This window comes from Drosophila serrata, unplaced genomic scaffold (assembly GCF_035046125.1).
Source record: "Drosophila serrata isolate PLE 108 unplaced genomic scaffold, ASM3504612v1 contig_165, whole genome shotgun sequence".
In the NCBI taxonomy this organism is placed as follows: Eukaryota; Metazoa; Arthropoda; class Insecta; order Diptera; family Drosophilidae; genus Drosophila; species Drosophila serrata.
In genome coordinates this window covers 3,865,485-4,419,600 of record NW_028257063.1, presented here as the reverse complement: position 1 = coordinate 4,419,600, position 554,116 = coordinate 3,865,485, and the positions used below count along the sequence as shown (strand labels likewise).

Sequence of the window (554,116 nt, the reverse complement as noted above, 5' to 3'; positions counted from 1 at the left end):
ACACTATAAAAATCTATATATATATATATCTTATAGACATTATGCTTTGTAAATTAAGTAACTTAACTAAAGTTTCCTCTAGCTTAAAATCTAGTTTTAAGTATTCGCTATGAAAGAGAGTATTTTTAGTTTGTAAGCCGAGAGTTGTAGAAGAGAAGTGCACCTAAGACAGAATTAATAACAAAGATGTTCCATGTGCTAAAGCAAAAAGTTCAACAAAAAAAGAAAAGAAATTAAAAGAAAAAGAATTAAAAAAAAAATGTGAAGAAGAAATAAAAACAGTAATGGAAAATTAAACAAGAAAAGGTGGTTTCATTTGTATAAACTTAAGGGGTGGTGGTGGTATGTCATACCTCTCTCAAGATCAAAAGACTTGAAAGAACTTTAAATCATGTAAATGTGGCCTTGTCACCGAGGGTGCCGCCGATGCCACCGCTAATTGCACAATCACACATTCTTGTGATTTACAAAAAATAAAAAAAAAATATGTACATTCTGAGTGACGGCAACAACTTGGATCTTCGATTCCATTCCGTTTAATTAAAGGCACCCCGGCACTATAAACAAATATAATCTGTGAGACAAAAAGACTGACTGACTGACTGAGTGACTGCGCGGCGAATGATTTATTGGCACAGATCTCGCCGAGCGGCGTTAATTTGCTGAAAATAAATGCAACAACAAAAAATGCACAAAATGCAATGAGATGGGCAGCTGACATTAACTGGCAAGTGATGATGTGTGTGGTGTGTGTCTCTGAATATGATTTTGATGCCAAATGCTAATTGCATGGCTTCGAATTCAAATACAAAATCCGTTTTGCATTTGCATGCCTCGTGCGGAGTTTTTAGCGGGTGTCTGGATTTGGTTTTGGACTCAAATCGAGCGTATTATAGAGGCGCAAATCCATTTGTGCACGTAATGAACCAATTAGACAATTTAGCCCATTAGCCATTTTGCGGCAATCTGTCTCGCCATCGGGCTTGTCTGTCTCTCTGTCTGTCTGTCTGTAAATCGAATTAAATGAAAGCGGAAATCAAATGGGAGAGTATTTATGGGATACTCTATAACGAAGAGGAGGGCATATTAGCTATGGGAATATGTTTAAACGTACTGTATTATGAGAAGAGTATTTATAGGATGCTCTACAACGAATAAGAGGGTATATCAGCTGGGGAAATATATCTTTCAATATTTTTTTTATTGAGTAGAGTATTTATGGGATACTCTATAACGAAGAGGAGGGTATATCAGCTAGGGGGATATTTTTAAAAGTACTATTTTATTAGAGAGTATTTAAAGGATGCTCTATAACGAATAGGAGGGTATATAAGCTGGGGAAATGAGCTGGGATTTTTAAATGAGTAGAGTATTTATGGGATACTCTATAACGAAGAGGAGGGTATATCAGCTAGGGGGATATTTTTAAAAGTACTATTTTATTAGAGAGTATTTAAAGGATGCTCTATAACGAATAGGAGGGTATATAAGCTGGGGAAATGAGCTGGGATTTTTAAATGAGTAGAGTATTTATGGGATACTCTATAACGAAGAGGAGGGCATATTAGCTAGGGGAGTATTTTTAAACGTACTGTATTATGGGAAGAGTATTTATAGGATGCTCTACAACGAGTAAGAGGGTATATCAGCTGGGGAAATATATCTTTCAATATTTTTTTTATTGAGTAGAGTATTTATGGGATACTCTATAACGAAGAGGAGGGTATATCAACTAGGGGAATATTTTTAAAAGTACTATTTTATGAGAGAGTATTTAAAGGATGCTCTATAACGAAGAGGAGGGTATATAAGCTGGGGAAATGAGCTGGGATTTTTAAATGAGTAGAGTATTTATGGGATACTCTTTATCGAAGAGGTATATTCAGTTCGGGAAATGTCTGTAAAGGTGTTTTCATGAGTTTATTTAAAAGTGAAATATTTTAAATAATTATTTTTAATGGTTTTTGAAATGATAAAATATGTTTAAAGTACTTTTTCTGTATAAAAATGTCTTGGTTTTATGATATTAAATTATTTTTTATAATGTATTATATTTACATATATAAAAATTATAAAATAAAATAATTATTAAGTTTTAGGTATTCTAATTTTAGTCAAAAGCTTAAAAAGACGTTAAGGAATCATTTCCGACCCTATAAATCATATATATTCTTGATCAGCATCAACAAACGAATCGATCTAGACATGTTTGAAGGAAAAACATTTTTGCTAAATTTTTTCAACATTTTTAAGTGCCAAAATTGATAGCAAAATAATCGTAAAAATTTGAATTTTTAAAATTTGTAAACTGAATATGCAGATTTATAAACCTAATAAAAACTAAAACAGAAAAGCTTTCCGATTTGAAATTAATGCTTTTTTGCCAAAGTTATGATGTTTTTAAACTATGATTTGGCCAACAAAATGATCATATATGAATAATGATTTAAAAGTTCCTAAAACTCGGAGATTTTTTGACTTTTTAATCATTTAAAATGCCAAAAAGCTATTGATTTCCAAAACTTATGTATATTTCAATTTGTTGTTGAGAATTAAATAAGTTAATTAATAACATAACATGGGAAATTGTACTCAATTTTTAAGAATTATATAAGGGATATAAAATATATATATCTCTTCTTTATTATTATTATTATTGTTATACATTTTATAAAAAGTATTAGGAAAGAGTAGGGTTTCTCATTAACTTAATTCTTAACTCTATATATTTGTGTTTCCAACTTATCTAAACCCTTAAACTCTCTCACCTGCTTTAAGCCTTGTCTTAATTCTCATGAATCATTTTCAATAACTATATTGATTCATTGATTTTCTCCATACCGCATTGTAAACTTCCAGCTCAATCTATTTGGTAGAGCTGTCTAAGGGGTCACCAGGTAATTGATTACCTGGCCAGAGTTAGTAGTTAGCAGTTAGCGTGTTGGCAATGTGTGAGTAATTTGCCAACTAATAGGTGTAAGTAGTATATACCCACAAGAGGTGTAAGCAAATTACATATATTCCAGCACATTTATCGATTATTGAGGGGCAAGTATAGATATAGAGTTATCAACAAGGGGTTAACTAGATTTAAGATACAAATTATATCCCTGGCAGGGTATCTCTGTCGCTTTTTTTTATAGTTTTGTTTTCGTTTCGATATCAAAGCAAACACTTTCAACACTTCTAATTAGCAGAAATTGCCAAGTGACACACTAAATTTCACTTTCAGACAGCTCAAGGGAATGGAATTTCAATTGCGCATACAATGTAAGGGGTATTTAGTTAGGGGGATGCAGATACATCTCACAGATACAGATACATATGCTGATGCTGATGTTGGGGCATATAAAAGGAGACAGAGTTTGGGGCAGGGAGCGACGATCCATCGAGCAAGCTATTAAAAAGCCACAAAAACACATATGCCGACTCCATAAGTCAGTCGTCGTCGTCATCATCATCGTCTGTGTGGGCGCAGCTTCTCCTCTTAGCCCGATCCTCATCCCTAACACCATTTCCATACCCCATATAGCATCCCCATTCCCCGATTCTTATGCCATTTCCATAGGGTATGTGATTTATGCCCCTTTGACGCTGACTACAAATACAAAATACAAGCTACACAATATGCACTGCAAAAAGTTATTATAATTATGACTAAAACTACAAAGTTGTAGTTTAAGTATATAACTTGTTAAAAAATACTTTTTTTAAATCGATTTCTGATTGATTTTTAACATTTCCTCTTATGATTATTTGTAATAAATGCAAGTTAATAGATAAACAAATAACCTGTTAACAGTAACTGGTTGTTTTTGTATCTAAACTTCAAAAGTATTTGATACAATTTTATCAATTTTTTTTAGAAGACTGAAATAATAAGAAAATTCTAAATTTTATTGATTTAATGTATAAAAGCCGATTTAAAATCTATTACTACTGTTAATATTTTACCGCTACTTCAAAAGTAATCAATGATTTATGATAAATATAATCTAAAATTCCTTATCTCATAATGAGAAAGTTCTCATGAAGTAATTTAAGATAGAAATGAAAGAAATTCAAAGTTTTTAATTATTATAAATGCAAAATATTGATTTTAAATCGAAAAACATACATGTTTTCTACCTCTATTTTATATATTTGCTATTATAAATTTTCTTACTTTATTAAGAGGCTCCTAAGCTCATATTTAAGATTTTTTTTTTATATAATTTCTTATTATTTGTGTAGTTCTATTTACTATCATTCAGGGGTATTATAATTTTAATCAGAAGCTAGTTACGCTGTGAAGGAGTCATTTCCGACCCTATAAATCATATATATTCTTGATCCGCATCAACAGGCGAATCTATCTAGCCATCTCTGGCAGACAAAAAAAATTTTTAATTTTTTCAATTTTTTTTAAAGAGATTATTATTAAAATGGCCAAAAAAAAGGTCAAAAATTTTAATTTTTTAAAATCCCAAATTGAGTTTGCAGATTTGTTATCCTAACAAAAACTAACATAGGAAAGCTTTCCGAATCAAAATCAATGATCTTTTGGCTTAGTTATAAGTTTTCAAAACTTGGATTTGTAGCTAAAATTGTCATATAAAAATATTGATAAATATCTTAGTTAGGATCGATTTAGAATTCGATCTTATTATCGAAACATCGGTTTCTCCTAGTTTGTTTCCTTTTGTGTTTATATTTCAATAAAATAAGCTTCTTGGTTATATTAATTCGTCTTAATATATGCATTATTTTTATATTTTTTTTTAACAAAACATATATATTTAATAAATAAAACTATGAATATATATTATATTACTTTGATCCCCTTTCTCCCCGTGCATTGGCTGCTTAAGAAGCTGCAATGGATGTATGATTCCCATTTCCCCCTGCTTCCAATTCAGTGTCCTCGGACACGTGTCCGGAGGCACCATTGGAGGCACCACTGGAGGCAGCATTGGAGGCACCACTATCCTCCTCCCCCCCCCCAGATTCGACACCCCAACAAACAGATCGCTAATTGCGCTTTTTGGGTGGTGTGCGGCATCGCTTTGCAGTTTTGTCGCCTTAATTGCCGATGCTTTCCACTCGAGGATCTACTAAAAACTGGGAAAATGGGCGACTTGCGAGATTTATTTGGACCAACGCGCAATTGAGGCTGCCACTTGTTTCCGCTTCGCTTTATCAATTGATTTACGAGATTTTGTACTGCTGGGCTCGGGCATCAAATGCCAGATGAAATACGGGAAAATGTGCGTACTTAAATGTAACGATTACGAGCGCGCCTGATGTTCGCCATTTGCCAGGCACTGAGTCCAGCAATCCAGAAATCCAGAGGGTTGTCAGTGAAGGAACATGGCTGGGAGTTGGAGTTTGGAGCTGGAGTTGTGGCTAAAACTGAAGCTGATCTGGCATCAGAGCTGTTGGCATTTCATAATCGCTGCCTGGCAGCCAGAGTTCCATGGAAAGTGCACTCAATTATGGCCAACAGACAGGCGCACCGTTTGCTGCGGCGCTACCAATGGCATGAGGAGTATCTCATGAGTGCGAGGAGTTTTGTATCTTATGGATAACTCTTATGAAGCTGCCAACAAAACTCAGAGAGCTCCCAGAGCCTAAACAAACATTCAAATGGGTACCATCCACGGATTTTCAGCAGAAGTCAACGCCAACATATATGAGGCTCTGGAGCGATCTTCAAGATCCGGCCGGCATCATCATCATCATCATGATCATCTCCTTCTTCAAGTCAAAGACTTCAATGTGTGTGTGTGTGTTGACTTAACGCATTTGATCAGTTTGGCCTTAAACCCCTTCTCCTCTTAACCCGCTGGCGCTTAGCACTGACCAAATATTTGAGCCGCGCTTTGTTAACCCATTGTAATTGATTGTCTTTGCCAGGGAGTTGTGCATTCTATATATATAAAGTATGTAGTATCCGAAGTTAGGCCAACGTGAGTCTGTACAATTTACTGAGCGCTAATTGCCCATCTGCTTGCGCCTTTGTTTGGCCATCGATTTGCACCTACTCCTACTCCTCCAGCTGCTAACTGCTCTCAATGCCCGGCTAATTGAGTTGGTCAACACGGGCGCCGGGCTCAAAAGAGCCAAAGCTGAGCTCAGATCACTAGACTAACAAGATTTCTAACTCTTAAGTATCCCAACACATGGTTTGGCTAAGAAATATCTTGGTGGGAGTATCTGGTAGTATCTTTGGTATTAATATATTGTATCTAAAGGCCATCATTGAGGGCGGGAAATGGGCCAGATTGTCGCTTTAGGTTTATAGAAAAGAACCCTAGGGAAGTAGGTTTGGAAGTTATAAGAAAATTCGTAAAAAGAACTAGAAATCGATCTATACATATTACAAACAAAAAATGGATTTATATATTTCATTTTGTCAAAATAGTTGTAAAAATTATTATTTTTTTTTATTTCCAGAATGTATTTTGATGATATATGAAGCACAATATAGAGTTTTGGTAAGTACAATATTAATATATCAATTTTTTATATAGTTTTTCTCGTTAAATGTAGATAAAACATATTTATATCCTTGATAAGTAATATAATTTTAGTCAAAAGCTTGTAATCATATGAATATCATATCATATTATGATATATATCATATCATATTATGATATATATCATATCATATCATATCATATCATATCATATCATATCATATCATATCATATCATATCATATCATATCATATATCATATTCTTGATCAGCATCAACAGGCGAATCAATCTATGCATTTTTCTAAGGAAAAAAATATCAATTTTTTTTATGTCAAAATTTTACATTGTTAAAATGGTCAAAAACTTAAAAAAATTTTAATTTTTAAAATTTTTTATGGAGTATGCAGATTTGTGAGCCTAATAAAAACTAACACAAGAAAGCTTTCCGAATTAAAATAAATACTTTTTTGGCTATGTTATGCATTTTTTAAACTTTGATTTATCCATAAAATTGTCATCTACACTTCCATGTAGTAATTTCATATTAATTTCTTTAGAAATTAAACACTAAAAGCCTTTAACTTAATCTCCGCCTGACTAACCATTAAAAGTTAGTACAAATATCTTTATAAGATGGCTTAAGACCACTTCAGATAGTTCGATCTTACACCTCTTTTTCATATCAAACTAAAAAAACCATAAAGATAAAAATGTAATTGGTTTTTCCTTGGGACCACACCCTGAGATTGGAAAACCCAACCAAGTATCCGCATATTCAAATATCTTTTTTTTTTAAGCACCCAACCTCTTCTAAGTGTGCGGCACCTTTTGGCTTTTGGGTCTCTGTCAATGTTTCCGGATGTAATTGCCGGCGTTAAACGCCATCAAATTGAATTGAACATTTTCGTTTATGAGCCATAAATATATGATTATTATTATTATATGTAGAAATGAATAAATGCATATCCCGCCAGGAGGAGAGTGCACAGGTTTCCCACCTCAGCGGTGGGTCCCCCCACAATGATGACATTATTAACATTATTTTATGCTTATTAATGCCTCTAATGGCCAAACGCAATGCAACCACAAAACAAAAAAAGAAACATTATTATTTTTCGTGGCATGTAAAATGTCATTGAGGTGTTGTTGTGTCCGCCGGAGAGAAAGCAATTATTAATTTGAACCCGTGGGTCAAGACAAAGCCTGTTAAGCAACAAAACATGAAAAATAAAAAATAACCAAAGCCTTGGTGTCTAATTGAAATGCAGCCGAGGGAGTGAGCAAGTGAATAAGTGACTGAGTAAATGAATAACTGAGTAACTGACCAACTGAGTAACTGAATAAGTGAATTACTGACCAACTGAATAACCAGAAATGCATTAGCCTAAAGATTACGGGTGGCCAATGTCTCGGAGAGACAAATGATTCCCCAGAATGGGCGACAACCTCTACGCTCTCTTCCTCCATTAATGAAAAATATTTCTGTTTATTTTTTTTTTTTTTTAATATTTCCTTGACATTTGAATATGACAAACAATGGGTAAGCCAAGGATTGCGATTCCTTTTCGAGGATTGCAACGGAAGTCCGTCATTTATCATTGCATTCGATTTTTGCATTTTCAATGTTTCTTCTCATATATGTATATATATTTTTGAATCCCCCTGCGAAATCATATATCAAAATCTCACGTACACATGCGTGTTAGGTTTGTGGGTGGCCGAAAAAAGTTTGCCGTTTAATTAATCAAGTTCCGCAAACAACACTCAGAACGGAGAACTCTGAGTCGAGTCGCAAGCTAAAGTAAATATTTGGTCAAAACACACGCCAATTAAACCGAAAAATTGTTGGCTCAACGATACCAAAAAAATGTGTTTGTTGCGTTTCCGATTTCACGGGGGAAAAAGATTTTATACAAAAGGGGTTTTTTATAGGGTTATAAAAAGAAAATAAAAGGAATAAAATGTTTAAGGGTAGAAGGGATTAGAATAAAGGGTTGGAAAGCATTTAAATATATAATATAATATTAATAAAATATATAAATAATATTTAGTATATTATATATAAAAGTAAAGCTATTTTTGGTAAATAATAAATTACCTTAGGGTATATTGAAAAAAGTTCTAAGCCTAAAAAGGGTAGTTTATGAAATTTTTTAACCAACATTATTAATTTACAATATGTAAAAATCCATTTAACTAAATATTTCGGCAATATAAAAGTCGTAACTATTTTTTAAGGCAGTAAACTTAATTCAAAAATAAAAAAGGCACACATAATAACAAAAACAAAGATTAAAATTACGTTGTGCCATTAATAAACCTTTCAGAAAAATGATCCTTAAATCTTTTTTGACAAGCCTTAGAAAAAAATCATATATTATCATCAAAATGTATACAAATAAATTAAATTAAAAAGCCAAGACATGCCAAGCTTACAAATAATACAAATATATAATTTACGTAACATAAATTTGGGAAAAAATCAAGTATCAAAATATCTCAAGCTGATTAATCTAAGAAAAAAAAACATCTATTATCATTTAATTTTATAAAAGAATTAATTAAATCATCATTACATCGTATTAAATTTATTTAAGATAAAAATCACGACCAGTAAGGTCTAAATCTATTATAAATATTTCCCAAACTAGTTATAAAAATTAGAATAAATTCATCAAATGCCTCGAATATTCCCTAAACACTCATTAAAAGATAAAAACTATCTCTCACTTAATTTTAACCAATACAAGAGCATCTTATAGCCTTTAATACCCCATTTCCACACCCAAAACGTATAGTAAAAGTCACAAAAAAAACGTAATCAAAAAAACAAAATTGTTTTCCATATGCAAAACTTGCTTACAAAACGACAGACAACAACAGCCAAGGGTTAATTGGTAGCAACAGCGGCTTCATAAACAAATTCCGAGCTGATTCCCGATTAGGGGGAGAAGTGTGGAAATCCCGGCGCACTTCAAATTCAATTCGCGAAAATATAAAACAAAAAAACACACCCCACTTTTCGCACCCCCCCAAAAAAAATAAAAAAAAAGTTGGGCACCGCCCCCCTCTTGCCACGCTGTGTAAAAATAAACATTGTTCGCAGCTCGCAAGTTGTAAAATTTTCAAATTAAAAACGTGATCTCAGCGCGAATTGGAAAGTAAATTATTTGATTCTGCACTTTTTTCCGGCTGGCGCCCACCCCACCCTGGAAAAGCAAAGAAAAGGCCAACAGCGAAAGTGCTGAAAGCTCAATAAGGCAAACAAAAGAAAATGAAAAGAAAAATAACAAAAAACAAAAGCAAAAAGCCAGGAAAAACACGACAAAATAGCGGAAAACCCAGGCGAAACTGCAGCCTGAACATTGGCGCAATAAAACGTAGGAAAAACGGGAGGAAAAACGTTGAAAATGGGTGTAAAAATCAAGGCAAAAGGAGGTGGAAGGCAAACCAAACCCTGTGCGAACGCAGCAGAAAAAGGATGTATATATATATATATATAGGTAGTATATATATCCTGGCAGAAATGTGTTGAAAATCGCGCGCCTGCCGTTGGTTATCTCTCCATTCAGGAGCCAGGATATTTCAGCGAAAACGCTTTTCGTTTTGGCCCCAAACACTTTTTTATCTGACGCCGTGCAGCGCCTCTGAGCACGAACCAGGGCCATAATTCATGGGCGTCGCGGCGAAACCAAAGGGGGGGAGTAAGTGTATACGGTACAGAGAGAGAAAATAAATTGGGGTTTTAAGGTGGGAAAATAAATAGAGTATTTGAAAAGGATTTTACTGAAAAGCAATTTGATTTTAAAGATTTGTATTTAGAGATGTTTTTTAAAGGGTGACCCCCTTTCTCATGAGTTTTCTATATTTATTTATTATTTGTTTATAATTCCCGTTTAAAAATATATTACAAAATATATTAAATAAGAAAAGTATCAAAAATTCTTTTAGTTAATAGAAAATAATTTAAAAACCTATCATAAAATAGCAATTGAAAGTATACAGAGTATACAGAGAATTTTATACAGATATTCAAATCTACTTTGGGCTTCGAATCTTCTCTTAAAATCTATACAAGTCTGCTTTTTTCTATGCCAAATTTCTCTCAGTGCTTAGCTCAAACCCTCGCCTCACCGGAAACGGAAATGCGCCACAAGCGGCAGAGCTTTTTTTTCGCCCCACTGTGCCATGGTCGACGCCTTAATTGAGGTACAAATTGAGCTTTTGGTTGGTTCGCTGCTTCTCCAAGAAGAATAGCTCTGGAAAAATGGTAAAAAAAAGGGAAAACAACAGACAAGAAAAAGAAATAGAAAAATAGAGGAAAATCCTCTGTTGAGTGGGTGTTGGGCGACTTGAGATTTAAGGCTCTTCTTTTATATATGTGTATCCCTTATATATATTTTTTTTTTTGTACCCCGTTTTGGCCATAAATTCGAATGCGCCCTGCGAACAGAGCGTTTTTAGTGCATGCCGGGTAATTGCAGTTTTATAGCAACTAGTTTTCGAAACGGACGCGACTTTGATGTGATTTTTATGGGCCCATAGCTCTCTGGCTCTCGGGTTCGCATGGAACACCAATGGAGTAGAGAGAAGACCATTCCGGAGACCCTAAATCCAACCCAGATTCAGACTCAGATTCAGAGCAAAGTAATTAGTGCGATAAAAAAAAAGGGAGAAATGGTGGACGATGCTGTTGTAATTGAGCTGATCTCTGCCTCAATTTAATGGCGAAAGACATCTAATTCGCTCGAAAGATAAAGCAAAAAAATAAAGCACCTAATTCGTTCACAATAACCAAATTACTTTAATTGGGATCAAAACAATTAAGTCGGAACCTGAGTCATTAGAGGGGAAATTCACTATATAAAAGGCTATGTAGATGGGGTTTTTTTCTGGGGTTTTAATTGAAATGAATTAAGAGCTTTAAATAATGTAATTTTCAGGGTTTTAAGACTTTTTATCAGCTTTAAATATAACTTCTTATATTGGTAGATAGTTTGTAAATGTTAAACAATATTTATTTTACAAAATATTTGAAGAACTGTATTCATTTAATATATAAAAAGTAAAGTTAATTGAAAGATACTTTAAGGATTGTATCTTTATGTAACTGATATATTATAGAAGCTATTTACACAGCTAAAAATATTATTTCTATATACCAAAGTCTCTTAATATTATACACAATGTATTACATATTATATATATATATATATTAAACTCGTATTTTAGGTCAAATTAGGAATTACACATATTTTAAGTATATATAATTAAAGGTATTACGAAGCAACCTTTTTTTCTAATATGAGATTTTTTCTACCTCAAATTTCCTTTTCTATTTAGCTAGAAAGTCTCTAAAGAAGGTTATAAATATCTTCTATATAAATACCCACAAAGTTTAGTTGAACATTCCTCCCATAAATTCATTTTCATTCCTAAGATATATATATTATAACCTCCCAAGTATATCTTAAAACCCCTTGCAATTACCTCTAACCGATAGAGACATATCTGAGAAAGCTTGGCATACATTTCATTAGCTTCATTAAAAAGTATCTCAAAAGCACTTATCAATTATAAGCCCAAAAGAACGAACCAACACAGAACAGTTCCAGTCCGTTCAGCCTAATCAAAATACATAAATTATTACACCCTTTTTTCAGAGGCGCTAACTCAGCGAACGAGTTCTTCTGTAGAATCTCTTTCTCTTAGGGAAGAAGACACCAGACCCTCTCTCTTCGGGCAGAAGATTTGCAGACATTGGGCATTGCCTGACCGAGATCATTACAAGCCACAATGCTAAACGCTGTTTTACTTTGCTGCAATTTGGCGCCGAGCTAACTTCAAGATACAGATGTTGATCATGATCATGATGATGATGATGATCATTCCAAGTGATCATGATCACTGGGGAAGACAACGCAGTAAACGAGCCGCAAAACTACTGTCGATGTTGCCGCCTTCCGTTGCCCAAAGCTGCCTGTGGCGCAGCCTCGATCTTCGTGTGTGGTCTTGCGATGCAGTCTTCAGTCTTTCAGTCTGCAGTCTTCACTCTGCAGTCTTCTGTCTTCACTGCTGATTCTTCAGCTTTACTTTTCGCTCTCTTAACCGCTCTCTTAGCCTGGTTGGTCATCACAGTAGCCGGCTCACGTAGCCAAAGTGTCAATAATTTTAAATGCAGTGCATTTTTGTGTGCAGAATCTCTCTTTCGGTCAACCGATCTCTCTCGCTCTCTTAGATGGCAGAAGATACTTGTCCGGCTGCTGCTGCCGCCGAATCGCATACATATTAATCACTCCTAATGGACTGCAATTGAATTTCAAGTAATCATCGAGTGGTCCCGGCTTGGGGCTGGCTTAATAGCCACTCGCTCTGCCTGGTCGAGTTGGAGTCCACAGACGATGGCTTCTTGGGTGGTCCAGATGCCGTGTCTGCGACGAGTTGGGTATGTCCACTGTGAGAAATTTCAGGGGGTTGAAGGGTGGAGAAATATTTTACAACACAAACAAAAAATAAGACAAGTCTATAGATAGGAATTTTTAAATCTACGTTTTTTTATGATAATTTTATTTGGTATAAATCCAAGTTTCGAAATATCATAACTAAGCCAAAAAAGCATTAATTTCAATTCCGGAAACAGTTTTGTGTTAGTTTTTGATAGATCAATAAAACTGCATATTGAGTTTGCAACTTTAAAAAATGAACATTTTTAGCGATTTTTTCCACAATTTTTATGATATAAAAAATTTGAAAAAGTGACTAAATTTTTTTTCTTCCAAACATGGCTAGATCGATTCGCCTGTTGATGCTGATCAAGAATATATATGATTTATAGGGTCGGAAACGATTTCTTTGCTGTGTGGCAACATTTTTACTGAAAAATATACCTATTTGGAAAAATAATTATTTAAAAATAAATATTTTAAAATATTTTTTTATTATTACTATTTTAAAATAAATAAAATGCTTATTTATTAAAAATATATTTTATTAGTTATATATTCTTATGTGTTATTTTTAAATTCATTTGTAGACGTTTCTTCTTATATATTGGGTCTGAAAAAGTATAAATTAACATCGAAAATATTTTACATTATATTATTTTATTTACTTTTGTACATTTCTTCTCTTAAATTTTGTGTAGTGTATAAAATTCTGTTGTTGTTTCGTCTTGGGCCTTTGTCAGTGGTTGCTGCTGTTGTTGTTGTTGTGGCTGCCGCATTTTGCAACAGGGCCAAAGGTTTCTGCGAGTCGAAGACGCGGAAAAGCATTTTACACGCTCAACGCTCCTCACTGATGCTACTCCCTCTTCAGCTTCAGCTCCAGCTCCTTGTTCCCTCTCCTCCTCCTGCTCCAGCTCCTGGTCCCTCTCCTCCTCCTCCTCCTGTTCCTGCTCCCACTCCTGCTCCAGCTGCTGTAAAACTCCATGACGATGATCATGATGACGGCAGTGGTGGTGATACCCATTCTTCTCCTGCTTCAGTTTTTTTCTTATTTAATTTTTTGTTTTTTTTTTTTTTTATTTGGAAAAACCGATTTTGATAGGCAACCGAAAACATTAACGACTGCAATTTTTCATAATGGATAATTAAGCGAGAGCACGGGCATTGGAAATTGATTTTTGTAATCGTTGTTCCATGGAAAATGTGCCAAAGAGATGGCCCCCCCATGATACGGTAGCCGCCGGATTTGGGAACATCCCAAACTCTGATGAGCATCATTAGTTAAGCGTCGAATTCCAGGTAAATCGCGGACAGAGTAGAGTCACCTGCCCGTGGAACTTCTCTGGGGACAAAACCGTTGGACAACATGTACTGCTCCTGGATTGCTTGTATTTTGTGTTCTTTGTGTTTTTTGGGGTTTCGAGAAATTGAAAAATTTGAATCGACCGCCACGGCAGCTATATAATTTCTTCCCAGACATGTATTCGCATCGATCTTGACCAGAAAAAAAAGGAAAAAACTCCACAGAGACCAGATGGACATAGTTTCGGTGTTTGCTTTTTTACCCAAAGTTACCTGTTTTGTGGCTGACTAATTGACAAGATCGTTTCTAATTAGACCACCGGGTTTACTATATATTCACTCCCCAGTTATGGTCTTTGTCTCCAGGCTCAAGGTTTTTCTTTAGGTATTTTTTTGTTGTCCTGCTTTTTGCATATGACTCAGTAATTTACACGGGGCAGGTGTCGACTTTGTACAGGTGAGAGAGAGGAAAGAGGAAAGGCCTCGGTCGACAATGTGTGGCCCTTTTTTTTAGCTCTGCGTGTCCGCGTGCTGTTGGCGATAAATTATGGCTTAATTAAACTAAAAAAAAGCAGGAACAAAAGGAAAAACTAGGGAGAACACACCACATAACTTGGCTGGGTTAATTAAAAAATAATGATGGCCGCACATTTTCCACTCATTGGATATATGTATTCATCAGCAGCAGCAGCGGTGTTTATCTTTAAGCTAAATCTTGAATATATATCCCTCTGAACCTTTCATTCATCAGTCTCGATTAATCTGGTTAAAAATGGGTATAAAAGTGTTGAGCCTCGAGATGGATGGATGTCCAGTGAAGCAGAGATTAATCTCTGATCTCGGGTGACTCATGCCATTACCTCTGGTTTACTCTTATCGGAAAGGGTATACAGGGTTGACAATCCACAGTTGTGATGATGAGTGTTTTGTACAGTGACAAATGGGCGACAACAAATCACTTTCATTGATTGACATCTAAGCAGATCAATTGAGGAGTACTGTGAGAGGTCAATGGGGATAATTGTTGAGTTTTATCTATAATGAGAGATCTTTAATTGGGTTTGAAGGAGTTCAAATCGACAAGTCTCTAGATGTTAGACAATTTCAGAGGTTTTACAGAAGAAAATTATACCTAAAAGTAGCATATGTATAATATATGTGTACATATCTATAAAAAACATAAAATTTGTACACAAAATATATAAATCATATAATAATAAAAGTTATTCCTTATAAACTACCTAAAATTCAACTATAAAATCTCTATATTTATTAAGAAATCTTGCTTAAAATTCAGTTTGAAAGGATCAGCAATCATTCCCCACTCTATCAAGGATCACCCACCTGGAAAAAGTCCCCTCTTTTTCTTCTTATCGCAACAATCTCACACATGTGCCTGGCTGCTGGCCAAATGGATCAAGATCTCTCGGTGGTCCTGTGTGATCTGTCATCTGCATATGAGATCATCCCAGGGAGATCATCGGAGCTGCAAAAAGGCAACAGGTTTACTCCAGATTTCGGGGCAACTTGGTCATGGTGTGTGGTCCCTCGATTGAGCCATCATCGGACATCAGACTTCAGACATCGGAACCCGAGATGGGGACCAATCTTGGACCAACTGCCAACTTTTATTAACCGAAGCCACCACCACCGAGTGCCACTCGAGTGCCAAATCATGACAAGGCACATACGCAGATACATATACATATTTTTTTGGGCCAGGGATTGATCCTGCAGTACGTGTGGCCCCTGGCATCGAGATGAAGCGCCTCCAAAAGTACCAAGAATCAAGCACTCAACGGCTTAAGTGTGTAGGCACCGAAAAAAAGGGTCGCACGATCATCATCAGCATCAGCATCCCATTCCCATCTCCTGAGATCTCTGCGCCAGCTGCAGCCTCTTAATTTGACACAAAACAAGATCAAATGTCACTCATCATAACCGGCGAGCACGTATGCATATGAGCATAATACTAATGAGCAACATCGATCTGCTTCCCCGTCTCAGTTTCGGTTAGGGGTTATGGTATAGGGATCGGGATCGGGGATCGGAATCGGGATCGAGCTCTGATCCCCACTCCCCAAAATTGTCGCTCCCGATCGTTGTCGGCTTTTAATATGCAGGCGCGCATGCGCTGACCGACTTAAGATTGCCAAGTGGCAACCGCAAGACAGCGACAACAACCTCGTTGTTGTCTTGCAACTTGTGCAACTCGTGCACTGAGAGAAATCATTTAAGGGGAATTTTATTTGGTTTTAATATCTTTCTCATAGAGATTTTATTAGATTTTTGGGTATAAGAATACATTTAGGGGTCTTTGTAGGGTCCAAGACATCTCTAAAGAGTTTGTTCTTATATATAAGTATTTGCTAAAAGAGTTTAAAGAACTTTTTCTTATAGAACTTTTTAATATGATAGATAGATAGACAGAAGGATAGATAAGTAGGTAGATAGAAAGATATATAGAAAAATATATAGAGAGATAGATAGAGAGATAGATAGAGAGATAGATAGAAAGATACATAGAACGAGAGATAGAAAGATAGATAGAAAGATAGATAGAAAGATAGATAGAATGTTAGATAGAAAGATTGATATAAAGATAGATAAATAGTTTGATAGATAGAAAGATAGATAAATAGTTTGATAGATAGAAAGATAGATAGAAAGATAGATAGAAAGATAGATAGAATGATAGATAGAAAGATTGATAGAAAGATATATAAATAGTTAGATAGATAGAAAGATAGATAGAAAGATAGATACATAGATAGATAGAAAGATAGATAGAAAAATAGATGGAAAGATAGATAGAAAGATAGGCAAAAAGATAGATAGAAAGTAAGATAGAAAGATAGAAAATATAGATAAATGGATAGACTGCCATTTTAAATACTTTTTTGAGAATAAACTAATACATTTATATCATTTAGTATTATTAGTATGACTGTATCATTAATTAAACTAAATTATCTAGTAAAATTGTCTAAAAAGCGAACAGAAAATAACCTTTCCGATACTCTAACATAAGGAACCTTCTCAGAAATAAAAACCAAACGCAAGTTCCATCATCTTTCTCATCTGGAAACTCTTCAAAGTAATCATTACAATCGTTTTCCTACTCACATCTTCGATTGTAATGAAATTTATATGTAATTTTCTATAAATTACATGTTTCTACCCCAAATTTTCCTCTCTCTGTATCCTTTTCCAGTTCAGGGACCCCAAGAACACTGCAGGCCCAGGGTTTTTGGCCTGGTCTAATGTGCACGTTTGATGCATAATGAATTAAGGAGAGCCGAGGGCCCAGACCCTTTCCTTTGTGCGATAAACCTTCATAATTTTGGGTGACATTTCCTTTTCTTCCGCGGGGTAGAACTTTCAACAAAAAAGGCCGGTAGAGTGGAGCGTGGATTTATGACTCTTAATTTGTATGTCCGACTCGACACTCGATTAATTGGACCTCCCCGAAGTCTGGCTACTGTGCATATCATTAGGAGGTTCTTTCACCAGTTTCCCTTGAATAACTTTCACTTTAGGGACTAGGAAATGGACAACCTTTGACGATTGATCACTAAAGGTTCATGGTAACAGTATGTCTGTCTTACCACCAGCTGTGCCGGGATCACCCCTTTTCTTACCAATTTCTCCTAGAAGCACCTACCTATTAGGCCTTAATTGTATGCAGAGGAGGTGGACACTACCTTCTGGGAATGACTGCAAAATCGACCTTGCCACCGTTTTGTCACTTTGCCAATTGTGATTTCCCACACAGTTGCGGTTGTCCATTGTCCATTGATTTGTGCCAAGTAATGTTTTGATTTGTTGGGAATGAAAATGTATATAGATACACACCCACAAAAAAGGTAAGGTCCCAAAGCCCAGACGCAATCAATTTCTGTTTTGACAGGTCTTAGACATCGTCAGGGGACTTTGGAGTGTGTCTAATTGATGGAGGAAAAGGTAGAGGGCGGGTCACAGATGTTCATAGTTAATCGAAAAAACCAATATCACTCGAGTGACATCTGCCTTGTCGTCCTGGCGACAGTTTTATAACACTTTAAATATTATTTAGGCTTCGGGTTACGTGTTTATTGCCTAAAATATACTTGAGTACAATCCCTTTCGGACAAGGATATGCGTGACCAATTGCGTTTAAAAAAGGGTTGCTCCTGGAGGGGTGGTTGCCCATTGATACAATTAAAATTGCGCTGCAAATGTGCCATGAAAATGCAATTCCAGGGTGGGGCACACATCGTTAGATTTTACGATGCGGCTTTTCCAATGAAAACTCTGCTCGGAGAACTTTTCTGCTTTTCCTCCTTTACCATTTACTCACTTACCCAGTTATAGCATTTCCGATTGCCCTTGGTATTTCCTAATTGAATTGAAGAAGGTGAAATTGCAAAGACAGCCAGCAAACTATATAGCCAAGTTTTCGGTGAGTCAGTATTCCGTATCCCCTGTATCCATGTATCCACACTCGACTCAGTCTCAATTCTCCCCCGAAAGCTTTTGGGGGAATGGCTTGTTTTGCATGTTAACAAGATACTTCCGCTCGAAATGGCACTTTGGGTGTACTTACGAACGAATGAAAACGTAATGTTATTTCCCCATTTTCATATGTCACACAGCTCACAGCTCTCTAACTAACTATGAGGTATTTTCATTGCATAATTAACCCAACCCACTCGGGGTTACATTTACCTGTTTAAGACCAGGTGGGTGAGAAAGGTGTTTTGGCTAAGGAAATTTGTAGGGTTTGTTACTTAGAGCCTGTAACTTCTTAGGGATTATTAAATTTAATTAATTGTAATTACTACTCATTTACTTAGTTATTTAATTAGTAGTTTTATAGATTTTATTATAAGGGATTATTAGGGTTTTGATTTAATTTAAATAAATATAGGTATTAGTTTAGTATTGCTTCTTATTTTTAAACATTTCTCAAGCTGATTTATATATTTTTATTATACATATTATATGATGAGTAAGAAATACGATTTTATATAATATAAAGTCTTTAAATTTAAACATGAATTAATTTAGTTTCTTGTTTCTAAATTCTGATTGCTAAAATATGATTTTAACACAAATTTATTAAATCGACGCAAAGAAACGCAGTGAAGGAATCATTTCCGACCCTATAAATCATATATATTCTTGATCAGCATTAAAAGCAGAGTCGATCTAGCCATCTCCGGCAGAAAAAAATATTTTACCATTTTTTTTCTAAAAATTTTATAATTTAAAATTGACAAAAAATTGATAAAAATTGCAATTTTTTCGATATTATTATTATATTATTATATATTAGTATGCAGTTTTGTTAACCAAATAAAAACTGACATAATACAGCTTTCCGAATTAAAATTAAACCATTTTTGCCTTAGTTATGAGTTTTTAAAATTTGGGTTTTTATAAAAAAATTGCCATATAAAAATATCTATAATAATCAAGAATATTTTTAGTTTAGTAAGGAAAATCACTTTATATTGTATAAAATATATTTATTATCTTCCTTTAGATTTTAATCAATATGCGTATTTTATTTCGATATTCTTTAATATCTCCTTTTAGTTTCCTAAAATCTAAAAATAATATGAACAAGGACCTGTTTATATCTTACAACTTTTCCCACCTATCTTAGTCTCTGGCAGCTTAAAGTCTCCTTAAAGCCAACCATCTTATGATGGCCATAAAGAAACATCTCTAGTTTCAAGACCATCTTCATTCTTATCCTTTATTCTATACACAATACAGGAACAGCTCAATAATCGAGCTGAGATGCGACTCATTTGCTCAATCGTAGCTGGGAACTGGGAAAGGAGACTGTGCTGAAATTATCGCAGCTCCCACGCCGCCGCTGTCTCTAAAAGATACTTCGTTGTATCTTTTTCTCTTATTTTTTTTCGTGGCTTGATTGCCTGAGCGCAGGCGTAATGAGGCGATCGGCAATGTCAAATACGCAGATCTCTTCAAGCGATTGCCGCGTCGTGGGTGGTCTTGGTACCCCTCCTTGTGTGTGCCACACCCACACACACGTGTGTGCGATGGATCAATAAAGTCGCCTAAAGATACAGATACAGAAACAGATTCAGAGTATATGTAAACCCTTTTGGATTTGCATTCGCCCTGAAACTCATTAAGCCCTAAGGGTATTAGAAGCGCCGCCGAATGGCTAAAATGCTCGTAAATCTCCAGCTAGTTTTGGCCGACAAACAGACACACTGGCCAACACTTCTCTCTCTCCCCTCCCCTAACCCTCCTCCCCAGAAGAAGTGTGAGCGCATTTCGTTGTAAGTTGGTGTTTCATTAATAATCCGAAATGGAAAGGGCAGACGATGCTGAGACAGAGTCAGAGCCAGAACCCAGTGTTACCAGGCCCCTGTCTCTTCATAAATCTTGTGTCGCATAATTACAGTTAAAATTTATAAGCTTATCTCCTTAGCCGCAAATTTATTGGCGGAGAGTCCAGCATCCAGCAAGCAAACGCGAGAGCGTCCGTCAACGCGCTGAATGTCGTTCAACCAAAATGCAGAGAGAGAAAAAGGGTAGTAAGATGGGAAGATCCTTGCTATAAATATATATTAAATATTTGAAATGAAAATGATTTCGTTATATTTAAATAATAGTTAATAATTTCTTTCTTTTAGTAGAAATCTCCTGATATCAATCAATCAAAAATTCAACCATAATGAACAAGGAGAAATGGTAGTAATATTGGTAGATTTTTGTAGCAACTTATATTTAGTTTTCTTTATGAAACATTTTTTTATAATTTGTTAATATTTTTGTTTGTGTTAGTATGAGCTCTATTACTGACTCGCTCTTTCTTTCATGCTTTGCTGCAATGTACTAGCAATACCGAAAACGATCTTTTTATTTTTCATTGGACTTTGAGAGAGCGGAGTTATTAAAGAAACCAACAAAATGATTACTTTAGGGTTGATCTAAAGAACACTCTAAACTTAGACCTACAAAGTTGGGAATTCTGGTCTAATTCAAGTGTTAAATGTGATTATGCTGAGCAAAACAATTCTATTCTTAGAAAAACTGATTAAAATTCAGAAAATAAAGGTAATTTTTAAACGAATAAATCATTCTGCTGTATAACACAAAAATTGTATAAATATTATAACCAAACTATAAAGCTTTATTGCCAATCCAATCTCTATTTACAATTCGATTTCAAAACTTTGAAATACCTCATTTTTTCCCCCTGTGCACTTGTCAAGTTCCCAGTTCCCGATTCCCGGTTTCCCCGACCTCGTTCCGGTATTTTCTCCGTTTTGGTTCCTTTATTTTTTATTTTTGGCTCCGCTCATTAAACGGTCTCCAAGTATTGGCTAAAAAATGTGTATTTAAAACGGCGTGAAAACAATTTGTTGCCAATTTTATGACGCCTCTACACAGTCTACGTTACGTGGATGTGCCTGCAGTCTGTTGTGGCCCGTGGATCTGTGCAAAACAAATTCATTTGAAAGTCTGTGGTCTTTGGGTACTAAGTGTCAACCCATAGATTTATGCGTATTGTCTTGTTTCTTTTTTTTTTTCGGGTTACTTGCGGGGCATTCCGGGAACACTCTTGCCGCTGGACTCCCGACTCCCGACTCGAATTCTGGGATGCTGCCGGGACTGGTCCTCCAGAGTTTGGCTTTAACTCTCTCTCGCCAAGGCTGCGAGCTGCCAGACATTAATCATTTGGCGCACCAAGGGGTTAAGCGGGGCGGCGTTCTTGTAATGTGTGCGGCCGGGGGAAAGGGTTAAAGGGGGTTACACCATGGACACCGGACAGCAGCGGGATTAATGTACGCGGACAAGGTATTTGAATGGGCCGTTTTTATGGTCACATTTATTGAATTTATAACGTAATATACTCGTGCAACTGTGACTCACTCTCACTCACTCACTCACTCACTCCTCTTTCCCTGAAAGGTCATAAAAAATTATGCTTAAACAAAATACTTGTTGGCCATCTATAAATTCAGCAAAATATTACTAAACTTAAATTGACTTTTTATGAAGTTATATCTGCGAATGCGAACGCGTGCCATAAAAAATCACTTAAGCGAATCTCAAGCGAGAGAGAGAGAGAAAAACTCCCACGCACAGTGGAGACTCGCTGCATGCGAATAAACTGTCATACGTATACGTAATGGCCTTTATAACGCCACAGTTCTTACGTGCAAACACAAAACACAGAAACAAATGTCGCCGGTGCAAAAAAACGTGAAATGAAACCCAAAACCAAACCGTAAATCATTCACGGCGAATTAAGACGTTTTTTTTTTGTTTTTGTATTTGTTTTTATTTTTTATTTCACACTCTTGAAGGCAACTGCGATTTTGTTGTTAATTTTGTTGTTGTTTGCCCGTCTGTCAGTCGCTCGCAAAAGCCACAAATTAAATATATCTACCATAATGGTTTATATATGTAGTATATATACTAAAAAGATTACTTGTTATACATTTTATTTATGACTTGGCTAATGGGTTTTTTAGTTAGTTAGATCATCGGTTAAGAATATTAACAAATTTTATAAGTCAAAGGTTTTGTTGATATATTTGTCATGCGAAATTTTTAAATTTATATTGTTTTATATTTATTATTATTATTTTTGTTTAAATTTAATATAAAATGTGTCTTATACAAGACTTTTTTATTTACTTATTTGCTTTTTGGTGAATTTTTAAGTATATTACTTCTTTATATATTTTAATTAGCAAGTTAATAGATGTTTAAAATAAAATGTGGCTTATAGAACAGTTTTAATGTTTTTTTATATCCTTCTGGTGGTTCTCAAGTTATTTATTTATAACTATTTATTTATAGTACCTATATTACTAAAGTTATTATAATTTCACTCTTTGTGAATGATATTTGTTATCAAATACCTTCCAAAAGAAGATAACTTCAGGAAACAATTTAGTTCTTTAGTTTATTATTGTTTAAATTTAAATATTTATTTAAAAAGAAAATCCCCTTATTTTAATTTATTAAGTTATTAATCATTTTGGTGGTTCTCAAAATAAGTTATTTATTTATATCAAATATATTTCAAAAGTTATTATAACTTCACTCTTTGTGAATGATATTTGTTATCAAATACCTTCCTTTAGTTCCTTAGTCTATTATTGTTTAAATACTTTAAATATTTATATAACAAAAACTCCCTTTTATTAGAATTTATTTAATTATATAATTATTTTAAAGAAAATATTTTTAATTATGAAAAATGTTGATATATACTTATCACTTTATTATTTTTTGTTGTTGCCATGACTTTTGATAGCTTACCTTGATGCTGTGATCCACTGTACTGGCTTACACCACTCTGAACCCCCCTCTTAACCCCCTTACGTCCACCTCTCTTAACCCCTCCATTCGTTTAACCCATTGCCGCCTGCAATGACAGACACATTTAACACCTACGCTCGCCAATGTTGACGCTGCACTTCAGCTTGAAAAAAAAGCTCTGCAAAAGCGGCGTCTGCTGCCGCGTTTGACGCCGTCGCCGGGCCGTCAAGGTGTCAATTTGTGCCGCTGGCACACTCGCACACCTGCAAACACACACACACACACTCACTCAAACACACCATGGATTTGACGACTATATGCAAATTTAATGGCTAAATTAGATGGAGGGAGAACGCGAAAGAGAAAAACAAAAAGCAACAAGGGAGGAGGAGGAATTTAATTTAATAATATAATGTTAGTAAAAGTCAGACTCAGACGCCGTTTATTAGGCGTGTGATTATGCTCACAGATAGCGAGTTTTCAAAAAAAAAACTCAATTTGCATAATGAATTTAATTCGAATTGTAATTCCCCGCAATTGTCGCCAGATAAAAAATCGTTTGATCTGGCGCATTTGTTAATTGAGTAATTAATGCCGACGCCCACGGCAAAAACTATAACAATATCAAGATAGATCCACAAGATGGGACCACCCACAGATACAAAGATACTAAGATACAGCTCCGGCAATCAAATAAAAATTATGCAAAAATTCTTTTTGTGTTAACGACGACAACGATGGGCATGTATAATTTAAATGTTTATTAAATTATTTAGTTGTGAATTTATGAATCTATTTATACAAAAAACGAAGAAACACACGCAACCTTCAGTTTCTTTTGTATCTTTCTCTCTCTGAAGATTCTTTCTTGAAGATTTCATTCGTGTTGCGTGTGCTCTGGACTAGAATATGGTACAACTTAATCGTTTAGTTAGTCCTAAGACACCTTACACGCTATATGCACTCTCCATATAAATACTAAATCGTAGATATTGCTCGATCTCCTAGCAGGCCTCCTTCGTGGCAGCCGCCGCCGCACTGGCCGCCTCCTGGAGCTCCTGCATCTCCTCCTCCTCGCGGGTCAGCGGCACCGTCGAATGATTGTACAATCCCTGGGCCATCAGCTGGAGAGCCAGCGGATTCTTTGTTCCGCTCGACTTTTTCAGCTTGGCCCGCTTGTTCTGGAACCAGATCTTGATTTGGGCCTCGTTCAGGCCCAGTTCACCGCTCAGCTGCTGGCGCCTTTTCTCTGTCAGATAGCGATTCTCATTGAATTCGTGCTGAAAGGGGGGAGAAAAATTTGGTCCATAAATTTTATTAGTTAAGGGAAAAAATATGGTACTTTCTATAGGGAGAATGTATCTCTAAAATTTAATTATTAAAGTTTAAAGAAAGAACTTGAGGAGTGCTTAAAACTTCAAGTAATTAAAGTAGTTTACTTAAGAGGGAAGTTATTCCTAGCATTCCTAAGATACTTGTATCTTTCAAGTATAATGTGAGAGCAGAAAATATCGATTTATCTTAACTGAAATCGATAAATCGTTCATCTTTATACCCTTGCAGGGTATTATAATTTCAGTCACAAGTTTGCAACGCAGTGAAGGAGGCACCTCCGACTATATAAAGTATATATATTCTTGATCAGGATCAACAGCCGAGTCGATCTAGCCATGTCCGTCTGTCCGTCTGTCCGTCTGTCCGTCTGTCCGTCTGTCCGTCTGTCCGTCCGTCCGTCTGTCCGTCTGTCCGTCTGTCCGTCTGTCCGTTTCTACGCAAACTAGTCTCTCAGTTTTGAAGCTATCTGAATGAAACTTTGTAGTTAGCCTTGTATATACTCTCACTCGTATATATGTCGGAACGGGCCGGATCGGACGACTATATCATATAGCTGCCATAGGAATGACCGGAAAATTTTTACAAAAAAAAGTTTAACTTTTTCAGTTTTCAATAGAATTGAATCAAATTTGAGATATAGCCATTTTACTATACTCTTCAATTTTGTACGAAATTTTATAAAAATCGGACTACTATATCATATAGCTCCCATAGGAACGATCGAGAAATTAATACAATTAAATTTATAACTTTTTTAGTTTTCAGCTGATTTTCATCAAATTTGAGGTATAGCCATTTTATATAAGTCTTAAATTTTGTGGCAAATTTCATGAAAATCGGACGACTATAGGTTCTATACTACTATATAGGTGCCATACAAACGATCGTTTGATGTGGAGGAAAAATGCAAATCAGTGAATGTAAAACTGCAAATATAATATGTATAGGTGAATGAAATGAAAGCAGGTATTACTTCATTGTTTTTTAACACAAATATATATAATTTATATTGTATGGATTCCTATTCATAGAAGTTCTATCTGCAAGGGTATATAAACTTCGGCGTGCCGAAGTTAGCTTCCTTTCTTGTAAATTGATATTTTTTGGTGCTTTAAAAGCATATACTGTTTAATATATCGGAACAACAAACAAAGAACAAAAAAAAATAGACACAATTGCAGTATTTTATCTTTTTTTAGGTTATAATGAGATTTTATCATTAAATTCTATCTTTTTCGATAGTTAAGCATTCGAAACATCAAAGTCTACGATATTATCGTTATACAACTATATTTAAACATGGCAATTTAAGTGCGATGAACGCAAATACATTCTGTTTAATATAGCAAATCTATATTTTATAAAATAGTTATTTTAATAATAGCGAAAGTTACTTCAACGTTACATTGGAAATTTAATTACATCTAAAATTTCTCTAAATTAAAGTAAACGATATTTTAGATGAGGATATTTTTCGATATTTATTATATCGGGGTTTTTCTTGCTTTAAATGTATGTAAAGCTTAAAAATGTAAAGAAAGTCGTAAGAAATACTTGGAATTTAATGTTAAAGAAGTAGTAAATAAACAAATAATAGGTAGAAGTAGTAAAAATTAAGGTTTTAGAAGAGTCTTACTAAACTTCTACCCTAAAAGATATATTTCTAATTTAATTTTTCAAAGGATTTATACTTTTATTAAGATTTTTTTAAGTAAATCCAAAGGGGATAATAATTTAATAATAATTAAATCCAAATAATAGGTAAATCCAAAAGGAATTTAATTCTTATCGAACTCACCTTCAGTCTCGCCAACTGTGTGCCACTGAAGGCCGTTCGCGGCCGCTTGTCCTCCGGTGTGCCACCGTCCGTGACCTCGCCCTTTTCACCGCCCACACCACCGCCTCCGGCAGCACCGCCACCCGCCGCTGCACTGGATGTGGCTGGCTTTTTGGGCTTTCGCGTTCGCGGACCTGGAACGTGGAAGTGAGAAAAACACAATAAGGATGAGGAGGTCATAAAAATTCCAGGGAGCGCTTAATGGGCACCAACATGACTGGGAACTGGACGGGGAGACTCACACTGAAACTGAAACTGAACCTGCAGCTGGACCTGTGGCTGTGCCTCAACCTGACTGCCAACTCATTGGGCGGACATAAATCCTGCGCCTCATATATGCAGCGACGATGCCCGGCAATTAATTCACATTTAAATGCGTCCAGTCAACCCCCAGAAGGAAATGCTCCTCCTCCTCCCTCCCTCCCTCTCCTTCTGCTGACTTCCTTACCAGCTAAAACAATTAAAGTTTTTTGGTTGGAAAATTTGCTCGCGTCATTTTCCCCAGAATGTAATCAACGCAATGACTTTTGACTGTGGCTAATTTTCCCGGCCATGTCCTGCGAGGAAAACCTCCCCTAAAAAACACCAAAAGGAAGCAGCGACTTGAGTTGTCTTGGATTTAATTAACAACATTTTGGGGCGGACAGCGGGACAGGCGCAGAGAATCGCTTCACTTGATGTGGGTCCTTTCGAGCAAATAAAATTCTATTCGAAGAAAAGGGCTGTTGCGGAGACAGTATTCAAAAGTTATAAGCTCGTTTTCCGGAAATAGTTTAACAAAGTCCTAGAGCCAAGAGAGAAAATGGAAAATGCTAGAGATGAAGCAATTATGAGGTTTTCACTAATGGGAATATTTTGGTCAGCAAAAGAAGGAAGGAGACTTTCGACGACTGACCCAACCGCAAGATGTTTCCTAAAAACACTAAACTGAAAATATGTGGCAAGTATTTTGTAATTTAAGGGCTACATCTATCATAAGGCATTTTGGGGGCAAGTGTCTTGTGGAAATTGCTTAGAGAAATTGTTGAAGAAATTCTTTTAAGAAAAGTGTCCAGCCGGAAAATACATGAATGCCAGGATGAGGAATATATTAAGCTGACTCTTTAAAATAGATTTTAGTTGGTAATAGTATTTAAGTGTTAAATGTTAGGTTCTTTTAAAATAAATAAAGTCGAAGCTGTTATATGACAATTTTCAAAAAAAATCAAAGTTTAAAAAACTTATAACTAAGCCAATAAATCATTAATTACAATTTGGAAAAAAGTCCTGTGCTAGTTTTTATTAGTTTTATAAATCTGCATACTCCATTTAAAATGTAATAAATTTAAATTTGTTATGAACTTTTGACAATTTTTACACCTTTAAAAATGTTGAAAATTTTGAAAACTTAAATTGTTGCCAAATATAGCTACAACGACTCGGCTGTTGATGCTGATCAAGAATATATATGATTTATAGAGTCGGAAATGACTTCTTCGCTGTTTTGGAAGCTTCTAACTAAAACTATAATACCATTTTTTGAGCCGATATTTATATATAATTTTATATGACAATTTTTAGGTAAAATCAAACTTTAAAAAACTCATAACTAAGCCAAAAAATCATTAATTTCAAATTGGAAAGAAGTCCTGTGCTAATTTTTATTAGCTTTACAAATCTGCATACTCAGTTAAAAATGTAAAAAATTTTAAATTTTTTATAACTTTTTCACTTTTTCACCACTTGAAAAATGTTGAAAATGTTGAAAAAATTCAATTGTTTCCAAATATAGCTACAACGACTCGGCTGTTGATGCTGATTAAGGATATATATGATTTATGGGGTCGGAAATGACTTCTTCACTGTTTTGCAAACTTCTAAATGGAATTATAATACCCTTCAAGGTTATATATATATAAAAAAAAACCCTATATTTATAATCGATAACAAAGCCTTCTTTCTTCCACTTCAAGTCTCTTTCTTCCATGTCCTTCCATGTCATGAAAATGCCATTATATCGATCCTGTGATTTTTCCAATGACTGAATCCAAGTTCTTAACCTTTTTCCCCGTACTTACTTCGACCTGGAAAGAGAAAGAAAAGAGATAGATATACATTAGAACAGTTTGCACAAAAAGCGACTTTGGACAATTTAAAATTTAATTTACTTTTAACGTGAATCAATAAAATATCGGAAATTGATTAAATTCCACGACGTCAGAGGGAAAGGAAACTTTTCCGCCTGCCCGAAACGTGCGAAAATTCCCGGGAACTACAGAGCCATTACCAAGGGGGGGTTGTGGGGGCGGTGGGTGGGTTGGAGGGAGGTTAAAAAAAACAACCTTCAAAACAAATGTAGCGGCACTAATGGCAACGCGACCAAGTCATGCCCTAAGTTAAATCGTTGGAAAAATTGAACAAATCAATTTTGTCAACAAAATGCCAAAGCTGCCGACGGGCGCGAAATTAAACCAGAGAAATCCAAAAAGTCTCGAAAGGGCGGCAGGGCTACGGGTCTGACAAGTGGGCGTGGCTGTTGTAAGGTGTTATCACGGTTTTAAATTTCACACGCAGCCGACAATAAAAAACAAACTGAAACTCTAAAGAAGGGAGAAGAAGGAGCAGGAATGGTAGCTGGGCCAGACCTTGAACCTGTCAGACAGCCGGGAGACGTTGACGACTGGGAAAATCCAAGTCATGGTGACCTCCGGGAAAAATCACCAACACCACCCCATCCCACCCACTGTATAAAAACGCATGTTGGCAGGGCGGAGATAAGCTCAAGCTCAAGCTGCATGCCAAGGCGTAGCAAGGACATTGCCAAGGGGTTGCCAGAGTTATCCTGGTTTCCTTTTCCTTTTTTTTTGTTTTGTGTGTGCCTTACGCCTTACAATGCAACAATTGCCTTTTCCTCCTCTCTCACTTCTTGGTGGAAAAATTGTGATTTATAGCGTGTTAAATTTTTCATTGCTTTGCTGCGCAAATTTGACACAATAAAAGTTTTCCAAGTTTTTCTTTTGTCAAGGAAAAAAGGGAGGGATTTTTGGGAAGGGCAAGGGAGCTAAGGGAGTTTTTGGTTTAAATTGGCTTTAATACAAATTATATTAACTCAATCAATGTTGGAATTGGTGGTGGTGGAGTTAGGTATTTAGGTCTTTGAGGTGGAATGGGCTAAAGGTTGAAAAAATTAAAGGCAATTTATTTAATTTAATTGAATAGGTTTTAGGTTTGAAATTGATATTTTTAATAATTAATAACATATAACAGATTAATAAAATTTTTTTTACAAACTATACTAAAATAATGCACAGTGCTTTATTACTTTAAAAGACCTCGAGTCTACAATATTTACTTACTTCCAAACAAATTAAATTATTTATTAAATTCCCTAAATAAATCTGCCTCTCACTTTTTCAAAATATACAAAAGACACCTTCTCTGCGCTTCTCAAAAAACCAAATTGAGTTTGCCTCTCGTTTACTCTTTCTCAAAAATAATACTTTCCTCTCTTTCACTCTCTCAAAAAAGTGCCCTCCTCTGCGCTTCTCAACCAGTGTACTTAAGCACCTAAGCAAACACAATTTTTATTGTTCTTCTTCTTGTTCCTTTTAAAGTGTCTTATTAAATTTGAATTTAAATCCAACCTTTGGCTAATATAAAATTTGTGTCGCAAAAAAAAAAACAACAACCAAAAGTCATTATGTTATATTTCTTATCAATTTTACGGATATATAATATTTATTTACCAACTCAAATTCTCATTCTTCCAAAAAATAAACAATGAGACCTTCCCTATGCTTCTCAAAAAATAAAATTGTGTTTGCCTCTCTGTTACTCTCCCATAAAAATGACACTTTCGTCTCTTTCACTCTCTCCAAAAAAGTGCCCTCCTCTGCGCTTCTCAACCAGTGTACTTAAGCACCTTAGCAAACACAATTATTTTTGTTCTTCTTCTTGTTCCGTTTAAAGTTACTAATTAAATTTGAAGTTAAATCAAAGCTTACTCTATTATTAAAATGTGTGTTAAATCAAAGTATCCAAATCCAATTACTGCTAAACAAATCCGGCAAAAACAGAAGCCAACTTCGTGGCCTTGTTTCTGGTACCCCACCAAGCCTGCAGAGAGAGTGTAAGTAACAACAAAAACAAAGACGCACATTCACATAAATTCCAGTTCATCATCATCCAAAATAAAAAAGAACAACATGCAAGAGTCAAGGCCCCAAGAACAGACGGCGGAGAAAAACAAAAACAGAAAACGGGAAGATGTCTTCATCATCAGCAGCAGCAGGCCGGGAATGACCCAACTTGGCGATGCCAACTGCTAACTGCGAGAGGAGAGTCTGGACCAAAAAAAAAAAGAGCTAAAGATGAAGATGAAGCTGAAGCTGGAGCCGCCACTGGGGCATATGTTTAAAATAAACGCATTTGTTTTATTTATGCTTAACATGAGTTACAAATGCCAAAAGAAGCAGAAGCTAAGGCAGGCACAAAAGGAATCTTATGGCCAACGGGCCAGGTGAGTCTTTTACCTTTATTGACGCAATGGCAATGAATGAGAGTGCTTGCAATTAACTTGGTTCTTGAAGGATTTTTCTTTTTTTAGTATTTCGGAACGACACTTGTTACTCACGGGCCACAAAATTGCCAACTTGCACCGAAATTGACATATAAAGATCTCAAACTAACGGGCCACACAAAGCGTCACAGGGGAGCCCACAAACAGATACAGATACGGATACATATGGAGATACAGATACAGATGGAGATGGAGTTGGAGTTGGAGCCGGTCCGATCAAGAACCAGTCACCTAAGCCCCACCAAGCTTCGTTGTAAGCGATCTGTTTTGTGGCAATCGCAGCTCGTATCTGTCTCTAATGATCGCACATTCGAGCCGAGATCATTAATAAGCCATAAAAGACAACGACTGAGAGAGAGGAAGGGAAATTTACATACAAGCGGAAAGTGAAAGCGATCGCTTTGATTGATGGCCTGATCGATTGATAATCATGGTTCTCGAGCCCACGCATAATACAAAACCCAAACCCCATGGAAAGACAGGCAAATTAACGCTGCGGTTTTTTCGGGCGACAACTCTGATGGATATTGACATGACGACGCACCGCTCATCGATTTGATTGCACATTTAATTGAAGTGATTGACGCCCCGGTGACACTCGCAATCGATGACAAACGATGCCGATGCCGATGCCGATGTTGTGTTTGTGTTAGCCAGGCTAACTTTGTCAACGTTTTGTCTATCGCTCAATCGATGGCAACAAAAATAGCCAAGTCAAGTCGACTCCAAGTTAGTCAGGTAGCTCGCCAAACGCCAAAGGCTAAGCGACAACATTCCATCGCATAATTTGCTCTCCTGCATGAAAATATTTTTAAAGCATATTTCTTAATTGCTCTATCAGTGACGACAACGACAACGGCGGTATTTACACTGCCACTAGCCATGGGGCTAATTTGCATAGCCCTTGCCAGCTTTGCATATGAAATTGCATTTAGCCAAAAGGAACTTTGCTTTTAACCGCTCCTTTTGACTCTGTGGCAAAGGCGCTTCATTGAATATGCTTTATGTACGAGGTTCAAGGTGTCAAAACATGTTGCTTCAAACGCAAATTGAAGTCGGCAAATGAAAGAAAAGGAGCTTTCAGGTGATTAGGGGAATTATTTGTGAATAATTGAAGAGAATAAATTAAGGTGTCATTGATTTTAAGACCGAATTCAAGGTTTAAGTCAGCTTTAAGTTAAAAAAAAAGATATCCTTACAATCTAACCTAAAGATCCCAAGTAAACCCAACTTCCTGGGTAACCCAAAGTCCCCTAAATAGAGATATATTTCCCCCTTAAACCATTTCCTATTAGATAATCTCAATCTCAAAGGCAAGTTCCTCTTAAGGGGGAATCCTCTCTTTAAATATGCTTTTCATTGAATATGCTTTATGTACGAGGTTCAAGGTGTCAAAACATGTTGCTTTAAACGCAAATTGAAGTCGGCAAATGAAAGAAAAGGAGCTTCCAGGTGATTAGGGGAATTAAATGTGAATAACTGAAGAGAATATATTAAGGTGTCATTGATTTTAAGACCGAATTCAAGGTTTAAGTTAGCATTAAGTTAAAAAAAAAGATATCCTTACAATCTAACCTAAAGATCCCAAGTAAACCCAGCTTTCTGGGTAACCCAAAGTCCCCTAAATAGAGATATATTTCCCTTAAACCATTTCCTATTAGATAATCTTAGTCTCAAAGCCAAGTTCCTCTTAAGGAGGAATCTCCCCTCTAAAAAAACTGGTTGAAACTGGCTGGAGATGCCGAAATGCAACCTTTTATGCGCTCTCACACCTTTAGCGACTTAATACTCTGGCAGAGATATCGCTTACATTTATAGCATTGATTGGGTCCATGAGCCTGGCTGGGCCGCAGAGCAACAACTGGTTTGACAAATTGCAAACCGCATTTTCCGCTGATATTAGCAAACAATTTCATTAAGAAACTGTAATCAATCCGAATGGCATGGCATGGCTTGGCATGGAGCATCAGGTGGCCTGAACAACTGCCACTGGGATTGGTTTTGGATTTGGGTTTGAGTTTGAGAGATACGAGATCCAAGCTGCGTGATTGTCTCAAGTACGGCGACACTGATATGGGCAGCCAAAGTATCTGTATCTGTATCTGTATCTGTATCTGTAGAGCTGCTGCTTGTATCTGTATCTGTATCTGCGCCTTAATAGACTCGTTTCTTTGGCTTTTGTGCAATTGAGGTGTGAACGTTTTACGCTTCTATGGTTATTTCGACTAAATTAGTGCACTTTTATGGGCTCTCAATTAACGCAATCCTCCGGGTCTACGATCTCAGATCTCAAGTTTTAAGCTCCAGTTTCTCCTTCAATTAGATCACTCAAAGTCTGAGAGCGATCTGAGTTTCTGACTTTCACCCTAATGAACACATCATTGACTCTGATCTTGGGTGGACCACCCGAAACGAAAGGTTTACAAAACATATATCGTCAGATCGATCCATCGATCGATCGGGAAGAGAGTGTTTGTTTATTTTGTTACTCTGTCGTCAGTCGGTTTCATTCAGAGGGAACCATAAAAATAAAATTAAATCGAAGAACGCTGCGATCTCTGAGGCGATCGTCCGACAATCAAGCCGCCACTAATGAATATTTAGATTGGCCAGAAAAGAGGGGGAAAAAAAAAGAAGAAGTCAAAGCCAGCGGCAGCAGGCCCCAAAAATAATTTGTAGATCAATAAATGTTCGCTTTATGGCTCTATTAGCGGCGATAACCCTACGTGGTCATCGTGTGTGGCCCCCAAAAAGAAAAAAAAATGTTTCTGGGTTGCAAAACAAATATGCGAATAAGTGTGTTCACACCAGGGCGATGCCAACATTAACATCAATCTTCCACGGATCACCGAGATGCAAACCACTCGAGAAGGACCACACCAAAGGTCCAGCCTCCTCCTTTTACTGCTCCTCCTCGATGCTCAATCTCCTTTTTTCCTTCCTCCGCAACGCTCGTCGCTTGAAGATCATGATCATGATTATGATCATCGAGATCATCGTTGGGGACGTGGGGGGAGCCCAGCACAGTGAGCACAGTGAGTGAGGCAGAAGATCGGACCGAGGTCTTGGTCTTCCCCCAAACCCAGATGCACAAGGTCCAGAAGGAGGTCTTTGGGTTTTTTAGCCTCATCTTGCTTTGGGTCGGGTTTAGGGAACTTGCTTAGTGCCCTGCTTCTATTTATAGAGCGAGGTTTTTTTATAGATTAAGGAGTAAAATGTTATATATCGAAGGGGGTTATATATTATTAATTTGAGAAAGAAAACCTATAGAAAAGTTATAGGAAACTGTTTTAGGTATAGTAACATGTTATTACAATATATTTATTTTAAGAAGATACTATCTAATTATATAAGCTTCAGGCTGTAGAAATATCAAGCTACAGTAATTTAAGTTATGGTAGTTGTCATTATTTTGAAATATAATAACTTTTAGTTTTGAGAACCTTTAGTAGAAGTGTCTTTAACCTAACGTTAAGTTTTCTTCAAATTATAATAACTAAATGTTACCAATTTTAAGGATTAATTACTTGATGATGTTGTAACCTTAACTTATGGTAACCCAAAATGTACCTTTTTTCGGTTATGTAAAATGAAACCATTAAAAAACTTCAATTTATACTATCTTCAAGTTACACTAACTTCCAATTAAGTAAGTTCAACTTGCTCACAATTACACCTTTTCACTTGATCTTATTTCAAATTATAATCGTTTACTTAATCAGTAAATAAAGTATACCATTTAGTTAACAAATATAACATGAACTTATAACTTTGAACTTTAGCCTTAAGTCGGCTATGCCCTATATTTTGTGCTGCAGGGTATCTGGCATGTTAAATCTTGAAATGTCTTAATAAAACAATTAATAGCACAGCTGAGCTCATAAGATTTTTTCTTTTCATATTTTTCTTGTGTCTTTTTTTTTTTTGTATTTTATGTGCCAATGTTTCGGTCGCACACACAAGATCATGAAAACAGGAGCGCAATCGAGGGGAAAAAATCTTAAGACATAAGAAATAATATAATAAATAAAGAAAATAATAAATTATACAATTTATACAAAATATAAAGTACTAAGAAATATATTTATTAGGGTCCCAATTATTATTAATCTCTTGCTTTATATAGCAATTTAAGTAAGAACAAACCTCGTATTTCCCTGAGCTTTTCTGGTGACTACAAGATGCATTACCACCACATTTCCTTAACACCTATGACTCATGATTGTATGACCTTTGTCTTGGCCCGATTAGCTCCGCTCCTGAATCATTTTTTTTTTTTTTTTTGTTTGGGCCAAGCTGTGTGGGGCGCACAAAAAGCCAGAGACAGAGTCAGAGTCAGAGAGCCAGAAAACCTTTAAGCCGGGCACCGATCGTTCGTATGTCGTGTACGTACTATAAAGTAATTGAAAAGCACAACAGATTGTTTTAAATATCAGCAGGGCGAGCCGCCCAGGTTGACCACCTGTGCACTCTTGGTGTGTTCGCCAGCCGTGGATTTATGGCTTTTATTTTGGCCCAGGTCTTTGAGTTTATACTCATACGCTACTCCACTCTCTGTCTGATATTCTTGGCCATGCAGCTGATCCCGGTCAGCAGCGATGATGATGATCATCATCATCATTATCATGAGGGGGTTCTTATGCTAATTTCGAAGGCAAAGACGACGACGACGACGAAGTCGCTTTGGATTCTGGATTCAGATTCTGATTCCGCCATGTGGACCACACACGTCGTCATCGTCTTCGTCTTTGATTCGCATGATCTTCTTTTCGTCTCCAAGAGTTAAAAAAAAAAAAGAAAACGAATTATAAAGAGTATTTTCGCCACTGGGTTTTTGGGGGCTGTTTTGATAAATTATCGATAAAACGATGCCGATCACTTTTAATTTGGCTTAGTTTTACCTACCGCATTCTTGGGTATCGAAGAAACAGCAGCCCAGGAATTCTTCCCTTTCTGTTGCTGTCTTTCTTCTTATGTTGTTAATTAAGTTATCAAAGTTTTTATGACGTCAGCAGGTTTTTTGATATAGAGGGAGAAGGGAACAGTGAATGAAAGAAAGGGAGGGAGAATCAGGCTGGCTACTGGCGCCAGAAGACGCCGCCATAGAAGACGACTCTGCGGGGATCGATTCAGGCATCTTGACAATTTCCAGGAGATGGAGGAGCTAGGGGTTTGCTATACAGAACTCTTGAATACTCTTTACAAAGAAAAAAATCATGTACTTCCTATTTTAGTCTTATAATTCCCAACTAGTTTTAGCTCTAAGAGTTTGAAGTAAGGCTTAAATAGATTTTTAAAGTAGGTTATTACTTAAAGTTATTACTATAGCAATGGTAAAACAAAGTTAAACTCATCTCTAGTTTTTTTTTTGTAATTTAAAACTTGATTTAACTTATTTTTTAAACATATTCCCTTATAATTCCCAACTACCCTTTCCCAGTGAGTGTGCATTAAAACGTAAACAAAACCTGCTCAAGTGCCCCTTAAGATTGTTTTCATTCAGTTTTCAGCTTTCAGCGGGAACCCTTATCGATATCCCTCTCGATGTCAATCCAAAAGTCAGCATTTTTGTTAAAATTCTCACGCTTCGGAATACTGGCGACTTTTAATTACTGTTATCCTTTGTGTGTGTGTGTGTGTGTGTGTCTCATGCTCTGCGCCGCTTTTAATTAAGTAATTATTGAAGACAGAAGGAAGGAAGGATGAAGAGTGTGTGGAGAAGCTTCAGTGGAAGCAGTAACAAATTTCAATTCAATTTCTGGTCTCTTGTCGTAATCTGTGCTTCAGTTTCAACTGTCATTGGAGCTGCATTTGGCTCTTTATCCTTTTGGAGGATAATGCCCCGGCAATTCCTGTCTGTTCTGCCTGCCTGCCTGCACTTCCTGCCATCCTTTCTGTATTTCCCCGCATTTCCTCGTGAAGAGGAAACTGTCATTTGTCTATTTTTAACAGACACGCCGACATGAAGGATTTAATTAAATTCAACTCGACCTGACAGCTTCCATACACACGAGCTTTTGATAGTCGTTGTCGTCGTTGTTATTGGGGTAAAAGTATCTGTATCTGTATCTGTATCTGTATCTGCGTATCTGTATCTGTATCCGTGCGGGGGAGTTTCTCTCTTTTCGTTTTGTTTGTTTGTCTCTGCTGAAGTTTGTCTGCTGCAGATTCTCAATTTCCGATTCGATTTGTTGACTGCATTCAATTCACTTAACTTTTCGCTTTTGACTTTTTGTTTGTTGGTTTTCAAACTTTCAATTGCATTGGTTTTCGATGTGATTAAATAAATGACAGCAACGAGCAAATAAAGCTAAGTGGGTGTGGACAAACAGAGAAAAGCTACTTATATGAATAGTTTTTCAAATTATTTATCCAAGTTCTAGGCAATCAAAGGTGAAAATGAGTTAAAACTTGAAGGAATTAGTCTAGAAAGTTCTCTTTTTTAGGAGTTATAAGCTTGAAACAGACAAGACTTTAGAATTTATTTAATAATTGTCTATATATAATCCCTATGAGACTCGTAAATCACTTTTTCTTAATCAAAATCTATATATTAAACGATTATAAGTTTTAGGAATAATACCAGTATGAGTCATTACAAAATAAATATTATTTGACTTTATTTTCCATTTGTTTATCTTAGTTTATAACAAGGTAAAAATTCACTCTCTCCTCAGTTTCCTATTTATTTTCCCTAATTTTACATTATTTACTTTAATAATTCTCATTAGGCCTCATAATAATAACCTTCAAAATTAGGTAAATATTTTCTTTATATTTAAGTAATTTATACAATTATTATTACCTTCAGAAATATGCAAATATATTTCTAATTTCTATTGATTTTTTATTCCATAAAAAAAGTTAAATATTTAAATATTTATTCCTTCAACAAACACTTGTCTGAAAATGGCTAACAATTTAAGCATTACTCATACGCCTCGTTGAGCGCCTTTTAATAACTCACTTGCTGTACAAAAAAAAAAACCCTCCCCTTGGTCTTTTGGGCAATCTTTCAGTCCCAATTAGCCATGAAATGAAAATGTCACCGCTATAATTTTCCATAAGCCATAATAACAGACTGACTGGCGTTGGCAATTTTTGCTTAGAATGAAACAGTCCGGGCAATCAATGCAAATGTTGTTGCATGCAAAGAGAAGAAAAGGCAAAGAAACACTGTCGTTGCAAGCATAATTAAGCACACGAATTGGCCAAGTTAACAGACACAGACACACACATAGAGCCATGGCTGATTGCTTACTGGCAGCGTCAATCAGTCGACGGCAAACATGGCAGCTAAATTTTTGTGCAGCGTCTAAAGGCCGTTCGTTTTTTTTCCACTTTGGCGACGACTCTCCGTGGCCATTTATGAAATTAAGTTATTTTGCTCTTGGGGCCACTGTGTTGCCAGTTTTCCAAGTTGTTGCTAGTGTTGCAGCAACAGCTGCTGCTGCAGCTGCAACCGGCAACGAGCAACGTGCAACAAGCGACAGCAGCAGCAGCAACATCGTTGTCAGGCGGCACTCTTTAAATGAGTTATTAGCCTCGCGAGTTGACGATTTTGGCCAACTAGTTTTGCCGTTTTTTCCACCCTACAAGCTTTTCTTTATTTTTATTATTATTTAACTTTGGCAACGCCCCCTTAAACATGGCAACCCCCAAAAATGAAAGCAAGGGGGTTGTTTCCCCATTTAAGATGACAAACCACAAATAAGCGGCGAAGAACCGAAAGGGAGTCCCTTGTTTATATTTCACGCTAATCATAAGCCATATAATGCTACCAGGGAAGGGTGTGGAAAACCCTGGGAAAAACACTCCCGAGTGTGTCGACAAGATAAGCCGCACTCAATGAAATTTTCCCCTGCTTTCCTAAGGGTTGGCCTTTTATTGGATTCCCCGGATATGGTTCCGGATCCCCGGGGGCTTATTGAATGCTGCTGCTGCTGCTGGCTACATGAAAGCTTGTTCAACCACTCGACTACATGGCACACACACCCAACCCACCCACACCAGTCAACACCCTTCGGCAGCAGCCACACTCAATTATCAAGTGGAAGTGGATTGACTCGCAAGGGGGAGGGAGGGAGGTAGGGGGCGGAGATCACGAGAATTGGAAATTTAATTAAATTTGTTAGCAATCCGATGGGTGGAAGTAACAAAGAGTACAGTGGAGGTGTCTATAAAAAGTAAATAATGTATGAAATCATTTATTTAAGGGGTTTTAAATGGGGGGAAAGGGGGATCAAGTTAGTATTTGTGAACTTGTAATAGATTTGAGGCTTAAAAAGATTAGTTAGAGATTTATTTTAATAAGGAAATCATACTAAGAATGAGATTATATGTTAGAAATAATGATACTACCTAATTCTTAATGGTTCTTAAACTTTTAAAAGAGATTTTTGGTATAAAGAGCGATCGCTTAGGCTCTATAGTTCTCAATGAGGATTATTACTGTATCTAGTTAGTACAGAAAACGTATAAAATATGTATAATATTATTTAGAAAATGCTTTTTCTATTATTTGTATCAAAAATACAAATATAAATAAGTAAAGAGCTTCTTAAAGATACATTTTAAATTTTCCTCTATTTAGATAGATCGGTTATAGATTAATTTTTGTAAAGAAATCGTACCAAAGATTGGATTATTTGTTAGAAATAATAATATTACCTAATTCTTAATGGTTTTTTTAACTTTTAAAAGAGACTTATTTGGATTAAGAGATCGCTTAGGCTCTATTATTCTCAATTATTTATTATAAAAGTATTACTGTATTAGATTAGTAATAAAAAAGTCTAAAATATGAATAACATTTTGTAGAAATAATACAACTACAAAATACTACGAGCTTCTGAAAGATATATTTTACATTTTCTGCTATTATCTTTAACTAAAATACTTTGATTTTTTGAATAATTCTAAAAGATTCTACAAGAAAATCTGTATTTTTTTCCATTAATAACTCAATACTCCCCTGAATATTAAATCTATCCCCAAGTTCCCCTAGAATCTACAACAAATTTCACGCTGCTGATTACTTGTTAAACTTTATTTCCATTCAGATTCAGTGGTATCAACGACATTATCTTTTCAACACAATCAAAATCACTGGACCATATCCTCCCCAACTTTTGTGACTTTTATTTAGCCTTTTCGAAAAGCAACCCCCTTTTTTTTGCAAACTGCCAACTCATGATATAAATTCCCGGTTGCCTGAAATTAATTTAGTGAGATGCAAATTGAACACGAAATCGAGTCTAAAATGGTACCAAGCATATCAATTAAGGCCCAGAGACCTCAATTTACATTTCAATTACAGAGCGTTTTGTCGAAAATGTCAAGCTTCGAGCAGGTTGATCTATGGTTTTCTATAGATACATACTATATAATGTAGTATAGAATGCTCTATATAGAGCACACACGTTCATTATTCAAACTTGGCAAATTCTATGCCATTAGTCAAGGCGGCGAGGGAAAAAAGGCAGAGGACAAAAGCCAGACGTTGGCAATTGTTGTGGCTGTTGTTCCTGGGCTTGTTAACACGAATGTATCTGTATCTTTAGCTGTAGCTGTATCTGTATCTGTAGCGGTGTATCTGTGTTGCATTGTGAGTGCACAGAATATTAATTACAGCAACTAAAAATGCAACCGAGTTTCTCACATTGATTGATACTCTCCACCATCAGTCTGTCTTTGTTTTTGTTTTGTTGTTTTTCTCTTTTTATTGAAATTGAAACAATTTATTCACGCAATTAAGTTGAAAGCAGAGGCAACAGCTTCCAGGCTTCCAGTTTCCCGGCTGCTGAATCTGTGGCATGCAAGTAAATTTGTTTTCTGCAGCTTCATGTGCTGCATAAACAATGATAAATATATATATATATAGTCGAGGCAATCTGGAGTAAAGAGTGCTTTGAGATGGACGGATCTGGGTTTGGAGCGCTGGCGACCATGTGCCCATGAATAAAGAAATTAGCGCCATCGAATATGGATACCTTAGCTGTGTGTCCTCTGCGGAATATCGGTTTTGAAAGTCTTACTCCTTAACTGTTTAAGATTGAAAATGTATTAAAAAACAAGAACTTTGCCCTTGGCGATTGCTTCATAAAATTGATTGGGAAATTGATCATAACTAAGCCAAAAATGCCTTAATTTTCATTCGGAAAGTAGTCCTATGTTAGTTTTTATTAGGTTTATAAATCTGCATAATCATTTTAAAATTTTAAAAAATTCAAATTTTTTCCAATTTTTTTTTTGATAATTTGTCGAAATTTTTGTTAAACAAAATTTCGAAAAAAATTTTAATTGTCTTAAGATAGCTAAATTGACTCGGCAGATATATATATATATATATATATATATATATATATGATTTAGGGGGTCGGAAATGACTCCTTCACTGCGTTTTAAGCTTCTGACTAAAATTATAATACCCTGTATAGTTACTATATAAGGAATTTAATATAAGTTGAATTTAATTTAAAAAGTATTATCTGTTAGAATTATCTTGATCAAGGGGTTTTTATTAGCTTTGAAACTTATAATTTAAATTATAATATAATATTTTGCCTATAATTCCAAAGAAAGTTCTAGATGAAGATAATGCATAAGTTAGCTGATAACTTTAATACATGTGCGTGAAAATTGGGTCATAAAACCTTTCATCTGAGGTTCCCCATTTAATTCCTATAATTCTCAATAAGTTCTAATCCAGGATCATACATACCTCAACAAGAAAAAAAGAGTTTTTGATCATCATCAAAGATAGTAACGACCTTAGAGTGCACACCCTTATTCATACATTCCTCAACTCTCTTTTTTTTTTTACTCAATAAAAAATTAAACAAAAACTTAATCACCTTTCTCCACTCTCTTTCCCTGAATCTCCCTCGATCGAAGAGACCCAACCCAAACCGCATCCTTATCTTGGTTAATTGTTCAATTACATTAAAGTCAACTCATTTGGAGTCATTAGCATGTCATTAAGGCACCGCCGACGACGACTAACACAGAAAAAAAAGAGACCCATCCCAACCTCTTCTTACTTTCTCCTCAGCTGCAGTCTCTCCTCTCCCCTCCTCCCTTCTTTCTTCTCGCTCATAATTCTTCCCCGGGAGCGTGCAAGATGAACATGTTCGATAACGATGATATCAGAGATCTATGTGCGGAGCGATATATATACAGCAAGATGTCGCATCTTGGGCGGCTTAATTACTTGCACGCGTGCTAGAAATGTTCCCTCTCCCTCCATCTCTCTCTTTCTGTCGCAGCTGCAACAAAGTTTTATTTAAATAACCTCTGTAAGAAGATGCTTTTCCCATCCGATTTCTTGTCTTTTTTCCCCCCAAATGTTGTTCTTATTTATCCGCATGTTAGCTGTCTGTTTTGTGTGGCTGCAATGTTTTTGCTTGCTTAATTAACTCATTAAGATTTGGCCAAGAAAGAGTAGGGACAGGAAGTGCACAGGAATAAGGCGTAATTATGATCATAATTAGATCGATTTTGTACGCAAATTTGCACTAAAAATTCAAAGAATGGTGTGTTCAGGGAAATAAAATATATGAAAGTACTTTGTAGAAGATTTTTACTTGATATAATTAACTTTGATCTTGTATTTTTTATTAAATTAAATTCATTTGTAGTCATAATAAAATTTAAAAATGTTCAAATTCTCAATTATTGAATTATTTTTCTCAAAAACAATAAAATTATTATTTAATTTAAAAAAATATAGATAATTATATACAAATAGAAATAATTTCCTTACTAAGAATTCAATTGAAGACCTCAAAACTTAATTTGATTTCTAAAAATTCAATAACATTTTTCTAACCATTTAATATCTTTCAATCAAACATCCCCCAAAACCCATATACCCCACTCTATAAAGCGTAGTGTACCCTACAGTACACTCATATAGAGTGCAATCCCCGCATATGGCACACTGGCTATAAACTACGGCCAAAAACTGTTGCTGATGAGTTCATTAGCGAACTAATTTCAACTTAAATTAAACTTAATGCGAAATGATCGTCATCAGCAAAGCAAACAAAGAATCAACAGTGAGGGGAGAGGAGAGGAATGTTTTAATTTGCAGCTTCTGCCGTTCGTTCGAGCGGAAAAAATCAAAGGAGCGGCAGCGGCGGTGGAGACTGAGACAGAGATAGCCAGAGTGAGTTGGATGGATCTTGGTGGGATCCCTTGGTGGATCGTTGGCGCATGCAAGTTGCAGCAACAAGTTCGAAGGCAACATCCGTTTTGTATTGGCGACAGCGAAAACTTGGCCCCGCACTCCAACCTCCTGCTCCCCCCTCCCCCCTCCCCCAAGGCGGCTGTTATTAATAAAGACCACACATTTTGACAAGAGCAAAAGGGGACCACCCAAGTGCAGCTGCTCTGCCGCTGCTGCTGCTGCCGCTGCTGGCTCTGCTCATGCTCATGCTTATGCTCATGCTCGCAATTTCCAAGGCACGGCTTAATTATATGCGAAGAGAGCGGAAGAGGGCACACACACACACCGCGTAAGAGAATGGGGAGCAGCAGTTAAACTTGCGCGCGCGTTACTTAATTCCCCAAATGCAAATTCCTTTGCGAGAACGAGATGCCTATCGGTGTTTTGTAATTGCAATCGAGGGTAAATAATTCACATGTCTCTGTATGTATGTATGTGTGTGTGTGTGGTCAGGCTCCGTTGGCTTTCGTGGCTTAAAAGCATTAAAAACCAACTACAACTACCACTCGCTTAATAAAAATGTCATTGCTACATTTACGGTATGCAAATGTAGTGGAGCACAAAAAAAAGTAAAAAAGAGAAAAGAGAGTGGGGAAATGGAGCATGAAAGAGAGGCTGGCGCTGTTAATCCCGAATCAATGTAAAAACATTGCCGATAAGAGAGGAAAAAAAAAACAGCAACAACAAACGGGCGACTTTACGGGATCAGGTGAAATTACACTAGCCAGCAAATTAAGGGGTGTTTATTGGGGTATTTTAAAGAAGTGTGGGAAAATCTAATGAACAAAATATTTCAAAACTAATATGAAAGAAAGAAAAATAATTTTTCATTTACAAATTGCATTTAATTGTATGTAAATTTTAAAATTACATATATTTTTCTCTTAGGAATTTAAACTATTAAAATTATTAAATAAATATTAAGAAATTTGAACTATTTAAATTAATTATATTCATTTTTGTAGTCTAGTGTTATTAAACTTCACCAGACTTTTGCTGACAGGCACTTGAGTTTGACCCACAAAAAAGTGTCTCCAGCTTTTGTCTCTCCTATCTCCACCCCGCTCCCCCCAAGCTTATGTCGCCCAGTGTTCCCTGGGTGAGCCTTCGTGGGCTTTTCAGGCTTCACACAGCAGCCGAGTTTAGGACCACCCTAAAAGCAGCCTGAGAATGAAAATGGGAATGGGATTTCAAGCCTGTGTGTGGACCCATCTCGCTAGGTGGTCCTACGCCGTTGCTCCGCTTTCCTTATTGTTGTTGTTGTTGTTGTCGGTGCTGCTGCTGGCTTTGGCTTGGCTTTGCCAAAAAAAACAAGAGAAAAAAAAAAAAGAGATCTGAGCTTGGGTAGCTTTAAGGTTCGATGCGTGAGTCATTCCATCTCAAATCTCCGGAGGGCGAGTGCGACAGAGAGGGCTTGATAGCGGGGAACTCCTAGGTGGACACACAGATACAAGTGAACACATGCACGTGTGTGTGGTCTTTGGGTTTTCTGATTTACTGAATCATCGCAATGGGGCACTGAGAGAAATAAATATGCATATTTATACATACATATATTACCTATATAACATAGGAATAAGTGATAGTGTAAACAAGTATGTGGTAAGTTCTAAAAATATTCATTTTTAGACTTTAGTGTTCCTAAAAACTTGCTTATTATGGTTTTATATTTAAAATCTATTACTCATAATAAATAATAATAATAAATACTCTCTATAAATATGATAAATACCTTTTAAATTAAGGAAATTGTATAACTTTTAACTTATACCCTAGAAAACTTCAAGGTATACCAATTTTCAGGCTTCAGTAATCCCTTGAACACGATTTTTAAGATTTTCCCATTTAATATATTATGAATGTTCTTTAAAACTTAAAAAATAATGTTATATAGAGGCAAAAAATATATATATTTTTTTAAAGAAATTTAAAAAATTATATATATTCTGCAATATTATCATCTTTTGAATATAGATAACATAGAGCATATAATACATATCTATAATATAATAATAATAATGCATAGAATTATAATAAAAGAGATCTTTAGTAAAAGATTTAGAACCAGAACTTTGGATATAGGTCTCAAAAATTATCAAGGTCTATTTTATGAGACCTATATCCAAAGTTCTGGTTCTAAATCTTTTTAAAAGCCTTTCATTTCTTCCCTCACTTTTATACCCTATTCTTTGTTCTCAGTGTAACTCCCCTGAAGATCACAATGATGATCATCTCTTGGGCTGTTGCTCATCATGTGGTTCTTGTGTGCGCCGCCGCTTTCGAGTTGCGGGTGCGTCTCTTTTGGTCACTGATCTGGCCCTGGCCCTGGCTCTCGATCTCAATCCCTCCCTGAATCTTATACCCATCTCCATCCCCATACATCCATCCATCCAACCATTCATTGCGCAGACCCTCGTCCCGCTCTGCCGTATCTGTATCTCCTCTTGGTATCCGTTGGATGCTGCGATCGCGGCGCAGATCTCCAATTAGCCTGCCTTCTGGTTGATGACTTAATTAAGTCTGTGTGGCGCCCCCTCTCCGCTCTTCTCTGCTGCCTCTCTACTCCTGGCTCCCTCGAAAATCCCCTTGATTTTTCCATTCTTGAGTTTCGTTTTCTTTTCCCCGATTTCGATTTCGATTTCAGTTCTCGATTGATTTGTGGGGTTAATTGGTCGTAAGAGGCACACACACAGACTGCGCAGGCATTAACCCCTTGGAATATGCCACCCAGATTACACAGATATGCACAAGTATATATATATATTCTGCGATGCTCAGTGTGATTTATGCTCCCATTCCACAGATGCAGTGTATCTTTTTAGGGGGAAAAACAGCATCTTTAAGTGTTTTGTGCCCTCGGTTGACATCCCTTCTGCTGCTGCAGCATCACATTTCTCATGTTGTGAAATATTTTTGCAAATCTCTGACAAGTCGGCGCCTTTGAAGGCCCTCCAATGTGGGTGGCCATCTGGATGGATGGATAGATGGATGGATGGATGCCTGGGCTGGATAGATGTATGGATATGTGGAATGGTTTTTGGCTTTTCCCCCACTTTAATAGCTTACAATGAAAACTCTTTCGATATTTCGGATCTTCCCTTCTTTCTATATAACTAAATATATTACTTTTGGTTTTGTGTGTGGTCTCTGCGGGCTTTCTTCGGTGGCTGCCAAGATGGAAATGGAGCTGAGCGAAGTAGATCCAAGTGAGTCATGTGCCAGACGTGACAGAGACATACTCGTAAATTACTTTAGGATAGAAAAATGCACACTTATCGATTGTCACAAAAACTATTCTCTTTAGTTTAATTCATTTGCATTCCGCGGGCTTAACGATTTATGTGTGCGGGGGGTCTTTTTTCGAAGTAAGTTCTATTAAGAGTAGAGGTAAAGGAATTTATAGAAGAATGTGATGGATTTTTGTAATATCAAGACATATTCGTTTACTAGAGCAGCAAGAGAATCTAGATTTATCGATTTGAAATCGAATTTAATTTAGATTAACATGTTCTTTTCTTATATGTAATGGGTACGAGTTAATTAGGATTCAGAACTAGATAAAAATATATAACTACCAAGAAAGTCCTATCTAAACCCATTAAATACTGTAATATGGATAAGTATCACCAGGCGCATTGATTTAGCAAAGCGAGCTTGTCCGTTTGTCCGCTTTTTTGCTTGTCCTTCTCTTGATATTACATATTATATCTCAAAAACTATAAAAGCTAGAGCTACCAAATTTTTAAACAAATTTCTTCAAGGCAGCTTGATTTTATATACATAAAAAGTAATAACTTAAGAAGAAAGAAAACCCCTTTGAAACTTAACTTGATATTATTTTAAATCAGAGGAGTTCTTCTAATAAATAATTAAGGATCACCTAAGCTTTCCCTTTCCCAACCAAGAATAACTTAAACCTTAAACCAAGTCCAACAAGATTGATATATATTTACCTTCACTTTCCATTTCATTTGTGGAATTTCTTTCAGTGCTTAAACGCCTGCTGTCCAGAAGTCATATGTATTATGACTTTTGGGTAACGCCCTGCCCCCAAAAAACAAAAACACGAAACCCTCCAATGCGAACCACAAAACTCCTTGGACAACAGTTGGTCATAACATATATAAACGCATACTATATGGCTTCGTTAATGGTCTTTTAATGACAAGTCTGCGGAAAATAACTCATTTTGTTGCGGTAGCCATGAAGTTGAATAAATAATAAATATAAGCATTTGATGCACCTGTAAGGCGACCTGCTAATGTCAACGAATTTACAAACAGTTAGTTCCGCCTTACGCAGCTTTAACTGGCTTTCACCGCCCACAATTTAGCGGGAAAAACAACCGCATTTTCAATGGAGCGCAAATATTTGCCAGCTTTTCCCCGCTTTTCCCCCCTGTATGTGGCGTGCCGCTTTTCTTAGTTGTCTGTCTTGGCCTTTTGGTTAGGCTTTTCCTTTGTTTATTTCCCTAGTGCACAGCAATTTCCATTTACCTTGGTCCATCAAATGGGCATTTTGTGTGTGTGCGCGTCTCGTTTTCCAGTCTTTCTTCTGCCACATGCCACAAACAACGATCTTGTCGTGGCTGTGGAGAAGAAGATCCTCCGCCGGATTCCACGGCCTCGGTTTAGACACACAAACAAACTGTCAGGCGGCAGCTCACTCGTTCGCCTGATTTGCAGTTGATGGATTTTACATTATTCACCATTTGTAATCGTTTTGCGGTTAAGTTCTGTTCGGACACATCGTTTATTGTGCTTGTCTTGAATGGGATGGGGTGTGGTGGGTAAGGGGGGGTAAATTGGGAGGGGATCCATAACAAGTTCCCTCCCGAAGCGAGTTAATTGAACAAGAAGGTCGTTGCAATGATCACTTGGGGAATACGAGGAGGGATAAGTAGGAGGGGAATGTTGAAGGGGAAGCAGTATTTAAAAGGAAATTGCTAAGGAAATGCATTTTAAAGATATAAAAAAGGGGGTTTAGAGGTTAACTATATAGTCTGAGGGGGTTAACAATTAAGGGAACTTATGGTAAATCATTTTTAGAGATTGAAAAGACTGTTTGAAGATACTTTTAAGAGGTAAAGTTCTTAAGAAATGTAGAAATATGTTTCTCAGTTTCTGTTTACTTTAAAAAAAATTAATATATGATGCTAAAAATGTATTTACATTGTTAGAAATATATGTAACTATATCTAGCTTCATTCCTTAACCCAGAATTTTTTTTTAAATCAAGTTATATCAATGATTTCTTCAAGTTTCCATCTCAAGTATCTTATTCCCATCAACAATTTCAATTCCCCAATGTTAGAAGCTCTTCAAAAAGCCGCCAGCAACTTAATTCACCTTCAAGTAACAAGTAACAAGTGGCAGACCCCAAAAAACAAGAAGAATATTAAAAAATAAGCAAAAAAAAAACAACCCAAGACAGCGATGGCGACTCAACTCTGACAATTAACACCTGCTCACCTGCTCAACATCAGCTTGGCGACGACAACAACAATAATAAATAATAATTGCCCCAATGAGGAAAAACATGGCCAACACACACACAGGTGAACATAAACGCGTTTGTCAAAGAGCAGCTACCAAAATGAAAGAGAACTCCCCAAGACTTGAGCACCTGAAAATAAGGAGGGGAAAACTGTGGCCTCTTTGGGTGCGATCACGACACACGACACAAAACACGACAACAACATAAGCCAGGCGCAACAACATCATTAAGTGAAAAACGAATCCAAAGAAAAAATAAATAAAACAAACAAAAAACATGGAAAATCAAACAAACAACACAGAAAACCAAACAAAAAACCCAAATAAAAATACTTATATAATTATATATTATTTATTTTTCAAGTTAGAAACTCAATTTTAATCCTTTTTGGCTGAATAATTTTTTGCATTTTTTATAGCAGAAGAAATACAACTGACAACATGACATTGCCCATTAAAAAGACATTAAATGAAAACAAGTGTTGTCCCGCAACAACCACCAAATAGTAAAAAACAAGACACAACCACTAACGACAAATACAAACCAAACAACACAATGGCCACAAATAAATAAAAATGATATTACAGAAGCAATGGAAGCCATGGAACCCCGATACGGTCTATTACCGAACCCGAGAGTTTATGAAAAAGATGGAATATATATTTCTAGTTGCTTAAGAGTGAGCAAGATACCTGTCATTGATCATGTGAACTACTTAACTATATGCTAATTGCTTAAATTAACATTATTTATTTGAAGAGACATCACAACAGGGGGATTATTCTACGAAAAGATGGCGAAGAATTGTAACCAAGTGGAGTTTAGAGATCAGGTTAAAAGAGGTAATGAACCTTTGTATATAAAAATGTATAGTACCAGGTTTAAAGAGGGATTTATTTGTAAATATATATATAATAAATATTATATTATATATAAATATATATTATATAATAAATATTATATTAATAAAATCATATAAATTATATAATAAATATTATATTAATAAAATCATATAAGGTCTTATTCTTAAAGAATACAATAAGATCAAGGCTACTAGATTTACTTTAAGAAGCTTTATTAAAAATTTAAAGACTTCAAGACCGTGTTACCCATAAACAAATTTCTTTTCCAAGCTCTCTGTTCATATTAAAAACAAATATATAAATGCTAATTGATATATTTTAAATTATTGATATGGCTTATGCTTAAAACTTTGATATGATTTCAGTGATTTGATTGATTTTCAAGACCTGTTCAAGTATTTATATGATATACTTTAATCAGAGATGGGCAAGTTGAGGCACTTACAGCTCCCATATCTTCTAAGCTTCTTTATTAACCTTTTCCTGTCAATCTTTGACTTATTAAATCAAATTATATACATTTTGTAGACTCTTAAGATAAAACATTCTCAAAATCCACAGCTTAATCAAAGATTAAGTAAACTTTTTTATAGTTTAATAACTGATTAAAGACATTCACCTTTACTACAAGTAAAATAGCTACAAAAATCTCTTAAAAATCCCCCTAAAACAATGCAAAACCCCCACCATGACCACATCCGAGTCCCCCTTTTAAAAGCCACAGCCACAAAAGTGCCCTAATGAACCCAAGTTGAGACCCACCACAATCGCTTAACTTGCAAATCAATATTAAAATACCATAAATTTGTTCCTCTTTTTCGGTTACGAGTATTTCAGTTGTTATTTCCACAGACTTCAGTTGAGTTTGAGTTGAGTTGAGCAACCGCAAGAGGGTCGTTTGAGGGGGAAAAGTCTCTGGCTAAATCGTTTAGTTAAGCCGAAATTAACCGCAAAGGAGGAAGAAGTCTTGAGTAAACCCCCAAGGTGGAGTACAGCTGCACGGTTTGTTGGGTTGAAAGGAGCCACCATTCAGGCGCCAGTATAGAGCTCCGACAGGAACTAAAATCAACGTCAACTCGAATGCAGATTGAACGTCGTCAGTTCTTTGGTTTCCCCCAGAGGAACCCAAATCTCCCCGGCATATACCGCACACGCATATCCAATTATTTAAATCCCAAAAATACAAAAATAAAAAACAGAGGGAACATCCCTGGCCTCGATAATGAAATGTTTCAATCACCGGCAGTTCAATCATCATCCAAATTGACAGAAAAACTAACTGCGAATAATAAAGCATAAGACCAGAAATATGATTACGATGTTTAAATGCAAATACAGATCTCCACAGATGTCTTCGGGAAATCAAGACAGGACATATATCCAGCAGATGTTTTGTGGCAGATTCGGAAATGGAATAAAAAGAAGCCACTTTTGGGGACAACTTGTTAAAAGAGAACATTCTTTTGATGGCATTGGGGTTTTGGTCACAGCAATTGATTTTTTGTATTTTATGGCAAGGTTTTTGGTTAACTCAAAAATATGTGGTACTCGAAAATATATTTACAGTGATGTTTAGGGTAGGAAATTAGGCTAGAAAATATTTAAAAATATTGTTAAATGACCTAGAATACTTCCTTCTTTATACCCAAAAGCAAAATTACTATATCTAAAGGATAAATTCATTTTTCCATAATGTATAATTCATTTTAAAGATGCAATTTTTAACTTCTTTAACTTAATATGTATAATCACTTCAAGCTTTCTCTTATTCAATCACTAAGATCCTTTCTTTTCACTTTCATTCAACCTTTATTAACCCTTGTATTTACCATAAACCTTAAACCAATCCTTACTGTATCTTTTGGCCAGATTTTGGACAAGTTGTCACTCAATGATTCCCCACAAAATCATCACACATAAGCTCCAAAACGATTCCACATTCCATTGCGGTTTCAATTTCATTGCTCAACTCACAAAATTTAGCTTCGAAGCGATTTTGGTTTGGAATTGAATCAGAACGAACGATCGAACGGATCGGATCGGAAACCAGTAGCCAATTTTGGCATAGAGTCAATTGCAATTAATCAATACCAAATGTGGGCATAAGCTACAAAATAATTTAACCTTTAAAATGGCAATTAAATCGTTGTCCGATCGATCGATCGGTCGATCGAACGCTCGACTTGGAATCGAATGCGACTGCTGCTGGACAATTAATCGAAGTTGAAGGCCCTCGACCCGCAGACAATTAAATAACAAATTCGTAGAGTAAACCCAAGCAGCAACAAATTAATCGAGATGAAGTCGAGTTGAACCCATTTTTGTTTCTAATTAAGCAATTTCGTTTGGGGGCAAGTAGCGGCGCGTTTGCCTGGCGATTTTAATCGCGAGCGCGTTAATTGCCGCCTCAAGTTATAGGTTTTTTTCCCCCCTTTTTTTTTCTTCTCGGAAAATGTGGGTTTTGGCTCAGAGTGGCCACCGATACGTAATTGACCATGATCCGTAATGAGTCACAGAGATTACAAATTCCAGAGAGTCTCACACACACTCACTTCATTCACTCATTCATTCACTCAATCAAAGGGGCTCAATGTCAATGCACTCCAAAGGCACAGAATAAATATATATTATATATACACTTGAGATAATTTAAATCAGTTGAAATTAGATCCTAAATAGGTGTTTATAGTTTAAAATTTGTATTAGAAAATATTAGTAAATCAATGGACTTAAAATGTTTTTATTCAAGGAATTAGTTTCGATAAAAGAGCTGAGAAAAGGAAAGGTTTATCGATAAAAACTTGATTGAATTTAAATTTACCTTAAATAGTGTAAAATAAATATTTAAAATTTCAGATACTCAATTAAATGTTTAATTAAAATGGTATTTTTGAATGATCATTATAAGTTCGAGCTCTTATAAAAGAGCATATAAATATAGCTTCGATAACCGATTAAAAATCAATAAGCTATTATGTTAACTTTAATGGTATAAGATCTATAAATCATAAATTATATTCTTCACATAATTTTAAATCGATTTATTGCATAGAAAGGAAAGAAAAGTATTATTATTATTATAATCATATTGATCAGAGTTTATCAATCAGAAATTATGGCGATTATTTCGATAATTGCTATATTTCTTATATAACGGATAGATATATATTGATACCTTAAAAGAGCCTTTACTGGAAATAGAATCTCAATATAAATCTTCAAAATAAAGCCAACCCTAAGTTTCTAATTCACTTAGACCTATCCCACTTTCATTTCTGTATCAAAATATCAAATCCATACCCCCATTTCTCTCCGTGCACCTCAAAGAGCAAGAAATACGTTTTAATCAACTTATCAAAAAGTGTCAGTCAAGTCGGCAATCAACATTTGCAATGTGTGTGGTCTCCACATCAACCTCTACCCCGTCTCTCTTCCAAGAGCAGAAACCCCTTTCGATTCTCGGGGCAGCTCAAGACAGTCCGCTAGCTGACTGACACCAAACTTAAGTGGCGCACAGCCACAGCACACACACGCGCACTCGAAGATACAAAGATACAAAGATACTCAGATACTCGTTCTCACTGTGAGCCAGTTTTGAATGCTGCAATCTATGAGCTCGTGGTGGACACACTCGTCAGCTGGCAACTGGCAAAAGCTTCAAGCCATCAATCTTATTGACACTGTTTTCCTCTATATTTTTTTGTTCACATCTCTTTATTTTTTCTTACTTATTTTTTTGTTATGGATGTTGTTTTTTATTTTTAAGAAAAACTGTGAAAAAATAAAGCAAAATCGGTGGCGAACCCCCCGAAGCAATTGAGGCAGTTTAAACGATCTCGATCTTGGGCAATTGTGTTTCCACGCACACTTGGAGTTTTTGTATCTGTATCTTTGGAGTTTTGAGTTAGAATTGAGTCAAGTGATATAATTTGTGACTAATGGAAATGTATCTCAAGTAATTGAGATAAGATTTATTAGGGAAAACTAAGGATATTATTATTTATTATATTACAGAGAAAGTCTTGTCTTAAACTCTTCCTCATTTACCTGATTTATCATTTCCAGTTAACCTAAAAAATATATATCTAGTCTCTGGTATGTTAGTTTCCCCCCTAAAGTTTTTAACTAAATGTCTCTCATAAATCTCATTGGGGAAAATGCTATTTAATTACCGAAGATGAACTCGCATTGGGTAGAAATGTAATGATGACAAAAACTGATCATAAAGCTGCCTTTGTCACGATCATCAGCTGCATCATTATCATCGATTGACGACGACTCCGGGAATCGGATTCGCATTTGTTGTGATTGTCACAATTATTACGCACATAAATCGCAATGAAACTGGCAACGGGCCAACGACGACGACGACAATCGACAATCAACGATTGGAGATCGTATCTCTCAGATCGCATCAAGCAGATCCCAGATGATGAGTGGAGGCTGTTTGGAGGATCGAAGATCGCGACGATCACGAGTTGGAGAGTCGGGGGAAAAAGGCGCACAAGGACGGCAAATTGAGTAGCTCTCCACTGAGTCCAACTGATCGCAGCTACTGGTTAACCTGACTGATCGGATCTGTTTTGCTGACTTTGGAATGCTATTTTCTATTTAGAATTTAGAGAGAAAAGAGATGATCTTTGAATGCGAGTTTAGCGGGATATTGGTTTCGGAGGGAGTTAGAGATGGGGAGAATGTAATAAATAAAATCGATTTATCGATTTTCTGCATTTCTTATTTAATTTTAAAGCTCTATGGGACTTATTGCAAGATTGTTGTGATTTTTTTGAGTTTGAGAAAGTTAGAAATGGTAAATAAATGAATTTATTTAAAGTTATTATCATTTTTTAGTTTTTGTTTAATTTGAAAGTTCTATAAAAATTATTTGCAGCATCGGTTAATTTAATTTCTGTTTGTGAAAGTTATAAATAATTAACATATGAATTTATTTGTCTGCAAGGAAGTTGGAAATGGAAATATGTAAACACTTATTTCGATAATTTATCGATTTGCAAGGGTATTATAATTTCAGTATAGATAAATATATTTGCTCAAAGAATGGCATCTAAATTTCAGTCAGAAGCTTGTAATGCAGTGAAGGAGTCATTTTCGACCCGATAAACCATATATATTCTTGATCAGCATTAACAGCCGAATCGATCTAGCGATGTCTCGCAAAAATTTTTTTTTTTTTAATTTTCAATTAAATTTATGGGTTAAAATTGTCAAAAAAGTTGACAAAAAATTGAATTTTTAAAATTCTAAAACTGAATATGCAGATTTGTTAAGCTTAGAAAAATTAGCACAGAAAAGCTTTCCGAATTGAAATTAACCGATTTTTAGCTGAGTTATGAATATTTCAAGATCAAACTGAAGTATATAAGCTTCGGTTTCCTGAAGTTAGCTTCTTTGTTCCTTCTTGTTGTATATACATTTATATAAAGGTTCTGAAAATGTTAATTTCTTCATGTTACAATATGGTTATGTTTTATTTTGTAAAATTTTTTTAATTAGATGTACTTAAAATTGATATAATGGGATAATAACTTGTATAGAAATTGACTTGAAGTTATTTTTAAAGGCAATCCCTAACGAATACATGATTATATGGTTCATCCTTACATCTCTTTTATAATTCTACTTCATGTTTTTAATAACTAAACCTTTAATTTTCTTAATGTTTTCTTTATTAAGTTAGCAACTAACTTTAATTGGTTGCACCCACTCTTGTGTTAAGAAACTGTTGACTTCCTTTAGCATGTTTTTGTCTTTAGCCCCCTTAACAAAAGGTTCTCACGCACCCATCTCGATCTCATCATGAGCAAATCGTTGGGCCTGCCTGCCTTTCCTGACTGCTCGTGGTGCATTTCATTAAGGCTCGTTTCTAACTGCTTAATAAAATTTATTTGTATGCACTGGAACAACGACGAAGACGTCTTCCGTCTGGTCCAGCAGCCGCATTGGCTCCATCTCATCTCTGGGCCTCCCATCTCCAACTCCAACTCCATCTCCTGCTCCATCTCCTGCTCCATCTCCATCTGCAAAAGAGTATCTTCAGCGAGTACAGAGGACAAGCTTAAGCGCTGTTCGTGTTCGCTGTCAACTTGGGTGGTCCAAGAACTTGGCTTTGGCTTTTGGCTGAACAACAACTTGGAAGTTGCTTTAACCTGTGGATTTAGGAGCTGGGGGAATAGGGATTTGCCAGATCTTCACTGGATCTTAGGTCCCTTTTCTCTTTTTCCTCGTTTATAGATCAAAAGTTGAACAATAATCCTCAAACCAGGTGACATTACTTCTACTCTTTATTCTTACCTATGGCGCCTTCCACGAACAAGTCTAGAATCTCTCAATTATCTGTAGAGTAACTAAAGCAAACTGATTATATATTTACCCAACACTCGAAGGTTGATGGCTTTGGGCCACTTCTACCTCGAAGCTGAACCAGTTTTGTAGCCTCTTTGTTTTCCCGCTAACACTCCAAAGTTGGCCAAAAACAAAAAACCAAAAAAAAAACTCTTTAGAGATGATAATGAAGCAGTAATTCCAATAAGTGTGACTATCCGATTTCTCTGCGGGTTCCAAAATCCCAAGATTGAAGATCCAAGACCCCAACTTCATCTCCCATCTCCCATCATCATCACGAACAAGTAATTAAAGCGAAACAAGTAATAAACAAACAATAAGACGATGTCCAAGACGCCGACGCCAAACATATGTCTGAAATCAAAAAAGAAATATATATAAAGGGAAGCATCATCATCAGCGACTCAGTCGCCGGCTGGCTGGGCATGCAAAGTATCTCTTTGGGTTTATTTATTTTACGAACAAAAGTGAAACCAAAAGGGAACCCAACTCGCTTCCCAATTAAACTTGACAAATGCGGCTGACCACACACACGCACTTCGATTCCGATTTCTTGGATGTCTGTCGTGACTGAATGACTGACTGACTGACATAAAATAATCAAAGCAATCCCCAATCCCCAATCCCCAGTCCCTGCAGACATGTCAGCCTGTATGACATCCACATCAACATCTGAGAGCTGTCAAAGGAAGTCCCCAAAATGTGATAGTATAACCCACGGGCTCTCTTCCCCGGATATTTACTACTCAGATGATCATTAAACTTGGCTTGGGGTGCCAGTTATGTGCTTCAATTAACACCAGAAAGGGTCGGTGGGATGATCAGGGAAGAGTTTACAAAGGAGAGTTTACTCCAAGAGTTGTCCAAGGTGAGGTTATAGTACTTAAACACTACAAAATACATATATTTTTAAATAAATATTATAAAGTTTAGAGAAGAAATGTCAGGAAAAGTGGATTAATCGATATTATAATGATATTTGCAGCAAAAGGGCGATATATAAATCGATATTTTGTGGTGCTTTAAATCATATTATGTTATCGAATGAGACAAATTCAATTGAATAAAATTATTCCATATTTGTTGATAATATTAATGTATTAAGGTTAAATGCAATGTTTTTTTATAATTAAAAATTTGATATGTGAGATCATACAATCTTTTCGATATCATATTGATGGAAATATTAATTTTTAGATATATTATATGTGACTTTTTCTATATAAAGGATAAGTTTCGTTTAAAAGGGTTTATTCTATTTAAAAAATTATAATTTTGTATATTATATAATTTCAAAAATATATTAATACACAATATACAATATAAAACAATATATAACATAATACAATATATAATATAATACAATATATAATATTTTATAATACAATATATCATTTAATATAATATATAATATAATTTAATTCTGAAAAGGTTTTGGCTAGAAAAAGCAGAAGTTTATATTGAAAATAGTGTAGAGATCTATGGTCTATGGAAAGTTTAAATTTTAAGATTTGTTTTCGCTTTAATATATATATTTATTTGTACACTATATGCTTAATTATGAACAAATCAATTGTTTTATTTTATTTTTAAACATTTAGCCATTGCGTTTTATGTAACATAATAATTTTTAAAGCCAAATCAAGATATTTATAAATTCTTTCTCTCTTAAACCGAAACCCAACTAGGCATTCCTTTAACTTCCTATAGCTTCCTATATTCCTATATAACTTCTCCAATTAAACAATCACTTTAACTGGCAAATAGTGCAATCCATTAAGTGTCAGCTACCGAACTGAAAAATGTATTCAATTAAGCCCCAGTCTCTGTCTCTCTCTCTCTGGACCATAAAATCTGATCGCTGCCAACGATCTATTGAAATATTCAAATACATATATCCGAGTAGGCAGTAGAGGCAAACATGACCACAACTTGAAACGGATTCAAATCGAATTCAAATCGAAACGAATCGGCACGGTTTATAAGCTCATTATTAGTGACAAGAGGGCCGGCTATGAATGTGAGCAATAAATAAGCGATTAAGTAAAGTCAACTGAAATTCACAACGTCAGGCTTAATTAGATTGTGCTCAGTGTTCAGTTCTCTGTACTCAGTTTGGCATTATCATTATAGATTGTTGCACAGAACACACATTGAGTACACAGAGCCCCTTGCCTGCCTGCAGTCATAATAATGAGGCTTATTGGGATTATTTGTTTATTTCGAATGCATATTTGTGCTGCTCACACAGCTGATTGACTGATAGACTGACTGACTGATTGACTGTCTGAGTAAATGCCAAAAGGTTGCTTCCCTTAAACCTCCCACGTTTCTCCATCTCGAGATATATTATTATTATTGTTATTTGCCTGTTGTGATGGAATGAATGAAGTCATTTGCTTGTAGAAAATATTTTGACAGCTGTAAATATCTCCACACCCCGCGAACGTTTTCAAATTAACACAAATGAAGTTATAAAAATGATTTTTATATGCCATGCCCAAGTTATTATACAACAATCACAAAAACCAAAATCAAAGCCCCACCAAATGCGGAAACTTGTCTTTCGTTTCATTTTCAATTCAATTCAACAGCATTTTTGTCGGATCTCTTGGCTTGGCTTGGCTTGGATTTTATTTTCTGCTTTTTTGGCTTTTGCTTTTGCTTTTGCTTTTTTCGAGACCCGCTTGGGTGGTCTTTTTGGGCCTAAAGCTCGCCTTGTCTCTCGATCGAGTCTTGATTGTTGTGATCTTGAGGTTTCTGTTACATACCTAAAAATTGAAATTTTGAATTTTTAATATTTCTTCTCTTTTGTCTTTTCGGATTTGTTATTGTTGCTGGTCGGTGGTGGGGTCTCAAGCTCAAATGATAGATAAGCAGGTCGCAAGTATATTGAGTGTGAAATTGGGCGAACCTCAGATACTTTTGGGGGGAGAGCTAAAGACAGAGGTAATACCCTTGGTGATGATGATATTACTAGTATGATTTTTTTCTGAGTTGTTTCGAAAATGTTTACAAGAGTAAAGACTGCACATAAAGTAATACGAGCTTTTTATCTATATCAATAGATTTAAAATCGATATTTTTGTATACAAATATTGATTAATTTAATATTTAGTAATAATATTTAAATTTATTTTAAAAATGTTTGGGGTAGTATGTTTATACTTTTACAGGGTACTATAATTTCAGTCAGAAGCCTATATATTTGTGAAGGAACCATTTCCGACCCTATAAATCATATATATTCCTGATCAGCATTAACAGCCGCATCGATCTAGCTATGCCCGCTCAAAATAAATTGTTTTCAAAATTTTTTTCAAAATTTTCATCGATAAAAAAAATGCATACAAAAAATTAATTTTTTTACATTTTAAATTGAGTATGCAGATTTATTAACCTTTTAAAAAATAACATTGGACAGTTTTCCGAATTGAAATTAATGTATTTTTGGCCTAGTTTTGAAGGTTTGCATGATCATACTGTAAGAGCATTAAAACTTCGGCTTTCCTAAAGTTAGTTTCTAATTTTCTTCTCATTCCAATTGCATTATAATAAAAAGTCTGCCAGGAATATTTGTAACTTAAAAGCAGTTCTAATTTAGTTTTATATTAGAATTCCCAAATGGTTTTATCTGCAAACTGAAGAATATTTAAAGCAGCTTAATCAAAAATAACCTAATAAACTAGAATTTAAAGGAGTTTTCCAGAACTTTTATAATTACTATAAAAATAAATGCAAATTCCTACGAAAAACCGTAACTTCCATAGTGTTTATTTTAATAAAATATCTCATTTAAATTATTCATTTTATTTAAATCCATTTAAAATTATTTTAATCTTTACTTTATATACTATATACCTTATATACTTTACATTTTCATATCTTTTTAAACTCCTTTTCCCACTCAATTGTTTGTTTTTTTCAAATCTATCCCATTTGTTTATCTTACTCTACATACTCTATGTTAGAGTATTCAGGGGAAACAATTACAAAATGCCTTGGCCAATGCCCAATTTCAGGCCATATTAACTGTTTGGAGGCATGGAAAATGCAACTATTCGCATCAGCAGCAGCAGCAAGAGCAGCAGCAGCACTTTTCAGTTCACATTAACCAAATGCGGTCAGCAGTCGCAGTCACAGTTTAAACGACATTTTTCGCTGTTATCGTTGCCGCGGAGGGAACTGTTAGAGGGGCCTCTTTGCTGAGTCTGACAGTTTTATTACCAAGGCGCATGGCTGCTGCTGTTGCTGTTGTTGCAGCTTTTTCCAGTTGCGGCAGTTGCAGTTGCCAAAGCCTAAAAAGGCACTACAAGTTGCTGTTGTTGTTGCTGCTGTTGCTGATGTTGCTGTTACAGTTGTTGCTGCCCCTGCTGCTGCTGCTGCTTTTGTTGTGTGTCTCTTGTTGGTTGTGCGATAAGTTTAACAGTTGAAATTAATTTTTGTCACTTCATAAATCGCCGCAGCTGATTGCCATTGCCTTTTCCTAACCAAAGCACTCTTTAGTGCACTGAAGGAAAAAATGTTTTAAAAGAAATTCGTAAAAGATATACCTTCGAGACTTGGATACACTTTTATCAAAAAGAGATTAAATATCAAGAACATTTATAATACAATTTTTTGTTCTTGCTGAAATTCAAAGCTACAAATTTAATTTAATTTATTTAATTAATTTCATTTTATTATATCACTAGTACCTGCTTTTTAACGATCTATGTGGCCATTAGGAAGTGGAACTTAATTATACCCTTTTAGGGTATTCTAATTTTAGTTAGAAGCTTAAAACTCCGTGAAGGAATCATTTCCGACCCCATAAATCATATATATTCTTGATCAGCATCAACAGCCTAGTCGATCTAGCTATGTCCGATAAAATTTTAATTTTTTCAAAATTTTGAAAATTTTTTAAGGGGCTACATCGTTAAAATTATCCAAAATTTTGAAAAAAAAATTAAATTTTTTTATGTCTTTAATTGAGTATGCAGATTTGTTAACCTAAGAAAAACTAACATTGGACAGCTTACCGAATTGAAATTAATGCATTTTTGGCTTAGTTATCAAATTTGTAAACTTTGATTTGTGGAAAAAATTGTCATAAAAATATCGATAAATATCGATTCAAAGAATGTGAATATTTTAAACTAAATAGGCTTTCCTGGTGATGATTTTTTTCAGAATTTATATATTTAACGCTTTCTTTTATCTGTCAAATACATATGACACTACGTAATCGTATACCCCCTTTTGAAGAAGAATTTCTTTGAATTCTTTTTTTTCTTTGCACCGAACTTGCTTTTAACCCACAAAATCCCACTCTAACTTAGTTCAAGAACTTGATAAAATGAGAGAGCCCTTAAAGTACACTCATTTAATAGTTTTTCTATCCCAAACCTATCTCAAACCACTTACATGGCCAAGGAGAAGCTTTCCCAAAGGTGTTCTTTCGTTCGGCGGAAAAGCCAAGTCTCCTCGCCCGGTAAGTACTATTTTCCTCAATGGCTCAATTTGAGCGGTTAGAAGGGAATGGGGTGGAAATAGAGGCCTCCTTGGGGGGGCAGGAACTCTACCACTAGGTTTTCCCCACTCTGGATATCGTGATTATCATATGACGTGACAGCCTCGCATATTTATGAATGCATTTGGGTCATAAACAACGTGAAATGGTATGGTTCTGGGTTCCTGGGTTCTTGATTCTTGATTCTTGGTTCTTGGTGTTGTTCTTTTCCGAAAGGCAAATTGCGCACTTAAGCCGTAAAAATCGTTTCGGGGGGTAAGAAAGATTTCGTGTTCCAATCATTGATTGAGTTCTTTTGATGGTTGCCAATATGCGCACCTTTTCAACTGTGTGTGTGTGTGTTCCAAATGCATAAATTATAATATATTTCTAAGATATATTCTATGGTTCTAGGGAACTAAATAATAGGCACTGTAACTTATCTCTTTATTAAGATTTAATTGAATGTTGTCTGTACGACACTTAAAAATAATTATAATTGTTACTAAAAGGTGGTTATTATCACCTCTTTTAAATAGCTCAAAACCATTCATATTTTTCCTATTATCAATGAGCTTTGTGACCTGGTTTTTCCTCCTTCTTTTTCTCCATCTCTTACTCAAGTTTTTAATGCAATTTCCTTGGTAATTTTTTTCCACATTTAGAACATGCAAACATTCAGAAGGCTAGAAACTTTTCCAGCAATTTTCCACTAGCTCAAAGAGAGAGAGAGATGAGAAAATCGGAGGAACGGTAATTGCAGGCCGGTGTAATTGGAAATTCGTTTGTTTATGTTGTCATTGTTGTTGTTTTGGCCCACCGCCGCCACCGCGTCTTGTGAGCAAATTGAAAATTACTTAATGGTTCAGTGGCGATCGCTGTCGCTCCCGTTTTTCCCTGGGTTTTTCCCTCACCCCTCTGGGGGTTTTCCTGCTTTTCCCCGCTCGTCGCTTGTCTGCTGGCTACTGGTTAAATGAGCTCAAAGTGCCGGACAAATGCGAAAATTGCTTTCCATGGAGGTCGGAAAAAATGGGGGGGGGGAAGCTAATTTGTTTATCTTTTACTTGGATTTCTTAGAGATTAAAGGGATTTCTTGGGGATAAAAAGAGCTGGTTAGAGGTTAAATTGCATTAAAAGCTGGTTTATAATTGTTAAATTAAATATATCTGATGCCTAGACATTTTTTACCTTAAAAAGAACTCAGCCAAGGCAAGTTTTTGCTTTTAATTATTCTCTTCTTAAGGAGTTTTTATTAAATACAAATAATTATATATTACAGAAGCTAGCATATTATTATTTAATCAATTCTTGGACATATTTGTAATGCCTTATTATTTTTTTTACTGCCATTTAAACTCTGCAAAGGCAGGCTTTAAACTTTAATTATATATTGTAGAGGGTTTACTTATATGTTTTTTTGTTGTAAAAGGAGAAGAAAATAAACATGAAGCTTATATAATTATTTCATCAATTTTTTAAAAGTATTTATGACAGTTTTTTATATTTTACTTTAATGTAAAACCAAGAAGGGCAAACTTACATTTATAATTGGAGGTTTTTTCTGTTGAAACATATGATACTTGAAGTGTAATTTAATACTTTTTGTTTGGTTGTGGTTTCAACCTTTTTTTGAAGACAAATTTAATAAGATAATAAGGAGCTTATAGTAGTTTTTTTACTGAGAAACTCTATGAACTTTATAATAGAACGTAATATTAATTAATTAAAGACTTTAATAACTAATTTTGCAGTTTAAAATATGCAGATTTTTATAACTTCTATACAAAACACACCTCTAAAACCTATCTTTCCATCTCGAATCCTTCAGTTTACCATCTCTGTAACCCCCTCTTTCATATTAAAAACTCTTAATTGAATTGACTGAAATCATTTCTGATTAATCCTTAACCATTAATAAAATCAATACAGATTCCATAATTGCTAGATAAAAACCCAAGTCTAAGCGTAAGCCTGTATTTGCCACACCTTTCTTGCCGCTCAATAAACCCATAAAATATGGCCTGGCAATTTCCAAGATTAAACGTAGTCTTGTATCAATTATCGTTGGCTTTATTATAATGCCATTAATTCCAAAAATAGTCGACTGTCTCTGCCATATGTTTGCCATATATCATGCCTCAGGAGACACCACAAAATGTGCCATTTTTAATGCAATTAACTAATTTGTAGTACGTTTTTGGCAACTGTTTTTAATCTCGCCCACATACAAACACACACGCACTCTCGAAATATGTTGCATTAATTTGTCAAATTAACACCTTTTGTTGTTGGATTATAAAATATACTTTTCATATTTTAACCCCCCACCCGAAGGGGGAGGCAATTTTTCAAAAGCAACAAATTTATGGCCATTTTATATTTAGCCGATTTTGTTGTGTGCTGTGCAAATCTCACGCTAAATCATTGTTACCCACAGCTGCACTCGGAAAGCGTTTTCAAATTCGGAGTTTTGGAGTAACAACGCCATCGCCTACAACATTCATTCAAATTATGGAACCGCAGCAGTGCGATCGAGATCTCGTTTTAGTCACGCTAAATTTATACAACAACAAAAAATAAGGTAACAAAAATAACAAAAAAGAGAACTTGAGACAGAGAAAACTGAAGAAAAACACACCTTAAAAAAGGCCTCGGTGAAAAATCGTTTCAAGTTAATTAGTGAGCGCGACAAAAAAAAAGGCCAAAACCCACCCAAAAAGCTTAGATTTATGTACTCTGGAATTTATTTCAATTTCTTTCAGAAAATAATAATTATGGGTCTGACTTTTATCAGGAGTAATGAGAAAATTTGCTAGGGTATTACATGTATTTAGGTTTATTTTTGGGGCAAAACTTGTAACTAGGTAATAACAAAGTGGAAATAATAAGAGGAAAAAACGTGTAGATAATTGATTAAAAACTGTCTTCTTAGATTAAATGACAAAAGCTATATAATCTTGAAAATTACCTTTAAACGACTCTAAATAAAGCAATTATATTTAAGTCATTAAAGATGAACACTGAGAGGTCTCTATAATGATATAATCTTTGAATAATTTCATTGTTAGGTAAGTGAATCTAATAAGGTAATGGTTAATGCATCTGAAAAGCTTTACCTTTACCTATTTAAGCTGTAATTATTCATTTTTAAAGTTAGTTTATGTTATTCACAGTTAATAAACTCAATAAAGCACATCAAAACACCTTTTCAGTGGTTAAATCACTTTGAGTTTACTCCTGGATTTAGCAGAGATTCCACAGGATTAAGGATACTATTAGGGAATCTGTAATAGCTTGTTCAAACAGCAAATAAATGTACACCCCGAATATATATGGAGTAACACCCATTCTTGGGTTTTTCATGGGGACTTCATCCCCATATAAAATTATTGGGCAAACGATTACGAATTCCATGCGGTTGGCATAAACTAAATTCATGAGTGTGTCATGATTGTGCCGGGGGAGGTTTTCCTCTTTTTGGTTGTTTTTGGGGTGGCTTTTCACACAAGGACTGATGGTGGTGGTGGTGGTGGCATAATGAGCTTAAGTTATGTTACATAAGCCATAAGGACATGAAAACCACTCGAGCAGACACTTTACAATTTTAGGGGGGTGAGTGAGTAAGTGCTCCTCTGGTTCCTCTCATTCCTCGCTTTTTTCGGTGGTTGCCAAACTAATGAGCTGTGGGTTCCTCTGTGGCTGTGGCTTGTTTGCACAACCGCTTTATGAGCCACCACCACCAGCAACAGAGCACCGCCACTCAACAGCTCGTCTCCTCGAGTGTGTTTGACTTGGAGAACAGCCAGTAAGTGAGTGAAGTGAGTAAGTGAGTGAGTGAGTGAATGAATGAGTGGAGGAGTCACAGGAGCCCGAGTGAGTGTGGCCAGCAAGTCTAGGAAGTAAAGATGGTTTTGTTACTGGGAGTCAAGTCCTTAAAGGTTTCTTGAAAAAAGAGATTACTTTCCTAAGTCCTTGAAGATTTCCCTAAATTTAATTTTCCAAAATCAAAATGTTTTATATTTCAGAATATTAGAAGTTCTTGAATTCTTTCTCTAAAGCATAGTTTGCATAGATATTATATGCATTTAAGAAACTATATAATCCCGTTCTAAAAACATTATTACTCATTATTATAAACAAAATATTTCCAATATCTTCAACGTATTAAGGAATTTTTAATGAAACCACAAGATGTTATTTAGATTTTCCTGAAATTATGATCTTAACCTATACTTTTATGATCATATACACCTTCATAGTATACTTAAATACCTTTACCAAGCTTTTCGGAATTTATCTTTAATTTCTGGAAAACAAGAATTAAAATTTTTTTGCGAATTCCAATTCCCAATTAATAATTATCACCAACATGTTCCTTAGGCTGCCTTTAAAAACACCAATGTTGTAATCTTTACAAATTTCATTGGTGTTTTGAAGGTTTCTCACTTTGTAAGCTAAGCAAAGTGTTCAAATATTATACAAAACTATAATAATATTCACTTTAAGCTTTAAACAAATTATATAAATATTTTAAAACTTTTAAATAAATAAATTTCCTGATAATAGAACACAAAACTCACCTGAACTGGGGCGATCACTATATCGGGTGCAATAGACCCACGCTGGCCAAACAATGGGCGTTCCTGAATCCTCGCTGGATTTACTCCCACCACCGCCAGAGGTAGCTCCTCCATTTCCTGCTCCTCCTCCTCCTCCTCCTCCTCCTCCTCCCGCTGGAGGTGGTGACTTGACCAGATCCACTGGCGCCACAGTGGTGTTGGTGGTGCTGCTGCTAGTGGCGGTGCTGTTGGAATCATTGCTATTGCTGCAGATATTGGCCAGGGAGCTGGAGAAGCTCAGGCTAGGATTTACGGCATTACTCTGAGCCAGGTTCAAGGGCTTTCCGGCACCTTTTTTGGGCACTTTCAAGGGACTCCTGCTGCCATTCGTTCCACTGGGGTTCTTAGCACTTCCCATAGGATTCCCTGCTGCACTATTTCCACCCAATCCCACAATTTTGGGTAATCTAGAGCCAAAGTCCGCCTTTAGGATGTTGTCTATGCTGAATTTCAAGGCTCTCTCGTGCAGATTCTCATTGTTATTGTGATGATTCTGCAGGTGATGATGATGATGCACCTGATCCCGCTGCAGTAGCAACTGTTGATGCGGTGCCTGTCCCAATCCCAGAGCTGTGGCCGTCAACTGAGCCAGTGCATCCTGGCCGGAGGGCGCTGTTACCGCTGCCGCTGCAGCGGCCATGGCGGCCATTTGCAGCTGTTTACCCGCCGCTGCCGCTGTGAGAGCATTAACCCGGGCGGCGGCCATTAGATGCATCTGCTGCTTCATTAGCTCCTCGGCGTACAGCTGGGATTTGCGCAGGAACTCCTCTTGAAAGGTGGAACCAACGCCGCCGCCGCCGCCGCCGCCGATGACTGTGTTGGTATTGGAGGGCAGCAGCTCATCGGGCAGCGAGGAGAGTTGCAAGGCATCCACAGCCGGCGGTGTTATGACCGTGGTGGCACTACTAAAGGCCGACGGTCTGTAGATCTGGCTAATGAGGAGCCGCTGCCTGGCCTGGACCTGTGCCTGAGCCTGAGCCTGAGCCTGAGCTTGAGCCTGGACCTGGACCTGGGCGGCGGCCTGTGACTGCTCCTGGCCAACGCTTAGCACACTGGTCTCACTGCAGCAGCTGGTTGGATCCTCCAGATCGAGATCCTGGTCCGCCTCCTCCTCCTCCCCATCTTCATCCTCAATGTTGAGCTGCTCCTCACACTCCTCGGCCGGATCGCAGTCATCTTCTCGCACCTGCGGTGAGTTACCGCCTCCGTGCTGGGCCAGCGGCAGGGGCAGGCAGTCCGGATGCATGGCGGGGGCCACTTCCGTGCTGCTCCTGCTGCCGCTCCTTCTCCGTTCCTCCTCCGACTCCTCGTCCTGTTCCTGATCCAGCAGGGAGGGAATGGTCAGCTTAAGCGGCTGCGGTCGGCTGCTGGCCAAGGTGGACATCAGTTTTCACAAAACACACACGAGAATTTTCAGCTCAAAAGTTCCGACGGCATTTTCGATTGGCATGCAGGAGCATCGGAAAAAATTACCCAAAAAACTTAGTAAAACACTTGAATATCGCTTTCAGTGCCGATAAACAATTGCGATTGATAGGAAATGTTTCGATTTTATCGATAAACACGATACGCACACGCCCGTTACTGCAACGCGCTGTTACTGTTACCTCTACGCTGTTGCTCTTACGACCGACGACCAACTGATTCTCTTTGCGAACTGAAACCGCCAAGTGAGACGGCTGCAGCTAAGAGAGAGCCGCATACACACACATACACGCTCTCTTAGTCTCTGTCTCGCTCTCGGGTTTTTTTCGAACATCCAATGAGCGTGTTGCCTGGAACTATGCTGTTGTCCCTGTTGCACCCATGGCCCCCTGGCACTGTCAGTTGAGGTTATGTTAAGTGTTTGTATATTTGTTAATTAAGTGCGTCGTCGCCCCACAAAAAAAAGGAGAAGAAAAAAATAAAAGAGGACCAAGGAAAATGAGAAGGAAACGAACTCCACTCCATTTCCATCTGCGCCTTGTCGTTTTGATTATGCGCTGCAGCATTTAAGTCGTAAATCTCACTCTATGTAGGCTCTCCCTCCTTTGCGGTCTGGCATCTGCAGTCCTTTTCACTGGCATCCTCCATCCCGCTTTATATACCCAACCCTGTGTGTGTGTGTGTGTGCGCGCGTTTATGTACAACACATGCCACACAGCATCCTTTACTCCTGCGATTCGTTTTTGCCAATTCTCTTGCTTGTTTTTTTTTTTTGCTGTGTTTTTTGCCCTGATACAAGCGAAAATTTTTGCGCTTTTTGATGTCATTGTTGTTGTTAGCTGCGCTTTATAAATCACCACCACAATTTTTGTTGCTCCAACATCTGCCGTGATTTCATAATTGCTTTTGATGCTTTTTTGTCGTTTGCTTTATTGTTTGTTTGTCGCTCTCTGCCAGCTTCACACATCCCATCGGGCGACAGGCAGACACAGAGCATTGATGATAGTTCTGCGTAAATGAATATGAGTGTGTGCGAGTGTGTGTGATTGCATATGTTTAGGGATGCAGGGACGTGGATTAAAAGGGGGATTTTTCAGTTTTTTGGAGAGTTTCATTAACTTCCAAGACACTTCCTGGAAGCTAGGGGAGAGTTTGAGCTTGGAAATTGGAAGTATATTATTATATAGTTGAAAATATATAAAGTAAATAAGTTAAAAATATGATCTATTATATTTAGTTAAGAATTAAATGTTTAAACTCTCCACTTAAGTAAACAAATCGTTAAAAAACACTCCCTTTTGTTGTGCAGAGGTAAGGGTACAATATAATTTAAGAATTTACTTTATAAATAAATAAATAACTCTACTATCCAACCCCCTTTTAATGTGCACCCCTGTTTTCCTGACCGAGTGACATGCTTATGTTTTGGGCTTGTCTAATTGGCCAACATATTGCATTGTTGCAATGCTTTGTGTGCTCATAAATCTGTATTTAGCTTTCCTTTCAAGTATTTGTGACACATTTTTTTATTCGTTTGCGATGAAAACAGGTTTATGGCATTGCTTAAAGTGAGGTTATGCCCGGGAATGTTGATCAAAGTGATCTTTTTTTTTAATTAAATCAGAAAAACTTAGCTGGGCATGCATTCATTTGCATTATCTTTCGTTATATCGGGAGAGTGTGTGCTTAATGGATCATATTTTATATCTAAAATCGACCATCAATGTTGCACCTTTTCCCCTGATAGCGACCATAAAATATCGGAATTCCAGTGATCTTTTATCGCTGCTGTTGAACCCATAAAGCCGCAGATTATGGAAGTTGTTTTATTTTTTTTCGGCTTGGGCCTGTCCACGCTTTATTATCGCCTCGGATCGGACCACGCCCCGCCCCGGACTGCAGGCCAATCCAAGCTCAAGCCCAAAAAGCCAGTTTAATAACTTTGTTGCTGCATTACAAAGCGGCGAGTGCCAAGATGCCGCCCCAGAGATAACACTCAAGTATAATAACCCCACACTACGGACCCAACGAATTAATCAGGCTTAATTTCCAGCCCTCCCAACAAAAGAAACAATTATACACGAGCGATTAAGGTGGAGAAATAAGAAAGAGGAAACGTGGGGAATAGTTAACAGGAAAAAGAAGTTACAGTTGGACTTCTATAAGAGCTTCTATCTATCATTCTACAAAGTGACTTTAACTATCAGCTTAAGAGATGTAACTTATACAAATTTAAGCAACATTAATGAACAAAACGGGATGGGGATTATCTTTATCTCCGTTTGAAATATTATAGAACAGAATAATAAGTTTACTGAAAGGGTTTTGAAAAAATATTAATTGGTTCTTTTATTAGCATTAAATAGAAGCAATGATAATTAAATGACTCTTAACTATAAATGTATATAACAAATTTGTACTGGTAATGATAATAAGGAACAATCAATGCAAAATAATTAACATAAAATACTATTTTATAGATTTTGCTTAGAATACTCATTATTATTAAAAGATTTATTACCATCTTTAAATGAAATATTAAAGTTTTGAGATAAAACTCTGCAAAATATCAAAATGACATAAAAATAAGAAAGTTAATTTCAAAATCTCTGATCATTATATGAATGAAATAATCTTAAATATAAACCATATAAACCATTATAATTTTACCATTAAAAAGATAACAATCAGTAACCTTTTATCTAAACTATAAAGCCCCAAAACTAATGATAAACCCCCCCCGAAAAATGTAACATGCTCCGTATCCCTCGTTTAAATTACGGATGTTCGACTGTAAAAATTAAATGGCCGTAACCAGAGACCACGAATTATGAATAAAATTAAATGCAATTGCTCAAAATGTCTGGCAAAAAATAAAAAGCGAACTGATTTAATCCCCTTTTTTTGCTCCTGCTTCTTCTTCTTCGTCATCGTCATCGTCATCGTCTTTTTCCCCCAAATAGCCTTCTTCCGCAGATTCCGAGCCAAAGAGGAGACATGATTAAAGCCGCGCACGAAACGCTTTTCACATAAAAGACGCCGCGGAGCGTAAGGCGATCTCTCGCTAGTTAATCGCGCAGAAAATCTTCATCAGAAATGGACGGCAAGCGAAAAGTCAGCAACAACAACAACAACAACAACATAAAGACAGCGACGCAGTAAAGTTACTCAAACTAAAATAAATACAATCAAAACATGAAGCCTACAACGCAAGCAATAAGTAACAACGACAACGACAAAAGAGCAAAGCGCGCCGGCAAAACATTACAAGGCCCTCTCTTTGTCTCTCTCTCTCTCTCACTCTCTCTCTCTTTCTCTCTCTCTCTCTCTCTCTCTCTCTCTCTTTCTCTCTCTCTTTCTCGCTCTGTAGCTCTTTGCCTTGGCAGCATCTCAGCTTCCAGCAACAACAAATAGCATAATCGAGGCAACTCCAACGCCGCCCCTCCTGCCCCCCAACCCCCTTAGAGCTGCCCCACTGGGCACACAATTTAGATGCGCGGCAATAGATAAACTTAAAGAGGCTTTTATTTAAACAAAGCGCAGCAGCCAGCAGCAGCAGCCAGCACAGCGTAAGAAGAAACGCCAATGAAGCTGCTCACTCAGGCAGAGACAGAGACAGAGACAGAGATTTCAACTGTCAAAAAAGGAGCGGATTCTAAGAGAGTGAGGGTAAAAGGGAAGCTTATAAAATAAGAAATTTATAAATTAATTAAATTAATGAGTTCAAATAATTCTATTCTCTGTACAAAAAGAAAATTATGTATTTTACCAAAGACAACATTGCGTATACGTAATACGTATACGTGATATATTCCTCGTATGCGTAATACGTATACGCAATAAGAGTGCTTCCCTTTTCATCCTTAAGTCCATCCCTGTCTCCTTGTGCAGTAGCTTGCAGTAAAGCTTCAGCAGGAGGAGAGAGTGGGGGAAAAAATCAGAGTTGAAGCCTGATCTTTCCAGGCTCTCCCTGCTGCTCTAGTGCTGCTGTCGGGCAAAGCGCAAAAATGTATGTAGCTTACAAACGAGCAACATCGAAAGAAGAAGAAGAACGGAAACAGAAACAGAATCGGAGCTTAGGGATTGGTGCTCTCTTTCTCACCCACTAACAGGATGGAAGGCTTCTCGTTAGCTTTGCTTAAGCCGCTCTCTCATTGTCAATCTTATTGGACCGGCAGTGCTGCGGGTTAAGCTTTTTTTCTGCCATCAAATCCAGGATCAATTACACTCTGCAAGATGTTAGTAATGCCTCTCTAGCTATTGTTTCTACCAATCTGATTCATTTCCAATTATTCAATCAGAGCTGGATTAGTTGATTGCCAGCACTGTTAGCCTGGCTTATTGTCCCTGCTTTTTTTGTCCACGTTGCTTTTTTGCTGCTTTTCGAGCTGATCTTTTAATCGAATCGCAGCATTTATTATGTCGCGACTTGGGGATTGGATGTGGATTGTTGTTTGGACCGTAATTGTTGTGATTTTGCGGCCAGTTTGTCTAATGTCGTTGAGCAAACAATGGACATGGCCTGTCTGTGTCATAAGTTAACCAAAAAAACTACACATAAAGCGAAACAAATGGACGACATTTGTTGCGCAAATTAATAATTTGCTATTCATTTGATTTTGCTTTCGCAATCTGGCTCTTGACGTGTTTGCATTTGTTTTGATTTCATGTGATTGGCTTTGATTCGGTTTGATTTCTTGTCTCAATTGGAATTTGCATAATTTATTCGTGTTTGCGAGCGTGCTGCTCTAATTGCAATTAACACGTGATGACAGCGCTAATCATCATCATCATCGCAGTCGAAACTCTCCCCACTTCCACTTCCCATTCCACACTCACCCCTTCCATTATACAATTTCTCCCATTCCCCAAGTTCGTTCCACTTGTCGACAGTTTGGAGAGAAAAATCAATAACAGGCATGTGGAAATTGTATTTAATTGACAGTTAAATGGTTTTCAACTCGCCATGGAAATCGATTGGGTTTGGCCCCGCAGATGGGCCATTTTGGGGGTTGTCGGCGGCGGGTTAAGAGTGAGGGGCTTTTTTTTGTTCCAAGAGGCGGGGGCTGCGTAACAGCCAATTAGCAGAGGAAAAGTTTTCGAGGAAAATTAATAAGCAGCAGGGAAAAAGCGAGTACTTGTCAAAGGGAAAACAGGGTAGTGATTTGTTGGCTTAAAGCGTTTGGGCGTTTCTGGGAATGAAGAACTGTAAATTATTTATAACAATTTAAAGATGGTTGAATATTTAGTTACATGTATTAAATCTTTATTTTTACTTAGATTTTGGGTTTGTTTTAATGTATATTTCTTTTTTAGAATCTATTTATGTGAAATCAATTGAAGGGGTACCAAAAAGTATGCAATAAAATATTTCAGGACTTCTTTTTGTGGTAATATTTTGTTGCAATTTGAAGTTTTCTATTTAAAGTAATAAATAAATGCACAAATGTTAATTAATATTTATGATAAAATTGATAGAACATTTTTCTGCTTCCTTAAAAACTAGCTTAAATATTATGGGTTAGAAGTTGTAGAGTTTCTCTGTAGAATTCCCAAACACACAGCTACCTGTCCTGTCCTGTCCTGTCCTGTCCCTTCTCTCCACCTAGTCTCCACCTAGTTTCCATTTAGTCTCCACCTAGTCTCCACCTAGTCTCCATTTAGTCTCCACCTTCACCACCATTTAGTCTCCGACTTCAATCCTTTCCAATTCGAATTTTTCCTGCAAACGAACGGTACGCAAAAGTAAATAAACAAAACGCGACATTTGAACCCAAACTGACAATCACCTAATTACATGTACAAACACTGCGGCACACACGCACACATACGCTCGTAATTGAAGTGCGAGCAGTGCAATGACGAAAAAAGCGGGATGGCAAACAATGGCAAAGGGCTGGTGGTTGGGGGGAGGGGGTTAATTGCAAGGCGATGGCCTGTCATCAGTTGCTCGTGTGGTTGTTGTCGTTGCAAAACGCTTAACCAAATAGCATTAAATAAAAGGTTAATAAATAGCACAAAGCACACACACACACACACACACACATAGCGGGGACAATAGCAACAACTGTGCTGCGGTTGCAGAGCGAGCGAGAGAGGGCGAGGGAAGCAGCAGCAGACAGGCAGACAGACAGACACAATATGGCCGACATGGCTGACATGTGTGTGATGTGTGCGCCCGCGAGAGAGGGAGAAGGAAGGCTCATTCGATTGAGTATCTCTATGTGTGTGTAAGCGGTTTGTAACGCCTGCTTATTTATGCACGATAAAAGGGGGGCGGGGTACACTGGCGGGTCCTTTCAATTTAACCGTCGCTCCTCCATGCAAATGTCAATTGTCGGTTGTTGTTGATTTAAGTTTATTTGGTACAACAATCAACTAATTACGGCTTGTTAAATTGCAGCCATTGAAATGACCATTTAAACCATTCAATTTCAATCGCATGCAATTTAGCCCCCCCTCTGCTCTTTTGGTTCCCCTTACTGTCACGTGTCATGTGTATGTGTGAGTGGTTTGTGTATTTGATTTATTCACGATAATGTCCTTTGCACGGTGATGGGAATACGGGATTGTGGATTGTGGAAATGACATCTGTAATTCGGCATTTTTGATATGAAATTAGGTGACAGAATTTGATATCCATTGAAAAGGGATTAAAAAGTAGGCAATACAATATTTTTGGTCCTTCATCTAGTGTAAATTATTTATATTTTAGAGCAGTGGAACTCTATTTTCTATGAATCTGCCTTTGCACTGCTTGTGGAATATGTGTTCAGTGGATTGTGGAACCTATCTATGTTTCAGTTCAAAATTGAAGGTTTTCCATTGATTATTTCATAAAAAGCTTACTGTTTTAAAAAAATTAAACCATAAATAACTAATATTTTTTTAATAATATAATGCTTTAATTTATTAATTCAAATCTATTTATTAGCTTTTAATAATTAAATTTCAATCCCTTTTATACACATTCCACAGATCTCACCACACTCCATCAGTGCACTGCTTGCTTTGTGGAACTGGAATATTTAGCTCACTGGAATATTGTGGAACTCAATTGGTGTGGAACTCATTGGTGACGTGAGGAACTAAGCTTTCACCTTAGAAATTACCGTAACGCCTACGATCTTGTGGCCTATCATCGATGGGATCTGTTTTGGAAAAAACTGAAAACCGAAAACCGAAAACCGAAGCGGATAGCAACAAAAGCAACATAGACGCGACGCCTCTGCAATTTGTTGTACACGAAATGCAATTTGCTTAAAATTTATCGCAATTTAATCATCAACATGGAAATATGCCCCCAGAGATCGTTCAGGGAACGGGGTAGGGGAGGGAGACCGCGTTGCAGCAACCCCGGGGGCGGCGCGAATGAGACGGCGCGAGTGCAACCAAACTATTAACGCCAAACGATCGAGATGCCGGGACAAGATCTGGAGAGATCCCCCCATCCCCTGCTCCGCCTCCGATCCTCCATAATGTTCCACCTGCTCCCATCGAAAGGCTCGGGGCCAAAATTCGCGATGGCAAATGTTTTCATTCATGGCGCTGGCCTTAAAAGTCTATAAAGAAAATCGGATTCGAATTACAAATGGCCTATAACATTGAAATTTAATGGGATTTTGATGGTAAGTGAATTTATTATTTTGTTATGTACAATTTTACAAGATATTTAATGCATATTTAATGGGGCAAAATGTTGAAAATTTAATTTCCAAGGCAATAATATTCATATTTTTTGTTGTTGTATAAAACTTTATATTTATACTGATTATAATGATTATTACTTATACTTATGCTAGGAGTACTTAAAGTGCAATGCACAGATTTAGTATTCCTTGAATTTATATTTATCAATATTGTTATATGACAATATTTTATACAAATCGAAGCTTTGAAAACTCATAACTAAGCCAAAAATCCATTAATTTTGATTTGGAAAGCTGCCCTATGATAGTTTTTATTAGTTAACAAATCTGCATACTCTATTTAAAACCTAAAATTTTTACCATTTTATGAAAATATTAACGATGTAACACCCCTTATAAAATTTGAAAAAAATTGTAAAATTTTTTTTCTTTCTGACATGGCTAGAAAAATTCTCCTGTTGATGCTGATCAAGAATATATATGATTTATAGGGCCGGAAACGATTATTTCACTGGGTTTGGAGCTTCTGATTGATTTGATAATATCCTTAAAATGCATCGCGCTCAAGATTATATAGAAAATATATTAAACTTTGATAGACTGCAAATTTTTAAATATCGATATTTTCGGTAAATATTTAAAAATGGTATCTAATAATTGTAATTTCTCTCTTCGGGTTATACTGTGCCAATATATCGAACAAAATATGGATCTATATATGCATTATATTTAAATATTATTTATTTATTTTCGGTATAATTTATATATATTTTTTTTACCTAAGCCAAGGGGAATCTATTAGATTTGATAAGTGTTTGCTTGTTTCTCTTAATTCCTCTTATGTTCTTCTAATTTTATATATTAAAATTATACATTAAAAACACATTTCTCTGGCAACCTATACACCCTTAAGATACCCCTTAACCGCAGCTCTTTTTTGAAAGAAACAAAAGGTCAAGCGACCTCGACTAGGCACACTCAGGAAGAAGCAACCCAAAGTTAAAGCCACGGATCAAAGAGAAGTTGGGGGAAGACTGGGAGAGAGAGAGAGGTCTGGCCAAGAGGCCACAAGCCATAAGCGGGAAAATTTGCATTTTTGCCACATTTAACGGTTTAGTTTTTTCCCCCCCGCGTCTTGTTCAGTGTTTTTTAGCGGCAAGCAACCGCTTCATTGCATTTAAAATTGATTTGTTCATGACGAACTCATTTTGGCGGCTAAAATGGCTAAAGGATAATGGGTAACAGCGTGTTCCAGAGCCTCTGATGGCTGCCGTTAAAGATTAACCCCTGGGACGAACGCAGCAATGGGAAAAATGCCTCCGATGAAAGCGGCTCGAAGCGGCGAACCGGACCAAGGCACCGGCAATTAAGCAAAAACCATTTAAGCCACACTTAAAGCCTAATTGGAGGGGTCAAAACTGGAGAAATAACTCAAGAAAGAACGCCGTAACTGTACTGGGGAATATATATCCTGTACCTCGGACATTGACACATTCCACAAATCGATCAAACTTTATGCTCTTTTTCCGCCACGGCAAAAAAGGAAACTCATTTAACTTTTGTGACCCGGCACAAAGTGTCAAGTCAGTGCTATTGGGCGACAAAAAATGTACACATTTCTATTTGATATTTGCACAAAATGACAGTTTTGATTACCCGAGACATTTGCACGCGACATTGATTGGGATTTTTTTGTATCGGGGTTTCTAAGGTAAAGGGAAATTTATATCCTAAAAGTCTATAAAGATTACCTACAAGGTATAGGAATTATAAAGATCTTAAGATGATATATACTACTTGGTATACTGTAAGTTACTTGGCTCTCTAAATCTTTACATTTCACTTGCAAAAGCCTTAAAAATATTAAAAGAATACCCAGAAATTACCTATAAATCTCCCTTACTTACATTCCCATACAAAACCTCCTTTCTATAGCCCAGTTTTCCCATATAAAAATGCCTCCTTTAATGCCAAATTCCCTTTCACAGCTCTGACAGCCTTCGCTAATGAGCTCTAGCAAAAAAAAAAACAAATTCACATAGCAAGCTGATTTTCCCATCAATTTCCCCAACAAACACATACAGTGCGCGACATGGCTGCATTATAATAAACATCATGTCGAAGCCAAAAGGTCAACGGCGGAAAGGAAAGTCCTCCGATATTCACACACTCAAAGAGCGCGAAAAGGCCTGCCTCCTGGCCCATCGATACGGATGCCTTCCTTCTTCGCCAACAAAAGTGGCTTAAATCAACTGATGACAATGCTAACGAAGCAGTCAGCAAACAACAAACAAACTGCGACACTCGACTGCAAGAAGAGCAACCAGAAACAGCAGCAACATCAGTTGTGGAGGAAAAAAATGGAGAAGGACCTGGTTGCAGATGAGGAGGAGTAACCAGGAGTCGCGGCACCTGGAATTGAGTGCAAAATATGGCGCACCACAAAAAAAAAGCTAAAGATGCACTGGGAGGAAAGTATATATAGATAAAGGAAAGAAATATATAGAAATTTAGTATATTTTGAGGTCTCAAGGGGGAAAAAGGAAAAATATAAAATGATTAAAGGGTTTATTTTGAAAATGTAATATATTGATATATTTTAAGCATTCTTTTTATAAAATTTCAAACACTTTAAAGAAAATAGAATATAAAACTGCATGCAATAAGACACCTTGCTAAGAAATATGAAAACCCAAATGATTCTTCTATATCATCTTGATATATACATTGTATTATATTAATACCCTTGAAAGGTTATTATAATTTTAGTCAGAAGCTTAAAACTCTGTGAAAGAATCATTTTCGACCCCAAAAATCATATATATTCTTGATCAGCATTAAAAAGCGAGTCGATCTACCAATATTTTACAAAAAAACAATTTTTTCGATTTTTTTCAAAAAATAATATTGGGTTACATCGTTAAAAATTTCGAAAATTGCCAATTTAGGTTTTAAACTGAGGATGCAGATTTATTAACCTAACAAAAACTAGCACAGTAACGCTTTCCGAATTAAAAATAATGCATTTTTGGATTAGTTCTGAATTTTTTAAACTTTGATTTGAACAAAAAAAGAAAAACAGATTATAGAATAAAATTATAGAAAAATGGTATTCTAATTTCAGTCAGAAGCTTGTAATGCAGTGAAGTAGTCATTTCCGACCCCAAAAATCACATATATTCTTGATCAGAATTAAACGGCGAGTCGATCTAGCCATATTTTAAAGAAAATAATTTTTTTCAATTTTTGTCGATTTTTGTAAAAAAATGATAAGGGGTTACATAATTAAAATTTAAAAAAAATGGCAAAAATTTAAGGTTTTAAATTGAGTATGGAGATTTTTTAACCTTTTAAAAACTAACATAGGACAGCTTTCCGAACTAAAATTAATGCATTTTTGGATTAGTTATGAGATTTCTAAACTTTGATTTGTCTGCAAAAATTGTCATTTAAAAATATCGATTAAAGAATTTGAAATATTTCCGATTCGATCCTATAATTCAGTTGCGAACTGCAAGGATATATTTACTTCTGTATTCCGAGGTTCTTTTCATTTCTTTCTCTTGTTGATTTTATTATTTTATTTAGGCTTTAGTTTTATTTTAGTTTGAGTTTAGTTATTTAGTTTTTCTCCCTGTGTATCTGCAGTTGAAGGAGGAACTGCTTATGTCTTGTCTGGGCCATATCCATGTTACTTAGCGTCTTAAAGCCAGTTGGCGCGTCATGTAGCCAATTAAAAAAAGCGAAAAACGACAAGCGCGAAGAGCTGGAAGGCTGGAAGACTGGAAGGCTGGGAGACTGGAAAACGGAGAAAGGGGGAGGTCGTGGAGAATTGTGGCTGAGATTCGACAATGGCGGTGGAGGTGCGGCACAGCCGGCTGTCCTGGTCACGATCTCGGCCAGAGTCAGAGTCAGAGCCAGAAATCTAAGCGAGGCAATCAAATTAGGCAAGAAAACAAAATCGCCAGGCATTCTGTGACCCAAAGAGAAAAGTATACACTATAGAGATGGAGGAGGGGACAGGCAAGGAGGAGCCAGTGCAGCGCCTTAATTGCATCCTTAATGTGCTCTTACATACACACACACCACACACCACACATCCCATCCCATTCCATATGCTAATAAAGGTCAGGCATCCGGATATATTCACATCTCGATAGGCGGCGAGTGTCAACGTACCGTTTGAGCAAATTTCATGCCTGATTTTTTCGGGGGATTTTTTCTTTTTGAAACTCTTTTTCTCCTTCGATTTTGAACGGCAGCTGGGACATTGCAACATGACACCTCGACATGACAGCAAAATGAGCTTCTGTTGCCCGACTCCTTTTTGAGATCTCTGCTGTAGCAGCACCAGCAGCAGCGTGGAGTGACAACTCCAACGGCATGGCTTTCAAATATTTAACACCAACCAACCAGCAAAGCACAGCCTCCAGCTACAGATTTCGGTGCTCAGGCACATCGACGCACCAAATGCATGTGAAATCGATGCCAAAGCCAACACTTTTCGCACTTTACCGAAAGATATAAACATGGACTGGGGGATAGTGGACACTTGTTGTGACAGTGGTAACCCCCTAAGGGGTACAACTTTGGAGTTTTTAAATTTACAAGATCATAACTAGGGGATTTTACTAAAGTAACCACTTTAAAATAACTCTGAGGTTAGATTAAGTGTCACTTGCAAAAAGATCTTCTTGATACAGGTACTTCTTAAAGGTTTAGCATTATAAACATTATTATTATAAAGTTTACTCTATATAATCTATAAGTCACATATCCAAATCTCTAAAATATTCAGGCTTATAAACATTATTATTATAAAGTTTACTCTATATAATCTATAAGTCACATATCCAAATCTCTAAAATATTCAGGCTTACTGTTACATATGTTTAATTTATTTTAGTTCTCAAAACTCTATGAAAAGACTCATAGAGTCAAACATAAATCAAAGATATAAAAATATATTAAAAATCGAAGAAAATCACATATTTTCAAATGTCATAACTAAGCCAAAAATGCATCAATTTCAATTCGGAATGCATTTCTGTGCTAGTTTTTATGAAAGTTACAAACCTGCTTATTTAGTTTTAAAGCATAAAAAAATTAATTTTTTGGTTAAATTTAGAACATTTCAACGAAACCCATTATAAAATATTGAAAAAAAATCAAAAAATTCCAAATTCCCAAAACTTAGCTAGATCGACTCGCCGTTTAATTCTAATCAAGAATATATATGACTTATGGGGTCGGAAATGATTCCTTCACTGCATTACAAGCTTCTGACTGAAATTAAAATACCATTTTTCTATAATTTTATTCTATAATTTAATGACCTTTTTTTGTTTAAATCAAAGTTTAAAAAACATAACTAATCCAAAAATGCATTAATTTTAATTCGGAAAGCATTCCTATATTTTCTGTTAATAAGACAATAAATCTGCATACTCAGTTTAACATTTTAAAAACTTAAAAAGACTGAAATTATAGTAGCATTCTTTAAACAGATATATTTATCTATAATTTTATATGACAATTTTTTCCTACACATCAAAGACTAAAAATCTCATAACTAAGCCAAAAATGCATTAATTTTAATTCAGAAAGCTGTCCTATGTTAGTTTTTAATAGGTTAACAAATCTGCATACTCAATTTAAAATGTAAAAAAATTAACATTATTAACAATTTTTAAAAATTTTAACGAGCTTATAAAACTTTCGAAAATGGAGTAAAATTTTTTCTTTCCAAAATATGACTATATTGATTCTGCTTTTAATGCTGATCAAGAATGTATATGGTTTATAGGGTCGGAAATGATTCCTACACTGCTTTACAAGCTTTTTATTTAAATTATAATACCCTAGAAGGGTAATCAAATTTTAATTTAAGCCTAAAAATCTGAAGGTTTCCCATTTAAAACTGATTCCTTCGAATTTACAACTTTAACTCTTGAAAACATAAATGCAAATTATCGAGCTACTTTAACTTCAAATCGATAAATTCGATCCTTTATCGATTCTTCACTGTGGCCTCCTCGAACTGGCAGGCGGCTTCTCTCCTCGACTTTTCGACCAATGCCAGTTTGGCATTCATTTATTCGCATCTGTTGCCAATTTACAAAACTCAATTTCAGTTGATTTTTTCCTTCTTGTTTGATTTCTCGATTTCGATTTGGGTTTTTTGCAGGTTTTCTCGCGTTTTTTTGTCAAACGTTGAGCCGCCTTAATTGATTTTGGCGCTTTAACGAGGCGCAAAGTAAACACACTCCCAGCTAAAAAATAAATACAACAAAATACGAATCAAATACACCCATTTGACAGCTCTGTGGGCCGAAACGAACTTGGCTATCGGCGTGTTAATTGAACGCGAAATTGTAACGAGATTGAAATTGTAATGTCTGCGATTTGGGGTAAATAGGTGGAATATCTAATTGAATCAGAGATTGTTGTATCTGAGAGATTCTTGTGACCTTACCTTACGTACCTCTGTAAAATCCTTCAAAGTAAACAAAGTAAACGTTTTAATTTTTATATTTTTCTTTTATTTCTTGTAATCATGCAAGTTCTTTTCTTTTTTGCATTTTAATTTTGGTATCAGCAGTCAGCTTCAATTAGTTTTCCATAATATTTTCGTAATCGTAATCGTCGGTTCCATCACGCTCTGCCGCTGATATATATTTATATATAATATAATATATTTATATATCTCTTTATTAATTTATGTACACCATTGAAATTCGGACACTTTTATATGGATGAATATCCGCGCGTATTCGTAATTACAAATATTTCATTTGAATGAGTTCTTTTTTTACTCAGCTCCAGATGCTGCTAAATATGAGTTGTAATATTTTGTAGTATTTGATAGCTTATGCAAGAAACAGTTAAAATCGCTTATGCCGTTTATTTTTTCCTTGTATTCATAAGATTATTCAATTATCCATCAATCTCTAAGTTAATATTGGGTTTCATATATATGCATTATTTGCATTCCGTGTGTCTTATTTTCTTGTGCTTTTCGGTCTTTATTTATACAGAGTGTGTTTGAGTTTTTATGTAGGCAAGTAGTCTCAATTATGTAGATTAAATATTTATTTAATGTTAAATATATATATATCATTGTAATTTTCACGTTTATTTGTTTATATATATTTTTTGTTTACTTAATTACCACAACAAGCGTTTCCAGTTTTCTTATTTGATTTACTAACAATTACAATACATTTACAATATTTTCTTTTTTTTTTTTTGTTATGGGGAAATCCTCAACTCAACTGCCATGTGTAAATTATTAATTAATTTTGTGGGTTTTTGGGCCCCAAATAAATTAATAGGAAACGTTTAAACCGAAATTAAAGAGCTGAAGAATTATAAATATATTAAAAATTGAAAAGAAAAGTTGCAGGGAAGACAGAGAAACTGATGTATTGATGAAATCTTTTCAAAAACTATCCAAAATTATGCCTTAGATCGCCAAAAACTCTTCTTTGCTAGCTTTTAAAATTATTTTTTGTAAAGTAACATTGATATTTCTGGCATTCTTAAATAAATCAATTTAAAATTCAAAGTAATTTGTTTCAAAGGGGCCCAGAAATCGTTGTAAATGTGAAATCGCATAAAAAATGGTCTAAAAGTGGGCTAAATATTTTAGATCTTTAAAAGAAATCTAGAAATATTTTTAGATATATATATATTTCTAACGAAATATCAGTTTCTATGACACCCCTTCATTTAAGTAATTCAAATAATCAAATTCCATTTAAAATCGTTTTGAATTTCTATTATTTTAAGTTCTATACAGAGAGGCTACATGCAGATATTAAGCTATTAATACTCGATTGGTAAGTTTTTCACATATTAGTTTAGTTATAGAGCATTTTCGATAGTGATTGATAGGATGATTTTTTTTCTGAGGGGGGGAAGGGAAGTTAGAACGGGGCTGCATTCGCTGTAAACAATTTCACATTTAGTTATTGGTTAAGTTCAAATACGAATACGCAAAATGGCTGTATCGATTATATATATATACGTCTATATATATATTACATAAATATTTTTAATTATATATATTGTATAATTTTATTCTCATTTTTTTCTTTCTTGTGTTTACACTTCATGCAAAAGAAGAAGTTTAAAAACTGTTAAGTACATATAAAAAATATGAATATCCAACCAGCCCCCGTCGACCTTTACTGAATTCCGCTTTAAAAACAAAAAGAACAAGAGAATATATTTTTTCTTTATGGGATGTAATCTTTTTGTGCTGGGCGAAAGGATAATGGAACTCAAACGGAATTCAGTACCAGGCTTTCTGTCCATTATAACTATTGTTGTAATCATAACTATATACAGGTTAGGGTAAAGTTATAGACAAAAAGGAGTTAAAAAACTCTTACAAAGTCAAAGCTATGATTTCTCGGCTCCCCTAAATTTCAATTTAAAAATTTTTCCTTCCACCGATATCTGTAATTAATGTTTATATACACTTTATATATATATCTAAATATATTTTATGTTGGTTTACTATGCCGCTATATGGTTAATTAGAGAGAGAGTTTCGTGTTTCGTGTGTTTACCCGTATTTGCTGTTGCAGAAAATGTCATCAAATCATAAATGTTGTACGCATCACAATCGGTATATATGGTATGAATAATATATGGAGTTTATAGAGGAGCGAGGGGAAGGTAGGTTCGTCGAAGAAGACATCAATCCAATGCTAAGACATTCTAGGTACACAGAGAGAAACAAGATAATAATATGCAGTCCTCTAGAGCTGGGATTAAAAATCGATATCAATATCGATCAAAGATTCTATTTTCAAATAATGGGTTTCTTTTTAATGAGTGAATAGATCTACTTCGTTTGGCAAACAAACATTAGTGATCCTCGATAAATCTATTAAACCAAGGTTTTTATATCTGAAATTATTGCAATGAGAATCGATAAACAGCTCTATCCTAAAGAGAAACGACAAAGAATAGTTTGATTAATCGATTATTTCCCAGCTCCACACTGAGGTTAAACGATAAGTAAATATCGATAAAATATAACAACGATGACAAGGATGAGATGATGATGAATTTCGATTTAATCAGAGTTTTGTTTGGTTTTTTTTTTTTGCTTGGTTTAAGTTGCAATTTGTTTTCCATTTTATTATCGCTCTTGCTTACGCTCTTCTTACCGCTCTACATTTTTACAGACTACGAAATTACATCGCTATATAATTATTATTATTGTTTAAATGTGTTGGTTTTGTTTTTTTTTCGTACTCGCTTTTGGATCTTTTTTTAAAATATTATCATTATCATTATTATTATAATTTTTAAATCGTTATCATTAGGGTTACTATTATGATGAAGCATTAGCCTGCTCTTTCCTTCTGGTTTGTTGTTTCGTTTTGCAATTACACGAATACAATTAAAATTATTACCTTGTATAAAAATAATAATATTAATAGCATACAATAATAGTGTGTGTTCTGCAACTCCCACATTCTCTCTGCCTCTGAAGTTGCGTGTGTTTCTTAGTTAAAATGTAACTAAATGTAGTTTTTTTGCTTTTTTATGTTTCGCTTTTAAGTTTACAGGATAAGTTAATTTAATTTACGTACATTGAAAAATGTGGTTTTGTTTTTGTTTTTTTGTTTTTCTTCGGGCTGCTCGTGGAGCGACCAAGTCCCTCTGGAGGGCATTGGGTCATCCAAGCGAGCTGCCCGGCTAAAGCGCGTGGTTCTGAAACGGCCTGGGCCGGAGGAGAGAGGAGTTCCCTCCTTCTCCCCATTGTTACAACTATTCGTATCACTAAACATAGTTTCATTCATTAATCAATTATCTCTTGCAGTTTAATATTATTTCGCATGTGTTTCGTTTGCAATTATTATCGAATATGTACAGTTTTGCTATTTAACACTTGAGTTGTTTGCTGGCTGATTCGTTTTTGGGGAAGATGCATGGATGCATGGATGGATGGATGGATGGATGATGCATGGAGGGAGTAGGGATTGTTGGGGATAGGAGCTGGAGATGGGTTGGGTTGAGAGAGATTAAGAGCCAAAAGTTCTCCTCGATATACATTGTACATATAATATATATATTTTGCTTTTATTAATTTTTAATTCTTATCATGGGTTTTTCGTTTTTTGTTTTGTTTTGTTTTAGGTTAGGCGATCTTGAAAAATAAGACCTAAATCGATATACACACATATGCTTCTCTCTATATATAGCTATAGAAAATCAGAAATTAAGCGAAATTTGTTATTGTTGGCTCTAATTTATACAATTTCTCCTGCCCCATCTCTCTATCTCTCTGTGTTTCTTGCAAGATCTCCTGTTGAAGCTGCTGCTGCACCTCCTTGGCTATATTTTACAGTTTTCTATAAAGAGTTATCTCCCTGTTAAGGAAATATTCGTAAAATCTAGTTAATGATCTCGCTGCTGCTGCTTTTGTTCACCAAACAGAGGGCACAGCAGCAATTGTTGGGCTGCTGCAGGAGCTGGCCCAATGCCATTTGGCCGTCTGACGCAGCCAGTGGCAGGGCTATGGCCACCGCCTGGGCTTCCGCTTCCGGTGGCGTCAGCGACGGCGCCAAGCTGAGCAATGTGCCGCTGGGCAGTTGCACGGTTTTCGGTTGCATTCGATGTTAGCTGCTGCTGCCGCTTCCATCCGCGTCTCATCTGTTGATCGTGGACGTTGTCACACCCGTCGCTCCGCCTCCTGCTCCAGCGCCAGTTGCTCCACCGGCATTAACGCCTCCTCCTGCTGTAGTGGTCACAGGTCCTCCTCCTCCTCCTCCTCCACCATTTCCTCCGTTGCCATTGTTGTTGTTATTATTATTGTTATTGTTGCTGGTGGGCAGCACCACGCCGCCATTATTGGCACTGGCTATCACCTGCTCCACGGTCAGGGCCTTGCCCACATCCTTGGCACTCAATAGAGTGCCGCCACCATCCTGGGAGCCCACATTGTTGGCATTTGTGGCAACCAGTTGCCTAATCGTAGTGGTTGTGGCCGGTCCCACAGCCCCGCCGCCCGTACTGTTCACCGTGGTGCCCAGCGGCAGGGTTCTGGTTATAATCGCCGAATTGTTGAGGCGTCCGCGGAGCACCTGCTGCAGTCCACCCGGACCAAGTTGCATCTGCATCTGGCCGCTGTTGTTCTTCTGCAGCGGCTTCACATTCAGCAAACTGGTGTACAGCACTCGCTTGTCACCGCCCTGTCCGGGCTGCGAGTTGCCAGCGGTGGCCAGGGTCTTGAGCTTCTGGTGTTGCTGTTGCTGCTGCTGCTGTTGTTGTTGCTGCGACTTGTTTAGTACCACTGTGGTGGCGCCCACCTGCTGTGTTCCATCTCCTCCACCCGAGCTGCTCACAAAGTTCAGCTTCAGGTTGGAGTTGGTGGTGAGTTCCTTGTAGTGTAGTTTTTGTCCCGCCGCCGCCGCTGCTTGCAGTTCTCCAGGCGTTGCGATGGTGAAGTTACCAGCAGTTCCGCCGCCACTGCTGTTGCTGCTGCTGGTCAGGAAGATCTTGTTGGCCTGCTGCGGTCCCGCCTGCGTTGTAATGATTGCTGTGGAGGCGGGATGCAGGCTGTAGTTGTGATTGGCCGCTATGGTAGCCGCCGAGTTCGTCTTGAGCTGCTGCTGCTGCTGCTGCGGGTTTGACCCCGCCTGCTGTTGTTGCTGCAGATTGACGTCCGAGACGAGCAGCGGGAACTGCGACATCTTGATCACCTTGCTGAGCTTCTGCAGCTGCTGTTGCTGTTGTTGTTGCTGCTGCTGTTGCAACAGCAGAGCTTCGCCTGTTTCCACTTGATCGCTGCTATTGCCCGGATTGGTGGCCACCAGTTCTTCGAGATCTTCATGCTGCACCAAATGCTGGAGCTGCTGCTTGGTCAGTTGAATTTGGTGCTGCTGTTGCTGCTGCTGATGTTGTTGCTGCTGTTGCTTGCGCAGGAATTTGCGATTCAGCAGGAGTTTGTTGATGTCTGCAGGGGGAGATAAAGACAATTTAGAAATGTTTACATATATAAAGTTTACAAACTGAAGCTATTATCTATTTACTTGAAACCCTTGAAAGTTGGCTAATCTCAAGTGCTTCCAGGTTTGTGTTTTATAAAAGCCATAAAAATAAAACCCACTTGAGATTAGATTACAAAATTGTGGAACCACCGCAAGGTAGTTGGTAAAAGTAAGAATAACTATTATCTATCTATTATCTCACCTGTATTCTCCGGTCCATTGAGTTGCCTCTTCTGTGTGGCCCGACTCGTCCAGAGGATCTTATTGCTCACCGCCACTGGCGAAGCGTCCACTGTGGTGGAGAGCACTGCTGTGGTGGCCACTGCCGTGTTGGTTCCGCTCACTTGCCGCCACAAAATCGGCTGCTGCTGCTGTTGTTGTTGTTGCTGCTGCTGGACATTGTTCCGCGTGGGCGTTGTTATAATCAACGGCGTACTGGTGGTCACCTGCTGCACCTGCTGCTGTGCCTGCTGTTGCTGCTGCTGTTGCAGTCCTGCTATGCTGTGCACAGCCAGCTGCTGTCCACTGGCCGTATTGATGATGTTCACGCTGGATCCGGTGCTGCCATTGCCACCCGAGGAGCCATCATCGTTTTGCACTTTCACATTGGACAGTGTGATGACCGTGTTGGGGCCAATGGAGGTTGTGGTACCTGCTCCACCGCCGGGCACGCCCGTCGTCTTCTGAATGGCATAGGTGACCTTTTGGGCTGCCGCCGCAGCTGCGGCTGTTGCCGCCGTGACAATTTCACCGCTGCTGGTGGTGTAGATCATGTGGTTGCCGGTGGCGCCAGCGCCGGTTGCTTGCAGGGGCGTCAGGGAGCGCTGTCCCGTTGCATCCCGCTGCATCTGGAAGAGCAACTGCTGCTGCTGCTGGGGATTCTGATTCTGGTTGGGATTCTGGGGCGTTGCCTGCCGCTGCTGGACGGTTACGTTCCGGAGCTGAGCCTGGGCCAGCTGGTGCTGCAGCTGCTGTTGGGCGGTGAGAGTGGGCAGGGGACTGCTGCCCGTGTGCGGTGTAATGGTCACAATGTCACCCACAGCCGCACCGCCTCCGTATTCGGTGCGTGCGATGATCTGCGGACTGGCATTGGCGAACTGATTAAGCAGCTGCGCCACCTGGGGCTGCTGATGGGTCTGAAGCGTCTGCTGCTGCTGTTGTTGCTTTTGCTGCTGGGTGGTTATCTGGGCGGGTATGTTGATCAGCTGAGCCGAGGGCAGGGCAATGGCTTGTGGCGGCATTTGTTGCTGTGTTGCCGGGGTTGCAACAGCAACCGAAACAATCTCTGTCGCTTGAGGCTTCTCCAGCGCCGGCTCCACCTTCACAGTCACCAAGGCGGCTTCTTTAACCATCACCTGTTGTTGCTGCTGCTGCTGTTGATGCTGCTCGGGTTGCTCCACCTCCGTTGGTGGCTCCTCTTTGGGTGTGACCAGCACCGGCGGCACCGGTGCCTGGCTAAAGAAGATCTGCCGCTCCTTGAGCGATTCCGTAGTGGGACACACGGTGAAGGTGGAACTGCCCAGCGGGCATTGCGCTAATCTCGTTTTGCGATTGCGACCAGCGCGCTTGGCGGCATCCGCCGCACCGCCCACCTTTGGCTTCTTCTCATCGATGCAGTCCAGCAGCTGGTCGGCCATCTCCACTTCGTCCACCGCTGCCTCGCCATCGAGGATGCCATTCCAGAAGTTGGTGGCCTGATTCAGCGCCTTGGGATCATCCATGGCGCACTCCTGCAGGATGTTGTCCAGCATATGCTCGTGATTATCGTCCTCATCCTCGTCATCGCCCAGCAGATTGTTGATGTCGTTCAGTGAGTCACCGCCACTAAGGTTGAATTCGAGGGCGGAACCCGCGCCCGAACCGGAGCAATTGGGACTCTTGCTGCTGCCGCGGGCATAATCCTGCGCCTGAACCGTCTGCAGCAACTGGGCATCCGCCTCGAGATCCGTGTACTTAAAGGCGCTGCTCAGGAAGTACGAATTGGAGTCCGACAGATCCTCGGCGGCACTCAGTTTGCCCAAGCGATTAAGCTCCACGCTGATGGGTGTGTCCTGGGTCCAGTCCACGGCATTTCCATCGCACACCTTGCCCACATCTTCCTGATCATCGGACAATTCGTCCGTGGGCGTTTTCGGCCGGAAGTGCAGCCAATCGCGACGGATCTCCGAGAGCAGCTCGTTGCAGATATCCAAACGCTGGCTGGAGGTGGGCGACAAGCCGCCCAGATAGTCCGCATCGGCATCTGCTTCCTCCTCGGCCGGCGGTTGGATAAACAGATCCTTGGGGCGCGGCGCGTGTAGCTGACTGTTGCGCAGATTTTGCAGGCGAATCACATCGGGCAGCTGGTTCAGGCAGGCAGCCGCATCCTCCTCTTCGGCGCGTCGGGCGGCCTGCATCTGTTGCTGCACCACCTGCTGCTGATGCTGTTGCGCCTCCAGCTCCTTCTTGACCGCCGTGTGCCGAATGATGCTGCTCAGCTGGGCGAGATTAACATCGTCCTCGGCCTCATCGTCCATGAGTTCGGGCACCGGCTCTTGCGTGGTGGACTGCAGGACAGCGGCGGCTGTGCGAATGCTGCTCAGCGGTTCATTGGAATCGTCGGCATCGATCAGCTCACGCTTTATCGTCTTGGCCACTTCCTCCACCGAGAGTGCACCGGACGACGTCGTCGTCGTCGTCGTGGATGCGGCTGCTTCCGCTGCAGCGGCTGCTTCCGCGGCTCGTGCTGCGGCCGCTGCTGCCGAGGTGGAGGCCACCGGTTGATCCCCCGAGCAGCCGTCCTCATCTGCCGTTGCCGTTGCTACCGCTTCCTGCTTTATCACATTGATTTTTTCGCTAATGCTAACATCCTTATTCATAACACTACTACTACTACTACTATTGTTGTTGCTGCTGCTGCTGTTGTTGTTATTCAACACGGTATTGTTGTTGTTGTTGGAACGGTGGTGGTGGTGCTGCTGCTGATGATTGGCTCGCGGTGTCTGCTCCAACCCCTGATCCTTGTTTTCCAACCGCTCTGGCGCCAGATTCTCACAAATTTCCTTCTCCTTGCTCTCCTCCTTCTCCTTCTTGAGTTTCTGGCCCAGAACCATGGCCAATCGCTTGAGATACGCCCGCGGCAGTGGACCAAGTGCTGGCTTGGACTCCTGTTGCGGCATATTATCCTCGCCGGCGTTGGCCACCACCTCGGAGGATCGTTTCAGTCGCTTGGCGGCATTCTGTTCACGCAACTGCTGCTTCTTACGACGCAGACGGCGACGTTTCTGCCGCAGATCCAGCGAACTTTGGGGCAACGTAACAGCAGAACTGTAGATACCCAACCGCGAGACATTCTCATCGTCGGTGGGCAGGTCTTCATCCTCCACCTCCATATCGGGACACTCCTCCGACTCCAAATCTAGCTCCTTGCTCTCCTGATTAGGTTCCGTTCCCGCTGCTGCTGTTGCTGCTGGTGGTTTCTCAACATCACTGGCAGGCTCCACCTTTATCAGATCCGGAGGAGCAATTGGCTGCAACTCGCCATCGATGGGTTTTCCGGCTGGCAGCAAATCCACAACCGTTGGCGGTGAACTGGGCTTGGACAACGGCTCGGAATGCTCCTGCTTGAGCTTGTCACCGCCACACCGGTCAACCACCAGGCTCTCCATGACCGTGTAGTCCAGCTGCGACCAAAAATCGTCGAAATTCGTTGTGGCCCGGTCCAGGAGTATGCGACCGCCACGGCCCAAACGACGACGCGCGAACCCGATGCAGCGTGGCCTGTAAGATTAGCCCCGATACGGATTGAGTATGAGCATGGACATGGGCCAATTTAGATGGCAACAAACCTGGGATAGTTGAGAGAGGTCAGCGTGTAACGATATTTGGCATCCGAGCAGGCTCCACTGGACGGCATAGCCTCCTCATCCACATCGGCAGCGTCCCATGGCCACCGGCCATCTCGTTGACGTGTCTGCATCGAGATACAAGTAGAGAATACAATTAAAATGAGTTTGTGGTTGCACGAAGGAGATATTAATACTTACCGGCAGGTAAATACAGCTCGACTTGCGCCTAAATGCAAACGGCGCCTCCTCCTCGCTCTCGGAGCCCAGCTTGTTACCATTCTGGGCACCGGCGCCAAAGTAGTCCTCCTCCTCGCTATCCACAACCGAATCATTGGCCGCCGGCGAGGAGCTCTGCTGCCTGCTAAGGTGGTGCATATGGTGGGGCAGGTGATGAGCTGGAGATACACCGGCGGCGCTTCCCGCCGAAGCCGACAGGCCCGGCAAATACTGTTGTTGCTGCTGCTGCGATTGCTGGTGTTGCTGCTGTTGGGATGACTGCTGCTGCTGGTGTTGCTGCTGCTTATCGCGAGGCAATTTGTGCTTTCGCTTCTTGTACGGACGCTTCTCCTTGCGACTGCTACTCCCATTGCCGCTGCCACTGTTGATGCCATCTAATAAAAGATCAATCAAAGGGTTAGAACGAATCCAACAAGAGTGAATATAGAGCTAATCCTTACCCATTGTCAGATTCGACGTGTTCAGGTACTGCGACGCTGATCCATAGACATTCGCATTGCCCGCCGCTCCAACGCCACCGCTTGGCAGCAGACCCGTGGGCAGGGCGGCCAGAATGGCACCAGCCGTTCCCACCGCCGCCGCCCCTTGTGAGTATTGATTCGTATACAAAGGATTATACGCGGGTCTGCAAGGATAAAAGCAAGGGATTTTCGTTACAACATTCAAGGGGTTTGAGAGTTCCTCGAAGGACTCACCTTGTATTCTTATACTGAGCATTCAGCTCGGAGTAGACAGCACCGTTGAAGTCACGCATCTCCACGCGCTTCTCAAAGATATTCACCGTCATCTTGAGATGATCCCGCTTCGTCTCCTCGCGTCGCCGCACCATCTCCAGTATAGTGGTAGCGCGCTGCAGGTCGCGTCTAATTTGGAGGGAACAATATTACAGGGATTAGTCAAGGGAACAGGTAAAGAGATGTGTTGGGCTATAAACATATGCTGGCTAAAGGCAGCTTGCTACCTAGATGGAAATCTGAGATGTACGAAAAGGTGAAGAAAACCTTTTTAGGGGAACATAAGCTAGTTCTTAGTAAGATGCTGCAAGTAAGCAACAAATTTAACCTATTTTTGAGCAATAAATGCAAATATAATAGGGAAACTAACTTTGAGAAGCCAAAGATTACAAACTCTTGCAGTTAACAATTGAATTATAGGATCGTATCGGATATTGATCAGATCATAACTATGTTTAAAATTGATCAGATCATAACTATTCTTAAAATATTCGCAATTTTGAATTGGTATTTAAAGATATTTTCAAATGGGAAGTTTTCCGACAAATCAAAGTTTAAAAAACGCATAACTAGGACAAAAAATCATTAATTTGAATACGGAAAGTTATCCTGTTACTTTAAAATTTACAAGAATTAAAATTTTGATCAATTTTGGACAATTTTTACGACCCGCGCCCTTAAAATGTTGAAATAAAATTATCGAAATTTTATTTTATCTAAATTATAGCTAGATCGATTCGGCTGTTAATGCTGATCAACAATATATATAATTTATAGGGTCGGAAATGATTCCTTTAGACGTTACAAGCTTCTGAATAATTAAAATACTCGGCAAGGGTAATCTATTAGTTATTTTTGAATACTATACATCTTCAATTACTTGGCTTGAGAACTTTTCCAATTCATTGTGAAACACACACAATGCAACACGATCTACATTAGTAATCGAAACCTCAGACATTATTCTTCTTGTAAATAAAATATGAATCTTATAAACTCAAATATCCCATCACAACGAAAGGGAATACTCTCAATCATCGACTATCTGATAAAGGGTTCAATGACTATCCATATCAAAGTACTAAGTACATTTAGCCAGCATTATTTATAATAGTAATAGTAAGAATCTCAACCGACATTAGGCGTATCATCACTCAATTTCTTACCGCAGCTTGAGCATCTTCTCGTAGGAGGCCTCATCGTTTTTGCGATTCTTGCGGGTCTGCATTTTTTCAGTGCGACGACGGAAAGCCAAATACGGGTTGTTGGAGCTGGCGCCGGGACGACTCTCTGTCTTAACCGTGAGGATCAGCGGGTGTTGCTATAGAGAGAGCAAATCACGTTCAAATTAAATTGATTTAAGGAGTGTAAAGAAAAAAGGGTTACTCACCATCTTGAGGCGCTTGTTCAGCCAGTAATCGTAGACGGATATGCTGGTCTCATCGTCCTGATTGAGCAGAGACTTTGCCTCGTTTAGCGTGACCACTGTTTGGCCAGAGCTCTTCTCCAGCCGGTCCATCATCTGCTCAAACTTCAGTTCGGTGAGCTCCAGACGCTGCTGCTGGCTGAGCCAGTCCTCATCAGCGCTGTCCATGTCGTAGTCGGGCACCTCAGTGTCCAGCCCAAGCGCTAAAGTTTTATTCAAATATAAAGTTAATTTAAAGGTTCCCTTTGAACTATAAAGGCAATAGCTTACGTTGCATATGGATCATTTGGCGGGGCATCTTGTAGTCCGGCGGATAGTAGGCATCATAAAAGGGCTGATCCGTTTGCAGTACCTCGGGCGTGGGGATGATCAGGCCCGTGCATATAGCGCGTTGCAGATGGTGTTCCTAAAGGATCACAAAACTTAATTAGGTTTCGTCTTTAACATGGGAGATTTAAGATCAAACTTACCGACTCCTCCTCCTTCTCCATGCCACTGGGCATCTGCGGCACCGCCCGATTGATGGCTGAGTACTCGGGCAGGTCGGGCAGCTCCTCCGCCAAGTAGATGGGCATCTGCTTGGACGGATCCAGGTGGCGGGCTCTGAACGATAGCTTCGACATCTTGGCGGTTATTGCTGATGATGCCTTGCTTGGTTGTGAGAGTTTTTGTGGACTGTGTGGTTGGGTGGTGGTAGTGGTGGTGGTGGTGGTGGTGTGTGGAACGTTTTCTATTTGCTGTGGCTCTGATGCGGAATTGGCTGCTTAGGTTGCTATAGATGCGGCTACGGCTACTCCTACTCCTAGTCCGGCTGTCCAACTGCAGTTGGCCAACGGCAGCCAAGGATTTGTGCTGCTGGAGCTACTGCTGCTGTTGACTCTACTCCGATGCGCTGGCTTCGTTGTTGGCGTTGCTGCTGTTCCTGTGCCGGCTCCTGCTTCGGCTCTTCTACTCACTATTGAGGGTGCTGTTAGCTGGAGATGATGCTCCTTGCGGGTGCGAAACTGCTCCTGATCCTGCGCCGATGAGTTAGCACCGGGGCTGCGGTGGCTGTGGCTGCTCTGCCAGCTGGTTAACGCAGCCCCTGTGCCCGTTCCCCTGGCAGACGTAATGCCACTGCTGGTGCGGATCGGGTGTGGATTAGCAACTTTGGTGGCTATATACGGTGTGTCCCGATCTGGATCCGTTTCGACACCCTCCCTCAACCCCGCCGCCTCGAGCTTTTGCTCCTTCGCTCCCGCTCTCGCTCCCTCCTCCTCCGCCTCCGCCTCCGCCCGCCGCTGCTCTACCTGATCCTCGTGGATTTTGGCGGACAGCGCCGACAGTAGGAGAATGGCCAAGGATGCGATTTGATTGCAATTACGACGACAACGCAGTGGTAGCAACAACAACAGTGACAACGGCGACGGCATTTTTCACGTTGAAATCGAAGGTGCTATGTGAATTGGCATAATTACGTTCATCAAATTTGCACATTTCAGTTCATCATCGTTTTTTAGCGTTTTGTCGAAAGTGTAACTCTCTTCTCTTCACTTCTCTTTCTCCACACTCTTCACACTCTTCAATCCCTCTCACTCTGCTTTTTTTCTTCTTTGTTTTTGTTGTTGTTTATAATTATTGATGCTTCTTCTTCTGCTTGTTATTCTTATTCCTTGCGTAGTTGCTGCTGCTGTTATCGTCGACTGATAAAAATCTACAAAATAGGGACAACAAAAACTAGTAAGTAAACAATGCACAGACACACACGTACACCACTTAGAAGTACATCACATCATATCATATTTATATTTATGTATGTATGTATATGCATTAGGGAGCGCGCGCGGGAAAAACAGAGTGGCATTTAAATATATATTTTTGTTGCTCTGGCCGGGCTTTAAATTCAAAGAACACGCACAAAAACATGTACGCCTTTGTGCGGCGCTATGATTCACTGCCGCCGCCAGTTTCATTTCTCATTTTTTCTGTTATTAAATTGCGAAAAATGCCAAATCATAGAAAGCCGAAATAAAAAAGGCGGCATAAACAAACACACGCGCGGCGACAGCAGACTCAAACAAACGCGGCGAATTGCACGAAGTGGAAAAAACACGAAGCGCAAAACACGACGAAAAAGTGGAAAAAAGAACGGAGAAAAACTCCGCCTCATGTGGGTTTTGTTTTTTACATTTAATGGCTTAATTGATGCTCCGCAATCGGTTGCGTATGTATTTTCAGGCAGGGATTAATTTTTCACACACTTTACCGCACTTTTCATGCACCAGCGAGCGCAATTTTGTTGATAATTCGCTCGAAAATTTTACACAAAAATCCCGATTTTGCGTATAGCGTGGTTTTGCTGGAAAGCAATAATGGCGGCCAGAGAGCCGAACACCGACGACGCTGCGGGCTGCTGGGCCGCGATTAACGGACGGCGACGGCGGCGATAACAACGAGCGGCGAGCTCGAGTCGGCAATTTATTTGCCTTTATTCGGCACAGAACTGTCACTAACTGTTAGATTAAATATTTATAATTATGCCGTTTATTTTTTGGCAGCATGCATTGCTCGTGTTTACACATGAAAATTGCATTTAGTTATGTCGATGTTATCGATACATCGCCGTTGGTTTGCGGAATATCGCGGCCTGTCTCTCCGAAGCAACTCCGAATGTTCCGTTGGCGCCCCCTGGCGTGCTCTTCCCGCACTAAACGAAACGCTGCATGACTTTTTTTTCACAAACAAAAAAATCGATTTAATTTTTTCACGCACATTTTTCACACTGATTTTGGCCTGGCCAAGCCTTCAATGGGCCAAAATGATGCGAATTTTAGCTTATTTACCACTGCCGCACCGTTTCCAGCTATATTCAAGCAGTTACGCTAGCGCAAACGATCGAAATTGTTCTTCAACAGCGGGACACGTAAAAACGTGTAAAACTTAATGGGCGGCCACCACGAATGAGATTTTCGGAGTAGTCGGAGTCGTGCAATCGTCGCAAATGTGACGAAATTATTTTGGCTACCCCTCCGGGCGAATTAATGAACCAAATCGAGTGCGGTTTTCGGCTAAATCAGGGGATTTTTTGTGTGGGGTCGCATACATGCATTGGGATTGTTGGAGCCCAGCTCCATTTGTTTAATTTGTTGTTAATTTACGCAGCCCCCAAAAAGCCAGCTGCCAGCTAGTGGTGGCCGATAATTCGGAGTGCGCAGGCGTTACGCTGTTTGTATCGTTTATCGGTGCATGCTCATAAATACGTTGGCTTAACGTAATGTACTAACGCTAACGCGTTTGAAATGTTTTTACATGTAGAAATGAGGTGGGAACTACGTAACGTTATATATTTGAATTTTGTGTGTAAAAAAGTGTATTAATGGCGGATTAAAAAAATTTTGTTTTATTTAATTAGCTTATTGATTTAAATAAAGTTTAAAATCTACCCCAAATACCAAATAAATTCGTTATTTCTTATTTTCATAATATTTATTAAATATTTGTTTCAAAAAACAGTATATTTTTCGTAGCCTTTTCCAAACATTTTAAGAAATGTAACTTTCTCGTTTCGTTTAAATGCTTTTTCTTTATTATAATCTCTTACAAGGCTTTTCGTACTCGCTGTTTTTATTTCATTTTCTTAATTTTCTTTGTTTGCTAGTTACAAGTGATTATTTTTTATAGGTTTAAAGGTGCTCTCGTAGACTTTTCCGCTTGTTTTGTTTTTGGAATATAATTTATTTGTTAGGTTTTTGGTAACAATTTCTGATTTAATGATTTAATTTGGCCAAGCGTTGGTTTGATTTGTTGAATGGCAATTTTATTTGTCCAGCAAAAAGCGAGTTGGAAGCACCTGCTTAGTAAAAAGTAAGCCTTAAGCTCTTGTTTCAAAGCCCAAGAAGCAGAAGAAGCCTTTTTTGATTTTGTTATTATTCCCGCGCCGGTGCCGATCCTCCAACGGTTTTTTGCAGCTGCCTCGTCTCCATTTTTGGTTTTTTAAGCTTGTTTTTATTATTTTTTAAGGCGTTTGCCGCACGGACGTTCACAATTACAGTTGGGGGGGCGCCGCGGCCGCCTGTTTACAAATATTGGGATATATTTCGCAGGTGACAGGCGGCACTTGGCCCTCACTCTTTGGTTTCAGATGCTCGGCAAATGCACGCGCGCCTGCCGCCCACAATTGCCAGGTCCTTCAAGGAAAAAGGGGATTTCCCTTTCTCTTTTTTGGGTATAATTTATATAATTTAAACTTTAAATTGCAATTGTGGAAACGGCTGTCGCGGCATTGCGACCACTGGGCATGGCTGCGATGGCGTACATGATGAAAAAAACATGTCAGACAGTGGTGTCGTATGTGAAAAAGCACCATTTGAGGGGAGGGGGGGAAAGGGGAGTTGGCATTCTTTTCGGGGGCGTGGCACAGCTGTGAGCGAGAGAGGGAGAGAGGCACAGGATAGCTAAATTCCAATGCAGCTCTCTCTCTCTCTCTTTGTTGCTGGCTCTGGAATTGGTAACGGAACATATACCTGGCGGCCAGTGATGTCATTTCTCTGAGAGCAGAAAAAGCTAGATCAAAAGTAAAATATATACATAAGCTAAAATAACCGATTTTCGCTAGAATATCGTTATTTCAAATATTTGTAATATTTAAACTGTTTAAAGTTAATCTTAATAACTTTCAAAATGTACTTAAAGTACAAATAAAAAATCTGTTTAAATTTGCTAAAATAAATCTAAAATTCCCGCTGACCGTTATTTTCAATCACATTTACAAAAAAAAAAGCCAAATCTGGCGGGAAATGACTTCACTGGACCTCGAGCGGTTTGTGAGTGAGATAGTGAAAGTGCGAGAGTGAGAGCGAAAGTGGTGTGGTGGGAAGAGGTGAGAGTGGTGAACTGAGGTGGTTAACTCAATAGAAGAAAATCTGAATTATTTCTGCTAAATTCAAGATGGTAAAATCGAATAAAAATCAAATAATAAAAGCAACTGCTGATTCTTCTAGAGAGTTGGTTTCTTTTCTAAGTGTTTCCTCGCCTTTACTTATTTATGTTTTCTTTGCAATATTCAACAACCAATACCAATATCAAGTTTAATTTAGCTATTGGTAATAGCTATTATTGGTAAGATCTTTGATATTAATTTAGTGCTTTTTGTATTGTGAGGAATCTATGGATGTGAAGCTCCAGCCCATAAACATAGGGCTCTCGAAACGATGGCATCATAGTTACTTTACAAAGACTCTTTAGATCTTTTCTTTTTTGAGAAAAAAAAACGCGCCTACGAGTAGTAAAAATTCACTTTGTGAGTTGTCTGTGGTATTCATGAGTGTCTTGATTGGGTTTTCTTCTAGGTGCTTCGCTAATTCTGTAACTGCATCGTACTTTCTGTATATATTTCGCTAACATTCAGTGAGTGTGTCTTCAGGTGTCATTGAGTGTTCTTATCTATTTGTTTTTCATTTTCGTTCTACAGGTGTGTGCCTCTAGTGGAAGAGTTTGTAGTACTATGTCTATGTGTAGTTCTGTTTTTGGAAGAAAGTTAGCAAAAAGAACAGAGTCGCAAGATCAAACAGAGTTGTTAGTACAATATAGTGAGAGAGAGATAGAGATATAGTTAAACGGATAGAAAGATATACAGAGAGATATATAGAGAAGGTACAGAGAAAGAGAAATATATAGAGAATGTTGTTGTTGTTGTGGGCGCTGCTGAGAGAGAGATAGAGAGATGTTGAAGGAACTACAAAAAGTACTAAATTAAAATAAGTTTTTTTTGTTTTTGCACTACAAATCCAAGTGTGTAAGTTTTTCAACTTCATTGCCTCGTTGTTTATTAATGTTTTGTTTTTGTTTTTATTTGTATTGTTAGTAAACTGTTTAAACGCATTAACCGTCAATCAATCAATCAAATACTGGTTATAAGAATATTGTCAACATTCACAAACCAAAATCGGTTAGATAGTTAGTGGTTAAATATATATGTATATATATAAGTTTATCTGTTTATCGAACAAACCAACATACCAGGAAAGCAAGAAACTATACAAATCGAAACTCAAAAAAAGAAATGGTGTAAACATTGCATTTTCGGGGATTTTTTTCGCTAAGTGTACGGGAAGGATAGGGGGGAGGGGGCCTTGGGAGGGTGCTGGATCGAGTGTGTTTTGTGAGTGTGTGTGTGTACCACCGAGATAGAATCCGATAATCCCATCCGTCTACGAGGCGAGGCAAGAAGAGCGAACTAAGAAAACGGTGCGCAACTGTACTTGACTTTTGGTTTAATTAATTTTTAATGGTTAATTGAGTTTAATTTCTTCTTCGGCTTGTGACTTACCTGGGCCCAAAAAGCAACGAAACTATATAGTTTTGCATGCTTCCCGGCTGGACGGAAATGGACAATCGATCTATTAAGCATTTTTTTTTTGGTTTTTGTTTTTGTTTAGTAACTAAAGCCAAGTATAGAGGTGTAAGTACGTATTTTACAAATGCGTGGGCAAGAGTGCACGAATGTTGAAAATTTGAGTAGTTAAGTTAGGTTGAGTAGCAATTAGGTAAAGCAAATCGAAGCCAAAAGGTTAATAGTAAATTTTGCTAGATATATTATATAGATAATATGTATGGTAAAAATGGTTGTTTATTAGCCAATTCAATTTCAATTATACAAACGAAAACGGTTTACGCTTAAAATACAAAACTTCAAGTCGAATACTCTAGTCGAGATGATAATCATAACCATTATTAATTAATTCATAATAATATTAATTCAAATTCGAATAAATGTAAATCATAAGCTATGTAAGCTACAAGTTCCGATTCGATTCGATTCGTTTTTTAAAACTATCACTAGCATGAATGAGAATTGAGTCAATTTCAATTTCACAATGATGGGGGTTATTTTGGGTATCGGGTTTTGGGTTTTTGGGTTGGGGTTTGGGATGGGATCATGGGACATCTTCTACTTACGAGCTAATTATCACTTGTTGAACATAAACCAAAGGGACCAAAGGGTGATCGGTACTTTATACAGTTTTTGGTGCTGGTGGCAGATTGTTCTATGAGGCTCTAACTAACTACACTAAGATCGATATAGGCTACGGTCTCATTGTTGCTTCGTTAAGTGATATGATGCGTGGGGATTTGAACCGAGAGTACAGCTTAATGGCTAGGATATCTAGGGATACAGAGAGAGTATTAACAACAAATCATCAACGTGTGAGAGTGTATGTTATGCATATTTATGGAGTTTGTTTCCGCTTTTCCGACTTTGGAATAAACAAGATGAGCAAATGTTCCACTTGGTCTCACTTGGTCACACTGGCAAATACTTTTGGGATGATCTTTGATATATTTGTCGGCATTATTTACAGGCCAAAAGTAATTGGCGCGTTATACCAAGTTTACATATGATTTGGTTTTTAGATTTCGTTTTAGATTTAGATTTTAAATTTGTTTAAGAACTAAGATCTAGTGTGAATCGATTACTGATTACTTCTTATGGTTTTCGGTTTCGCCTTGTCCCTCTGGTCGGGGTCATTTACAAATGTAAGTAACAACGAAATCAAAATGTAATAAACACTACGATTCCTACTTAAGCGCTACATGCTTCAGCTTTAGCATCAACAACATGCAATTCAAATACCGATTACTGTGATATTCGATTCGATTCGATTCGATCTCAAGAACTCTGTGCATCCAAAGCTGGCTTTTAAAGTATCTTTTAGTGTATCTAGTGTCTAGTGTCTAGTGTGTATATTTGGGAAATAGAAAGCCTTCTGGTCTGTAGAAGCTTTGGATTGCATTCACATTCCTTGGATTGGGTTCTCGAGCTATAGCTGGGTGCTGATCAAACTACACAGGAGCCCGTCTCTTCATAAAACTGTGTTTTGTGTGCTCCAAAACAAATCAATCGTAATTGTAATCGTAAATCGTAAATTGTAAATTGTAAATCGTAACCGTAATTAAATCAAATCAAGCTACAAATCATACGCTTAGAGAGTTAGATAGAGAGAGATATATAAGGAGGATAGAGAGAGAGAGAGAGAGATAGTGTGAGTGAGAGTTTGTGTAGGATTACTCTTGGTGTTGTATGTGTCTGTATGGTGTGGTCTGAGTGGTTCTGGATGATCCTAACACTTTCTATCTGCTGAGCAATTGACCCATTAGCCATGTCACTGCCACTGCGATGGGTATGAGTTGCAGCTGGCAGCCGTTAGTGTGTAAATTTTTACTAGAATTGCACATATCTTCCTCACAAAAGCACATATGTCCATTGCCTGAACTTTCCATCATGCACACGTGATCGACCATGAATAAATTGATCTGTAACTGTGACGTACACATGCGTCGCACCACCTCGTACGCTAAAATATAGATCGAGAAGAGGGGAGAGAGAGAAAGGACACGCAAAGCCAGATCATGACGATCAATCAGTTAGGGTATTACTTTATAATAAATCAAAGTTTAATAGTTTTTTAACGATTGCCAGTTACTCACGTGATCTCTGATGCCGCACCATCTTTACGCAGCAACCGTTGCAGGTCATCAAGGGGGGCTGGTCCCGTGGCAAGGCCGTGTAGTTGAAGGGATCCTATGGAAATAATCTCTGAATAAATCTATATAAATCATAAGCTATGAGTATGCCCACCTTGCAGCGGGCATCTGTCCAGGAATCGCACTCATAGCAATAAATCGATCGCGCTATATGAAAATATAACTCATTAATATCTCATACTCAAAAGATAGCTTCTGTTCTTAGCTTCTCATTTTCGTCTAGTTTGAGGTTAGGCTTATTAAAGGGTACAGTAACGACAAAACGTGCAACACACAAAAGCATGCCAAGGACTTGCCAACACAAAACAAACAGCAGGCTAAAAACATTTATCGATACCAGTTTTAAAATTATAAAGTGATTTTTTGTTGCGTTACTAATTGGAATCGTTGTGGGTAATTTGAAATTTGTTGGAACAGGAATAATAATATTTAACAAAACTCTAACTATCCTACATAAATTCTTGGCAAAGTAAAAATACAAAAATAAACAGAATCAAAGATATGTGTGGGATTTATTAAGGGGATGCTATTCTCAAGGGGAAAGTGTCTTTTCTAGGGCATGCACTCACACTCACATACCGATACACCACAAACAGACACACACACAAAATATTTAGGATAAAAGATCGATATTCTGGATAGAGTTAGCTTCAGAACTTGTTCGTAACTTGACAGGAATACTTTATACCTTCTTTAATCTATATCTCTTTATTTACTGAATAATAAGCAGTTCCGAAACCTACTGTACCACAGAGTTACTCCGACTCAATGAATTTTCATAGGATAGTTTAAATGAAGGTTGTTTTTTTCTTTGAATTGTAATTAAAAAGACAAAGCCTTGCCTGGTGCGAAACTTAACTAGAGAAAAAGTGCAACAGAAGGTAAGGTGAAAAGTGAGGAGAGAGTTTAAAGGGGATGCCCCGAGAACTGAACGATAATTGATTTATTCGAGGCAAAGCTTTAAAGATGAGCGGGAGATAGAGATAGAGAGAGCTCCGATATCGGTCGGATATACGAGAAACGAAAAGATCTTAAGTAACACTGATAATCCAAAAATATTCCTTTATAATTCATTGCGAAACTCGAACCGGCTCGAGTTTGTTAGAAATAGATAATACATATACTTATGCATGACTCTTATTATCATATTATTTTTGATGTATTTTTTTGTTTTTGGCAAAAAAGGTAATCGATAGGTTTGTAAGCAAATTCAGTTTTGAAAAGGCAATGGACTCATACTTTGACATTCGGCTGAGGCCTGCGGAATCCATATGAAAGTTAGAAATCCGAATACGGCTGCAAATAAACAATGGAAGAGAAGAGAGCAAAGTAGAAGTGGGCAGTAGAAGGAGCACGAACTGAAGGAACCGAAAATCAAAAAGGGCGTAGCTATTTGCTCCGTGACAGGTACAGTTGCGTTCCCATTCCAGGCGCAACTGTACCTGTCATTGAGCTGTTGGAGTATTGGAGTTTTTTGGAGAGGGGAGAAAGTAGAGCTGGTGGTGGGTGGTTGGTGAAATGTCGACACTCTACACACGCTGGGGATTACGTATACACTCGATCGTTTCTGTGCACACACAGTGTTCCAAATGCCATTCGTTTCCACCGCCTACTTAAGAGTATTACTTATATATATATATGTATATGTATATTATTATACCAAGGTGAGAGACGACAGTGTTGTAAAAGGCACAGAGGAAAGACAATTTACAATTTACGGTTACATTTTTTTTTTTTGTGTGAACTTCACTGCAACTCAAGACGCATACGTGTTGTTTATTGTTTTGTTATTGTTGTTGTTGGATGTGACCAAGGAATATGCAATATATATGGGTTATATAGAATGTATATAGAGTACAGACAGCTGCTTATAGTCGATATATAACGGCATTTACAATCAACGGCACGTACGAAACGAAACCCATAAAGGAAAATCAAACGAAACTCAAATCGAACGCAACAATTTCTCTTTGACGTTGTTTTTTGTTTTTTTTTTTACAGGGGATTATTTTGGTAGTTTTTTGTTTAATATTAGTACAAAAACTTAAGGCAATTTTGTTCAAATCGAAGTAAAGAGGGGTGGTAGAAGGAAATCATACGCAAAAAAGGAAACTTACTTGGAAAACAATTATCGGTGGTAGCGAATTTTGCCAATGCCAAAAAAACTATATGTTTTGATTTTTTTTGTTTACCGATGGAAAATGAAATGAAATAAAAACAACAATGTACAAAAATGTTTTCAATCAAATTCAATTGAATAAGAGTGGATGTGGCTTAGCAGCTACTGATAAAAGCAAATGAAAATCAATCATTCCTCAAAAGGTGCCCTATCTAAACAGCTTTTCTTTCGATCAATCAGTTGGCACTTGAATGGAATTTCCCTAGAATTTCATTCATATTTTGTAAATTGAATGGAATTTAATGGCTGAGAAGTTTATCTCTCAAGGATATAGAATGATAAAATCGACTTGTTGTAATTGTATTTAAAATATATCTAAAGCATCTTTAGAGTATTTTCTAATTTTCCCTGTGGCCTGCTTTATTACTAAGCATCTCATAATGATGTATGCTATATGATTTTCCGATTCTATTCTTTGATCTGTGTGAGAATACGATTTGATGGTCCATAAAGCAGCTGGAACTTATGCTGGCTCTTTTGTTTATTGCTTCGCCTTCTGTGTTTACCATTCATATTCGCTATGGTGTTGACCTTTGTTCATTAATAAATATTATATGGTTATTTCTCTATTGCTGTATCTGAGAGATATTGTATCTGGATATATTGTTGATGCTACTGTGTGAGTTTTTGCATTGGGTGAGTGAAGGGTTTACCTGTTACAATGAACAGCCAATTGCCAAGAGAGGCATTGCCCTGATTCCACATCCTGGGGGATATTCCAACGACTCCACCCACCTGTAAGGATTACTCTTTGGTATTTATTTATTTATTATATAGATTTATTTATAATTACTCACCTCCTTGTGGGTCTTAATTATGGTATTTTTATACTTTAATTGCTGCTCTTAGCTCTCCTCTCAAGTCCTGCTTCTGCAGGGAAGCATTGCGCTGCCGTCACTAAAATTTAATGATTTATATTTTAAGTATCAATAAATATGTGACTGAAAATTATAATAAAATAAGCCAATAATCAAGCTCATTTTCAGCTCTTTAAAAATATAATTTCAGCTTTAAATCTCTTCACAAGTTTCCCCCTTTAAAGTATCTCTATTTATATATTAAATCCCCAAAAGAACCACAAAAAAATGAACACCTTCCTCAGTTACTCTACCATTTATGGCTCTTTAATGGTCCGCAAGAACGAGGGTCGCCCCTAAAGTTTCGGTCTATGATTTGTGGCTTCCAGTTTTATGGCGACACTTTAAGTTGAACACACAGTAAAAAAATATATAAATATATGGCATATATTATATATAGATTGTATAGATAGAAGTGGATCAAAAACGGGGCCCTATAAATAGAGTCGCACAACCTCTAATAAGTGTTCTAGGTCAGTCGGTGTGTTGTTGTTGTTGTTGTGTGTGTGTGCCGAGTGTGTGTGGGCGGAGTTCAAGTCATGGCTGCTGCTGATGTCAATGGATTTTCTGACATTTTATTTCGGTTTCGGTTTTGGTTCTTCACAAAATGTGATTGACCGACTAGAAATCATCGCACACACACTTCACTTGACGGTTCTCTGCATTTTGAAACACACATTTCGTTTGGTTCGAATGAATTTATAGTGGCATTTTTTGCATTGAACTTTGGCAAAGTGTCAAAATAATGCGAGGGCGACTGGCAAAGCGAGGGGGAATTGCTGGGGTAAAGCAGACAAAAACTATTTATATTTATATGTGTGCCACAGCTAAGAATACTCATTAAGCGGATGGATATTGAGTGGGAAACGATTGACTGAGGGGATACCCTGGATTGGGGATGGTTTTGAATTGGTAATATAACTAGAAATGAAATTATTCAGTTATTACTGAAAGAATATAGAAAATACTTGTATTTAAAATACATTTTAAAAGAGTCCAATTTAATTTACAATTCAAACGTTCATAGAAAAACCGATGGTTTTGCTGACCAAAAGTATTGCAAAACATATTTAATTTATGATTTAAATTCACAGAAGAATGGAATGGAAATAATGTACTTAACTATTTAAATTAGAAATTGTTTTATACAAAATAAAAGTATTATAAGTATCAACAATTTATATTGCGAGACAAAAAGTAATTATCAAAATGATAGTATTACTATATTTTTCAAGGGGTTTAACATTATTAATTTTGCTTTCAATTTTTCTAGTATTTTTGGTGAACTTGGTATACTATTTTCTATTATATGTAGTATTATTATTTATAATATTTTCTGGAACTTGAATACCAATTAATTTAAACTATTCACTGAACAAAATAAAAGTAAAGTTCAACAACGTTGAAGTCTTCTTCGAAACAGAAGAAAGTTATCATTTAGACCTAAACCTAGTCAAAGTCATAAACCTTTATAAAACCAAGGCATCTATTGTGGAAATTATAGAAATATAGTTCATTCTAAAAGGTAATTTAATGAACTAAATAAAAAGTTTTAAATCCTTTGACCAATCAACCCATATACCCCTTTGGCAATAAATGTGATCATCTGATCGTTAAACTGCCTCAGCTGGCTATTCCTATTTTTCAGGTTAAGGCTTTGGCTTGGCACCACTAAATTTAGCACAATGTTCCGCCAATATTGAGGCACTTTAGCACTGCTCCTCCTGGCCAGTGGCAAGTGAGTCAAAATGTGGTTCAGTGGCCATAGCCACCATCGTTCAACAAGTGTTTGCAATGCCGCCCCCTGTTTTCAGCCATGGTTCACATTTCATTGGGTCATTCATCACAACATTTTAATGACACTAACGAGCTAATTGCAGAGTGGGTCACACGGCGGTAGCATCCCGGCCAGGATTTGGGTGGAACTTAGTCTCAGAGTAAGGATACTGTGTCCTCGATTAACTTGCCTTAGTCCCGGAGTTACTGGCTAACTGAAGTTGGCCTTTCGTTGGCCATGTTTCGTGTGCTGGCCCAGACACACGCGAGTATTGATTTTGTGTGTGCGACTGCAGCCTCTTCACTTTCCTTTCACACTTTTCCTTTTTACACTTTTCCTGCTCGGCTATGGCCGCTGTTTCATAATACAAAATACACACGGATCGATTGGGCCAGAGAGAGGCTTAACTGGGCCAAGTTATTCAGCCTTTAAGGCCTAATGCAATTTGCATTCGACGACCCTCGTTGCGGTTGCGGTCGCGGTCGCTTCGATTTTTTTTGTCGCCACGATTTTCCACTGTGTTTTCCACTGTGTTTTCCTATTGATTTCGCTCACAACACTTCTTATTCTTTGGCCTTTGATTTTATTGTGAGGGCTTTTCATTAAACCCTCTGCTTTGGCCAATTGTTTAATTCACTGATTTGTTACTAGAAGTTTTTGTTGTTAGCAATTTCTGCTTGATTTTTCAGTTATTTATTTGTGTTTTTTTTTTTTGTTCTTAGCACAAGCAACACGCAACGACATTGACAACGACTGCGACCGTGCGGATTGGATTTTCCGATTTTCCCTTTACGCTTTTTGACAGTTTTGGCGCATGACGCTTTTGACGTATGCTGCGCTGCAGCTTTTCCGCATACGCAGTGTTGGGAAAACCCAAAGGAAAAGCTTTTAGCATAAGCTTTGAAAGGCGGTAATTTTAAAAGGGAAAATTTTAAACTAAATCGAACATCGAATCGAAAGTTCAGAACTTTTTTAAAGAACTTATTTTGTTTCAATAAAAAATTTTCTTTTTAAAACCCTTTAAGAATAATTAAAATATAACAAGAAAAGAAGCTAACTGATTTAGTAGTCCGATTTTCGTAAAAGAATATATATCTTTATATATTTGGAGATGGCTCCTTCACTGCGTTGCAAACGTCTGACTGAAATTATAATACCCTGCAAAGGTATAAAAAAGAACAACAAAATAAACAATGAGACCTTCCCTACGCTTCTCAAAAAACCAAATTGTGTTTGCCTCTCATTTACTCTCACTCAACAATAATACTTTCCTCTCTTTCACTTTCTCAAAAAAGTGCCCTCCTCTGCGATTCTCAACCAATGTACTTAAGCACCTTAGCAAACACAATTTTTATTGTTCTTCTTCTTGTTCCTTTTAAAGTTTCTAATTAAATTTGAGTTTAAATATGCTATATTTTTGATTAATTTTACGGACTTATCACATTTGTTTACTAACTCAAATTCTCATTCTTTCAAAATAAAGAATGAGACCTTCCCTACGCTTCTCAAAAAACCAAATTGTGTTTGCCTCTCATTTACTCTCACTCAACAATAAATATTTCCTCCCTTTCACTCTCTCAAAAAAGTGCCCTCCTCTGCGATTCTCAACCAGTGTACTTAAGTACCTTAGCAAACACAATTTTTATTGTTCTTCTTCTTGTTCCTTTTAAAGTTTCTAATTAAATTTGGGTTTAAATCCAACCCTTGGCTATTATAAGATCTGTGTTAAATCAAAGTATCCAAACCCAATTACTGCTAAACAAAATGCCGCAAAAACAGAAGCCAACTCCGTGGACTTGCTTCTGGTCCTCCACCAAGCGTGCAGGGAGAGTGTAAGTAACAACAAAAACAACAACGTACATTTACATAAATTCCAGTTCATCATAAAGAAAAGAACAGCAACTAAGAGTCAATATTTTATATTCTCGATCAATTTTGCAGATTTATAACATTTTTTTACTAACTCAAATTCTGATTCATCCAAAATAAACAATGAGACCTTCCCTACGCTTCTCAACAAACCAAATTGTGTTTGCCTCTCATTTACTCTCACTCAACAATAATACTTTCCTCCCTTTCACTCTCTCAAAAAAGTGCCCTCCTCTGCGATTCTCATCCAGTGTACTTAAGCGGCTTAGCAAACACAATTTTTATTGTTCTTCTTCTTGTTCCTTTTAAAGTTTCTAATTAAATTTGGGTTTAAATCCAACCCTTGGCTATTATAAAATCTGTGTTAAATCAAAGTTTCCCATCACATTTACTACAAACAAAATGCCGCAAAAACAGAAGCCAACAACAAAAACAACGACGCACATTAACATAAATACCAGTTCATCATCAAAAAAAAGAACAACAACCAAGAGTCAATATGTTATATATTTTGATAAATTTTAAAGATTTATAACATTTTTTTACTAACACAAATTCTGATTCATCCAAAATAAACAATGAGACCTTCCCTACGCTTCTCAAAAAACCAAATTGTGTTTGCCTCTCATTTACTCTCACTCAACAATAATACTTTCCTCCCTTTCACTCTCTCAAAAAAGTGCCCTCCTCTGCGATTCTCATCCAGTGTACTTAAGCAGCTTAGCAAACACAATTATTTTTGTTCTTCTTCTTGTTCCTTTTAACCCTTGGCTATTATAAAATCTGTGTTAAATCAAAGTAACCAAACTCAATCCCGTTAAAACAGAAGACAACTCCGTGGACTTGTTTCTGGTACTCCACCAAGCCTGCAGAGAGATGGTAAGTAACAACAAAAACAACGTCTCACATTTACATCGGTTGTGTTACAATAGTTGCAAGTCATTGTTTATTAGTGTTCATAGATACTTACTGGTCATAATTACTTCCTGTTCATTGCTACTTACTGTTCAAAGATACTTATTCATCATAGTTAATAACTGCTCATAGTGACTTACTTCTCATAGTTAATTACTCATCATAGTTATTTACTGATCATAGTTACTTACAGTTGAAAGATACTTTCTGTTTAAAGATACTTCCTGTTAAAAGATACTTACTGATCCTCTACATTTATTAACCGTTTCTCTGGCAGTTAAACCATCTCAATTAACTCCATTTCGATCTCGTTAAAACTTCCATAAATTAAACTAATAAACCATCATATTTTAATTAATGTTTTTTTCCACTTTATTGTGAACGGATGAGAATACAAGTAATTGTTTTTTTGCTTTTTAGAATTTGCATTTGTTTTAGGGGCAGCTTATACATTTAAATATTAGTTAAATAAAAAATGAACTTTTCATGAATAAATATACATAAATACACACGAACGGGGGGAAAGTACACGACATCGAAACCCTTTTCCCTTTCTATAACTCTCCAGATTCGAGTCGCTTAATTTTCCTTAATTTCTAAGCATAATCGCGAGCTCCTTCCAATTTGCGCATCTGTAAAATATATATAGAAAATATAATAACAAAAGAGTTAAATGTGAGCTTACGGTTTTGTTAAATAAAACAGGGATGCAAACCGATTACAAATTGAGGATAGGTTTCGCTACAGGTACGGTTCATGACACTTCTCAGAGGGGTTTACATTATATTTTTTTGGCAAGCAGGTTGTTAGCAGGTTGTTTTAATAAACGAGTATTTGCTAAAGCGATACAAAAATATATCATTTTAGAAAGATATTAATTTCAGATAGCCATTAATTGCGTTTTTAAAAGGTATAGGTTTGAGTTTTAAAAGGGTTAAATGCTTCTGTGTCTAGAAATCATGTTCAACTAATTTAAAATCTCTTTAAAAAGTGTCTAAAAGTTTATATAAAATATTTCTCTTAGACACTCCTTGGGCAATATTCAAAAACTTGAACGTAGAATATATTTTTTAATCAATGAACCGAACCGTAACGAACTGAAACCTTCGTCATTTGAATTTTATTTTCTTGGGTTCTAATCGCGGTTCGGTTTGCCTCCCTGAAATTAGTAAATTCATAGTATTTACAATGCGGATGAGAGATGTGTCTGTGCGTGTATGAGAGGTGTGAGTGTGTGTTACAAGTGATCACTGATCACTGATCAGTAGAAGGACTCCTCGCTCCAGGCGCTTATCAATCGTACTCTCACCTCACGTTCGTCGGCATGCGTTCGGTACTTCTCCGCCGCCTCGTTCGTCTTGGGTGCCGGCTTCGCCTCCAGGACTTGGGTGTACAGCAGGGCGGCGGTCACGCCCCCCAGAATGGGTCCAGCCCAGTAAACCCAATGGGAGGACCAATTATCAGTGGCAAAGGCAGTGCCCACAGTGCGAGCAGGATTCATGCTGGCTCCAGTATAACGAATCGTACCCAAATGACCCAAGGTCACGGCCATACCAATGGCCAGGGGGGCAGTGTACCGGGAATCCGGCTTATTGGCATCACAGGCACCGAACACCACCAGGACCAGGAGGAGGCCCAGGAAGAACTCAATGCCCAGACCCTGGAGCTCAGTGATATTCGGAGCCAAACTGGTGTGACCCAGGCCATTGTAATAGTCGCGATCGATGAGGATCTGTGTGGAATAAGGTAAGGGATTAATATTAAACACTTTAAGAACATTAAATTACATTAAAAATTACTTTAAAAATTTATGTAAGCTAGGAACTAGTGAGAAAGAATATGTGAGGATTTAAAATCAATAGAAATAGTGTTTGAAAATTGAGAAAATACAAAAGTAAATACCTTTCAAAACAATTAATCTTATTTAATTATTTAATTTTAATATTCTAATGTATCTTCATCTATTTTTAAAATATAACTTAGGCGAATTCAATTCAAGTTATATATAAACTATAAAATGCTTTTAATATATTTTTAACTCTTTGATTGTGACGTTTTTCGCACTATTATTTTTAGAAAGTAAAACAAAAGTTGAGCTAAAATTCAAGAATTTCACAATTTGAGTATGTACTTAAGTACTTATCATCGTCATGACTTCATACACACTCGAATATTGTCGCATTTATTTATTCACTCAACGAAAGGGGAGCAATTGTCGAAGAACGAGACACTTTTTAAGCCACAGCCGGATGTGGGGTAATCAAAGCCGCAAAAGATAAATGACACAAGACCATTCTTAAAATGTTTTTTTGTTTTTGCAATTACGTTAACCATTTCTTTGGCTATTTATAACCTAAGAAATTAAATCATCTTAATGAAATGGTAGGAAATAACTCACCCGGACAGCTGCAGTTCCGGCAATAGCTCCCAGACATTGGAATATTACATAGAAAATGGCTCTGATGAAACTGATTCGTCCTGCTACCAACATGCCAGCAGTGACGGCAGGATTCACATGTCCGCCACTCAGGTGACCCACAATCTGTTTAAAATATATATTTTTATATAGTAATATTATTATTTAATTTATGGTTTAAAATACTCACAGTAATGGCCATGAAAATGGCCAGGCCAAAGGCCAGGGCCTTAAAGGTTCCATCCTGATCCTGTGTGCATGCACCGCAGGCAAAGAAATTAAGGATCAGATTGCCCAGAAATTCTCCAATCAGGGCCTGCCACAATCGCAGCTCCTTGGATTTGAGCTTAATAATATATAAATAATAGGTTTATATATAAAATATTTATGAAAATATTAATATAAATAAAAATAAACAACAAAAGTCAAAAGATCTTTAGGAAACCTACTAAGAGCTTTGCTTCATTATTAATTAGAACAAATATGGCTTCTTGGCCAAATTTATTTTATTTAATATTTTTGTTGAATCTCTTTATATTCAAAAATCATTATAATATTTAAATCCGAACTCACCTCATTGAGACCCAGTGAGTATTCGAACTTTCCCATCTTTTTCGCTTGGCTTTCCAACTGAAACTAAACAGACTGAAAGAAAGAAAGAAGGAAAACTATTAGTGAGCTCTTTTCTGGTTAGTAAAATGCAAATATTAATACGAATCGCAAATTGGTATTGTCATCAACATGGAAGTGGACAATTGTTGGACATGATGACCACTTTTTGCACTCATTTAAGGTGTGAAATTAATTTGGCCTTTGGTGACAGACTGAACTTCCGCTGCAATTGTCTTGTTTCCTAATTGGCTGACACTTTTGTCTGGTCGGAAATTAACATTTTTGACAGGTTTTACGGTTAGTTAAGATATTGGTTAAAATTATATGAAAAAGTACGAAAAAATGGGTATTTAAAAAATTATTTTGACATATTTCTGCATGGATTAAACGGTTTTAAGCTGAAGATGACATTATTAGCTTTATATTATATTTATTTTTCAGTTACAAAAATATTATTTTATTTATGGTTTCTGAATTTGATATATTAGTTGTATTTTTCTGAAAAGATATTGCCGTTTTTATATTTTTTATCTGTTTTGAATAGTAAATATTATATTCTTTATTTTCTTCGCATTTTTATACCTCTGGAGAGTGTCAAATAATTTTAGACAGTGAAGGAGTCATTTCCGACCCCATAAATCATATATATTCTTGATCAGAATTAAACGGCGAGTCGATCTAGCTATATTTAAAAGAAAATAAATTTTTTCAATTTTTGTCGATTTTTGTAAAAAATGATAAGGGGTTACATCATTAAAATTTCCGAAAAATGGCAAAAATTTTAGGTTTTAAACTGAGTATGCAGCTTTGTTAACCTTTTAAAAACTAACATAGGAAAGCAGTCCGAATTAAAATTAATGCATTTTTGGCATAGTTATGAGATTTTTAGTCTTTGATGTGTAGGAAAAAATTGTCATATAAAATTATAGATAAATATATCTGTTCAAAGAATGCTACTATAATTTCAGTCATTTTAAGTTTTTAAAATGTTAAACTGAGTATGCAGATTTATTGTCCTATTAACAGAAAACATAGGAAAGCTTTCTGAATTAAAATTAATGCATTTTTGGCTTAGTTAGTTTGTAATTTATATTTTTCTTATGTAAAATATTTTTTTCCTTATATTATTCGTATTTTCATAATAAAAACTATTATCTTTTCCACATTTATTTACCTTTTTTTCTGTTTAAACTTAAGGTTCTTAGCTTTACCCCTTGTTAAAGTAAAAAAAATGGGTTATTAAAGGGGTCGCCCCTCTTAAGTCAACAATCTCGATCTTATCAGCTTTTGCAGCTGCCGGCGAGAAAATGTATATTTAAGTAAACAGCATGTATAATGTTTAATTGGCAACGGGTCGTAAAAGTGAGGTAAATATTTGAGCGCAAGACCGGCAGAAAAGTGAACAACACTTGGGTTATAAACAGTTGAGAGTTGTAAGTGTTTAACTTGTGGTTAATTCTCCTTTTTTATAGAGTGTGGAATCAGTATGGAATCAGCTTGAAATCAGATGAGAATCAGACGAGAGACTGTATTTGCTTTGCTGTTCTTATTTGGGGCAATGCGGTCACGAACATTTATTTTGCTGGCCAGGCCCAAACATGGCCTATAACTTGTTGGCCATGCCACCAAATACATAGCATAAGTGGAGAATATATATATGTAGAATATATAGATATATATGATATATAATATACTATACAACATTTCCATTTGTAATTTGTCTTTGCCATCAATCAGTTGGTTGGTTCAATGTTAATTCCCATTTATCTATGCTCTGAAAATATTTCAAGTTGTTCATCATTTTCTTACAGTTTTTTCATTGCTCTTTTTGTCTCTATATTTTTTTTTAATGCAATCTTAATGAATTTCTTGTTTATTTGCGTCATCTATGTACATATGCTGCCCCTCCTATCGATATCAGACAATAGACTTCGACTTCGAGTGCTCTGATATGGAAACGTGCGCGTTCTTTAATTGAGACCCAGAGGAGTGGGCTATGGATGAGCTATACCTTTTACTATATCTATATAGTAATTGAATTGACTTAGGGTTGGGCCTCCTCTCTTCCCCCTCCCTGGGGGGGATAAGTGGAAAACCTTGTAAAATTCAACCCACACAAAAGCTGCCTTTGATTGGAAACCCCAAAGGTTTAAAACACATTTGTCATAGCCAGTTAGTTAATCATCACATGCATTGTTAAAATATATATATATATATATATTGATTCATTAATTTAAGCATGTAATTATAATTAGTTCCCATGAGTGTTACTTTTATAGGGAAACTAAAACTAACATTCCTTAGATTGAGATTCTCAACCGCTGACTCTTGCCAGGGTTAATTAAAAATCCCTATCAGACCGACTTGTAGAACAATAATGTTCTTGGGGCAGCAAAATCTAGACAATTAATCGGTTTTGATTAAAGTTTACTTGGAGATTATTTCTTATATTTATTGGGGGGCGGGGCGATAAGCTAAGGCCTTTTATAATTGGAAACCTTAGAAGGGATATTGCAATTTGTGTGGAATTTTCAATAATGCGCTAATAACTTAATAGGCCACAGTGTCCGTGCTAATTCGCATAATATCCGAACAATAAAGTAAAAGTTTGCTGAACAAATTAGCACAAACGGCGAGAACGAAACACACAAAATTCACACATTCACACACAACAAAAAAAAATTCCCTCCGAAACAAAGTAAAATTGCATTTCAACGCATTTCAAGTTGATTTCTCGTAATTCCAAGGCATTTCTGTGGCAATCCAAAACGTGTATGAACAGTGGGTTCATGAACTTGAACTTACAACAGCAGCCAGCTTAAAAAATGTGTTCCAATAAAATTTAATTATATGCAAATAATGAAGAATATCGTAAGGGAAATGCGCGACATTAAAACAGTGACAGACGTCGTTTTTGGTCGTTAATTAAAAAAACATCGAGATAACGATGGTATAAATCATGTCTTCGTTGGAACTAAAGATGAGCTAATGTTTCTTTTTTTTTGTTTTTGTATTTCGACATTTATTATTGTTGTTGACATGAGAACAGGTAACAGAATACAAAATGTTGTAGGCTTTTATGGCTTCTTTATTTCAGTTATTTTTAAGGCAATTTTAAGTAGGTTTTGATTTGTGATGATGGGTTTTTGTTTATTGGGTAAAGGTTAAAGGTGAGGAAATTATAAAGAAATTAAGAGTTTATTTGTGGTTTCATTATTGACAAAAGTTGACCCCTTTGCATAGAAATAGTAAGAGAAAAATATTCTCTGGTTTTTATATATAATATTCGAAGGATATTATTTCCTTAGAAATTTCAGATTTTGAAAAAAGGGAACTGATTTCATTGAGATTATTTCAATTGTTTTTTAGTCAAAATGTTACTATAATTGTACTTATTTTTCTTTTAATATAAATAATGACTTATTGTAGTATGATCTTGTGACTCTTTTTTAAAAAATCAAAACATCGTATTTAAAAAAAATAACTAATATTATTGAAATAAGTTATAAGAACTTAACTAATTAAATAACGTTCTTTTACCTGTGCGTATAAATAACTCGCTTTTCTCCCTATAAAATCTTATAATCTTCTATAAAAATGCTGAAAATTAAATAAACCCTTATAAAAATGTATTTTTTAAACTTTAAATACAAGTTTCTATATACTTTCATTGTTTAACTTAATTGTTTATAAACAATCTAGCCCCAATTGCGTACGTCTGTCGATGGCTTTTACCGATAGAGACATTTGCAATTGTTAGAGCCGCAACATTTTGTCACTTAAAAAGCCATAAAACTTACTTAAGCTTTAAATTTGTATGCAATGCGAAACGTGGGCAGAGATCGGAGGATAACTGGGAGGGGAAAGAGTGAACAAGAAGATAATAGAGAGTACAGAAGCAATTGCAGAGGAGTTAAAAGTAACCGAGAAACTCCCACACGTGTTCGTACAGAGACATAGACACTCTGTACAGTGGAGTCTCGCTATAGCAAATAGATAGGTAGCTCCTCCAATTACCAAATCATTTCACTTTTGTTTTTTTTGGGGGCAGCCATCAATCATGAGTGTCAGATATGAAGCGAAATGTTGAATGCCACCGGCAATGGCGATTTGCCATTAACATTACAATTACCTGTGATCATGGCATTACCCCCAAAACCCAAAACGTACCCATACCTGTTCCCGTGCCTAATTAACCCCACAATAGGGTATCCATATAGAACATATAGATATCTTAAAAGCTTAAACGGATCACACGACCGTAACCACAATAAAATGAATCACAACAATCTGTGTAAATATATATCTATACTTGTTGTTGTTTTTTTGGCAGCCTGATGAGCACTCTTCTATATTATTCTATGCTATATCCGGCGGCTTTTAATTTCTGAGAATTACCCGGTTCTAAAGTTAAAAATGAAAATGAATACATAAATTGTGATATTTTTACGATTGACACATGCGAGCATTCGAGCTAATTTTTGTTTATTTCGAATGGAAAAGAGGGAGTAAACGTGCAAAAAGCACGAAAAGAACATACAGATCAAAGAGAAAGATGTCACAAAACATGTTAGAAAAATTGTGTAAAAGGGTAATTGTGAAAAAAGAGATGGGACAATGCACTGGGGGAAATATTTATATATAATTGGAATTTATTTATAATTTATTTGTAGTTTATAGTGAGGTCTTTTTATAATCCTTATAAGGGATTATATTTAATTAAATATAAAAACAGTATGCTGATTAGATAGGGAAGAACTTATTTATTATTGATCACTGATCCCTCAAAAACAATTTAATATTACTATTACCTGGTAATTTATTTTTATGCCATTCAAATTTTTTAAAGAGCGTGTTCTTAATAAGGTTTATTTATAATTTAAGAATTTATTTACAAATTATTTGTAATTTATTTCGAGGCCGTTTTATAATCCTTATAAGGGATTATAATTAATTAAATATAAAAACAGTAAGCTGATTAGATAGGGAAGAACTTATTTATTATTAATCACTGATCCCTTAAAAACAATTTAATATTACTATTCCCTGGTAATTTATTTTTATGTCATTACAATTTTTTAAAGAGCGTGTTCTTAATAAGTTTTATTAACATAAAGATCGATATAAAGTTAGATAGTAAAACAAAACGAATAAAATTTAATAAAAGTCAATTTTCTTTCTCCCATTTTCGTGAGAACTCCATACTTTCACTCATTCAATTTTGAACTAATAAAATTATCCTTAAAACCTTCCTTCCAAAATAACATTCAAATATTTTAAACCTTCCTCAACTCGTCATAATTCAATAAATCAACACAATGTTAATAATTTTGTTTCAAGAATATCAACACTTTCAATTAGAAGTTTACCTTGCTGCTTCGGATATTAGCTCACTTTTGCACCTTGCACTCGCTAAATGAACTTGACTCAACAAGACAGCAGCGACTGACACATTAACTTGCACTTAACAAATATTTAATTATTACAGGAATATATACATATATGGAATATAAGAATAAATATATGAGTTGCTCGCTTTTCAAGCGATCCGCGCACTTTGACTCGACGACAAAAACTGTGCTGGCTTTTCGGCAGCGAAAAGCCAAAGCCCCCCAAAGACCCCAAAGCCCCAGCGAAGAAAGAGAGAGAGTATCATGTAAGAGAGTGAGAGCTGAAGAGAGCAAAAGTTGAAAAATTCTAGAATCAATCAGAGAGCGCGGGCGCAACGGACGAATTTAAAATGTTTGAGATAATCTTGAAATAAAATAAATAAGGCAAAGCCATGTTACGAACCCCAATGCAAAACTCACCATAAAACTTAGCCCGGACATCAACCTTGTTAAAAACAATCAAATAAAATCTAAATTACCGCCCGGTAATCAGTTTAATGCCAATTTATGGCATGCAAATAATAATAATTATTAAATGTGAAATTGAAAACCAAACCCATCATCATCTAACGTCAGTGCGTGACGTTGGCACAAAAGTTTCCACAACTCTTTTTTTCTGTTTTTTCTGCTTATCAAAAGAAATCAAAGCTGAAATCAGCCCGAAATCTTGTCTCTGCAAACAATTTCTTTAATTAATTTACTGTGTGCACTTGAGGGAACACTGAACTTTTCCATGATTCCCTTTCACGATTCAATAAAAAAAGATATATTGACGTAAAGACAAATACAAGATATCTGTAGATTTCTAGAGCATTGTTTTCATTTAATTACCGATTGTGGAGCCAGGTAAAAGGGAAATTGGAAATTGGGTTCCACAAATCCCAAGCACACTTTTATGAGGCGCCATAAATTTATGGCAGCCAGATGTCGAGTAAAATTGGCAAGACAGGTAGATAAGCTGTAAAGTAAGCTCAGGTATTACATGTATTTTGTGGATTGTGTTGGAAGAATATTAAAATATTAGGTAAATCTTTAAATTGTGATAAAATAAATTATAGGGATCTAGAAATTATAATATTAAGTATTTATAGTAATTATAAGTTTTCTTTAGATTACATTTTAAACCCATGAAATTCCTTTTTTCTTTTAAAAAACATTCTATATTTCTTTAAAGCGAAAAAGTAGCTTATTAACTTCCTAAATTCGTAGCATTTTAGAACTTGAGAAAAAAACAATATTTAAAAATTACTGGAGAATCTTTTTAGGTTATTTAAAAGTCAGTTATATCATTGTTTACTTTTCTTACTTACACAAAACCACTCTGACAACTAAATAAATCATTCCTGAAACCCTTCCCTAAGCTAATTATGACATTCCTAAATCTCAGGAACTTCACAAAGATAAAGATCCTTTCTAATTTCCATAAGTACACACGAAGAATGCCCTTTTTGTGTGAAACAAAAAGCTGAATCAAGTTCACATTTCAGTTGAATAAAAAAAACATATGACTTGACGTCTGACTTAACTCCTGAACTCCTGCTAAATCCTGACACCTGACCAACGCCCACTTTTTAGCCGCAAATACAATAGGTCTTCAACGACCTTGGCCCGACATTACCAACATTTGCATACGATGAGCAGGGTGGGGCTTCTGTTTTCTATTTTGTATTTTCTTTGTATTTTTTTTTTGTTGCCAGCAAGGAGCCTTACTGTGAAATATGGAAAAGCAAAGTAATTGTGTCCTGACTGTGCGAAATAATAAATTAGAATTGTCCGGTCATCGGGCCCCCCAAGTGAGTGTGTGTGTGTGTGTGTGGGGGAAGCCATTAATTAAATCAGACATCAGGCATCAGATGGGGAATTTAAAGCTGACGTGATCCAGGGAAAGTCCTGGGGAAAGGGATAATAATTATTATTTCAACTAGCTGAAGTCTTCTTCATTGTTTCTGTATAATTTTATATTCTTTTGGAGTTTAATTTAATAAATAGTAATAGTTTTTAACACTTTCTCATGAAAATAAATTCAAGAAAGGTCTTGGAAAATCATCCTTTTTATAATATTACTTTATTAATATTTTTGTTTTTAAATTCAAAAGATTTAAACTGCTTAAACGCTTTCCCTTCCAAATAAATCCTTTTAAAAAGGGAATCTGAAATTTATACTCTGCTCTTATCTCCTTCTACTTAATCATCCCTTTTACTAAAACAATTGTTTTGTATACTTTTACCACTTGTTAACACGTTTACTGATAAATCATGTTTGCATTATCACTTCCGCAGCTACAAAAAAATAAGCTAAAGCTAGATTAAATAAAACTAAATGAACAATTTAACTGGAAACAATTAAATTAGTACCTTAACGCCACTTGCATTTTAAATAAGCTTCTCAACTCTTTATTTTTTGCTCTATTTAATTTGCGGAAGCTTATATAAAACTCACAGGCAAACGAACTAATTTCGTTTTCAATAAAATCCCAAGTGTACTTTGGATAACCCCTTAAACAAAAAAAAAAAAAAAACTTGAAACATCTGCGACGGCTTATCAGCATCATTGGACTTGTGCGAATTTTCATCAATTGCCATTTTTTATGAGCCCATTACCGTTCCCCGGCTTAATGGCCACTCGATATATAACACGTACGCCACGGCCGTGCCTAACTTGGCATAAGAAGAAAAAACAAACCTAGAAAATAAATTAAAAACACATCTGTTCTGCGCTATTCTTGATGTATTTTTATATAAAACAAAAGGCTGGAGAACAAAAAGCGAAGAAGTTGAGTAAACACAAATGGCGAATTGTACAAGCACCAAGTGCTTGTGTCAATCAAAGCTGGAGCTGGGATAGTACCGAGAAGTGTGTGTGTGGTTTTTTATTTATATATATTTACATATATATATTTTAAATGGTTAATTACCTGCAATTTTTTGGCTCGGCACGCGCTTCTCTCTCTCATCGCTCATACGCCGTGTGGTACAGGAAGTATACGCCTCGTGTGCCAGAGAATTAACCTTAACATTTTGCGCTGCGGAGAATGTGATCGAGGCGTAGATCTTGATCCATGACCAGAATTCGGCTGAGATGCCCGCATGAGATACGTTTCTACGAAAGCTCTTGCAAATAATTCCCACGGCGCATGCGTGAAGCGCGCGGTTAGTCATGGCTGCAAAAAGCCACGAGATGATGGGGTCTCGACTTGGAGACGACAAGCATCTGGAAATGTGCAAAACAAATAGCTCAACAACAATTCAACAATTCGAATTGGACTTGGACGAGGAGGCTTTGCCAAAAAGTACCACAAAATGAGTAAGAAAAAAAGTTAAGTAAAAAAAACAGAGACAATAACGAGAACCGCAAGACCAGCAACAATATAAAAGCAAAACCCAAAACGACAACAGCCGCAAGCAAGCGGCCTTATTGAAACATAATGTGTGATATATGTATGTTTACAGTGAATATACACTAAGAAAGAAGTTAAAGATGGAAATGAGTTTTATTTCTACGTAAATTAAATTAAACTACAATTAAACAAGACTTTAAATGAAAAGGTTAAAGGGTAAACAGTGTGAATTAAAGGTAATAGATACAAATGTTTATTAAAAGCAAAAAGAAATCAAAAGTTAAGGAGAATAGGCATTAAAAAAATACAAATAGAATTTTATGAAATAATTTTTTTTATGAAAATTAATTGATTTTAATTAAAACAGGAAGGAAATCTTAATTCGGGATGCCGTACAATTGTAATATAATTATTGGATGGAATCGGAAATCAATTTAACTAAGCTTCAAATACTAGCAATCGGGAATGGATAGTTATTGGAATTTTATGACAATTTTTATCTACACATCAAAGATTAAAAATCTCATAACTAAGCCAAAAATGCATTAATATTAAATCGGATTGCTTTTCTATGTTAGTTTTTAAGAGGTTAACAAAGCTGCATACTCAGTTTAAAACCTAAAATTTTTGCCATTTTTCGGAAATTTTATGATGTAACCCCTTATCATTTTTTAAAAAAATCGACAAAAATTGAAAAAATTTATTTTCTTTAAAATAAAGCTAGATCGACTCGCCGTTTAATTCTGATCAAGAATATATATGATTTATGGGGTCGGAAATGACTCCTTCTCTGCATTACAAGCTTCTGATTGAAATAATAATAACTATATTCTATATATAAACTTCTAAGGTAATTTGTTAATTGAAGGTTCTATTAAATCGAGTACTCACTGTACTGCACATGTGTCATACATCATCTGTCTGGGGCAATACTATAACTGAGCAAACCATAATCAGAGCGCTGGCTGAACAAAATTTGCATAGACCATTGAGTGTTCGAGCAGAGGCTTTGGGACTTGGACACTCACGCATCGCGGACTCACACTCTAACCAAGATTGATGAAGTGTCAAATGGCGGAGATAGAGCATCAAATCACATAGGTAAAAATTGAAAAAAAAAAAACAAAAACAATCAAAAGGAAAAAAGTGTAGAGGGCTGCGACATTGACCTTTATTTTGGCTTTATTTTTCCATTTCGATTTTTGATTTTGCGCACAGCACGCTCCTTAAGTTTTATTTTCGCCACCTGATTGAACCAATTTTGTGGGGCATTTCATTTTCGACCGACTCATTCGGGCGAATTCATTACAATTACAATTTGGTTTATTAGCCGCCCCCATTGGGTACATAAGCATGCATAATATTTTATTCGAGATTATTATCGTTTCCATCTATGTTTTCTTTTCTTCTTTGGGGTTTGCAATTGCGAATGTTTCAATGTCACTTTTTGGAGTTTTGCTTACAGTTTGTTATTATTATTTTCAAATTGTTTTCGCAGCATCACAAGATCCAAGTGCAGAGAAAACAGATAATTGAAGAAACCAAAATGAAAGATTCAATTCAATTTGGATTTGTTAATTGCTACCATCAGCCATGGTTTCGGTTTTTCTTCTTTTTTTATTGCAGTATAAGCAAATTTTATGGGTGTCCATTACTACGTATGTTAGTTGTTACTGCCTTTTTGTTTTAGAGAGAAAAGGCGTTCAACTTTCACTGGGGGAAGTGGTAGAGTCCTCTTACATGAAGATTGGTAACATTTAAGAGCTGGTATTATTAGGATTTTATATAGGAAATGGATTGGTTTATTGATATTTAGTACAATAGAGTTGCTTTTAAAAGTATTATAATTTTTATAATGACGCAGTAAAGCATATTAATGATTCGTCTTTCCAATAAGACTTATTTTCTTACCTATTACTCTTGTTATAAATCGTATTTCTTTATACCAATTATATTATATATTTTATTGAATTCACTAAGGAAATACATTTGTAATGAACTTATATGTTGTTTCCATGTCATTTTACAGGTAATATATGAAGTCAAAATAAATAAATAATAATAAATTTATTAGTTCCTACGAGTTTCCTAGTATCTAATTATTTATTTTAACCATTTATCAATGTATACTTACTATGAAATTAAATCCTTTAACTACTCCTTTCCAGACTAATTAAAGTGCTTGAATAATTCCTGATATTCCCAACTACTTTATAAATGTTTCTTCTTCATAATTGATTTAAAAATCTACCATATATTTCACTGATCAAATTATGGATTTAATTAGATTTCTGTCTGAGGAAGCTTAGAGGGCGTAAATTGCTGAAGGCAAAAAATAAAAGCAACCTCAATGGATCTGCGATGATTATCACGCCCATTTAGCCAGAGTTCGTGCCATTTTAATGGTTAACTGGCATTAAAAATAATTACTCATTAAGGCAACAAAGTCGGCACAATGCCCATAGATATATACATAGATATAGATATATAGTACTCGTAAGTAATTCCGTCTGAGCCCTGGCTCTTGTTTTCAATAATGAGAGGCGAGACGCTGCTGCCACAAAACAAATCCGAGGCTCTCGCTCCTTTTATTTCTGGCTGTCACTTGTTTTGTCAATAACTTTGGCAACTGTTGCTCCCCGCCAGAAATATAAATAGTTTGACGACGACAAGGTAAAGGCCCTATTTATAAGCAACAAAAACAAAAATTATACAAAAATGGCAATCAATATGGCACATTAAAGCCGTGGAAAGTTGTTTAAAAAAGTGAAACTGATAAGGGCCAACCGTGCATAACCCATTAGCTGAGTTTTAAAGTGGAAAAACAGCTGCAAATGAAATACTTTACGGCCTTGATGCGGGTGGTCTCTTAAAGTATTTCCATGGATTTCCATGGATTATAGGGTATTAATCCAAGTCACGTGTTTGGATTACCCCAAAGACTTGAAACTCGAAAAACTATGCTAAGGTGATAAGATCTGAGCAGAGCGATAATGATGTCTGAGGTTCTGCATGACAGGCACAATTAGTTTAATCGAAAATGTTTATTACTCTTTGAGTGTTATAAACCGCACACTTACTATAGTTACTATATAGTATATATAGAACATATATCAAGTGACCAAAATGGCAGGCTGACGACTGCCTTTTAGGCTGTGTGCAAAAGAGTTCCAAAAATGGCTTTGAACTTTCCCCCCTGGGCCAATAACAATTAGATTAAATATATATATTTTTGGCACATTTTTGGCTTAATAGAAATGGGTTTTAAATTGGTTGCAATTATTGGTGATAATTGTTGTGGATATTCGGGCGATCGATGAGGTTGAGGACGGGGGATTAAGTGCAAGTCTCTACATGGGCACTCGAAATATTTGGAATATAATATTTATACATACATAGAGATAAGATATTATTGTTGGCATTGGGTTTAATTTTATTTAAGGGTTTAGATTAGGTTTGATTATTTGGTTGGTTTTCTGGATTTCTAGAGAGTGAAGGTATTTAGTCTCTCTGGCTGTTTTTTTTATTATATTTGTATAATCTATTTTATAGATACATATGAAATTTATATTAAAATAATTAATAAGTGATATGCTATATAGTAAATATTAAAACTTTAGATGTAAAGAGTGAAGAGGCTGCAGACAAAACGAGATCAGTGTGTTGGGAGTGCCTAATATTTATAATCTCCGAGTAAAGAGAAGAACAGAGAAAGAAATATCTCTAGAGATAGACTAGTAGAGATCTAGAGAAAGAGATATGTCTAGAGTTTAACAGTGAGAGAGATAGATATACCGAATCAAATAGAGATAAGGGAAGAGAGAGAAAGAAAGAGTCTTGGCGAAGAGAGATAGAAAAATTACACCCAAAGTTTTGAACTTTTCTCAACATTTAAGGATCTTAGCTATATGATCATGATCATGACTATATATACCACTGGAAAGTATATAAAATAGATTAAAAGTATATTCTAAAAAACCCCCCTCGTAGATCCTTAGATAAACGGGGCCAAGGCCAAGCTAATAACTTATTATTATTTTCTTTTTTTCAGCTAGGATTTAATGTGCCATAATTCATCGCTTGCAACGAGGCAAGGTAAGCACTTGGAATTGGCAAAATAAACCCATCAAAAAATCATACTCGCAACGTTCTATCCACACCCGTCAAAAGGGTCATAATAAATGTTTTTACTATATATGCGCCACCACTCTCTTGTTCGATTAAGTCATCGGTGGCGCACAGGTGCAGGTAGGTGAACGAACAGGTGTATATCCCGAGCCCAGATCCTGTGGCCAACAGAGAAAAAGAGCTGAAAGCCAAGCCCCACAAAGAAGAAATAAAGTCTGCCTCTGCCTCTGCCTCTGTCGCAGTCGCAGCCTCTGCCTCAGTCGCAGTCGCAGTCGACTTTAGCAGCGACAGAGAGTATATCAGTTACAGCGGCAACGTTGGCAACGTTTATTTGCGCTCGAGCAGCGAACGTGGTAGCACAGCTTACGAAAAATCGCAGCAGCAAGTGAAAAGCGTATGGCAGTTTGAAAATTTCGAAAAAAGGAAATCGAGTTCGGATTCCAATTTAATGAAAAATTGTAATAATAACATCGTTAGTTATTGTTGCGCTTTCCAAACGAGAGAGTGTGTGTGTGTGCGTGGAAAATAAGTGAAAACTAAACGAGACTCTGGAGACTCTGTGCCTGGGCAATTGTGCAACTTTGAGACTCTTAACCTTAACAATTATATTTGGCACAATTCAGTTTCGATTCAAGTGCTCACTTTTACCAGTAAAATAAGAAATAAACATATATAAATTCAACAATAAAAGCGCGCTTTGGAAACGAAAGCAAAACACACACACGCCGTGGTTTGATTGAAAAAAACCCCCACGCTCTGCGAAATTTTGCTAAATTCGAGTGGCAACCGCATAAAACCCCAAAAAAAAATATATAAAAACACCCCACAGAAGACAGCGAAAATGGTCGAGAAAACAGGTGAGTGATTGGAGATTTTGTGTTTTAAGAGACCGGAGAATGCCAACTATGCGTGTGCGTCTTACCTGCCCGCGAAGGTTAATTACTTGCGACTTAACGGGGGCGAAAAGAGTGCGCGAAATTGTGATTGTCTACTTAAGATGGGGTTTTCTCTGAAAGTTGATTTTAATATGGAATTTTCATAGGGGATTTTCCTCTTCACTTTACTGAGAAATAATGACAATATGGAGCAGATAATTAATACTAAAAGGTTGTAGTTTTTAATAGGAATCGGATAATGAGCTTGCTCTTAAGTATAAAAAGGGTTAAGTTTATTCAGAAGACCTTTTAAGGCAACAGCATTTTAATAAGGGTTAATACTGCATTTAAACAGTAACTCACTAAAATACAAAACAAGTGTAATAAAATAATTTTCATTTGGGAATTAAATAAAGTGAAAAGTACTAGACAAAGTTAAGGTTACAGAATTTTTATTTAAAATTTAAATTTTAAATTTTACAAATTTTACAAATATAAATTTAACAAAGAGACAACATAAAAATCAAACCAAATTAATTATTAAATTATGTTTAAGAATCCAGAAAATTATTTTAGTTGTAGGGAAACTTTTATATAACATTTTATAAGTATAAAAAGTTTTGTAAATATACAATTTATACTTCTGTAGAATATTTAATTTTCTAAGACATGAACCTAAAGAATTTTAAAATAAAATTGCCTTTAAATTTGATTCGAAAATCGTTGCAATGTAAAAATTAAATATTATTTACTTGCAATAAATAAATGTCCTAGTCCTAATAAATATTCCAATTGTAAACCCTTTTTCTACTCAAATTAAAAACCAATTAAAAATATTTTTGAAACTTGTGATTAATTAATTTAATTCAATTATTAAACATTTTGCTCTGCAATTAAATATCTCACTTCTCCGCCTTGGTTTCACTTTCTATGCAACCTCAAATTTTGGCCAAAAAATTAATCACCTCGAGACAATTAATCATCTTTAATAAGCAATCGTTGTATATTTTAAATATTTTTGATGAATCATCTCTTTTCTTCTTTGATTTTTTTTATGGAAGTCCCGCCTATCGATAACGATAACAAGATGATTGCTTTTCAATAATTTCTCTGAGGGGCGCAGCATGACAGAAACAGTAAATTAGCCCCAAGTTAGTTTTTCTATAGCTACATTTCTTGTTGCTTTGATTTAGCTTCCGTGGTGGCGACTGATGATGATTTCTAGAACTGAAAGTTTGCATGACAGAAAGGCCTCAGAAAAAACAAGAGGGGGGGAAAAAAGTATATAGATAGATATAGCTGGGGTATCTGGAGAAAACTTCGATAGGTAAACAACAGCGGAAACTACTACAGTCGAGCAATTTAAACGACGATGATGATGATGGTGATGGTGATGGTGATGGTGATGGAGGTGACTCTGCTCCAACGAAAGCAATAAAGTGAATGAACTGAGCCGAGCCGAATCGAATTGAGACTGAGGAATAATAGGGAAAAGTACCACAGACAAATAAAACAAATTTAAAGCCAAAGAAATAAACGAAAATAAACCGAAAAAAGGTGATTTTCTTTGGGCAATTAATTAAAATCCTAATTGCGTTGCTTTGTTTATCCCCCGGCAAAATAATTTAAAACCGAAAAACTCTGGCGTCATTTTCTACGCTATCGAAACTGATAATGGCGAAAATATTTACTTAACGTTTGTGCTCCATTATCGAAAATTCTCGGTTTCAGCTAATTAATGTCAACGCCTCAGGGGTGCCTACTATTTGAACAAGTGTTTAAACACCAGGTTCAAATATTTGATTTAAATATTAAACAATTTTCCATGGCTAATGGTGAGCATATAAAAAGTATATAACATTCTTGGTAGCTGCGTGAGAAATTCCTTTTGAAACTCTGCAAATTATGTTACAAACGTGTTGCTAATTTCATTTCTTTTTCCACTTAATGTCTTTCCCGGCCCATAATTCAATGCGTTGTCATCTTTTGGCCAAAGTCGCTAAGTATATGTATATAAATGTATATAAAAACTCTAGACTGTTCTTTATGGCCTGGGATTCGCAGATATAAAATTACAGTAATAATCGTGAGCCAAGTTGACATGACATCACGGTGAAATTGTTGAAGCACACACACAGCACAGTAGCTTATAGTAGCTTATAAAAGCCAGAAAACACTTAGAGCCAGGAAATGTCTCGAACTTGGCTAGAACATTGAGACATTTGGCACAGTTAGTGCAGCTTCTCGGTTCTCAATGGCAGATCAACTTGTTTGTTAATCGGATAGCTTATAATTAAGTTAATAAGCTGCCTCCTCCGAGATCTACAGTAGCAAAGATGCGCATTTTGTTCTCATGGAAAGTTTTTTCAAGATTCGCGTAACGTGGAATTAAATACGAATTGAAACTGAATTGGGGGAGAGACAATTGTTTATTCATACGGGAGGGATTAATGAGTTGAGCTTGATGAAAATGTAAACAATTTAAGGCATATTTTTGTAATTAAAACTTTGGAAAATATGGGTATATTATCTTATAAATTATTATCTTTTTAGAAGAGGGTATTTTAAAGTACTTTGGCAGGATATATCAGTCATTAAAATATTAAAGTTATATCAATTCTTAAAGGTAGAAATACGGTTTTAAAATCTAAAAAATAAATAAAATAAAATATTTTTACTCATTTTAATACAGTGTATTATAATTTTAGTCAGAAGCTCGAAACTCAGTAAAGTAATAATTTCCGATCCTATAAATCATATAAATTCTTGATCAGCATTAACAGTTGAACGATCTAGCAATGTTTTGGAAGAAACTATTTTTTTTTTTTGAAAATTTTATAGGGGGTCATTAAATCATCATTAAAATTTAAAAAAAATGCCAAAATTTTTAGGTTTTAAACTAAACCTATTTAAAACTAGCACATGAAAGTTGTCCGAACTGAAATTAATTCATTTTTGGCTTAGTTATGATATTTCAAAAACTTACATTTACCCAAAAAAAATTGAATATAAAAATATTCATTTAATGTCTAATTCTGTAATCTTCTTGATATCCCATTATCTTAAATATTACTATACATTCCGAGTTCATTGTCTTTAAAAAACCCTTATTAATCACTGTCTTGGAACAAACATTTGTCAGGTTTGAAGATGTACCAATTACTCTCCCTTAATCTACCGAATTTTCCCCTATCAAACATCATCTCAAATAATCGCAATTAATCGATAAACACCCAGGTTAGTCATAAACCACAAAACCCCAATAAATCGCGCCTGATTTATTGGACATTATAAACGAGTTAAGGCGACATAAGTTTGTGCGCCCATAAAGATAATAAGCAAATGTACCTGGAACTAAATAGTACCTGCCCATAACCTAACCCAAAAGCCCAATCCCAAATTCCAAGCCCAAGTCCCAGACAGGTGACTAATTAATTTATAACGATTTTAATGGGCAGCGAACAGGTTTCGATCTTTGGCTGCTGGCCGCTATTATTATTAATAAAATCATCGCCAGGCAAAAGTCGAATTTAATAAACCGATTAAATTGATTAATTGCTGTGTGGAGAAAAAATGGGAGAGAATCTTTTGTTATTGCACTTACACAATGTTATTTTGTTTTTCTTTCTCTTGAGATCGAATTAATGCTCGTGTCGTGGCATTAACGGAGCTTAATTTGCATACGCACGAAAATACCTTAAATAACTTCATGTAAATTTACAAAATCACCTGCGCAGCTCCTTTGTACATCCAAAGTTTATGGTTAACGGTAAAGTTAAGTCAGTTCTTTGTTCAGGAATATATATTTTGGGCTTGTTGCGTGACAAAGTAAATCTCAAAACAAATGTCAGGATGTCAAATTTTTGGGTTCAGTGCGTGATCAATGCCAGGAAAATATATAATGAAAAGTATATAGAGAGAGAAATAAATTCGTTTGGTATAAGTTATATATTATATTTTATTGAAATCTTTCCCTTAGTTTGTATGTACTCCATAATTATCCTCGCATAAAACTGCTTTCCTGAGCCACCTTAAAACCCATCAAAGTCCAACAGCTATATTTTCATAAATCCATTCTGTCAGCTTGCCCTAACTTTCTTCTTTCGATGATTAAAAAACATATATGAGGAAAAAACAGACATAAATTAGGGAACTTATGCCAAAATTGCGTGACTGAGGTGAATTAATGAGTCGCTCGGTGGGAAGAAATGCTTGTAAACCAGGAACGAGGTGAGAAAAGGCGATGACATTGCTCATGTTCTAATAATACGCAGATAAGTCATAGGTCCCACCAATCAGCATAACCATAACCATAACCCAGAGGGGAAGGGTGCCTTTCTCTAGGCCAGGACTCAGGGAGCGGCTTTCACAGAGCCAAGCCTTTGACTTGGCCTTTAGTCAGACTTCCGCACGTGCGCTCCCACCACAATCCACAATCCGCACCTTGATTTCAGTTATGGCCAAGGTTGGACACCACAGGCACTTGAAGAAATAAATATGTATATTTAGGTAATAACCAAACAGGTTACTTTAACAATTTATTTGAGTGCTTGGCAGGATGTGAGCTACTTGTTCTGGTAGAAGACCATGTCGAGCGGACATCCGCGGCCGCATTCTGTTTATGGCAACTGCAGCGAAAATGCACTTAACACCAGTCCAGAGTCGGAGCCAACTTGGCATAGATACTCCTCTATACGGAAACCCACAAATGTGGATTACTATATTTGGCCTAGTCCCGACCTAGGTCTCTCAAGGTCGGGGAGTTGCTATGTAGCTAATAATACGGTAATTTAAACGCCCCTCCATTAATGCGAAAAACACTCGGACCTTACATGGCACAAACTCCAGCTGTCTATTTCTATTTCTATTTCCATTTCTATAGGAGTTAAGTAATGTATCTTATCGGTCAGTCATTCATTCCACTTGGCCATAAATCGTGTTTTTTTTTTTTTTTTTGGGGGGGAGAGAACGAGCTCTTGGCATTGACAGGAAAGTGAATGAGATGCTATCGCCTGGATTGCGAAATACTACATAGTTGGGTCTTACACGGGTTAAGTGCCACTTGAAACGAGGTTCTGGTTCTGGTTCTAGTTCAAGGAATGTTTCCCACGAGGATCGTGATTTATATGGCATGGTTATCGAGATAGCGAAAGTGTAAAGATTTCTTGCACAATAGCCAAGCGTGGGTGGAGCTTTGTGCAGCGACCTTGACATTTAAAGTGAAATGGGTGTGTGTTTCTATAGATGGGGAATTTTGTATACCCTAAAATAAATTATTGCAAGAGACTTGTACAATGTAATAATATAAATAAGTATATATATATAAGTCGTATAGTCAAAGAATCTTTAACCTTTAATCTTTATACTATTTTGTAAGACTCTTTCATAAGAAAAAGTTATATTATGACTTTTAAGTCATATTAATTTCTCAGTAAGGCGGAGTTTATAGTACAAATTTTTATTTAAAATATGTACAAATTCACTGATTTACAGGTAAATTTTTTCAAGTTTTTCCTGGATATATGTTCTCTAATTTTAAATGCTTGTAAACATATTTCTAAACCTTTGAACCCCTTCGAAAGGGTATATAAACCACTTGAAACTTTGCCTGCGGGAAGATTTCAATCTCTACGAGTCCGAGTAATAAAAAATTGTTTTATTTTGCTTTTGTACATTGTTTTTGTTTTTTGTTTCCTTTTTTTTTCAAACACGGAAGCCTCCAAAGAGAAAGAAAAGGAAAAGAGCAAAGAGTGCCAAGAGGTAATATAAACTCTGAAACGAAGCCAATCTTTTTACCTGTTTTGAATTTTAAATTTCCGCTTGGCGCTGCAAAAAATAATAATAATAAAAATCAAAATACGGGACAAAGCCGTCAAAAGCAAGTGCCAGGTACAGGTACAGCTACAGGTTGCTATAAAAAGGCAGGTACTTCTTCTTGGTATGTGGGTCAGGCGAACTTCAGAACTGCTATAATTTGCAAGCGATAAATATTATTACGCATACGCCTGGTATGTCTCAATTCCAAAGAAATTAAATGTCTAATGGAAGAGTGTGTCGCGTACTTGTTGTGATTTTCTATGTTCTGCGATATCGAGACACAAGTTATGTAGCTCCACTAATTAATTTCATGTCGATGGCATTGGCAATGACAGTGTCGTGTTATGATTGATATGCCGGCAAGGTTTTGGGTTGATGGATGGTTACCCAGTTCTAGAATTGATTCAGAACACACCTTAGACTGAGTTAATAAAATTACCAAGAATTCTTAAAAAATATATATTTATATATAGTATTTCGATTCACCCTTTAATTCAATTAATAACAATTCATTATGAACAAATTAAAAGGCGAAATTAACACTGATAAATCTTCATCTCGCAAATGTATCTCGGTTGCTTGCGGCCTTGCTGATGGATTGTTTTTTGTGTCTTGTGTTTATTTGATTTTGTTTTTTTGCTAAAAAACTTATATCTATACGAAATCCAGTCAAAAGCCTCGACGTCGTCACGCCCTCACCTTCCAATTGATGACTATTGTGTGTAATTGTTGTTATTATGTTTTCTTCTTATTGTTAATTTCATTTTTTAATGTGCACCCGCCGCTGGCCACAGTAATTTATTAGATTTCGTATTTTCTTCAGTCCAATTTCAATGGCAAACATATAGGCATATCGTAGATTTAGCCTTAGCCAACTTCCAAGGATGTGACAAGAGAGCAGGCCTACGAAGGCTAAGACTGTTGAAGCCACAAAACAAATCGTGGTAATTTAGATTAAAAAGTGGGTAAACTATAGAGATAAGTTTTATTTTTAGGTAGCAGAGAGAACTACCTTATCTTAATGGCTAGCTGGCTTCCTAAAAAGATATAAAACTCATTGTGAGTGATTACTTAACCCTTTCTGACTTAACTTAAAGTTGTAGCTAATTTACTTGAAAAACACTCATCAAGTCATGAGCATTTCACGGCTGAAAGCCTTAAATGAAAGTCAAAGCAAATGATTATTAATAAATGATCCATCCCCATCCATCAGGTTCCATTGAACTTGAATCTCGGCTTTTCAATTCAATTGCGGTTTGTGATTAATATTGCAATCAACCAGGCAGATGAAGTTATTAATTTTTCCCCACCCGATATTGATGGATTGTCAATAAGTTCGTCTTACAATGATCGTGTAATTATGTTTGACATTTCGTTATCTTTAATTGATTTCCATTTACATTTGTTTTTGTCTCAAAATCTTAAACAAAATCGCTAAGCAAATTTGCATACAGAGAGAACACCGAATGAATTAAACAAATGTTCATGGCAAATAAACCATAAATTTCGTACAACTTATGCTAATTGAGTTTTGGCCAATTGCGATTCTTGTCAACAGGTCGATCTGGTTTCATTAGCCAATCTTATTTACGATTCTATACTCTGGCTAGAATGCGTGGGAGCTTTGCAATAAGTGGAAACTATACGACTCTGGGTCGTATATCATTCGTTCAAGTGCCGCTAATGCTTTGAATTTTCATTAATGGGCATTTCCGGGGCTCAAAATATTTAGATCGAGACGAATGATATTTTCTTTATCAGATTTTCTAGCAAGTCGTTCTATGAATTCTCACCTTCTAAGTTGGAAGTACATTTATGGCCTTATCAGTCTAGTTGGTGTAATTTTTCTCTGATAAAAACTTTTAAAGTAATTCCAAATCACAAGTTGGTGATAGTTTTGAAATAATTTATGACTATCATGGGACTCTTTTTCCCTCTATGATTCAGTTCACGTTTAAATCTGCATCTTTGGCTATCATTTGCTATTTTCACTTACTCTCCCTGAATTCAAATGAGTTTTTAACTGCATTTACAGTAGTAATTTTTCAAATTGCTGCCAGTAGCCAGTAACTATTACTTTTATGGGGTTTACCTCCCACATTTTCCACCTTCTGTATATATTGTTTTTATTAACTTAGTCACAAGGGGCACAAGATAATTGCCATATTAAGTGAGCCAAGTGTGTAAACTTGGAGAGATAACAAAAGTCTCACTTATCAGCGGGAAAAAGGGGGCGTTGTGTGTTTATCACTTTGCAAGATATATAATTTTTATTTCTGCTCAAGTGACAGCGTTTAAATAAACCCTCTTTAAACGGGGATTAAGTAACGAGGTCTTCCTAAATCTACCTTTCTCTCTGATAAGGTTTTTCGAGGCAATTAAAAGGCAGTTTCATCACACTTAATAATAGTAACCAGAGCTTGGGCTTTTGCTGTATTTTAGCAAATAGTTGTTAAGACAAATTAATTAACACCACCCACACTCATTAGCACTCAACCAAGACTCTTGGCACGAGCGATAATGACAAATGAAAGGCTTCTGTCAGGAAGTAAACACACAAGTGCTATTAAACAAATTAATTAATCAAACTATGTAAATTGTTTGAACAGACCAGGCAAAGGGCAAATTGTTTTAAACAAAATATTGTATACATTTTTTTAATGTAATTTAAATGAGTCTTGAGTAAGAAATTCCTGGTAACTGCTGACGTAAAAACATTCATTTTCTTGGGTGTTTATTTTATAGCCTATAATGACATGACGTAAATTACCCTACTTTTTTTCTGCGTCACCTTGTAAAAACTCACTTAAAGTCATGTCTCTATTTGAAAAAACTATACAGAAATAAAGCTGAAAATATATTTGAAGTTCTATTGATTCAACTTTCCTAGCTTCAAGTTTTTGTGCTTCAAGCTTGGTGAATAAATATGACAATAAGCTGACAAAAACTAATAATTAATTATGATTTGACTTGCGCTGCACAAGATTCAATCAATTTCTGTTCTTAGTTTTTTTGTTACTATTTTTTACTAATGCTGTTGTTTTTTACCATTTGCAGAAATGTCGAAATTCGTTGGCGTTGCCGACATAACCGAGAACAAGAAAATCTGGCGCATGCTGCTCGGCGAACTGGTGGGCACATTTTTCTTGGTCTTCGTCGGCGTTGGCAGCACGATCAGCGGAAGTGTACCACAGATCGCGTTCACCTTTGGCTTAACGGTGGCCACCATTGCCCAGGTAAGGCTAAACGCACTTTGCTTGGAGGTTAGGGTGGACCAGATTTTAGAGATTCCCCAAAAACACTGTAAGATGTTGGGTTGAATGATGCTAAAGTGATGCAGAAGATATGAGTTTATTTTAAACAGTAAAAACATTTACGTACAGAAATTCTTGTATAAGAAAAGTTAGACGGGGCGTATGCGTAATATTTGTACTTGATAAATTATAGGAAACTTTGAGAAATTATCTAAAGGGAAAACATTAGATTTGTCGTTATATATATTATAAATTCAGTCATAAGCTTATAATGCCATGAAGGAATCATTTTCGATCCTATATTCTTGTTCAGCATCAAAAGCCGAATCGATCTAGTCATTTTTTGGAAGAAGCAAAATTTTGCAATTTTTTGAAAATTTTATAAGGGGTTACATCGTTAAAATTGTCAAAATTTGGCAAACATTTGAATTTTGTAAATATAAAATCTTAACATACAGATTTGTTAACCTCATAAAAACTAGAACATGCATTTTTAGCTTAGTTAAGATATTTTCAAAAATTGGATTTAGGCAAAAAATTATGGATTTCATGTATATTTCAACATATCTTTTGTTTAATATTTTCTCACTTGGATCCACCCTTATGCAACGCCCCAAAGAGAATGCATCAAGCTAAAGATTTCAGAACCAAGATCAGTGATCAGAGCCTTAGATTTGAGATTTGTGACTTGAAACTCACGCAGAAAAAGAACTAAAACGAAAAATTGAAAAAGCAAAACAGCGCGGTGCGTGCATTGATCGGCGGCGAGCATTTTCAAGGACACGCCGCTGCACTCCACCGCCGCGTTACACTTTCGGCTCATTCACAAAATGCACTCGCACATAGCACAAGCACATAGCACATAGCACAAGCAAAAAGCACAAAGCACAAGTACAAACGCATTTTTGGCCAAAAGACATTGGCATTTAAAAGCGACAACATTGCGGCGGCTAGCAATGGCAATAAAATTGGCAAACGAATGCAGTGCAAGAGTGTGTGCCGGAGTGTGTGTGCTGGAGTGTGTGTGCTGGAGTGTGTGTGCTGGAGTGTGTGTGTGCGAGTAATTTAGAAAATTGACAGATTTACAAACGCACTGGCAGTGCGAATAATAAATGCTCGCTCGCAGCAAAAGCGTCTGCGCTGGCAATTAACATTAATCAACACGCAAAATATGCAATTAGATTATTATGCGTTTAATTACGTTATGCTGGCTTCATTCTCGATTCGCCATTCGCATTCGCATTCGCATAACGTTCTTGTTTCGCTGACGAGTGCTGTCTCAGGTCTCAGCATTTAAAGCGATCTGAGAACGCAGATCTGTGATTATTGCATTCGATTTATAGGCCCACAAAAGTCAAAGCTCAGTACAGCCCCGAATCCATCAAAAAAACATGAAAAGGCTTCTACGTTTGTAGATATATGGGAATTTTTAGCTATTTTTAGATTCATTTTGAATAGATTTTTACAAGATTAGCTTGAAGTTTTGTTAGGAAAATGGTTTCAATTTCTAAAGGTTCTTAAGTGGCTCAATTGGTAATTATACCTTAAGTAGAATAGGTATTTCTTTATATTTGCTAATAAACCATAAATGTGCCTTAATTATATACTCTAAATATTTGATAACAAATAATAACAAATCGATATAACAACTCTAGAAAGTGCCTGATAGATAAATTAAATATAATCTGTACCACTAGTCGTATGAGTAACATTTAATAAATCTCTAAGTGACTCCAGCAAATCGCTCTTGTTATGTTATGTTGTAATATATATGTTTTCTTATATAATAACTTTGAACAAATCACAATCTAATAATCACATTGAAAGCGTGAATAATTTCCCTAATGAAATCAAGTAGCTAAATTGCTGGCAAACAAAAACAAAAACATTATTGACGCCCGACGCCTTCCCTGAGCAATTTCCCGGCGCGCGCGGAAAACACTTGCAACATTTTTGGACCATTAGTGGCAAATTAGTTGCCCGTCGATTGCAAAAACCCAAGATGCAAGATGCAAGATGCCAGATGGAAGTTGTAAAAGATGCAGTCACATGACTGCAACTCGTGCCAGCATTTTCAGCTTTTCCAGCTTTTCTCGCGGGCTTGTAAGTTTGCAAAAGCGATTGATTGGTAGCGTTCGAGCTTGCGATTAACTCGGCTATGCATTGCTAATTTTCTTTTCGTCAGCATTTGTGTGACGACAATGGTCATTTGTTGCACATTCGTCATCGTCATATATTACTATATATGTAGAAAAATAAATATATTTATATAGCAAAGCTATAACTGTTCAATGGAGCAAAACGCGTGGCGTCAAATTGGAAAACGTGCCAATTGCCAAGCAAAAATAAAAGCGTATTCCCTACGACAACTTTAACATACAATAAGCTATAGAAAATATGTCAAGAAATAAGTCAAGAAATATGATATGTGACTGTAAATCCCCTTTCCCTGAAGCTTATGGCTATCGCATTCCTAGAGATCGGCACTTCAAATGCAAAATCGCCGGCAGATCCACATTTATATGCAGTTCGCATATCACCAATCGTTTCGCTTTCAAGGAAGTAAATCTAAGAAAATGCTAATCTTTATAAAATAAAAATGAAATTTAATGCAACTAAAGAAAGAGAAGAAAAACAAATTGTGGAAGGGAAAATGGCAAAACAACAATAAGACGTGCTTGGAAAAATTTGAATTAAACGATCGTAGCGCAACTTTCAGTTTTTCTATGGGGGAACTTTAAGATGTCAACTTTGGAGATTGCAATCGGAGAAAAATCATGTTCGAGGCTTGTCTATGTTATTTGTGATGATATATATAATATATAATTTATAATATAATATATATTTAAATGGAATAAAGTTGAATAACTTTAACTAACTAATTGAAATTCCTAAATTTAGTTTTTCTTATGTTTTAAAACTCACAAAAATCACTACATTAAGTCTGTAGTTAAAGCCATTATTTGATTTAATTACGCAGGCGGCTTAAGTAAAAAACCGACACAAAAAAAACGAGAAAAAAGGAAAACAAGAAAACTCAGTGCGTGCAGCATTCACGTTTTCATTTTCAATTCTGGCGATCGCAATCGAGAGTCAAGTTGGTTGAACAAACTTCGACTTCGACTTTGGCTTTGGCCCGATGCGAACTTGAATTGAATCAGCAAACAAGCTAAAAAATAAAATAGAATAAGAAAAAAACCGAATACCTACAACAACAATCGCCAAAATGTTGCTGAAAAGCAGAACGAAACAAACAAGTTAACATTCGATTTTCAACTGAAAAGCCATAAAATATGATTTAAGCGTAAATGTCGAACTGCGGCGGCTGTGGCTGCTGCACATGCGTAAGCCAATCGATCTCGATATATCTCTTTAACTATATATATATATATTGATTCATATATATTTAGATAGATATATGTATACTTACAACTCGCTTGGTGGAAGAGACACCGAGGAGACACCAGGCTTTGGCAGACTTTTCGTAGCCATTGGAAAACCTTGAGAGTGCAACGAGTGCTGACACGAAATAATGCTCAATCGAGTTTAGATTATGGATATTGATAAGGAATTCTAAGGTGCACTTTTAACTTTCAGTTCTCTAAAATTTTTAGAATTTTTTAAAGCCTTGTTAAGCTTAGATTTTAATTTAAGACTTGCTATTAAAGATAAAGCATTATATACATTAAAAATCCATTCCATTGTTCCATTTTCAACAAATAAAATAGTCATATTGCCTCGTAAACAAACTTCAACGTTTATTTTGTAATAATAATCATACTCTTTACAGAGTTATTAATTAAATACTATATATTTCTATTACATTTTGATGCTTTGCTTTAGATTTAAATTAAATAAATCCCAAAGATCTATGAATTTCCAAAATCACAAATTTTAAATACTATAAAAAAAGGTTTTAGAGTCTATTCCATTTCACTTTTGTTAAGATGCTTCACATAAGATTTAAATTCACAGAAAACTCGTAGATCTTTTAACAAATGTATCTAAAATTCCTTATTTTAAAAACCATAAAATAAGACTTTAGAGTTTGCTATTTAATTTAATTAGGAAAATTCTATGAAAATCTATAAGTCAGCTAGCTTTTCGCAAATGAAAAACAATTTAACGGAGCAAGTATTATCATTCATGGTTGTCTTTCCATTAAATGTCCGAATATCCACACATTTGCCATCCTTGGTGGGTTCTCCCTCCGCCCACCGGAGATATTTCGCTGTGGAGGCACTGGTGAAGGACACATACTCGTCCTCCTTGAACTGATTGGTCACATCGATCCAGTAGCGATGCAGACCAACCAGTTTATTGTTGAAGACATCCAGCTCCTCCTGGTTCTGTGGACTAGCCAGGTGGCCACCCATCCTGTGGCATTTGCCCAAAGCCTCGTGCCAGTTTAACTTTTGTTCCTTTTCGATATAGTAATACTTAGTGCCAAGTTGGGTGAAAGTTTCCTTGGTCAGATTTGCTGGGAGGAGTAACTGGGATTTATTTTCCCTATCCTGTTGAGTGATCAATGGAGACCCAAAGGTGTCCAATCTCTTGTCCGTGAGAGCTATCCTTGCTATGGTCACAGCTGCCTCACAGGCCTCCGTTCGCTTCTGCAGGATGGCCAGGTTGGACATGCAAGGACTAAGGGCTCCAAAGCAATAGGCAGCACATTGCGTTTGACACTCATCACCCTGGATATTTATTAAATAGTATATTTTATTATATATTAAAATCATAATTTCATCGTAAAAGCACTCACCACACAGACTGCAGAGTGTGATTTCTGAAGGTATATTGTTAATATTCCAAAAATAATAAAGCAGCGCATGTCTTGGATTTTCAATACTTTTCTACTCGAGTTTCAGAGTAAGACTGATGCACACATTTGGCAGAATCTTATTCGATGACTTTATAAGCTCTTAAAATTTATGCAAAGCAGAAAATCTTACGCTGCAAGATTGTCTTTATATGGAGTATTTCCAGCCTTATCAGGGTTACTTTCAGATAGATACCTCTTTGCACAGAAATTCTCACGAGGTATGATAATGTTTGGAATGTTTTGGAAATGTTCACAAGAAATTATTTTAATTGAGAAAACCTTATAGACTTAATAGATTTTTAAGGAATTTTCCCATAATATATCGTTAATAGGACAATAAATCTGCATACTCAGTTTAACATTTTAAAAACTTAAAATGATTGAAATTATAGAAGCATTCTTTGAACAGATATATTTATCTATAATTTTATATGACAATTTTTTCCTACACATCAAAGACTAAAAATCTCATAACTAAGCTAAAAATGCATCAATTTTAATTCGGATTGCTTTTTTATGCTAGTTTTTAAGAGGTTAACAAAACTGCATACTCAGTTTAAAACCTTAAATTTTTGCCATTTTTAGGAAATTTTAATGATGTAACCCCTTATCATTTTTTAAAAAAGTCGACAAAAATTGAAAAAATTTATTTTCTTTAAAATATAGCTAGATCGACTCGCCGTTTAACTCTGATCAAGAATATATATGATTTATGCGGTCGGAAATGACTCCTTCACTGATTTTGAAGCTTCTGACTAAAATTATAATACCCTGCAAGGATAAACATATGTAAATATTTACAAATGCTAATATTTTATATTCTAAACATTATTTTCACAATTAACGTAGAATTTATATATTTTTTAAATTTACTTGTTTCCTATTATAATAATTCCCTTAAAATCTTGGAGAATATCCAAACATGTCGATACAAAGATTTTTCTTAAAGCACATTTTAAAGAATTATTTTTAAACCTTTACTTTATTTTATTGTATATATATTATGCTTGAATCTAACCCATTTTTAGTACCACAAAAGCTATAAAATTCTTTAAAATCCTCTCAAAAAAATCGTAGTTAAATCCTATTCAAACACAAGTCATATTTAATCGATGACTCACTTGTCCAAATCATTTTTCGACTTCAAATTTCACACGCACTCGTAGTCGATGTCGTGGGGTCTGGGCGCAGGCCGTTGATCGCGATTGCTTTTGGATGCATATATTAAATTTAATTATAGACTTTCGGGTCTCAACAACAATAAATTTGATTAATTTCATGACTGTTTTGCTGGAGCTATGGGGCTTTTGAGAGCCGAGAACAATGCGATAGGCCTATAGCCAGATCAGATCTCGGCGATTAGGTCAGCGGCAAGTTGATAGAATGAAAAAAACCAACTTGAAAATAAGCGAAAATAAAATTGCAATGCACGCATGAGCATAACCAAAATGTCAAGAAGTCGTTCGAGTTTGAGTTCGAGTTCGAGTGGCTTGAATTCGTTGGATATTTGTTGTTTATTTACGCTATTTCGGTGCGAGAGCTCAGAACCCGACTCGATCTTGCTCTTGGCGGCATTTGTAATTAGCGGCCAACACAGATTTTTCCCTCTTATTTTATTTTATTTGATTTTGTTTGTAGCGGCGCACTTTTTGCGCATTTATTAATTAAACGCAATGCGACGCACGACATTGGCCATGCTGGAAAACCATATCGAAATCGAATTCGTATCAAATCCAATCGAAACGAACCAAAGGAGAGAAATACAACAAAGTAGAGAGATATCAAACATAGAAGCCTGCACATCGACCTTGAGTGTGGAGCTGTGCGTTTTGCGGCTTCATTCATAATACTCGATCTCCGATTCGATCCAAAACCAAACCGATTGGCAGTAAGCCCAGAGATCTCCTCTCGGGCCGGGTGACTCAGCGGTTCCAGCGAAATCCACTTTTACTTTCAAGCCAACTCGACCTGAACTCCGCTTATAAAAACCAGACAATAAATGCACTCGAGTGCATCTCAACTCTGACAAATTGCTTGTATCCGTCCATGTTAGACGATGGTGCAATCTTCGATTTGGGAAAATCAAACAATCGGAAAATAAGAAACTAAGAAACTGAGAAAATTCGATAAAAAAAGCACCTGCCAAAGGGCAGAAAATTAAATGGAGATGGTTAAGATGTTGCGTTGCGTGTCAATTTGACATTTCGAACTCCAATTTTAACTTTTTTTTTTACAAAAATCGAACAAAAATTAAGATTAATTAAAAGTTGTTTTAATGCAGAATGAATTCTACCTTAGTTTAAATCTTAAAGTCATCATGAAACCCGTTTTGTTATTAACATTAATTGGAACATTTAGTGAAGCAAGAAATTTGCCCCTTTTTGTTTGTATTAATTAGGGACTTGACAAAAATTAATTTGCTTTAAGAATTTACGCAGCCTTTAAAAAAATGTCAAATCAATTTATTAAAGCGGTCATTTAGCAGTTTTGAGAGTGATGTCAATATTTAAGCAATATTTTGATAGGTGGCAATAAATGGAAGTTTTAAATCAATTAATAATAGGACATTAATCTCTCGATCTTGAGATTCTTGAATATATGTTAGAAATTCTTATCTTTTGATATGAAAATATAAGGAAATGTTTGATATTAATCATGGATAATTAAAATAAAAGAAAACTTAAAAATACTGAAATTATAATAGAATTCTTTGAGCAGTATATAAATTTTTAAATGACAATTTTTTCCTACACATCAAAGATTAAAAATCTCATAACTAAGCCAAAAAAGCATTAATTGTAATTTGGATTGCTTTCCTATGTTAGTTTTTAAGAGGTTAACAAAACTGCATACTCAGTTTAAAACCTAAAATTTTTGACATTTTTCGGAAATTTTAATGATGTAACCCCTTATCATTTTTTTAAAAAATCGACAAAAATTGAAAAAATTAATTTTCTTTAAAATATAGCTAGATCGACTCGCCGTTTAATTCTGATCAAGAATATATATGATTTATGGGGTCGGAAATGACTCCTTCACTGCATTACAAGCTTCTAAATGAAATTAAAGGCTATCAAATTCTTGGGGGAAATTTATTTAAATTCATATAACCATATGAAATATCCCTATTAATTTCTTTTCTTCCCTTTTTCCAGGGCCTGGGCCACTTGAGTGGCTGCCACATCAACCCTGCTGTAACCCTGGGCTTCCTGATCGTCGGCGAGATCAGCATCCTCAAGGCGGCCTTCTACATCATTGTGCAGTGTGTTGGAGCGATTGCTGGAGCGGCTGTGATCAAGGTGGCTCTGAATGGAGTTGCTGGAGCTGGTCTGGGTGTCTCCAGCTTTGATCCCGCCCTGGATGCTGGCCAGGCGGTGCTGATTGAGGCTCTCATCACCTTCATTCTGGTGTTTGTGGTGAAGGCGGTCTCGGATTCGGCTCGTTTGGACATCAAGGGATCGGCGCCACTGGCTGTGGGATTATCCATTACCGCTGGGCATCTGTGTGCGGTAGGTTTTTAGGAAGCAGCCATCCCTTAGATTAGAGTTTAATTAATTAATTTAATTTACAGATCAAACTGAGCGGTGCCAGCATGAATCCCGCCCGATCCTTTGGCCCCGCTGTGGTCCAGGGTATGTGGGCCGATCACTGGGTATACTGGGTTGGGCCCATTGCCGGTGGCCTGATTGCCGGAATCCTCTATAGATTCATCTTCAAGGTACGCAAGGGCGACGATGAGGCCAACTCGTACGACTTCTAGGCAATGAGTCCCAGAAAATCCCTTACTATATTAAATATATTTGTAAATGTAAATGTCCGCACAATATGAAAACCCCCGCTTTCCATTCGCATCACATTTTCGCTTTTCATCCAGACAGGGACACACATCGAATTCGCTTCCGGAAAATTTCTCTTGGAAAATATTCTCACATTTTTATTTGTTAAAAAATAAAAAAAACGCAAATGCCTTGTTTTAGTTTTAATTAAAAACGCGAAGCTAACACTTTAAATATGCAATATATTAATTGATATTGTATTTGAGTAATTTTAAGCTAAATTATACGCCCACAAACACACATGTCCTTACACAAATCAAAGAAAAAACTGTATTTGAAAACTCGAAAGCACAGTACATTTTCTATGGGAAAATCGATGGATTTTCCATACCGTTGAACACTATTGTTGAGCACCCACGAATTGTATTATGACTATGTGTAATAAAAAAAAGGATTAAGAAAATATCAGCTGAGCATTGTGTATGTCCTTGGGGCTTTAAGCTATTTTAATATTATTTTCCAGGCTTTATAGTGTAAGATATAACCATTCATCACAGGCAATCATGGGGCTGACATTTTGTTTCTATAATTTCTTAAAATTAATTAGCAGCGGAATGCTTCTGGTAAGGAAGGAATTTAACGCTTCTGCAATTGGCCAGGAAAGCTACCTATGGATACCTATGGCTTAACGCTTTTATTACTAATATTTAGTGGGCGTTAAGTGCTAGTCGTTTGTGCCAAAGTTAATGTATAAATTTCAGTTTAAGAAAGGCTGCCAGCCAGTTCAAGGTCCTGAACCTTTTTGGTCACTCGATGCCCTCCGAATCCCCGTTATGGCTTGGTTTGCCTTTGGCATCCTTTGCATCCTTGTGATGATGTATTGCCTGTTGGCCGACGAGGCCACTCCGGGCAGCCTAACAGTTGGTATTACGGGTAATCTAAGGTAATTAGTGTTTCAATTTGGGGTTGCGGGGATAAGTAAGCAATGTTTCCTCACTAGAATTGCTTGTTTTTCCTTTTAATTCCAGCTATGACCTGAGTTCCGGATGAAGAAATCCGAAAGCTTAACTCCGATGAGCCACAGCTAGAGTCTACAATATATTTATAATCAGTATAATAATGACCAAAAATCGATTCTCGTTAATTATAAAAAAAGAAATGAAATTATATGAATTATAATAATAATTATTTCTACAAAAAATAAATGCATATAGGGTTTCCTGCTTTGTCCTATTAAATAATGAAATAAAAAATAAATACATATAGGGTTTCCTGCTTTGTCCTATTAAATAATGGAGCAATAAATAGGTAAAAATTCAAAATATGTCTTTTATGTAATATATATTTATAAGTCCATGAAGATGAAGGTTGCTAAGCATCTTATTGATAATTACTGTAGCCAGTTATTTAATATCCCCCCTTAGAATATAAATACTAATTATTTGAGACTCTGCTATAAATACCTAAATATTTAATTTTAAAACGTCCCTAGAATGGATATTTTAAGTCTTCATGAAAGCCATCTAGCGGCCGCAGGGCGAACTATTGCAATAGAAATTGTATTTCCCTTCTCAATTCAGCACAAAAGTATGCCAAGTATAGGCACGTCCGCCTGTTGTGAATTATTTCAGCTCATATTGAACTTATCAACGCCAATTTAGAATTCAAGCTAATAATAAATAATAGCTAATTAAAGCTAATAAAAAAATAAATTAAAAAGCTGAAAAATGTTTAAAATTTCTTAGATCTAATAATAATTATAATCATTTAAAAAAAAGTTTTCATATTTACATTTTACAAGATATTCTAGGCAGTTTTTATTTAGCGCAGACATCTACCTTCTATAAATTAACCACCATCAGACTTTACCTCGCTGTATTGTTGGGTGTCAGAAAGTATAAAAAACTTAACATGTAAGAAATTGGTAAAGAATTTTCTTTACATTCTACGCTTTTAAAACATCAAAAACTAATACTAAACTATAATACTTGATTAATATGATATGACAAGAATTATGTTTTGCTATCTAGCAAGTATTTGCGATAACAATAACCACGATTAAAAACGATTAACCTCTTAAAAGCTAACATAGGAAAGCAATCCGAATTAAAATTAATGCATTTTTGGCTTAGTTATGAGATTTTTAGTTTTTGATGTGTAGGAAAAAATTGTCATATAAAAGTATAGATAAATATATCTGTTCAAAGAAAGCTACTATAATTCAGTCATTTTAGGTTTTAAAAATGTTAAACTGAGTATGCAGATTTATTGTCCTATTTACAGAAAACATAGGAAAGCAATCCGAATTAAAATTAATGCATTTTTGGATTAGTTATGAATTTTTTAAACTTTGATTTGAATAAAAAAAGGTCATAAAATTATAGAAAAATGGTATTTTAATTTCAGTCAGAAGCTTGTAATGCAGTGAAGGAGTCATTTCCGACCCCATAAATCATATATATTCTTGATCAGAATTAAACGGCGAGTCGATCTAGCTATATTTTAAATTATTTATATATTTATATTTTAATTTTAAAGATAAATATATCTGTTCAAAGAAAGCTACTATAATTCAGTCATTTTAGGTTTTAAAAATGTTAAACTGAGTATGCAGATTTATTGTCCTATTAACAGAAAACATAGGAAAGCAATCCGAATTAAAATTAATGCATTTTTGGATTAGTTATGAATTTTTTAAACTTTGATTTGAATAAAAAAAGGTCATAAAATTATAGAAAAATGGTATTTTAATTTCAGTCAGAAGCTTGTAATGCAGTGAAGGAGTCATTTCCGACCCCATAAATCATTTATATTCTTGATCAGAATTAAACGGCGAGTCGATCTAGCTATATTTTAAATTATTTATATATTTATATTTTAATTTTAAAGATAAATATATCTGTTCAAAGAAAGCTACTATAATTCAGTCATTTTAGGTTTTAAAAATGTTAAACTGAGTATGCAGATTTATTGTCCTATTAACAGAAAACATAGGAAAGCAATCCGAATTAAAATTAATGCATTTTTGGATTAGTTATGAATTTTTTAAACTTTGATTTGAATAAAAAAATGTCATAAAATTATAGAAAAATTGTATTTTAATTTCAGTCAGAAGCTTGTAATGCAGTGAAGGAGTCATTTCCGACCCCATAAATCATATATATTCTTGATCAGAATTAAACGGCGAGTCGATCTAGCTATATTTTAAATTATTTATATATTTATATTTTAATTTTAAAGATAAATATATCTGTTCAAAGAAAGCTACTATAATTCAGTCATTTTAGGTTTTAAAAATGTTAAACTGAGTATGCAGATTTATTGTCCTATTAACAGAAAACATAGGAAAGCAATCCGAATTAAAATTAATGCATTTTTGGATTAGTTATGAATTTTTTAAACTTTGATTTGAATAAAAAAATGTCATAAAATTATAGAAAAATGGTATTTTAATTTCAGTCAGAAGCTTGTAATGCAGTGAAGGAGTCATTTCCGACCCCATAAATCATATATATTCTTGATCAGAATTAAACGGCGAGTCGATCTAGCTATATTTTAAAGAAAATAAATTTTTTCAATTTTTGTCGATTTTTGTAAAAAATGATAAGGGGTTACATCATTAAAATTTCCGAAAAATGGCAAAAATTTTAGGTTTTAAACTGAGTATGCAGCTTTGTTAACCTCTTAAAAACTAACATAGGGAAGCAGTCCGAATTAAAATTAATGCATTTTTGGCTTAGTTATGAGATTTGTAGTTTTTGATGTGTAGGAAAAAATTGTCATATAAAATTATAGATAAATATATCTGTTCAAAGAATGCTACTATAATTTCAGTCATTTTAAGTTTTAAAAATGTTAAACTGAGTATGCAGATTTATTGTCCTATTAACAGAAAACATAGGAAAGCAATCCGAATTAAAATTAATGCATTTTTGGATTAGTTATGAATTTTTTAAACTTTGATTTGAATAAAAAAAGGTCATATTATTATAGAAAAATGGTATTTTAATTTCAGTCAGAAGCTTGTAATGCAGTGAAGGAGTCATTTCCGACCCCATAAATCATATATATTCTTGATCAGAATTAAACGGCGAGTCGATCTAGCTATATTTTAAAGAAAATAAATTTTTTCAATTTTTGTCGATTTTTGTAAAAAATGATAAGGGGTTACATCATTAAAATTTCCGAAAAATGGCAAAAATTTTAGGTTTTAAACTGAGTATGCAGCTTTGTTAACCTCTTAAAAACTAACATAGGAAAGCAGTCCGAATTAAAATTAATGCATTTTTGGCTTAGTTATGAGATTTTTAGTTTTTGATGTGTAGGAAAAAATTGTCATATAAAATTATAGATAAATATATCTGTTCAAAGAATGCTACTATAATTTCAGTCATTTTAAGTTTTAAAAATGTAAAACTGAGTATGCAGATTTATTGTCCTATTAACAGAAAACATAGGAAAGCAATACGAATTAAAATTAATGCATTTTTGGATTAGTTATGAATTTTTTAAACTTTGGTTTGAATAAAAAAAGGTCATAAAATTATAGAAAAATGGTATTTTAATTTCAGTCAGAAGCTTGTAATGCAGTGAAGGAGTCATTTCCGACCCCATAAATCATATATATTCTTGATCAGAATTAAACGGCGAGTCGATCTAGCTATATTTTAAAGAAAATAAATTTTTTCAATTTTTGTCGATTTTTGTAAAAAATGATAAGGGGTTACATCATTAAAATTTCCGAAAAATGGCAAAAATTTTAGGTTTTAAACTGAGTATGCAGCTTTGTTAACCTCTTAAAAACTAACATAGGAAAGCAGTCCGAATTAAAATTAATGCATTTTTGGCTTAGTTATGAGATTTTTAGTTTTTGATGTGTAGGAAAAAATTGTCATATAAAATTATAGATAAATATATCTGTTCAAAGAATGCTACTATAATTTCAGTCATTTTAAGTTTTAAAAATGTAAAACTGAGTATGCAGATTTATTGTCCTATTAACAGAAAACATAGGAAAGCAATACGAATTAAAATTAATGCATTTTTGGATTAGTTATGAATTTTTTAAACTTTGGTTTGAATAAAAAAAGGTCATAAAATTATAGAAAAATGGTATTTTAATTTCAGTCAGAAGCTTGTAATGCAGTGAAGGAGTCATTTCCGACCCCATAAATCATATATATTCTTGATCAGAATTAAACGGCGAGTCGATCTAGCTATATTTTAAAGAAAATAAATTTTTTCAATTTTTGTCGATTTTTGTAAAAAATGATAAGGGGTTACATCATTAAAATTTCCGAAAAATGGCAAAAATTTTAGGTTTTAAACTGAGTATGCAGCTTTGTTAACCTCTTAAAAACTAACATAGGAAAGCAGTCCGAATTAAAATTAATGCATTTTTGGCTTAGTTATGAGATTTTTAGTTTTTGATGTGTAGGAAAAAATTGTCATATAAAATTATAGATAAATATATCTGTTCAAAGAATGCTACTATAATTTCAGTCATTTTAAGTTTTAAAAATGTTAAACTGAGTATGCAGATTTATTGTCCTATTAACAGAAAACATAGGAAAGCAATACGAATTAAAATTAATGCATTTTTGGATTAGTTATGAATTTTTTAAACTTTGGTTTGAATAAATAAAGGTCATAAAATTATAGAAAAATGGTATTTTAATTTCAGTCAGAAGCTTGTAATGCAGTGAAGGAGTCATTTCCGACCCCATAAATCATATATATTCTTGATCAGAATTAAACGGCGAGTCGATCTAGCTATATTTTAAAGAAAATAAATTTTTTCAATTTTTGTCGATTTTTGTAAAAAATGATAAGGGGTTACATCATTAAAATTTCCGAAAAATGGCAAAAATTTTTGGTTTTAAACTGAGTATGCAGCTTTGTTAACCTCTTAAAAACTAACATAGGAAAGCAGTCCGAATTAAAATTAATGCATTTTTGGCTTAGTTATGAGATTTTTAGTTTTTGATGTGTAGGAAAAAATTGTCATATAAAATTATAGATAAATATATCTGTTCAAAGAATGCTACTATAATTTCAGTCATTTTAAGTTTTTAAAATGTTAAACTGAGTATGCAGATTTATTGTCCTATTAACAGAAAACATAGGAAAGCAATCCGAATTAAAATTAATGTATTTTTGGATTAGTTATGAATTTTTTAAACTTTGGTTTGAATAAAAAAAGGTCATAAAATTATAGAAAAATGGTATTTTAATTTCAGTCAGAAGCTTGTAATGCAGTGAAGGAGTCATTTCCGACCCCATAAATCATATATATTCTTGATCAGAATTAAACGGCGAGTCGATCTAGCTATATTTTAAAGAAAATAAATTTTTTCAATTTTTGTCGATTTTTGTAAAAAATGATAAGGGGTTACATCATTAAAATTTCCGAAAAATGGCAAAAATTTTTGGTTTTAAACTGAGTATGCAGCTTTGTTAATCTCATAAAAACTAACATAGGAAAGCAGTCCGAATTAAAATTAATGCATTTTTGGCTTAGTTATGAGATTTTTAGTTTTTGATGTGTAGGAAAAAATTGTCATATAAAATTATAGATAAATATATCTGTTCAAAGAATGCTACTATAATTTCAGTCATTTTAAGTTTTAAAAATGTTAAACTGAGTATGCAGATTTATTGTCCTATTAACAGAAAACATAGGAAAGCAATCCGAATTAAAATTAATGCATTTTTGGATTAGTTATGAATTTTTTAAACTTTGGTTTGAATAAAAAAAGGTCATAAAATTATAGAAAAATGGTATTTTAATTTCAGTCAGAAGCTTGTAATGCAGTGAAGGAGTCATTTCCGACCCCATAAATCATATATATTCTTGATCAGAATTAAACGGCGAGTCGATCTAGCTATATTTTAAAGAAAATAAATTTTTTCAATTTTTGTCGATTTTTGTAAAAAATGATAAGGGGTTACATCATTAAAATTTCCGAAAAATGGCAAAAATTTTAGGTTTTAAACTGAGTATGCAGCTTTGTTAACCTCTTAAAAACTAACATAGGAAAGCAGTCCGAATTAAAATTAATGCATTTTTGGCTTAGTTATGAGATTTTTAGTTTTTGATGTGTAGGAAAAAATTGTCATATAAAATTATAGATAAATATATCTGTTCAAAGAATGCTACTATAATTTCAGTCATTTTAAGTTTTAAAAATGTAAAACTGAGTATGCAGATTTATTGTCCTATTAACAGAAAACATAGGAAAGCAATACGAATTAAAATTAATGCATTTTTGGATTAGTTATGAATTTTTTAAACTTTGGTTTGAATAAAAAAAGGTCATAAAATTATAGAAAAATGGTATTTTAATTTCAGTCAGAAGCTTGTAATGCAGTGAAGGAGTCATTTCCGACCCCATAAATCATATATATTCTTGATCAGAATTAAACGGCGAGTCGATCTAGCTATATTTAAAAGAAAATAAATTTTTTCAATTTTTGTCGATTTTTGTAAAAAATGATAAGGGGTTACATCATTAAAATTTCCGAAAAATGGCAAAAATTTTAGGTTTTAAACTGAGTATGCAGCTTTGTTAACATCTTAAAAACTAACATAGGAAAGCAGTCCGAATTAAAATTAATGCATTTTTGGCTTAGTTATGAGATTTTTAGTTTTTGATGTGTAGGAAAAAATTGTCATATAAAATTATAGATAAATATATCTGTTCAAAGAATGCTACTATAATTTCAGTCATTTTAAGTTTTAAAAATGTTAAACTGAGTATGCAGATTTATTGTCCTATTAACAGAAAACATAGGAAAGCAATACGAATTAAAATTAATGCATTTTTGGATTAGTTATGAATTTTTTAAACTTTGGTTTGAATAAATAAAGGTCATAAAATTATAGAAAAATGGTATTTTAATTTCAGTCAGAAGCTTGTAATGCAGTGAAGGAGTCATTTCCGACCCCATAAATCATATATATTCTTGATCAGAATTAAACGGCGAGTCGATCTAGCTATATTTTAAAGAAAATAAATTTTTTCAATTTTTGTCGATTTTTGTAAAAAATGATAAGGGGTTACATCATTAAAATTTCCGAAAAATGGCAAAAATTTTAGGTTTTAAACTGAGTATGCAGCTTTGTTAACATCTTAAAAACTAACATAGGAAAGCAGTCCGAATTAAAATTAATGCATTTTTGGCTTAGTTATGAGATTTTTAGTTTTTGATGTGTAGGAAAAAATTGTCATATAAAATTATAGATAAATATATCTGTTCAAAGAATGCTACTATAATTTCAGTCATTTTAAGTTTTAAAAATGTTAAACTGAGTATGCAGATTTATTGTCCTATTAACAGAAAACATAGGAAAGCAATACGAATTAAAATTAATGCATTTTTGGATTAGTTATGAATTTTTTAAACTTTGGTTTGAATAAATAAAGGTCATAAAATTATAGAAAAATGGTATTTTAATTTCAGTCAGAAGCTTGTAATGCAGTGAAGGAGTCATTTCCGACCCCATAAATCATATATATTCTTGATCAGAATTAAACGGCGAGTCGATCTAGCTATATTTTAAAGAAAATAAATTTTTTCAATTTTTGTCGATTTTTGTAAAAAATGATAAGGGGTTACATCATTAAAATTTCCGAAAAATGGCAAAAATTTTAGGTTTTAAACTGAGTATGCAGCTTTGTTAACCTCTTAAAAACTAACATAGGAAAGCAGTCCGAATTAAAATTAATGCATTTTTGGCTTAGTTATGAGATTTTTAGTTTTTGATGTGTAGGAAAAAATTGTCATATAAAATTATAGATAAATATATCTGTTCAAAGAATGCTACTATAATTTCAGTCATTTTAAGTTTTAAAAATGTTAAACTGAGTATGCAGATTTATTGTCCTATTAACAGAAAACATAGGAAAGCAATCCGAATTAAAATTAATGCATTTTTGGATTAGTTATGAATTTTTTAAACTTTGGTTTGAATAAAAAAAGGTCATAAAATTATAGAAAAATGGTATTTTAATTTCAGTCAGAAGCTTGTAATGCAGTGAAGGAGTCATTTCCGACCCCATAAATCATATATATTCTTGATCAGAATTAAACGGCGAGTCGATCTAGCTATATTTTAAAGAAAATAAATTTTTTCAATTTTTGTCGATTTTTGTAAAAAATGATAAGGGGTTACATCATTAAAATTTCCGAAAAATGGCAAAAATTTTAGGTTTTAAACTGAGTATGCAGCTTTGTTAACCTCTTAAAAACTAACATAGGAAAGCAGTCCGAATTAAAATTAATGCATTTTTGGCTTAGTTATGAGATTTTTAGTTTTTGATGTGTAGGAAAAAATTGTCATATAAAATTATAGATAAATATATCTGTTCAAAGAATGCTACTATAATTTCAGTCATTTTAAGTTTTAAAAATGTTAAACTGAGTATGCAGATTTATTGTCCTATTAACAGAAAACATAGGAAAGCAATCCGAATTAAAATTAATGCATTTTTGGATTAGTTATGAATTTTTTAAACTTTGGTTTGAATAAAAAAAGGTCATAAAATTATAGAAAAATGGTATTTTAATTTCAGTCAGAAGCTTGTAATGCAGTGAAGGAGTCATTTCCGACCCCATAAATCATATATATTCTTGATCAGAATTAAACGGCGAGTCGATCTAGCTATATTTTAAAGAAAATAAATTTTTTCAATTTTTGTCGATTTTTGTAAAAAATGATAAGGGGTTACATCATTAAAATTTCCGAAAAATGGCAAAAATTTTTGGTTTTAAACTGAGTATGCAGCTTTGTTAATCTCATAAAAACTAACATAGGAAAGCAGTCCGAATTAAAATTAATGCATTTTTGGCTTAGTTATGAGATTTTTAGTTTTTGATGTGTAGGAAAAAATTGTCATATAAAATTATAGATAAATATATCTGTTCAAAGAATGCTACTATAATTTCAGTCATTTTAAGTTTTAAAAATGTTAAACTGAGTATGCAGATTTATTGTCCTATTAACAGAAAACATAGGAAAGCAATCCGAATTAAAATTAATGCATTTTTGGATTAGTTATGAATTTTTTAAACTTTGGTTTGAATAAAAAAAGGTCATAAAATTATAGAAAAATGGTATTTTAATTTCAGTCAGAAGCTTGTAATGCAGTGAAGGAGTCATTTCCGACCCCATAAATCATATATATTCTTGATCAGAATTAAACGGCGAGTCGATCTAGCTATATTTTAAAGAAAATAAATTTTTTCAATTTTTGTCGATTTTTGTAAAAAATGATACATCATTAAAATTTCCGAAAAATGGCAAAAATTTTAGGTTTTAAACTGAGTATGCAGCTTTGTTAACCTCTTAAAAACTAACATAGGAAAGCAGTCCGAATTAAAATTAATGCATTTTTGGCTTAGTTATGAGATTTTTAGTTTTTGATGTGTAGGAAAAAATTGTCAAATAAAATTATAGATAAATATATCTGTTCAAAGAATGCTACTATAATTTCAGTCATTTTAAGTTTTTAAAATGTTAAACTGAGTATGCAGATTTATTGTCCTATTAACAGAAAACATAGGAAAGCAATCCGAATTAAAATTAATGTATTTTTGGATTAGTTATGAATTTTTTAAACTTTGGTTTGAATAAAAAAAGGTCATAAAATTATAGAAAAATGGTATTTTAATTTCAGTCAGAAGCTTGTAATGCAGTGAAGGAGTCATTTCCGACCCCATAAATCATATATATTCTTGATCAGAATTAAACGGCGAGTCGATCTAGCTATATTTTAAAGAAAATAAATTTGTTCAATTTTTGTCGATTTTTGTAAAAAATGATAAGGGGTTACATCATTAAAATTTCCGAAAAATGGCAAAAATTTTAGGTTTTAAACTGAGTATGCAGCTTTGTTAACCTCTTAAAAACTAACATAGGAAAGCAGTCCGAATTAAAATTAATGCATTTTTGGCTTAGTTATGAGATTTTTAGTTTTTGATGTGTAGGAAAAAATTGTCATATAAAATTATAGATAAATATATCTGTTCAAAGAATGCTACTATAATTTCAGTCATTTTAAGTTTTAAAAATGTAAAACTGAGTATGCAGATTTATTGTCCTATTAACAGAAAACATAGGAAAGCAATCCGAATTAAAATTAATGCATTTTTGGATTAGTTATGAATTTTTTAAACTTTGGTTTGAATAAAAAAAGGTCATAAAATTATAGAAAAATGGTATTTTAATTTCAGTCAGAAGCTTGTAATGCAGTGAAGGAGTCATTTCCGACCCCATAAATCATATATATTCTTGATCAGAATTAAACGGCGAGTCGATCTAGCTATATTTTAAAGAAAATAAATTTTTTCAATTTTTGTCGATTTTTGTAAAAAATGATAAGGGGTTACATCATTAAAATTTCCGAAAAATGGCAAAAATTTTAGGTTTTAAACTGAGTATGCAGCTTTGTTAACCTCTTAAAAACTAACATAGGAAAGCAGTCCGAATTAAAATTAATGCATTTTTGGCTTAGTTATGAGATTTTTAGTTTTTGATGTGTAGGAAAAAATTGTCATATAAAATTATAGATAAATATATCTGTTCAAAGAATGCTACTATAATTTCAGTCATTTTAAGTTTTAAAAATGTAAAACTGAGTATGCAGATTTATTGTCCTATTAACAGAAAACATAGGAAAGCAATCCGAATTAAAATTAATGCATTTTTGGATTAGTTATGAATTTTTTAAACTTTGGTTTGAATAAAAAAAGATCATAAAATTATAGAAAAATGGTATTTTAATTTCAGTCAGAAGCTTGTAATGCAGTGAAGGAGTCATTTCCGACCCCATAAATCATATATATTCTTGATCAGAATTAAACGGCGAGTCGATCTAGCTATATTTTAAAGAAAATAAATTTTTTCAATTTTTGTCGATTTTTGTAAAAAATGATAAGGGGTTACATCATTAAAATTTCCGAAAAATGGCAAAAATTTTAGGTTTTAAACTGAGTATGCAGCTTTGTTAACCTCTTAAAAACTAACATAGGAAAGCAGTCCGAATTAAAATTAATGCATTTTTGGCTTAGTTATGAGATTTTTAGTTTTTGATGTGTAGGAAAAAATTGTCATATAAAATTATAGATAAATATATCTGTTCAAAGAATGCTACTATAATTTCAGTCATTTTAAGTTTTAAAAATGTTAAACTGAGTATGCAGATTTATTGTCCTATTAACAGAAAACATAGGAAAGCAATCCGAATTAAAATTAATGCATTTTTGGATTAGTTATGAATTTTTTAAACTTTGGTTTGAATAAAAAAAGGTCATAAAATTATAGAAAAATGGTATTTTAATTTCAGTCAGAAGCTTGTAATGCAGTGAAGGAGTCATTTCCGACCCCATAAATCATATATATTCTTGATCAGAATTAAACGGCGAGTCGATCTAGCTATATTTTAAAGAAAATAAATTTTTTCAATTTTTGTCGATTTTTGTAAAAAATGATAAGGGGTTACATCATTAAAATTTCCGAAAAATGGCAAAAATTTTAGGTTTTAAACTGAGTATGCAGCTTTGTTAGCCTCTTAAAAACTAACATAGGAAAGCAGTCCGAATTAAAATTAATGCATTTTTGGATTAGTTATGAGATTTTTAGTTTTTGATGTGTAGGAAAAAATTGTCATATAAAATTATAGATAAATATATCTGTTCAAAGAATGCTACTATAATTTCAGTCATTTTAAGCTTTAAAAATGTTAAACTGAGTATGCAGATTTATTGTCCTATTAACAAAAAACATAGGAAAGCAATCCGAATTAAAATTAATGCATTTTTGGATTAGTTATGAATTTTTTAAACTTTGATTTGAATAAAAAAAGGTCATAAAATTATAGAAAAATGGTATTTTAATTTCAGTCAGAAGCTTGTAATGCAGTGAAGGAGTCATTTCCGACCCCATAAATCATATATATTCTTGATCAGAATTAAACGGCGAGTCGATCTAGCTATATTTTAAAGAAAATAAATTTTTTCAATTTTTGTCGATTTTTGTAAAAAATGATAAGGGGTTACATCATTAAAATTTCCGAAAAATGGCAAAAATTTTAGGTTTTAAACTGAGTATGCAGCTTTGTTAGCCTCTTAAAAACTAACATAGGAAAGCAGTCCGAATTAAAATTAATGCATTTTTGGCTTAGTTATGAGATTTTTAGTTTTTGATGTGTAGGAAAAAATTGTCATATAAAATTATAGATAAATATATCTGTTCAAAGAATGCTACTATAATTTCAGTCATTTTAAGTTTTAAAAATGTTAAACTGAGTATGCAGATTTATTGTCCTATTAACAGAAAACATAGGAAAGCAATCCGAATTAAAATTAATGTATTTTTGGATTAGGTCTGAATTTTTTAAACTTTGATTTAAATAAAAAAGGTCATAAAATTATAGAAAAATGGTATTTTAATTTCAGTCAGAAGCTTGTAATGCAGTGAAGGAGTCATTTCCGACCCCATAAATCATATATATTCTTGATCAGAATTAAACGGCGAGTCGATCTAGCTATATTTTAAAGAAAATAAATTTTTTCAATTTTTGTCGATTTTTGTAAAAAATGATAAGGGGTTACATCATTAAAATTTCCGAAAAATGGCAAAAATTTTAGGTTTTAAACTGAGTATGCAGCTTTGTTAACCTCTTAAAAACTAACATAGGAAAGCAGTCCGAATTAAAATTAATGCATTTTTGGCTTAGTTATGAGATTTTTAGTTTTTGATGTGTAGGAAAAAATTGTCATATAAAATTATAGATAAATATATCTGTTCAAAGAATGCTACTATAATTTCAGTCATTTTAAGTTTTAAAAATGTAAAACTGAGTATGCAGATTTATTGTCCTATTAACAGAAAACATAGGAAAGCAATCCGAATTAAAATTAATGCATTTTTGGATTAGTTATGAATTTTTTAAACTTTGGTTTGAATAAAAAAAGGTCATAAAATTATAGAAAAATGGTATTTTAATTTCAGTCAGAAGCTTGTAATGCAGTGAAGGAGTCATTTCCGACCCCATAAATCATATATATTCTTGATCAGAATTAAACGGCGAGTCGATCTAGCTATATTTTAAAGAAAATAAATTTTTTCAATTTTTGTCGATTTTTGTAAAAAATGATAAGGGGTTACATCATTAAAATTTCCGAAAAATGGCAAAAATTTTAGGTTTTAAACTGAGTATGCAGCTTTGTAAACCTCTTAAAAACTAACATAGGAAAGCAGTCCGAATTAAAATTAATGCATTTTTGGCTTAGTTATGAGATTTTTAGTTTTTGATGTGTAGGAAAAAATTGTCATATAAAATTATAGATAAATATATCTGTTCAAAGAATGCTACTATAATTTCAGTCATTTTAAGTTTTAAAAATGTTAAACTGAGTATGCAGATTTATTGTCCTATTAACAGAAAACATAGGAAAGCAATCCGAATTAAAATTAATGCATTTTTGGATTAGTTATGAATTTTTTAAACTTTGGTTTGAATAAAAAAAGGTCATAAAATTATAGAAAAATGGTATTTTAATTTCAGTCAGAAGCTTGTAATGCAGTGAAGGAGTCATTTCCGACCCCATAAATCATATAGATTCTTGATCAGAATTAAACGGCGAGTCGATCTAGCTATATTTTAAAGAAAATAAATTTTTTCAATTTTTGTCGATTTTTGTAAAAAATGATAAGGGGTTACATCATTAAAATTTCCGAAAAATGGCAAAAATTTTAGGTTTTAAACTGAGTATGCAGCTTTGTTAGCCTCTTAAAAACTAACATAGGAAAGCAGTCCGAATTAAAATTAATGCATTTTTGGATTAGTTATGAGATTTTTAGTTTTTGATGTGTAGGAAAAAATTGTCATATAAAATTATAGATAAATATATCTGTTCAAAGAATGCTACTATAATTTCAGTCATTTTAAGCTTTAAAAATGTTAAACTGAGTATGCAGATTTATTGTCCTATTAACAAAAAACATAGGAAAGCAATCCGAATTAAAATTAATGCATTTTTGGATTAGTTATGAATTTTTTAAACTTTGATTTGAATAAAAAAAGGTAATAAAATTATAGAAAAATGGTATTTTAATTTCAGTCAGAAGCTTGTAATGCAGTGAAGGAGTCATTTCCGACCCCATAAATCATATATATTCTTGATCAGAATTAAACGGCGAGTCGATCTAGCTATATTTTAAAGAAAATAAATTTTTTCAATTTTTGTCGATTTTTGTAAAAAATGATAAGGGGTTACATCATTAAAATTTCCGAAAAATGGCAAAAATTTTAGGTTTTAAACTGAGTATGCAGCTTTGTTAGCCTCTTAAAAACTAACATAGGAAAGCAGTCCGAATTAAAATTAATGCATTTTTGGCTTAGTTATGAGATTTTTAGTTTTTGATGTGTAGGAAAAAATTGTCATATAAAATTATAGATAAATATATCTGTTCAAAGAATGCTACTATAATTTCAGTCATTTTAAGCTTTAAAAATGTTAAACTGAGTATGCAGATTTATTGTCCTATTAACAGAAAACATAGGAAAGCAATCCGAATTAAAATTAATGCATTTTTGGATTAGTTATGAATTTTTTAAACTTTGATTTGAATAAAAAAAGGTCATAAAATTATAGAAAAATGGTATTTTAATTTCAGTCAGAAGCTTGTAATGCAGTGAAGGAGTCATTTCCGACCCCATAAATCATATATATTCTTGATCAGAATTAAACGGCGAGTCGATCTAGCTATATTTTAAAGAAAATAAATTTTTTCAATTTTTGTCGATTTTTGTAAAAAATGATAAGGGGTTACATCATTAAAATTTCCGAAAAATGGCAAAAATTTTAGGTTTTAAACTGAGTATGCAGCTTTGTTAGCCTCTTAAAAACTAACATAGGAAAGCAGTCCGAATTAAAATTAATGCATTTTTGGCTTAGTTATGAGATTTTTAGTTTTTGATGTGTAGGAAAAAATTGTCATATAAAATTATAGATAAATATATCTGTTCAAAGAATGCTACTATAATTTCAGTCATTTTAAGCTTTAAAAATGTTAAACTGAGTATGCAGATTTATTGTCCTATTAACAGAAAACATAGGAAAGCAATCCGAATTAAAATTAATGCATTTTTGGATTAGTTATGAATTTTTTAAACTTTGATTTGAATAAAAAAAGGTCATAAAATTATAGAAAAATGGTATTTTAATTTCAGTCAGAAGCTTGTAATGCAGTGAAGGAGTCATTTCCGACCCCATAAATCATATATATTCTTGATCAGAATTAAACGGCGAGTCGATCTAGCTATATTTTAAAGAAAATAAATTTTTTCAATTTTTGTCGATTTTTGTAAAAAATGATAAGGGGTTACATCATTAAAATTTCCGAAAAATGGCAAAAATTTTAGGTTTTAAACTGAGTATGCAGCTTTGTTAACCTCTTAAAAACTAACATAGGAAAGCAGTCCGAATTAAAATTAACGCATTTTTGGCTTAGTTATGAGATTTTTAGTTTTTGATGTGTAGGAAAAAATTGTCATATAAAATTATAGATAAATATATCTGTTCAAAGAATGCTACTATAATTTCAGTCATATTAAGTTTTTAAGATGTTAAACTGAGTTTGCAGATTTATTGTCCTATTAACAGAAAACATAGGAAAGCAATCCGAATTAAAATTAATGCATTTTTGGATTAGTTATGAATTTTTTAAACTTTGGTTTGAATAAAAAAAGGTCATAAAATTATAGAAAAATGGTATTTTAATTTCAGTCAGAAGCTTGTAATGCAGTGAAGGAGTCATTTCCGACCCCATAAATCATATATATTCTTGATCAGAATTAAACGGCGAGTCGATCTAGCTATATTTTAAAGAAAATAAATTTTTTCAATTTTTGTCGATTTTTGTAAAAAATGATAAGGGGTTACATCATTAAAATTTCCGAAAAATGGCAAAAATTTTAGGTTTTAAACTGAGTATGCAGCTTTGTTAACCTCTTAAAAACTAACATAGGAAAGCAGTCCGAATTAAAATTAATGCATTTTTGGCTTAGTTATGAGATTTTTAGTTTTTGATGTGTAGGAAAAAATTGTCATATAAAATTATAGATAAATATATCTGTTCAAAGAATGCTACTATAATTTCAGTCATTTTAAGCTTTAAAAATGTTAAACTGAGTATGCAGATTTATTGTCGTATTAACAGAAAACATAGGAAAGCAATCCGAATTAAAATTAATGCATTTTTGGATTAGTTATGAATTTTTTAAACTTTGGTTTGAATAAAAAAAGGTCATAAAATTATAGAAAAATGGTATTTTAATTTCAGTCAGAAGCTTGTAATGCAGTGAAGGAGTCATTTCCGACCCCATAAATCATATATATTCTTGATCAGAATTAAACGGCGAGTCGATCTAGCTATATTTTAAAGAAAATAAATTTTTTAAATTTTTGTCGATTTTTGTAAAAAATGATAAGGGGTTACATCATTAAAATTTCCGAAAAATGGCAAAAATTTTAGGTTTTAAACTGAGTATGCAGCTTTGTTAGCCTCTTAAAAACTAACATAGGAAAGCAGTCCGAATTAAAATTAATGCATTTTTGGCTTAGTTATGAGATTTTTAGTTTTTGATGTGTAGGAAAAAATTGTCATATAAAATTATAGATAAATATATCTGTTCAAAGAATGCTACTATAATTTCAGTCATTTTAAGTTTTAAAAATGTTAAACTGAGTATGCAGATTTATTGTCCTATTAACAGAAAACATAGGAAAGCAATCCGAATTAAAATTAATGCATTTTTGGATTAGTTATGAATTTTTTAAACTTTGGTTTGAATAAAAAAAGGTCATAAAATTATAGAAAAATGGTATTTTAATTTCAGTCAGAAGCTTGTAATGCAGTGAAGGAGTCATTTCCGACCCCATAAATCATATATATTCTTGATCAGAATTAAACGGCGAGTCGATCTAGCTATATTTTAAAGAAAATAAATTTTTTCAATTTTTGTCGATTTTTGTAAAAAATGATAAGGGGTTACATCATTAAAATTTCCGAAAAATGGCAAAAATTTTAGGTTTTAAACTGAGTATGCAGCTTTGTAAACCTCTTAAAAACTAACATAGGAAAGCAGTCCGAATTAAAATTAATGCATTTTTGGCTTAGTTATGCGATTTTTAGTTTTTGATGTGTAGGAAAAAATTGTCATATAAAATTATAGATAAATATATCTGTTCAAAGAATGCTACTATAATTTCAGTCATTTTAAGTTTTAAAAATGTTAAACTGAGTTTGCAGATTTATTGTCCTATTAACAGAAAACATAGGAAAGCAATCCGAATTAAAATTAATGCATTTTTGGATTAGTTATGAATTTTTTAAACTTTGGTTTGAATAAAAAAAGGTCATAAAATTATAGAAAAATGGTATTTTAATTTCAGTCAGAAGCTTGTAATGCAGTGAAGGAGTCATTTCCGACCCCATAAATCATATATATTCTTGATCAGAATTAAACGGCGAGTCGATCTAGCTATATTTTAAAGAAAATAAATTTTTTCAATTTTTGTCGATTTTTGTAAAAAATGATAAGGGGTTACATCATTAAAATTTCCGAAAAATGGCAAAAATTTTAGGTTTTAAACTGAGTATGCAGCTTTGTTAACCTCTTAAAAACTAACATAGGAAAGCAGTCCGAATTAAAATTAATGCATTTTTGGCTTAGTTATGAGATTTTTAGTTTTTGATGTGTAGGAAAAAATTGTCATATAAAATTATAGATAAATATATCTGTTCAAAGAATGCTACTATAATTTCAGTCATTTTAAGTTTTAAAAATGTTAAACTGAGTATGCAGATTTATTGTCCTATTAACAGAAAACATAGGAAAGCAATCCGAATTAAAATTAATGCATTTTTGGATTAGTTATGAATTTTTTAAACTTTGATTTGAATAAAAAAAGGTCATAAAATTATAGAAAAATGGTATTTTAATTTCAGTCAGAAGCTTGTAATGCAGTGAAGGAGTCATTTCCGACCCCATAAATCATATATATTTTTGATCAGAATTAAACGGCGAGTCGATCTAGCTATATTTTAAAGAAAATACATTTTTTAAATTTTTGTCGATTTTTGTAAAAAATGATAGGGGGTTACATCATTAAAATTTCCGAAAAATGGCAAAAATTTTAGGTTTTAAACTGAGTATGCAGCTTTGTAAACCTCTTAAAAACTAACATAGGAAAGCAGTCCGAATTAAAATTAATGCATTTTTGGCTTAGTTATGAGATTTTTAGTTTTTGATGTGTAGGAAAAAATTGTCATATAAAATTATAGATAAATATATCTGTTCAAAGAATGCTACTATAATTTCAGTCATTTTAAGTTTTAAAAATGTTAAACTGAGTATGCAGATTTATTGTCCTATTAACAGAAAACATAGGAAAGCAATCCGAATTAAAATTAATGTATTTTTGGATTAGTTATGAATTTTTTAAACTTTGGTTTAAATAAAAAAAGGTCATAAAATTATAGAAAAATGGTATTTTAATTTCAGTCAGAAGCTTGTAATGCAGTGAAGGAGTCATTTCCGACCCCATAAATCATATATATTCTTGATCAGAATTAAACGGCGAGTCGATCTAGCTATATTTTAAAGAAAATAAATTTTTTCAATTTTTGTCGATTTTTGTAAAAAATGATAAGGGGTTACATCATTAAAATTTCCGAAAAATGGCAAAAATTTTAGGTTTTAAACTGAGTATGCAGCTTTGTTAACCTCTTAAAAACTAACATAGGAAAGCAGTCCGAATTAAAATTAATGCATTTTTGGCTTAGTTATGAGATTTTTAGTTTTTGATGTGTAGGAAAAAATTGTCATATAAAATTATAGATAAATATATCTGTTCAAAGAATGCTACTATAATTTCAGTCATTTTAAGTTTTAAAAATGTTAAACTGAGTATGCAGATTTATTGTCCTATTAACAGAAAACATAGGAAAGCATTCCGAATTAAAATTAATGCATTTTTGGATTAGTTATGAATTTTTTAAACTTTGATTTGAATAAAAAAAGGTCATAAAATTATAGAAAAATGGTATTTTAATTTCAGTCAGAAGCTTGTAATGCAGTGAAGGAGTCATTTCCGACCCCCTAAAAAATATATATATTCTTGATCAGAATTAAACGGCGAGTCGATCTAGCTATATTTTAAAGAAAATAAATTTTTTCTATTTTTGTCGATTTTTGTAAAAAATGATAAGGGGTTACATCATTAAAATTTCCGAAAAATGGCAAAAATTTTAGGTTTTAAACTGAGTATGCAGCTTTGTAAACCTCTTAAAAACTAACATAGGAAAGCAGTCCGAATTAAAATTAATGCATTTTTGGCTTAGTTATGAGATTTTTAGTTTTTGATGTGTAGGAAAAAATTGTCATATAAAATTATAGATAAATGTATCTGTTCAAAGAATGCTACTATAATTTCAGTCATTTTAAGTTTTAAAAATGTTAAACTGAGTATGCAGATTTATTGTCCTATTAACAGAAAACATAGGAAAGCATTCCGAATTAAAATTAATGCATTTTTGGATTAGTTATGAATTTTTTAAACTTTGATTTGAATAAAAAAAGGTCATAAAATTATAGAAAAATGGTATTTTAATTTCAGTCAGAAGCTTGTAATGCAGTGAAGGAGTCATTTCCGACCCCATAAATCATATATATTCTTGATCAGAATTAAACGGCGAGTCGATCTAGCTATATTTTAAAGAAAATAAATTTTTTCAATTTTTGTCGATTTTTGTAAAAAATGATAAGGGGTTACATCATTAAAATTTCCGAAAAATGGCAAAAATTTTAGGTTTTAAACTGAGTATGCAGCTTTGTAAACCTCTTAAAAACTAACATAGGAAAGCAGTCCGAATTAAAATTAATGCATTTTTGGCTTAGTTATGAGATTTTTAGTTTTTGATGTGTAGGAAAAAATTGTCATATAAAATTATAGATAAATGTATCTGTTCAAAGAATGCTACTATAATTTCAGTCATTTTAAGTTTTTAAAATGTTAAACTAAGTATGCAGATTTATTGTCCTATTAACAGAAAACATAGGAAAGCTTTCTGAATTAATATTAATGTATTTTTGGATTAGTTATGAATTTTTTAAACTTTGGTTTGAATAAAAAAAGGTCATAAAATTATAGAAAAATGGTATTTTAATTTCAGTCAGAAGCTTGTAATGCAGTGAAGGAGTCATTTCCGACCCCATAAATCATATATATTCTTGATCAGAATTAAACGGCGAGTCGATCTAGCTATATTTTAAAGAAAATAAATTTTTTCAATTTTTGTCGATTTTTGTAAAAAATGATAAGGGGTTACATCATTAAAATTTCCGAAAAATGGCAAAAATTTTAGGTTTTAAACTGAGTATGCAGCTTTGTTAACCTCTTAAAAACTAACATAGGAAAGCAGTCCGAATTAAAATTAATGCATTTTTGGCTTAGTTATGAGATTTTTAGTTTTTGATGTGTAGGAAAAAATTGTCATATAAAATTATAGATAAATGTATCTGTTCAAAGAATGCTACTATAATTTCAGTCATTTTAAGTTTTTAAAATGTTAAACTAAGTATGCAGATTTATTGTCCTATTAACAGAAAACATAGGAAAGCTTTCTGAATTAATATTAATGTATTTTTGGATTAGTTATGAATTTTTTAAACTTTGGTTTGAATAAAAAAAGGTCATAAAATTATAGAAAAATGGTATTTTAATTTCAGTCAGAAGCTTGTAATGCAGTGAAGGAGTCATTTCCGACCCCATAAATCATATATATTCTTGATCAGAATTAAACGGCGAGTCGATCTAGCTATATTTTAAAGAAAATAAATTTTTTCAATTTTTGTCGATTTTTGTAAAAAATGATAAGGGGTTACATCATTAAAATTTCCGAAAAATGGCAAAAATTTTAGGTTTTAAACTGAGTATGCAGCTTTGTTAACCTCTTAAAAACTAACATAGGAAAGCAGTCCGAATTAAAATTAATGCATTTTTGGCTTAGTTATGAGATTTTTAGTTTTTGATGTGTAGGAAAAAATTGTCATATAAAATTATAGATAAATGTATCTGTTCAAAGAATGCTACTATAATTTCAGTCATTTTAAGTTTTAAAAATGTTAAACTGAGTATGCAGATTTATTGTCCTATTAACAGAAAACATAGGAAAGCATTCCGAATTAAAATTAATGCATTTTTGGATTAGTTATGAATTTTTTAAACTTTGATTTGAATAAAAAAAGGTCATAAAATTATAGAAAAATGGTATTTTAATTTCAGTCAGAAGCTTGTAATGCAGTGAAGGAGTCATTTCCGACCCCATAAATCATATATATTCTTGATCAGAATTAAACGGCGAGTCGATCTAGCTATATTTTAAAGAAAATAAATTTTTTCAATTTTTGTCGATTTTTGTAAAAAATGATAAGGGGTTACATCATTAAAATTTCCGAAAAATGGCAAAAATTTTAGGTTTTAAACTGAGTATGCAGCTTTGTAAACCTCTTAAAAACTAACATAGGAAAGCAGTCCGAATTAAAATTAATGTATTTTTGGCTTAGTTATGAGATTTTTAGTTTTTGATGTGTAGGAAAAAATTGTCATATAAAATTATAGATAAATGTATCTGTTCAAAGAATGCTACTATAATTTCAGTCATTTTAAGTTTTAAAAATGTTAAACTGAGTATGCAGATTTATTGTCCTATTAACAGAAAACATAGGAAAGCATTCCGAATTAAAATTAATGCATTTTTGGATTAGTTATGAATTTTTTAAACTTTGGTTTGAATAAAAAAAGGTCATAAAATTATAGAAAAATGGTATTTTAATTTCAGTCAGAAGCTTGTAATGCAGTGAAGGAGTCATTTCCGACCCCATAAATCATATATATTCTTGATCAGAATTAAACGGCGAGTCGATCTAGCTATATTTTAAAGAAAATAAATTTTTTCAATTTTTGTCGATTTTTGTAAAAAATGATAAGGGGTTACATCATTAAAATTTCCGAAAAATGGCAAAAATTTTAGGTTTTAAACTGAGTATGCAGCTTTGTAAACCTCTTAAAAACTAACATAGGAAAGCAGTCCGAATTAAAATTAATGTATTTTTGGCTTAGTTATGAGATTTTTAGTTTTTGATGTGTAGGAAAAAATTGTCATATAAAATTATAGATAAATGTATCTGTTCAAAGAATGCTACTATAATTTCAGTCATTTTAAGTTTTTAAAATGTTAAACTAAGTATGCAGATTTATTGTCCTATTAACAGAAAACATAGGAAAGCTTTCTGAATTAATATTAATGTATTTTTGGATTAGTTATGAATTTTTTAAACTTTGGTTTGAATAAAAAAAGGTCATAAAATTATAGAAAAATGGTATTTTAATTTCAGTCAGAAGCTTGTAATGCAGTGAAGGAGTCATTTCCGACCCCATAAATCATATATATTCTTGATCAGAATTAAACGGCGAGTCGATCTAGCTATATTTTAAAGAAAATAAATTTTTTCAATTTTTGTCGATTTTTGTAAAAAATGATAAGGGGTTACATCATTAAAATTTCCGAAAAATGGCAAAAATTTTAGGTTTTAAACTGAGTATGCAGCTTTGTTAACCTCTTAAAAACTAACATAGGAAAGCAGTCCGAATTAAAATTAATGCATTTTTGGCTTAGTTATGAGATTTTTAGTTTTTGATGTGTAGGAAAAAATTGTCATATAAAATTATAGATAAATATATCTGTTCAAAGAATGCTACTATAATTTCAGTCATTTTAAGTTTTAAAAATGTTAAACTGAGTATGCAGATTTATTGTCCTATTAACATAAAACATAGGAAAGCATTCCGAATTAAAATTAATGCATTTTTGAATTAGTTATGAATTTTTTAAACTTTGATTTGAATAAAAAAAGGTCATAAAATTATAGAAAAATGGTATTTTAATTTCAGTCAGAAGCTTGTAATGCAGTGAAGGAGTCATTTCCGACCCCATAAATCATATATATTCTTGATCAGAATTAAACGGCGAGTCGATCTAGCTATATTTTAAAGAAAATAAATTTTTTCAATTTTTGTCGATTTTTGTAAAAAATGATAAGGGGTTACATCATTAAAATTTCCGAAAAATGGCAAAAATTTTAGGTTTTAAACTGAGTATGCAGCTTTGTAAACCTCTTAAAAACTAACATAGGAAAGCAGTCCGAATTAAAATTAATGCATTTTTGGCTTAGTTATGAGATTTTTAGTTTTTTATGTGTAGGAAAAAATTGTCATATAAAATTATAGATAAATATATCTGTTCAAAGAATGCTACTATAATTTCAGTCATTTTAAGTTTTAAAAATGTTAAACTGAGTATGCAGATTTATTGTCCTATTAACAGAAAACATAGGAATGAATAAAAAAAGGTCATAAAATTATAGAAAAATGGTATTTTAATTTCAGTCAGAAGCTTGTAATGCAGTGAAGGAGTCATTTCCGACCCCATAAATCATATATATTCTTGATCAGAATTAAACGGCGAGTCGATCTAGCTATATTTTAAAGAAAATAAATTTTTTCAATTTTTGTCGATTTTTGTAAAAAATGATAAAAAAAAAATCATTAAAATTTCCGAAAAATGGCAAAAATTTTAGGTTTTAAACTGAGTATGCAGCTTTGTTAACCTCTTAAAAACTAACATAGGAAAGCAGTCCGAATTAAAATTAATGCATTTTTGGCTTAGTTATGAGATTTTTAGTTTTTGATGTGTAGGAAAAAATTGTCATATAAAATTATAGATAAATATATCTGTTCAAAGAATGCTACTATAATTTCAGTCATTTTAAGTTTTAAAAATGTTAAACTGAGTATGCAGATTTATTGTCCTATTAACAGAAAACATAGGAAAGCAATCCGAATTAAAATTAATGTATTTTTGGATTAGTTATGAATTTTTTAAACTTTGATTTGAACAAAAAAAGGTCATAAAATTATAGAAAAATGGTATTTTAATTTCAGTCAGAAGCTTGTAATGCAGTGAAGGAGTCATTTCCGACCCCATAAATCATATATATTCTTGATCAGAATTAAACGGCGAGTCGATCTAGCTATATTTTAAAGAAAATAAATTTTTTCAATTTTTGTCGATTTTTGTAAAAAATGATAAGGGGTTACATCATTAAAATTTCCGAAAAATGGCAAAAATTTTAGGTTTTAAACTGAGTATGCAGCTTTGTTAACCTCTTAAAAACTAACATAGGAAAGCAGTCCGAATTAAAATTAATGCATTTTTGGCTTAGTTATGAGATTTTTAGTTTTTGATGTGTAGGAAAAAATTGTCATATAAAATTATAGATAAATATATCTGTTCAAAGAATGCTACTATAATTTCAGTCATTTTAAGTTTTTAAAATGTTAAACTAAGTATGCAGATTTATTGTCCTATTAACAGAAAACATAGGAAAGCTTTCTGAATTAATATTAATGTATTTTTGGATTAGTTATGAATTTTTTAAACTTTGGTTTGAATAAAAAAAGGTCATAAAATTATAGAAAAATGGTATTTTAATTTCAGTCAGAAGCTTGTAATGCAGTGAAGGAGTCATTTCCGACCCCATAAATCATATATATTCTTGATCAGAATTAAACGGCGAGTCGATCTAGCTATATTTTAAAGAAAATAAATTTTTTCAATTTTTGTCGATTTTTGTAAAAAATGATAAGGGGTTACATCATTAAAATTTCCGAAAAATGGCAAAAATTTTAGGTTTTAAACTGAGTATGCAGCTTTGTTAACCTCTTAAAAACTAACATAGGAAAGCAGTCCGAATTAAAATTAATGCATTTTTGGCTTAGTTATGAGATTTTTAGTTTTTGATGTGTAGGAAAAAATTGTCATATAAAATTATAGATAAATGTATCTGTTCAAAGAATGCTACTATAATTTCAGTCATTTTAAGTTTTAAAAATGTTAAACTGAGTATGCAGATTTATTGTCCTATTAACAGAAAACATAGGAAAGCATTCCGAATTAAAATTAATGCATTTTTGGATTAGTTATGAATTTTTTAAACTTTGATTTGAATAAAAAAAGGTCATAAAATTATAGAAAAATGGTATTTTAATTTCAGTCAGAAGCTTGTAATGCAGTGAAGGAGTCATTTCCGACCCCATAAATCATATATATTCTTGATCAGAATTAAACGGCGAGTCGATCTAGCTATATTTTAAAGAAAATAAATTTTTTCAATTTTTGTCGATTTTTGTAAAAAATGATAAGGGGTTACATCATTAAAATTTCCGAAAAATGGCAAAAATTTTAGGTTTTAAACTGAGTATGCAGCTTTGTAAACCTCTTAAAAACTAACATAGGAAAGCAGTCCGAATTAAAATTAATGTATTTTTGGCTTAGTTATGAGATTTTTAGTTTTTGATGTGTAGGAAAAAATTGTCATATAAAATTATAGATAAATGTATCTGTTCAAAGAATGCTACTATAATTTCAGTCATTTTAAGTTTTAAAAATGTTAAACTGAGTATGCAGATTTATTGTCCTATTAACAGAAAACATAGGAAAGCATTCCGAATTAAAATTAATGCATTTTTGGATTAGTTATGAATTTTTTAAACTTTGGTTTGAATAAAAAAAGGTCATAAAATTATAGAAAAATGGTATTTTAATTTCAGTCAGAAGCTTGTAATGCAGTGAAGGAGTCATTTCCGACCCCATAAATCATATATATTCTTGATCAGAATTAAACGGCGAGTCGATCTAGCTATATTTTAAAGAAAATAAATTTTTTCAATTTTTGTCGATTTTTGTAAAAAATGATAAGGGGTTACATCATTAAAATTTCCGAAAAATGGCAAAAATTTTAGGTTTTAAACTGAGTATGCAGCTTTGTAAACCTCTTAAAAACTAACATAGGAAAGTAGTCCGAATTAAAATTAATGTATTTTTGGCTTAGTTATGAGATTTTTAGTTTTTGATGTGTAGGAAAAAATTGTCATATAAAATTATAGATAAATGTATCTGTTCAAAGAATGCTACTATAATTTCAGTCATTTTAAGTTTTTAAAATGTTAAACTAAGTATGCAGATTTATTGTCCTATTAACAGAAAACATAGGAAAGCTTTCTGAATTAATATTAATGTATTTTTGGATTAGTTATGAATTTTTTAAACTTTGGTTTGAATAAAAAAAGGTCATAAAATTATAGAAAAATGGTATTTTAATTTCAGTCAGAAGCTTGTAATGCAGTGAAGGAGTCATTTCCGACCCCATAAATCATATATATTCTTGATCAGAATTAAACGGCGAGTCGATCTAGCTATATTTTAAAGAAAATAAATTTTTTCAATTTTTGTCGATTTTTGTAAAAAATGATAAGGGGTTACATCATTAAAATTTCCGAAAAATGGCAAAAATTTTAGGTTTTAAACTGAGTATGCAGCTTTGTTAACCTCTTAAAAACTAACATAGGAAAGCAGTCCGAATTAAAATTAATGCATTTTTGGCTTAGTTATGAGATTTTTAGTTTTTGATGTGTAGGAAAAAATTGTCATATAAAATTATAGATAAATATATCTGTTCAAAGAATGCTACTATAATTTCAGTCATTTTAAGTTTTAAAAATGTTAAACTGAGTATGCAGATTTATTGTCCTATTAACATAAAACATAGGAAAGCATTCCGAATTAAAATTAATGCATTTTTGAATTAGTTATGAATTTTTTAAACTTTGATTTGAATAAAAAAAGGTCATAAAATTATAGAAAAATGGTATTTTAATTTCAGTCAGAAGCTTGTAATGCAGTGAAGGAGTCATTTCCGACCCCATAAATCATATATATTCTTGATCAGAATTAAACGGCGAGTCGATCTAGCTATATTTTAAAGAAAATAAATTTTTTCAATTTTTGTCGATTTTTGTAAAAAATGATAAAAAAAAAATCATTAAAATTTCCGAAAAATGGCAAAAATTTTAGGTTTTAAACTGAGTATGCAGCTTTGTTAACCTCTTAAAAACTAACATAGGAAAGCAGTCCGAATTAAAATTAATGCATTTTTGGCTTAGTTATGAGATTTTTAGTTTTTGATGTGTAGGAAAAAATTGTCATATAAAATTATAGATAAATATATCTGTTCAAAGAATGCTACTATAATTTCAGTCATTTTAAGTTTTAAAAATGTTAAACTGAGTATGCAGATTTATTGTCCTATTAACAGAAAACATAGGAAAGCAATCCGAATTAAAATTAATGTATTTTTGGATTAGTTATGAATTTTTTAAACTTTGATTTGAACAAAAAAAGGTCATAAAATTATAGAAAAATGGTATTTTAATTTCAGTCAGAAGCTTGTAATGCAGTGAAGGAGTCATTTCCGACCCCATAAATCATATATATTCTTGATCAGAATTAAACGGCGAGTCGATCTAGCTATATTTTAAAGAAAATAAATTTTTTCAATTTTTGTCGATTTTTGTAAAAAATGATAAGGGGTTACATCATTAAAATTTCCGAAAAATGGCAAAAATTTTAGGTTTTAAACTGAGTATGCAGCTTTGTTAACCTCTTAAAAACTAACATAGGAAAGCAGTCCGAATTAAAATTAATGCATTTTTGGCTTAGTTATGAGATTTTTAGTTTTTGATGTGTAGGAAAAAATTGTCATATAAAATTATAGATAAATATATCTGTTCAAAGAATGCTACTATAATTTCAGTCATTTTAAGTTTTTAAAATGTTAAACTAAGTATGCAGATTTATTGTCCTATTAACAGAAAACATAGGAAAGCTTTCTGAATTAATATTAATGTATTTTTGGATTAGTTATGAATTTTTTAAACTTTGGTTTGAATAAAAAAAGGTCATAAAATTATAGAAAAATGGTATTTTAATTTCAGTCAGAAGCTTGTAATGCAGTGAAGGAGTCATTTCCGACCCCATAAATCATATATATTCTTGATCAGAATTAAACGGCGAGTCGATCTAGCTATATTTTAAAGAAAATAAATTTTTTCAATTTTTGTCGATTTTTGTAAAAAATGATAAGGGGTTACATCATTAACATTTCCGAAAAATGGCAAAAATTTTAGGTTTTAAACTGAGTATGCAGCTTTGTTAACCTCTTAAAAACTAACTAGGAAAGCAGTCCGAATTAAAATTAATGCATTTTTGGCTTAGTTATGAGATTTTTAGTTTTTGATGTGTAGGAAAAAATTGTCATATAAAATTATAGATAAATGTATCTGTTCAAAGAATGCTACTATAATTTCAGTCATTTTAAGTTTTTAAAATGTTAAACTAAGTATGCAGATTTATTGTCCTATTAACAGAAAACATAGGAAAGCTTTCTGAATTAATATTAATGTATTTTTGGATTAGTTATGAATTTTTTAAACTTTGGTTTGAATAAAAAAAGGTCATAAAATTATAGAAAAATGGTATTTTAATTTCAGTCAGAAGCTTGTAATGCAGTGAAGGAGTCATTTCCGACCCCATAAATCATATATATTCTTGATCAGAATTAAACGGCGAGTCGATCTAGCTATATTTTAAAGAAAATAAATTTTTTCAATTTTTGTCGATTTTTGTAAAAAATGATAAGGGGTTACATCATTAAAATTTCCGAAAAATGGCAAAAATTTTAGGTTTTAAACTGAGTATGCAGCTTTGTTAACCTCTTAAAAACTAACATAGGAAAGCAGTCCGAATTAAAATTAATGCATTTTTGGCTTAGTTATGAGATTTTTAGTTTTTGATGTGTAGGAAAAAATTGTCATATAAAATTATAGATAAATATATCTGTTCAAAGAATGCTACTATAATTTCAGTCATTTTAAGTTTTAAAAATGTTAAACTGAGTATGCAGATTTATTGTCCTATTAACAGAAAACATAGGAAAGCATTCCGAATTAAAATTAATGCATTTTTGGATTAGTTATGAATTTTTTAAACTTTGATTTGAATAAAAAAAGGTCATAAAATTATAGAAAAATGGTATTTTAATTTCAGTCAGAAGCTTGTAATGCAGTGAAGGAGTCATTTCCGACCCCATAAATCATATATATTCTTGATCAGAATTAAACGGCGAGTCGATCTAGCTATATTTTAAAGAAAATAAATTTTTTCAATTTTTGTCGATTTTTGTAAAAAATGATAAGGGGTTACATCATTAAAATTTCCGAAAAATGGCAAAAATTTTAGGTTTTAAACTGAGTATGCAGCTTTGTAAACCTCTTAAAAACTAACATAGGAAAGCAGTCCGAATTAAAATTAATGTATTTTTGGCTTAGTTATGAGATTTTTAGTTTTTGATGTGTAGGAAAAAATTGTCATATAAAATTATAGATAAATGTATCTGTTCAAAGAATGCTACTATAATTTCAGTCATTTTAAGTTTTAAAAATGTTAAACTGAGTATGCAGATTTATTGTCCTATTAACAGAAAACATAGGAAAGCATTCCGAATTAAAATTAATGCATTTTTGGATTAGTTATGAATTTTTTAAACTTTGGTTTGAATAAAAAAAGGTCATAAAATTATAGAAAAATGGTATTTTAATTTCAGTCAGAAGCTTGTAATGCAGTGAAGGAGTCATTTCCGACCCCATAAATCATATATATTCTTGATCAGAATTAAACGGCGAGTCGATCTAGCTATATTTTAAAGAAAATAAATTTTTTCAATTTTTGTCGATTTTTGTAAAAAATGATAAGGGGTTACATCATTAAAATTTCCGAAAAATGGCAAAAATTTTAGGTTTTAAACTGAGTATGCAGCTTTGTAAACCTCTTAAAAACTAACATAGGAAAGCAGTCCGAATTAAAATTAATGTATTTTTGGCTTAGTTATGAGATTTTTAGTTTTTGATGTGTAGGAAAAAATTGTCATATAAAATTATAGATAAATGTATCTGTTCAAAGAATGCTACTATAATTTCAGTCATTTTAAGTTTTTAAAATGTTAAACTAAGTATGCAGATTTATTGTCCTATTAACAGAAAACATAGGAAAGCTTTCTGAATTAATATTAATGTATTTTTGGATTAGTTATGAATTTTTTAAACTTTGGTTTGAATAAAAAAAGGTCATAAAATTATAGAAAAATGGTATTTTAATTTCAGTCAGAAGCTTGTAATGCAGTGAAGGAGTCATTTCCGACCCCATAAATCATATATATTCTTGATCAGAATTAAACGGCGAGTCGATCTAGCTATATTTTAAAGAAAATAAATTTTTTCAATTTTTGTCGATTTTTGTAAAAAATGATAAGGGGTTACATCATTAAAATTTCCGAAAAATGGCAAAAATTTTAGGTTTTAAACTGAGTATGCAGCTTTGTTAACCTCTTAAAAACTAACATAGGAAAGCAGTCCGAATTAAAATTAATGCATTTTTGGCTTAGTTATGAGATTTTTAGTTTTTGATGTGTAGGAAAAAATTGTCATATAAAATTATAGATAAATATATCTGTTCAAAGAATGCTACTATAATTTCAGTCATTTTAAGTTTTAAAAATGTTAAACTGAGTATGCAGATTTATTGTCCTATTAACATAAAACATAGGAAAGCATTCCGAATTAAAATTAATGCATTTTTGAATTAGTTATGAATTTTTTAAACTTTGATTTGAATAAAAAAAGGTCATAAAATTATAGAAAAATGGTATTTTAATTTCAGTCAGAAGCTTGTAATGCAGTGAAGGAGTCATTTCCGACCCCATAAATCATATATATTCTTGATCAGAATTAAACGGCGAGTCGATCTAGCTATATTTTAAAGAAAATAAATTTTTTCAATTTTTGTCGATTTTTGTAAAAAATGATAAGGGGTTACATCATTAAAATTTCCGAAAAATGGCAAAAATTTTAGGTTTTAAACTGAGTATGCAGCTTTGTAAACCTCTTAAAAACTAACATAGGAAAGCAGTCCGAATTAAAATTAATGCATTTTTGGCTTAGTTATGAGATTTTTAGTTTTTTATGTGTAGGAAAAAATTGTCATATAAAATTATAGATAAATATATCTGTTCAAAGAATGCTACTATAATTTCAGTCATTTTAAGTTTTAAAAATGTTAAACTGAGTATGCAGATTTATTGTCCTATTAACAGAAAACATAGGAATGAATAAAAAAAGGTCATAAAATTATAGAAAAATGGTATTTTAATTTCAGTCAGAAGCTTGTAATGCAGTGAAGGAGTCATTTCCGACCCCATAAATCATATATATTCTTGATCAGAATTAAACGGCGAGTCGATCTAGCTATATTTTAAAGAAAATAAATTTTTTCAATTTTTGTCGATTTTTGTAAAAAATGATAAAAAAAAAATCATTAAAATTTCCGAAAAATGGCAAAAATTTTAGGTTTTAAACTGAGTATGCAGCTTTGTTAACCTCTTAAAAACTAACATAGGAAAGCAGTCCGAATTAAAATTAATGCATTTTTGGCTTAGTTATGAGATTTTTAGTTTTTGATGTGTAGGAAAAAATTGTCATATAAAATTATAGATAAATATATCTGTTCAAAGAATGCTACTATAATTTCAGTCATTTTAAGTTTTAAAAATGTTAAACTGAGTATGCAGATTTATTGTCCTATTAACAGAAAACATAGGAAAGCAATCCGAATTAAAATTAATGTATTTTTGGATTAGTTATGAATTTTTTAAACTTTGATTTGAACAAAAAAAGGTCATAAAATTATAGAAAAATGGTATTTTAATTTCAGTCAGAAGCTTGTAATGCAGTGAAGGAGTCATTTCCGACCCCATAAATCATATATATTCTTGATCAGAATTAAACGGCGAGTCGATCTAGCTATATTTTAAAGAAAATAAATTTTTTCAATTTTTGTCGATTTTTGTAAAAAATGATAAGGGGTTACATCATTAAAATTTCCGAAAAATGGCAAAAATTTTAGGTTTTAAACTGAGTATGCAGCTTTGTAAACCTCTTAAAAACTAACATAGGAAAGCAGTCCGAATTAAAATTAATGCATTTTTGGCTTAGTTATGAGATTTTTAGTTTTTGATGTGTAGGAAAAAATTGTCATATAAAATTATAGATAAATATATCTGTTCAAAGAATGCTACTATAATTTCAGTCATTTTAAGTTTTAAAAATGTTAAACTGAGTATGCAGATTTATTGTCCTATTAACAGAAAACATAGGAATGAATAAAAAAAGGTCATAAAATTATAGAAAAATGGTATTTTAATTTCAGTCAGAAGCTTGTAATGCAGTGAAGGAGTCATTTCCGACCCCATAAATCATATATATTCTTGATCAGAATTAAACGGCGAGTCGATCTAGCTATATTTTAAAGAAAATAAATTTTTTCAATTTTTGTCGATTTTTGTAAAAAATGATAAGGGGTTACATCATTAAAATTTCCGAAAAATGGCAAAAATTTTAGGTTTTAAACTGAGTATGCAGCTTTGTTAACCTCTTAAAAACTAACATAGGAAAGCAGTCCGAATTAAAATTAATGCATTTTTGGCTTAGTTATGAGATTTTTAGTTTTTGATGTGTAGGAAAAAATTGTCATATAAAATTATAGATAAATATATCTGTTCAAAGAATGCTACTATAATTTCAGTCATTTTAAGTTTTAAAAATGTTAAACTGAGTATGCAGATTTATTGTCCTATTAACAGAAAACATAGGAAAGCAATCCGAATTAAAATTAATGCATTTTTGGATTAGTTATGAATTTTTTAAACTTTGATTTGAACAAAAAAAGGTCATAAAATTATAGAAAAATGGTATTTTAATTTCAGTCAGAAGCTTGTAATGCAGTGAAGGAGTCATTTCCGACCCCATAAATCATATATATTCTTGATCAGAATTAAACGGCGAGTCGATCTAGCTATATTTTAAAGAAAATAAATTTTTTCAATTTTTGTCGATTTTTGTAAAAAATGATAAGGGGTTACATCATTAAAATTTCCGAAAAATGGCAAAAATTTTAGGTTTTAAACTGAGTATGCAGCTTTGTAAACCTCTTAAAAACTAACATAGGAAAGCAGTCCGAATTAAAATTAATGCATTTTTGGCTTAGTTATGAGATTTGTAGTTTTTGATGTGTAGGAAAAAATTGTCATATAAAATTATAGATAAATATATCTGTTCAAAGAATGCTACTATAATTTCAGTCATTTTAAGTTTTAAAAATGTTAAACTGAGTATGCAGATTTATTGTCCTATTAACAGAAAACATAGGAATGAATAAAAAAAGGTCATAAAATTATAGAAAAATGGTATTTTAATTTCAGTCAGAAGCTTGTAATGCAGTGAAGGAGTCATTTCCGACCCCATAAATCATATATATTCTTGATCAGAATTAAACGGCGAGTCGATCTAGCTATATTTTAAAGAAAATAAATTTTTTCAATTTTTGTCGATTTTTGTAAAAAATGATAAGGGGTTACATCATTAAAATTTCCGAAAAATGGCAAAAATTTTAGGTTTTAAACTGAGTATGCAGCTTTGTTAACCTCTTAAAAACTAACATAGGAAAGCAGTCCGAATTAAAATTAATGCATTTTTGGCTTAGTTATGAGATTTTTAGTTTTTGATGTGTAGGAAAAAATTGTCATATAAAATTATAGATAAATATATCTGTTCAAAGAATGCTACTATAATTTCAGTCATTTTAAGTTTTAAAAATGTTAAACTGAGTATGCAGATTTATTGTCCTATTAACAGAAAACATAGGAAAGCAATCCGAATTAAAATTAATGTATTTTTGGATTAGTTATGAATTTTTTAAACTTTGATTTGAACAAAAAAAGGTCATAAAATTATAGAAAAATGGTATTTTAATTTCAGTCAGAAGCTTGTAATGCAGTGAAGGAGTCATTTCCGACCCCATAAATCATATATATTCTTGATCAGAATTAAACGGCGAGTCGATCTAGCTATATTTTAAAGAAAATAAATTTTTTCAATTTTTGTCGATTTTTGTAAAAAATGATAAGGGGTTACATCATTAAAATTTCCGAAAAATGGCAAAAATTTTAGGTTTTAAACTGAGTATGCAGCTTTGTAAACCTCTTAAAAACTAACATAGGAAAGCAGTCCGAATTAAAATTAATGCATTTTTGGCTTAGTTATGAGATTTTTAGTTTTTGATGTGTAGGAAAAAATTGTCATATAAAATTATAGATAAATATATCTGTTCAAAGAATGCTACTATAATTTCAGTCATTTTAAGTTTTAAAAATGTTAAACTGAGTATGCAGATTTATTGTCCTATTAACAGAAAACATAGGAATGAATAAAAAAAGGTCATAAAATTATAGAAAAATGGTATTTTAATTTCAGTCAGAAGCTTGTAATGCAGTGAAGGAGTCATTTCCGACCCCATAAATCATATATATTCTTGATCAGAATTAAACGGCGAGTCGATCTAGCTATATTTTAAAGAAAATAAATTTTTTCAATTTTTGTCGATTTTTGTAAAAAATGATAAGGGGTTACATCATTAAAATTTCCGAAAAATGGCAAAAATTTTAGGTTTTAAACTGAGTATGCAGCTTTGTTAACCTCTTAAAAACTAACATAGGAAAGCAGTCCGAATTAAAATTAATGCATTTTTGGCTTAGTTATGAGATTTTTAGTTTTTGATGTGTAGGAAAAAATTGTCATATAAAATTATAGATAAATATATCTGTTCAAAGAATGCTACTATAATTTCAGTCATTTTAAGTTTTAAAAATGTTAAACTGAGTATGCAGATTTATTGTCCTATTAACAGAAAACATAGGAAAGCAATCCGAATTAAAATTAATGCATTTTTGGATTAGTTATGAATTTTTTAAACTTTGATTTGAACAAAAAAAGGTCATAAAATTATAGAAAAATGGTATTTTAATTTCAGTCAGAAGCTTGTAATGCAGTGAAGGAGTCATTTCCGACCCCATAAATCATATATATTCTTGATCAGAATTAAACGGCGAGTCGATCTAGCTATATTTTAAAGAAAATAAATTTTTTCAATTTTTGTCGATTTTTGTAAAAAATGATAAGGGGTTACATCATTAAAATTTCCGAAAAATGGCAAAAATTTTAGGTTTTAAACTGAGTATGCAGCTTTGTAAACCTCTTAAAAACTAACATAGGAAAGCAGTCCGAATTAAAATTAATGCATTTTTGGCTTAGTTATGAGATTTGTAGTTTTTGATGTGTAGGAAAAAATTGTCATATAAAATTATAGATAAATATATCTGTTCAAAGAATGCTACTATAATTTCAGTCATTTTAAGTTTTAAAAATGTTAAACTGAGTATGCAGATTTATTGTCCTATTAACAGAAAACATAGGAATGAATAAAAAAAGGTCATAAAATTATAGAAAAATGGTATTTTAATTTCAGTCAGAAGCTTGTAATGCAGTGAAGGAGTCATTTCCGACCCCATAAATCATATATATTCTTGATCAGAATTAAACGGCGAGTCGATCTAGCTATATTTTAAAGAAAATAAATTTTTTCAATTTTTGTCGATTTTTGTAAAAAATGATAAGGGGTTACATCATTAAAATTTCCGAAAAATGGCAAAAATTTTAGGTTTTAAACTGAGTATGCAGCTTTGTTAACCTCTTAAAAACTAACATAGGAAAGCAGTCCGAATTAAAATTAATGCATTTTTGGCTTAGTTATGAGATTTTTAGTTTTTGATGTGTAGGAAAAAATTGTCATATAAAATTATAGATAAATATATCTGTTCAAAGAATGCTACTATAATTTCAGTCATTTTAAGTTTTAAAAATGTTAAACTGAGTATGCAGATTTATTGTCCTATTAACAGAAAACATAGGAAAGCAATCCGAATTAAAATTAATGCATTTTTGGATTAGTTATGAATTTTTTAAACTTTGATTTGAATAAAAAAAGGTCATAAAATTATAGAAAAATGGTATTTTAATTTCAGTCAGAAGCTTGTAATGCAGTGAAGGAGTCATTTCCGACCCCATAAATCATATATATTCTTGATCAGAATTAAACGGCGAGTCGATCTAGCTATATTTTAAAGAAAATAAATTTTTTCAATTTTTGTCGATTTTTGTAAAAAATGATAAGGGGTTACATCATTAAAATTTCCGAAAAATGGCAAAAATTTTAGGTTTTAAACTGAGTATGCAGCTTTGTTAACCTCTTAAAAACTAACATAGGAAAGCAGTCCGAATTAAAATTAATGCATTTTTGGCTTAGTTATGAGATTTTTAGTTTTTGATGTGTAGGAAAAAATTGTCATATAAAATTATAGATAAATATATCTGTTCAAAGAATGCTACTATAATTTCAGTCATTTTAAGTTTTAAAAATGTTAAACTGAGTATGCAGATTTATTGTCCTATTAACAGAAAACATAGGAAAGCAATCCGAATTAAAAGTAATGCATTTTTGGATTAGTTATGAATTTTTTAAACTTTGATTTAAATAAAAAAGATCATAAAATTATAGAAAAATGGTATTTTAATTTCAGTCAGAAGCTTGTAATGCAGTGAAGGAGTCATTTCCGACCCCATAAATCATATATATTCTTGATCAGAATTAAACGGCGAGTCGATCTAGCTATATTTTAAAGAAAATAAATTTTTTCAATTTTTGTCGATTTTTGTAAAAAATGATAAGGGGTTACATCATTAAAATTTCCGAAAAATGGCAAAAATTTTAGGTTTTAAACTGAGTATGCAGCTTTGTTAACCTCTTAAAAACTAACATAGGAAAGCAGTCCGAATTAAAATTAATGCATTTTTGGCTTAGTTATGAGATTTTTAGTTTTCGATGTGTAGGAAAAAATTGTCATATAAAATTATAGATAAATATATCTGTTCAAAGAATGCTACTATAATTTCAGTCATTTTAAGTTTTAAAAATGTTAAACTGAGTATGCAGATTTATTGTCCTATTAACAGAAAACATAGGAAAGCAATCCGAATTAAAAGTAATGCATTTTTGGATTAGTTATGAATTTTTTAAACTTTGATTTAAATAAAAAAGATCATAAAATTATAGAAAAATGGTATTTTAATTTCAGTCAGAAGCTTGTAATGCAGTGAAGGAGTCATTTCCGACCCCATAAATCATATATATTCTTGATCAGAATTAAACGGCGAGTCGATCTAGCTATATTTTAAAGAAAATAAATTTTTTCAATTTTTGTCGATTTTTGTAAAAAATGATAAGGGGTTACATCATTAAAATTTCCGAAAAATGTCAAAAATTTTAGGTTTTAAACTGAGTATGCAGCTTTGTTAACCTCTTAAAAACTAACATAGGAAAGCAGTCCGAATTAAAATTAATGCATTTTTGGCTTAGTTATGAGATTTTTAGTTTTTGATGTGTAGGAAAAAATTGTCATATAAAATTATAGATAAATATATCTGTTCAAAGAACGCTACTATAATTTCAGTCATTTTAAGTTTTAAAAATGTTAAACTGAGTATGCAGATTTATTGTCCTATTAACAGAAAACATAGGAAAGCAATCCGAATTAAAATTAATGTATTTTTGGATTAGTTATGAATTTTTTAAACTTTGGTTTGAATAAAAAAAGGTCATAAAATTATAGAAAAATGGTATTTTAATTTCAGTCAGAAGCTTGTAATGCAGTGAAGGCCCCGACCCCATAAAAAGGTCATAAAATACCATTTTTCTATAATTTTATGACCTTTTTTTATTCAAACCAAAGTTTAAAAAATTGATAACTAATCCAAAAATGCATTAATTTTAATTCGGATTGCTTTCCTATGTTTTCTGTTAATAGGACAATAAATCTGCATACTCATTTTAACATTTTTAAAATGACTGAAATTATAGTAGCATTCTTTGAACAGATATATTTATCTATAATTTTATATGACAATTTTTTCCTACACATAAAAAACTAAAAATCTCATAACTAAGCCAAAAATGCATTAATTTTAATTCGGACTGCTTTCCTATGTTAGTTTTTAAGAGGTTAACAAAGCTGCATACTCAGTTTAAAACCTAAAATTTTTGCCATTTTTCGGAAATTTTAATGATGTAACCCCTTATCATTTTTTACAAAAATCGACAAAAATTGAAAAAATTTATTTTCTTTAAAATATAGCTAGATCGACTCGCCGTTTAATTCTGATCAAGAATATATATGATTTATGGGGTCGGAAATGACTCCTTCACTGCATTACAAGCTTCTGACTGAAATTAAAATACCATTTTTCTATAATTTTTTGACCTTTTTTTATTCAAATCAAAGTTTAAAAAATTCATAACTAATCCAAAAATGCATTAATTTTAATTCGGATTGCTTTCCTATGTTTTCTGTTAATAGGACAATAAATCTGCATACTCAGTTTAACATTTTTAAAATGACTGAAATTATAGTAGCATTCTTTGAACAGATATATTTATCTATAATTTTATATGACAATTTTTTCCTACACATAAAAAACTAAAAATCTCATAACTAAGCCAAAAATGCATTAATTTTAATTCGGACTGCTTTCCTATGTTAGTTTTTAAGAGGTTAACAAAGCTGCATACTCAGTTTAAAACCTAAAATTTTTGCCGTTTTTCGGAAATTTTAATGATGTAACCCCTTATCATTTTTTACAAAAATCGACAAAAATTGAAAAAATTTATCGACTAGATCGACTCGCCGTTTAATTCTGATCAAGAATATATATGATTTATGGGGTCGGAAATGACTCCTTCACTGCATTACAAGCTTCTGACTGAAATTAAAATACCATTTTTCTATAATTTTTTGACCTTTTTTTATTCAAATCAAAGTTTAAAAAATTCATAACTAATCCAAAAATACATTAATTTTAATTCGGATTGCTTTCCTATGTTTTTTGTTAATAGGACAATAAATCTGCATACTCAGTTTAACATTTTTAAAACTTAAAATGACTGAAATTATAGTAGCATTCTTTGAACAGATATATTTATCTATAATTTTATATGACAATTTTTTCCTACACATCAAAAACTAAAAATCTCATAACTAAGCCAAAAATGCATTAATTTTAATTCGGACTGCTTTCCTATGTTAGTTTTTAAGAGGTTAACAAAGCTGCATACTCAGTTTAAAACCTAAAATTTTTGCCATTTTTCGGAAATTTTAATGATGTAACCCCTTATCATTTTTTACAAAAATCGACAAAAATTGAAAAAATTTATTTTCTTTAAAATATAGCTAGATCGACTCGCCGTTTAATTCTGATCAAGAATATATATGATTTATGGGGTCGGAAATGACTCCTTCACTGCATTACAAGCTTCTGACTGAAATTAAAATACCATTTTTCTATAATTTTTTGACCTTTTTTTATTCAAATCAAAGTTTAAAAAATTCATAACTAATCCAAAAATACATTAATTTTAATTCGGATTGCTTTCCTATGTTTTTTGTTAATAGGACAATAAATCTGCATACTCAGTTTAACATTTTTAAAACTTAAAATGACTGAAATTATAGTAGCATTCTTTGAACAGATATATTTATCTATAATTTTATATGACAATTTTTTCCTACACATCAAAAACTAAAAATCTCATAACTAAGCCAAAAATGCATTAATTTTAATTCGGACTGCTTTCCTATGTTAGTTTTTAAGAGGTTAACAAAGCTGCATACTCAGTTTAAAACCTAAAATTTTTGCCATTTTTCGGAAATTTTAATGATGTAACCCCTTATCATTTTTTACAAAAATCGACAAAAATTGAAAAAATTTATTTTCTTTAAAATATAGCTAGATCGACTCGCCGTTTAATTCTGATCAAGAATATATATGATTTATGGGGTCGGAAATGACTCCTTCACTGCATTACAAGCTTCTGACTGAAATTAAAATACCATTTTTCTATAATTTTTTGACCTTTTTTTATTCAAATCAAAGTTTAAAAAATTCATAACTAATCCAAAAATACATTAATTTTAATTCGGATTGCTTTCCTATGTTTTTTGTTAATAGGACAATAAATCTGCATACTCAGTTTAACATTTTTAAAACTTAAAATGACTGAAATTATAGTAGCATTCTTTGAACAGATATATTTATCTATAATTTTATATGACAATTTTTTCCTACACATCAAAAACTAAAAATCTCATAACTAAGCCAAAAATGCATTAATTTTAATTCGGACTGCTTTCCTATGTTAGTTTTTAAGAGGTTAACAAAGCTGCATACTCAGTTTAAAACCTAAAATTTTTGCCATTTTTCGGAAATTTTAATGATGTAACCCCTTATCATTTTTTACAAAAATCGACAAAAATTGAAAAAATTTATTTTCTTTAAAATATAGCTAGATCGACTCGCCGTTTAATTCTGATCAAGAATATATATGATTTATGGGGTCGGAAATGACTCCTTCACTGCATTACAAGCTTCTGACTGAAATTAAAATACCATTTTTCTATAATTTTTTGACCTTTTTTTATTCAAATCAAAGTTTAAAAAATTCATAACTAATCCAAAAATACATTAATTTTAATTCGGATTGCTTTCCTATGTTTTTTGTTAATAGGACAATAAATCTGCATACTCAGTTTAACATTTTTAAAACTTAAAATGACTGAAATTATAGTAGCATTCTTTGAACAGATATATTTATCTATAATTTTATATGACAATTTTTTCCTACACATCAAAAACTAAAAATCTCATAACTAAGCCAAAAATGCATTAATTTTAATTCGGACTGCTTTCCTATGTTAGTTTTTAAGAGGTTAACAAAGCTGCATACTCAGTTTAAAACCTAAAATTTTTGCCATTTTTCGGAAATTTTAATGATGTAACCCCTTATCATTTTTTACAAAAATCGACAAAAATTGAAAAAATTTATTTTCTTTAAAATATAGCTAGATCGACTCGCCGTTTAATTCTGATCAAGAATATATATGATTTATGGGGTCGGAAATGACTCCTTCACTGCATTACAAGCTTCTAACTGAAATTAAAATACCATTTTTCTATAATTTTTTGACCTTTTTTTATTCAAATCAAAGTTTAAAAAATTCATAACTAATCCAAAAATACATTAATTTTAATTCGGATTGCTTTCCTATGTTTTTTGTTAATAGGACAATAAATCTGCATACTCAGTTTAACATTTTTAAAACTTAAAATGACTGAAATTATAGTAGCATTCTTTGAACAGATATATTTATCTATAATTTTATATGACAATTTTTTCCTACACATCAAAAACTAAAAATCTCATAACTAAGCCAAAAATGCATTAATTTTAATTCGGACTGCTTTCCTATGTTAGTTTTTAAGAGGTTAACAAAGCTGCATACTCAGTTTAAAACCTAAAATTTTTGCCATTTTTCGGAAATTTTAATGATGTAACCCCTTATCATTTTTTACAAAAATCGACAAAAATTGAAAAAATTTATTTTCTTTAAAATATAGCTAGATCGACTCGCCGTTTAATTCTGATCAAGAATATATATGATTTATGGGGTCGGAAATGACTCCTTCACTGCATTACAAGCTTCTGACTGAAATTAAAATACCATTTTTCTATAATTTTTTGACCTTTTTTTATTCAAATCAAAGTTTAAAAAATTCATAACTAATCCAAAAATACATTAATTTTAATTCGGATTGCTTTCCTATGTTTTTTGTTAATAGGACAATAAATCTGCATACTCAGTTTAACATTTTTAAAACTTAAAATGACTGAAATTATAGTAGCATTCTTTGAACAGATATATTTATCTATACTTTTATATGACAATTTTTTCCTACATATCAAAAACTAAAAATCTCATAACTAAGCCAAAAATGCTTTAATTTTAATTCGGACTGCTTTCCTATGTTAGTTTTTAAGAGGTTAACAAAGCTGCATACTCAGTTTAAAACCTAAAATTTTTGCCATTTTTCGGAAATTTTAATGATGTAACCCCTTATCATTTTTTACAAAAATCGACAAAAATTGAAAAAATTTATTTTCTTTAAAATATAGCTAGATCGACTCGCCGTTTAATTCTGATCAAGAATATATATGATTTATGGGGTCGGAAATGACTCCTTCACTGCATTACAAGCTTCTGACTGAAATTAAAATACCATTTTTCTATAATTTTTTGACCTTTTTTTATTCAAATCAAAGTTTAAAAAATTCATAACTAATCCAAAAATACATTAATATTAATTCAGAAAGCTTTCCTATGTTTTCTGTTAATAGGACAATAAATCTGCATACTTAGTTTAACATTTTAAAAACTTAAAATGACTGAAATTATAGTAGCATTCTTTGAACAGATACATTTATCTATAATTTTATATGACAATTTTTTCCTACACATCAAAAACTAAAAATCTCATAACTAAGCCAAAAATGCATTAATTTTAATTCGGACTGCTTTCCTATGTTAGTTTTTAAGAGGTTAACAAAGCTGCATACTCAGTTTAAACCCTAAAATTTTTGCCATTTTTCGGAAATTTTAATGATTTTTTTTTTTATCATTTTTTACAAAAATCGAGAAAAATTGAAAAAATTTATTTTCTTTAAAATGACTCCTTCACTGCATTACAAGCTTCTGACTGAAATTAAAATACCATTTTTCTATAATTTTTTGACCTTTTTTTATTCAAATCAAAGTTTAAAAAATTCATAACTAATCCAAAAATGCATTAATATTAATTTTTCGGAAATTTTAATGATGTAACCCCTTATCATTTTTTACAAAAATCGACAAAAATTGAAAAAATTTATTTTCTTTAAAATATAGCTAGATCGACTCGCCGTTTAATTCTGATCAAGAATATATATGATTTATGGGGTCGGAAATGACTCCTTCACTGCATTACAAGCTTCTGACTGAAATTAAAATACCATTTTTCTATAATTTTATGACCTTTTTTTATTCATTCCTATGTTTTCTGTTAATAGGACAATAAATCTGCATACTCAGTTTAACATTTTAAAAACTTAAAATGACTGAAATTATAGTAGCATTCTTTGAACAGATACATTTATCTATAATTTTATATGACAATTTTTTCCTACACATCAAAAACTAAAAATCTCATAACTAAGCCAAAAATGCATTAATTTTAATTCGGACTGCTTTCCTATGTTAGTTTTTAAGAGGTTAACAAAGCTGCATACTCAGTTTAAACCCTAAAATTTTTGCCATTTTTCGGAAATTTTAATGATTTTTTTTTTTATCATTTTTTACAAAAATCGAGAAAAATTGAAAAAATTTATTTTCTTTAAAATGACTCCTTCACTGCATTACAAGCTTCTGACTGAAATTAAAATACCATTTTTCTATAATTTTTTGACCTTTTTTTATTCAAATCAAAGTTTAAAAAATTCATAACTAATCCAAAAATGCATTAATATTAATTTTTCGGAAATTTTAATGATGTAACCCCTTATCATTTTTTACAAAAATCGACAAAAATTGAAAAAATTTATTTTCTTTAAAATATAGCTAGATCGACTCGCCGTTTAATTCTGATCAAGAATATATATGATTTATGGGGTCGGAAATGACTCCTTCACTGCATTACAAGCTTCTGACTGAAATTAAAATACCATTTTTCTATAATTTTATGACCTTTTTTTATTCATTCCTATGTTTTCTGTTAATAGGACAATAAATCTGCATACTCAGTTTAACATTTTTAAAACTTAAAATGACTGAAATTATAGTAGCATTCTTTGAACAGATATATTTATCTATAATTTTATATGACAATTTTTTCCTACACATCAAAAACTAAAAATCTCATAACTAAGCCAAAAATGCATTAATTTTAATTCGGACTGCTTTCCTATGTTAGTTTTTAAGAGGTTAACAAAGCTGCATACTCAGTTTAAAACCTAAAATTTTTGCCATTTTTCGGAAATTTTAATGATGTAACCCCTTATCATTTTTTACAAAAATCGACAAAAATTGAAAAAATTTATTTTCTTTAAAATATAGCTAGATCGACTCGCCGTTTAATTCTGATCAAGAATATATATGATTTATGGGGTCGGAAATGACTCCTTCACTGCATTACAAGCTTCTGACTGAAATTAAAATACCATTTTTCTATAATTTTATGACCTTTTTTTGTTCAAATCAAAGTTTAAAAAATTCATAACTAATCCAAAAATGCATTAATTTTAATTCGGATTGCTTTCCTATGTTTTCTGTTAATAGGACAATAAATCTGCATACTCAGTTTAACATTTTTAAAACTTAAAATGACTGAAATTATAGTAGCATTCTTTGAACAGATATATTTATCTATAATTTTATATGACAATTTTTTCCTACACATCAAAAACTAAAAATCTCATAACTAAGCCAAAAATGCATTAATTTTAATTCGGACTGCTTTCCTATGTTAGTTTTTAAGAGGTTAACAAAGCTGCATACTCAGTTTAAAACCTAAAATTTATGCCATTTTTCGGAAATTTTAATGATGTAACCCCTTATCATTTTTTACAAAAATCGACAAAAATTGAAAAAATTTATTTTCTTTAAAATATAGCTAGATCGACTCGCCGTTTAATTCTGATCAAGAATATATATGATTTATGGGGTCGGAAATGACTCCTTCACTGCATTACAAGCTTCTGACTGAAATTAAAATACCATTTTTTTTATAATTTTATGACCTTTTTTTGTTCAAATCAAAGTTTAAAAAATTCATAACTAATCCAAAAATGCATTAATTTTAATTTGGAAAGCTTTCCTATGTTTTCTGTTAATAAGACAATAAATCTGCATACTTTGTATTATCTGAAAAATGGTATTCTAATTTCAGTCGGAAACTTGTTATGTTGTCATATAAATATGTATATATGTTCCTCAGAACTCGGTTAAGGAATTGAGGTCCAGCTTTTCATTCACCTAAATTGATAAGAATTGTTTATATTTTTTCGCGTTATAAGTGACTAATGTGTGTAGGCAAGTCTTGAATGAAAACATTTACTCTCTGAGCTGTGATGCAAACACTCTATATTTTTTCCCCGAATAGTCTACGTCACTGCCCTTTCCGAGTAGGCATTACTCACTTCATTAACTGAATGCCGGTGCATGGAATAACGAAATAATGGAGTCGCCATGAAAAGCCGAACAATGAAGTATTACACGGTGAGTTGCGCACGCGTGCTCAGCCACCCGCAGGTAATTGCCAAATTTCCCTTTCTGATAAGCTTATATACCTAACAAAAGTTAAAAGCTTATTGGATGGAAAGGCAGAACCAGCATCTTATTGCAAAGTAATTTCCCTGTCTGCCTTTCGCGGGTTCTGTTATCAGCCCTCAGCTCCGTCGCGTGTGTGTATATATAATTTGTTGTTCATTAAATGAGAATGTGCTAATGACTTTAGCTATAGCCGAGGCCCGAGCTCAAGTCTCTACCGACCGGCGATCGGTTTCAGTGTTCAATGCAATCAGCTCTCGTCAACACAGCACGCAAAAAATGCAGTCCACTGTGAGAGTTCCCTTTGCGTTTTTCTGCATTTTGGTGACTGGAATTCTGGGTCAGGATGTAAAGCCCGAGCTTCCAGAGTACTTGCCGCCACCCACCACCACGCAGGAGGTGATCATAGAGGTCCCGACGACTACAACAACAACAGAAATTCCAACAACAATTGCAATTGAGGAAACTACCATAATTACAAACGAGGATGTCACAACTGTGCCAACAGAGGAACTTACAACAATGCCAACAACTCCAACAGAACCTACAACTACAACTTCAACAACAACAACAACTATACCTACGGATGTTCCAACAACAATTGCAGTTGAGGAAACTACTGTTTTACCAACAACTTCAACTACAGAACCCATCACTACAATTTCAACAACAACTACCCAAAGAGAACCAATATATCCCACCTACTCACCACCCTCCATACCGCCTTATCTGCGACCTACGTCCTCGAGACGTCCTTTTTACACCACTAAGAATCCTTGGAGTTGGGATGAACCCGCAGAACGGTGCTATCTGAAGGAGCAGCCTGAGTATATAACAAACTGTTGGGGTAAGTGGGAAACAAGGTCGTCGTCAATGGGGGAATCCAACTCATTATCTGTTTTTATTTTTCGCAGGCTTTGGCTGGCCGTCGTTCACTTGTTATCGCTGCTGTTATTACCCGAACAGTAATTTTGCCGGATGCAGTAGACTCCATCGGGGGCGTTGTGGGTGGTTTTACTAAGGGAAAGTCTAGGTAAAACACCTGTTGTATATATAAATTGGAAGCAATATAAAAAATAAGTTTGAGAGCGTTTTCCGGAGTAAAAAGTTATTATTTAATAAATTCGGAGAGTAATATATGAGTTAAAAATGATTAAAACACGGATACAACTTTAAATCTCTTCAAATAATTGCTTCCTGTTACCTTTTCTGTGATCTCTACTTCTAAAGTCCATTCTAATCCAGAGTATAAACGTTGCCCAAATTAAGGAAACAGTCCTTGAGATGCTGCTGGGTCTCGCAGAAATCGGGGAAGGGCGGGGCCAGCACATCGTACATGATCCTGATGAGATCAATGAACTTGGCCAATGCCTGCGAGTACTCTCCCGTTTCGTAGAGCCTCTTGGCAGTTCGCGTCATCATCTCAGTGTCCTGCATGACCTTGAGTCCCTTGAGGATGTTGGTTATCTCGCCGCAGGTCACACACTTCACCATAAAATCATTGCAGCTGGGCGGCACCTCAATAACGGCGGCACAATTGTTCGGGGCATCGCACCGGAAGCGAATCACATCCCTGGGAAGATCCTCGAACCGGGGCCAATTGTCGATGCAGGCGTCGCAGGTGCACTCGAACCAGTAAAGCTCCTTGAGACGACTCTGGCGATCCGAGCGCTCATCCTGCGTGTATATCGGACCATAGTTCTCATTGATGGGCAGGCCAGCTTCAATCGGACGAACGCTGTTGATATGGATGGTGGTTCCTCGGAAATACCTAACCACGCCGGGATCACAGGAGTGATTGAACAGGGCCAAGGTGGGATAGATGGCTCCACCAATGAAAATGGATTTCTCGCGTTTCGTCGAGCTAAACTTGTGAAGTTCAGCCACCTCGTGGGTATTGAACTGGATGAACTGCAGACTGCGCAGGATCAAAGAGCAAATGGCTTTCACCTCATCGGGCTTGGGCTCGGAACCAAAGTATCCACTGGCTTGCAGGCAACGGGTCAGAAAGCGAGCCATGAGGACATGTTGGAAGAAGTTAGAGGGCTGCCTTTCACCCTGATGTCTCTCCAACTGAGCCACTCGACGGAAGTCGTCCTTGGGGAGGCTGCAAAAGAAGGACTTATAGTGAAATCTTATAAGAAATGAAGGACTCTCCTACCTGATCAACTCCTCTGGTGCCAACTCCTCATCTATGGTGGGCTTAAGCTTCAAGAAATAATCCAAGGGTTTGCTGGCAAAGATCCTTAAGGCTATATGATTGTTAATAGAGGCACCCGATCGCCAGATAATGGGCACTATACCACACTCGTATTTATGATACTTTTTCGAAGCCTCATTGCGGCATTGCTCAGAGCAATAAATGACATCGGAGCAACGGGGACAGGCCACAGGAACCACAGTCCTAAAATCATACTAAGTAACTAAAGGATCTTGGTAGGAATATATCTCCAATATTACCTCACAAAGCAATTCTCGCAATGGGTCTTGGCAAACTTCTCCAGGAGAACGGCTACAAAAGGTCGCTCCACGAGCAGCTCTTCGCCGGCTTTAACATCCGCGGAGGCTCGGGCAAAACGACCCTCCTGACGATTCTGATCAATCCTTACCAAGGGACTCACCAACTCATTCTCCAGCGGGACGGGTTGAGCCACATCCAAGGCCACCATTCGCTTTTGCTGCTTGGCCTCCTGCTTGGCAGTGCGTGGATCATGTTGCAGCATCTTGATCATGGTCATGGCATCCAGACTGAGCTTGGAACGCTTGTCAGAGGTGAGTGTGGAGTCATCCATGGCGGTGATGCATTTTCTTAGAGGGAAAAATAAGGATTATATAGGGTTTATGATGATCTAAAAGGTAGTAAAATTACTTAAAAGCCTCAATGGTATGGGGATAATCCTTCAGAGCCATGAAGCAACGCGCCTGACGTTCGTATAATTTGTAGATCAAGTCCTTGGGATAGCCTAGGTCCAAGGCTCTCTTGATATCAATTAAACATTCTCTGGAAATTGGGGAAAATAATTACAAGTTAAAGATATAATATAGACTATCTTCCCCAAGACAAACTTTAAGAATCTTTTGAGATATACTGATACCTTGATTACTTACTGATACTTCTGCATGTGATACAAGGTTGCCGAGCGATTGGCCAATACAATGCGGATTTCTGCCACTAAAATATAAATTAAATCAAATAAAATATAGAAATTCATACATTATAATTAATTATTTACCATTTTCATTGGGCAATGCAACATAGCTCCTAGTATATAGCATCATCGCCTCCAGCCATTTCTTGCCCTTGAAGGCGGCGGTGGCCCGCTCCTTGATCTCCGCCGCCAGAGATGCGTTCTTGCCGGTGAATTCCTGGTTCACCACCAGGTTGGCATCCCCCTTACGCACCCAGGCCAGCTGGTCCACATAGGCCACGCGCTCCTCATCGCTCCCGCAGGCGGCTAACTTGGAAATATCCGTCTCACACACGGCTCCAGCCTCCTCCTTAAGCTTCAGATAGTATTCGGCAAAGAAGCCCGGCTTCTGGCTGAGAGGAGTTTTCATTTTATCACTTAATTTAACTCAGAAATTATGCAAGTTTATAGAGGAATTATTCTAGGTTTTTCCTTTTGCTGTACACTCAGCCAGAAAACTGCAGAAGAACTGATTGAGGAAAATGCGACACGACAGCGTGTGGCAGCTTTTTTGGGGTTTTATTTTTAGACGAAAGAGTATGGGAAGTATTAATGAAGAGAAGAAATCAAAAAATATATAGAGAGGAGAAAACGAGAGAGAAGAAAGCACTAAGAGAAAGAGCGTGCGATAAGGTTTTGTTTACAAACAAAAACTAGTTTGTGTACATAGTTTTAAGCTATTTTTAGTAATAGACGAAAAGGCTTATCAAACTAATCAAAGTAGTTGAAATTAAGCTAAATTTTTCGACAAATTTAAAGATTATTAAAAGAATAAACGCTGTTAAAGTATTTTTAGTTTTTAGCCATGCCCGTCTGTCAATTACTATGCAAACTACTCCCAAAGTATTAAAGCTATCTGAATGACCCATTGCAGTTTGTCTTCTATATACTCGGACTAGTATATGAGTTAAAACGGGCCGGATCAAACGACTATATCCTATAGCTGCCATAGGAAATATAGGAACATTAAGAAAAATTTGTAACTTTTCCAGTTCACAACAAATTTTCATCCAAAGCCATAAAGCATTTTGATTACTTAATAATTTCGGTTTTAATTTTATCAATATCGGCCGACTATATCATATAGCTTCCATTGAAACGATCGTTAAATGTATGTCGCTCTCTTTTCCTGTGTCTCTCTAGAGATATGCCTTTCACTCAAGAGACAACTCTTTCTCTCTTTCGCTCTCTCACTCTTACTTTCTCTGTTCTCTTTACCCGAACACTATAAATACCAGGCTCTACCATTGCTGGGCCCTCATTCCGTGTGCGGCGTCCCCTCTGTTAACATCTTTAGTGATAGTGGAAGTGATAGTGGTTGCCCTTCGACCTCAATAATATTACCTGACCAATGCAATACTTCTGGGTAACCAGGAAGAAGCTCAACACGAACATAACACTACACTTATGGGAATTAAGCAATGACAAAAGAGGAGGAGAACCCTCACTGGGGTTAGGCTTAAGCAAGTCAATTTTAACAAAATATAAAAGCGATCTGGGTCTAGCATCTGATATTTTAGCTATGAATTTGTTTTTCAATAAATTTCCTAATTGCCATGAACCTCATTACTTTATATTCAGTTACAGAAATTTATATATCGCCTTTTGCCTACTCCAACTATAACTAAATCAATAAGTACGCGGTAAAAGTTGCAGAGTTCAAAAACTAAATAATAATTTAAAAAAAATAATAATAATAATAAATAACAAAAAAAAGAAAAATAAATCATTTAAAAACGATCTTCATGGTTCTGCCTCCTGTGAGGATTGAACTCACGACCCCTGGTTTACAAGACCAGTGCTCTGCCACTGAGCTAAAGAGGCTTGGCAAGGCGGCCGGCAAAAGCGAAACTCGAACTCAGCGGCTGTTCGCACGTTCGCTTGCTCTCTGTTGTGTCGCTGTTGCGTCGCTGTTGTTGTTGCTGTTATTGTTGCTGTTGCCCGCGGGTGGTTCGAAGAGTTGGAGGAGAGGAAATTCTACCAATTATAATTACTGGGAGCACTTTAAGAAATTGGCTCCATGACAATGGAAATTAATGCTAGTGCTATCTCTGGCACATCGGCAGCTGCTTGCTACCTAATGAAGACAAGTCGAAGTTCGGCTTCGAGTGGCAATTTGTTATGGGTAAATTGTGGGGGAAATGGATGTGGGAAGTGCACTAGAGAACTATAACTTCTTCTGTATAAGCCAGACACAACTGTACTGTAGTGCAGCTTCGAAAATCCGTTTCCCATATCGAATTACCCCGAAAACCTTTGTTCTCAGCCCTTTCGCCATTTAAGTTGTATGCAAATGCAAAGGTGAAATGCGTAAATTACAGTGTCAACATTACAACGCCCACTTTGGGTTTATGTTTGAGTAAAAAATTCGAATCGCTTCTCTCTCTTTTTTTCTTCTTTTGGGGTGTCCCGCCGTGAAAATGCATTATGCGAAACCCAATACCCGGACTTAGGGGTGCATATTATGTTGTACAAGTATGTAAATTTCCCTAAGCTGTTGAATCCTCGCCCCGCTTTTGACTTTCGGTATTTGTAAACTCTTTTTTTTCCTTTGTTGTTTCCTTTTTGGGGTTGTTGGTGCCCGGGCAGTGTTGGAAAGCGTTTTGTGAACTGTCAACTGGACATGACAGCTAGATCGCTTGTCTAGTCCTGTGCTGTCATCAATCACGGAAGGAAGGGGTGTAGGAAACAATGTAATCATCAGGACTTACAGCCAAGCAGCTGTCACTTGTACACTCCACTGTAGTACAGTAGAGCCAGCCACTCAAAGGATGCCCCGTGTGGCGGTCGGTCGGTCCTTGATTGAACATTGTCAATACTCGTAATCGTAATGTTTATGGGCTGTCATCCCGAGCGCAAAATATTTATCACTGTGCCGGAGAGGTGTGTGCATCCTCCCGGTGTAACTTCTGGCAACAATCAACCCCTAATCATTGTGGCATTGTGATAATGCATTTCGGGATTTCATTTCAAAAATGCATTTCGAATCGCTTTCGTCCAGATTTTTGACCCTGCAGGCCTGTGACGGTCACTGATGATGTGCAAATCCCAATGCAAATGCAAATTCATGCGGAATAAACGTTGCATTTTCCCTCCCATAAGAGCCGCCGGTTAATTATAGTTTATTTTGTTATTCCCTCATACCCCTGCCCACCATTCTACATATATATTCTCTATAGACTATATATATTTATTTCACCAAACTTCCGTTGCATTTGCGTTTTTTGTTTGCTTTTGATACCCTTTGAAAGGGTGTGTGTGTCTCACTCGAACTCTTTTTTTTAGCTCATTTATTTATGTCTGTTTGCCTTTCTCCCTTTACAAAATCAATATTTGTCAAATAGTCTGATGATAGTTCAGTTATTGACTCGGAAAATTGATTTATAATTGTTGTTACATGTTGTTTGTTAATTTTCTGGGTTTTTAAAGGGTAAATAGTGAAGATTTTTGTGAGTTAATAAAAGACTATTAAGGTTATTTTATGCATATGTATTTATCGATATTATTTTAAATTACATATATTTATTAACTTCATTTGTTGTGCTGTTATAATTTTTTAATATTCACCTAGTTTTTAATTTATTCTTTAAATTTACCCATTAATAAACTTTTCTAAGGGTATTTCATAAATTAACTCTAACTTAGAACTTCGTTTCCCTTGCTTTTTGCCTTGCTTTATACATTATACTTCCGTTTTTCATCACCATAGTGTGTGTGTGTATTATTGTCAGGTCTTTTGTTGTTAGCCGAGTTTTTTTTTTGTTAATTTTTTTTGTTGCATTTTTTGTCGCAGGTATTCATGTCAACTTGATTTGCACTGAAAACTCACAGACCGTTCGTTGTTCACAGACAACAATCGAATAAACCCCAAATTAATTGCAGCAACTAAATTGTGTTTAGGCCAGGCTGAGCGCCTTCCTGTCGCAACAACAACAACAACAATAGAAAATAACAACAACAGGTAAAAATAATTAAAAACTGGCATGCAATACGAACAAAAATAAGAAAAATTGCCTCCAAAATGTCATTTTGTGGGCGACGCATTTGGCTTTGGCTCTCGGTTGACATTTGGGAAAAACGTCATAAATAATTTATAACACACAAAGTCTTTTGCATTTTGGCCATTGTCTGAATAACATCGAAAAATCTTGAAAATGAATTTTATGGATCTTGTACTTGATTGCCAGCTTTGGGCTTTTTGCTCAGTTTTATTTTTATTTATGAGTCAAGTTGGTTTTTATGCAAATCAAAGTGTGCCACTTAATTAATTGTGAACGATCGTTCGACTAAACATTTAAATAAATTAAGGCCTCCGATTGATAGAAATCAAGTGGTTTTTTAAGCTAAGATTTAAGTTTTCTTAGCTGATTTGTAAGTTAATGGGAAGTAAAGCGTTGTTGAGCGAATGTAAATCACACAATCGATAAAAACAAGTCAACAAATTTATGTCAATCAATTGAGTGTCGAGTTGGGGATTAACTTGAAGATTGAATATTAAAGCACCTTGAGTTTATATGGGAAAGGAAGTGTCAATAGATGACTTAACATAGAGTTTATCTTTATATATTAACTCTACTTTTCATTTAGCACTTATGGAATTTAAGAGTTTCTAGAACTTCTCGCTTTATAATTATTCCCTTTTGAGCTGTCACTTCTTCCATCAACGCCAGGAATCAAATTTCAATTAAATTGTCCACTTGAATTTTTCTTTCAACTCTTTTCTTTGGATTTTCTTTTCATTAAAGTATTTCCTTGGCGATTTCCTTGGCAATTTCCTTTAACATTTCCCTTGATCAACCCATTAACCTCTTCTTCACATGAGGTCTCCCCCTTGGATTTTCTTCTCTTTTATTTTTCAATGGAATTGCACAAAGGCCTTAATTCAATTTGAGTTCCATTAGAGCAAACGCATTGCGTGGAAAACTCTTCAGACCGAAATCAGTTCAAATTAATTAAAAAACTTCAAAATAATCAAAATAGCCGAAAAGAAAGCACACGAAACACGAACATGTTGTTGTTTATTTATTACAAAGGCAACAATGGAAAGTGCTTCAGCTCAAGTGGAAAACAAAAGCTAAATGAAGTAAATTTTTGAAAAAATTAAAAACCAACTGGGAGAGGGTTGAAAAAGTATAGTATGGTATTCCCTATATATAGTTTATATGAGAGCGGCGTCGGCGGCAGCTGGCAAAAGGGAAAAGGGATCGAACACAAAAACAAAAAAGGGGGAAAGGGGAAAAGGCACGTGGCAGTATCTCGATTTGGGTCGGGATCGTAAGCTGTTACATCCGTAAATACAGTTACAACCTGAGATTGATGAGGGATGAGGATGTGAGATGGATGCGAAGTGACAGACTGTGACGAATGGCCTTGGTCCTACCCCGAGGCTCATCCCGATCTCTCTCTCTGTTTTTTCGGGATGCTAATGACGAGCCCAGAGCCATTGATGTAATGTCCTTTGCCTGTCATCGCGTATTAGCCTCATATTTCTCCCTACCATTCTTTTTTTTTGCATTGTAACTGCAATTTTACACTAAATCAGGCAATTTTTTACCCAATTACCTGAGCCTTTGTTTGAGGCCTGACATTTTTGTGGGATTGATTGGTAAAAAAAATATACAATATATAGAGACATAGGGAGCGTTAGTCAGCTTAGTATAGGAAATCCTTTTTTTGCGGTTTCCAGTCTCATTTTAATGCGATTTAATGGCAATTTGGGCACCGTTTTTTTTGGGGTTATTTAAAGATATTTTCTCTCAAATAATCAACACATTAAGAGCAGCTGTTGTCTCAGCACGCGACAGTTGCTGGCCAGGACTTTTCCCAGTTTCTTTTCAAAACCCGCTGCGAGGAAATTCTTTGACCATATGGAACCTAATCGATTGATCATTTTCCAGAGGGGGGAGGGGAAGAAGAAAATTCCCTGACCCGAAGCGCCTGCCTTGTTGATTTTACGGCTGGCGAAGCGCAAAGATCGTTGATCCATTTTGCACGCACTGCTGCCTCGAAACTGAAATCGAACTGCACTCGGCACTGCCAGATACATACGAGTATCTTGCAGATGCGTGGTAGTCACAATGATGATGTGAAAATATATACGAATTTGCTCAGCCAGCAAGACGAGCTTGGCTTTCAGGGAAGCCCCTCCTAATGGCAACAGGTGAGGCGCCGAAATTTCTTCGAGCCTTCTTCTTCTGACCCTAATTGTCATGGGCCACTGGAGCGCACGGAGCGCGTCCAATCTTAATGTTGATTATCCCCCGCCTGAATGTGTGTAATTTTTGTGAAATTAATATCCGGTCGACCTGACCTTGTGTGTGCTCTGCACATTTCCCTTAATTGCGTTTGAAAGCATTTATCAGGCGAGCGGCGACAGCAGCAGATCGAGAGCACACACCCAACTGTGTCAACATATGTTCTTCTTCCCCAGCTATCTATCTTTGTTCGTGCTCTCTTTCAAGATATAAAGACACCAACTATTGTGTGTATAAATATACGAGAGTGTGTGTGTGTGTGTGTAGGTAGAATGCAAGCCCGGCTCTTGGCGGTAATCAAAAGTTGAAATTCGCTACTGGGTCGCCCTCGAAACGTGCGCCTCTTTAGCTCAGTGGCAGAGCACTGGTCTTGTAAACCAGGGGTCGTGAGTTCAATCCTCACAGGAGGCAAGTTCGGGAGCAAAGCTGGGATCGAGGTTATATATAGCTGAGGTCACTGGGTAAAATTGTTCTTTACTTTTTTCGAGGTTTAAATTAGCTGTATATTTATGCCAAAAGTTCATTAGCTTGCTGTTTGTTTATGTTTAATGGTAAATATATTTATTTAGCTTACTTTGCACTAGGAAAGTAAAGCTGACAAACGGCTAAACTAATATTAAGACTTTGATTTTTGATAGAAACATGTAACAAAGAAATGTTTATTGGGGGTATAAATGGAGCAATTATAGGGTTTTGTTATTATAGAACTCTCTTTGATAAAGGGGTATTTATAATTACTTAACTTATTATTAATATTATTAGACTTTTTTGTTAAGGAAATATCGTTAATAAATAGCTAAATATATTTATATAAATTTATATACGTAGGTTAATTTGTTCAATTTTGTAATAAATACTTAACAAGAAGTAAGAAATGTAACTGAAATAACTTATATTGAATTCATATTTTTATATGTCAATTTATTGTTAAAATCAAAGTTTAAAAAAATTCATAACTAAGCCAAAAATGCATTAATTTTAATTCGGATTGCTTTCCTATGTTTTCTGTTAATAGGACAATAAATCTGCATACTCAGTTTAACACCTAAAATTTTTGCCATTTTTCGGAAATTTTAATGATGTAACCCCTTATCATTTTTTAAAAAAATCGACAAAAATTGAAAAAATTGATTTTCTTTAAAATATAGCTAGATCGACTCGCCGTTTAATTCTGATCAAGAATATATATGATTTAAGGGGTCGGAAATGATTCGTTCACTGCGTTTGAATCTTCTGACTGAAATTAGAATACCGTGCAGGGGTATAAGAATATGCTTTACCAATTCTTTTCATTTTTTAGAAAAACAACTCCTTAAATACTTTCCTTCACCCTACATTCTTTACAATAAAACACAAAAGGAAAACAGACCCCACAGGAATTCACATAAAATTGTTTTGGAAATATATCCCAGAACTATCCCCTTTTGTACACTCTCCCAGGCTGTAAATAAATTCCTTTTTTCCTCAATTAACTAGATACTCTTACATCGAAAGCACCTGTCACCTGTCGCAGGACATGGCAGCACTAAAACTTGCTCTAAAAACGCAAAGAAGTTCCGCTTCCATTACTCTCCCAAAAGGCGAGACAATTTATGTTGTCCCGCGATCCGGAAAACGCTCTCTGAACACGCACACACCTCAGGAAATGGGGGAAAAGAATCCAGTTGAGGCGAGGATAGGATCCAGGTAGCAAGTCCCAACGCCTTGGGTTTTCTTTATGATGGCATAAATTCAATTTTAATTGAGGCTACAAGCGGCTACTTGTTCGGCCATCGGGAATCCCAACCACTTGGCATAAATTACCAACGAGACGCTTCCCTGCCTCATGTTCAAGTGCCCACAAAATGCTCGAATTTATAATGTTTTCTTTGGCCTTTGGCCCTGCCGAACCCAAAAAATAAAAAAAGAACTAGATTCTAGGAAAATCGAGGAAAAACCCAACAGCAAAGCAAGTTGCGGTGTTCGGTTTTCTTTTTTTGAGTTCGGGTTTGGAAAGGAAAAATCATAAAAAGTGGCCTCGCGTAACTGACAGCGTCAAGTGATTTTCCCTTTGTTTTTCTTTCAGTTTTTTTTTTCTAAAAGAGGAAGTCTTTCATTTTCGGTAGGGGGGATTGTTTTTCTTTAATTTTTATATTGTTTGTCGACAGGCTCTGGTAATATCTCCCCGATATTCTCAATCTTATGTCTTGGTTCGCTGGCGAAACGAAGCGAAATGAAACGAAAGACTTAAGCCACAAACCTGAGTATGGAAATGAGCTAAGCGCCGACGCTGCTTTCAATGGATTTGGTAATAGACGCTCTGCCTCTAACGGTACAAGCACATTTCACTCGCCAAGTTTTTTGATTTATAGCCCATATATATGTATATAACATATGGCTTTGGCCCAGCCTCACATTAGCTAATCGAAACGATATCAAAGCCATAAAAAGTTTTGCAATTAGGGTGCCGCGACGCACTTGAGGCGCACGCGCGCCTGCTTTATCCTTTTATGTTTTCCTTTTTTCCTGTTTTAATTTTTGTTTAATTTTGATTTATGCCCTAGCTCTTGAATCCTTTTTTTCGGGCCTGCTATCTGCTTTGGGTTGCACTTAATGAAGGGCAATATACAATCAACGCCAGCAACCCCTACGCATGGGTTACAAAGGGGTTTCTTTTTTTCGGGGCATCGGAGCTCGGGATTGTTGTGATCATTTTAATTGACTTTGCGCACGAGCGGACTCATCAGACCGAAACTCTACAGATATGAGGGAGATAATCCCAGGGCCATATATTGAGATGATGATGCAACTGGAGCAGCAGGCAAATGAGCAGTTTGAGATGAGACAGTCGTTAAATCTCGGATGTGATGTGATGCAGTGCCAGCTGTCAAAATAGGCAACAATGGAGGAGGAGGAGGAAGATTTGGAGGAGGAGATGGTGACACCCACTGCAGATGAGTTCAATGCACTGGAACTCTATCAAGCATTTAGGAATTACGTTCCCAGCGGGCAAGTATAACCCAATAAATCCGGAACCCAATGCACTTTGCCAGTGAGTACTCCATTGGTGGTGCAGTATCTCGCTCTGGCTCTCTTTGTTCTCTCAAAAACTTACCTACCCTCAAGAGGGATGAGGAAATAGGCTAGTTTCTATAGCTATATATAAATATTTTATGTCAGAGATGGCACGGGAATCTATATCTATCTAAGAAATTCTTTATAACACTTATAACTCATATAAATTTATTTATTAACTCAACTGATTTTTCATCTGATTGTTAATTAATATTTGTTAAATATTTCGGAACCATAAACAATGTTCCCACCTACATTTAAATAAGTTATAAAATGTTTAATCAATTTGTTTATATATTAGTAACAAAATTCATTTATTTTATCAACATTCAATCATTTATAGTTATACTATTTTTTAGAAAAAGGAAAAAGACTCATCTGCAGCTTCTCTCCTAAAATATAACAACCTTTAGACCCATAATGAAATTATTTAACTTTGAAATTTCCTATAGATACATATACTTTTAAACCTTATATCTAGCTTTTTTTTAACCTCCTAAATACTAGCTATTTTCATGTGCCACCACTGACCAGAGAGAGCCTGAAGCGAGCGAGAGCCGCTTAGTGTAATGCTTGGCTGCCGTTCAAGTCACGATGTTCAGAAATCATCCAACCGTCGTCGCGATCGGGTGTGCCGTGTCCATATATACATATGTATATATCGCTATATCTTTTTATTCAAATAAATATCCCCCTGCAATTTCGTGATTCGTTCTGTGCGCCTGCGCGACGACGAACCTTCTTGCTTTTGGAACCTGCATTCGTGTGTTGATTTGTTTACCTTTCCCAAGTGGCGATAGAGTAAATTTCCTGTAGCCTCCATAAACAAAAAGGAAATACGCAGAGGAAGTGAGCATAATTAAACGGAAATAATCAATGGAAATGAATTTAACAAAAATTAAATAAATAAATATTGCAATAAATCTGTGCCGCTGACGTTTTAGTAACGGTCTCCCTGACTTTGCGGTTCGAAACAATTGATCGACTTACCATCAATTGACATTATTGATTTATGCTTTGAGTGTAAATAATTCGCACAATACAATAAACACCAAATTGAGGCTTTGGCTTTGGCTTTCCTCCCTCTTGTCTAACCAATAACCAATCAAATGCAATGAAATGAAATGTTGCCATCGATTTGCCATTGTTTAGAGTTTTAAAACTGGAATCCGTACTTAAAGCTGGTAAGTAGAGTCTTGACAATAGTTCGAAATGAATCAATGGAAAAGCGAAAGGTTAGGCATTGCAGTTCAGAATGTGTATATAGAAATCGGTGTCAACAGAGCCATTATAATGATGATGGGGCAATTTTATCTTTTAGAAGGCCGCTCCTCCTCATCTCAGTCTTGCATAATCCTAAAACGATGGGTGAACGGTTCTGATATCTGAATATTTAATGGCTAAACTTTCAAACTCTTTCACATTTTGTTATCATAACAAAGGCTTCAGAGTTTGGGTTTCTCTACCTAATAAATAAATTACCCGACGTCGATTAAAACGCCATTTGTTGTTTGATGAGTCAAAGATAAGGCAATAATAATCAGTTGGTTTTTGTTTTTTGCTTAGTTATTATGACACAACCGAGTTCTAATGGAATTCCTCTGAGTAGCCACAATCAATCAAATCAAATCAAATATTCTGACTCGATCTCTGACCATATAATTACATATGAGATTTCTGCGGTTGGGATCAGAATCCCCAGCGCAGATTACAATCTGGAGAGAGACCTTTTTCGTGAGTTATATACTATATGCAAGATGTGTCTGCCTTTTGTCATTAATTTTAATTAGATATTTCCTTTTGGGAATCGTTGCTATCGAGTTGCATTTGAATAACAATTGATCGGCTTCCCATTTCTTCATTGAAATGCCAAACCCTTTAACGACAGGATGTCTTTCGAGTGTGATTTACATATTCTTTGGGTTTTGTCTTTGATTTGGGATTCTCTTTGGTCTCTTCTTAGACTTTTGTCTGATCTTTTCTTTGTGGCTTTTTTCAATGCTAACAACCTAATCAAAGTTGGTTATTTTTGGGTATTTGTTCGTTATGTAAATTTAGCTGTGATTGCTTTTTTTCGTTGTGGTTTCATGTGGGTTTCATAGTCGTGATTTCTTGTGGGGATGCATCAACGCATCCACGCTGACTTTGTTTTTGTCCAAGTTAACCATTAAGTGGGAATAGAAAGCCAAGATTCGGAGTGTTGATAACTTTGCATACATACATGTTGACTTTGTTTTCAGTCTAACTGTTTTGTCGGTTTTTGCCGGCGTTTTCACTTTCATTCATTTCTGTAACAATTAAAACGAGAGCTCCCATCACTCAGATATATATTCATATATATAAACCAAGTCACACGATACAGCATAGATTTCGCTTTCATTTCGATTGTATTTCCGTTCGATCTCTGTTCCAAGGCAATTTGCACTTTCTTATCGCCACCTGATCAGGCCGACTTTCTAAGAATTGATTTGCATATAGTGACCGAGACTTTCGCGACCCCAATCTGCATCTCAAGACAGCCGGAGACAGGTGGCATTCTAACAGTGAATGATATTAAATACGCCAGGCAATAATTGCCCCCTGAAAATGATGGGCAATTATCGGCGAGTGGCTTGGCAACAACAGCTGCAAAATAAACATACACCATAAATACAGAGAAAACAATGGAATTATAGGTGCTCAAAGGTCACTGAAGCAGTTCGGAAATGAGTAAATTCGAAATACAACTTTTAGAAGCTGAATTCTAGGTTCATTTACAACTATTTTAATACCATTTCATTCAACTACTTTGTTATTATATTTTTCTATCAAACTCTTTAACTTTCATCTCTAAATCAAATCAAATTCTTATCAAAAAATCACCTTCTATGATATAACACCACTGATTATTCGTATTATTAGAACATCTAATTCAACAAAGAAACCAACGACCTTTCTTTTGTAACCACTCAAAGTTCAGATCTTGGCCAAGACAAATAAACCCCGAAAAAAAACAAACAAAGAAATTTCCATATTTATGTCAAGTCCATTAAGTCCATATTCTTGGCCAAGTTGTCTGGTTGCTTTAGACCCGCTCTCTGTGGACCAGCAGCAGCCTCCGTAGCGATTAAAATTATCAATGTCGGGGCTGCCTTCTTTTTTCACTCTTTGTGACACTTGTGCACACACATAATAATAATAATAATACCCAGCGACAAGCCACCAAGCCAATTGCCAAGCTCTGGGCTAATTTGTGTATATTTCAGCTCGTAAATAACTCAGGGCACAGGTGTTGGGAAACTACAACGAACCACAAACCAGACAGAGGTTAAGGTCTATATAGGAAAACCACATTGAAAACTACAGCAAAATATAATGAAATAAAATAAAAACAAACCTAATTTGGCGCCCGCAGGGCAAATGTTTATTCATAAAGGTTATTAATAATATCACGGAGATGTTACAGAAACATCAAGCGAATTAAAGCTTATTATTATAATTATTACAACCTTGCGGAAAATGAAAATTGCAAGGCAAATAATATTCAAAAAAAATAAAGTAAAAAAAAATAATTTATTAAAAAAAAAGAAAAAGTAAAAAATTTCCATTCCAGGCGCATTGCCTCCTGTGAGGATTGAACTCACGACCCCTGGTTTACAAGACCAGTGCTCTGCCACTGAGCTAAAGAGGCTCTGTTATGCAGCTGGCAAAAACGCTACACGTTTTAGCACGCTCAGAATGCTTCTAACAGCTGAAAAGCTTAACAGTGCGCATTGTTAACACGAAGCTTTAACAGCTGTTAGTTAACAGTGCAAAGGTAAATTTGCATCCACAGCAAAGCGTAACAAACAAGTTATTATTGTTTTTATCATTATTATTATTATATAGAAGCCAGTTTATATTAGAACCAGGTGTCATCTCCATTTAAGTAATTGAGCAAAATAATTTTGCATTGTTCAGCGATTTGTGGGCGCGCACTGCGAACACTGACTGAGCTCATCTCGTAGCAATTTTTTGTAGGCGCGCATTTGGAAAGCAATAATAAACAAGAAACAAACACCGAGAGGGAGGGGCGTGGCAGGTACGCCCCCTACAGAAAATATACACAGAAATAAAAATTGATTGCTTTTTTTGGAGATTGATGAGAGGGGATTTTCTTTGAAATATAACTAAGTAAACATAAAATAAGCAAAGAAATCCGTTTAGGGGCCACAAAAATTTGAAGAATAATTAAAATGACTTCATAAATATTAGAAAGGCTTCATGGGCCAATTTTAATTGGCAGTTTATGAATATAAGAAAGATTTAAAAGCAATAATAAGAAATTTATGAAATACCACTTGAAATCTTTAAAATTCCTTGTTAAAATTTTTATCAGTGCTTAATATGTCAAGCTTAAAATTAGTTTTTTGATTTCTTTGCCTTAAATTAACATAAAATTCCTCATTTGATGTGTGGGAAGATGAGTTTTAGCATACGCAATTCACACACACACTATATCTATATCCCAACGGACTGCATTTGATATATGGCCAATGGCGAGATCCGATTGAGATCTCTGCTGATTGAAATTTATTGCAAGAATCTTGGAGAGTTACCGCTAGTTCGATTTCAATTCCCAGGGACTGATTTTTTTTTATCTGGGAAACTCAAGAGAAATGGTAAAAAGTAGAATAAACTTGTCACCATTTCGCCAGCTTTTTCTATATATATGTATATATTTTCTTTTATTTGGGTCATTTTCTGCGTGAGATCTGCAGACCGGAATTTTGATACCGAACAAGTTTCACTTAGACATCGTTGGACATTGGCGTTCCACTTGCCTGGCCATCGAAAATTGCAATTTGCAACTTGAATTTAGATGTAACAGTACATCGTACATCCACAATTTTGCAGCTTGTTCTTGATGGGAGTGGAAAACATTGTTGCGGCCACCGGAGGCTACCTTGAGTCCGAAAATTGCTTCATAAACTTGGTGGTTGGTTTTTTTCTTCTTAACAACTCAACTTAACTTGGCTTAAAACTTTGCCACCGGAAGTCCAAATGGAAATGATTACAGAGGAGCTCCACTGTACTGAGGCAATTAGAGGTGGAAGCGTGATCTATTGTGTGGGTTCTTGAACAATAAATTTGTGTGTAATTTACTAAAAGGTAATTGGGGGTGACTAAGCTTTGCTAAGAGATTTAAAATTGACTTGGTTTTGGCTTTAAATATGTCTTAGATTAAGCTATGTACATAGATCTCTTTTAAAAAGTCAATAACCCTAAGCCTTGCCTTCACAAAAGTCTTTATACAACAAGGCATATGTTTCTCTGTTTTAATTATATTTCCCTAATGGAATTAAGGACCAAACACATTTTTTAATTTGTTTAATTATATAGAGTTATGTCTGTAGGTTCGCCTCCTTCCTATCGTTACCTTACCCTCTCTAATAACTTGATTATGGAGTACAAGGCACTTGTTCTCGGTCTGGTTGCGCTTCAGTGGCTTCCAGCGCCCACAATTTCGAGTCTCCGAGGCCTGGGAAGTACCTCGCTGCACTTGCTCTCGTTCCTATCAAATGTATGGAAACTCTAAAGACAGGGGAACCCTCTCAAGTTGGGCACGCAAATTGAAGAATAAATAATTACATGCATATAAGTCGGGGAGCTACATGCGGAGACGTTGTCAAGTCCTAAGAGTAGTATATGTAGAAGAGGGTATAGTTGAACGATCTTCACGCTTGACAGACTTTTCCCACAGCCAATTGCGAATTGTAACTGACACTGGTGCAATTTGGCCAAATACCACATACATAGTTGCTAGATACTGACTAAAAACTGACTAGATACTGACTAGGTTCTCTCCCGTTTTCCCCCTTAATTTCAGCTCATTAGCAAAGCGTTCTAACAAAGTACAAGCTTTTCAGGGTAGATAGTTAGATTCAAATCCAGTCGCTAATGTGTGAGTACTCGTCGAAGAAGAAGCAGGTATCTCTCACTTTTCTCTCCATTCTCTCTGGCTTCCACAATTAGGCATTAAAGCGAAATTAGATTAATGATAGGCCCACATTGGGCAAGGTAACCCAAAAGGCCCCTCCATCACATAGCCCCCTTTGGGGCTTATATTATATTTCTGGTTCCTGAAAACCCCAAAAACGATGGTGATGTTGATGCTTGTTCTTGGCTAAACTTTGTAGAACGCTGCTCGCATGATAATTAGCCTGCAAGACTAATGACTTTCGGGGTATATCTTGAAGGCAAAAAGGTCTCAAAAAACTAAATTGTACGAGTAGAACATCAAATAGATTGTAAGCAAGATACATTTTGCTAAAAGAATATATCTTAAATAACTAAGACAAGCCCTCTTTGGTTCTTAGAACTTATTCCCTTAAAAGAAACATATTTTCTAAGGCTCCTAATAACTTTTTGTTTTTCATAACTGTCCGCCAACTTCGATTAGAAATATTTCCGCAATGAAAGTTGACTTTTTTGCTCAACTTTTACACTTGGGAATTCTTCTAGCTCAATGGGAAGTGTTTTTCCTTAGAACTTACCCATTTTTTTAGCACTCAATAAAAGCCAAGCTAACGGTAAGCGGCACTTTCTGTGAGATACATTTTGTATGTCACAAGTATCTATGACATTTGCAGTATGAATGAAAATGCTTTGTCTTCGCAGGCCGACAAAGGCGACAAAAAAAGACTAGCTAACAAACAAACAAGTGAAAAGAGCCCAGAAAAGAGGGAAATGAACAGTTGCCGGCACATTAAGTAATGTGATCTATGCAACCTCATCCGCCAGATGCAGATACAATCTCCTCGAAAAGCAGTCTCCCTTCTGCGAGTGTGTGTATATCTTGCGGCTGTGCAAATCTGCATATCGAATGCGTTTTTCTTTTCTTTCTCTCAACCACCGAAAGTGCGTCTCATTTGCATGTGAGCTGGAATTTCCTTTTTCTTTTTTCAGTTTTTCAACTCTCTGAAATATGAATGAAGAAATGTGTGAAGATGGGATAGGGTTCTGGACTCGAAAGGGCTAATTAAACTGGCAAATGTAACGTGCCAGAGTTGTTAAACCCGACGAACCGACGAAAATTGCAGCCACCAATTGTTTTTCGCCTGCCAACCGGAACGCGAAATTAAAGTGACTTTGACTTGAAGTCTAGGACTCTAGCTCTTCGTTATAAGTTCAAAGTTCAGCTGCGGATTTAGCACTGACAAGTTAAAGAGGTTAACACCGAAACTATATACATTTTCTAGGGGCTATAATTGTAACTATAAAGATAGTTACCTTCAAGTTCAAAGATTATCGTGGTAGCTAACGTTAATTCAAGTTTTATAAATGAAGTTTTAATAGTTTAATATTGTATACGAAAAATAAATGAGGCTGAACACATTATTTTACAATAGTTTACCTTTAAAACTTGTTATATTTCTAACCTTTTATTATTTAAATATTTTATATTTTACCTACAATATTTGTTGTTTAAATATAGTTTCCAACCATTTTTTTCATACTTTATACCATTTTTATCTTAATACATTTAAATTTTCCCTATCTTTCAGACCTAAAACCCATCTGCAAATCGATTTAAAGCTGTCTAGCTTTTCCCCATTATGGACACCGGAAGTGTGGTTAGCGAACCAATTTCCGCGCATCATCGCGCCTTCGCCAAACAGAAATCTGCCTCCATGGTGAGTGCCACGCCCCCTCCGCCCCTGTATGCACCTCAAATAAGTAGATATGGGTATTGTGTAAGGCCCAACACATAATTAATGCAACATCCCCGCCCCGCCCCCATTGTCTGATCGGATTATGTAAGTCCGCGAGTGCTACGTATCTGCGCTAATTAGATATTGACACGCACAGGGAGGGCCTTAGCGGCGAGTGTAAGCCGTAGGCTGTGGCACATACATACTTGGCATCGCCTCACGCTAGAAAGTTGGCCAAAACCAAATTCGCCAATGGCCCAAACATAAATCTCTGAGCTTACAAGCAAGCAAATGCCATTAAAGAAAAATTTAAACAAGAAATAAACCAAAGCTGAAAATAAATTACCCTAAAAGATCACGATTTAATGCTAAGGATTATTAATGAGGGTTTGCAAAAATTAAGATGGAGATTTGAACTTCAAAATCTATTTATAAAAAATACGTGTAGATAAAAACAAATAACGTATTTAATAAAAGTAATACTTTAATAAAATGCAGTATATAGATATTATTATTAAATGTCAAAGTAAATTTTTGCAAAAATCACCGGCTCTTATTCGCTTAATTATACCCTAGCAAGGGTATTCTAATTTCAGTCAGAAGCTTGTAATGCAGTGAAGGAGTCATTTCCGACCCCATAAATCATATATATTCTTGATCAGAATTAAACGGCGAGTCGATTTAGCTACATTTTAAAGAAAATTAATTTTTTCAATTTTTGTCGATTTTTGTAAAAAATGATAAGGGGTTACATCATTAAAATTTCCGAAAAATGGCAAAAATTTTAGGTTTTAAACTGAGTATGCAGCTTTATTAACCTCTTAAAAACTAACATAGGAAAGCAATCCGAATTAAAATTAATGCATTTTTGGCTTAGTTATGAGATTTGTAATCCTTGATGTGTAGAAAAAAATTGTCATATAAAAATATCAGTTTCGATTAAATTATGATCGATATGCTGCAAAATCCCACAAATAGAAGAATCCCTAGAAGTCTTATCATTTTTTATACTACTACTACTACTGTTGATTAGTGTTTATTATCCATAAAAACTTGTTAATATATGAGAAATATAATCATCGATAAGTCGAAAAATCCCACCGAAAATCCACTTTCTTCCTCTTAATTTTTAATCCAAATAAATGCATATAAATATAGCGTTGTAAACACCAAATAAAGACGGGGAAAAGCTCAAAAAACACATAAACAACTTACAACTATTAATTGCTAATGCAATTGAATGCATTTTTTAAGTTTTTTCAACACTTTCACGCTCAACCCACAATGCAGAGTCATTGTTGCATTCGAAACTATTGAGAGTTCGAGTATCTAAATATGGATATATATATTTTTTTAACAGATATTATGTGTGAAATATTGCATAGTCGCTGAGCTGGGAATTTTTTGTGTGTGGGGGGAATAACTGAATAAGTGTGAGAAAAGTGAAATTACAATTCAATGATAGGAAAATGTAAAAACAAAAATGTAACATTTATTTCCTCGAGAGAATCTAGTTTCTGGGTTTTGTTGATGAAATTGTGAAAGAAAGTCTCATGTGACCCCCAGGGTAATCTTTGACTTTTTAACCGCAATAATCATAACTAAATTTAGACACTTAAACAACCTCCTCACCTTGCGGCCTTTTCCCCTAAGTTTGGCTTGGCAAAATTAGTAGAAAGAAGTCTCCGTCGTCCACAATGGGAACTTTCACTTGCCGGGCGAAATAAATGATTGAAAGCAAAAGTGAGTGACGAATACGTTTTGTGTACAAAACACCTTTTGAGTTTCGGATGCTTCAGAAATCGATGTGAAGCAAAACACAGGTGTTCAGATACAACTGTTTTTGTTTTCTTGTGGGAGGTAATAATGGCTAATATGCACAAGTCCCTGCTAAATTGGCCATAACCAAAGGTGAAGTTATATCACATCACAAGCGAAACGAAATGAACTGAAACCGATATCGTTTTCTTTTTCCATTTCCATTTCAAAAAAGGTTTCCCTACCTGGTAAGCCACCCTTATCTCTACCCTTAGCATACATATATTCTCTGCTCAATTAATTCCTTCCACAAAATTACATCAATTACTCGGCGAGATATTTCCTTTGCCGAGCTGTTAATGAATGAGATTCTGAGATTGTTAAAATATGCAAATTTATTTACGATCTGAGAGAAAAGTCAAGAAATTTAAAACGAAATCCGGCCGGCAAAGAATTTCTCACGTTCGCCCATCGGAGTGGACAATGTCCAGTCCCTTTTAAATATTAATTTTGTACCAATTTCTCAACGACTCCGTAGGGTCCTTAAGGGGTTGCTTGATAAAGAAAGGATCGTAGGGGTGCCAGGAAGCTCAAGTATTGCATAGAAGGTGGTTGTTGCAGTCTTTTTAAATGCATATGTAAATGCATTTCAGACAGGACTTTGTAACGGCTTTTTGTTCTTGAAAGAAGCGAGCTTAAGGCAATATTTGAATATATTTTTCTTCATATTAGCTTAATCCTTAAAAAGAAAATGTGTGAAGGTAGGCTGGAAGTTGAAAATCCCTCCTATAAATAGACTTCCGACCATAAAATTTAAGAAAACCATAGTAATAGACCATACAAAATTCATTCACTATGCATAAATGAAGATATTCCGCTTTTTTTCCTATATATAATAACTTATCATTGGCTCTGTTAAATCAGTTAAAATCGCTAAAAATGAGTCTGCAACCAAATAACTTAAATTTAACAAATGGAGATGTCTCGTCTGGAGATAATTGGGCGTATTATTCAGTTCCCAAACGTCCTGAGGCCAATGTCAAACCGAACCAGGATGAAATACCAGAGATACCAAATAATAAAACCATCGAAATGAGAGGAAAAATTAGACCGAAATGTACAATAATCTAAAGAATAAATGCTGAAAAAAATTAATAGCTAAAGAAAATATACAATAGTTTTAATGAATTACAGATATTTAACAAAACCATTAGGCCATTACAAATTATCAATAAATATATAACGACATTGAGGGCTATGCAACAGGAGTCTGTAATGTCTTTTTATTCCTAAAAGAAATGTGCATAAAGGATTTGGATATTTGGACTTACACGAATAAAGTGAAACAAAGTCACATAAATAGACCTCTGACGAAAAAAATAGTTTAAATACCTTTTAAAATGCATTTAGCATGCCTGATTAAAAATGTTCCGACTTCTTTTCTATATATAATAACTAAACATTGAAGCTGTTGTTGAATCAGTTCAAATCGCATAGATGAGTCTACAACCTAATAACTTTAATTTAACCAATGGAAACGTCTCGTCTGGAGCTAATCCTGGGTATTATCCAGTTCCCCAAAGCAACGAGAATTATGAGAAATCGGAAGAGTATCCCATACCCGATATACTATATGATAGAACTACGGTAAAAAGGAGGAGAAGGCATAAGAAATGTGCAATATTCTAAAAAATAAATGTCCATAACTAAATTGGTATACATACATTGAAAAATAATAAAGTTTAATGAACATTAGTAGAAACTGTATGCAGTGTATTAAATTATAATAAAATTTCAGTCTGAAAGAGTTGAACAAACAGTATTGCCTGAAGAAATTTAATAAACCATGGATAAGTAACTTAAAAATGCAAATTAAGCTTAAAGTAACTTCTTTCCTTGGTTTCTCTTAATTAAGTGATAATTTTAGATATTTTATTAACCTAGTAACGGACAAACTGACGGACAGACGGACAGATTTAGATGATCAATAAGACTAAACAAAACTTAATCACAAACTTAAATTACCCTGTATTAAACATAAAAGACAATTAGAAACTATATTTAATATTGGAAAATGTAGTATTTTTAAATATATATAACGTTATAACCCTTGGCTGGGGGTTTCAAACATGATCAAATCATATATAATGACATTGAAACCTATATTTCTGTCCATCACGTAGGCCCCTCTCTCGTTTTAAGTTTGCCAAAAGCTTGAGCAACAGGTTCACCAACAGGTTTCTTTCCCCCCAAAAAAAAGCTTCTAAACAGAGAGAGCTTCCTACAAAATGAGAACCAAATTCAACTCGGTGAAACTCAACACATCAGCTGTTATATATATAAATTAGCGGCAGATATTATTTCTATTTTCTGTGTGCGCCCTGAAACATTGTTTCTTATTCCAGTGCTCATAATCATAACATTTTCATAGATTTCTGATTAAGTGTGATAGGAATGTGATAATAAGTGCTCACTTATCAGTTATTAAGTAAACTTAGTGAGAGCTCAATATTGATTAACTAAATACAAGTAAGCTCCGTCACAAGTGAATTATTTATCAAGCGAAACGCAAAAATTGGAAAGCGCCGAGTTGGTCAATTACACCCGAAGTGCGACGAATAGAAACACGAAGCTAGAATAGCGAATAACACATAGAATCCATATCACAATGGGCCCCAGTTTGCTGTCAGCCCTCAGGCGACTCTCAACCCAACAAAGGAACCCGACCTCCACGATCTTGTCCAGCAATCATATACGATCTTTGAGCTCCCTCGGCATCATGAGTCTTCCAGAGCGTCAACCCTTCTCACCCGATTTCTTCTTCCGTCAAGTATGTAATATACATAGTCCAGGGATTATTATTATGAAATTCATGTGTGACTATCTCGAAATTAACACACAGCTTTTCGATGGGGAAAGCAGCACCTATAGCTACCTCTTGGCGGATCTGAAGAACGGCGAGGCCGTGATCATTGATCCCGTGCTGGAGCAGGCCAAGCGGGATGCCCAGCTGGTCAAGGATTTGGGCTTCCACCTCAAGTATGCCAGTAAGTGATTGGATAATTTCAACATGGCATCCAACCGTTTCCGTGTATTTTTTACCCGAACCCCCCCCCCCAATGAAAAGTCAACACACATATGCATGCCGATCACATAACGGGCAGCGGATGGTTGCGAAAACTCACTGGATGTCAGTCGGTAATTGCCACCGCCAGTGGAGCCAAGGCGGATCGTCAGCTCAAGGAGGGGGATCGCATTGAGTTTGGCACCCATGTGATAGACTCTCTGGCTACGCCGGGACACACGAATGGCTGCATGAGCTATGTGATCAAGGATCAGGCCTGCATCTTTACGGGGGACACTATATTGATACGTGGATGTGGACGCACCGATTTCCAGGAGGGTTCACCCCGTAATCTCTACGAGAATGTGCACAGCAAGATCTTTACGCTGCCGGAGAACTTTCGAATATATCCGGCACATGATTACAAGTGAGTGGGAAAGAAAGTCTTAAGGAGATATATGTGTTAAATCCACACCCATATCAATTTCCAGAGGTCAACTTGAGAGCAGTGTCTGGGAGGAGAAGCGCTATAATCCCAGGCTGACCAAGAGCCTAGAGGAGTTTGTCAAGATTATGGACAACCTTAACTTGCCCTATCCCAAGAAAATAGGTGGGGACTATGGCTAATTAAGTCACCTTATACATATATTAACTATAAACCCCAAATTACAGATGTCTCGGTGCCCGCTAATAAGGAGTGTGGGGTGTACGATATACCCAAGGAGTAGAGCTCAGTATAGTCCCACAAAAATACTCTTCCCTCCATCAAGAAGTTTTTATATATAATCCGATAAGGCTTCCAAGAGATGTGTAATCTTTAAAATAAACAAAACCCATATTTTCTTATCAAAATGCAAGACCTGACTTTACTTTAAACACAAACTCTCACTTATTAGTCCAGATAAACTCATCTCATTGTTGTTCTATTCTATTCTTACAGACCATTCTCAATCCGAAGGGTTGTGGCAGTGCCGCCAAGTACAGTCTGCACTCGACGGCGGAGATGACGAACCAGGAGACGACCAGCACCCCCAGTACCTGCTCCACCACAGGTAGGAGGCGCAAAGGTGGCTCTCTCGGCGGCACTCTTTCCTCGCGTTCAACGCGCAGCGAATCGAAGGAGCTGCGTTCCGCTCTCCAGGATCGAGAGGCAGTCATCCAGAATCTGCGGATTCAACTGTGTTTGGGAAAGTTGCCCAGACCCACGGGACCACCTTTGGATGAGTCCGAGAAGCCGGCGGCAGAGCAGAAACTAAACCGACTGAAGGCCGAGGCGGAGAACAAGCGAATCAAGATCAAGAATCTAAAGAGCGCCCTGGAGAAGCTCGATATAACAGAGTAAGTACTGAGTACTCTATCTTTAAAAGCAGATTCTTACATTTCAATCCTTCCCCCAGCAACATAGACATCCGCATCCGCCAGGCTGAACTGGAATATGCTCTGGGCCGGGAGGAGCTGCAAATGCTATCCATTGTGGAGGAGGCTCGTGCTCTGCAGGCACGCCTGGAAAAGTCCAAACCGGAGGCCCAGACTCTCTACAACATCATTAGCTCGGGGGTGTCCCTCAGCCTCCATGCCGTTCATGCCACCTCGGGACGTTGGGCAGCCCAGCAGAGGACAGATCAACCGGGTTTCTATGTGGAATGGGCTCTCGAAGGCGATGGCCTGTACAAGGGTGATCGCATTCTGGAAATCAATGGACGCCTGGTCACTGGTAAAACCAAGGAGGAGCTCCAAAAGCAAGTGGGCAGCTCAGGCAAGTGCCAAATGGTGGTGCTGCGCAAGAAATCTGTGCCCATACCGCAGAAGCAACTCGACCAGGAGAAGGAGAACAACACGAGGCTACAGCATCGCATTTCCTATTTGGAGGAGCAGGTGCGAGAGCTCCAAACGGTCAAGGAGCACCATTCCCCAAAGCAGCAGCAGCATCAGGATCATTTGCACCATCAGCAAACCTCCTCCAATCAGTCCCAGCATGTGACCAGCATTAGTATCTCCTCACCCCCATCGACGCCGCCAGAGAAACCGCTAATCTTCCAGCGGGGCAATTACATCACCACCTTGGTGGGTGGCAAACCCATCGAGCTGATGGGCGACGATGTTGGAAGCCAGACGCCGCCTGGTCATGTGACCAAGACACTGATCAAGGAGAACACCCACATCGATCTGAGGGAACGACTGCCGCACATGTACTCCATGCCCTCCAAATCCCTGTCCGCCTCGAAGATCTCCATAAACAGTGACTCGGCCTACATGCAGCACCATCGCAGGGAGAAGGAGCGACACAGGGATCGTCAGCATAGGGATCGTCCCAGGGATCCTCTGCAGCAGCAGCAGCAGCTCCATCGGGAGCATCTCATGAGTGCGCATGCTCGCAGCGTAGAGCATCTCAATCAATATAATGGGTAGGTCCTAGTGCCCTTTCTAAATCTAAAATCAGCCTTACTTATTCCATTCTTCTATCCTTTTCAAGACTGAACAGTCGCCGGGAGACGCCACGTCAAAGTGAGGCTCATACCCTGAGGGCCCGCCTGCCCAGCGACATGAGGAGTGTCAAGTCCCTGGACTTTGATAGCGAAAACGAATCAAAGCCACCCACAGAGGCACGCACCACTCGACCCACTCCGCCCAAGAAACCCCTACGCCTGTCCCTCCAAAGAGCTCAGAGTCTGCAGACTGTGGAGCTGCATCCTGGCACAGATCTCGAGAGGAAGCGACCCATGAAGCGGGTCCATCACAACAACAACAATAATATTAATAATAATAATAAGGGTGGAGTATCCCCAACGGATGAGGGCCAGACCATGCTCATTGAGAACTGCAGTCCCATGCACACAGCTTCCCTGGGCAGGCACAAGCTTATCTAGGAAACCCAACCAAACTTAGTGTTAAGGAAACTAGCTTAACTCGATCCTTTAACGGACGAACCAAAAAACAGGCGGACATGTGCAAAATTATAATTAATTTAACTATGATTATTTGTAAATAAACTCTCCTTAAGAGGAGGATTTATCCATTTATAAAATAGGGTATATAAAAACAAAAGTTTAGTGTACTTACATTCTGTTATCAATAAGTAGGGCTTGGCTATCATCTCGTAGTTTTTGCAAAATATATCAATAATTGATCAATTATTGTAATAATGATTTTCTTAGCACAATTTTTATCACTGTGAATACACGAATAATTTTTCACTTCATTTAAATGTGTACTTTATTTTTGATTGTTGGATCGAGGCTGAAAAATAGACGATATTTGTTTTAGAAAATGCGTTCTTTAAAGGAAATAATAATTTGTATATTCTTATTTCATAAATATTTTAATAAAAAAATATTTAAAGTGACAAACATAAACAATAGAACTGAATTCGTGAAAACCTTATTAAAATCAGATCAAATTAAAGCATAATGAAACCAAAAATTTAGTGCTGGACTTACATTATTATATTTTTATTTCAAATTCAAGTTAATTAATGAGTTATTACTCTATTACATACCCTATTGCATAAAACAAACAACTGTATATTTACATTTCCTTACCTTGCCAATATTTCCAGCCTTTACTGTAAGCACGAGCCGGCCAGGCACACATTTTCACGCCGCGGTAGTGATAAACTCTTTCAATAAAAAGCACGTTAGCGTGTCCCAGCAGCTTTGGCGGAATTTTCATAGAACTCGCGATTAACTAACAAGGCTTACTTCACCAAATTACTTTATATAATTAGAAATCTAATATACAACTGGTTAATAGCGTTTTGTAAAAACCAAAACACGATCAATATTTAGTCTGTAAAGTTTCCAGAAAACTTCAAAGAGAGAGACTCACACAGCATGCGTGAGCGTAAGCTTGAGATAAGCCAAAGAGTAAAGCTACCCTTCTCTCTTTCCCACTCCCACGCCAGATCGTGCTGACCAGTTCACTGCAATTTCCGACGCCTCGCTCAGGTGCGCTCGCTCTCCATTCTGGGCGCTCTCTCCCCATTAAGCTCCCCACCGAAAGCAAGTCGATTTGCGATGGCAATGCCGGGGGCTCCAAACAGTTCCGTCGCAGTTCTCCAACGGTACAGATCGTCTGAAAAATATAACTACTCAATTATTAAATAGTTGCTAACAAGGTGAGTGCGCTAAAATAAAAAAAAAAAAATAGAGAATCACACAGAAAGAACAAGTGCCAAGGATTGGGAATAATGGGTGAAGGTGAAGCTAAAGTCGGGTTCGTTGTGCAATTAAAATAGGTTGCTGCTGTTGGTCCCATTATTTAATGCAGAATAAACAGCTCTTAATATTTATTACCTGAGATGGCTTATTACCAAAAAAGAATACAAATAAAGTAATCCAAAACCAGTTAGCGTAAAAACGCAGTTTCAGTTATTTGTGATTCTCTCACTTTTTATTTTGGCAGCGTTCGTTGTCCGATTGCCCTTGAATGGGTTAAAGTAACCAGTTATAAATCCATCTCTGTGTGGGTTAAAATGCACTTGAGACGGAATCCATAATTCGACAAGAAACCCAAACTCCAATACGTTCCACATTTGCCATCATTTTGTGGGCAAAATTTACATTTTTACCTGAATTTTGTTTTGTTTACAAATTCCTATATCTCTATGACACACATACATATATGGAAATTTATGTATCGTTCTTATCTACTAACTGCATAACTTGAGCGTTTAAATTAGATGCCAAGCTATATAGATGGGAAGAGTGGAGAAATAATCTTAGTCTTTATTGTTTGCAAATTCTTGATGATGTTACACCTGCTGCTTAATGATAATCAAAATTAATTCTAGTATGACTTAATGGCACCTGTGAGAATAACTCGTTCCTAAGCCATTATTTTCAAATCAATCATATTCAATCAACGAATAGGGAAAGCCCTTAATAACACATATTTGATGGACAAACGATGACGATTAGTTGCAATTTGTCAACCATTTCGTGACAGTTTGAACCAGAATTAATAAATAGGTATGAAGAGTTAAGAGTTTTACACTGTAATAAATATTAAATAAAATAAAACACATTGTGAAACATATAAATTAAAAATTGTATGTACAAGATCCCCTGTTTTCTGTTTATATTTTGAATTTTGTAATCCAATTAGTCGGCTTATTTTCCATTTTCTATCGAATATTTTTACAAGTGCAATTTATAATATTTTTCCGTGGCTTCCAAGTTCTCCGATACCTTCGACAAAGGTAAAATTCAGTCATACTGCCAGCGTGAGAATCATAAATTTGGGAACCGAGTTCAAGTGTCGCCGCTTTACCGATAAGGATAAAGGCAGGTTCTTAAAGGCAGGTACTGCCCGCAATTTTTTGAAGATTGCCTCGGGACATGACTCAGCAAGACTGGCCAGCATAATACTGAGACACCGATAAGACTAATAAACAAATATTTTATATCGATAAACTCTGACATCCATACACAACTTGCTTTAACACTCAAAGCGAAGTGCGTACGAAAAAGAGATTGTTGAATTTTGATTGTGGATTGCCGATTGACCTTCCCCCGCAGCCGCACTCGCACTTAACCCTGTGGAAAAAGGCTGTTTGCATTTAGTTGAGTCTGTGTCTGACTATATAGATAGATATATATGAACAAATATATATATATATACAAGCACACAGAGGTAATATCTCGTATATGACCCACAAATCGTTTCATAAATTGAGGTTAGGCGCTTCAATTCCGCACACAACTGTCCGATTTAATGGAATCAAGTGAATGTGCACCTGATGACGTCCAAAAATCCAGGGATGAGCAGCTTGGATTAATGTGAGGTCTTTTTTTTAGCGATACTTATATACATATATCGTGTGAATTTAATACTGATAATTATCTAGTTATTGGTTTAGTGAGAGATATTAAATAGATCATTAAAGGTGTAAAGTTTGGGATTTTGTTTAATTGAGAATGCAAGTTTAAAGGGTGAAAGTAATCAAGTTTATCACATTACTTCTAATTAATTATTATAATCATAATTCTAAATTTAATATTTAAAATCTATAAGCCATTTAAAAATAATTTCAATCTTAGTAAAAGTTTTAAAACCAACTATCACTTGTAACTAACTAAGATCATCTCTAATTTTGATCTAGTTCTAGTTGTGTTGGTGCAATCAAAAATTCGCTTTTGATAAATGTAATACAAAGCTTTATTTATAGCTTAAACCTTTCAGTGAAATGTTTTCCATTTACTTATTTATTATTTTTAACACGTGCCAGTTGTAATCTTTTGTTACTTTCAGTTTTCAAAATGCTGCGTTATCTAGTGGTTGCCCTGGCACTTTGTGCGACAATCTGTTCAGCAGCTCAGGCGGTAAGGATCTAATAATTTATAGTCTTATGAAATAAATAATTAATTAACTAATTCCGGTAATAGCGTAACAATGCCATCCAGGCCATAGCCTATCTGACCGGGCCAGTGCAGGCGGATAATAGCCAGGTCAAGGGCAATGTGACCTTCACCCAGAACGATTGCGGCCAGAATGTCCATGTGCGCATCCAATTGGAGGGCGTCAAGGAGGGCAAGCATGGCTTCCACATCCATGAGAAGGGAGATCTGAGCAATGGATGTGCCAGCATGGGTGCCCACTACAATCCCGATAAGGTTGGAGCAAACTTATCTCTTATTAATAGTGATTAATGGATGCCTAATTAATCTTGTTTTGTAACCTTTTTCAGGTTGATCATGGCGGTCCCAAGCACGATGTGCGTCACGTTGGTGATCTCGGCAATCTGGAGGTCAACTCAACGGGCATTATTGATATTACCTACACGGATACAGTGATCTCTCTAACTGGCAAGCGAACCATCATTGGACGAGGATGTGTCCTCCATGAGTTGGAGGATGATTTGGGTTTGGGTAACCATACGGATTCCAAGAAGACTGGCAACGCTGGCGGCCGCATTGGTGGGTTTATTTTATTTGGAAATCTGTAGAGCTAATCTTTAATAATTAATTATTTCGAATTTGATTTCGTTGCAGCCTGCGGTGTTATTGGTGTCAAGTAAATATCGCTTCCACCGAGACAGACAAAACTCGAATGCTGCTCGAATATTTTATGTGTAGTTTATGTGTAAAAAAAAAGAAACCAACTAATGAAGTGTTTTCCCAACCACAATCACATTCACTCACAAAACTCACACACTCATGTTTGGCTAACACACATAAAGCTTTCCTCAATTAACTGACTCACTCACCCTAAATTTTCCTTGGCCTTTTCCCTCTCACCTGTGTGTGTGTGTAATAAAACCGACAAGAAATTAACCGAAATCTAAGCTAAACATTAGCATGTACTTGCTGTTCTTGTATTCTCCCGTTCGTGGCCTAAACAAACTAGCATTAGGGTTGGTTGACCGCGTGACAAAGGGGAAAACCACCCTTGTTCCCCACTAATATCATTAGCTTTAATGGTGAGCCATGGCTGGGAGTCAGGAGGACGAAGGTGGTGTCCCGAGTTCAATCATCTCAGTGTTTGGATTGTGTGTTTTTCCAGTTACCCGCCAGAATCTGCACCCGCTTCACAAGGCCATCAACAAGCACCACTGTTTTATGTGCCCCATGAGGAGCCACAAGATCATGTTGTCTATCCACTCCAGCGCTATCCACCGTATCCACTCGCATACCCATATCCGCACCACCCATATCCATACCCCTATCCGTATCCGTACCCGTATCCGCTGTATCTGTGAGCTATGTATCTTGTATGTGAGAGAAGAGAGAGTACATCACACCTGTTCGTCTGGTTCCACCTTTTAATTGCAGCTCGGAGGATCTGGAGGAATGGCCATGCCGCGATGGTGGCGCCGGCGCCCTGCGCAGCTCCCTCTCCATCCTGACCGTCATCGTGGCCATGTTCTTGGCCCGCAACATCGACTAACATCCTTTGGATTGGACTGAGCATGTGTGGCATGTGGCATCGGGATACTGCATCCGCACACACACACCCCAAGCATACACACCTGTAATTAGTCACACAATTTATAAATAATACTCCAGCCACAACAACAACAACTCTAACAACATTATCCACCACAAAAATAACAAACTCTGAGGAAACTAACTAAACTACACATGTATTATGTTTGAAATAAAGTTTGTTACTTGTACTTTCTGTATTATTTAATGGTACGTGCAGAGATAGTAAGCAGATTGGTTAAGATTGTCCCAGGAAAAATTTATTAGATAAGGTTAACTTATAAGTTATTACCAGATTAGACAAGGCTATATGTACTTCAAATTGAGAGTTTAGTGGGTGGTGGGTAGCTTCATTCATTGCGAATTTGCAAACTGTTGCTTGATTTTTATTTAAACTAAGGTTGTATTTGGAATGTATCTATTCCTTAAAAAAAATACTACGACCAGCAAACAATTTTAAGTAAATTATATAACAATATATAAAAACAGAAAACCAATTTGTCCCACATATATCGCAACGTTAAAATACGGACTATTCCGCCAAATGTCAACTTATAAATTTTTATAATAATAATAATTATAAGTTAAAATTTCAAATTATTAGTCATTAGATAGCTGTACTTGTAACTTTAACTATGACAATTTTTTCTACACATGAAAGATTAAAAGTCGCACAATTAAGCCAAAAATGCATTAATTTTAATTCGGATTGCTTTCCTATGTTAGTTTTTAAGAGGTTAACAAAGCTGCATACTCAGTTTAAAAACTAAAATTTTTGAATTTTTTTGGAAATTTTAATGATGTTAACCCTTTTCATTTAAAAAAAAAATTGACAAAAATTGAAAAAATTTATTTTCTTTAAAATATAGCTAGATCGACTCGCCGTTTAATTCTGATCAAGAATATATATAATTTATGGGCTCGGAAATGATTCCTTCACTGACTAAAATTATAATACCCCTACAGGGGAATAGAAATTACCTATGTACAAAGTAAACTAGCACAATCTCTTTATATATATTTATTTCCAGACATTTCTTTTTGAATAAATAATAAACCTCTAAAGACTTTACCAAAAAAAATATTTATTCTTAATAAAGAGAAATAAACAAAAGAAAAATATTAAGAAATAGGTTATCAGTTTTGGTCAAGCAAAACTATAATTAGATTATACATTCCCAATTCCATAGAAATGCCTCAACAAAAAAAGGAAAACCAATGACGCAATGGCTTCATACCGATAACCTTTTCCCCTCTTTTATTCAAGAAATTAGGCCATAACTTTCTGTAGTTGGCTAAAACCCAGCATGAAGCCACAATTTGCTTTAAATTGCGGAAGCCTTAGGCAAATGTTTGCCCTCCAATCATTCAAAGAACTGCATTTTCCAGCGATTTTCCCCCCCACCGCTAATGGTCAATAGCAACAGTCTTTTAGCTGGAGATTTCTTTGGCCAGATAGAGTCTAAGCCCAGTTTGGGGGCCATGGAAGTCGACACGCGACATTAACATCATCAAGACCCATAGTTGTGGCATAGTTGAAGGCGTCTTTAATTATTTCGCACAAATAGTAACGCCGCCAAATTCTGGATTCTCCATGGAGAAAGAGTGAGAGAAACTTTCTTCGCACGAAAGCACGCAATTAATTTCGCCTTGAGCCCGGTCGCGTTAACTTTAAAGGGATTTCCCCCCGTGGGAGGCCCTTCTTTTTTTATGGTAATAAGTGCAATGACCCACCACCAGGTGGCAGTAGAAAGAGGTATGTACGTACATACCTGTGAGGTAAGCCCTTGGGGGCGACCTCCTTTCCTTTGGTCAAAAGTTCTTTGGTATCGAGTGTGGAATCAACGAAATGGGTCTGTTGTGCCCCATTCCCATTCCCCTCTTTTCCGATTCCCGGACTGGCCTGAATTCGTAACGTTTCTCCTCCAAGACTTTCACTCACTTTTACTTTTATTTCCATTTTCTATAATCCCGGGGTGCGTTGCCATCGCCAACCGGGAATGCGATGGCCACAACAGAAGCCGGGCCAGGAAGGCCTTCTAAAGCCCGGCCGGACTGCTGTTCCGGTCAGTTTGTGGTTAAACTTCAGTCCGTTCGGTCAGTCGCGATCTCAGGAGCTGAGAAAATAGTTCTAATTTTGGATTAAAACTCAAATTAATTTGTAGAAACTTAAATTGAGCTCAAAAGAGGGACGGAGTGGCTGAGTGAAATATCAAAATGCGTAATTGCGGGCCGAGTTTAATTAAATATGTATTATTTGCCTTTAATGTTTTATTTGCGGTAAGTGATTGAAATTATAAGTGAACAAATACAAAAAATATACATTTAAGTGAATTATTAATCTATAAAGATATTAAAAGTATAAGCTTAACTGAATAAATAAGAAATTGAAACACTTACATAACTAATAAGTTATACCAAAGTTTTCCATTCCTTAAACTCATACTTTTTATGGTTTAAACTGTTGTTTTCTTAAATAAAAAATATCAAAAAATATTATATCAAAAATATATATTTACATTCTAAATTAAGTTTGATTAAAACCAGAACATTTATTTTATAATCGGATCTTTCTAGATTTTAGGCTTGCACAACGAGGAAACTGAGTCATTTCAAAACACTTTTTAAGGTTGAATTTAATTACTTCTACCTTCGTTTAGATTTTTTTTTTCATATGTCATGTCTTAAAATTTTGCTGAAACTTGAATCTTAAATTTAATACTTTCATGATTTAAAACCTTGTTAAAAAATGCTTCCTAAATATAAAGCAAACAAGCCTGGAAAGTCCCAAAATGAACTACTGATTTATTTTTGTCAGAGAATTATTGGTATTACGAAAACGGAATATAATATGAAAATGTTGATAAACCCAATATTTATTTATCATTTAAATCAATTTAAATAAAGTAAGGAAATCCGCAGACTAAAACTTCTTCATTGATTATCCCCTTAAATTGCAATATAATTCGCCATAATTACCTTGATTTAAAGCCCTGCAATTACGCTTAAGCCTTCTGAGTCTTGTTGAGGTCTCATTTAGATGATTATCGCTGGAAAATGGCATTTTCATTTGCCAGTAGCGATTCGCTTATTACGACATGAAAGTGATGTATGCGTGTATCCAAAGGACATGGACATGGACATGGACACGGACACTGGGTGTCCTTCGCATTGACCAACAACTGAGCAAACACACGGGCACACGGCAACTGTCAATGACGATGTGGACATGGAAATGCCATTGAATGTGTAGTCGTGGGTGATTTTTATCACACAATTAGAATTGGGAATGTAAATAGAGGCAACGCGTTTCGAATTAGGACTTTATTGGAAGCCATTAGGCAAATTGCTTTACGGATATATTAAAGGTCGTGCATTCGATTAATCCGGACGGATCAATTTGATTTCGTTGTAGATCTCTGGCCTGGGTATCCTTATAGCCGGCGCTGTTGTCCTGGCCGATGTCAATGAATTCAATCATTTTGTGGAGGGACGAGTCCTGGCACCGCCCATTGTCCTGATAGTGACGGGTCTGATCATCTTCCTGATCGCTTCCCTGGGTTGTTTTGGTGCCATTAAGGAGTCGCCAACGCTACTGCTGACGGTAAGGATATTAGGATATTAATTTATATATATATATATATATATCATTCAATTTCCTTATTAGTTCGCTGTCCTTTTGGCCGTCATCTTTATTGTGGAACTGGCGGTGGGCATTGCAGCCAGCGTTTTCAAAAAGGACCTCGAGATGATGGTCAAGAACTCGCTCCAGGAGTCCATCAAACGTTCCAACAGCGAGGACACCATGGCCTGGGACAATATCCAGCAAAAGTTAATGTGCTGCGGCGTGGACTCTCCGGCGGATTGGAGGACACTGAGTGCGAATAAAACGCTACCGGCCAGCTGTTGTCAGCAGCAGTATATCGACACCACTGTGGGCCACTGCACCGATTCACCGGCTCTGGGCAGGGACAAGTACTTCCAGGATGGATGTGTCGGGAAGCTGAAGAATCGGATCGACAAGAACGCGGTGATTTTGATAGGAGTGGGCATTGGCATAGCCTTTATCCAGATATTGGGCATAGTTCTAGCCTGTTATCTGGCCAGTTCCATACGCCGGGAGAGGGCCAAGTAGGAGGCTTCTTTTTAATTGTTTTTAAACTTAACTTGACGTAGTTGCCTTTGTTTCAACAATTGAATCTTGCTCAATTTTACACCACACTAAAGACAAAATTTTAAATGAAACGAAAAGTGTACGAAAAGAAAACGCAACAATCAATATCCGATTTAATTTCAAGTCATTAGTTTCCATTTCTTTTCTTTAATGTGTCTTGATCTTCCCAAAATGAAGTTTATTTGAGAATAATCTATATATTTTTTCGAATTAGTTAAGAATTTATAAGCCTGATTTCTATACGGTATATATTCTTGCCATTTCTTTAAATGTTGATTGTTTTATTTAAATATTATAACTATTATTATAAGCCTAAAACCTGATTTTGCTGCACCTATTTCATAAATTTAAACCTTTTTAAAGTTAATTACTCAAATTCCCAATTATATTTCAATATAATTTATGATATTTTCTGTTTCATAAAGAAATACCAAAACCAAAAACTAGCAAAAATATTTACTACAAATTGAATTAATCATGTTTCATTGTTCTTTTTTTATATTTCGAAATAAAAAACAAATGATTAATTTTTGCTATTAACTATTGAATAAAAAAAAGGTAATCCTTGTTGTATTTCCTGGAATAATAAATATTACCTTGTAGCCTGTTGTAAACAAAAGTCTCCGGGTTCTTAGGTGTCTTCTAGTAATCTTTATTGTTAAGGGTCTACAGGGGAGGGGAAGGATTGTTGCTTTTGCTTTTATTGGCCAGGCTCAGCGTCCATTTAAGCTTGAGGATTAAGGGTTCCGGAAGTGTGGACTCCGGATTACGGGTACCATCTAGAACTACCGAATGGACGCCGATCAGTGGTGTCTTTGTCAGCGGAGTGGGAATGCGGTTTAACGAGTGCTCGACTACTACAACTACGTCCCCTAGAGGCAAATGCAATTTAATGGTCGGGTTCCTGGGGGAGATCTGCTCCGGCTCCGGCTCCGGCTCCGCCTTCTACTGGAACTGGAACACTGCTGCTCCCTCTACTTGCTCTGGAGCAGGGCCTCCGAGAGACGTTCCATGGCCGTGACTGGCGCCTTGCGGCTCTCCTTGTCGCCGCTCTCCAGGATGGCCGCTGCAGCGGCTGCCTCGGCGGCCTCAGCCTCCTCCAGGACACGAGCCTCCTCCTGCTCGCGCTGCTTCTGGTAGTGCCGGAACTCTGTGGGCGTCAACATGCCCCTGAGCACGGTCTCGTAGCTCACACTCACTCCCTTGGCTCCCATCTTCTGATGGAGCTTCCAGCACTCGCGCTCCTTGATGCTACGCACATAGTTTGGATAATTGTGATCCGGCTGGGCCTGTGGCTGCTCCTCACAATTGGCCGCATTATTGTTGTTCTCCTTCTTGGCCTCATCGGGTGGCGTTAGGGGAATCTCGTCCTCCTTCTTCAGCTGCTGCTGATCCATCTTGCCCGATGGAACGCCACCAACAACCACGTCGGTTAGGAATATGGAAACGGGCGGCGCTGTGGGTGGACGGTTGGCGCGAATGCGGGCGGCCAGAGGTGCTATCGATCCGCGTCGGATCATGTGCGAGTACTCCTTGGAGGCCAGCTGGAAGGTGGGCGGATAGCTGTCTTGAAACGAGACTGCCAGAAAGCTTTAGTTGGGTTTAAGCTAGAAACTAGGAGGCAGGATGCTGATGCTCCTAGCTCATCCATCAACTCGTCTTCTTTTTTTTGGAGTCCTTGAGACTTACCCGATTTACCCGTCTTCCTTAAGAGCGGCGCCCTTCGCTGCCCTCCGGCTCCTGGCTGCTGTTTCTCTGCCCCGCCAGCTGGTGGCGACGAGACCACCGTGGAACAGTTGTCCTCCCGCTCGGAATCACTGCCCTCGGAACTTAGAAGGGAAACCAGAGTGATTACATCGGGGGCCACCACGCTGCGTGCACGATTCAGAGCTTTTTTTGATGAGCTACCGGAACCCGTTGCTCCTCCTCCCGAGGAGGATGAATCGCCGCCGAGGACATCTAAGGCTGCACCGCCCGTTACCACCGAGGTAGATGGTGTCCTGGTGAAGATCTTCCGACGACGCAGCTTCTGCTGACTCCGCTTGCTGGCCGCTATGACACCCTTGCTGCTCTCGTCCAGACCACGGACCGGAGCGGACATAGCACGCACCAGGGGCGGACGCCGCTGGATGGTCAAGGCGGGCGAGATGCTCAAAGGGATCTCTGCAGGGAGGCTTTCAGGCTTTAGCGTCTGATGCTGCTCCGGCTCCTGGTCAGGATCCTGCTCCAGCTCCGGCTCCGGCTCCGGCTCCTGCTCCTGCTCCCGCTCGTTGGTGGCCCGTATTGTCTGGGACAAAACTATATTTAGATTTATGCGATTCTTGTCCGCCTTGGCGCTGCTGCAAAGGGAAAGTAAGAACGTTAAGTGGGAAATGGGATATGGAAGTGGAAATCGAATTGAAAATGGAAAGTTTCGAGTGACCTAGTAGCGTCGCCAGCCTTCTAAATTTAAATCAAATTATTTGGCATTAGTTGCGGGCTGGGCGCAGGCAATTTATGCTGTTCCCGATTCCACAAATCAAGAATCGAGAATCGAGAATCGAGGAATCGCTATGCATGCAAGGCACCAGAAATAGAAATTAACTTTGGCGCGCGATGAAAAAGGAAACCATGTCAATTACGTTTACAATTGGCGCCCCGAAAAGCGGAAAACGCGGAAAACGCGGACCTACGAAAGTGAGTCTACTAAGGGTCATTGCACCCATCCGCCCAAGTTTTCCGCTCAGCTATCTTGTCAGCGGGCAATGATCGACTTAAGTGTGCCGCCAGGTGGGTGGAGCTGCTCCCCAGTACTCTGTGTTCCAGCTCCTAGTCCTGCTCCTGCTCCTGCTCCTACTCCTCCTGCTCCTACTCCTCCTACTCCTCCCCCTTTGCGAGCATGTCTAGCGTGTGTTATGCACTGGAAACATAAAACTTTGACGTTTGATTTCGGCGTGAAGCATGCAAATTGCACACCCACCACTCACACACAACACACACCCAGAACTTGAAGCGATGATATCGAAAGTGTCACTTTCGGCATATTTATATAGATGATATCAGGGCAGACATTACATTACAACTGGATACCAATGGATTTATTACGTATACGCAACGTTCGCCTGGCACCAAGGTCAAACATATGTGTTTCCATAGGTGCGACAATATATTTGGTATACATTTTGCCTATTTCAATTCCAACCATTTGTGGTAACACATAAAAGCGACCCTTGAGGAGATTCTACTTCATACTTACCATATGGGTTTCAAGGTAATTCTAATTTCTTCACTAAAGACTATTTTATTTATGAGAGAAACGAATAAGGTTATAGTTTTAAGTAATTTCCCTTACAATAAATTATTATTTCAGTCACTAGTTTGCATTTCCGACCATATAAAGTATGTACATGTATATATATTCTTGATCAGCATAAACAGCCGTGTCCGTTTGCTACACAAACTCAGTGACTCAATTGAAATGCTATCTGAATGAAACCTAGTCTTCTATATACTCTCAATAATATATAGTTCGAACAGGTTGGATCGAACGACTATATCATATAGTCATTCGGTAAATGTATGTGCCTCTTTCTCTCCCACTCTCCCCCTCTCTCTCACGCTCTGAGTATCTCTGAGATACACAGAGGGAGTTAGAGGGAAAGGCTTATCGCTAGAGATGCTCGCTCTTCGCTCTCGCTCTCAAATTCTCTGTTCTCTTTGCTCGGAGACTATAAATACCAGGCACTGCCGCCGCTCCGCCCTCAGTCTGTGCCTGGCCTTCGCTCTGTCAACATCTATTGTGATAGTGGTGATAAGTGATAGTGATTACCCTCCGACCTCAATTATATCGTCTGATCAACGCAATGCATCTGGATAAACAGGAAGAAGCCTAATTAAAGTCACCACTAATATAACTCTGCACTGGAAGAAATTAAGCAATGACGTGTCAACTGCGGTAAGTCTTAACTAATTATATCATGACATACATTTATATATAGATATCAGGCTTAGGACTATAATCACCTGTGCTAGCTATTTATTTATTTGCCAATTAAGACCCTTATTGCCACGTGTCCCATTACAGCAACTTGTATTAAGGATATAAAAAGAGGTATGATCAAAGTAAACATCCTTACTTAATTATAAATTACTAACGAATAATAATATTTTGGCTAAGTTATGAGTTTGATTTTTAATAAAAATTGTCATATAAATATATAGATAAATATCACTTTAAAAGATGGATTCTAATTTTAGTCAGAAGCTTCAAAGTCAGTGAAAGAATCATTTCCGGCCCTATAAATCATATATATTCTTGATCAGCATTAACAGCCGAATCGTTCTAGTAATGTTTGGAAGAAAAATACATTTTTAAAATTTTTTCACTTTTTTGAAAATTTTATAAGGGGTTATTACATCATTAAAATAGTCAAAATTTTAAAAAAATTTCAATTTTTTAAATTTAAAAACTCAATATGCAGTTTTATCAACCCCATAAAAACTAGCACAGAACAGCTTTCCGAATGGAAATTAATGCATTTTTGGCTTAGTTATGATATTTGAAAAACTGTGATTTACTTAAAAATTAGCATATAAAAATATCAATTTAATTAATTGAACTTCCACAAATAAAAGTTATATAACAAACTGCATTAATTTTAATTCAGAAAGCTTTCCCATGCTTTCTGTTAATAGGACAATAAATCTGCATACTCAGTTTAACATTTTAAAAACTTAAAATGACTGAAATTATAGTAGCATTCTTTGAACAGATATATTTATCTATAATTTTATTTGACAATTTTTTCCTACACATCAAAGATTAAAAATCGCATAACTAAGCCAAAAATGCCTTAATTTTAATTCGGATTGCTTTCCTATGTTAGTTTTTAAGAGGTTAATAAAGCTGCATACTCAGTTTAAAACCTAAAATTTTTGCCATTTTTCGGAAATTTTAATGATGTATCATTTTTTACAAAAATCGACAAAAATTGAAAAAATTTATTTTCTTTAAAATATAGCTAGATCGACTCGCCGTTTAATTCTGATCAAGAATATATATGATTTATGGGGTCGGAAATGACTCCTTCACTGCATTACAAGCTTCTGACTATACTTATAATTATAAGTTTCTGACTTTACTTATAATGCCATTGCAAGAACCAAGAGGCAGTGATGAACAAGGATTAATGTGCATCCAGCTTTCTTGTTTGTTTTAATAAAATGTTTAACTCACATTTTAAATAATATAATGTGTATACCCTTAAAAATAATGAACTTTCCTAAGATCCAATCTCTTAAAATTTCAGCAAAAAATCACCTTTTGTATACCTTTTCTTAACAAATTGTAATTGTAAGCCAAGTCAAGTTAAAACTACTCACATCTTGCCCTCAGCCTGCTCAGCCTGGGTATTTCTCTCCGGCTCCTGATCCTTTAACAGCGATGAAGTGGATGACCAAGCCACCAGGCTCTTGTCCCTCAGCCTCAATCCCTGGACCTGTGAGGCGGTGATGCGTGGAGCAATCCTTGCCGTGGACTCCTCAACGGCCAGAGAAGTCTGCCTGCTGCCAGGATATAGCTTCTGGCGGATATTCTCAATGGATCTGCCCACGGAGAGACCGCGCGAGAGATATCCTCGCTGCTGGGCCGTGAACCTGGCCGTTGGCTCGATGAAGGAGTGCTGCTTCCGCACAGACAACGGCAGGTGGTAGCGGCCACCAGGAGCTGATGAGAAGGAGGAGGTGGAGGAGCTGCTACTAGTGGACGATGGAGCGTTTGTCGTCTGGTGGCGACGACGGCTGGCCACAGACAGCGACATGGTGACAGCCAGGTTAGCCTTGATAACCTTGATTAGCAACGGTGACGATGAGTGGTTTGCTGCTGGAGTGGGTTCCCTGGGAGTTGGAGTGGGACTGGGAGTGCAGGTTTCGATGGCTTCAAGAACTCCTCAGGCGGTGGTGGCTTACGTTTCAATTGCCAATCAATGTGGCACATCGAATGCAAATCAATTACGAAGTCATTAAGCCCGTGGCGGCAATAACTTTGTCAACAAAAAAGAAAAGGGAAAGCAAACCGAATGCCGAAAGCAAATCGCGTAGAAACCGGCTGAAGTCACGAAAGGGAAACCTCGCATCCACTTGGAGATCGCGATGAGGCGCCTTCCACGTCCGCGTCGTCCACTTGGCTCGAATGCCCTGCACCGACTGCGTTCTTTTCCCCATTTTGTGAATGAAGAGGAGCTTCGTTTATGTTGCCAACAAACAATCAACAAAATCGCAACGTTGGCAAGGAGTCCATGGAGTCTCCTGTTTCGCCTGTTATGCTGGCTCTCTCTGTGGCTCTAAGGCTCCTACGGCTCTGTTGTTTGTTCCATTTCCTGCTCACACCCACACACGTCAGACAACCAGGCAAACCACCCTTTACCCTGCCACAAGGACACTTGAAAAAATAAATGATTTTTTTTTTAGGAAAATGAAACATTTTAGTTTTTCAAAAGCCTTTTTATAGCAAGCATCTGCTGTTCGTATTTCATTAACTTCTTGGCCCGGATTCGTCTTGTATTTGTTTTTCTGATGGTTCTCCTTCTTGGTGGATTAATCTCTGATCAGCCTGGAGACGAGCTTGGCCCTGCCTGGCGTCTGGAAAGGCAGCCTTGGTGGCTCCCTTCCCTCAGGTGTTCCATTCAAGTTATTTGGAGTTTTTGGGGACACTGGGGGTGGTGTCTTCTCTTTGGCATCTTGAAATAGAATTTTCTATATTTTCTGTTAACTAATTTTTCTTAAATGACTTACCCTCTAAAGAAGCATTCTTCTGCGATTTTAGTGATTTCTTAGGCGCCCTGCCAGGCTTCTTCCGCCCCTTGGTTATTGGTGGCTCTATTTCTTCAGGTGTTCCAGGGAAGCTATCAGGGCTTTTTGGGGACTCTGGCAATGTCTTCTCTTTGATACCTTGGAATAGAATTTTCTAGTTTTTCTTCTTATAATTTTTCATGGTTGACTTACCCTCTAAAGATGCATTCTTCTGCGCTTTTTTTGGTTTTGCCTTTGGCGCTGTGACAGACTTCTTCCGCCCCTTGGCCATTGGTGGCCCTCTTTCCTCAGGTGATCCAAAGAAGCTATCAGGACTTTTTGGGGACACAGGTGGTGGTGTCTTCTCTTTGGCATCTTGAAATAATAATTTCTCAATTTTCTGCTTATAATTTTTCATTGTTAACTTACCCTGTGAAGATGCATTCTTCTGCGCTTTTTTTGGTTTAGCCTTTGACGCTGTGACAGACTTCTTCCGCCCCTTGGCCATTGGTGGCCCTCTTTCCTCAGGTGATTCAGGGAAGCTATCAGGACTTTTTGGGAACTCTGTCAGTGTCTTCTCTTTGACACCTTGGAATAGAACTTATTAGATTTTCTGCTTCCAATTTTTCTTGGATGACTTACTGTATGAAGATGCATTATCCTGCGACTTCTTGGACGATTTAACAGACCTATTCCTCACCGTGGCCTTTCGTAGCTGCCTTCCCTCGGGTGATCCAGATAAGCTATCAGGACTTTTTGGAGACTCTGGCATTGTCTTCTCTTTGACACCTTGGAATAGAATTTTCTAGATGTTTTCCTTCTAATTTTTCCAAGATGACTTACTGCGTGAAGATGCATTCTCCTGCGACTTCTTTAACGCCCTAACAGACGTCCTCCTCACCTTGGCCATTGGTGACCGCCTTCCCTCGGGTGATCCAGGTAAGCTATCAGGACTTTTTGGGGACTCTGGCAATGTCTTCTCTTTGACACCTTGGAATAGAATTTTCTAGATTTTTTCCTTCTAATTTTTCCAAGATGACTTACTGCGTGAAGAGGCATTCTCCTGCGACTTCTTGGGCGCCTTGGCAGGCTTCTTCTGCGACTTGGCCATTTCTTCGGTCTGACTATCTTGAAATTTTATCCTTTTCGGATTCTGCTTATCTTTGGTAATGGGCTTACCGTACCGCTTACCCATATTGGTGGAGACCGAGTCTGCCTCGATGTCGACGTCCACTTGCTCCTTAAATAGCGGTATCCTCTTGGAAAACTTTCTCTCTTTTTTTATGCGAATGCGAAAAGTAGCACTTGGTAAGGTGAAATCTCGATTGAAAACGATGCTGTCAAAAGTGGAAAAAGTACCAGGTTGACATTACATTCCAATGACACTTTGATCCATCGGAAAATTGTTCATTTATCGAGAAAGGTAGCAACCCTTTTATTGAGTATCGAATAATTTGATTAATTTAAATTAATCTTTTTTGTTGACTGTATCGTACCCTTTGAGCCACCCCTTCTGTATTTCGCCCAGCCCCTTCCGGAGACACGTGCAATTTCGCTGGGGTCTGGCAAGTTTTCGACTGCGACTCAATGAACCCGCACGAACTTTTGTTTTCATTTACGAACCACTAAACCCTCCCACTTTACGCCTCATAATCGAAAGGATTACAGCACTTACAGTGTGTGCTTTTTTGTTGATTTCCTTTTTTTTTTGGCAATATGCAAATCCGACCGTGAATGAATGAATTGGAGTTTGCCAAAATGAAGGAAGGAAAACCCCCTGGCGAGAGGAGAAATGCGTACAAGTCGTTCAATGTCAGCGGATTTTTTCCTTAGATGCAAATTCAGTTGTCACTTGTGTGTGTGTGTGGGTGTGTGTGAGTGTCTCTCTTTCCCAGATGGATGTGAAAAACTTTCACATTTGTGACAATTTCAAATTCATCAAAGACATGCAAAGTTCGGCGGCGGTGGAAAAGTTCCGTGCGCGGTGGCAATCAAAGAAAAGTAACGAACATAACAGTACAAAGAGGAGCAGAGGGGGCGAGGGCGAGGGGCGGCGCAAACACAAACACAGAAAATGGCATAAAATCAAAAACCAAAAAAACCAAATCAAGCTATAGCCAAGGTCACAGGCCAAACATACACACATACATATGTATAAATGCCGCCCTGTTAGTCACAGTATATATATGTATATGTATTTATGCCTTTGTGGATTGCCAATAAAATGTACTTAAAACAAAACGGCAAGAAAGGCCAATCGCTGGATGGGCATTAATCATTTCCAGTCAATATTTATGACTTGACTTTGACGACGCGCTTTGCACAGGCTCGGACAGGAGTAAGTCCTGTTTGGGCCCCCTTCGTTCGTTGTGCAAGTCGAAAAATTCGAAATCAATTCAATTACAATGCAAATGCCGTAAATAAGTGGCGCCGGGTAAATGCATATTAGATATAGTAGATATGGCCGTAACCAAATACGGAGCGGTACGAACCGGGCAACATGTCAGAGCAAAACTTATTTTAATTGCGAAAAGCGTGGGAAACGAAATTACGGTGACTGTGACTGTGACTGGAACGGGGCTGGACCAATCTAAATGGGATTCTATGTTTTTGATTGATAAAATTAAGCAAATAACACATTTAAAACTGATTGCTTGTTAGTTGATCTAAATTAATTTATTTTTCAAAATTTAAATTTAAAAATGACCTAACAAATGTAACATTTTTTTATTCAACACAAAGTTCTTTTCTTTAGAAAAGGTCAAAGTAACGCAATTTAAATCAACCGCCAAATCGATAACAATCAGTTTTCACATTAATTTCTGTGGTTTTTTCTCAGTTTCTCACCTTTTTTGGTAACCCATACATTTATTTAACAAATGATTTTTGGCAATAAAATTGCACTAAAAAAATAAAATTAAATTATATTAAAAATTTTAAACTAAATATTGATTTCCATATAAAAATGTAAAAATATCACAAATTTTCAAATACGCTAATTTTCCATTCAACAAAAACTATCGCTGACGCTTAGCAGAGTTGTCAACCACTTACAGGCATGACAAATACTCTACCGATAAAATTGGACTATCGATTGTTTGACAGCTCAACTCGGTAATTTTCGGCTGTCAGATGACGTTTCGTGCTGTCGTGGCGATTGTTTAAACTTAAAAGAAAGTCTGCTCGAGCTAATTTCATAAACTTCCCCCATTCCTCAATTAAAACCAACACTAAACTCCACTAAGATGTCCCGTCAACTGTTTGCCATCTGTTTGATTGCCGCCGTGTGCGCGTCCGGCGTGTATGGAAGCTGCAAGGCTACCGTGAGCTCATTCAGCACTCAGGATGCCACGATTCTCACCCAGCTGGCCCATGTCGGCGAGATTACGCTGCAGTGCAGCGGAGCGGCCCCCGCCAGCTTGTTTGCCGAGTTCCCCTGCGGCAAGGTGGTCCCTGTGGCCCAGGTGGGCGACAACAAGTACCAGGTGAGCTGGAAGTGCAATCGGTAGTGCCGAACATAGCACCTAATCTTGATTTTTCCCACGTTAGGTGAGCTGGGTGGAGGACATCAAGCAGGGCAGCAGCGGCAATGTCCATGTGCGTCTCTTCGACGAGGAAGGCTATGCCAATGTGCGCAAGGCCCAGCGCGATGGCGATAAGGTGTCGTCGGTCAAGTCCCTGCTGGACATTGCTGTTCCCACGAAGAGCGCCTACAAGGGTCCCTGGGTGAAGGCCGAGCTTCTGGCCGCCTTCCTTGTCGGCGGCGTCGCCTACTTTGCTTTCACCACCAAGAGCAAGGTTCAAGCCTAAGGGGAATTGCCATTCTGTTTGGAGGATGCCACCTCGTCATCGACTTCTTGAATGAAATTCATTCGCATTAAATCACCTAGCATCAAATTGGCCCCGGGTGGTCCCACCACAAAGAGATTTTTCCACATTTTGTACCCATAAGCATCGAAAGGATCGATCGCCCGTCGCCCCCAAAATAAAACGTTCCAAAAACGAAACGATGCACGTCTATTTTGAGATTAATTTAAGTTTAATTTAAATTAGAGATAGCTTGTACGATCGCGAAGTAAGATTAAACCTGTCCAGAGGAGCCCACTGTCGAGGAGGGCACACCGTTCATTGTCGCCTCCTCGTCGGAGGAAATGTCGATCATACTCTCGACCCGCGACGGCGACATCACATACACAAAATGCTCCGTGGAGCCCTCGGGTCCGACTGGCGGCGGTAGGATCACCACTGAACCATCCTGCGGCGGCGGTGGGGGAGTATCGATGCTGCAGTACTTTAGATTACCAGCTCCTCCGCCCGAATCGTCCGGCGGCGGCGCACCTCCGTTGCAGTCAAAGTTCTCCAGTTCGAGCTCCAGATCGCTCACGATCCGCATGCAGCGCATCTTGGCCAGAGACTGGAACTTCATGGGCATGGCTCGCACCTGCCGTGCGAGACTCAGAAAGAACAGGGTGTTGGCGTCCAGTTCTCGGTTGGCCTGCAGCACGGCGGACACATCCCAGTCGCTGGGGAAACGCGGATCGCTAATCTTGCGCGTTTTGGCAGGAGATTGCGGTTGCTGCTGCTGTTGGATCTGTTGTTGCATCTGCACCTGGGGCTGTTGGAATTGACCGGGTGTTCCCACGGCAGAGCAACTGAGATTGATGGCCGTCGTCTGCGGCGAGGGTTGAACTCTTCGCACCTTGGATGCAGGCGGCGCTGGAGGTGGCGGAGGTGGTGTGGGGTTTCCCAATGGCAGGGTAACTCCTGTACAGCTGCCGCCATTCAAGCGATTGGCATTTTGCACTTGATTGGCCAGATTCTGGAATAGTCCCAACGGAGCTCCGGCCGCAGCCGCTGCAGTAAGTTCCTTCTTGAAGTTATCCGCGGCGGCGAATAGATGTGGCTCGATGATCAGACAGCCAACATTGCTGTTGGGCCCGCTGGAGCTGCTGCAGCCAGGCGGGGTGACAGTGGGCGGCAGTGGCAGTCCCGCAGCCACTGCGGCAGCCTTCAGCGTGGCCAACGGAAACATCTGCTGCGCCAATCCTCCCACGCCCATGCCCATGGGCAGGTGGGTGGCCAACGAGGCAAGAGCATTCGCGTTGGCCTTGCTGACAGCAGCAGCGGCGGCGGCAGCTGCTGAGGAAGCAGGTGAGATGGGCAGGGGCAGGACGACGGCGGAATTGCAGCCACTGGTGGCTGGCGGTGTGAGGGAACTAAGCGGTGCAACTGCAGCACAGTTGAGGCTCCCGTTGGCGCTTCCATTGCTATTGGTATTGTGATTCAGCACACCCACTCCACCGGATCCTGATCCTCCACCCAAATTGCTGCCCGGCGAGATCATATTGGGAGGCGTGGCCACGCCTAAACTGGACGTTGGAGCTGGTGCCAACGTGCTGCTTAAAGCCGTGGTATACGTATTAACCGTGTGCGTTCCAATCGAAGAGCAGCCCGCCGAAGCTGTGGCAATGGTGATCTTCAGTTCATCCTCGCCTCCATTGCTGGCCGCCTTGGCCAGGACTTGGTAACCGAAATCACACTCTGTGTCGTCCTCGTCATTGGACTTGCCATTGCCATTGGCAGAGTTTCTGCAGCAGGATAAAAGATTAGTGTTTAATAAAGTATTGGTACTAAACGAATTAGGTACTTACCGGCCTGGACCCTGGAAGGGCTTAAGGAACTCCATGTGGTCGGCATGGGCCCAGTACTGGTACTTCTTGGATGTCTTGGTTCCGACGCGGAACGAACGCAGATACTTTGTGTAGCTGTCCCTTAGATTCTTCCATTTTCGCTTAGAGGCCTCTGCAATAGTTTTACATTAAATAAATAACGATTTAAAGTTAAAGTTTTAGAGAGGGAATCTTATTCCGATGTTTCGAACAATTTCAAAAGCATCGAAGTATCGATATTTTCATCAAAGTTTCTCCATCTCTACCCAAAGGGCCGGACTGTATAATTTGATCTGCAGCGTGATACGTGATATTGGATTCAAAACAATTAAACAAGTCAATAAGAGCAAAAAACTAAAAAGTATTTAAGTTGAAACAGAAAACATCCTTTCGCAAATTAATAAAGCGACAACAACAGGAAAAACTGGCTGTAAGTCATAGTTGTGTGATTCCCCGAATTAGACTTTGTAGTTTTGTATAGTATATACAGATTCGCTGAATTAGACTTTGTAGTTTTGTATAGTATATACATATATAGATATACATATGTGTCTCAAATAAGAAAATACGCATTATCTTTCGCCAGTAATAACATCTAGTAATTCGAAGCCACATATAAAATTGCACCCTACAAATTTATGCCGGGTAATTAGAAAATAAGATAAATAAATCTGTTATGTTTATATACAAGATCAAGAGAGAGCCGGGTGCAGGACGTTTCACATGTTTCCGTGTAACAAGTTTAAAAAATAAAAAAAAAATAAAAATACCAATAAGAGTTCTTGTGTATTTTAGACATTAATCTAATACTCAAGCTATCTTTTAAAATTTAAATCACAGGTGGTTGCATGTTTAGTCATTTTTCACACCTGGCAATGCCGTCCAATGTTTTTGTTTTGAAAAGCTCTCACACCCCCACTCGCAGTGGGGCCTGACTTCTCTCTCGTTATTCCTCTCTCAGCATCTGAGAGCGCGCAGTTTTCGCTCAGTTTCTGTTTTTGTTTGTTTTTTCTGCGTACCAGCAGCAGCGCCAGTGTTTTCCTTTTATTTTTTGTTTTCAGCTCTCGCTGCAATTTGCCGACCGCACTCGCGCTCCCCCTCACACCACGGCGCGAGCCCCATACGCACACACATACAGACATTTATATATATACCAGCGTTCGAAAAATATCAGGCCGGGCGGCGGTTTGAGTTTGTCCGCTGACAGGTATACACACACACACTCAGCTAAATGCGCGGTACAGCAGTGTGTGCTTGTTCTACGTAATTCAATTTCAGCAGCCGCCTCCTTTGGGTTATTCTTTTTATATTATTGTGGATTACCTACCCACTGAGAGACCAATCTCGTCGGCGATTTGCGTCCACACCTTTAGCTTGACTTCCACGTTCTTGTAGTCGGGATTGTGATTGTTGTACACCACATCGTACTTCTTGACGATCTCGATGAAGTCGGAGGTGTTATCGGACGTGGTCGAGGATTCGCTTATTGCGCGCGCCACTTTCACATCCTTCATGCTAACTAACGGATTTTTCAAGGGGGCGTGTGCAATGGCCAACTCTCCGACTGTTTCCTCCCCCGTATTCCCTTAAGGCTCGAGCGAGAGAGAATTGCGAACCGTCGAAGTACCGTTGTATGACCGCTCCGGCAAACGTTGGACACTTGAATGAAACGACGCGACGACGACGACGAACAGAGCTGCATGCACACACACAGCAAGCCAGCAGCAGCGACGGCGGCAGCAGACCGTGCCTCCACCCTGCTGCCTCTGTTGCCCCCCTCTTTCCCGACTAACCCCCTCCCCCGACACGCCGTTGGAGGACGTGTAAAGAAGAACAAGAAGAAGGCAAAACCTCATCATCACGAAGCGCGCAGCAAAGCGGAGTGGGAGAAACGGAGAGAAAAAGAGGGGCTCCAGCGTTAACCGCCCACCAGGCAAAAAGCAACAAAAAAAGAAACAACACTCGAGCTCTGGCCGTATGTTGTTTTTGTTGCTAGTTGCACCATAGTGCCTTGTATGCTTGTACTTTTTCTATATGTACGTACATATATATTTGTGCATGCGACAGAATTGCGATGCTGCTGCTGTTTCTGTCCCTTGAACACCCGCACTATTCTGCTGCAAGAGCTATGAAATCAGCTCTTAAATGCAATTTGCACTGAGGAAACTGTTGCACCCGTCTGCATTATCACGTGCTGAGGCAGCGAAGTTCAAGGTCATAGGGAAATGGCCGAAGGCACAATGAAAATCGAAGATACAATATATCAGCGAAATATCGAAAGGAAGGCTGACCGAAAGAGAGTGAGAGTTGAAAGGCAAAAACAGAGAGACCAAGATCGCCAGCTAATCCTTATCACTCGTGGGAAAGAGAGAGTGAAACATTATACCGCTAGGCGACAGCATACGAAGGAGATAGCTGGGTGAGAGAGAGAGGAAGAAGAGATATGGGGATGCCAGGCCCAGCCAAGAAGTGGCTACATCGATCCGTCTCGTTCTGCCCCACCGCTGCCTTGCGCCCCCCCTAAGCTCTGTTTCGCACTCCTTGGAGCTTGTTATTGTTGTTGTTCTGGTTGCGACTCTTTTGCCTTTCCGCCAAGTTGTTTTTGTTGCCTGCGAACCTACGACCAGTCAGGCTACCTACCTCCTCAAGCCTCCCGCCACGCCCCCATTGACACGGGTTTACCGCGCCGCTGCGAGAAGAAGAAGCAACAGCAGAGCAGTCAGTGCGGTGGGGAGGTACGGTAGGTTGGAGCGAGGTATGGCGACGGCCCCAAACTAACACACAAACACACGGGTATACTAATAGCAAGGCGACGACGACAACGACGACGGCGGCGGCGCCTGTTTATATATGTATGTATGTATGTATGTATGTATGTATATGCTTGTGCTTTGGCTGCGTGTGCTTGTATGTTTGTATCTCTTCAGCTTGTGCGGGTTTTTTGTTGCTTTTATTATAAGTATTTTTTCGCTTTTCTCTCCCGCCCACTCACCGCCTGCCCAAGTCCTGGCGGCCGGCTGCCCCCGCTTCTCTGTCTTCCTCTTTCTCGAACACACACACACATTCGCATAGCTCCCGGTTTGCCAGTTCCAAACATCATCATCATCATTGCCATTCGCCATCATCGTCATCATCATTGCCAGCCCCCAAACAGCAGCAGCAGCAGCAGCAACAACAGAGCACGACAACAACAACAACATTTCGTTGAATAGAGGGCGGGCTTGAAGGGGCATAGAGTGGGGTTCGCTGGGCGCTTTTGGCGTTCGGCGGCGAAGGCCTGTCTATATGTATCTGTGTGTACGTATAGCTGTCAGTGTGTGCGTATGGCTGCCGCAAAACGAGAGGAAAAGGGAGGCGACCGGGTGGTGTTGGTGGGTGGAAGGGAGGGGATTGCTCTATGCCAGCGAACTGGAGCGGGGAGAGCGGCCTACCGCCGCTGGTGGAGCTCGGTTGCTGTGTTGTTTGGTGTGGATGTTGCTGCTGCCGCTGCTGCTGCTGCTGCTGCTGCTGCCTTTCGCAAATCGATAAACGATGTCCGGACTGCGGAGTAGGCGAGCGAGCGCTTTGCGTGTGCACATATGTATGTATGTACATACAAATGCCTATATACATATACAGCTAGGCATATATATAATATACACGGTCAAAGTGTGAGTTGTACATAATGTAGGAGGTTTTTATATGTTGTTGGCCGCCTAACGGAGTTTTGATGCAATCTGCACCAAATACGTACATATTTACTTACATATGTACATATGCACCTGACCCCAAAAATCATTCTCACATGCTGCCCCATTCAGGAATAGTTTCTGCATAGACCCAACATTATTTGGCATATTGCAACAATAAAGTTTGACCTCATTGATTAACTCTCCAGCTTTCCCCGTAAGCGTGTAATGATATTAAATATTTGAACAATTGCAGACAACAATATGAGTTCCGTTTTTGAAGATTACTTGCTTGACATAGCTGAAGATCTTAAAGCGCCTGGTGATCATGACGATTTCTATGAAGTCCTAGATTCTGTAATGATAACCGTAAAGGGTAATAGTTTGCTAAGATCTATTTGCCATCCACGATTCTTAATCTTTGGTGAGTTGTGCATTCCTAATGTTGGTAAAATGTTTATTACCGATATTGACGATTGATTTTATAAACTGAAGGAAGCGCCGCCCACGGAGTCCGAATGTACGACAACGACGAGTACGACGTTATGATCGAGTTGGAGTTCCCCAACTACGAGCAAATCCTTGTGCGACCGGATCAACATCGTCCCGGAATGGTGCATTTGTGCTTCAAACAACTGGACTCGCACAACTTCGTAGAGGACACGCTGTTGGACCATCGCTGGTATCTGAAGCGCAAGGGAGTTCGTAATTGGATGGATAGTATCCTAAGTGATCTCCACGACCGCCTAATATGGGTCAATAATAGGCGTTATGCATACCGCCTACATTGCGAGCGCCGCAAGAATTGTTATACCATAACTGCAACATCGGAGAACCGTCAGTTCTCCATTGACTTTGTGCCGGCTATTAAGGTCCTATTTGAGGGTATTGACCTTCAGGTTGTGCCTAAGTCTATGCCAGGACCGAAGCGCTCAGGCGGATGTACCTTCATGGTACACAATATTCCAGAGGAACTTGATCTATTCAATGGGGGTGGTGTGATGATCCAAGATGCAGTGATCCTGCTAAAAGCGCTATGCGAATCGAAAGGCCTACCCAAGATTCGCTTTTACCATCTAGTGTCTTTGGCCTTGTGGTTAATGGATAGCGAAGATATTGAAGAATATTCGTTAGAAGATATCTTTCTGGATGTAAGTAGTTAACAAACGTTAACTAGTAATATTATGAGTAAAAACCACTTCTCCTTGCAGCTGCTCGATGATCTGTGTGACGCATTCGAGAAGAACTGCCTTCTTTACTACTCATATGAGGAGCTAAATCTTCTATTTAACTTTAAACCACATCAGCTCGCTGAATACGCGAAAGTTTTGAACGAAGCTTACATGACACTTAAGACTTATCCACATCAAGAGAATCTTTCTTTTGGGCGCTGCAACTGGCACTTCGTTGGGGATGAATAAAAAATTACCCCAATACTATGTTTAATTAACATTGACAATAAAATTCCAAAATTCTTAATCAAAAACATTAGAATAATAAGATATATTTTAATTGTCATTTGATAGCAATAAATTCACCGGCTAGCCGAGTCGTTTTCTTTTCTTTTTTATAAAATATAGAAAAATCGACTCGCCTTTTATTGCTGATCAAGAATATATATAATTTATAGGATCGGAAATGACTCCTTGACAATATTATAAGCTTCTGGTGGAAATTTATACCAGGCTTTGAACAAATGTATTTATCTATATTTTTATATGACAATTTTTTTCCCCAAATTAAAGTTTAAAAATCTCATAACTTTGCCAAAAATGCATTAATTTTAATTCGTTTTGAGCTTCTGACTGAAATTATAATACTCTTGCAAGGGTTACTCACTTAATCATATCATTTTTAAATAGTTTAATCTAATATTTTTGTCTTTAGTCCATGTGAGTAATAGACCCAATATGACCCACAATGTCCACATCCCTGGGCAAGTTTTGCTGACGCTCCTTGATCTGTAGCTGCTGGAATAGTAACTGCACCAGGATTATCACATAGTTCGCCATGCCATTGTATACCTGCCAGGAGTATGAAGATGAAACTTGGCGCCAAATCTCGGCTAGATTTCCCTGTTTTCCTCTTACCAGGTAAATAGTAGATATATTCAAGTGAATACTACTGCCCACCAGAGCCGCCTGCCGATTGTGCATGCGCCAGTGCTGGAAGTCTTCCGTCTGCAACCGGGCCATATCATGACCAGGAAAATGGCTTGCATAGTTGCCTAGCATGTGTAGACAATTGCGCTTCTGTTGAGGCGTAGAAACCATTTAGCTCAGTCCTGCATATCCAGCCAAACCTACCTCTCGTTGCAGCAAATAACCGTAGGCGCTGGTGATGATCACCTTATATGAATGTATGGACACATGGAGCAGCATGAAAGTATATTCCAGGTCCCAGGACTCCCGGCTGAGCAGCTTTTGGCAGATGACGTACACAAAGCAGGTCATAATAGTGAAGTCGTAGAAGATACCGGCGGCAGCGGCAAATCCAAACACACCATTTAGCTCCGCGAGAAGGGAGGAGCAGCGCTTGGACATCACAAACAGGTGGGCAATCCGATCGTGCAGTTCCCGCTGGCTGGCACCGTTGCCCTCTTGATACAGTTGCTGCAGTAGCTTCTGTATCAGTCTCATGCGCAGACGCACAAAGTCCATGATGGCAATGTGAACGAATCCCACTAGTCCAACGGAACCGGTCAGCAGGGTGTAGGTGAAGGCCATCAGCAAGGTGGACGGGATGCCGCAGGTGCAACGCACCGTGTCAAAGATCAGCGAAATGGTGAAAGAGAAGAAACAGAAGCCCACGATTACGGTGCCATACCAATACTTCCATCGGGTGCGTTGGTAGTTCCACTTAACCCGAGGAAACTGCTGCGATACGTCCCGATCGAACCCTTGCAGGGCGGCGACTAGACGCAGGTGCCTGCACCTCTGCGCATCCATCGACAGACAGTACTCCACGTAGGTTATGGAGCAGCTGAGGCACTCCCACGTAAAGATAGCCTTAACCAGCGGCGTGAGGTGACCAAACATGGCAGCCGCCATCTCTGGATCCCTCAGCTTAACAAAAACGCTGCCCAGGAAGCAGGATACCACCAGAAGGCGAGTTAACAGGGCATAGACCACTGTCCACCGGGTTGAGGCGGCTCCGCCTTGGACAGGGCTCTGTACCCGAAATGTGACCAATCCCCAGTACAGCAGGAGGCCGTACAGATTTCCGTAGCAGTAGACAAAGCCGTCGTCGTGATGCATCCTCTGGTGTGTGGTTGGAACCTTTTTGAATTTGGACTGGCCAGAGAGCCGTACAGAGCTATTTATTCCCTCGCAGGGGTGGTTCATTAATATTGATTACACATAGATATGATCGGACTAATTGAATACATCGTTTTGGCCGCCTCTTTCCATGTCGCTGTCACACCATTTGAATTCGAAACTTGTTATCCTTTTACACAAACGTGAACTGGCGTGCTTTACTGCGGGCATTGGAATTGGCGGTGTTGTTGCTGTTGGCGGAGTTGTTCGCATTGGTTGCGGCGGCAGTTCGTCGCAGAGCCTTCTGCAGGACATGGGCGTCCGCTGGCTCGATACGCTTATAGTACTGCTCCTTGGTGTCAACAATCTCGAAGCCGAATTTCTTGTAGAACTCGATGGCTCCATCATTGTTGATTTGGACGTGCCTATCAAATTGGAAATAAATGCAATTAGTTTGTATTTTCTTAAAGATATGGAATTATTGTTTTAGGTAAATGAATTTCAAGACATTTTCGTAGTTTTAACTAAATAATCTGCTTTGATATTATAAATACCTCTATATCTGTCTATATATATAAATTATTTAAATTTCTTGATCAACTTTTAACTATTAATAGAACACATTAGGCGAATTCTCGCATTAAAGAAACTCATAGCAAAGGCATTAATAATAAAAGAAAACCTTTTCTCTAATAATATTATTAAAGAAAGGCATATAAGGCATATTTCTCAATGAATTCTTACAGAAAAATGCTATCAAAGTTTCCATCCTTTTCGGCAAAGTTCAGGATGTGCTCGAACATAACGGTTCCGATGCCCAGGCGACGATACGGTGATAGGCATCCCAGGGTCATGATATAAAGACGACGCTGGTTCTCTGTCGTATCAACCCGACAGCAGACGGCGCCGACAACAATGTCATTGTAATAGGCCAATTTGGCCAACTCGCCGGCTTCCAGGACATCCACGTAGAACTTGTCGTTGTAGGAGACCGGAAAGACAACCGTATTGAGCTTCTTCAGCTGCTTGATGTTATGCGGCGTCACATCGCCCAGTTCGATGCTGTTCCTGCGGGTGGGGGTACAAGGGTACAAGTGCAACCAAGCGCCAGTTTTAGTTTTAGGTTATGATACCCCGCAGCAGCGCCTGGGCTGGCACTTTTCCTGCAGGGGACACTACACTACTCACCTGGTCATGGCGTTTATTCACTTTCTTACGGATTTAGCAACGCGCCCTGCGCCTGGATAATTCTAATAGAAAAATGTGTTTTAGGCGCCACAGCTGTTCTGAGTCAGTGTTGCCTAATTGGACATTTTCCTGAAATTTGTAGCTGCTTTTTATTCTAAATTTTTTTTTTCAATTTTAAAATTACTGTGAACACTAAAGATTATGTTATTTTTTTCAATCGCAAAACATATATAGAAAAACTGATGATTGTTTTTCAGAATCTATAGACTTGTTAGCCACACTTTGCCTGTCGCATACAGTAATTTCTTTAGCAAAATTGGCATCACTGGTTCTGGCAGTCGCCTGTTATCGATATGCAAATATATATCGATATCGTATTCTGCGAAAAAAAAAGAAAAACCCAAGCAACATTGCTGTGTAAATAGGTTTGATTTTCGAAGTGCAAGCGAATAATGAATCCCAACATGAACATGATGCCGATGGCAGGACCGCAGATGATGCAAGTGCAAATGCAGGCCTCGCCCTCCGGACCGCCGGTTCCTGTGCAACACCAGCAACAACAACAACCGCAGCCAATGCAGGCCGAGAAACTAGACAACATTTCCAGGGTGAAGACCTTGCTCGGACCACTGAGGGAGTCCATGTTCCTCACAATCCGATCCAGTGCCTTTACGCTGCAGCAGAACAATCTGGCGGATAACCTGAAGCGGGACACCGGAGCCCACGTACCGCGCTTCGACAAGCATCTGGAGGACTTCTACGCCTGCTGCGACCAGATCGAAATCCATTTGAAGACGGCAATGCAGTGCCTGCAGCAGCAGAATTCGTCCAACCATTACCTGCCCGGCCCGGTGACGCCCATGCGCATGGAGAGCTTCATGCCGGAGAATGCTGGACCCATTCCGTACCCTACCTATCTGAATACTGTACGGGTCCATGTGCAGTCGGCGAAGGACATACACGATACTCTGATTAGCGCCGCACAGAATATTTCGCAGGCTGATTGATAGTTGTAGTGATTATTATTATTTAGTTAGGTCTATTATTTAACAAGTTATGGTTACGAATAACGATTAATATACATAGAATGATGCATAAGCAATTAATTTATATTTATATTATATTTAAAACCATTTGGGGTAGCGGACATGAAACAATTTTCTCTTAAAATACCAATGTTACCTACCATGTAAAAATAGTACAAAAAAAAAAAACATTGTTGGATAATGTTTGCCAGTAATTGTTAAAGAATCAGTCAACTGATTTTCCTATAAATATCAAAGATCAGCGAATGCTCTACATTTCGGATTAAACCAAAAACAAAGAAGTTGTGTATTTTAGTATATACCAGGGCTCAATGATTATGTCCCTCACCGACAAGCAAAATCGATAGCCCGCCAGAAAATTCTCCTATTGACCAATTAATAAAAATGCATACAAAATGCATGCCCCATGAATGGAATTCACATTACAAGCATTTTGGTAGATGTTTCATCAAAATCCGTTCAGCCGTTCAAGAGAAAATATCACTTTTTCATTTATTTCCATAAATGGTCCTATAAATATATCTGGCAGCACTGTCTGCCTAAAATTAAGTCAAATTGATTTAAACTTTATAATAAAACTTTTGCAAAATGAAGATCGTAACATTAACGGGATCGCAATTCTGAACATTTTGATCCACGTTTCATCAAAATCCGTTCAGTCGTTTATAAGAAATCCCGAAGTTTTCATTTATTTCCCTTTATGTACTGGTGAAATATAAATGTATATCCGGCAGCCCTGCCCGCCTAAAAACAAGAAAAGTTGATTTAAACTTTATGGTTAAACTTATGCAAAAGGAAGACTGTCCTGTAGACGGCATCGCAGTTCTGAACATTTTTATCTATGTTTCATCAAAATCCGTTCAGTCGTTAATGAGAAATTCCGTCTTTTTATTTAGTGCAGTTGGGTACCAGGGGTGCATAGTCATGCCTCCTTTGTATATAAATTAGTAATTCAAATGTTAATTTCTCGAAAACGACTGAACGGATTTCGATAAAACACATACCAAATTGCTTAGAATAACAATATCATTGATTGGGCAGACTTTTAAATGTTATTTCGAAAATTTGCTTCTCAAATCTAGTGCTTCAATGCCCTTGCTTTGTAATATGATTTCAGGTCAAAAATTTGCAACGCAGAGAATAAATTATTTCCGACCGTATAAAGTATATATATTCTTGATCAGAATCAACAGTCGAGTCTATCTAGCAATGTCCATCTGTCTGTCCATCCAATTATAAGCAAACTAGACCCTCATATTTAAAGCTATATAAATAACACTGCAGTCAGTCTTCTATACACTTTTACTAGTATATAATAGTTTAAAATGTTCAGATCTACAATGCCGTATATTCCATTGTGCAAACATACATCCTACCATTAAGTTTATTTCACAATCTTTTATTTAATATTCTTCCTCGAACATACACATATGCATACATTTACGGCAAAAAATGAAAAAGTCGAGTTTTCTCATTAACGGCTGAACGGATTTTGATGAAACATATATCAAATTGTTTAGAACTTCGATGCCGTCTATGGGACAATCTTCCTTTTGCATAGGTTTAACCATAAAGTTTAAATCAACTTTTCTTGTTTTTAGGCAGGCAGGGCTGCCGGACATGTTTATATTTCACCGGTACATAAATGAAAATAAATACAAAAGTCGTGATTCCTTATAAACGACTGAACGGATTTTGATGAAACGTGGATCAAAATGTTCAGAATTGCGATCCCGTTAATGTTAGGATCTTCATTTTGCATAAGTTTTATTATAAGTTTAAATCAATTTGACTTAATTTTAGGCAGACAGTGCTGCCAGATATATTTATAGAAACATTTATGGAAATAAATGAAAAAGTGATGTTTTCTCTTGAACGGCTGAACGGATTTTGATGAAACATCTACCAAAATGCTTGAAATGTCAATTCCATTCATGGGGCACACATTTCCGAATTTTTAAAAAGTTAGCGCCGATTTTGCTTGTCGGGGAGGTGCAAAACATTCAGCCGTGGTATATACTAAAATAATCGAAAAAGAACGAAATAGGTAATTTTCCCTGGTTTAGATGAAAGTCCCACCAAATTGATTCGAATGGCGTTTCCGTTTATTTATACTTTTCTTAATGTTTTATTCAACAATTTGCTATTTTTATTAAATTTAGTATTTTTCTTATCATGGTTCCATGGTCTGGTTCAGCGAGTGGTTCTCTGCTGATTCCCATTTGGTTCCATTTTCGTAGTTCGCGCCTTAGCTATTAGCCCGTATAAACCACCCACTGTTTTTTGATTTTCTCGAAATCTGACGGTTAAAATCAATTGAAATTTTCACCAAGTATTCGTTAATCTTCCCCTAGTAAGCATATATATCGCGCATATGTACTTTCAAACCTAGTAAAAGCAATAGTAACTTCATATTTTAGCATTTAAAAACTTTAATTTATTCGAATTAGTGCCTTAATTACGAAATAAATTAAAATATATCTTCCCACCGTTGCATTTCGACGCTAACCCATGGACGCTTATTTGACGGACATGAAAATCTAAATATTTTGAAATCGTTGCTTGAAAATGTTTGCCTTATTGGGAAGTCTGGCAGCTTTTCTTATTGCTATCGATACATATCGATATAGTTGCAACAGTCGGACGTGTCACAATTAGAACGCAAAAGCAAAACAGCGGCATTTATTTACAACAAAAGCAAGCGGTAAGTGTCCAGAATTCAGTAGTTGTTATTTATTAATTCAACAGTGGTTTTTCTTCAATAGCCTATAAAAAAACTAAGAGAAAATGGCTGACGAGCAACCGAATCTTGTGGCTGGCCACCCACCTGCAAGTAAGTGCACTTTTTGCATTGGTATGCGTGTGTGCGTGCTCGGCGGCCCGTTTTTGTTTTTGTCGAAATGAATCCCATTGGAAGGCTGGGAGTGTACATAAATGCCTTGCTGGCAATTAATAATGCAGCAATTCGTATCAATGGCCACAATATCTACCGCCTTATCAGTATTTTAACCTGTTTCGGCCAAAGCTGATAAGTAAACAAACAACCCGGGCTCGCACACACATACACACACCCAGAAAGGCGTACATCTATTGCGTCCAAGAAAAAAAAAAAGATTTCGACTTTTATGCTGACGTCAGATGCAGTTCGACTTCTAATTGGGTTTTCTTTCGACTTTACAGCGAAGGCGGGCGGCATGAGAATTGTGCAGCATAAGGCGCCTACAGCCGAGCGTGCGCCCAAGGATGCCGAGGATTGCACTGGACTTACAGTGAGTCCTCATAGGAGTGTTTTATTCCATTCAAATATTCACCATTCGTTCGATCCCTAATAGCAACCCGTTGCCGTGAACTCCGGCTCGGTAAGCGGTGCTCCCGTTAAGGGCAACACGGACTTTACGCCCGCCTCCGCCCAGGTGGCCCATTCGCACAAACCGCCGGCTGCTGTGCAGCAGAAGCCCCTCAACCACATCCAGCAGCCACGCAAGTGATGCGACTGGTTAATACCTTAACCCAAAACCTTGATCTTTTGCTGAAATATTCTCCTCAACTTTCTTAACGGTATTTGATTTATATATATACTTTATATACTTCATTTTGCGACTGCATTCCATAAATGAATTTTGCTGATTTTTTCAAGTTGATATTTTGTAATAAAAAACCTGTTTGTAGGTATGAAACCTGAAATTAAGTTACTAACAAATAGGTATTATTATTAATATACTCTATAATGATTTCCTTTCAGCATCTAGTGGAAGTGTACCATCATTAAGATAGATAAAAATGCTCTTTCCCTTTTACACAAGTTATCTTATGATATCTTGTGGGAAAACCGAAATCTTTTCGTTGAGTGCTCCTATAATTCCCAAGTTTTTGTTCAGCAGAGAGTGCATTTAAATAGGAGAACGTTTGTATTGTATTTTGCCCCACTGAGCTTCGGTGGTCCGGGGTGCGGACTTCAAATCCGTAGTCGATTAGCGTCGAAGTGGTTCGATTCCACCTGGGGGGCGATTTCCAAATAATTTGATTCTGCTTTTATTTTTAATTTTCAAAATTAAATATGCTTTTCTTTTATTCTCTCAAATTGCTCTATATGGCATTGGCGGCCTTAACTATCCAGGGCCGCAGCACCGCCACATCGGCATAGACACCGGGGTAGTTGACATCGGCGCACTTGTAACCCCAGGATACAATGCCCACCAGCAGGTGATTGGCCACCAGAGGACCGCCTGAGTCTCCGGTACAGGCATCCCCGCCTCCATTCACGGTGTTGGTGGTACAAATGGTTTCCTCGCCGACAAAATCCCAGCCGTATCCATATTTTTCCGAGGCGCACTCTCCACGATCGATGATCGACAGCTTAACCGTTTGGAGGCTATCAGAAAGGGCTCCTATCTCCGTGTAGCCCCAGCCCGTGACCGTGGCAGTCGTTCCACTTGCAGGACTCTCTCTGGCAAGGTTTATGGCTCTGATGGAGAAGCCAAAGGTGAGGGGTGTGGACAAACGCAACACTGCAATGTCGTAATGCAGGAAGCGGGTCTCGAACTGCTCGTGAACCTTGTAAGCCGCCACGGGCACCAAGGTACCCCCGTAGTTGTGGTGCTCCGCACCAACGCGCACCTTCATCAGAGTCACGGATTTCTCATGCAAACAGTGGGCGGCGGTGATGACAATCTCCTTGCTGTAGAGGACGCCACCGCATTCGTGACGCGCACTGATCTGGATGGACACCTGCCAAGGAGCGTTCCGAATAACCTGATCCTGTCCGCCCACAATTCGGCCATTGGTCTCGACAGGTGTTGCCGTTGCCGCCCATCCAAGGAAAAGGAGGAAGAACACTACTTTATAAACAGTCATTCCGAAAGCCAAGTACAAACTGCCAGCCGCTGAGCATGAAAGCCATACATGGCGAGTCGCCTCGAAGGGCAGTAAAAGTTAATCACCGGCTAATGGGAGCTTATCGCCAGCAATCGACTCTATCAAGTAGCTTTAGCCTGTTCTACACTTCTCACCCGGCGATAGAAACGCCAAACAGTTACCCAGGCAACGAAACTCAAATCGAAAATCAACAGCAACAATCGCAGTATTATTGTGCATTATGGAGGAGTGGAAGATAACTCCGGAGGAAATTATCCGGCTGCGGGAGAGCTGTCTGCAGTGCATCCGTGACGGTGAACTCTACCAGCTACGCAACGATGCCAAGCTGAGAGCCGTGTATAATACCCAGAGCTATGAGGAATTCAAGTAAGCATTACCAAAGTCACTTTTAGCATCAGACATCCCAAGTAACTTGCGCACTTCTAGGGACGTGGTGGACGCGGCTCATCTTCGTCCAGTGACCAGAAGTGACAAGGCCAATGCCAACACAAAGAACCGATTGTGGAACTCGGCCGCCCGTGATTGCTGATTTCCCCAAATAAAGACGCCATTAGAGAGTTATGTTTAGAAAGTTTTGTTTGTAAATGCTGCCAGCGGCGGTGGTCACCCAGGAGCGAAGGAAAGCCACATCGGCGTAAACACCGCGGAAGTTGTAGTTAAGTGTGTAAAATTAAAAGGAAAATTTATTAATTACTTTGCCTAATTATGCTCAAATTTATGGAGAAAATGTTGACAATTGCTAGGAACATGTTGCGCAAGAACTAAAGGAAGACAAATTTTGCTAGGAAACTATTGTCTAACAACTCCAAATCTCCGAACTCCGAATCTATTTAAAAAGGAAACGATCGCATCCATTCAAATTCCGAATTCCATATACATATAGAGCTTAATTATGGCTCTTTATTATTTTTGAGGCGAAAGTGGGTCTATTGGTGATTTTGATCAAGAACATATATGTATATTGTATTGGGCCAGCGATGGCTTCTTTAGGCTGTAACATACATTCTCTTTTATCTTTAAATTATAATAGCCTCACTCCCTACGGGTACTGGATATACAAATATTTCTTTTCCCGAGATCCAGGATAGTTTTCTTCCTCTAAAGGCAGATGGATGGCACATGAACGACTCCATCGATTGTTCCAAAATAATTATCTATTATGTTTGATGTTGAGCCAAAAGCTGCCCAAAGATGCCACCAGAGAGTTATGTTCAGAGTTCGATTTATTTCCCAAAGTTTCGTTTAAACGCTGTTAGCAGCACTGACCACCCAGGAGCGAAGGGTAGCCACATCGGCGTAGACACCGGGGTAGCTGGCATAGGCGCAACCGTATCCCCAGGAGACAACACCAACAAGGACGCCACCGGAGACCAGAGGGCCACCGGAATCACCCTGGCAGGCATCCTTGCCGACGGTGTAGGCACAGATCATGGTGGACTTGATCTGGCTGCCGTATCCGTAAGTGGAGGAAGCACACGACGCCTGGCTCACGATCTTCACGTCGACGTACCGCAGCTGGGTAGGGATGGAGCTAGAGCCGGAGGACTCTGTGCCCCAGCCGGAAACGGAGGCGGCGGCACCATTGGCCGGGTTGGAGCTGGCCAGGCCGATGGCCTTAGCGGAGGAGCTGAAGCCAATGGAGGAGCTCAGACGGATCACAGCGATGTCATTGACCATGGTGCTGGGGTTGTAGCCCTCGTGGTTGCGGAAAGCAGCCACGCTGATCACGGTGCCGCCGGAGTTCCAGTAGCTGGATCCAGCGCGGATCCGCAGGGACGAGGCGGACACGGACTGCAGGCAATGGGCGGCGGTCACAATGATGTTAGAGGAGTAGATGGAACCACCGCAGGAGTGACTACCGCTACGCTGCAGAGAGATCTGCCACGGGAAGCTGGTGATGGTGGTAGCGGTACCTCCGACAATGCGGCCATCCAGCTGGGGCAGGAGACCCTCGGGGATGGTGCCTCCCAGGGCGCAGGCAACAGCAGACAACAAGATCACGAACTTCAGCATGGTGAGGATCCAATGAGCTTCCCACTGAACCTGGCACCCTATTTATACAGAGTTCCTATCTAATTGTCCAACCTAATCAGAATTTTCAATTATTTTTATATCTTTATCGTTCGGGAAACCCGAAAAATGGCAGGCAGATAATCCTTCATTGATAGGTGTCGCGAAAATAATATTTATAAAAAATAAATAGTGATAAGAAATTGGGCTTGAAGAGGCACGCTTTCTAATACAATATCTGTTAGAATTGTGCAATACGTATAAATAACACCTTAGCAAAGTTCAGAGTTCAAATGTGGACTTTTGATATACTGATGGGTCTCATAATAAAGTTTATTCATTGATGGTTAGCTTAGGGATATAACCTATTTTATTATTTAAACAATAGTTTGTTCTATATGAAATTAAATATATAGAATATTTTTCCCAGTGTAGTGCCCTGCTTGGCCACCAGAAATAATCAAGTGGGCGTAGTGTCCGTTGAAGTTGATCTAAAAAAAGCTGTGAGCCACAAGTTCAGATAAAATCTCAGGCGTTGAGTAGTAGCCGTTCCTGAAATACATATGTGAGCGTAGGAAATGGGGGTACTAATATTAAAAAAATAAAAATCATATTAATTCACATAAGAATAAATCACTATAAATAAAGTAAACTAATGAATGCATAAGTACTGTAAGTTCTTGGGAAATAGAGTAGTCAAATTCTTAAGAAATGTGCAATTTACTGAAGGATTAACTACTTAATGATCATAATGATATCATTATGTATACATACAAGAAAACCTAAAATATTTACTTCTATTATATAATATTAATATATTTTTTTATATGCTAATTATTTGGATAAATCAAAGTTTTTCAAATAACAAAACTAAGCTAAAAATGCATTAATTTCAATTCGGAAAGCATTTCTGTGCTAGTTTTAAAAAGATTACCAAACCTGCATACTGAATTTAAAAATTTAAATTATTTGTCAAATTTTGACAAATTTTACGATGTAACCCCTTACAAAATTATGAAATTTGGAAAAAAAAAAATTCGAAAAAATTATTTTCCACCGGACATGGCTAGATCGATTCAGCTGTTGATCCTGATCAAGAATATATATGATATATAGGATCGGAAATGTCTTCTTCACTGCCATTAAATCTTTCAAAAAGTTATAAAAATCAAAATAGCAACAATTTTTATTATTCGATTTACTAACCTTTAACATCGATGATGTTTCATTTCTATATTAATGGTGGCTATGGTATGTATTACGATTGATCTTTATAACACTCTAAACAACGTAAGTCAGGAATTTCCGAGGGCTTTCAACCATAGAAACGTGGCTAGATCTGGTTGTCTGCTGATACCAGCTTAAGCCCATATGGAATACTACCACCTCCAAAAACGTTATCCCATCCTCGAAATCATTGCTGATTCACTTAAGTTTCGACACACCAACGGACGGTGGAATGATAATTAATTTAAGAATTGGCAAAGTTCAAACGAAAACCAAATTGAATGACAATGCCCCCAATAATCAGGCACTCGTGAGGAATCTAGGAAAAAGATAACTCTTATCAGTAATGGGAGCTCTTCTGAACCGATCATGTCTCTCAAAGGGGATATGACGTTTTACAGGAATTGGTCCTATTACCATTTCGCTGTAGGTGAGATCCTCTGGTTAATTGAAAGCTATAAGTTAATAAAAACTGAAAATTAAATAAAATATTTCAAGAAAATATTTTTATTTAGAGCATTTTTATGATTACCAGCTTCAAGTTGTAATAATATATATCAAACTCTCTTAGTTTTCGAAACTACAAGAAGTAAATGACAAAAGGTGAATTTAAATAAAGAAATATACAAACGTATATCAAAACATGAATTAAAGTAACTTACTATTAAAGATATCTTTTCATCAGAATTATATTTTAATATCTTTACAAATAATATTTTAAATATTTTAAATTTACTAACAACCTCTCTAAATTGTTTTAACTATAATTTACCAAGATAAATCATGATTGATTCCCCAAATAAAAATGCCACCAAAGAGTTATGTTCAGAGAGTTCCATTTAATTCGCAAAGTTTAATTTAAACGCTGTTAGCGGCACTGACCACCCAGGAGCGAAGGGTAGCCACATCGGCGTAGACACCGGGGTAGTTGGCATAGGCGCAACCGTATCCCCAGGAGACAACACCAACAAGGACGCCACCGGAGACCAGAGGGCCACCGGAATCACCCTGGCAGGAGTCCTTGCCGACGGTGTAGGCGCAGATCATGCTGGACTTAATCTGGCTGCCGTACCCGTAAGTGGAGGAAGCACACGACGCCTGGCTCACGATCTTCACGTCGACGTACCGCAGCTGGGTAGGGATGGAGCTAGAGCCGGAGGACTCAGTGCCCCAGCCGGAAACGGAGGCGGCGGCACCATTGGCCGGGTTGGAGCTGGCCAGGCTGATGGCCTTAGCGGAGGAGCTGAAGCCAATGGAGGAGCTCAGACGGATCACAGCGATGTCATTGACCATGGTGCTGGGGTTGTAGCCCTCGTGGTTGCGGAAAGCAGCCACGTTGATTAGGGTGCCGCCGGAGTTCCAGTTGCTGGATCCAGCGCGGACCTTCAGGGACGAAGCAGACACGGACTGCAGGCAGTGAGCGGCGGTCACAATGATGTTAGAGGAGTAGATGGAACCACCGCAGGAGTGACTACCGCTACGCTGCAGAGAGATCTGCCACGGGAAGCTGGTGATGGTGGTAGCGGTACCTCCGACAATGCGGCCATCCAGCTGGGGCAGGAGACCCTCGGGGATGGTGCCTCCCAGGGCGCAGGCAACAGCAGACAACAAGATCACGAACTTCAGCATGGTGAGGATCCAATGAGCTTCCCACTGAACCTGGCACCCTATTTATACAGAGTTCCTATCTACCCGTCCAACCCAATCAGAATTTTCAATTATTTTTATATCTTTATCGTTCGGGAAACCCGAAAAATGGCAGGCAGATAATCCTTCATTGATAGGTGTCGCGAAAATAATATTTATATAAAAATAAATAGTGATAAGAAATTGGGCTTGAAGAGGCACGCTTTCTAATACAATATCTGTTAGAATTGTGCAATACGTATAAATAACACCTTAGCAAAGTTCAGAGTTCAAATGTGGACTTTTGATATACTGATGGGTCTCATAATCAAGTTTATTCATTGATGGTTAGCTTAGGGATATAACCTATTTTATTATTTAAACAATAGTTTGTTCTATATGAAATTAAATATATAGAATATTTTTCCCAGTGTAGTGCCCTGCTTGGCCACCAATCTAGGAAGAAGATAACTCTTATCAGTAATGGGAGCTCTTCTGAACCGATAATGTCTATCAAAGGGAATATGACGTTTTACAGGAATTAGTCCTATTACCATTTCGCTGTAGGTGAGATCCTCTGGTTAATTGATAGCCATTAGTTAATAAAAACTGAATATTAAATAAAAGATTTCAAGAAAATATTTATATTCAGAGCATTTTCATGATTACCAGCTTCAAGTTGTAATAATATATATCAAACTCTCTTAGTTTTCGAAACTACAAGAAGTAAATGACAAAAGGTGAATTTAAATAAAGAAATATACAAACGTATATCAAAACATGAATTAATGTAACTTACTTTTAAAGATATATTTTCAAAAGAATTATATTTTAATATCTATACAAATAATATTTAAAATATGTTCAATTTATTAACAACCTCTCTAAATTGTTTTAACTATAATTTACCAAGATAGTTCATGATTGATTCCCCCAAAAAAAGACGCCACCAGAGAGTTATGTTCAGAGAGTTCCATTTATTTCGCAATATTTTCGTTTAAACGCTGTTAGCAGCACTGACCACCCAGGGGCGAAGGACAGCCACATCGGCGTAGACACCGGGGTAGTTGGGATAGGCGCAACCGTAGCCCCAGGAGACAACACCAACAAGGACGGCACCGGAGACCAGAGGGCCACCGGAATCACCCTGGCAGGAGTCCTTGCCGTTGGCGTAGGCACAGATCATAGTGGACTTGATCTGGCTGCCGTATCCGTAGGTGGCGGAAGCACACTGCGACTGGCTCACGATACTCAGGTTCACGTACTGCAGCTGACTGGGGATGGAGCTAGAGCCGGAGGACTGAGTGCCCCAGCCGGAAACGGTGGCGAGTGCACCATTGGCCGGGTTGTAGTTGGCCAGGCCGATGGCCTTAATGGAGGAGGTGAAGCCCAGGGAGGAGCTCAGACGGATCACGGCGATGTCGTTGACCATGGTGCTGGGGTTGTAGCCCTCGTGGTTGCGGAAAGCAGCCACGTTGACCAGGGTGCCGCCGGAGTTCCAGTAGCTGGATCCAGCGCGGACCTTCAGGGACGAGGCGGACACGGACTGCAGGCAGTGAGCGGCGGTCACAATGATGTAAGAGGAGTAGATGGAACCACCGCAAGAGTGGCCACCGTTACGCTGCAGAGAGATCTGCCACGGGAAGGTGGTGATGCTGGTATCGTAACCTCCAACAATGCGCCCATCCAACTGGGGCAGGAGACCCTCGGGAATGGTGCCTCCCAGGGCGCAGGCAACAGCAGACAACAAGATCACGAACTTCAGCATGATAAGGATCCAATGAATCCACCTCTAAGAGGGATTCGCTCTTATAGGGGTCACACTATCTCTCCATGCGACGGGGGCAGCGAGATCCCATCGGGCAGAGCTGGATAACGCTTAGGGTGGACTGTAGAGTGGAGTGGAGCGATAAGCTGATTGATTCCTAGTATCGCTGACGGGCCGTATCTTAGCGAACGTGACGCACAACTTATGCCAGACTTTCCGAGGGGGATCACCGCTCTCGGGGAAGGAAGGTATATAAGGGTTTCTGATCCGGGGATCAGCATACAACCGATTAACATGTTGCGATTCGCGGTACTTCTCTCCGTTCTGGCCTGCGCCTTGGCCGGCACCATTCCCGATGGCATGGTCCCCCAGCTGGACGGACGCATCGTCGGCGGCTATGAGACCACCATCGAGGCCCACCCCTACCAGGTGTCGCTGCAGCGCTCCGGCTCCCATTTCTGCGGCGGCTCCATCTACTCCCACGACATCGTCATTACCGCCGCCCACTGCCTGCAGTCGATTGAGGCCAAGGACCTGAAGGTGCGCGTCGGCAGCACCTACTGGCGCTCCGGCGGCAGTGTGCACTCCGTCCGCTCCTTCCGCAACCACGAGGGCTACAACGCCCGCACCATGGTCAACGACATTGCCATCATCCGCCTGGAGTCCAACCTGAGCCTGCGCTCCACCATCCGCGAGATCCGCATCGCCGACTCAAATCCCCGTGAGGGCGCCACCGCCGTTGTCTCTGGCTGGGGCACCACCGAGTCCGGTGGCAGCACCATTCCCGACCACCTCCTGGCCGTGAACCTAAAGATCGTCGATGTGGAGCATTGCCGCTCCAGCGAGTTCGGCTATGGCTCCAAGATCAAGGACACCATGATCTGCGCCTACGCTGCCCACAAGGATGCCTGCCAGGGTGACTCCGGCGGCCCGCTGGTCTCCGACAACACCCTGGTCGGTGTTGTGTCCTGGGGCTATGGCTGCGCTGACGACCGCTACCCCGGAGTCTATGCCGATGTTGCCCACTTCCACTCCTGGATCGAGGATACCGCCCGCGATCTGTGAAGAGCGCAAAACAAAGCTCTTATCACTTGAAATAAAATCAATTGAATAGCACTCGTGTGTCTCTCTTGTTCCCCTGCCTCTTGTCCCAATTACGCCGTAGTTTAAACCCTTTACGGTTGGGACAGATAACACCCCCATTTTTTGTATAAAAGCTCCCGGCGGCGGCATGGAAGCAAGCACTAACCAGCACAGCTCACCATGCTTAAGATCGTGATCCTGTTGTCCGCCGTGGCCTGCGCCCTGGGAGGCACCATCCCCGAGGGTCTCCTGCCCCAGCTGGATGGCCGCATTGTCGGAGGTACCGCTACCACCATCACCAGCTTCCCGTGGCAGATCTCTCTGCAGCGTAACGGTGGCCACTCCTGCGGTGGTTCCATCTACTCCGCCAAAATCATTGTGACCGCCGCTCACTGCCTGCAGTCCGTGTCCGCCTCGTCCCTGAAGGTCCGCGCTGGATCCAGCTACTGGAACTCCGGCGGCAGCCTGATCAGTGTGGCTGCTTTCCGCAACCACGAGGGCTACAACCCCAGCACCATGGTCAACGACATCGCCGTGATCCGTCTGAGCTCCTCCATTGCCTTCAGCTCCTCCGCTAAGGCCATCGGTCTGGCCACCTACAACCCGGCCAATGGTGCCGCCGCCTCCGTTTCCGGCTGGGGCACAGAGTCCTCCGGCTCTAGCTCCATCCCTAGCCAGCTGCGGTACGTCAACGTGAAGATCGTGAGCCAGTCGCAGTGTGCTTCCTCCGCTTACGGATACGGCAGCCAGATCAGGTCCACCATGATCTGTGCCTACACCGCCGGCAAGGACTCCTGCCAGGGTGATTCCGGTGGCCCTCTGGTCTCCGGTGGCGTCCTTGTTGGTGTTGTTTCCTGGGGATACGGTTGCGCCTATGCCAACTACCCCGGTGTCTACGCCGATGTGGCTGTCCTTCGCTCCTGGGTGGTCAGTGCCGCTAACAGCGTTTAAGCATTTAGTCCGTGTCTTGGATGCTAATTTCATTAAATAAAACTTTGGAGTACAGAGCATAATATCTGAATTTGTATTGGATGGAGTAGAGGGTCTTGGGGAAAAGATTTTATAGGATTTTCCTAATAGGATCTTATATAACTCCCCTTAGTTTTTAAACCAAATACCCATTTAGTTTAAACATTCTTAAATTTTTTATAAAGTCTAAAGTATTCAACTTCTAGAAATCGTAGCTACTAGAGAAAGTTTAATTAAATCAAGATTTATTACAGCAAGGGAAGATAGGTATATGACGATACCAAACCCTTGTAACATTCTGAACTTATTGTCTTTCCACAACCTGAAAGTCTTGAAATATTCTACACCAAAGTGTGATGCAAATTGTGGATTTATTTTGTTTCATATTCTGAAAATTTAAATTACATAATAGATCACCCATCCGTAAACCCTATCACACCACTCACACAGTCCAACGTCACTGCCAGATATCTTTTCAAGGGCTCAAGGGTACTCACTTCCGTGATATCAAATGATTTCGAATGATTTGAAATGATTTCGCATGACTTAAAGTGATTTTCAGCGGTCTCAAGTGGCTTGGGGCATAAGAGTAAACATTTCCTGAGACGCTACGATGTATCTTATCTTTGGTTGCTTCGAGTGCATCGCGTGGCCAGAGTTCCACTCCATCTTCTCCATTGATAAGTTGAGGTGCTGATGGGTCTGGGACAGGTGCCTTAAGATTAATTACTACATATAAGAAGGGCGTTAAGGATAAGATTGCACAGATTTCAGATATCAGTTTTTCGGCCAAAGGAAATGGCATGTTCTACAGGCTGAACCGTGACTTGTAGAATTGCGTTTTATGAATCGATTGTAAGAGATCGAAAGTGATTACCACGTCGAAAGCAACAACAATTTGGGCAATAATCTTATATATTTTGCTGGCTGATAATGTTGTTTAGAAAACAAATTTTGTTATCTAAAAATTAATTGAAAGTGCCTGAACTTCATTGATATTTGCGGTTGATATTCGCCATTGTAGTTTTAAGACACCCCTTACTTATGGACGAAGGGTATACCCAGCCAGTCATTGAGTACAGGGACGTTACGCATATTATTCCTTTTAGGTTAATAGTTTTTTTAATGACACATTAAATGAAAATTCCAGGTCACTATAACTGATATTGCCTGGCCTTGGCCTGGGAATTATTAAATAGAAATAATAGAGGTGTGTCTTACGCAATACTCATGGTGAAACCCGAAGACACCCATGAGAATGTGCCATCTATATCTATTAACACCTGTTCAAGTGTAGACTTCCCTGACACGATAAGGAACACAATGATTGATAAGGCTGTCTGGATCATGGAGTTGATGGGTACTAGTGCCTTCGGGGCACAGAGTATGCTAATTCCCTGGCTCAAAAGATTGACCCATCGATAGTGTCAGCTGTCAATGGTCCACTCGTTGGACCTCGCAGAAGGTTATAAATACTGGTTGGAGTACATTGAATGCTTTAGTTTTCTGTCTACAGAATGCGAGGATTAATTTTGGCCTCTCTAGTCTGTCTGGCTGTGGCTTCCGCCTGGGCTGGAACCATTGGGGTTTCCCAGGGCGATCCCTTCGAGCACGAAGGTCGCATTGTGGGTGGCGAGGACACTACGATCGCTGCCCATCCCTACCAGGTTTCGCTGCAGACCAAGAGTGGCTCCCATTTCTGCGGAGGCAGCTTGCTCGACGAGGAGACCGTGGTCACGGCTGCCCATTGCCTGGTGGGCAGGAAGGCCTCCAAGGTCTTTGTCCGCCTTGGCTCCACGCTCTACAATGAGGGTGGCATCCGGGTGGCTGTTCGCAATCTGACCTACAACGAGAACTACAGCTCCCAAACCATGGAGAACGACGTGGGCATCCTAAAGCTGGCCGAAAAGGTTCAGGAAACCGAGGACATTCGCTATGTGGAACTGGCCAAGGAGACGCCAGAAACGGGAACCACTGCTGTGGTCACTGGCTGGGGTGTCAAGTGCTACTTCTGGTGCATGTCCCTGCCCAAGGTGCTCCAGGAAGTGTATGTGAGCATTGTGGACTGGTGTACCTGCGGATCGGATGCCTATAAGTACGGCGATATCATCTACAAGAGCATGGTGTGTGCCTATGAGAAGAAGAAGGATGCCTGCCAGGGTGACTCCGGTGGTCCCTTGGTGGTGGGAAATAACACCCTGGTGGGCATAGTGTCCTGGGGTTATGCCTGTGCCTCGGACGGATTGCCTGGGGTGTATGCCGATGTGCCAAGCTTGCGAGAATGGATCTTAGAGAAAGCCAAAACATTGCAATAAATTCGATAATCAGTGGGCATACTTCTGGGGTTTTTTAATAAGTAAAATGTTTTAAACTTTTCGGGTTTAATTTAGGAAGATTAATTTGTTTCTTCATTAAAAGTTATAGAGGTTACTGCATAGTTTTGGGGATTTTAGACAAATGAAATATTAGTGACAGGTTTTAAGCTTTCTCGGAAAGCCTTTAGAGTGTAAAAGAAAGCCTAAGAGGTCTATGAATCTAATTATAGATCATTTTTGAGATGAGAAATATCTATGTTTGATATATTTTCTATATGGTTCCTTACATCGATCCAAAAACCTCACCCATAAACACTGCCTCTCCGCTTAGTCACTCTCAAGCTTTACGATCCATATCATCGCTTTTGTATTGACCATCTTATCGGTCGCGTTAGACCTAAAACAATTTATTGACCAATTCAAGATATGGCAAAGCTTCTCGCTATTTTCTGACATCCAAACACAATCGATTTAGTCACTGATCGAACAACGAAATGATTAAAGTTCTGCTACCGATTTTCGCGGGAATGCTCCTGCTCCCACTGCTCGGCGTGGAAGCTCATCCCGAGACAGAGCTCAATGGAAGGATTGTGGGTGGAGCAGACACCTCCAGTTTCTACACAAAGTATGTGGTGCAGCTGCGCAGACGCAGTTCCACGACCAGTGCCTATGCCCAAACCTGCGGTGGCTGCATCCTGGACAAGGAGACTATTGTTACCGCCGCTCATTGTGTGTACAATCGGCTGGCGGAGAACTTCCTGGTCGTAGCAGGATCAGATAATAGCGACACCATGAATGGCGTTGTGGTGCGGGTGGAGAAACTGATACCCCATGAACTGTACAACGCCACCACTATGGATAATGACATAGCCCTGGTAAAGATCAATCCATCCTTGCCCCTGGTCACTTTCGACGACATGGAGGCCATTGAGCTGGCCGCCGAGGAACCGACAGTGGGTGCCACGGCCACCATTAGTGGCTGGGGTTACACCACCGAGGGTGGTCGCTCCTCCAATCAGCTGCAGCAGGTCAAGGTTCCAATTGTGGACTCCGCCAAGTGCCAGGAAGCCTACAACTGGCGACCCATCACTGAGGCCATGATCTGTGCCGGTGTTCCAGAGGGCGGCAAGGATGCCTGTCAAGGAGATTCCGGAGGACCTCTGGTCGTAAATGGCAAGCTCACTGGCATTGTATCCTGGGGCGAGGGTTGTGCACGTCCCAACTATCCGGGAGTTTACTCGAATGTGGCCCACTTCAAGGACTGGATAGCCAAGCAGACAGCAACTAAGTGAAGATGGAAATTAAGCTTTGTTTTTAAATGGAATAATCGATTTTAAATCAATATAAACCGCTGTTTGTATATTTATGTATCTGAAAACGGGATTAACTTAACTTGTTTTCCATGTATGATATTATAAAATTGAATAAAGTTTACATATAAATACTAACTTTTAATATAATGTAGCTTCTTGAACAGTCTAGCTTATTTCCTGTTTGCATTGCCTTTACTACCCAATTCTTCAAATAAACTGCAGTTATCAATATTTGTGCTATATATTCAAAGAGTCATACATATTTTTTATGGCTGTAATTGGTGTAAAGTTCAGAGCCTATGTAGTTAAGAAATTTAGAGGTAAAAATAAACTTAAACTGCTAAGTTATTCAGGTTATTAGTCCTGTAAAGACTATAACAATTTGTTGACAAATCCAAGTTTTAAAAACTCATAACTAAGCTAAAAATTCATTAATTTTAATTCGGATTGCTTTCCTATGTTAGTTTTTAAGAGGTTAACAAAGCTGCATACTCAGTTTAAAACCTAAAATTTTTGCCATTTTTCGGAAATTTTAATGATGTAACCCCTTATCATTTTTTACAAAAATCAACAAAAATTGAAAAAATTTATTTTCTTTAAAATATAGCTAGATCGACTCGCCGTTTAATTCTGATCAAGAATATATATGATTTATGGGGTCGGAAATGACTCCTTTCAGCGTTATAAGCTGAGATATAAAAACAATAAACCTTGATTTTTTTTTTCTAATATCTTATTCCCAGTCCCAGTTATTGAATTTTAAAATTCTTTTCAAAATAGGTCTGCTCTATCATCTGAAATCTATATACCATGGGAGTTTTATCCTCAAGATTTCTCTTTAAGATTCCAGAGAAAGTTAAATCTTAATTACCCTTAAAATTAAACCAAGGACTCTCCACTATTAAGAACAATCTCCTTTAAAGATATCTTTAGAACATTAAAGATCCAAAAACTCAATGAACCTTCAAGCCAATTAAAGGAACTTCTTAAAGGGACACAAAAACACCTACACCTTCTCAGATATACCAAAAAAATCCATCTCCAAACTATGCTGTTTAGTGTTATTTACCATAAAGCGTAATCACTAGCTATTGCGAATGACCGAGCGTATCCAGAATAAAATTTATGGTCTTTATAGTCGGTGTAGACCGATAGATAAGCCTTATTATGATCGTCCAAGCAGCTTTAGCCCTCAGTCCTCGACATGTCGCGTTCTTGGTTGGTTTACCTATCCGCTTTCCTCGCCTGCTGCCTGCTGGTCCGAGGTCTGCCCCTCCAGGAAGGTCAGGATGCTAAGAACGACGGTCCCGATGGACGCATCGTTGGTGGCTATGTGACCGATATTGCCCAGGTTCCGTATCAGATCTCGCTGAGGTACAAGGCCATCACCGCGCCGCAGAATGCCTACTCGCATCGCTGCGGTGGTTCCATCATTGACAGTGACAAGGTGTTAACGGCGGCTCACTGCGTCATCGGGACGGTGGCCAGTCAGTACAAGGTGGTGGCCGGTTCCAATTATCGCACAGGATCGGATGGTGTCATCACATCCGTGAAGGAGATCATCATGCACGAGGGATACTTCTCGGGAGCGGCCTACAACAACGATGTGGCGTTGCTCATCCTGGATCCTCCACTGCCGCTGAACAACTTCACCATCAAGCCCATTCAGTTGGCTTCGGAGGCACCGCTACCAGGAGCCATAAGCAAGATCAGCGGCTGGGGCACTACCTCCTCCGGCGGTTCGGCCTCCAACATTCTCCTGGCCGTCGATGTGCCGATTGTGAGCAACGAGGTTTGCGATCAGGATTACGAGGACTTTGGGGATGAGACCTATCGCATCACCGAGCAAATGTTGTGTGCCGGCAAGCGGGGCGTGGGTGGTGCGGATGCCTGCCAGGGTGACTCCGGTGGACCGCTGGTTGTCCGGGATCAGCTGTACGGTGTGGTGTCCTGGGGCAACCAGTGCGCCCTGGCCGACTATCCTGGTGTCTATGCTAATGTGGCCAATCTCAGGCCCTGGATCGATGCCCAGCTAGCTGAGCTCTAAAGCGTATTTCATAATTTGCCCATTTTATGATTCCTGTAAATAAATTGGTTTTGAAACCACGTGCCTTGGGGTTTTCCCTAATACCAAAAGTTTGATGTAATTAGTTTTTCCCAAGCGTAATCGGTTTATACTGAAGATTAGATCAACCTTGGACAGGTGGATTCGAGATTAAGTTACCTTTAAGAAATCTAAACTGAAAGTTGAAATGGTTTTCAGGGACCCTGAAAGTTGGCTAAGGTTTGCTCAAGAAATTGTATTAGAGTGAACCAAAGGTCGGTGTAATCATTCCTTTTAGGGAATTTATTAATATTTCCAGTCATTTTTTTTGTTTTTTTCTTGAATCAAACCCAAAAGATTCTCTTAAAACCTCTCTTAAAAACCTAAATTTATTTTTAAACAATTTATAAAACCTAAGAGCAAGCAAGCCTTGGATACTTGAAGATTGACTGAACATAGTCCGTCACTGGAACTCCATTATCTTGCTCGTACCCCTGTTTATACTTGGAGCTATCTCGAGGACCGGTCATTAAGCTAATCATTGAAGAGCCGCAAACGGCAAAAGGTGCCAAATCGAGACCCGTAATCAGTTCGATGCGAACCTCTCGCCCGGGCAAATCGGTGGAATCAGCGACGACCATGTGCATCCCACAGCCTCAGCTTAAAATGCCGCTCCTGCTCCTCCTGCTGCTGGCCATCGGAGTGTCCTCTGAGGCCCCGGAAAAGCCACAGGCCAGGATTATCAATGGAACCACCGTGGATGTGGCCCGTCATCCGTATATTGTCTCCCTGCGCTACCGTCGCAATGTGGAGGATAGCTACAGGCACGAGTGTGCCGGGGTCATCTACTCGGAGCATGTACTCCTCACCGCTGCCCAGTGCCTGTACAACCTGGAGGCGGAGACTAAGCTGCTGGCTGTGGTGGGCGCCAATACCCGCACCGGACCCGATGGCATCATCTATCCCGTGGCCAACTGGACGCATCATCCGAACTTTGACTACTACACCGCCGACTATGACATCGGAGTGCTCTTTCTGGACACGCCTCTGAACCTCAATCATTTCGGAATCAGCAAGGCAGTCATCCGGCCGGAGCGTCCGGCAGTGGATCGCCTGGCCACCGTGGCCGGTTGGGGTTATCGGGAGGAATGGGGTCCGTCCAGCTACAACCTGGAGCAGACCCAAGTGCCGGTGGTGAGCACGGAGAAGTGCAACGAGATCTATGGCGCTGGAGAGGTCACAGAAAGGATGATCTGTGCGGGCTATGTGACCGAAGGGGGCAGTGACGCCTGCCAGGGTGATACCGGTGGACCCCTGGTCATTGATAATCAGCTTGTGGGTCTGGTGTCCTGGGGACGTGGTTGTGCCCGACCCAACTACCCAACGGTATACAGCTACGTGGCCAGTTTTCTGGATTGGATTGAAGAAACAATTGCCGCCCGCGGAGCACAATAAACAATGGAATTTCAAAGCCAATTGATACGCTATCATTCCGGATAGAGCTACCTATTGGAATATAATAAAACCGTAATCAAACAAACAATATACAGTTGTGTTATCATGGGCTGTATCATGGTTGCTAGTGCTTATCTCCTTATGTAATTCTTAGGTATTAACTCGTTAAGAATGAATTGAAGAATAATAAAAGTTGGATACGCTTTTCAGTAAACCCTTGGTCAAAAGAAGCTTTAGGGTAGCTAACCCATGGAACTCCAAAGACAGAGTTGAGTTTTCCAATATATTCAATACAGAAACAATAAGTTTACAGGAATTCAATTTTACCCACATTATCGTAGGCAGCAGCTGTCTCCAGGATCCAATCGTAAACGTCAGGCACTGAGCAATAGACTCCGGGATACTTCTCGCGGGCACAGCCAGTTCCCCAGGAGACAATGCCCAGCAGCTCGTTGTTGTGGATCAACGGACCGCCAGAATCACCCTGGCAGGCATCCTTGCCACCGCCGGTGACACCGGCACAGAGCATCCGTCCGGTCAGCAAGATGGGGTAGGCCTTTTTGCAATCCGCGTGGTCTACCACATTGACATTGACCTTCTGCAGGACATCGGAGATGACGCCACCCTCGCTGGTGGTGCCCCAACCGGTCACTGTCACCGGTGTACCAGGCTCCGGACGCTCCTTGGCCAGCTGAATGGGTTGAACTGCCTCATTGAACTCGAATTCGCCGTCCACAATCAAGATGGCCGCATCGTAGTCATTGTTCAGGGACCTGTACTTGGGATGCATGATGATCTCGCGAACGGGCAGCTCCTGCTGGGGTCCTGTGGGGAACCAGATGTTGGACGAGCCAGCCACAATGGTCAGGTTCTCCACGGAGGTCAGGGTGTTTACACAATGCGAAGCACTGATGATGGTGTGGGCATTGAAAACGGTGCCACCGCATCGGTGGTTTCCCCTAAGCCTCATGGAGATCTGGTGCGGATAGTGGGTGATGTTGGTATCCTCGCCGCCGACAATGCGTCCATCCAGCTGAGGGACTTGCACATCCTCTCCATTGCGATAGACAGGATCTGCCAGGGAGCTGCTGCAAACAGCGCCCAGCACCAGAAAAGCGACCAAAATCCGTGACATTTTCGGAGGGAACTGAAGGCGAAAGCCATGCCATGTGTAGATTTATAGAATTCGCCTTATCGAGCAGGTGTAGATTGCGCTGGGATAGACCATTACTCGGTAATCTAACAAAATCTAACGATAGGAGTCTTAATCAGGGGAAAAGACATGGACAACGGGACAGGTCATAAATCTAGGCAAGTTACTTCTGGGCATTTCCCCTAAAAACAATAACTTTCTTGGAAAATCCTCGAGATGGAAGTTAATTTATAAATAATGATTAACTGATAAATAAATTAAGAAGTACCTTTAAAGAGTGGTAATAAAACTGCCAATAGAACTGCCACCTTAGATAGATGTCCTGCCTATCTTTTCCTCTAGCTCTTTTTTATTTTGACCCCAAAGTTAATTTCTAAAATTGTAATCACAAGTAATTTACTTACTAAACCCTTTCATTTTCTACCCAAAAGTATGTTACTTTCAAATAACAAGTAAAAAACAGTGTTTATTATTACTCTACATAATTCGATTTCTTTTATTTATTCTTAGTTTTAGGCTCTAATCTTAAACCCATTTACAACTGACGACATTACAAACTAAGATTGCACATTTCCGGCCCAAGACTGCTGACATTTATCACAATACGCATCCGTTACGATACTACACGATATATATTATATATTGATTGCACTTGGATATCTTAGGGCTTGGGTTCGTTGTCCTGTTGGTACCTGCACTTTGCGTATTGGATGCAGTTCCCCAGGTGTTTCCTTCATCCTACTAAATATAAAGTGATAAATCTAATTAAATTGCACCTTTGTGGTTTGGCAAGATTCTCCAGTTATTGCACTGATCGTTTGCTATATATGCTTAGAGTCTAAAAGTCTGCTTCGGATATATAGTATTGCACGTCCCTAGAAACTATTTATTACATAGACTATCTATCTATATCTAATATTCAACTCTTCCGTATCATCTTGTAGAGCACCGAGTGAGTCTCAATGCTCTCCGCCCCGGACTCCCACATGTCCTCCGCATTGGTCTCCTCGTCCGTCTCCGAGGAGCCGCAGCAGGTGCTATGCCCCCGTCCACCATTCTCATCCGAGGAGTACGAAGACATTGTGGTGGTGCTACCGCGAACATTCAGTTCCTGGGAGTTCGTTTGGGAGTGGGAACGCGTGAGGGTCTTGTCGGAGTCGGCGTCACTTATGTCGCCATTGGTCATAACGCCCATGGTGTCCGGAGATCGACGACTGTGTCCTGGTGAAACCATATGCTCCAGATCCTCAAAACGACTATCGTTCGGACCGCTCTCCTCCTCATCGTTGTCCTCGATGGTGTCCACGCGAATGACCTGCCCTCGGCCACCGGATAGCATCTTGAAGTTGTACCGATCGTAGACATTGCGCTTGTACAGCTCCGTGGAATCGGTGCTCATGTAGCCGCTGTCCAGTTGCCCGAAACGCTGCTCGTAGTAGGTCTGGCTACCGGGTTGTCCCATACCCGCACTATGAGCCGCATCCTCGATAATGGAGGCTATGCCGTCGTCCTCCAGGAATCCGGCTGCATTCTTGCTGCCATAGGTGGGCGCCGGACTCTGGCTGGGGCTGAACTTATTGGCCGCCATTGTGACAAACTTGCGCCACGCATTCTTCAGATCCTTGGCCTTCTTGGCCCGATCCTTCAGCCCAATGGCAATCTGCATTCCGGCCGTGAGCTGGGCCTGTTCGATCTCACAGCGGTACACCGTCTGGACATTTCCCCCGGAATTGGGACCGCCGGAGCTGCTGGCTGCCCGCTGGGGATAGGCAATGCCCACGGGGACTCCTGCATTGCGATACATCTCCTTGGTGCGCTCCGAGAGATGACCACTGCTCCGATTGGACCGGGAGCTTACGCTCAATGCATCAAACTGGACGAGATCGACGTCCTTAAGATTCTTGTTGTTGCCAGGGAACTCCACGGGTTCTGGGGCTTCTTTTGGAGCAACATCCTGGCCCCCCTTGGAGGCCTCCTCACGCTGGCTCTTCCGCCGATTGAGATACTTGGTAAGACTGTAGTCATTCCTTAGACTATTGATCTTCTTGCTGTACATTCCCTCATAATCCTCGTCCTGGACTTTACCAGCTGCCTTGACTGCTGCTGGTGTCCTGGTGGAGCCCTTGGTGTGGGTCCGCTCCTCGGTGGTGGCCGATATCGCACTGGACATGGTGTTGTTGTCAAACTCCGAGACGCCGGTGACCTCGGTCACCTCGCTGTGCAGGCTGTAGGCATCCTCCTCGGGCGCATGGTGCTGCTCTGCTGAGCTGGGAGGAGGAGGCGGTGGCAGTGGACGCTTGCTGCCCTGGTTGGGCAGAGGTGGGCAATAGTGCTGATTGCTAGCCTTGGGCCGTGGCGCTGGTGGAGCAGCAGTGGCCTTCTCTGCCTTGGGAGAGGAAATCTGGATGGTGGTCTTGTTCGCCTTGGTGATATCCACTACGGAGTGCGTGGGCGAGGTCTCTATACCCATTCCGCGCTGACGCCGCGAGTGCTTCGCCTCCAGGGTGAGTATCCGACCTTCCTCCTCCGGCGTCGGCTTCTTCTCGCACTTGCAGCTCTCCTGCTGGGCCACCAAGGGCGACTCGTAGATCTCCCGCAGATTCCTGAACGAGTTACTTGACCGCAGGATGAACGAGGCTGTCCTTGGCTTGATGGCTGCCGGACTGCTGGGCACAGGACTCATCATCTGCTGGCGGCTCAGATCGGGCAGAGAGTTGATCTGATTGAAGTCCGTGTCCATGGGCTTGTGGCCATCCCAGGCGGAGATATCGCAGAAGCTCTGCTTTTTGGGCTTCCGGTCCAGTGTGTCCGGCTCAAACTGATCGCTATCCGTGCGCTCCAGATCCGAGGGCGGCTCGTGCTCCACCTCGATGGTCATGCTGCCGCGAAAGGGAGTGTCATACTTGATCCTGGCCGCCGCCTCCTTCTGCTGCCGCTGCTGCTGGACGGGATGCGGATGCTGGTGATGGTGCTTGCCCGCCAGCCGCTTCATCTTCATCTCGCCCTCCTTGCGAAATCCGTCCAGCCGATCGTACACCGTGTGACTGATCTCCATCTCCTCCTCCAGCGGCAGGGCCGTGCTCAAACTGGGACTCAGCTGGGAGCTCACATCCGACGACGGTGAGCTGGAGGAGTGTGAGCTCTTGCGCTTGCTGGGCTCTAGTCGCTCCAGGCTGTCCGTCTCATAGTCTACAATCAGATACTGCGGGGACTTACGGCGGTATATGGGAGAGTCCGGCTGGAATTGCTTCAGGGACTTTCGGCTGAGGGAACTGTAGTCCGGCGTGGGCACAGAGGGAATGCTGCTCTGGGTGCTGCTGTAGATATCCTTGATCTTCTTCTCAATGGTGCTGTCATAGTCCGGCGTGGGAATGTGGGCAGCGAACTCCCGCTTCAGGGAATCGTAGATCACCTCCGCTGGCTTCATGCTCCTCAGCATGTTGTAGTGCTGCCGATCGAAGGAGGTGAGCGAGGTGGGCGTGGAATTGGCAGCTGCAAACTGATCCAGGACCTCGCTGCGCTTCCGCAGCGACTTGGAGCGACTGGAGGCGCTGCGGAGCGAGGCAGCCGGCGAGTCGGCCAGCATGAACTTGGGATTGTTGTAGATCTCGCCACCGGTCTCCGCAAAGCCATATACATTGGCGGCCACCGAGAAGGCGGAGAAGCTCTCGAAGGAGTTGCTCCCAGGAGACTGGGACTTGGGAGAATCCGGATTGCTCTTCACAGGACTCCGACTGGGAGTAACTGCCACTGGCGAAGCTGGAGTTGGAGCTTCCTCTGTCTTGGTCTTGGCCAAGGGCGGCGGTGGCGGTCGCTCCTTGGGCGCTGTGATCTCCCTACGCAGAGATCCCTTGCTGGGTGATCCGGATCCCTTCTTGGCCGGCGTCGTGGGTGTCTTCTGGACTGGAGCAGCCGAAGCCTCCGAATTGGGCACACTCTGGAGCCATTGCTCGATGCTGTTCCGTTTGTCTCCGATGCCCTTGGTGGCCGCCAGACTCTGCTGAAGCGGAATATTAAACATGGTGGGTGAACTGCTGCTGGGCGAATCATGCTGCAGCTCCTCCGGAATTATATTCAGGGATGGCTGATACCGCTTGGCGGCCATCTTGTACTTGGCAATGGCTATGACCTCGCGGATCTTTTGCAGAAACTCAATGGCTGCTTGAGGGGGTTCCTGTTATAGAAATGAGGATATGAATTCATGTCCTGGTTTCAAGTGTTCCTTCTAGACTTACCGCCAGCAGATGAGGCTCAAAGTAGGCTGGATTAAAGTAGAGCTTCTTTCTCACATTGCCACTGACCATGGCCCGGAGATTCTCCAGCTTCTCCTCGCTCATCAGCTCATCGATCACGGCCACATTCTCGGCGGGCAGGCACTCGTTATCCTGCCCGAAGTCATCCGTATCCAGAGAGGAGTTATCCGACGGCTTGGGCGACTTGCTGAGCTGCGGATGAACCAGAACAGATGTCTGCCAAGAGAAAAGGTTACCCTTTAGCTGTATGAAGCGGAAAAATAACTCCGCCAAACCCACCTTGATCTTCTCCTCCATTTCACACTCGGAGTTCGAGTTGGATATATCGCTGGCAAATCCGGAATTGTGCTCCCTTTCGCTCAGCTGCGGAAAATGCTGCAGCAGAGGATTATTCTTCACGATGCCCATGTCCTCCTTGAGGCTGCCAATGCTGGTGCGATTGTTGGGGTCACCACCAGCACCACCCAAGCCCATGCTATTGGCGGAGTAAATGCTGCCCACGCGGCTGAAGGGTGCCCCGTAGGTGACCTGGTCATTCTTGGGATAATTTATGTCACTCGCCAGGTTATCCAATGAATTGCGGGAATTGTGACGCTTCCGTTTCTTCATGTACAGATACAAGAACACGGATGCCACGTAGATGAGTCCCAGCAGCAGGCTGCAGATTCCAATGACCACATATTCCCTCATGGTCATGCCATCGGAGGTGGAGGCCAGAGTGGTGGAGTTGGCGGGCTGAAAGAATACCTCAGGGACATCTAAGGAGGAGTATAAGGAACGATTATCTCTGGGCTTCTGATATATTACTCTTTAAAGATGCTCACTGTGCGTATACTTGACGGGACTGCCGTTCACCCGAAAGGCCACACACGGCGAGTGCACATTTCTGGGCGGCATCAGGGGCTCCCTTTCGCCAGGATTAACCTTGGGATAACCGGTGGCATTCAGCCCCACTGTCATGTCCCGGCACACTAAATGCACCACAATCAGGCGTCCCTGCATCTTTTGGCGTAGATCCGCCTCGCCCAGCCAGAGGAGGAAGCTGCGTCCCTCATCCCGGAACATCCGGAAGGGATAGTCGGTGTCAATGGGATTCCGCAGATCCGACCAGCCATTGGAGCCCAAGTACTGGGCACCCGTTACGGCACAAACGGGTGTGTGGATGCCTGGCAATTGAATATTTATTAAAGATATATATATATACTATATAATTATCATTAAATTTATTTAATAATATTTGTATTATTATTTTAATCAAAAGTTTGGCAGGCAGTGAAAAAGTCATTTCCCACCATAAAAAGTATATATATTCTTGATCAGTACTTAATTTTGGTATTATCCTATAATTTCTATTTTGATTTTATTAAGATCGGACGACTATATCATATAGCTGCCACAGAAGCATTCGGTAAATGTATGTGCCTCCCTCTCTCCCACTCTCCCCCTCTCTCTCATGCTCTGAGTATCTCTGAGATACACAGAGGGAGTTAGAGGGAAAGGCTTATCGCTAGAGATGCTCGCTCTTCGCTCTCGCTCTCAAATTCTCTGTTCTCTTTGCTCGGAGACTATAAATACCAGGCACTGCCGCCGCTCCGCCCTCAGTCTGTGCCCGGCCTTCGCTCTGTCAACATCTATTGTGATAGTGGTGATAAGTGATAGTGATTACCCTCCGACCTCAATTATATCGTCTGATCAACGCAATGCATCTGGATAATCAGGAAGAAGCCTAATTAAAGTCACCACTAATATAACTCGACACTGGAAGGAATTAAACAATGACGTGTCAACTGCGGTAAGTCTTAACTAATTATATCATGACATACATTTATATATAGATGCTATAGGTAATATCAGGCTTAGGACTATAATCACCTGTGCTAGCTATTTATTTATTTGCCAATTAAGACCCTTATTGCCACGTGTCCCATTACAGCAACTTGTATTAAGGATATAAAAAGAGGTATGATCAAAGTAAACATCCTTACTTAATTATAAATTACTAACGAATAATAATATTTTGGCTAAGTTATGAATTTGATTTTTAATAAAAATTGTCATATAAATATATAGATAAATATCAGCTTAAAAGATGGATTCTAATTTTAGTCAGAAGCTTCAAACTTAGTGAAGGAATCATTTCCGGGCCTATAAATCATATATATTCTTGATCAGCATTAACAGCCGAATCGTTCTAGTAATGTTTGGAAAAAAAATAAATTAAAAAATTTTTTTTTATTTTTTTGAAAATTTTCTAAGATTGTTAAAATTGTCAAAATTTGATAAAAAATTTAATTTATAAAATTCAAAAACTCAATATGCAGTTTTGTTAACCCTTTAATACCTAGCACAGAACAGCTTTCCGAATCGAAATTAATGCATTTTTGGCTTAGTTATGATATTTGAAAAACTGTGATTTACTCAAAAATGAGCATATAAAAATATTATTTCTTATTATTAATTAAAAATATTAATTAAAGTCATATACATATATTTCTGCTTGTAATCAAGTTCGTAATCAATAAAGAATAAAGCATTTGAAGGACTGGCTTTCTTTATATGTACATATATTGTTCCTCTGAATATATATTCCTAGTTTCATTACCATCTTACTTTTACCAATAAAAATTTAATTAATCTCAGAAAATAACTGAAGAACCCCCAGCTGTTACTCATGGTAAGTACATTTTAAAATTTCCAGTAAAAGTAACCTCTTACTTTTCCAGAATTATTAAATCTAATTAAAATTTCTGCTTAAACCTTAAATATTATTCTGTGAAATTCACTTACTGGCAAAGCTAATCTCCCTGCTGGGATAGATGATCTGACCCTTGAGCGGCAGGAAGACAAAGGGTATCTTCTCCGACGAGGAACCGCTCACAAAGGGCGACAGGGAGCACTCTGTAAAGAAATGCAATAATAATTAAAGAGGAAACGATTAGCCTTGGGCTAAGGTTGTGGGAAAGCACAGACAATGCTTGCAATATATAAAATAGATGTATATTTCGTATAGTTATGCCGGCGATAAAGATCGAAGCTTATCGATTATGACTTGGACTCGGTGAAACTATTTCCAGAGGTTGTTTTTCCGCACCAGCTCTTACTTTTTGGTGCCGGCGAGTCCAACTGGGAGTCCGATTTTTGAGTTGGATTCCAAGATTGGCAGCTAGCCGAGATTGTTTATGTTGGCAGACGACGACGACGACGATGGCGGCGGCGAAAGTTTCCTTTCATTCATTAGCAGCGGGGAAACAAGCGATTTGTTCAATAATAATGGCATTTTTTCCCTCTTTGCGTCACGACGTTTCGTTTTCATTCTGCATTCAGCCCTGCCATTGCTGCTGCCTGTTATTACAGCATTTCTTTCTTTTTTAATTTTTACATTTTTTATTTTTGTAAGTTGGGCAACCATTGTGCCTTGGATATGACAAAACAATGGCTGGATATGTCCCACACACCCAACCATGTGGGAGAAATAGTAACTCCCACAGCCGCGAAATGGAGCAGCCTCGAGCCCATTCCCTTCCGCAATAATGGATAATGGTTGAGAGTACTCTGTATATATACGATATACTCACCGTGGATATCGTCCACACATATGCCCAGATCCTCCCGATAGGCCCTTAGATACGGCAGACACCGACAAGTGCAGCTATTCTGTTCCTGCTCCCCATCTGCTGGGAGGCGACCCTTCTTCTGCAGCTTGAACCGGCGGCTGAGCAACTCCATCTGGCTCTGACCACCAGCCAACGAGGTCGAGGCCGGATCGCGTCCATCTGGCGGAGGGGGATTTGGGGTGTTAGAGAGCTTATGACAGGCACACATTACCATGCTAATCTGCTGTGAGTTACCGTTGCCTTGACCGACGGCTTCGCTGGGGAGACGCACCAGCGAGGCTGTGCCGCTCGAGAGTCCGATGCAGGTGTCCGCGTTGCAGGCGCTGCCCAGACCTGCGTGGAAATGGAGAACGAGGAGTGGGATTATTGGGGGAAAGCATTAAGATGGATTGACTCTGGACTTCACAACAAGCATCGGTGCTTTGGCGGATTTGACGGCCAATCAGACGAGTCTCCCGGCCTTTTGCAGGCAAAAATTAATGCTGCTGTCAGCGGTTTAGCCGGATCAGCCGGGCAAAAAGCGCAGCATCACCCATCCGAGGCTCTAGCTTAATCTCTATCTATAGCTCTATAGCTCTGCAGCTCCTTCTCCAGTTGAAGATGCCACATGCCAAGTGGTCAAGGCACTGACAATGACACTGCAACTGCCAATGGCTTTGGAAAAAATTAGCAACTGTTTTGGGCGCTAACCAAGTTGGTTATTTCTTAAGAACTTTAAGAAAGGAAGTCAGACTATGCTTGGGAATGGAGCTAAAATAATATATAGATAGGAATCTAAATTAGATAAATTAACATATATTTGTTTCCTGTATAAGAAAAGCGAGTTCAAATTTGCAGAACTTAATATGTATCTACAAGATACAAACTTAACATGTACCTATATTTCAAGAAGAAATGTAGGAAAAAGGCCGGAAAAGTTATACAACTTGAAATTCAATTACTATTATTTAGTTTACTAATATAATAAAGTTTTACATATGCATTAAATAAGAACTAAAGTTTTATATTCCAAGTGCAACTCTCTGGCTTTTAAAATTTCAGTTTATATTGAAAATCATTAATCACTCAGCTCAGACTGAGTAAACTTTTCAATGTTGAACAATATTAATTGTCAAATATAATTAGAAATACTGCTAAAAATGTAACTAGTTTTTCTCTATTAAGACTTTATGAATAATAAAACAAGAAAGACATCCTTCTGGAAACAGAAGTTTATGTTCCTTTGAAGTTTGTAATTGAAACATAAAATCTTTCATAACTAAGCCAAAAATGCATCAATTTAAATTCGGAAAGCTTTCCGATGTTTTCTATTAATAGGTTAACAAATCTACATACACGGTTTAAAATTTTAAAAACTTAAAATGACTAAAATTATAGTAGCGTTCTTTGAACAGATTTATTTTAAAGAACATATATATCTATTCAAAATCGATTACTATGAATGTTCCAGCTCTGAAACATGGGATTACCCAACCTAAATTAAAACCTATATCTTTTATAATCAAAAAATATATATATCACCCTCTTTCCCGAGTGTAACTCACCGCTTGTGTGGAAGGTATCGCCATCGTGATGTCGCGTCAGATTGACAAGCTGACCGCTGGTCTGGTGCAGTTCCTCCAGCAGCAGGCTGGCGGGCACCAGAGGATCCTCGCCGGCATCTTGATCTTGGACTTGGTGATGGCTCTGATAGAGGTTGCTCCTCACCCGCGAATGGGCGGGCGTGGCGCGATAAGCAAGAAGCAGGAGGAGGAGCAGGAGGAGCTGGTGGAGCAGCGGTAAGGATTGGAGCTGCATCTTAACAGCAACATAGCTGGGAGCCGAACGCACTCTGGGGGATTCTCCGGTGCAGCTGCTGGCACTGCAAAGATATCGAAAAGAAGAACCACTAATTAATTACTAAGAAATCCAAAATCGTAGCCTGCAGCTGGTGGTGACATTCTTTGGGCCGCCACTTGCTCAGTTAATGAGGCAGAAATTGTTTCGTTCTGTTGTTTTTGCGGGAAATGGAGCACCATCTACATCCAGTTGGTGTGTTTGCTTAAAGCTAGTCACTCTGTACTAGTTTGTGGCCAAAGACTAACGGACAGCATTTAAACAAATGTTGCAATTAAAACTTGTTCTTCTACGGCGGCGTTGCAAAGTGTATACTTATAGAGGTGTAGAGGTGGCATTATGCTGTTATGCCTGTGCTGCACTGGATCAAGTGCGTTTCTGCAGTGGGAACAGAGCTTCTTCTACCTGTGCTTCTGCTGCTGCGTTTACCGTTATTAAAAGCCGCTGCAAGTTGGAGACTTTAGAACAACCCCCAGCCCCGTTTATACCGCTAATCAGTTGCACTTTAGCAGCTGCTTTCGGCCAGGCCAATTTACATAAATATTTCACACAAAAAACGACACACACCACACACACACATAGAGGGGGAAAAAAGTTATTGGGGACTCCTAACTGTTCATATCACCGAGTTCTACTGATCTGCTGCTGCTGAGTGTGCGTATATCTGGTTCTCTGTGTTATTTTTTGGGCTCTTCAAAAGAAGAACAAAAGCCATAGAGAAGGGGAAGGGAAGGGAAGGGACGGCTGAGCATTCACATAATGTTCAGCGCGCGAATGAATGAGTGGTGAAGAAAGCGATAAAAAAAAGCAACAGTTGCGGCCTAATTTGAAAGTAAAATTTCTTTACAAAACGCAGCAGTAGAACGCGACAACAACGGCAAAAACAACATGCCACAGACCAAGTTCGGTTCCTCAGTCTTTTGATTGACCAGTCACCATAATCACCCAAGCTTAGCTCCAGCTTGAGCTCCATCTATCACTCAGGGTGCTGTACAGTTATGGCATTTAAAAAATATAAAAATACAATATCATTTCTATTATTTCTCTTTCTTTTCGATTTGTTTACGACTTTGCCTCAGTTTTAGTTTTAGTTTTCGGTCATCGGTTTTCGGTTTTCGGTTTTTATCACTCGTTTTTTCTTTCCAGTCTGCATTTTCGAAACGAATTTAATGGCAGTAATGACCTGCTTTTTTCTCTTTTCGTTTGTTTATTTCGTTTTCCAACTGCAACATCAGCAGCAAAGTTGCGACTGAAACTGATGCGATTTTGATGATGCTGGGAAAAACATAAAGAAAAGGTCGGAAAAAGAGCCAACTGTAAGTTCTGAGATATATAATATATTTTGCCGTTTGCAGTTTGCCGTTTGGAATCTCCGTGGGGCACCAAGCCCCGGGTCTTGACTCTTGCGCACTCGACTAAACTCAATTAACAGGTAATTGAACCCAACTGCATAAATTAAAGCCATATTCCATCTATTTCAGACCATCTCTCTATTGCAGCCGCCGTGGCCATAGTCGTGTACGCGATCATTAATTATTGGCCAACACGAAAGAGCGTGTGCGCATTGTTCTAAGTCTGTGCATAAATTTAACCATAATAAACATCAACAAGTGTAACCAGAGAACATGCCTCGACGCCGGACATACCCCCTTGGGATATTATTCTGGATGGGATCAGCGAAGCGTTAATATGTTAACTTTAAAAAACTGAACACTGTTATTGGGTGTAACTATGGGTTTTTACACGGTCATTTTCGGGGGAGGGAAAGTGGTTTGAAATAGGTTGAAAATATTAAGAGTTTACCTATAAATTCTAAGAGTTTAAAAAATATTATGTATAACTGTATTTGAGGAATTAATGTATCTCTCTCTCAGACTTTGATTTAAATGAATATATTCTAAGCACTCTGGGAACGTTTTAAATATTTATTTTTATAGGATATCATATTTTCCAAGACTTCGTATATAAGATGTTGTATTGTTTTCCATGGTCTAATGAGTTGAATTTTCTTTTTAACAATAAAACTTCTTAGAAACATTCTTATAAAAAGTTTTTTATGGTAACTTTTGAGAACAGCTTAGAACAATTGTTTATGAGTTTAAGGTAAACGTATCACAAAAAAATTAAGACATATATGAAAAGTGATAAAAATAAGGGAGCTATTTAAGAACTTTATGGATTTTTCACTGAACTTTAGTTTTTGGAGACTTAATAAATAAATATACATATAAATATACAAGCCAAGTAAATGACTATCCTCAATATCACTTTACAAAATAATGTACTTTCTGTTCTTTAAAGGTTTTAAGACCCATTTATTTAGGAACTTTGAAATCCCTAAAACTGAATCCCTAGGCTCTAAGCTCTAGTTGATCATGCCCCAAAAAATGATACAAATTACACTTTAAAGGGTGTGGAAATTACCACAACGCATTCTAACCTGGCCATGGCGATTCACATGAACATGCACCAACTATGACTATGACTATGACTATGACTATGGGTATGGTTATGGAGTTGGAGTTGGAGCTGGAGCTGGAGCTGGAGTTGGTTGCATCTCTGGGCTCTGGGGGGGCCATTGTCTGGCACCCGGGAGCCACCAGTCCGCTATACACTTCCGAGTGCACCCGACGTCACACTCGGCGTACTTTTAACACTTAGAACACGCCACATGTGGCAGAATCAGAATCAGATTCAGAAGCAGCATCGCACATCCCAGCCCATCCTCGGATCCCTCATTGCCTCTCCTCCCATCTCGCATAATAACAAATTTCAAATTTATTCCGCTCTTAGTTTTATTACTCGTATTTTGTGTTAGCGGCTGTGTTCCGCCGGCTACCCTGCCCTACCCTGGAGGTGGCCGTGTCCATTGTGTGGCCAGAGGAGCGCATCATTTGCTCCGCCGCCTTAATGTGCTTTAATGTGTACCTGTTGCTCCACCGCTCTGGACTTAGGGCCAGCAACGGTTTCGGCCAAATGTTGTTAAGACCAACATTACGGCAGTGCAATGGCCGCTTTATATATATCTATTTTTTGTTTTTTACTTTCTCCCAAAAATGTACAAGAAGATTTTCAATTGGGTGCCCAGTGACCTAAACACAATTGGCAATGGTCTAATAAGCCCCAAAAGCCAAGGGCAACACAACCAAAACTAGAGCCCTTTCTCCCAAGCTGTGATTCAAATTTTAATTTAAATTTAACTTAAAATTTAAATATTTCTCACTCACAGCAGAGACCGGTGGGTGAGATGTACTGCAAAAACACTCGTAAATTAACACCTCTTGGCTGTTAATTTTCTTTATGCCAAGGACTGCCTGGCTTCACACATAAACTTGGTCGCTTTTCTTTTCTTTTTCGTTGATTTCTTTATTTATTTTTTTTTGTCGTGGGCTTAACTTCACTTTGCATCTTTCACACACATTTCTTTGGCATTTTCTGCACGTTTTTTATCATTTCTGGCCACATTTTTGAAACATCTCGTGCCACAACACAGCGAACAACAATAACACTAAACAACAACACTTTGAGACCGCTAACTGTTATTGTTTTTCCAGCCAAGTTTTCTTTTGTTTCTCGTTCCGAAGAAAGCGAAGTCAGCGGCGGCTTTTCTTTTGGGGTTTTCTCGGACTGAAACCGCTGATACGTCTATCAAGGTCGCCGTCGTTGGAGCGACTGAAGAAGTTGGAGCGCCGAAGAAACCGCAATGCCGCAGCGGAAAAGCTTCGCTGAGAGAAGACTGCTGCTGCTCTTAAACGAGTTTGGCTTTTCTTTTCTCTCCCCCGAGTTACGCTCTTATATCTCGAAAGTATAAGTTCGGATTGGGCTCTGTGTTTTGACAAATTATGTTGGCCATAGTTGTGTTGTGATGTGTGAAGGCGAAGATATCTCCAACGGCAGACTAATTAACAGAGGCACAGTGACTGGTTCTGCGTAGAAATGAAGCAGAAAACTGCACTGCACGCTCCAATTTGATAGAAGCCTTTCGGTCCATCATTTGTCATTGGTTCTGGCACAATTATATGACAATTTACTGGCTTTCGATGCGCTCCAAGATCCGGAGAACAAGTGAAATCTTGGACTCAAATTACACGCTTACTGCAATCTGTTTTTGACATAAGCGAGTTATAACATATATAGTCATAGAGCCAAAAAGACAATTACCACAAACTGGTTTCAATTAAAAACAGTTAAACAGTTGCCAGGCCTAACAAAAACAAAAATAAAACTAAAAAAAGATATAGAAATATATAGAGAGAGAGAAATATTGGCATCCTCTGCGTACGTGCCCAGTTGGAGACGGAGCTCCAGCCTCCTGGCCTCGGACCACGTCTTCATTCCCATCTCGTCGTCGTCTTGGTCTGGGCAATAATTATACTTTAGTTGGCGACGCCGCTGCAACTATTTGCTGCATTTACAGTTTTGGTTTCTTCTTGTTGCCGCCCGTCATTTAGAAAGTTTTGATTTTGTAGATCTCCTATCTAATGGATATAGATTTCCCCCTATTCCCCAACATTATCGACTCTATATACAGTTCTTGAAAATGGGCCTTCGATCGGTTTTATTTGGTCTTTTATGACGGCTAGCCATCCGTCCATCGTCTCGCATCTGCATTTTATGACGCTCAATGCGGGAATTTGTTTCTCAAAGATTGGGATCTTTAGTTGCCACAAATGCTCCTCCTTATGGCTCTTATCGTTTTGGACGGTATAAATTTGTGGTTGAATGCGTTACCTACACACAATTACCCGCGTATCTGTTTGCCATTTGGCCATGCATGATCCATAAATCTTTAACTGTAAAATGAAGCCAGCTCCAGGTCCAGATCCCGGTTCGAGGCTAAGCGTCCACATGGACACATCCACATCCACATCCATGTCCACATCCATGTCCACGTCCATGTCGGGGTCCAACTTATGCAAACTTTGGGCACACGTCGCTGGTAGGCCGGAGGCTGCGGTGAGTCGACTGATCTGCGCCTGCTGCCGCTGTTGCTGCTGGAAAAAGAGGAAAACCAGTTCATGTCTGGGATGAGCACACTGAAAAAAAGAGTTCTTGCTATGCAAAATTGTTTAAAAACCTATAATTATATTATTACTCTTAATTTATTATACCTGCAAAAGGTAAGCATCACTACTTTCATAGTTATCGATGGGAACGATAACCGGAAGTACCCTTAAAAAGTGATAAGAAGTAAAATATATTAAGAAAATTTATATTTTTGTAAGAGAAGGCTAAACCAGGTTTAATCATTCGCTTAATAAAAGATTCTCATTTCCTTGATTACTATTAAGAATTACCAAGGTAGTATATCGATAGAACCGATAACCGGAAATGCTCATAACTTTACGTTTTACAACAAAGATAGCGAAAGTTTTAAGTTGCCACATGAAGATATCTTTACAATATTATTAAAGCCACCCCAGACTATAGACCCATTTTATCTCAGTGTCTTATAGGAATCAAAGTGCTCCTCCTGCCGGAGATACCTCTCCTCCTATGAATACTCTCCACCTAATCTCCAGCTAGTTATTGATACGCTGCCGGCGGAGTGAAGTGTGCAGGTGAGGCCTCCGGCTACGAAGCTAAACAAACTTGCAATTGTATTCATAAATAACGATTGAGAAATGTGTTCTTGTATATATATATTTTTTTATCCAAGTCTCAAGACTCAAGTCCTGGTCTGCGGTCGCGCACTTATTACCAATTGCTTCTGCAATAAACATGAAAATGCGCTCATCGAACTTGGTCCACATTGGAAGGCGACTCCATAACGGTTAATGGAGGATGCGAGTTGGCATTGGTAATTATTTGAGCCAAAATGCCGGCTGGAAAATACGGTAGAAATTTGGTGAGAATTGGCTACCATAAATTGCTTAATATTCCCACCATGTTCGGGTTGTTACCAAGAATATGGAATAATTAAAATGTAAGCCCGAGGCAGTTAAGCTACAAGAGTTTTAATATATCTTTTAAGTGCCCTTAAAGATGCAAAAGTCAGCAATGAAAAACTAAATGGTTAGGTTGTAAATTTTAAACGGTTTTGAAAATACTTTTACTAAGAAGTTTATTTAAATTCCTTAACAGGTAAAATTTATGGTATTTTTGTGAGAATTGAAAACAATTGTGTTCTAGTTCAATTGCTAATCGATTTTAATTAATTCGCTATGAAAAAGCAAATTAATTATCCTATAAATCTAATAGGAATATAAAGCTATTCAGGACAAGTCTTACACCGGTTTTTATGAACACTTAAAACCTCAAGGTGTTTATTGGATGCAATGAAGCTTAGCACATCCGATAATTGTTATTACTTTCTTCTCTCCATCGGGATAGTTAAAGTCCTGGCAGGAGCTACTAGAATCATTATAAAAAGAACCCCATCGCGTGTGGGTATGTATGGATTTGATGACCAAGTGGCGTATGACAGCTCCATGGGGTTGCGTGTATGCGTCTCCATTACCCTTCGGCTTTAGGAGCATGTCTCTGATTGACAGGCAACAAGCCAAATGCATTTCAATTAAACGCTAACCGCTACGAATATTTCCATTTCTGGGTCTGGTCAGGTGTGCTCTGTGCTCTGCCACTTTTTCGTGACCGAAGAGCTGGGGTAAGAAACAGAAACCAATCCGATGCCGATGCCGAAGCCGAAGCGAACCCAAACCCGTAGGAGAACAATTCCAGAACAGCGGTCAACTCATCAGTATGCTGTATAAATTAGAGCATCAAACGGCGCTTTGCCAACTCGGAACTGGTCTATACTGTTACAGCTGCACTATCTGGTATCTCTCTAGTGGTGGTGGCCACCAAGCCAACTATTCAACTATTCAACTGTGCATGAGGATGAGGCTGGGGATGGGGATGAGGATGAGGATGAGGCCAAGACTGAGGTGGTGGCAATGCCTCTGGCCTGGCTCTGCAATGGGAGTTCAATGACGAGACTTGTGCACACATATTGTTTGCGAAAATTGATATCAATTTGTTTTAATAGTTGGCCCATTATGGGTGCCATTATATGGTTAGTCCGTGGGTTATAATAAAAAACACTGTATTACAAATATTACGGTCTATTGACTCCTCTTTCTCTTGGTCTGTATATCTAATCCCAGATTGATTCCAATGGCCTTGCTAAACGGTGCAAGACATTAGCATAACACGGAGGCGGATGTCCAGCAAAGACACCAGACACCAGAAGCTGAAGCAGAACCAGTATCTGTATCCTCCTCAGTGACGGAAAGTGTGCTGGTGAAATTTGAATAAAAAACTGGATTTATGCTCTTCTCCCAGGTTCAGTTATATATCGATGTCTCTGATCCTGATTAAGACATAACTCATGTGTTTTTCTGATTTATTTCAGAAGACACAGGAAGTTTATGGCCAAGTTGATTGAACCTACCGAACCCATGGCGGATTTTGGTGGCTTAAAAATGGGAGCGGAGTACTACTCACTTTGCGATGATCATGTTTTGCTATACGCTTCAAAAACTGTGAATAAACAGAGGACGGGGCAGCATTTATGCGATATATTATTCATTGTTCTTAATGATGCTGATGATCTAATGGAGCAACCGAGTCACGCGAAGCTCTGGCGGGTTCAACGAACGCCATGGAGGGAGGTGAGTCCCATATATATCATATCATATCATATCATTCGATGGTTATTATTTCCAATCAATCGATGTAGTGCGATTTTTAGCACATGTTCTACAGTCTCGTTGCAATCATTTAAGTTAATCTACTTTGTGGGCGTTTCCTTTGGCAAAACAATTGTCTATAAACATGGTAATTAGGTGCCCTCCAACCGCGAGGGTAATCTGCATATGAAGAACTATAGTTCTTATATAAAAGGAACTGCCCACCAATTGGACACACAGTTAAGGCACCTTTGGTCATGGCAGACGTGGGCTATCAATCAAACCTGGGCATTATGCGCCACTTCCTGGATGAATTCCGTTCGGTACTCCGGCAGGAGACTCCAGGCCGCATCCCACGCCTGGCACTCAACTACAATCGCGCCTCCTTGAGGTGGGTAAGTGGTGTTGCCGGCTCATCCATCACTAATCCAAGGCTCTGCTCTCCACAGCCTGCTCTGCCAGTATCCCAACAAGAAGTTGGCCCAGTTGGCTCTATACCGAGGGATTAACTGGTTCATCATGTGCAATGTGATGCTGGCCTTTTGGACCATGGTCCTGGCTCTGCCCGAGTCCAAGAATGTGATTGATTTGGGCGACGATCTGGTGTGGCTATCGGGGGTGAGATAATTTTGATTTATTACATTTATATATCTTCTTAATATGTTTCTACAGATGGGCCTTGTCTTCACCAAGATCTTTTATATGCATCTTCGTTGCAATGACATCGATGAGATCATCTGGGACTTTGACTACTACAATAGGGAACTAAGACCATATCACATGGATGAGGAGGTTCTGGGCTGGCAGCGGCTCTGTTACCTGGCCGAAACGGGCCTGTATATCAATTGCTTCTTTCTGGTGAATTTCTTCAGTGCCGCTGTTTTCCTGCAACCTCTGATCAGTAAGGGAAAGCTACCCTTTCATGTCATTTGGCCCTTTCAATGGCATCGCGCCGATCTGCATCCCAAGATGTTCTGGATTCTGTATATTTGGCTGAGTTGCACTTCGCAGCACAACCTCATGAGCATCCTGCACGTGGACATGGTGGGCATAACCACATTCCTCCAGACGGCCCTCAATCTCAAGCTGCTCTGCATCGAGATCCGTCGCCTGGGTGAGATGAGAAAGGTCAGCGATGCCCGTTTCCATGAGGAGTTCTGTCGCGTGGTGAGGTTCCATCAGCACATCATCAGGTGGGTGTGGATGAGAGTGAGGGATTTTTGTATATAAAATCGGGTATTTACTTACTTTTCAGCCTTGTAAAGCGAGCCAATAGGGCCTTCAATGGCACCTTTATTGCCCAAATGATAGCCAGCTTCTCCTTGATCTCTATATCCACCTTTGAGACCATAGCAGCTGCCTCGGTGGATCCCAAAATGGCAGCCAAGTTTGTGCTCCTGGCCATGGTGGCCTTTATACAATTGTCCACCTGGTGCATCTCTGGAACTTTGGTTTATACTCAGGTGGAATTTGAGGTTAAAAAAAATTATAAATAGTATATATTACCTTTCTTTCACCAGTCCCTGGAGGTGGCTCAGGCCGCCTTTGAGATCAAGGATTGGCACACCAAGTCACCTGAAATCCAAAGGGACATCTCCTTTGTGATTCTGCGTGCCCAGAAGCCTCTCATGTATGTGGCCGAGCCCTTTGTGCCCTTTACCCTAGGAACCTACATGATTGTGAGGATTTATATAGATTCCATACAGATTATATAGTAAATATATTCTCTCCTGCAGGTCCTTAAGCAATGCTATCGCCTGCTGGCCCTGCTGCGAGAATCCATGTAGTTTTTTGTGTGCAAGTTTATGACTTTTGAAAATAAAAGTTGAACCTCTTTATGGGCACTTGCATTTGCATTTGCATGGCTCGTTTGGGTTGTCGCCGCCGCGCCCAGTGACACCACTCCAAAGCATCCAAGTGCCAACAATGGAGGCGGCCCACGCACACCCAGCGGCGACAGGTGCAACCCTCCTCCGGCTGCAAATCGCGGAGGAGGCGGTGGTCGGTCGGTGGGTCGTTAGCCAGCCTCGAACTTATTCAGTCGTGACACGCATTGTCATGATCTGACCCAACGGCGGACGGCGGGTGATCGTTTAGTATTTAACATTCAACATTTGGAGTTGTGGCAACTTGGGGACACCAGATGCTGCTGCTGCTGCTCCATGCCCTTCACAAGTGGGAAAGTCACCCATGTCCATGAAACGTTGACCGGGCGAAATGTCATTATGTGCTCCATGTGCACATTCGGCCAGAACGAAAGCTCTCCAACACAAACACACTCGAACTTAAAAACGCCCAAACAACACACCCAATTCTGGGCAGAGAGTGGGTGTGCACTGGGAGAAAATTTAGAGAGAGGGAATTTGGATCTAAAAATATATATGTATTTGTATACCGTTTCAGGGTATTATAACTTTATTCAGAAGCTTGTAACGCTGATAGGAGTCATTTCCGATCCCATAAATCATATATATTCTTGATCAGAATTAAACGGCGAGTCGATCTAGCTATATTTTAAAGAAAATAAATTTTTTCAATTTTTGTCGATTTTTGTAAAAAATGATAAGGGGTTACATCATTAAAATTTCCGAAAAATGGCAAAAATTTTAGGTTTTAAACTGAGTATGCAGCTTTGTTAACCTCTTAAAAACTAACATAGGAAAGCAGTCCGAATTAAAATGAATGCATTATTGGCTTAGTTATGAAGGATTTCGTATTCTCATGGTCGTCGGGCTTTAAATATTAAATTATTTAACTAATTATTTATATATTTATATTTATTTATTTATTTATTTATTTATATAGTCACATATTACTATATATTTTTCTCTGCACCCATTGACTCCCCAATTGAAGAATTAAAAGGGTGGGGAATGGGTGGTTGGTCGCTCTTCTATCCTATTTCTTTTTTTTCATATATGTATATGTATATATTTTTGGTAGTGGGATGGCCCGTGGGCTTTTGATAACTTTGGTCTGCTCGCCGCACTGATTAACATTTGAATGGCAATCCAGGTACGGAGCATTTAGAACATTGTGTGTCCATGGCTCTTTGTTGCTGTCTCCACATCTAATTAAATCCCCTTCGTTTCGGCCATTGTTGCCATGGAGTTGGCTTCCTCCCCCCTCGCCCATGGTAATCGCAATGGCAATCGCGATGGATGGTAAACTATATAGTAATGGTAATGGTAATCGTAATGGGCCAACCACCGATCCGAGTGCAGACCCACGGTGGAGTTGGGTTCTCGAATTCAGTTTGTCGCGCATTATTCTAACGATCGGTCGGGTTTGGTCCCCCAAAAAACAATTACAAGTAAAATATTGGCCCTAAATAGTCACTTTAGTTCGATCTGTTCTTGTTAATAATTTATTTGAAAAGGATATCCTAGTGGTTAATAAACGGTATTTAAATAAATTAAAAGTGTTCAAAACAGTGTCCTGGCAAAAATATACTTTTTAAGGAGGTGCTATCAATCAGTGATCCTTTTAAAGGAAAATAGTAAGAAAGGACTTTCAGAATAGTTGAAAGAGTTTTAAAAAGATTTTAAATGTTGAAAAGATTAAAAGGCACATTTATTCAAAGGATAACTAAGGACATTATCAAGATATTGATATAATAATTAAATGTGTTTAGCCTTTGAAAAGAAACTTAACTTGAAATAAAAGTGATCAAGGATGTGTATTGAAAATATATTTGTGAAATAAACTAATCGATAGGTTTAAATTTATTCATAAATATTTATTAAAGGATTTTTAGGGTCCTTCAATCCTTCTTAAAAGATCTATATGATCCTCTGGAAACAGAGATCCTGATCTTAATTTTCAGCTATAAATATATTGAGTACATATTACATTATCCTCCTGACAAATTTTCACCATTCTAGAAAGACTTTCATTACTAAAATGCGACACTTTCCATCAAGTACAGCCACCACCTTTCGCTGAGGTCAATAGCTAACACTTTTCCAAATAATTAAAAATAAAAAAACCAAGCTCTATTCTGGCTTTTGTGCTGCGCGGAGAGCATAAAGAGCTGAGTGGACAATAAGCCGGAAGTGACATCCGGAGTTGCGGATCGATATGAGTCGCTTTGCGACACGTACATAGCTCGGCTAGATTTTAGTTTAATGATCCAAATTCACGTTACGCATTGTGCACATTATGGCGGCAGAAAGGCTGAAAAATATAGTTAACTATTCATGTGATTTTCCCCCGAAAAGGGGGAAAATTCTACCTATTGAGGTCGCATATTTCATGTCATTTTGTCAGCCAATGAACTAATTAGATCATGTCGGATAAACCGACTAACCACCACGAATTCGAAACTTTAATTCCAGCTAAAAAGTCACGCAGTTACTGGAAAAGCCACCAGGTTGTGGCTAATAATGCCGCAATCAAGCTAGGAAAAACCCAGACAAAGTTCTCTTTAAAATAATACCCATAAAAGATCAATGATAATGAGATCTAAAAGGGATTTACACGTGCTCCTGACGGCCCTAGTGGTCGGTCTTTGTCTCAACGAAATTCAGGGTAAGTTGAAGGGGTTTTAACTATTTTGTAGTTCAAATATAAATCATTTCCCTTCCCCCCTATAGGTCAAACCACCTGCAAGAATGGCCTTGGGAGAGTGCTCTATGAAAGATTGCCCAACCAGCAGCTCCAGGGCTATGATGACGATGTGGTTCGGGATACGGCGCCACCGTTTCGAGTGCTGGAAAAGTGCCAGGACCTGTGCCTGCGCGATCGAACTGGCTCCAATAACCTGGTGCGCACCTGCACCAGCTTCGACTTCCAGCCAGGCAGCCGGATCACCTCTTTTGGCGGCAACTCCGAGTACGAGGAGTCGCTGTGCTACCTCACCTCGGAGCAGGCGGGGCCAGAGGGTATTGGTAGCCTGATGCTGGTGCCCAACAGTGTGCACTTCAATGAGATCTGTTTGACCTGTAAGATGAACCCAAAGCAAGACCATTGAATACATCTTAATCCTCCATCTCCTTTAATCCCCCCCTACAGCCAGTAGACCGGAGAGGGAGTGTCCCAGCCGGAGGTATGTGTTCGAGCGGCATCCCCGCAAGAAACTGAAGCTGCCCATTAGCGATATCAAGGAGATCACGGCAGCCAATCGTTCGGATTGTGAGGATAAGTGCTTGAATGAGTTCTCCTTTGTCTGTCGATCGGCCAACTTTGACTCCACCATGAGATCTTGCACTCTGAGCAGATTCACACGACGCACTCACCCCGAACTGATGGAGGATGATCCCAACTCTGATTACCTGGAGAACACCTGTCTGAATGGTAAGTGTTGGGAGACCACCACACCAGGTGCCATAATTCATCCCCGTGAACCATTGATTAGCCGAACGGCGCTGCGATGGACTGGCCGTGTTCGTCAAGGAGGAGAACAAGCGCCTGGGTGGCCCCTTCGAGGTGGACATCTTCAACAACATGACGCTGGAGGAGTGCCAGACCATGTGCCTGCGGGCCGAGAAGTAAGTGATCTTCTTGGGGGCCTAATAGCTCTATTTGGCTAATTGCACACACATTACAGATACTTTTGCCGCTCGGTGGAGTTCGACGACCAGAGCAAACAGTGCATCCTCTCCGAGGAGGACTCCATCTCGCAGAAGGATGACATTAGCATCAGCTCCAGTCCCACACACCATTTCTACGATCTCGTGTGCCTCGATAATCGTAAGTGGCTACTGTAAAGACTCCTCCTCTGTGCAAAAGTCAACGGCGACAACAAGATTATATGTGGTATTACAGTGTACCCCATATAGCCCATCACAACGGTTGCCTCCGTTTGCTGGCAGCCAACTCCTAGCACTTGCATTTCCACGTCCCCGGTTATACATAAGTATTTGCTGTATTCCCGTATTCCCGTTGCAGAACGAGCCAACGATTATCCCGATAACTCAGTCACCTCGCACCTCTTCTCGAGCGGCCGGCGGCCAGATACAGCATTCCAGCGGTACCGCAACTCCCGTCTGGGCGGCGAGTTCCATTCGGAGATCACGGGACGTTCTCTGTCCGAGTGCTTGGACGAGTGTCTGCGGCAGACGAGCTTCCAATGCAGGTGCGTTTTGCCGTTTTGCCGTTGCAAATTTCTCGTTTTAATACCCTTACAGAAGGTATATAGGTTTTTGAGGGCCATTTTGTAACTATAGTTCGATAGAGGTGGGTCTAACTTAAGAGGTTTTTCCACAGAAGTTTGATGTAAAGGAAACTTTATTGCTTTGAAATGCTTATCTCTGACTAGTTTTCTTCTAAGATACCCGACTTTGCTTAATAATATTAAGTATAGTATGAAACTAGCTCAGATATATATTCTAAATATTTCATTTTAAGATTACTTTCTTTATGTAATGTTAAAGGGAGTGTGGTATCTAGCCTTTTAAAGCCTTGGTCAGTCAGAAGCTCGAAATTGAGTGAAGGAGTCATTTCCGACCCCATAAATCATATATATTCTTGATCAGAATTAAACGGCGAGTCGATCTAGCTATATTTTAAAGAAAATCAATTTTTTCAACTTTTGTCGATTTTTTTTTTTAAATTATAAGGGGTTACATCATTAAAATTTCCGAAAAATTGCAAAAATTTTAAGTTTTAAACTGAGTATGCAGCTTTGTTAACCTCTTAAAAACTAACATAGGAAACAGTCCGAATTAAAATTAATGCATTTTTGGCTTAGTTATGAGATTTTTAGTTTTTGATGTGTAGGAAAAAATTGTCATATAAAAGTATAGATAAATATATCTGTTCAAAGAATGCTACTATAATTTCAGTCATTTTAAGTTTTTAAAATGTTAAACTGAGTATGCAGATTTATTGTCCTATTAACAGAAAACATAGGAACGCTTTTCGAATTAAAATTAATGTATTTTTGGATTAGTTATGAATATTTTAAGCTTTGATTTGAACAAAAAAAGGTCATAAAATTATAGAATAAAATTATAGAAAAATGGTATTGTAATTTCAGTCAGAAGCTTGTAATGCAGTGAAGGAGTCATTTCCGACCCCATAAATCATATATATTCTTGATCAGAATTAAACGGCGAGTCGATTTAGCTATATTTTAAAGAAAATAAATGTTTTCAATTTTTGTCGATTTTTTTAAAAAATGATAAGGGGTTACATCATTAAAATTTCCGAAAAATTGTAAAAATTTTAGGTTTTAAACTGAGTATGCAGCTTTGTTAACCTCTTAAAAACTAACATAGGAAAGCAATTCGAATTAAAATTAATGCATTTTTGGCTTAGTTATGAGATTTTTAATCTTTGATGTGTAGGAAAAATTGTCATATAAATACATATATGGATAAGGATAGCCTTAAAAAATGGATTATAATTTTGCTCAAAAGCTTGAAATGCAGTGAAGAAGTCATTTCCGACACCATAAATCATAAATATTCTTGATTAGCGTTAAAAGGCGGTAAGGCCAGCTTTAGTTTAGAAAAAAAAATTTTTTTTTTAAATAATAAGGCGTTACATCGTTAAAAATAAAAAAAAAATGCCAACAATTTTAGGTTTTAAACTGAGTATGCAGAGTTGTTAACCTTTTAAAAGCAAACATAGGAAAGCTTTCCGAATTGAAATTAATGCATTTCTGAGCTAGTTATGATTTAAAACTTTCCCTGTATAATATCTAACTATCCATAGTTAAAGTGTATTGCCACCTTCGTCTTTAAGAATCGAAATCACCTTTCTTGTTGTTCTCCTACTGCCTCACTAACCCATCCACTCCATCTCCATCTCCACTCTGGATCTTCGCTCCATACTGGATCCCCTTTCTCCTCGCAAATTACAGGTCTGCCGTGTATAGCGATCGCTTTCGTACTTGTCGCCTGAGTCGGTACAATCAAAAGGACGGCATGCGCATTATATACGATGCTGATTATGATTACTACGAGAATCTAATGTGTAAGTGGCTAGAGGAGGTGCTAATGGCGGGCTAGTGGTAACCGTTCTTCTGCGCTTTCCTCCTTCAATTCCAGTGAATGTGGTGGGCGGAGGCGCCGATGGGGACACCGGTGGCGGGCATGGACACAGTGGCAGTGGCAGCGGCGGCGATGGCAAGCGACCCGGGGATCAGTCGGGCAGCAACTGGAGACAGCCTAATAAGCACGACGATCGGTACGGGTCAGGCGGATCAACAGTCGGCGGAGGCGGAGTTGGCTCACATGGCGGGACAGGTTCTGGTGGCTCCAGATTGCCGGTGGGCAGCGAGGGCGTGGACTATGGCAGGCCATATGATCGTTATCCCGACTATGCGGCCAACGAATATGGTAGATATAGTCTGTATAACTTATGGCCACTAAATATACATTTATGGCATTATTACCTAGCAGATCGGTATCCATATGGAGGCGGCGGCAGTGACCGAGATCGGGATCGTTATCCCCCGGATCGTTATGGCTCCCGCTATCCCGATGCCATGGGACCCTATGGCAGACCCTATGATCGTTATCCAGATGATTATGGTGAGTTTTTTTTTAGAGTTATTACAATCTTACAACAATTAATGCCACCTGAAACTTAAATAAGATCACTGCCTTCTACTGACAACTAATCCTTCTAACCCCCCACTAACCCCACGTCAGATCGTTACCCAACGGCGGGTGGTGCCAATGGGGATAGGGATCGGGACCGGGAGCGAGATCGTGAGCGGTACCCAGGCCCCTTAGCTGACAGAGATCGGTATCCAGGTGATAGAGACAGGGATCGATTTCCAGATCGCTATCCTCCAGATCGCTATGCGGACAGATATGGTGATCGACGGTATCCGGACCGTGATCGGGATCGGGATCGGGATCGTGAGAGATTACCCTACCGCCCGCTGCCCTATCCTGGAATCAATGACAACAGCCTGCCCAGCGATCTGCCCCACACACGACCCTATCCCACCGACGATGATGCTCCCTTCCGGCCGTATGGTTATGGAGGAGGTCGCTATGGCGAAAACAGATTCGAGGGCCGCTATCCACCGCCCAGATTTCCACCTGGTCGAGAGCGAGATCCCGTGGGCGGCTATACCGGCAGGGATGCGCCGGATAGCATTTTTCCGGACAGACGCTACCGACCCTCATCCATGGATTCGCCTAGGTATCCCTATTTGCCGGATTCCCGTGGACCGCCGGGCAGGTACGATGATATAGTGCACAGTGCCAGGAGGCCAGAGCCGGACTCGGCCAAGCGATATCCACCGGCTCCAATTGCGCCCACGGGTAGCGCCAGCAAGTATGCCTCCACGCCGAATCGGTTTCCGGTAGGTAACGATCGGTACCCCATTGACATCTACAAGTACGGCAATCGGCCGGGACCCAATGATCTTGGAGGCCGGCGACCTGGTAAGTACTCCGGGACTAACCAACTACCAACCCGTAACCAGTAACTCTAGGAGAGATCAGGAGTTAAAAGATAGAGATGATAACTTTATCCCCTTTAGGCCTGGAGCGTCCGCCGCCTCCCTTTTACGACTACGACTACGAGGAGCGGTATGGTGATAGGTACGGACCCTACGACAGGGAATATGATGGTCCTCCTGGACGCAGGCCTCCAGTGGGTGGGCCCTATGGACGTTATGACACTCCCTTCAATCGTCCCTATGGCGGCGGCAATGGTCTCGACGACCGTCCTCCCCTGCCAGGACTAGGTCTCTCCCATCCCCCTACACCCTATGGCGGCGGAGGAGGACATGTTGGACTTGGCATTGGTGTTAACTCCGGACCACCACGTCCTCCCATAACCCGTTGTGAGGAGAGCGATAATTTCAAGCAAATTGCCGCCAGGCACAAGATGCGCCGACACTTTGTGCGACGATCTCTGATCGTTCCCAGCCTGATTCAGTGCGAGAGGGAGTGCATCGAGAGCCGAGACTTTGTCTGCCGCAGCTTCAACTACAGGTGGGTGACGACGACGACAACAGGAGATCTCAGATCCAGATATACTCTACACAAGCAACTACAAATTCGCATGGTAAATTTCAATTTGCAGAGACACGGCCGCCTCCAGCTACGAGGACAGAGATAGGGATCGAGATCGCGAGTCACCCAACTGCGAGCTAAGTGACCGAGACTCACGAGAGCTGGACATCCACGATCCGGGCTCCTTCGACGCCTCCAACTATGACTTTTATGAGCGCAGCATTGGACGCAGTGGCGATGGCGAGTGCATGGATGGTAGGTGGAGGAGCAGAAAGTGCTCACATGTAGCCACACAATCTTATGCGAAATGATCTCTCTCCAAATAGTGACTCAGACGTGCAATGAGGAGGGAATGGAGTTCACCATCCGCACCCCGGAAGGCTTCTTGGGACGTATCTACACCTATGGCTTCTACGATCGCTGCTTCTTCCGTGGCAACGGCGGCACCGTCAATGTCCTAAGGATCAGTGGTCCACAGGGTTATCCGGATTGTGGAACCCAAAGAGTGAGTTCCCTTGACTTGCTTGGAGCTAAATCTAATCGAGTTTATTCGTAGTATGGCGACACCTTGACCAACATCGTGGTGGTCCAGTTCTCGGACAATGTACAAACGAGCAGGGATAAGCGGTATAACTTGACCTGCATCTTCCGGGGTCCTGGCGAGGCGGTGGTTAGTTCTGGTTACATAGGAGCAGGGTAAGATATCCCTAAAATCCACTTCAAACTTCTCCTTTACTCACAAAATACCCCTCCAGTTCTGGTAGCCCCATTCCCATTGAGTATCTGCCTGCGGAAAATACTTTGAGCTCCAAGGTTCGACTGAGTATTCTGTACCAGGGCAGACCCACCACCACCATAGCTGTGGGAGACCCTCTCACCTTCCGGTTGGAGGCTCAAGATGGCTACAACCATGTCACTGACATTTTTGCCACCAATGTGGTGGCCCGAGATCCCTACTCCGGACGCAGTATCCAGCTGATAGATCGCTTTGGCTGCCCTGTAGATCCATTCGTATTCCCAGAGCTGGACAAGTTGAGAGATGGCGATACCCTGGAGGCCAGATTTAATGCTTTTAAGATACCCGAATCCAATTTCTTAGTCTTTGAGGCCACAGTTCGCTCCTGTCGCGAGGGGTGCCAGCCGGCGTATTGCCCCGGGCCAGCAGGTCGTCAGGAGCCGTCATTCGGACGAAGGCGAAGATCTCTAAATGCTACTGAGGAATCTACGGAACCCGAGGCATTAGCTTTAGAAGGAGGAGGCGGCAACCAACTGGACTCCGATGAGGTTACCGTGGTCAATAGCACCACAGTGAGTGCTACTCTGGGACAGGTTCCCCTAAATGAGACCCAAATGGGAGAGAAGTCCAAGGAGGCCGAGGAACCGGAGCAAGTTCGTGAAATGATCGAGGTAAGTGTTTCGTGCTTTCAAAGGTCAATCTTCGCAGGGTAATCAGCCCCCCTTTCCATTAGGTGTTCGAAACCCGCGAAGAGATCGAGAAGGAGTCGTATCCACGCAAGCTGGTGGCTCCCGTGGAAACGGTTTGCATGACTCCAGCGGAGTACCATGGCCTGATCACCGCCATTATCCTGCTAATGATCCTGCTATTCAGCATAACGCTTGTAGCAGGTCTGGGTTACAGGTAAGCATAAGAAGAAGACTCCATTAAAGGCGAAGAATCGATGGCTAATTGGTGCTTTCCCTCGAATAGACGCTACTGGAAATCGATATCCAAGAACCGTTTGGTGGACCGACACTCGCCGATCCATTCGCTGGGCCACTCCCATTCATCCATACGCACCCATGAGCGCTTCACGGAGATCGGACACATGCCCAACCTGTCTGGCAGTGGAGGAGGAGGAAGTGCCAGCGGCGGAACTGGAGGCGGAGCCAATCAGAGCGCATCGAATCGGGCCTCGAACGCTTTTCGCACCAACATGTCCATGTTCGGCGGCTCATTACACAAGACGTTTGCCACGGGGTGAGGAGCACTGTCCATTCCAGTCACTCGACCGGTCCACTTACGAGGTGTTTAATGTCTTTACAGCAACCTGGCGCGCATGTGCCAGCTGCCAGTGATAAATCCCATGCGCAGCGCCGCCCATGCCCACCAGTTCGAGGATCCCAGCGAGCCCATCTATACGGATCCCTCGCTCTTCGAGCGCTCCAGGCTAGTTGCAGTTTTACAATTCCCGGTTACAGATATCTGTTGGTCTTTTATTCCAATTTGTCGCCACTAACAAACTCTACAAGGGTCGGCAGACGCAGAGACCCACTTTGTTGCAAAGTCCATCCCCACCTCCAGCTATGCGGCACTGAGTGCCACACATATCTCCTTGAAGCTGGCACAGACCTATGAACGTGGGCAACTCGCCTATGCCTGAAACCAGTAGTTAGTTAGTTTGTTAGTTAGCGGAAGCTTTAACCAAATCAGCAAACTTGCCTGCTGCTTGGGCAGCTCCAAGAAGAACCAGGGAGAATAAAAAAATTACCAGACAGAGGCGCAGGCCTTCCATGTTGATGTGCTGAGAGATTCGAACTGAATAAGTCAAGAGCTTGACATGGGCGATAAACCGCATCAGTATCAGTCTGGGAAATAATCTCTCCAAGTGGCCTGAGCTCTCAACTGAAATATATTCTACATATATTCTATTAATTTTACTGATTAAATCTCAATATTTTCTTAACCCTCCACAGATCGCTGCGTAGTCTGACCATGGTGGCCGAGTCCGAGGATAATCAGGAGGTCTGAAGCTACAGGCACCTCTTGTGATTAGTTGTAAATAAGCTAAAGGTTTTAAAGAAAGCATAAAGAAAGCTCTCAACTTAATCAAACAAAAACTCAATCAATATCTATATACGCTAGCTGAATGCGTGGGAGGCTCTTTATATACAGAGCTCCATTCCAAGTAGCCTAAGAACTGCACCACAGAGCAATATCCAAGTATTTAACATAGTCTATCTAAGCCTTAACAAAACGGAAGGAAACCCCATTAATTATTCTCTATAACAGCTAAGATATGAAATGCAATAAAGCCTAAACTTATCCATATCACTGACGAAGCCTTTCCTTCGTGGCCAAACAGAGAGAGCAATGCAAACGAGGCCATCAATCAGCAGCCAAGTGGAGGCACTGTGACTAGGCGGCGGGTTAACGAGTGGGGCCAAGTTGCAAGTTCCAATTGCCAGTTGCAGTTGCACTTACAGTGGCAGTTTCCGTTGCCAGACAGTAGCCCGAGGGGGCTATGTGGCGAGCACTTGCCCAGCAGGATCGGTTCAGAGGCTAACACATAAATCAGGCTCTTGAAGCTGGAACCTCTTTGGTTTTGTGGGTCACCAAACCAATATTTAAAAAGGCATTAGAAACCGCTCTTCCTTTGCATACCATTCGGAACAGTTACCTCCAAGGTACACTTCAAGTCTTTTCACCAGTTACAAGTAGAGTTTAATAACCATTTTGTTTTGAATAAATTAACACTTTTCATCTTAAAACCTATAAATACGTGTATAAACTATTGCAGATACGGAATCCAGGCCAGCGCCTGGCAGCTTGTAGTTGACTAGCACAAATGGAAAGTGTTCCATATGCCTTCTTGGTGGGATCCGGACAGGGCAGGGGAACAGCTTACACAAACTCTAGTTTGCTAAATTACACTATTTACAGATACAAACCTATTGCGAGCTAGCTTATTAATCGTCAAAGAAGAGTATTTCTAGGATCCGCTTCTGGGCACTCTTCTTGCGCTCCTTGTTCATCTTGAGCAGCTCGCTGGTGACCAGTTCGCCCAGCAAGTGCTCCGACAAACGCTGCATGCCCTGCTGACTGGGCGGCGTTTGGAATTTCCCGAAGTTGGAGGGATGCGACCCGCTGGCCTGGTGCGGAAACTGCTGGTACAGCTGGAAGAGGAAGTCCGTGTTCGAAGGAAACATGTTCTGGTGCTGCTGCTGCTGATGTTGTGCCTGCTGCTGCTGCTGATTGTTGCCTCCACTGTTATTGTTGGCATTGTTATTCCCGCGCTGCATACCCATGGAATTGCTGTAGTGGCTTTCGTGCATCATCACCTGCGGCTCCATCAGATCATGACTATTGTCGTCGGAATCGTCATCGGAGTCGTTGCCAAAGTGGCCGGCACTTCCTCCGCCATTGCTGGCCATCTGATTGTGGCCATTGATCTGCACCCGGGGCTTCTTCATATGGAAATTACCGGACGTCGAGGACGAGTCTAGATCACTGCTGGCCTTGGAGTTGTAGACGTGCGGCTGCTGTTGTTGCTGCTGCTGCATTTGTTGCATATTGGAGCTGGTGCTGATGGAACTGCCTGCGGCACTGGAAGAGGAATGTACCACCGGAAGCTGTTGGCCCCCCGATGCCGGTGATTGCTGTGGCTGCTGCGATTGCTGCTGGTGCTGCTGCTGCTGCTGCTGCTGCTGAGAGTGAAGGCTGCCAGCGCCGATCACCTGCAGTGGCGAAGAAAGCGGCGACTTCATCGAGGAAGAAGTAGAGGTGAGACTGCCTCCACTGTTCTGTACACCTGAGACACCTACGGAACTGTCTTTGTACTCCTGATAGCCCTGCGAGGAGTCCGCCATAACCGCGGCCACCGCAGCCGCCTGTTGTTGCATTTGTGATTGTGAGATTTGCTGGAGTTGTTGCGAGGCCACGGCCGCCGCAAAGTCCCTGAAGACCTGATCCGCCTCTATCTTGACCTGCCCGTTGACGGTCTCCAGCGCCGAGGCCGCCGCCGTACTCAAGGCACTCATGGAATGCTGGTGCTGATCTGGCTGGTGGTAGTGATGGCCTTGACCCGAGCCCCCGACGAACTGCGACACGTTCTTCATGCCATTGGAACTGTTCGACTTGTCGAGCGCCTGGTAGTCGTTGTAGCTGGAGCTGTTGGCCGACTGTGGAGAAGTGAGGAAGTTGGGAACATGACGGTAGGACTTGCGGGGCTGGATGTGCTGGTCCAGGAACTTCATCTTCTCTAGGTATGGGCGCGACAGGTGTTCGTAGACGGGCGGATCGCCCTGCTTCCGCTGCGATACGTAGCGTTCGCGCAGATACTTCCACCGCTTCTTACACGTGTCCACTGCAAGAACAGAATTAATATCCAATTAGATATCTAAGCCTAGCCCGAGACGCGGCTCCTCCTCTGGCGCTCCGCTTACCATCCGTGCGCAGCTTCATCGCAATCAGCTGCCAGGCCTCGTCCTTCGTCTCGTACTTGCCGCCATTGGTGCTGCCGTTCAGGTAGTACTTCTGCCGGTTGTAGATCACTCCATGTTGTGCTACCTCGTCAATTAGTTGTTCGTCCATCATTTTTATTCGTGTTTTTAGCTTAGCGATGGGAAAATGTACCAAAATATCACCACCGATAGTTTATAAGAATATTTCTATTCGATTGTTTGGTAACGACTTTTCTACTTTTGCGTAAATTCAAAATAAAACCTAATTAATTATAGTCGAAAAAGAAAAAATTATTTTACAACATTAGAAAAAGTGCTAAACTTCCTTATTTCCCAAAATAGTGCTTTCGACTGGGTTCACTTTCACAAATAATTGAAGCAATCGATTATTCTTCAATCGATTTCTGCTCATCTCTAGTACTTCGCACTGGGTTCATATCCAAAAACTGAATTTTGAAAGAACGACCTAAATCGCGCCTATTAAATCAAATAAAAATGTTTAAATTGGTCCGCCAGCTTCTGCCGCAGCAGCGGATCCTTGCCAACGCCGTGGGCCTGCCTCGGGTTATCTCTACCAGCAACGAAGTCAACTCAGAGCCCATTATCAAGTCGGTTGGCGGCTTGCCCACTGAACTGGTCACCGAGCAGAAGCTGAAGAAGACAAGCAGGTACACTTATCTACCGGTTTTCGCCGCACTTGACCTCTGCCTGTTTGTTTTGTTTACGTTTGGACCGGTATGCGCATTAATCGGGTGCCTGATTTGGGTGTGATTTCTGGCCAGGAATTTCGATGTACTCCGTGGTTTCTTGCTACTCGCTAGAGGGGGGAGAAAGTTTGTACCTACTTATGCAGTCACGTAGGCCAGCAGATATGTGTGTGTGTGTGTGTATGCGTTAATAGTTCTGCATTCTATTGTCTTGGCTTTGTTTTGTTTGTTCTTCTCCACACAGAACCTTATCGACGCTCCAAAATCACTCCGTTCCCATTGCGGCCCGCGTCACGGTGTCGAAAGATGAAAGCCGCGACTTTATGGCCGTGTTCCCAGGTTAGCTGGCGTTTCGTTTTGTTTATGTCAATTATCATGCTAATACTAATGCCGAATCCGTTGCTTTGTTTGCAGATCTTGTGCGTGACATCACCACCGTGACAAAGACGTACAACTGCAATGATGCTGCCAAGTGGTTCGCCCAGGTCCTTCAATACAATGTGCCCAGGGGCAAGAAGAACCGTGGCATCCTTACCGTTTTGACTTACAAGAATCTGGTGCCGGCACAGGATCTCACTCCGGAGAACATAAAGCTGGCCCAGTACCTGGGCTGGTGCGTGGAAATGGTGAGCATTTTTAGGCCAAAAGATGCTTCTTACACTACTAACTTTCACATTTTTACAGCTCCAGAGCTTCTTCATTATCTCGGACGATGTGATGGACAACAGCACGACCAGAAGAGGCCAGCCGTGCTGGCACAAGGTCGAGAACGTTGGGCTGACCGCCATCAATGATGCCCTAATGATCGAGAATGCCATGTATGCCATACTGAAGATGCACTTCAGCCACTTGGATTGTTATGTGGCCCTGATGGAGCTCTTCCATGAAATCACCTACATCACCACTTGCGGCCAGTCGCTGGATCAGCTCAACTCGAACCGTAGTGTCTCGGAATTCACAATGGAAAACTACAAGGCGATTGTGGAAAACAAGACTGCCTACTATTCCTTTTACCTGCCCTTCGCAATCGCTTTACACTTGGCTGGGTAAGTTTTAATATTTTCCCTCTCTTCCCAACGCTTATCCCCCGCTCTATTGTTTAGATACAAAGACGCCGAAGCTTTCCGGCAGTCAAAGACCATTCTCCTGGAAATGGGCAACTTCTTCCAGGTACAGGACGACTTCCTCGATTGTTTCGGCAATCCGGAAGTGACGGGCAAGATTGGGACAGACATTCAGGACAACAAGTGCTCTTGGCTGGCTGTGGTGGCTATGCAACGAGCCAATGCCGAGCAGAAACAGATCATGATCGATTGCTATGGCAAGGAAGGTAATGTAAACTTTAAAACTAATGCTTGTCACTGCTTAACTAACTCATTTTAATTATTTACAGATCCCGCCAAGGTAAACAGAGTCAAGGAGCTGTACAAGGAGCTCGGACTGCCATCTACTTATGCCACGTTTGAGGAGGAATCTTACAACATGATCAAAACCCACATACAACAAACCTCTCGCGGGGTGCCGCACCAGACCTTCCTGCAAATCCTCAACAAAATCTACCAACGTGACTCCTAGGTGAATCGGTTTTTATATATTGTAGTTTTTAGTTTTTACATGGATGAACTGTTAGCATGGGCTCAGCAATTACAAACGAAATGGAATTTTAGCTATACATACACACGCTTGGTTCCTGGCTTAATCGTCCGTGAAATCGAAGGGAGCAAAGGCCTTTCGAAAGTCATCAACATACGACACTTCCTCGTCCCTCTCCAGAAGGCACTCCTTCCAGTTGACCTTCTCGTCGCAGTTCAGCAGATTCTCCGAGCAAAAAACGTCCCTGGAATGAGAATTAGATAGCTAATTCAGAGTAATAAGTAGAGTTTGCAAGCCCACCTGGCAAAATGAATGGGAAAATGCTTCATCTGGCGCGTTATCAGCGTACTGTCGTCAGGCAGCTCGGCGAGGAAATATGGTCCCATTTCTGGGAGCATTTTCACGGAATCCAATGCCGGCAATGTCTCAAATTCCAAATTAAATTCCTCCGCCTTGTCCTCGAAACTATGCTTGATTTTCCACGCATAACCCTCCTCGAAGGCCAGCACATTGATTTGCAGGTGCACAGACTTGTAATGCCGCTCCGTGAAGCACACAACCTGACCGAGGGACTTGAAGTACTTTCGTAGGGCTGTCTTGAACTTATCCAGCTCCTCCCAATCTTCAGGACTAAGTTGGGCAGCGCATGGCACATGCTTGGTGGACAGTATCATGACATGATGCTTGTTTATGGGTCCCTTGGCCAGTGCCAAGTAGAAGTGCTCGCCCACAGTGATAATAAGATGTTTCTCCACATCGGGAGAAGACAAGCAGAACCAACACTTTTCTGAAATCAAGGAAAATATTTATAAATGCTGTACAGAAACTTTTACCCCTTACAAACCCTGATCAATTTGGGGAATCCTCGGCCGTTTATCTCTTCTGTTATTTTCACCGCCCTGCCGCTTGCGATTTCCACCTTCCATGTCATAAAAGTACTGACGATTTTCCGACTGTTAAAAAGATATATATTAAAAACTATTTGAGGTTTAAGAGAGATGCCAAGACTACCGACCGAATCATTCTTGCTGACCGCTCCTCCCAGATCTAGGCCTATGAAGGGACAAGGTATTTCATTGGTGGTCTTCTGCACCAAATCCAGTAAACGTGATTTATCCACAGGCTTTAGGCTGAGCGCGTAAATGTACTTGGCTTTATTGGCATTTCCCACGTCGGCCAAGGATATAAAGCGAGTGCACAGCTCGAATTGGGTGGTCTCATCCTTTGGCATTCGGAAAGGAGCACACTCGTAGTGAGTGCCGTTGATGGCGCAGAAATGATAACGCGGCTTGATCTCCCGGCAGAGAAACGAAACCAGCTTGGACGCGTTGGCCTGTAATGTATTCATAGGATTAACATCTTCATAATTATTACAATATACAACTTACATTCTCCTCCTCCTGCATACCGTATGGCCACTGTGACGTGAGCAGAACATCCACTCCTCTGTACTCTGTGGAGCAGTTCTTCGACACCAGACAGGAGTTACGTACGGCTATAACATCGGCTTTGGTGAACTCGTGTTCGGAGGCAGAAGATTCCGCAGCATTTACTGCTTCAAATCCGCTTAGATAGGCAATTTTCACACCACTGCTGAGCGTGTAAACACCACGCCGGCCGAGATATGTGAGATTTGTGCAGATTTCGCCATCCGCCAGATCCGCAAAGTATTTTGCGTGCTCCTTTTTATTGGGACCAAGCACATAGGTGGGCACGGTGACTAAAGATGATAAGAGCTTGTACATGATCAGAAAATACCAATAACATATGTACTTACTGTGTTTAAATCCATTCTTGTAGGCAATCAGTTCCTCGTTTTGCTTGTCGTCGCCGAAAAAGTCTCCGACACAGCACAGGATTTCAAAGGGTCCCGCCTTTTTGTTGACCTGCTCCACACGCTGGAACAGTTGCTTGAAACGACCCCGCACATCGCCCACAACTAAGCTAGGAGAAAATTATAGTATTATTACCTTTAAATCACAATTTTTAATTTGTGTTTATTACTTACATTTTTGTACCCGCGTCCATGTTATCGGTAAATGGTTGATCGATTCTTTTTCCAACCATGCTCATCGCGGATGGTGCTGCCAACTGGTTTGAGCTTGCAGGCGCCGAAACTCAAAGATACAACTAACTAAAATTTAATTGTATATGCTTTTTTATATGCTTAATAATATATTTAACAGATAATCGTTCTGTTCGAACCAAATTTGAGCATAATTAGCACAGTTGCGACTCGTTTTAGACACCATGACATACTTTTAACTGGATTTGCCCAGCTCTTCAGAATTTTTTTCGGCAATTGCTGGTTAATTGAGCGTACAACATTCTATGCTTATATAATCCACAAACTATAACCTTAGTGCAATGTCAATGGCCCAAAATATGACATTATTTATGACATTGGCCCCAAAGCAAGCGGCACCCAGCCGATTGCAACAATGAACTTTTGCTGGGCCTTTCTGGTCATGCGTGGCTGGCACTATTAAGTGGCCATTACTCTTCGCGTTCCATTAGATGTGGATGTGTGTCCGGCGCGGGATATAAAATGGGCCTTGCCAGTCCACATCCATATCAGTCATCTCGCAGTTAGTCAGCCGCAGTTATGTCGCCCACTCAGACGCTCTTGATCTCCATTTGCTTGGGACTTGTGACCCAAGTCTTGGGTCAAACCACCATCGATTGCCAAAGGCCGCCACAACTTGTTGTAAGTAGCTTAACTTAATTCTTTGGCATTATAGTTATACCTTACTTGGTTATCTTGGTTATCCCCTTAGGACCCAGCTCTTTGCTGCAAGGACGGCGGTCGTGACCAGTTGGTGGACCAATGCGCCCAGCGGATTTTGGGAACAGCAAAGAATAACGGAGGTCCTCCTTCTATAGACTCTGCTGCTGTGAGTAACATAAGTTAGTGATCCCGAGAATCTTACTGTAGTGGTTTCCTTATCCCTTTCAGTGCCTGGCCGAATGCATACTCACATCCTCCAAGTACCTCGAGGAGCCGCAGAAGCTCAACTTAAACAACATACGCAGTGACCTCTCTGCCAAGTTCTCTAACGACAGCGTCTATGTGGAGGCCATGACAATGGCTTTTTCCAAGTGCGAGCCCCAATCTCAACGCAGGCTGGCAGTTATCCTGCAGCAGCAGCAGCAACAGGCTCAGCAGAAACCCCAGCAAGCGCCCCAACAACGTTGCAGTCCCTTCTCTGCCATTGTACTCGGTTGCACCTACATGGAGTACTTTAAGAATTGTCCAGAGCACCGTTGGACACAGAATGCCCAATGTTCGCTAGCCAAGGCTTATGTTACGCAGTGCGGGTTGGGGGCTTAATTGCTTGAATCTAATTTGGATTTGTACATATAAACAAAGTAGGAAATAAATTTAAATTTGAAAATACCCCACTTTAATGTAACCAGCTGCACGCGCAGAAGAAAATATCGATGATTTAGAAAATTCATCGATGCATCGATGTTTTCATATGTGTTTTGCCATTACGAGTTCTCTACGGTTCTCTCGCTCAGCTCTCTGGATGAGAGAAGTCTGTTAATGAATTTTAATTCCTACATGAGAATTCTACATCCTACATAAGAAATCTACTTCCTACATGTGACTTCTACCCCAAAAGGCGAGAATTCTACCCCATGTTTCTTTAAACGTGTAATATTGCTATCTAGACGTGTCAGATGTAAAATGTTAAATAACAGGACATTTTTCAAAACATTGATACTTAATCATCGATATTTGGGCGCTATCGATATATTTTGTTACATTTTTTCAACAACTCTAATTCACAGCCTCCGAAGTGTTTTTGCATTTTACTGAGATAAACTCGGCATTGAAACGTGAAAAAGTGTAACAACTAGCTGCCAAGTGCTCCCCAAAAGACACTCTATCATAATAAGCAACATGGTCGACCTCACCGACGCCGGTTCGCCCTTCCAGCAGTCCATTCCGAATCTCGCCTTCTACGTGCCGGCTGTTGTTGTTTTCACTTTGGCAGGTGAGTTTTGGTCAAGTCCGTCTCCCCCCCTCCCTTCGTTTTTACCCCCTCCCAGACGTCACGTTACTGCCCTCCCTTTTGTAATGCATGTAATAACCTGGTCAAGATCCCGGCCAGAGCGCGAATTGGGTCAAAAGACTTTCACCAAGCGAGCAACTAGAACGTTAACCCCTATGCTGGTGCCTCTGTTTTGGCCCAGCTGTTGGATGTCTTCGTTTGTGTTTGGTTTTATCTGTTATCTGTTTTGGTTTGAATTGGCTCTGATTTAGATTGTCTTACGTGTTCTTTCGGCCCATCATATCATTCTAGTTTTCTTTGCGTACGTAGTCAAAAGTTTGTTGGTTTCAGAACCGATAAGAGGGGCGTCTGATAAGAGGCCGGCCACCATTCACTTGTGCAAGTGGTACAGTCGAACCTCGAAGGAAACCATATCTCTTTTCTATAGAGAACAGTGGGAATATGGTGTTATGAGACTTGGATAGTTAAAATTTTCTTTTTTCGGTTAGAAAAACTCTACTTAGTGGTAAACCCTGGTATAGTTTTATACGAGGAAGCAATACTGTAAATACCCCAAGAAATACACCTGCCTACAGCTTAGACTTGTGTTGGTGGTTCTCTGCAGGCCGTTTCTATATAAGCCAAGTCCGGCACTGATTAGCGAGTGGCTCTGCCTTATCGCAGCACACCCAATACATGTAGCTATACTCAGGCGCACTCCGCTCTCCACCATGCCAACTTCTTTGGACTCCCTGTTACCTTTGGAAATATATGCTGACGAAGGCAGGTCCGGGGCAAAGCGAAAAGCGCAGCGAAAACACAGCTACTAGTAGCGACCGGGCATATCTCAGAATAATGAAATATAAGCAACTGATTACACACGAGTGTCAGTTTATTTTCGTATTGATTTTAATATGATTTTTTAGAGAGCGCTCAGTCCTCCCGAGCAGCAGAAGGCCGGAGCACGTAAGCAACGGCGGCGATCTAGTGGCCAAAAAATTTAAATAATTACCGGGCCCGAGCACCGCGCACTGGGGGCACCTCTCGATCCCAACGAACTTAAACTCCCCTTCGATCGTCTTAATCTCTGCATGCCGCGTGTCCAAAGATAATCAATGTCCGGTGTCACAAAATCTCGTATCTGTTTAGTTTCGTTTTGCCACGTTGTTTGTTTTCTTTGATTTAGTTTTGCCCCCAGTAGCATGCCGATACCCGCTGAAACCAGAACCCAGAACCGTATACTATGTTTTCATCCCACATTCAGACGCCAACCGCTAAAGGCGAGCCCACAGACAGACAGCACCGTAAATCAGAGCCCATCCGAGAAAGAGAGCGATTAGACCATGGCTGAGGATCCGATAAACCAGCAGGCATTCGCCGACGACGTGGCAGCTGCTGCTGCGGCCGGAGGACCGGCAGGCTTTGCTGGCGCTCAGCCTGGCAGTCCGGACTTCAAGATGCCAAGTGCGGATGAGATCTGGAAGATGGTCGAGAGCATGGAGGGCATTTCGGACGAGGAGCGCGCTGAGCTGCGTGATAGCATCTACAACCCAAAGCCGCCATCGCCGGAGGACTTTATGCGCCAGTACGGACAACCTGGCCACAGTTCGCGGGAATATATATTCTTCTTCGTGATGCTGGCCCTTATACTGCTCGTCTTTGGTAAGCTGAACGAGAGCCGCCACCGCCGTCATCGTAAAGCCTTATCGGGTGTGATATCCGCACCCACTTGTGCAGAGCAGGGGGCGATAAGTGTCAGGGGGCCCTGCCAAAGCCCTCACACTCACAGTTACACAGAGTCCCAAACTAGAATGTTTGCTTCGTTTATAGGCGTTCGATTTGCGATAAGATAACACAGGGCAGCGTAGGTAGAATCCATCACAGACTTAGGCACCACCACGACCAGACAGTACTCGACAGGGATCCATGCCGGCGAGAAGTTGACACACACAGACAGAACCGAGAGCTTCGTTGCCAAGAAACTGCCGCCACCATGAGCCAGCATGAAGTCGGCGTTATCGAGCAGCTGAAAAAGTCTGTGGAGGAGATCGTGGCCAAAATGGGGCCCAGCAGCAAGTTCTCGCAGGATCTGATCAGGCGGATTGGCGATATGCAGAGCAAGCTAGAATCCCTTGCCGACACGGACCGGCATCAGTTTCTGGCGGAGATGAAGGACAAGTTCGAGGCGACGATCGGTCGGATCGAGCAGCGCATAGCGCAGCATGCCCACATTGCTCAGACCTACTCCAGTTCGAAAGTGATGGCCGTGATCTTCCTCCTAGTCTCCATCTTCGGTCTCAGTTACCCTTGCGTTATTTCAGTGAGAAGCCCACATTAACCAGATGCCATTTCCCAATCCCATTACAGCTCTCTTTGGCTACAAGCTCTACAAGTCGCTGACGGAAAAGGAGTTGAAGAAACAGGAGAAGCTCAAGAGCAAGCAGCAGAAGAAGGCCAAGAAGTCCAACTGAGCGAGGAGGAGGAGAGTCCCTTAAGTAGCAACCTTCCAACTGTTGTTAATCAATACAATCACCGCCCCTGTAAATGACTAAATTATGAGTTCAGTAAAACGTAATGAAATAAACAGTACCCCGTAATAATAATGATACTTGTAAATGTCATGCTAAATGTCGCGCTAATTGCCATTAAGGTACGCCATGTACGCCATCGCCGGCGCCATCAGGAAATGCAAATCAGGAGCAAATCGGTGTCGTGACTTGTGAACTTGTTGCTGCTATCTACATAGCTCCTTTTTGGCCTCCGTTGTCAGGGGAAACGGTCGGGTCGTTTTGTCGAAGCGCCTCCTGTCAGGCACGGCTCTATTAATAGCCAGATTCAGTTTCTATTTACCCAGTTAAGCAGCAACACTCGGAGCAAGCATCAACACAGCTACTTTTGGAGCATTGCAAAAAGAACACGCACCATGTCCTACTCCAACCGTAAGTATATCCTTGCTCCTATCTTATCCCTTACTTTACTAAGACACTGCAGGTTTCGGTTTCGCCTTCCATGTGCCGGATGAGGGATGGTGCTATCCCAAGGACGATATGCACTTCATCCGCAGCGCCGAGTGGGTCCCCGTGGAGAAGGCTGGCGTCGGTCGCTCCTTCGCCAATCCCAATGGCGTGATCTATCCAAGGGTTGTGGGAATGATTCCGCGTTATGGTGGCCATGTTCCTGGCAATAAGTTTCGTGTGGGCAACACCTGGGGACGCTCTACCATTGACGCCAAGCGTCATTTGGCTCTCAATCACGATTAATTGATCCCTTGATCCTATGGTGCCTCCCTCGGTCACTTATATAGCCAATCAAAATTTCTGTGTTACGCTTGGAGAAGCACCCAGAATAAAACGTATAAAATGTGTTACTTGTAAAACCGGGTTGGGTTTTATTTAATTAATAATAGTGCTAAAAGCTTCTGATTAAAATTAAATTACCCTGCAAGGGTACAAAAATGATAAAAGAAAATTCAAATCAAACGTCTTAATAATCGTTCATCTCTTTATCGATAAATGCAAGCCCGCAAAATTTAAAAGCAATTAACACCAATGCAAAAATAAATAATAAATTTCCCTTATCCGGACTAATCTACGCTTTACCAGTCGGAAAATATAACTTATTATCTAAGAAAGTCCTAGAAATGATAAGTACACCTTCGAATTTCACGCGCTTCGCACCTGCACCGTGTGACCAATGAGCAATGGTGGTAAAATACCCTCAATTTTCTTAGGCAAAGTTTGGTATTTTGGCGGCCAACGGTGAAAGCGATCCGCTGATAAGAAAGTAAATAACAAAAATCATCATTATTGGACAAATTGCACCATCTATTAAGCCAGATCTGTTTAATCGCGGTCCAAGCCACAAAACCCGGGGACCATGGGCCTAAATCTGCTTAACATCTGCCGACGAGGTCTCCACACGTCTCCTGCCCGACTGCAAGTGATCCAGGGCGTGACACCCACCAAGCGGATTTGCATTGTGGGCGCCGGACCCGCAGGCTTCTATGCCGCCCAACTACTGCTAAAGCAACTGAGCGACTGTGTGGTGGACGTGGTGGAGAAGCTGCCGGTGCCCTTCGGACTGGTGCGGTAAGCAGGCACTGAATCTAGCTTTAGAAGGACGAGGCGGTGTTGTTCGCTGTTGGCCCAAAGCCAAAGAGGGGACCCACAACGGAGCGAAAGATGCCACTGAAGTAGGCTGTGGGTGAAGCTAGATTGTAATAGCTCCCAGAAGTTTTTGGAGCGGGAAACTTACCGCCCAGTTGGTCAACACCCCACAGAGTGCTGGCTGCCGTCTGGCTGCAGCTGGAGATTAACAAGAGGCAGAGGAGCAGTGACAAACCAGCCGCTATAGGCATCTTGAGAGTGAAACTGTGACTCGCACTTCAAGCTCAAACGCTTTTATCCGCGCCCCGGTTGCGTGTCATGCATTCCATCCATCGCACTTATCGACTAACGACTTGTCCCATTATGCAAATCGCACATTGCAGCTTTGGCGTTGCGCCCGATCATCCGGAGGTCAAGAACGTAATCAACACCTTCACCAAGACCGCCGAGCATCCGCGTCTGCGCTACTTTGGCAACGTTGCGCTTGGAACGGATGTCAGCCTAAAGGAGCTAAGGGAGCGGTACCACGCCGTGCTCCTCACCTACGGCGCAGATCAGGATCGAGAGCTGGAGCTGGAGAACGAGCAGCAGGGCAATGTAATATCTGCCAGGAAATTTGTGGCCTGGTACAATGGTCTGCCAGGAGCGGAAAACCTTGCTCCAGACCTAAGCGGGCGAGATGTTACGATTGTAGGCCAGGGCAACGTTGCAGTCGATGTAGCTAGGATGCTCCTAAGTCCCTTGGATGCTTTAAAGGTAGGGTGATCGTATTTCCGAGCTAACATAAGTTCTAATCTCTATTTGATCAGGTTACGGACGCCACGGAGTACGCCTTAGAAGCCCTTTCCCGCAGTCAGGTGGAGCGTGTGCATCTTGTGGGTCGGCGGGGTCCTCTGCAGGCCGCTTTCACCATCAAAGAGCTGCGAGAAATGCTCAAGCTGCCCAATGTGGACACACGCTGGCGAACCGAGGACTTCTCAGGTGCGAATCCACATTAATCCGAAGAAGAATCAAATGCCTAAAGCTCATATTTTAGGAGTGGACTCGCTGGTGGAGAAACTACAACGACCACGCAAGCGTCTCACCGAACTCATGCTCAAGAGCCTCAAGGAACAGGGAAGAGGTTCTTCTGTCTCCAAGCAATTCCTGCCCATCTTTTTGCGAGCTCCAAAGGCGATAAACCTAGGAGAAATGGAGTTCTCCGTTACGGAACTCAAAGAGGACTCCGCAGTGGCCACCGATACCACCGAGCGTCTTCCGTCGGACTTGATTCTGCGCAGCATTGGCTACAAATCTAGTTGCGTGGATTCCGGCATCAACTTTGACACGAGACGCGGACGAGTGCACAACATAGAGGGACGAGTTCTCAAGGATGCCGACAAAACTGATCCCGGACTGTATGTGGCCGGTTGGTTGGGCACCGGCCCCACTGGCGTTATCCTGACAACAATGAGCGGCGCTTTTGCGGTGGCCAAGAGCATCTGCGACGACATAGCCGCCAATGTACTGGACACTAGTTCCGCCAAGCCTGGTTACGATGCGGATAACAAGCGCGTGGTCACTTGGGATGGCTGGCGAAGGATAGACGAGTTTGAAAACGAGGCGGGCAAGGCCAAGGGAAAGCCGAGGGAGAAAATCGTCAGAATCGAGGAGATGCTGAGAGTTGCAGGAGTCTAACAAGATTAATCCTTTAGATGGTGGCTGACAATAATGTGTTTTTTTGTTTTAGACATCTAGCTTCCTTTCATTTAATTGTCGTTGAAATCTTTTGTTATTAGTGTGTAAATATACAAATTTCATTTATATACAATCCGTAAGACTGTGGAAAATTTCCTGTGATTTAAATTCAAGTTAGTCAAAGATGGACCAATCTATAACCCCGGAACCGCACTTGGTGCCAGGGTAAGCCACGTAAAACTAATTTAAACCTGGATTCTTAGCTTCTGGTAATCGCTAGATATACGGGTCACTGCGTCGGCGATCGTTATCGAGTGGGTCGCACTTATGGCCGGCAGTCGCACAACCTGCTCATCGATCCCTGTGTCTCCCATGCGCCGGAACTGATTGTAGCTCCCATCCATACCAAGGGGGGTCTCAAGGATTATCCCACGCCGCATGAACTGAAGGTGCTACGAACGAGAGAAGACTTGGTGGACTCTGTGTATAGGCACCCCATCCTGCCGGGGTATGCCGGTTTTGTGCCTAATATAGTGCGTCAGATCGGCAAGCGTTATTTGGCAGCCGCATCCGCGGGAGTGGCCGACCACGAAACACTTATGGAGCTCTACCGCTGTGAAAGTCGTACGTTACGACACAGGGATCTGCTGGAGAGCGGAAAGGGCCTCTTCGACCGCAAGATCAACGAGCGGCTGCTGCCCAAAGCCTATTACCGGTCACCATTGATCCCGGTCACCGGCGTCTCCCAGGGCATTAAGGACGAGGTCTGTCCGCCAAAAACGGAGAAACTCTGCTACAGCAAGTTCACGACACCCCATTTCCTGGAGGACGAGGATGACGACAAGTACATCATTAACGGCTACGCAGGCCACATTCCCATGGCAGTAACGCGGTTCGGAGAATCCAACCAGGTGCTCACCCACAGGGCACTCTGCAGCTTCTCGGATTACATGTACAAGAAGAAGAGGGACTCTTGGTGCTGCGGCCAGGATCTCAGCCGGCCGGCTATCACCTGCCCGCCAGTGGGGCACTTCGTCGTTTATCACACTACCGACGGCATGGTGCCCAGTTACGCCGGACACGTTCCCGGCGAAATGTACAAGTTCGGACGCACCTACGGCAAAACCACGTACGACGCCAAGCGATGGCTGGAGGTGCACAAGGGTCTCACCGTGCTGCCGGAGGTGGCCAACATAAATTATGCCTACTAACTGACAGTGACTTCTTTCTGTGGTACTATTTTTATATATTAGTGTAGTAAATATTAAATTTGTTGTATATACTTTTCAAAAACCGTTATATTACACGAAACGTATCGATAGTTGCATTTTTTAGGACCAAATCTTCACTGTTCGGGATTTTTTAGGTGATAGGCTAGAGTTTCATCTGGCAACACTGCTATCGATGAGTCGCGCACATATCGATATATCGTGTTTCTGCTTCTACGTCGTTCGGCTGATGGAATTAAGTTTTAATTGATTGTGTGTCCAAATAATGTACGAATTGTCGCCAATGCCGTGGCCAATTGGTGTGCAGTGCCTCGAGTGCGTGGCAATAATGTGAAAGCGGCCGTTCGGACACCAAAAAGGCCACAGTTACCACAAAACGCCAGGAGAAAAAATCTTTAGAATCGAAATCGAACAATTCAAACACACACACATAGTGCCGCACCGTTCACACACCGCAGCGCAGTACAGTACCGCAGCGAGTGCGAGCGAGCGAACAGTATCTCGGCAGATAACATACATTTGTGTACCTACCTCTCTTCCAAGTGGTGAGTTGAATGCCGATTATGCACCCTGCACGCGTCGCGCCGAGCAGCATACGAAAATATTAAGTGAAGTGCAGTGCCACAAAAACACGGTTAAAAAGCAAGAAATTCCCAAAGATTGGATTGATCCGTTGCGATTACGCCGATCTAATATAGCCCCCGTGTATATAACGTCCCTCCAAGTGAGATTTATGGCGGGAATCCGCTGGGAGTTTGCGCACAGGTCACCAACAAGTCGGTGCGACCCCAACTGCTCCCGACTTGTTTATTAAGAGCGAACAAACGAATAAAAATAAAAACAAAAAATATATATATGTAATTGTTGTAGCAGGTGAGATTTACGACTGTGTGTTGTTCGTGGGGTTTGGAGAGAGCGCTTCGCGTCGTGTTTTTTCTAGTTTCGTATTGAGAACGGGGGCGAATGGGAAACTGTGAAAAACCGCCAAAATGGGTTGAGAGTTCCTTTTGCATCGATTTTCCCGGTTGGAAAAATGCGAATTCTAATTTCAGTCCGATTGCGAATTCCTCAACTAGTTTTTTTTAATCGATTGCAGCAAAACTAGTGAAGTGATGAGCGAATCTCTACCAGCTCAAGTGGAGGAGACCAAGGTGTCCGACGAAGATGGCGTAAAAGAGAAAGCTGAAGCTGCCGAGGGATCGGCCATGCAAGTGGACACGGATGTCGTTGGTGAGCAGCCGCCGTTACCGCCGGGTGACAAGGAGAAATCCACTACAGTGGACATCAACACACTCACCCCGTCTACGCCGTCGCAAACGCCCCCGCAGCTGCTGGCCGGCGAAACTACGGCGTCGGGAACTGCAGCAATTATACCGGAGAACATCCTGTCTCCGCCCAAGTCAGAAACGCAGACTGATGAGACCAACACGGCCACATCCACATCATGCTCCCCCGCTTCGGAGGGCCAGCGATCTCCAGCGGAGGAGCAACCGCAACAGCAGCTTCAGGCATGTACGCCGCCCAAGCAGGAGCAACCGGAGACGGCGGCGTCGACGGTCAATGGCTCCATACCAAAGTCGGGGAAACCGCTAGCTACGGCCCTAAGCGCTAAGAAGCCCAGCAAGGCGGCGTCCACGTCACCACGTGCCTCCCGAGCCCGCAAGCCCAAAGCGCTGCCCATGTACGAGAGCGAGATCAGCGACCACAAGGTGGGCATAAAGCTTTGCATAAAGAAATCCGATGCCGGAGACAGTGTACCGACAGTCACTTCTCCGCCCGTACCCGTTCCCGCGGCCTCTAAACCTGTGCGCAAGCGCATCCGCAAACCAAAGCAACCGGACAGCGATGAGGCTGAGTATGAGCCGCGCAAGAAGAAAGGCGGAGGAGGAGGAGATAGCCAAAAGAAGGTTTCTACGAGTGCCGATGCGGCGGCTACGGACGAGCCAATTGAGCAGAGCGTGTGGGCCCAGAAGCTGCCAGAGGAAGTACTTTTCAGGGTGAGAATGAAGTGGCAATGGCTACAAAGAACCCCACTCACACACAATCTTATTGCTTCTAGATCTTTGAACATGCCGTTGACATGGAGGGCTGTCTGCCCACTTTATTTCGCCTGGGACGAGTTTGCTCGCTTTGGCGTCAGGTTTCCCTTAGACCGACACTGTGGCGCACCATGGATCTGACCACCTGGGTCAAGGAGAAGTATCGCACTGAACTGAAGCTCAAGTGGTTTGTGGACAACCGCTGCAGTGCCTGCACAGAGCTGAATGTTTGTACGTGACGAATACACACCCCTAAGAATTTAAACTGGATTGACAAATTGTTTGCCTTTCAGCCAATTGGAAAATAACGGACATCAATTGCTTCCTGACCAAGCTGTCCAGTGGTTGTCCGAATCTGGCTGGCATCACGCTGTCCGGCTGGAAGGGTTTCACCTCGGATAATCTGACCTACTTGGTGGATAACTTGCACAAGCTGCAGCGACTAGACTTGAGTTCCATCAATGTAAGTTTTAGTGAGGTGTGCTCCCTAACCCCATTCTGATGTTATTTGGTCTTCTACCAGGTTGAGATGAATGCCAGCAAGAGCGCTGTGGGCATCACCTCCTTGTGCAATGCACTCCAGACTATGGGCAGTCGCCTAACCCATCTCTACTTGGCGCACAACCGCCTTGCGGGAATACCACAAATAGTCGGCATACTGTCGGTGCGTAGTCGTGTCTCCAGGCTCAATAAATTCTATTTTTAATGCTATTTAAATCTTTACAGACACACTGCCCTAATCTGGCGTTACTGGATCTCTCGAACGTAACCACTCAAGCTACATCACACGGTGTACTACACATTGAAAAGCTACAGCGCGGCTGCCAGAAGCTCAAGGTCCTGCGGGTGACCAACTCTCATATAACGCCGAGCACAGCATCAATGCAGGAAATTGTAAGCCCGCTAACTTCTATCTTTTGCTTTCCGCTTATACATTCTTCTTGTCAGATGGACTCTCCCGGCTTTCCAAATCTCGAGGAGTTATCTGTGGCTGCCTTGACTGATGAGTCACGCATCATTAGCGACGACCATTTGCAGCGCATACTGAAGAGCAGCTCCAAACTGAAGCTACTGGACGTTCGCAACTGCACGCGGCTGACACACGAGAGCCTTATTCGCCTGCCAGCCTGGGATATCAAGCATTTATTCCTGTCTGGCTGCTCAGTTACACGAGACATGGGGTACGTTCCGATAGTTTACGATTAAGAGAAAGCCAATCTATATAAGTCCTCTGTGTAGGTCGGGTCTGGAACTCATTGCCTCCAAGTGGGCGCACAGTCTCATTGAGTTGGATCTGGCCTGGGCGAATGTGCAGCAGCCTATAGACAATGCCCTGCGTGCCCTCGCCGAGAAGGGCAGGGAGTCGCCGTTGGCGTGAGTATTAACATGAAAAAATTAAACTATTGTTATTTTATTACACCCAATTTACTTCGTCAATGCAGCCATTTGAATCTGTGCGGTTCGTCCGTGTCGGACGAGGCAGTCAAGGAAATACTCACCAACTGCGCGAACATGAGCTCAATCAACCTGGCGTCTTGCCGCGGCCTGCCGCGTGGAGTCAAGCGTCTGATGCAGGGACCCCAGGAGCTGCATGAGCTGCGTGAAGTGCTGGGGGTGCAGCTGAAAACTAACAGCAGCGGGAGCAACTAATCCAGTCAGTGGGCGAAACCACAACACATCGGTTTTATTGTTGATCAAGGCGGGCCAAGTTTAAATGTAATTTAAATTGTTGCAACCTGTTGATTTTGTACTGTAATCCGCGGAAAACATATTGCAATATTTGCATAGACATTTGCAATAGCTTGCATCTTCCAATAATGCTTATCTTGTTCATAGGCCGTAGTGTGTAATTATTGTACTATTGTACTAGTATTTAGAGTATTCCGCGCAGATCTTTTGTAAATGCAATATGTATTCATAATTTAGTTGATTCGAATTTTTTGCAGCGCGAAAAGCATTCACTTCTTGGAGGACTAACCCGTTTGCAACTATTTTCAATGATTTCACTGCATCCATATACATATATATATATATATAATTATATAGACACTGATTTATTGTTAGTTAAGTCCGACCATTGAGTGTTTGTAAAGTATGTAAACAGAGTTTTAAGCTAAGTTTAAAAGAGTATGTTTCGCAATACTTAAATGATATATATTTACGATAAATTAGTCGTCAATTCAGAGTCGCCAACTAAGGCAATTTGTAGGATGTGTTTTAACCCGATAGAAATGTACATATTGGCGTTAGAGAGCGTTCCGATTGGATGTTTTTTTATATACAAAATAACCATTAATAAAAAGGTAACGCATATACCACACATACACATGCATAACGTAACATTAAATAACATAAATTAAAACAATTCAATTGTTAAGCATTACTAGCAGTTAAGAGACGGCAATTAAAGGTACATTTAATTTAAAATAAACGCAAACATTTTCAATCTTTATGCCAATTTTAAACTTTACACAGGTGCCGAGGTGTTTCCTAATTCGATTATGAGAAGCACCTTGATGGGCCAAACGGCTGGATAGGAAGATTTCCTTTATGTCCGTAGCACTTTCTGGGGTTGCCAAAAGCAGTATTAAATTAGAAAATATAAGATTCAAATAAAATGTATACCCTCGTAGTGGATTATAATTTTAGTCAGAAGCTTGCGACGCAGTGAGGGAGTCATCTCCGACCATATAAAGTATATATATTCTTGATCAGAATCGATAGCCGCGTCGATTTAGCTATATTTTAAAGAAAAAACATTTCGATTTTTTCAAAAAATTATAAGGGGTTACATCGTAAAAATATTCAAAAATTTTAAGAAATTTGATTCCTTTTTAATTTGAATTTCATAACTTAGAATAGAAAAAAAATTATTATAATTATTTAAAATTTTTCATGATCGAATTGCAATCTGAAAGGGTATACAAGCTTCGGCGTTCCGAAGATAGCTTCCTTTCTTGTCTGTTATACAGTTTGATTACAACTAATCGATATTCGCCATCATCGATAACTAGTATTTGGTGTGGCAATTTTTGTGCAGAATTGTGAAAGTAAATAGAAATAAATAATAAATCCGAGGAATAGCAGGATGCACGAACAACCACTGAAGGAGGTAACCCAGCTAATCCACGCCATCAAAGTGGGGTATGAAAATCGCTTTGGGAAACCGTTTAAACGTCAGGCAACTAAAGCCGCTTATACCTTGCAGATTGGTGGAGGGATCCTACAATATAACCAACAAGACGCTGGATATCTTCAAGTACATAATTATGAGCAAGAGCTGGCAAAACGCCGATGCTCTCATGCAAATAGTCCGCGCCCAGTGTAGAATCCTGCAATCAGCTCTGCCCCAGGAGACGGTGTCATCAAACATAGCCAGGCGGATTCTGAAGCTCACCCGTGAGGAGTTTGACCTGCTGCATGCAAAGGTCCAGCACATTGCCGACGACTCGCAGGCCTCTCTGTCGCTACACAAACTGGTGACCCAGACCAGCGAGAGCAACGTGAGGAGTGACTACTCGGTGCCGCAACAGGGTCTGAGGGAAGCGCTGCTGGATCACCTTCAGGAAGTGGAAACGGAGCTAGAGACCAGTTCGGAGAATATTTGCGTGCAGGCCGAGGAGCACATCCATTCGTCGGAGATAATCCTGACCTTGGGCCACTCGCGCAGCGTTGAAAACTTTTTGAAGCGAGCTATTAAAAAGCGCCAGTCCCTTACCATAATCGTTGCTGAGTGTGCACCAGCATGTCGGGGTCACAACCTGGCTGCCAGCTTGGCGAGTGAGAAGAACGTAGAGATAATTGTGATCCCGGATGCCGCCATATTTGCGATGATGTCGCGTGTTAACAAAGTTATAATAGGGACGCACAGTGTCCTTGCTAACGGTGGACTGCGGGCCGCTTGTGGTGCGTACACGGTGGCGCTGGCCGCCAAGCACTATTCTGTGCCGGTGATCGTGCTGGCGCCCATGTACAAGCTGTCGCCGCTGCACCTGTGCGAGCAGGATGCCTTCAATATGGTGGGCTGTGCCGAAGATGTCATACCCTACGATTCCATTCCCGCTCGAGAGGCTAAGGTCTATAGTCCCATGTTCGACTATGTGCCACCGGAGCTGATTACTCTGTTTATATCCAACACCGGTGGCCACGCCCCCTCATATGTGTACCGGCTGCTCACGGAACTGTATCATCCTGAGGATCTGGAGATTTAAAATAGTTAGCTTTTTCCAAAGTGCAATGGAACCGTTTTTAACTTCAGTTTCAGCTATGTTTTTTGATATTTTTATTTAAATGTTCGCTGCTACAAATAAAAAATCAAGTCTTATTGCTGAACTTAAAAATCTCTTAATTAAAATTTAAAATAGAAACAAATAATGTGTTGTCTTTTGTCAAAACTGTTATACTTAGCTATTCAGCTGTTTGTTTTATTACTATCGATAGCCGATAACCTGTCACAGAACACAAAACTTTTGTATAAACAAAATAAACTGAATTGTCATTCTCTGTTGCAGAGCTTCTTTTATAGTTTAGCAGTCGAAAGAAGCTGCTCTCTCTTCTTTCCATTATTTAAAATTTTATTGGGAACAACTCGTTGGCTTTTGGTGACTGCGCATTATTTTTGTACTGCCCGAAAACACATGTGCAAGGAAGAAGAAGAACAATAACATTTGTGGTAAATATTATGAAGTTGCCTTTGTGGCGCGGGTTGATATTTACGCTATAGTTTCCCACTAGACGTCGCAGTTTTTGGTTAAATTTTTGGCCTTTGTTCCGCCGCGAGATGTCGCACATTGATAACATCTTTACCCAGGTCCGCGCACGCCTCCAAGCCGAAGGCGTAAAGCTGTGGGAGGAGCCATACTTCTCGGAAGGCCTCGGCTGTATCGAAGCCGCGATGGAGGTATGTATGTATTGTTTACCGGAGTATATGATACCCTGAAATTTATGGGCATTCGATTGGTTCTATAGCGTTTATTCTTTAGAAAGTAGAACTAATTATTTTATATTATTTATAGAACCTAGCTGCTGAGTACGGTCGTTTTCTGGGTATCGCTTCCGATCGCTGCTATTTCGTGCTCACCGAACTCCAGGACAATGCGCTTCGGAAACTGGCCGCTCGCCGTGAATTTAACGCCACCGGATTGGCCACGTTCAAGGTGCGGCGCGTTGACAATGGAGGTGGGGGCGGCACCACCACAATGCAGGACATTAAGTGCGACCTTAACGCCCTTGGGTCCGATCTTCAGGCAGCAATCGCGGCAAAGCTGCAATTGCCGGACGCAAATCATGTCAAATGCATTGCAGCCGGAAAGATGGTGGCCTCCAATGCCACACTTGCCTCCCAGCAGCTTAAGAACAACCAGCAGCTGATCGTGATCGTGACCGGCAGGGGCGATAATCAGAATGAAGCTCTCTACGAGAGAATCAACAGAATCAAAGCCGACGTAGAGGCAGTGGTATCATCCCAGAATCAGCTAATGGAGGTAAGCTTAAATTGATGCTGTATTGATTCGCATTATAAAATGACAGTTCTCACCCTTAGATGGAGGACCAGAATGGTAGTCCCGTTTTTCTGCCGCCAGACGAGAATCGGGCTCTGCTCATCGGTTTGGGGTTCTGCGAGAAGGCGAAGGTGGCGATGCAGCGCGAGGATTTCGAGGAGGCGTTGCTCCTTCTCTTGGAGGCCGACGAGCGCTTTGCCACATGCAACTCGCAGTTCCTCGAGAAGGTGGACAATTACGCTCTCCTCAACCTGGACATAGTGTGGTGCTATCTCTGCCTGAAGAACGTCACACAGCTTCCGGATGCGGAGCGCCGCTTGGCAATCTGTACACGCAGTTTCCGGCGCAGCTACGGCGAAAACTTTGAGAGACTGTATTCGTTAAAGGGCAAGGCCTGTCCGGAAAGAGCTTTGCTTATGCGTCTGAAGCTGCTTCAGGGCGTTGTGCTATTCCATCAAAATCTTCGGGACGAGGCATTTGAGCATTTCGAAGCTGCTTCTGCTTTGCTGAGGGAATTGAAGGTTAACGAGGAGGAGCTGACTATGCTGGTGGAAATGGGCTTCGAGGTGAGTGAGGCCCGCTTGGCCCTGCGCTCTTCTTCGAGCGGTGGCGGTAGCGGTGGTAATGTACAGCGGGCCGTACAGTTCATCCACGAGCGACGCCAACAGCTAAAGGATGCCCGCAATCAATCAAAGTCGGAGCGATCCCTGAACCGTCGAATGTCCAATGTCAAAGACAGTGGGGACTGGGTAAATCCTCGCAGCGTTTGCACCCTTACCAATATGGGCTATGATCGTCGACTGGCCGCTCTGGCTCTGAAGCGATCCAATAACGACATTCCCCAGGCGGTGAGTCCTTAAAAAAAGTGAAACAGTGCATTTTACTATACTACGCTAATATCTTATTCCAGGTGGATCTTTTGCAATCACAAGCTGACGAGCTAATGGCCGCACTGCCGAAAAGGAGTGTTTCCGTCGATACCGACCAGCTGGCTCAGCTTCGCCAGCTAGGTTTTGACGAAGACTCGGTGCGTGCGGCTCTCGAGAGCACAAGTAACAACTTAGAGCGGGCTATAGAGTTCCTGCTGCGCGCCTTTCGCAGCGAAGGGGAGCTCAAGGAAGCTATGGAACGGGTCACCGATCTGGCCAATAATGGAGGCGATGGGCCCTCTACCTCGAACTCCAATCCAACGCCTCCGGCCATCATCGAGTCTGTTCTCCGACAGGCGCGTGCCGAAATGGAGACTTACAAGGCGTACCAGCGATTCAACGCCGATCTAAGCCAGAACGATCAGGACTACTTGGATCTGCCGCTCGTACAGGAGGAGCATATCCTGGCTGAGTACCGTAACCTGTTAACCCAGTGATGTCGAGTCGTCTTTAACTTTGTTAAATGCCAGAAATGTAATATACAATTAAATAACAAGATTTTCTATTATTTGATACTATTAATTTTGATATGGTCATCACTTACGGCCTGTTTCTCAACAAATTGTTATTGGACACACGGAAGATTGAGTTCCTGACTTACAGTATCGTTAATTTTTATTTATACGAGTGTTTTATAAACGTTTTTCTAATCCGTACGACCCCAGTATAGGTCAATAATCAGTTCCACAGTTCCCACTTAGTTCTTCTGCAGCTTGTCCACTTCATTAATATAATCGGTGCCCATTTTCACGATGACAGCTCCTGTTCCCAGCCCGGCCAAGGTGGCGAGCAGGGCGTTGTCCTTCGGCAAGGCGGACTTGATCAGAGCCCAGGCCAAAACGGATCCCATGCTGAAGAGGGTGGCTCCCAGAAGTGCGTACGCTCCACGTTTGTTGTTCTTCACGTCCTTGAGGTGGGGACGTCCATAGATGTAAAAAGCACTGCCCACCACGGCGGAGATCAGAAAGACGTTGGTCAGATCCTTCTTTGGCAGGAATTTGGGCACGATCTGCGGGTTCATCACATTGACCGACAAGGCACCATAGCTCACCAGGCCGTGGAGGGGTATGTAGTAGTTGAAAACGTTCTCTCGGGTGAAGGGCTTCAGGCCCACCTTGTCGCATATGCTGCAGGAGTCTTTGTTCTGTGTGCTGACCATTATTTTCGGTAAAAATGCAATTAATCCGTGATATTTCCCGGTGTGTGGAGAATCTTCTTCTTCTTGTTATGTAAAGAACAGGGTTGCCAAATCCCGCCGAAGATTAAAGTTTTCGCGAGTCTTCACCGCGGGTGAAACCTCTGTTTGTACAACAAAAACCAAAAAGTTTTAAATGTTTGGGAAAATATATACTTCTCTTTAGCCAAAAGAATTAAAATATCAATTTGTTCTATAAGGGAAAACTGTGCGACATATTTACAAACTGTTCCTGTGTTCGAGTTCGGAAAAGTTATATCTATAGCGGTTGGCCACAGAAGCCAAGGCCTCAAAAAATAAGTTAGCTTTTAGTTTAAGAAAATCGTATAGCTTTATATAAATAAATAAATAAATAACTAAAAAAGATTCTTATGGGTGACCTTAAAATCTAATTTAAATTAAGCTTTTTATTTAATTTCTTTCAGTTGCTCGCGGAACTACTTGCGAACAAAACATGTCAACACTATGGAACAGCCGGCACATCACGGAAAACCAGGTGGCAACCCCAACAGGCACAGGAGAGTGTGGGGAACGAATGGGGAGCGAAAGAGAGCGGAATAGGTGCGAAAAATTTGTAGCTGGTTGGAAATTCCTTGATTTTGATCCGCAAAGAAAAGTAAATAGCAAGTGCCGGACAGGAACACCGATAGATGTGCGTGCCCCACGAGCAGCACCCGACGCGAATCGCTACATCCGCAGCCAGCGCCTGAACCAGCGCAGTCCAGTCAAGTCCAGAGATTTCGCCGAAGCCCACAGTGCAGCAGATCCGCGGAAGACATGTTGACGCACAAAACTTGTCAAGCCCGTAAGAAAATGCAGGTGAGAGAGCGGGGGCGGGTGGGCCAACCCGAAACTAATCCAATTAAATTTCCGGACATCCGTCGTCGCAGGTTTCCTTTGTGATACGGGACGCGGAGGAGAAGCAGCATCGGAATGGCGTCAATGCACTCCAGCTGGACCCGAACAACGGCAAGCTGTACTCGGCAGGGCGCGATGCCATCATCCGGGTGTGGAACACACGCACGGAGTCCAGTGAGAAGTACATACAGTCGATGGAGCACCACAACGACTGGGTCAACGACATAGTGCTCTGCTGTAATGGACGAAACCGTAAGTTTTTACCGCATTAGGGTGTGGTTCCATCAACTATCATCTGATCCCCAGTTATCAGCGCCAGCTGTGATACCACGGTGAAGGTGTGGAACGCCCAGAAGGGCTTCTGCATGTCCACCCTCCGCACCCATCGGGACTACGTGCAGGCGCTGGCCTACGCCAAGGATCGGGAGCATGTGGCCAGCGCCGGGCTGGACAAAGCCATCTTCCTGTGGGACGTGAACACATTGACAGCTCTGACTGCCAGCAACAACACGGTGACCACATCTAGTCTGACCGGGTCCAAGGACTCTATCTACAGCCTGGCCATGAATCCCGCAGGCACTGTCATTGTGAGCGGGTCCACCGAGAATATCCTGCGCATTTGGGATCCACGCACCTGCATGCGCAGCATGAAGTTACGCGGCCACACGGAGAACGTTCGCTGCCTGGTTGTCTCGCCCGACGGTAATCAGGTGGTTTCCGGCAGCTCCGACGGCACCATCAAGGTGTGGAACCTGGGCCAGCAGCGATGCGTTCAAACCATTCACGTGCACAAGGAGGGCGTGTGGTCGCTGTTAATGAGCGAGAACTTCCAGTACATCATCTCCGGCAGCAGAGATCGGAACATCATAGTAACCGAAATGCGGAATCCCAGCAACAAGATGCTGGTGTGCGAAGAGCAGGCACCCGTGCTTAGTTTGGGCTACAACATCGACAAGACCGGGGTGTGGGCCACCACCTGGAATTCGGACATCCGCTGCTGGAAGCTGCCCATGTACGACAGGTGTACGTTAAACTCCTCCGGCGGCATGGACGCCCAGTGGACGCAGGGCGGCACAGAAGTCGCCTGCATTAAGGGCGGAGCTGCCATCAAAGAGTGCACGGTGCTTAACGACAAGCGTTATATAATAACCAAGGATTCCGAGGATCAGGTTGTCGTCTACGACGTGCTGAGAGTAGTTAAGAAGGATCAGCTGGGGGCAGTCGACTACGAGGCGGAAGTTAAGAAGCGCAACAAGCAGGTGTACATTCCAAATTGGTTCACTGTCGATCTGAAAACAGGGGTGAGTATTTGGAGACCGGCTATACATAAAGTTTTATATCTTACAATTGTTATTTTCTGTACAGATGCCCACGATTGTGTTGGGCCAGGAGGAAGTGGATTGCTTCGCGGCCTGGGTGTCCATTGAAGCCGGCCTGCCGGAGTGCGTGGATCCCACAACAGAGATTAAGGTGAGTTTAATATATTTTTCATTGGATAGTAAGGCTTGCTTGATACTAATGCTTGCTCTACCAGATAAACTATGGCAAACTGCTGCTAGAGGCCCTTCTCGAGTACTGGACACCACCGCATACCATACCACCAAACGAAATGGATCCGGACATGCATGGCAATGGTTACTTTCAAGTACCAAAACATACGCCCGTTATCTTTAGGTGAGGTGACTCCAACTTTTATAACCTTGCAAAGTACTTTAATTGTAGTCGGTAGCCCTAAACGCAGTGAAGAAGCCATTTTCGGATCTATAAATATATATTCATGATAATGATCAATAGTTTAATCGGTCTAGCTATTTCAAAAAAAAAATGTTTCAAAAAACTTTCATATAAAAATCTCTTAAGTATTGATTCAAAGAATGCAAAAATTGTAAGCTTATTTACGAGCAATTTCCCAATTCGATCTTATAATTCATTTGCAAACTGCAGGGGTACAATAACTTGGCTGCCCTTCTTGTTATGTCTAATCTCTCTAATTTCTGCCAATCTCTTCCACGAAACCAAACAGCGAAGTGGGCGGCCGGACCGTATGTAGGCTCTTAGTGCGCGACGCAGCCGGCGATAGCGAGAGCACGCTGCTTCACGAGACGGCGCCACAGTGGGTGACCGATGTGGTGATCGAAAAGAACATACCCAAGTTCCTGAAAATACCGTTCTTCCTGCAGCCTCATCCGCAAATGACCAAGCCAGAGCGCACGAAGAAGGTAAGCTTTCTAAAACGATTTAGGTTTATTTTCTAATCTTTAAATAATTTATAAACAGGATCGCCTGGTGGCCAATGAGTTCATACAGTGTCGCAAGGTGTGCGAACATGTGCTGGAAAAGGTGCTCAATGCGGAGACCACGCCTAGCGGTGGCAATAACGCCAACAATTCCCTGCAAAATAGCCAGAGCGATGCCAACTCGGAGGGATCGCAACTGCCGGCGGAGGAGCGCATTGAATTGTGGTGCAACGATGTGGTAAGATGGAAGGATTTGTAGCCTGTGTAGAAGCTAATGCCTTTTCCATTGCAGGTTGTGGATCCCAATATGGACCTGCGCACGGTGCGCCACTTTATCTGGAAGCAATCTACCGACCTTACGTTTCAGTACAAGACGAAGCAGAACTTCAACTACGATGGTAAATAGAAGAGAGATAGAGCCCACACCACACACACAAAGCAAAAACATAACGCATGATTGCCTTTTGCCTAACTGTGAGTTGTGTCGTCCCCCCACAGGTTCGATCGGGGATAGCCTGGAGCGCGTGACGCGCAACAAGTATTGAACGCCTGGTATGTGATCTCCCGCCTAACCGAAGCAGCAGCAGCAGGGTACCGATGATGCATTATTGATAGAGAATGAGATTTGGCGCAGATCGATTAACCATTTTATATGTATTTATGAACGTCTTTGTCATTCGAGGAGGAATATGTTTAAACATTTCACATAAAGAGCACCGCGTGCTCCTATTTGTTTTGTTTTACTTCGCCTCTTTCCGCGTACTTCAGATTCAGACTTATAACAATTAAGCTTGCGACACAACACACACGTAGATAACTGCAGACATACCATTTACATGTATTTGCATCTGAAGCATCTAGACCTAGGGAATTGCGCCTATGTGTATGTAATATTCACAATTGTTTCACATTAGGTTTATAAATATATATAATTATATACATAGAACGTAAGTACATCTAAAGAATCTGTTAAAGATACAAAAAATCAATGCAATTGTAGAAATCCAACCTGTAAAACGCTCTATGCAAGCCAATTTGTACATAAGTAACAAAAAAAAAACGTAATGAAACAAAACAAAAAGCAAAGCCAGGATAAAAATCAATTAAAATTAAACTTATTAAATTATTTGGAAATCAAGCTTGGCTCTCATTCCTTAACCCGCCCAAAATTTGCTTAACTACGAGTTTGTTATGGGTTCCCACCCTCATCCTAACGCCTCCGTCGGGTGCCAGCGACGCGGGAATACGACTCAATGGTGGTCAGCAGCAGGAGCAACTGTTGCTTCAGCGTCGACGGTATGTTGTAGCCGGCTATGACCCGACGCGGCGTGTTACTCGTTCGTATCAGCCAGCGGGCGATGAGCCACAGGCAGTTCTCCCGCAGCGATCGGATGGGGAAGTGGATCAGCACCTGGCTGCGGACGTCGCAGAGTTGGTCTGGATGCTGCGGGTTCTTGGGCACCCGCACCCGGACCGGTTGGAAGATTCTACGCGAGCGCACGTGCATCCGCTCGCCCGTGTAGTAGTCGCGGAAGAACCAGCTGTGCGTACTGAAGGTATTAACGCGCACCTCCTCGAAGGGCTTCAGCGTTAGGTATATGTTCTCCCGGTCCCTCTCGCACACCCAGTAGAGATCCACAGTGCGGTTGGTCGTGTTGACGAACATCACGTACACTTCCACCAGGCCCGGAGCAGGGCCCCCAAGCCGGCCGTCGCGGTTGTTGTGCGCTATTTGGAGCGCCATCTCCACCAGGGTGCCTAATCTATCCGCGATGGCTATTAAATCAATTTTCTTTGTTTTTCTTTTCTGACTGCAAGCAAACAACAAGTATAGATAATAGGGATGGCTAGTTACCGATAACTGTTGATTGCGATTGCCGATTTTACTTTTGTATGTAATTGAAATGCACAAAAAATAAATTAATGAAATATGTACAACACACATCAAATTAATTTAATAAAATCGCCAATTACAAGATAATGTACGGTTTTGCTTTTCGCAGTCTTTAATATTCCCTCAAATAAAGTAATAAAAATGATCACTGCCGACTAGAAGATTATCGATAACAAGCAGCCCTTCTCTAATGAAAAAAGTAAACAAATAGTTTAGTAAATTTGTATTTTACTGAGAATTTAGTAAATTAAGCTGTTTTAAAACAGCTTAAGTAGAATTACGGAGAACAGACTAACCCATAATATTCCCAACATGGCATTCTGCATTGCAGTCATTGGCAAGGATGTAAGCTATAAATTCTTGGTCTCACACAATTATTAATGATTCTGGTTTTCTTAGAACGCCCCGTTGTACTTGACCACATCCGATATGGAACAGGAGCTAGAGCTACAGTACCATGTCCATGCCGCCCTGGACGTCGTGGAGGAAAAGTGCTTAATTGGCAAGGGAGCAACCGAGTCGAAGGAACTCTACCTGGGGTTGCTATATTCCACGGAGAATCACAAAATGTAACTTTTAATACCATTATCCATATAATTCTTGTATCTTAAGTATAGATTTTGTTGCAGCTACGGTTTCGTGACCAACTCGCGAGTGAAGTTCATTGTGGTCATCGACTCCAGCAACGTCGCGTTGCGGGAAAACGAGGTGCGAGCGGTGGGTTTATTTTTCCCGTTGGGTCTTAGGATAGTATAAATACTCCCCTGCTCCTTTTCAGATCTTTCGCAATCTTCATATTCTTTACACAGACGCCGTCTGCAATCCCTTCTACATTCCCGGCGAGTCGCTGACTTCCAAGTAAGCTGGGATGCGTTCTCATTTGGGAAACCTTTTCACCCACTACAACCATTTCTACTTGCAGGAAATTCGATCGCGCTGTACAGAAGCTGATGAGCGGCAATGCCTAGACTGTAGATTAAGGCGGAGTTAACAATAAAGCTGAATTATTTATCGGACACGGGTTTTGGGGGAGCTATCTGTCTTTTCTCAGGAGGGATGTCAAGGTGCCCCCGCCCGAAGCTAGTGCCGATCAGATTCAAATTGAGATACGCACAAGATGCGATTGGAAACCGGTCGCGCTTGCCTGGCTGAAAGCGAAATTATGCTAATTTTGACGATATTTTTGACGAAAATAATTTGAGAATTAATTATATCTTTACAATGTGTCTGCTAGTTGACACATACTTAGTTAATGTCTCCGTGTCGAACTCGTCTTCCGTCTGCCGATCTGCATGATCTTTACCCGATCCGCACAGCAATAACGAGGCCCGAACATAAACTTGTATTTTGGCTTATCTTATGCATAATTAATGAAATTAAATCCTCCGCGTCACTTGACTTGAACTTGGGCGCCACCGGCAGAAGCAGAAGCAGAAGCATCATCATGCTCCGCTGCCATCAGTAGCATATAAAAAGCAGCCAGAAGTTCCACAACGATATCAGTAAGCCTTCTCAAGTCTTCCAATCAACAACATGAAATTCTTCGTAAGTGGCTCTTATCATTAGCCAAGCCCCAAGGAATCTCTTAACTGACCGGTGCCTTGATCCTTCTAGATTGCTTTCGCCTGCCTGTTGGCCGTGGCTGTTGCCAACGAAGATGCCGGTGTCCTCCGCAGCGAGCAGGAAGTTAATGTGGACAACTTCAAGTATGCGCTGAAGCTAGACAATTCTGTGGATGTTGAGCAGGCTGGTCAGCTGAATGGTGAGGAGTGGAAGGTCAACGGACAGCAAGCCTGGACTTCTCCCGAGGGCGAGCAGGTGTCCATCGTTTACGTCGCTGATGCGAACGGCTACCAGGTGCTGTCCGCCAACCCACCACTGCCCACCCCCCCACCAATCCCAGAGGCCATCCAGAAGGCCCTGGATTGGATCGCTGCCCACCCCTCCAAGGATGCCTAAGTTATGTTTGCCAAAAAATAAAAGCATTAAAAAGTAAATCCCCCGTAGCCTGTGTTCTTAGCCGGAAAGGATCGGCAATGCATCTTCGTTTGCAGCTTGTGTCGGAAAATAATTTGAATAATGAAACACACTTCGTTAAGAAACAAGTTTCCCTAATTTTATGCGACAAGCAAGTGAAGGTCAGCCAACGACGGACACGAAAGAAAAGAGATAAATATTAGTATTTGTATAGCTCTGACAGATGACCACTAATGATAAACTAACCCTGAACTTGAACTGGCTTTTTGTGCATCCCCTGAAAGTTTCTCCATTGTCCGTTTCTTCTTTCAAAGCGAGAAAAGTGTGATGACATGACTTTTGCATACTTTTGGGAGGACCCATAGGGTATCTTTGGCTGTAACTCTTTATTATGGCTATTATTCACCCACGATGTTATTTCCCCATATACAATATAAGTTAACTTGAATATCACGAAGCTGCGCCGACTTGGCAATCAGATTTACGCAACCAAGAAATGTACTGATTGTATAGTCAAGTGGTTAATATTAGTTTTTAAAATATCTTAATCTAAAAACTAACAAGTACTATTTAGGGAATTCAAGTTTATTTAACAAACAACCACTTATAAGTTTAAGATTATATCAGAAAGGCTTTGGAAGAATTAAGAGGAATCTTTCTGTATATGTTCTATTAGTTTACGGAGTTTAGAATTTTAATCTATTCTTAATCAATAACTACGCATCAAGTTTTCTTATCACACAAATCTCTTTGTTAATATCCGGTTTAAGTCGATTTCGATATTCTGCTCTGTAATTTTGGTAGACATTTAACCATATTTATATCACCATGGGACAATCAGGCTCTTTATTGTCATAAGTTCAGATGGAAAATGTTAGACTTTAAGCCTTTGAAAGTGATCCGCTCCGATGCGATGCAGTGCGGAGTAATGCCACTGCAATTATGACAACGAGCAAAGTGAATGCCGTCGTCAATTACGATGAGGCTGGCTGGCTGGCTGCCTCCAACCCAGGGGCATCGCATCCAAGGTACAAGTAACCAAAGTGGCCGCCGCGACGATCAAGGCTACACCTCATCGTCGTCGTCGTCGCCTTAGAAATGTCAGAATAACATTGAGACGCTTACGATCCGCCACCAAATCCGTTGATTCTGATTCGGTTTTGGATTCTGGGTCGTTGAGGCTAATCGCTCTGGAAGCTCGACATGGAAATCAGAAAACCCAATACCCTCCAATAGACGGCGGCTGCAAGTGAAGATAACGAGTACCAAATGATGATGGATTGAAATGCTGAGAGGGAAACGTCAACATGCCAATGTGCCTGTCAAGGGGAGACTGGCGAAACACAGCGGGAAAAAGCAAATTTTCATTCAGAAAATAAATACAGAATAAATTAATTGAGGTTTTAAGGATATAACTTGAAAGAAGTGATCAATGTATTGAAACAAAATTGTAGTTTTAACTTATTAAAAACAAAGCTGTTTTAGGTCTATTAAAATTTAAATAAAAGTAGATTATTATTAATATTAAAGAGTAAGTTTTTTGGTAATTGGTTGTACAGAAAACATATTTAAGGAGAGTTATTAATCTAATTTCTTGGCTTGACATTGACTTAGTTATGGTAAATTTTAAAATCTAAGCCTGTTTTGCGTGTTACTTAGCTCATAAGGATCTAACTTATTTAAAAAACAAACATAAACCCTTTTTCGCTGTGTAACCTGCAGTGATAGGCACTCATCATTGCCTGCAGGGATTTCAAAAATTTCTAGGATTCCCTATGGCGCTTCGAAAAAAATATTGCCAAAGCCCAGCTGTTGTCAATTACTAATTCGTGGCATTTGAGTTATGCGCCCCATCTATTTGGCCGCTAATTAATTAATAAGAAACATAAACAAATGGTCAATATGTCACCGTGACGTCAACTTTTGTCGGCTGCTTTGGCCGGCGCTGTCATAATCCATAAACAACATTTTGGTTTCCTCAATATTTTCCGCCAATACTCTCGCTGAATATTCCCAATATTCCATAGCCATTATGTGTGTATAAACAAAAACACGTCTGTAATTCCGAAAATGTGTGCCACACAAGCGCAGCTATTTTATTAAAATGTATAAATCAATTTGCATATCATTGTGTGGTATTAAACAAAGCGAAAACTGATATTATGGCTGATTTAAATTTGAATATACATTCAATAATACGAATAATACGTATACGTTGGAGGAAGCAGAACCGCAAGAGACAGTATTCGAATCGCTTATAAAAATGTTTTAGCACTCGGCTCGTTTCTGTTCGTCGTTTGATATTTCCACCAGAGAGGGAAGCGGGGTGCTGGGGATCCGCTGCTTGTCCGGAATGATTCCATCCTCTTAATTTATACCCAATTTTTAATTGGCCGTTAATTTGGTCGAGCTATGAATGATTTTGTGGGCGGGCCGTGCCCGTGATTGATTCATAAAGCGTGTCACCGAGCTGTGAATTGGAAAAATGTGATCGAATTTGCTCCAATTATGAGTGTGGGATACATGATATATGTATATTTAAATGAGGAGAACCACTTAAGAATACACTGACGAAAATTATTGTTCTGAGTATCTGATGGTTTTGGAATTTTTTTTTAAACTGATTTACACACTTTGCTCAAATTTACGCACACAGTTTTAATTAAAGATCTGTTGACACTAGTATTATCTGTTATTTTCCGGTAGGTAAAGTAAGTTTTCATTAGACTTTAAAATTAAAGTTGTTCATCTAGGATTTAATTTAAAATTGCAACAGAAACTCTTAAGTGTTGTATTTTTTTATTATTAAATTATTCGTTAATATTCAAAGCTTAAAATTCACCTAAAAACTTATAACAAGTTTGCCATTCGCAGAGGAATCCGTTTATTGAGTAGTCGTCATTTAAATTGCAATAAATAAATACCAGTATCCACTATAAAGCAAAAATGATAATATAAAACAACAGATGTTTTATTATACTCTTGCAGGGTATTTCAAATTCAGTCAGAAGCTTGTAATGCAGTAAAGGAATCATTTCCGACCCCATAAATCATATATTTTCTTGATCAGAATTAAAAGGCGGTTCGATCTAGCTATATTTTACGAAAAACAATTTTTTTCAATTTTTTTCGGATTTTCAAAAAATGATAAGGGGTTACATCGTTAAAATTGTCAAAAATTGATAAAAATTTGAATGTTGTAAAATTAAGAAAGGAGTATGCAGATTTTTTAAGCTTATAAAAACTAGCATAGGAAAACTTGCCGATTTAAAATTAATGATTTTTTGGCTTAGTTATGCGATTTTTAAATTTTGATTTGTGTCAAAAATTGTCACTTAAAAAAGTCTTTTAATAAAATCCGAATATTTTAACCTATAATCATTTTCAGATTTGATCCGATAATATATTTCCAAACTGCAAGGGTATTTAATCTCTGTCTTCACGAACTTAGTTTCATTTCTTGTTTAAATTTAAAATAAGCTAATTTAAGGCTTTTAATCGCCATTAAGCGTGTTTAGTTTTAATGAATGGCGACATCTCATTTGGGAACTGGTTTATCAGTTTATCAGCAGCGAGAGATTATCTGTAGATTTCCTCTCTGATTTCGCTCAGTGTTGCCGCATAAAAATAGTCATTGTTAAGCTTAGCAAACCACTACAAAATAGTATTGCTCTTCCCGCACCGAAGGGAAGAGGAGTGCTCTTGGTATATGTAGATGGTCTGCTGGTCTGGTTTCTGGTGGCCAGCGGGCACAGTAAATGCGGCCAGGCCAGTGCCACAATGGTTTTACAGTGCTTTTCGTATTTTCACTTCACAAAAATAAGGAAAAAAACGAAAATTAGAAGCACATTCTACGTTTTCTTTTGTTTATTTTCCCCCGGTGGTTTGGTTTTATTTTCGAAAATGCTGCTGAAAACCATAAATTAGCTTGTTACTTTTGGAATGCCCCGCCACAGTGGCGCAGTGTGTGGGTGTGTGCTGTGTGTGCCGCTGCTGGGCCTTCGGGATCTCGAGATACGCAGAAGTGGGGAACAGAATCAGTCGTTGGCGGAGATCGATCTGGTGAACAACTAGCACAGGATTTAACATGGATAACATTGTAAGTGGAGCGAAGGAGATTGGAATTTAAGGAGTAGAATGGATAGCTATCAGTGGATTCTTTAAAGAATATCTTGAACAAAAAAAGTTGGTCAATGATTAAGACTACCTTACTAAACCATTTTCCCTTTGCATCCAGGATGAGGACCTGACCCCCGAGCAGATTGCCGTTCTGCAGAAGGCATTCAACAGCTTCGATCACCAGAAGTGCGGCAGCATCTCCACCGAAATGGTGGCCGATATCCTGCGCCTCATGGGTCAGCCCTTCGACAGGCAGATCCTCGAAGAGCTCATCAATGAGGTCGATGAGGACAGTAAGTAATCTAATCTCCATTAAAAGAAGGCTAAAACTAATATAGTCATTTTCCCTCCAACCAGAGTCCGGTCGCCTGGAGTTCGAGGAGTTCGTCCAGCTGGCTGCCAAGTTCATCGTTGAGGAGGATGACGAGGCCATGCAGAAGGAGCTGCGTGAGGCTTTCCGCCTGTACGACAAGCAGGGCAATGGCTACATTCCCACCTCCTGCCTCAAGGAGATCCTCAAGGAGCTGGACGATCAGCTGACCGAGCAGGAATTGGACATCATGATTGAGGAAATCGATTCTGACGGCTCCGGCACCGTGGACTTTGATGGTGAGTCCGCTGAACGACCAATTAGCCGCCGTCACTCGGCCGATAAAATTTAAAATTCTTTGGCCAAATGCCAATGAGAGGCATTTTCCATATTTACTTGTTTTTTTTTTTTGTTTTCTGTTCCACACAAATTATATCAATTTGTTGAGTCGCCTCAGGAGAGCTGCTGCCCTTGTAGACGCGTCTATTTTTAGAGTCTTAGATCTTTACACAGAGCGACAGAGGAGACGTATCGTTTTCCTCTAGATTTTAGAGCAGATTACAGTACCTTAGGATTTGGAAAAAGACTTTGTTTGTTTGTTACTTGATAGGAAAGGTTTGTAGTTGTGGAAATTTGTTGAAAGTACATATTTGTGATGAAGATCTTAGGCTATTTTTATTAGATTCTAGAACAAATTACTCTATTTTATCTTTGTAAATTGAAGAAGTTATAATAGATAAAATATCCATTGTTCAAGTTAAATTAATATTTGAGTTTATTTACATATATATATCCTTATTAATAGACATACCTTAAGTTTAAAGTTCAGCCTCATTTCAAATATATGCCCTTAGAAAATAAAGTCCTCTTTATAATAATTTTCTTTTTAGATTTGATAATCTTACTAATTGCTCCACTTTCCTTTTTTTCCTCTTTGCAGAATTCATGGAGATGATGACTGGCGAATAAGCCTTTGTGGAAAACCAACACATCGCGTCACTATTAATTGTCTACTACCCGCTATCCCGAGGCTTGAATAAACGTTTTTGTATTTGATTTGTACGATTGAGTATTGAGTAATCATAATTACGCTATAAATAATCCGCTGGTGCAGGAACTACGAGGGTAGAAAAACCCAAAGCGCGGCAAACATTCTAAGATGCATCTCTGCATCCGACTTGAGTCATTTTAATTGAGGCTCTCAGTCTTCGAGATTATTATTTTTCGATGCTTATGCAATGTTGGGCTGGGAGTGGGCGTGTCCCGCTGCTCATTTGTGTGTTAATTTGGCAAGGCCACGCGGCGTATGAGTGATGCATGTTGCGCATACGCAGCGTGGACTCTTAGTAGTTGTAGTTTTTGTTTGTATTCTTTTTCAATTTAGATTTTATGCATTTCTGCTTGATGGCTGGCACTGCAAGTGCGTGCAAATTCCTTTTGCCACTTGGCTGGCGTTCTGGTCCGCGCAGCTGTGCCGCCGCGCAGATGATGTCCATCCCATGGAGAATGCAAGCGAAACTGCAACTCGGAGGCTGTGTGTGCTGCCTCTCCAAACTGGCAAATGTCAGTGAGCATTCTCCTTGTTTTTGTCGACTGAAAAGATGTCAAGCATTTTCGCTAAACTTGGCCCCCGAAACATGCAACTGCCCTTTCTGCAAAAGTTTAACTCAGCCGAAATATGTATGTGGGTAGCTCTGGAGAAGGGGCTGTGGTTGGATGCTTTGCCGTCAAGTGGAGCAACTTGTTTTGCGCAATGCCCAGAGGGTGTCGATAGTAAGTGGTATTTATTACCAGTTTTCCACTCAATCGTTAGGTGAAAGGTCACCTGGACTGGACCTGGGCCTCGGCCCTGTGAAAGAGCCGCCACGGTCCGGATTTATGGACATCCGTCTGGGCCAGACTGCATTTCTATATGCGATTCTTAGCGCCAAGCGAGATTGTTTCCCAAACGTGCCATTCAATGGAGATGAATCTGCACCAGCAGCAGCTGAATGATGCGCTCGAGCGTTGAGCGTTTCGATTGGATTTCAATTTACGAGCGGCAAGCGGCGGCAACTTGCTAATTTTTACCAACTCGGGAGAGATGTGGCTGAGAGCGTTTGTTTAACGAGACAAGGTACATTGGGTAAACGAGATGCCGCCGATGCCGTGGCCGATGCCGATGCCAATGCAGTTGTTGAGACAATGGGGCGAACCTATGCAGCTCCTCCTCCTCCTCCTCCTCGTCGGTTATTCTTCTCCTCCTCCCTTGGGCTGGCAATTGTTTTTGCCCCAACACAGCTGCACACGATTCGCAATAAATGCCATAAAGTATCAAAATCTCAGCACTCGCTCAGCAGCGCCAAGCTCGGAGCTGCAAGCTCCGGCTTCGGATTCGGCCAGAGCTAGAGCTCATTCCATTCCATTTGATTGCATTTGGAGCCGAAACCAAGTATAAAAGCTGGAGAACCCAGGCTGCGATCGGCACAATAGTACTGTGACAATCGAGGAGCCACATCACACGCGGTGGCACATCAGAGTTCCCAGCCAGGACTCGCGTGGTTTCGTTCGTTTCGTTTTGATTTGTGACAAGGACCGTGGCAAGGATTCCTCAGCAAAATATAACTTGGAATACTAACGCAAAAGAGTAACAGAGATGGCTCCTAAGTGGGTAAGTTCAGTGGTTACAAGAAATTCTAAGAAAAGTACAAGGTCTAGGAAGATCTTTAAAGAATTTGATTAAAATTTAACGCGTTCAAGCTCAGAAAATAGTCTTTGAATTACAAAAAATAGCTTCTAAAAATATATTCTTTATGTAGAATGAATTAAATACGTAGTAAGCTGATACTTTAAATAATAAATAATCTAATGTGAATTTAAATCCCCTTAAATAGAGCAATAGACTTCTTTTATATCCTTGCAGGGAATTATAATTAAAGTCAGATACTTGTTATGCCATGAAGAAGTCATTTCCGACCCCATAAATCATATATATTCTTGATCAGCATCGATAGCTGATCTAGCTATATTTTAGAGAAACAATTTTGTTTTTAATTTTTTCGATTTTTTCAAAAAACGATAAGGGGTTAGTTACATCGTTAAAATTTTCAAAAATTCGTAAAATGTTGAGGTTTTTAAGTGAGTATACAGATTTGTTAACCAATTAAGAAGAAGCATAGGAAAGCTGTCCGAATTGAAATTAAAGATTTTTTGGCTTAGGTCTGAAATTTTAAACTTTGATTTTGAGTAAAAAATGTAAGTTAAATATATGGACAAATATCGCCTCAAAAATTGATTATAATTTTAGTCAGAAGCTTGTAACTTGTAAATGAGTCATTTCCGATCCCATAAAGCATATATATTCTTGATCAGCATTAAAAGGCGGTTCAATCTATGTATATTTTAAAGAAACAAATTTTTTTTTCGACTTTTTCAAAAAAGATAAGGGATCATTAAAATTGTCAAAATTGGGCGAAAATTTAGATTTTTTTCAATTTGAAATGGATATGCAGATTTGTTAACCTGAATAAAACTAACATAGGGAAGCTTTCCGAATTAAAATTAATGCTTTTTTAATCGAGTTCTGCGTTTTTTAGATTTGTATTTTTCGAAAATATGCCATTTTAAAATGTCTATAAATATCAATTCTATATCTATCGGGAATTAAACTTTTCGGAGCTTTAATTTAATAAATTAAAAAAGAAGATTAATTTGTTGCAACAAATCAACTCCAAGCTATAGCCACTTAATACTCAACCAATTCATTAAAGATCGCGATAAATTAATTGACTTGCCGCAGGGAGTGTGTTGAGCCCAGCAAAGGAAGGATTTCCCCATCGCACTTAGCATATCCGATTGTCTTGGAAAAGATCAACTAACGCATAAATTAAAAGGCCATTGGCAATCCCAGATGGAGGAGGATGAGGAGACGATACCGATGGCTGCTGGCACGCAAAGTTGCCCAAGTATCGGTCGTGTCCGTACCGCCTCCAAAGCAGATCATCGCCGTCGTAATGGAAATGGAAAATGGAAATGGAAGCAGTCTTGGCAGTGGGGCGACCCAATTGGCAGCCCATTTGCAATTACCGCAATTATAATTTAGCAGTTGCGAAATACTGTCGAAGATGTCTGCTCGCCGGTCACGAAATCCCCAAAGAGTCTGTAGGGGCAGGCGTTGGTTGCATGTGGCATCATACTTCAAACTCCATGCTCCACGGAGATGAGTCAGTCTGGTGGCAAATGTCAGAATTCTCATATAATTCGGAGAATTGCATTATTCAGGTGTGCGACAATCGGCGACAAGTGAGCTCATCGTCAGTTGATGGAGCCGTTCAGGGGAGTCCGTAAACGGTTTAAACTTCAACTTGACACTCGCTGACGACGGAGCTGCCCCAGCTCCCAGCCAATCCGTTCCGTTTACTTAACCTTCCCAGCTAGCCTGGGCAGTCTCTAGCGATTGTTCACACGCTGCATGTTGCTGCTGCTGTTGCTGCTGCATGTTGCTGCTTCTGTTGCTGCTGCATCTTCTTCTTTGGTTGCTCGAAGCGGCAGACATCTTCTGTCTAACAAGAAGTCCATAAATATCAGAGTTCGTCGTTGTCGATGAGGAGCTTGATATAGTCATTCGATAGTCTAGGTATTAGCTGCCTTAATGGGCCATTTGCAACAATGGAAAATGGAAAACGTGAGCGGTTGGCGATGTCAATGGGTGCGATTCATTGATGAAATGAAATGGCCGACATTTTGGCCACACTCTTGACCTGGTTCGAGGTCGCATCCTCTCTAGCTTCTTGTATTGCATTCCATTCTCCACATTCATGAGTTCTTTAACTTCTTAAAAAAGGTGTTAATTAATTTTTAGGCACTTAAAAGTGATGTTAACTTGACGTAACTTGAACAAATGTAATTATTTAAGCTATTGTATGGCCACATAAAATCAACAAAGAAAGAGGTCTGGGACTTACAACATCGTGAAGAATTTTGCTTATATTTACCAAAATTATAATTATAACTGAATAATCCTCTCAGTTTCCTAGAATACAGACTTAAAACTTTAAAATCCCACGGAATAATCAAACATATTTTTATTATCATTCGTGAATGAGTAGTTTCCATTCATTAAATTTTTATTGTTTTCATAAATAACAGCTCATAAATTTCATTAAATTGGTTGTTGAATTTTTTATAAGCTTTAAAGATTTATCCTATACCCAATAGATAAAACCAATGTATATTACACAATTTGTTGATTCTACATTTTGCACATTAATCACGGTTGGTGTGTTCCTCCAGGCCAAGTTGAAAGCGTGCATCGCGATGAACTTTCCACTTACCATGCATAAATTTGTTGCCTTACCCACATCCCATCCTCTGATCTCTTCCAGGCCCTGCTGATCACGACGCTGGCGTTGACGCAGGCCGCGAAGCTGGATAACAAATACCTACCGCCACCTGCCAGTGCGGCCAGTGCGGGCGGCAGTCCAGGAGCGGGACTGCAGGGACCAGGAGGTGGTTTTGGTGGAGGCTTTGGCGGCGGAGCAGGTGGTGGAGCTGCTGGAGGAGGCTTTGGCGGTGGAGCGGGAGGAGGCGGCTTTGGCGGCGGCGGTAATAACGGCTTGGGTGGCTTTGCCAATGGTCAACCCATTGCTCCTGGAGGCGGAGCCGGCCCACGTCCAGTTCCCCTTCCCCGACCCAATGCTCCGGCTGGTGGACCTCCAGCCGGCGGACCACCCATTCCCATCCTGTCGTTTGTGAATGAGAACGACGGCGATGGCAACTATCGATTCAGTTACGAGACTGGCAATGGAATCAAGGCCCAGGAGGAGGGCACCGTAAAGAATAAGGGGTCGGAGAACGAGATACCCTCCGTGATGGGTTCCTATTCGTATACGAATCCCGAGGGCGAGCTCGTTGAGATCATGTACACGGCGGATGAGAACGGCTTCGTGCCCTCGGGCTCGGCACTTCCAACTCCCCCGCCCATTCCGGAGGCGATAGCCAAATCCCTGGCCGCCCAGGGCATCAATATTCTGCCAGGCGGTGGCTTTAGCGGCGGTCATGGTGAGTAATTATTCCAAAAACTTTTGTATTTATTTAATTATATACAATTTCATGGTTTAGGAGGAGGTGGAGCGGGCGGTTCAGGAGGATACGGCGGTGGAGCAGGTGGAGGAGGCGGTGGGGGAGGATACGGAGGCGGCGGCGGCGGCGGGCGTGGTGGTGGTCCAGGTGGTCCTGGTGGGCCAGGTAAAGCTCTACTGCTTATCTTGACCTTTAACTGATTATCCATTGGTTCATTTTAATCATAGGATCTCCCGGAGGCCCAGGTGGGCCAGGAGGCTTTGGAGGCGGCGGAGGCTCAGGATACGGAGGCGGTGGAGGACGAGGTGGCGGGTCAGGAGGTCCAGGTGAGTAATGGTGTTCCTTTTCTTAAACTCAATGATATTTTCAATTGAACAATTTCCTTCGCAGGCGGACCTGGTGGACCAGGCGGCTTTGGGGGCGGCCCAGGAGGTGGAGCAGGCGGTGGGGGAGGATATGGAGGTGGTGCAGGTCGAGGTGGCGGGCCAGGTGGCCCCGGTGGTCCAGGTGAGTAATAGCGCTCTTTTTATTGACCTTAACAATATGAATTATTGATCAAATTATCACAGGATCGCCAGGAAGCCCAGGTGGGCCGGGAGGATTTGGAGGCGGCGCAGGTGGTGGAGCAGGCGGTGGGGGAGGATATGGAGGTGGTGCAGGTCGCGGTGGAGCACCGGGAGGCCCAGGTGGACCCGGTAAGCTCAAAAAGATTTCTCAATCCCTAAAAAAAACCGCATTAAAAATGTTTTTTTATATCTTCAGAATGTTTTTTATTGAGCAGGATAATTAATAATGTATATATAATATTTCCAGGATCTCCAGGTAGTCCCGGTGGATATGGAGGCGGCGGAGGTCGAGGTGGACCAGGTTAGTAATTAGAATAGTTTCTCAAGTTTAAATTGGCGGCTTAAGATCCAAGCAATGTGATCTTTATGGGAAGATTGTGTGGGAAGATGAAATGAATCTCCTCGCCCACATACTCCTGGGTTACTCCCACGCTTTTCAAGTTTGTTTAACATATTATTTTCGTATAGGTAAGGCCATTGTCTACCCATCTTCCCACGATCTACTAAATGAATTCCATAAATTATAAATTGTAACCAGATGCCGTTACCCTAAAGCCCATTCACTAATCCGTAATGTTTTATAGACTTAAATAACAGATTAAGACGTCGAACAAATCTTTTCAGGATCGCCTGGAAGTCCGGGCGGACCCGGCGGCCCAGGCGGATTCGGTGGCGGCGGAGGAGCTGGCGGTGCAGGTGGATACGGTGGCGGCGCAGGACGAGGCGGCGCGCCAGGTGGTCCAGGAGGTCCTGGTGGACCAGGAGGGGCAGGGCGTCCAGGATTCCCAGGAGGCAATCAGTACGTTCCTCCCCCAGCTGGTGGTGCTCCAGGTGGTCCAGGTGGCCCGGGCGGCTTTGGCGGTCCAGGTAGAGGGGGTGCTCCTGGAGGTCCCGGAAGCCCTGGAGGTCCGGGTGGCCCAGGCGGTCCGGGTGGCTATGGTGCGGGAGGTGGAGCAGGCGGTGCAGGAGGATATGGTGGTGGCGCAGGACGAGGTGGCGCACCAGGTGGTCCCGGAGGTCCAGGTGGCCCAGGAGGCTTCGGTGGTGCCGCTGGAGCAGGTGCTGGCGGATACGGCGGCGGCGCAGGACGGGGAGGCGCGCCAGGTGGTCCCGGAGGTCCGGGTGGCCCAGGAGGCTTTGGTGGCGGCGGTGCAGGAGGTGCTGGCGGATTTGGTGGCGGAGCAGGAAGAGGAGGTGCGCCAGGTGGTCCGGGAGGCCCAGGAGGTCCTGGTAAGTTAACCATGAATTGATTCCCTTCTTTGCTGCCATTTTTTCAATCTTGATTTTATTTACAGGCTCTCCAGGAAGGCCAGGAGCACCCGGTGCACCAGGTGCACCAGGATCTCAGTACATTCCACCAGCGCCGGGAGCTCCGGGAGCTGGCCGCGGCAACGGCGAGTTCAACCCTCAGACAGGCTATAGCTACTAATCCCAGACGCGAGTCCAAGGAAGACAACTTCAAATCCCTCGGATCGATGAAACCTCAGAGCAATGCAAGCTGCCCAAAAAAATACTCTTTCTTTCGCCCAAAAAAACTGGTTAACTTATTTATGTAAGCCTTCTTCCTTTTGTTCTTGACAATGTGTGAGCGTTCTTCTATCGATATAAACGAATCTTGAATACAAACCACAAAATAGTGGTCATATTTTAAAATGGTTTGGATTTCAACAGCGAATCGGAATATGCATACAAGACTTTGGAAATAGCTGGATTTTTGTGGGACCTGAAATATTCTCATTTCTATACCATTGCAGAGAATAATAATTTCGGTCAGAAGCTTAGAAGGAGCTAATGACTGCTTCACCGCATTACAAAGTACTGATTTACAATTTATCTAAATATAAAAAATTTAAAAATCTCATAACTAAACCAACAAAGCATTAATTTCAAATATTGACTCAAAGAATGGTATTTTAATTTTAGTTAGAAAATTTGTACGTTGTGAAAGAGTCATTTCTGAGTATGCAGTTTTATTACGCTGATAGCAAGGAACGTAGAAACTCTTTCCGAATAAAAATTAAAGCGTTTTTGGCTAAGTTATGAATTTTTTAAACTTTGATTGGTCGAAAAAATTGTATAAAAATGTAGATAAATATTGCCTCAAAGAATGGTATTCTAATTTAAGTCAGAAGCTTCTTTCGCTATGAAGGAATCATTTCCGACCCTATAAACCATATATATTCTTGATCAGCATGATCAGCCGAGTCGATTGAGCCGTCTCCGGCCAAAATTTATATTTTTTCAAAATCTCCGAAAATTTAAAAATTTTATAAGGGGTTACATCATTAAAATTGCCAAAAATTGGAAAAAAATTGAATCTCTTTAAATGTTAAATTGAGTATGCAGTTTCTTTAACCTGATAAAAACTAGCATTGGAACGCTTAACGAATTAAAATTGGAGCGTTTTTGGCTAAGTTATGAATTTTTTAAACTTTGATCGGTCGAAAAAATAGTAGTAAAAAATGTAGACAAATACTGACTCAAAGAATGGTATTCTAATTTAAGTCAGAAAATTTTTACGTTGTAAAGGAGTCATTTCTGAGTATGCAGTTTTATTGCACTGATAGTAAACAACGTATAATTTCTTTCCGAATAAAAATTAAAGCGTTTTTGGCCAAGTTATGCATTTTTTAAACTTTGATCGGTCAAAAAAATAGTAGTAAAAAATGTAGATAAATACTGACTCAAAGAATGGTATTCTAATTTAAGTCAGAAAATTTGTTCGCTGTAAGAGACTCATTTCTGAGTATGCAGTTTTATTACACTGATAGTAAACAACGTATAATTTCTTTCCGAATTAAAATTAAAGCGTTTTTGGCTAAGTTATGCATTTTTTAAACTTTAATCGGTCAAAAAAATAGTAGTAAAAAATGTAGACAAATACTGACTCAAAGAATGGTATTCTAATTTAAGTCAGAAAATTTTTACGTTGTAAAGGAGTCATTTCTGAGTATGCAGTTTTATTGCACTGATAGTAAACAACGTATAATTTCTTTCCGAATAAAAATTAAAGCGTTTTTGGCCAAGTTATGCATTTTTTAAACTTTGATCGGTCGAAAAAATAGTAGTAAAAAATGTAGACAAATACTGACTCAAAGAATGGTATTTTAATTTAAGTCAGAAAATTTTTACGTTGTGAAGGAGTCATTTCTGAGTATGCAGTTTTATTACGCTGATAGTAAAAAACGTAGAAACTCTTTCCGAATAAAAATTAAAGCGTTTTTGGCTAAGTTATGAATTTTTTAAGTTTTGATTGGTCCGACAAATTTTAAAAAATGTAGACAAATATTGACTCAATGAATGGTATTCTAATTTAAGTCAGAAGCTTCTTTCGCTATGAAGGAATCATTTCCGACCCTATAAACCATATATATTCTTGATCAGCATGATCAGCCGAGTCGATTGAGCCGTCTCCGGCCAAAATCTATATTTTTTCAAAATCTCCGAAAATTTAAAAATTTTATAAGGGGTTACATCATTAAAATTGCCAAAAATTGGAAAAAAATTGAATCTCTTTAAATGTTAAATTGAGTATGCAGTTTCTTTAACCTGATAAAAACTAGCATTGGAACGCTTAACGAATTAAAATTGGAGCGTTTTTGGCTAAGTTATGAATTTTTTAAACTTTGATCGGTCGAAAAAATAGTAGTAAAAAATGTAGACAAATACTGACTCAAAGAATGGTATTCTAATTTAAGTCAGAAAATTTTTACGTTGTGAAGGAGTCATTTCTGAGTATGCAGTTTTATTGCACTGATAGTAAACAACGTATAATTTCTTTCCGAATTAAAATTAAAGCGTTTTTGGCTAAGTTATGAATTTTTTAAACTTTGATTGGTCGAAAAAAATGTATAAAAATGTAGATAAATATTGCCTCAAAGAATGGTATTCTAATTTAAGTCAGAAGCTTCTTTCGCTATGAAGGAATCATTTCCGACCCTATAAACCATATATATTCTTGATCAGCATGATCAGCCGAGTCGATTGAGCCGTCTCCGGCCAAAATCTATATTTTTTCAAAATCTCCGAAAATTTAAAAATTTTATAAGGGGTTACATCATTAAAATTGCCAAAAATTGGAAAAAAATTGAATCTCTTTAAATGTTAAATTGAGTATGCAGTTTCTTTAACCTGATAAAAACTAGCATTGGAACGCTTTCCGAATTAAAATTGGAGCGTTTTTGGCTAAGTTATGAATTTTTTAAACTTTGATCGGTCGAAAAAATAGTAGTAAAAAATGTAGACAAATACTGACTCAAAGAATGGTATTCTAATTTAAGTCAGCAAATTTTTACGTTGTGAAGGAGTCATTTCTGAGTATGCAGTTTTATTACACTGATAGTAAACAACGTATAATTTCTTTCCGAATTAAAATTAAAGCGTTTTTGGCTAAGTTATGCATTTTTTAAACTTTGATCGGTCGAAAAAATAGTAGTAAAAAATGTAGACAAATACTGACTCAAAGAATGGTATTCTAATTTAAGTCAGAAAATTTTTACGTTGTGAAGGAGTCATTTCTGAGTATGCAGTTTTATTACGCTGATAGCAAGGAACGTAGAAACTCTTTCCGAATAAAAATTAAAGCGTTTTTGGCTAAGTTATGAATTTTTTAAACTTTGATTGGTCGAAAAAATTGTATAAAAATGTAGATAAATATTGCCTCAAAGAATGGTATTCTAATTTAAGTCAGAAGCTTCTTTCGCTATGAAGGAATCATTTTCGACCCTATAAACCATATATATTCTTGATCAGCGTGATCAGCCGAGTCGATTGAGCCGTCTCCGGCCAAAATCTATATTTTTTCAAAATCTCCGAAAATTTAAAAATTTTATAAGGGGTTACATCATTAAAATTGCCAAAAATTGGAAAAAAATTGAATCTCTTTAAATGTTAAATTGAGTATGCAGTTTCTTTAACCTGATAAAAACTAGCATTGGAACGCTTTCCGAATTAAAATTGGAGCGTTTTTGGCTAAGTTATGAATTTTTTAAACTTTGATCGGTCGAAAAAATAGTAGTAAAAAATGTAGACAAATACTGACTCAAAGAATGGTATTCTAATTTAAGTCAGAAGCTTCTTTCGCTATGAAGGAATCATTTCCGACCCTATAAACCATATATATTCTTGATCAGCATGATCAGCCGAGTCGATTGAGCCGTCTCCGGCCAAAATCTATATTTTTTCAAAATCTCCGAAAATTTAAAAATTTTATAAGGGGTTACATCATTAAAATTGCCAAAAATTGGAAAAAAATTGAATCTCTTTAAATGTTAAATTGAGTATGCAGTTTCTTTAACCTGATAAAAACTAGCATTGGAACGCTTTCCGAATTAAAATTGGAGCGTTTTTGGCTAAGTTATGAATTTTTTAAACTTTGATCGGTCGAAAAAATAGTAGTAAAAAATGTAGACAAATACTGACTCAAAGAATGGTATTCTAATTTAAGTCAGAAGCTTCTTTCGCTATGAAGGAATCATTTCCGACCCTATAAACCATATATATTCTTGATCAGCATGATCAGCCGAGTCGATTGAGCCGTCTCCGGCCAAAATCTATATTTTTTCAAAATCTCCGAAAATTTAAAAATTTTATAAGGGGTTACATCATTAAAATTGCCAAAAATTGGAAAAAAATTGAATCTCTTTAAATGTTAAATTGAGTATGCAGTTTCTTTAACCTGATAAAAACTAGCATTGGAACGCTTTCCGAATTAAAATTGGAGCGTTTTTGGCTAAGTTATGAATTTTTTAAACTTTGATCGGTCGAAAAAATAGTAGTAAAAAATGTAGACAAATACTGACTCAAAGAATGGTATTCTAATTTAAGTCAGCAAATTTTTACGTTGTGAAGGAGTCATTTCTGAGTATGCAGTTTTATTGCGCTGATAGCAAAGAATGTAGAAACTCTTTCCGAATAAAAATTAAAGCGTTTTTGGCTAAGTTATGAATTTTTTAAACTTTGATCGGTCGAAAAAATAGTAGTAAAAAATGTAGACAAATACTGACTCAAAGAATGGTATTCTAATTTAAGTCAGAAAATTTTTACGTTGTGAAGGAGTCATTTCTGAGTATGCAGTTTTATTACACTGATAGTAAACAACGTATAATTTCTTTCCGAATTAAAATTAAAGCGTTTTTGGCTAAGTTATGCATTTTTTAAACTTTAATCGGTCGAAAAAATAGTAGTAAAAAATGTAGACAAATACTGACTCAAAGAATGGTATTCTAATTTAAGTCAGAAAATTTTTACGTTGTGAAGGAGTCATTTCTGAGTATGCAGTTTTATTGCGCTGATAGCAAAGAATGTAGAAACTCTTTCCGAATAAAAATTAAAGCGTTTTTGGCTAAGTTATGCATTTTTTAAACTTTGATCGGTCGAAAAAATAGTAGTAAAAAATGTAGACAAATACTGACTCAAAGAATGGTATTCTAATTTAAGTCAGAAAATTTTTACGTTGTGAAGGAGTCATTTCTGAGTATGCAGTTTTATTACGCTGATAGCAAGGAACGTAGAAACTCTTTCCGAATAAAAATGAAAGCGTTTTTGGCTAAGTTATGAATTTTTTAAACTTTGATCGGTCGAAAAAATAGTAGTAAAAAATGTAGACAAATACTGACTCAAAGAATGGTATTCTAATTTAAGTCAGAAGCTTCTTTCGCTATGAAGGAATCATTTCCGACCCTATAAACCATATATATTCTTGATCAGCATGATCAGCCGAGTCGATTGAGCCGTCTCCGGCCAAAATCTATATTTTTTCAAAATCTCCGAAAATTTAAAAATTTTATAAGGGGTTACATCATTAAAATTGCCAAAAATTGGAAAAAAATTGAATCTCTTTAAATGTTAAATTGAGTATGCAGTTTCTTTAACCTGATAAAAACTAGCATTGGAACGCTTTCCGAATTAAAATTGGAGCGTTTTTGGCTAAGTTATGAATTTTTTAAACTTTGATCGGTCGAAAAAATAGTAGTAAAAAATGTAGACAAATACTGACTCAAAGAATGGTATTCTAATTTAAGTCAGCAAATTTTTACGTTGTGAAGGAGTCATTTCTGAGTATGCAGTTTTATTACACTGATAGTAAACAACGTATAATTTCTTTCCGAATTAAAATTAAAGCGTTTTTGGCTAAGTTATGCATTTTTTAAACTTTGATCGGTCGAAAAAATAGTAGTAAAAAATGTAGACAAATACTGACTCAAAGAATGGTATTCTAATTTAAGTCAGAAAATTTTTACGTTGTGAAGGAGTCATTTCTGAGTATGCAGTTTTATTACACTGATAGTAAACAACGTATAATTTCTTTCCGAATTAAAATTAAAGCGTTTTTGGCTAAGTTATGAATTTTTTAAACTTTGATTGGTCGAAAAAATTGTATAAAAATGTAGATAAATATTGCCTCAAAGAATGGTATTCTAATTTAAGTCAGAAGCTTCTTTCGCATGAAGGAATCATTTCCGACCCTATAAACCATATATATTCTTGATCAGCATGATCAGCCGAGTCGATTGAGCCGTCTCCGGCCAAAATCTATATTTTTTCAAAATCTCCGAAAATTTAAAAATTTTATAAGGGGTTACATCATTAAAATTGCCAAAAATTGGAAAAAAATTGAATCTCTTTAAATGTTAAATTGAGTATGCAGTTTCTTTAACCTGATAAAAACTAGCATTGGAACGCTTTCCGAATTAAAATTAAAGCGTTTTTGGCTAAGTTATGCATTTCTTAAACTTTGATCGGTCGAAAAAATAGTAGTAAAAAATGTAGACAAATACTGACTCAAAGAATGGTATTCTAATTTAAGTCAGAAAATTTTTACGTTGTGAAGGAGTCATTTCTGAGTATGCAGTTTTATTGCGCTGATAGCAAAGAATGTAGAAACTCTTTCCGAATAAAAATTAAAGCGTTTTTGGCTAAGTTATGCATTTTTTAAACTTTGATCGGTCGAAAAAATAGTAGTAAAAAATGTAGACAAATACTGACTCAAAGAATGGTATTCTAATTTAAGTCAGAAAATTTTTACGTTGTGAAGGAGTCATTTCTGAGTATGCAGTTTTATTACGCTGATAGCAAGGAACGTAGAAACTCTTTCCGAATAAAAATGAAAGCGTTTTTGGCTAAGTTATGAATTTTTTAAACTTTGATCGGTCGAAAAAATAGTAGTAAAAAATGTAGACAAATACTGACTCAAAGAATGGTATTCTAATTTAAGTCAGAAGCTTCTTTCGCTATGAAGGAATCATTTCCGACCCTATAAACCATATATATTCTTGATCAGCATGATCAGCCGAGTCGATTGAGCCGTCTCCGGCCAAAATCTATATTTTTTCAAAATCTCCGAAAATTTAAAAATTTTATAAGGGGTTACATCATTAAAATTGCCAAAAATTGGAAAAAAATTGAATCTCTTTAAATGTTAAATTGAGTATGCAGTTTCTTTAACCTGATAAAAACTAGCATTGGAACGCTTTCCGAATTAAAATTGGAGCGTTTTTGGCTAAGTTATGAATTTTTTAAACTTTGATCGGTCGAAAAAATAGTAGTAAAAAATGTAGACAAATACTGACTCAAAGAATGGTATTCTAATTTAAGTCAGAAAATTTTTACGTTGTGAAGGAGTCATTTCTGAGTATGCAGTTTTATTACACTGATAGTAAACAACGTATAATTTCTTTCCGAATTAAAATTAAAGCGTTTTTGGCTAAGTTATGCATTTTTTAAACTTTGATCGGTCGAAAAAATAGTAGTAAAAAATGTAGACAAATACTGACTCAAAGAATGGTATTCTAATTTAAGTCAGAAAATTTTTACGTTGTGAAGGAGTCATTTCTGAGTATGCAGTTTTATTACACTGATAGTAAACAACGTATAATTTCTTTCCGAATTAAAATTAAAGCGTTTTTGGCTAAGTTATGAATTTTTTAAACTTTGATTGGTCGAAAAAATTGTATAAAAATGTAGATAAATATTGCCTCAAAGAATGGTATTCTAATTTAAGTCAGAAGCTTCTTTCGCTATGAAGGAATCATTTCCGACCCTATAAACCATATATATTCTTGATCAGCATGATCAGCCGAGTCGATTGAGCCGTCTCCGGCCAAAATCTATATTTTTTCAAAATCTCCGAAAATTTAAAAATTTTATAAGGGGTTACATCATTAAAATTGCCAAAAATTGGAAAAAAATTGAATCTCTTTAAATGTTAAATTGAGTATGCAGTTTCTTTAACCTGATAAAAACTAGCATTGGAACGCTTTCCGAATTAAAATTAAAGCGTTTTTGGCTAAGTTATGCATTTCTTAAACTTTGATCGGTCGAAAAAATAGTAGTAAAAAATGTAGACAAATACTGACTCAAAGAATGGTATTCTAATTTAAGTCAGAAAATTTTTACGTTGTGAAGGAGTCATTTCTGAGTATGCAGTTTTATTGCGCTGATAGCAAAGAATGTAGAAACTCTTTCCGAATAAAAATTAAAGCGTTTTTGGCTAAGTTATGCATTTTTTAAACTTTGATCGGTCGAAAAAATAGTAGTAAAAAATGTAGACAAATACTGACTCAAAGAATGGTATTCTAATTTAAGTCAGAAGCTTCTTTCGCTATGAAGGAATCATTTCCGACCCTATAAACCATATATATTCTTGATCAGCATGATCAGCCGAGTCGATTGAGCCGTCTCCGGCCAAAATCTATATTTTTTCAAAATCTCCGAAAATTTAAAAATTTTATAAGGGGTTACATCATTAAAATTGCCAAAAATTGGAAAAAAATTGAATCTCTTTAAATGTTAAATTGAGTATGCAGTTTCTTTAACCTGATAAAAACTAGCATTGGAACGCTTTCCGAATTAAAATTGGAGCGTTTTTGGCTAAGTTATGAATTTTTTAAACTTTGATCGGTCGAAAAAATAGTAGTAAAAAATGTAGACAAATACTGACTCAAAGAATGGTATTCTAATTTAAGTCAGAAAATTTTTACGTTGTGAAGGAGTCATTTCTGAGTATGCAGTTTTATTGCGCTGATAGCAAAGAACGTAGAAACTCTTTCCGAATAAAAATTAAAGCGTTTTTGGCTAAGTTTTGCATTTTTTAAACTTTGATCGGTCAAAAAAATAGTAGTAAAAAATGTAGACAAATACTGACTCAAAGAATGGTATTCTAATTTAAGTCAGAAAATTTTTACGTTGTGAAGGAGTCATTTCTGAGTATGCAGTTTTATTGCGCTGATAGCAAAGAATGTAGAAACTCTTTCCGAATAAAAATTAAAGCGTTTTTGGCTAAGTTATGCATTTTTTAAACTTTGATCGGTCGAAAAAATAGTAGTAAAAAATGTAGACAAATACTGACTCAAAGAATGGTATTCTAATTTAAGTCAGAAAATTTTTACGTTGTGAAGGAGTCTTTTCTGAGTATGCAGTTTTATTACGCTGATAGCAAGGAACGTAGAAACTCTTTCCGAATAAAAATGAAAGCGTTTTTGGCTAAGTTATGAATTTTTTAAACTTTGATCGGTCGAAAAAATAGTAGTAAAAAATGTAGACAAATACTGACTCAAAGAATGGTATTCTAATTTAAGTCAGAAGCTTCTTTCGCTATGAAGGAATCATTTCCGACCCTATAAACCATATATATTCTTGATCAGCATGATCAGCCGAGTCGATTGAGCCGTCTCCGGCCAAAATCTATATTTTTTCAAAATCTCCGAAAATTTAAAAATTTTATAAGGGGTTACATCATTAAAATTGCCAAAAATTGGAAAAAAAATTGAATCTCTTTAAATGTTAAATTGAGTATGCAGTTTCTTTAACCTGATAAAAACTAGCATTGGAACGCTTTCCGAATTAAAATTGGAGCGTTTTTGGCTAAGTTATGAATTTTTTAAACTTTGATCGGTCGAAAAAATAGTAGTAAAAAATGTAGACAAATACTGACTCAAAGAATGGTATTCTAATTTAAGTCAGCAAATTTTTACGTTGTGAAGGAGTCATTTCTGAGTATGCAGTTTTATTACACTGATAGTAAACAACGTATAATTTCTTTCCGAATTAAAATTAAAGCGTTTTTGGCTAAGTTATGCATTTTTTAAACTTTGATCGGTCGAAAAAATAGTAGTAAAAAATGTAGACAAATACTGACTCAAAGAATGGTATTCTAATTTAAGTCAGAAAATTTTTACGTTGTGAAGGAGTCATTTCTGAGTATGCAGTTTTATTACACTGATAGTAAACAACGTATAATTTCTTTCCGAATTAAAATTAAAGCGTTTTTGGCTAAGTTATGAATTTTTTAAACTTTGATTGGTCGAAAAAATTGTATAAAAATGTAGATAAATATTGCCTCAAAGAATGGTATTCTAATTTAAGTCAGAAGCTTCTTTCGCTATGAAGGAATCATTTCCGACCCTATAAACCATATATATTCTTGATCAGCATGATCAGCCGAGTCGATTGAGCCGTCTCCGGCCAAAATCTATATTTTTTCAAAATCTCCGAAAATTTAAAAATTTTATAAGGGGTTACATCATTAAAATTGCCAAAAATTGGAAAAAAATTGAATCTCTTTAAATGTTAAATTGAGTATGCAGTTTCTTTAACCTGATAAAAACTAGCATTGGAACGCTTTCCGAATTAAAATTAAAGCGTTTTTGGCTAAGTTATGCATTTCTTAAACTTTGATCGGTCGAAAAAATAGTAGTAAAAAATGTAGACAAATACTGACTCAAAGAATGGTATTCTAATTTAAGTCAGAAAATTTTTACGTTGTGAAGGAGTCATTTCTGAGTATGCAGTTTTATTGCGCTGATAGCAAAGAATGTAGAAACTCTTTCCGAATAAAAATTAAAGCGTTTTTGGCTAAGTTATGCATTTTTTAAACTTTGATCGGTCGAAAAAATAGTAGTAAAAAATGTAGACAAATACTGACTCAAAGAATGGTATTCTAATTTAAGTCAGAAGCTTCTTTCGCTATGAAGGAATCATTTCCGACCCTATAAACCATATATATTCTTGATCAGCATGATCAGCCGAGTCGATTGAGCCGTCTCCGGCCAAAATCTATATTTTTTCAAAATCTCCGAAAATTTAAAAATTTTATAAGGGGTTACATCATTAAAATTGCCAAAAATTGGAAAAAAATTGAATCTCTTTAAATGTTAAATTGAGTATGCAGTTTCTTTAACCTGATAAAAACTAGCATTGGAACGCTTTCCGAATTAAAATTGGAGCGTTTTTGGCTAAGTTATGAATTTTTTAAACTTTGATCGGTCGAAAAAATAGTAGTAAAAAATGTAGACAAATACTGACTCAAAGAATGGTATTCTAATTTAAGTCAGAAAATTTTTACGTTGTGAAGGAGTCATTTCTGAGTATGCAGTTTTATTGCGCTGATAGCAAAGAACGTAGAAACTCTTTCCGAATAAAAATTAAAGCGTTTTTGGCTAAGTTTTGCATTTTTTAAACTTTGAGCGGTCAAAAAAATAGTAGTAAAAAATGTAGACAAATACTGACTCAAAGAATGGTATTCTAATTTAAGTCAGAAAATTTTTACGTTGTGAAGGAGTCATTTCTGAGTATGCAGTTTTATTGCGCTGATAGCAAAGAACGTAGAAACTCTTTCCGAATAAAAATTAAAGCGTTTTTGGCTAAGTTATGAATTTTTTAAACTTTGATTGGTCGAAAAAATTGTATAAAAATGTAGATAAATATTGCCTCAAAGAATGGTATTCTAATTTAAGTCAGAAGCTTCTTTCGCATGAAGGAATCATTTCCGACCCTATAAACCATATATATTCTTGATCAGCATGATCAGCCGAGTCGATTGAGCCGTCTCCGGCCAAAATCTATATTTTTTCAAAATCACCGAAAATTTAAAAATCATTAAAATTGCCAAAAATTGGAAAAAAAATTGAATCTCTTTAAATGTTAAATTGAGTATGCAGTTTCTTTAACCTGATAAAAACTAGCATTGGAACGCTTTCCGAATTAAAATTGGAGCGTTTTTGGCTAAGTTATGAATTTTTTAAACTTTGATCGTTCGAAAAAATAGTAGTAAAAAATGTAGACAACTACTGACTCAAAGAATGGTATTCTAATTTAAGTCAGAAAATTTTTACGTTGTAAAGGAGTCATTTCTGAGTATGCAGTTTTATTGCGCTGATAGCAAAGAACGTAGAAACTCTTTCCGAATAAAAATTAAAGCGTTTTTGGCTAAGTTATGCATTTTTTAAACTTTGATCGGTCAAAAAAATAGTAGTAAAAAATGTAGACAAATACTGACTCAAAGAATGGTATTCTAATTTAAGTCAGAAAATTTTTACGTTGTGAAGGAGTCATTTCTGAGTATGCAGTTTTATTGCGCTGATAGCAAAGAACGTAGAAACTCTTTCCGAATAAAAATTAAAGCGTTTTTGGCTAAGTTATGAATTTTTTAAGTTTTGATTGGTCCGACAAATTTAAAAAAATGTAGACAAATATTGCCTCAAAGAATGGTATTCTAATTTAAGTCAGAAGCTTCTTTCGCTATGAAGGAATCATTTCCGACCCTATAAACCATATATATTCTTGATCAGCATGATCAGCCGAGTCGATTGAGCCGTCTCCGGCCAAAATCTATATTTTTTCAAAATCACCGAAAATTTAAAAATTTTATAAGGGGTTACATCATTAAAATTGCCAAAAATTGGAAAAAAATTGAATCTCTTTAAATGTTAAATTGAGTATGCAGTTTCTTTAACCTGATAAAAACTAGCATTGGAACGCTTTCCGAATTAAAATTGGAGCGTTTTTGGCTAAGTTATGAATTTTTTAAACTTTGATCGTTCGAAAAAATAGTAGTAAAAAATGTAGACAACTACTGACTCAAAGAATGGTATTCTAATTTAAGTCAGAAAATTTTTACGTTGTAAAGGAGTCATTTCTGAGTATGCAGTTTTATTGCGCTGATAGCAAAGAACGTAGAAACTCTTTCCGAATAAAAATTAAAGCGTTTTTGGCTAAGTTATGCATTTTTTAAACTTTGATCGGTCAAAAAAGTAGTAGTAAAAAATGTAGACAAATACTGACTCAAAGAATGGTATTCTAATTTAAGTCAGAAAATTTTTACGTTGTGAAGGAGTCATTTCTGAGTATGCAGTTTTATTGCGCTGATAGCAAAGAACGTAGAAACTCTTTCCGAATAAAAATTAAAGCGTTTTTGGCTAAGTTATGAATTTTTTAAGTTTTGATTGGTCCGACAAATTTCATAAAAATGTAGACAAATATTGACTCAAAGAACGGAATTCTAATTTTAGTCAGAATGGCTGTTTTGGCGAGAAGAACTTTGCTACATGTAAAATATTTAATTTATTAAACATAAAAAAGGGATACAAAAAGACAAGAATACTGATTTGTGACAAATGAACGAGTAAGACGACGAGAATACAAACATCATTTCCATGAACACATAATTTGGATATACCTAAAGGTAATGAGATTAGTATTTTTGTATTGACTAGAGGGTTTTGCAATATTTACTATAACTTAAAATTCGATCTCCAAATGGGAAATCGTTTTAAATGCAATTAATACTATGAATTGGTAATCAAAATTGACTAGTCCTCCTTCGGTAAGGCGACGGCGTTGGGTTCCCAGTTTACGCCATCGTGCGGCAAATCGCTGCGCACAAAGGGCGACAGCCAGGTAAGATGCATCCGCTGGCCAAGCACCATCTCCAGATTGCCCTTCAGGCCGCGATCGTACTTCCTGGTACCACGCTCCCTCGTCACGGACCCGTTCTTGATGATCGACCAGTGGAAGATTAGCAGCAGGGATGATATGCCGAAGGCCAGCAGGGTGAGATCGTAGATGACCACGTAGAAGCTCTCCCAGCTGGGGTATAGCATCAGACTAACCATCGGAGCGAACACATTGAAGAGCGTGGACCACTGCCAGTATACATCCAGGTGAAGGTGCCAAAGGTAGATGCTCTGCGTGATAGTCGCCACGAAGGATCCAATGATCATGTACACCAAGTAGAAAAAGAAGTACCGGTAGTTGTGGTGCCCGATGCAACAGCAGGTGAACCGGCAATGGTGATCCCGCTTCAGAATGCACACGTTGCACACCTCACAGTGCCAGGAGCGGGGCGGCACCAAGGTCTGGCAATCATGGCACATGTGCCACCGGGCCAGCTGTCCGGGCTCCACCGGTGGCTTCAGCAGTTCCACTGTAAATCAATATAGTAACGTTAAAGCTAGTCTAGGAACAATCTGATACTCACTTCTTATACTGGTGTCCACCAGCATGCAGGCCAGCATGTTGGACGTCAGGTTGAAGATGAGGAATACACTGGCCACCCAGAGCACCGTGTAGCAGACGCCGCCGATGACAAACAGCTCCGGCAGCACGATGACGATCTGGAATACGTATGTCACCGGCACAAACACAGCCACCAGCAGAAAGGCTGCAAAATCCGACAAGGAACGGGGCCTAACTCGGTCCCAGGAGCGCAAAATCATTTTATTCCCGTTATTTGTCCTGAGTTTTGTTTTCCTTTATCGGTTTTTCTTATCGATTACTGATAGCCCGTTTTGGTGGGGCCAGCTGTCGAAGGGCCAGCCAAAACAAGCTAAGTTGGCAGCACTATTGTTATTGGTGCAATGGTTTATGAAATTCGAAACGTTTTTTGCTGACAAAGAGCTATTTTCGGGTTCAACATGGAGCAGACCATTAAAATGGAAGTGAAAATGGAAAGGGCGGAGCCCCGGGACGAGAACGATCCGACGCCTCTGCGAGAGAGGGTGGAGGAATCTTCTCCACATGCCAGCGCCTTTGAGGCCGACGCCTCGGTGTCGAAATGTGGATGGGACAGCGATCTGGAGGATATAGCACTTCCACCAACTCCGGGCGCCACATTGCAGGCCACTGAGCCCAAGGATGAGTTCAAGATGGACCCCGAACAAGTGCTGCTGGATGAACTTTTGAACGATTTTCGAAATATTGACAAAGTAATGCCAAAAGTGAAGCTGGAGGGGTGCGATCCGCCTCCTCCGCCTCCCCCTCTTCCTTCTTCTCTTTCTTGTCCTCTTTCTCTTCCTCCTCCTCCTCCTCCTAATTCCTCTTCTTTACCCCCCTCTAACTACGTCCTGGATGGCATTCCCAGCGCTTATACGGCCCGCGACAACCTAGAGGATATGGATTTGTGCAGTCTTGGGGACGGGGACAGCGATGCCGAGCTCATGTCCGAAAAGATGGAGATCCTCCGGAAATTGGCCATAGTGAATGAGGTCGATAAGGAGGGCAGTGACGAGCACAAGAAAAAGAAGAAGAGCAAGAAAAGGAAGCGCTCGCATCGATCGGGCAAAGATAAGGAGGAAGAGGCTGAAAGTAAGAAGCGGCCGAGGAGCAGCAGTTCCCCGGACGAGTGTCAGAAGGAGAACAAGAGTAGTAAAGGTCACCACTGGCCCGGACGTCGCATTAAGCCCGAAAAACCAGATCTTGATTATGTTCCAGTGCGAGCCGAAGAGAAGCGTCTGCGCGTCGTCAAGGCGTCCAATCTCCTCGAGAGTCAGGCGCCGAAGGTTGTACACAGGACAGAAAATCTTTCAATACACGACAAACGCCAACGGGGCGTGGCTCGGGCCAAACTGGCACTAGAGCTGTTCCAAAAGAAGGCCAACAAGGAGGATGATCTCGAGGCCCTAATGGTGGACACGATGTGCATGCTGCCCGTTCACGATTCCTTTCGCAACCAAAACGGCTTTGAGAATCCTTCGCCCCTTTGCAACAACATGAACGTGGTGTACGAGTTCAACTCGGCGCCCGGGACACGCATCGATTTGGCCAAATGGGGCTTGGAAGTACTGCCCCATCCGATAAGAAAGCTGTGCCGCACCCTGGGCATTGATATACATCGCTTGAAGGAGCTCCAGAGGACGGCAACACCATCGCAGCGCATACTGAAGCTGAAGCAGGAACAACTAGAGCAGGGAGTGGGCTCCGAGGAAGCAGCAGCGGATAAGGCGACGCTCTATAAGAATGCTGCGACCCAAACGAATTGCCAGACTTCCACGCACGAGGCTGGGATCCAGGTGCGCATGGAGGCTCCACCTAGGGGTTCTACCTTCTGGCAGAAACCCGCATTCAACGCAACAGAAATGACTCAGCAGCAGTCCAACGTAATGTACGCCCTGCAGGAGCTCAGTAAAGCTATTCCGGATGCCACCATGGCCGAGACTCTTTACAGAAGTCTGGGCCCGGCGCTGGCCATCAGTCGCCATACCTCGCGCCAATCGAATTAAGGTTTGACTTTACATTTGCCAATTATCTTTTATATTCTCTGGGTTTATTTATAAATACATTGCCAAAAATTACTATAAATGTCCAATAGTTTTAAGGACCGACCAGGAGTGCCTTATAATCTTAGGTTGAAATACGTCAGTTAATTTCTCGAATATATATATGAATCTCTTGCAACGCAAATGCCAAAGTGGCGTTCAAGGCCACAAAACTTACGACAAATCGAATTTATAGATGTATAACTACCATCTCTCGCTCATTGTATTACTCTGTTTCTCACATATTCTTTGTACAATTAATAAATACACATACATTAATAACAAGTAATAGAACGATTTGTGTGTGTGTCTTTTGCTAGAGTATAAGTAGTTGGAGGCAACCCCCAGGGGCGAATCCAGAGTTCCAACAAGGTCCTCTTTAGTGGCGTCGATATACTCATGTCACCCCCTCTCTAGTTATTGGCTAAATTGCACTAAAACTAATTCGTAACTATAAGCGTAGGCTAGTAGAGAAGATTGTATCATTTGCGCACTGTAAACACGAACGGGGCCGACTCCTCCTCCTCTTGCTGCTCCAGCAGCGTGGTTCTAATCGTGGTCCTATGCTCCTGGGCCTCCACATCGTCATAGTCCACCGAGGAGGAGCGGAGAAGCTGGAACTGTGAGTTGGAATCGTTTCGGGTGATGATTAGCGAAGCGGGTCGAGGACCTGTGAATATATAGAGAGATTTGATTTAGTAACAGAAGAGATATTATAGCACTTAGACTTCACCTGGTGGCGGCTTGGTTGTCAAGCGCTTGACACTGCTACCTCCACCCTGAAGGACCTCCGGCTGCTGCCGCTCGGAAACATATTCCACATTTGGTGTCAGCTTGTTGGTACTAATATTATTATTACTGCTCGCCGTTTGTTGGATCGATACCCGCTTGTCGGCCTTGACGCTGCCCTGCTGCTTCAATATGGAATCGCGACCCAATGGCGGCGGTTGCATGGCACCTGAGGAGCCGCCGCCCAGCAATGGCGTCGTCATTGCAGACCCCATGGCACTTGGCGTGTCGAGTTCTAAAAATCATACGGATGATGGGGAAGAGATTTAGTTAGGGATCTCTGGGAGGGGAAAGATGACAAAGACCGCTTCCAAAACGAGGCCCGGAGATGTAGGGAAACCAGGTGAGGATATAAAGCAACCATTGAACTCAGAACAGAGGGGGTTAAAGACAAAACACACAGCAAGAACAACATAAGGAATAAAATGCGTAACATGCAAATTACCAAATATTTCCGGTAACAAAGCAATATAATTGGATGGCGTTACGCATTTTACTAATTATGTATTCTTTGCACACACAGATAGTAAGAAAGCTGAATAAAATGCAAGTGGAGACGAGTTGTTCATAAGATTTATCGTTTATTTGATGCTTCATCATCATCTCTCGCTGGGGGATAGTAGACATAGATGGTTTAGTGGGGGTGTACCAGAGTTGGGATTGCAGGAATACCATTAGGTTGGTTAGTTGTTCATGTTTCGTGGTGGGATTCACAATTTTAAATGTTGCAAATAATTAATAATAATAATCTTAGGTAACAATTGGAATGATTTTTAGTAGTAATCGCACAACTCAAATATTAGTTTCTCTTGATATTTGTAAAGCCAAGGCAAAGCAAAAAAGTAAAACAAAAAATGGATGATATGGTTTGGTTTGTGGGTTCCCTTGGTCCTCGGGTCGGGTTTGTCAGACTATAAAATGTATATACTAAGTTTAGTTAATAATACTTAAGCGCGGCTACCATGCAGCTTGATTCGTATTTTCGCATTTCGCTCGGGTAAATCACAGATCACCCCGAAAATCCCTCTCACAGCTTGGTGTCATCGTAGTTCTGTTCGCCGGAGGTATTGGGTATGACCACCACCAGGGGCAGGGGCAGGCTGCTAGCTGGCTCGTTCAGCAGCTCGCTACTAATCGATATCTGGCGCGATGCCCGATGATGATAACCACCGCCACCATTATAACCAAACACCGAATCAACATGCATTAGATCGAGAGTGCTCCCGCTAAAATCGTTATCATGATCGTTACCGTTGCCCAGGTGCTGATGGTGCCCACCGCCACCGCCAACCATCGAACCGCCGCCGCCACTGCCCACCAGAGTGCTGAGACTCTGCAGGGAATGCGAGCTGGCGCTTCGATTGTACTCCGCATGCAAGTACTTGTTGTTATTGTTGTTGTTGTTGGTGGTGCTGCTGCTGCCACTGACCCCATACTGCTTGAGGTCATCGGAGGGAGATCCGAACTCGGATGACTCGCGTATGGGTGCTAATTGCAGTTGTGCGGCTGCCGCCAACATCTCACCTGTGGGACTCGGTCGTTCGCTACTGTTGGCCACATCCTCGTAAGCCTCCTCGTTCAAGGTCTGCAGCGTGCCGCATATCATTTGCTCCTCCAGGGTGACCTAGGGATCAATAAAAGAGAAGTAGCATTACTAGGGATGTATATAAAAAGGGAAACGTCTATCTGTAATGGGTTTTGTGGGCAGTCTGCTGAGTGTGTCTCTTGTTGAGCTGAGCTCTTTACCTGCAGGTATTCGTAGTCATGAACTTTTGACTGCATTTTTTTAAAGGAATGATCGGTACAAGAATAGATCAAAAAGCACATGAGTTAGAGCAGAGAGTTAGAGTTACAAGAATCGAATGCCTTTATCCCCTTGTATTCTCCTTACCTGCTTCTCCATATGACTAACAGAATTTTTGCGCGACAGCGACTCTCGCGGTGGCTGCATCAGGGCATCCGTTACATCCTTGATCATTGGCACACTCGTTGGTGGCGCCTCCAAGGCGGCAGTCTGCTGCTGTTGCTGCTGCTGGCGTTGCTGCTGCTTCCTGGGAAGGCGCTCGCACTCACGCAGCGTGGTGATCAGCAGACGGAACAGCTCCCAATGGCCAAAGCTCAGGCCCAGAACCTAAGAGGGAGAGTAAGCAATGAATTAATAAAGTAGTCTGAAGTTTGCAGGACTCTTTTCCTACTCTTAAATATATTTTCGCATACCGATTTGAGATCCGGCATATCACAGTGCTTCAGGACACGTCCATTGATCGCATTCTCGCGCAGCACAGGCGCTAACTTGGCCAAAGCTGGCTTCATGTCCTCTATCCGCTCCAGCAGACTGATGACACCTTCGGTTGTTAGGTCCGTTAGCTTGGTCTGCAGGATGTCGTCCTAAAAAAGCAGCTCATTAAAAATGCAATCCTTTCATTTAAAAAGCTATATAAAAACCTACACCAAATGAATCACTAGGCGAGGTAATTAGTGGCGTGACAGGCTCTGTACTTGTGCTGAGATTCCTGGAGCGCAGCTCGTTGTTGACCGAAGGATATTCGTTGTGGAACATCTGGTAAGGCGGATAAGCCTGCGGCGAAGGCACATAGGTGGTGGGCGCTGGATATTGACGCGTATTGTTCGACACGCTGGGTCTCGTTTGCAGCACCAGAGAACCCTCATCCTCGATGGTTTGTTGATCCTCTGAATAAGGTTTTATCTTTAAAACTGAATGCTTTGGATATGATTGTTATGAAAACTCACCCTTCAAGACCTTCCTCAGGTAAGGATCCAAGTTAATGGTGAAGGGCAGAAAGATGCGCAGATCCGCCACCAGGAGATCAGACTTGTGCAGCTGCAGGAAGGCATCCAGCTTACGCTCATCACGATCCAGCTCCAAGAGCGGAGCAGCTTCCCTCAAATAGGCCAGTTTCGGACGTAGTCTGGAGGAGATTTTAGAAATATAGACAATGGAATATATATTTTTTAAGCACTACTCACTTCTCGTAAACACTCTGCAACGATACACTCTCATCCGAATTGCTATCCATGAACTGATCGTGATGCAGGACTATCATACTGGCCCTCAGTGGCCACTGCTCCGTCAAATTGATCCAGGAACTGAGGCGATACCAACTAAAGTCGATCTGGAAAGCCTTGAGCAGGCGCACCGTGATATAGATCACATTCATCAGGCGTCGCATACTCCGCGGATTCACATCGCTGAAGTAGTCATCCGTGAGTACAATTCGCGAGAGATCCAGCACAGTCTGAGGATTTTGACCAAGGCGGTGCAGATTCGAGCCTGTGGAGCTGGCAACCGACTCGGAGAGACGCAGTTTCTTGCCACCACCACCACGTCCTGGTCCACGTAGCTTCTCCTGGCTGGAGATGATCTCCGAGGCATTGGACAGCCGCCGGGCGGAGACAGAGTGACCCAGAGTGGGGCCGTCGTCCGTCTGGTAGTCACCGCCACCACTTCGCTTGAACAACAAAGCGGTCATTTGAGCACGTTGAACCTTACGGAGTCCGGAGTTTTGCAGGTAAACGGGGAGATGCACCAAGTTGCGCAGGAAGTCATGGCCTCCAATTCCACCCTCCGTGAACAGCCGACGACTATTGGCCTCGGCTGCCTTGGCAATGACATGAGGATCCACTGAAATGAGCAGCACAAAGGGACGATTTGGTGAGGAGAGCAGCGTCTGGACAGCATTGAGCAGAGTGAGAATCCTCTCAGTGTCGCACGAGTCCAGGGCATCAATCACCCCCACCAGGCGGCTCTGCTGATTTGTAAAGGCATCCAGACATTTGACCATATCCGTCATCACGGCCACCTCGGCTCCTAGCATGGTCAGGGGAGCAGTCTCGCTGGAGCGAACCGCCCGCTTCAGCAGCCGGATGTGCGAGGTGAACAGGGAGACGCAGACCTTGGCCAGCACATGGAGGTGCGTGCAGATGAGCGTCCCCAGGACTGCAGCTATCACATAGAGCACGACGAGGATATCCTCCTTCTCCTCCTTGCTGGCAAACGTGAAATAGGCGACGATCAAGGAGATGCCAGTGACCAGGGTGATCAGAGCCAGTTCGAACACGAGAACGATGGGTATACAGCACATGCGACGCCAGCGCCAGCCCACGTCCACCTTCAGGCACTTGGGACGGAAGGCCCTGTACAGCCGAGTGGCTAGCCAGCCGTAGTGCGATTCGATGGCATCCAGGAGAGACGCCAGCATATGAGCCACTGCTCCGTCGCCCGTGGGCGAGGCACTATTAGCCTCCGCAAAGTGAAACCTTACTGGCTTCGCCTGCGAGTCCGATTGCGGTCCCGGCGGATGGCAGAAGGCCACCTGCAGTATCACTCTCAGCCGAGTAATCCTCTTCTCCAGACCGTGCTGCACCGAGTAGGCCCACTGCATATCCATCTGGTAGTTGCAGTACTTGACGCCAGCTAGGAGCAGGTAAGCGAGCAGCAGGAAGCCAACAGCAGCGGAGACGCCCACCACAGCCGACCAGGTACTCAGGCCCACAATCGTGCCAATGAGCAGGGCCACATGGAGGCAGACAATGAAGAGCAGGCCGCTGGTCCGAACCGGGGGCTCTGCCCACTGGCGGGCAAAGTTATTCATCTCGTCGCGCAGCTTGTTCAGCAGGAAACTCTTTCCGCTGCCCCACTTGGCGTACAGACCCACTGTAATGGGCGTTGTTAGAGTGGGTTCGCTGAGCACATCCGCCAAAGCCGAGGAGTACAGCTCGTAGCCGAGCATGCCCTCCGAATCCTCGTTGGTATTGAGTCGTCGGGCTCCGAAGACCTGACCCAATATGGTCTTTTGGTGCAGGGAGTCGAGGTTGTACGGCGTTTCGCCCGCCTTATTGGCTCGGTACAGAAGCTGGCTGTGCTTGGGGTTTCGCAGGAGAGCCTCCACAATGGCCTTGCTCCTTGCTCTCATGGCAATGTGTAGGCAGGTGTCGCCCCTCTTGTCGCTGGCCGTCACCTTTGCCTTTCTGTCCAGCAACAGGTGAACGATCTCCAGATTGCGATTTCTCACAGCCCGCAGCAGCGGTGTATCGCCATCCTTGGTGGCGGACTCCAGGTCGGGATTTGTGGCCAGCAGTAGCTTCACAATCGGCGTGTGTCCCTTCTCAACAGCGGTGTAAATGGCCGTCTTGCGATCCTTGCCCTGAATATCCACATCGGCATGTTTCTTGAGCAACGCCTCTACTACTGTACGGTGGCCAGCCTTCACGGCATGGATGAGGGGCGTATCCGCACCACGATCCTGGATATTAATATATGCACCGGCTGCTATAAGGGAGGCGGCTATATCCTGGAATCCCTCACGACTAGCTATGCATAGGGCCGTCATTCCATCCTTATCCAAAGCATTCACATTCGGTTTCTTCTCGAGAATGGAACTAACGCAATCGGTGTGGCCACCAGCGGCTGCCACCAGGAGTGGCGTCCACGAATACATGCCAGCGGTGTCCACATTGGCGCCTGCCTTAACCAGCGTGTCCACAATCTCCACATTGCCGCGACGACAGGCCCAAACAAGGGCTGTTGTTCCATATTTATCACCGACATTGACCTTAGCACCGCGTTGCACCAACAGTTCCACAATGTCTTTGTAGCCACGTCCCGCCGCCCACAGCAGGGCTCCCAGATGGTAGTTTCCATGGGCATTGCCATCCGCTCCCTTGTCCAGCAGCAGACGCACTAGCTCCGTGTGTCCCCGATAGGCGGCCCACATCAAGCTGGTCCAGCCACCCTGAAAGAAGTGTAAGGATTAGCTTAATTATGGAGAGGATTTTGGTTTTTAGCCACTCACCATATCTCGATGCTCGATCTCAGCGCCATGATCTAGTAAAAGTTGAACCACATCAAAGTGTCCATTACGAGAGGCGCACAACAAAGCTGTCCAGTTATCCAAATCCTCAGCCTGAACATCAGCACCGCGAGCCAGAAATTCACGAACAAAGGCTGTGAGTCCACGTCCTGCCACTACCATTAAGACTGTGGTGGAGTTCTGCAAGAGATTTCGAATGTTTAATAATAGTTTTAATTCATTTCATTTCCTAGGTAGCTTAAGGATCTGTTGGTCAGTATCCTATATACCTTTAAAGTTTAAACAAAAGTATATTTTAGTTTCCTTTAAATTAAGGAATAGTTAAGGACCTCACCTCATCCCGATCATCGATGGTAAGATGTCGGCTGTCCAATATAGCACGCAGTCCAGAGATGTCATTATTATCGATGTACTGCAGCAAGGCACGATGTCCCAGCGAACCCATGGAGTCTCCGTAGCGATTGATGTTCTATATAAAACAATACTTTATTAATATACTGTCTTATAGAGTAAATAAAATTTTAATAAATGAACCAAACAGAACGCCATGCAAATAATAATTTGTAGATTTTATTTTAGGCAAAATGGGTTCCGATTATTCGTGTTACAAAGCAGTTAATAGAAAGAAACTTTAACTCTTTGGGGGAAATACAACAATTAGAGACCTTCATTATCTCTCCAGGACATTTGCATTGCATGCTTAAACCGTAAAGTAACCACAAAACTTGGGCTAGAAGGGTCAGTAATTATTCTTACACGTACAGAAATATTTGTTTATCTTAGTGCTATATAACATTTGAGTCCAGTTAAACGATTTTTCAGTCATCGAACATCAATAAATTAATTAGTTATGTGGGTTATAAAAAAGCCAAAAAATCACCAACCAACGCAATAATTGTGAAATAATCGCTTCTCCAAGAAATCAGTATACAAAACTGGGTAACTTTATGGTCTTCTAAAAATATCTAAAACGAATAGAAGTGCACGCGTGGGGGTAATCCCTGGAACTGATATCACAGAACACTCTACAACGGACATCATCTTTGATCTCGTAAGTCTCTAGCAAATAGATACTCATCCGGTAAGCGCTGGAGTTATGGCAATGATGATAACGTCACACAAGATTGTCGTATTATTTGTTATTTGAACAATTGCCAGGCATTTGCCGGCACGCATTGCAGTAGCTTGGCTTTAATTTATTTGTTTATTCTAATTAATATCATTGAATCTCCGGTCTTTGTGGAGGCTGATCAAATGTCTGCTCGTTCGATTGGATCAATAAAAAAAGGTACAATAATAATAACAAGACAACAATCTTGTTTATTGGCCAGACAAAGTCGGTCTTGCTCTATTCGGGATTTATAGACTTCGCCTTTGGCTTTGGGTTTCATTCGAAGGTGTCAAAATGCATTGGAGCGTAACGAGGGGGTCTTACGGTACAGTAAATACAAATTGGTAAACAAAGTTACCGCTGAAACCGACTAAATATGTTAGATCTAATTGCTATTTTGCAAGCAGCACCCTAGAACGAGTCAAATAATGGCGTTTTTAAAAAAAGTTGGTATCAGTAAAGACTAGAAATAGATAGAAATTAGATTAGTCTAGATAGCTCCTCCGATTTACGAGCTGGCTGCGTGAGTAAATTTTCATAGTCTGGAGTATGTTTATTTATATAGTTTATCTATGACCTCCGGCTTTGCACGGCTATTTCCTTACCTTAACTAGGGGAAAATTATGAATTATCCATGAAAGAAGTGACTAATTTAATGTTGTGCTTATGTTAACATAAATTTGTTTGTTATTTATACAATTTCCTTTTTAATTCAAGACGTAGGAACATTTATTACAGCTGATTAAAATTATAATCCATTTTTTAGCTGACATTTATCCACAATTTTTACTAAAAATCAAAGTTTATAAATTTCATGAATAAGCCAAAAAAGCATTAATTTTAATCCGGATAGCTTTTCTGTGCTAGTTTTTATCTGCATATTCAATTTTAAAAGTATACAAATTTCAATTTTTGTCAAATTTTAAAAATTGTATCCATGTAAAATTTTGCATACAAAAATTTAAAATGAAAAAAAAAATCAATTTCTTCCGGATGTAGCTAGATTAAATCGCCTTTTAATGCTGATCAAGAATATATATATAGTTTCTTTGGTGTAATGTTTTATATTAATTATTGAAGCTACAAGTTTATAGCTTTGTTATTGATTTGGTTCATAAAATTATCAAAAACATTGACAATTTCCTAGCGTTATTAACCACACACAAATTAACTTAGTTACAGTCATAGATTTTACTAATTTAATTAGTTACTCTCAGTTGTTTAAGTTTGCTGTTTGTTTTTAAATAAGTATGTTGTGTATTGTATTTATAATTGTATAAAATAGCATTTTTTCTGTACCAAGACATGTACTTATTTAAGATCTATCACTAATTAACCTGACTATAATATTGAACCCTTTTTTGTACATATACTTTACATTTTTCCCCTTTTTCTTGGCCGGCGATCGCAAGTTGTTCAAGCTCAGCCGCGAGGCATTCAGAATCAATTCATCGAAGCTCTTTGATAGTTTCATTTTGTCAGCCGATTCCGCAGTGATCTCCAGATAGATATATGTGTATATTTTCTTTATTACTAATATCTCTTATGCTGGTAAATTGAACTTTTCTGGGGGTGAGGCACGGGTACGTGCGTCAAGCGTCATTTATCAGCAATGTAAACATGGAAATTCTTCGGCACAGAGATCACATTTACACACTCTCACTGAATTTTAATTAAGCGAATGGCATAGCCCATACTTCTTAATTATATTTCACTTCAATATCAATTTTTTTTGCAGAGTTATTTCCACTCTTATTTTTTTTTTGCGTATTTTTCCTTCACTGCCAATTAATTGACAAATTAATTCGTGTGTTTACAAAGATATAGTAGATAGATAGATACTGCTGCGGAGAGGCGATGCAGCACAACCGGCCGCCTTAGACGCTCGGCGACGTCTGACAAGGCGAGGCGAGGCGCGGCGGGCTTATCAAGCAACCATTTGGCTTGGACAGTGCGAAAATTAAGTTTACACGCGAACTGGGGGCGAGCATCGCTTTTCTGCCTGATTACCGCAACATCTGCGAGCTTTGTTTGAACATGGAAATGCGCCTGTTTCGTGCCGCAAATAATATATATAGTAATTGGCCAAAACAAAACAAAACGAAAAAACCAAAACTGGGAAACTTGTTTGACGATTTTTGGTGCTGGCCAACGCTCCTGCCGCCACGAGCGTTGCACAAAGACTGAATTTGACCAGGTTTTGTGGTCACAACATCGCCGTTGTCTGGTTGTTATTTTTGCACTGGCTTTTGCGCAAAGAGTTTCACTTGAATTTATGCTTAGAAGAAGGCCGGCTGAAGTGTAATTAATTGCCAAACCCTCTAACCTTATGGCTTCCATTAGGGGTTATTAGAAAAAAAGGGAGACTAATTAATATGTCACAGAGTATATCAGTTACTAGATAATAATGCCACACATCTGCTTTGGAAGATTAGGTTATTCGTAGGACACTGGACACTGACCGAAGGCTATCGATAAGTTGGAGACATTCTGATGAGCGATTGCCAATTTGTAAGTTTCAAGTGCCCTGCAATTGAGTCGCACTCGCACGTCACTTGACTTAATGCTTAATGGGGCTCTCCAGCGGCAGTAATGGGTTAAGTTATGCCTAGTCAGACCTTAACACAGCAGCAGTAATATAAATAGTTGTTGGGTTTTTCAATAAACTACAAGAAATTCATTCATAGAGTAAATCAATACTGGTTATTTGTCAACAACACCTAGTTTTATGGTATTAATTGCAATACCAATCAATTGAAGCCTTAGTAAATTGTTATTAAATCACACATTTGAATGCAGAAAAACATAATGACTCTGCAGTTTACAAAGCAAATGATAGATGAGGAAACTAATTGTAGAGATTTTATACAAGATGTTGTAAATATAAATAGATATAATCACAATTTATAATCAATACAACTAGTTATAGACAATCTTTTGATTTATTCTAACTTGAAGGACTTCGTTAATATCATATATCTTTGTTGATTTATATTTAAATATATATTTTTGAAATGGTTTTGAATTTCCTGTATTTATTTCTTTCCTTTCTTGGGTTTATTTCCTTTTCAAAATCAGGGGAATTTTTTGTATAATTTTAAAACGTAACCCAATGACACAATTTTAAAGCTTAACCTTTGCATATAATCCGGGGAAAAACCTCAGGCTTCTTCAGAATCGCCTTTAACTGTACATAATTTCTTTGTTCATTTCACCAAGAGGGAAACACGTTTTATAAATCAACCATATGTTTCGATCAGCAAAAAAACAAAGAAGATATGTTCAGTTTTAAAATGTATAAAACGTGTTATGACCGTTTAAGAACCGAACAAAGAACGAATTCTTGTATTAACGCTTTCCAATGGCCTAAAAACATGTTTTTTAAATATTAGTCTCGACTTTTACTGCCACTAAAGTAAGGTCTTGAGAAGAGTTAAGAAGGCTTGGCATTGCGGGAAACAGGATAACAGAGAGCTTATACTTCAATGATATTAAGTTATTATTAAACAAAATAATCATTCTAAATTAGATTTTATAGTTTGGTTATAAATACTATATCCCTATGGAGATTAATTCAATTTCTTTATATTAAATCCTTATTATTTGTTATTTGCTTCTCCTTCAATATTATTACAGAGATCCTACCCTTGTGTACTGGTACTATTTGATATCCTTTTTCAACAATGTAATGTATTTTTAGACCCTAGTTCCATTCCCCCGACTGTTGTGCACTTAAGTTAAGTAAAAAATAGCTCTTGGGTGTGCACGAGCAGAGTATACATATATATATAGAGCTAAGAAAAGACCATTCTTGGTGGCATTAGTGGCATGGAGCAAAGCAGTTAACCAAAGTCTGAAGAACCAAGAAGCGACCGCAACTAGAATGTTTATTTTTAGATCCAGTGCACGCGACCCATACAGGTTTTCACCTGGATGTGGCAGGGTGCAGTTGTGTGTACAGTGTGTGTGTGCGGTGTGTGTGCGGTGTGTGTGCGGTGTGTGTCTAGTGTCTCTAGTGCAGTCTATGTACACGGGGTTAGGCCAATCTCGGGGGTTAGGGTTTCAACAACAAAGCGGCAGCAACACAGGGTTACAACACCAACACAGAGGAAGAGAGAGGGTAAGAGAGAGCGGAAGAGAGGTCCGAGCGGATAAGTGGTGGCATTTACATGGACATGGATGTGGGAGAAGCGACGCAGGGCCAGGTTGAAGTGACTGAACCGGCGGGAGGGACTCTGATTCGAGTGCTCCTCATGCTCCTGCCCTGTCGCCGGACTGTCCTTTCCCTCCGCCGCAGCGGCAGCCACCGCAGCGTCCGTCTCCTCCTCGATGTCGATCACGAACCGGGGCAGGGAACTGTGTGGCTTCCGCTCCGTTCCATAGCTTCGATGTGGATGGCGGGATTTTCTTATCGCACGCTCCTCGGTCTCCAGGAGGGGCTGATGCAGCGACTGGACATCGTGATGATGCAGATTGCTCACCAGAGCACCAATGGTACTATGTCCTGATGTGGTTCTGCTATTCGATGAGGTGGGACTCGCCGAGGTTGTGGATCCCGTGTCCGAGGCAGCCTCTGTGGTGGTGAGATCCCCCTCCTCGGGTATGCTCTGGGTGGAGCTGGCGGAGGAGGATGCCTTCTTGTGGGGCTTCGGCATGGCTGAAGCTGATGAGCTGGCGGGGTTTGTATTACGGGTAGGAACGATGTATTTCAGATGACACTCTCGAGATGCTCAATTGCACTCGGTTATCTAGGACGTGGCTTAGTTAGTATATAGTTTATCATTATTTACGTGTCTTAAACCGAAAGCTATGTTACGAAGAAAGCTCTGCGCTCTAGGGCAGTTTGGGGTTCGATAAAACTAATTGAAGATGAGAGAGCTGACTGAATGAGAGCTGTTCCACTTCCTCCAAATGAATCATAATTGTTTTGATTGATGCAATTCCCTTGGGGATGTGGCCTGTCGATCAAGCCGGCTCTATGCGGGATTCAAAGGGGACAACAGACCGATAACAATGCCTAGACAACTGACAAACGCGTTGAATAACAGAGTGGAACTGGTCCTATCACATGATATCTCTGCCTAGTTTCGCTGATAAGGAAAAGGAGCGCATCTCGGACTTGCACAATACACTTTTAAGGGGTTATATAGAGTATATGTAGTTAATACCTCACTCCCACCCGGACTCGTCTTTAGGCGGGCCTTGAACATTTTCGCCAAACTCTCGCCGCTCAGTTCCGTCTTGAAGGCCGCCTTGGTATCGATTTAGGGAAGATATATACGTACTACCCGTACTATGTGAACTATTATTATTTGAATTTCGATTTTGGGGAACCGTCGAACGAACTGCTTGGCAGAGGCGCCGCCAGTTAACTGTCCGCTTCGCCCATGAAAGCATCATATATATAAGTGCTGCGGGGACCAAACGATCCCCTGGCTCCTCACTATTTAATTTTCATTAATTGGGCAAACAGAACGACGACGACAGATAACTCAGATAAGCAGCGGATACTAAAAGGCTATATATTGCCTAGGTTTGCCTCCTATCGCTGCTTCCTTATAAACAAAAGCCACATAATTATCGTGTTTTAATTACCTTTTCTATATTTCCACCAAAGTCAAATAGAAGTGAGATTTTATACCGGAAAAGGATGAGCAAAGAATACTTTGTAATTCTTTTTATTTTGGGGGAGTACTTGGGGTTTAAGGATGATTACGAAAGTGTTTTTTGAATTTTTAAATGATTTTATTTCGATTTTTATTTAAAAAGGAATTATGATTAACTCTTTTAAGTCTTGATTTCTATCAAAAGAGTCATTCAGTTTATTAAGTTTTTAGAGATATATTCTTTTATTTTGTATATTTTAGGATTAAAACTCTACAGCTCCTCTTTAAATTGTAAAATAATGTATTTTGAGGCATAAACAAAATTCATTTCCAATATTAATAAAACCTTTTACTGCATTTCAAGGGGGAATGGTGAATAAATTTAAAACAATTTTAGGATAGGAATTTAAGGATAACTTATGAAGCCCTCCTTAAAATCCTATAAGAATCTTTATAAAGTCAGAGGCTTATTATCTTAAATTTAAACTCTTTAAATAAGTTTTGCCTGCACTTGAGGCAATAACTCAAATTAAAAGACAGCATACTTTCAGGCCAAACCCATAAATTCTTTGTAGAATTCCCAGTGTTAAAAGTCTGATGATTTTTACCTTCACATATGTATAGAAATATTAAATATAAAAGACCTTTGGAAGGGTGTGTGCAATTCGAGGTGCCGCCACCATTTCCGACGACGATAAAACAAACAGATGGAAACCCATTTGCTCACTTATCGGCTAAACAATCTGCTTTGGCAAACTTGTGGAGCAGCAGTCAGTATCCGATAAGCGCCCCCCTTATGCTCCTGTATAGAACAAAACATATGCCGACTAAGCTCTGCTTTTGTGGCGTTAAACCCACCTGCATTGGATTACCACCTCCGCGGCCAAAGGAGTTGCGGAGAAGGCCAAAGGGAAAGATGCTCCCGTAGCCACCCTGATCGATCCGACGATCCTGGCCAGCATTGCTGGTCGTTGGGGACTCCTGCAAGCTATCCGGATTGAGTGGGGACATCTCCGAGTAGGCACGGCCCACAAGATGTAATTTGGGTGTGCGTTTCATTGTCTTTTTTTGTTTGTTATAGCGATTACACGAGCACTTATAGTAAGGTGAGCTAAGACACCTTTATCTTTTATCTGTTTTTACAGCCCAAATATTAGACTTTCCTCCACACGAAAGTCACTACTATATAATCCGATTAGCATATAATATATACATTATATATAGCTTTGAAAATTGGCGAAAAACAAAACCGAGATTACCATCTATTCGAAATTAATGTATAAAAAATGGCAGCGATTAGTGTGAGGAGCGCACGCGGTGCGCTCTGCTGGAAAACTAAATGGAATCGGGAATCAGAATCGGAATCGGTGGAGGTGGAAGTGAAACTGCTGGCGCAGAAAGAGAACATACACTCGTCAATCGCTCGCCGGTTGGGTTCTCCTTTTTTTGTATTTTTTGCTCACTTATTATTTCGCTACTTTTCCGCCTTCCCCCTTTTTGGCCCCAGCCTTTATTGTTTTGATAAAATGAGAAACTGTAGTAACCCAAAAATAACGGGGTTTATCAAAATGGGTGGGTAAGTACCCTCTGTATGTGTGTGTGTGTGTGTATGCCCAGACAGACACACACGTGATACGCGAATGTGGGTGATGATGATGGCGCAATAACAACAACAACAAAGGCAAAAAGTCAACCCCAAACAAAGGTATTTACTCAAGGCTCACCGAAGCATTGAATACCCTTGATTTTGATTCCATTCAAGTTCAATTAACTTCCAGTAATTAATCAGTGTTTGGTGGGTAAACTTGGGTCTTGTGGTTTGACCAAAGAAGGAGAAGTTTTGTTTATAACTAAATACATTTCTGTAGGAAGTATTGAAGCTACGTTTGCTTTAGTTTTTCCGATTTATAAGTTTGTTTAAATAAGTCATTTTATTACTTGGAATGATTAGCACACAAATGGGAAGGCCCTAAGGTCTGATAAATCAGGGAAATAAATACTTAGAAACATAATAAAGGTCTCCAATATTATAACGCGCTAATTTCGACCTTATATAGAGAGAAGTTTAAGCATATTCTTTCTTATTCTGAACATTTGTACAACAAAGATACTGTTAAGCTTCCAAAAATCAGCATCATAAACAGTTTAGGGAATAGTTTCTGTTCTGTTCTGCTAAATAACATTCTGCTCATTTTAAACAAAATCGCTATTAATCCGATTATACCTCGACTCCCCAAGAAGTTTTGTCAATTAATTATCTATGATTAATTACATTTAAGCTTGAACAGCTTGTAAATAATATTTAATTTTTAATGAATAAATGGAGTTTCCAAGAACCTTGAGCTTACAAATAATACCTCATTTTGCTTTTCCAAAGAAACATTCATCATTTAAAACTGTTTAAAAAACATTATAAACAGGCTCCAGGAATCTGATTGTTAGATATAATACCACAGGCACCCCCACTTCCACTCTCTATAAACCTCAAGTTATTTTGTTTTGAAGACTCACTTGGGAATTGGAGCCGCGTCTATTGGCATTTGCTGAGCTGGCCAAATGGGTTTCCATGAAATGCGAAATTGAGTACACAGGAACTGTTTCAGCCATTTTCACGATTTTAAACTATATCTACTACATGCACTCTTTTCTCACTTGAATAAATTGACAAATGTGCGTCAGGTGTCGAGACGATGCGAAAATAAACTAAGATTTACTCGAAGAGATCAAGTGAACGATCGATGATTGCCAAATGTCTCTGATTAACTCTCGGATTTATCGTAGAAATTAGCATGGGTTCGTGAGGCGGAGATACAAAAGTAAGAAAAAGATCTCAAGTACCTTGGTGGATCGCTGCTTAGACTCCATGGCTTTGACAAGATCGTTTTGTGTGGAAAAATATAGAAATCAATCAAAATTAGCACATTCAAAATTGATGAGCACTCAATAATAATCCACAACTGGCAATTATGAACTCGATAACACGATGATGATGCATTGAAATCGTATATCTTGAGTATATATCAAAGCCCCTGAGGATATCGAGTGAAGAGTGCACGATAAGAGTGTCATTACTTTCGAGCACGCAGGGTATTATGATGGATTACCATAGACTTGACCTATAGCCGAGATAGCGCTCCCTTCAAAAGTCAACAAATCAGCGAGGCAAATTAAAGCGATGACGATTTTCTAGACGAAAGCGAAAATAGGAACCGAGTATAATAATTATTATAAAAATAAATATATACACGCGATTCGGGACGGGCTGTAAGTGTGCGTTTTGTATGATATTGCAAGTTCTAGGTCTCTAAGTTTATTTATGTAAACTAAATATATATATACTCTCTGAGGCATAGTGAGTGTGTGCGCGCGTGGGGGAACTCAAGAACGGAATACAATGGATAGCGGTCGGGGCAGTAAATCATCTAGAAATGAATTTTCAGTGGACAATTAGCACATTTTGAGGCGCTTATCGGGGGCCACTACACACGTATACTATATAATCTACAAATACTTCTACTATACTCTCTACTATAATTATCGGAGTCATGTCGTGTGTCTCTACAAACAAAAATAGTCTCGCATAACTAATTCGGCAAATATGTGAAGCGCAGGCCGCCGTCTGGCGCTGCCGCGAGACTCACCTGTTGAGCGGACCAAGGTCATATATAGCTGCGGATTATCCGGTTATTTCAGGATGCGGCCCACTGCTCCCAGGACACTTTCCACGATCTTGGCGCGGAATGAAAACAAACTACAGCTGAGCAGCGGCCGTTCATTCACAGCTGAACGCACGTGTATCTGTATCGCAGTGCTGCTGTATCTGTGTGTGCGGGGAAGTCTCTGCAAAATCTATGAGCGTTTGTCTGTGTGTGTGTGTGTGTGTGTGTGGCAAACTGAAACGTCGATAAAATATATTTCTTGTCTTCCGCGGCGGCACAAAGACTTGTCGCGACACTTAACTAAACGGGGGAAAAGGGTTAATATCTTGTATTTCCTGATGCATTAACACAACTCAAAGGGATGTCCGCGAACAAACTAAATAATATTGAGTATGAGCAATCAACGGAACTTTTTCGGGGGTTTATCACCAGCACTTGACTCGCGGGGCATTACACAATCTGGCTTGTCAGCGGCCAAGATTAGCCATCACTTCACTAAGGCCTTAAACCTTTGTAATAAATTTTAAAAATTTGCTTGTCGAGATTTTAGCAATAGTGGAAAATGCAGTGTGACCACCTTTGCTTAAGCTAATAACACTATAACGCCTTCTGCAAATCGCGGGAAAGAGAATGCATTCTTAATCTGCTGTTAACTGGTCACACCAAATCCGACTACCGATAGGTTTAGGCAGTTTTTTCAAGTATTTTGTGATTATTTACGAACTTAAGGTTGTGAAGGAGACGATATGCGGCTTAGGGTAGTTTTCCGGCCTTATTCTTCCGGGAAGTACTCTAAAAACAAGTAAAAAAGTTAGTTAAAAAGCTTAAATCTCACTTCTCGATAGTATCGACGTTTAAAAACTTCATTTATGGCGCCACCATCGATAGTTTCGCACCTTCGGCAGGGCTGTCGTCTTTTCGGAAGAAACAATCCCCTAAATAAGCTTACAGCCTCTTGCAGCGCCAAAACTCGCGACGCTTCAATCAGATTCTATCAAAAACCTTTTAACATGTCCAAAATCAGCCTTAGTCCCCGAGAATCTGGCGCTTATATAGTCGAGAATGCCAAGCACGTGCGGGTCCTGCCCGCGGGCATTGAAAAACTGTCCCAGGAAATCCTGAAAGCTCTAAAAGAAAAGCGTCTCAGCGTGGAAAACTTCTCGCAACACGAATTGCATCCTAATCCGGACCCAAATCAGGCGGAGGAGTATACCAAGGCTGCCGACTGGGTTTTTGTGCTGGACACCTTGAACTTTTGCTTCTGGACGCCCAGTGAGTAGGCTTACTTGGTAGGCTCACTAAACATCTCTTATCTTTAAAACTCTGAATTGCCGCAGATAACTACACCAAATACAAGGTCGATGGCTACACCGGGTACTTCGCGCTGTGTGCGGCCGTTAAGAGAGCCATTAAGGAGGGCGTGGACATCATCAATCCCAAGATCTACTCTGAGATTGACCTTAAAACTCTGGAAAACATTTTCCGTTCCGACGACGGGGAGACAAAGATTCCCCTCATCCAGCAGCGTTTGGAATCGCTGCACGAAGTGGGAAAAGTTCTGCTGGAGAAGTACGACGGACACTTTGAGAATGTGATCAAGGCGGCGGACAAGTCGGCAGTGCGCCTGCTGGAGCTGATTGTAGAGGAGTTTCCCTGCTTCCGGGACCAGGCCGAGTTCGCTGGGAAGCGGGTTTCCATCCTGAAGCGGGCCCAGATCCTGGTGGGCGATATATGGTGCTGCTACAGCGCCAAGGGTCTTGGCTTCTTCCACGACATCGACAAGATAACGATGTTTGCCGACTACCGCATTCCCCAGGTGGTGGTGCACTTTGGCAGCCTGGAGTACACCCAGGAATTGATGGACTTCCTCAAGACGGACACCATCTTGGAGAACGGCGATCCCAGGGAGGTGGAGATACGCGGCGCATCTATCCACATCATTGAGGAAGTCCGGGATGCGGTGATGAAGCTGCTAAAGGAGCAGCACCCGGAGATCTCCCTGGACAACGTCAACTCTGTGGTGATTGACCAGTATCTGTGGGACTACCGGCGCAAGCACAACGCCGACTTGGAGCACATTCCTTTCCACAAGGTGCTGAGCATCTACTACTAAACCGAAGAACATAAATAAAGACTCGCTCAGATAAATTGTTTTATCCTTTAATGTCACCACAGGCGGAGGAGGAATCTACAGAGTAACTGGCTTGGGCTTGCCCTTCTGCTCAGCAACGCGCTCGTTGTAGCGTTTCACGGACTCCTCGCGGGACAGGTTTCCCTTGCGGGCATATCGCTGGTTGATCAGGAACTTCACATCCATCTGCCGGGCGGAATCTCCGATTAGTTAGGGGCTTAAATATGGTGTTTAATAGGGATACTTACACCCAGAGTGGACTCGTGGCGCTTGCGCATCGGGCGCTTGATGCCATTGCGGTGCGCCTTCTTGTTCTGGTTGTGATTTGTGTGGTTCTTGGACTTGGCCATCTTAAACTATCCGACGATAGGGAATTTTGGTGAAGCGGGCACATGAAAACATAAAATATATATTATTACAAGTAGTTCGCGACATTATTTATTTATTTTCACTTTCGGCAATAAGGGATTTCTGCCTAAAATCGTTAAATTCTTGGATTTTCTTATTGTAACATTATTTTTTGCTACCTACGTTTTCAACACTTCAGCGGAAAAGAAGATGACACTATCGTTACTATCAATAATATGGGCACAATCGATGTTTTTACAGCTTAGAGCAGTGTGACCGTGAAAATGGCGACGGTTACTATAATAAACTGTCATACGATAGCTCTATCGACAATACAGTTCTATCGATTTTCGATATTGAGTTGTTTTGTTTGCTAAAATAAACCATAAACAAAACATTTGGTAAATACTTATAAATATTGAATAGAAAGATGCCACTTACAGCGGAGAGTGCGGCGCAACAGATTCAGGTGAGACATTCCCAGTTTATACAAGCTAAATATACAATTTCTTGGGTTTGCAGGATCGCCTGAAAGACATACAACAACACATTCACATAGTGGATGGAGAGCGTCGGCGGGCGGAGAACTCTATTTCCAGCCTGGTGCGATCCTTGCATGCCACCAATCAAAAGGTAAAACCTCTGTTGAAGGCCAGTTTACTGGAAGCATCCCAGGAAGAGGCTACAATTCGAGCTGCTCTGGCCAAAATCCATGAGATACGCAGCATTCGCAATGAACGCAGGATACAAGGTAAGGTTCACATGGATTTTCTTGAGAGAAATACACTTATTATTCCCCACAGCTCGCAACGCGGGCAACAAGGAGGCCATTCGTCGCGGTGCTCTCATGAAAATGGTGCAATTATCGGCTCAAACCCTGCCTCTTTTTGTGGGTAAGCTGGGCGAACGTGCTCCGGCCCTTTGTGGAGCCATTCCCGCCGAGGGTAACTATGTGGCTAAGGTAAGTGTATGGTCCTCATTGATAACACCCTCTTTTATCCCTTTTGTAACCCTTAGGTTGGGGATAACGTAGCCGCTCTGGCCAAGGGAATCGATGAGGAGGAGAACTGGATCCTAGCCGAGGTGGTGCAGTTTCTCCATCGTCAAAACAAATACGATGTGATAGACATTGATGAGGAGCAGAAAGACCGGCATGTTCTGAGCAAGCGTAAGGTCATCCCGCTGCCACTGATGCGTGCTAATCCGGAGACGGATGGGCATGCACTGTTTCCTAAGGATACGGTGGTCATGGCACTGTATCCGCAGACCACCTGCTTCTACAAGGCTATCGTCCATCGGCTGCCGCAAACTGCCACTGAGGATTACGAAGTGCTCTTTGAGGACTCCTCGTACATGAATGGCTATGCCGAGCCCCTGCCGGTGGCCCAACGATATGTAATTGCATACCGACCTACAAAAAAAGGAGCTGGCAGTGGCAGTGGCAATCTATCGTCAGCTTAGAAGTATTTCAAATGAGCAGACTACCTTTAAATAAAACTTTATTTTACTGTAGATTTTATTTTGAATTGCTTTGTATCCTTTTTTGTTTAAAATAAAAGGATAATTTATAAATTATGTAGAAGAGATTGATTTTTTAAATTTTCCGCGAAGAGCCTTTCTGTTACATTACATTTAAATTCCAATTTGTTCACTTACATTGTTAATTAACTTTTTGTTCAATTATAGGTTATCACCTATTTTATATGTATTATTTATTTATTATTTTAATTAAAATAATCAAATATTTTGAACATAAATTCAAATAAATAAATGTAATATCCAAGTCTTCCCACCAAATAAGGTGTCTTCCATGCTATTTGGTATATACCGTAATCTGCAGTATATTCTGAAGCCACGGCCACACTGTTGGCCAACTTTAATTAAAGTTTTTAGCACAACAAAGAGAGAGGCAATAAAGGCAGTTAAAAATATGGGCGAAACGGCATTGGCGACGCAGACCGGGGACTCGGCCTACTGTTTCGATATCCTCAGTGTGTCCACGCTCTTTGAGAACAGCCTGATCGGGGAAGATGACGTCCAAATGGACGCCTACTTAACTGCCTACGAGGAAATCATGAAGTAAATAAAGCTCCTTGGCTCGGTACTTGAGACGCATTAAATGGTTTCGCAGGTTCTTCCAGCTGATGGGCAGTGTCTTCAGCTTTGTGAGCAGCGATGTACGCAGCAAGATAGATATTTTGTATACCCTGAGGGCCACGGACACGCAGGATGTTCGGCATTTTGAGACCTTTAAGACCATGCTGGAGTATGAAAAGGAGGAGCAACTGCTGACAAAAAAGGGCTACGTGTCCGGGAGTCGTACGCTTCTCCGTCTGCATCGCGGGCTAGGTGAGTTTGGAGAGCTTTTCCCCGCCTTCCGCTCTACATTTAACTAATTGACGCTGATTGTGTCTTATCTAGACTTTGTCTACGAGTTTCTCCATCGCTTTCAGGAGCTAGAAGACGACCAAAAGACGGTGGACGTGTGCAAGACCGCCTACGACGACACCCTGGGCAAGCATCACTCTTTCCTAATACGTAAAGGCGCCCGTTTGGCCATGTACGCGATGCCCACTAGGGGAGACCTTCTCAAGCGGGTCTGCCGCGATGTGGAGCTGGCCAAGGAGAACCTGCCATCAATGCTAAAAAATATGCGCATTAACTACGATCGTACGGAAAAGCTCTACACTCACCACGACTTGCACAGTCTGCCTTAGAATCTATGGAAATGCCTGGGATACAGTCACAAGATGTGATAAAGTGATAGATAATGCATACAAATCAATCAGTTTTAGCTTTTAAATATGATATTCTACATTTAAGCGAGTACTCTGCCTTTTAAGATATATATCAGCGACGAATAAGCAGCAATCAGCCTCATATATTTGTGTCCTTTTGTCCTCCCAAATTGTATGTTCTCGACCTTTAGCACTTTATCACAGCTTGTGATTACTCTAAATCTAGTTAATATAGCAGAAATAATCCGTGTTGAGATTGTAACTACAAGTATTTATGTTTTATGGCTGCTTTAGGTTTAATATCTTCATTCCGTGCAATGTTATCCCCAAATAGGAATCCCACTACCCCAAAGAGTAATTAAAACACCATAAAAGCTTTAGTCATGAATGAAAAACTTGCCTTATCTGGGAGTGTATTGAACTTGATGGACAAACACATGTAGTTTCCCCTGTCTGTGCCGAAAATAATAGCATAATAATCATGGACTCGATTAGATAAGCCCCGGAGTGCCATAAAAGGCCAACTTTGGATACCAGGAGCAGCAGCTCTCTGGCTATCTGGGTGTTAATATAATCGCCCCGCAACAAAGGCCTGTTAAAACTCCCCCTCCTATAAATAATCCTGGAATCCGGTCAAGATTTATGGCGTCATTTTAACATTTAACAAGCTCACTTTTGGGACGTTAACTGTTGCAATGGCCGCCTCCTTTGAATTGCAGGCTAATTGCTCTATCGATTACGTCTTAGTCACTATCACTACGTCTCCACTATCAGTAAAGCCAAGAACTGGCTAACGAGCCTGTTGAGTTGACCACTTTATCGCCGGACGGACTGGGCGACGGTGTGCCAAGTGCAAAAAGCCGTATCGTCTAAGATGGTGGCGATGGGCAAACAGTCAACAAAAACCGACGTCACCGTTTGCGAGACGTTAAAAGCCCTGGAACCTGCCCATTCTGGATCACTTTTACTTAGTCTAGCGCCGGGAACACAATTCGCATGGAGCCATGGATGCTTCTAAACGAAATAATACTACGAAACGTGAGCCTAATCCTTACGCCAAGGCCAACATTATCTCCAAGTGGTTATTCCTGTGAGTGTTTCACTATATTTTTTTTTAAATGGTGTAAAGTGATTATATTCTTCGGGAATCCATGATCCATGGCCAGGGTCAATCAGTGTGTGCAGTGGCATCTGTTCAATTGGATAGTTTATGACGCGTGATAAGTGAATGAATGTTGAGTGGGGTTTGGGTATACCCATAAACCGTATCGGCGGGACATTGTAAAACCTGAATATAGTTTAGATATGGTCTAAGTTCAACAGGAGCTATAGTTGCTCTATAAAGTTGTTGCTGCTGATCTCTCGATATTGATTTTATATCAAGTGCCATTTCGATCTAAGAACATACGCTTTAAAGGATGTTTAAAAAAAAGAAATGCGATAATATTTCAAGTGTTTAATAAAATAAATTAGGTCTAAAATAGAACCTAAAAAGAAACATGGAAAAAGAATATAAAATGCAATTAAAGAATCGGATTCAGAAATATTGAGAAAAAAGAGGAACAGTACTGATATATACCCAACAGGAAGACCCAGTCTTTAATGTTTATAATGATATTATTTCACCAGAAGGAATTCTCCGTTCCTCTGACTTTGATTGGCCATAGACTGTTGGAAGTCACGTATCAAAGCCTGGGATCAGTACCTGTCACTTTTAAGCTAACCAAGTTTCCAAGATGTCTTGATAAGATATTGAATGGCTTATCATTTAATTTCCCCACCATTCAGATGGATGCACAGTATTTTCCGCAAGGGCAGACGTGAGCAGTTGGACGCCAGTAAGTTGTACGAGCAATTGCCCAGCTTCGACAGTGAAACCCTGACCCGGAATCTGCAGCCGCACTGGGAGAAGGAGTCCAAGCGGAAAAAGCCCAGCCTGATGAACCTAATCTTTCGCGTCTACGGTTGGCAGTTTGTGCCCGTTTGTGTCTTGTATTCCCTGCTGGAGATGGCCATACAGTGAGTACTCTTATAAGGTATCCTTAAAGGAAAGATAATTTCTATAAAAACATTACAGTTCCTTTCAGCCTCTGCTGCTCGGAGGACTCATTTCCTATTTTGCCTATGGCCAGACTAGTGTGTCCAAGGAGAGTGCCTATCTGTATGCCATGGGCATTGTCCTGTGCTCCCTAGTCACCTCGTTGGTGTTCCATCCGTTCATGTTCCATGTTTTTGCCGTGGGCACTAGGGTGAGACTTGCCTGTGCTGGTTTGGTTTACCGGAAATGTCTTCGTGCCTCGGCCAGCAGTGGTGAGGGACTGGGAGCCTTGGCCATTTCCGTGATGTCCATCGATCTGTCACAGTTCGACCTGACCTTCTACTTCTTTCACGACCTGTGGAAGGGTCCCGTGGAGGCATGTATATTTGGCTACCTAATGTACCTGCAGGTGGGCTGGACTTCGCTGATTGGCATAGCCTTCATCGTGATCCTGATTCCGCTGCAGGCATGGGCGGCCAAGGCTGCTGCCCATTTCCGGTCGCAGTCCGCCAAGCATCGTGATGAGAGGGTAAAGCTAATGAACGAGATCATCACCGCCATCCAGGTGATCAAGATGTATGCGTGGGAGAAATCCTTCGGACGACTGATAGCCGCTGTGAGGAAGTCAGAAGTGAAGGCCATCCGGGGATCGATGAGCATCTATGCCGCCCTCCAGTGCACCAATATGATCTCGAAGATATCACTGTTCCTCAGCCTGGTGGCCTACGTTTATGTGGGTGACCTTGTCACTGCCAAGAAGGTGTTCATCCTGTCCTCTTACTATGGACTCCTCAATGATTCCCTGCTACACTACTGGCCCATGGCCATTACCACCTGGGCTCAGACTCTGGTCAGTGCTCGTCGAGTGGTGGAGTTCCTTCAGCAGGTGGAGAAACCCGAGGAGGAGGGCTGCTGCCGCGACAATCCCGGACTGCAGTTGGATACGGGAAAGCCGAAGACGGGGCATGTGGGCCGCCTGCACTGCGTGAAGAGCGAGGAGAAGTGCCTGAGCTTCCGGAAGGTGAGTGCCAGTTGGGACAAGCCGAGCACCAAGCACCCCAGGAAGCCGCATATCGATGGGATCTCCTTCCACGTTAAATCCGATCAGTTTGTGGGCATTGTGGGTAACGTGGGCTCCGGCAAGAGCACCCTGCTCCATGCCATCCTCGGCGAGATTGAACTGATGCAGGGCCGCGTGGAGATCCACGGCAGGATTAGCTATGCCGCCCAGCAGCCTTGGGTGTTCCAGGGGAGCATCAGGGAGAACATTCTCTTTGTGGAACCTTACGAGGAGCACCGCTATCGAGCTGTGGTCCATGCTTGTCAACTGGAACGAGACTTGGAGCTGCTGCCTCGTGGTGATGCGACTGTGGTTGGCGAACGAGGCATCAGCCTGAGTGGTGGGCAAAAGGCGAGGATTGCCCTGGCCAGAGCCTGCTATCGCCAGGCGGATATATACCTGTTCGATGATCCTTTGGCCGCCGTGGATGCCCAAGTGGGCAAATTGCTGATGGATAAGTGCTTCCATCGTCTGCTGGCCGGCAAAATGCGGATCCTTATTACCCATCATGTGCAGCTGCTTAAGAGCGTTGATCATTTGCTGCTCCTGGAGGCTGGCCACCTTACTCAGCAGGGCAGCTACGAGCAGCTGAAGGATATCATAACCCATCATGCTGCTCTCGATCTGGAGGCCATCGAGGAGGATAAGATTCAGGTGAAGCGAGTGCTCAGTCAGGTGGACAGGACATCGAAGCTTAGTAAAGGTGAAGAGGAGGCTGCCAACGCTTTGGAAATGGATGCGGATGCTAACAACGAACAGCAGCTTCAAGGTGCCGTAAGCTATGAGACCTACAAGGCTTATTTTAGGGCTCTCGGTGCTCCTTTCCTGGCCTGCTTGGTTCTTTCGCTATTTGTCTTTGCACGCGGCTGCCAGGCGCTTATGGATATCTTCATTTCTCGCTGGGCCACCTGGGAGGAGGATCGTGGCTATGATTCAATAGATGACTTGGAATCCACACGAACCAAGATGGTCACGTACTACACAATTCTGTTGCTGCTCACCTTGGCTCTGTTTTTGCTGCGCACCTTTGGCTTCTTCTTCATGTGCCTAAGGATCTCTCTGAAGTTGCACGATCAGCTCTATCATGGCATCATCCGCGCCTGGATGTATTTCTTCAATGCGAATCCCTCGGGGCGAGTGCTTAACCGCTTCTCCAGTGACATACAGAACGTGGATGTGACTCTGCCGCAGGCCATGATGGACTCCTTGCAGGTACTTAATCCAGATTTCATTTTAATTGAATTTTAAGGAAATTAATTTTCAATTTCTCTTTAGTTTCTGGTGGATGTTGTGGCCGTTCTAGTGATCGTGACCATTGCCAACTATTGGCTCCTTATACCAGCTGCAATTATGGTGATGCTCCTTTACCTCTGCCGTGCTCTGTACATAGGGGCCAGTAGGAGTCTGAAAAGAATCGAGAGTTTGAGTAAGTTTAGAATTCAATAATTAATTTTAATCAAGACTAATACACTTACTTAAACAGCTCGCAGTCCCATCTACTCCCACACAAATCAGACCTTCCATGGACATACCACCATTCGATCCATGGATGCCATGCCGCAACTGGAGCAGACTTTCCATGGTCATCAGAACACAAATTCCTCGGCTCTGTTTCTCTATGTGAGCGCCAATCGAGCGTTCTCCTTTTGGACAGATCTGATTTGTGTGGTCTACATCCTGGCGGTGACATTCAGTTTCCTGGTCATCGATCAGAGCTTCTACAGCGGCGATGTGGGCTTGGCCATCACCCAGAGCATGACGCTGGTCATCATGTGCCAGTGGGGCATGCGCCAGACTGCGGAAATGGAGAACAATATGACCAGTGTGGAGCGAGTGCTGGAGTATGCTCAGATGCCTTCAGAACCACCACTGGAAAGTCCCAAAAGTCTGAAGTTGGCCAAAGAGTGGCCGCAGGCGGGTCATCTCCGGTTCCGGGAGCTCCGAATGCGCTATGCTCCCGGAGATGCTGATATCTTGCGAGGCCTCAACTTCGAATCGCAGCCCATGGAGAAGATTGGCATCGTTGGACGCACAGGAGCCGGCAAATCCTCTATTATTCAGGCATTATTTCGGCTGGCCTTAAACGAGGGAACAATAGAAATCGATGGCCTGGATATTGGCCAGTTGGGTCTCCACGATCTGCGCAGCCGAATCTCCATTATACCACAGGATCCGGTACTGTTTTCGGGAACCCTTCGTTTCAATTTGGATCCCTTTGATGAGAAGAGCGACGAGGCCTTGTGGAGTGCTCTAGAGGATGTTAAGCTGAAGAAACATGTGGCCAGCTTAGAGGGCGGTCTCTCCTGTCACCTCCAGGATGGTGGCTCCAACTTCAGCATGGGTCAGAGGCAGCTGGTGTGCCTGGCCAGAGCTATATTGCGGCAAAATCGAGTCCTGGTCATGGATGAGGCCACTGCAAATGTAGATTCAGAGTAAGTTAATAATATAATTAGTAATAATTGTATTATAATACCTAATATAATTATCTTTTCCGCAGAACTGATATCCTGATCCAGGAAACCATCCAGACCAAGTTTGCAGAATGCACAGTCCTGACGATTGCCCATCGCCTGCACACGGTGATGGATAACGATAGTGTCCTAGTGATGGACGCGGGAAGGATTGTGGAGTTTGGGGCGCCACACAAGCTCCTGCAGCGGAAGGAGGGAGTCCTGCTAAAGTTGGTCAATCAAAATGATGCCGCAACGGTTAGTTTCCTCAAGAAGATCGCCGCTGAGAGTTACGCCCGACGTAACAGAAGAGATTCTTTAAAGAATGAGTGATCTCCTCTAGAAACAGGAACTTAAGATATGTTTAAGCAGCTGTGTTTCTCACAAAATTGTACAGTCAAATCCGGTTTTATTGGTGGTGTACGAAAACTGTACGATAAAGTGTATTTACATAGCTATAGAATTACGCTAAGTACTAATGATAGTTCGGCACTTAAAACGAGGAGACTCTGACACACACGCTTCGATCGCACACACACAAGATTACAAAATAGATGTATGTAAATATATATAGGTAATATATATCAAAACTGTAAACTCGATGAATGAAGGATGTCCATTTAAAATAAGTTTAGGTTAAAACTAGGATCAGAACCGCACTCTGATATGCTCTCGAATTGAAACGGAAACCAAAACAGTAACGCTCTTTATGTAAGCACTATATGTACACAGAACGCGTAATAAAACAAATAAATAAACGGTCAAACCACATCTACATCCACCGGCTCCGCATCTTCTGCCTGCTATTCGATCCGTATGCGATGCGAGGAGCGGCGCAGTGCACCGAACTCTTTGACTACCAGTCTCCCCAGCAGCACCATGGCAATGATATCCGCCACGATGAGCATATGGAAGACATTCTGCCAACCCGTTGTGGAGATGAGACCCGCTAGCAGCGGACCCACAGCGGCACCGATCGATCCCGTGCCATCAATAATGGCCGTCACAGTGGCCAGGGCATTCGCATTACCCTCCAGGGAGCTGTGCTGCCCCAGCTCCGCACTGACCGAGGTCGTTATCAGCGCATAAGGGCCATTCACAAAGATGCCGACCACAATCAGCAGAAAAATACTAATCGTAAGCGACAATGCACCATATTGTTGATACATCAGCAACTGAAGCGGATTAGAGATTATAATCTTTGATTTTTTAAGAAGCGGGAGAAGGAAACTTACAATAGGCGAGGCAATAAACAGCATGCCGGTACAGACGGTGGCCGACATTCCGGTGAGATCCGAAAGATAGCCCGCAGCTATGGCGCCCAGAATGCCGCCCACATCGAAGAGCGTGGAGAGATCAGCGGACAGCTGTGGGCCCAGTGTGCCTAAACAAAAGGAAATAAATTATAATGTATTTTTCCTCTTAGTAGATTCCCATTTTATTACTTACTGGAAGACTGTATATACAGGGGCAGCCAGTACATAAAGGTATAGCTGACTAGCTTGGTAAAGAACAGACACAGCGAGAACTCCACCACGCCGGGTATGTACAAGGCATCAATCAGGCTAATGGGTCGCCCATGGCCTCTCTGGTGGATGGGCTGCTGTGAGGATGAGCGCGATAGAATGGGAGTACGTTCGGTGGGTGCCGGCCTGTAGTTAATTTCCTGTAAAAGTCACATCAATTAGTGCTCCATTTACCATAAAAGGGAATTAATAAGAGCTGGTTAAATGCGCCAAATGTACAAAGCCAAACATAACTAGAAAAGCAAGCTGAAATATACGTCGTCATGCACTTACAATTTCCGCAGATTCGTACCCCAAACTGACCACACACTAAGGCCGAGCAAATGGTTAATACATTTTTGAAATCATAACAGCAACTTAAAAGAATATAAGGCGCGACATGGTAGCACTGCAACACTCTATACTTACGGCATCATTGTGTCGCAAATGCTCCTCGTCGTCTCCATGATCCTCCTGATCCGACTCATTGGCCACGCGTCGCTCTTGCTGGCCGGTCTGCGGATAACAGCCCACTATCTCCGGCTGATCAACCAGAAATAGGAAGAGTAGGAAGCCCACGGCTGCTATGATGATGCCGGGAACCACAAACGACAGCGCCCAGTCGCTCTCTACGTAGTGGGCCGCTATCAAAGTACCCAGAATGTTGCCAATCGAAGTATGACTGTTCCAGATGCCAAAGATCAAGCCACGCTTCGATTTGCCAAACCACCGACCGACCAGCGCCACCACGCCAGGCCAACCCGTCGTCTGGAAAATGCCAGCGCAGATCTGTACCAGAATGAAGTACCACAAGCTGTGGATATTCGAGGTACGAGCAATGCCAAACATGTAGGTGAACACGCCGGTGAGGATCATGCCCATGGAAAGGAAGTAGCGCAGCGAGACGCGCTCCGCCACAAAGCCCGAGGCAAACATGGCAATGGCATAGGAGAAGAGGAATGCAGAGTCCATCATGCCAAAGAGTGTGGTGGCATCGGGACCATCTGCGCATTAAATGTAAAGGTAAATAAAGAGCTATCATAGATAGAGTTTAGAGTTTACTCACCGAAGGGGGGATAGCCGCAATCCTGACCCGTCGTGGCCGGTGTCGTAGAGCAATTTCCCTGCAGCACAGACTTGACTACGGATATGGGCTTGCGGCACATGTGATAGCAGGCGTAGGCCAGGAAAGTTAGCACAAACACAGACATCTTGTAGCTGAAATATAGAGAGAGTTTCGATTTAATTAATATACACAAGTACATATAGTTATATATTAAAAGGCTTCAAAATCAGTGCAGGTTTACTAATTTATAAGATAAAAGCTGGCTGATCACAATGTTAGATGAAAGATTATTGTTTTCCTTATCATTTGCCGTTTTTAATGAAACTGCGTATAGGTGTTCGCTATTTTGATGATAAGAAACCTATTTGCAGTTGTCAGTCTTAACTATTTCGTGGAAAAAATGTGGGAAATTATTAAGCAATTGTGATTCGGTGCGGTTTTCCTATATATGAAGTTAATCAAAGAAGTAAAAGACGAAAATGTATAACCTATATAAGCTTTTTAAAGTTATAAACAATAAAAAGAAGATATTAATGCGGGATTTTCCCCAAAACAGTGACCAACATGCGTCCTAAATTAATAAATTCTCCACATGAACTTATAAAAATCCAGAAAAGAGACTTATAATAAAACCCTTTGGTTTGTATACTTACAGCAGATCTCTGCGTGCATGGAAGCGGGTACAGCATTGGCGCGACAGCCGCTGCACCATCCGGATGCCGAAGGGCACATCGTTATAGTTGTTGCTCATCTTACGCGTTCTGGCCAAACCCAGTGAAGCTCTCATCGACCGAATGGGGGCCACTAGCCACAAGGAGGCCGCTGCTCACGTCCGGCGAGCGTTCTCCGTTCCGTAAGAGTAGCAGCTGCAGTCAGTTACCTAAAAGAACAAAGGTGATCAACAGGTAGGTGAGTGATGGGTGAGTAGGTGACTCAGATTCAGGTAAAGCAGCGGAGTGGGTCGCGGTTTTTGCGGATGGATAAGCCACGGATTGGGTTTCGGCGAACTGCGGATACTATATCCGACCTTATCTTCCAGATACATACAGACCATATGGATGCATGTACATATGCATGTGTAAGGTTTTTCTTGTTTACGTCGTCGTTTTGCTTCCACTCAAACAATGCCACTTTCCGCTCCGTATCGCCAGTTATAAAGCAATAATATGCGTTTCCGCTTCACTATTCTGCTGTGTTGGCGAATTTTTCCCTCAACTTTGATAGCGGGGTTTTCTCTAACTTTGCAGATAAGGTTGGACTCGCGTACTTTATCTCATAAAGTGCGTCAATTTCTCAGGTATCTTGGAGAACCCACACGATGTTATTTAATGTTTAATCACCTTTGCTTTTGTTGTTATCGAGTAAACGTAGAGTATTCCCGCGTCGGTTTTGCGGTTACTATAACTTCAGTTTCTGTCTCGCCCCCAAAAAAGTACGGAACTCGAGCGGCAGCTGGCAGTTTGTTAATGAATGAATAGTTTCGATAATGCGACACTGAAACGCGACAGTTGCCATGTATTATTATCGTTCGAGAGCAAATACAAAACAGAGCAAAGTAAATATTACTTCGTGGAAAAATAACAAAAGATAAATGGTGTGACCAGCTTGCGTTAGCCGTTGAATATACTGTCTTAAGTTGAGGTATTTTTAGGGGATTTCTTGCGGCTCAAGTATCAACAGCTGATTTTAGTATTACATGCAGCTGCTTAGAATTGCCTAAAAACCGGCATAAAGCTTATGAATTTAAAATTTGGCTGTTACTTTTTAAAATAATTTATTTGATAACATTAGTATAAATAAAGTATTTATGGTTTAAATGTGTTAAACAAATGTATTCTTACGTTAATAATATATATTTATTTATTGAATTGGAATGAAGAAAACATTTCTTTTACTGTTAATAACATATTCGCCCCGGTTAAGTTTATGTTTCAATACAAGTTTAAGAAAATTTATTAGTCAGAAATGTAAAATATAATATTTTCTAAATTCTTTCTTTAATAAATGCCAGTTTAATGCATTTTGTATTGATGCGCCATATATTTTAGGTAACAATTTACATCCCAATCCATCCATCGATTTACTCTTCCAATTAGTTGGTGCTACTTAATTCCGGGACTCACAGTTCCTGAGATCACGGGCTAATTATTATTTCTTTTGACACGCGACCGGATGAACAAATAAAAATTACTCACTATTGTACTCAAAGCCCATGTGCACATGACCTGACTTTTCAATCAGATTCGGCTGAGAGCGGAAAATGCTCTCGTTTTTTCCACACTATCCTGCTAATTTCCACCGCCGGCGGTGTGAAAATCAAGGCGAGAAATAAGAACAATTGCAGGTGTTAATCAGTTAAAGGCAAAAACAATTTTTCATCTTGTATAAATTGGTGAGACAGACCAAGCCACAGCCGCACTTGACAACCTGCAGTCCAGCTTTAAGCAAGTACATTTCGATAAAAGAGAAAATAACGGAAAGCCCTATTTAAAATGCAGTACAGACAAGTAAGTTCATACTCATAATTTTTAATGTTCTTAGTTGTTTAATTAAGTATTTTCTTATCCCGAAATATAGCTGGTATTCCAACTGATGGCCTGTTTAGCCACCTTTCAGCTGGTGCTTGGCTATCCCCAGGAACGTGAGCATATCCAAAGACTGAGTTCCAACAATGAGGCGAGAGATCAAGCCATCACATCCAGCGAAGCCCTGGACAATCTCTATAGCTACGAGAGAACTTTGAGTAGATTGAGGAGAGCTCTGGAGGAGCTGGCCTATGAGGAGGCAGCGGATGACATGGAGCTGGCCGAGATCAATGTGTTTCGACCCCTGTTCCGCTACCGTTCCCAGGTGGCCAGGCAGGTGCCAAATCCCCAGCAGCAACAGCAACAGTTTGGCTAATAAAATATAATATAATTTACTATAATTAATAATAGATAATAGCTTAATTTTTATACTAAATTTAGCTCATTAAGAAATAAAACCATACCATAATTTATATTTGTTAAACATTTAAATACATATTTTATTAATTATATTCATATATATGTACACATCAACTCTATATGGTATACATGTTAAGGATATTATTGTAGTTTCTGTTTTCATGTCTCCACATTTGAGCACATTGACATGATGGCGTTATTTTTGTGGATGACACTCGAATTCCTTGCATTGCACTTTAATTTTGTTGTTTCACTTTATTTATTTGGAAGGATCCTTATCCCTAATATAGACATACACACACACGTACATATTCGACTAAGGAAGACACAAAGAATATTGAATTCTAAAACTACATACATACTCGTTAATGATGGACACTCATCGAGGGCTAACTTTTGATTAAACGATTTGACCCTGTAAGACTCCCCTAAGCTTTAACTAACGAATTGTTCAGGCCCTATATATACACACACATTTACACAAAGGTATATATATATATACTCTATATAAATCTTATACAAAAATCGTTTAGATATTCTTTGTTTTCTGAACGGGAACAATTTTGCCTGCTTGTAAATATTAAAGCTGCTAACCAGCTTATGAAAAATATTCCCTCTCTACACACGCTCTGTTCGTGGCTTAGAAAAGTTACTAAAGTTGCTAGTTAAGTACACAAGTTCTCTGTTTATTTTAGTTTCAGTGTTTAGTTATAGTTTAGTTAGTAAGTTTTTGGTTTTTGCTCCATTCGCTTGGTTCCATTGGGTCGTCCTGCCGCTAGCCTGCTGTTCACTATACTACGTCGACTGGTCATGTTTTACATTTACATTAAATTTGATTTAACTTTTGATTATCGGGCTTAAGCTTAGACATTATATGGGCTGGGATGGGAGGAGGAGGGCTTCGAATCTGCTGTCGAAACCTGTTTACATATTAGATGAGCCCCATCCTGGGTAGCACTTAGAGATAAAGCTTTCCGCCTGCGCTTCGCTACGCCTCGCCTTCTGTTCACATATCCACATATCGATACAGAGAGACAAGACAGGTAACCCTTAAAGTATAGTACATATCCATATATAGCATGTATGTTGCTGGCTGGCTTAGAGCACCTGCAGGTTCTCGCAGTGCTTGAACTTGGAGTCCTCCTTGCCCAGGATCCAGGTGAGCATCTGGCGGGCCTTCATGCTGGCCAGCATCACGCTGCGGCTCTTGTACCAGTGAGCCGGCGAGTTGGCGTCCCTTGGTCCCTGCAATCCATACGTTAAGTCATTAAAGCGAGTCTTAAAAAAATTACTTTAAAAAGAAAGGCTGGAGGCGAACTGCATCTATTTACATTTACTCTCAGTTTGAGTGTATTTTTATGGTTATTTCCAGAATGGGTTTTGCATTTTTACTTGGCTCTGTGCGTTATATATATATATATATATTATTGTGGGGCGTATTCGCAAGATAATAAACAACCAACGAGGGAAGACAAGAGCAAAACAGTTTGGCAGTTTGCGTCGAATAGTTTCTGTACTTTCGGACACTTGACACATTTCCTTCTTGGCAAACTCACAGAACTTGGCAAGAGATCAAGGGAGGGGCAGTTACTGGACCTTATACATAATTTATATAGTCTAACAAACACACACAAAAACAAGGGAGTTGTTAAAGCACTCTTAAAAATAAGAAATTTTAATAAAGAAATTCGCAAAGAATTATAGGAAACTTTTTAACCATTCCAATAAAATTTTCTTTATATTAAAAATTCCTAATATTATTTTTTAGAGTGCACCACTAGACACATTATTTCATGCTATATTTGGAGTTTGGATTGGGGGGATGTTGAAAAACACATCAAACATCGATTAAACTCAGTCCGAAATGGGGAAGGCTAGTTTATAAATTGAAATTGGGGTTTTTTTTATTCTGTCGGGGGTACTTTCATATATATTACTTACCCCATCGCCAGTTTTAAGATCAGTCAGACATTTATCAGTTTCTACAACAGTCTCTACGTTCTTGTTTTCTCTAAATTTGTTTTTATCTTTTGATTTTTTCGGATTAAGCTGCGAAAGCGATCGATTTACATTGATTACAAAGACACCAAATACAGAGATATAGGAAGAGAGGGCGGATAGCTAAACTGCTATGGAGAGCTACTGTAGGTGGACCTTAGGGGGTTTGCTTTATGGGTACGTTTTCCCCGATTCTCACCTGTAGCTGGTTCTGGTCCTTCTTTAGTCGGATCTGGGTAAGGGTGCCGGCAAGGAGCTCATCGCAATTGTGATTAATGCCCACAGAGACCTCGATAAACTTGGCGCCAAATGTGCAAGCCAGGCATTTGCCATCTAAAGAGGAATAAAGTTTTTAAAGTTAATACAAATATGGAAGAAAATATAGATTAGATTAAGTATTGGATTGGAATTAGGAATAATTTAAAATTTATTTAATACTGTATTTATATCCTTGCAGAGTATTATAATTTTAGTTAGAAGCTTACAAAGCAGTGAAGGAATCATTTCCGACCCTATAAATCATATATATTCTTGATCAGCATCAACAGCCGAATCGATCTAGCTATGTTTTGGAAGAACATTTTTTTAATAAATTTTTTGAATATTTTTTGCATCGTTAAAATTGTAAAAAATTGGCAAAAATTCTAATTTTTTTAAATTTAAAATGAAGATTTGTTAACCTGATAAAAACTAACACAGGAAAGCTTTCCGAATTGAAATTAGTGCATTTTTGGCTTAGTTATGAGACTTTTAAACTTTGATTTTTCGTAAAAAATTGCAAATCAATATATAGATAAATATTGGCTTAAAAAATACATTATAATTTTAGTTAGAAGCTTACGAATCAATGAATGAATCATTTCCGACCCCATAAGTCATATATATTCTTGATCAGCTTTAAAAGGCGAGTCGATCTAGCTATGCCCGGAAAAAAATAATTTTTTTTCGAAATTTTTAAATTTTTTAGGTAAAATTTTGCATGGATAAAATTTGTAAAATTTGACAAAAATTGAAATTTGTATACTTTAAAAACTGAATATGCAGATTTGTTAACCCTGTGAAAACTAGCACAGAAAAGCTTTCCGAATTGAAATGAATGCATTTTTGGCTGAGTTATGATATTTGAAAAAATATGATTTACCCAAAAAATTAGCATGTAAAAATAACGATTTAATATACCTAGAATTCTTGTATGTGTATGGCCCACAAGCCAATGATTCCCAGAAGTCATATATATTTCTATTTGCAATCGTAAATCATAATCAATAAGGAATAAAACATTTGACAAAAGATTCTATAAAATATTGAACTGGATTTTTCACAATTTTTTAAGTGGTATCATAATTAAATTGTCAAAAAATCAAAAAAAGTTTCCTTCCTTACCCTTGCAGGAAGGCCAAATTTGAATTAGAAGTTTGCAACGCAGAATGGGGGGAAAATTTAAGCTGCTTGAGATTTTTTAGGGAATAAGTTACATTTTTATCTGGCAACACTGGTTTCTCCAATGCTGCCAGACAAAACGGACGAAACAACGAAAACATAAAACACGAAAAAGATCTCCATGGAGGATCGCCGCGGCGGTCCAAGGAAAAATGGAAAATAGAAAAGGAAAACTTCGCGGAAAAACCCGTGGCAAGTGCCAAAAGTGCGGGAGAACAACGATCCCACAAACTGAAAAGTGCAAGAGAAGTGGGGGCAGCCGGGCCGCTGAATTATGTGTGTTTTCTTTTTTAAGCCACACATAGGCAACATAAGTGCGCCATTTTTCGGCTAGTTAATGTTGTTGTACTTTTTCTGTGCGGTGCAAAAAATGTGTATTTAGAAGTGTGCCAACGTTTGGAAGTGTTTTTCTTCTTTTTTGGAGTTCTTCGTCGAGAAATCTAATTGGGATCTACAACAATAAGCTATGTAATTGGGTGAGTAGAACAACAACAACACTATTTTCTTATTTCATTTATCCTCGAGCTTCTCTGTTCTCGCGCGCTCACTTTTTTTCTTTTTTGGGTTTGCATGCTCTCGCGCTCAGAAAGGGGAGCCTATGAGAGAGAAAGAGAGCCACAGATACGATCCTCTCTTGTGGTTCTCGGTTATGACATTTTGAAGGTTAGAAAACCGCGTTTGTTTACATTTTTTTCTTGACCTTTTGTAAGGCGAAACTTAACTTAAGCCTTATTTTACTATATATATTTTATTACTAGTAGTGGGATATATCAAAATTTAAGAAATAAGCATATAATTAATAAAAACTATGCTATTTTTATATCGAAATGGATAAGTATAGCTTTGTCATACTAAAATTCTAGGTAAGGATTGATAGGGATTTTCTTAGGTCTATCATGAGTTTAGATCTTTTCTTTTAGTACATGGTATTGTAATACCCTTGTACCAAACTTTTATAATCCAGGAAACCCTTTTTTTATATGATTTTTTTCCCCCATCTAAGCATTAGGATTAGGAAAGGATTTGACTTGGTCACGCCACATAATTGACGATGCAAATGAAATGCAACGATGACCGACAACGGGCTAATTGCAGTCCAGGTACTTACCCTGCGCGGAGACGGCTCGTGAGCGGGCCAAATCAATTTTGTTGGCCACCAGAATGGTGGGGCGATGGCGCAGCAGGTCCATGTCCTGCAGCCGCGATAGGATCTGCTTGGCCCGCGTAAAGGACTCCTTGTCAATGCAGGAGTAGACGACCAGAAACGCATCCGCCTCCTCCAGTTCGTCCTGCAAAGGATAGAGACCAGAGAGTCCAATTGAAAAACGAGTCGAAACGAAACAAAACGGACTCAACAAGTTTTTAACATTCTAAGGCTCTGGTCCGCCGGCCAGGCTTGCCTTTCGTGACTGTTGAAAGTATTTAATGCCGTGTTTTATAACAGCGCCCCCTCCCCCCCCCAAGGTCCGAGTTGAAAATTAAAAGTTGCCTCCAAGCCGACTCAAGTGCAGAAAGTAGAGCATCCTGGCCCACTCCTTGTACCTTTTGTGTTCGGTACTTTTGCATTTTATGCTCGTAAAAATTAAAATTATGGCCACTTGGCATCGCAATAACGTGGCGAAAAGAAAAGCAGGAATAAAGTTGCCGACTTGCTCGGACTTTTAATGATGTTCATTTATCTGGCCCATACATTAACAGGTCAGCGGGATGGCTCTATCGCCGTCCGGCTCCTTCGAATTTCGCTTTACTCGCTCCTTGATGGTCCTTAAAGGTGTGAAGGTAGGGCTTTTATTCTTGCTTATCATTAAGGATATTAAGAGGTGAGACGATGAAGGGTATGTCCAGGGGTTTGTTTTTCCATGGAAGTTGCTTTAATTTTGTTTAAGAAATGTTTTTGCAAAAATATTTCCCAATAAATTCGTATGGATTTCTACTTAATTCCTGTTATTTATTTTGTTTCGTTTTCAGCTCTTTAAATGTTGCATAAAATCTATAAACATCAGTTAAACATTTCCCTGAATCAACATTTCCCTTGAATCTAAATCCTGATGGATGTTTTTCTCCATTTCCCTGATATCTTTTTGAGTATTTAAGAAGTCCAATATTTCGGCTTAAACACTTTGTCTGCGGTAGAGCAGGTTTCCTTCGTGTCCTGGACATTTCTTTTGGCTTCCGTTTGCGGCTCATAAAACCATGGCAGGTCCCAAGTCGAAATTTGAAATCGAAATTGTCGGTGGAGCGGCTTAAGGTCAAAACCTTGAGCAATTTATTATTTGTTTGTTGTTTTTTTCCAGAGATTTTCTTTGGTTTTCGCCACCATGCACGAGTGCTTTAATTCGCTTGATTCCTGTGTCACATTCCCCCCAATGGATAAATTGTTGCCATTTCCTTTTGTTTTGTCGGGGGTCCCAGTTGGAGTCCAAGTGCGAACCCCAATCCCAAGCCTCGTCTTCGGCGTCATCACCATCATGGCTATCGCCATCGTCATCGGCATTTGTAATTATCATTATCGCGTTCATTTGTATTGTTTGCCAGCCTCGTCCCAGCCTGGTTGGGTCTGGCCCGTTGGCCATTTGGCATTTGGCCAGCAATTTGGCATTTCGATTGCACAGCGGCTCATATTGTTGTATTTATATTATTCCTCTTCCTTTGCCCTTCGTGTTTGTTGTTTTCCCTTCTTGGTTTTTCTTTTTCTGGCGGCTGCAAATCGATTCAGTTGCAGGCGGTGGCGGCGCCCATCTGACAGGATTTTAAATGAATTCCTTAAATTATTTCAAACTAACAACAGCCGGCATCCTGCAGAAAGCACTCCGTGCACTTGGCCGTAATTAACCGCAGTTCGCAGATTGCTCAAAGTCCCTGAAACTTCTCATAGTTTTTCCCCCGAGTTGAGAGGAGCTCTTCGTCTTTGCTTTGGCATTTTCCAAAGGTAAAAGCACTCGGAAAAATAAGGTAGTAACATAGAGTCTAAAATATATGAAACTTTAGTTTAGGTTCTACCTTTTATGTATATTAAATATTTTTCTATATTTTCTATATTTTAAATTTTTTGTTTGTGAGCTCAAGGCAGCTCTACTCCTTCTCCTTCCTTCGGTTAGCCGATCTCATTTTGCATCTGTAATTAATTCACTTTGTGCAATTTATGCTCGTCCAGTTGGCAAATCACTCGCCGCTCCCCAAAGGCAAAATCCCTGCCCAAGCGGACAAGCTCATTTGTCTTGCTGACGGACAGGACGAAACTGGCCAGGAAGGACCCCGGACCGACCACCACACGGCTGAGGGCACGGAACAAAGCTGGCTTTTGCGGTAGAAGCCCAGTTAATAGTGAAATATTTAACGACAATTACAAACACAAATAGGGCGAGCGAAAGCTGTTGACTTTAGTGCGGGTTGTTTCCGCCTGGGAAATAACACTGGTCAGCATGATTATTGCCATTAAAACCAGAGTTGGGGTTTGGACTCAACGCATTTTCAAGCTAAGCACGAAACGGGGGCTTAATAAGGTTATACAATGTTGGTTTTATTGAATTTAAGGTTGTACTTTTGGTTACTTTGAGATACTTTTACTAGTTTGCTGACTAGAGCTATAGTTTTTTAAAGGTTTTAGAAAGGAATTCTTTACTTTTCTGACTGGAAATAGGGTTATTTCTGCAGCTAAGTGTCCCAATCACTCACCTTGCTCTCCGTATTCCCTGTGAGAAACTTCAGCTCCGATTCGGTGCCATTCAAAATGATGGAGATGTTCTGCTCGGCCTCGTCGCACTCTGAAAAATAAAATCCGCATGAAATATACCTACATTTTCTGACAAAGTCATGGAATAATCCCCGCGTATACTAACCCGGTCCATCGTAGGCATTGATGCAGTCCGAGGTACGGAACTGCGAAACCAGAGCCTGCTTGCCCACGCCCGCGGAGCCCAGCATTTCGACGCGATAGAACTCCACCGGCTGATGGTTCTCCTGGGCCTGGCTGGTGTTACCCCCAAATCCATTGCCAGTGCTGCCGCCATTGTATCCGCAGCCGAGGCCCAGGCTGCTGCCACCGCCGACACCGCCGCCCAGGTTGCCGCCCACGCCGCTTCGCGGATGCATGGGACTGGAGGGGGCAAGGCTGTTGCTGCGCGAGCGACGGCGACGGAAGGAGTCGCCTCGATTAATGATACCTGGTAACGAACGAACGAACGAAAAAGTTGAAGTCTAACAAAAAAATGTCCTGAAAACGTCAGGCATTTGGTATTCCAACTGCATGCGCCGGGTGGGGCCAACGTGGCGTATGTGCAACGCAGCGACTCAACGAACCGTTGCGCATACGCCACGTAGCCGGGCAGAAATTACAGTTTCCTGCCGCAAGGGCAACATCAACAATAGTTAATCTATCTTTTGTGTCTCCTCCACCGAAAGTTTGTCTGTCTGCCTTTAAAAACGGTTGCCATCAAAATTTACAAAAATCATTTTCAGTATAAAATGAATATTTATGTGAACAGAGTGAATGCATTTTGCATGTTCTTTAAAATAAAGCAATTAAAAAGCCATTGCATTTTAAACAGGACAAGGCGTAATGGTGACTTTAACCCGGCAATTGAATATATAAAATATACAAATTTATAAAATATTCGAGTGCAAAAGAGGTAAGTGACTCTCTTTGGGTGTTGATGAAGTAATAAATAAACTTAAACACACACAAGTAAACACTGCCAAGGGCACTGCAAGTTGATTGACCAAAAGAAAAGCTAAATAAATCCAGAAATAATCTGGCATGGCGCTCTCAAGGTATTACCCAACCGAGTCAAGAGCCTTTGAGCAACCTGCGGCCATTGTCATTTATAATCCCACCAGGCCAAGGGGATGTATCAATCTGCAATCTATATATATATATATACATTCATGTCTGGCACTGTTCTGTTTGGTTGCTTGTCCGTTTATGTAAGTGTATGTTGTGTACATTTTAAATGTCATAAATAGATTTATGGCCTGCCTTATTGCATTTAGCCGTCTCGCGAAATACACGAGGTTTTCCTATATATATTCCTATATATATATGCGGGATAGTGGTGAATTCTTTCACTCATTTCTCATCTGCGATCATTAATTGTGCAAATTGATTTAATTGCCAAAAATCGTTCTAAACAATTTGCAAATCGAAGCGAACTGAACCCCGTCATCATTGGAAAGTCATAAAACCATATTGGTTGGCCAGATGATTTTCCAACGAGGCCAGCGCGTGTGTGTGTGGGGAAAACAATTCATTTGGAAAAGGTGCAAATGTTCGGCAATAAAAATTGCGATTTAGTTTACTTTCCGTTCAAATATTTGTGCAATGTTCATAGTTATTTTTAGGAATGTAGCTATAATTGAAACTGACTAAATCGCTGGAGTAATTGCAGCCTCTCCTTAAGCATTTCATCAAAAGCCAAAATGTTTTCGTTTCACTTGACTTTGATGTTGGTTTAGCACTCTCCTTTCTTGGCATTTCCCGAATTTCCCCAGTTTGTGTTTGTGTTTCCCTAAAGTATAACTGCTTGAGCAAATAAATTGTTAAATTTTATTTGTTGATTGATTTTGAGTACGGCAAGTGTGGCCGGAGATTTAGCATATGTTTGATATGATTAACCGCCTTCAAGGTTGCCACTGGAACTGGAACTGGGACTTTTGTTTAAACAAAATAAAATATGTATCTAAAAATACAAATTGAATATTTAGATTTTGGGTAAATAAATCGATTGTTCTAATCAGGGCTAAAGCAGATATGCACTGGGAACTATCAGAGTACTTCAGTTTAGTTAAATTGAGGTTTAGGTTCTCCTGATTGTTCCTTTTTAAATAGCTTTATCTATGGCTTAAAGCCTGATATACTTTGTTTTTATAATTTATCATTTTTATTGGCAATCCTGATAATTTTTCCTGTGCACATACGACCGAGTTGGAGCCTTATTCAATTATGATTCGTTTCTGGCACACAGGACTATCGGGCATTGTCTGGCTGCAGCTGGACATAGTATATATATAAATATATATATATATATCGAGAGAGATATATGGAAAATTCATTCATGGCTCTCTTCATTGGCTGCCATCGATGACTGACACTCGCCTGGGCATTTCAATTAATCACAGTGGCTGCCTCCTCCCGCGAATCAATGTCCGCCTGTCAGTTTTTCAGTTTTTCGCCCGCTCATTTTAAATTTCCCACTCGTGGCAACCGTAAACATTATTGATGGACGGACGGCCACGGCCAGAAGCTCTTCCTTCTTGGTTGGTTTCATTTGGGTTTTATCCTCTCACGCCTGTGTGCCATCATCTTGGGGCTGAATTAAGTTTAATTAAATGGCCCAGGCCGCAAAACAAAGATGGCATTGCTACGAACTACATGGCATTCAGCTTGTATTTGAAAGCAATTTAGTTGAGCAAACACAGACACTTCATTGAATTTTAATATGCATTGCGTTGGGAGAACGTGAGTGTGTCCCACGGTAAGGGATGAGAGTGTAAAACTAAAACCGAACTGGGACACACACTCAGACCTTGATACTCTTTGATGTAACTGAAAAATTATCCAGGCAGGGGGATTTGGGATTACTTTTGATACCTAAACTAAGGTTGAGGGTGTTTTCCTGATAGTTTAACTTGGAATTAAGCACAGGGAAAATTTGTTAAGGGTGGAATTTATAAACATTTCTTGAAATAAGTATAGAAACTATGTTTTCCAAATACAAAATCATTTGAAAAACAAATACAAATATTCTAAAACTATCTTAGTCTCTTGTATATTTTTTTAAGTGCAATAACCTAAACCTCAACCCAAAAAAAAACCCATTCCCATTACCAACTTTGGGGGTTGCGTCTGTCAATTGGTTCCAACTGCTCTTCACCAGCTTTCCCACCTCCTCCTCCTCCTCCTTCATGACTAAGTTATGACACCTTGTGCTGTTAATACGCAGACTTGTCGTCTGTTTGCTGTCATGTCTGCTCAAGTGTTCCGTAGTCCATAGCCCCACAGTAACGTAGTCCCTCAGTCCCGTATTCCGTATTCCGTATATTCCGTACTCTGTGTTCCGTGTTCGGAGCTGTTACGGGTGGGCTTAAACACGTACTTAGAGTCTGCCATGCATTTGTGCATGCAAACTGGGGGGAGAGGATAGAAAAGTAAGTGGGTATTGGGATCATGGCTATTAGGTTGAAACTACTGAGATATACCATTTAGTTGCCAATTTTCCCAAAGGAAAGTAAGGAATTTAAGCTTTTTTAGTTTGAAAATTTATAGAAAATAAGCCAAGTTTAAGAAAGACTTTTGAAACAGTTAGCTATACTTCTTTTAGCATTTAAATGTAATGAATTTAGGTCTTTAATAGTATCATTTTCTCTCTTTAGCAAATTCCTTTACTTGTATCCTTATGTCTTCTTAACACATCTAAGTAACTGAACTGGATAATCGATCTTAATTGAATTAAAAACTCTTCAAATTGTTGCAAAAACTTTCTCTGCCAAAGATATCATCAGCTAAATGCCAAAACTTTCAACTTTCAACTCGCCTTTCGTCCTTACAATACTCGTCTGACACTGTAGTTGGGATAACACACAGTGCGTATGTGTAACAATAACGTGACACAAATGTGGAATAAAGATGAGGAGGAGATGAGATGAAAAAAAGGAGGAAAAACGAACACACGCATAATGGGAAAACTTCGGAGGACTCTGCGGTTGTGTGTTAGTCTCGTATTCATATTCTATGCGGAGTGGCATTTAGTGCCAGTGATATCTCCTTAACATCTCCGTGTAACAGCCTTTTAAGATTTCAATAAGGATTGCTGCATGCCCCGGGATGAAACTATAATTTTATGCCTCTTGGATGTATCGTGTATCGTGTGTCCCCAAGAGATGTCCTGTCCCGCATTGTTTAGATATGTAATCCCAGTCATCTGGCCCCAGGATCCTTTGTTGACTTTCAATTTCGAAATTAATAAATGGTCCGCCATGGCCTTTCTTCTTGGCTTAGGGATTGGGGGATCAAGATGGGAGGAGGGTCCTGCGAAGTCAACTCACCGCCCTTGGAGGCACTGAAAGTGCGCAGTCGGTCCACATCCTCGTCGTCGTCGTTGACGCGCAGGTGATGCATGTTCATGGTGGGCACGTCCAGGAAGGCGTTGGATTTTCTATGTGCTGTGGAAACGAGAACAGATTAAAATTTAAATGAATTAATGTTTTCTTAAGGTTTTCTTCTTCTCTAGAAAGAGATTTCAAACCTTCACAAATGACACAACTCTTCCTCTACTCCCCACTTTAATTACACATTTTCCAAATGAATTTCCTCCCATCTGTAATAATAAACATTAACCTAGATATGTGTGTACACATATATTATCCCATTTTTTGTACAGTGTGTTGGTATATCACTTGTCCTGCATTATTGATTCAATATTCGCTGTTCCAGCTGCCTGACATTTGGACAGCTTTAATGGGTCGCTCATGTCGAGTTGACACACAGAGAGTATGACGAGAATATACACACACATGTTGACCACTTTGCTGCTGGCCAACTGGGTCAATGGTTAAGTTCATCGGACGAACGAATCGAGGAGCAACGTTAATTGAATCAGCATTATTGAAGGGTACTTAACAAAGGACCATATGAAGGCAACACCTTGGAAATGGCTTTAAGCCCTGCGGTCCAGCGCCCGCTGCCTTTTGGCCACTAAAAGCATTTATGGTCAATTTTACATTGCCGCCGCTCTCGTGCGGCGAGAGCAATTTGGCTGAGAGCTTAGTTTATGCCGCATAAAAGATCAGACTCGGCACTTGGCTAATTTGTTGGCCTTGTTTCACAGTTTTTGATGCCCGGAAGTTGAACTGGGAGCTACGGCAAACGATGGTGGTTGGAATAGTAATAGTTGAAAGGAGTTTTCTTTTTCATACAGAAAAACTATTCTTTAGAAATACACAAGGTTTCATCTTCTACTTGAATGAATACCATTTCCCCTTGGCTCATAAACTAAGCTATTAACTAGTAATCTCCCCCCTATTGTGCCCACTTAGTTGTAGTAATTTTTGCTCACCGTGTGGCTGTGGCCTCCGCTGTGATAACTTGCGGCGTTGTGGTGGCGTCTCCGTCTCACTCAGCCGCGGCTCGCTGGTGCAGTAGGAGCGCGTGTCCTGGAGCGTGTGCTGCTGCTGCTGTTGCTGCTGCTGGGCCTTGGTCCGCTGACGAACCTGCAAGAGGAGAACGGAGTTATTCAAGAAGCATCTGACAGATATCGAAACTAAACTATTCATCGCGACTCAAGGCAAACGCTTTGATTTATGCATTGCCGCAGGATGTGCCCTTGCCAATTGAGTGAGAAATTAAATTGCATTTCTCGGTTGCAGGCGGCCAATCAAGCGGTGACACACACACACAAATACACACAAATCAAATTGCATTTGTTTGTCCTTTTGCGAAAAAACAGGAAAACAGCAAAACAGAAAACCCTGCCAACCCATCCACCCACAGAACCCACCGCTCTTGGCTCTTGGCTCTTGGCTCTTGGCTCGCCAATGCCATAATTTATCGGCTGACTTGACACTTGGCACTTGCCAGCGGCCTCGTGAGAAGGGCTCTTGGTGGTGCTTAGGGATGCGAAACGACAGGAAAAGTCTTCAAAAATATATATATTTATAAATCTACAAAGGAAAACGTCATCAAATATAAGACCAAATATACAGATTCTTTATTTGTTTTGAATAATATATAATATCTCATACAATATCTATTGTATGACAATATTGATATATCGACCTCAAGTGCCATCGCTATTCCCACTCCCACCCCTGATCACTGAGGGAAGCGCTTAAGGGATTCCCCTGAAATGTCAAGGTTAAACGCCTTTCGCCGGACACTCGAACTGCAATCAGCACCGCCGCTTGTTTCGTTCGCCGCAGAAAGTTTCCTGCTCACGTCTCCATGTCCATGGGCATCCCGCCTGCGGAGAAAGGAGAAGGAGAAGGCGGTGTCCCAAATCCTTCAAGCCACGTCCAAGTGCCTGTCAGTTTGCGGTGTTCCAAGCGGTGTTGGAAAAACCTGCTGACGACGGTCGGTGTCGGTGTCGGTAACATTGGTGTGGGTTTTCCCGCTGCTCTCTCTGTGTGTGTGTGTGGGGTAAAACTAATTTCAGCACCTGTCCCGACGATGTAAGCTTCTTGTTCAGTTTCTTTGGTCCACTCAGCAGGTGAGTGTGTGTGTGTTTTTGGGCCTTATTTATAGCCGCATGCAAAATGTCCAACTTTGTTAGCCGCTTCCGTTTTCCTTGGCCCAAAAAGCATCAGCGAAAATACTTTTCACGGTGTTTTCCACCAAATTACTTGGTAATTAGGAATTATTAAGTTACCCGGGCTTAGGACGTTTTGGTCTCCTCGAATTAATAGCTGAGGCTAAAAAGCTAAATCCCTGAATTTGGTAAAGTTTTTGCAAAGAGAGTTCTTTTGAACTTAACAGAAGAGATAAACTTTTAAAGGCTTGACACTTTCTATTAGTTATTTATTTATTTTAATAATCAAATCATAAACTTAAAGTTCTTTAAAATTAATCTAAAGTTTTAAAACCAGTGTATCCTTATCCCTTGAAAACTCCAAGACCCCGCTGCGGGGGTTTCCTTAACTCGGGGAAAACCACACGCCGGAAGCGTTTGCTACGTGGCGTCGCCTGTCAAGTGGCCATGGATTTGGGCCACGTTAAGTTGCTGTTGCTGGTCAGGAAGCCCGCCAAATCCGCTGGACAGTTTGCTGGTGTAGCGGAGAATGAGGGGTTTTTCGGGGCCATTAGGCGAGCTGTCAGTGTAAACGCTCCTTGTTTATTTAGTGGCCGTTCTTTTGCGCTTTTTACGGTCCTTTCCCCCCGTAGCTCATTCTCTGGCACATGTGTGTGTGTGTGGTGTGTGTCCTGGCATTTCACGGGCCCTCGTGACCAGTAATTGCTCTTCTTTCTTTGGTCAAATGTTTGCATGGTCTACTTTGCTGGCTTAATCAAATATTACGAGTGAATGTGTACGGACCGTGATCCGTCCGGATGCAGCGGTGGCCTGGATGGATCTCCTCGCTTTTTCGCCTCGGAAATTAATTGCTTCCTGGCTTCAGTTCATTGACCAGGCGTTGGCCCATCCAGTTGGAGTCTTCAATTTGTAGCCGCTTAATCCCCAATTAGTCCACTGGGTCTGGCTCTGATAATTTATTTTCTTAATGGGCTCCGTTTTACGGGCGGACATTTTTACGGGACTAGCATGTGTGCAGCTGATGCTTGATAGTTAATAACTATAAAAAGTTAGTGACCCAAAGCCAGACTTAAAGTCTTTTAAATGGTTTAAAATATATTTTTACCCTGAGCGTAGTTCACTCCTTGCTTTAAATTAAGCGTTGGCCACACTGTTTAAAGCTGACTCCTTAGAAGTTTGCAAATTTCCAGCAAATTGCATTCTTTATTTGGTCAACTATTTCGTTCGCTTCATATAACCAGCAAAGGAAAAAATTCTTTTCAACTTTAGCTTCCGTTTTGTTGATTTTAATTTCATTTTGTGCCATACTACTTGGCTATGTACTCGTAAAAATGGTAATTGTGCACACATTTCCTGTAGTTTTCTGTACTTTTTTTTAAAGAAAAACGTAGAATATTTGCGGTCGACGTCTGTCTGGTTGCATTTCTTTTGTTGTTTTTGTCAACAATTTGCCTAGAATGCGTCTGACTTTAGTTCAGAGAATGCCGTGCAAAAACGAAAATAGCTTTACAATGCGAATTCTCAGTGCGGCTTCATTGCTTTCAGTGCGGTTTTTCTTAATGTTGTTCATCTTGTTGTTGTTTGTTCATCTTCTCATTAAACTTTTGCGTCTGCAGATGAAAAGTGCCAGAGACTTATCGACATCGACATCATCATCATGGCACTGAGCACTCCCAAGTTTATTTGTTGCCTCCTGCCGATTGTATCCTTCGCCATTCCCTCTGGCTCATAAACAAAAGTCATTTCAACGCGGCGTCTTGGCTGCCTTTCCTCTCCTTTTGGATACTCTTTCGAAAAGGTTGTATGAGTTGTTTATAAATGTTGTATACTTTTGTATGAGAATTCATTGTTTATTGAGGAGTTTGGTTTGTCAATTAATCATATATTCTTATGACACTGTACTTATGTACTTATGACACGTATTCTTTATGACACTGCTGTGTTTAGTTTTGTTCAAGGCACTTGGTCACACTTTTTGCTTCATTATTATAAATACCTTGGGTAGAAATGTAGTCTTATTTGAAAAACAAACTTTATAAGGGTATCAAAACTAACTTCATCTGTTCAAATTTAGACGTTTTTTGGTGCGGTAGCTGTGAACTCATTACGACCACGCCCACCTAGCGCACATGCCGCCCCCTTAAAAGGTCGTGGAGCATGTGTGCTTCTCGGTGACTTGAAAAGTTTTTCCATATAAATTACCAGCTCGGGGCGCATCGAAGGCGATGAGAAGGACATTTTTAGCGCGATGCGCGATGCACGATGTGCTGCTGCCTCGTTTTCTTACTAATAATAATGTTGCTGGTAGGGGAAACAGAGGAATACGAAAAAAAAGAAAGGGGGGATTCACCGAGACAGTAGCCGGCAGAAGGCAAGGATCCAGCTGCCAGCTGACAATTCATACACAACGTATGTTGACACGTGGCTGGGGTCCCTTTTGTCTGGGAACGCCAGCAACCATCCTCAGAAATTGAATTTGGCCACGATATAACTCAATTCACACGCTCCAGCTCCAGTATGACGGGGATTCACTTGCAGGACGCATATAGCCAGGACGAAAGGCAACCATCATCAGAGCTTCCTCAGCAGCAAAAGTCGAATCAATTGAGTTGGAACCAGTTTACTTATTTAAAACGAAAAATTATGAGTATCCTAAGAACCTGAGCAGGCTTGGAGTGTGGTGTTACATCCATAGCTTAGTTTCCAGTTTAATTCGATTACCGGACAGTTACGTATATCAACCGAAATGGATAAATTGGTCACCATGATGATGGACAAACGTGAATCTCGCTTTACGGTCACCGACAGCATGACCAAGTTGGCTTTGACCCGACTGGACACGATTTGTAACTCAGAGGACAAGGAGAAGACCATTATCAAGATCCTTCTGGCAATGGAGGAAAAGTTTCGTATCTATTTTGAGGCTAATCAAAAGGAACTGGAGCTGCAGAGGATCGCTGCTCAGACTTTGTGGCACTTGGTGCAGCGCTACCAAATCGCCGTGCAAGTGGACACCAGTTGCATGTGCCCGAAGATTTACGAAATCGAGACTGAGGATGCCATCATCAACAAATATCATATGCATTATCAGGTGGAATTAGCTACTCTATACATATATCTTCATATATCATTACTAGATGCATTGATTATAGGTAATTGTGGGCTCCAACAAGAGTCAGCATATTGGCATCCATGCTTTGAGGCCCTTTGTCCTGGCCTTTCGCCGCGAATGCGCCACACTGGACTTGGAAGAAGAGACGCCTTTTATTCTAGGCGATGCCTTTCACAAGCCAATTACTTTCTTCATTGATTTGGTGGACGAGATCTTTAACTACTTCTACAGTGGTCATTTGCAGCTGGAGTGTGCCGCCCGTATGCTAGATCCCGCTGACCTCAAAAGCCTGGAGTACTATCAGAGTCTGCTGGCCCCCAATGAGGACTTTGACGAGTACTTTCTGTACAACATAAGTTTCTGCAAGTGCCTGAGGGCACCGCCCAAGTGCGTATCCGTGGTCCGGGAAAGTTTCAAGAAGGAGAAGAAGGACATCCTGGAGGCCTATGTGACGAAGGCCAAGCAGGCGCGTTGTGCCCGGCGCATTGCCAAGATGTCAAAGCCAAAGGCCGAGGTTGTAGTCCCGAAGCGTAGGATCTCGCTTTTCAATAGTCCCTCCAGTCAGAAGAACTCGTTGAGCCTCAGGGAATCCCTCAACTCTCTATATCAGCGTCAGCGAAGCCTTAAATTTCTGTTGGGCAACGTTTTGAGCGTTCATCATATTAATTAATCCGATCCAATCGAAATTCCTGTTTAATTCAATTAAATACACAAAGCGAGTCAGCCGATGGCCCTTGAGCTCTCGTATGAATTGGATTTGGTGTGTGTTTTCTCATCAAAAGGTTTACTCTCTCAATTGAAAGTGAGTAAAGTTTTAATTTCATTTGAACTCAAAGTGAAACAACACATATTTTCACGTGAGTTTTTCCAGTTAAATGATAAGTTAAATGGTAGAATAATATTCAGAGTTGAGGAGAATATATTTGTCCTTTTGACCCTGAAAAGATTATAAACTTTCATGGTGAATTGGTGGGAGCTAAGATCCTATGTACAAGTTTACTATGTTTTACAACAGAAACGATCGAGGTAATCTATGAAGATACTTCCGAAATTCTCATGTTTAAGAATTTAAGTTTTACGCTTTTGTTGTAAGAAAATATTCTCTCAAATCAAAATATATAACATTAAATCACTCTATACTTTAAAACCTTTAATTTAACAAGGCTCACTCCCATTTTTCCATACGAATTATAACCGAAATTATAAACTTACCATTTAAATGCACATTTTACGCCATAAAACAGAGTCTTAATTACCCCAAAAGACCAAAATGTATTAGGTGCAAATTAAAGACTACAATATATATTTGGAAAATAAGCAACTTTGCATGTGCGTGCCTAGCTGACGATGATTTCTACTTTTTATTTATAGAGTGAGAAACGTGCACTTAATGAAGAGACTATAAATAAATTAGATTCGCTTTTTGGCTTAAAAAGCAACGTGAAGTGACGGGGCGAATGCAAATGCAAATGCAAATGTTAAATTTGTATCGCATGACTGCGTCGTCGTTTGTATCCGTACTAAATTACGTATACGCGGCGTATGCGTAATATAGGACACGTATACGCCATGGCGACCGTTGTACTTGTACTCACCGATCTGGCGCCGGAGGTGATGCGAGCACTCTGGGAGCGCGTTGCCGGCCGGCGTCGTCGATAGCCCGGTGTGCCACCTTCGGGCGTGGCACTGCCCGAGGCACTGGGCATCCCATGGATGACCGTCTCGATGCTGGCGCCGGTGGCACAAATGGAGGCGCTTCTCGTCTTCTTCTGCATGCGATGATGCATCGGGGAGATGTCGTCCACCATCCTGACAGAGAGCTGTCTGGGGAAATTCCAATCCTCCTTCGTCTTTCGTCCTTTTCTTGTGTGTTTTTTTGGTGTTTTCTGTGTTTGCTCTCTGGTCTAGAGTCTAGCGTTTCTACGTTCGTGCTCTAAGCAAATCGTGCTGTGGTTCTAGTGGCTCTTTTTTGCAGCCTCTCTGTTGCATAATTCATAATCTGAGTTTTGATTTGATGTGTGATTGTTTTTTCTATTTGGTTTTATTTGGTGCACTCTGCAAATAAATGGCGACAAGCAAAAAGAAACAAATGCAGACAACATTTAAATGATATTTCAAATCAAAATTGCACAGTTCTCCAATATACTATATAAATTTTGTATGTATTTTCGGGTCGTGACAAATTTTCTATGTTCTAGTTGGCCAAGTTTTTACATAAAAATAACCCAAAGGCAAAAAGCAAAAGTGTGATAGAGCTGCGGCAGAAAAGCGAATTTCATCTGGCGGCAACACACACACACAAAATATATATTTGTAACAACATGCAACATAATTTGCTGTGTGATTTTTCATTTCAAACCGACGGCCTGCCGGCCATTAAACATCAAATTCCTCTGTTTTTGTTTCTACTGAATTTATTTATAAATTTGCCTCGCGCGCGGTCTCTCCTCTCGGATTCGGGTTGGAACTGGGTCAGCCCAGATCCCGAGACCGAGAACGACAAATTGCCACAAAAACCAATCCAAAATCCATTCAAAAAAGGGGGCGGGGATCAAGCCTTTTGGGGATTGCGGTTAGTATCGAGGTTATATAAGGTTAATGTCACTGTTATGAAAGTTTGCCTTATGTTATACAATTTGCTAGAATGAGATTTATTGATCGATTGGATTTTTCTTTCATTTAAATTTAAATTCAATATTTTATTTATGCAAATTTAATTCCTCTAAAAACATGGTTTCTTACTCCAAAGTTTAGTGTAAATATATAATCAGCTAAATGGTTGTATTATATATTAAAGAATTTATTATTATTGTGAACTTGCAAATGGTTCTTTAAGGTATTATGACTTTAGGATGAATTTAAATGTGGCAAACCCGATTTTTAATACTTTTTTGTTTACTAATTTAGTTTAGAGTAACTTTTTGAGTATAAATATGAGGTTTATGATACTGCATCGTTGATTTTGTGAACTTTATACAAGAAATACTTAAATAAAAACAAATACTACAAAAATTCCTTAATGAACTGGTAACTGAAAATACCAATTTTGGTAATAATTAATTTGTATTACTTTTTTTATATTTTGTGTAATTTTTTTTGTACATATATTAATTCAAGTGAGTTAAGCTCTGTAAGAAATAAGTGCCAAGGTAACATAATAAGTAGGTTTCCTTTTCCGCCGAAATTATTTAAGAAATAATTCCATTATTACAAAAATTTGGATTTCATAAGCAGCTGGCGATTTCCAAACATTTTCTTCTTCCCTCCAACTTTTGGTTTTGTTTATATCCACTTGATCTTGTGCTTTTCAAGAGTTCGTTAATCACGTAATTCTCTGTGCCTAATAATAGATTTCTTTATATTTTCTTCATTGACTAACCCTTGCATAAGATTTTAAACTAGGAAAACTTTTGTATTAAGCAAACTTTTCCCCATCTATATAAAGGTAAGGTTGTGGAAACTTTGGGTGGAAAATTCTTTATCTTTCTCAAAGATAAGAAATAGAGAAAGCTAAAGAAGCCGTCTCTAATTGACACTAATTTCCATTTGTAGGCACTGTACATATATTTTATATATATATTATATATATCCCTGGGCTCTCCGCTAAGTGAAATCCATTTCTCTAGCTAAAGACGAGGGAAATTGCATTTTCCCAGACAGGCCAATCAAAACATATTCCTAATCCATTTAGGCTTCCCGTTCCCGCTTCCTTAGACATGCATCATTAGCCGCAGGAGGACCCCGATGGTGTCCTGTCGTAGCCCATCTCCCGCCATCGTGTCCTTATCCACTTTGGCTCTCTAATCAGGTTACTCTCTCGCCATCGTTCCATCCTCCTCCGGCGCTTAAGTGCACTTTCTGTTGCCGACAAGCGACTTGATGAACTTGCAGTTTTTGACCACGTTCCCTCAAGTGCCCAGTCGAGGCTCGGGTCTAAGCCCTGAGCTCCCACCCAAGTAATTAACTTGCGCGAATGATTAAAACATAAATAATTAAAAGGACGCCATCCTTGTACACCCTTTTTTTTTTTTTTCTATTATTGTGTTTCTGCAGAACAAAAGATTCGGGCCAAGTCCCGCCCAAGTAAATAATGCAAAGTGTGCTTGGAAGGAACACAAAAAAAGTAAGGGGGTTAGAATAAATACATAAACTTGAAAATGTTCTTTAACGTGGCAGCATATGCGACAACAGCTTTGAGATAAGCAGCCAGCGACACTGCGAGAAAATAAGCTACAGAATAAGGTCTAAAATATAGATTTTTGGGAACTTTTTAACGTTTTTTAAGGCAGAAAGTTCTAGAAAAATGGAGGAATAACTGAAAGGAACTATGTTTAGTTTTAAAAGGTTTCTAGCTTTGTTTATAAAAACAAACCTATTGTTATTTATATAGATTTAAATCAGAACTAAACTAAAATTCCAACAAAATGCAAACTCTAAGAGTTATCCCAACATTTGGCTTTAAGGCGCTTAAAGATCGAAGCAAACTTTCCCTGCTACTTTACGCATGATTTGCCATCCATTTTGCCGCTAAACCGAGAATCCAGCGATGCATTACTAGGACACACGAAAAAGGACTCGGAAATCGGGATAAAGGGTACGGATAAGGGTCTGGCTAGGGGGTTTTGGATAAGGTTTCCCCTCCCCAGTTGGTGATTTCAGCTGCTGACCCATCCAGTCGTGCATGAAACTCCTGGCCACATGATGATGAAGTCGTCATCGAAGAATCCTTTGTCAGCAGCTTCATCCTGTTCTGTCCTGCCTCGACTTGTTTGCATTCAATTGATGCCAACGGCAGTGGGCTAACAACAACATGGCCCAGAGCACCCTCCGGTGCGTGGCTATGTGTGTGTCCTCCTAATTGGCCAACACACAGACACATATGGAGTTCATGGAAAGAGCCTTTAAAGCCTTTGGAGCCTTTGGACTTTGCTATTAATTTTCATTTTTATGTTTATAGACTTTTTTCCCCGGAATTCAATGCCATATTAGTGGGTGGAAAGGCTGGTCATTTGCTTTTATGGCCCAATATGACGGGGAAACGTACTTTCTAGCCAACCTTATCGTGTGGCCTGTTGCTAGTTATTAACATAAATATTTCTCTTTTGCTTCAATTTTTGTCATACCTCGATATGGGGAAAGGGTATATGGGTTTAGAGGAAATTTGGGATTGGGAAAAGTAATACTAATACATTGATATTTATAGTTCTATAATTTCCTAGATTTATTAGTTTCTTTACTTATTTTTTGCTCTCTATAATATTTCCCCTTCTCTGTCGCAGAAAAGTAGGCAATATTATCTAACACAAACCTCCTGGCGGGTATTTAAAAGTCGTGTTCATGTTCCTTGTTCTCCTGCCTAATCAGGCCACACATTGATGTGGATGTGGTTGTGGTTGTGGACAGATGATGACAGCTGGGCACGGTTCCAGGCAACTTAAGCTATCGCACAAAATGTGAACAAAAAGTGCGTTCAGCCTACCAATATCCCAAAAAAAAAGGAAATATATATATATGTTTAAAAAATCCCCGATAAAGTGTCACCAGATACGGCTTGTATGGCCTGATATGTAGGTTCCCAGTGGAAAACTCGACTATTTATGGGGGGTGGCCACCTGAGTGGACGAAAAAAAGGTGACAAAAGGTGAAACAATGAAGCTCAGCGGAGCAGAAATGCAAACCAAATGGATTTTAATGGAAACCCGATTGTGGTCGAGGTTCAATTGGTTTTAAATATATTATATTTTATTGGTGTTTTATCAATGGACAATCAGAGATATAAATAAGTAAACCAAAATGCAAAAAGGAAATGTAATTTAAAATTAATTTGCTTCGTTTTTTGATGGTGAATATGGAATAATTGCCACTGTCAAGCTGCTGTTTATGTATATTGAATCTTAAAAAAAGAAAATGTATTTATGTTTACGTTTTGCATTTAAATAAATATTTATATTTGTAAAGAACTTGCTGTTGCTATATTTATGGTATTAAATTCAAATAAATAAAGCAGGTAAACAAACTGACAATGAAATGAAACAAAATTAAAGATAGTATAAAGATTTCCCTAAGGAAATTTCCTACACATTATTTCGCCAGAATCAAATTTATATAGTGTTATATTGACATGACTCAGGAACTCAAACAATTCTATATTAAATCATGTTTATATTAAATCTGTCAGACTATTTATTTTCCCGCTGGCAGCTAATGTACACAGATGGATGCCTAGTTGTTCCGGGAAACGTTTCGGATTCATCTCCTTTTTCACTACGGATGATGACCCTGGAGGCCACGCCTCCATTGTGTAGGCCGCTTCCCTTTAACACATCCTCGACGTCCTTGTCGTCCGTGTTGTCCTTGTTATCGGTGTGACAGTTTGTGTTCGTGTTCGTTTTGTTTGGTCTGCTTCCCTTTGAGCCTCATCTCATCGTTGTCGCTGGCCATTTGTGTTTATTTCCATGGCCAGCTCACCAGCTCACCAGCACACCTGTTGCTGTAAAATTAATTTCAATGGGTCACAGGTGGTCACTGGGGCGGCCTTAAAGGTCAGGGCCAGTGTCAGATAACTTCTCATTATTTCAGTTTCTGCCACATTAATCCAAAGTCGAGTACTCATCTTTATCTCTCATCTTCTGACTGGCAAAGAATAATCCCAAGTAGCTTTTGTCAACACAAATGAAAATGAGCTAAATAAAAACGAAAAGTTTTTTATTGCGCATACGCCGCGTTGTCGCGTTCATTTCCTTGGTGGAAAAACAAATTTGAATGATTAAATAAATTATCTAGCTAAGAATGGAGGGAATTTCCACGTCTAGAATGATCATAAAATCGTGATGAAATTGCTTCATGGCGGGGAGATCATCAACCTATATTGAAATATATAGAAACCATTTTGTTTATTGCCTCAAACTGTTTGACATTAATTTATAGCCATATTTATGTTGCTCTTTTTTGCTCTCGTTTTGTTAAAGTGGCTAAACAAATGGAATTTCTCGCGCCTTTGATTTCTTGTTTAATGTTCAACAAATCGATGAGCGGCAGAGGACTGCGCAAAATCTGTTGCGGCAATTTTTATTTATTTTCTCCAAAAAGATTTTCCAAATCGTTGCGCAAAATCGAGCTCAAGGGCAGATTATGGTGCTTAATGTGCTGTATCCTTCGTCTGCGAGTCCTCTCCATCGAATCCCTGTCTGTTTAGTTTAAACTTCACGTCCTTTACGGTGATTATGACACATGTAGAGGGGCGGAGTGAACGAGTGTGTGTTTTGGGGGGTGTATTTATTCCACCTTTGCCTTTGCCGCCTGCTGTTTACTTCAAGTGGTAAGTATTTTCTTGGCCCTGGGCCCTCTTATTCCCAATTTAGATTCAAATCAAGCCAAGAGCTGGGGCAGCGAGGGGTTGGCGCAGATGTTTACCCAAAAAATTCACTTCATTTAGTTTGTGACAGGATAAATAAGACCATACAAGCGATCTCTTTGAAGTAGAAGGAGCAGAATGTGTGTGTCATAATTAACTATAGCATTTTTTTTCTTTGTGGGGAGTAAATTCGTATCTGCTGAACGGCAATTTGCCTCAAAAATAAATCAAGGAAATTTACGACATTCTTCTGTCCCGAAACTCACTCCCCTAATTGGTCGCCAGCATTTGATTTCACATTCTCGTTGCCTTTTGTTCGATTTTATTATGGCAATTGGATTTTCACAGTTGGTTCGTTTGAGGAATTTTCCTCTTTGCTTGCCATTTTTTTTTGTGTGCCACACATTTATTTACCGGGAAAATGCTTTTGATTCTGGATAATTGAAAAGAAGGGGGGAGGCAATACTTAGCTTAGATTTCTGAGGGAATAAACTTGGTCAACTCTGGAATTTGCACAGAAATGTGGCTTAAAAATGTCACAGTTGTGTAGGACTTTAAGAGGAAATCCACTTGACTTGTTTTTCCACCTCAAAAGTGTAGGTTTTCCTAAACCAAAACTAGGTAAATCCCTTCTGCAAATCTCTACTAATCCCCGACCGAATTACCCAATTTAGATCGAATCAAAATAGTCCAAACTATTAACTTGAATCACTTTCCTTCTGCTCCACTGGTTTTTCCGATTTTCTACGCAATCCTTTCAGCTGGAATCAATTGCTACTTCCTTCTTGCACATCGATCTATCTGATTTGCAAACTCTTTATGTCCTGGACACTGCCTCCTGCTGACCCAGACAGTTGCAATTATGTTTCCCCCTCGAAGCTGGTCAGTGTCCAAGGGACTGACGATTGGGAAATATTTTTTCTACTAGAAAAATGGATAAAAAGTTCAGTTTGAGCTACGGAACTCATTCGCATTTGAACTTTTTGCTGTTTGTTTGGCTTGCCCTGGGCTTGGATTTGGTTTCCGAGTTCTACTAGTTCGAGTCCTGGAAGCACTTTAAGTGTGTGCATAAATATTTTTCCCCCCAGGGAGGATGAGGATGAGGATGAGGACTGAGTTATGTGGCGGAAGTGTGTCCCACTTCATAGTCAGTCCAGGAACTGGGGGAAACACCACTCAACGCCACACCACTTGCTAACCAATTGTCACTGCCACTAAGGGTTTCCCGACCCCCCCCCAGTCACGTTTCCTTTGCTCAACTAAAAATGCGGTAGTCCTGCAGAGAGAGAAAATGTTTTCAGGGATTTTAAAAACACAAACAAAAAGGCTATAGACATGCCAAAGGGCAGAGTATGTTTTACAGCCTTCAGGAATAAAAGAAAATGTATGGAAAATGTATTTTTAAAATGATTTTGCTTCAGTGCTGGGACAGGGACAGTAACAGGAACACGGGACCTGTCATGTTCAACGCATCCCCGGGCTGACAAAGAGTCCAAAGAGCAATGACAGAGGGCGACATCGTTTTTGGAGGGCCAAGTGGTGGGTGGTGGCACATGGAGCACATATGAAGCTGCCAGGAGGTGGACAATGCCGCGACCTGGCCAAAAAACCGTGCTCAACCTTTTGACATATGCGAGCGGCATATGGCCATGGGTGTTTGCCTCTGATGTCATGGCTTCCTGCTCTTGATCCTGTTCCTGTTCCTGTTCCTGCTCCCTGCTCCTGCTCCCCATGCCAGTTGCAGGCAAAGACAACGAACAGAGTAGGCTTTTGTTGCCGTGGCCACTCTCCACTCTCCACTTAGTTAGTGCAGCTTTTAATTGAATTTGGAAATTTGGAAGAGCTCGAAACCGAGCTCGAGCCAAAGCAATCTGGCCAATTCATTCTGCGAATTCGGTTTGACCCTGGGCCACCTACTGGGTTCACCTTCCCAGGCAATTAGTGGTGGCCCTTCAGTTGCTCAAACTCTAATGGAATTAGTTGTTAATTCGATTTTCCATAAAAGCAGGACCTGGTCCCGCAGGACGTGTGCCTTTGTTGGAAGTGTAGTATTCCGTGGGATGGAGGCACCTATCCATATCAGTGTTGTCGAAAATATAAAGCAAATACTAACATTGTCTTAACATTTTTAAAAGTTAAGTAAGGAAACTATTGCTAAATGATGTGAGTTTGAAATGTATTCAACAATATAATCGGAATTTAAATATTTTGTACTGAAAACTAACTTAGTTTTATGAGTAATTTACTAAGATTATTGAAGAAAATATTTATGAAAATGTAAAATGTTTTAATGATTATTTTATATTAATAGAAGATACTTTTATTTTAATAGAATGATATCCCTGAGAGTTACCAAAATTTAAAGCTATGTTGCCACGAGCAAAGGTTGTTCCTCATCAAGTGTTCCTAGATTTAGCCAGCTCTCTTACTTGTTTTATTGTTTAAATTGTACCTCCACTTAATTGACAATTGTTTAGTAAATAAATAGTAACCTCAATTTGCCATCACTGTCGAGTTAAAAGCCAAAGGCGTGGCCAGAAAGTCGCGTGCCAGCGGAGCCAGACATTTTAGTTTAATTGGCCTGAGGGCCAAAAGGGGGAAAAAGTGCAGGCCCACACACATTGGGGAAAAGCATTGGGAAAAACATTGGAAAAATCAGTGAATTGAAATCAGAATGCCGCACTGCAGCTACATTTGTTTTTCTAGTGGCTTTCGTTCGTGTTTGGCTCTTGTGGTCAATGGGGATGACTCCCACTCTGCTTCTCTCTGAGTCCTGTCCTGACCTGTCATGTCCTGTGTCCTGATTAGGCCCCAGGATCTGAAATCTCTGGGGAATCGCTGAGTGCGGAGGGCGATTTGTATCGCTAATGATTGCCCACCATGACCGCGCTTGTCTTTGCTTTGTCCATTTTGTTCCCATTTTCCCCTGTTTTTTGCTTATTTTCGCTGATTGCAACTGAACAGCAATTTAATTTTATCTGATTCAGTCATTCCCAGCGGTCATAACGCCAATGTAATCTGTTTTTTGCTCTATTAAGACAAATGTTTAGATAAAGCTGGCCATACAATTTTTGCGGTAATTGTGTTGGCTTTTTTTTATTGATGTACAAAATTGCATTAAAGGAGGAGGGTTCAATGAACGGGGAATGAATCAAAGGAGTTAGCAAAAGGAAATTTAATTATGGGAAAACTTGCTTTGACAATGAGTGTATTGATTTTTAATTTTTTAGTATTTATTGTTTGATTTTAATCAGATTACTGGGTGCAAATAAATGTTATTTTATTGACTGAAATTAAGTTAATAAAGGTAAACCACCTGAAGAGCTTTTTGAAAAATAAATTCCACGTTTAACAATTGCATTCTTGTGGTTAATTATTGTCTTGATTATGGGTATGACACTACAAATAAAGAACAAGAAAGGAAACTAGTTGGGTAGCCTAAGTTTATTTATGTTTTTAGTTACTTTATTTATCGATATTTTTATTTGACAATTTTTTCGACAAAATCAAAGTTTAAAAATCTCATAACTAAGTCAAAAATGCATTAATTTCAATTCGGAAAGCGTTCCTATGTAAGTTTTGATTGTGTTAATAAATCTACATACTTATTTTGCAAAGTGAAAAAAATCAATTTTTTGTCTTTATTTTTGACAATTTTAACCCCTTAAAAAATGTTGAAAAAATTTTAAAAATTTGTTTTCTACAAAACATGGCTAGATCGATTCCCCTATTGATGCTGATCAAGAATATATATGATTTATAGGGTCGGAAATGACTCCTTCACCAAATATCATCAAGAACACATAAGATAAATCTCTTATAAGAACTATAGATAAAAATTTAACTTTTTAACAATTTTTGAAAAATTAGACTGTATAAATTTTAAAAAAAAATTGATAATTTTTTTTTTCTTTACTACATGCCTAGAAAGATTCGCGTGTTGATGCTGATCAAGAATATATATTATTTATAGGGTCGGAAATGATTTCTTCACTTAGTTTCAGGGTTCTGACTGAAATTATGATAACCTTGCAAGGATATTATTGTATAATAAAATATAACATAACAAACCTAAATATAAACATTCATAATTATAAATAAAAACAATAATTAAAGAATAAAATAGTAATCGATTTAAGTGAAATGCCAACAGGATCAATTATGTATGCTGTTTGCTAGATAATTTTGGTAAGGAAACTTGTTCACAGTCCGAGTTCTATAATTTTTATATATTATCCAGTATCATTTGGACTTATATAAATTATTCTTGTAATACTGACAAATGTCGTTCAATTTAAGACCCATCAACCTCTTGAAAATTTACAACTTTAACACGATTGTTATCTGCCTTTTTATTGGCTTTCTTCTTGGCGGCTTCTTTTTTTTTTGTTCATCCTCCTTCTGGCTGGCTTTCCCCAAAGACTTTCTTTGAATTTTATTTTTCCATTTAAAGGCTTCCCTTTGTCCCCAAGGAGTTTTTACAGCTCGCTTATCGAGGACATTTACCCCGTCCCGCTCTCTGTGTGTGACTTCTGATTAAATGTTATTTTATTTTATACGTTCTTGCATTGCCTGGCTGCTGCTGCTGCAGTTTGGAATCCATTTATCTTTTGTTACACTGCCCCGAATTGATTGTTATTTGGCAATTTCCCAGCGAGCCCTCTTTATGGCACCCCAATGGATTCGTTCTCGAATAAACCATTTTGCAGAAATAAATAAAAGAAAAGGAGAAGGGAAGCTGACTTCGTCGCATTGAATATTTAATGTTGGGTCCGTGCATGGGCCTTCATGGCGTATGAGTGATTTTTGCTGTTTGGTTTTTTACGAAGGAAATGGTTTTTTTTCTGGGAGATTATTCGGGAGCCACAAAAATACAAATAAAATAGAGAGAGAGAGTCAGAGAAGTGGAATTAAAGTAAACAAATCGAACAGGAAACAGGAAACGTGAAAAGTGCCAAGGCGCACGACACTTGCCACAACTCCTTTTTTTAGTTTTCCTTATTCTCAGGGAGGATGGTTGGAGTTTGGCGGTTAAATATGATATCTATTTGGGTCACGACACTGCAATCAAGTAATTTAATTAATCAAAAACAAACCTTTCTGTCAGCTGACGCCTCCGAGGAACTATGTCCTGCCGCAGGTAACTAATGAGCAGCGTCCTCGATTCGTTTCCTTTCTTTCTTTTTTTTATTTATGTATTTTTTGTTGGACATCCAGGAAAGTGTATTATGTATTTGATCGATAATTTTGTATAAATAAAAGGAAAACCCCTGAGCGGCGGCACAAGATAATACTTTATTTTATTTTTCTAGCACTTGTTCACTTTTCTTTTGGTTTTCCGTCGTATTCCCCGATTATTTTTAGCAAAACAGAACACGGAATATATTTTTTATGATTTCAGATAATTTTCCACCAACCGCGTATACATATAGTTGCCTCTCTCTCTATATATATATTTATTTATGTATATACTCGAATTATTTGATGTTGTATTATTTCTTTGTGTGGGAATTTCCAAACGCGGTTTTCCCCAAAAACAGTTTCGAAAATAAAAACGAACGAAATGTTGAGAGAGAAAGCGCTTTGGCGTTTTTCCCAACCGCTTTTCCACACATCCGATCCGTGCGAGCGCCGTCGAGTGTTTGAAGCGGTTTTTGCTTTAACATTCCGGTTCGGGTTCGGGTTTTTCCTTCGGCGCTTTCATTTGTGACGTCACAGAAAAGCTGCCAACGTCATGGAGAGCTTTTCCTCGCTTTTCCCCGCTTTTCCCCGCTTTTGGGCTTGTTTGTATTTTTCCTTTGCATGTTCACTTTGTTTATCTTTTAGCTGTCCCCGCTGACTTTATTCTCGGTTTGTGTGTTTTCATCAATGGAGCAGAAGGACCAAGGAAAGCCACCAGGATTGCAACGTTACATCTATTTTTTGTCTATTTTTGTCGATTTTCTTTTATTTTTTCTCAATATTTTTGTTGTGTAAAAGTTGCTGCCTTTGTTTTGGTTCTTTTGGGTGGTGATTCCGATTTCGCTTCTGTATTGGCCTTTGTTTATGGCGCGTGCTTTCCGTTTTTGCTCTTTTATGATCCGAAACGCTGACAGACGGGCAATATTTAGAAATTGTGACGAGCATTATTTGGCATTTTATTAATGTGTCGATATTGTGTCTGAGAGAGACCCATGACTCATCCCACTGTCAATGCATTTTGCAATAAATTCTGATGCTTACACATGAAAAATGGGATCATAAAATATAATTTAAGTAGGTTTTTAAAATACAAAAATGAAAATTAAAGTTTAAAATTTACAGAGAACTTAGGGGAAATGAAGCAACTTGAAAGAAAGCTACATTTTATAGCTCTTTAAGTATTAATATTAATAATATTCTTTCCTTTGAAATTGCTTCATAAATTGTATTAAAAATGATCAATTTTCCTCCCAGTGTAACCCACATATTCTCGCCTTTTACGAAGCTCTCATTCCCATTTGAATATTGCTTTTGGCCAGAAACTCTTTTGTATTTTCCCTTCACTCGATTTGCAATTAGCCAAAATGCTGGGAAAATGCATTCGCTGAAAATAGCAACAATACAGCGTATAAAACAGGAAGTGGAAGTGAAAGGGGAAGGGGAAACAGGAACAGGACAGGAAGAGCACCTGCTGCAACTGCGAAATGCAATTAATCTTCGGCGAAGGCTGTCAGACGAACCGCAAACAATCTCGGCCAACAAAAACCCCAAACAAATCTCCCATATGGTTTGGTAACAGTCTGAGTTTGAGATATGTATGGTTTTTTTTTTCCATTTTATGATGATTGAGTGATTGGGGAAAATCGTACAAGCCACAGACTATCTAAGGAAGAGTAGAAAAAGAGGTTAAAGAATTTGGTAAATTTATTCATACGGAATTCTGTTGTAAAGGTAAATCGCTTTTGGTTTGTCAATTGCTATAGGATCTTAATTAAAAAGTGTTTAAAAATATGTTTCAAATTACTTTAGTTGCAGAAGTTTTATTAATATAATTTTTTTCTTTCAACAGGATATATAATAAGTTTTGATACTCAATAGAATTCCAGAGTTACCATATTTTTTGTAACTTTTTAACTAACATACTTTAAATTTGAGGTTTTTGAAGCGATACCAAGTAGGCATTGAGCCTTTTGTGAGTTTTCCTCTGTAGATACGTGCCCAGAATAAGTTAGTTAGTGACTCGACTACGAAGTCAAAACAACAAAGAAATGTCTATTTATTTTATTTTATTTTATTCGGTTTTTTTTTTTTCAAAAGAGTTGTAAAAATATTGGAATTTAAAGAACATTTTTATTGTATATCTTTCTTATTACAATTATTTTTATTTTTTGTGTATGCTTTTGATTTTAATCCTGCTAAGTTTTCAAAGTTGTGTTTGAAGTGGCCTTTATGATATGCAAATTTGCATGACTTCTTTTTCTGTAGAATTTTTTGTATTACCTATTAGAGCCTATATTTTCAGTTTTTAGGGAGATGTGGTTGTGTCCGGTAAAACGGCTACGAGTGTATATAGTTTAATTTTTGGGCCATATCTTATCAGTTTGATGTGTTTTTTTTTATTGCGGCGCATTATCACAAGGCATGATTTATTTATAGAAGCGACCAGGTGGTCCACAACCATAAATACACAATATAGAAAAAAACAGCTAAACATGGTACTGATCACAGAATACCCCTTTTTCGAATAATTTTATTTTATGTAATAATTTGTATTATTTTAATTAATTTAACTGATTTTACCGTCACTAGATTGATAATTATGTTATGTACGACATCTGCAATTGGATGATTACTTATTTAACAAAGTTATTTCAATTTTTTTTTAGATTCTATGGAAAAGTTTAAAGAGTCGGTATTATTTTTCCTAACGAGCTGAATTGAAGTAAAAATTTTATTTTTATGCAATAATTTTTAGTATTTTTAATTACTTTTACTGATATTTATTATATGTGCGACACCTGCAGTTAAAGGGTTACTTATTCAATAAAGTTATTTCAATCTGTTTTGAAAGATTTAAATTTATTTTAATATTTTTTTTTTAATTCTATGGCAAGTTTTAAAGTGCCAGTATTATTTTCCCTAACGAGCTGATTTGTGTTGTTAGCCTTTTGAATTATTAAATATCGTAGTTTTTTAGTCTTCTAAAAACCTAATTTTCATTTAAAGAATATACCCATTTTTTTACCCTACCAATATTGGGCATAGAAAAAACCCACACGAACCAATACCTATAGATTGCCTTTGTCCTCTCTCAAGTTCGGAAAGCTGTCAATTGATTTACTTGACCCAAATGGCGGTGGCAAAAACTCATACTGTTTCCCGCCTTTTCACTAATGCGATCAATATTTGACTGATAAAAAGCAGGGCACAGGGAAAATGGGGAAAATTGGGCAAAAGGAAAACATGGGGGAAAAAACAACAAAAAAAAGGGGCGCCAACCGTGGCTTTCGCTTAAAGCTTCAAGTTCCGGCCAATTGTTGCTCCGGGAAGAAAAAGGGGGAAAAACCGCAGGAATGGTGGCCCTCAGGTGTTTGGTCAATTAGAAGGAAATTCATTTGCGCGGATTCCCGTCTCCCAAAATGAAATTTATGTAAATTTATTTCGAGAAAACTTTTTAATTAACCCACAAACGTTGGATGGCGAATGCCAACTTTTGGCGTTACCGCCGAGTTTTCTGTATCTCGTGCTTTAATCTGTCTAATCTATGCAAATGAAATGCGCACACCTGTCTGCGGCAAGAGTCCGTCCTGAGATGTAAGCAGCGGAAGTTCCTTTTGGCATTTTTGGCCTCTTTGAGACTGTCTGTGTATGTGTTTTTTTTGGCCCCCCAAAAACTTACTTAATTGCACCCCAAGGCTGTGGGTAAGTGTGTAATAGGAGAATGAGTAGAAAGAAAAAATCATGTGGGCTGGATTCACAGGATTCGCCACCGGAAACGCTGCCTTCGCCGGATATAGCCATTGCTAATGATATTCATGAGCTTGCTCTGCGGTTCGCCACTTTCATTTCCATTCCAAATGAGGGCGACGGCGGCAGCTAGGAATTTGTTGAAGTCTGAATTGGGACAGAAGCCACGAAAAAATCAGTAGAAATAAAAAAACAAATCAGTTTGGTGTTGATGAGATATCAATAGCACAAATTGGGTTTGATTTGACCTTGGTAATGGGGTTATGACACGGGCTTTTATTAATTGGGGTCATTTCTCTAAGCTTTCAAGATGTTATATTAGTGTTAGCAAGCATATCTAGGTTTAAGGGAGCTCAATTTATAGAAGATTAAAGTTTTTTTTGTACCCTTATATTCCTTGCAGTTAGCAATTGGATTAGGAAACAAAATCCATCATAACTTGGCCAAAAATGCATTAATTTCAATTCGGAAAACTGCTCTGTGTTAGTTTTTATTAGGTTTATAAGTCTGCATACTCAGTTTAAAACCCTAAAATTTTTTCAAATTTTGATAATTTTAACGATGTAACCCCTTATATTTTTTGAAAAAAATCGAAAAAATTAATTTTATTTAAAATATAGCTAGATCGATTCAGCTTTTGATGCTGAACAAGAATATATATGAGTTATAGGGTCGGAAATGACCCCTTCACTTAGTTTTAAGCTTCTGACTGAAGGTGCAATACCATTTTTTAATCGATTTTAAGTATACTTTTATATGAATAATTTTGGACAAATTAAAATGTAAAAATCTCATAACTAAGCCAAAAATGCATTAATTTCAATTCGGAACGCGTTCGTATGTTAATTTTTTAGCAACTTAATAAAACTGCATACTCATTTATCAAATTTTAGTACATTTTTGATAATTTTAAAGATAATTTTAAACATAGCTAATTCTCAAGAATATATATGTGGTTTTTGGGGTCAGAAATTACTTTTTCACTGCTTTGCAAGCTTTTAACTAAAATTATAATACCCTGCAAATATGACCATGTATTATTTACCAAAAACAGCATAAGCAGTGTCATAATATCTTAATAAAAGAAGATACTCGAGTTTTATATTTTTTTTTTTCGTATTTAAGTACTTGAATGTTATTATTTGATGAGGCAACTTATATCCTTCATCAGTTCCCCTTTTTTAATACGCACTAACTTTCAATGAATTACTTCATAATTTTCCAACGAAACAAGCTTTTTATGTACATATTTCTTTTTAGTTTTACGCTTCTTACCCCCCTCGGCTTGATCTTTGGTAAACACCATAAAGCTAATGGGAGCAAAGCCTTTCTAGGCTATACATATATTTTCCCCATCTATCCCATACCTTTTAACTATGCCCATTGGCAGATCCCGCACTAAGCAAACATCATCGCAGGCGGGGGAATCCCCGACATCTTCCACTCGACGCGTGCGTTGCGTTGCTTTGCGTGGCGCAAAGTGAAAGATAAATGGAGGCTGTAAAAGCAGAGCACTTCGCGGAGAGAAAGGATGGTGGGGCAGAGTGGGAAGCCACTTTATCATAAACTCAACAGGTTCCCCAACCATAGCTCCTTCTTCACGGTCTGTCTGTGAGTGTGAGTATTGTGTGTGTGTGTTGCCATAAAAAGTTGCTGCGCTGATTGAATAAAAATTTCATTAAACGCACATTTTCTAACAGCTGTAAGGCCTTTTCCCATCCATCTAACCATCTCTCGCTCCCTGCTCTCAGCCACTGTAAATCCCTTGAAGGAGGATTGGGCTGTGGGGATAGAATGTCCTGCGGCAGCTTTTGGCTCTGCTGCCGTTTATTTTAATTGCCGGCATTAGACGTTCGTTGATAGGCCATAAAAAAGCAGTTGGCTCGCCGGAAGCCGTCAAAGACAAAATGGAAGACGAATTTCCGGGAGAGTTATCGAGGTGGTGAGGTTTGAAGATAGATGTTAGGAATTGTCTATCGGAAGGGAAAATTACTTTAAAAATATCGATGAAATTTGGGTGTTTGTTATATATATAAAAAAATATCGGTTTATCAGAAATTTATTATATTAATTTCTACTGTGTTTATTTACATATCATGAAACATTTTAATTCAAAAGGAAAAATAAATAAGTAAAATATGAAATATCTGTTAATATAAGAATTATTTTATACAAGACCCTAAATATTTTACCTTGGCAAAGTTCCTTTTCTGATCAAACATTTTCGATTACTTATCGATATTTACTTTCGTCCACTCCTAGTATATATCCTCTTTAAGGTTTGGCAAATGGAAAACACTTAAACCTCCCTGAACATTATACATTCCTGATCTGCCCAAAAAAAAGGTATTCTCAGCTTCGTTTTGGTTTCCCTTCCTTTCCGCGGGTATTTTTTTGTATTCGTTGTTTTACGCGCCTCGTCGGCTTCATTTCCGCCTGAAAAGGAGGGGATTTTTTTTCGACAGAGGGGTTAAGGCAAAGTTAGGGGTCCAAAGGGAAAACTTCGAGTGGGTGGTAAAGGGAGCGAGTAAAATACGTAGTGTGGGCTACATTGTCATTCAGCTTTTGCGGTTGCTTATTCGGTTGTTAAATCGTTTTTATGACGTATTCTTCTTCGCCGCCGAAAATGTGTTCTGTGCTCTGCGGTTAACTTTTCTCCAGTCCCGCCCTCTTCTGTTGATTTTCCACGATTTTCCATCGCCATCTCACCTCGCCCCGTGCGAATCGGTGGCATTACTCAACCGTCTGTGTTAAGCTCTCGAGTGTTTGGGTAATTTCACAGATTTATGCAACTTTTTGGCGGCAAAAAGGGAAGGAAACGTAAAGGTGGAAGGATGTTCAATGCGGATTTACCTCATTCCCATTCCCCTGACTTTTTGCCAATTAACTGTGAAAAGGTGAGCTGGTATTACCCGCGTTAACCTTAAATACTTCTTTTTAAATGTTGTTTTAATGAGTCGATAAAGTTTGTCCTTCGATTTTGAAACTTTATTAAATACTTTATTTATTTTCAATTTCTTTTTTCAAAGCTTCTTTATTTTATTGCAAAATTAATCAGTTATTAAAACAGAAGTATTTATTTTTTTTTGTGAAATTAATAAGAACAGTTAATTGCATAAGACTTCGGAATGTATTATTCCTCAAAATAATAATATTTCTGATAAATAACAACAATGTGAATTATTTATTTGAATTGTGCAACAAAATAAAAAAATGTATATAAAAGAAATTGCAGAAAATAAGTATAAGTATATTATTTTTATTTATATCATTTTTTAAATTTATATCAGTAAAATATTTCTATAGTATTAAATCCAAAAAATAATTTTTATTTCCACCAAATATATATATTTATTATAAGTATATTTCAATATTATAAACTCTTTCATTTCTTACTATTTATGCATTATTTTAAAAAATTCTGATCTTTCTGATAATAATACTTTTATATTTGAAAATGCCGCCCATAGTGTTGCACTTATAGCTATTTCTAGCTATTTTACAAGTAAAATGTATAAATTCATTAATGCGACTACGCTAGCGCCTCCTATACATCTGCATACAATACACAAACTATATTTGACGTAAAATTACGGAAGCAGCGTGTGGGTTTAATGAAAATTTGAAATTTCCGTTAAAACCAAAAAAACAAACATTTTGATTTATAAAAGTTTGGTAACCAAGGGTTACTTTTATATATTTTTATTCACTTCATGAAATAAGCCTTGCCATGGCAATAATAATATCACAAAACTCAAGCGCTAAGTAAATGGGGTAATCGATATTTGTGAAAAGATAAAGACAGGCAAACATAGGTAAGCACTTTAACGCTCTCACTCTGTCTCTTTTTACGCTCTCTTTTGTGAAGCTATTCACTCTCTCAGCCACTCTCTTTTTGGTACGCGTCGCAGGTAAAAATTCAAACGGTGCTTTTGTAACGTATTTTTCGACCCGATCTCCCGCTCCCGTGTCGCAACAAGTGCACGCGAGCAAGCAAGACGACTGCTATGCCGTTTAAAGTGCAAAAGAGACCACCATAGAGCCTCGATCGCTGTGTTTATGGTGCTGAGCGTGGCCCGAAAGAGTCGCGGCGTCATTTGCGCGCCGCGTTTACCTGTCCACAGACGTGTTTACCTGACGACGTGTTTTCCTCCCCCGTATCTCTTCGCTCGCTCAACGCTCGTGTGTGCCTGTATAGTGAGAGTGCGTCTCTGTCTTTGTGTGTGTGTGTGTGTGTGTGTGCATATTCAATTAATTACAAAAAGGCACAAGAGGAAGCCGAAGAAGAAGCGGCAACAGCAGCAGCAAGTGAATTGAATGAAAGAAAGCCAGTTAAAAAGTATGCAAAAAAGTTTCGTGATACAAAAGGAGTGAAGAAGGCGGCGGCATAAATGGTGATTAATTCACTTTAAGTTGCAATTAAACAGCAGCAGCAAAAGCAGCAGCAACAACAACGAGCCAGCGCAAGGTGCAAGACAAGGTGAGGCGAACTTGAAGTTTTTCTTTGCTCGTCTTCTTTCTTTCTTTTTTTTTGGCTGAAAAAGAAAAAAATTATCCAACAGCGAAAAGTGTATGTGTGTGTGTGTGTGTGCCTTGAGTGTGTATAGGTGTGTGTGTGGCATTTCAAAATTGCACTTGAAAAAAGAGAAAGAAAGAGGAATCGCAGATAATGACAATGAGTGGTGGAAGAGAGGTGGAGAAGGAGGAGGAGAAGAAGAAGTGGCTAGAACACGGTGGAAAAATCAGTACAAAACGGTACAAACGTGATTCTTTTTTTTTTGTTCCAAGGCACTTTTCTACTCTGGGAATTTTCCTAAAAGGGGGAATAACCGGGCGGGCACCGGGGGGCGGTGCGGAATAATGGCCTCCAATTTGCCACCCGACGATGATGCTGCAACTGTACACACACACACACACACACTCTAAAAAGCCGCCCAGATCCGAGCCACCGAACCAAAGCGATCTGATCCATTCCATTGGCGACATTTTTTACTCGTTTTTCTCGATTTTTATTTTTGTTATTTATATTTTTTTGGCCTGCATCAACGAAGCGTGGTCGAGATTGGTTACAAAAAAAAAAATAAATAAAAAAAAATACAGCAAAAATATAAATGGAAAACATGGCTTACAACAGCATCCGAAACTTGATATACTCTTATTTGTAGAGGAAAACTAGCTTGGGAGATCTTTTTAATAAGGTTTTTACACGGTTAGATTTTGTTTACCTTAAAAAATAAATAAGAAAAGATTTGTAAAGAAACATTTTTAATTAATTTTTAAAGGTACCAAGAATTTATTTCAAGGCCATTTTTACTTACTTTTTTAACAACAATCTTGTGAATGAGAACAAACATTATTTAATTTTCTATGTCGAGTTTCCTTTGAATTCCGTTAAAAATAATTTAAATGTTATTGCTGTAGGTTTTTAATTATTTTAAATAAATATTCAGAGTTTTAAATATTTAGATTGTGATATTTCTGGCATTCATTCTCTTATGATAAACAAACAACTTGTAAAAGGAAACAAACTTGGTAAATATTTTTAGCAAAGGTATTTGCCAAGTTTTTCTAAGAAAAGTTTATAAATATAATCATTTTTTTTGAAGAAATTAAACTTACATTAATAAAATGCCTGCTTTTATTCAGCGGAAATAATTAATCTTTATTAACTTTAATTTTATCAGTGCAAATTCAAGTTCCTTTTCGTATTTGCCATGAAATATATTATTCAGAGTTTAAATAATCTAAAATTATCTTACTAAAATGTGAACTAAATACACATGTATTGTCTTTACTAAGCAATTAATTACTTTCCGTTGAAGATAAGGTTCTAATACGGAAATAGAAGTTATATTACTTTTCTATAATTACTATGAATTGCAGGATGTACTTATCAATAAAAACATTAAAGTAGCACGACTAATTAGGCCTTGATTATTCTACAAGACCACATATTATATTATAATTATTATAGAGTCTTATCTAGCTTAAACCTGTACTGTTTAGGACCTTAATTGAAGAGTAAAGATTATAAAATGTATATATTCAAAGCCTAAGGCTTTTTAATTACCAACTTCTGGACCAAAACTTACAATACCCCATCTCTAAGCGAGGGTATTAAAAAAACGCAAATCTGGCGCAATTGAGCGCGAATGGCAAACCAGAAAAACAAGGCAACAACAAGAGAAGCCAAGCGCTTAGATTGCCGGCCTCAAGTTACGACGATACGATTCCAATTCCAATTCCAGCCAGCAGCAAACACACAGAGCACAGCTCGGCTTTCGATCGCCCAGCTCAGCTCAGCTCAGCTCAGTTATAGTCGTCGTCATCACGATCATGATCATGATGTTGCGGCGATCGTTATTATGCTCTTTTCACTGAATGAGCCACATTCCGGTTTAGCATTTTTCAGTCAAGCCAAAAGCCAAAAGCAAAACCATTCCATACCAATCCATACAATCCACAAAAGCATCCCCAAAAACCCACACAAATATCTTGTGAACTGTATACACACTCGCACGCACACACTCCCTGGCTCTCGGAGTCAAAGCCAGGCCCATTCTCAGGCCCCAAGTCCATTTCCAATTGAAAAGCCAAGTCAACAGTCCCCGCACCCAGAGAGACCCTCTGTTTCGATCGCTTTTAAACGTGTTCCCCCTGTACTAAAGACAACTAAAAAAGAAAAACACAGACATATACACACGCAGAAAAATAAACTACAGTCGAGCTTCTATAGCTGGGAACTATAATATGTAGCATGAGTCACTAAAAGAAATTATGTTTGGTTTCCCAGGGGAAGTTCTGGTTTATGGGTTCAGTTTTCTAACTAAGCCACCAAGGGGTGTTATTATGGGAATCAGGAAGCTAACTAGTATTTTTCATATTACAAAGACCGGTCAAAAGTGATCATCGAGGGCGGGTATTTTTTAATAACTATTTGCACAAAACTAGTTGGGGAAAAACTAGAGCTATAAATGTTCCACTTAGAACTTAATGTGGAAACTCAACTCAACTAAAATTGTAATATATTTTTTTAGATTATTTCAAAAGAAATTTGTTAAATATGATTAGAAAGAATTATAATTTGGTAGTGTTATTAATTTACTATGTAGTTAATTACACTAAAAAATCGAATTTTAAATGTGGGATTATATTAGGATCCATATAAAATATTATTAATAATTTCGATAATTGATTTTAAAAAGGTTTTATATTTCTGGTCTGTAGTATATCATTAAATATTCATAAAAAATGTCAAACTTTGTGCATTTACATAAATGTATTTAAAAATATAGAACAACCATCGACCCTTATCTGCATAGAAATATTAAATATCAAATGTCGTGATGATGTTATTTTTGGTAATGAAGAGGACTGTTGGTGTAATCAAAAGAAGCGCTTGTAAACAGAATTTAAAGTTAATGCCAAACAAATTAACTTTATAAAAGTCAAGGAATAAGCAGTAATCATTGCGAAAAACGTGAGAACAATTACCTGGCTGCTTGTTTTCTGATAAAGATTTATGTGACTTACATCAGGAAGTTAGATCTTAGGTAGAAAAAATTCTTATATCTTTAGTATATTTTTTATTAACCAAGTATAGTTTCACTTAATAAATAAAATACCTTTAAAAGCAGCCATTTCTTTCGGTGCAGCAACAAAAGATCGTTGTAAAAAAGCAACATAGCCAGTTTTTTTTTGCTGTAGTTTCAAGCCATGTTTTTTTGTTGTTGCTGTAACTGCTGCATTCCAACGATCGTTGTTGATTTTTCCCCCTGGTGTTGTTGTTGTTGTTGTTCCCTTGGCAACCAGGAATGCCAGCCCCTGAACCCGTCTCTTTCGCTCGCTAAGCAGCCCTCTCTTTTACTCGTTCTGTGTGGAGAGTTTTTGAATTTTTCTTCTTAATGTTTCTTTTTTTTTTTTGAAATTCCAAACGCAACGAAAACGAAAAGTGTGAAAAGTGAAGCTCGATTCAGACAAACAACGAACTTTGTGCCCCTCCTATATTGCCATCTTTTTTACTCTTTCTCTACCCATCTCGCTCGCTTAACGCTTTCTCCCTCGCACCCTGCACTCCTCTGAAAAAAATGTCAGAGTTTGGGTTTTTGAACCTGCACGTTTTTTACGTGTAATGTGAGGTCAGTAACACTTTTGTTTCAAACATTTATCACGCTCCGCTTTGGCCGAATGCGTGTACCGCTTATGACGTCAAAGAGCGCTGCCAGGCGTTTAATGAACTCGACTCGATGATTGACAAGCCATTTAACGCCACATATTGTTCGGAGGCTCATTCACTGATAAATGGCTTTTTGGCCAACTTTGCCGGGCCTGATGACTGCCTTTTTGGGTTGGAAATATGTTTTTATGGCAGGCTTTTACATGTGTAGTTTTGGTGGAAGTCCTTGCCCTAGGATATGCTTTAAATTAACAAAAAAAATTAAGAGGATAATTTAAATATTGAAATCATATTTATAAATAAACCGAAAATATGGAGATATGCAATAAATTTAAAGTGGATTGTTTAACCTATAGCAAGGTATTAAAATTCTAGTCGGAAGCCTCAAACGCAGTGAAGCAATCATTTCCGACCCCAAAAATCATATATATTCTTAATCAACATTACAAGCTGAATCGATCTAGCCGTGTTTTGGAAGAAATTTTTGTTAAATTTGTTCAACATTTTATATGGCGTTACATCGTCAAAATTGTCAAAAGTGTATACAAATTTTAATTATATATAATATATAAACTTCGGCGTGCCGAAATTAACTTCCTTTCGTGTTTTTTTTACTTTTTATCTAATTTAGTTTAAAGCTAAATATTATTATTATAGAATTTCGTTTTTATTTTTATGAAAATCGGATTAGAAACGGCTGTTAAATGCAGAGGATCAGTAAGCATCTGTCAACAGTAAGTTCCTATGAACATTAAGTAACTATGATTAGTAAATATCTATGATCACTAAGAATCTATGACCAATACATATGTATGATCAGTTACTAACTTCAAAACACTAATAAACATATATATATTTATATTGTATTAATTACTAGTGATCGATTTTTTTTTATGATGAACTGAAATTTGTAAATGTCCGTCGTTGTTTTTGTTGGTACTTACACTCTCTTTGCAGGCTTGTTGGAGTACCATCTATTTTTGCGGAATGTTGTTTAGTAGGAATTGTCGTACAAAACTTTGATTTAACACAGATTTTATAATAGCCAAAGGTTCGATTTAAACTCAAATTTAATTAGAAACTTTAAACTGAACAAGAAGAAGAACAAAAATAATTGTGTTTGCTACGGTGCTTAAGTACACCGTTTGAGAATCGCAGAGGAGGGCACTTTTTTTAGAGACAGTGAATGCGAGGAAAGTATTATTTTTAAGAGAGAGAGTAAAAGAGAGGCAGACACAATTTTGTTTTTTGAGAAGCGTAGGGAAGGTCTCATTGTTTATTTTTGAAGAATGAGAATTTGAGTTAGTAAACAAATGTGATAAATCCTTTAAATTGATCAAAAATATAACATATTTAAACTCAAATGTAGGGGAATTTAGTTTAATAATTCACATACAATAATTTATTTACAAGATTGGTTTAAACATAAGTGCTTAGATTAGGTTCACAAGTTCATTTTCTTTTTGTTTTCACACACAGCGTCTTCTTTTCACAACTTCTCACTAGCTCTCTCAAACGACGACTCTCTTACTTCTAGCTTTTATTATTAGGTCTTAAAACTATCGGTTATTATCTAAATATCGAAACTACTTATGGGTTGCCAGATAGCTTAACCCGCTTCTAGTACGCCGCGAAGGAAACCCGCCTATTTCGAATCCCACATTCGGCCCTCCTGACTGTTCATTCGCCCCGAATGGACCTGGCCATGGCTTCATGAATTCAGAAACGGTTGATGTTTTGAACGGACCCTCTGTGTCCCCTATACGCTCTACTTCGTATCGCCCATGATCTTTGACAGCAACTATTTTGTATGGCCCTAAGAACTTTCCCTTAAGCTTTAACCCTACTCCGTACTGGGTCCTCTTGATCGCTACTAGGTCATTGACTTTATAAACTCTTTCCTGTTTCCGTTTCATATCAAACGCTTTCTTATTCTCTTCCTGCAACTGTTTGATATTTTCTCTGGCTGTTTGGCGATATTTCTCTCTTTCTTCATCCAACTCTTTTACTGCAAACTCCTGCATCAAATCTTTCAGCTCGCTGCAGTCGGTCAATCGCATTTCAACTCCTGTCAAAAGCTTAAAAGGCGTGATCCTGGTACTTCTTGGCTCGGTGCTGTTTATAATCTGCTGAACTCTTCCAACGTGCTTATACCATGCAAAAGGACTTTCATAACTCAACTTTGCAAGCATTGGTACGACGGTCTTGTGAATCCTTTCGACTTGTCCATTTCCGCGCGGTACACCTGTCGCTATGAGCAAATGCTGTATATTGTTCGACTCGCAATACTCCTTGAATGCTTGAGATGTAAAAGCAGTGCCTCTGTCGGTCACTATGCGGCAAGGATTTCCAAAATGTACAGCTTGCTTCTCCAGACTGCTTACGACTTCATCCACACCCGTGCTACGAGTTGGGTAGAGCCAAACGTACTTCGAAAAGCCATCTACTACGACCAGAATATGATTGTAGCGCTTGGTCGTTGTCTCCATTGGTCCGACGTGATCGATGTGGTATGTTATGAAGGGTCGGTCACCTTTGTCAATTGAAGTAAGAAACCCTTCCTTTTTACCCGCTTTGGCGTTTACAATTATGCATCTGATGCAACTCTCGACGTTTCGCTCTGTCTTTTCTTTTAACTTGGGAATAAAATACGACTTTTCGATAAGTTCTTGTGTCTTCCTGGCTGAGAAATGTCCTTGATTGTGCGCTTTTTGAATTATTTCATTTTCCATCGACAAAGGCACAACAACTAGTTCGCGATTCGGGTCTTTTAAAAGAACGTCATTCTCCATGTAGAAATCTTGGTATGTATCCCTTTCTACAAGACTTCTAACTGCTTGTGTCCATTCATCCTTAGTTTGGGCTTCTTTCAAACGGTGGGTTATAGAGTCTGATAAAAAGAAACACGAGACTCGACTCAGAGCATCCGCATGTTTCATTTTCGTACCGGAACGATGCTCAATCTTGTAGTTAAAATCCTGCAAGTATAAAGCCCAACGAGCTACGCGAAGAGGAACTTCCCTCTTGTTCATGGTCATCTTGAACGCGTTACAGTCCGTAACAATTGTGAAATTTATGCCCAACACATAAACACGCCACTTCACTAGAGCTCCAATGATAGCTAACACCTCCAGCTCGTACGAGTCATATTTCTCCTCAAATGGTGAAGTCTTTCGGCTCATATATTGAACCGGATGAAATAAACTGTCTTCGGGATCCTTCTGCAGCAAGACTGCTCCAAAACCGTACTTGGACGCATCTGTATGGATCTCAGTTTGTAAAGTTGGATTGTATAGCTTGAGGACTGGTTCACTGATGAGAGCAGTCTTCAACTTTTCAAACGCCAATCGTTGTTTTTCCCCGAATTCAAACTTGGCATCACCTTTCAACAAATCCGACAAAGGCCTGGCAATGGTAGCATATCCCTCAATGAATTTCCTGAAATATGAAGTCAGACCTAGGAATCGTTGAATACTTTTCTTGTCGCGTGGATCGGGAAAATCTTTTACGGCTTGTATCTTCTCGGGACCTGGAGTGATGGTTCCACCTTGGATGATGTATCCTAAAAACTGTACTCTGCTATGTAATAGTTGGCACTTACTCCAGTTGATCCGCAAACCGTTTCTAGCAGCAACTTCTAGTACCTCCTTTAACTTAACAAGTCCTTCTTCAATGTCCTGGCTGGGTATAATTACGTCGTCCATATACACAACAACCATTTTGGTGACGATGAGGTCCCTTAGAACTGCCATGATAAATCTGGTGAAAACTGCCGGTGAATTAGATATGCCAAATGGAACATATAAAAATTCAAACTGTCCTGACTGTGTCACAAATGACGTATACTTCCGAGAACCTGGTTCAATTGGAACGTGGAAAAACCCGTTAGTTAAATCCAAAGTCGTGAATATTTTGAACCCTTGTAGCTTGTCTAAAACGGTCTCCATGTGAGCCATCGGAAAATTGTCTCGAATAATCTTTTCATTCATCTTTCGATAGTCACAACACATACGTTTCTTTCCGTTCTTCTTCGATACCAAAACTACTGGCGATGCATATTCAGAAGTACTCGGTTGGATAATTTTCTCAGCAAGCCACTCCTTAACTTGGTCATCAACTGTTTTCTGATCACAGACTGGCAAACGACGTGGATGCTGAAAAACTGGTATTTCGTCCTTTAGAATTATTTTCATATGTACCGGTGCATTTACGTTTCGTTCGGGTACATATTCTTCAATAACTCTCTTGACTTCGACCTTCTGAAATTGATTTAAATGGGACAAATCAACCTGATCTGAAACTGCCACCTGTTCTGCGCACATGCCCCTAAACTCCTGCAGAAACTCTATATCCATGTTGCTCTGCTCCTCGTCAATATTTCTCGATTCGATCCGACGCAGAAACTCAGTGCCTTCTTTGGTAACTTTCATGTCCACTTGCTCCAAAATAGTTCTGCCCAATATAGCTTCGAAGCCCATGTCTTCCTCCGGTACTACGTGGAATTCTACATTCATTTGTATGTTGTCTATTTCGACTGGCAGAGTTATGCTTCCAAACGTCAACACCTGACTCTCGCCTATTCCTGTCAAGCATTTCTCTTTCCCAGTAAGAAGTTTGCTGCCCAGCTTAAGGAAGATATTCCTGCGCAGTAAACATAAATCTGCACCTGTGTCGACAAGTCCTTTGAATTGGACGACGGAATGCTTGACAACTTTTAGTTCAAGTCCGGAAACAGTAAACTCGCTCTTTGGTTTCGCGGCTTCACTCTCGAAGTGAACGGCATTGGTGTTACTCTCCTGTTTCACCTCGATCGTGCACTGTGCAGCACGATGACCTGGCTGTCCGCAACGAAAACAATTGTAGTTGTCCCTTTTCTTGCAATCTTTCTTTAAGTGGGACGAATCCCCGCACTTAAAGCATTTACGTACAAAACTCGGTTTCGAATCCAAACTTTTTGATCCTTCTGTCTCCGTTGCACGCTCTTCATTCTTGTACGATACCTTGTACGTGCCTCGAACTTTCTTGTAGACTTCCATCTGCTCCTTTAGATCTTTTATCGTTTTAGCCTGGTACAACATTATCTTATTTGCCTTTGCATCCGGCACTCCCTTCACAAAGTACTCAATCAAACTCTCTTCATCTAATTTGACTGGCTTCGCAATTTCCATTAAAGCATACAAATATTCTTGTAATGTTTCTCCTTTCTTTTGCACCCGTTGACCTAGCTTACGATGCACCTCAGCAGACGATATTTTGATGGCAAATTCCTCACGCAATGCTGACTTAAGAGAATCCCAGTTGCGAATATTAACCTGACTACGAATGAATGACTTTGCGGCTCCACTGAGCAACTGCTTGGCGTAAATGAATATTTGAAGCTGGTTCCACTCAACTGTCAAAGCGCATTCCTCTAACTCCACTATCCATTGGTCTACATCTGGGCTACCTGTTCCTGCAAAAATTGATACGCTGCCTTCTACGTCCTTGAGTGTAAACAAAGAACGTCTTTCCTGCACGCTACGATCGAGAGCGGTAACTACAGATTCGACCTCATCAGAATCGTTATCTTCGTCATCCTGAATGCCAAAATGAGCAAGAAGCCTATCTTGTAAATCGCGCTTCCTACCGGTTGTTACTAAATGCAATTCTCCTAGCTTTGTGCGCAAATCGCTACATCTCATTAACATTATTTCCTCGAGCTGCATTTTGAGAAATTTTGTTTACAATGGTTGATATTATCTTAATGGTAAAATCTGCTTGGACTGCTTGCCAGACAATTCCAATTGGTTTTCAGTTCCGGTTTGCACCTATTTCGATGCACTGCTTATATCGCACTGCTTATCGTATATCGCTTACTATATATGTAGATCTGCTCTCCAGATTTCGTCACCTCGCCTCAGTTCTTCTAGGAAGATCCGCCTGCTCCAAACTGCTTGCTTACCCAGATCTCCTGGCCAACTGCCTCGCCACAAGGATTTGCTTGCCCACTGATGGAGGCTTCGTGCCCTCCAGATTGTAACCGTCGCTGCTTGCCCGCTTGTTCCGCCTGATCCAGCCTGCTTGCTCCGTCTGCTCCAGCCTGCTCCAGATTTCGTCACCTCGCCTCAGCTCTTCCAGTCTCCGCCTCACGCTCCTGACTTGCTCCGCTCGCCTCTGCCTAACGCTGCTCCCAACGCCTTCCACAGATCAGCCTTTGCAAATTAGTTCACCGTGACCGGCCGGATCTCCGACTGCCGCTCTGACGATCTTTGACGCACTGCCTCCTGGACTGCAGTCGCTACTTCTACAAGCGTCTGTCTGCACGTTTTCCAGCTCGTCTCACATGCACTCACACATGCCAAGAAATGCTGCTCTTCTCCGTCGTTTTCTTAGGAATCTGCAACTGTACTCATGCCGTTTCCTCCAGCTTTTGGTATTTCACCACAATTCGCAATCTTTGTTCATATGTATTTGTGTGTGAAAACGCACTTCGCCAATCTCTAATTGCCTTGCACTTAATGTTTGGGTCAATCCCGGTTGAGCCCCCAAATTGTAGGGGAATTTAGTTTAATAATTCACATACAATAATTTATTTACAAGATTGGTTTAAACATAAGTGCTTAGATTAGGTTCACAAGTTCATTTTCTTTTTGTTTTCACACACAGCGTCTTCTTTTCACAACTTCTCACTAGCTCTCTCAAACGACGACTCTCTTACTTCTAGCTTTTATTATTAGGTCTTAAAACTATCGGTTATTATCTAAATATCGAAACTACTTATGGGTTGCCAGATAGCTTAACCCGCTTCTAGTACGCCGCGAAGGAAACCCGCCTATTTCGAATCCCACACAAATTTAATTAAAAACTTTAAACTGAACAAGAAGAAGAACAAAAATAATTGCGTTTGCTACGGTGCTTAAGTACACCGGTTGAGAATCGCAGAGGAGGGCACTTTTTTGAGAGACAGTGAATGCAAGGAAAGTATTATTCTTAAGAGAGAGTGTAAAAGAGAGGCAGACACAATTTTGTTTTTTGAGAAGCGTAGGGAAGGTCTCATTGTTTATTTTTGAAGAATGAGAATTTGAGTTAGTAAACAAATGTGATAAGTCCTTAAAATTGATCAAAAATATAACATATTTAAACTCAAATTGAATTAGAAACTTTAAACTGAACAAGAAGAAGAACAAAAATAATTGCGTTTGCTACGGTGCTTAAGTACACCGGTTGAGAATCGCGGAGGAGGGCACTTTTTTGAGAGAGAGTGAAAGCGAAAAAAGTATTATATTTGAGAGAGAGTAAAAGAGAGGCAACCGCAATTTAGTTTTTTGAGAAGCGTAAGGAAGGTCTCATTGTCTCATTGGAAACATTAAATGTAAAGGTGAATACAATCAAAGCAGGCAATACTTTGTTGTTTTTTAACATAAATATATATAATTTTTATTGTATTAATTCCTAGTGATTAAATTTCGATCTGCAAAGGGTATACAAACTTCGGCGTCCCGAAGTTAGCTTCCTTTCTTTTTTGTATATTTAAATAGTTTGAAATAAACAAATTTAAACGTTTGTTGAAATGTAGATTCGATGTTTTTATTTTATTTCTTTTATGACATTTTTTATTAGGGCCGAAATATCATTAAAGTAGTCAATTAATACTTTAGAATTTACATTAAAATTGTAAGTAAAAATCATTGAATCCATCCATAAACTTGAACAAATTCAGCGTTATATCTTAAATATATAAGAGGTTTTATAAAAGCCTTTTCCCAAAACATTTAAAACGCTCCAGATCTCCACAGAAATCTTCAATTTAATATTAAAATTATTTTAAAATATTTTCATATAAAGTTATATTTATAGATTACCCTTCTTTTCTATCAAATTTGACCCTTCACTCTCTAGAAACATGTGTTGTTTTTAACCTGGTTGGTAGCAGACATATAAAAAATGGTTGGAACATTGCACTTCCCTGAAACTTGAATAGCCCTCTCCACAGGCCGTTGAGTAAATCCTTCCTGGAAACTGAAAACCCATTACTCTGACGTTCCGACGGGGCGTGGCATGTCCGCCCACAATTTTTAGAGTTTCAAAAAGTGGCTGCTGGTGCTGCCTGTGTGTGTGATGTTGACAAACCTATTTTCTAATTTGTTTTGCATTTCACCGAGGCAGTTTGTGTGTAGTTTGGGGGGAAACTAGTTTTTCCTCTCCCCTCCCAACCAAACGAAGCGTGCGAGATTTTATTTAACGCGCCTGGCCAAAGCTGGGATGCGGGATACGAGAGGCTTTCAAAAAAGCAAGCTGCGTGTTTACAGATATTTTTGCGACGAAATGAAATGGGCACGGCCCACAACTAGTTGCTCCAAAGCACACACACAGTTGGCACACACAACAAACAACACACACGTGCAGGCAGCCGCCGCCGCGCCCAGTTACAGCCCAAGCTCCATTGCACTATGTGGAATTTGACCCGTTTTCGTGGCCAAAATTAAAATTTTTGAAATTATTAACATTTTTCACTGCAGGTTTCTTATATAATTATGGTTATGACTATAGGAAGCTATTTTAGAAAAGTGGGCGTGTCAACGCCCCCCTCCGCCCACAGAAATCGAAAAAAAATCGAATATTAAAGCAATTTTCAAGTTAGAGACCCCAATTTTGGAACACAGGATGAATTTCTTATTTTAAATGTGTCCTGTAAATTTGGTTCAGATCGGATAATATATGTAGAAGTTATTTAAGACTATCATTATTTTTGGTTTTATTATTATACATATTAATTATTAACTTCATCATTGTCATCAATTTCATTATTATTATAAAAAAATATGTATTGTCGTCTTCCCTAACGTCGATATTAGTTTTAACGGTTAAGAAAACCTTATTTTCTGCGGAGTTTGATTGTTCCACAATATATTTCCGGAGAAATTGAACCTCCCTTGCTTACGCCACAGTACTAGCAGTTCTGCATTTCTGACCAAGATGGTGCTTCCTAATAATTCAAATTACGCAAAAGACCGCAAAAAACGCACAATGAGCCTATATATTTTGAATTCAGAATTGACAAACCTACAACATGTATATGGACACTCGCTGATACAATTTGAACCTTTTTTTAAAACCCTTTGGAAAGTTCAACTTTATTTCCAAAAGTGACAAATGGACACCACTTGCTAAATGTACAAATTTTTAGAAAAATACGAACGCAACACGCAACATATTAGTATCAACACATAGTAATAACCTGAAAAATTAATATTCAGTTTGAATTAGGTTATTTAATGATTTTATGTCAGAGATATGCCAATTTGAAACTGCACCGCAAAGTCAACTTATAAGACAGCCCGTGGTGTTCGCTTGCAACAGCTGACTTTAACAGCTGTTATTTTAACATTAAACTGTTAAGTTAACATTTTGGGTATGTAACATAGCAGTTTGATCAATTCATAACATGGTATCATTGAAAATACGCAAATTTGGATACTTGCGAAAAATGAGTTTTGGCCACGAAAACGGGTCAAATTCCACATAGTGCATTGTCCACGCGCGCTTTTCACAAATATAAAACAAAAAAATAAAAAGGGGAACAACATTTGCGTTTGTTTGTTTGCTTTTGCTTTTTTCAAGTGAGTTGCCAACTTTCATCAGCAGGGAGGAAGGGGGGAGGCGGAGGAAGGTTTGGGCCTTGGTAGGTGGGATTTACAGATGGCAGGGTAATGGTAGGTCATGCATACATGTGTAAGTACAATCATTACGCGGGACTCCTTTTTAGATAATACAGTCGGGACTCTCTGAGGGGAAACAGGAGCAGAGGTACATTATAACATTAGATATACCATTTAAAGTCGGTAAAATCTTGAGTATTTTATTTAGAAAATTATAACAAAATATTAAATTAAAATGTCTTCAGGTTTAGAATAAGATCAGAAATATGTTTATTTGTATTTTTTTTTTTTTTACATCACATTTTATATAGAAGAAAAATTTTTTAGGTCTTACAATTTTTGATATTGTATTTATTAGTTTGTTAAGAACACTTAAAGTTTATTTACTAAAGATTACTGATTCCAAGTTCAAAGTTGGACTATAAACTTTTTTATATATTTTTTATTTATATATTATTTATATATTTTTTTATATTATTATTAGTACCCGCTTTGTTGATAAAAAATGTTTATTAAAGATAGAATAATAACCCTATTATTCTGTCTTTACTAAAATATAGTCCTAATTTGGTTTTAAAAAGAATACAATAACAAAAATAATACATACATAATTTAACCAAGAGCTCTTTAAAATATATGACTTTAAATTAAAATAAAATCATTACCTAGTAATTTATAATGTAAATAAATAAATTCCCTAATTATAAAAAACCCCAATCAAGACATGCAAATTACGATTTTTTCCAGTGTTCAAACTCTGGTAAAACTTTGACATTTAAAAGTAATTTCACAGTGGCTTTAAACATTTTTTTTTAGTAGAGTTTTTAAAGAAATAAGAGTTAGGGAAAAGTTCAAAGTTCGAGGCCAAAATGGGCAAACTTGCATGCAAGTGTGTTTATTTGCAATTTCTTTTGACTTTTCAGGAAAATTCGACTTAGGCAAGTTGGACTACATATATGTATGTATGTATCTTTAAGTGTGTAAGTGTGTGTGTGCGAATGGATGCTCCCGTTTTTTTGTGACTTCCCTTTCCTTTTCAAAAAAAGGGGGGATTTCCCCATTCTGTAACCGCCTGTTTGTCATGCAGGCAACCCACTTACACTCTGTGTGTGTGTGTTGGGGCAACCGTTTGGTTTTTATGTCTTTTGTGAAATTTTATTTAATTTTTGAATCTCTTCTTTTTTTTCTCGTGAAAAGTTTAATATTTGTTTTTCATGCTTGCGATTTGCATAATTTGCACAAACACACACACACACATGCGAGGCAAAGACGCACACATATACATACAGTCTCATGACCTCCATTTGTGACTAGCAATACCTGCAGGGTCCTGCGAGGGGGAGGGAGAGGGAGGAGGATGAGCCAGGATGTCGCTGCTCTCTGCTCGCATGCGATATATTTTATGAATGCAAATCCCTGTTCATTCGGATTTGGTTTACTTACTTGGTTTCTTTTTTTCCTTCGTCCTTACCCGCTCTCTTTCACTTTCACTTTTCCTTTCCTTGCTTTTCCCTTCCCCCGCTCTTTCCCGTGCCGGAGCTTATTGCAGTTTCATGTGCACATGTGTGTGGGTGAATCTCACCTTAGTTCCGTTTTTTATCCATTCACATCGCATTTTCATTCATGCGATCTCTGGGCGAAAAATCTCGCGAAATGGAGCGAGGGGATTTCCTTGGATAATACCCTACATAATATTGAATATTGAGTATTTTGGGTAGCATTGATCCTTAATGACAACACTCTTTAATGTTAAATAAAGTCCTAGAAAGGTGTAGTAACTATGTGTTATATATATGCATATTTTTATTATTTATATACTTGAAACATTGTTGTATTTATTTTATCACAGATAATTTAGAGTTTTCTAAGAAAATATTTACAATGAATGATTCATTCATAATTTTAGAAACTGTAGAAGAAACAATATTTTTAATAGCTGAATATGTTCCTCAAATGTTCTCTTTGAACTATCTTAGCTTTGACTAAGAAAAGTTCTTATTTTTTTAAAATATTTTTCATAGATAAATAGCTAAAATTAATAATTGTATTAGTTTTCATAGTTAAGCTTATATAATATTTTATTTAATAGAGACTTTGCTTAAAAGTTTTTGTCAAAAACAAGCAACAGACTAGTACATAAATCTGTTTCATAAGGAAGTATCCCCTCAGTATTTCTTTTTCGGAAACCACTTTGCAGCTAAAATCCATTTAAAGTTCTAATTAATAATTATAATTTTTTAGTTATTATATTTTAATTACTTAATTATTATTGTAAACCTTAACCATCATACCTTTAACTACCCTTTTTTCCTGTGGTTCAAAAACGGCAACTGAACTGAACTGAATATTTATTATTATTATGTCTTTGGCCTGCATGTGTGCTACCTGGGTCCACCCACAGCTTACAACCCACACATACACACAGTACACACACCTTACACACACCTACTACTCACCTTCCCCCCATTCCCCCTTCCCCTTTGCCCTAATTCCTTCCGAAAATTGTTCGCCTTTGGTTTTGGTGCGCTTTTTTGTTCGCTTCCTGGGCTTTATTTATTTTTATTGTGTGGCGCGGCTTAAATGCGCTTTGCAGATATTTTATGCCTGCCAACTGCCTTTTCCAAAGAGCAAATAAGAGGGGGGGGGGATGCTGCAAAGAGAGGGGGTGGGGTGGCTTTGGACCAAATATGTTTATTTGACACACATCGCAGGCGGAAAAAGCGACTCTCCGCATGCAAATCTTTCCTTCGCAACGACGGCTTCCTTTATTGTTTGCATATAGAATCAAAGTTTTTCTTTTTTTTTTTTTTTGTTGCTGGATTATCCAGCGACACGGCTAACACACACACACGCACACATACAGAGTTTGGCTTTATGCCACGCCCCTCTTTTGTAGTATTTCAAAGGGGGGAGGAGGGATAAATATTTGCCTCGCGGGAGGGGAATTCATTTTTGCCCTGACAAAGCAATTTTAGTTATTTTGCCGCAATTGAGTTTTGTGCTCAATGCGGTTCCCCTTTTTCCCCACTTTTTATTATTTTACACCACTTTCTGGTTTAACCTTTTCATTTATGAAATTTGTGTTTGTGTTTGCAGTTTTTGTCAAACAGAAATGGAATGTTTTTAGAGAGCCTCAATTTAAAGGCAAACCGTACATTTAAATGAAAGAAACAAGTTATTTAACTTGAAAGAAATATTTGAGATATGAAAGATATAATCCTTAGGGAATTATTGATGTGTTAAATTAAGAAAATATATGCACATACGAGGACATTTAATTCATAAATTCAACTTTCCATTTCCATTTCCCATTTCGAGTTATGCCTGACCCCAATTGGTTTATATTCCGGCCTAATTCCATCAAAATACCATTTTGGCATAGAAAAAGAAAGATGGAGAAGGTTTTCTCTTGCAAAAAAATATAAAAATAAAATGGAAAAACAACATTCCTCTGAATTTATTGGCATGCAATCGAGCAATCAAATTTTCTGCTCGCCTTGATAAGTTGTCCACTTCGGTTGCCTTATTATCGCATTATTAATTTTCCCGGGCCCATTCAGGCGTGATTTACTGAGTGGCCCCAGTAATTTAAATATCATTAAAATGTAATTGTAATTTAAAATTAAAATCTCCGCCTGCGGCGGCAGCAGGGACAGGAAGGACCGAACAAAAGGAAGCAAGTGGGGACAACGGGGCGTATACTTAATCCCTTTAGGGAGCGAGCGCTCAGTGATGTTCACATATGATAACTGTGACCTCCACCTCCCACACCTCCCACTCCTCCCACTTTGGGTGGTGCTGCTGCTGCTGGCCAACCCTGTCCTCGACCTAACCTAATCTGTGCGTGTGTGCAGAGTGATGATATGCAGGCGGCAATCCTCTCCTGGAAAATTGCCTCCGAAATCCTTCACGCTTCATCAATTCGCATTATTGTTGCCATTGTTGTGTGTGTGTTTGTGTTGTGTGTCCCCGTGTGAATGTGTGGGTGTGTGTGAGGTATGCTTGTCTGTCTGTCGGCATTCTTTCGCATTGAATTGCAAATAAATACAGTTAAGGTGGAATTATTAGCAGTGATTGGTATTTTAATAGGGGGAAAAACTATTTAAATCTGGTTAACTAAAGAGTATTTAAAAAAATTATTTAAATTATTATGTAAAATATTAGTATTATTATAAGAATTAAATCTAGGATTGAAATAAATACAGTAATCTTTGTTTAACATTTTTCGCTTTTATAGAAACACTCTTTACGTGTTTATTTTTATGTGACAATTTTTTCAAAAAATCAAAATTTAAAAAACGCATAACTACGCCAAAGAAGCATTAATTTCAGTTCGGAAAACGGATCTATGTTAGTTTTTATTATGTTAATAGAACTGCATATTTAGTTAGCAAATTTAATAAAATTTAAATTTTATCAATTTTTAAACATTTTAACGATGTAACCCCTTATCTTTTTTTGAAAAAAATCAAAAATATTATTTTTCTTTAAATGATAGCTAGATCGAACCGCCTTTTAAAGCTGATTAAGAATATATATGATTTATAGGGTCGGAAATGACTCCTTCACTTGGTTTTAAGCTTCTGATTTAATTTATAATACCATTTTTGAGGCGATATTTATCTATATTATAATATACAAATTTTTGCTAGAAAACTAAGTTTTAAAAATTCATAATTCAGCCAAAAATTCATTAATTTCAATTCGGAAAACTGTTGTGTTAGTTTTTTGTAGGTTTACAAGATTGCCTACTGAGTTTACAAACTTTTCAAAATCTAAAATTAGTCAATTTTTGAAAATTTTTATGATATTAACCCCTTATAAAATTTTCAAAAAATCTAAAAATTTTGTTTTCTCTAAAACTTACCTAGAACGATTCGTCTGTTAATGCTGATCAAGAATATAGCTTTAGCTTAGCTTTTGACTAAAGTTTTAATAGATGTGAAAAAAAGGATAAACGATTATTTATACTTTCTTTCTAATATAATTTAAAAATGATATATATATGGATTATATACATATTTATAAAAGTCTAAAATTCTATCTAATACATATAATAATATAATTTTATGATATAAAAATTATATATTACATCATTTTTAAATTCTATTATTTAATTTTGCCTAAAGCTCTTTAGGTATTAAACCAACTTTTAGGATCCCCCTTCAAACCCCTCTTTAAATGAAACTTGTTTTCTTTTACAAATGATAATTTTTTGTAAAAATTACTTTCGCTTTGACCGCAACTGTGCGTGAGTGTGTGTGTGTGTGTGTGTTGCTGATGAGAGGGTGTAGTTTTCCGCGTGTGTGTGTGTATGTGTGGGCCTGGGTAAGTGGTAACAGAAGCCGGGCCATGACGCACATGGCGGAACAGAGACCGCAAAAGCGCTGGCAGGCCAACTCTTCCGCCACTTCAACTGCCGCTCTCCTCCACCGACGACGTACTTAAGCGAATTGCGTATTTATGTGTGTAATCGCAACTCATCATTTGGGGCGGTAGTTTTGCGGGAGACATCGGGGGAATCCCCATATATACATATATGTATGTATATGTATTCTCCCAGCTCACAACGGGGCTTTCGTTATGGACTGATGGATTTCGTTTGTTACCTTTTCGCATTACGAAAATGTCGCTCGGTTTCTGCTTGTTTGACTCTTGTCTGTTGGCCGGATTCCTCCCCTGGATCCCCCTTTCCTTCTGGCGTGTCAGAGAAGTGGCTGCGATTTATTTGGCAGCCATTTACATATTTTATTGTCAACTAATGTCGGTAGGAAGGTGCGACTCTACTACTCACTCTAGTGTCCCATTTTTGGGTATAATTTACTATCGGATTAGAAGTGGAATACTCGTAATTTGAGAGTAATTTAGTGCCTAATGGTCTGGGCAGAAACAATCTACAATCTACGTGGTTTTATGAACTCCAAAATGGGTTAACAGAACATGTGTATATAATAATATCACGATGTTAAACAGTACTCTCAGAACTTTCCTAAATATGAGCCAACTGCAATAGAAGCTAATTATTTTAGATTATACCACAAAACTAGCATAAATTTATAAACAAAAATCACGAAAAACTTCCGACAATTAAGCTGCCATTCCTGCTGCGATTGTACTGCAATTAAAAAGCCATTGTTGGACATCAAAACTTTGTTTGAAAATTAATTTTAAATTGTTTCGTCTTCCCGACTTTCAGCTGAATATACAGATAGTGTATAGTATATCTTTATCTCGGCAATTAAAACAAACACACACAGAAACATAAATAAATGTGCTGACCATTGTTTATGCAAAAAGTTGTAGCTGAAATGGAAATTATTTAACTATTGCTTATCTTGGCTTGCAACTTGCTGGGGGGGGGGGGGGAACGAAAAACAAATTTAATTTTCATTTGCAAACAATTTTTGCATAATTATTTAAAGATGGCCAACACACAAATTTTTTGGAGCCTGTCATCATCATTCCATCATCCGGGCTATGGCTTTCCCTTTTTTCCGAAAAAGCCCCCCATAAGTACATAAAAAGTTTGGCTTGAAACAAAATTTTCTGCTTTGTTTTTGTTTAATTAAATTGAAAATGTTTTCCGCTGAATTTGCTGACCATGCGAAAGTGCCGAAACGAGTGGCTGTCTGTGTCTGTAGTTTTGTGCTTTTCTTTTTCGCCTTTTTGCCTGGCACTTTGGGCACTTGGCTCTTTTTAATAAACCAAATCGATGTCTGAGACCGAGTAATTGAGCAAATTGCCAAAAAATGTGGTCGGGGTCCTCGGACGCGTTGAGACAGAAAAGCGTTGAGAGTTTTCTTTGGGTGCTCCCTCTGTTTTCCGGGTGGCAGCCACTTATTGATGACCTCGAGGTAAACGAAGCGTTGCGTATACGCCGTGATGGACGTGGCGTATGCTCATTCAATCATCCAACGATTCATTGACAAAGCTGTCAATGGCTATTGATTTATGAACCCCCCTGACACCCTCTTCTACTCCACTCTATGGGGAAACAACTCATTCAGAAAGCGCGCCAGTCTGCCATAATTTGTGGCACATTTTTTGGCACAAGGATGAGAGTCTTGGAAGTGCTTAGCACAAATGGTTGCCACATTGAGGCAGTAATTACCTTTCCGCCCGAACATAACACTAGTCAAGATGAGAAATGATTGTAGGTAAATCCCAGCTGAAAGTGGCCAAAAAAAAGGGGAGTATTTAAACGAACTCTCGACTCTTATTTATTGATGAAAAGTTATTCCCATTTCATGGTTTAATTTACGTATCAATTCAGGGCACACTGGCATATAAATAAATAAATATTTGGCCTGGCCGAAAGTCCTGGCCTGGCCAATATACCTCTGAATAATTCGAATTGTTGTTTGCCCGAGCGTAAGTCGCTTTGTGGCCAAACAGATACAGATATCAGTTGCAGATACGGATGCAGATTCAGATGAAATTATTTATAGAGTATACACTGAGTTATATAACTTTATCAAAGTGAAACGTGATGTCGTGCTGCAGCGACAGCAAAATGTTTATTTTGCCTGCACTAAAGATAATTAGTTGGCCAAGTCGCTCAGCTGCTGGGGGAAAATTGTCTTTGGCCCGAAGTGAAGTGGCAAGTGGCACCGTGGACTCTGGGCCAAATAACTAATTTGTTCAAGATTCGATTAGTTTGTGCAGTCCGTTGCTGGCTCTAATTAAGTGAGCGATGGTAGAGCTTTGATTTCGCCAGGTAAACTCTCATTAATCATGACGGTAAGTGGATTTAGAGGGAAGGATTAATATAACTGAGAAGGCAGGTGTTTTAATATATATGTGTATATATTAAAACTATCATCATATAGTTGAATTAGCTTTTGAATTTAATTTCCTAATTAATATTTATTGTTTCCTATCGCTGTTTATTATCATTTCCCAATCATAAGCTCATTTTCACTATGTGATCTAATGGCTGGGACACCTCCCTCTCATCATCATCATGGAAAATACCCCCAAAATGATTTTAATTAGTTTGGTGTGCCTGCAGGTGTTATTTTCACGCTCTTGCTCTACATCGACCACAAATTTCCATACGCCCCGTGGTCTGCATATGTTTGCATTGTCCTCTTTGGGTGTGTGAGTGAGTCCCTATGGCATTTTGGGGCTATTCCTGGAAAAGCATCCAGAGCATCTATGTGACAGGATGCAGTGTTCCAAAATTCAATTTGCCACACGTTTGTGTAGGCCTGAAACATTAATTCCCATTAAAATTGCATTGTTGCTGCTTTGGCTTAATTTATGTAAAACTCTGACGAGCGGAAGTTGAAGAGTTGGGAAATAAAAACAGCATCCCAAATGAATTTGAAACCGCACACAAAAACATTGCAGCCTAAATAGCGGCTCTCTGCAATCAGGTTTCGCTTTTTGTTTATTGTTTTTGGGAGCACCAGAAAATTCCCCCGTGTCCTGGCGTATAATTAAAACAATTGTAAATTACACATTTTATGTGAGATATATTTATTTTTTTTAGGGGAAGAGATAGGTATTAAATGCGGTTTCAACTGGCTTTTGGGTAAATATTCCAGCGGGGATTTGCATACATTAATAGTGGCAGTGTTTACCTTTAGACACGAGGCATTGTTTGTTATTTTATCAGGCGAAATCGATAATTGCATTAAGAGCTGTGGCCCCGACGTGTTTGGGTTATCTAAATGATATTCCGCTGTGGGTTTAATATTGTTTGAAAATTGTTTAGGGAATTTGTTGATATTCATATTCACAATATGTTGATATTCATTAGTTTGCATACCAATTTGTGGATAATTGTATTTCAGCAATTGTTAATGGATAACTTAACTGCAACTTATAAGAAACTACTTGCTTAAACCGTACAATTTAAGCCAATTAATTTACATTCTAGTATTCTCTAATGTATATCCAAAGCAATTTAGCTTTTGTCGTTTTATTTGATCGACTGTGACTGCCTTTAACAAATATTTGTCTCAATTTCAGTAAAGAAATTTCTTATTTGTAGCCAATTTACTTTGGTTCGTTTCGCTTGGCTTTTGCCTGCTTTTTCTGCATTTTCCCCCCAGACTCTACTATTTTTTCTACTCTTTTTGGTTTTATATATGCACAAATATATATGTATATGTATGAATTGGGTTGTATAGATTTGTACACTGCAGCTTTTACTCTGTTTTTTTGTTGTACTTTTTCCCTATTTTTTATTTGCCTGGCAATGTGAGAATTTCGTGCATTTGACACGTTTGGCACCGCCACGTTCTGTTTATGGCGCTGGAAAAGGTGTGTGTGCGAGTGTGACTGTGACTGTGACTGTGTGTGTGTTTGAATGCAAAAAACTTTTGGGGCAGGCCGGGGGGAATTTGAGAACCGTTTGGAGCTGTCATCAAACATGCAAACTGCATTCGAGCAAATTGCCAAGTGAATGGGACGCAGCTCCCCTTTCCCAAAAAAATACTGAAGTATTTGCCTTTCAAACTCAATCTGAGCTGCCAGCTACTAGCCGTGAGGGTGGAGGAAAAAAAGAAAATAAAATCAATCAAATGCCTTTAACCAAAACACCAAACTTTGTCTAACCGAGATTAACTTGGACGCAGCTTCTCTTCCCCCCGCAGCTCAGCTTCCTGCAGGAAAAAGTTTACAAATAACCGAGAAAGATACTCGTTCTCCAGAGAGCAACAAAATGCGGGCAATTTGCCTACAAATACCCAAGGATATAGCGACAGATGTGCACGAAATAATAGGGGTCCTTCAAAGGATAATGTTTGGGGAACTTTGGTTTATAAGGAAGTTAAAAGAGAGAGTAATTTCATCTCGTAAATATACAATTAATTCATTAATAAAGTTAAATATGAGAATAATGTTTGGGAAACTTTGGTTTATAAGGAAGTTAAAAGAGAGAGTAATTTCATCGAGTAAATATATATAATGGATTTATTGATGAAGTTAAATATGAGAATAATGTTTGGGGAACTTTGGTTTGTAAGAAAGTTAAAAGAGAGAGTAATTTCATCTAGTAAATATATAATTGATTCATTGATGAAGTTAAATATGAGAATAATGTTTGGGGAACTTTGGTTTATAAGAAAGTTAAAAGAGAGAGTAATTTCATCTAGTAAATATACAATTGATTCATTGATGAAATTCAATATACGAAAACTACCTTCCTACTTTTATAGAAACCCAAAAAAAAACTCCATAATTATATATATATTAATTTTAGGTGTAAACTTTCAATTGTTACTAGTATTTCCCCCACAGTTGTGTCTTTACCAAGGGATATAGGATATCAGATTCGATCTAACGGGGGGTCCTGCAAGATTCCGATCAACATACTGGAAAATGTTCTCTCCTCTGTCGAGTGAATTTTCCAAGTTTATTGCTTAGCCGTTGTTAGAGAGGGGTGTGGCTGTGGGTGGAAAAGCCCCAACAGCGAACGCCTCACATAACTTGCTCAACAACACACATATCCATAAACGCTTTTCGCTCTCCTGGAGCAGCCCCCGGAGCTGCTGAAGCCCCTCATCCTCATCATTGGGCCAGCTGGCCGCACTTTAAGCCATGCAGAAAACTTTTTTCGCTCACACAAAATGTGGAAAGTGAAAAGCGAGCGAGCGAGTGGCAGAGGAAAAAGTAAAATTGCTGACAGGAAACTTCCAATCAGAAATGAATTACTTTGAAGTGAGCTGACAGAGGGGGTTCAGAGGGGGGAGAGGCACTGACTGGCGGTAGTTACCGCAGTGTCAAGTTTAAGAAGCCATGAAATAACATTAATTTGTTGCAAATTCGCTTTGCCAAGTTTTTTAAGTTGAATTAATTTGATTAGCTTATCGCCCGTTCAAAGTTGAAACTCCATCAGCATCTTAAATGGTTTGAAAGGGGAGTGGGGGAATAGGAAAATCCACTCCCACCACCATTGGCTTTTCCTTTTTGCGGTTCAATGTACATTTCTCACATACAGAAGACAGCGACGACGACAATTCAAATTTTATTAGATTACATGAAATTTATGTGGCAATCAACTTAAAAAACAGAACGAAACGGAAGCGAATTTCTAGGCCGAAGTGGTTGGAAAATGCAAATTACTGTGAGTTCTGCTCTCTCTCTCTCTGTGTGTGTGTCATGATTTTAATAAGACTGAACTTCTTTACTTCTTTATTCTTTTGGTCCTTGCTCCAAGTCCTTGGTGTCCTTCGTTCGCTCTCTGTTCATTTTTTGTTCCTCATTGTTCAACTAAATAAGTCACATAAAAAGAGTGCGTTTTCTTTCTGGGGTTCTCGGGGCAGTATGTATGTATGGGAGGCGTTGAAAAGAAATGGCCAGTGGGGTTTCCCTGCTCTATATAGTAGATATATCTATGCTCCTACAAGCATGAGTATGTTTTCCACGAAAGAAAAGGCAAATTATTATTTTTTCTCTTAATATTTTTACGGCAAAATGCTTGAAATTGATAAGGCTGCCTTTTGTATAGGTTCAGGCATGTGTATATGGGTTTGATGTACATATATGTAGGTGCATACATAAATGTATGTATGTATGTATGTATGTATGGGACAGTGGGTGGTGGGTGGTTCTCAGTGGGTTGGTATTGTTGGAAGCCCAGAAAGCCCCCCTGAACTGCCTTCGAAAACCCCTCTAAAAAGGTCGAATTTTTATGTAAGATAAATGAGAAATACTCTCACTAAACAGAATATATTTTTCTTGAAGTAAGATACTATATATTCCGTTTTTAAAAATGTGATATAACAAAGCTTAATATATTTATTTGTTATATCATAAGAGTAACATTTTTAAATATATTTTATATAGGAGTTTTCCCTGGATATAAAAACTTCACAAGTGTCTCTGATGATTAAAAACTGACCTCTTTCCAAAGCAACTTAATACATATTTAAAGTTCACTATTTCCCCTTTACATAATACAATATTATTTAATGTTTATACCAATATTTCGCTCATTGTGGATAACAGTAAACGACTTTATTGATCATTTAGCAAACCTCTTTCCATATTTACTCAACCCTTGAGAAGGGAATAATACTGCATGAAGCAACCAAGAAGGAAGCCACAAAAAATTTGTTGAAAATACGAATTTAAATTGTATGTTTGTCTGGTTTTGTTAAATATATTTGCCAAACGTACACACACCCGACTCTTGGGAGTCCAAATACCTTGGCATGTGCAGACAGACACTTGTATATTGGCACCCCTCGACAAATCCCATACCCCCTAAACAAAACAAGACAAAGAAAAAAAAAGAAGGAAAATTCTTCCTGGCACATCTGATAATTAATGATTATTTGTTTGTCGGTTTGCTGATTCTGACTCCTCTTTTTTGTTTGCAGATTGGATGCGACTCTCGAACGTCATGGTATGAAGGAGCCGACGAACACTTTGGATGAAATTGTAAGTGCTTCGGCTAATCAGTGTCTAGAGTAAGAAAGTTCCCACTGTGTCACATAACCCACAACCCAGAAAACACACACAGCACACACACACGAGGCGGAAAAAACCGCAAAGAGCACACCGACCATAAAAATCCACGGGGGCAAACTCTGGGGAGGGGATTCCCCTCTGAGTAAAATATATATGCGAAAAAGTCAAGACAATGCAACTGACACATAATGAAAGTGAAGTGCGGGGAAGTTAAAGGCAACGAGTTTTATGGCCTGAGGAAGTCTGGTTGTGGTGTACAGAGAACAATTTTGGAGGGGTGATTTTTGGAAAATATTTAGGGAAAATAATGTTATAATGTTATAATTATAATTATAATTATAATTATGTTATAATGTAATAATGTTCTATAATCTCTATATATTCTATGTATTTTATATATTTTATATATGCTATATAATCTATATACTCTATGTATTCTATATATTTTATATATTCTATATATTCTATATATTCTATATATTCTATATATTCTATATATTCTATATATTCTATATATTCTATATATTCTATATATTCTATATATTCTATATATTCTATATATTCTATATATTCCATATATTCTATATATTCTATATATTCTATATATTCTACATATTCTGCATAGTCTTTATATTCCGTATATTTTATATATATTCTATATAATCGATATATTATATATATTCTAATTATTCTATCTTTCAACTGTTACAAAAATCAATCTCTTCAAAGTCTGTTATTTTAAAATTTATATAAAAAGAAACCTCATATAACCCCCTAAAAATATTCTTAAAGTTAGGAAAGGTTTAATTCTCATAACATCTTTATTAAATCCCCATTTGCCTTAAATTTTATATATTAACCTCTTATATATCAACACTTTCTTTTGATTTACCCAATTTAAAGTTTTTGAATGCCAGAATAATTAAGGCATTTTAGGGCAATCTAGTTAAATATCTATTTAACTATTATATCAGTGTATTTGCACGCAGTTGGCGCAGTTGGTTTGGAAAAGCGGAGAAAAGTTGAAAATGCAAAGCAATCTAAATAAAATGTCAGTCCCGCAAGTGCCGGCAGGTGGCGACCGGCAGCCGGCTCACTCGGAGAGGGCCAAACATGTGAGCCAGTATAAGCAACAACAACAAACAATAGATATATATATATATATATACTATATAGATATATATAGTGGTTGTGGAGCCCACCGACTTCAAAGTATTACCCAATGTGGCGGAGTTGGTGTGTTGTGTCTGGGCAGAAAAAACATGGCCGTGTCAAGCGGTAATTGTTATGTAAATGAGTTTTACAATTTTTGGCTTGCCGAAAAAGGTCTCATCCAGCTGAAGACTTAGGCCTGGTCCAAACATTTTCCAGTCCAGTCCAGTCCAGTCAGTCAGCAGTTTTTCCGTCACTGCCTGTGTCGCCTGACGCCTGACGCCTGCCTCCATGATGAGGACAAACAAAAGTTGTTGTTTAGCTTTTGTTTTCGGCTGCCTTTGCCTTTGGCTGCACATATATCCAAGCATCGAAAAGTCCTTCCCATTCCTAGGTTTTCCATTCAGGACTCTGTTGGCTTTGTGTGCAAGCCAAGCTCTTTATAAAATTGCAAATCAGTTTGTACAACTCAACGACAACTTGTTGTTGTTGCTGCTGCTGCTCCTGCGGTTCTCGCACAGCCAAAGTGCTTAGCTGGTTTCTGTCTTTTTGGCCAAAAAAAAAGAAAAAACACTTGCAGCCATTTGCTTTTCCTTTTCATTTCCATCTTGGTGCAAACATTCGAATGACTATGGCTGTATTTTCCATAATAAAGTTGCTTCTACACCCATTAAGGACCAGCAGACACATTGGAAAGTTAATAACCGTTTAGCCAAGTTAAGTCGAATGGAATGCCCAATTTCTACGTTTTTACCTTAAGTGTTTGCAGGGAGAGAAATTGTTGTGAGCCTTTAAAGAAAATCAAGCTAGGGGAATTTTTAAGAAGAAAGGAAGTTTGTATACCCTTGCAGATTGAAATTCGATCACTAGGAATGAATACAATATAACTTATATTTATGATAAAAAACAATAAAGTAATGCCTGCTTTGATTGTACTCACCTTTACATTTAATGTTTCCAATGAGCCAAAGAGACAATGAGACCTTCCCTACGCTTCTCAAAAAACTAAATTGCGTTTGCCTCTCATTTACTCTCTCTCAAATATAATACTTTCTTCGCTTTCACTCTCTCTCAAAAAAGTGCCCTCCTCTGCGATTCTCAACCGGTGTACTTAAGCACCGTAGCAAACACAATTATTTTTGTTCTTCTTCTTGTTCAGTTTAAAGTTTTTATTTAAATTTGAGTTTAAATATGTTATATTTTTGATCAATTTTAAGGACTTATCACATTTGTTTACTAACTCAAATTCTCATTCTTCAAAAATAAACAATGAGACCTTCCCTACGCTTCTCAAAAAACAAAATTGTGTCTGCCTCCCTTTTACTCTCTCTCTTAAAAATAATACTTTCCTCGCATTCACTGTCTCTCAAAAAAGTGCCCTCCTCTGCGATTCTCAACCGGTGTACTTAAGCACCGTAGCAAACACAATTATTTTTGTTCTTCTTCTTGTTCAGTTTAAAGTTTCTAGTTATATTTTAAGTCCAACCTTTGGCTATTATAAAATCTGTGTTAAATGAAAGTTTCCAATCACAATTACTATTAAACAAAATGCCGCAAAAACAGATGCCAACACCGTGGCCTTGTTTCTGGTACTTCACCAAGCCTGCAGATAAAGTGTAAGTAACAACAAAACAACGAACATTTACATAATTTCAGTTCATCATAAAAAAAATTTGATCACTAGGAATTAATACAATATAACTGATCATAAATATTTACTGGTCCTAGATTCTTACTAAACATTGTTACTCAATGTTCATTGATATTTACTGATCATAGTTACTTACTGTTCATAGGAACTTACTGTTGACAGATACTTACTGACATTTAACAACCGTTTCTCTGGCAATTATATAGTATTCCGATTTTCATAAAAATAAAAAAAAAATTCTATAATTATAATAGATAGCTTTGAATCAAATTAGATAATAATATGTTAATGACTGTAAAGGTTATAATTTTTTCTAAACAGTTTTCAATCGTTCCTATGTCAGCTATATGTCCTTTTTGTAGCCGTGTAAAATGTGGTTAAAAGCCAGGTGACCTGGCTGGCTTTGAGTGTTTTACCACGTGGCCTTGCCAAATTGTTTCCACTTTGAAGAACTTCCTGCTTCCAAACAGACAGACTTGGCTGGAAAGTTGCATCATTATGAGGGCGATGCCGTTCCCCCCAGTTCAATTAACAATTTCTTCAATTATTTATTCCGCAGAGTGTGTGCCCACTTGAAGGTCATAAGTTATATTGGAATTTCCCCTGACATTGCTGCTTATTTCTCAGTATTTTCTGCGTTTTCCCAAAGTGCCACCCACAGCAACAACGAGTCAGTGTCCCCCTCGTTTTTAGCCATATTTGTGTTAGCCTATTTCCTTAAGTGCAACGTCAGCTTGGCATTTCGCAACTCTGGTTGCCGTTTCCTGGAGGGAAATATAAATGCCATATATATAGTATGGTAAGGACTATGGCAAAAGACAAACAAATACACACATACAGATGGGGTAGAGTCACGCACACACACACTCCACTCACACACACACACACACACACACACACACACACCAAAAGGTTCACGCATGTGTCCTGTGCATGCAGATGTGACTGAGTGGGACTTGAATTTTTAATGCAAGGCAACAACCATTCTCAGCGGCATATTTACATTCCGGCTCAATGTCAATTGTGTTTATAAATTAATTTGCAAAAAGACAAATGTAACACACACACCCCCCCTTACAAGTGCACTAAGAGAAAAATTTGGTTAAAGGTTGCCTTAGTTTTTAGTAAAAGAAAGAAGAAACTGAAATGTATTTATGGTAAACAAGAAAAAGTGTCTAAGGTAACTGAAAACACTGAAAAAGGGAGTTTTGTTTGGAAAATCCTGCCAATCCTCTTTTCTACAAGTTTTCTAAATAATCTGTTGAGAATTATAAGCGTCCTTTGTGTGTATAATTTGTATAATTTAATATATATAAAATTATATGTAGGATTTTCTTAGTGTCTATATATATTTCTGAAAGAGTAGTGTGCTATTGAGATATTCCATGAAATATATAAGTGTTCAAGGAGAAGGTATTTAAAATTTCCAAACTTTCCATCACTCTGATCTATTGTTCCATCCACCTGACCCACTTCTTCTTCTCTGAGTGTGCCGCAATGGCATTGAAAGTGGGTGGGCTAAATGGGCGGCGTAGGTGAGTTGCTGCCAAACAAGCACGCCTTTTGTTTAGAGGCCATTACGACCAGGGAGCCCATGGGCCTCTGTTTGACTGCCAGTGTCAGCTCATGTGGAGCACCACACACCACGTCCTCCGTCTGCAGCTCCTGATTTTGCTTTGGTTCCTGCTGCTGCTGCTGACCCCGCTGTCGCATTGTTGTCTCTCTTTCTCGGCAGGGTACCTTGTTAGCGGACCCATTCTCCCACCTTGGATGCCCATTTCCGAACCCGTGCCGTGGCCGTACCTCAGCTGGCGTGACAGGTTGTTGTCGTCGTTAGATGTTAGACGCATGCTTTTGTTTCTTTTCGGTGTCCTCTTGCCCCTAGGAATGGGGCAGAAGGCAGTCGCACAAACGAACACTTGCAGAAAATTATGACCACAATGGGTTTGCTTTCTTATTTTCCTTTTTTTTTTAATATTAAATCTTATGGAAATCTTCTTTTCAAACCGAAAGACATTGGAAGTGAGGTGGCGTTTACTCTGGTTTTCTTGTAACACAAGAAATTACTCATACGACACGTGCGTCCGCTTGCAAGTATCGGGCGTACGTGTCGTATGCGTTATTTTTTGTAAGAGGTGTTATGGAGTCTTGTCACCGTTTTTTTATGTCATAAAAATGAAAGTTCAATACATACAAATTAATAAGTTTATATTGAATTTTTATAGTTCAAATTTTTAGGCAATTTTCCTATGGGGTTTTGAGGTAATTTTTATACGCTTGCAGGATATTATAATTTCAGTCAGAAACTTGTAATTTGTGAAGGAGTTATTTCCGATCCCATAAATCATATATATTATTAATCAGCATTAAAGGACGGGTCAATTTAGCCATGTATGCAAGGAAACATTTTTTTTTTTTAATTTTTGAAAATGTTATAAGAGGTTACATCGTTAAAATTATCAAAAAATGGTAAACATTTAATATTTTTACATTTTAAACCGAGTATGCAGACTTATTAAACTAATAAAAACTAACATAGATCTGTTTTCCGAATTTTAAGCTTTTTTGGCTTACTTATGAGTTTCTTAAATTTTATTTTGTGGAAAATAATTGTCATATTAAAATATTAATAAATATTGATTAGAATGCGACTTGCTTTAGATGCTTGAAGGTTTGGATTTTCTGATTCAAAAGCTGAAATCATTTAAGGTTTGTGATCTTCCCATAAAAATGTTTATTCTTTTAGTTCATCAAGAAGTGAATAAACTTTGCTTGTTCCATGCAAATTTTTGTAATTAAACAGCTGTAAAAATAATAAGTGAACTTCTGTCAGCCAAGAGACAAACAAAGCCAAATAATGGAACTGTAAGAAATTCTCTGAAAAGATAAACACAAAAATAGGCTAATTAAAAATTATGCTATTATTATGCATAATTTTCTCTCTGTGCAGTGGCAGGGAATGAGGGATAATGGGGACAGCAGCTGCCAGTTGTCGTAAATATTTGCGCACAAAAGTCGGCAATGATTTTGATGCACACGCACATAAGCGCACACACACAGACACACATATTCCCACGCAGTCAGCTGGCTAAGCTAAAACTAGCTAAGCAGCTCTCTCTCACACACACATAGAAACTAAAAAGGCAGCTTAACCCTCTGAGGAGGGCAAAACGGATGGGGGGCTGTGGCGGCTAATTTGCGCAACCGAATGACAGGCAAAGGCCAGAGATACAGTGGGATTTTGAACGGCTCCAGCTGGAGGCTAAGCAAAAAAAAGGCAGAAAGAAAGTCAAAGCGTGAAAATCAGCCATTAATAGATTGCTTGTTTTTTGCATGGCCCCAGAAATACATACATATCAATTTATATATTTATATTCTTCCTTTCCTTTTCTTATTAACAATCCATAAACTATGAAAGAAACATAGATTGTAACCCATATGTTGCATTGGAACGGTTTTAGAGGGTTAACTTTTATTCATTTGAATGAATTGAATAAATTATTTAGATTTATTTATTTGCACTTCTTTATTCCTATTTTTCTATTTATTTTAAAATATATAAAAGAGGTTTATTATAGTTTTATATAATTTATATAACTTTAATATAAAATATGTAGAACTTGGGCTTACTTTATTTTCTTTATTATATATTTTGTTTAAATAAAACTAGTTCATTCTTTTCTGTGTAAAGTTAGGTGTATGCATATTATATTTGCTCAATAAATCCTTATTATATAAAAAAATGTATTTAAATACAGGATATATGCAGGATATCTATGATATGTGTATGTTAAAAGCTCTTTGACAAAATCTTCCTACTTCTCCTATTTCCCTTTCACTTGCATTTATTCAACATTAATACAAATATATCTATAAACGCTGATTGCCAAAATCTCAATTGCTTTGATTGAAATCCCCTTTAAATAAGCCAAAAATTCCTAGATTTATAATTTCTCTCATATATTCCACGATTATGGCATAATAATCAGTGAGAGGCTTTCCCTGCCACGCTCTTAATATAATATACTACACGAGAGTGTGTGCGTGCGTCTTCGTGGGCTTTATCCCTGAGTCCTTCGATTCGGATAATGCCTGCAACAAGAACTGCAACAGCAGCCAACGCACGCACTTCCGTGTGGCATCTTCAGCAATTTGGCGATGCAAGTGAGCACAACCGACGACCTACCCGCTTTTCCCCCCCTGCTTTTCCATCGGAACTCTCGACTTTCGGCTCGGCTCTTTTCGGGAAAACATTTTCCCGGCCTTCGTGGGCCAAAACTTCGTTGTTTCGAATTCAAAGCAGCGGCAGACGTCGTGGCGTTCAGTTCACAGTTCTGGCGGCATTCCAAAAGAAGCAGTTTCAGTTGGGCTTTAACTGGCGAATGCGACAGTTGACGCGATTTTCCGCCGGCAATAATAACGTTCTCGTTCTCGCTCTCGTTGCTTACGTGTCACGTAAGGCGCGTAAGGCGGCATAACGTAAGATCGTGCGGTACGCTCGTTTTTGGGCGCATTTTTTCGTGAGTTATTAAAATGCGATAAAAGCCAGTGAATCGGTAATAAAGCGCTTATCTCGGCCCGCAATTACGGCCCAGAAAAACGGGAGGAGGGAGCCGGCGCGTTTGGCGGTTTTTCGTTGTGATGACAAAAAAAAAAAAGAAGGAAAAAAGAAAATAAAAACAGCAGAAGCAGCCGGCAGTTTTCTCCAATAACTCGCTTACGGGGTGCTGTGAAGTCAATTGTGTGCTGTGCTGCTGGCCCGCATCTGTTACAAATTTCTTTAGCCTGGCTAGAACATACTGGCTGGCACTGTCACCAGGCCCCATATCTCTCTCTTGTACGTCCGCCCATCAGCGCCTAAATGTATGCCTTAGTGCGTCCATCCGTCCGTCTGTCTTTTAGTTAATAGTTGTCTACGTGTGTGGCATTAATGTGTGAGGGAACACACACAGACACACCAAAGCATATACCCATAACAGGTGTACATGTACAGGTGTGTGTGGGGGGGATCGTGTTTGTTTTTCTTGGCTTTTAGCTTCCGCCAGCGGGGTATCTCGAAAAACATTCAAAGTATCTTTCGGATGTGCCACTTGGAGGGGTCTCTCCGTCTGTAGTGTGTGTGTGTGCTACTTTTGGGTGTTTATGACATTTAAATCAATAACGTTGCCTGACAAACCCTCACTCCTTTTATATGTATATATATATTTTTTATTTCTGCTCACCCCCCGCACTCTGTGGCAGTGCAATTTGTGCGGATTTGTTGGCTCAAGTGCCCGCCTACGCTGCAGTATTAGAAAGAGGTGACTCAGAGTTGCAATGCCACCCGAACCCACCGAGCTACCCCCCTGAGAGGCACCCCCTTTGGTGGCCTGAATTTGCTTAATGAGCGCTGCTTGGCCGCAGATACTTTGCACACACTTATTTAACGCTCATACGCCCCGTTGGCCCACGCTTTTTTGGCCAAGGGCGGCTTTTGTTTTTTTCCGGAATAAAGTGCAGCTGCCTGGCCTGCCTTCTCTCTTGAAATCCTATTTAAAGGGCAGCAAAAAGGCGGCAGGGCATTTTAATTTGCTGAAAGTGCCGCAAAACTCAATTTGCCAAGCCACAAAAATAGAGAAATGAGACAGACAAACTAAACCAAACTAAACAATTTAATCAAAAGTGTGCGTGAGTAAAAACTAAATCCCCTTGAAGTGTTTTTTAGAGGCCCAACACATCATGAGCATGGGTTATACGCATCATCATCATCATCATGGCCCATTGGAGACCACGTCGCCTCCATGAATTTGTTAATTAAGCTTAATGTGCAATTAAAGCTTCTAAGGAATGTGAACCCAACTTTTGGACCCAGGTCCAAGCTGATTTAATTTGAATTTTGGCCAGTGTCTAAGGGGAAATATATATGTTTAGGTGCCAGATATTACGTTGAATGTCCTTCACATGCTCGGGATTAGGAACTCCTGCTCCTGCTCCTCCTTTTTCGGGCACACCACATTATCTTGAGCTCATAAATTTAACCCCATTTTTTTTTTTTTGTTTGTTTGCGCCAAAAGAAACCCAGCCGGGTTTGAGGTAAATTTCCCAAAAGGGTCGTAACATTGCAAAGATGGAAAACTTTTAGATTACCTGCTTGACCCCATCAGAGGTGCAAAGTTGAGGTCATTTGGTTGTTCAAGTTGCTGCTTCTCCCGCTTTCCATTGCAATTAAGCATCAATTGGATGTTATCAATTTAATGACTCTCTGGGACTTAATTAACATGGCCTTGGCCAAAAAGCTAATTAAATGCAGAGAATGTGTCCTTAGAAGCAAACGTAAATTGCTTATTAATTGGGTTTCCTATTAGAGCTGAAATTGATTATTTAAATTAACAACATTGTAAACCATTTAAACATTCTGTCACAGAAAAGGATTCGATGGTTTCGTGTAAAAGCCAAACGAACAACCGCTTAAATGATTAATATAAAGCGGATTACCAATCTGTGAATATTAACATTGTACATACATACAAATGGGAAACCAATTTAAATCTCCCTTTAACGAGTTTTTTAATCCAATTACAACAATTACATTTAATTCAATGATGAATTCCCCGATTAAGTGCTCTTATCAATTAGTCTTTTTTTATTTTTTTTGTATGCCACAATAGTCAAAGATGCTGCCACTCAGGAAATCACTTTGCTGTTTGCTTTGTTCACCAGATTTTCAAGCTTGTGGCTTCCCTGTTTGCTCCATTTCCCCCACGTGCAGTTCCAGTAGCTTCTCCTCCTGGTGACCACGTCCATTTGGTGCTCTTGGCACTTCACTAATCTGTCCATTGTGGGACATTGAAAGGTGGGCCAGGCCTAGTCCTCGTCATGAGTCTTCATAACTGCTCCTCGGCCAGGCCTGTGGCCTGTGGAGGCGGTGAATTTACGACCACAGTCAACACTCATGCTCATGGTTAACTCATGGTCAATGAGCGGGTTCATGAACTTCCCCCCGGAGCACAGGTTGTTGTGGAGGGGAGAGAGGAGAGAGAGAGGTTGAGGATATGCCAAGGAGCAGGAGGCTGTATTATACACCAGAGAGCATCCTTCACGATTACTTAATATTAATGACTCTTGGCTGTGTGGTCACTCGGTGGCCATTGGTCGTGGTCCCAGGTCTAACCGCCTGCTCTCGTCCTTTTCCGGCAACCTTTTGGTTTTTGTCTTTCCCCCGTGCACTGGCGGAAAAATGTCAACTTAAATGAACTTTAGAAGAAGTTTATGGTGATAATGATGTCTTAGGAATACTAAAAATAATAGTTTAAATAGGAAAATAATATCCGAAACAGTTTAGACTTTTCTAACTACGCTCAGAAGTAGGCTAAGTTTGATGTTTAACATTTAAGGATATCTCCCTTATATGCTAGATTGTTTCTATAAACAATTTGTTTTAATTTTTATAGTATTTCCCTTTTAGTTTATTTAGATATATTTCTTATATCCTTGACTATTAGAAATCCCTCGTTTTCCTTAGTGCACTCCTAAGATCCTTGCGCTGATGTCGCAAATCTGACATCGCCGTCGATGAAAAACTTTGCCGCTTTGGTCTTTTGTAATGAATGCCCTTTTATCTGTATTAGTTTATGTGTGTTGGGAGGAGACAGGACACAGGACACAGGACACAGGCCACAGGCAGGAGGAGAAACTGAGAACCAAGAGTAGTCAGTCAGTCAGTCCTCCTCCAAGGACCAGTATCGTTTGGTTTATCTCGGCCATTGTGTTCGACAGCCACTGCTGCCATTGCCATTGCTCCTCCTGCTGCTGGGAATATTTGCTTAAGCTGATTTAACTACATTAACTTGATTAAATAAGTATTAAACAGTGCGGGGGCGACGCTGTTTGCTGCCAGATGCGGGCATCAGGGCATCAGGGCATTGAGGGCATCGATAGGCTCATTTTCTCTCAACTTCCCACTCGCTTTTTTATCGGTTCTATTGATTGATTTCGAATTACAATAAATGTTTTGCTACCAGCTCGTTTTGGCCTGCAGCACTTAAAGAGTTGTACAAGAGTGATGAGTAAGGTTTTGGGTACTTTTTTAATTGAAATGGGTACATGGCTTAAGTAATTGTTGTACCCTTGAAGGTTTATAACTTAAAAAGGGAAGGAAGAAGGAGTCATTTCCGACCCCATAAATCACATATATTATTGATCAGCATTTAAATGGGAGTTGATCTAGCTTTATTTAAAAAAAAATATATATTTTTGTTAATTTTTTAGATTTTTTTTTAAAGTTAATTGTTAAAATGTTCAAAAACAGTCAAAAATTTGAGGTTTTAAACTGAGTAAGCAAATTTATTAACCTAAACTAACATGGGAAAGCTTTCCGACTTAAAATTAATGCACTTTTGGCTTAGTTATGGGTTTTTTAAACTTTAATTTGTTGGATAAAATTGTCAAATTAAAATTAAAATTAGACTTCTTAACAGCGTTTCAAGTTTCTGTGTTAAATTATAATACCTTGCAAGGGTAGAAAGCCACTTCATATCCACTATAACCGTATTTATCTTTTAAAAAACCCATTTAAAAAACTAATGAATCTATTTTTCTGTACAATTCCTTCAATATACAATCATTTCCCAGTACCTTGTACCTCAGTTGGCCAACAAATACTGCATGTTCTAAACATCTCTATCCACCAGAAGCCACAATCCCCAATCCCCAGACCACAATCCTCTGATATGGCCCGCCAGCTGTTTGCCTTTGCCATAGAATGTGCCTCAATTGTTGTTCGAATCAAATCGCTTAGAACAACACAGCCACAGAGCAAAATGGTTGAGGATGGGAAGGGATATATGGAGGATGAGCTGGGGGATTCCCCCTTGTGTGCCACACATTGCATAAATAGTTTGATTGTCACACGGATCGAGATTGGGATTGAGATTGAGATTGAGATTTGAGATTGCTGGTCCGTTTTATGACCAAGTAATTAACATTCCCATTGGGCGCTAAGTGAATGCCAGTCAAGGTCGTTGGGAATGCAATTTTGGACACTTTTCGGTTCGTTTTCTTCTATCCGGAAGCCGGAGTCCCTTGATGGATATAGTACATATATACATTCCTGTTGTGTCAGTGGCAGCTGCAGCCAGCAAATGGAAAATAGAAAATGGAAAATTCTGCTTTTATAACTTTGTTTGCGCATCGCAAATCTCACTTTCTTAGTATCTATGTCTCTCTTCCTGACTCTGTGTCTCGTGGAAATGCGGAATGCGGAAAGCGTAATTTAATGAAAAGTCATCAAAGCAATGCAGAGACGCCGGATGTCGGGCAAATATCTAAACTTTTCGATTTCATTATCCAAACAGTGTCGTCGTCCTTGGCGGCCATTAAATATTGTTTAATTTATGCAAAATGGGAAATCTGTTTGCCTCGTTTCACTACCGCACTGGCAGCTTTAAGCCATAAATAAAAGCGTTAAAAATATATATATAACATATTATTACGGTCGGTAAATTAATGTCATCATCGAGCCGCAAGCAAATTGCTTCCGAAGCCCATCTGAATAATTGCCTGCGAATGAGTGTATCGCAGGACATGTGTCCTTCCCGAGTGTGAGTTCCGACCAATTTGTAGGCACTCCTTTCACCACAGCAGGACTCTTCTAGGACTTCTTGACTTGTCTAGTCGCCGACTGACAGCTCTGGAAATGAGAAAATTATTTTTTCTTTTTGGGTCGTCATTCAAGTTAATAATAAACAGAACCACACTCACGTCCTTGAGGTCCTTGCTGGTGGAAACAACAGAAAGAGGGGCTTGGGCTTGGGCTTGGGTCCTGGGAAACCCACCAAATTGCGCTTCATTTATTTATAATAATTACAACTGTAAAAAGTTTTAAAAGTCATTTCAATGGCAGCCGGTGCCAGGGTCTCAGGGTCTCAGGGTCTCCCTCTCAAGTATGCAGGCTAATAGGTCCAACAGGAGAAGGGAAAAGGAGAAAAGGAAAAGTCCAACTATGTCCAGTCCTGAATAATGAATGCCGTGAGAAATTGAACTATTATTTGGCAGGAAATCGGGGGCCAGGAGGCCAGTGCAAAATTCAAATTTAATTCCCTGAATTATGGCCACAATTTACCAGGACGATGTCCTCCCCCCCGCATCTGACCAGTTGGCCAGCATAATCTGCGCTTAAAAAATGAGCGTAAATTTTTAATGCCACCCTCGGCCAGCTCCTTGTCCTGGTTTATTTATTTATTCTTTTATTTTACACGCCTTGTTTATATACAAAAATATATATGTGTTTTATGATTGCGTTAAATCAATTGCTGTGTAAATTTTATGTTTCAATTTGCTTTTTATTTGTTCATATTTTTTTTCTCCCTTTGCTGTTTTTGTATTGTTTTTATGATTTTTTCCGCCGCTGTCATTCATAATTGAAGGAGGAGATTGGGAATCACAGAAGCCGCGACGCAATTCAATAAAGCTTTAAATTAAAATTAAATTTACAAAAGCAAACGCAATTAAGTTGCCAAACAGTCGATAACGAGTGCATTGCGACATTGACACACCCTCGACAGAGTCCTCGTCCTCGTCCTCGTCCTCGTCCTTGTCCTCTCAGTTTTTTCTACTCATCCTGACAGTCACTTAATTAACGCAAATTATTTGCAATGCCAATAAGCTGACGCAAATATATATTAGGTTTGAGGTTTGAGGTCTGAGGTTTTTATTATAAAGCCAAGTGGGGGAGGGATCTGACAGGGTTCGAGTGTGTCCAACTGACTGCCACCTGAATATTTCATTGCGTTCAATGGGCAACAACATAAAAAAAAGTAATTTCTTTGCACACACACACACACACACAGAGAAAATTCCACAGCCAATATATCTGAAAGTTCTCTCACTTTGCGGCCCCCTGAAAAGTATGCAATCGAATCGAGTTGCTTCACTGCGAAATACTTTATTGGATTTTCCTCTCCTTTTTTCCAAGGAAAAATGCCTTGTAAATGGGTTTATGCCGGGTCTTTGCAGTCAGGCTGGAAAGTCTAAGCCTCAATTATTCAATTTGTCATGGTGACTTTCGGCCTTGTGCAGCAGGCGGCATTTTGATGCTGGGAAATCGTTTTTAATTAGGTTTTTGGTTTTAAATGCAGTCCGATTTTGGTTGTTAAAAGTGTGTTAAAGCATGTTTCTATGATTTATTTAACCTGTAAACAATATAATTTAACATGGCAATTGTATCTATGATTTATTTAACCTGTAAACAATATTATTTAATTGTTAAATCATGACAAAGTTAACTCTATGTGTGAGAGAGATTAGATATTGTGAAAAAGAACAAGCCACAGCTTAAGCCTTTGGCTTTATAGACTTTGTTTTGTGTTAAAATTCTAACCACAAACCAATTATTAAATTCATTTATAATATACATGAATAACTTCGTAATTTGTATACATTTTCCTGGCTAACTTGGACTTCAAAATGTTTTATTAGCAAGCTTAAAGTTCTGCTAAGCCAGTTATAAACTTATTAAATATTATTTTGTTAGATGATATACTTTTCCTAGGTATTTCCCATTCGATTCACATTTATTTCGCGCATATTTCAGTGACCTTGAACGCACTCGCAATTCGCTTCGTTATTTTTTCGCTCATTTGAAACAGGTCAGAGCAAAAGGCGGCTGCTCACGTGAAAAGTGACCCCCACAGGCAGCCACCCCGCATTTTCCTTCCTTTTTCTTTTTTTTTTTTTTGGTGCTGCTGCTTTCCCCTTTGCTTTAATTACTCTTGCGGAAAATTGCTTCAACTCTCAACTTTGTTGAGTGTTAAGCATTTGGCACGAAGCAAAACGTGAAAAAAAGCCGACACGGTCTTGGGTCTTGAACTGGCCATAGGAATTGCAACGCGTGCTGGCTCCAAATAAACGGTGTGTGTGTGCGATGGTCTTTTAGCCAAGTTAAGGGATATCCCACAAAAAAAGGGAAGAGCGAACCCAAACTGGACCGCAACCGCATCAGTCCGCCGGACATCAGCAGTACGTCAAAATATTTGCCAGAGTGTGAGAAGTGCGAAGAGAGATTCGCGTGAGCGACGACTTAAGCCCCCTAAGCAGACCGTCAGAGATGGAGATCCTTTTGGGGGCTTCCCCTGGTTTCCCTTCCTCCCCCCTCCTGACATGAGTGTGCGAAAACTTTTTGCCGGGGCAAAAGCCACTCGCAACTGAAACCACTTGGAACAAACCGTTTGCCATGGACATGGCGGAGGAGGAGGAGGATGTGCTGGGAACAACCAAAGTGCCACTAATGTCTGCTCCAGTAACTAAAACGAAAGTGAAGCTTGATTTTTCGGCCAGCCAAAGGCGAAGGATCCTTGTAGCATTTACCATATGTGTGTGGTTCCATGCACTATATATCTACACTATGTTATATAGAAAGTGTTTTTATCAGGGCTGCAAAACTGTCACAGTCGCCAATTGGTTTGGGGTTTTGCGGTTCATATATAGTGGTTTTGAATCACTGACCTGTTTTTTCATTTTGCAAACAGAAAGGATAATTTTGTGATGGTTTCTGGGTTCTTTTTTCCCCTTTTTACAGTCAAATTAGTTGGGTTTTGTGGTGAATAACAATGTGTTTTCAGGTTTGTAATTAAAAAAAGTAATATTAAATGAATAGTTTTTACAAAAAGTATAGTTTTTCAATTGAAAAGCCTCAAGTTTTGCATTCTTGCAGCCCTGAAATAAAGCCAAATACACCTGAGTTTATGCCTGTACATGTATTTACATGCGAGAATGTGGATTGCAGGTGTGTCCCTGCCAGTGTCCGTGTCCATGTCCTTGTCTCGTTGTCGTCAGCGGGGCTCATTCGTCTCCCATCGGTGCACACAAATTGCCAAAGTTGCGGACATTTCCTCGCTCTCTCTACTATATATATATACTATATAGTATAGGCAAAACTTTCACCTGTTCGGCACTTGTTCCCTTTCCTCTGGCCCACCAGCTGGAATTAATTAAAATACAAAATGGCCACAAAGGCTAGAGATGGCGGGCAGGCAATGCAATCCGTGACGGGATCAGGACCGGATGTGTGTGCGTCCTGTGCCCCCTAATCGCTCAACGCTTTGCTCTGCGGCTGGCACTTGCCATCAAAGGGGCTTCCGCAGTGCATATCCTGTTTGTAATCGATTTGGAAATAGTGCAGCAAGGACATTGTCCATGGCGGAGGAAGTGAAGAAACAACACTGGGGAATCCAAAGAGCTATTGCGACAGGCGGCCATAAGGAAGGAAAAGTGGAGCAGAAAAGGAAAAAATTAGCAATAAACGTAAACGCGCACGCGATGTCCTGCTTAGTCCTTAGTCCTTCATCTTCCTTCCCCCTCCTATATAACTCGTAACAGCAAAAAACGAAATAGAAAGAGAAAAAGAGTCGCCTGGAAAAGGGCTAAAATCAATAAAATGCTTGTTGCTCCCCAACACCAAGTAGCAAAAACAGCAAACTCCTTGCTCTCACATCCACACAAAAGTTCGGTGGCATTTATACAATGGCAGCGACTACGACGACGTCGCGACTTTTCCCCGACATCTTTCAATGTACAATTATATTGGTTGCCTCCTGCCACGCCCCTTCTGCCCTCCGATCCTCCTCCCAAGCCGCCTCCTCCTTCCCCTGTCGCGTTTTTGTTCGAATAGAAAAGGGGTACTTCGTCGTCGTCGCTGTGCAACATAAATAGTTGCGTTTTTGCCACCCATTCCTTGCCATGCACTGAGAGAATTCGGGGGGGTGTTACATTATTAGAGTAGGAATATTTATTACACTTATAGGGGTTAAGGGGTTTTATTGCAGGGTATTATAGTTTCAGTTAGAAGCTTAAAAGGCAGTGAAGTTATAGGTTTCGACCCAATAACTCATATATATTCTTAATCAGCATCAACAGCCTAGTTGATCTAGCCATAATAGGAAGAAAAAAATGTTTTAATATTTAGAAAATTTGTCAAAATGTTCAAAAATTTTAGGTTTTAAGCTGAATATGCAAATTTATAAACCTATTAAAAACTAAACTAAACTATAAAGCTTTCCGAATTTGAAATTATTGAATATTTGGCCGAGGTATGCGTTTTTTTAAATTGGATTTTTTGAAAAAATTGAAAGGGTATATAAACTTTGGCCTCCCGAAGCTAGTTTTCTTTCTTGTTATTCTTATCCAGCATTTAACTTGAAGTTAATTAAGACATTTTTGATACTCAAAGGATATTTTTTTAATAGATTTCATTTTTAATATTTTAATTTAATATGCATTTAGGCAAGCCATATTGCTTTGTTTGATAGTGAGCTTAAAGTAGGAGTTCCTTTAAGCATATTTAGTTTTAGAGAAGTATTTATTAATGCTTTATTTATCAACAAATCAAACTATTTGTATATACATTTAGTTTACGTATACAACAAACAGAACTAGACATTTTTCCTTAGTTATTTTCTTACTGTGTTCACTTTTAGCGCTGTGCCAGCGAAAATGCTTGAAATTCCTGTGACTGGAAGCGGATAGAGTGTCCTTCGCTGCCGATTCCTTTGGTCGTGCTGCTGCTCCTGCTGCTGCTCCCACAGCTCCTTGTCCTGTGCCTTGTTCCCGCTGCTTAGCTTCGTCAGCGCCATAAATGGCTGCAAAAATGTAAATAGAGTCTAGGGACGGAGTGGAGGAGCGGAGGACACAGAGCACATTGCTCGTTACATGCTGGGGATTCCAGCCAGCGAGCGAGCGAGCGAGTTATTATGACAAACTTTGTTAATTGGAAAATATTCCTCGAAAACGCTGGCTGGCAGCCGCAACATTGAATTCACAGGATACATTCAGCGGCGTCCTCTCCACGAGCCTTTTTCGGTTATGGTTTCTGCGGTCTCCTCAATGCATTCGACAAGTTTCATCTGCGGCAAAGTTTGCTTTGCCTTTGTTTCCTTATATTTTTATTTTTGTGTTTTTGTTGAGCAAATATTTGCACAGATGGCATCGGTGGAAAGTAGATTAATTCATTACGCTGCCAGCAAGTTCGTTAAAACTATGGCCACATCTATATACTAGAGCAACTTGGCCCTAAATAGTTGCCAAAGTTGTTGCGGACTTGGTTTTTGGCAGCTTTTGACAAACCGCTTATGGCCAACTTTATGACAGCTGAAAGATCATTTAACGTGAACGTAAACGTAAACGTAAAGTCAACTCGGCCGGACATTTGATGTCTCTGTTTTACATGTGATTTATGGCTATGAAACGCGCTGTCCCAGGACAAACATATGTCCTGCTGCTGTTTATATTTCTCTTCTCGTTTTTTTCTCTTTTTTTTTTTTGAGTATCATTACGGCGTAATGTTTCTCTTTTTTATATGCCACAGTGCCGGATATAATGTGACCCAGAAAAAAAGGGGCGGGCAATAAATTCGAGTACGAGGTGACTCCAGCTCCAATGCAGCAGTCAATGTCGTCCTCTGCCTGTCCTGTCCTGTCCTCCATCCGATCATCTTGTGGGTCTCAAAACTGAAGCAGCTCTTCCCCGGGCAATCCATTGCAGTCCGCCATCATTGTGGTCCTCATCGCCATCATCAATTCGTCCCTGGACTTGACGATGAGGAGGATGATGATGATGGTGATGATGGAGATGATGGTGATGATGGTGATGATGGTGATGGTGACCCAAGCCAATTGTACTCTTGGCGAGGACAGAACGAGTGCTAGCACTTTGATGGTTGAGCTGCAAGGCAGTCAGAAAAAATATTTTACATTTAAAGAACATTTAAAGATATTTCCGAGAAGGATATGATCTTTATTTGCTGCGAGTTTCTATATACTTTAAGTTGAAACAATTAATTTTAAAGATTAAATTATGATTCTAAATCTATACTTTCATTTACTTATTCATTTCCACCCCACTTGTTACAAAATGTAAAACTACATCGATTTAATCTATCCTTTGAGTGCATTTCCATGGTGAATCTATAATGATTTCCTTGATTCCTTCGACCCCTTTATGTGCAGTGTTTTGGCGTGAAGTAGACAGGATACTCGATGGCCGACTGTGGTACGTGTGTTCATGGCCAATCCTCGTGACGGCATTTTATTGTTTGCTGTCGGTCTTTAGTCCTTCGAGTGTGTATTTATTGTGTACTACACACAGTGTGTGGTTGGGTGTCGTTCTCGTTCTCGTTCTCATTGGCCTGTGACTTGTGTCGTGTTAGGTCTAAAGGATCCGCCGCTATCCGGTTTTCCATATTTTTTTGCTCCTTTCCCCCGCCTGTCTGCCCCGCCCTATGCAGAGTGGGGTCCGTATCCTTTATGTAATTGCAAGTGCCAGCGATTATGTACACGCAACTATGACTTTAACTGCTCCTGGTTGTTTTCAGTTCGGAGTATAGACTTTAGTAATTCCAAGAATATGGGAGCAGTGCTGTTTTATAAGAGTTTGTTGTGGGTAAATGGGTAAAGATATAGGGTATTTAGTAGTGAAAGTGATTAGAAACTATATAGAAAAAATATCATTCCAATTTATAAATTCAGAAGCTTAAAACTAAGTGAAGAAATCATTTCCGACCCCATAAATTATATATATAATCGTGATCAGCATTGAAAGGAGAGTCGGCCTAGCTATATTTTAAGGAAAAATAATTTTTAAATTTTCTTTTAGGGTTTTTCAAAAAAAGTTAAGGGGTTACATCGTTAAAATTTTCAAAAATCTACAAAAATCAGTATTAAAAGGGTAGTCGATCGAGCTATATTTTAAGGAAAAATAATTTTAAAAATTTGTTTAGGATTTTTTAAAAAAAGATGAGGGGTTACATCGTTAAAATTTTCAAAAGATTTGTTGACCTATTAAAAACTTACATGGGAATGCTTTCCGAATTGAAATTGATGCATTTTTATTAGTTTTTTAAACTTTGATTTGTTTCAATAAATTCAAATATTTTAAGCTTTAGATAAATATCCGATTTGATCCTAAATTAAACGCTCAAATTGCACACAAAAGAGCACATAAACTCAGTCTTTCCTTAGATACTTTCCTTTCTTGTTTAAATTAATTTCAATTACAAGGAACCCTTAAAATTCTCCAAAAACCTGCAATAATTATACCAAAAAATCGAATTTTCCCCTTAAAAATTCTACATTTTGTCCCATATTTCTACTCATCACTATTGTGATATTTCGTAGTCCGTTGAGTGTTGCTATTGTCACGCCTGTTTTTTGGGGGCGGCCTCCCGTTGCCACTGACAACCAACAGGCACACTTTGTGCTCGGCAAACACTACTACAACAATTGCCCCTCGAAAGGGAACAGCAAAACCCAAAGAGAAACCAGCAACCCCTCAAACCACCCTCGCACAACCACATGCAGGCGGACAGACGCACACACTTGTGCACTTTTCCAACACCCACGCACACACACACGCACACTTTGTGTGTGCTTTCAATCAGGCACTGAATTGAAAATCCATTAACGAGTACAAGGCGGAGGCACTGGCGCCAGCTGGCACCCACTGGCTGCCACTGGATACTCTTCCACTTTCCCTGACTTTCCCGACTTCCATCTCGGGTTCTTTTTTTTTTGGGGCGGGGGAGAGGGGGAAGCACGGTCCGCGGCTATATATTTTCTTGAACAATAAAAAAATAACACACAAATTTGGTGCTTCTGTTCCTGCTGTTGCTGTTGCTCCTGCAGCAGTCAAGGACACTATCGCACATTCCACTGAATGCATTCGCAACTAACAAAGGATGTGACTGCACTTGGGGAAAATGTGGGTGGAAAAAAGAAATTTATCATAAAGAATGCTGGAATACTTAAAACTAAGTCAATCCTGGTCGATTTCTATATATCCTTCAAGGAAGTTTGGTTTGGAAGAGGGGTTTTAATTGATTTTTCAAGTATCCAAAGTGCAAAACGTATGAAAGAAATTCCTTATTTCATTTAGAAATTCACCATTAAGTTAAAACGGTTTCCCTCAGTGCATTAAACCGAAAAGACCCCTAAAATTCAAATAAATCAAAGATAAATCCGAAAAACCAAAGAAAAGAAAATCGAAACTCAAAGAGCGCATCGAAAATGTTGACCTGCGTGTGTCGACCCGTCTCCGGCAATCTGCCCAAGATGCCGCCTGCCTCGTTGATGCCGGTGCCCAGGTCCTCGTCATCATCCTCATCATCGACGGCCTCCAGCAGCTCCTCCTTGGGCTCGGGCTCGGGCTCGGACTCCTCCGCCTCCGCCTCCGTGCGCGGTGGAATGGTGGTGGTGACCTGTGAGCCCAAGCTGAATGTGAGTATCTACGGAGCAAATCCAATCTGTGGAGCAACAAAAAGCCGAAATTAGCTTAAGCATAACTTGATTTATGGCTGACCACGAGCGTTGACAACTTTTCGTTTGACTTTTGAGTTGAGTTTTCCCAGGGAGGGGTTTGGATTATAAATTGTGAAAATTTCATTTGGCACTTTGCTTTTCTTTCTTTATTTTTGGTTGAGGCACCCCAACACACGCCTCCTTAATCGCAATCGTATAATCCTAATCCCCAATCTCTCCACTGCAGGTGCCCAGCAGGCTGACGTCAGCCGAACTGAGGGCGATGGCATTGAGACAGCAGCAGCAAATCGACAGCCAGCACCAGCTGCTGGCCACCAAGGAGCAGCGCCTGCGCTTCCTCAAGTCGCAGGAGGTGCGCAGCGCCGTGGCCAGCGCGGAGGGCGAGCGGCTCCGGCGGCTAAGGGAGCGCGTGGAGGCGCAGGAGTCCAAGCTGCGGCGCCTGAGAGCGTTGCGGGGTCAAGTGGACCTCCAGAAGACCTACAATGTCACACTGAGTGAGTACACCTGTAGAAAAATACCTAAGGAAAACCCACAAAGAAATATTTTATAGCAAATTGATTAATGGGCTAAAGGTATTTAAAAAGTTAAGCCAGGAGCTTGGGGTTTCCCTTAGCAGAAATGTTATTGAATTCCATTTGAACTTGTAAATGATTTGAAGAGTTAAGAAAATATATTATTTTTAAGGAATATATTACTTTATTACTACAATGTCACACTGAGTGAGTACACCTGTAAAAAAATACCTAAGGAAAACCCACAAAGAAATATTTTATAGCAAATTGATTAATGGGCTAAAGGTATTTAAAAAGTTAAGCCAGGAGCTTGGGGTTTCCCTTAGTTATTGAATTCCATTTGAACTTGTAAATGATTTGAAGAGTTAAGAAAATATATTACTTTTAAGGAATATATTACTTTATTACTACAATGTCACACTGAGTGAGTACACCTGTAGAAAAATACCTAAAGAAAGACCACAAAGAAATATTTTATAGCAAATTGATTAATGGGTATTTAAAAGTTAAGCCAGGAGCTTGGGGTTTCCCTTAGCAGAAATGTTATTGAATTCCATTTGAAGTTGTACATGATTTTAAGAGTTAAGAAAATATATTACTTTTAAGGAATATATTACTTTATTACTACAATGTCACACTGAGTGAGTACACCTGTAGAAAAATACCTAAGGAAAACCCACAAAGAAATATTTTATAGCAAATTGATTAATGGGCTAAAGGTATTTAAAAAGTTAAGCCAGGAGCTTGGGGTTTCCCTTAGTTATTGAATTCCATTTGAACTTGTAAATGATTTGAAGAGTTAAGAAAATATATTACTTTTAAGGAATATATTACTTTATTACTACAATGTCACACTGAGTGAGTACACCTGTAGAAAAATACCTAAAGAAAGACCACAAAGAAATATTTTATAGCAAATTGATTAATGGGCTAAAGGTATTTAAAAAGTTAAGCCAAGAGCTTGGGGTTTTCTCTTAACAAAAATCTTATTGAATTCCATTTGAACTTGTAAATGATTTTAAGAGTTAAGGAAATATATAACTTTTAGGAGACTAGGCTTTATAGGGATCATTGAAATATAAATTTGTACTTTGAAAATAGTTTAACAAACTCTTATACTTAGTAAAGAATATTTCTTACCAGAGAATCTTAGAATTTTTTTAACTAACTCACATTTATGAAAGATTTAATGTAGTTTCTGATCAATTTTAGTGCATTCCGTATTATTTATAAATATATAAATTACAAGTAATGTGTCTACTATTATACCATTTATTTAATTTTTATTTATACTTTATTTGTCACAGTGTGGCAATCGCTTAATCAAATTAAATTGAGTACTCAGAAATTTGCATTTTAATGGCCGTCTATCAAAATTTTAATACTTAATCAGAGATGTGAAGGTCGCTTGGACTATATAAACGAGATTAGTAATATGTTATTAAGTATGAGCTAGAAAAGAAGCCAACTTTGTGAAGCCAAAATTCATATACCCTTCAATTTTTCAATTGGAAACTTCACTTAGGACTTTGAACACAACTCAGGCAAAAATGAATTGACTTCAATTCGGAAAACTGATTTATGCTAGTTTTTTGAAGACTAGTAAATCTGCATACTCAGTTTACTAAATTACTAAAATCACAAATTTATAAATTTTTGACAATTTTAATTTAATCTTTTATAAAATGTTGAAAAAAAAATTAGTTTTCTTTAAAATATAGCTAGATCGACTCGTTTCTTAATGCTGATTGAGAATAAATATGATTTATGGGGTGAGAAATGACTCCTTCACTTAGTTTCAAGCTTCTGAATAAATTTATAATACTCCTCATTAATTAAATTGTATTTATTCTTATTTAATTAATTGTAAACTGCAGGGATATACAGACTTCTATGTGCCAGAGATAGCTTCCTTTCTTATTTAAACTAATTATTGAATGACTTATACTTTCGAGGATGGTAAAGAATCTAAACTGCAACTGTGCAAATTGCATTTCCGCACTCTTTCGACAGTGTAACCCAAGGGGGGAATGGGCCAGATGGGCTTCGAGGCCCGGATCCTTGTTCCCCAGGAGGGTTATGCCAAGGACAGTGGCAAAGTGGCGCCAAGTGCATCTGCTTGGGATATCCTATCCCGCGTCCTAAGCTTCCTTCCTTGCCGCCTGCCCCTCCAATTGAGTTAAGCACCGTTGGCTGAGTGGAGAAGAGGGGTTCTCTGGGTGAATTAACATGTGTTAAAACCGTGTTGAGTGCTGCTGGCCTGCCTTTATCCTTGCTCCTTTAATCCCCCCTGCCCCCCCTGCGTTTGTGAATTTAATTTATGTATGTGTGCCACTTTGTTGTCCTTTATGATTGCCTGTGGGCGGTGGCAACACCACCTCCTGAACATGGCTAAGAAGAGATGTAGGAGCCACACATCTACTCACATTCGGGATATTGTACAGGGGTATTATGTTAATGAGCTGGCGCCCTGTGTTGTGGCCGTAATTAGTTTGAACAGGCAACCCAAATCCAAATCGGAGTCCACGAAGGGAAAGCGTGAGGGCAGGACCAGCAGGCGGTCGACGATTATAAAATAGTTAGTGCGGCTAACGAATGGATCGCCATAACGAGTTGATTAAGAGACATAATGAGAGGGAGCTGGAAAAACCTCTAGGAAAATGGCAACGCTTTGAATTAATGCTGAAAATTATTTAATTGCGGGTTTTCCACAAGGAACACTTGGCCTTTTAAGAGCATCTTAATGAAACATAATAATCCCGAGCTAAGCTAAATATTTACTTGGGTTTAAGTATGCTGTACGAGTGAGGTTTTTGAGGATTTCTTATTAAAATTAACATATTTTTTATAATGATGATAATTAAATACTTTTCAATGAGAAATTATACAAATTAAAATCTTAACAATCTCTGCTTAAAATCAAATAAATGCCCCGATTTCCTATTCCTATTTCAGTCATGTAACTTCCAAATAAATCTCAATAAGCCACAATTTATTGGCCTAAAAGGAAGTGGTCAACAAATGTGCACCATTCACTTTTATTACCTAATTTATATTTAATGGTTAATGGCCACCTATTAACCGGAAGCATGTTAAATGCCCAAATTAGGCGTAGTTTCTACGAAACTTGCTTGATAAATCTTGAATTTGTTTTCATAAAATAGTGTATAATATTTACATTTTCCTGTTTTATTTTTTAGGCAATGACCTGGACTCGATACGGGCCTTGTTTAGTGAGAAGGAGAAGGAGCTCAGCTTGGCGGTGGCCAAAGTGGAGGCTTTAACCCGTCAGTTGGAGGAGCTGCGACGTGACCGCCGGTGTCCGGTGAATCTCTTGGCAGCCACAGGCAATGGCGTGGGCCAATCCCTGCCCCCGCAGGCATCCCGCGAGCTGGAGAAGCTGAGACGCGAATTGATGGTGGGTTGAGTGTATATAAAGTATATATATAGTATGTAATACATGTTATTTGGCTTTAATTGCATATATTTACCACAATATTCCACTTGGCTGGCTTGACTAATGAGCGCTTGGTGGTTAGCTATTGCAATTATTCGTGACAGCGCTGTAGAGCCAAGATTTAATATTAAATTTGACAAGTTGAAGGCTTAAATGATGTCTTTTCTTAATTATTTTTGCAGTATCGCAACCAGCTGTCGCTGCAGCAGGACGCCCGGCTGCACATGCAACGCGAGGCCTTGCAGCAACGACAGGCGGAGCTGCGTTCGGTGGACCAGCGCATCTACGAGCTTCAGACGCGCCTGCAGCGCAAGAAGCAGGCCAATACCCATCACCAGCAGCAGCAGCAGCACCAGCAACTCCAACAGCAGCAGCAGCAGCAGCAACAACAACAGGTGCAACAGCAGCAGCAGCAGCAGCAGCAGCAGTTGCATGCTCAGTCCGCGCAATTGCTGGCGGCAGCAGCAGCAGCAGCCACGGCTCAGCAGCAACATCAACAGCAGCAACAGCAACAGCAACAAAAGCAGCAACAGCAGCAACAGCAGACCTTGGCCTACCAACAACCCGGACAAAGTGGCAAGCATGGCGGCGGAGTGGCCGCCCTGAAGCAGCAACTCCTCCAGAAGCAGGTCAACCAACTGGCAGCCGCTGCTGCTGCCGCTGCCGCTGGCCGAGCACGTGGCAATGTGGCCGCCGTGGAGCCCTTCATCCACACGCCCCAGAAGTCTACCATTACCAGCACGGCCAGCTACCTTAGTGGCGGTGGCATGAAGCATGCGGCGGCAACGGCCAATACCAACCAGCAGAACCAGCTCATCCAGGACCTGACGCATGTCAAGAACAGTGGTTTCTTTGCGGGATCCGTCCCGGTGTCCGTGCCAGTGCCAGTTGCCAGTTCCAGCAGCGAGAGTGATGAGTCCAAGCTGGCCAAGAAGTCCAGGTCGGAGGCGGAGTTGCGCAAGCAGGCACAGTCCGAGGCCATGGATAGTACCACACATATATACGCGGAAGTGGGACCCAAGAAGAGGGATCGAGAAGCGGCGGCAGCAGCAGCAGCAGCTCAAGCAGCAGCCGAAGCAGCAGCAGCAGCAGCAACAACAGCAGCAGCAGCGGCAACAGCCACATCCCCGCCAGCTTCAGCCAGCAAAATCCCGAAGAGCATCTCCTCCTCCAGCAGCAGCAGTTCGGCCTCCGCTTTGATCACCAAACTGAACCAGCAGCAGCAGCAGCAGGCGGCGGCCAAGGACAACAGTCACCAGGATCAGCAGCAGAAGAAGAATGAGATTTCGGTGACCAGCGAGACCCTCTCGGAGCGCAACACCCAGCAGCAGCTCACCGTGCACAGCATGCCCCTGGGAGCTGTGAGCAAATCCGTGGCCATTGCCGTCTCCAATGCCGCCTCCAAGCCGCTTCAGGTGCAAGTAAGCAATCTGACAGTGCCACCGCGCAAGCCCATCAGCAGTGTGGCGCCCACTTCGGTGTCCAGCGGTGGCAGCTCCATACCCAAGATGATCACCTACAGCCCGAAGGTGAATCGTGTGGCGCCCAATGTGGTATTGACAGACCCAAGGCCAGCGTTGCCGCCAAAGCCCAGCAAGATGTCGCCCACGGAACAGCCTTCACCAGTGGAAGTACAATCCTCAGCATCAACGGGAACGGGAACGGGAACAACTGGAGGAGCTGCATCCTCATCGGGAGCTGGCAAGACGCAGGCGGCCACCTTTGGTCTGCAATCCCTAAACATCAACGACAACTTGCCCATCAAGGCCAAGCCGCTGACCATTCGCAAGCAGCCGCTGTTCGAGCAGCCGCGTCTCAAGGTCGCCTCCAATGGTGGCCAGCCAAAGCAGCCAGCAGTGCTGCTGCAGCTCCAGAGTCAACGGAAATCAGAACCGGCAGCCGGACGACAAACAACCGAGGCCATGAAGACGACAGCTTCCCCGGAAGCATCGCCTCAGCACTCGCCCAGCAGCGGCGGTGAATCCAGCGCCGATGAAACAGATCGCATGGTGGTCCCAGTGGTGGGTCAGCAGGAGGCAGGAACATCTCCAGGAGCTGCCACAACGACGACCACGACCACGATGAGCAACATCAAGGAGCGAACTGGCAATAAGCCCAAGCTTGGCCGCCGCGTCAGCTTTGATCCCTTGGCCCTGCTCTTGGATGCCAGCTTGGAGGGTGAACTGGAGCTGGTGAAGAAGACGGCCATGCAGGTGGCCAATCCCAGTGCGGCCAACGATGAGGGTATCACCGCCCTCCACAATGCCATCTGTGCCGGACACTTTGACATTGTCAAGTAGGTGTCAATTTTAGTCCTTTTTCTTTCCCTTCCCTTTGGAAATCAAATTCCCTTAATTAATCATTTTGCCTTGCTTAGATTCCTGGTGGAATTCGGCTGCGATGTGAATGCCCAGGACTCGGATGGCTGGACGCCGCTGCATTGTGCCGCCAGCTGCAACAACCTGTCCATGGTCAAGTTCCTGGTGGAGAGCGGCGCCTGTCTGTTTGCCTCCACGCTCTCGGACCACGAGACGCCGGCGGAGAAGTGCGAGGAGGATGAGGAGGGCTTCGATGGCTGCTCCGAGTATCTTTACAGTAAGTAGAAAAGGATTGGGTTCAGGGATTTCCAAGGAATTTAGCTTTAGAGAGGATTTCCACGAGAAGGGGTTCAAGTTGAAGAGGAAATTAGCTTCTTAAAAAAGGGAATTTGTACATATTCTTATATTTGAATCTGAAAAACCTCTTGTACACACAAGTCCCTAATTTGTTGTATATATTTTCCCCACAGGCATTCAGGAGAAGCTGGGCATCCTGCACAATGGCGACGTGTACTCGGTGTTCTCCTATGAGGCCCAGAATGGCGATGAGTTGTCCTTCCATGTGAACGAGCCGCTGATCGTGCTGCGGAAGGGTGACGATGCCGAGAACGAGTGGTGGTGGGCACGGAATGCCGGCGGCGAGGAGGGCTACGTGCCCCGGAACCTCCTTGGGGTGAGTCCACCAAATAGCGCCACGTCCTAGGACCGAAACGAACTCCTTTCTCTTCTTTCTCTCCACTCACAGCTGTACCCACGTGTGCCGCCGCAGTCACCGCACTTCAGCGATTAGCAGTTAATACGCTTCACCATCCTGAAGCGCAAGGCTGGCAGACTCATCCAGAAGCGCTACATATCCAAGTACATCTAGGGAGCCATGGATGATGGTGATGATGATGGGGGGGAGGGAGTGTGCAGGAGGCTCTGGTGAAGATTCTGAGCACGTGCCGCCGCAGGAGTCATCGGGGAATTATTTATCACAGCTCGGATGTTTCTTTTTGTTTACTTTTTTGTTATTGGGAAAAGCAACACAAAGGGATATGGGCAAGAGGAGGTGGAGTCGGAGTCGGAGTCGAAGTCGGAGGAGCTGCGACCATATGCTCAACCATATGGAATGGCATCAACTGCAGCAGGAGCTTCCGCCTTGGCCATTTATCTCGACGACTGGCCCCAATTAGCCGGCACAGAGTTCACACAACACACACACCCTCTGGACCACTCCCCTGCATACGTACAACCGCAAATTGAATTTCACTTAAGCTCCTTAGCTTTAAGGCCTAGACTAATGCCAATAACTCACCATCAGCCGCCTGCTCGCCACACAAGAAAAACTTTACCTTCGAGCTGGAAAAAGCTTTGCAATTGAAAAGCGAGAAAAGCCATCGAAGGAGTTTTTTGTTAATTGCATATATCAAGTTAGCACTTAAAAGCCTAATTGAACTCGAACCAAGTTCAGTAAACATTTATGGTAACACGGATACGAAGACATAACGAATCGAATGTGATTTTTGTATAAAGACGAGGATAATTTAAACAAATTTGTATCGAATATATGAAGGGTTCGTAGGTGTAAGTTCGTTGACAAGTAATCGCATTATTAGGTTATACTAATATATTTAACTTTAACTATAACTTGACTTAATTACACATAATGTACCGATCGATTGCTTAATTCTTAGATCCTAAGGACCAAGCCCCACACACCCCAATACTTAAAATGCAACAAAATACGTTTGAAAAATGAAAATAAAACAATTAAGAAAGCTTGAGAGAAGGAGAGTCTTATTTATTTGCTCATCATTGAAAAATCACTTTAAAACTGCAATCGAACTGCAGCTCGTGTTCAGTGTTCAATTGCAGTTTCTACGAGATGCAACTGAGAATTCTCTGGAAATTCTCCTTTACGTATTCCGAGTGAAAAGCTTTTCCGGCACGCGAACATCAATTAAATTTGCGTCTATACTATAAATGGTGATTACATGACTTCGGTCAGTGGTTTACATATTAATAAAAATTTTGAAAAGTAAACACTTTGTATTCGCGAATGTTTGCAATGTCAACGGAAGAATAAACTTAATGAATTATGGAGCTATAACGTTGTTTGAGTGATTTTTATGTATTTTGTAAATATCTTGTGATACTTTGGTGTTATGGGACCCCAGTTTTGGTTTCCGATTTCGTTACTATCATCTAATGCCTTCCTATACAAAGTGATCTTATCGAAAAGTAAACATTTTACACTTTAACAAGTACAAGTTGAGTTGATTGTAATCTTAATGAGATATGTATTTAACATGGCTATTATCATCTAGCAAATTAATCATATATCAAGCAGCAGTAGTCATCAATGGATTAGCTTTTGTGGATTTTAAGACATCTATTCCGCAGTAATTTGGCAAAAGCTCAACACCAAGCATAATTTCCACTCTCAAATATTTTATATAACTTCTTCAAGATCAACTTCCTTCTCGGCTGAAGGTTGAAAGTTGAATGACGAAATCTGTTTCTTGTTGTTAGTGATTCTCTTAATTAAAAACAAGAAACAGCTGATGAAAGCTGTTTCTTGTTGTTGATGATTCTCTTAATTAACAACACGAAACAGCTTTTGTCTTTCAACTTTCAACCTTCAGCAGAGAAGGAAGTTGATCTTAAAGAAATTATATAACATATTTGAGTGTGGAAATTAAATTTAAAGATTAAAACAATGCAGTTTTCACTGCTATGTGGACTCCTCCTAGCTGGAGGTTTCTATTCTCAGCTAGAATTAGCTGAAGGAGCCAAGATTTTGGCTGTGTACGCCTTTCCAGGTAAATGTTTCTCCCTAACTGAAATACATTCTTTTGATCCCGTGACAATATGAGTTCCTTTGGCCAGGCAAATCCCATTTCATGATGCACACGGCCCTGATGAGGGAACTCGTTGAAAGTGGCCACCAGGTGACCATGATCACGGCCTTCTCCCTGGCGAAAGAGCAGCTGGGCGGCAATTATACGGAGATCTTGATCGAACCGGTCTATGATTTCTGGCACGATGGTGAGTGTAGAAAAACGAAAAACAAATCCGTGAGATCAGCCTCCACTTATCCATCATTATTAAATCTGGAAATCCGAATTCAGTCAAATTGAACTTTGGAGCCCAGCACCTGTTCGAGCTGACACGCATGACCAACTACGACTTTCTGAAGATGCTCGAGATTATAGGTCTCAAGACCACGGAACACGCTCTCAAGCAGCCCAAGGTTCAGGCTCTCATCCATGCCAAGGAAACAGAAGGTGTCTTTGATCTTCTCCTGGCGGAGCAGTTCTACCAGGAGGCCTTCTTAGCCTTGGCCAAGATCTATAAGATACCCGTGGTGACCACCAGCACTTTGGGGTACGAAAACCACATGAGCCAGATGATGGGTTTGATTACGCCTTGGTCCTTTGTACCACATGGATTCATGCCCTTCACGGATCGCATGAGTTTCCTGGAGCGAGTGAAGAACTCTTATGCTTCCCTGTACGAGGATTTGGACAGACTGCTCAATTACTTCCCCAAAATGGATGCGGTGGCCAAAGAGTTCTTTGGCCCCGTTTTGGGTGAGCTTTAAAGAAGAAACTTCTTTCTGGAGAATCATCATCGTTGTTCCTTGCAGCTGAGGTTCCGAAAGTCAAGGACATGGAGCGACAAATCTCGGTGATGCTGCTTAACAGTCACGCTCCGTTGACCACGGCACGTCCCACGGTGGACGCCATGGTCCCAGTGGGTGGCATGCACATATACCCGCCCAAGGCTCTCCCCCAGGACATGCAGGACTTCTTGGATGGCGCCGGCGAGGCGGGAGCCATCTACTTCAGCCTGGGCAGCAATGTCCAGAGCAAGGATATGCCGCCGGAGATGCTACGCCTGTTCCTACGGGTATTCGGCTCCCTTCAGCAGCGGGTTCTGTGGAAGTTCGAGGATGAGAGCATTGGCGAACTGCCCGCGAATGTGATGGTAAGAAAGTGGCTGCCCCAGGCCGATATCCTGGCTCATCGCCACGTCAAGGTGTTCATCACGCATGGCGGACTTTTTGGGACACAGGAGGGTGTCCACTATGCGGTTCCCATGCTGGGGATTCCCTTTTACTGTGACCAGGTGGGAGAAGGCATAAGTAGTAATCAGAAAAATTAATAACCTTTTATTCCTTGTCAATTGTACAGCATTTGAACATGAACAAGGCTGTTCTGGGTGGCTATGCCATCAGTCTGCACTTTCAGTCCATCACCGAGATGACCTTGAGGCAATCCCTGCTTCAACTCATCCACAATGGAACCTACAAGGAGAACATTCAGCGGGTGTCTAATATCTGGAGGGATCGCCCGCAGGAGCCGCGCCGAACCGCAGTCTATTGGATCGAGTATGTCATCCGGTATGGAGGAGCTCCGCACATGCGATCCGCTGGCCTGGACCTCAACTGGTTCCAGTTCTATCTCCTGGATGTGATTGCCTTTGTTGTAGTCGTTTTCATAGCTGGAATCATGGCCATTTGGCTGGCCATTCGACTGCTGATGGGCAGTGACAAGAAGCACAGAAAAACTAAGAAAATTCATTAGATTTAGAGATTTTTATACCTTGCATGGTATTATAATTTCAGTCAGAAGTTTTCAACGCACCGAAGGAGTCACTTCCGACCCCATGAAGCATATATATTTTTGATCAGCATTAAAAGAGAAGTTAATGCAGCTATTTTTAAAAGAAACATTTTATTTTAATTTTTGTCGATTTAAATAAAAAGGAAAGGGGTTACATCATAAAAATATTAAAAAATTGGCCAAAATTCACATTTTAAATTGAGTATGCAGTTTTATTAACTTGCTAAAAATGAACATAACAACGCTCTCCGAATTGAAATTAATGCATTTTTGGCTTAGTTATGAGATTTTTAAATATTTGATTTGTAGTAAAATTTGCATAAAAAAATATAGTTAATAAAAATGGTATTTCACCTTCAGTCCGAAGCATAAAAGAAAGTAAAGGAATCATTTCCGACCCTATAAATCATATATATTCTTGATCAGCACGATCAGCCGAGTCGATTGAGCTGTCTCCGGCCAAAATCTATTTTTTTTCCAAATCTCCGAAAATTTAAAAATTTTATAAGGGGTTACATCATTAAAATTGCCAAAAATTGGAAAAAAATCGAATCTCTTTAAATGTTAAATTGAGTATGCAGTTTTTTTAAACTGATAAAAACTAGCATTAGAACGCTTTCCGAATTAAAATTGGATCGTTTTTGGCTAAGTTATGAATTTTTTAAACTTTGGTCGAAAAAAATGTAGTAAAAAAATTTGGACAAATATTGACTCAAAGTATGGTATTGTAATTTTAGTCAGAAAATTTTTACGTTATGAAGGAGCCATTTTCGAGTAAGCAGTTTTATTACCCTGATAGTAAACAACACAGGAACGCATTCCGAATTAAAATTGGATCGTTTTTGGCTAAGTTATGAATTTTTTAAACTTTGATTGGTCGAAAAAAATGTAGTAAAAAAAATGTGGACAAATATTGACTCAAAGTATGGTATTGTAATTTTAGTCAGAAAATTTTTACGTCGTGAAGGAGTCATTTTCGAGTATGCAGTTTTATTACCCTGATAGTAAACAACACAGGACCGCTTTTCGAATTAAAATTGGATCGTTTTTGGCTAAGTTATGAATTTTTTAAACTTTGATTGGTCGAAAAAAATGTAGTAAAAAAAATGTGGACAAATATTGACTCAAAGTATGGTATTGTAATTTTAGTCAGAAAATTTTTACGTCGTGAAGGAGTCATTTTCGAGTATGCAGTTTTATTACCCTGATAGTAAACAACACAGGACCGCTTTTCGAATTAAAATTGGATCGTTTTTGGCTAAGTTATGAATTTTTTAAACTTTGATTGGTCGAAAAAAATGTAGTAAAAAAAATGTGGACAAATATTGACTCAAAGTATGGTATTGTAATTTTAGTCAGAAAATTTTTACGTCGTGAAGGAGTCATTTTCGAGTAAGCAGTTTTATTACCTTGATAGTAAACAACACAGGACCGCTTTCCGAATTAAAATTGGATCGTTTTTGGCTAAGTTATGAATTTTTTAAACTTTGATTGGTCGAAAAAATTGTATAAAAATGTAGATAAATATTGCCTCAAAGAATGGTATTCTAATTTTAGTCAGAAGCTTTTTACGCTATGAAGGAATCATTTCCGACCCTATAAATCATATATATTCTTGATCAGCACGATCAGCCGAGTCGATTGAGCCGTCTCCGGCCAAAATCTATTTTTTTTCCAAATCTCCGAAAATTTAAAAATTTTATAAGGGGTTACATCATTAAAATTGCCAAAAATTGGAAAAAAATCGAATCTCTTTAAATGTTAAATTGAGTATGCAGTTTTTTTAAACTGATAAAAACTAGCATTAGAACGCTTTCCGAATTAAAATTGGATCGTTTTTGGCTAAGTTATGAATTTTTTAAACTTTGGTCGAAAAAAATGTAGTAACAAAATTTGGACAAATATTGACTCAAAGTATGGTATTGTAATTTTAGTCAGAAAATTTTTACGTCGTGAAGGAGTCATTTTCGAGTAAGCAGTTTTATTACCCTGATAGTAAACAACACAGGAACGCGTTCCGAATTAAAATTGGATCGTTTTTGGCTAAGTTATGAATTTTTTAAACTTTGATTGGTCGAAAAAATTGTATAAAAATGTAGATAAATATTGCCTCAAAGAATGGTATTCTAATTTTAGTCAGAAGCTTTTTACGCTATGAAGGAATCATTTCCGACCCTATAAATCATATATATTCTTGATCAGCACGATCAGCCGAGTCGATTGAGCTGTCTCCGGCCAAAATCTATTTTTTTTCCAAATCTCCGAAAATTTAAAAATTTTATAAGGGGTTACATCATTAAAATTGCCAAAAATTGGGAAAAAATCGAATCTCTTTAAATGTTAAATTGAGTATGCAGTTTTTTTAAACTGATAAAAACTAGCATTAGAACGCTTTCCGAATTAAAATTGGATCGTTTTTGGCTAAGTTATGAATTTTTTAAACTTTGGTCGAAAAAAATGTAGTAAAAAAATTTGGACAAATATTGACTCAAAGTATGGTATTGTAATTTTAGTCAGAAAATTTTTACGTCGTGAAGGAGTCATTTTCGAGTATGCAGTTTTATTACCCTGATAGTAAAACAACACAGGCCCGCTTTCCGAATTAAAATTGGATCGTTTTTGGCTAAGTTATGAATTTTTTAAACTTTGATTGGTCGAAAAAAATGTAGTAAATAAATGTGGACAAATATTGACTCAAAGTATGGTATTGTAATTTTAGTCAGAAAATTTTTACGTCGTGAAGGAGTCATTTTCGAGTATGCAGTTTTATTACCCTGATAGTAAACAACACAGGCCCGCTTTCCGAATTAAAATTGGATCGTTTTTGGCTAAGTTATGAATTTTTTAAACTTTGATTGGTCGAAAAAAATGTAGTAAATAAATGTGGACAAATATTGACTCAAAGTATGGTATTGTAATTTTAGTCAGAAAATTTTTACGTCGTGAAGGAGTCATTTTCGAGTATGCAGTTTTATTACCCTGATAGTAAAACAACACAGGCCCGCTTTCCGAATTAAAATTGGATCGTTTTTGGCTAAGTTATGAATTTTTTAAACTTTGATTGGTCGAAAAAATTGTATAAAAATGTAGATAAATATTGCCTCAAAGAATGGTATTCTAATTTTAGTCAGAAGCTTTTTACGCTATGAAGGAATCATTTCCGACCCTATAAATCATATATATTCTTGATCAGCACGATCAGCCGAGTCGATTGAGCTGTCTCCGGCCAAAATCTATTTTTTTTCCAAATCTCCGAAAATTTAAAAATTTTATAAGGGGTTACATCATTAAAATTGCCAAAAATTGGGAAAAAATCGAATCTCTTTAAATGTTAAATTGAGTATGCAGTTTTTTTAAACTGATAAAAACTAGCATTAGAACGCTTTCCGAATTAAAATTGGATCGTTTTTGGCTAAGTTATGAATTTTTTAAACTTTGGTCGAAAAAAATGTAGTAAAAAAATTTGGACAAATATTGACTCAAAGTATGGTATTGTAATTTTAGTCAGAAAATTTTTACGTCGTGAAGGAGTCATTTTCGAGTAAGCAGTTTTATTACCCTGATAGTAAACAACACAGGAACGCATTCCGAATTAAAATTGGATCGTTTTTGGCTAAGTTATGAATTTTTTAAACTTTGGTCGAAAAAAATGTAGTAAAAAAATTTGGACAAATATTGACTCAAAGTATGGTATTGTAATTTTAGTCAGAAAATTTTTACGTCGTGAAGGAGTCATTTTCGAGTAAGCAGTTTTATTACCCTGATAGTAAACAACACAGGAACGCATTCCGAATTAAAATTGGATCGTTTTTGGCTAAGTTATGAATTTTTTAAACTTTGATTGGTCGAAAAAAATGTAGTAAATAAATGTGGACAAATATTGACTCAAAGTATGGTATTGTAATTTTAGTCAGAAAATTTTTACGTCGTGAAGGAGTCATTTTCGAGTATGCAGTTTTATTACCCTGATAGTAAACAACACAGGACCGCTTTCCGAATTAAAATTGGATCGTTTTTGGCTAAGTTATGAATTTTTTAAACTTTGATTGGTCGAAAAAATTGTATAAAAATGTAGATAAATATTGCCTCAAAGAATGGTATTCTAATTTTAGTCAGAAGCTTTTTACGCTATGAAGGAATCATTTCCGACCCTATAAATCATATATATTCTTGATCAGCACGATCAGCCGAGTCGATTGAGCTGTCTCCGGCCAAAATCTATTTTTTTTCCAAATCTCCGAAAATTTAAAAATTTTATAAGGGGTTACATCATTAAAATTGCCAAAAATTGGAAAAAAATCGAATCTCTTTAAATGTTAAATTGAGTATGCAGTTTTTTTAAACTGAAAAAACTAGCATTAGAACGCTTTCCGAATTAAAATTGGATCGTTTTTGGCTAAGTTATGAATTTTTTAAACTTTGGTCGAAAAAAATGTAGTAAAAAAATTTGGACAAATATTGACTCAAAGTATGGTATTGTAATTTTAGTCAGAAAATTTTTACGTCGTGAAGTAGTCATTTTCGAGTATGCAGTTTTATTACCCTGATAGTAAACAACACAGGCCCGCTTTCCGAATTAAAATTGGATCGTTTTTGGCTAAGTTATGAATTTTTTAAACTTTGATTGGTCGAAAAAATTGTAGTAAAAAAATGTGGACAAATATTGACTCAAAGTATGGTATTGTAATTTTAGTCAGAAAATTTTAACGTTGTGAAGGAGTCATTTTCGAGTAAGCAGTTTTATTACCCTGATAGTAAACAACACAGGACCGCTTTCCGAGTTAAAATTGGATCGTTTTTGGCAAAGTTATGAATTTTTTAAACTTTGATTGGTCGAAAAAATGGTATAAAAATGTAGATAAATATTGCCTCAAAGAATGGTATTCTAATTTTAGTCAGAAGCTTTTTACGCTATGAAGGAATCATTTCCGACCCTATAAATCATATATATTCTTGATCAGCACGATCAGCCGAGTCGATTGAGCCGTCTCCGGCCAAAATCTATTTTTTTTCCAAATCTCCGAAAATTTAAAAATTTTATAAGGGGTTACATCATTAAAATTGCCAAAAATTGGAAAAAAATCGAATCTCCTTAAATGTTAAATTGAGTATGCAGTTTTTTTAAACTGATAAAAACTAGCATTAGAACGCTTTCCGAATTAAAATTGGATCGTTTTTGGCTAAGTTATGAATTTTTTAAACTTTGATTGGTCGAAAAAATTGTATAAAAATGTAGATAAATATTGCCTCAAAGAATGGTATTCTAATTTTAGTCAGAAGCTTTTTACGCTATGAAGGAATCATTTCCGACCCTATAAATCATATATATTCTTGATCAGCACGATCAGCCGAGTCGATTGAGCTGTCTCCGGCCAAAATCTATTTTTTTTCCAAATCTCCGAAAATTTAAAAATTTTATAAGGGGTTACATCATTAAAATTGCCAAAAATTGGAAAAAAATCGAATCTCTTTAAATGTTAAATTGAGTATGCAGTTTTTTTAAACTGAAAAAACTAGCATTAGAACGCTTTCCGAATTAAAATTGGATCGTTTTTGGCTAAGTTATGAATTTTTTAAACTTTGGTCGAAAAAAATGTAGTAAAAAAATTTGGACAAATATTGACTCAAAGTATGGTATTGTAATTTTAGTCAGAAAATTTTTACGTCGTGAAGTAGTCATTTTCGAGTATGCAGTTTTATTACCCTGATAGTAAACAACACAGGCCCGCTTTCCGAATTAAAATTGGATCGTTTTTGGCTAAGTTATGAATTTTTTAAACTTTGATTGGTCGAAAAAATTGTAGTAAAAAAATGTGGACAAATATTGACTCAAAGTATGGTATTGTAATTTTAGTCAGAAAATTTTAACGTTGTGAAGGAGTCATTTTCGAGTAAGCAGTTTTATTACCCTGATAGTAAACAACACAGGACCGCTTTCCGAGTTAAAATTGGATCGTTTTTGGCAAAGTTATGAATTTTTTAAACTTTGATTGGTCGAAAAAATTGTATAAAAATGTAGATAAATATTGCCTCAAAGAATGGTATTCTAATTTTAGTCAGAAGCTTTTTACGCTATGAAGGAATCATTTCCGACCCTATAAATCATATATATTCTTGATCAGCACGATCAGCCGAGTCGATTGAGCCGTCTCCGGCCAAAATCTATTTTTTTTCCAAATCTCCGAAAATTTAAAAATTTTATAAGGGGTTACATCATTAAAATTGCCAAAAATTGGAAAAAAATCGAATCTCCTTAAATGTTAAATTGAGTATGCAGTTTTTTTAAACTGATAAAAACTAGCATTAGAACGCTTTCCGAATTAAAATTGGATCGTTTTTGGCTAAGTTATGAATTTTTTAAACTTTGATTGGTCGAAAAAATTGTATAAAAATGTAGATAAATATTGCCTCAAAGAATGGTATTCTAATTTTAGTCAGAAGCTTTTTACGCTATGAAGGAATCATTTCCGACCCTATAAATCATATATATTCTTGATCAGCACGATCAGCCGAGTCGATTAAGCCGTCTCCGGCCAAAATCTATTTTTTTTTCCAAATCTCCGAAAATTTAAAAATTTTATAAGGGGTTACATCATTAAAATTGCCAAAAATTGGAAAAAAATTGAATCTCCTTAAATGTTAAATTGAGTATGCAGTTTTTTTAAACTGATAAAAACTAGCATTAGAACGCTTTCCGAATTAAAATTGGAGCGTTTTTGGCTAAGTAATGCATTTTTTAAACTTTGATTGGTCGAAAAAATTGTAGTAAAAAAATGTGGACAAATATTGACTCAAAGTATGGTATTGTAATTTTAGTCAGAAAATTTTAACGTTGTGAAGGAGTCATTTTCGAGTATGCAGTTTTATTACCCTGATAGTAAACAACACAGGACCGCTTTCCGAATTAAAATTGGAGCGTTTTTGGCTAAGTTATGCATTTTTTAAACTTTGATTGGTCGAAAAAATTGTATAAAAATGTAGATAAATATTGCCTCAAAGAATGGTATTCTAATTTTAGTCAGAAGCTTTTTACGCTATGAAGGAATCATTTCCGACCCTATAAATCATATATATTCTTGATCAGCACGATCAGCCGAGTCGATTGAGCCGTCTCCGGCCAAAATCTATTTTTTTTCCAAATCTCCGAAAATTTAAAAATTTTATAAGGGGTTACATCATTAAAATTGCCAAAAATTGGAAAAAAATCGAATCTCCTTAAATGTTAAATTGAGTATGCAGTTTTTTTAAACTGATAAAAACTAGCATTAGAACGCTTTCCGAATTAAAATTGGATCGTTTTTGGCTAAGTTATGAATTTTTTAAACTTTGATTGGTCGAAAAAATTGTATAAAAATGTAGATAAATATTGCCTCAAAGAATGGTATTCTAATTTTAGTCAGAAGCTTTTTACGCTATGAAGGAATCATTTCCGACCCTATAAATCATATATATTCTTGATCAGCACGATCAGCCGAGTCGATTGAGCCGTCTCCGGCCAAAATCTATTTTTTTTCCAAATCTCCGAAAATTTAAAAATTTTATAAGGGGTTACATCATTAAAATTGCCAAAAATTGGAAAAAAATTGAATCTCCTTAAATGTTAAATTGAGTATGCAGTTTTTTTAAACTGATAAAAACTAGCATTAGAACGCTTTCCGAATTAAAATTGGAGCGTTTTTGGCTAAGTTATGCATTTTTTAAACTTTGATTGGTCGAAAAAATTGTAGTAAAAAAATGTGGACAAATATTGACTCAAAGTATGGTATGGTAATTTTAGTCAGAAAATTTTTACGTTGTGAAGGAGTCATTTTCGAGTAAGCAGTTTTATTACCCTGATAGTAAACAACATAGGAACGCATTCCGAGTTAAAATTGGATCGTTTTTGGCTAAGTTATGAATTTTTTAAACTTTGATTGGTCGAAAAAAATGTAGTAAAAAAAATGTGGACAAATATTGACTCAAAGTATGGTATTGTAATTTTAGTCAGAAAATTTTTACGTCGTGAAGGAGTCATTTTCGAGTATGCAGTTTTATTACCCTGATAGTAAACAACACAGGACCGCTTTCCGAATTAAAATTGGATCGTTTTTGGCTAAGTTATGAATTTTTTAAACTTTGATTGGTCGAAAAAATTGTATAAAAATGTAGATAAATATTGCCTCAAAGAATGGTATTCTAATTTTAGTCAGAAGCTTTTTACGCTATGAAGGAATCATTTCCGACCCTATAAATCATATATATTCTTGATCAGCACGATCAGCCGAGTCGATTGAGCCGTCTCCGGCCAAAATCTATTTTTTTTCCAAATCTCCGAAAATTTAAAAATTTTATAAGGGGTTACATCATTAAAATTGCCAAAAATTGGAAAAAAATTGAATCTCCTTAAATGTTAAATTGAGTATGCAGTTTTTTTAAACTGATAAAAACTAGCATTAGAACGCTTTCCGAATTAAAATTGGAGCGTTTTTGGCTAAGTTATGCATTTTTTAAACTTTGATTGGTCGAAAAAATTGTATAAAAATGTAGATAAATATTGCCTCAAAGAATGGTATTCTAATTTTAGTCAGAAGCTTTTTACGCTATGAAGGAATCATTTCCGACCCTATAAATCATATATATTCTTGATCAGCACGATCAGCCGAGTCGATTGAGCCGTCTCCGGCCAAAATCTATTTTTTTTCCAAATCTCCGAAAATTTAAAAATTTTATAAGGGGTTACATCATTAAAATTGCCAAAAATTGGAAAAAAATCGAATCTCCTTAAATGTTAAATTGAGTATGCAGTTTTTTTAAACTGATAAAAACTAGCATTAGAACGCTTTCCGAATTAAAATTGGATCGTTTTTGGCTAAGTTATGAATTTTTTAAACTTTGATTGGTCGAAAAAATTGTAGTAAAAAAATGTGGACAAATATGGACTCAAAGTATGGTATTGTAATTTTAGTCAAAAAATTTGTACGTTGTGAAGGAGTCATTTTCGAGTAAGCAGTTTTATTACCCTGATAGTAAACAACACAGGCCCGCTTTCCGAATTAAAATTGGATCGTTTTTGGCTAAGTTATGAATTTTTTAAACTTTGATTGGTCGAAAAAAATGTAGTAAAAAAATGTGGACAAATATTGACTCAAAGTATGGTATTGTAATTTTAGCCAGAAAATTTTTACGTTGTGAAGGAGTCATTTTCGAGTAAGCAGTTTTATTACCCTGATAGTAAACAACACAGGCCCGCTTTCCGAATTAAAATTGGATCGTTTTTGGCTAAGTTATGAATTTTTTAAACTTTGATTGGTCGAAAAAATTGTAGTAAAAAAATGTGGACAAATATGGACTCAAAGTATGGTATTGTAATTTTAGTCAGAAAATTTGTACGTTGTGAAGGAGTCATTTTCGAGTAAGCAGTTTTATTACCCTGATAGTAAACAACACAGGAACGCATTCCGAATTAAAATTGGATCGTTTTTGGCTAAGTTATGAATTTTTTAAACTTTGATTGGTCGAAAAAAATGTAGTAAAAAAATGTGGACAAATATTGACTCAAAGTATGGTATTGTAATTTTAGCCAGAAAATTTTTACGTTGTGAAGGAGTCATTTTCGAGTAAGCAGTTTTATTACCCTGATAGTAAACAACACAGGCCCGCTTTCCGAATTAAAATTGGATCGTTTTTGGCTAAGTTATGAATTTTTTAAACTTTGATTGGTCGAAAAAATTGTAGTAAAAAAATGTGGACAAATATGGACTCAAAGTATGGTATTGTAATTTTAGTCAGAAAATTTGTACGTTGTGAAGGAGTCATTTTCGAGTAAGCAGTTTTATTACCCTGATAGTAAACAACACAGGAACGCATTCCGAATTAAAATTAGATCGTTTTTGGCTAAGTTATGAATTTTTTAAACTTTGATTGGTCGAAAAAATTGTATAAAAATGTAGATAAATATTGCCTCAAAGAATGGTATTCTAATTTTAGTCAGAAGCTTTTTACGCTATGAAGGAATCATTTCCGACCCTATAAATCATATATATTCTTGATCAGCACGATCAGCCGAGTCGATTGAGCCGTCTCCGGCCAAAATCTATTTTTTTTCCAAATCTCCGAAAATTTAAAAATTTTATAAGGGGTTACATCATTAAAATTGCCAAAAATTGGAAAAAAATTGAATCTCCTTAAATGTTAAATTGAGTATGCAGTTTTTTTAAACTGATAAAAACTAGCATTAGAACGCTTTCCGAATTAAAATTGGAGCGTTTTTGGCTAAGTTATGAATTTTTTAAACTTTGATTGGTCGAAAAAATTGTAGTAAAAAAATGTGGACAAATATGGACTCAAAGTATGGTATTGTAATTTTAGTCAAAAAATTTGTACGTTGTGAAGGAGTCATTTTCGAGTAAGCAGTTTTATTACCCTGATAGTAAACAACATAGGAACGCATTCCGAATTAAAATTGGATCGTTTTTGGCTAAGTTATGAATTTTTTAAACTTTGATTGGTCGAAAAAAATGTAGTAAAAAAATGTGGACAAATATTGACTCAAAGTATGGTATTGTAATTTTAGCCAGAAAATTTTTACGTTGTGAAGGAGTCATTTTCGAGTAAGCAGTTTTATTACCCTGATAGTAAACAACACAGGCCCGCTTTCCGAATTAAAATTGGATCGTTTTTGGCTAAGTTATGAATTTTTTAAACTTTGATTGGTCGAAAAAATTGTAGTAAAAAAATGTGGACAAATATGGACTCAAAGTATGGTATTGTAATTTTAGTCAGAAAATTTGTACGTTGTGAAGGAGTCATTTTCGAGTAAGCAGTTTTATTACCCTGATAGTAAACAACACAGGAACGCATTCCGAATTAAAATTAGATCGTTTTTGGCTAAGTTATGAATTTTTTAAACTTTGATTGGTCGAAAAAATTGTATAAAAATGTAGATAAATATTGCCTCAAAGAATGGTATTCTAATTTTAGTCAGAAGCTTTTTACGCTATGAAGGAATCATTTCCGACCCTATAAATCATATATATTCTTGATCAGCACGATCAGCCGAGTCGATTGAGCCGTCTCCGGCCAAAATCTATTTTTTTTCCAAATCTCCGAAAATTTAAAAATTTTATAAGGGGTTACATCATTAAAATTGCCAAAAATTGGAAAAAAATTGAATCTCCTTAAATGTTAAATTGAGTATGCAGTTTTTTTAAACTGATAAAAACTAGCATTAGAACGCTTTCCGAATTAAAATTGGAGCGTTTTTGGCTAAGTTATGAATTTTTTAAACTTTGATTGGTCGAAAAAATTGTAGTAAAAAAATGTGGACAAATATGGACTCAAAGTATGGTATTGTAATTTTAGTCAAAAAATTTGTACGTTGTGAAGGAGTCATTTTCGAGTAAGCAGTTTTATTACCCTGATAGTAAACAACATAGGAACGCATTCCGAATTAAAATTGGATCGTTTTTGGCTAAGTTATGAATTTTTTAAACTTTGATTGGTCGAAAAAAATGTAGTAAAAAAATGTGGACAAATATTGACTCAAAGTATGGTATTGTAATTTTAGCCAGAAAATTTTTACGTTGTGAAGGAGTCATTTTCGAGTAAGCAGTTTTATTACCCTGATAGTAAACAACACAGGCCCGCTTTCCGAATTAAAATTGGATCGTTTTTGGCTAAGTTATGAATTTTTTAAACTTTGATTGGTCGAAAAAATTGTAGTAAAAAAATGTGGACAAATATGGACTCAAAGTATGGTATTGTAATTTTAGTCAGAAAATTTGTACGTTGTGAAGGAGTCATTTTCGAGTAAGCAGTTTTATTACCCTGATAGTAAACAACACAGGAACGCATTCCGAATTAAAATTGGATCGTTTTTGGCTAAGTTATGAATTTTTTAAACTTTGATTGGTCGAAAAAAATGTAGTAAAAAAATGTGGACAAATATTGACTCAAAGTATGGTATTGTAATTTTAGCCAGAAAATTTTTACGTTGTGAAGGAGTCATTTTCGAGTAAGCAGTTTTATTACCCTGATAGTAAACAACACAGGCCCGCTTTCCGAATTAAAATTGGATCGTTTTTGGCTAAGTTATGAATTTTTTAAACTTTGATTGGTCGAAAAAATTGTAGTAAAAAAATGTGGACAAATATGGACTCAAAGTATGGTATTGTAATTTTAGTCAGAAAATTTGTACGTTGTGAAGGAGTCATTTTCGAGTAAGCAGTTTTATTACCCTGATAGTAAACAACACAGGAACGCATTCCGAATTAAAATTAGATCGTTTTTGGCTAAGTTATGAATTTTTTAAACTTTGATTGGTCGAAAAAATTGTATAAAAATGTAGATAATTATTGCCTCAAAGAATGGTATTCTAATTTTAGTCAGAAGCTTTTTACGCTATGAAGGAATCATTTCCGACCCTATAAATCATATATATTCTTGATCAGCACGATCAGCCGAGTCGATTGAGCCGTCTCCGGCCAAAATCTATTTTTTTTCCAAATCTCCGAAAATTTAAAAATTTTATAAGGGGTTACATCATTAAAATTGCCAAAAATTGGAAAAAAATCGAATCTCTTTAAATGTTAAATTGAGTATGCAGTTTTTTTAAACTGATAAAAACTAGCATTAGAACGCTTTCCGAATTAAAATTGGAGCGTTTTTGGCTAAGTTATGAATTTTTTAAACTTTGATTGGTCGAAAAAAATGTAGTAAAAAAATGTGGACAAATATTGACTCAAAGTATGGTATTGTAATTTTAGCCAGAAAATTTTTACGTTGTGAAGGAGTCATTTTCGAGTAAGCAGTTTTATTACCCTGATAGTAAACAACACAGGCCCGCTTTCCGAATTAAAATTGGATCGTTTTTGGCTAAGTTATGAATTTTTTAAACTTTGATTGGTCGAAAAAATTGTAGTAAAAAAATGTGGACAAATATGGACTCAAAGTATGGTATTGTAATTTTAGTCAGAAAATTTGTACGTTGTGAAGGAGTCATTTTCGAGTAAGCAGTTTTATTACCCTGATAGTAAACAACACAGGAACGCATTCCGAATTAAAATTAGATCGTTTTTGGCTAAGTTATGAATTTTTTAAACTTTGATTGGTCGAAAAAATTGTATAAAAATGTAGATAAATATTGCCTCAAAGAATGGTATTCTAATTTTAGTCAGAAGCTTTTTACGCTATGAAGGAATCATTTCCGACCCTATAAATCATATATATTCTTGATCAGCACGATCAGCCGAGTCGATTGAGCCGTCTCCGGCCAAAATCTATTTTTTTTCCAAATCTCCGAAAATTTAAAAATTTTATAAGGGGTTACATCATTAAAATTGCCAAAAATTGGAAAAAAATTGAATCTCCTTAAATGTTAAATTGAGTATGCAGTTTTTTTAAACTGATAAAAACTAGCATTAGAACGCTTTCCGAATTAAAATTGGAGCGTTTTTGGCTAAGTTATGAATTTTTTAAACTTTGATTGGTCGAAAAAATTGTAGTAAAAAAATGTGGACAAATATGGACTCAAAGTATGGTATTGTAATTTTAGTCAAAAAATTTGTACGTTGTGAAGGAGTCATTTTCGAGTAAGCAGTTTTATTACCCTGATAGTAAACAACATAGGAACGCATTCCGAATTAAAATTGGATCGTTTTTGGCTAAGTTATGAATTTTTTAAACTTTGATTGGTCGAAAAAAATGTAGTAAAAAAATGTGGACAAATATTGACTCAAAGTATGGTATTGTAATTTTAGCCAGAAAATTTTTACGTTGTGAAGGAGTCATTTTCGAGTAAGCAGTTTTATTACCCTGATAGTAAACAACACAGGCCCGCTTTCCGAATTAAAATTGGATCGTTTTTGGCTAAGTTATGAATTTTTTAAACTTTGATTGGTCGAAAAAATTGTAGTAAAAAAATGTGGACAAATATGGACTCAAAGTATGGTATTGTAATTTTAGTCAGAAAATTTGTACGTTGTGAAGGAGTCATTTTCGAGTAAGCAGTTTTATTACCCTGATAGTAAACAACACAGGAACGCATTCCGAATTAAAATTGGATCGTTTTTGGCTAAGTTATGAATTTTTTAAACTTTGATTGGTCGAAAAAAATGTAGTAAAAAAATGTGGACAAATATTGACTCAAAGTATGGTATTGTAATTTTAGCCAGAAAATTTTTACGTTGTGAAGGAGTCATTTTCGAGTAAGCAGTTTTATTACCCTGATAGTAAACAACACAGGCCCGCTTTCCGAATTAAAATTGGATCGTTTTTGGCTAAGTTATGAATTTTTTAAACTTTGATTGGTCGAAAAAATTGTAGTAAAAAAATGTGGACAAATATGGACTCAAAGTATGGTATTGTAATTTTAGTCAGAAAATTTGTACGTTGTGAAGGAGTCATTTTCGAGTAAGCAGTTTTATTACCCTGATAGTAAACAACACAGGAACGCATTCCGAATTAAAATTAGATCGTTTTTGGCTAAGTTATGAATTTTTTAAACTTTGATTGGTCGAAAAAATTGTATAAAAATGTAGATAATTATTGCCTCAAAGAATGGTATTCTAATTTTAGTCAGAAGCTTTTTACGCTATGAAGGAATCATTTCCGACCCTATAAATCATATATATTCTTGATCAGCACGATCAGCCGAGTCGATTGAGCCGTCTCCGGCCAAAATCTATTTTTTTTCCAAATCTCCGAAAATTTAAAAATTTTATAAGGGGTTACATCATTAAAATTGCCAAAAATTGGAAAAAAATCGAATCTCTTTAAATGTTAAATTGAGTATGCAGTTTTTTTAAACTGATAAAAACTAGCATTAGAACGCTTTCCGAATTAAAATTGGAGCGTTTTTGGCTAAGTTATGCATTTTTTAAACTTTGATTGGTCGAAAAAAATGTAGTAAAAAAATGTGGACAAATATTGACTCAAAGTATGGTATTGTAATTTTAGTCAGAAAATTTTTACGTTGTGAAGGAGTCATTTTCGAGTAAGCAGTTTTATTACCCTGATAGTAAACAACACAGGAACGCATTCCGAATTAAAATTAGATCGTTTTTGGCTAAGTTATGAATTTTTTAAACTTTGATTGGTCGAAAAAATTGTATAAAAATGTAGATAAATATTGCCTCAAAGAATGGTATTCTAATTTTAGTCAGAAGCTTTTTACGCTATGAAGGAATCATTTCCGACCCTATAAATCATATATATTCTTGATCAGCACGATCAGCCGAGTCGATTGAGCCGTCTCCGGCCAAAATCTATTTTTTTTCCAAATCTCCGAAAATTTAAAAATTTTATAAGGGGTTACATCATTAAAATTGCCAAAAATTGGAAAAAAATCGAATCTCTTTAAATGTTAAATTGAGTATGCAGTTTTTTTAAACTGATAAAAACTAGCATTAGAACGCTTTCCGAATAAAAATTGCAGCGTTTTTGGCTAAGTTATGAATTTTTTAAACTTTGATTGGTCGAAAAAATTGTAGTAAATAAATGTGGACAAATATTGACTCAAAGTATGGTATTGTAATTTTAGTCACAAAATTTTTACGTCGTGAAGGAGTCATTTTCGAGTATGCAGTTTTATTACCCTGATAGTAAACAACATAGGAACGCATTCCGAATTAAAATTGGATCGTTTTTGGCTAAGTTATGAATTTTTTAAACTTTGATTGGTCGAAAAAAATGTAGTAAAAAAATGTGGACAAATATTGACTCAAAGTATGGTATTGTAATTTTAGCCAGAAAATTTTTACGTTGTGAAGGAGTCATTTTCGAGTAAGCAGTTTTATTACCCTGATAGTAAACAACACAGGCCCGCTTTCCGAATTAAAATTGGATCGTTTTTGGCTAAGTTATGAATTTTTTAAACTTTGATTGGTCGAAAAAATTGTAGTAAAAAAATGTGGACAAATATGGACTCAAAGTATGGTATTGTAATTTTAGTCAGAAAATTTGTACGTTGTGAAGGAGTCATTTTCGAGTAAGCAGTTTTATTACCCTGATAGTAAACAACACAGGAACGCATTCCGAATTAAAATTAGATCGTTTTTGGCTAAGTTATGAATTTTTTAAACTTTGATTGGTCGAAAAAATTGTATAAAAATGTAGATAAATATTGCCTCAAAGAATGGTATTCTAATTTTAGTCAGAAGCTTTTTACGCTATGAAGGAATCATTTCCGACCCTATAAATCATATATATTCTTGATCAGCACGATCAGCCGAGTCGATTGAGCCGTCTCCGGCCAAAATCTATTTTTTTTCCAAATCTCCGAAAATTTAAAAATTTTATAAGGGGTTACATCATTAAAATTGCCAAAAATTGGAAAAAAATTGAATCTCCTTAAATGTTAAATTGAGTATGCAGTTTTTTTAAACTGATAAAAACTAGCATTAGAACGCTTTCCGAATTAAAATTGGAGCGTTTTTGGCTAAGTTATGCATTTTTTTAACTTTGATTGGTCGAAAAAAATGTAGTAAATAAATGTGGACAAATATTGACTCAAAGTATGGTATTGTAATTTTAGTCAGAAAATTTTTACGTTGTGAAGGAGTCATTTTCGAGTAAGCAGTTTTATTACCCTGATAGTAAACAACACAGGCCCGCTTTCCGAATTAAAATTGGATCGTTTTTGGCTAAGTTATGAATTTTTTAAACTTTGATTGGTCGAAAAAATTGTAGTAAAAAAATGTGGACAAATATTGACTCAAAGTATGGTATTGTAATTTTAGCCAGAAAATTTTTACGTTGTGAAGGAGTCATTTTCGAGTAAGCAGTTTTATTACCCTGATAGTAAACAACACAGGCCCGCTTTCCGAATTAAAATTGGATCGTTTTTGGCTAAGTTATGAATTTTTTAAACTTTGATTGGTCGAAAAAATTGTAGTAAAAAAATGTGGACAAATATGGACTCAAAGTATGGTATTGTAATTTTAGTCAGAAAATTTGTACGTTGTGAAGGAGTCATTTTCGAGTAAGCAGTTTTATTACCCTGATAGTAAACAACACAGGAACGCATTCCGAATTAAAATTGGATCGTTTTTGGCTAAGTTATGAATTTTTTAAACTTTGATTGGTCGAAAAAAATGTAGTAAAAAAATGTGGACAAATATTGACTCAAAGTATGGTATTGTAATTTTAGCCAGAAAATTTTTACGTTGTGAAGGAGTCATTTTCGAGTAAGCAGTTTTATTACCCTGATAGTAAACAACACAGGCCCGCTTTCCGAATTAAAATTGGATCGTTTTTGGCTAAGTTATGAATTTTTTAAACTTTGATTGGTCGAAAAAATTGTAGTAAAAAAATGTGGACAAATATGGACTCAAAGTATGGTATTGTAATTTTAGTCAGAAAATTTGTACGTTGTGAAGGAGTCATTTTCGAGTAAGCAGTTTTATTACCCTGATAGTAAACAACACAGGAACGCATTCCGAATTAAAATTAGATCGTTTTTGGCTAAGTTATGAATTTTTTAAACTTTGATTGGTCGAAAAAATTGTATAAAAATGTAGATAAATATTGCCTCAAAGAATGGTATTCTAATTTTAGTCAGAAGCTTTTTACGCTATGAAGGAATCATTTCCGACCCTATAAATCATATATATTCTTGATCAGCACGATCAGCCGAGTCGATTGAGCCGTCTCCGGCCAAAATCTATTTTTTTTCCAAATCTCCGAAAATTTAAAAATTTTATAAGGGGTTACATCATTAAAATTGCCAAAAATTGGAAAAAAATCGAATCTCTTTAAATGTTAAATTGAGTATGCAGTTTTTTTAAACTGATAAAAACTAGCATTAGAACGCTTTCCGAATTAAAATTGGAGCGTTTTTGGCTAAGTTATGCATTTTTTAAACTTTGATTGGTCGAAAAAAATGTAGTAAAAAAATGTTTACAAATATTGACTCAAAGTATGGTATTGTAATTTTAGTCAGAAAATTTTTACGTTGTGAAGGAGTCATTTTCGAGTAAGCAGTTTTATTACCCTGATAGTAAACAACACAGGAACGCATTCCGAATTAAAATTGGATCGTTTTTGGCTAAGTTATGAATTTTTTAAACTTTGATTGGTCGAAAAAATTGTATAAAAATGTAGATAAATATTGCCTCAAAGAATGGTATTCTAATTTTAGTCAGAAGCTTTTTACGCTATGAAGGAATCATTTCCGACCCTATAAATCATATATATTCTTGATCAGCACGATCAGCCGAGTCGATTGAGCCGTCTCCGGCCAAAATCTATTTTTTTTCCAAATCTCCGAAAATTTAAAAATTTTATAAGGGGTTACATCATTAAAATTGCCAAAAATTGGAAAAAAATCGAATCTCTTTAAATGTTAAATTGAGTATGCAGTTTTTTTAAACTGATAAAAACTAGCATTAGAACGCTTTCCGAATAAAAATTGCAGCGTTTTTGGCTAAGTTATGAATTTTTTAAACTTTGATTGGTCGAAAAAAATGTAAAAAAATGTGGACAAATATTGACTCAAAGTATGGTATTGTAATTTTAGTCCGAACATTTTTACGTCGTGAGGGAGTCATTTTCGAGTAAGCAGTTTTATTACCCTGATAGTAAACAACACAGGACCGCTTTCCGAATTAAAATTGGATCGTTTTTGGCTAAGTAATGAATTTTTTAAACTTTGATTGGTTCAAAAAATTGTATAAAAATGTAGATAAATATTGCCTCAAAGAATGGTATTCTAATTTTAGTCAGAAGCTTTTTACGCTATGAAGGAATCATTTCCGACCCTATAAATCATATATATTCTTGATCAGCACGATCAGCCGAGTCGATTGAGCCGTCTCCGGCCAAAATCTATTTTTTTTCCAAATCTCCGAAAATTTAAAAATTTTATAAGGGGTTACATCATTAAAATTGCCAAAAATTGGAAAAAAAATCGAATCTCTTTAAATGTTAAATTGAGTATGCAGTTTTTTTAAACTGATAAAAACTAGCATTAGAACGCTTTCCGAATTAAAATTGGAGCGTTTTTGGCTAAGTAATGCATTTTTTAAACTTTGATTGGTCGAAAAAATTGTAGTAAAAAAATGTGGACAAATATTGACTCAAAGTATGGTATTGTAATTTTAGTCAGAAAATTTTAACGTTGTGAAGGAGTCATTTTCGAGTATGCAGTTTTATTACCCTGATAGTAAACAACACAGGACCGCTTTCCGAATTAAAATTGGAGCGTTTTTGGCTAAGTTATGATTTTTTTAAACTTTGATTGGTCGAAAAAATTGTATAAAAATGTAGATAAATATTGCCTCAAAGAATGGTATTCCAATTTTAGTCAGAAGCTTTTTACGCTATGAAGGAATCATTTCCGACCCTATAAATCATATATATTCTTGATCAGCTAAGGGGTTACATCATTAAAATTGCCAAAAATTGGAAAAAAATCGAATCTCTTTAAATGTTAAATTGAGTATGCAGTTTTTTTAAACTGATAAAAACTAGCATTAGAACGCTTTCCGAATTAAAATTGGAGCGTTTTTGGCTAAGTTATGCATTTTTTAAACTTTGATTGGTCGAAAAAATTGTATAAAAATGTAGATAAATATTGCCTCAAAGAATGGTATTCTAATTTTAGTCAGAAGCTTTTTACGCTATGAAGGAATCATTTCCGACCCTATAAATCATATATATTCTTGATCAGCTAAGGGGTTACATCATTAAAATTGCCAAAAATTGGAAAAAAATCGAATCTCTTTAAATGTTAAATTGAGTATGCAGTTTTTTTAAACTGATAAAAACTAGCATTAGAACGCTTTCCGAATTAAAATTGGAGCGTTTTTGGCTAAGTTATGCATTTTTTAAACTTTGATTGGTCGAAAAAATTGTATAAAAATGTAGATAAATATTGCCTCAAAGAATGGTATTCTAATTTTAGTCAGAAGCTTTTTACGCTATGAAGGAATCATTTCCGACCCTATAAATCATATATATTCTTGATCAGCTAAGGGGTTACATCATTAAAATTGCCAAAAATTGGAAAAAAATCGAATCTCTTTAAATGTTAAATTGAGTATGCAGTTTTTTTAAACTGATAAAAACTAGCATTAGAACGCTTTCCGAATTAAAATTGGAGCGTTTTTGGCTAAGTTATGCATTTTTTAAACTTTGATTGGTCGAAAAAATTGTATAAAAATGTAGATAAATATTGCCTCAAAGAATGGTATTCTAATTTTAGTCAGAAGCTTTTTACGCTATGAAGGAATCATTTCCGACCCTATAAATCATATATATTCTTGATCAGCTAAGGGGTTACATCATTAAAATTGCCAAAAATTGGAAAAAAATCGAATCTCTTTAAATGTTAAATTGAGTATGCAGTTTTTTTAAACTGATAAAAACTAGCATTAGAACGCTTTCCGAATTAAAATTGGAGCGTTTTTGGCTAAGTTATGCATTTTTTAAACTTTGATTGGTCGAAAAAATTGTATAAAAATGTAGATAAATATTGCCTCAAAGAATGGTATTCTAATTTTAGTCAGAAGCTTTTTACGCTATGAAGGAATCATTTCCGACCCTATAAATCATATATATTCTTGATCAGCTAAGGGGTTACATCATTAAAATTGCCAAAAATTGGAAAAAAATCGAATCTCTTTAAATGTTAAATTGAGTATGCAGTTTTTTAAACTGATAAAAACTAGCATTAGAACGCTTTCCAAATTAAAATTGGAGCGTTTTTGGCTAAGTTATGCATTTTTTAAACTTTGATTGGTCGAAAAAATTGTATAAAAATGTAGATAAATATTGCCTCAAAGAATGGTATTCTAATTTTAGTCAGAAGCTTTTTACGCTATGAAGGAATCATTTCCGACCCTATAAATCATATATATTCTTGATCAGCTAAGGGGTTACATCATTAAAATTGCCAAAAATTGGAAAAAAATCGAATCTCTTTAAATGTTAAATTGAGTATGCAGTTTTTTAAACTGATAAAAACTAGCATTAGAACGCTTTCCAAATTAAAATTGGAGCGTTTTTGGCTAAGTTATGCATTTTTTAAACTTTGATTGGTCGAAAAAATTGTAGTAAAAAAATGTGGACAAATATTGACTCAAAGTATGGTATTGTAATTTTAGTCCGAACATTTTTACGTCGTGAAGGAGTCATTTTCGAGTAAGCAGTTTTATTACCCTGATAGTAAACAACACAGGAGCGCTTTCCGAATTAAAATTGGATCGTTTTTGGCTAAGTTATGAATTTTTTAAACTTTTATTGGTCGAAAAAATTGTATAAAAATGTAGATAAATATTGCCTCAAAGAATGGTATTCTAATTTTAGTCAGAAGCTTTTTACGCTATGAAGGAATCATTTCCGACCCTATAAATCATATATATTCTTGATCAGCTAAGGGGTTACATCATTAAAATTGCCAAAAATTGGAAAAAAATCGAATCTCTTTAAATGTTAAATTGAGTATGCAGTTTTTTTAAACTGATAAAAACTAGCATTAGAACGCTTTCCGAATTAAAATTGGAGCGTTTTTGGCTAAGTTATGCATTTTTTAAACTTTGATTGGTCGAAAAATTGTATAAAAATGTAGATAAATATTGCCTCAAAGAATGGTATTCTAATTTTAGTCAGAAGCTTTTTACGCTATGAAGGAATCATTTCCGACCCTATAAATCATATATATTCTTGATCAGCTAAGGGGTTACATCATTAAAATTGCCAAAAATTGGAAAAAAATCGAATCTCTTTAAATGTTAAATTGAGTATGCAGTTTTTTAAACTGATAAAAACTAGCATTAGAACGCTTTCCAAATTAAAATTGGAGCGTTTTTGGCTAAGTTATGCATTTTTTAAACTTTGATTGGTCGAAAAAATTGTAGTAAAAAAATGTGGACAAATATTGACTCAAAGTATGGTATTGTAATTTTAGTCCGAACATTTTTACGTCGTGAAGGAGTCATTTTCGAGTAAGCAGTTTTATTACCCTGATAGTAAACAACACAGGACCGCTTTCCGAATTAAAATTGGATCGTTTTTGGCTAAGTTATGAATTTTTTAAACTTTGATTGGTTGAAAAAATTGTATAAAAATGTAGATAAATATTGCCTCAAAGAATGGTTTTCTAATTTTAGTCAGAAGCTTTTTACGCTTTGAAGGAATCATTTCCGACCCTATAAATCATATATATTCTTGATCAGCACGATCAGCCGAGTCGATTGAGCCGTCTCCGGCCAAAATCTATTTTTTTTCCAAATCTCCGAAAATTTAAAAATTTTATAAGGGGTTACATCATTAAAATTGCCAAAAATTGGGAAAAAATCGAATCTCTTTAAATGTTAAATTGAGTATGCAGTTTTTTAAACTGATAAAAACTAGCATTAGAACGCTTTCCAAATTAAAATTGGAGCGTTTTTGGCTAAGTTATGCATTTTTTAAACTTTGATTGGTCGAAAAAATTGTAGTAAAAAAATGTGGACAAATATTGACTCAAAGTATGGTATTGTAATTTTAGTCAAAAAATTTTAACGTTGTGAAGGAGTCATTTTCGAGTATGCAGTTTTATTACCCTGATAGTAAACAACACAGGACCGCTTTCCGAATTAAAATTGGATCGTTTTTGGCTAAGTTATGAATTTTTTAAACTTTGATTGGTTGAAAAAATTGTATAAAAATGTAGATAAATATTGCCTCAAAGAATGGTTTTCTAATTTTAGTCAGAAGCTTTTTACGCTTTGAAGGAATCATTTCCGACCCTATAAATCATATATATTCTTGATCAGCACGATCAGCCGAGTCGATTGAGCCGTCTCCGGCCAAAATCTATTTTTTTTCCAAATCTCCGAAAATTTAAAAACTTTATAAGGGGTTACATCATTAAAATTGCCAAAAATTGGAAAAAAAAAATCGAATCTCTTTAAATGTTAAATTGAGTATGCAGTTTTTTTAAACTGATAAAAACTAGCATTAGAACGCTTTCCGAATTAAAATTGGAGCGTTTTTGGCTAAGTTATGAATTTTTTAAACTTTGATTGGTCGAAAAAATTGTAGTAAAAAAATGTGGACAAATATTGACTCAAAGTATGGTATTGTAATTTTAGTCAGAAAATTTTAACGTTGTGAAGGAGTCATTTTCGAGTATGCAGTTTTATTACCCTGATAGTAAACAACACAGGACCGCTTTCCGAATTAAAATTGGATCGTTTTTGGCTAAGTTATGTATTTTTTAAACTTTGATTGGTCGAAAAAATTGTATAAAAATGTAGATAAATATTGCCTCAAAGAATGGTATTCTAATTTTAGTCAGAAGCTTTTTACGCCATAAAGGAATCATTTCCGACCCTATAAATCATATATATTCTTGATCAGCACGATCAGCCGAGTCGATTGAGCCGTCTCCGGCTAAAATCTATTTTTTTTCCAAATCTCAGAAAATTTAAAAATTTTATAAGGGTTACATCATTAAAATTGCCAAAAATTGGAAAAAAAATCGAATCTCTTTAAATGTTAAATTGAGTATGCAGTTTTTTTAAACTGATAAAAACTAGCATTAGAACGCTTTCCGAATTAAAATTGGTGCGTTTTTGGCTAAGTTATGAATTTTTGAAACTTTGATTGGTCGAAAAAAATGTAGTAAAAAAATGTGGACAAATATTGACTCAAAGTATGGTATTGTAATTTTAGTCAAAAAATTTTAACGTTGTGAAGGAGTCATTTTTGAGTATGCAGTTTTATTACCCTGATAGTAAACAACACAGGACCGCTTTCCGAATTAAAATTAAATCGTTTTTGACTAAGTTATGAATTTTTTAAACTTTGATTGGTCGAAAAAATTGTAGTAAAAAAATGTGGACAAATATTGACTCAAAGTATGGTATTGTAATTTTAGTCAGAAGCTTTTTACGCTATGAAGGAATCATTTCCGACCCTATAAATCATATATATTCTTGATCAGCATCAACATGGGAATCTTTTCAGCTATATCCGGGCGAAAAAAATTTTTTTCAGAAGTTTCCCATTTTTTTTATAAAAAGGAAAGGGGTTATTATCATTAAACAATTGAAAAATCGCCCAAAATTCACATTTTAAATTGAGTATGCAGTTTTATTAACTTGCTAAAAATGAACATAACAACGCTCTCCGAATTGAAATTAATGCATTTTTAGCTTAGTTATGAGACTTTTAAATATTTGATGTGTAGTAAAATTTGCAGATAAAAATATAGTTAATATCGACTAAAAAATGGTATTTCACCTTCAGTCCGAAGCTTAAAAGAAAGTGAAGGAGTCATTTCCGAGCCTATAAATCATTCTTGATCAGCATCAACAGCCGAGTCGATCTTGCCATGTCCGTCTGTCCATCGGTCTGGCCGTCAGTCTATCAGTTTCAACGCAATCTAGTTTCTCAGTTTTGAAGCTATCTGAATGAAACTTTGCAATTAGTCTTCTATTTACTCCCACTCGTATATACACATTTCGGAATGGGCCGAAATGGCAGACTAAATCTTTTAGGTGCCAATCGAACAATCGGAAAATGTTAACAAAAAAAAGGTATAAATTCTTCAGTATTCAATAGAATTTTATTATTTTATCTTCTTGTTTCTGTTTATTGGACGAGGCGCTTTCTTAACCTGTCTGAATCCTGAATCTAGTTCTCTTCAACTTTATATAAATTATTATTATTTTGTAGGGGATTTCAGAGGCTCGAGTGCCAAGAACGGGTTGCAATGATAATGCGATAATTTATATTGTAGGTTGCTTTTTCATTAAACATTAAACAAGCAATCTACTGTATAAATTATCGCAGTCGTTTGAGAGTTTCAGTTTAAATCAGCTGGGGACCGTTCCCCTTGTGGCTTAAAACAATTTTTTAAATTCGAAGAAATGGTAAATATCAGACCATATTTATTTATATAATTCTTTTTATTTAAACAAACCTAGCATGTTAGAAAATAAATTTAATAACGGTGCATTTTTGGATTATCAGAGAATTTTCTTAACAAAATAGAAACATAACCAACGGGAATCAAATAAGAAAGCCTTGTCAAGGAAATAATAATATATTATATCCTAATGAATCTTCCTTATCTCAATTAAAATTTCCTATTACAAGAACACTGTAGATATATCAAACAGCAATTTTTCCATAATATATAATAATAATAAACTTAGGATAAACATAGGAACCACGCGAAAGAGCAATAAGAAACGAAGACCAGAGGAGACCATAGTAAGGGGCAGCATAATTTGACCATTGCTCTTTCTATATAAATCAAAATGTTTAAAAATAAATCCAGGCGAAGCATAAAACTCAGGAACATTTTAATAGATGCCACTTGGCCTTCTCGTTTCTACCACAAACCCGTGAAAGATGGCCTCTTTTCAAATTTAATGGGCTCTCTAGGTCCAATTAACATATATAGATATATATGTAGCTATCTGGAAACAAAAAGTAATACTATTTATTAGTCGCCGGAAAAACGCCGTTTGAGTCGGATGCCAAAAAATATTCGCAAATGGAATGGTTTATTTAGATTGCTGTAATTTCTGATTTTGTTTAAATTTTCAGAAGCTAAACAAGTTAAACTTGCTGACTTTAAATTAAATTTGAAACATGGCCACAATGCAGCTTACACTGCTCTGTGGACTCCTTTTGGCTGGATGTTTCTATTCCCAGCTTGAGTTAGCGGAAGGAGCCAAGATTCTGGCGGTGTACGCCTATCCAGGTAAAGCTAGTCTCAACTGAAACATATCTTTCCAATCCTATTACAATACAAATATTCTTGACCTAGGCAAATCTCATTTCATGATGAATACGGCACTGATGAGAGAACTCGTTGAAAGTGGCCACCAGGTGACCATGATCACGGCGTATTCCTTGGAAAAAGAAAAGCTGGGCGACAACTTCACGGAGATCGTAATAGAACCCGTATATGATTACTGGCATGATGGTGAGTAAACAATCAGTATCAAGTCATCATAAATATGATACAATTTCATTTCAGTCAAGCAGAATTTTAAAGCAGATCACCTGTTCGAGCTGACCCGGCTAACCAACGATGATTTCCTGAATATGCTAGAGATTATAGGTGTGAAGACCACGGAACACGCTCTCAAGCAGCCCAAGGTTCAGGCTCTTATCCATGCCAAGGAAACAGAAGGTGTCTTTGATCTTCTCCTGGCGGAGCAGTTCTACCAGGAGGCCTTCTTAGCCTTGGCCAAGATCTATAAGATACCCGTGGTGACCACCAGCACCCTTACTTACGAGAACAGCATGAGTCAGATGATGGGTCTGATCTCACCTTGGTCCTTTGTCCCACACGGTTTCTCGCGCTTCACGGATCGCATGAGTTTCCTGGAGCGAGTGACAAACTCGTATCTATCTTTGTACGAGGACTTGCACAGGCTCCTCAGCTACTTTCCCAAAATGGATGCGGTGACCAAGGAGTTCTTTGGCTCCGTTTTGGGTAAGATTAAGGAGGAGGAGCATACGAAGCTTCTTACGAATCATCATCGTTGTTCCTTGCAGCTGAGGTTCCGAAAGTCAAGGACATGGAGCGACAAATCTCGGTGATGCTGCTTAACAGTCACGCTCCGTTGACCACGGCACGTCCCACGGTGGACGCCATGGTCCCAGTGGGTGGCATGCACATATATACGCCCAAGGCTCTCCCCCAGGACATGCAGGACTTCTTGGATGGCGCCTGCGAGGCGGGAGCCATCTACTTCAGCCTGGGCAGCAATGTCCAGAGCAAGGATATGCCGCCGGAGATGCTACGCCTATTCCTACGGGTATTCGGCTCACTTCGGCAGCGGATTCTGTGGAAGTTCGAGGATGAGAGCATTGGCCAACTGCCCGCGAATGTGATGGTAAGGAAGTGGCTGCCCCAGGCCGATATCCTGGCTCATCGTAACGTCAAGGTGTTTATCACGCATGGCGGCCTTTTTGGCTTACAAGAGGGAGTCCACTACGCGGTGCCCATGTTGGGAATTCCCATCTACTGTGACCAGGTGAGCAGTGGAGAGTAGTCCGCCCCGAAAATAAGTCATAATAATCGAAATACTTTGCTTTCAGCACCTGAACATACACCAGGCCGTTTTCGGTGGCTATGCAATCAGTTTGCAATTCCAGTCCATCAACGAGGATATCCTGAGGCAATCCCTGCTTCAACTCCTCCACAATGGAACCTACAAGGAGAGCATTCAACGAGTGTCTAATATCTGGAGAGATCGCCCGCAGGAGCCGCGCCGAACAGCTGTCTATTGGATCGAGTACGTCATCCGGTATGGAGGAGCTCCGCACATGCGATCCGCTGGCCTGGACCTCAACTGGTTCCAGTTCTATCTCCTGGATGTGATTGCCTTTGTTGTAGTCATTTTCATAGCTGGAATCATGGTCATTTGGCTGGCCACTCAAATGCTAATTGGCAGTTGCAAGAAGCTCAGGAAAACTAAGAATGAGTAGTAAACCATTAAACTGAAACGAGTAATTTCTGATTCTAAAAATGTATTCATTTTGTTCTTGATCAGTATCAAGAATATAATCAAACACTTAATAAAAAATTTTAAAAAATAATAGCTTTTATTTTCCGGTAAAAGAATTGGAAAAAATATTTTTGAAGAATTGCTGCGTTAGCAATAGAATTATAATTTTCATTTGGAAGTCGATCATTACTAAGCATAATATATTTACATTCATTAATTTGACATTTATTCATTTTTTGTCTACTCAAATTTTTGTAAAAAATCAAAATTAAATAATTTTATAAGTAAGCCAAAAATGCTTTTTATTTAATTCGGAAAGCGTTCCTATGTTAGTTTTTATCAGGCTAACAAATTTGCATACTCAATTTCAAGTTTAAAATAATTCAAAATTTCTTCTCTTAGTTTCAAGCTTATGACTAAAATGGTTATAACCTGAAAGATGGAATATTTAACGATTTCATTTTTAAAGTAATAATCAAACAAAACTAAAAAAAGTAAAATGTATTTCAATTGTAATTATATATAATTATATTTAATAAGTCAAACATGTTTTGCATCTTTTTTCTGTCTGAAAAGATTACTTTGATTGAAAGCCTCCTCACCTGTCGCACGAATCTCACATATTATTCACGGAATACTTGTGGAGGGGCTTCCAGAGAGACTTAGATTAACCTCTTAAAAACGGGTTTCATATTAGAGAACGATCGAGATCGATCGATTTTATAAACAAATTAAGCTATTTTATTAGTTCCTAATCGCAGTCGTTGGCGAGTTGCAGTTCATGTCGGATGTGGATTGTTTCCCAGTGAAAATGGTTTGTTAACGTTACTTATTTTAATGCTATATTTAAAACAAAATTAAAGTACTCAACGATAAAGATAATAGAACCACTTAAAGGTATCAGTCAGTGTTCTGAACAAAATAGAAATGTAACCAACGGCTATAAGATAAGATAAAGTTATCAAATAAGCGATAATTCAGGAGGCACCAGTTACCTACCTTAACTTTATTTTAAAATAACTAAAAACTATAATATGTAGTCATTATCAAACGGAAAAATATAGTATCTTAAGAGTTAAGAGAAAGAAAAGAAAAGAGAAGTAAAAAAACGTGACAGCAGAATTTTCCCATTACTCTTTCCATATAAATCAAAAAGTTTAAAAATAAATCTAGATGAACCAAAACACACAAAACACATGAATTAATGTTCAAGTTAAATTATGTTATACATAATAAAAACACATAAGACTAGGGATATTTTATCATAATGCTCATACTTCTCTATATTTTATATAAATTTTAATGATCTACCAGCCCTTGGCCTTCTCGCTTCCATTGAAAGTTGCCGCTCTACAAATGTTAGATGACCTATTAATAAATATGTGTACATAGCTATATGAAAAGTAAAACTATTTTTTAGTCACCGGGAAATCTTTGCTCGTGTCGGGTACCGAAAAATATTCAAAATCCAAATGGTTTGTTTACTTTTCTATTAGAAATTAAGGAATTACATAATATTACTAATATTTTATTTTAATAGTTTATTTTTTTATGATCAAAATAAAGAAAATAAATAATATTTTATCCAACAGCAATTCCGGGGTTTTCTAAACATTTTCCTACTGAGTCTGGTGGCTCTTCAGCAGCTGGACTTGGGTGCTGGCTCCCGGATCCTGGCAGCCTTCTTCTTTCCCGGCAAGAGTCATTTCATGATGACCAATGCGATCATTCGGGAACTGGTGAAGCGAGGCCATGAAGTCACCTTCATCACACCCTTCTCCTTGGCCAAGGAGAAGCTGGGACCCAACTACAAGGAAATTGTGATTCCAAAATACGACTTCTGGCCAGAGAGTAAGAGCGGGGGCTTAGTAACTCACTAATCAGTATCACATTAAACCTTATCTATCAGCTCAGGAACTAACAAAGACCAACACTGTTCTGGAAATGAGTGATTTGCCCAATTTGACCTTCGTCCGTTTGGTCTATATAATGGGTCTTCGCAGCACAGACTTTGCTTTCGAGCAGCCGGGCGTTAAGGAATTAATCAATGCCAAGGATAAGGTGGGGAAGTACGATCTCCTGCTGGTACCACAGTTCTACAACGAGGGAGCTCTCATCCTGGGACACCTCTATCAGATTCCCGTCATAACCACTTCGTCCTACGGGTTTGCCAACTTTTTTAGCCAGATGGTGGGCATAGTGTCTCCTTGGTCGTTTGTCCCAAACGCCTTCATGCCCTACACCGATCGGATGACTCTCTGGGAGCGCATCGGGAACGTGGTCAACAGTGGCATTGAAGATCTTATGAGGGAGTTCTCCTACTATCCCAACCAGGATGCCATCCTTCAGCAGCACTTCTCCAAGCTGTTGGACAGAGTTCCCTCTGTCAAGGAACTGGAGAGGAATATCTCTGCGATTCTGTTGAATAACTACATGCCCCTGGCCTCTCCCAGACCCGTTTCCTTCAACATGATTCAAGTGGGCGGCCTGCACATTCAACAGCCAAAGGCTCTGCCCGAGGATCTTCAGAAGTTCCTCGATGGAGCCACCCATGGAGCCATATACTTTAGTCTGGGTGAGTTTCGGTATTTTATATTTTTAATTGTGTAATATAAAAATATAACCAATATTTTCAGGTTATCAAGTGCGAAGTGCCGATATGCCGCCCGAGAAACTAAAGGTATTCCTGAACGTCTTTGGCAGTCTGAAGCAGCGGGTTCTGTGGAAGTTCGAGGATGAGACACTGCCCGATCTCCCAGCGAATGTGAAGGTTCAGAGTTGGATGCCCCAGGCAGATATCCTGGCACACCCCAATGTTAAAGTATTCATCGCTCACGGAGGACTCTTTGGTACCCAGGAAGCAGTGCACAACGGAGTTCCCATCCTGGGAATGCCGATCTACTGTGATCAACACCTAAACATTCATCAAGGCAAGAAGGCAGGCTATGCCTTGGGTCTCGATTACAGGACGGTGACGGAGGAAGAGCTCAGAAGATCCCTACTGGAGCTGATCGAGAACCCCAAGTACAGGAACAACATGAGGCAGGCGTCTAAAGTGTTTCGAGATCGACCTCTCAGCGCTATGGATACGGCAATGTATTGGATAAACTATGTGATCGAGCACCGGGGGGCACCTCACATGGTCTCCGCTGGAGTCCACCTGCCTTGGTATCAGTTCTACCTCCTGGATATTGTTGGTCTGGGTCTAGTTCTCATCCTCTGGCCAATCATTGCTTTAGCAATCATCTGCCGGAGGAGCTCCAAATCGATAAATACTCACAAGTTGAAGGCTAAGACAAACTAAAACATAGCCCTGCAATTAACCTTGAGAATTAAATCGATATTTTTTTTTGGGAAAATCTAAGTTTTCCAAATATCATAACTATGCCAAAAATGCATTAATTTCAATTCGGATAACTTTGCTGTGCTGGTTTTTATACGGTTATCAAATCTGCATATTAAGTTTAAAATCGCCAAAAATTCAATTTTCCTGTTATTGTTATACTAAAGAGTTTATAATAAAGAGCCCCCCTTAACTAAATCTTAGAAATGTGTTTTTGTATGTTACAGGGTACTGATAATACCTTATCAGGTTCGTGTTCGTAATAGATAATGTAATCATGTTTAATGTAAATCATGCTGAGTTGAAATAAACTTGTTTGAGTTTATTTTTCAATATTTTCAAGTCCCTTTGATTAGATAACAGAATTGTGCATGGTAAGGCTGCTGAATAAGTTTTTTTTTTAGTGTAATTAAAAATGGAAATATGTGCTTATCAATAAAAAAATTCTGAAAGATTCTGCGAAAGGTTACCGAATAGATTTCACCACTGAATGAAATAAGATTACTATTACTGTAAGTCTGAAGAATTATGAAATAAAATTATTGAACTGAAGGTCACACATTTGGAGGATCTCTGTTAAAGATACACCTTATATATATTAAATTATACTTATAATAATGATGTTTACTATATTTGTAAGAATGATGTTGCGGCTCTTAAAAACTACTATTACTTCGGCAGAACGTCTCCACCTGATAATCAGCTCTCTCGGTTGCTGAAACAAACGCCTCGTAAATTGCCACTTTCGCCCATGTCGTGTGTTGTCTAGTATATAACGATCGAGCTACCTAGGAACCCAATCTAAACTATTATTATCAACGGTTTGCAGTCGTCGGAGAGTCGTCGTTCGCGTCGGTTGTCGATTCTTTGCCTCCCAGAACAGACAAGACGGATTCAAAATGGTTTGTTGACACTAAAGTAAATTAATTAATTAAAGACCTTCAAGCTTTCAAAGTTTTTTGTTATTGGGGAAAGCTAAAAGGTCAAAGTCAAAGGTTAATAAAATAGGCCAAAAGCTTAAATTTTAAATTTCAATAAACAAATACGCGAGAAGGTGAAATGGATATTTAATATACTGTTGATCAGTCTGTGATTATAGTTAGACAGAGATTAGGCCTTTTCTAAGGTTACTGGTGAACACAACAAAAACTCATTTACTTTTTTACTCATCAGCAATTGAAGAGTACACTGCATATCTTGCTCCTGAGTCTGATGGCTCTTCAGCAGCTGGACTTGGGCTCTAGTTCTCGGATCCTGGCAGCCTTCTTCTTTCCCGGCAAGAGCCATTTCATGATGACCAATGCGATCATTCGGGAACTGGTGAAGCGAGGCCATGAAGTCACCTTCATCACACCCTTCTCCTTGGCCAAGGAGAAGCTGGGACCCAACTATAAGGAAATTGTGATTCCACAATACAATTTCTGGCCAGAGAGTAAGAGCGATTATTTCTACAATATATACATAAATATGATACCATTATCCCCTAGTCAAGGAGATGACCCAGAAGAGCACCGTTCTGGAGATGACCGATGTGGATAATCTGACCTTCCTGCGCGTAGTTCAAGTTATGGGTATCCACAGCACGGACTTTGCCTTCGAGCAGCCAGAGGTTCAGGCATTGATCAATGCCAAGGATAAGGTCGGGAAGTACGATCTCCTCCTGGCGGAGCAGTTTTTTAACGAAGGAGCCCTAATTCTTGGACATCTCTACCAGATTCCAATGATCACCGTCTCGACCTTTGGTTTTGCCAATTACCTCAGCCAGTTGTTTGGAGTGGTTTCTCCCTGGTCATATGTTCCTCATGCCTATATGACATATACTGACAAGATGTCCCTGTGGGAACGTATCGGAAATGTGGCCATTTGTGGTGCCGAGGATCTCATAAGGGAGTTCTCCTATTACCCGAATCAGGATGCCATTCTCCGGAAGCACTTTTCCAATAAGCTCGATAGAGTTCCCTCTGTCAAGGAGCTGGAGAGAAATATCTCCGCCGTTCTGCTGAACAGCTACATGCCCCTGGCCTCGGCTAGACCCACATCCTACAACATGATTCAGGTCGGTGGACTGCACATCCAGTCGGCCAAGGCGTTGCCGGAGGATCTGAAGCAGTTCCTGGATGGAGCCACCCATGGAGCCATATACTTCAGTCTGGGTAAATTCCATTCATATCTCCCAGATCTTCTTGGTTTTAACAATAAACTCACTTCTCCACCTTAGGCTCCCAAGTGCGAAGTGCCGATCTCCCGCCCGAGAAACTAAAGGTATTCCTGAACGTCTTTGGCAGTCTGAAGCAGCGGGTTCTGTGGAAGTTCGAGGATGAGACACTGCCCAATCTCCCAGCGAATGTGAAGGTTCAGAGTTGGATGCCCCAGGCAGACATCCTGGCACACCCCAATGTTAAAGTATTCATCGCCCACGGAGGACTCTTTGGTACCCAGGAAGCGGTGCACAACGGAGTTCCCATCCTGGGCATGCCCGTCTACTGTGATCAGCACCTGAACATAAATCAGGCCAAAAAGGCAGGCTATGCCTTGGATCTGGATTACAGAAAGGTGACGGAGGAAGAGCTCAGGGAATCGCTGCTGGAGCTGATCGAGAACCCCAAGTACAGGAACAACATGAGGCAGGCGTCTAAAGTGTTCCGCGATCGACCCCTCAGCGCCATGGATACGGCGATGTATTGGATAAACTATGTGATTGAACACCGGGGGGCACCTCACATGGTCTCCGCTGGAGTCCACCTGCCTTGGTATCAGTTCTACCTCTTGGATATTGTTGGCATGGCTCTAGTCCTCATCCTCCTGCCGATCATTGCTTTAGCAATCATCTGCCGGAAGAGCTCCAAATCGATGAATAATCACAAGCTGAAGTCGAAGACAAATTAAAACAAGAATGGAAGCTAACTTCGAGAAGCCGAATGTGTATGGCCTTGCAGTAGTTATTAATGATCCTTCATAAGTTTAAAGAATGCGAAATTGACCAAAACTAATCCATTAAAATGCATTAATCTCAATTTGAAAAGTTTTTCTGTGCTGAATTTTATTGGGATACTAGCATTTCGGGCTTTGCTATTTAATGAATCACAAATTTTAGGATTTTTTGACAATTTTAAATGAGGTTTTCACCATTAAAAAAATTCTTGATGTATTATTTATTTATTATCTTGAATGCAAATTGAAATATATGTGACCTTTGGCAAGGCTTTTCGGATTTCGTAAATAAAATAAAATATTTTTATTCTATGCATACATATATTAAATCGATATTTTTATGTGCTAATTTTTGGGTAAATCAAAGTTTTCCAAATATCATGATCAATTTTTGATCAAATTTTAACAATATAATCCTTTATAAAATTCTTAAATTTTGAAAATTTGTAAAAAATTCGACTCTTATCAAGAATATTTATGATATATAGGGTCGGAAATGATTCCTTCACTGTTCTTAAAGCTTCTGACTGAGATAATTATACAATAAAAATGTATAATAGAAGAGGGTATGTATTATTGTTTGAAGTAAAGAGTTTCTTTTAACGTTTTTCTTTAATATGTGTTTTTTATTTATTTTATGTAGCACTGATTATACCTTATCAGATTCGAAATAGATAATGTAATCATGTATAATGTAAATCATGCTGAGTTGAAATAAACCTGTTTCAATGTTTTTTAATATTTTCAAGGCACTTGTAAGGTAAATGCTTTATGATATTCAATTTAAAATAAGTGCTTATCAGTGGAACTATTTAGAAACATTCCATAGCAAATAATAAAAACAAAATTTCCAGTAGATTTCACCACAGAATGAAATAAGAGAATTACCTTCAATCTGATTTATGATGAAATGAAATTATAAAACTAAGGGTCAAGTATATTAAACAAGTGGATAATCTCTGTTAAAGACGCACTTGATTTACATGTATTATTATAGTGATAGTACTTAGAATATTTAGGAGAATAATGTTGCGGCTCTTGAAAACTACTTTTACTCCGCCAGATACTCGACTCTCTCTGTTGTCGTGTGTTCTCTAGTATTTAACGATCGAGCTACCTAGGAACCCAATCTAAACCATTTATTATCAACGGTTTGCAGTCGTCGGAAAGTCGTCGTTCGCGTCGGTTGTCGGTTCTTTCCCTCCCAGAACAGACAAGACGGATTCAAAATGGTTTGTTGACACTAAAGTAAATTAATATATTAAAGATCTTCAGGCTTTCAGAGCTTGGAGAAGCATAAAGGTAAAAATCAAAGGTTAATGAACTCGACCATAAGCTTGAAGATAAGTGAAAAGGTGAAGTGGATTATTAATCTACTGTTAATCAGAATGTATTAATCGTTAGACAGAGGTCTACCATAAGGATCTGTAAGATAAGATAAGGTTGCCAGAACGCCCTAGATCAATAAATCAGATAGGTTTTAGTTATGTATTGCATTTTTACTCAACAGAAATTTTGGAGTACACTACACATCTTGCTTATGAGTCTGGTGGCTCTTCAGCAGCTGGACTTGGGTGCTGGCTCCCGCATCCTGGCAGCCTTTTTCTTACCCGGCAAGAGTCATTTCATGATGACCAATGCCATTATTAGGGAACTGGTGAAGCGAGGCCATGAAGTCACCTTCATCACACCCTTCTCTTTGGCCAAGGAAAAGTTGGGTCCCAACTACAAGGAAATTGTGATTCCACAATACGATTTGTGGACAGAGAGTAAGAGTATTACTACAATATATTTAAATGTATATGTATATGATACCATTATCCCCTAGTCAAGGAGATGACCCAGAAGAGCACCGTTTTGGAGATGACCGATTTGGACAGCCTGACTTTCCTACGCATACTCCAAATAATGGGTCTTCGTAGCACGGACTTTGCCTTCGAGCAGCCAGAGATTCAGGCATTGATCAATGCCAAGGATAAAGTCGGGAAGTACGATCTTCTAATTGCAGAGCAATTCTTCAACGAGGGAGCCCTCATCCTTGGACATCTCTACCAGATACCAATGATCACCGTCTCGACCTTTGGCTTTTCCAACCACCTCAGCCAGTTGTTTGGAGTGGTTTCTCCCTGGTCGTATGTTCCTCATGCCTACATGGCTTACACAGACAAAATGTCCCTTTGGGAGCGCATCGGAAATGTGGCCATTTGTGGTGCCGAGGATCTCATAAGGGAGTTCTCCTATTACCCGAATCAGGATGCCATTCTCCGGAAGCACTTTTCCAATAAGCTCGATAGAGTTCCCTCTGTCAAGGAGCTGGAGAGAAATATCTCCGCCGTTCTGCTGAACAGCTACATGCCCCTGGCCTCGGCTAGACCCACATCCTACAACATGATTCAGGTCGGTGGACTGCACATCCAGTCGGCCAAGGCGTTGCCGGAGGATCTGAAGCAGTTCCTGGATGGAGCCACCCATGGAGCCATATACTTCAGTCTGGGTAAATTCCATTCATATCTCCCAGATCTTCTTGGTTTTAACAATAAACTCACTTCTCCACCTTAGGCTCCCAAGTGCGAAGTGCCGATCTCCCGCCCGAGAAACTTAAGGTATTCCTGAACGTCTTTGGCAGTCTGAAGCAGCGGGTTCTGTGGAAGTTCGAGGATGAGACACTGCCCAATCTCCCAGCCAATGTGAAGGTTCAGAGTTGGTTGCCCCAGGCAGACATCCTGGCACACCCCAATGTTAAAGTATTCATCGCCCACGGAGGACTCTTTGGTACCCAGGAAGCGGTGCACAACGGAGTTCCCATCCTGGGCATGCCCGTCTACTGTGATCAGCACCTGAACATAAATCAGGCTAAAAAGGCAGGCTATGCCTTGGATCTGGATTACAGAAAGGTGACGGAGGAAGAGCTCAGGGAATCCCTGCTGGAGCTGATCGAGAACCCCAAGTACAGGAACAACATGAGGCAGGCTTCTAAAGTGTTCCGCGATCGACCCCTCAGCGCCATGGACACGGCAATGTATTGGATAAACTATGTGATCGAGCACCGGGGGGCACCTCACATGGTCTCCGCTGGAGTCCACCTGCCTTGGTATCAGTTCTACCTCCTGGATATTGTTTTCTTGGGTTTGGCTCTGATCCTACTGCCCCTTTTGTTGTTGCTCTCCCTATGCCGCAAAAGCTCAAGGCCTTCAGGAAACCCCAGAAAGAAAACTAAGAAAAATTAGAAGCTTAAATTGTATTTGTTTTAATTTAGTGAAATACTTTTAATTGAAATAAATTTTGAATATTTTTTTATATATTGAAAGTCGAAGCAAACAAAAGTATATTTTTCAGCGAAACTACAGAAACCAAAGAGAGACCAGCCTACAGCGTCTTTCATTCACATCTAAATCGATATATAAATAAATCCAGTAGAGCAGACAACTAAGTTCACACGTGCACATTAATGTTAATGAAATTCGAATAATTGTTATCAAAAAAACAAAAAAACCGGATTGCCTAGTTTCTGCTTCATTTTACTTAATGTTCACACCGATTAACGATTCAAAGTATTTTGGATACTCGTCACATATATATTTATATATATATATATATATATATATATATATGGAAATATAGAATTCAAAGCAAAAACTATTCATAGTCACCCGTTTGTAGTCTTCAGATGTTCGTCGTTCCTTTTGGTTGAGTCTGCTCTTCTACAGAAATAATTAAAAATCAAAATGGTAAGCTAAGAAGGAAATAATTAAATAAATTCAAGATTTAGCACACTTTTTAATCACGAAATTAATTTCAGTTCGAAGCTAAATATTTCATAAACAAGCAAATAAATATAGTGGCGATAAATCAAGCGAATATTATATATTTGCGATGTGGAAAGCCTACGTATAGAAATGGTGTTAAGAATAGTAAAACATGTATAAATTATTATTATCGCATGAAAATAGTTCTCAAAAAGTTAAACAATATACTGAAGAAAGTCTATTTAACTTGAGTGTCCCTTCTCATGCATAAATCCTACCTGATTTTAACAGCAATTACAGAGTGCACATCTGCATATCCTGCTCCTCAGTCTGGTGACTCTTCTCCAACTGGACTCTGGTGCTGGCTTCCGCATCCTTGCCACCTTTTTCTTTCCCGCCAAAAGCCACTCCATGATGACTAATGCGATCATTCGGGAACTGGTGAAACGTGGTCATGAAGTCACCTTCATCACTTCGGTATCTATGGCCAAGGAAAATCTTGGACCAAATTACACGGAAATTCCAATCCCTCCGTACGAAATCTTGCCAAAGGGTAAGTTAGAATGTTACCTACTTTATATATAAATGCAAAACATCAGCAACAAAAGTTTACTAGTTCAAGCGCTAACCAAGAAAAAGAACACGATGGAGATGACCGATGTGGACAACCTGGCCTTCCTGAGAATGATTAATTTATTGGGAGTCGCCACCACAGACTTTGCCTTCGAGCAGCCAGAGGTTCAGGCAGTGATCAATGCCACAGATAAGGTCGGGAAGTACGATCTCCTCCTGGCGGAGCAGTTCTTCAACGAGGGAGCCCTCATCCTTGGACACCTCTACCAGATACCCATCATCACCATCTCGACCTTTGGCTTTGCCAATTACCTCAGTCAGTTGTTTGGAGTGGTCTCTCCCTGGTCATATGTTCCACACGTCTATTTGCCATATACTGACAAGATGACGCTGTGGGAACGAATACATAATGTGGCATTCAGTGGCGTCGAAGACCTTCTCAGAGAGTTCACCTATTACCCCCTCCAAGATGCCATTCTGCTGAAGCACTTCTCCAAGAGGCTAGAAAGAGTTCCCACCGTCAAGGAGCTGGAGAGGAATATTTCGGCCATCCTGCTGAACAGTCACATGCCACTGTTCTCGGCCAGACCCGTTTCCTATAACATGATACAATGTGCTGGTCTGCACATTCAGCCGCCAAAGGCTCTGCCCGAGGATATCCAACAGTTCCTTGATGGAGCTTCCCATGGGGCTATTTACTTCAGTCTGGGTGAGTTTAATTGCTATTCCACTTCGTACTCCCATTTCTAAAATACTTCCAACTTTAATTATCAGGCTCTCAGGTGCGCAGTGCCGAAATGTCGCCTGAAAAGCTAAAGATATTCCAGGATGTCTTCGGAAGCCTCAAGCAACGTGTCCTGTGGAAGTTTGAGAACGAGTCAGTGCCCAATCTTCCGGCAAATGTTATGATGAAGAGTTGGCTGCCTCAGGCCGACATCCTGGCACACCCCAATGTAAAAGTGTTCTTTGGCCATGGAGGTACCAATGGCGTCATAGAGGCGATGCACTATGGAGTTCCGATGCTCGGCATGGCCATTTATAGTGATCAGTACCATCACGTCAATCAGGGCAAGAAGGCGGGCTATTTATTGGATCTGGATTACAGGAAGGTGACGGAGGAAGAGCTCAGGGAATCCCTGCTGGAGCTGATCGAGAACCCTAAGTACTGGAACAATATGAAGCAGGCATCCAAGGTGTTCCGCGATCGACCCCTCAGCGCCATGGATACGGCGATGTATTGGATAAACTATGTGATTGAACACCGGGGGGCTCCACACATGGTCTCCGCTGGAGTGCATCTGCCTTGGTATCAGTTCTACCTCCTGGATATTGTTGGTCTGGCTCTAGTCCTCATCCTCCTGCCGATCATTGCTTTAACTATCCTCTGCCGGAGGAGCTCCAAATCGATAAATACTCACAGGTGTAAGGCTAAGACAAATTAAAACAATAAAGAAAACAAACTTCGAGAAGCCGAATGTGTAAAGCCTTACAATTAACCTTTAAAATTAAATCGATATTTTTATATGCAAATTTTTGGGGTAAATCAAAGCTTTCCAAATATCATAACTAACCCTAAATGCATTAATTTCAATTCGGATAACTTCCCTGTGCTAGTTTCTTAAAGCTTAAGAAATCTGCCAATTCCACTGACTGAAATTATAATACCATAAAAGGGAATAATAAGAGAGTGTATGCATATAATATTGTTAAAACTAAAGACACTCTCTTAACGTTAATCTCTAAAATAAAAATATGTTCTTATCAATGAAGGTACTCAGAACGATTTTAATGAAGGCTACCAAATACTACAATTGAATATTTCACTCCGGCTGATACTCTCATCTCTCGGTTTCTATAACAAATCAATTTCGGCAATATCACGTGTTTTCTAGTATATATATAGTGTTATATTGTACATAATTAGTATATTTATAGGAACGCCATCTAAACTATTTATTATCAATGGTTTTCAATGGTCCGAGTGTCGTCGTTCTCGTCGGTTGTCGATTCTTTGCCTCCCAGAACAGAAAAGACGTATTTAAAATGGTTTGTTGTTGACACTAAAATAAGACTGCCAGAACGTCCCAGATCAATAAATCAGATAGGTTACTAGTGATCACAACTTTTAGTTATGTATTTCATTTTACTCAACAGCATTTTAGGAGTTCACTTCACATCTTGCTTATGAGTCTGGTGGGTCTTCAGCACCTGGACACTGGTGCTGGCTTCCGCATCCTGGCCACCTTTTTCTTTCCCGCGAAAAGCCACTCCATGATGACCAATGCGATCATTCGGGAACTGGTGAAACGTGGTCATGAAGTCACCATGATAACTTCCGTATCTATGGCCGAGGAAAACCTGGGACCAAATTACACGGAAATTCCAATTCCGCCGTACGAAATCTTGCCAAAGGGTAAGTTAGAATGTTACCTACTTTATATATAAATGCAAAACATCAGCAACAAAAGTTTACTAGTTCAAGCGCTAACCAAGAAAAAGAACACGATGGAGATGACCGATGTGGACAACCTGGCCTTCCTGAGAATGATTAATTTATTGGGAGTCGCCACCACAGACTTTGCCTTCGAGCAGCCAGAGGTTCAGGCAGTGATCAATGCCACAGATAAGGTCGGGAAGTACGATCTCCTCCTGGCGGAGCAGTTCTTCAACGAGGGAGCCCTCATCCTTGGACACCTCTACCAGATACCCATCATCACCATCTCGACCTTTGGCTTTGCCAATTACCTCAGTCAGTTGTTTGGAGTGGTCTCTCCCTGGTCATATGTTCCACACGTCTATTTGCCATATACTGACAAGATGACGCTGTGGGAACGAATACATAATGTGGCATTCAGTGGCGTCGAAGACCTTCTCAGAGAGTTCACCTATTACCCCCTCCAAGATGCCATTCTGCTGAAGCACTTCTCCAAGAGGCTAGAAAGAGTTCCCACCGTCAAGGAGCTGGAGAGGAATATTTCGGCCATCCTGCTGAACAGTCACATGCCACTGTTCTCGGCCAGACCCGTTTCCTATAACATGATACAATGTGCTGGTCTGCACATTCAGCCGCCAAAGGCTCTGCCCGAGGATATCCAACAGTTCCTGGATGGAGCTTCCCATGGGGCTATTTACTTCAGTCTGGGTGAGTTTAATTGCTATTCCACTTCGTACTCCCATTTCTAAAATACTTCCAACTTTAATTATCAGGCTCTCAGGTGCGCAGTGCCGAAATGTCGCCTGAAAAGCGAAAGATATTCCTGGATGTCTTCGGAAGCCTCAAGCAACGTGTCCTGTGGAAGTTTGAGAACGAGTCAGTGCCCAATCTGCCGGCAAATGTTATGATGAAGAGTTGGCTGCCTCAGGCCGACATCCTGGCACACCCCAATGTAAAAGTGTTCTTTGGCCATGGAGGTACCAATGGCGTCATAGAGGCGATGCACTATGGAGTTCCGATGCTCGGCATGGCCATTTATAGTGATCAGTACCATCACGTCAATCAGGGCAAGAAGGCGGGCTATTTATTGGATCTGGATTACCGAAAGGTGACGGAGGAAGGGCTTAGAGAGTCCCTTCTGGAACTGATCGAGAACCCCAAGTACAGGAACAACATGAGGCAGGCATCAAAGGTGTTCCGCGATCGACCCCTCAGTGCCATGGATACGGCAATGTACTGGATAAACTATGTGATTGAACACCGGGGGGCTCCACACATGGTCTCCGCTGGAGTACAGCTACCCTGGTACCAGTTCTACCTCCTGGATATTGTCGCACTGGGCTTGGGCTGCATCCTACTGCCCATCCTGCTGCTGCTCCTGATTTGCCGCAGACGCAGGGCCCAGAAGAAGACCAAGCAGGAATAGAACCGAAACTTGTGTTTTATTAATTTAGTTAACAAAAGTGGAGATACATTAATGTTAGAGTTGTTTGCAATTTTAATTTGGATAATTTCGTAATACGTTTCTAGGGCACCAGATAGCTGGCAAAGTAATTGAGAACAAGGCTAGCGAGTAGCGTGCAAAGACCGCTCGCAACTAACTGAACAGGATGCTGAAATGGTCAGGAGAATTAGCTTGGGATCTTCGCTGGGCCCTTCTCTGCCTTGGATCATCATTCAGAAGCTGGTTGGTGTGTGAGTTTGTGCCATGTGTGTTGTGTGTGAGTTGCATGAGTGTGTCGTGTGCTTGAGTGTTTTTGTTGTGTGCAGGTGTGCGGCGATCTCTACTGGCTTATGACCATGGACTTCTTTACCTTCTTCTCCTTCCTCTCATGGGTGATGGTCACTTCCTCTGCGAGTAAAAATGAGAAGGATTCAAAATTAAATAACCTTCAAGAACCCCTTAGAACTCAAGATGATGCTCACCCTCGAACTTGGTGGGCAGCTGCTTGATCGTCTCGATGGTCTTGACGTTCTTCTCTCCCGGCTCAATGATCTCCTCCTCGTACTCCTCGATGATCTCCTCCTCGTCGGTGTCATCGGGATTGGCCTTGCTGCTGGGCACGGGATCGTACACGGTCTTCACGGCCTTCTTCACGATGCCCTCGGCGGTCACCGTGGTGTAGTGGTACTCGGTGCCGCCCTCAATCTTGATGGTCTCCACGGTGGTCACGTCACCGGGATTTTCGGAGGGCACAATCTTTTTGGTGCCGGACTCGGACTTCAGCTTCTTGGTGGTGGTCACGTTCTTGTGCTTCTCGGCATCCTTCAGGGTCTTCTTGTAGGCACGGATCTCCTCCTCGGTGAGCTCAACCTCCTCCTCCTCGTAGACGGTCTTCGAGGTGGTAATGGTCTTGCCCGACTCCAGTTCCGTGGAGTAGGTGTACTCAACGCCGCCGGGAACCCGCTTGGAGGCCACCGTGGTGGTGTCGTTTTGGAAGAAATCAGCTGGCGGCGGAGGAGCCGAGGACTTGGGCTTCTTCTTGGACTTCTTGCTGCTATCGGTGGAAGAGGTATTGGTGATGGCCTTCATATTCGCCTCCTGCAACGAGTTCTTGCGCACGGTGCGATTGTTCTCGGTGATCTCGATGTTCTGGGTCTGCGTGACCGACACCCGGCGCTCCGAGGTGGTCGTGGAGTTGGACTGCTGGTCCACCACGTTGCGCTGCTGCTTCTGGACGATGCGGCGCGAGGACTCGGTGGAATCGGTGGAGTCCACCGATGACTTGCGCGTCACAGTCTTCTTGTTCTTGTTCAGCTTGGCAGCGGTGTTCTCGTCCACCTCCGTGGGCACCGAGTCGTAGAAGGTCTTGGTGCGCATGCTGCGGGTGCCATCCTCATTGACGGTGGTGTACACCTCCTCGTAGCCACCCTCGATGGCGCGGGTCAGCATGGTGGTGCGCTCATCGATGCGAATCTCCTTGCCGAGACGCTTCTGGACGAGCTTCTTGTTCTGCTGCTCCTTCTTCAGATCCTCTTCGCTGACCGGCTTGGGGTCCCAGAAGGTCCTCACCTGGGTCTTCACCGTGCCATTGGGCTGAGGGGTGGTGGTGATCACCTCGTAGCCGCCCTCGATAAGCTTGTACTGGGTGCTGGCTCCCGTTGCCTTGTCGAACTCCACCTTACCGTCCTCGATGTCTGCGGAGGTCAGTAGCTCTGCGATGTGTGGATGTGTGTATAGTATATATATATATATGGTATTATGTCAAGCTGATCCCAAGCTCTTGAGCGTGTGTGTGTGTGCATCTGGGGTTGTTATTGTCTACCAAAAAGCACTTGTCTAGTATTAGCATTCTCCTTATCCTAAGCTAAGTCTACGATATTGCATGGGTTTCCTCCTTAAGGCAGCCTGGCGATGGGGTTAGTTAAGCGACTCTTAGACGGTCATGAAGAAATTGTTCTTTAAGCAAGTCAATTTTGTTGTCTAACTAAAGCTACTTGTAAAACTTTTAATTTTGTATCTAATTTAAGGCTTTCAATGTTTAATAATTGCATATAAAAACAGTCAGGCTAAAGACCTGAGTCGTCTAAAAGTCGCTCGATAAGCTTAATTTTATACAGCATTCTTCGTTCGTTGCATACGCTTTTTGTTCTCTCGCTGACTCCTCGTTTATGTATATCAATCTCCGGGTCTTGTTACACGTGGACAGGTTGGGGCTCCGTCTCCTGTTTGGGTTCCAGCTGTCGGTATTGGTATTTGGGGCGCCATTTGGAGCGACACGCCAGGTGCGGCAGGCAGCTGTAGTGCATCAGCAGGTTCAGTAATTGCTATTTGAGCTTGCGGGCGGACCGCTGTTTGCCATTCTTGGAGACGCTGGCATTTCCGTTTCCGTTTCCGCTTCCGCTTCCAGCTGGCAGCGTGATGTGCTGCGGTTGCGGTTGTGGCCTCTCCTGTCGCATCTGTGGAGGTGCCTGTTTGGAGGTGGTAGCAGAGGCAGCTGGGGCAGCTGGGGCAGCAGGGGATGCAGAAGCATTGGAAGATGCGGAAGCGTTAGCCGGCAGCTTGTTAGTTGCGGCTTTGGTGCGGGGCACGGGCACAGGACGCTCTGCCTTGCCATTCTCACTCTGCCTGCTCTGCGGCTTATCCTTCGCAGGAGCCAGGACTCCCTGCTTGGACTGCAGCAGCTGGGCGGCGGCTTCGCTTAGCAATTGATTATAGCTTAGTGGGTTAGCAGGGTCACTATCGTTATCATTATCTGCAAAATGTGGTTTGGGGGTAACGAGACATTGGACAGTGGTTTTAATTCATCGCCTTGGACTGGTGACTGAGGAGAAAGATGCCTGAGAGAGATGCTGGGGATGAGATGGTGGTGCACTGATGATGATGATGCTTCCCAGGGTGAGCTTTGATTTCGATTTCAAAGATGGCTTAAAAGTAAACAACTGAAAAGGCGAACAACAACAGAACTTAATCGAACTTAGGACTAAAATAAAAATGCACATTTTTTAAAAACATAGTTTCGTAAATAGAAGATTTGTTTGTGTTTGTGTGGGTTTTTTTTGTTTTTCTGTTCCTTGTTCTCGAATAAATATTACGACAAATATTTTTGCAAAAAGTTGATAAACTATAACATAAATGGTTTATACGTATAAAGTTATAGAAAAAACAGGCAAGCAAACAAACAGTTTTGCTCTCATCTCGAATTCGATTCGAAGAAGGGGGAAACACACACACACTCCTGGCATACACACACTCGTAACGACAACACGTTAGTTTTTATTACAATTACTTTTTTATTATTTTTGAAATGGCTCTTCACTTCGTTTCTCTTTGCTAGAGTTATTTTATACACACTCTTTGTTTGGTTTTTTTTTTTTTGTTTTATTCAGAAGGAAGGAAACATATGTACACTTGGTATCAGGGGGAGGTCAAGGGGGCTGCATATGCTACAATGATTTCCGATTTACGATGCAGATGAGCTAAAAAGTCATTGCCATAAATCGGTAAACACACACACAACCGAGACAGAGAGAGAGAGAGGGCAAAAGTACAACAATTTTCAATTAAAATACAATGAAGTGTAAAAGTTTGTGGCCAAAGCCAAGTGTGTGTGTGTTGTGTGTGTAGAGGGGGGTTTGGCATCCATGGACGTGGTTTCACCAGGGGGCTGTTTGCTGGCTGGCAACTGTGCCAAGTGTGTCGCACACTCGCACACACCCATCAAGTATGTCGAGAGCAGTGCGAGTGCAAAAAAGTTTAATTTGAAAACTTAATTAAAATTTCTGTCCTTTTTTTTTGCCGCTCCCTCCTTTAACAAGATTTCGGTGCCATGTGTGAGAGGGGGTTGAAGTGGCGGTAAATAAAAAATTGCATTTATGACACTTGGGAGAATTTGGGAACCTTAAATTTCAATTAGAGAAAGTCCTTGACATTGACACCAGAGCCAGATGCCCTCGGCAAGGGATATGTGTGTCTGGTGTGTGTTGTTTAGTGTGTGTGCTTTGTTTTGTTTTGTATTACAAACAAAAGATGTCAACAAAACGACGAATGACGAACGATTTGCATGTGGTTTGTTCTGTTTTGCTTTGTTTTTTAGTTTTCTTTTTGATTCTATGAGCTACCAGTTTGTTGGGTGTCCTGCTCGCTCTTCTTGTCCAGCGTCTGCGAGATCTTCTTCCAGATGTTCTCGAAGGAATCGGCACCGGAGTAGTCAATCTGTCCAGACTCCCAGCACTGGCGGCGCATCTGGTTCTCGTAGGCCTCCTGCTCCGGCGTGCGCTGCTCCCCGATGCGCAGCTGTGACAGGGCTCCGGCCAGGCCCACCTGCAAGCAGGACATCCCAAATAGAGAATGTTCATCATATTAAGTTTGGTAATAAATCAAATGTGTGTGTGGGGGGGGTGGGTATTTAACATGCATTACATTTACAAAATTTACAACATTTATTAGAACTACATGCTTACTACTACGGATACAACAAATACAGAGATGTTAGTTGCGGTGCACGGTGCGTATGATTAATATGACAACGGAGTGCCACTCGAGGCATAAATCACGTATACGCAGCGTTGCTGCAACAATGCGCACTCTTACGTTGCCTGCGTTGGCAACTCGTGTTCCAGCGACCTTCTGGCAGATTACTATGCAACAAGGAGTAAGGAGAAGGCAGGTGGATGGAGCATCATGCATCATGGATGAAGTACCTTTCCCTGCAGCTGAATCTGTTTCTGTATCTGTATCTTTATCTGAATCGGATGATGGCGAGGACGTGGACAATGATGATGTTTGGGGGGGCATGAGTATGTATATGAATGCTTGACCAGGTGCTCGGGCCAACTAATAATAAATCAACAAACGTGGCCACGTATTCAGGCCAAACACAGACACTCTCAATGCTTAACCATGAACCAAGCACAAGAAAGGACCTGGACCAAAAGGATCATGAACAATGAACGATGACCGGCGGCTAAAACAATGACCATGACGATGACGATGACGACAATCACAATTCGTATGCAAAACAGTGACTAGACGGAAACCAGGGCATTACATTATCACTATCACTTGCACTGGCACACCACTATATCCGATGCTAGTTTTTTTTTTTTGACGCGGAAGGAGATTACAGGTTTGGGGTTTTGTTACACAGAAAAAAACATGAATATCTCTTCAAATAGACTTGGCATTAACAAATGTTAAGTGTTTTTCTATAACTCGAATTATTTAAGATCTTTAAAGTATCTTTAAGTGGTTAGAAAACTAAATGTGTAGTAAACTCTATGTTTCTTAATAATATCTAAAATATTTATGTACGTTTTCAACAGAATAGTTCACTATTAATTAAGATAAATATTAGGAGGTTTCCTGTTTCTATATATTTAAAAAAATTTAAACATCCTTTAAGTAACTTTAATCCTTAAGAAGTCTTTTGAACAGAATCATTAATCAGGAAACTAATATTTCCTATAAATTCAAACTAAATCCCTTTCATTTATAAAAGTAAAACCAAAAACTATTTTATATCTGATAAATTAATGCCAAGCTCTTTGATATATATCACATATTTTTTCTATGTAGCTTTTTGCTGGCCAGGATTGATTGATTGCCTTTACCTCAGGCGGTGTTTCGGCTGCAACTTCATGATCTGGTTGGTGGTTTGTCGCACTTTCTACTGTCTGACTATGCACAGAATGATGTGACGTGGGCGTGGGCGTGGGCGTGGCAGTTGCAGTGGCAGTGGCAGTGGAGACTGAGTCTGGGGAGGCATGTTCTGGCAGATGGGCAATGTGCAGCTCATTGCTATTCACATCTGTGGATGCCGAGTCTTCGGCATTGGCAGTGGCAGTGGCTTGGTAGGACTGAGGTGGAGGAGGTGTAGGACTGGTGGGTGGCAGTGGCTGTGCTGAGTGGCATGCATCGTCATGATGCCACTCAGTGGCATATTCATTAGCAGTAGTAGCATTCCCATTGTCCTGGCTGTGATTGTGCTGTTGCTCCCGTTCCCGCTCCCGCTCCCGCTCCTGTTGCTGCTGACGCTCCAGCTCCAGCTCTTCCTCCCGCTGCTCCTTCTCCAGATTCTCATAGTAATCTGCCCAAGGATCGCGGAACTGGCGCACATGCAACAGCTGGTGGTGCAACCGCTGCTGCTGGTAGTACTCAAGCTCGTGCTGCTGCTGCTGCTCGCGTTGCTCATCCGCCGCGTGTTCGCTTTGCGAGTGCATTAGGTTCAAGCATAGCCACTGACACGATGTTAGATATATTGATAGATATATATTTGGATATATATATATATATATATGTGCAGGCACGATAAATGCAATTCGGCATGGCATGGCAATATATTTTTTGGTTTAATATACAGAATGCGCAACATAGGAGAGCAAGAGTTGGAGAATAAGAATGAAAATCAGAAGTAAATCAATTTGAACAAATCAAAAGAAACCAAAAACGACACAAACAAAAAATAAAAAATGGGAGAAAGAGGAAAAGTACACCCAGGAAGAAAGGGAAAATAATCACTAAAGTTTGAATACATTTTTAAAACATTTTACGCAGAATATGGCTAAATAAATGTGCAAAATTAAGGCTTTAAGGCCAGTTAAAAAGTTATTTTACTTAAAAAGAGCCTTTATATACCTCTTCAGTTTGCAAATTAAGTTATGGATCGAATCAGAAATCAATCATAAGTAAACTTAAAATATTCACATTTATTCATTTATTCAATTAAAATGTTGGGGATAGTTTTCTATAACAATTTTTTCCGACAAATCAAAGTTTAAAAAACTCATAACTAAGCCAAAAATGCATTAATTTCAATTCGGAAAACTGTTCTGTGCTAGTTTTTATTAGTTTAAAAAATGTGCATACTTAGTTTGCACACTTAGAAAATACAATTTTTTGACAATTTTTGAGAATTTTAACGATGTAACCCCTTATAAAATTATGAAAAAATTGTTCAAATTTTTTTTTGGTCTGAGATGACTAGATCGATTCAGCTGTTGATGCTGATCAAGAATATATATGATTTATAGGGTCGCAGATGACTCCTTCACTTAGTTTCAAGCTTTTGTCTAAAATTTGCATACCCTGGAAGTACAATTTTCACTCGATACACATATTTTTTCAGGGTGTACAAGAGATGCTGGTGTGTGTGTTTGTTGTGTGTGTGTGTGTTATGGGATATATATCTAATGATTCAGTTTAAAATTTTCTGGCATCATCCCCCCGTTTTAAGCCCACAAAGTCGTCTATCTCCATTCTATGGGATGGCGTGAACCGAAACATTTCCCTGGCTCTGGGCCAAAAATTGATGCAAATTAGAAAAACAGAAAGAAAGTGAAACACCAACACTGAGACGAAACGAAACGTAACACACACACCACACACACAGCACACACAGAGTTGGACAAATATTACAAAAAATACAAAAGGAAAATAAATTAAAAGAAAGACCCAATTATCTGTCCGTCAGTCGAGTGGCAAAAAAAAAAGAGGTTACTCTGGGGCGTGGCTGCTAATCGGGGAAAAATCAACAGAAAATTTCAAAGCAAAAAATAAAAAAGAAAACGAAATAAGAAACTAGGAAAATAATGAAGAATAGACACATTTAGAGTGAAGTGAAACGATAACGAGGTCAGCTATTGGCAAGAAATAGCGAATAGATCGAATTTGTGTTTGCTTCTCGCCCGCCTTATTATTTACTCGATTGGATAGATGGATAAATAAATAAATATTTGCGTTATAATTAAGATATTTACAGGGGGGTGGGGGGTGCTCAAGGTCTCTACAGATCTGGTGCAAGATGGTGCGTTGGCGATCTGCAAAGATCTGCTTACCTCTGGGGAAGACCCGCGGGCTATCGCCTCCTCGGGATCGCTAGTTACAGTTACTGTTCCTGGCTTTAGCTGGGCGTTTATCGATTAGCATTTAGCATTTAGCATTTGGCATTTAGCATATTTAGCAATTTGGGGGGTTAAGAAACGCGAGCAAAAAAAACAAGGGGTTAAACAACAGAGTTATCGGGTTAAAAAACAGGGGGCAACAATATTCAGTCTCGGGGCTGCTTGTCCAATAGAATTAATAGATCCAGGAGTTTGTATATACTTATAGCTAACACTCACCATATCGGTGGACAGGGACTGGATCACATTATCACAGAAGATGTTCCACCACAGCTGGATCAGATCCTGGGCATGGGCATAGTCCGAGGAAACGCTGGCGGTCTTTGTCTCCGAATTGAACTGAATCAGCCAGGGCTTCAGTTTGCCGGCAAAATGCAAAATCTTTATCTTATCTCTGAACCTGTAAACAATAATTATATGGATTATATATTACTTAGAGATAGGTGGAACAGGTGGATACACTCACTGTTTGAAGGCGGGCAGATAGCAGTAGGAGGCATAGGCCGTAACATTGTAAACGAATGGCAAATGCTTCTTGATGTCCGCCGTCGCCCAGTCGGCAAAGAACTGATTCAACAGGCCCTGGTCACCGCCATCGAAGCTGCCGTTCTTAACGGCAAACTCTGTGATCTGGCCAAAGGTCTCCACGCTGGGCTTGAACACAAATACGCCGGAGTTGAAGCAGTCCGGCCAGCTGACATCCGGAGCAGCCGACAGTTCCTCGCGCTCGAACAGCTCGTCACAGTTTTGCAAGACCTTCAAGCGGATATTCATATATATGCTGCTATATCCGGATCTGTATCCGAGAGTTACTTACCAGTGTATCCGCATCCAGGAAGACGCACTTCTCGAACTGCACCAGGCGCCAGCAGTGCAGCTTTGTGAAGGTCACGCCCAGCTCGGGGCGGGCGAGGAGCGCCAGATTGGCGGCATCCTGCGAGTCCAGCACATTCACCTCCTGGACCACATTGTACACCTCCTTGAGGCGGTCCCGCATCGCCTGCGAGACAGTGGGCGTGACCAGAACGGCCAGCTGGTGGGCGGTGCCGGCCCGCTTCAGCGAGTGGGCCAGGACCAAGGCACCCAGCGAGTACGTGTCATTTGTCGTCAGCGTCACCCAAGCGAACTCTAAATCACGCAAAGAGAGAAGTGTAAATCATGGGTTAGATTTTCAAACATAGTAATCTGGCAGATACAATTGCAATGGCTACAGCGGCTGTAGATACATTTATTGGTTACAGTGGCATTGCACGTTTCACTGCAACAGCAGCAGCAGCAGCTGGCAAAGAGAATTCGTTTCGTATTTATTAGTTTCGGATTCAGCACAAAAAATGTATATGGATTATATATAAACAAGCGCTAGTTCGGATGGCCTCAGCATGGAATAGGATGCGGTACACTCGGAGAAATAAGTATTTTAATTCTGGTAAGAAACTAGCATCAATCAAGACAGTAAATCTTTCATTTCTCATGGTTTATGGTAAATATATATGGCTTCTTCTAGGATTTATCTAATACGATGACTAAAATGTTACTATTTTTTAAGAAACATTTTGATTTATAGGTTTGTAGAGACTTTGATTTTTCAAATTACATGAATAACAAACTTAATCTGAAACATTGTTTAAATTTACAATAAAACAAGTAAGTGCCTCAGAAATAGTTATACCTTTAAAATGTATTAAAAACCTGTCTATAAGAATGAATCAAAATAATTAAGAACCCAAAATCAATGAATTAAAAGTATACTAAAACATTTGGTAGCATCCTTTGTTCCAGTAACTCAATTGAATTAAAATCCACAACAATTACAATATAATCCCTATCCAATTAAAAACCATTCTAATACATTTTTGTTTACAATAACTAACTAAACTTTGCATATTTATAAGATAGGACTTTGTTTCCCAAAGTATTTGAAATAATTAAAGTACCATTTCGTATTTAAATTTCCCCCAAATAATTGTTCTCTGTGCGACACACATGTTCAAGTGCAGAGCTCCTTCTGCGTCAGCACCCACATGCATTCCAATTTCATTTGCTTTGTTAGAGCGCAAAAAAAACCAAATGAGAATATTGCAAAAATAGCAGAAAAAATCATAAAAGATTGGCAAAATCGAGCAGAGCATATTTCAGGCGCGTCCGAACGGGCAATTAGAATTTTGCGTAGTTGGCATTTAGTTTGGGGCGAAAGCTATGTATGCAGATAATTAATTATTCATGGCTTATCCCTATATACACAGTTGTATGGGGCGATTATGAGCTCTCTTTCGGTGCAGATTTCTCACTCGAATTAGTTTTGCGAATATACATAGTTTATAAACCGAAATTTGATTTTATACAACTGGAATCTGGTATCTGGAGTCTCTGCTTCCCCTGCTGCTTAGTATTTAAGTGATTAAAATTAATGGATTAATATCCATGCAGTATTGTTGATGTTTGTTGAAAATTAAAAGATCATTAGAGTTAAGATAGAGTCAACATACAATTATTTTATTTGTTTTCCAATTTTGATTATTCACAGGTCAATTGAATTTTGAACAATATTATTATTAATAATATTAATAGTATTAATGCTACGATCTTCAGAGAAACTAGTTGGATATATATACAGGTTCGTGTATATGTGTATATATTCTTTGTACATTTTTGTGTTTTGTTTTTTCGTTGAACTAACTTTAGTTTAGATTAGAGATTAGAGTAGATTAGATTAGAGAGTATAGGTTTACATGGTGTTTGGGGGGTTTTAGAGAAGCGAACTGAAAAGGAACTGTGAAAGCGCAGGATACAACAAGTAGATGGATAACAACAACTACCTTCTCGCTGATGCGGATACAGATACAGGATGTGTGGATGCGGATACGGATATCCTTAAGATATCTGCGACATTCGAATGCATTCGCCATAGCCATAGCTGAGCTTGATCTGAAGCTGATCTTGGCCTGATCTGGTATGATATCTTTATCTCTATCCTCCGCCGGATATGTGCAAGTGTGGTGTGTGTGTTTTTTGTTGTGTGTATTTTGTGTTCTGAGTGCGAGTAAAAGATACATCGCAGATGCTTTCTTTTCTACTCTGTGTGTGTGAAATGAATCGCTGGGCCTAAAATAAAAATGAAATCATTTACTTTCGGCCAAAAAAGAATGGATTTTATTAACTTTCTGACTTACCGGATGTGTGCAAAAAAATGACAACAAAAATAATTCACAGAACAATCAAAAAAACTTAAATGTGGCGGAAAAAACGATAAAGAAACTGAATTTCAGCAGACGTCATAAATAAATTTGGTGATTTAAACAAAATAAAATAAACAACACTCGGTCTAAATATAAAAAAATCTCGCAACTGTTGAAATTGTCAAAACGAATGCGTTGCGACGCGACAGTTTCCTTAAAAATATATATATATCAGTAAACTTAGAAATAAGTAAATGAGCAATTTATGTGACAGCTGATTGTGGGAAAATCCCCCCTGCAAAAGTAATACCGGCGTATTTTTCTGACCATTTTTCCTCGCTTCCGACTAAACTTTTAATACCCTTCAAGGGCATAAAAAAATTAATTAAACGAAGTACGTAGCATGTTAATTATACTCCTTTTAGTCAGTCTAAAAGCAATTGGTATGAAAAAAATATGGGGATGAATAAGGTCTTATTTTATAATTCGCAATAAAAATATATCTCAAAATATGAATGGAAAATGTTGTAAAAATACAAAACCTTCTAATGAAAATATATGAATTACGACAGATATATGTAAATGAATCTTCTTTGAATCAAAGAAATATATAAAAATTATAAATATTTTTTGCAGTACCTTAAGAGAACAAGGAACTGAAGCTTCTCTCTCAATTAAAGCTTTCTTTCTCTTCTAACCTGTCTCTCTGTTTTTGAAACCTCTCATTTTTTGGAGAGTTTGCGCCTTAGCTTTCGCCCTTCCACGTACGTGCGTAGCACAATAGAGCTGATAAAGGTCCCGACCAAAAGGCAAACGCGTAAAAAAAGGTCGGGGTTAAGCTTTCGGGGTCTGGGTCAAGTGAATGAGTGAATACCCATTGGAGCGAGATGAGGCCCGGATCAGATAATCGGTGCCAGACATAGCACCCTGAATGGGGTCACCAATTAGATGAATGGACAACAGCCGAGACCTTGAGGGAGATGCCTCGTACCGCGCCCATGTCATCCCGGAAACCCGTTTCTCCCGGTCTTCGATTGAGTGAAGCAGAGCGCCAGAAAATACAGTCAAACCTGGATAAATGGGACTATTTAATACTGGATAAATAATAGTTTCCAAAGGTTCTAGTTCCAGTTAAAAACTTCTTAGTGGCAAATGAGGGAACTAATGTATCCAAAGGATTTTGGTGACTTTTAAAAGTAAAAATGAGATGTAGAAATATCAAAGTTCCACTGTATACATGGGGAATACATCATGCATTATGCATATACGGGGAGGAAATCGGTGGAATCGCTTCGTGGCGACACCAACGCACAAATTGGCGAGTGCAAGGCGAGCGGAACAAGTTCTGCGGGAAATCTCTTTCCCTACCGCCTGCTGTGTGTATCTTGTGGATTCTTGACTCGAGACTCGAGACTCGAGACTCTTGTATCCGAAAGAGCAGTCCCCTAAAAATAGCACCGCCAATGTGAAGTGAAATGAAATGAGATTGTTTCTGCTGCTGGTAGGCGATGCGATGCATTGCCTTGGGTACAGGCACCACCGCAGCAATTTTAGAAATTGAATCACCACGGATGACAGCCATGGAGCTGGGATGAGAGAGAGTGCCCAGAAAATACTGGAAATCCCTGCGGGCTAAAAAATTTCTCAAGGCAGCTGTTGCCTGGGGCGTATGATTAATGCGGGCATAAATCCGTGCAGATTTAATGGGTTTTCTAGCCAGGGACACATAAAGAGAAAACAAGAGAAATGAGATCTCCCACACAGAAAAATTATATGGAAATATATTCAAGAACGATGAGTGATCTTTTATTTCTAGAAGTAATTATATTTCATTATTATGTTTTTTGTCTTTAATTTTTTTAAATTTATAACCTAGCATAGCAAGCAAGGCCTTGATCGCTGAAATGCGTCAGCAAAATGGTTATAAATAATGCAATTTACTTTAAAAATTTACTTTAAAAAGTGTGTAATCACATCCGATTTCTCATAATTTCAAGCACATATATAAAGATTTCAGTAGAACCCTATTTATTTATAAAGATTTTATAGAGAACGTTATCCCTTTAGGTATACAAGTCGCTGGAATATGAACAATATTGAAGATACAAATCTAAAATAGTTCGCATGACAATATTGATATCAAAATTTTAACTTAGATTTTAGATAAAATTGAGGTAAAAATACAAAATCAAGAAGACTTCAAATATTAAAAAAGAAGAAATAATGTAATATTAAACACTGATCTTAATATCTCTATTTCAACTGAAGAATGTTAATTGTATTTCATTTGAAAACATTTTTAGTGGGCGACAACGACGGCGACATTAGGAATGTTCTCGGGCGTGGAAAACTTTTTCGAAAAGTGGTATTTTCGAACAGACAAACGTTGTTAGCGCCTGTCGCCGGCCATAATTCCACCCGGCGTGTACATACATATAGACGGATGTTATAAATAGAAATACATCTATAAATTATTATATGGCTGCCTGGCTGGCAAATGGGACGTATAGTATTCAGGGGCTGCTTCAAACATGATCGGATCGACGTCAGGACGTCAGCAATGCAGCAGCGTGTGAAAATGCCAAGGCGAAGTGCATCCCAATAATCTAAATCTGAATGGGCAAGCAGATGCGGAAACCGCACTGATAAGAAATATATTGATAAGGCTAATGGCGCTAAGGTTTGATTACTACTGGGTCATCGAAAGAAAGCGCTAAATCAATATAATAAAATCACGCGAATGTCACAACAAAGCGCAGCGCCAACATAACGGTAGAGAAAGAGAGAGAGAGAGAGAGAGAGAGAGCTTTCTCCCATTTCCCTGCTTAGTGCTCTCTCCTAGTGCTCCCTTTTAAATTCTCTCTTTGAAGGTTATGTGTGCGAGCTGCTGCTGCTTCGTTATCAGTATTTTTTTTGTCGTGCACATACTTTTCATAAACAAACAAATATGCCAATGCAATGCATGGACGGACGACTGGTGCTAAAACAGTGTATTTCGAACTACATTTAAATGGTGCTAGGCATGAGCAGGGGGAGGTTCGGTGGGCTGGGCGGGGAGAGCAGACGCTGGTGAAGGTCAGTAAAGGTCGTCTTCGTCGTCGCTAAACACTCGCGCTCTATGCTCGATTTTTTCTTTTTTAAATACAGTATATGGAATAGTAGGACTAATGCTTATCGCTATGATTTTGATTGGGAATCGCAGAAGAGGAGGAACTCCTTCCCGAAGCGAGTGTTATGAAATGTGATAAGGGGAGGGGTTGTTTTATTTTTTTTTTGGGATTATTAGAGCTTTCAACTTGGGGCAGGCTCTTTTTATTTTTCTTTCGGTTGCAGCTGCAGCCTGCAACCTTTAGCCATGCATACGCATACACACACACACACGCTCGAACGCACGCACACACACTCTCTTTTTGCGGTTGCTTTGCGCTTTTCTTTTATCATTTCTTTTTTTAATTATTGCGAATTGCAGTTGCAGTGCTCCTCCCAACTTACTGCTCATTTTGTTAGGGGTTTTCTTGGGGTCTTTGCTTGGATAATTATTCGATTTAAGCACTCGCGTGGGTGGTGGGCGTGCCCGCTGAGTTTTTCACACTGGATTCGAGTACGAGAACGAGGGAACGAGGCGTTTGCGATGCGCCAGCCACGAGCGATTACGAGAATCTGAGGCGGCAGTTCGCCAGCGGTGGGCATAAATGCCTAAATGCCACCGCTGAGCCACCGGCAGCGCAGTCGCCGTCACAGCTCCCCCCGCTTCTAGCTTGCGTGTCTGTGTATGTATGTATGTATGCACGTGTGTATTTGTGAGTAGGAAGGCGCCAAAGGAATTGTATTTTGCATTCCGCTTGCTTGGATTTCATTTCTGCTTTCGCTGCTTCTTCTTATTAATAGCTCGCCGGCTATTGCTGGACCGGCTATAAACGTAACGTGCGAGACAAAGAGAGGAAGATAGAGAGAGAGAGAGAGCTTTGAGCGAGCAAAGGTATGAAAGGTGCGAAAGTCAGTGCAAAAGTGGATGAAGATTGACGTTAGTGAGAGAAATTTATTCAGAAGAGAATAAACGAAGAGAGCAACAGGGTTGTCAATAAGATTTTGCACAGCTTTTAATAATTTATAACATTTATCCTCTAAATTAATTTAAATATAGAAATGGGATTAAGTATCAGCTTGCAAGATTGACCACTTCATTAAATATACTGTATTATTGTTAATTAAACAATAAACTCAAAACTGTCTTAAGCCAACTTACTCTATAACAAAATAAAATGTAAAAAATGTTGCCTACTTTTGAGAGTATGGTCACTGCAGTGCGTATAAGATAATGCATCTACAGTTATTTTTCTGCTATGATAGCATTCTTTTAGGCATTTCCTGAGGAATATATATCAACATATAGTACTTCCTACTATAATTTATAAATTATAAATTAGTTTCATCATTTTGATCTGTATACTTTGTCAAGAAAGTAAAATGCATTTATTAGCCCATTTGTTGCTTTCTTTAATTATAAAGTCTGTTGTCTAAGAACTTGTAATGATATAAACTCTGAAAAGTAAAGTCTTTCCAACACTGTTTTTAATGGCGCAAATTTAAACAGTGATAAAAATTTGAATTATTTTATTTTGAAGTAAAACAGATACTTAATCCCATTAAAAACTTCAATTTTTATTATCATTCGTTATAAATAAACGTGTTCGTTGCAGACTTACAAATTCTATGTTACTTATTTACATATAAAAAGGTACCTAAGCGGTGGCATTTGAGCAAGACATTGCATCTCTCGATTTGTTAATTAGTTCTTGGTGCTTTTTTGGTAAAATATTCATGGCAATTCTCTAGGCAGACGGTTGTACTAAGGCTTAACTAAGGCATTAAATAGTGTATAATAAATAGCTGGCCACTAAATCTAACTAAACTAAGCTAATTACAATGCTATGCTCGGGCAGTATCACAGTGCAGAGGCTCGTCCTCCGGCTTTCGATTGTTGATGGCATTTCTGGGCGAGATCACAAACGGCTTGCGCATCTGGGCATTCCTCAGGCGTCTCTGGGCGTGTTTCCGGCGACATCTTATCACGCAGAAGAGCAGAACTGCAAGGGAAAACAATATAACAATATATATGATACATTTTATGTATAGAATATAATAAATATATTAACTCACCTAAGAGCACAAAGCAAACGCCTCCAAAGCAGCCAGCTGCAAAGAGCCAGAGACTCCGCGTTTCATCCAACTCGACGGTTGTCTGGCAACTGGCAAACGTCGCCGAGTGGATCGTCCGATTGTAGGGCAGTGGACATTCGCGGATGTCGAGCGCCTCTGAAAATGGAATTGCAAGTTGGTCATATGCCAAAATTAGCAGCTGCTGCATCCCTCTTCCATGTCTTACCCATGCAAACGGGCACGAACTGTGGACTGGCGCCAAGCATCATGAGATGGTTGGTGACCTGCTGGCATCCGCACTGGCTCAGCTGTGTCTTGGTCAAGTCGATGACTCGCAAGTGGCACAGATTGGCCAAGCTGTCGATCTTGAAGTCCTGCAAGGGATTCATCGAGGCATTCAGTTGCCAAAGTTCTACGGAAACAAATAAGTATGCATTGAGATCTCCCAGAGTGTTATATATTTAAAGTTCTGCTTACTTGGCATTATGCCCAGATCGGGCAACTCCTTGAGCTCACAATTGGCTATGTTGAGGTACTCCAGTGGCGCCCTAATGGGCTTCTCCAGTGCCTGTAGATCCAGGGACACTAGCTCGTTGCTATCAATATAGAGATTTCTCAGTCGTGGCAGCTGGAAGAGCTCCAGGGGTATTGTAGTCAGTCCATTATTCGACAGATCTATTTCCTGCAAGATGCGCCGATTAAGATGTTAAGAGTCATAGTTGCTGATTAATTAGATGTCGTGTTGTTACCTGGAGCGAGGTGAGCGGCGCAAAGGTTCCCGGCTCCACCGATAAGATCATGTTCTCATAGAGCATCAGAAATTTGATGTCTGTGTACTTTTGAAACGAGCCACTTTTCAGCTTCCTGATGCGATTGTATGATAGATCCAAGACCTACACAAATTGTGAGTGAATTGCAAGATCATTAAGTGATAAAGTTGGTGAACTTCTAGGAAAGCTATAGAGCAACTCGATTTCATCATATAAAATAGCACATCGAAATTACAGAGTTTTATATTGACTTGGCAGTATTTTTTGTGCCTGCTTGCAATTTCTGTGGGAATATGTCTATATATATGTATATAGCTGAATTTAGAGTCTCTGAGCTACTTCTTTATTCTTTAATTAAGCCCAATTGAGGCTGACTAGAGAGGGGGGAATTAAGCTATGATGACGATGAATTAAGTTACAGATCACCCGCTATAGCTGACCCCACCGATTATTACTCACCTCCACCGAGGTCTTGAGATTCTGGGGCACCTCCTTGAGGTCCAGATCATAGCATCGTATCCGCAGCAGCTTCTCAATCCGTCCATACTTGCATTTGCGATCATCCTGCAGGAGAAAGGCTTCGGCTAGCAGGATCTGGAGGCACACAATGATCGCCGGCAGCTGCCAATGCAGTTCCATGCTCTGTCAGAAATAAAATACAAGGATATATTATATAACTTAGTAGGGGAATTTCGGCGCCAACTTGTTTATTTTCTCGACTGCAACTACAATAATAAACTATGGCATTTAATCGCAGGGGGAATGGGGCGCGTCAAAGCGTTTATTTTCGAATTAGCGATTTACAAGATCAATGCCGATCATAGCTGGGGGTCTGGGTCTGGCCGTTTGGGGTTCCAAAACTGAAAGCATCCAATCAAGCGAATCTCCCGCACCTTGCAAACCGAATCAGTGGCGATCCATTCAAGCCACCGTTGCGTATGAGTGATGCTCATGGCTCACATTACGTATACGTAATGTACAATCAGTGTCAACTGCAACAAAAGATGATTCCGCATAGCGGCGGAAATAGTTGCAAACCCTAATAATGGTAATAATAGAGACTAGCCCTGGAAATAACTGAGTCACTGGGAATCCACTAGGTTGTAGATAGATTCATCCACTTTGGGTGTGCGGTGTCTGTTTCCTTGTATCTTATCATGTTCTATGTATACATATATATCGTATGTACGCCTTTTAATTCAACATCAAAAAGCTGGAGAATAGTAGCAATAAATCATGGGAAATACATTCCATTAGAATGCTTTTATGGCTCTTTGAAATGTGTCAGAATCGCCGCAATTTGCCAAAAAAGAAAAATGGAGGAAAAAGTCGAAAAACAATAATCGATTATGGGCCAGAAATAGCCCTGCTATAAAATGATTTATACAGGAATATAGTTCCTACATATATCTTGGCATGATCTTGGTCGAAAAAGGCACATTTGGTAATGAAATGGAAATGGCCAGAGACCCATTGTTAATATATATCTCTGTTACGCCCCATTGAAGGGCAATTAGAAAATTGCACGTTTCCAGCAACATTTTTCGCTGCCTTTGCGTGATATATTTATATTTGCTGTTGTTGCTTTTCGTTAGCTTTGTGAAAATGGAAACCCAACCTCATGAGCAATTTCTTAAGTATTGTGATTTTGCATTTGTGACATTCGGGTTAATTGCTGTCGCAGCTGAAAAGCTTTGTTTCGGGAAATCAAGTGTCACAGTCAGCAAACAGTCACTGTCCCTCATCCTCAGTGTTTCAGTGTTTACCCAAACCTTAAACGGCTGCCAGGAGGAATGATGAACGACGACCGGTATCCATTCATATTGGCAAATCGGCATGAGCCCGTCCAAGTGGCGGAATTAAGACGCATTGAGTCCACCGATAAGATCTACTTCTTGGCCAATTACAATAGCAACGCAACAGGAGGGGAACCTAATCAATTATAAAGTTAGTAACAATACGTAGGTCATATTTGGCTCTCAACAAACAATGATTCATGTGCTGCTTTTAGCTGCCATTTCATTTATTTTACTTTGGGGGTATTTTTCCCTAAAGTGTCTTGGCCTTTGACCAAAAACTGTTGCGCTCCACTTGAAAGGCATATGCCTGGTAGCATGCTTTTGCCACCCAGTGTTTTCCACCTTCGACAGTCGTACGAATCAGCGAAACAACACAAGCAAAGGCAGAAAATATATCAAACAAAAAAATATTGAAGCTATTTCCACACTCTTTTTGGGTCTGACAGCGACCGCAACAATGGCTATAAATATATTTTCATATATTTAAATTAAAATTAAGCTGAAAGCACAGCCATCATCATACCTTATGGAATTCCTATGTCTTCCGCTCAAGGGGTCTCAGAATTCAACGAAAAATTGGCCATAAAAAGGGCTAATGCCTACATCGGATATAAAAGAAATATAAAATAGAGAAGTCTCCCCTCTATCGATATGAAGGAATCAGCTTTAGCTTTAGCTTTAGCTTTAGCTTTAGAGGTGGCTATGGGTCAGAATTTATGCTTTCCACTTTGGCCGCATTTGTTCCAATATTTATTTATATATTAGGCTCAATCAAGCGGCTGTTGCCGCAGACAAACAATGGAACATGGATGCGAATGGGGTGGTAGAAATGGGTTACGGATCGGCATGGTCGCCTACACCCATCTTCAGCCTCCCAAGATCCATGGAATCCATACGGAGCCGCCTGCCTGTCCCGATATGATAAATATGACGACGAGGGATTATTTATCTGCTCGCGGGGCCAAGCGATTATGGGGATAACCATACGAAACAAGAATATCGACAAAGCCACCGCCCGTAAAAAATGGACGAGAAGCAAAACGAAAAAAAAATCTCGAAATTAGTATCAAATATTTTAATAACATTCTAAACATTTGTGAATGGATTTATGTGCTCTTGTGATAGTTCCTGTCACACATTGTGGGCGTCGGCACACTCATATATATGCATATTATCGGGTATACTATATCTTTCGACGAGGGTGATCCCCCCCCTCCGGCACCTCTTCCTCCTCCCTTCAACAGGTGTGTGATCCATGGGGCCCCAAGATTTATTCACATTTCTCTCGAGCACGTTTAAGATTTATCTGTTTGGACTTTTCCGATGATGAAACATTGCCAGAGTGACAACTTTTACTATCACTTTTGTGCCGTCAGAAGATCTTGGTTACCCTCTTTTTTTTTTTGATTAACTAGAACTCGCCTTGAGTAATAAGACCACATATTTTGTTATCAGAACAAGTCAAGTGGTACTCTCTTATCAGCTTTTCGTTCCCCTTTCCGCTGTAAAGTTCTTTCCAAATTAAGAACACAACAAAAAATTAAATTGAAACGGCAATAACAGTCACGGAAAGAACTGCAGAAAAAAAGCGTTGTTCATTTATTTCAATTAAACACAATCAAGAAAGCATTCCCCCAGACTGGGAATGAATCAAGGGGGACAAAAAACAAAAGAATCCAAACCAATCGAACTGGTGGAGCCCTAAGCTACAGTTACAATTGTGAGTTACTGCCATTTAATATGAGAGGAGGAATGCCCTGGAAAAATAGACCTTATTTGGTTTGGAACTTGAAGTATCTCTTTAATAAATAAGAAAAGTTGTAGACTTTCCTACAGAGTTTTCCCCTCTTTCTTGGTCTGACACAATCGCTGTAAAGATTAGTCTTTCCCCCCTCTTGATAAGCAGGTGTTCTGTGTAAAAGTTAATTACTGTATAAACACAGTCATTCTTTTTACTCTGGATTTTGTTGTATATATTATATACAGTGCAGGGGAGTACTAGGTACTGCCTTACTCTGAAACTCTTATTCCCACCACAAGATATTCTTTGCTTGGTGTATATACAGAAAGCCTCCAATTGTCACTAATTGAAATCAATTTAAGTTTGGACTCTATCACATTATGCTGCCGGGGGTGGAGAGAGAGAGAAAGAGACTTTTACAGAGACTGGGGCACATTTCAATGCTAAGTTTCCTGATTAGAAAACTTAATAAACCCGCCCAGCTGTTGTGCAATCTACTTGGAACGTACTATTATGTGGTTCCATTGATGATAACCCGTCAGACCCCGACTAGTCTTAGGGAGGAGTAGAAAACTAAAGAGTTAATCTATGGTATATAGTATATAGACTTACCGCTTAGGTATTCCCAGTGATCTTCAGGTATAATCCCATTTATAGTTTGAAAGGATAATCCTTGAGCAGGCACAGGATCATTATAGCACTCCACAGACTTCACTTCACTGAGCACAGGGTTTTCTTTATATTATGCTTTCTGATTTTGTGTTGTGATTTTAATATATAAACACTTTAAAATAAAGTTTAGGAGCTGTTTCCTTTATTTTTATATATTTTTTAATCCTATTTTAAGATGTGATCTTTTAATTTAATCACTTCTAAATAATAGTTGTTTACGCCGGATAAGAGACTATAGCGAGCGTTACGGAGCATGCACGTTAGCCGGAACCGTTCAATTCAACCGCAGACATGGAATTGAAACGAACGTTGAGATCGGTTCGCCTTTTCGGACTCCGACGATCGCCGCCGAGCACTGTTCGACCCGAAAAAAAAAACTCTGATAAAGCACAAACACACACAGATGGGTCTGTTGCAGCGGGAAAACTCGGTGGAAATTCGGGAGAGTCCACGGAAGAGACCGATCACTCTCACTCTCTCTCCCACTCTCAATGTCTACGCTCTCGTTGCTCTGTGATAAGAGCAATGGAAACTGATATATCTGGAAATTGAGCTATCTGCGGGATTTTTGGACAGCTCGAGTGTGGATATTTCTGATTTAGCTGGCCACTCATCCAATTAGCAAACAAATGATAATCGAAATCGATCTCTTAATAAAAGCGACACGAAAAACAAGTGTAAATGCGTGTGGAATGTTGTGTCAAGCCAGACAAAGTGATGAATGATACGTTGATACCCAGAAATGATATCTTAACCCAAGCAGGCAGGCCATAAATGTGGGCAAAG

At 38.6% G+C, this 554,116-nt stretch overlaps 81 protein-coding genes, 3 long non-coding RNA genes and 4 other non-coding genes across 175 annotated transcripts in view; 53 read left to right on the top strand and 35 right to left on the bottom strand.

Annotated features, from left to right (window-relative positions):
* en (engrailed) overlaps positions 1–305 on the top strand; it is a 4,591-nt gene extending 4,286 nt beyond the window's left edge. The window contains exon 3 of the mRNA XM_020946805.2: positions 1–305. This exon is cut by the window's left edge and continues 1,151 nt beyond it. The gene's annotated coding sequence lies outside the window, so the exon portion shown is untranslated.
* A 23,945-nt stretch (positions 306–24,250) lies between these two features.
* On the bottom strand, positions 24,251–31,399 carry inv (invected). Its single transcript, XM_086827380.1, has 3 exons — positions 31,345–31,399; positions 26,638–26,810; positions 24,251–24,784 (listed from the first exon to the last, which is right to left on the bottom strand). The coding sequence occupies exons 1-3, from the start codon at positions 31,397–31,399 to the stop codon at positions 24,509–24,511; spliced, it is 504 nt and encodes a 167-aa protein (XP_086683506.1). The 3' UTR covers positions 24,251–24,508.
* Positions 31,400–75,242: 43,843 nt separating this feature from the next.
* Drip (aquaporin homolog protein drip) lies at positions 75,243–144,618 on the top strand. Of its 3 annotated transcripts, none has more exons than XM_086827326.1 (5): positions 75,243–75,351; positions 125,535–125,578; positions 135,361–135,539; positions 143,535–143,888; positions 143,951–144,618. In XM_086827326.1, exons 2-5 carry the CDS (start codon positions 125,545–125,547, stop codon positions 144,137–144,139), a joined length of 756 nt encoding a protein of 251 aa, XP_086683452.1. In that variant the 5' UTR covers positions 75,243–75,351; positions 125,535–125,544; the 3' UTR covers positions 144,140–144,618. The 3 variants fall into 3 exon arrangements, with proteins under 3 accessions (XP_086683452.1, XP_086683454.1, XP_020802485.1); XM_086827328.1 differs by lacking the exon at positions 75,243–75,351 and adding an exon at positions 122,352–122,584; XM_020946826.2 differs by lacking the exons at positions 75,243–75,351; positions 125,535–125,578 and adding an exon at positions 125,930–126,468.
* On the bottom strand, positions 81,892–96,677 carry E(Pc) (Enhancer of Polycomb). The gene is made up of 11 exons (XM_020946890.2): positions 96,430–96,677; positions 94,078–95,300; positions 93,878–94,013; positions 93,572–93,810; positions 93,348–93,502; positions 92,143–92,310; positions 91,888–92,072; positions 91,409–91,821; positions 91,211–91,335; positions 87,586–91,142; positions 81,892–87,349 (listed from the first exon to the last, which is right to left on the bottom strand). The coding sequence occupies exons 2-11, from the start codon at positions 94,228–94,230 to the stop codon at positions 86,043–86,045; spliced, it is 6,438 nt and encodes a 2,145-aa protein (XP_020802549.2). The 5' UTR covers positions 94,231–95,300; positions 96,430–96,677; the 3' UTR covers positions 81,892–86,042.
* On the bottom strand, positions 97,150–107,775 carry qvr (glycosylphosphatidylinositol-anchored protein quiver). 2 transcript variants are annotated; one of them, XM_086827329.1, is made up of 7 exons: positions 107,134–107,775; positions 105,107–105,206; positions 104,963–105,044; positions 103,370–103,426; positions 102,225–102,277; positions 102,074–102,167; positions 97,150–101,940 (listed from the first exon to the last, which is right to left on the bottom strand). In XM_086827329.1, exons 3-7 carry the CDS (start codon positions 105,012–105,014, stop codon positions 101,717–101,719), a joined length of 480 nt encoding a protein of 159 aa, XP_086683455.1. In that variant the 5' UTR covers positions 105,015–105,044; positions 105,107–105,206; positions 107,134–107,775; the 3' UTR covers positions 97,150–101,716. The 2 variants fall into 2 exon arrangements, with proteins under 2 accessions (XP_086683455.1, XP_086683456.1); XM_086827330.1 differs by lacking the exon at positions 103,370–103,426 and adding an exon at positions 104,248–104,295 and having other exon boundaries at positions 107,134–107,771.
* On the bottom strand, positions 110,076–118,371 carry Prip (aquaporin prip). Of its 3 annotated transcripts, none has more exons than XM_020946798.2 (6): positions 118,125–118,371; positions 112,717–112,788; positions 112,334–112,489; positions 112,126–112,269; positions 111,037–111,459; positions 110,076–110,359 (listed from the first exon to the last, which is right to left on the bottom strand). In XM_020946798.2, the coding sequence occupies exons 2-6, from the start codon at positions 112,750–112,752 to the stop codon at positions 110,324–110,326; spliced, it is 795 nt and encodes a 264-aa protein (XP_020802457.1). In that variant the 5' UTR covers positions 112,753–112,788; positions 118,125–118,371; the 3' UTR covers positions 110,076–110,323. The 3 variants fall into 3 exon arrangements, with proteins under 3 accessions (XP_020802457.1, XP_086683451.1, XP_086683450.1); XM_086827325.1 differs by having other exon boundaries at positions 110,311–110,564; positions 118,125–118,334; XM_086827324.1 differs by lacking the exon at positions 110,076–110,359 and having other exon boundaries at positions 110,926–111,459; positions 118,125–118,334.
* LOC110179364 (collectin-10) lies at positions 139,598–140,444 on the bottom strand. The gene is made up of 2 exons (XM_086827331.1): positions 140,320–140,444; positions 139,598–140,251 (listed from the first exon to the last, which is right to left on the bottom strand). The coding sequence occupies exons 1-2, from the start codon at positions 140,386–140,388 to the stop codon at positions 139,643–139,645; spliced, it is 678 nt and encodes a 225-aa protein (XP_086683457.1). The 5' UTR covers positions 140,389–140,444; the 3' UTR covers positions 139,598–139,642.
* A 296-nt stretch (positions 144,619–144,914) lies between the features above and the next one.
* On the top strand, positions 144,915–145,420 carry LOC147644525 (uncharacterized). The gene is made up of 2 exons (XR_015270434.1): positions 144,915–145,098; positions 145,184–145,420. It is a non-coding gene; the product is annotated as an uncharacterized LOC147644525 (long non-coding RNA).
* Positions 145,421–190,407: 44,987 nt separating this feature from the next.
* Positions 190,408–191,552, top strand: LOC110179355 (uncharacterized). Its single transcript, XM_020946868.2, has 2 exons — positions 190,408–191,222; positions 191,290–191,552. Exons 1-2 carry the CDS (start codon positions 190,553–190,555, stop codon positions 191,394–191,396), a joined length of 777 nt encoding a protein of 258 aa, XP_020802527.2. The 5' UTR covers positions 190,408–190,552; the 3' UTR covers positions 191,397–191,552.
* Smyd4-3 (SET and MYND domain containing, class 4, member 3) lies at positions 191,467–219,094 on the bottom strand. Of its 3 annotated transcripts, XM_086827321.1 has the most exons (8): positions 218,906–219,094; positions 218,427–218,603; positions 193,609–193,912; positions 193,484–193,547; positions 193,245–193,376; positions 192,836–193,183; positions 192,537–192,779; positions 191,467–192,482 (listed from the first exon to the last, which is right to left on the bottom strand). In XM_086827321.1, the coding sequence occupies exons 3-8, from the start codon at positions 193,652–193,654 to the stop codon at positions 191,612–191,614; spliced, it is 1,704 nt and encodes a 567-aa protein (XP_086683447.1). In that variant the 5' UTR covers positions 193,655–193,912; positions 218,427–218,603; positions 218,906–219,094; the 3' UTR covers positions 191,467–191,611. The 3 variants fall into 3 exon arrangements, with proteins under 3 accessions (XP_086683447.1, XP_020802521.2, XP_020802520.2); XM_020946862.2 differs by lacking the exons at positions 218,427–218,603; positions 218,906–219,094 and adding an exon at positions 212,177–212,419 and having other exon boundaries at positions 193,609–193,916; XM_020946861.2 differs by lacking the exons at positions 218,427–218,603; positions 218,906–219,094 and having other exon boundaries at positions 193,609–194,037.
* TRNAT-UGU (transfer RNA threonine (anticodon UGU)) lies at positions 195,316–195,387 on the bottom strand. The gene has a single exon. It is a non-coding gene; the product is annotated as a tRNA-Thr (tRNA).
* Positions 200,157–200,228, top strand: TRNAT-UGU (transfer RNA threonine (anticodon UGU)). The gene has a single exon. It is a non-coding gene; the product is annotated as a tRNA-Thr (tRNA).
* On the top strand, positions 203,438–218,565 carry sprt (PDZ domain-containing protein sprite). The gene is made up of 5 exons (XM_020946865.2): positions 203,438–204,055; positions 210,398–210,526; positions 216,307–216,704; positions 216,764–217,771; positions 217,840–218,565. The coding sequence occupies exons 2-5, from the start codon at positions 210,449–210,451 to the stop codon at positions 218,231–218,233; spliced, it is 1,878 nt and encodes a 625-aa protein (XP_020802524.2). The 5' UTR covers positions 203,438–204,055; positions 210,398–210,448; the 3' UTR covers positions 218,234–218,565.
* Positions 206,470–206,541, bottom strand: TRNAT-UGU (transfer RNA threonine (anticodon UGU)). The gene has a single exon. It is a non-coding gene; the product is annotated as a tRNA-Thr (tRNA).
* Positions 212,738–216,223, top strand: LOC110179354 (persulfide dioxygenase ETHE1, mitochondrial). Its single transcript, XM_020946866.2, has 5 exons — positions 212,738–215,132; positions 215,205–215,349; positions 215,430–215,793; positions 215,858–215,976; positions 216,039–216,223. The coding sequence occupies exons 1-5, from the start codon at positions 214,971–214,973 to the stop codon at positions 216,092–216,094; spliced, it is 846 nt and encodes a 281-aa protein (XP_020802525.2). The 5' UTR covers positions 212,738–214,970; the 3' UTR covers positions 216,095–216,223.
* Positions 219,095–219,399: 305 nt separating the features above from the next.
* Positions 219,400–223,479, top strand: Sod3 (Superoxide dismutase 3). 2 transcript variants are annotated; one of them, XM_020946869.2, is made up of 6 exons: positions 219,400–219,480; positions 221,616–221,686; positions 221,750–221,977; positions 222,052–222,280; positions 222,356–222,377; positions 223,136–223,479. In XM_020946869.2, exons 2-6 carry the CDS (start codon positions 221,624–221,626, stop codon positions 223,248–223,250), a joined length of 657 nt encoding a protein of 218 aa, XP_020802528.1. In that variant the 5' UTR covers positions 219,400–219,480; positions 221,616–221,623; the 3' UTR covers positions 223,251–223,479. The 2 variants fall into 2 exon arrangements, with proteins under 2 accessions (XP_020802528.1, XP_086683449.1); XM_086827323.1 differs by having other exon boundaries at positions 219,404–219,480; positions 221,593–221,686.
* A 1,897-nt stretch (positions 223,480–225,376) lies between these two features.
* Positions 225,377–228,081, top strand: Tsp47F (Tetraspanin 47F). Its single transcript, XM_020946858.2, has 3 exons — positions 225,377–225,568; positions 226,704–226,892; positions 226,956–228,081. Exons 1-3 carry the CDS (start codon positions 225,506–225,508, stop codon positions 227,421–227,423), a joined length of 720 nt encoding a protein of 239 aa, XP_020802517.1. The 5' UTR covers positions 225,377–225,505; the 3' UTR covers positions 227,424–228,081.
* A 9-nt stretch (positions 228,082–228,090) lies between these two features.
* Positions 228,091–233,646, bottom strand: LOC110179349 (uncharacterized). Of its 2 annotated transcripts, none has more exons than XM_020946860.2 (3): positions 232,824–233,646; positions 229,152–229,801; positions 228,091–229,041 (listed from the first exon to the last, which is right to left on the bottom strand). In XM_020946860.2, exons 1-3 carry the CDS (start codon positions 233,258–233,260, stop codon positions 228,437–228,439), a joined length of 1,692 nt encoding a protein of 563 aa, XP_020802519.2. In that variant the 5' UTR covers positions 233,261–233,646; the 3' UTR covers positions 228,091–228,436. The 2 variants fall into 2 exon arrangements, with proteins under 2 accessions (XP_020802519.2, XP_086683444.1); XM_086827318.1 differs by having other exon boundaries at positions 228,091–229,029.
* Positions 233,647–233,927: 281 nt separating this feature from the next.
* On the bottom strand, positions 233,928–234,599 carry LOC110179334 (uncharacterized). Its single transcript, XM_086827320.1, has 3 exons — positions 234,444–234,599; positions 234,234–234,389; positions 233,928–234,178 (listed from the first exon to the last, which is right to left on the bottom strand). Exons 1-3 carry the CDS (start codon positions 234,520–234,522, stop codon positions 234,036–234,038), a joined length of 378 nt encoding a protein of 125 aa, XP_086683446.1. The 5' UTR covers positions 234,523–234,599; the 3' UTR covers positions 233,928–234,035.
* LOC147644524 (uncharacterized) lies at positions 234,560–237,109 on the bottom strand. The gene is made up of 6 exons (XM_086827379.1): positions 237,078–237,109; positions 235,275–235,567; positions 235,074–235,220; positions 234,873–235,019; positions 234,660–234,818; positions 234,560–234,591 (listed from the first exon to the last, which is right to left on the bottom strand). Exons 1-6 carry the CDS (start codon positions 237,092–237,094, stop codon positions 234,560–234,562), a joined length of 795 nt encoding a protein of 264 aa, XP_086683505.1. The 5' UTR covers positions 237,095–237,109.
* Tapdelta (Translocon-associated protein delta) lies at positions 235,789–238,237 on the top strand. Its single transcript, XM_020946791.2, has 2 exons — positions 235,789–237,715; positions 237,780–238,237. Exons 1-2 carry the CDS (start codon positions 237,476–237,478, stop codon positions 238,038–238,040), a joined length of 501 nt encoding a protein of 166 aa, XP_020802450.2. The 5' UTR covers positions 235,789–237,475; the 3' UTR covers positions 238,041–238,237.
* LOC110179300 (uncharacterized) lies at positions 238,231–241,667 on the bottom strand. The gene is made up of 3 exons (XM_020946785.2): positions 241,227–241,667; positions 239,882–240,032; positions 238,231–239,818 (listed from the first exon to the last, which is right to left on the bottom strand). The coding sequence occupies exons 1-3, from the start codon at positions 241,411–241,413 to the stop codon at positions 238,312–238,314; spliced, it is 1,845 nt and encodes a 614-aa protein (XP_020802444.1). The 5' UTR covers positions 241,414–241,667; the 3' UTR covers positions 238,231–238,311.
* Positions 240,144–245,116, top strand: LOC110179302 (cyclic GMP-AMP synthase-like receptor). The gene is made up of 4 exons (XM_086827317.1): positions 240,144–240,329; positions 243,824–243,991; positions 244,063–244,718; positions 244,779–245,116. Exons 2-4 carry the CDS (start codon positions 243,832–243,834, stop codon positions 244,986–244,988), a joined length of 1,026 nt encoding a protein of 341 aa, XP_086683443.1. The 5' UTR covers positions 240,144–240,329; positions 243,824–243,831; the 3' UTR covers positions 244,989–245,116.
* Positions 245,117–245,325: 209 nt separating this feature from the next.
* Positions 245,326–246,911, bottom strand: Gr47b (Gustatory receptor 47b). 2 transcript variants are annotated; one of them, XM_020946786.2, is made up of 3 exons: positions 245,874–246,911; positions 245,658–245,819; positions 245,326–245,591 (listed from the first exon to the last, which is right to left on the bottom strand). In XM_020946786.2, exons 1-3 carry the CDS (start codon positions 246,909–246,911, stop codon positions 245,451–245,453), a joined length of 1,341 nt encoding a protein of 446 aa, XP_020802445.2. In that variant the 3' UTR covers positions 245,326–245,450. The 2 variants fall into 2 exon arrangements, with proteins under 2 accessions (XP_020802445.2, XP_086683442.1); XM_086827316.1 differs by having other exon boundaries at positions 245,916–246,911.
* Positions 246,847–248,339, bottom strand: san (Probable N-acetyltransferase san). The gene is made up of 3 exons (XM_020946789.2): positions 248,013–248,339; positions 247,569–247,892; positions 246,847–247,249 (listed from the first exon to the last, which is right to left on the bottom strand). The coding sequence occupies exons 1-3, from the start codon at positions 248,018–248,020 to the stop codon at positions 247,018–247,020; spliced, it is 564 nt and encodes a 187-aa protein (XP_020802448.2). The 5' UTR covers positions 248,021–248,339; the 3' UTR covers positions 246,847–247,017.
* On the top strand, positions 248,178–249,114 carry ix (mediator complex subunit intersex). The gene has a single exon (XM_020946790.2). The coding sequence runs from the start codon at positions 248,465–248,467 to the stop codon at positions 249,017–249,019; it is 555 nt and encodes a 184-aa protein (XP_020802449.1). The 5' UTR covers positions 248,178–248,464; the 3' UTR covers positions 249,020–249,114.
* A 2,524-nt stretch (positions 249,115–251,638) lies between these two features.
* LOC110179296 (death-associated protein 1) lies at positions 251,639–252,742 on the top strand. 2 transcript variants are annotated; one of them, XM_020946781.2, is made up of 4 exons: positions 251,639–251,762; positions 251,824–251,891; positions 252,239–252,327; positions 252,391–252,742. In XM_020946781.2, the coding sequence occupies exons 2-4, from the start codon at positions 251,846–251,848 to the stop codon at positions 252,544–252,546; spliced, it is 291 nt and encodes a 96-aa protein (XP_020802440.1). In that variant the 5' UTR covers positions 251,639–251,762; positions 251,824–251,845; the 3' UTR covers positions 252,547–252,742. The 2 variants fall into 2 exon arrangements, with proteins under 2 accessions (XP_020802440.1, XP_020802441.1); XM_020946782.2 differs by having other exon boundaries at positions 251,660–251,762; positions 251,807–251,891.
* iotaTry (iotaTrypsin) lies at positions 252,391–253,912 on the bottom strand. The gene has a single exon (XM_020946780.2). The coding sequence runs from the start codon at positions 253,910–253,912 to the stop codon at positions 253,145–253,147; it is 768 nt and encodes a 255-aa protein (XP_020802439.1). The 3' UTR covers positions 252,391–253,144.
* Positions 252,979–253,065, top strand: TRNASTOP-UCA (transfer RNA opal suppressor (anticodon UCA)). Its single transcript has one exon. It is a non-coding gene; the product is annotated as a tRNA-Sec (tRNA).
* A 179-nt stretch (positions 253,913–254,091) lies between the features above and the next one.
* On the top strand, positions 254,092–254,626 carry LOC110179297 (dynein axonemal assembly factor 19). Its single transcript, XM_020946783.2, has 2 exons — positions 254,092–254,299; positions 254,360–254,626. Exons 1-2 carry the CDS (start codon positions 254,154–254,156, stop codon positions 254,460–254,462), a joined length of 249 nt encoding a protein of 82 aa, XP_020802442.1. The 5' UTR covers positions 254,092–254,153; the 3' UTR covers positions 254,463–254,626.
* Positions 254,627–255,138: 512 nt separating this feature from the next.
* Positions 255,139–256,447, bottom strand: LOC110179294 (trypsin beta). The gene has a single exon (XM_020946779.2). The coding sequence runs from the start codon at positions 255,944–255,946 to the stop codon at positions 255,176–255,178; it is 771 nt and encodes a 256-aa protein (XP_020802438.2). The 5' UTR covers positions 255,947–256,447; the 3' UTR covers positions 255,139–255,175.
* A 1,542-nt stretch (positions 256,448–257,989) lies between these two features.
* LOC110179366 (trypsin beta-like) lies at positions 257,990–258,827 on the bottom strand. Its single transcript, XM_020946881.2, has one exon. It carries the CDS (start codon positions 258,797–258,799, stop codon positions 258,029–258,031), a length of 771 nt encoding a protein of 256 aa, XP_020802540.2. The 5' UTR covers positions 258,800–258,827; the 3' UTR covers positions 257,990–258,028.
* A 945-nt stretch (positions 258,828–259,772) lies between these two features.
* LOC110179367 (trypsin alpha-like) lies at positions 259,773–260,564 on the bottom strand. The gene has a single exon (XM_020946882.2). It carries the CDS (start codon positions 260,562–260,564, stop codon positions 259,794–259,796), a length of 771 nt encoding a protein of 256 aa, XP_020802541.1. The 3' UTR covers positions 259,773–259,793.
* Positions 260,565–260,837: 273 nt separating this feature from the next.
* Positions 260,838–261,680, top strand: epsilonTry (epsilonTrypsin). Its single transcript, XM_020946880.2, has one exon. The coding sequence runs from the start codon at positions 260,859–260,861 to the stop codon at positions 261,627–261,629; it is 771 nt and encodes a 256-aa protein (XP_020802539.1). The 5' UTR covers positions 260,838–260,858; the 3' UTR covers positions 261,630–261,680.
* A 111-nt stretch (positions 261,681–261,791) lies between these two features.
* Positions 261,792–262,660, top strand: LOC110179298 (trypsin alpha). The gene has a single exon (XM_020946784.2). The coding sequence runs from the start codon at positions 261,828–261,830 to the stop codon at positions 262,596–262,598; it is 771 nt and encodes a 256-aa protein (XP_020802443.1). The 5' UTR covers positions 261,792–261,827; the 3' UTR covers positions 262,599–262,660.
* A 1,472-nt stretch (positions 262,661–264,132) lies between these two features.
* thetaTry (thetaTrypsin) lies at positions 264,133–264,952 on the top strand. Its single transcript, XM_020946814.2, has one exon. The coding sequence runs from the start codon at positions 264,134–264,136 to the stop codon at positions 264,929–264,931; it is 798 nt and encodes a 265-aa protein (XP_020802473.2). The 5' UTR covers position 264,133; the 3' UTR covers positions 264,932–264,952.
* A 458-nt stretch (positions 264,953–265,410) lies between these two features.
* etaTry (etaTrypsin) lies at positions 265,411–266,379 on the top strand. Its single transcript, XM_086827313.1, has one exon. It carries the CDS (start codon positions 265,426–265,428, stop codon positions 266,221–266,223), a length of 798 nt encoding a protein of 265 aa, XP_086683439.1. The 5' UTR covers positions 265,411–265,425; the 3' UTR covers positions 266,224–266,379.
* A 1,065-nt stretch (positions 266,380–267,444) lies between these two features.
* Positions 267,445–268,380, top strand: zetaTry (zetaTrypsin). The gene has a single exon (XM_086827386.1). The coding sequence runs from the start codon at positions 267,449–267,451 to the stop codon at positions 268,289–268,291; it is 843 nt and encodes a 280-aa protein (XP_086683512.1). The 5' UTR covers positions 267,445–267,448; the 3' UTR covers positions 268,292–268,380.
* Positions 268,381–268,854: 474 nt separating this feature from the next.
* Positions 268,855–269,831, top strand: kappaTry (serine protease kappaTry). The gene has a single exon (XM_086827385.1). The coding sequence runs from the start codon at positions 268,883–268,885 to the stop codon at positions 269,741–269,743; it is 861 nt and encodes a 286-aa protein (XP_086683511.1). The 5' UTR covers positions 268,855–268,882; the 3' UTR covers positions 269,744–269,831.
* Positions 269,832–270,012: 181 nt separating this feature from the next.
* Positions 270,013–270,891, bottom strand: lambdaTry (serine protease lambdaTry). Its single transcript, XM_020946811.2, has one exon. The coding sequence runs from the start codon at positions 270,876–270,878 to the stop codon at positions 270,051–270,053; it is 828 nt and encodes a 275-aa protein (XP_020802470.2). The 5' UTR covers positions 270,879–270,891; the 3' UTR covers positions 270,013–270,050.
* Positions 270,892–271,815: 924 nt separating this feature from the next.
* sha (shavenoid) lies at positions 271,816–284,273 on the bottom strand. Its single transcript, XM_086827312.1, has 9 exons — positions 283,827–284,273; positions 280,308–280,624; positions 278,998–279,096; positions 278,725–278,922; positions 277,937–278,047; positions 275,974–276,315; positions 275,429–275,907; positions 275,132–275,365; positions 271,816–275,070 (listed from the first exon to the last, which is right to left on the bottom strand). The coding sequence occupies exons 2-9, from the start codon at positions 280,558–280,560 to the stop codon at positions 271,816–271,818; spliced, it is 4,971 nt and encodes a 1,656-aa protein (XP_086683438.1). The 5' UTR covers positions 280,561–280,624; positions 283,827–284,273.
* On the top strand, positions 281,614–282,521 carry LOC110179350 (uncharacterized). The gene is made up of 3 exons (XR_002319383.2): positions 281,614–281,896; positions 281,955–282,031; positions 282,099–282,521. It is a non-coding gene; the product is annotated as an uncharacterized LOC110179350 (long non-coding RNA).
* Positions 284,274–288,386: 4,113 nt separating the features above from the next.
* Positions 288,387–290,017, top strand: Or47b (Odorant receptor 47b). The gene is made up of 6 exons (XM_020946859.2): positions 288,387–288,621; positions 288,680–288,848; positions 288,903–289,423; positions 289,486–289,693; positions 289,751–289,909; positions 289,967–290,017. The coding sequence occupies exons 1-6, from the start codon at positions 288,488–288,490 to the stop codon at positions 290,015–290,017; spliced, it is 1,242 nt and encodes a 413-aa protein (XP_020802518.2). The 5' UTR covers positions 288,387–288,487.
* Positions 290,018–292,687: 2,670 nt separating this feature from the next.
* On the top strand, positions 292,688–301,202 carry nompA (no mechanoreceptor potential A). The gene is made up of 19 exons (XM_020946824.2): positions 292,688–292,760; positions 292,826–293,173; positions 293,244–293,525; positions 293,587–293,719; positions 293,779–293,921; positions 294,120–294,306; positions 296,038–296,150; positions 296,225–296,515; positions 296,579–296,710; positions 296,831–297,577; positions 297,676–298,132; positions 298,224–298,408; positions 298,480–298,658; positions 298,710–298,849; positions 298,909–299,560; positions 299,623–299,792; positions 299,862–300,131; positions 300,198–300,320; positions 300,848–301,202. The coding sequence occupies exons 1-19, from the start codon at positions 292,688–292,690 to the stop codon at positions 300,900–300,902; spliced, it is 4,680 nt and encodes a 1,559-aa protein (XP_020802483.2). The 3' UTR covers positions 300,903–301,202.
* On the bottom strand, positions 300,347–300,742 carry LOC110179332 (uncharacterized). The gene is made up of 2 exons (XM_020946825.2): positions 300,594–300,742; positions 300,347–300,530 (listed from the first exon to the last, which is right to left on the bottom strand). The coding sequence occupies exons 1-2, from the start codon at positions 300,727–300,729 to the stop codon at positions 300,397–300,399; spliced, it is 270 nt and encodes an 89-aa protein (XP_020802484.2). The 5' UTR covers positions 300,730–300,742; the 3' UTR covers positions 300,347–300,396.
* A 370-nt stretch (positions 301,203–301,572) lies between the features above and the next one.
* Positions 301,573–303,606, bottom strand: LOC110179329 (uncharacterized). The gene is made up of 2 exons (XM_020946822.2): positions 303,317–303,606; positions 301,573–303,237 (listed from the first exon to the last, which is right to left on the bottom strand). Exons 1-2 carry the CDS (start codon positions 303,465–303,467, stop codon positions 301,841–301,843), a joined length of 1,548 nt encoding a protein of 515 aa, XP_020802481.2. The 5' UTR covers positions 303,468–303,606; the 3' UTR covers positions 301,573–301,840.
* A 121-nt stretch (positions 303,607–303,727) lies between these two features.
* Fpps (Farnesyl pyrophosphate synthase) lies at positions 303,728–305,713 on the top strand. Its single transcript, XM_020946820.2, has 6 exons — positions 303,728–304,002; positions 304,286–304,380; positions 304,456–304,667; positions 304,726–305,087; positions 305,145–305,371; positions 305,435–305,713. Exons 1-6 carry the CDS (start codon positions 303,830–303,832, stop codon positions 305,614–305,616), a joined length of 1,251 nt encoding a protein of 416 aa, XP_020802479.1. The 5' UTR covers positions 303,728–303,829; the 3' UTR covers positions 305,617–305,713.
* Positions 305,611–307,775, bottom strand: LOC110179327 (CWF19-like protein 1 homolog). Of its 2 annotated transcripts, none has more exons than XM_086827307.1 (7): positions 307,643–307,775; positions 307,412–307,573; positions 307,023–307,354; positions 306,650–306,967; positions 306,479–306,587; positions 305,935–306,421; positions 305,611–305,878 (listed from the first exon to the last, which is right to left on the bottom strand). In XM_086827307.1, exons 3-7 carry the CDS (start codon positions 307,038–307,040, stop codon positions 305,737–305,739), a joined length of 1,074 nt encoding a protein of 357 aa, XP_086683433.1. In that variant the 5' UTR covers positions 307,041–307,354; positions 307,412–307,573; positions 307,643–307,775; the 3' UTR covers positions 305,611–305,736. The 2 variants fall into 2 exon arrangements, with proteins under 2 accessions (XP_086683433.1, XP_020802478.2); XM_020946819.2 differs by having other exon boundaries at positions 307,412–307,578; positions 307,643–307,766.
* A 4-nt stretch (positions 307,776–307,779) lies between these two features.
* Positions 307,780–309,029, top strand: Obp47b (Odorant-binding protein 47b). The gene is made up of 3 exons (XM_086827309.1): positions 307,780–308,341; positions 308,412–308,528; positions 308,591–309,029. Exons 1-3 carry the CDS (start codon positions 308,240–308,242, stop codon positions 308,963–308,965), a joined length of 594 nt encoding a protein of 197 aa, XP_086683435.1. The 5' UTR covers positions 307,780–308,239; the 3' UTR covers positions 308,966–309,029.
* Positions 309,030–309,365: 336 nt separating this feature from the next.
* Positions 309,366–312,235, top strand: LOC110179343 (uncharacterized). Of its 4 annotated transcripts, XM_086827310.1 has the most exons (4): positions 309,782–310,168; positions 310,229–310,598; positions 310,897–311,294; positions 312,000–312,235. In XM_086827310.1, exons 3-4 carry the CDS (start codon positions 310,976–310,978, stop codon positions 312,101–312,103), a joined length of 423 nt encoding a protein of 140 aa, XP_086683436.1. In that variant the 5' UTR covers positions 309,782–310,168; positions 310,229–310,598; positions 310,897–310,975; the 3' UTR covers positions 312,104–312,235. The 4 variants fall into 4 exon arrangements, with proteins under 4 accessions (XP_020802510.1, XP_020802508.2, XP_086683436.1 ...); XM_020946849.2 differs by lacking the exons at positions 309,782–310,168; positions 310,229–310,598 and adding an exon at positions 309,430–309,635; XM_020946851.2 differs by lacking the exons at positions 309,782–310,168; positions 310,229–310,598; positions 310,897–311,294 and adding an exon at positions 309,366–309,635.
* A 133-nt stretch (positions 312,236–312,368) lies between these two features.
* On the top strand, positions 312,369–313,008 carry LOC110179344 (ciliary microtubule inner protein 2B). Its single transcript, XM_020946852.2, has 2 exons — positions 312,369–312,571; positions 312,624–313,008. The coding sequence occupies exons 1-2, from the start codon at positions 312,556–312,558 to the stop codon at positions 312,890–312,892; spliced, it is 285 nt and encodes a 94-aa protein (XP_020802511.1). The 5' UTR covers positions 312,369–312,555; the 3' UTR covers positions 312,893–313,008.
* A 363-nt stretch (positions 313,009–313,371) lies between these two features.
* Positions 313,372–315,555, top strand: dare (NADPH:adrenodoxin oxidoreductase, mitochondrial). Its single transcript, XM_020946793.2, has 4 exons — positions 313,372–313,720; positions 314,122–314,494; positions 314,548–314,719; positions 314,775–315,555. The coding sequence occupies exons 1-4, from the start codon at positions 313,509–313,511 to the stop codon at positions 315,413–315,415; spliced, it is 1,398 nt and encodes a 465-aa protein (XP_020802452.2). The 5' UTR covers positions 313,372–313,508; the 3' UTR covers positions 315,416–315,555.
* Positions 313,436–314,164, bottom strand: LOC110179309 (uncharacterized). The gene is made up of 2 exons (XM_020946795.2): positions 313,887–314,164; positions 313,436–313,829 (listed from the first exon to the last, which is right to left on the bottom strand). The coding sequence occupies exons 1-2, from the start codon at positions 313,987–313,989 to the stop codon at positions 313,744–313,746; spliced, it is 189 nt and encodes a 62-aa protein (XP_020802454.1). The 5' UTR covers positions 313,990–314,164; the 3' UTR covers positions 313,436–313,743.
* On the top strand, positions 315,462–316,708 carry LOC110179308 (CIMIP2 protein CG18335). Its single transcript, XM_020946794.2, has 2 exons — positions 315,462–315,640; positions 315,696–316,708. Exons 1-2 carry the CDS (start codon positions 315,600–315,602, stop codon positions 316,624–316,626), a joined length of 972 nt encoding a protein of 323 aa, XP_020802453.1. The 5' UTR covers positions 315,462–315,599; the 3' UTR covers positions 316,627–316,708.
* Positions 316,709–316,814: 106 nt separating this feature from the next.
* Fbl6 (F-box and leucine-rich repeat protein 6) lies at positions 316,815–321,114 on the top strand. 4 transcript variants are annotated; one of them, XR_015270433.1, is made up of 10 exons: positions 316,815–317,189; positions 317,741–318,641; positions 318,704–318,914; positions 318,977–319,146; positions 319,207–319,347; positions 319,410–319,577; positions 319,632–319,864; positions 319,923–320,057; positions 320,126–320,399; positions 320,630–321,114. XR_015270433.1 is itself a non-coding variant. In XM_020946792.2 (9 exons), exons 2-9 carry the CDS (start codon positions 317,757–317,759, stop codon positions 320,331–320,333), a joined length of 2,151 nt encoding a protein of 716 aa, XP_020802451.1. In that variant the 5' UTR covers positions 316,815–317,189; positions 317,741–317,756; the 3' UTR covers positions 320,334–321,114. The 4 variants fall into 4 exon arrangements, 3 of the variants coding, with proteins under 3 accessions (XP_020802451.1, XP_086683430.1, XP_086683431.1); XM_020946792.2 differs by having other exon boundaries at positions 320,126–321,114; XM_086827304.1 differs by having other exon boundaries at positions 316,815–317,517; positions 320,126–321,114.
* Positions 321,115–321,393: 279 nt separating this feature from the next.
* Positions 321,394–323,015, top strand: eIF2Bbeta (eukaryotic translation initiation factor 2B subunit beta). The gene is made up of 2 exons (XM_020946873.2): positions 321,394–321,827; positions 321,892–323,015. The coding sequence occupies exons 1-2, from the start codon at positions 321,772–321,774 to the stop codon at positions 322,892–322,894; spliced, it is 1,059 nt and encodes a 352-aa protein (XP_020802532.1). The 5' UTR covers positions 321,394–321,771; the 3' UTR covers positions 322,895–323,015.
* A 67-nt stretch (positions 323,016–323,082) lies between these two features.
* On the top strand, positions 323,083–325,621 carry LOC110179358 (NEDD8 ultimate buster 1). Of its 2 annotated transcripts, none has more exons than XM_020946871.2 (5): positions 323,083–323,355; positions 323,418–323,583; positions 323,699–324,166; positions 324,226–325,032; positions 325,095–325,621. In XM_020946871.2, exons 2-5 carry the CDS (start codon positions 323,464–323,466, stop codon positions 325,548–325,550), a joined length of 1,851 nt encoding a protein of 616 aa, XP_020802530.2. In that variant the 5' UTR covers positions 323,083–323,355; positions 323,418–323,463; the 3' UTR covers positions 325,551–325,621. The 2 variants fall into 2 exon arrangements, with proteins under 2 accessions (XP_020802530.2, XP_020802531.2); XM_020946872.2 differs by having other exon boundaries at positions 323,116–323,355; positions 323,407–323,583.
* Positions 325,622–325,697: 76 nt separating this feature from the next.
* Positions 325,698–326,272, bottom strand: LOC110179362 (uncharacterized). The gene has a single exon (XM_020946875.2). The coding sequence runs from the start codon at positions 326,270–326,272 to the stop codon at positions 325,811–325,813; it is 462 nt and encodes a 153-aa protein (XP_020802534.2). The 3' UTR covers positions 325,698–325,810.
* Positions 326,273–326,663: 391 nt separating this feature from the next.
* LOC110179357 (WD repeat-containing protein 48 homolog) lies at positions 326,664–330,541 on the top strand. The gene is made up of 9 exons (XM_020946870.2): positions 326,664–327,127; positions 327,199–327,418; positions 327,473–328,467; positions 328,532–328,636; positions 328,701–328,840; positions 329,190–329,385; positions 329,444–329,641; positions 329,696–329,801; positions 329,902–330,541. The coding sequence occupies exons 1-9, from the start codon at positions 327,086–327,088 to the stop codon at positions 329,946–329,948; spliced, it is 2,049 nt and encodes a 682-aa protein (XP_020802529.1). The 5' UTR covers positions 326,664–327,085; the 3' UTR covers positions 329,949–330,541.
* Vhl (von Hippel-Lindau protein) lies at positions 330,222–331,434 on the bottom strand. Its single transcript, XM_020946874.2, has one exon. It carries the CDS (start codon positions 331,346–331,348, stop codon positions 330,614–330,616), a length of 735 nt encoding a protein of 244 aa, XP_020802533.2. The 5' UTR covers positions 331,349–331,434; the 3' UTR covers positions 330,222–330,613.
* On the top strand, positions 331,260–332,313 carry LOC110179363 (trafficking protein particle complex subunit 2-like protein). Of its 2 annotated transcripts, none has more exons than XM_020946876.2 (5): positions 331,260–331,642; positions 331,697–331,866; positions 331,927–332,014; positions 332,076–332,155; positions 332,220–332,313. In XM_020946876.2, the coding sequence occupies exons 1-5, from the start codon at positions 331,610–331,612 to the stop codon at positions 332,263–332,265; spliced, it is 417 nt and encodes a 138-aa protein (XP_020802535.1). In that variant the 5' UTR covers positions 331,260–331,609; the 3' UTR covers positions 332,266–332,313. The 2 variants fall into 2 exon arrangements, with proteins under 2 accessions (XP_020802535.1, XP_020802536.1); XM_020946877.2 differs by having other exon boundaries at positions 331,445–331,642; positions 331,927–332,005.
* Positions 332,220–333,294, top strand: Cpr47Eg (Cuticular protein 47Eg). The gene is made up of 2 exons (XM_020946818.2): positions 332,220–332,842; positions 332,912–333,294. The coding sequence occupies exons 1-2, from the start codon at positions 332,831–332,833 to the stop codon at positions 333,254–333,256; spliced, it is 357 nt and encodes a 118-aa protein (XP_020802477.2). The 5' UTR covers positions 332,220–332,830; the 3' UTR covers positions 333,257–333,294.
* A 3,821-nt stretch (positions 333,295–337,115) lies between these two features.
* TpnC47D (Troponin C at 47D) lies at positions 337,116–338,759 on the top strand. Its single transcript, XM_020946813.2, has 4 exons — positions 337,116–337,373; positions 337,512–337,686; positions 337,751–338,002; positions 338,644–338,759. The coding sequence occupies exons 1-4, from the start codon at positions 337,362–337,364 to the stop codon at positions 338,670–338,672; spliced, it is 468 nt and encodes a 155-aa protein (XP_020802472.1). The 5' UTR covers positions 337,116–337,361; the 3' UTR covers positions 338,673–338,759.
* Positions 338,760–340,164: 1,405 nt separating this feature from the next.
* Positions 340,165–345,963, top strand: Cpr47Ef (Cuticular protein 47Ef). The gene is given in 8 exon segments (XM_086827302.1): positions 340,165–340,353; positions 343,067–343,928; positions 343,991–344,089; positions 344,154–344,270; positions 344,342–344,458; positions 344,577–344,630; positions 344,954–345,559; positions 345,625–345,963. Coding segments are annotated over 8 exon segments (2,004 nt in total). The 5' UTR covers positions 340,165–340,338; the 3' UTR covers positions 345,759–345,963.
* A 12,682-nt stretch (positions 345,964–358,645) lies between these two features.
* On the bottom strand, positions 358,646–359,932 carry LOC110179341 (putative palmitoyltransferase ZDHHC24). Of its 2 annotated transcripts, XR_002319382.2 has the most exons (3): positions 359,586–359,932; positions 358,841–359,531; positions 358,646–358,784 (listed from the first exon to the last, which is right to left on the bottom strand). XR_002319382.2 is itself a non-coding variant. In XM_020946844.2 (2 exons), exons 1-2 carry the CDS (start codon positions 359,821–359,823, stop codon positions 358,918–358,920), a joined length of 852 nt encoding a protein of 283 aa, XP_020802503.2. In that variant the 5' UTR covers positions 359,824–359,932; the 3' UTR covers positions 358,646–358,917. The 2 variants fall into 2 exon arrangements, 1 of the variants encoding a protein (XP_020802503.2); XM_020946844.2 differs by having other exon boundaries at positions 358,646–359,531.
* On the top strand, positions 359,917–361,930 carry Panx (Panoramix). Its single transcript, XM_020946841.2, has one exon. The coding sequence runs from the start codon at positions 360,022–360,024 to the stop codon at positions 361,603–361,605; it is 1,584 nt and encodes a 527-aa protein (XP_020802500.2). The 5' UTR covers positions 359,917–360,021; the 3' UTR covers positions 361,606–361,930.
* Arms (Ankyrin repeat-rich membrane spanning) lies at positions 361,614–379,271 on the bottom strand. 32 transcript variants are annotated; one of them, XM_086827272.1, is made up of 13 exons: positions 378,620–379,271; positions 373,542–374,120; positions 368,596–368,730; positions 368,244–368,441; positions 365,419–368,183; positions 365,182–365,360; positions 364,880–365,121; positions 364,648–364,818; positions 364,322–364,561; positions 364,177–364,206; positions 363,682–364,054; positions 362,375–362,665; positions 361,614–362,311 (listed from the first exon to the last, which is right to left on the bottom strand). In XM_086827272.1, the coding sequence occupies exons 2-13, from the start codon at positions 374,025–374,027 to the stop codon at positions 362,124–362,126; spliced, it is 5,298 nt and encodes a 1,765-aa protein (XP_086683398.1). In that variant the 5' UTR covers positions 374,028–374,120; positions 378,620–379,271; the 3' UTR covers positions 361,614–362,123. The 32 variants fall into 32 exon arrangements, with proteins under 32 accessions (XP_086683398.1, XP_086683401.1, XP_086683406.1 ...); XM_086827275.1 differs by having other exon boundaries at positions 363,955–364,054; XM_086827280.1 differs by lacking the exon at positions 373,542–374,120 and adding an exon at positions 377,817–377,845 and having other exon boundaries at positions 378,620–379,238.
* Positions 379,260–380,785, top strand: LOC110179338 (queuosine 5'-phosphate N-glycosylase/hydrolase). Its single transcript, XM_020946842.2, has 2 exons — positions 379,260–379,909; positions 379,975–380,785. Exons 1-2 carry the CDS (start codon positions 379,507–379,509, stop codon positions 380,748–380,750), a joined length of 1,179 nt encoding a protein of 392 aa, XP_020802501.2. The 5' UTR covers positions 379,260–379,506; the 3' UTR covers positions 380,751–380,785.
* RpL29 (ribosomal protein L29) lies at positions 380,782–381,326 on the bottom strand. Of its 2 annotated transcripts, none has more exons than XM_086827300.1 (3): positions 381,221–381,326; positions 381,017–381,124; positions 380,782–380,954 (listed from the first exon to the last, which is right to left on the bottom strand). In XM_086827300.1, the coding sequence occupies exons 2-3, from the start codon at positions 381,116–381,118 to the stop codon at positions 380,826–380,828; spliced, it is 231 nt and encodes a 76-aa protein (XP_086683426.1). In that variant the 5' UTR covers positions 381,119–381,124; positions 381,221–381,326; the 3' UTR covers positions 380,782–380,825. The 2 variants fall into 2 exon arrangements, with proteins under 2 accessions (XP_086683426.1, XP_020802506.1); XM_020946847.2 differs by having other exon boundaries at positions 381,296–381,326.
* Positions 381,327–381,407: 81 nt separating this feature from the next.
* Positions 381,408–382,691, top strand: Sgf29 (SAGA-associated factor 29). The gene is made up of 4 exons (XM_020946843.2): positions 381,408–381,585; positions 381,639–381,867; positions 381,920–382,077; positions 382,134–382,691. Exons 1-4 carry the CDS (start codon positions 381,547–381,549, stop codon positions 382,575–382,577), a joined length of 870 nt encoding a protein of 289 aa, XP_020802502.2. The 5' UTR covers positions 381,408–381,546; the 3' UTR covers positions 382,578–382,691.
* A 262-nt stretch (positions 382,692–382,953) lies between these two features.
* On the top strand, positions 382,954–384,249 carry LOC110179330 (ceramide-1-phosphate transfer protein). The gene is made up of 3 exons (XM_020946823.2): positions 382,954–383,195; positions 383,248–383,465; positions 383,538–384,249. The coding sequence occupies exons 1-3, from the start codon at positions 383,047–383,049 to the stop codon at positions 383,831–383,833; spliced, it is 663 nt and encodes a 220-aa protein (XP_020802482.2). The 5' UTR covers positions 382,954–383,046; the 3' UTR covers positions 383,834–384,249.
* A 491-nt stretch (positions 384,250–384,740) lies between these two features.
* On the top strand, positions 384,741–390,276 carry LOC110179314 (putative multidrug resistance-associated protein lethal(2)03659). Its single transcript, XM_020946802.2, has 6 exons — positions 384,741–384,944; positions 385,643–385,873; positions 385,932–388,164; positions 388,228–388,378; positions 388,436–389,384; positions 389,450–390,276. The coding sequence occupies exons 1-6, from the start codon at positions 384,859–384,861 to the stop codon at positions 389,733–389,735; spliced, it is 3,936 nt and encodes a 1,311-aa protein (XP_020802461.2). The 5' UTR covers positions 384,741–384,858; the 3' UTR covers positions 389,736–390,276.
* Positions 389,795–393,606, bottom strand: MFS16 (major facilitator superfamily transporter 16). 4 transcript variants are annotated; one of them, XM_086827267.1, is made up of 8 exons: positions 393,314–393,606; positions 392,627–392,853; positions 391,974–392,125; positions 391,337–391,911; positions 391,202–391,237; positions 390,852–391,068; positions 390,638–390,786; positions 389,795–390,577 (listed from the first exon to the last, which is right to left on the bottom strand). In XM_086827267.1, the coding sequence occupies exons 2-8, from the start codon at positions 392,758–392,760 to the stop codon at positions 390,206–390,208; spliced, it is 1,635 nt and encodes a 544-aa protein (XP_086683393.1). In that variant the 5' UTR covers positions 392,761–392,853; positions 393,314–393,606; the 3' UTR covers positions 389,795–390,205. The 4 variants fall into 4 exon arrangements, with proteins under 4 accessions (XP_086683393.1, XP_086683394.1, XP_020802462.2 ...); XM_086827268.1 differs by having other exon boundaries at positions 393,021–393,506; XM_020946803.2 differs by lacking the exon at positions 391,202–391,237.
* Positions 393,607–394,327: 721 nt separating this feature from the next.
* On the top strand, positions 394,328–394,990 carry LOC110179345 (uncharacterized). The gene is made up of 2 exons (XM_020946853.2): positions 394,328–394,480; positions 394,551–394,990. Exons 1-2 carry the CDS (start codon positions 394,466–394,468, stop codon positions 394,872–394,874), a joined length of 339 nt encoding a protein of 112 aa, XP_020802512.2. The 5' UTR covers positions 394,328–394,465; the 3' UTR covers positions 394,875–394,990.
* Rgk3 (Rad, Gem/Kir family member 3) lies at positions 394,968–424,729 on the bottom strand. 4 transcript variants are annotated; one of them, XM_020946886.2, is made up of 10 exons: positions 424,157–424,729; positions 413,302–413,761; positions 407,407–407,560; positions 406,397–406,513; positions 402,196–402,519; positions 402,032–402,120; positions 399,465–399,645; positions 397,116–397,249; positions 396,860–396,967; positions 394,968–396,163 (listed from the first exon to the last, which is right to left on the bottom strand). In XM_020946886.2, exons 2-10 carry the CDS (start codon positions 413,512–413,514, stop codon positions 396,017–396,019), a joined length of 1,467 nt encoding a protein of 488 aa, XP_020802545.1. In that variant the 5' UTR covers positions 413,515–413,761; positions 424,157–424,729; the 3' UTR covers positions 394,968–396,016. The 4 variants fall into 4 exon arrangements, with proteins under 4 accessions (XP_020802545.1, XP_020802547.1, XP_086683396.1 ...); XM_020946888.2 differs by lacking the exon at positions 396,860–396,967; XM_086827270.1 differs by lacking the exon at positions 413,302–413,761 and having other exon boundaries at positions 424,157–424,704.
* LOC110179370 (uncharacterized) lies at positions 411,223–412,462 on the top strand. The gene is made up of 2 exons (XM_020946889.2): positions 411,223–411,685; positions 411,747–412,462. Exons 1-2 carry the CDS (start codon positions 411,341–411,343, stop codon positions 412,374–412,376), a joined length of 975 nt encoding a protein of 324 aa, XP_020802548.1. The 5' UTR covers positions 411,223–411,340; the 3' UTR covers positions 412,377–412,462.
* Positions 424,730–431,930: 7,201 nt separating the features above from the next.
* On the top strand, positions 431,931–487,365 carry ASPP (Ankyrin-repeat, SH3-domain, and Proline-rich-region containing Protein). Of its 3 annotated transcripts, none has more exons than XM_020946884.2 (8): positions 431,931–432,468; positions 458,135–458,195; positions 479,539–479,806; positions 483,025–483,242; positions 483,464–485,577; positions 485,659–485,876; positions 486,070–486,272; positions 486,345–487,365. In XM_020946884.2, exons 2-8 carry the CDS (start codon positions 458,163–458,165, stop codon positions 486,387–486,389), a joined length of 3,099 nt encoding a protein of 1,032 aa, XP_020802543.2. In that variant the 5' UTR covers positions 431,931–432,468; positions 458,135–458,162; the 3' UTR covers positions 486,390–487,365. The 3 variants fall into 3 exon arrangements, with proteins under 3 accessions (XP_020802543.2, XP_086683371.1, XP_020802542.2); XM_086827245.1 differs by lacking the exons at positions 431,931–432,468; positions 458,135–458,195 and adding exons at positions 465,314–465,548; positions 478,930–479,270; XM_020946883.2 differs by lacking the exons at positions 431,931–432,468; positions 458,135–458,195 and adding exons at positions 465,325–465,584; positions 478,930–479,270.
* On the bottom strand, positions 435,555–437,270 carry LOC110179371 (uncharacterized). Its single transcript, XR_015270432.1, has 2 exons — positions 437,109–437,270; positions 435,555–436,405 (listed from the first exon to the last, which is right to left on the bottom strand). It is a non-coding gene; the product is annotated as an uncharacterized LOC110179371 (long non-coding RNA).
* Positions 487,366–487,411: 46 nt separating the features above from the next.
* Positions 487,412–490,316, top strand: LOC110179318 (UDP-glycosyltransferase UGT5-like). 24 transcript variants are annotated; one of them, XM_086827263.1, is made up of 7 exons: positions 487,438–487,567; positions 487,909–487,983; positions 488,335–488,403; positions 488,471–488,629; positions 488,713–489,174; positions 489,231–489,712; positions 489,778–490,316. In XM_086827263.1, the coding sequence occupies exons 4-7, from the start codon at positions 488,485–488,487 to the stop codon at positions 490,168–490,170; spliced, it is 1,482 nt and encodes a 493-aa protein (XP_086683389.1). In that variant the 5' UTR covers positions 487,438–487,567; positions 487,909–487,983; positions 488,335–488,403; positions 488,471–488,484; the 3' UTR covers positions 490,171–490,316. The 24 variants fall into 24 exon arrangements, with proteins under 24 accessions (XP_086683379.1, XP_086683373.1, XP_086683374.1 ...); XM_086827261.1 differs by having other exon boundaries at positions 488,307–488,403; XM_020946809.2 differs by having other exon boundaries at positions 488,292–488,403.
* A 25,465-nt stretch (positions 490,317–515,781) lies between these two features.
* On the top strand, positions 515,782–517,734 carry Ugt49C1 (UDP-glycosyltransferase family 49 member C1). The gene is made up of 5 exons (XM_020948049.2): positions 515,782–515,884; positions 515,951–516,109; positions 516,164–516,625; positions 516,688–517,169; positions 517,234–517,734. The coding sequence occupies exons 1-5, from the start codon at positions 515,782–515,784 to the stop codon at positions 517,621–517,623; spliced, it is 1,596 nt and encodes a 531-aa protein (XP_020803708.2). The 3' UTR covers positions 517,624–517,734.
* A 563-nt stretch (positions 517,735–518,297) lies between these two features.
* Positions 518,298–521,184, top strand: LOC110181120 (UDP-glycosyltransferase UGT5-like). The gene is made up of 4 exons (XM_020948791.2): positions 518,298–518,457; positions 519,236–519,494; positions 519,553–520,218; positions 520,280–521,184. The coding sequence occupies exons 1-4, from the start codon at positions 518,425–518,427 to the stop codon at positions 520,945–520,947; spliced, it is 1,626 nt and encodes a 541-aa protein (XP_020804450.2). The 5' UTR covers positions 518,298–518,424; the 3' UTR covers positions 520,948–521,184.
* Positions 521,185–521,667: 483 nt separating this feature from the next.
* Positions 521,668–524,008, top strand: LOC110181121 (UDP-glycosyltransferase UGT5-like). Its single transcript, XM_020948793.2, has 4 exons — positions 521,668–521,888; positions 522,160–522,418; positions 522,474–523,139; positions 523,205–524,008. Exons 1-4 carry the CDS (start codon positions 521,886–521,888, stop codon positions 523,870–523,872), a joined length of 1,596 nt encoding a protein of 531 aa, XP_020804452.2. The 5' UTR covers positions 521,668–521,885; the 3' UTR covers positions 523,873–524,008.
* Positions 524,009–524,998: 990 nt separating this feature from the next.
* Positions 524,999–527,224, top strand: LOC110181113 (UDP-glycosyltransferase UGT5-like). Its single transcript, XM_020948784.2, has 4 exons — positions 524,999–525,149; positions 525,428–525,686; positions 525,746–526,411; positions 526,477–527,224. The coding sequence occupies exons 1-4, from the start codon at positions 525,147–525,149 to the stop codon at positions 527,142–527,144; spliced, it is 1,596 nt and encodes a 531-aa protein (XP_020804443.2). The 5' UTR covers positions 524,999–525,146; the 3' UTR covers positions 527,145–527,224.
* Positions 527,225–527,680: 456 nt separating this feature from the next.
* On the top strand, positions 527,681–529,711 carry LOC110181123 (UDP-glycosyltransferase UGT5-like). Its single transcript, XM_086827244.1, has 2 exons — positions 527,681–528,945; positions 529,011–529,711. The coding sequence occupies exons 1-2, from the start codon at positions 528,249–528,251 to the stop codon at positions 529,676–529,678; spliced, it is 1,365 nt and encodes a 454-aa protein (XP_086683370.1). The 5' UTR covers positions 527,681–528,248; the 3' UTR covers positions 529,679–529,711.
* Positions 529,712–530,295: 584 nt separating this feature from the next.
* On the top strand, positions 530,296–532,153 carry LOC110181138 (UDP-glycosyltransferase UGT5-like). The gene is made up of 3 exons (XM_020948809.2): positions 530,296–530,649; positions 530,713–531,378; positions 531,444–532,153. The coding sequence occupies exons 1-3, from the start codon at positions 530,421–530,423 to the stop codon at positions 532,094–532,096; spliced, it is 1,548 nt and encodes a 515-aa protein (XP_020804468.2). The 5' UTR covers positions 530,296–530,420; the 3' UTR covers positions 532,097–532,153.
* Positions 532,094–534,379, bottom strand: LOC110181132 (uncharacterized). Its single transcript, XM_086827378.1, has 3 exons — positions 534,313–534,379; positions 532,597–533,826; positions 532,094–532,522 (listed from the first exon to the last, which is right to left on the bottom strand). The coding sequence occupies exons 1-3, from the start codon at positions 534,377–534,379 to the stop codon at positions 532,455–532,457; spliced, it is 1,365 nt and encodes a 454-aa protein (XP_086683504.1). The 3' UTR covers positions 532,094–532,454.
* Positions 534,380–535,384: 1,005 nt separating this feature from the next.
* On the bottom strand, positions 535,385–547,198 carry Gyg (glycogenin 1). 4 transcript variants are annotated; one of them, XM_020948804.2, is made up of 6 exons: positions 546,681–547,198; positions 540,830–541,140; positions 540,479–540,768; positions 540,232–540,412; positions 539,947–540,015; positions 535,385–536,434 (listed from the first exon to the last, which is right to left on the bottom strand). In XM_020948804.2, the coding sequence occupies exons 1-6, from the start codon at positions 546,685–546,687 to the stop codon at positions 536,222–536,224; spliced, it is 1,071 nt and encodes a 356-aa protein (XP_020804463.1). In that variant the 5' UTR covers positions 546,688–547,198; the 3' UTR covers positions 535,385–536,221. The 4 variants fall into 4 exon arrangements, 3 of the variants coding, with proteins under 3 accessions (XP_020804463.1, XP_020804461.2, XP_020804464.1); XM_020948802.2 differs by lacking the exon at positions 539,947–540,015 and adding an exon at positions 537,724–538,350 and having other exon boundaries at positions 546,681–546,889; XR_015270430.1 differs by having other exon boundaries at positions 535,468–536,434; positions 537,724–540,015; positions 546,681–546,913.
* Positions 547,199–547,829: 631 nt separating this feature from the next.
* On the bottom strand, positions 547,830–553,714 carry Lapsyn (Leucine-rich repeat activity-regulated protein at synapses). Its single transcript, XM_020948785.2, has 7 exons — positions 553,271–553,714; positions 549,578–549,760; positions 549,098–549,241; positions 548,826–549,030; positions 548,575–548,760; positions 548,349–548,504; positions 547,830–548,275 (listed from the first exon to the last, which is right to left on the bottom strand). Exons 2-7 carry the CDS (start codon positions 549,755–549,757, stop codon positions 548,118–548,120), a joined length of 1,029 nt encoding a protein of 342 aa, XP_020804444.2. The 5' UTR covers positions 549,758–549,760; positions 553,271–553,714; the 3' UTR covers positions 547,830–548,117.
* Positions 553,715–554,116: the final 402 nt, after the last annotated feature.

Bases quoted from the DNA above. Each gene is read 5' to 3' on its own strand.
- Ugt49C1 (XM_020948049.2), top strand. From the start codon at position 515,782: ATGCAGCTTACACTGCTCTGTGGACTCCTTTTGGCTGGATGTTTCTAT. The intron at 515,885-515,950 runs GTAAAGCTAGTC...TTCTTGACCTAG, and splicing joins GGCGGTGTACGCCTATCCAG to GCAAATCTCATTTCATGATG. The intron at 517,170-517,233 runs GTGAGCAGTGGA...CTTTGCTTTCAG, and splicing joins TTCCCATCTACTGTGACCAG to CACCTGAACATACACCAGGC.
- LOC110179367 (XM_020946882.2), bottom strand. From the start codon at position 260,564: ATGCTGAAGTTCGTGATCTTGTTGTCTGCTGTTGCCTGCGCCCTGGGA.
- Lapsyn (XM_020948785.2), bottom strand. From the start codon at position 549,757: ATGGAACTGCATTGGCAGCTGCCGGCGATCATTGTGTGCCTCCAGATC. The intron at 549,242-549,577 runs GTGAGTAATAAT...CAATTTGTGTAG, and splicing joins ATCTCAAGACCTCGGTGGAG to GTCTTGGATCTATCATACAA. The intron at 548,761-548,825 runs GTAAGCAGAACT...TTGTTTCCGTAG, and splicing joins CGATCTGGGCATAATGCCAA to AACTTTGGCAACTGAATGCC.
- Gyg (XM_020948802.2), bottom strand. The intron at 538,351-540,231 runs GTGAGTGTTAGC...ACATCGTGTCAG, and splicing joins AGTCCCTGTCCACCGATATG to TGGCTATGCTTGAACCTAAT. The intron at 536,435-537,723 runs GTAAAGGCAATC...TCCTGCTTGCAG, and splicing joins CAGCCGAAACACCGCCTGAG to GTGGGCCTGGCCGGAGCCCT.
- LOC110179298 (XM_020946784.2), top strand. From the start codon at position 261,828: ATGCTTAAGATCGTGATCCTGTTGTCCGCCGTGGCCTGCGCCCTGGGA.
- LOC110179327 (XM_020946819.2), bottom strand. From the start codon at position 307,707: ATGAGCATGGTTGGAAAAAGAATCGATCAACCATTTACCGATAACATG. The intron at 307,579-307,642 runs GTAAGTAATAAA...ATTTTCTCCTAG, and splicing joins ATGGACGCGGGTACAAAAAT to CTTAGTTGTGGGCGATGTGC. The intron at 306,968-307,022 runs GTAAGTTGTATA...AATACATTACAG, and splicing joins GTATGCAGGAGGAGGAGAAT to GCCAACGCGTCCAAGCTGGT.
- LOC147644524 (XM_086827379.1), bottom strand. The intron at 235,221-235,274 runs GTAAGTCATCTT...TTCTATTCCAAG, and splicing joins GGAGAATGCCTCTTCACGCA to GTGTCAAAGAGAAGACATTG. The intron at 234,592-234,659 runs GTAAGTTAACAA...GCCAAAGAGAAG, and splicing joins GAAGAATGCATCTTCACAGG to ACACCACCACCTGTGTCCCC.
- sha (XM_086827312.1), bottom strand. From the start codon at position 280,560: ATGCAGCTCCAATCCTTACCGCTGCTCCACCAGCTCCTCCTGCTCCTC. The intron at 278,923-278,997 runs GTAACTCACAGC...CCCCTCCGCCAG, and splicing joins AGCCGTCGGTCAAGGCAACG to ATGGACGCGATCCGGCCTCG. The intron at 275,071-275,131 runs GTAAGTCTAGAA...TTTCTATAACAG, and splicing joins TTGAGCCTCATCTGCTGGCG to GAACCCCCTCAAGCAGCCAT.
- dare (XM_020946793.2), top strand. From the start codon at position 313,509: ATGGGCCTAAATCTGCTTAACATCTGCCGACGAGGTCTCCACACGTCT. The intron at 313,721-314,121 runs GTAAGCAGGCAC...CGCACATTGCAG, and splicing joins GTGCCCTTCGGACTGGTGCG to CTTTGGCGTTGCGCCCGATC. The intron at 314,720-314,774 runs GTGCGAATCCAC...CTCATATTTTAG, and splicing joins GCGAACCGAGGACTTCTCAG to GAGTGGACTCGCTGGTGGAG.
- ix (XM_020946790.2), top strand. From the start codon at position 248,465: ATGAATCCCAACATGAACATGATGCCGATGGCAGGACCGCAGATGATG.
- LOC110179300 (XM_020946785.2), bottom strand. From the start codon at position 241,413: ATGAAGGATGTGAAAGTGGCGCGCGCAATAAGCGAATCCTCGACCACG. The intron at 240,033-241,226 runs GTAGGTAATCCA...AAACTATTGCAG, and splicing joins CGAGATTGGTCTCTCAGTGG to AGGCCTCTAAGCGAAAATGG. The intron at 239,819-239,881 runs GTAAGTACCTAA...ATCCTGCTGCAG, and splicing joins CCCTTCCAGGGTCCAGGCCG to AAACTCTGCCAATGGCAATG.
- Prip (XM_086827324.1), bottom strand. From the start codon at position 112,752: ATGGGAAAGTTCGAATACTCACTGGGTCTCAATGAG. The intron at 112,490-112,716 runs GTGAGTTCGGAT...TATATTATTAAG, and splicing joins ACTCACTGGGTCTCAATGAG to CTCAAATCCAAGGAGCTGCG. The intron at 112,270-112,333 runs GTGAGTATTTTA...TATTTTAAACAG, and splicing joins CCATTTTCATGGCCATTACT to ATTGTGGGTCACCTGAGTGG.
- nompA (XM_020946824.2), top strand. From the start codon at position 292,688: ATGAGATCTAAAAGGGATTTACACGTGCTCCTGACGGCCCTAGTGGTC. The intron at 292,761-292,825 runs GTAAGTTGAAGG...TCCCCCCTATAG, and splicing joins TTGTCTCAACGAAATTCAGG to GTCAAACCACCTGCAAGAAT. The intron at 298,133-298,223 runs GTGGGTGACGAC...TTCAATTTGCAG, and splicing joins TGCCGCAGCTTCAACTACAG to AGACACGGCCGCCTCCAGCT.
- RpL29 (XM_086827300.1), bottom strand. From the start codon at position 381,118: ATGGCCAAGTCCAAGAACCACACAAATCACAACCAGAACAAGAAGGCG. The intron at 380,955-381,016 runs GTAAGTATCCCT...TCCGCCCGGCAG, and splicing joins GCCACGAGTCCACTCTGGGT to ATGGATGTGAAGTTCCTGAT.
- thetaTry (XM_020946814.2), top strand. From the start codon at position 264,134: ATGCGAGGATTAATTTTGGCCTCTCTAGTCTGTCTGGCTGTGGCTTCC.
- LOC110179366 (XM_020946881.2), bottom strand. From the start codon at position 258,799: ATGCTGAAGTTCGTGATCTTGTTGTCTGCTGTTGCCTGCGCCCTGGGA.
- LOC110179318 (XM_086827246.1), top strand. The intron at 488,630-488,712 runs GTGAGTGTAGAA...ATCCGAATTCAG, and splicing joins CTATGATTTCTGGCACGATG to TCAAATTGAACTTTGGAGCC. The intron at 489,713-489,777 runs GTGGGAGAAGGC...TCAATTGTACAG, and splicing joins TTCCCTTTTACTGTGACCAG to CATTTGAACATGAACAAGGC.
- LOC110181132 (XM_086827378.1), bottom strand. From the start codon at position 534,379: ATGGCGCCCCAAATACCAATACCGACAGCTGGAACCCAAACAGGAGAC. The intron at 533,827-534,312 runs GTGTAACAAGAC...CACACATCGCAG, and splicing joins CGGAGCCCCAACCTGTCCAC to AGCTACTGACCTCCGCAGAC. The intron at 532,523-532,596 runs GTGAGCATCATC...TTTTACTCGCAG, and splicing joins GCTGCCCACCAAGTTCGAGG to AGGAAGTGACCATCACCCAT.
- LOC110179355 (XM_020946868.2), top strand. From the start codon at position 190,553: ATGACTTTAGCTATAGCCGAGGCCCGAGCTCAAGTCTCTACCGACCGG. The intron at 191,223-191,289 runs GTAAGTGGGAAA...TATTTTTCGCAG, and splicing joins GTATATAACAAACTGTTGGG to GCTTTGGCTGGCCGTCGTTC.
- Or47b (XM_020946859.2), top strand. From the start codon at position 288,488: ATGGCAGACGTGGGCTATCAATCAAACCTGGGCATTATGCGCCACTTC. The intron at 288,622-288,679 runs GTGGGTAAGTGG...TGCTCTCCACAG, and splicing joins TACAATCGCGCCTCCTTGAG to CCTGCTCTGCCAGTATCCCA. The intron at 289,424-289,485 runs GTGGGTGTGGAT...CTTACTTTTCAG, and splicing joins TTCCATCAGCACATCATCAG to CCTTGTAAAGCGAGCCAATA.
- MFS16 (XM_086827267.1), bottom strand. From the start codon at position 392,760: ATGAGAGCTTCACTGGGTTTGGCCAGAACGCGTAAGATGAGCAACAAC. The intron at 391,238-391,336 runs GTAAGTATAGAG...GCTCGGCCTTAG, and splicing joins ATTTGCGACACAATGATGCC to TGTGTGGTCAGTTTGGGGTA. The intron at 390,578-390,637 runs GTAAGTTTCCTT...AATCCGCTTCAG, and splicing joins TGTTTATTGCCTCGCCTATT to TTGCTGATGTATCAACAATA.
- iotaTry (XM_020946780.2), bottom strand. From the start codon at position 253,912: ATGACTGTTTATAAAGTAGTGTTCTTCCTCCTTTTCCTTGGATGGGCG.
- Rgk3 (XM_020946886.2), bottom strand. From the start codon at position 413,514: ATGGTGGACGACATCTCCCCGATGCATCATCGCATGCAGAAGAAGACG. The intron at 406,514-407,406 runs GTGAGCAAAAAT...TCGTTTCCACAG, and splicing joins GCGGAGGCCACAGCCACACG to CACATAGAAAATCCAACGCC. The intron at 397,250-399,464 runs GTAAGTACCTGG...ATTCCTCTTTAG, and splicing joins ACGAGCCGTCTCCGCGCAGG to ATGGCAAATGCCTGGCTTGC.
- LOC110179363 (XM_020946876.2), top strand. From the start codon at position 331,610: ATGGCATTCTGCATTGCAGTCATTGGCAAGGAT. The intron at 331,643-331,696 runs GTAAGCTATAAA...TGGTTTTCTTAG, and splicing joins TTGCAGTCATTGGCAAGGAT to AACGCCCCGTTGTACTTGAC. The intron at 331,867-331,926 runs GTAACTTTTAAT...ATTTTGTTGCAG, and splicing joins TCCACGGAGAATCACAAAAT to CTACGGTTTCGTGACCAACT.
- Arms (XM_086827272.1), bottom strand. From the start codon at position 374,027: ATGCCGAAGCCCCACAAGAAGGCATCCTCCTCCGCCAGCTCCACCCAG. The intron at 368,184-368,243 runs GTGAGTGGCTAA...CACTTCTTTCAG, and splicing joins AGATCGAGCATCGAGATATG to GGTGGCTGGACCAGCTTGAT. The intron at 364,207-364,321 runs GTAAGGAGAATA...AAAAAAATGCAG, and splicing joins TTAGTCATATGGAGAAGCAG to TCAAAAGTTCATGACTACGA.
- Drip (XM_086827326.1), top strand. From the start codon at position 125,545: ATGTGCCATAATTCATCGCTTGCAACGAGGCAAG. The intron at 125,579-135,360 runs GTAAGCACTTGG...TACCATTTGCAG, and splicing joins ATCGCTTGCAACGAGGCAAG to AAATGTCGAAATTCGTTGGC. The intron at 143,889-143,950 runs GTAGGTTTTTAG...TTTAATTTACAG, and splicing joins CCGCTGGGCATCTGTGTGCG to ATCAAACTGAGCGGTGCCAG.
- Vhl (XM_020946874.2), bottom strand. From the start codon at position 331,348: ATGTGTGTTGTACATATTTCATTAATTTATTTTTTGTGCATTTCAATT.
- zetaTry (XM_086827386.1), top strand. From the start codon at position 267,449: ATGTCGCGTTCTTGGTTGGTTTACCTATCCGCTTTCCTCGCCTGCTGC.
- Tapdelta (XM_020946791.2), top strand. From the start codon at position 237,476: ATGTCCCGTCAACTGTTTGCCATCTGTTTGATTGCCGCCGTGTGCGCG. The intron at 237,716-237,779 runs GTGAGCTGGAAG...TTCCCACGTTAG, and splicing joins TGGGCGACAACAAGTACCAG to GTGAGCTGGGTGGAGGACAT.
- LOC110179308 (XM_020946794.2), top strand. From the start codon at position 315,600: ATGGACCAATCTATAACCCCGGAACCGCACTTGGTGCCAGG. The intron at 315,641-315,695 runs GTAAGCCACGTA...GGTAATCGCTAG, and splicing joins GAACCGCACTTGGTGCCAGG to ATATACGGGTCACTGCGTCG.
- LOC110179354 (XM_020946866.2), top strand. From the start codon at position 214,971: ATGGGCCCCAGTTTGCTGTCAGCCCTCAGGCGACTCTCAACCCAACAA. The intron at 215,794-215,857 runs GTGAGTGGGAAA...ATCAATTTCCAG, and splicing joins TATCCGGCACATGATTACAA to AGGTCAACTTGAGAGCAGTG. The intron at 215,977-216,038 runs GTGGGGACTATG...CCCAAATTACAG, and splicing joins GCCCTATCCCAAGAAAATAG to ATGTCTCGGTGCCCGCTAAT.
- LOC110181120 (XM_020948791.2), top strand. From the start codon at position 518,425: ATGTCGGATGTGGATTGTTTCCCAGTGAAAATG. The intron at 518,458-519,235 runs GTTTGTTAACGT...TTTATCCAACAG, and splicing joins ATTGTTTCCCAGTGAAAATG to CAATTCCGGGGTTTTCTAAA. The intron at 520,219-520,279 runs GTGAGTTTCGGT...CAATATTTTCAG, and splicing joins AGCCATATACTTTAGTCTGG to GTTATCAAGTGCGAAGTGCC.
- etaTry (XM_086827313.1), top strand. From the start codon at position 265,426: ATGATTAAAGTTCTGCTACCGATTTTCGCGGGAATGCTCCTGCTCCCA.
- LOC110179332 (XM_020946825.2), bottom strand. From the start codon at position 300,729: ATGCGGTTTATCGCCCATGTCAAGCTCTTGACTTATTCAGTTCGAATC. The intron at 300,531-300,593 runs GCAAGTTTGCTG...TACTGGTTTCAG, and splicing joins TGGAGCTGCCCAAGCAGCAG to GCATAGGCGAGTTGCCCACG.
- kappaTry (XM_086827385.1), top strand. From the start codon at position 268,883: ATGCGAACCTCTCGCCCGGGCAAATCGGTGGAATCAGCGACGACCATG.
- LOC110179329 (XM_020946822.2), bottom strand. From the start codon at position 303,467: ATGATGGACGAACAACTAATTGACGAGGTAGCACAACATGGAGTGATC. The intron at 303,238-303,316 runs GTAAGCGGAGCG...CTGTTCTTGCAG, and splicing joins GATGAAGCTGCGCACGGATG to TGGACACGTGTAAGAAGCGG.
- Sgf29 (XM_020946843.2), top strand. From the start codon at position 381,547: ATGCCACTTACAGCGGAGAGTGCGGCGCAACAGATTCAG. The intron at 381,586-381,638 runs GTGAGACATTCC...TTGGGTTTGCAG, and splicing joins GTGCGGCGCAACAGATTCAG to GATCGCCTGAAAGACATACA. The intron at 382,078-382,133 runs GTAAGTGTATGG...TGTAACCCTTAG, and splicing joins AGGGTAACTATGTGGCTAAG to GTTGGGGATAACGTAGCCGC.
- LOC110179297 (XM_020946783.2), top strand. From the start codon at position 254,154: ATGGAGGAGTGGAAGATAACTCCGGAGGAAATTATCCGGCTGCGGGAG. The intron at 254,300-254,359 runs GTAAGCATTACC...GCGCACTTCTAG, and splicing joins CAGAGCTATGAGGAATTCAA to GGACGTGGTGGACGCGGCTC.
- Tsp47F (XM_020946858.2), top strand. From the start codon at position 225,506: ATGCGTAATTGCGGGCCGAGTTTAATTAAATATGTATTATTTGCCTTT. The intron at 225,569-226,703 runs GTAAGTGATTGA...ATTTCGTTGTAG, and splicing joins CCTTTAATGTTTTATTTGCG to ATCTCTGGCCTGGGTATCCT. The intron at 226,893-226,955 runs GTAAGGATATTA...TTTCCTTATTAG, and splicing joins CGCCAACGCTACTGCTGACG to TTCGCTGTCCTTTTGGCCGT.
- LOC110179341 (XM_020946844.2), bottom strand. From the start codon at position 359,823: ATGATTTTGCGCTCCTGGGACCGAGTTAGGCCCCGTTCCTTGTCGGAT. The intron at 359,532-359,585 runs GTGAGTATCAGA...ATTGATTTACAG, and splicing joins GGTGGACACCAGTATAAGAA to TGGAACTGCTGAAGCCACCG.
- LOC110181113 (XM_020948784.2), top strand. The intron at 525,687-525,745 runs GTAAGAGTATTA...ATTATCCCCTAG, and splicing joins ATACGATTTGTGGACAGAGA to TCAAGGAGATGACCCAGAAG. The intron at 526,412-526,476 runs GTAAATTCCATT...TCTCCACCTTAG, and splicing joins AGCCATATACTTCAGTCTGG to GCTCCCAAGTGCGAAGTGCC.
- Fbl6 (XM_020946792.2), top strand. From the start codon at position 317,757: ATGAGCGAATCTCTACCAGCTCAAGTGGAGGAGACCAAGGTGTCCGAC. The intron at 318,915-318,976 runs GTACGTGACGAA...TTTGCCTTTCAG, and splicing joins CTGCACAGAGCTGAATGTTT to CCAATTGGAAAATAACGGAC. The intron at 319,147-319,206 runs GTAAGTTTTAGT...GTCTTCTACCAG, and splicing joins TAGACTTGAGTTCCATCAAT to GTTGAGATGAATGCCAGCAA.
- inv (XM_086827380.1), bottom strand. From the start codon at position 31,399: ATGTATCCGTATCTGTATCTGTTTGTGGGCTCCCCTGTGACGCTTTGT. The intron at 26,811-31,344 runs GTTAGTTTGAGA...TCCACGTTCCAG, and splicing joins TGTGACGCTTTGTGTGGCCC to GTCCGCGAACGCGAAAGCCC. The intron at 24,785-26,637 runs GTGAGTTCGATA...CCCCCCTTTCAG, and splicing joins CACAGTTGGCGAGACTGAAG to CACGAATTCAATGAGAATCG.
- TpnC47D (XM_020946813.2), top strand. The intron at 337,687-337,750 runs GTAAGTAATCTA...CCCTCCAACCAG, and splicing joins CAATGAGGTCGATGAGGACA to AGTCCGGTCGCCTGGAGTTC. The intron at 338,003-338,643 runs GTGAGTCCGCTG...TCCTCTTTGCAG, and splicing joins CGGCACCGTGGACTTTGATG to AATTCATGGAGATGATGACT.
- LOC110179334 (XM_086827320.1), bottom strand. From the start codon at position 234,522: ATGGCCAAGGGGCGGAAGAAGTCTGTCACAGCGCCAAAGGCAAAACCA. The intron at 234,390-234,443 runs GTAAGTCAACCA...TTCTATTCCAAG, and splicing joins GAAGAATGCATCTTTAGAGG to GTATCAAAGAGAAGACATTG. The intron at 234,179-234,233 runs GTAAGTCATTTA...TTCTATTTCAAG, and splicing joins GAAGAATGCTTCTTTAGAGG to ATGCCAAAGAGAAGACACCA.
- LOC110179343 (XM_020946849.2), top strand. From the start codon at position 310,976: ATGGCTGAGGATCCGATAAACCAGCAGGCATTCGCCGACGACGTGGCA. The intron at 311,295-311,999 runs GTAAGCTGAACG...ATCCCATTACAG, and splicing joins CCTTATACTGCTCGTCTTTG to CTCTCTTTGGCTACAAGCTC.
- LOC110179362 (XM_020946875.2), bottom strand. From the start codon at position 326,272: ATGGTCAGCACACAGAACAAAGACTCCTGCAGCATATGCGACAAGGTG.
- LOC110179330 (XM_020946823.2), top strand. From the start codon at position 383,047: ATGGGCGAAACGGCATTGGCGACGCAGACCGGGGACTCGGCCTACTGT. The intron at 383,196-383,247 runs GTAAATAAAGCT...ATGGTTTCGCAG, and splicing joins GCCTACGAGGAAATCATGAA to GTTCTTCCAGCTGATGGGCA. The intron at 383,466-383,537 runs GTGAGTTTGGAG...TGTCTTATCTAG, and splicing joins CCGTCTGCATCGCGGGCTAG to ACTTTGTCTACGAGTTTCTC.
- LOC110179314 (XM_020946802.2), top strand. From the start codon at position 384,859: ATGGATGCTTCTAAACGAAATAATACTACGAAACGTGAGCCTAATCCT. The intron at 388,165-388,227 runs GTACTTAATCCA...ATTTCTCTTTAG, and splicing joins CCATGATGGACTCCTTGCAG to TTTCTGGTGGATGTTGTGGC. The intron at 388,379-388,435 runs GTAAGTTTAGAA...TTACTTAAACAG, and splicing joins GAAAAGAATCGAGAGTTTGA to CTCGCAGTCCCATCTACTCC.
- LOC110181121 (XM_020948793.2), top strand. The intron at 522,419-522,473 runs GTAAGAGCGATT...ATTATCCCCTAG, and splicing joins ATACAATTTCTGGCCAGAGA to TCAAGGAGATGACCCAGAAG. The intron at 523,140-523,204 runs GTAAATTCCATT...TCTCCACCTTAG, and splicing joins AGCCATATACTTCAGTCTGG to GCTCCCAAGTGCGAAGTGCC.
- lambdaTry (XM_020946811.2), bottom strand. From the start codon at position 270,878: ATGTCACGGATTTTGGTCGCTTTTCTGGTGCTGGGCGCTGTTTGCAGC.
- LOC110179296 (XM_020946781.2), top strand. From the start codon at position 251,846: ATGGCTGACGAGCAACCGAATCTTGTGGCTGGCCACCCACCTGCAA. The intron at 251,892-252,238 runs GTAAGTGCACTT...TCGACTTTACAG, and splicing joins GGCTGGCCACCCACCTGCAA to CGAAGGCGGGCGGCATGAGA. The intron at 252,328-252,390 runs GTGAGTCCTCAT...GATCCCTAATAG, and splicing joins AGGATTGCACTGGACTTACA to CAACCCGTTGCCGTGAACTC.
- eIF2Bbeta (XM_020946873.2), top strand. From the start codon at position 321,772: ATGCACGAACAACCACTGAAGGAGGTAACCCAGCTAATCCACGCCATC. The intron at 321,828-321,891 runs GTATGAAAATCG...TATACCTTGCAG, and splicing joins ATCCACGCCATCAAAGTGGG to ATTGGTGGAGGGATCCTACA.
- sprt (XM_020946865.2), top strand. From the start codon at position 210,449: ATGGACACCGGAAGTGTGGTTAGCGAACCAATTTCCGCGCATCATCGC. The intron at 216,705-216,763 runs GTAAGTACTGAG...TCCTTCCCCCAG, and splicing joins GAGAAGCTCGATATAACAGA to CAACATAGACATCCGCATCC. The intron at 217,772-217,839 runs GTAGGTCCTAGT...ATCCTTTTCAAG, and splicing joins CATCTCAATCAATATAATGG to ACTGAACAGTCGCCGGGAGA.
- Gr47b (XM_020946786.2), bottom strand. From the start codon at position 246,911: ATGAACCACCCCTGCGAGGGAATAAATAGCTCTGTACGGCTCTCTGGC. The intron at 245,820-245,873 runs GTAGGTTTGGCT...ACGCCTCAACAG, and splicing joins GTTATTTGCTGCAACGAGAG to AAGCGCAATTGTCTACACAT. The intron at 245,592-245,657 runs GTAAGAGGAAAA...TACTCCTGGCAG, and splicing joins ATATATCTACTATTTACCTG to GTATACAATGGCATGGCGAA.
- LOC110179358 (XM_020946871.2), top strand. From the start codon at position 323,464: ATGTCGCACATTGATAACATCTTTACCCAGGTCCGCGCACGCCTCCAA. The intron at 323,584-323,698 runs GTATGTATGTAT...TATTATTTATAG, and splicing joins GTATCGAAGCCGCGATGGAG to AACCTAGCTGCTGAGTACGG. The intron at 324,167-324,225 runs GTAAGCTTAAAT...TCTCACCCTTAG, and splicing joins CCCAGAATCAGCTAATGGAG to ATGGAGGACCAGAATGGTAG.
- LOC110179294 (XM_020946779.2), bottom strand. From the start codon at position 255,946: ATGCTGAAGTTCGTGATCTTGTTGTCTGCTGTTGCCTGCGCCCTGGGA.
- LOC110179357 (XM_020946870.2), top strand. From the start codon at position 327,086: ATGTTGACGCACAAAACTTGTCAAGCCCGTAAGAAAATGCAG. The intron at 327,419-327,472 runs GTAAGTTTTTAC...TCTGATCCCCAG, and splicing joins CTGCTGTAATGGACGAAACC to TTATCAGCGCCAGCTGTGAT. The intron at 328,841-329,189 runs GTGAGGTGACTC...GAAACCAAACAG, and splicing joins CATACGCCCGTTATCTTTAG to CGAAGTGGGCGGCCGGACCG.
- LOC110179338 (XM_020946842.2), top strand. From the start codon at position 379,507: ATGGCGCCACCATCGATAGTTTCGCACCTTCGGCAGGGCTGTCGTCTT. The intron at 379,910-379,974 runs GTGAGTAGGCTT...GAATTGCCGCAG, and splicing joins CTTTTGCTTCTGGACGCCCA to ATAACTACACCAAATACAAG.
- Fpps (XM_020946820.2), top strand. From the start codon at position 303,830: ATGTTTAAATTGGTCCGCCAGCTTCTGCCGCAGCAGCGGATCCTTGCC. The intron at 304,668-304,725 runs GTGAGCATTTTT...ACATTTTTACAG, and splicing joins TGGGCTGGTGCGTGGAAATG to CTCCAGAGCTTCTTCATTAT. The intron at 305,372-305,434 runs GTAATGTAAACT...AATTATTTACAG, and splicing joins CGATTGCTATGGCAAGGAAG to ATCCCGCCAAGGTAAACAGA.
- qvr (XM_086827329.1), bottom strand. From the start codon at position 105,014: ATGTGGAATCAGGGCAATGCCTCTCTTGGCAATTGGCTGTTCATTGTA. The intron at 103,427-104,962 runs GTAAACCCTTCA...GTTTATTTGCAG, and splicing joins TTGGCTGTTCATTGTAACAG to CCGTATTCGGATTTCTAACT. The intron at 102,278-103,369 runs GTATGAGTCCAT...ATTTTCATATAG, and splicing joins GGCCTCAGCCGAATGTCAAA to CGCGATCGATTTATTGCTAT.
- LOC110181138 (XM_020948809.2), top strand. From the start codon at position 530,421: ATGAGTCTGGTGGGTCTTCAGCACCTGGACACTGGTGCTGGCTTCCGC. The intron at 530,650-530,712 runs GTAAGTTAGAAT...AAAGTTTACTAG, and splicing joins GTACGAAATCTTGCCAAAGG to TTCAAGCGCTAACCAAGAAA. The intron at 531,379-531,443 runs GTGAGTTTAATT...TTTAATTATCAG, and splicing joins GGCTATTTACTTCAGTCTGG to GCTCTCAGGTGCGCAGTGCC.
- epsilonTry (XM_020946880.2), top strand. From the start codon at position 260,859: ATGTTGCGATTCGCGGTACTTCTCTCCGTTCTGGCCTGCGCCTTGGCC.
- LOC110179309 (XM_020946795.2), bottom strand. From the start codon at position 313,989: ATGCCTATAGCGGCTGGTTTGTCACTGCTCCTCTGCCTCTTGTTAATC. The intron at 313,830-313,886 runs GTAAGTTTCCCG...CTTCACCCACAG, and splicing joins GGGTGTTGACCAACTGGGCG to CCTACTTCAGTGGCATCTTT.
- Sod3 (XM_020946869.2), top strand. From the start codon at position 221,624: ATGCTGCGTTATCTAGTGGTTGCCCTGGCACTTTGTGCGACAATCTGT. The intron at 221,687-221,749 runs GTAAGGATCTAA...TTCCGGTAATAG, and splicing joins TCTGTTCAGCAGCTCAGGCG to CGTAACAATGCCATCCAGGC. The intron at 222,378-223,135 runs GTAAATATCGCT...TTTTAATTGCAG, and splicing joins TGCGGTGTTATTGGTGTCAA to CTCGGAGGATCTGGAGGAAT.
- LOC110179370 (XM_020946889.2), top strand. From the start codon at position 411,341: ATGGATAAATTGGTCACCATGATGATGGACAAACGTGAATCTCGCTTT. The intron at 411,686-411,746 runs GTGGAATTAGCT...CATTGATTATAG, and splicing joins AATATCATATGCATTATCAG to GTAATTGTGGGCTCCAACAA.
- Obp47b (XM_086827309.1), top strand. From the start codon at position 308,240: ATGTCGCCCACTCAGACGCTCTTGATCTCCATTTGCTTGGGACTTGTG. The intron at 308,342-308,411 runs GTAAGTAGCTTA...TTATCCCCTTAG, and splicing joins AAAGGCCGCCACAACTTGTT to GACCCAGCTCTTTGCTGCAA. The intron at 308,529-308,590 runs GTGAGTAACATA...TATCCCTTTCAG, and splicing joins CTTCTATAGACTCTGCTGCT to TGCCTGGCCGAATGCATACT.
- LOC110179349 (XM_020946860.2), bottom strand. From the start codon at position 233,260: ATGTCGCTGTCTGTGGCCAGCCGTCGTCGCCACCAGACGACAAACGCT. The intron at 229,802-232,823 runs GTGAGTAGTTTT...TTCCCTTTGCAG, and splicing joins GAGCAGGCTGAGGGCAAGAT to CAGCGCCAAGGCGGACAAGA. The intron at 229,042-229,151 runs GTAAGTCTCAAG...GCTTTCTGGCAG, and splicing joins AAGGAAGACGGGTAAATCGG to TCTCGTTTCAAGACAGCTAT.
- Panx (XM_020946841.2), top strand. From the start codon at position 360,022: ATGGAGCAGACCATTAAAATGGAAGTGAAAATGGAAAGGGCGGAGCCC.
- san (XM_020946789.2), bottom strand. The intron at 247,250-247,568 runs GTAAGAATTCAT...CCAATTTGATAG, and splicing joins AACTTTGATAGCATTTTTCT to GCACGTCCAAATCAACAATG.
- Smyd4-3 (XM_020946861.2), bottom strand. From the start codon at position 193,933: ATGAAAACTCCTCTCAGCCAGAAGCCGGGCTTCTTTGCCGAATACTAT. The intron at 193,184-193,244 runs GTAATTTTACTA...TTTCCCTCTAAG, and splicing joins CATACCATTGAGGCTTTTAA to AAAATGCATCACCGCCATGG. The intron at 192,780-192,835 runs GTAATATTGGAG...GTATGATTTTAG, and splicing joins TGCGAGAATTGCTTTGTGAG to GACTGTGGTTCCTGTGGCCT.
- LOC110179364 (XM_086827331.1), bottom strand. From the start codon at position 140,388: ATGCGCTGCTTTATTATTTTTGGAATATTAACAATATACCTTCAGAAA. The intron at 140,252-140,319 runs GTGAGTGCTTTT...ATAAATATCCAG, and splicing joins CACACTCTGCAGTCTGTGTG to GGTGATGAGTGTCAAACGCA.
- ASPP (XM_086827245.1), top strand. From the start codon at position 479,061: ATGTTGACCTGCGTGTGTCGACCCGTCTCCGGCAATCTGCCCAAGATG. The intron at 485,578-485,658 runs GTAGGTGTCAAT...TGCCTTGCTTAG, and splicing joins GGACACTTTGACATTGTCAA to ATTCCTGGTGGAATTCGGCT. The intron at 485,877-486,069 runs GTAAGTAGAAAA...TTTTCCCCACAG, and splicing joins CTGCTCCGAGTATCTTTACA to GCATTCAGGAGAAGCTGGGC.
- LOC110179302 (XM_086827317.1), top strand. From the start codon at position 243,832: ATGAGTTCCGTTTTTGAAGATTACTTGCTTGACATAGCTGAAGATCTT. The intron at 243,992-244,062 runs GTGAGTTGTGCA...TATAAACTGAAG, and splicing joins TCCACGATTCTTAATCTTTG to GAAGCGCCGCCCACGGAGTC. The intron at 244,719-244,778 runs GTAAGTAGTTAA...TTCTCCTTGCAG, and splicing joins TAGAAGATATCTTTCTGGAT to CTGCTCGATGATCTGTGTGA.
- LOC110181123 (XM_086827244.1), top strand. From the start codon at position 528,249: ATGCAAAACATCAGCAACAAAAGTTTACTAGTTCAAGCGCTAACCAAG. The intron at 528,946-529,010 runs GTGAGTTTAATT...TTTAATTATCAG, and splicing joins GGCTATTTACTTCAGTCTGG to GCTCTCAGGTGCGCAGTGCC.